Here is a 524,364-nt window from a genome sequence, read left to right as displayed (position 1 = left end):
CGGTGCTCGGTGCAAAAGGCGACTTTGTTTGGTTGACCAGAGTGCTGACGCCCACTCTACGATTTGGAGCAACAGTGCTGTCTCTCTCTCTCCCCATGTCTGTCTCGCTCGCTCCGCCTGTCTCCCTCTTCTTCACTTGCTCCGTAGCGCTCCAAATCCGATCTGAGTTGAGCCAAGCTTAACCGAATCGCCCCGAGGCGACGCGCTGGTCCGAGCCAAGTGGGACCGATGCACTGTGCACAGGACCTCTGCGCCTCAGTTTGCACGCTTGAGATTGTGGGCGTTTGAGAGGCCCTGGTCTGTACTATCTGCGTCTGATGAGAAGTCGTGTAGGTACGGCACAAGTAACAGATACTGCGCTCTTAGCTACAATAATAAATAATAATAATCGTACGGCCTCAGCTACCATGTGCAGACATTTCAATTTGACGCCATCTTGCTGTCTGCTCGTCAGTTTCGACGTTCCGTTTTACTCCAGGCCCACTAGATGGCAGACCGAGTAAACCGAAACTCTCTTGGGCGTCTGTGGCTGAGATTTAATGAATTTTGTCGGGTAAACACCAAATGTGTTACCAGAGATCTTTTACATGCCGACATCGTACGATGTAAGAGCCCTTCAAAAATCCAACTACCTTTGCCGGGTTTGAACCCGCCATCTGGGGATCAGGCGGCAGATACACTACCAATGATCTACAGAGGGAGCTTCATTATAGACTGATACTTGTCTCCGGGCTGAGTGGCTCAAGACGGTTGAGGTGCTGGCCTTCTGACCCCAACTTGGCAGGTTCGATCCTGGCTCAGTTCGGTGTTATTTGAAGGTGCTCAGATATGTCAGCCTCATGTCGATACATTTAATGGTCTGTAAAAGAACTCCTGCAGGATAAATTTCAGCACTTTGGTGCCTCCGAAAACCGTAAAAGTAGTTACTGGGACATAAAGCAAATACCATTATTATTGATACTTTTCATCGTTCATTTGATCCAAGGCTCGTTCGATTGTTGAAAGCAGATACAGTGAAAACTATATCTACTGTTTCTAAAGATCAGGGGAGAATATTAAAAGATGTGAAAAACACGAGAGAACAAATATGAAAAGCTTTTCAGCTGCGGGTTATAAAATAACAACTGTGCACTGAAAGGTGTAAAAAAGATCAAACAAGTATGATAACATTTGCACGAGGACCCTTAAAAATATTACAGTATTATTGCAGGTCACACACACTCTTTCTAAAACAGACAGTAGTAGAAGATTTTTTATTTCAGACCAGAAGGTTACATTATTTTTTGGTCACACTCCAACCTCGACCATGTGCATCTGAGACTTTGGCTGCCATTTTGAATTGATGAAACTTCGATTTGAAACTCAAAGGTGTGAGTTTTAACATTCGTGCTACCTCTGCGTGTTTAAAGATGCAGGTGCACTCCACTTTCTGATAGATTTTAATCTTGTCTTCATTAGTACGGTATTCACGACTTTTTCCGTATCCATAACTAGGCTATCAGGCGACAAATATGCGAAATACAAGCACAAACAGGTTCACTCTGTTATTCACAAATCTCACTGCTAACCGGCAAGCAAAACTGAACGTTCCTGAGGCTAACGGCCTGCTCCCCAGAATAGCAACTTATCTTGTGAAGTTCAGGAAATCAGGGTCTTTTCCCGTTATCACGCAACTGTGGCGAGGGCTCTTTCTTACCCAAGTTGGAAATCACGCCCCTTTCACAAGGGATGACAAATAACATTTCTAGGGTTAAAAAAAATTGTGATGGTACTAAGCGTCAATGGCGAAAATTTGTGATGCGATAAGCGATGTATTTTTGCATAGATTTAATACGATGAGAATCAGGAGTTCAAATTTACGACGTGCTAAACGGGAACACATGTTAATAAGGAACACACTAATGGGGTTTCACTGTATAATGAGTGGCTCAAAGCAATTTCTCATAATAACTTTGTCCGAAACAGCAATTCTCCTTATGCGTTAATTCTTCTTCATCATCATCATCATCATCATCTTGAACCAGCTCCAGTTTCCCGGTTGTGGTGAATAAGTGCTTCTGTCCATAGTTTCCAATGTAGTTAGCTGATATTTCTGTTGGTTTGGATGCAGGCTTCTAGACTGTCTGTGGTAACTGATACAAAAAAAAGTTTCTTAGAGTACTAATTTGGATCTTAATGGAACTTGGTCATCCCAAAGAAGTTTTCTCACAAGATGATAAAACTTTGTTGTGATTTGGTTTTCTTGAACTGTGTTTGCAAATATTCAAACTTGTCATATTATTGTGTGCCTTTTTGTACTTCAGGCGGAAAAAAGAGCAAAGGAACACTGTCATTTCACGTATTTCTTGTCGACCAGGACAAAACTAAAGTGTCTCAAAGCGTATTTTTCACAATAACTCTGCTTCTTCTGTTGTCTGTAGCCTTCAATTCCTTTCTAGAGAAATTAGCCTATTGTAGTATGGTCAAACAAAATATTACATTCTTTTGGGTCTCATTGTGAACGTTTGACAATAATCTGAGCTGTACTGCCGTAACAACAAATTTGTAATTAAAAACTAGGAGACTAAAAAGATGATCCTGTACCACCAGTGTTCCCTAACTGTTCCAGTTATAAGACGACTAGTACAAGAGTTCCCAAAGAAAAATTACTAAAACCGCACTACCCTTGCCAAAAAAAAAAAAAAAAAAAAAAAAAAAAAAAAAAAAATGCAAAACAAAAGAGTTGAGGTTGCTTATGATTTTCAAAATCCTGATGCAAGATGTTCAACTTCCAATAATGAGGATACAGGCAATTTTTAATCTGAAATTTATATATACATCGACCCAAACTAATGCCTCAAATATTCTCAAATTTCTTTTATTGACTTATCCTTTACATGGAGTCAGATTTGCCACATGAAAGCCGCATGTGAAACTGTTACTGTGGAGTGAATAGCTTACCAAAATACTTTCCTCAGTGAATTTTTTTGTAAAGCTCTAGAACGAAATACGAATGAAATGTAATTTGTACCTCTATACCGTATTTAAATTTATACAGGTTGACATATTTCTGTTATCCGCACACCGTTTTCTTCAAGAAGCTCCGCTGAATATTTCAGTAGAAAAAGTTAGAATTTTGTTGTTTGATCACATCCACTTCCTGACTGCAGCTTTCCAAGAACTTAAAAACTGTAATTGAGCAAGGATCTCTGGTTGGTGAGGCACAGTTTAAAATTATCCAGTTGACCAGAGATTTTGCCAGTCTTGTTTTCAGACACTGGCAATTTCATAGGGGTTAGCCCAGAAGGTATGATGAAGAAACATTCCTCACCTCTAGGTTGGGACTACCCTAAGCAGTAGTTTAATGGATGTTGTTAAGATACAGTCATATCCCCTGTAATTAGCCTATTGTAGTATAGTCAGACAAAATATTGCATTCTTTTGAGTCTCATTATGAATGTGTGACAATCTGAGGTATACTGCCGTAACAGCAAATTTTTTAAATGATCGCCGCATCTTTCTTAGCCCGCTCACCTCAGTCACTTCCGCCTGCTGGGTAATGCAGCATTTCAGTGTTCTGCGTCACTGAGAGGTTAAAATCGTATAAGGCAGGCAGTTTCAGCACTACCTTGGTAAGTAACAGATTTTTTAAAAATACGAGGTTCGAGTCATAAGTCATGGCAACTATTTTTTTTTCTTTCTTGTGAATAGGAGACAACACGGAAAATCTAAGATATGCATTTGGAAATATAGGGCATGTACTTATGCGTAGTGTCTGAAGACAAATTCTGACTTCAGGAGATTCTCATAGGAAAGTGACAGAACACAGGCCATTGGTAAACATTGTTTTATTATGGTATAGACAGCAAATACACAAGACTACGTACAAAGGACATGTCTCCACTGGTTACAGACCTTCGAAATAATCACCCAAGTTTCCACTGTGTGTTGCCAGCGGTGGGGCGGGCACTGAATACCATTTGCTGCATGTGTATCTCTAACGTGTGGCATCTCTCTCCGAAATGCTGTTATGATGTCCTCTTTGTTAGCAAACCGTTGTCCACGTAAGGGCTTCTGGACTTTGCTTCCCACAACTCTGCATGGCATTGGCGTGCATTTCTGCCACGGAGAACTGCTATTTTAATATACGATCGTTTCTCCTGCTTGTTGACTTCCATTTTGTGACGCTCTCACTCTCACACTGAACTTGGGGGCATGCTTAGACTCGCACTGTTGTTTACATACACCATCTAGTCTCATCATACGTAAGTACATACCGTACGTTTCCAAATGGATATCTTAAATTTTCCTTGTTGTCTCCTGTTTGGGATAAAAAAAATTAGTTCCCATGACTTATGACTAGAGCCCGGATTTCCATGCACTATCAAATCTCAAAAAATGCATGCATTCATGGCAAAACATGCACAATAAACTGGAAAATATGCACCATCAAAATTCAGTTCCTTTTAAAACATTGTACAGAAACTACCGTAATTTCTCCAAATTGTCTTGATTTAAGCCCATCCGTTTATCTGTCAGCACATTCTTAAGCACAGAAAATGATCTTTTTACATCACAGGAAGTCATAGATGCATACTTCAAAAGGAGGTCAAATTGTACATCTTTTGCATTTTCACCACAATACGTCTTCTATAAGCTTGACAAATTCAAAATCAGGATTTGAACTAATTGATTTGTTGTAGAGGCGCGCGGCTGTGAGCTTGCATCCGGGAGATAGTAGGTTCGAATCCCACTATCGGCAGCCCTGAAGATGGTTTCCCATTTTCACACCAGGCAAATGCTGGGGCTGTACCTTAATTAAGGCCATGGCCGCTTCCTTCCAACTCCTAGGCCTTTGCCATCCCATCGTCGCCATAAGACCTATCTGTGTCGGGGCGACGTAAAGCCCCTAGCAAAAAAAAAAAAATTGATTTGTTCAACTTATCTCTAGCTGCGGCAGCTACTTCTCCATGCGATGATTGCAGACACATTTGAACGTCCTCAATAACTGGTAACAATTGCCTGCTGCGATAACAAAGATGTGTGACGAGCGAGAGTTCCAGGTAGGACATTCCAGGATAACAACGGGAGAGGATTCAATAAAAACCAGAGTTTGTAAGCTGCTATCCCAGTAACGCGGCGCCACACAAGTGCGATACAAGTTTTCTTTTGTTCGTCTAACAGACGAAAAATGAGCCGTCAATGATTAATGCACAATTTACGGTTCAGTTTATAGCAATTTACAACTGTAAAACTGGGACACGTTATTCCTAAGAATTAGATATCGACGTGGGGACTTCCGAAATACGTCATTATTTACTCAAGCAACAGATAATAAAGTGTTTGGTTAATTGGATTATAGGACTAGTACCGTATGTAGGCTACTAACTTTGATTGTTACATAGGATGCCAAGAATACATTCTCTCCGTCTCTCAGTAATAGACATACTATAGCCTATAACGTGGAAAAATTGTCCCATATTCTGCACACTAACATTAAGAAATGGCGCTATCACGCATGTTAACAATTTATATGCGTCAAAGTCAGAATAAAAGGCATATTATGCAATATTAAACGTCCAAATATTCGTTATTAAATCCAAAGTCTTCCAAATATGCATTATGCATGAATTTTCTCCTAAAATGGCCAAAACATGCAAACATGCACGGAAAAAAGACGGTTATTTGGAATTGTTAAGTCGTAGAATGAATATTTGCAAAGTTTGAAAAGTGTAGCTAGCTTATTGAAAAACATGCATTTGCATGGAAATCCGGGCTCTACTTATGACTCTCTCTACCACTGTAGTTTAAATACTACTGTATGTACTGAATGGTAGCATCAACGGCACTGATCTCTGCCGACACACGGCAACAGATATTACGGTTGCCAATAGGACATACACCATGGGCCGATGATCTTCAATGTTAGGCCCCGTACAACAACAAGCATCAGGACATACACCACATGGCTGGTTTTTAAGTTAAATTGGGAAGAGCCCACTCCTTTTCAGTACTAGAAATATTGTATTATCTTTTTAACTATTCTGAATTATAAGAACATGTTTCGTCCCTTGTCTGGGGCATTTTCAGCTTACAGAAAATACAAAAGTGTACCAAAATACATGGCAAATAGTTAACAAGTAAACACGCTTTTTTTTTTTTTTTAACATTGCATATTTATAACACTGTGAGCCTCCGTGGCTCAGACGGCAGCGCGTCGGCCTCTCACCGCTGGATACCGTGGTTCAAATCCCGGTCACTCCATGTGAGATTTGTGCTGGACAAAGCGGAGGCAGGACAGGTTTTTCTCCGGGTACTCCGGTTTTTCCTGTCATCTTTCATTCCAGCTACACTCTCCATTATCATTTCATAGCATTTATCAGTCATTAATAATCACCTTGGGAGTGGCGACCCCATTGTAATACTAGCCTATATATGCTTCATTCATTACATTTCTGACCCGGTCTAAGATTGAAAAACAGGTTGTAGGTTTTTCATTTATAACACTATAGTCTTCATTTTCAAATATACACTTCATGTATATTGTGTCATGTGATGATGATATTCTAGGTCATAAAAGATAATATGTTGACATTTAAAATTACATGAGTGGATATCTCTCCTTATAAGCTAATTCATTTGGACTTCGATTTTGTGAGGTGATAATTATTCTGGTTAGCCCAGCAAGGGAAACTTCTCTCAATACAGTTTTATTGCAGTACAAATGTAAAAGTTCAGGAGAATAGGTATGAGGTTATCCACATTTCAATACGTTCCAAGTAAAATGACAAAGAAATTTTGAAAGCATTTTACAATTTAAGGGACCAGTTTCAACCCAACCTGGGGTCATCCTCAGCCTTATAATTCTAGACATCGGCAAGTTATACAGTGTATTTACAATCATTAAAATCCGTTAGAGTATTCACTATCACAAGACTACAGTGACTCTATATGGTACAGTGTGACCAACGAGTGCTTCATTCTGATTGGCTCCACCATGTTTTAGCCAAATGTCCCGTCAGCTGATATAAACGTATGTATTCAGCACAGGGTAAGATCACTCTATGCAATTTCAGCAAAGTACATGCTACCTTTTTTAACCTTAATACACCGAAAATATGTTCTTATTGAACACAGAAGATTATTTAGTATTATTAGTTAAGAAATCTCTGTGAATTTACGCATTTCTGAGGTCTGAGTTTTGAAGAAAATTACGGCAGGCTGTTATGCTTATGGTTGCAGAAGCAGATCAGGAAAGGTTTTTAAAATGAAATTAGGCAATTGCTTGTTTTCAGCACTTTATAAGACGCTCCCAACAACGAGTAGAGTTGTTTCATGCATTATAATGGTTACAGTAATAACAAAATGGGTTATTAATTTTATCGAGGCCAAGACAGTAAATGTCAGATTTCTCCGTTAATATTCACGTATCGAAAACCTGTACATAAAGAAAGTTGTTTAGAATATCATTTCCGACATTTTACGTTTTGTGTGATGTTACCATGTAAGGAAAATAACAGAGATTTTCACGATTATATTATTTTTCACAAATTTTCAAGTATCCCCGAAAATATCTGTTTTATCTGAAACCTGTACTTAACAACACTTACAGGAAAGGCCACTCCCGATCATTCACTGCAAGTCTCATTCATTTTCACCGTATGAGGTATTATGATTTATATTGTGCCCTATAATGCCTTCGTCAACGTCTCGAATTCAAACTTTTATGGCTATTCATCTATTAAAGAACGTGGTTATAGGTGCCACCTTAGCATCAAGCTGAGTTTTCCCATACATTATAATGATAACAATAATAGTCTGACTCCGTGGTTGAATGTTTAGCGTACTGCCCTTCTGTTCAGAGTGTCCCGGGTTCGATTCCCGGTCGGGTGGGGTACTTTAATAGCTCGGGCTTGGTGACTGGGTGTTTGCGTTTGTCCCAACACTCTCCTCTTCATACTCAGACAGCATATCACACTACCAATCACCACAGAAACACGCAATAGTGATTACATCCCTCCATATTGTCCCCTTCTCCGGGGTTGCTCAGTCGGCGGAGCGAGAGTTACAAAAGGGTGGACTGTTCGCAGGGCCGATTTGCTATTACGGGACCGACCTTCAGAAAATTTCTATTTACAGGGCCATTGGTGACTGGATAGGAGACATAATGTGAAATAAAAATAAGAACAAAATAACCACTTCATTTATTAAAATATAAAAACAAAACTCAGTCTGGACAAAGAACCAAAAGGAAAAAAAAAAATTGTTTTAACATCTCTTCAACATAATTCAACTGCTTGATCTTCTCATTTACAAATAACTATAAGTCCTTGACATGCTTTGTCGCTTCATGGGATTCAGTAATATCTCCAATGAACTCCAACCGAAGCAATTATCTGTAACATTGATTGATCGTGCAATTAGTGATACCGTCGTACTAACATCAACGAAACAATGCCACATTGAACATGAAAATAACTATTTCTCATTACTGTTTTAATCTTCACAAATTCTCATTAAATAATTTTTACTTTAACACATCTGCGACAAATTTTCTATTTAAATTATATTGGCATACTTGGAGAAAATTCTGTTGAGAAATTACTCTGACATTTCTGGAAAATCCTTCCTAACTCATTTTTTCCACACCACTGAGAATTTCTTTACAACTTATTCTCGAGGAATTCTATTCAAATTATTTTTGTGAAATATTTTACAATTTGAGAAATTTTATACAATTTTGAGAGATTTCTTTGAAAAATTCTTTGGCGCATTTCTCCCCTCTCGCAACTTCGCTCGATTGTATTCCTTTATAAATTATATCAACAATTTCTGTCTGACTAGTATTCTATGGATGGATAGAGCATCACGTAACACCACGCGTAATCAACAACAACAACATCGTCGACCAATAAATCACATAAAATAAAAAAAGAATAAGCATTCCTGGAAAGACATGAATAATATTCACGAATAACTCAATCACACCAACTGTTTATAGGCAGATTTATCATACAGCTGAACTTGTCATATGTTACTTTTATCATCATTTATTATTATATTCTCCTCTTAAATTTTATTGAAGACCCTTATAGCATGAATCGATCATAATCAGAATTCACTAAGACTGTTGTTACAAGACGACATAGGATGACTTAAGTTAATCTCGAAGAAATAATTATCACCACCATCATCAGAAGGATGCGTCTGTGAGCCCCAGGAAAGGCTAATAATAAGCAAGTCGTACGTTATACAATATTGGTTGTTGAGCGAAGGAATGAACTATTATTAGTCCCTAAATATTATCAAATCACTATAAATTACTATCATCATTATAATTCACCATAATCACTATGACTGACATGCACCCTAGTGGTCCCATATCGTCAGTTTTCGTCATAAAATCTACCATCATAACGCCGTACATTTTTATTCTCAACAACCATTCAAATACCCGACTTTCATTATTATTATAAGGAATTATTTTTATTCCTCCTATTATGGCTCCTAGAAACGTCTTCTCGATGAGCTGCTCCTAGTACACATCAATGCCCATCCCTTCTGATATCAATTATATCACATAAACTAATAGTTCATTAAGACTTCGATTTACTGGTGTTTACTCTGATATTTAATTTTATCCTCCTCGTCGTGATTATTATAACCATGTTTTAATATTATTATTATTCTTATTTTTAGGTCTTAATCTCTCATAATTCCTGTTGAGGATCGTAATTGTACATGACCTCATGTAACTCATTGACAACTGGGATTACTTATCTTCGAATCAAAAACACAAACATTGTTCTAAGGAAATGCAAAGATTGAAAATGTAGAAACCATAAATTAAAGAATACATGAATACTCCACCATCACCATTTAAATACAACATTTCCAAAAGAAACTACACTACTCTAAGCAAGAATACAATCTACTATTCATCTACCGAAAGAGAAGAAATTTTACAATGGTACTTAAGGTTCCGATGGAAATCCTTGGCGTCGGGATGCAACTATGGGCGTCAGCGTCCTCTTCCTGCTCTACGGAGGCTCATAGATGTACAAGGTCATCGCACTGGCGTGCACACTTTGGCTTAACCCATGATGACTACGGCTATGAACAGCAGCATTGTATCACTCCCACAACGTTCCAGAAAATTCCAGGATTGTCCTCGCGTTCATTGCATGCTGTCGGTTCCTCTTCACAATGCTAGCTGAAACTAAAATTTTGTATAAGAAAAGTGGTTCCACACTAGTTGAATTCTATTAAATTATTTATGACACTTAACTGGCACAATGATGTACGATCAGGTTCAGTTGTACCCCAAGCTTCAAATTCCGAGCACATACACAAGATTACAGTGAGTCTTGAAACTGACGGAACATTATTACTAGTATTTTGACGTTCTATAGGCCAGGTTTCCTTTTGAATATTCGCTTTATATAGCTCAATTCCCTTACAATATCCAAAGAGACACTCCATGAATTTCCACTGCAACACTCGGCTTAAGTGAGCGCACGAACTGTCTGTGGTTTCTCAAGTTCCGCCCAGTGAATCGTGCAGCTATAACACTTCGCTCTACACCAAAGTAGGCTGAAGAAAAGTTGAATTAGCACTCAAATTACATAGTGGCTGTGCCATACAAGAAATAGGCAGAAAGTAACCATATCTGCGAACGTTCATCTTCTTGCTAGATGGTTGAAATTATACGATGTTCCTCCTGAAGACTGTCTTACTTAACTTCTCCTCAGAGACTCTTCCGTTCGATTCTCTCGTAGAAACTATACTGTTCTCTTCAGATTTTTCTTAGAGATTTCTCCTCGAATTCTTTCTAGAATAATCTCAAGACCTTCCAGCACCTTCCTCGATGTTCGTTGGCTATCACCCTCCTTGTGACGTAATTCGTCCTTCACACCGGCAAGTAGATGTATCCAGAGTATCCTTCCCCTCTCGGCGGTCGGCTCGCTAAGTGACGTAATGCGTGACGTGGCGACCTTCACCAGCCTGGTGACATAACACGTCCGCCTGCAGCGGCACGGCACGGTAACAGCTGATGTATACTTGCTTGTAACCCAATGTTCCGTAACAAAAATTACTCCAGCTTCCCCAAACTCAATCAGGCACCATTTAGACGGGTACAATATATGATTTGCGTCGGGGATAGCATCCGGCCGTTAAACAGGACCAAATCCACATATGTGACGCAGTTCCTACCCACAACCCGCAGTTGTGGGAAGAACGGTAGAAAAAGAAGAAGGTATCGATAACAGTAATAACAATGCATTAGCAAAACCGATAGTAGCAAATATAATGTTTAAAATACAGCGGATATCTACCAGTACTAACCAAACCAGGGCACAGAATTGGTCGCACATCACGGAATAACATCTTAAAACATTGGCCTAGTCTATTCTTTGTTGAAATAATAATATCACTCCTTCATCTATCAGCCGATTGAGTACTTGGCTAAAACATGGCGGCTGGACTGGCCTTGGCCACACTGTACATATAGAGTCACTGTACACAAGACAAGAGGTGTTAAAGATAAAATCGTATAAGGCAGGCAGTTTCAGCATTACCTTGGCAAGTAACAGCACTATGTAGCACTGATCTCTGCCGACACATGACACATTAAAATATATAATGAGACTATATAGAAGACACTTAAAACACCAGATGTGGAATTCAAATAAAAGTTTTGGTAAATTGACCACTTGTAAATGAGTTCTGTTGGACTGGAAGTCTGAAGTGTGTCACTCTGTACACATTTGTTCCTTGTGTGTGTGTCCCATTTGTTGATAGTACCAGTTTATACAATGTTAACACTTTATCTTCCTAAATTATGTTTGAAACTGGTCCCTTGAATTAAAAATGGTCTAAAAATATGTCATTTTACTTTTAGTGTATTGAAAGGATTTGTTGAGGAGTTTCCCTGCTGGTCCCTTCAGAATGTTAATCACATCTTACATCTGTGTTGTCATACACATCATATCTTTTATGACCTGGAATATTATTGCCACAGGATGCAGATATACAAGATCTGTACATTAAAAAAAAAAGACTAGCCAGCTAGTGTCTTGGGAAGGTGCAGTATCCAACTGATGAGCCCATCCCACACTGGGCCACTGGTAATTTTTGACAATTGTGTTCCCTGAATTTTATTCAGCTATCTCAATTGGAAGCCATACTTTTGGACAAAGACTATAGTGTTATAAATATGCAGTGTTCCAAAAACTTTTAAATTAATTTTAGCGTGTTTACTTGTTAAATATTTGCTGTGTTTTGGCGTACTTTAGTATTTTTTATAAGCTGAAGATGTCCCCCCCAATGAGGAGTGAAACGTTCTTCTAATTTTCCAAATTTTATTTTAAACATTTTTATTCATGAATTTAGAATAGTTAAACGTGTATTTCTTTTAAAAACAATCATACAATATACTAGTATTGAAAATGGTTGTTAAAAATGAAGTTCACTAGATGTAATGGCTGGTTCTTAGTTCAGATACATCCAGTGTACTCTAACAAGTACAAGATGGCAAGATACAGCTTTTGATGCACGTCAGAAAAGAAACATGCTTTTATTTTTATTCCTTAAGGAGAACTCTCTTGTATTGTATTGTATTGTATTGTATTACATATACATCATTAGAACGCAAACATCGTTAACCTTGTCAGGAATGAAATTCTTTCCCTTTTAAAACTGTAACCATTCATTCCTTTCATATTTATTTGTGTGAAGAAGCGAGTATTTTTAGTGTAATTGAATTTTAGTCCAGAAGTAAAGAGAACTTCGTTACTCTCATATTTTTCTTTTTTAAAGTTGTACATGTTTTTATATTTAATGTATTTATGATATATTTTTGTAATTTATACTGTACAAAATATAAGTGTTATAATATTAATTTTATGTACAAACAAAAAGAATTAGACTTGGTTTCGTTAATCATGTTTATTTTAAGTTCGACAAACGTAACAATGACTATCAGTGCTAATCTTGGAGCAAAACAGTAGTTTACAGGAGGATCCATAATTTTAGAACATAAAGTTCTCCCTCACCTTCTCACTTCAAAACAACCATCAAGTAAGAATAGTAATTCCTACTGTTGGTGTCATAGCAGGCTACATGTATGGTTGTATGAATGTGCCCAGTCATTATCATGCACTAAATCTAAGTAGCTTTGTTTAAATTTCTTCTGGTTATATATTGATAAAATAGTATAACCTTCAGAAAGAATGTGAATGTGGAATGACTCAAGTGGTCTAATGTGGCCAATAAAGATAATAATAAAAGAAAAGAAAGTTCTATAGGTGGACAAAAATCAACAATTTCTTCTGTGAAATGAAGGCTTTATATCAGTCTCTGTATTTTCAATTTATTAGACAGTTTGAAGTCACTAAGAGAGTGTGGCGAGTTGCGACAAATATTTTCTTCACCCGATGTTGAGCGTAATTTGCAATTTTGTACGTACTGCTGCAAAGTAATGTTGATCATTTAAAACTACTTTCTCTAAGTGACTTATGTCCAAAAGAAAGCACTGATTATATAGAGCAGTGCCTTCTATATCAACATACCTCAACAGACATAACATTGTCTGTGCGATGCACAATTCGCTGTTCGTAAAGATCCGACTAATTATAACCAAAGAAGATAGCCGCGCAGTAAATTCTGATCGTAGCAAAAAGAAAAAAACTTTTTTTTATTAACGGGGGAATCTTATTGAGATTTTTGACCAAAAATGGCAAGGAAAAAACAAAAAGGAAGAACAAGATTTTTTTTTTTTTGACACACTCCAAACTTTGTCTTGCATGTGCGGCAATTTTTAACAAATCCTGCGGATACATTTAAATAACGCCTGTGCATCCCTATAACTGGGAACACATACTCGGCTTCAGTTTGAGTCTCTTAATTTAGACTATATTAATTCTCTCACCAAATTAGGTGGAAAACAGGGTAAAATTAATGAAGACAGGGAAAATCCAGTAAGATTCCTCCTTAATTAAATGGTTGGTGAAAACAAGTCTAATGTGTGTAAATTACTTCTGCTTGTATATTCTGTTCACATGTTCACCAGGTACAGTAGACAAGATACAGACACATGTATGGTAGAACTTGGGTTAATTCAAATGTTTTTAATTTGAGTTTGTATATAATTCAAACTCTCCTAATTCCTATATAATACTAAAAATTTATGTTCAATTTGAAGTAAAGATAGCATATTATTAGACCTCTCATATTTTCAAAAAATTATGTTTAACTCTTCACTCATGATTCCAGAACTGATTCTTGGTAATGTTTTGTTGGAACACACAAGGGCAGTTCAGAACTTACAGCAAACTCATCTACAAATCGCACCTTTTGAACATAGAAAAATGAGGTGTTTTAAACTTTTTTTCTGCAGCAATGGACGTGAATACTAAAAGGAAACTTAGTATGACAGACACATTATTCCTTAATAATATGCCTACATATTTAGAAATCATATAAACCTATGCCATTATATATACTGTAATTAATTATTCAAAATGGCGGTGTATCATGGCCATTATTTTGCAATTTCCGTGATAATTTCTAGAAACATATGAATATTTTTCTATGATTCCTCTTTTATTATGTTTAGTAACATTATAGGTACAACATGTACTAGAATGAGTGAAATCCATCAAGTATAAAAAAAAATTTCATGAAGTTATTTTCAAGTACTCAATTTTTTAATTAATTTTCATTTAAAATATTTTAAACTTAACCAATAAAACTAGCTCAATAGTTCTAGTATATCTTCTTCTTCTCTATGAAATATACATTCTTGCAAAATGTCATCTTAATATCTTAAAACTTTCAGATTTATCAGGGAAACGGTTCTGAAAAACAAAAGTTTTGGGAAGTGAGCCGCAAACTTCTCAATAAAGGACTTGCTCAGGGGACAGGGCTTCATGTTTTCGATCATAACTCCGGAAGTACCGAAGATATTAACCAACATTTTGCACTATTATAAAGAGAAAAGTTCAGTTTTAAATGAAAAAAATAAATTGAAAACGTTTTGGTCGGTCAATGGTGTTGGTCCCCCCCAACAACAGATAACCTCATTGAAAATGAAAAGTAATCAAGCCGGTCATTGGTCGAATGTAATATACATCTCCAGAACTCACAGTCTTTGGTCTTGTCCAAGAACTGTTAGAATCGGATCTGAATTTAGTTGGAACAGCATCCGTGCTACTGTGCATGAAGCGCACAGTTCAAAATCAGTTCGATACCGTGTAGGAGCAAACCTACATTTTCTTTTGCTAGTGGTTTCAACGTTGCATTAACACATTGAAGGTTAGGATTAGGAAGGAAGCAGCGATGGCCTTAATCAATGTACACCCTCAGCGTTTGCTTGGTGTGAAAATGGGAAACCACTGGAAAACATGTTCAGGGCTGTCGAACACAGATTCTAACCCACCATCTCCCAGCTACGCAATCTTCGCTCGGTTAACAAACTCACTGAAAGCGTAGAAGGTGGAGCATTGGGAGACTTGCATCCATAATCGATTGTAAATTGATTTAGGACACTGTAGTCAGGGATAAGTGATTTTCTTTTTCAGTCAGTAAATAAACTTCTTGAGTTTGCACTTATCATGAAAATAACTTTGATGAAACAAAAGGAAAATTACCATTTGTGAAGGACTAATTATATTGGCAATGTAATGATTGTTGTGGTGTTTTTTAAGTGTATTTTATGGTGAAATTCCATGTACAGTTTGTTATTATTTAGTCATATTCTACTGTCATTGCAAGTGAATTACTGAAAAAATATAGGGAATTTTTTTTTTTTAATTCAATGTTTGGATAAGTATGGTGTGCAGAGTTTAATTTGAATTTGTGGATAATACATATTCCTCTGCGGATCCTTCATATTTGAATTGACCAAGTTCTGCTGTACTAATGTTACTGTACTGCATCAGATTTACATTTCATTTCATTCTTTTGAGCCCATCATCATCAAAATTCTAATGAAAAATAAGCAGTATGTGAACAAAGTACAGAGTATCAAACTATGAGCACACGTTAGAATAAACAAAGGCAGTGTGTATTGACCTAGTCTCCTCTCTGTTCCTTATGCTTCCCACACTGACGTGTCACAGTGTGTCCTATTCATGTTCCTCTCCATCTGCGGGGGGTTGTTTCTGAGTCGTGGCAACAGTTTCATATCCGATAACACTGCAGCATGGGAAAGCCAAGGCAAAGTGCAGGCAGGGAGGCAATCAAAAGATGTGTATAAGTGTTATTATATTATTATGCACATACTGAACACATACATAACTAAACAGCTAATGTTCTTCAAAATAGTCCCCTAGGACATCAATACATTCTTACCTAAGGTGGGGGAATGGCACTGAATCCCATTGACAATGTTGGTTGCGTTAATGTGTACTACCTGCTGCCGATATCCTGTTATACAAAACGAAGCGCATTCCACGCAAGTGATTCTTTAGTTTCAGAATGAAATCACAATAAACATGGACTGAGATCTGGTGAATAGGGAGGGTATTCTAAACCTTCCCATTCCCTGTGTAGTACTAGGTTTCTGACGGAAGCTTGTTCATGAAGGAGTATGGCATTGTCCAACAGTGCCCGACAATCAATCAATCAATCAGTACTGATCTGCATTTAGGGGCAGTCGCCCAGGTGGTATATTCCTATCTGTTGTTTTCCTAGCATTTTCTTAAATGATTGCAAGGAAATTGGAAATTTATTGAACATCTCCCTTGGTAAGTTATTCCAATCCCTAACTCTCCTTCCTACAAATTAATATATGCCCCAATTTGTCCTCTTGAATTCCAACTTTATATTCCTATTGTGATCTTTCATACTTTTAAAGGCACCACTGAGAAGGTGCTAGCATAAGGGCTGAGGAAAAAGGAACGTACCCAGAGGGGAAGCGGGGTGGACCGAGGTTAGGGAGATTTCCATCCGTAAATTCATCTGTCATTTATTCAAAGGTAACAAAATATTTACATTATCATAACTGAGCGCCCTTTCAATAGTAAACCAATAAACTTCTATTGGCCTCGTACATTCATCAGAGAACAGAAGATCTGTTACCCACAGGTAATATAAAAGAAATACAAGTATTACCAGAATTTAACATTAAAGAAATACTTATTACGAGAATGAAACGGCCTTCAGCTGGCCCATAGGCCCCTGGGCTACAAACTCGGCACATCCACACCGCACAGCACACACAGAAGCACAACTCTTACCGAATTACACACCCATTCGCTGCCACAAGCATTAACCTTTCACTCAATATACACTTGTAACATTCACTCACGACTTGCTCTCCGATGTTCGCAGCCAGCAGCCTCAGGTTCATAAGGAACCCCCTAGTAGATGCCACAAATAATTAATGAGAGACAAACGCTGGACACAACTAGCCACCAAGACTAAGCTTGAGAAGGGAAGGGGAAGGAACAGGAATACCTTGCATCGTTCTTGTTGGTTCTCATTCGCACACTCGTGCTCAGATTTTGGCAGTTGCAATAATGCGATTAAGCATGTTCTCCAAATACCAAAACTGCTCCAGTGGATGAAGTAGGTTTCATGTTTCATCCACTTCTAGACCTCTCCTAACTGACAAGGCTCGCACTTTCAACATTTCTTCTGCACTTGTAAGTCCTGTCATGGACCCAGAAGTTACTGAATGTGTGGAAAATTCCTGCATGATCCAACATCAGTCTTCTGTTCAATAATGACCATGGACACATCTATACGGATGGGTACAGGACATCTACTGCACCCCTGATCCTCATTTGTTATGCATCCATATTGGAAGATTGCCACCCAACATGCAACAGTTCAGTATGGATGGCAATGCCCTTTCACCCACAGATCCTCATAGCAGACAGGCATTTCTACCATTTAACAAAAAACCATGGCGCATCAGCCCCAAAGGGCCATGGCCTACCAAGCAACCTCTGCTCAGCCCGAAGGCCTGCAGTTTGGCACGACAAATCCTCTTTGCCATTATTCTTGGCTTTCTAGACCGAGGCCACTAACTCGGTTAGATGGCTCGTCAATTGTAATCACGTAGGTTGAGTGGACCTCGAACCAGCCCTCAGATACAGGTAAAACTCTCTGCCCTGGCTTGGAATCACAACCCGGAGCTCCAGGTAAGAGGCAGGCACGCTACCCCTAGACCGCAAGGCCACCATTTCTATCATAGAAAAGTGCAGTAATGAAATAGAAATGAAATGGCGTATGGCTTTTAGTGCTGGAAGTGTCCGAGGACATGTTCGGCGTGCCAGGTGAAGGTCTTTTGATGTCACCCATAGGCGAACTGCGTGTCGTGATGAGGATGAAATGATGATGAAAACGACACACACACCCAGCCTCCGTGCCAGCGAAATTAACCAACAGTGGTTAAAATTGCCAACCCTCCCGGGAATCGAACCCGGGACCCCTCTGACCAAAGGCCAGCATGCTAATGATGGAGCTGGATAAAAGTGCAGTTTTTATGGATGACTGCTATGCCATTTGGCATATGATGACTGTGTTGGGCGCCGATACCTAGCCACCCATGCCCTCAGATGCAATCTGTTGGTAGCTTTCGCTAGTGTGTGATCACAGGTTTTCCAATGTAATACTCTGCTTGCTGTGCTTCTTCACATTCAGATGACATCCTTCATATATTTGACTTGATTCAAGACTTGTTTTTTTTCCTTCATTACTTATATTTACCCACTGGACTTTTTTTCTCGTATAGTGTTTGTTCTTACCCATTTTCCACCTTTACCATCTTCATTATCCTTCACTTCTAAAGGTGTGTCGCTGAACAGATGTTGAAGTTTGGAGCTTGTTGGGGGCTGAGAGGAACTAAGACTGGCAAGACAGAGCCAGTCTACTTGAAACCAACATTGCATGAAGTTAAAGATATTTGCTCATGTAGACATGATTCGGGCTTATGCCGTGTCAAGAAAACAAGGTGAAACTTTCTGTTTCACAGAGAACTTCTCTTCCTTATCCTTTCTATATTGTCATTTCATTTCGTTGTTTTCCAGATTCATATGTTCATCATCACCAGTTGGTTAACCCATTAGTGCCTGAATTATTTTTTTTCTGAGATTTGCTTACTTATTGTGTTTTGCCGCATGTTTGAGACCAAAATAAACTAATAAAACAAGTTTCAGAATTTTGGAATCGCTAGGTCATAAGATATTTGACGTTGCCATATGGTAACGCTAGGCGCTTGCACTACCTATTTTTAAACAATGAGTTTTGAAAGTCGAATTTAGGTTGCAAAGTGTTTTTTTTTCTTTCCGTTTTCGTGCAATAACAATGTTAATATCTTAGCATTATTTATTGTAAGAATATGGAATATCAGTTTTTATTCACATCACGGTAAAAAAAATAGAATTATTGAACAAAGGAGAAAATATTTGTTTACAGTATATAGACACATATGTACAGTTCATTGCCTGTCAAAATAAAACATTCACTGGAACAATAGAATAAAATAAAAAATAATAATAATAATAAGAAGAAGAACTTCAGATGCAGTTACAAACTATTAGTCTATATTTTCGGAGGCATATAAAAGCCCACCCTCAGTACTTGCGCGATAGCCACAGAGAAAGAGAATGACAATCTTTCACTGTCTTCATATCATCCTGCGTGTCCCAATAAGAACGCTTGGAGGGCAACCTATTATATCCAGAAATGAAAAGTATGGCGACAAAGCAACGAATTTCATCAGAAGTTATTTGTGGGTCCGTACAATTTAAAAACACCCCATACGTTTTAGACTCTCGAACTAAATGTTCGATCAGCTGGTTATCTGTAAACAATTAAAAAATGTCAACAACAGTCATGGATTTTCACTTGCTATAACTAGGCTCCGGAAATGTCAACAGTCGCCCAATATTGAAATCAGCCCCATCAGTCTATCTTGGTTTTTTATTTGATTTATTATTTCCTCTATCAGTTATCCGCTCTTTCGCAGCATCGGGTATTGAAACAGATCTTGCATCAGTAGACAGAAAAGGCACTCCGTCCTCTGGTAACACACCTTCACCATCGTAACTAATCCCGACTCTTTCATTATTTACAAACTTCATTTCAGCACTGACACGTAACTGTGGGGAGAGAGATTGTCAACAAGCCCACCATCATCTTCATCAGCAGGAGCCCTCATCTGTAAGTACATTTACATAGGGCGGTTCCACAAAAATATCGCCATCGAGATCTTCAGTCAGTAGCATATCCAGTGCTTCTAAAAGGGAAAATCCCTTCCTGAAATGAAGATGTATGAATCAGTATAAAGTATCATGATCTGACAGCTGCAGCTATTTTACTGAGTATAAGCGCCTGCTAATGATTCAACAAGCACTACTACGGCATTGTGCGCCCGTACTATTTCAAATGCTTACAACATATATAATGAAGTGTGCACAACACTACTGTAAACATAATCCAATGAAAGAACTTCACTTATATATTTTATATCCTTCTTACGTGAAGCTGGCAGTCATTTCGCAGGAATCTTAAAATACCCAAGAGTCCACCAGTCTTTATGTCACAACAATAGATTTTAAAATGAAATAGACATGATTACTAGATTCTACAAACCCTTCTCTAACTGTCGGATAACACCACAATCTTCCAGATTATTTCTTGTTGCCTACAGCATTAAAAGAAAAGGTGCGAAAATCGTTGCCATATGGCAACACTAGGCGCTAATGGGTTAATTTCAAGCTGTGTGTCAAGTGAATGTCATACTTTCATACATATGCGTCCGGCTCCGTGGCTAAGTGGTTAGCGTGCTGACCTTTGGTCACAGGGATCCCAGGTTCGATTCCCGGCAGGGCCGGGAATTTTAACCATAATTGGTTAATTCCCCTGGCACGGGGACTGGGTGTACGTGCCTTCATCATCATCATCCTTTCATCCTCATCACGACGCGCAGGTCGCCTACGGGAGTCAAATCAAAAGACCTGCATCTGGCCAGGCGAAGTCCTCGAACACATCCCGGTACTAAAAGCCATACGCCATTTCATTTCATACATATGTAACATTTCATTTGGAGCTAATGTTGTCAGCTCCCACTTGTGTTTTTAACAGATCATACATGTCTTACTGAGGATGACCCAGTGCCAGGTCGAAACATGTCTGTTTATGTGTGAACTTTCATCTTAATTGGACATAAAAAATATATAGTATTATATACTAGAGGATTAAATTAATTTTTGCACAATTTTGTAAGAAGTGAGCCAGCTGGTGACAATTGAGCATACAACTACGTTTGTCCAACAGTAAAATATTCTTAAACTCAAACCCTCATTATTGTAGAAGAGTTCCTCGTGTTCACTCGAGATTTCTTCTGAAGGCGCGGAACTGAGTTCTCTGCGAAATGTAAAGAGTTTCACTTGTTTTCTTGACACCGCATAACCCCAAAAGCCCATATCATGTCTACAACTACGGGCCATGAAAGCATCAGTGTTCATATTTGCCCTTGTTTCTTTTCTCCCCACCACATACCTCACATTGTGTTAATATAATAATCTAAGTTACTATTGAAATACATTAGAAACTTTATTTAACGCAGTTGGCTAGGGGACATGCTTTACCCCGCGGTATAGTTTAACTACAGTAAATGGAAATTGACCTATAGGTGGTCCCCACTGTCGGCTGTCCTGAGAATGGTTTTCCATTTTCTATGCTCTATTGGTGGAAAAGAATCTAATTCCCTCCATGGGAACTTAGAATTTCCATTTTCAATAAGACGAATGCCGGGGCAGTTCCTAGTATAGGCCACGGCCGCAAACCCTCTCACCCTCACCATGCCAAATCTCCCTGTGCTGAGGAACTTGCTTAGTAGTAATAAAATGTACATAGGATGCAGTATAGATTGTATAGTTGTTTTTATTTGCCTTGTGGGCTCAGATTATACAAAGAGCTCACTGTATTATCAATGCCAGGAACATGAGTGAACAGAAAATGCAGAAATATGGCTATATCGGAGGTGTATGACCAAGCTGAGGAAGACTCCCTCCGAAAAGTACACGTGATATTCTCAGCTTTACTGTGAGTGATTTGTGTCTATTTTATGTACTCTACTTACCAAATAAAACTTTTCTCTACCACCAATTGTGTGCAGTTATTTTCTCACCTGGGACCCATCTCTTTTGAAGCACCCCACAATATCTAGTTCTCACATGTAATATAATTTCCTCTTTTCTACCTGATACCAGGTGGTGGCAGATATGGTTTTCCTCCACCATTCCCCATCTGACACTGTGTTCCAGTCCAGGTTCCAATGTCCTATGCTGTTCTTCAGAGTCCATCCATCGTAATCTTGGTCTCCCTTGTCCTCCCTGCCCTGTCATCTGTCTTTCCTGTGCTTGTCTTGGCAGTCTTTCTTCTTTCATCTGCTTGACATGTCCAAAGCAACTCTATCCATTCTGTTCCAATTTGTCATTTATTTTTGCATATTTAGCTCTTTTAATATGTCTCAATTTCTCACTCTATCCCCCCCTCCCATATCTTGTGTACCATATTCCTCAAGAATTTCATTTCAGCTGCCTGTACACTGCTCTCATCTCTGAGTCATTGTCCAGGTTTCTGCTGCATGTATCATAATAGGTAAGTAGTATCCCTTGTACATGACTTCTTTATTCCATATTAATCTCTGTGGTAAAAGGCATTCTGCAGTTGTATTCTTCTTTACTTCCTCTACTCATCATTGCCTTGCTCTTTTCCATGTTGATCCTCAATCCATATTGTTTACTCCTTCTATTCAGTACATTCAGCTGTTGTACTAGCTTTGTTCGTGCAGCAAATCTGTGATAGTTCATGATTTGTACAAGAGTGTATGTGTGGATTAGGAACAGTTGGAAATGGTTTCAGATTCCTTCCTGCGTGAACAGTCGTGTAGTAGTAAATATTGCTGTTAGACGTCTGCACCATTCGCAGTTGATTTTTACTGGATTCTATTGACGTTGTGTTCTACTGAGCATCATATTTTATCATAAATATATCACTCATTTGGAAGGAAAAGCCGGACATTATCACGCAACATGCAAGGTACGAATAAAAAAAATATATTTTTAAGTCTATATTACGTTATTTCTACAGATTTTTACAGGGTGGTATTAATAGCTCAATCAGTGACAATAATACGATGCAAGGATTAATTAATATTTATTTATAACACAATTATTTTCATTCTTCAGCCTTGCTCTTTTCAGATTATCATCAAATAAATCTAGATTGTTGTCATCAGTTGAAGATTCACTGGAGTCGCTCATAAAACTAATGTCTGACATCTGAAAATATACAAGTTTTTATATCGTCAATGATCTGTGAAATTTGTGATTAGTTACCACCCTATCAGTAAGCATAGACTAAGAGAACATTAAAATGTATCTAGTTTATCTACAATACTTGGACCTATTTACATTGACAGTTCACATGTGTTTTATCACAATATTGTTTTTAATTAAGGACATATACTGGGTGCAAATGAACTGTTCATGTTTGTTCCTTAAACAGAATGCACGATTGCTACATTTAATCAAGAATTTATTTAAGAATAGAGATGGGGACGGAGCGAGTAATACCGATGAGTAATCCGGTTGTAGCGGTAGAGCGCACCACCGATCCCCTCCGCTTACAACTGCGAGTACTCGCGGAGGACCTGAGCACAGTGTAGCGCACAACACACGTACGAAAGTACCTGTATTCAATCTGTGTTTCGAATGTACGTATATATTTCCTATGCTTGTTATGTTTTATAGATAATGTAAAGTCTGTTAGATTATATTTGTGGTGTTAGTGTGATATTTAAACATATTCGTAGATAGTAGTTATATTTTTAGAACATTTAAAGGAATTTAAAGAAATTTTTACAGAACGCTGTTCCACAAATGCCACGAAAACCGTTGGATGCCTGGCAGTTTTTTGACATCACTGATAATAGGAAACACGCAAAATGCAAATTTTGTGGCCGCACATTCGCGACGGCTGGTGACACATCAAATATAATATAATATAATATAATATAATATAATATAATATATATTATATAATAACTGTATTTATAGAAGCATTCTACTGATAGCTGTTTGGCATTGGGACGTGTAGTACTATGTTGTCAAATATGTTTTGTAATCACATTTGCAAAGAGGGACATTCCAGTCGACGTTCATTTACGTAATTACTTTTGTCATCCTGTAGGTGAAATTATGTCAGTGTTTTTCATTATATTCTGATAAGATTCTTTATATTCAGGTTATTCTTCTCATTAACCGTGTACCGTATCACATGAACTTACGAAATAATTGTTAATACATTACTTTTCTGTTAACTTCCAATCCCCTTGTATACAAACCCTTTCGATAGGTATGCGCCATACTTTTACTATTCGAATGAGTTAACTATACGAGTTACTAATATTTATTCCACATACTACCTCCTACTCCCTAGCAGTTACGTATGTAACAATTCTAGTGAATATATATGCAGTTATTTACAGTTGTTACGTTGTGAGAGAAGGGTATTAATAGGGGGATGCAATACCTGTAACGTGTTTAAACGTCCTGTGTCAGGACATTCACTCGGTAGTTTACTCGGTACTACTGGGTGATGACGTCACAACAACTGCTCCGCTCCGTCCCCAGCACTATTTAAGAATACCGCCATCATGAAAGGTTATTTTCAACAAAAAACATGGAACATATGTATAAATATCTGTGCTTTGTGAACAATGTGTGACGGGGGCTGATGCACATGCCTCATTTCTTCTTCTTCATAGTACCGTATCATGTCCCCCTGACGTTGGTGATCACTGTGGCGAATGCAGAACGATCTCTAGCTAGGTGGAAAAGTCTTTCAACACTGTGAATTCCAGTCCATTCTTTGATGTTTCCAAGCCATGATGTTCGCCTCCTCCCGACACCTCTTCGACCCTGTATTTTGCCTTGTACAATCCGCTGTAAGATGAGGTAACGGTCATTTGTAAGGATGTGGCCAAGGTAAGAGATCTTCCGGAGTTTTATTGTTTGAACGAGTTCCCGACTTGCTCTTGCCCTTCTGAGTACTTCTTGGTTCGTTAGTCGTGCAACCCACTAAATCCTGAGCATCCTATGGTGGATCCACATTTCAAAGGCTTCCAAGCGTTTCACTGATATGTTCTTGAGAGTCCATGTTTCCACACCATATAGCAAGGCTGACCATATATAGCACTTGACCATCCTCTGTCTAAGTTTTAAATTTAAGTAGTCATTGCAAAAGAAAGATTTCATTTTTGTAAATATTTTTCATTTAGAAATCCGAAAACAATCCCCAAATTCTATTGACTGTTCTCAGACTGTACGGAACTGGAATGCTCGCCTGCAAGAACAGCAGACTAGCAGTCAGAATACCAAATTCTCACTGCACGAACGCTGCAAATACAGCAAAGTGCATGCGCCTGAGAGTTCGCGGTAGTTTTGTATTGCTGCATGAACAAAGCTGTTGCCTCATCTTTTCCCGAGATTACATCATTTGCAAACATTATTACATTCATTCTTTCCTCTCTCCATAATCGTCCCTTGCTGCCTTTAAGATGTCATCCATTACCATTATGAACAGTAAAGGTGACAACCCACTGCCTATTGTTAATTCCAAAACATTCTATTGTACCCACTGTTGTATTCACAGTTATATATTTCATAATATTAGACATATAAGGGGCAGTCAAATGAAAACTGAACAGCCGCTCCAAAGTGGCCATGGAATGGTTTTATTCAAAAGTAATCATTAAAAACGTTATTACATTTATCCCACTGGGAGACAAGACTATAAATTCCATTTAAGAGATAGGTCGCTGATGGATCCACTCTTGCACTTCCTCGTCTGAATGAAACCTGACATCCATCAGGTCCAGATTGGAAGCATTATCATGCAACAGGATGAGTCTGGCCAACAGCAGTCCAGAGCATTTTGATTTTATGGCATGTCGCAGTTTCTGCAAAGTGTCTTCATAGTGCTGAGCCACCAGAAAATGAACCACACTTCTCTGCTTGCCTCCATTTCGACAGCTGGACGAACACACTAAACCAGACCAGCAAAGACGTAACCCAGAACTGCATGCACCTGTGAGTTGTCGCTGTGCAGTTCTCCAACCAGTGATGTCAGTAGCGATACGTAACAACAGTGTTCCCAGTTCTCAAGCGGAATGTGTTATGGCGGGTGTTCGATTTTCATTTGACTGCTCCTTATATACAGGGTCCTTGGAAAAGAGTACACTTTCCTATTTCATCGTCACTGTAAGACCTATTTGTGTTGGTGCGACAAAGCAAATTGTGAAAAAAAAATTAAAGTCCAGAATGTAGTTAATTGACTAAAAAACATCTCGGACTGCTGTGCAGGACCCCAGTATACAACATGTGAGTGCAATGTAGCTCATATAATGTTTGCCTGTTCTCAATGTAAATCAGTGCATAGCGGAAAAGAACAGTGGTACCGTAAGATTCCATTATATGCTATAAATTTTTTTTTTTTTTCCATATTGAAGTGCAATTATAAGACATTAATTGACAAGAGGATCCACCTTTTCAATGCACATTGTATTTGCCAATTTATTTCTTGTAAGATTCCATTGCATGCAGGGTTTCACTGTATTTAAACAGAAGCATAACTTAACAATACTTATCATCATCTGGGTATCCTTCTAGCGGGCCGAGTAGGACTTTTGTGGACAATACGCTTCCACGTGTTCCTGTCATTATAGAGTTCCTCTCCTTTCACTCCTGTGGTGTTCCTTTCTCAATAAGGTCTGCCCTTATTTGGTCCAGCCACCTTCTTCTGGGACGTCCAACAGGTCTCCTTCCAGGTACTGCCATTTTCAAGTATTGTCTGGGGGTTCTAGTCTCTTCTATCCTTTGCACATGCCCAAATCATTTCAACTGTGCAATGCATAGTCTTTCTTCTATCGTACAGGTCACTTGCATGTCATTTCTAATTCTGTCTCTTTTTGTTTTTTGCATAGCAGATTGTAAAAATTAAATTTCACATGCTTGCAGTTTGCTGATGTCTCTTTTCAATAACACACAGGTCTCCAACCCATATGTCATGATTGGCAGGAGGTAAGATATGAACATTGTTTGGCTTTTATGGGAAGTGCTTTGTCCTGCACTGGATTTTGTACCTGATACAATAACGTGAAACCTTTTGTCACTCTGTTCTGGATTTCCAATTTAGCACTCCCCTGGTTCTATACAATACTTCTAAGATAGCTGAAGCTTTCTACCATTCAATTCTCTCTCTATAAAGTTTGAGATCACATTCGCTGGGTTTCATTGTTACTGTTTTCCTCTTACTCACAGTTAACTTATATTCCTTAAATTTGTTGACCCAGCAATCTAATTTCCTTTGGACTTCTTGCTCTGTTTCTCCCCAAATGGCAAAATCATCTGCAAACACTAATGCATTCAAATCTCCAGGTTCTGCAGCTTGAATTTCTTTAATGATTACATCCATGAGTGCAAGGAAATGTAGTGGAGAGTGCACTGCCTTATTGTACACCTCTCTTTGTATGGAACCATTCAGATCTAACATTCCCTATTTGTACACTACTTTCACAGTTTTCATATAGCAATTGGATCTTACGAATTAGAGAACTTGGAACCCTTAGTTTATGCAGACATTCCCATATTTTGCTCCTTGGAACACTGTCATAGGCTCTATATCTAGCAACACTACTATCAGATCTTTCCTTTTTTTCCAGTACTTTTCCATTAGATGTCTAACGGCAAAATTTAGGTCTATTGTGCCTCTGAAGCCATGTTGTTCTTCAAAGTGATGTTCTATCCTTGTTCTTAATCTCTTCACTATGATCTTTTCCAATATCTCGAGGCAGTGTGGTAGCATTGTACAGATAACAGCTCATATTAAAAGAAAATACTTTACTTAGTAAAGATATTAAATGGAAAACAACACCTGGTCCAACTAGCATAAATACCGGCAGCGGCTTAACGTCAGGAAAATTCAGTACTTTGAGTGTGGAGAGCGAAGAAATAGGTACATTAACTGTTTTGGTCTTCTAAAAACAAATTGGTTTACATATTTTGAATCAAACATTGTTTCACATTGCAATCACTGCCAGATGCAAGGAACAGAGTAAACGCAGCCTGGAAGAAGTAGCACCAAGTTACAGGAGTCCTTTTCGACTGGAAGATCCTGTTGTACTTACATAGAACAGTCATTCGTCCAGTAGCAATATATTATATGGGGACAGAGTGCTGGCCAGTCACAAAATGTCATGGAAATGATGCTTCGATGGCCTCTGGGACTGACTAAATTGGACCATGTAAGAAACCAGGATGTCAGAGCGTGTCCAATTACTGATAACATGTGGGAAACCCTCCTGAGATGGTATAGTCATGTACTGCGCAGCAGTAGTAACTTGGTTGCAAAGTTGAGACTATACCCTATCTCAAATAACCTGGTACATAAATGTGGTGGTACTGTCTACCTTTTGGTGAGGCATTAAAATTACTTTGCTTGTGTTAAGTAATGTTATTTCCATGTAAAAGTTATGTACATCATCTAAATTAGTTTATTTTCACTTTTAAAAAGCTGTTTAGTGTCGATTTATAATTGATACTCATGCATGCAAGTGCCTTTTGAGAGTAGCGACGTGTCCACAGCGGAACAGCCGTTGCAGTATTCAGTGGCTGCTCATTTAGCTAATGTTTGCAAATCACACACTTCATACAATTTTTTAAAACTCATCTTTTAAAGAAATTATCTATATTTATGACATGAGAGTGCAATTCATCACTGCTAATGTCTATTCTCTTTCTTTTGAATGCTTATTTGTCACGATTGGTTGCTTGTGAGCACCACAAAAGGGATCTACAGTATACTGTGCTACTGAAATAATATATGATTAAGTTGATAGTCAGTCTTTGTGTTTAGGATTTAGTTAACTGTTTTGATTTATGTTTACACAACCTTTGTTAATGTTCCGTGTGAAGTGAAGATGGGTGAGCCTGGCCCTTCTCACATAAAGCATAAGAAGGGAAAAGCATTGAGAAGTGGAGAAAAATTGTGTTCTCAACCTTTTTAAGATTAGTGACTCAAATCCTGCTAGTACTCTCGAAAATATGACGAGGTTAGTAGCCACTATTCTCTTAATATCATCCCACAGCATATTAAGGACTCGTGTGGCGTGTATCGAGTAGATGATATTGCATTGCAATCGGAAAGGCAGGTTTTAAGGTTACCTCTGTACCATTGTTCTTTAAATCCAATTGAAAGTGTGCGGAGCCAAGTTAAGGGCCGTGTGGCTAGGAACAAAACTTTCACCCTTCCGGAAGTAAGAAAACTGTTGCTGGAAGGGATTGAACTAGTGACTCCTCAAAGTTGGGAAATGTGTATAAAATACATCGAGACGGAAGAAAAAATAATGTGGGATATAGACCAGTTAGTAGATGGTCATGGAATGGATAGTAATACTGTAAATGTGAACGACTCAGACAGTGATGACGATATGGAGGGGATTGAGTAACCTACCTTTCTTCCGCAGGCGACATTGGTAAGTACATTAACCCTCAGAATTTTATTGAACCATCCTGATTCATTCTGGTGATTGTATAAATGTGGTATTCTTCTTATAACATGTTAGTTACAGATTATTTGAACTAGTTACGATCTTGCGGTTTCTTGACTGATGTTTCATGCAACTAGTACTGCAACGCGCTCGTGGCTGGACTTGTTATTCTTATCTCCCAGATAATATGCATATATGCCCATTTCCACATCTCGTCAAGACTGTGAATTTTGAATTGTATCTATGTTCTTGAATACTAAGAAGAATATTTGAAGACTTGTTCTCGTATATTCCTACAGCTAAGTGAACCAACTTCTTCAGCAGTGGTTTTCCGTGGTTTCCCATTTTCACACCAGGCAAATGCTGAGGCTGTACCTTAATTAAGGCCACGGTCGCTTCCTTCCTACTCCCAGCCCTTCTGTGTCCCATCGTCGCCATATGACCTATCTGTGTCGGCGCGACGTAAAAGCAACTAGCAAAAAAAACTTCAACAAATGTGTTTTCAGGAAAACAATTTTTATAGTGTCAAGCTTATAGGTTTTAAGACCATCTTTAAAACAACTGTGTTTCAAATACTGTGTTCTACACGCAATATGGCTGAACAGGACCTTTATTAAATAAACACTATTTAATTTGTATTGAAAAGGTGGAATAACTCTCTTATTATTTTATTTGGTTTAATTTGAGATAGAGTATAAATTTGAGTCCTGAGGGCTGTCGACTGGGAACAGCTGAGGAAGAGATGGCTCGACTCAATATGAGAGGATGTGTGCTTTATGGGCATTACTCCATTTGACACAGATTGGAAGCTATTGGAAGGGAAGTGCTGAAAAGCGGACCCTGTAATTACATGGGATAAACACTAGGAAGAAGAAAAAATGAAAAGTAGATTTTACTCGATGAACAACAATTTATAACAATGACTTAATTTCTTTCATGTCCACATCTTTTGCAGCAAGAGGTCTATCCTAGTTCTTTAAATAGGTTTTTAGAACTTTCTTCCGATAGTGAGAATGTCGCGTGACCCGTGGCTCATTGTCTTGGTCTGGTGAAAGTGTCCAACTGCACTGACTACTGTAATTTCTGTTGTAAGCCACTGACAGAACCACAGAGCACAAAGGCATTCAAGATTGCACCTCAGCCAGAAAATGTTCATCAATTAATGCTCCCTCTTATTCTCTTGATACTGCCAATGTTTTGCAGAGATAAGGATCAAGGAAGCAGGAGAAATAACAAACACACATTAACAAAGCTAGTTGACAGTTTATTCACTCAAGCCATTCCTTCATATATACACACTTCTTAGGAACTACCCACCCGCAATCGCCACAATTCCTCATCACCTGCAACAGAGGACAATTTCAAATTTTAAGTTAGAACCATCCCTAGTATCAAAAGTTTAAAAAAAAAAAAAAAAAAAAAACTATGATTGTTTTAAGAAGGAGTACAACTCAGCAACCATCCTCTTTAACACTAACCAGAAAGGAAAAGGTGGAAAAGGTCTTAACCTTCGAAGAAGGAAGGTATCAGTAGAAGAAAGGTTTAACTTGTAGGATTCCAGCAGGATATTTTGGACTCAGGAGGCCAAACGATGGGCAGTCTGAGAAAGGGTCTCGAGAGCGGTTATCACATTGTTACAAGTAACTAATCTCATATCTGTTCCATATTGAAGATAACATTAAGAAAATTTACTGTGTCCACCTATTCAATACAATTATATTAAATTGTGTCTTAGTATATGTAAGTCATGTAGGCTTTAAACAATACAGAATATAATTGTATTGAATAGGTGGACACAGTAAATTTTATTCTTGAAAGAATTTTCTTATCACATTGTGTGGTGAGCAGCGTGACTTGGGCCTACAGAAAGACGGAGCTGAATGTTGTTTATGCCGAGTGTGTGAATAGCCAACCATGGGCCTTTTCCATTCCGTAAATACGTGCCAACAAGCAACTAGGCTGTTCATTTCTACGAAGGTCTGTTTTGAGGCAGTATAATAATTATAAAGGAATGCGCATTCTGGCATTGTATGTAGCTGAAAGAGTAGGATACGTACAGAAACTGACGGCTACTGTACGTGTGTACATCGTTATCGCTTGCAATTTCTCAGACCCCACATTCAATATCCATTTGACCAGTGCTTGTGTTTACCGACATTGTGGTCACGAAGGAAATAATTGCTTACAATTGCTGGAATGACCAGGCTGCAAACAGCTGTGAACATGAACACTCTTCTTCTGCTGAATATTTGAATGGGCTTGGTATTTGACACCTAGTTCCAATACTTTTAAGAATTGAACATTCACAACATTATTAACCACAATTTATGATGGTTAATAAAATCTTTGTACCACAATTTACATAGTTGGTAAATACTGTATAGGGGGTCTCACCTTAGTATGTGGGAGTAATGCAACTATGCAGAAAGTACTCTGACCCTATAATCTCTAGTAGTAGTGAGAATCAATAAAGGCATAAGGGTAAATAAACATACGAGAAAGCACGTGGACACAAGGTTCTACTCTTCACGCCGAAGTGATTCACCTTGGCGTCTTAATACCGCATGAACATGACCGAATCTACAAAATTGGGAAGAACAATAGGACATGAATCACTGACTTTAAAGGAGTTTGAGGAGGGGAGAACACGAATCGGAGGGTTGACATTTAGGCAGTGAGTAAGGAATATGTGAAACGTACCGGAATGGTGTGTTATTAAGATCGACTTGATACCCTAAACCCGTAACAAATGACTTGGTCCGGCTGTCAAAAGAATGACTCGCCAAAACACATGTGGTAGGAATGACAAAAGACAGTAGCAATGCAACGAGAGTCGCAGTAGCTATGGAGGAAATAAAAGAACCGAAACAAATCCAGACATGGTGGAGAATACAAAGGAGAAGTGAGAAGTTTTCAAGGACAAGACTATTAATGAGAAAGACAACATGTTGGAATTACTTATAGCATAATTTTAGCTTCATCCAGAAATCTGTTTAATATGTGTAGTATCTCTGGGATAGGGTTACAAACAATACAGTCAACACTTGTTGGGAGAGGGAGTTTTAAGTGTATTAGGCTTGTAAACAACCGTGTTCGAGCGGGTTATATAAAGGACATTGCAAAATGAGATGATCTGAGTCCGCATCAGTTAAACCACATTAACATATAGGCTGGTTGACAACGTTGAAGCCATATTTATAGAGCGGAGTTAGGGCGTGGTTGAAACGCAGACGAATGATATTGATTATATGACGCCTTGTGTATGTTTGTTTATACTAGTGTGTAGTAGGAATGGAAGGTCGGAGTCTGATAAAATTTCCCTTTTATATTAGCGGATTCATTCCAGAACTGTTGCCATGATGAGGTTTGTTTTCTCTTGAGTATAGGAATTAAATCAGTTACTGGAGCCATAAATGTCATGGGAGGGGTAGTGAGCATTGAAGCTTCTTTGGCGGATTTATCCGCTGTTTCATTACCTGGAATGTTTTTATGAGCCGGAATCTATATAAGCGTAATTTAGATGGCTTTATTGATTGTAACACTGATAGGGAATCTGTGAAGATATTTGCATTTGGAAGAGATTCATTTTTATATACAGCAATGTTTGTCTTATGGCAAAGAGTTCTGCTGAGAAGATAGAGATATGAGTGGAGATTATATAGCTCAATGTGCCGAGTTTGTCTGTGGAGTAGGTGCTGCGTTTTATTATGAACAATCTTAGAGCCATCGGTATAGAAATTATGGCCTATATTGGAATAGGATATAGGAAATTTTTTAGAGGTTAATGAAAAAGTAGATATCCTATACGGAAGCATATCAAAACTAGCAGAGGTAGCTTTTATAGTTGTTGGGGAGTATTGTACTACTTCATACGATTGAGTATTGTACTACTTCATACGAGACGGTATAGTGGGGGAGGACTGCACTCCTTATGAAATTTGTTTGTAGTACTGATACGTGTTTAAATGCACCTGTTAGAGCAGGGGTTCGTTTATCTTGCATATTAGAAGAGGTGTAAACGTTCATACAGTAGTTGCAGTTTCGGGACAATAGAATTAGATACTTTTATAAAACAACGGAGTAGGTACTTTGAAGCAAGGTATTGTTGGCGAATATGGAGGGGTGCCTCCCCTGTTTCAACTTGCAAAGCATTCGTCGGTGTGGATGGTAATGCACCAAAACAAATATGAAGAGCTTGATGTTGAATATTGTTTAGTGGGTTAAGTGCTGAGGGATTGGCAAGATCAATGATATGTGCGCAATAATCTATGCATGCACGTATTGTAGCTCAGTACACTGACTTGTCCGTGGTAGGATCTGCCCCCCAAGAATGTCGAGTAATAGCTTTGAGCAGTTTTATATAAGTAGCAGTCGTATCTCTGAGATAATTTACATGGCGAGAGAAATTTAATTTGTTATCTAGGATGATACCAAGATATTTATGTTGTGTATTTATTAGTATTTCATACGAGGCAAATGTTATAGAGGTTCTGAGTTGTAGATACGTTTATGAGTAAAAATGGGTGCAGAACTGTTAGATGGAGATAGGGATAAGCCATCGGAACAACACAGCCAATTCTGCACTTTGATCATTATTTTAATAATAGAATTACAGGCACTATCTATATCGCCCTCTGATGCGTAAATGACTATATCATCAGCATAGAGAAGGATACGTGCATGTTGTACTACTAGTTGTTCTAGGTCGGAGAGATATAATGCAAATAGTATTCCACCAAAAATGTCAGCCTGTGGGAGTCCATCAGTAGCCTGGCATGAAAGAAGAGTAGAACAGGGGTGTTTGATGATGAGCATTCGATATGTAAGGAGGTTTCGTAGCAGATTGATGAAGGGAGTAGGAATGCCTTTTCGTGATAAGGAGGCCCATAACATATGTAACGGGACTGAATCAAACGCCCCTCGTATATCAAGGAAAATGGCAACAATATGGTACTTGCGTGTTTTTGCAAGTAATATGTCAGTTATAAGGATATTAATGGCATCATGCGAACTGCAACCTTTAAAATATGCATATTGGTGGTTGGGGACTAATGCATAATATTCCAGGTACCAGACAAAACGTTGAAGCATTATTTTCAAAAATGTTTTGCGTACACAAGATGCTAATACTATTCCTTGAATATTCTTGGCATCGTTCAATGCTAAACGAGGTTTGGGAACAGGTACTAAAGAAGATATTCCATTCGTCTGGAGGGGTGGAAGTTTGTAGTACATGGTTGTAGAGGTTAACAACTTCTTGTAAGACATCATGTTGTAATGTTGTAATTAATGTAGTCTGGACCCGGTGTGGACGTCTTACATTTTTGTAAGGTAGCTGTGAGTTCACTCAGGGTGATGGGCCGTAGGAAGACCGTAGAAGAGTTGCAGTTTGGTATTCGGAGTTAATGAGCAAAGGAATTTTTCTAATATATCGGGCTGAATGAAAGGACGAGGGATTTGTGTTGAGATGTGCGTCAGAACTCTGACCACATTCCACAAACGTGATACTGATATATGTTTATTAAATGAATTGATGAACGACTGCCAGGCTTGACGGCGTTTCTGGTGAAATATGCGACTGAGTGCAGCGATATGATGTTTCAGACTAATATAATTCAAACGGGTTAATGTTTTCTATACATTTTAAAAAGTCTCCTCCTTTTAAGGATTAATTGGTGACATTCAGCATCCCACCATCTGAGGCCAGCAATATTGGCAGACATTGAGTTAGATGACATTCCAGATACTGATACATCGTGTAATATATAGTATTAAAATGAATCTCGTCAGCAGGCTGTAACTAATTGTTTGAGCATGAATGTCTTGAACAGCGCAGGATCAAAATTATGTAAGGAGCGTGTGAAACTAGTTACGTTAGTGGTCAGTGGGGGTTGCATTATTGATCCAGAACCATATGTGATGAATATTGGAAAATGATCACTGTTATGGGTGTCACTTAAAGTACGCCATGTAGTTGTGGAGGCGATAGTATAACTGCAGAGCGAAATATCAACTCTTGGAGGTACGCCAGGTGGGGCGAGTCTAGTCGGGGAGCCATCATTGAGAATGACTAGGTTGCTTTGATTAAGGGTGTTCAGGAAGCAAGTTCCCCTAGGTGTATCAACACTGGAACGCCATTGGGTATGGTGAATATTCATGTCTCCTAAAATAAAAAACTGACTAGTATCGGGGAATTGTTGAAAAAATTGTTGCCATTGCATATATGGGATATAGTGATTTGGTGGGCAAATATATTTAATATATATATACTGTGGGATATGATACCAAGTACATATGTATGTGGTATTTAGTATTGGGGAAGAAATACCTGATATGATAACGATTTGATGTATGAGGAAGGCTACTCCACCAAACCCAATGCCGTCTTTCCTTTCAATATGGAAAGGAGGCATAGAAAGAGCATTATCGGGCGCAAGCCAAGTTTCTTTGCAGTGCTACTATGGACAGTGTTGTTTCTTTTATTAAGATTCGCAATGCATGATATTTATTTCGTATACTCCTAGCATTCCATTGAAGAATTTTCATTGTCTTGAGCGAAAAAGAGCTGGAGGCTGTCACGGAATTGGCCAATCATAGTTAACATATTGGGTTGATCCTTCAGTAAGGGTGGAAGTAGTAACATGAGCGTATGAAGACAATATAGGACCTGTTCCTTTTGTGTATTGTAACTGGCAAGACGGCTGCTTGTGTTGATTGCTGTGGTATGAGTCGTCGAGACGTAGATGGGAGAGGCTGAGGAGAGGAATCAGGATTTTGCGGATACAGAATCTGTACATTACATGTTATAATTCTCATATTTTGGTCCATATTGAATTGTACAATAAAGTCAAAGAAATATTAATGTTTATTTATTCCACCTATTCAATACATAAAAAGTGATTTTAATTAAGAATTAAAATCTGTGAATAAAATTATAGGGACATGTTTTGCCCTTTATCTTAATCTGAAAGATAAATCAGGATCCTGATTGTTCTTAATTGTGGTTGATTTTAAAAATAGTAAATTACAAATGAAAGTGAGGATGATGTAGGAAATATGCTTCAAAAGGTGAGCGAGATGGTTGACAGTAGTAAAGATATTCTTAAAGTCTTTCAAACAAATAGTCGTAATTTATACACTTTCTTGAATGTCCTTGTCTAAAAATGTGGTAATAATAATCGTATGGCCTCAGCTACCGTGTGCAGACATTTCGATTTGACGCCATCTGCCTGTCTGCTCGTCAATTTCGACGTTCCGTTCTACTCTAGGCCCACTAGATGGCAGACCGAGTAAACCGGATCTCTCTTGGGCGTCTATGGCTGAGATTTAATGAATTTTGTCGGGTAAACACCAAATGTATCACCAGAGGTCTTTTACATGCCGACATCGTACGACATGGAGTATCGAATGGACTTTATTCCGCCCTTCAAAAATCCGACTACCTCTGCCGGGTTTGAACCCGCTATCTTGGGATCCGGAGGCCGACACTCTACCACGGATCCACAGAGGCAGCTAAAAATGTGGTAACAAGTTGCATATTGGTAGTTCTATAAGAACACAAATTGCTACGTTGAAACTTGTAAAGCGGCGCCCTGTGTTGGTTGAGGGCGTTAGAGGAAAGTTTGGATCCTAAACACTTCAAACGTCAGAATAATGATGAAGAATGTAGCTGATTACTCCAAGTGGAGTTTAAATACATTTTAAAGCTAGTAATGAGATGTTTCTGCCGCTCACTCAAATTATGCTGTAAGGGTGAGGGAAATGCTTGATACTTCAAGTGGGGTTTAAAATAACATATAAAGTGGTTAGATTGTTGTAAATCTCGTGTGAAGAGATAAATCTGTAGTCTTCTTAAAGCACGAGTGAAGAAGAATTCTCAATGGTAAGCAGCTGTGTTGAATATTAGCTGGAAGGAGAGACTGTAGCTTCTTGTATAGAGTTGAAAGGGAAATTTGGTTTGAGTCTCTTTATTAATGTTAAATTGGTTAACGTAAAGTTGAGTTGGAGAGAAAACGTTTGAAACCAAAAGAGGAATCCAGCAGGGAAGTGCCTTGTCACCACTCCTGTTCATCATAGTCATGGATCGGATCAAAAAATCCATCAAAGAACATTGCATAAAGAACTGTTGAAATAACTATGAACAAGAAAGGTATAAATTCAAACATTTTCTGGAGCAATCTGTTTCTAACTTCAAATACCCTGGAAGTATCATTTCAAAAGATAACACAATGAACCAGGAAATACTTAATAGGACTCTGAAAGCTTCTCAGTTTTATTTTCAAGTGAAAAATCTACTGTGGGATGATACAGTACCCCAGAAAGCAAAACTGACCATGTTTCATACATGAATGAATGAACCTATGGACTCTAAACACATATCCTACATAGCAAGGCCAATAGTAAAATAGTGAACAGAAATTAAGTTCATCAGAACAATGAACCAAAAGAGCAGCAAAGACAAGATTAGAACTGAAGCAAACAGGAAGGAGGCTGGCATCAAAATAGGAAGACGCAGGCTGCAATGGTTTGGATATGTTATGAGGATGGATGGAACAAGAACAGCGAAATTGGAGGTGAGCAGGAGGAATGGCAAGTGGGAGGACACAGAGGAACAGAAATTCCACTTTGACAGGAAGAAGTGGCAAGCACCACACCGGGGAAATTGGAGCTGGAAAATGATGATATACTTACTGGGCACACTCCACACGGCATACAGACCAATCCTGGTGCAGAGAGAAGCGGTTCTACTGCTTTGTACAACCGCTTCCCTTCAGGTGTCTTGGTGCGCTCAGCCTTGCCATCGTATACCAAAGTGTCCAAAATTGCTTCAAGATCTGCTGGTGCAAGCTTAACCTGAAAATAATTATACATTAACAATATTCTACCCTTAAATCTGATATCTCACAGTAAGTACCCAATAATGTCCACGACTCAACCTGGAATTCAGTTCAGTAATCTGCATGCAAGATGAATGCAGAACCACTAGCAAAACGTAAACACAGTCATCTGCCTTGGAACAGAACATTAAAGGCAATGTGATGACCACAAAACTTTTTCATATGAGGAGAATTATCTTCAGTATGAAAACAATTTCTTTATAATGCAATCACTTCAAATGACTAGGGAATGGAAAGGAACAAGTGACAAATCAAATTATGCATAAGAGTGACAGGAACAGATAATAGAATAAAAACAATAATAATAATAAAAATCAACACCCACAAGTTTGTGCCCAAGAAACCGACGGCAAGAAATTCGAAAATCAAAAACACATGGACACAAGAAAGACGACAGGCCCATAGTGAAAGGATGAGGAAGTTCTGGGAAGGTAAGAAGAACAATAAGATCAAGAATACCAATGCTAAATAATGGTTCTATGTACTCCTTAGAGGGCCTAATGCATATATTAATAATAATAAACTAGCTGAAACCTGTCAATTGGGTAAATATTTAGTAAAGGATTTCCTTACATATGACATTCCTTGTACTTTTATTTGTTTACAATTTGCTTCATGTCACACCGACACAAATAGATCTACATAAAATTAACTTCATGGTCCGTATCGCACTTTAACAGATTCACAACTAAGTATTTTTTATTTTCCACTTTGTCGATATATTTGTTGCTTATGGCAACTTATTGGTTAAAAGTGGTACATGTTTCGTATATTATTAACATCTTCGTCCATATAACACTGCTTAGATGAAAAGTTCATACACAGACAAAGTATCAATGCTTTGAGAGAAAGTGTCCTTAAAAATAGCATAAGACGTGAAGGTCTCTATTTACCTCAGCTAGTTAAATGTTGCAATGTCAAGAGAGCACTATTTTAAAGTTGCAAGAGCGCCAAAAGCTAATTGTCTGGGTAAGTGGCTATGTGGTTTTGATCATGAATTGGTCATTTAATCTTCTTATGCTTGCTTAAAATGTTCTGAGCTTTGTAAATTCATGAAGTAGGATGCTACCCTACTTACACATAGTCCAAGTGAGGATCTCTCCTCTAACGGGTTAGGAGACGACCGGTGGATCGTATAGCCCTAGCCATCTGAGCACAAGGAAGGCCATGACTCAGAATATGTCGGAGATGCCCACTCCCATTCCGTAGCAACTGTTATCCCGACTCTCAGGACCACTTACTAGGCCACTCAGCCATTGCCCATGGTTCACGAACTAGGACGTGACTACAGTAACCCACACAATAATAATAGCATGAGACCTCCAGAGAGACCTGGTGACATTTGATAGGTGACCTGCACAATTGTGAAAACAGAGCCCTACCTATGATTCCAATGCTGACGATTCCCAGCCCTGAAACCATCAGAATCAATGAAGGTTAAAATCCCTAACCTGGCTGCAAATCAAATCTGGGATATCTTGGACCAATGGCAGCACGCTAACCGTTTAGTCATGGAGCTGGACGAACACAAAGACAGGTCAGAGTGGGAAGAGGGACAAAAGAAAGGGATACTAGGACAAACAAGAAAACACAAAAGGACACTGACAACCATCCAGTGCCATTTACATGTAGATAGGCTGCTCTCCTCATCAATCCCAGTTCTTCTACATCCACCTCCTCTCAGGCCTCTAAGAGTTCATTTACGCTTCCCAGCTCTGTCAGGAGAGGGACATCAACACTCAACGAGTGGCAAGATCTCTGGATTGTCTCTGTTGGATATGGTACTCAAATAACAACCATTCATAGGTTCCCAAGTGCAGAAAAGAATCTTTGTGAATTATGTGTTCAAATATCAACCGCCCTTTTTTCAACCATTAAAAAGTTTAATTTGCTATTGGATTGTATGGAGGGTATTCCAGAGGTGTCCAGTGAATTTTCTCCAATTTTTCCCCAAGTTAAAGCGGCAGTATGTGGACTTGCATTGTCACGGAGAAAAATGACATTTTGGATCGGTTGCTGGCGTCGCTTGTTGCGATACACAGCTTTTGCTTCAAACAAAAGGCGACAGTAATAGGCCGCATTAATTGTCCTTTGCTCGTGAAGAAAATCCACGCCACACAGATTCACCGCCATAACTATTCACTTTTCAAGAAATGGTTTGTGATGGCAATGACATCACATTCTTCAATAGCACTGCAAGTAGCTACAATGGCGGGTGCTGCTCTTTATTAGGTTATAAAAGTAAATGTACTTCTGGGGGCTGGATGGTGGGTTCCTGGACATCGCAAAGAACACTTCTTTCCTCTAAATGGAATTCCAAGTAAGACACGCATTAATTTCTACTTCCTTATAATGTTACAAACTTTGTGCATAGTACCAACTTATGCCGGTAAATCTTACAACTTGACTTTCCATCCCATTAACCGCTGTCCATCTCGCAACATTGTCTAGTTTCCCCTGCAGTCGTTCACAATGCTGCAATGTTGGTGTAGATTTATTGTAAGAAGAATCCAATTTTGCAATGATTATCAACAGTGGATCGAATAAAAAAAGAGTTTGCAATATCCCAGTTTGCCTTGAGTGTTTACACCATATGCACAGTATGTCAAGTCCTCAGCCCACAGGCTGGTTGAATCTTCAATAGCTCCACTATCAGCTGTCAAACAGCTTAGGCATCCCTGACAAGGTGTACCAGGGAAATGATGAGATACGTGGTTTCCCATTACTTTCCTTAATGAAATGCATGCATCAACCAAATCCTTCAAGCTAGAAGTTTACATCATTTATAACAGGGCTGCAGAAAGAATGCCATTCCTAACATCACTCACCTCAGTCACTTTCATACTGTCAAATACAAGGATGAAAGGGTTCAATCAAAAGTAACAAATTTGTTTTGGTCCATAATAGAAGACAAAGTGCATTGCAACCTGAAATGATCTGGGCAGTTATACAACACAGCTGGCAAAAATGAAGCTTCTTACTTTGCTAATCCCAAGGTCGTTGACAAAATTCCAGACATCGTTGCAGGATGCAAATGCCAGTGTACGGGCTGCGATGGGTCCAGCCGAGCAGCCCTTGGCAGTCTCTAACTTCTGGAGCAGGAACCTGTGGCACTGCTGGTTTAGAATGTCCACAAACTCCACCTCGAAATCTTGATCTGAATACCAAGCACCTCCAGTCACCGAGGGGTGAGGCTCCAAATTGAACAGCATGAACACTTTCTTTTTGCTGGCCTGAAACAAAAATGACATTAAAAAAATCAGCACATACCAAAATGACAAGAATAATCTATGGAATTGTACAGAGTTGCCAATAGTACTGATGATGCTGCAACCAGTGTTCAATGAAACATATCAGTCCGTTCTTCAGCAGTTTGGTCATGGTTTTATTTTAAGGAGTAGTTAGATTTCACCTATAATATGGACGATTCACTACCTAGTCCTTATCAGATCATTCAATCATCACACAACATCAAGCTGGGGAAATAATCTTAAAACAGAAGAGCAATAGCAAAAATAATGAATCCAGTTACGTGAACAAATCTTATCCATGAAATTTCATTGTAATTTTTATCCTGAATGGAGTATAATAATTGCTTTCACAAAATCAACAGTAAAATTAGCGGTAAATTAATAAATACCATTATTACTAGAAAAATATACATACATACAACCTACGGCGACTATTTCGCTGTAGACACGACTTTCTTCTGTGGCATTCCACCGCATCCTGCCGTCTTTTGTTTCCTTCCAGAGGTCCAGGGCTAGCACCAACGAATAAGTGTGCTATGTCTGTGAATTCTTAACCCCTTTGTCTATCATGACTAACGTGGGCAGTTCAAACCGAAAAATGGAGGTGAAAAATGTCCAGGATATAATAACCTTCTTCAGTTAGGACATTGAGCAAATTTTATGAAAATTACAAGACCTAATACTAAATTATGTACAGTTAAACCTCGTTAAGATGTTTCTGCAAGGGACAAGGAAAAGGACCGTGTTAAGCGAGAAAACGTACTAATGAATATACGAATAAAAACTATCCAACAGGGATATGGAATCACTAGATATGATTTTTTCTGACAGGAGGGCATTTTAAGTCTTGTATCTGCAGATACAGTGAAAACTATAGGCCTGTCTACCATTTTTAAAGATGAGAGGAAAGTATTAAAAGATGTGAAAAACACGAGAACAACTATGAAAACCTTTTCTGCTGGGGATTATAAAATAAGTACCAGTATTTCTACCTTCTGAATGGAATGCAAAATACAAGCACAAATAGGCTCACTCTGCTATTCAGCAATCTTGCTGCTAACCGGCAAGCAAAACTGAACATTCCTGAGGCTAATGGCTTGCTCCCCGAAAGTACAACTTATCCTGTGAAGTTCAGGAAGAAAGCCGGGCTGAGTGGCTCAGACGGTTGAGGCGCTGGCCTTCTGACCCCAACTTGGCAGGTTCGATCCTGGCTCAGTCCGGTGATATTTGAAGGTGCTCAAATATGTCAGCCTCGTGTTGGTAGATTTACTGGCACGTAAAAGAACTCCTGCGGGACAAAATTCCGGCACCTCGGCGTCCCCGAAAACCGTAAAAGTAGTTATTGGGACGTAAAGCAAGTAGCATTATTATTAAGTTCAGGAAGGCCTTTCCTTGTAATCATGCAACTGTGGCGACGGCGATAACCAAAATATTTTTATACAGATTTAATACGATGAGAATTGAAACTTCGAATTTACCATGTGCCAAGCGGGAAAATGCGTTGATGAGGAACGCACTAACGAGGTTTCACTGTATTTCACAAAAAATAGCATGGCCCTGGACCAATATTAATATTAATGGATTATGGGCAAAAGTCAACAGATCAAAAAGGATCGGAATACTTCAATAAATAATAATCAAGCAAAGCAAAGGACTTCACAAACAAAAGACGAAAGGCATACTAAAGTTCAGTGGCGTAAATTCCAATCGGTACCCCTAATGTATGCGGCAATGTACGTAGGTATGTATATATTTCTGCTTTTATAATGGTATTTATTAATCCACCACTAATTTGACTCTTGATTTACACTAAAACAATTATCTTCAATTTGAAACAGAAATAATCGTGAAATTCGATGGATATGATTCGCTCACATAACCAGATAATAGTACTTACATTCACAGAGTTAACCGATTTGATTAATTTCTTGTTCTCCATCGCCTTCAGCACCTTGTTCAGCTGTGTAGCCATCAGGTTAGACTTTGACCTAATATCCCTGATCCAAATACCCATGTTTCCAGCCTCCTCTATAATCTGATAGACTATCCTCTCTTCGTTATCATCTCCTTCAACCTTGACAGCTTTCTTCAGGTCTTTCAGTTTGTAGATCAAACTCCCTTTCTGGCTGAAGATATCGAGCAGACCCTGAAACAAACACAATGAATATAACAATACAACGGATTCGGGTTACGCTTCCCCAGTGCACTGGATAACAGAAAACATTGTTTGTACACAATATCTCAATCCTAATATAGGCTATCTGTATTATACTGTACACCAAACAAAAGATGAAAGACTGCTGTATATAATTAATGCAAAAGTAACAAAAAATGTCAATCATATGAAATCATGATACATTTTTAAAGTGACTGCTGATGATGATCGGCCATCGGCCCCTAATGGTACGAGCTGCAACGAAATGAAATGAAAATGAAAACTTTCAAAATGTATCCGCTGATTAAAATCTAAAACAAATGACGATGATAAAATGATCGTGAATCCAAAAGATTCAGTGGATCCAATTCACAATGCCTCATATTCTGAGATGATGCATGTCCAAAGGGGTCGAAAATCCAGGTCACCGGCCCCACATAATTATACTAATCGCAGGTAACAGACTCGTGGTGTTCTCGCATAGTGGTACAAACCACAGGTAATACAGACCCATGGTATTCCTCACAGGCGCCGGCATTACCGCGGTAGTCCTCGGAAGTATTCACAGACCACGCATTATCATGGTGTTGCTCATAGTGTTACAAATACAGGTAATTCAGATCTATGTATGGTGCAACACACATTATGGTACTACCCAGACCCATGGTGTTCCACACAGTCGTACTACTCAAGGGAAATGCACAATCCCGTGGTGTTCTTCATACAGGCAACGTAGACCCACGGTGCACCTCATAAAGTGGTACTACTCATAGGTAATGCAGATCCGTTATGAACATAGGGGAACCAATGCAATTCAGAGCAGTGTATGGCAACTTGTCCCACACGGACACCAGTGTGTGATGCCGCGCGCCCGCTCCCCTGCCTCAGTGGAATGCACACTATAGTACTAATCACAAGTAATCAAATGGTTCCAATTCCAACACCCCTTAAGGTCACTCCTTTCAGTCGCCTCTTACGACAGGCAGGAGATACCGTGGGTGTATTCTTCATCTGCATCCCCCACCCAGAGGGAGTTTTAAAATTATCTGAATTAAGTAAAATAGCATTGCTATTGGTGAGAAACTGCATGAAAGAGAACTGTACTGATAAGGATATGTCAAGTGGCAGGAGGGTGATGAACCTGTACCGAAAACTCGTGCTATCACAAAACCAAGAAGAGGCCAACTACGCCCAAGAGCCACACAGTAGCGAACAGCTAAAACCATCCTGAGGAGAAAGTATGTCCCTGTTGCCCAGATATAGAAGCGGAGGGAATACTCTCTATGGATCAGAAGAGCCAACCCACAGCATTAATCAGGATTGCCCTTACTGTAAGCACATGCACAGCCAGGGAAAAGAAAGAAGGAAAATATTACAGGATTTACTTGCGTAATTTCAATCTCTTGTAACTGTCCCACCCTTAACCCTGTAACGTTCCTAACGCTCTAGAGCGCTGGAGTTTTATGATTCGCCTGGCGTGCTGAGCGCTCCAAAGCACTCGTCACACTGTTATTAGAAGTGTGTTGATGGAAATACTTAAGTGTCTTGTGAATCCATGGTGAATTCCCATAACTCAGCAATGACTCAGCACCTTGTTGACAGTCTTTCTTGTCTGTATTTCACAAGCAGACTTTTGAAAATCTGATTAATCTCACCTAGTGATGATAGCCACTTAAATGTCTTTGTACTAAAAAACACAAAATAGGATAAGGTATTTTTCCTTGCAAACTTTGGTATCATTCCATCCCCATATGAAATTAAAAAATGTCTGATTCCCTAAAGACTCGCGTTCTGTGAAGTAATTATAATCGAGTACATTTTTTTCTCAGGTAACCGTAATTCAGCCGTAATTATTTTGTACTTTTCCCATCGGCAGTGCAAGTACGCAATGCGTACTATATTTTTTTTACACTTTATTTTTTCTATTGAAATGAAGTACATTACACATCAGTTGTTACGTCCACCTTCTCAACATAATCTCCTTGTAACTGTATGCACTTTTGCCATTGATGTGTCAGTCTCTCCAGACTTTCCTGAAACCATTCTTTCGGAGTGCTGCGTACCCATGCCTTGACAGCTGTGTCCAGTTCTGCCAATGTCCCAGAACACCGTCGCCATTCGCTTGCCAACTGATGGCACTGTTCGACATTTCTTTGGCAGTGGACTGCCCCTATGCTTCCATTGCATCGATTGTTGTTTCGTTTGTGGCTCATGGTAATGGAGCCATGTCTCATCACCAGTCACAAGCCTAGCCATGAAGTCAGCTGGATCTTGATCATGGCGTTGCAAAGTTTTCTGCACACGTCCACAGACAAAGTCTAGGCACCCACGTGGATGACACCTTCCCCAACTGTCAGTGGCTGTGCACGATCCACTGCAGGATGTTTCGGCTTATTCCCGTGGCTGCCTTCATTTCCGTAAATGTGATGCATTTGTTTCCTTGGATGGCCTGTTCGACCCGGGCAATGTTTGCTGGTCTTGACACTGTCACATTCCTTCCAGAAACGGTTCCCTTGTCCATCGATGTGCGGCCTGTTTTCCAACCTTCCACCTAGTTGTAAACTGTTTTCCGTGACGACTCATTTTCTCCACAGACTGCCACCAAGCGCCAATGAATTTCTGCAGTGGTCACGCCTTCTATTGCATAGGAACCAAGTCGTAAAGCGCTGTCCCTGACAACTGCTCCTACGCTGACCGTGTGGTTACGAAATGGCTATGACGAGTGCATTCGTTGGCCCCCGTACATGTGCTGCTAACAAATGGTAGAACAAGACACTAGTTACATGTCACCACCTTCAAAAGTGAAATGTGAACCATACCCGGACTTACAACAAATAAAGTGTAAAACAATATAGTACGCCCCTCGTAGCTGCTCAACTGAACAAGAATGGTGCGGACTACATTTCAGTAAGTAATAAAAAGTAAATGTACTTCTGAGGGTGGAGTACCGAGTCCCTGGCTATCATAATGAACACATCTCTCCCCTAAAAGCAATCTTGATGTTAAGATTTGCAACATTTTAACTTTCTCATACTGTAATATTACTAAGGTTGGGCAGCAGAGAGTAAAATTCTAACAACCTTCATTAATCTTGGAATTATTACGGAAATTCGTTAATGAGTGGGACATAACATTGTGCTATTATCAACAGTTGAAACATAACACAGCAAGTGGTGGAACTCGAAGCATACTAGGATGTTTCCAAAGTGTATGGCTAATCCAAAAAGTTTACAAATTCAAGTTTCATTGAAACAGCAAGTGTGATTATATATAGCACTGGGATATATAAAGTGAGGAAAGATATCTCTAATTATCCAATTTACTGTGGTTTCTTTGTTTTTTTTTACAACTTGCTTTATGTCGCACTGATACAGATAGGTCTTATAGCAACAATGGTATAGGAAAGGGAAAGGAAGTTTTGTTATTTGCTTAACGTCGCACCGACACAGATAGGTCTTACGGCGATGATGGGGTAGGAAAGGCCTAGGAATTGGAAGGAAGCGGCCGTGGCCTTAAGGTACAGCCCCGGCATTTGCCTGGTGTGAAAATGGGAAACCACGGAAAACCATCTTCAGGGCTGCCGACAGTGGGGCTCGAACCCACGATCTCCCGATTACTGGATACTGACCGCACTTAAGCGACTGCAGCTATCGAACTCGGTGGAAAGGAAGTGACAGTGACCTTCGTTAAGGAACAGCCCCAGCATTTGCCTGGTGTGAAAATGGGAACGGCTGCCAGCAGTGGGGTCTGAATCCACCACCTCGCGAATGAAAGCACAGAAATAATTTTATGGAATGCCTTTAAGTTTAGCTGCAAGTTGAGGTAATGTAAGTATCTGCAATCTTGCTCTAATTGTCTTTAGGCTGGCTCTATGACGTGTGTTCACCAACCGCTAGACAGCACCGTTGTCTATGTCTGTGGCAGGTTTCAGCATTATCAGATCAGTACAGCTGGCATTGTTGCGATGTAAAGATGGCCGCACCACTCTCTGTATGCACCAAGGAAGAACAGCGTTCCGTAATCCGTTTTCTGTGGTCTGAAGGCTGCCGAGAGTGGGGTTCGAACCCACTACCTTCCGGATGCAAGATCACAACTGCGCGACCCTAACTGCACGGCCAACTCATCTGATAATTTACTATGCTTCAAACTAGGGATGGGAATGGGAACGCTTCATGAGAAACTCTGGAACTTCTCAATATTTTGCAGAACAGCCTCTCGAGAAGGCTAAGCATGCTTCTTTAACCCGGAGAGCAACAACACATTGCGACTTCTTGGACAACAGTCAAGACGAGTTTTGTTCTTCAATACACAATGAATAGCATAGACATGTGCAAGCGGGAAGAAACATGGTAGAGGTCAGATTTACCCCACTCAACCTGCGAAGAGGATAGCAGAGACCTGTTGCATAGGTACAGGTACATTTCTATAATCACCACTACCACCTGAGCCATGGAGTAAATGTTTGTGTTTGACAAGTTTCTATACTGGATTTTGTCCTATTTCATTTCTTCTTTGCAAATAAATTAAGTTATATGTTAATATTAACCAATAAGATGCAACAGCCTACACAGTAGCACTACTCTGCAAAAAATTATAGAAAATGTTGCACCAAACTAAAAATGCGGTTACTCAAAACAGCTCGATTCCTGCACTTTGAGAAAGAAATGTTTATAGCTTGTGATTCACACACACACACACACACACACACACACACACACACACACTGACTCAAGAGAGGTTATCTCGAGAGTTTGGCTAACAGTCTCAAGACTTTTGGGCAAGAATTTCTATCCCTCCTTTTAGCAAAATATCAAGAGTGAATTTCATTCATCTCACTTGAGTCCACTCAGCATTTGCTCATGTACACAATCCAAAAATAATTTTGCAAAGTGAGCAAAGCAATTTTTTTTTTTTTTTTAATGAATCACACCTAAAACAAAATTATCTTTATAACATTTTTCCTAACATAAGGAACAAAATACAATTTAAAACAGATTTCTTTTAATGTAAAAACTAAATATTTTTTAAAAAAAGGGAAAGGAAAAACCATTTTGCATATATGTCATAATAAAGTACGGAAAATAAGTTGTTGATTATGCTTGTTGTTTAAAGGGGCCAAACACCTAGGTCATCTGCCCCTAATGATACGAAATGTAATGACAATTCAAAAGTTCAAAATCATCCACTGACCAGAATAGAAAATGTGATGAAGAATGAATGGATGGATGGATGGATATAAATTTAGGGCCTAAAACAATCAGTGGATCCGGCCCAGAAACTACCATAAACAATAGTGTTACTGACCAAGGGACTGCTTCTAAAGCACAATCCTGAATCGAGGATGCTTGTTGTCTAAAGGGGTCCAAAATCCGTTCAACGGCCCTTCATAACGGTACTTATCACTAGTAAAGTAGAACCATGTTATTTGTCATGTTGTGGTACAAATTAAAAGTAACGTAGACTCACGGTGTTCCACATATTATGGTACTACTCACAAGTATTTTACAACACACAGGTACTGTAGACCTATGTTTTTCACATAATGGTGCCACTCACAGGCAATGCAAACCCACTGTATCGCTCATATAGTGGTACTAATCACAGGCAACGCCCCAACATGTGGTGTTTCTCACAATGGTACTAACCACGGGTACTGGAAACCCACAGTGACGTACTCTCTGCTGCTGCTATCACAAACTTCTTGTGTACCTAACATAGTGGTACTACTCGCAAGTAAAGGCGACCCATTGTGCTCCCTGCGTGATGGTACTAATCACAAGTAGTTTCATGGTTCTAATACAATGATCCCTTGGTCGCCTCTTACGACAGGCAGGGGATACCGTGGGTGTATTCTTCGTCTGCGTCCCCCACCCACAAGGAGTGGAAAAATAAGTTAATGTACTTATTGAGTTTATTCAAAATCCTCCGCCCAGATTGCAGAGTGAACCTCTGGCTTACCTGAGCTAATAAAGTGTTGATTGCTTTAGCTCTTTTGGCCGGCTGTAAGTCAGGTAGTTCATCCAGAATGTCCTTATCCGTAATCCCTTTCGGTGCAGATCGGGCGAGAGTGATAATTCTGAAGGAATGAAAAGTATAATATATTAGTAAGTTTAGCAATACGGTACATGAATATGAAACCATATATAAACTGAAACTAACTTATGTTCGATCTCAGCTGCCGAAAGTTCCCCCGAAGGTCCATCTTCCATGGAAGCAGGAGCGGTTTCAGGTGCAGGGTCAGATGACATAACCACAATTGAAATACAAACAGAGTACAATCTAAACGTGAAACAAGAAATCTATACGTAGATTTCTGTCTTCCAATACGATCGCAACCTTACCACCGAAAGTTACGGCTAAGTCCCATGTGTTAATGCAATTGATTGCTACACAACCTAACCTACTCCACAATCTATATTCCTATTTATGCCGGTACGAAACTGTTTCATACAAAAAGCACTCCGACCAAATTCAACATTGCACCCTAACAGGTGCTGTTCTCTCCTCGCCCTTAGACGAAATGAGAATGAGCTGGATGCACATGTCATCTTGCACCAGCCACCCGTCAACCTCACTCCGGGTAAGTCTTCCAATTTTTTTTTTTTTACCAGGATGGCCAACCCTTCACGCTAAGTCGTCACTACCGACTCGCCGTTTATATTTTATAGTCGAAAACATTTATACGAAGGTTGTGAAAATAATAACATTCTGTTTACTACAAAACTATGGCCTGTTTAAAAACAAATATAATTTAATTCTCCCTTAATTGTATGAAAAAATTAATTCCTTAAATCATAGCCGACTACAGTTACAAGCCGCATCATGCAAGTTTGGCAACGTCTAGTGGAGGCTAAGGTGAAAGTGCGGGGTCTGTGTATGTTGATGTCTAGTAAACTTCGTCTCGCGTTTCATTTAATTTTTCACGAATATGATCGAGTACCTACATATAACAAGATAAGAGATAGAATAAGCATATGCAGAGCCTATTGTCGAAATAATGTGAAGGCTAACCAGGGCTTTCTAAGCCCAGCTCAGTCCGGTGGTATTTGAAGGTGCTCAAATACGTCAGCCTCGTGTTGGTAGATTTACTGGCACGTTAAAGACTCCTCCTAGAAAAATTCCGGCATCTCGGCGTCTCCCAAAAGCCGTAAAAGTAGATAGTCCGACGTTAAATCAATAACGTTATTACCGTATTTGTGATGGTGCGGACTGAATTTGGCTTATCAATAAAGTGTTTCGTGTATTTGCAGATACCCAGAAAATGTTGTGTTCCATTGTATTGTAACAACTATAGCATTAAAAAGTGTTTTGTTACCTCGTTTAGTTTTCTTTCAGACGAGGAATTTAAAAAAATCGATTTGTCATTTTAAACGGGATAATTGGGAACCAGGGAAGGATTCAGTCGTATGCATAAAACATGTTACACACGAAAGTTTTTTAACAGGGGATAAAATTTGTGACAGTAAAGTCAACGTAACTATACTATCACCTAAACCTAATGAGCTTTTCTCTGATGCATGCCCAATTATTCCAAAATATTTATCATCGAAAAGTGTTAAAAGAAAAAATCCTCGCGTCGGTAGATTTACTGGCACGTAAAATAACTCCTGAGGGGCTAAATTCCGGCACGTTGGTGTCTCCAAAACCGTAAAGGCAGTTATTTGGGACGTAAAGCAAATAACATTGTTATTATGTGCACTAAAAGGAGAAAGAGTTAGGCCCTACTCAAAAAGGTTCGTTTGTAACTATGCAAGCAAATTATTACTGTCAAGAAACTTTCAAAGTGATAACTTAGAAAGAAGGTTTAGTCAGTACTTATAGCTAATTGGTGGTAACTACAATGCTACTGCACTTCAAGTCCTAGAAAGTGAGATGAAAATTAGGATTAACGGTGTTTTAGGGTTGAGGTGGTGGTGATGGTATCGAAAAGTGAGGTTTGGCTGCAGCCAATTAGAAATGTCTGATTCCATCAAGACAGATGTTATTGGGCTCAATGTGGAAATAATAAACAAGTTAGACTCACATTTATCATGTGAATTTCTTTTGTGGGCATTTTGAGATGTAAGGGTTAATATGCTATACATTTCTGGGTGTACAATAAGGATAATATCCAGAAGGATAAGCTGTGACACTTGTTTAGGTCTCCTGCAGAGTAATGAAACAGGTGATCCCTATTTTGAAGAACTTCAGAGAGGTGGATTAGTGGTATCATCACATTGTATTGTGTGTGTCTGCAGAACGGTGGTATACGAAGACCATCTAGGTTGTGAAAATTATAAAGAATGTTTTATGTTCTCTCTATCCTGAGCTGCTTTAGGAAGAGATGACAATCAACAGCTCTGGTTTGAACGCCGCCATTGTGGGCGTGACAAAAATGGTGCGATAGATTGTTTATTGTCTACATTTCCCTATGTCGTGTTAAATAAGTGCTGAAAGCAGATGAAGAAAACAAGTTATGTCAGCAGTGAGGATAAAACACTAAGCGGAGGAAGCTATCGACGCTCCACAATAATCGAGCTTGTGGGTACTGTTCTTAAAGTGTTTTGTTTTTATTCATCTTAAACGTGTATTTCTAACACCAGTGAAGGCATTTACTGGTGTGTGTTTCTTAGTACCATTTTACGAAGAGTGTGCATTTATCACAATCATCGTGTTGGTCTAAATGTAGTGAATATAGGTGAAGTCATTCAAAATTGGACACGCCCCCTTTTCTCCCGGCCTCCGCTTGAAAGATGGATACAGCGTTGCCAAGCGTACCTTCCGGCTTTAACTGTAGATAGCTCTGCTTAAGATCATATCAATCAGTCAATTAAGGGAACACACTCACCATATGAGCAGCGCCATGTTGACTTCTTTCTTTTAAATTTCTTTCCACAACTAGCAAGAAAATTTTTACTATTAAAGTACAACAAAGCAATCTACAATAAAAATACAGTTAAAAACTCAACAGCACTATCGGGTCTGTATAACAGCAATACAGCATTCCAGAGTCACGAGCGAAAGAGAGTGCATTGCGGGCTTGTGAGTAGAACTGAGGAGTGAGCGATGGGAGTAACGCTGCAGCAACACAGGTTAAGAAATTGGGTGTTGGCATGGTGCAAGGTGGTGTTGGAAGAAAACTGGACCAGAAAGGGGGAGAGAAAATAGCAGCTCTAAACGGCTGCTGGAAATTATGTTGTGCGCCATGGTTATAGCGATGCTGCTGGTGGTAGGAGGTGTACAAAAGAACCCGGATCCTAATCAGGGACCATTCGGGTGGGAGTAACTTGAAATCAATAGAGTGGTGAAGGAAGCGAGTAAAGGAGAAGAAATTAATGAGATGATGCAACACCGTTCAACCCAAATAAAGGAGATGAAGGCATTAAAAATTATAAAAGAAGAAATTAGAGGGGTAAATGATAAGTTAGTGGATCTAGAAGATGAAGTAGGCAGTTTGAGAAAGAAGCTGGATGCACTGGAAGAGGAACTGACAGCAATGACGAGAGAAGTAAGGCTGGCGATGAAGGAATCATCAAAGAAGAATGTGTTCGTGTATGGTGTACCGGAGGAAGGAATAGAATCAAAAGTGGAGTTCGTTCATTCATTCATTTATTTCAAACAATACCAACGAGCCTGCAGGCTCATACATAGGAATTGTACAGGACATTAAATACTGGCGGGCACTTACACATCAAAATATAGTATGTGTATATAAGATTATTAGTAAATGGTTGAGCATATAAACACATACAATATATAAAATATATATATCATCAATATGAGGATTACAGAGAATTATTTCTGACTGTATTTACATTTACATAACATGAAAGTTGCAAAGGTACAAGAATGGATTACAGAGTATTTTCATTTGCATAACATAAAAGTTGCAGACGTACAAGAATTGATTACAGAGTATTTACAGTACGGTATATATACATAACACAGGGTTGCAGAGGTACAAGAACAGATTGCAGAGTATTTACATTTACATAACATAAAAGTTGCAGAGGTACAAGAATAATTCCGGACCGTTTGCAAGATTGTTTGGGAGAATGATTTAAATGACAACTGATATTTTGATATAAACAACACTGTACCTTTCCCAAAAATAATGCTTGACTCTTTGTTTGAATTTTGCCAAAGTTGGTGCTGTTTTTATCCCCACAGGGATGTTATTAAATAACTGGATCGCAGAGAACTTCAAGCTGTTTATACCATATTTATAAGAGCGAACATTGTATAAGGCAAAGTCATTTGCATGCCTAGTACTATATGTATGGTTGTCAGAATTCAGAGTATATGTAGTGTTGTGTTGTATAAATTTATGTTTTATTTTATATATGAGTACAGCTGTATTGAATTCTGCACTCATGCTTAGGGGTGGTATTTTAGCACTTAAGTACAGATATTTTATTGGCGTTAAGTAGGGAAGATTAAGTATATTTCTAACAGCTCTATTTTGTACTACCATTAGCTCATTCAAGTTAGACTTCTTACAGCGCATCCAGATTACATTCAAATATTGTAGGTGACTATGAATTAAAGAGTAGTAGATATGGTTTAGAAGATGTTGTGGGATAAGATAACTAAGTTTCTTTAAAATTCCTGCAACAGGTGTGATCTTTTTAGTAATGTATTCAACATGGTCTGTCCAGTTCAAGTTCCTATCAATTACCAACCCAAGATATTTGACAGTACTAACTAGTTTTATCTCAGTATTCAGCATTTATATTTTACTGTGCGGGATTTCATTCTGACCTTGTTTTGTCATTATCATATAATTAGTCTTTTGCACATTAATTGTTAATTTATTTGCTTGAAACCAAAAGCACAGAGTATTGAGATCTTCCTGCATATCTTTAACAATGGAGTCTATATTGCAACCAGTATAGAACAAGTTTGTGTCGTCGGCATAGTGTGTGATACGTCTTTTCAAACGGCAAGTTGCATTGTCATTGATGTAGACTAGAAAGAGAATCGGCCCTAATACTGACCCCTGTGGAACGCCATGACTTACCCTAATTGCTGAGCTACTACAGTTATTCAGCACTACATATTGTTTCTATCAGACAGATAATTATCAAACCACTTCAAAGCAACACCACGAATTCCTGCTCTCTCTAATTTAGCTAACAGTCTTTCATGGTCCACTGTATCAAAGGCCTTCTTTAGATCTATAAACAACTCACCAGCAAAACTATTAAAATCTATTGACTCTTGCAGCATATTTATGAGATCTACGGTTGCTATTTCAGTGTTAGAGTTCTCATGAAAGCCATATTGTGCATTGTAAAAGAAATTATTTTTTTTTAAAAAGTGAGAAGTCTCTTTTTAACAATAGTTTCTAATATTTTGGAGATTATGGAAAGAATACAGATAGTCCTATAGTTACTAGGATTCCTCCCGTCCCCACCCTTGAAGACAGGAACTATTTTAGCTTCTTTTAGCTCACTAGGTAATGCACCAGATGCCAAGGATTCGTTAATGATATCGGTTAGCATCCCGCTTAAATAATCCTGGAATTCTTTTAGAAAGTTGGCAGTTATACCGTCCTGCCCACAGCTACTCTTGTTTTTTTTAGATTTGATATTATAGAGCTTACTTCTGTTTCATCAGTTGGATGTAGGTAAAATGAGTTCAAGTAACTAGGAACCCCAAGTGTTTCAGTGCTCTGGAGAGGGATTTCTGAAGCCAGGGTTTTAGCAATATTTGAAAAATAAAAATTTAACGATTCACATATTTCCTGACTGTCTTGAATTATCTTGTTATCTACTTCTAGAGATGTACAATTATAGCCTTTTGTTGTTTTTCTGTTATGTATGATTTCATTGATTATTTTCCACGTTTCCTTTGGGTTCTTGTTACGAATTCTCAATTTTTCTGAGTAATATTTGTTTTTTAAGCTCCTTTTTAGATTTGTCACATTGTTTCTACACCTGCGATATTCCTGATTGAGAGTGATGTTATTCTTTAGGGTGGGATTTTTAAGTTTTGCATGTAAAATGTCACGTCGCTTCATAAGGCTGAGAAGTTCAGAAGATATCCATGGCAAGCTACCAGTTCTTTGTGTTCGATGACTTTGTGCTTTCTGTCTTTGTGTACTGAGCGGTAGCGGGTCAATAAAGGAATTATACATTATGTCAATTCTACTAGTAGTGTTGTTTATAACTTTTGTGTTATGTTCAGTGATATTACTACTTTCAGGTCTATCATCTTAGTTCGTGTTGAAGGTGGTGTATATAGTTTCAAATAAAATGAAGATGAATTTCTCAGAGGTGGATATCGATGACACATAGGAGATGAGATGAGATGAGATGAGATAGGGTATGGTCTCATCTTCGCAACCGAGTTGCTACTGCTGCGCAGTACATGACTATACCATCTCAGGAGAGTTTCCCACATGTTATCAGTAATTGGACGCGCTCTGACATCCTGGTTTCTTGCATGGTCCAATTTAGTCAGTCCCAGAGGTCATCGAAGCATCCTCATTTCCATGACATTTTGTGACTGGCCAGCACTCTGTCCCCATATAATGTATTACTACTGGACGAATGACGAAGGATCTTCCAGTCGAAAAGGACTGCACATCTCCACTACTTTTCCTTGCACTCATGGATGTAATAATTAAAGAAATTAAAGCTGCAGAACCTGGAGATTTGAATGCATTAGTGTTTGCAGATGATGTTGCCATTTGGGGAGAAACAGAGCAGGATGTACAAAGGAAATTAAAGTGCTGGGTCAACAAATTTTCTTTCCTTCTTCAATAAGCAGTAAGGACAGAGATTTTTAAACATATTGTCAGCTTGCAGGCTGGTTGTAGCTCACGCTTACCATATAACGGAAACCCAGGAAATATACAAGGGCACTAATAAGTCAAACTATATTAACATAAATTGAGGTGACCATTTTGTGCAGGGTACCTCATACAAATTAAGACCGAACGCACCGTGTTTTACACTGCGCTACGGCAGCTGCTTCAAGGCTGGTCTCCACTGATTAACATTTAATACCAACATGTCAAATTTAACATGTTACAATTGACATGTATATTGCGATTTTGTCTTCCAATTGACTTTGCATGTTAACTCAGAATGTTGAGAATAACACTTTTAACATGTTGGCGTGTTTTCCGCTCCAAGTGGAAAACATGTCAAGTCAATTCGTTGTTCGTGAGATGTTGGCACACTTCGGCAAATTCTTTGCCGTTTCCATGTCAACAGATAGCCAAAGGACGCAAACGACGTGCTTCTCGTGAAGTAGGATTATAGTTACAACACTCCGCAACACCCATTCTCTTTGTTATAAGCTACAAATACAGTACCGGTACGCGCACGTGTGTCGTTCTCTCTGCACTACACTAAAATTTATAGTCAGAAATGGAGTGGAAGAAGATTACTTTAGTCTTAATTAATGATATAATAGAAAGGCCTTGTTTGTGGGATGCCTCATCAAAGGAATGCAGAGATAAAGCGAAGAAAGCTGACAGTTTTCAGGATCTCTAAATTATCTATAATTGTTCCCGCGACTGCATTGAAAAATAATCCGCTCCGAGTGCGTGAGCGGACGAAATTTATACTCCAAAGTGGTTTGCTTTTGCAGCAATGAGCAGGATGAGGGGAGGAAATATGTCTAATAAAACTGCATTTCTAAGTCATAACAAGAAGCAAAGGTGGCAATAACAAAGGGCGAAATTCCCTTCATCTGTGTCCATTGTCCTTATTTGAAAATAATAGACACCAACTAAATGTATTACCACAAATTGATATGATGAACTACTTAGGGCCTATACATAAACAAATAAAGTAAAGTTTAATATGTTTATTAAGTGTGGACACAATGTTAAATGAAACAGTATTCAACATTTAACATTGAACATGTTGATGGTGTCACCAGTTAACATTTAACATGTTGTTGTTAAATATGAATCAGTGGAGACCAGCCTTTAGGCCTCGACTTTCGAATGCTTGTCCCCATATGGTGGGTCTATCCAGACCAATCCTCTTGCCTAGCCCCTATCCTAACCAGTCCAGTCCAATGGTCTAGTCCAGGTCCTACCCTAACCAGTCCAGACTAATGGTGTTTGCAGTGCAACCTAGAGCCCTATGGCCCCTTCGCGGCTCTACCCTGGGAACATACGCCCCCAGACCACTTTCCCTTGTCCCCATATGACTGGTCTATCCAGCCTAATGCTCTTGTCCATGTCCTATCCTAACCAGTCCAGACCAAGGCTCTTGCCCAGATCCTACCCTAACCACTAGAGACCAATGCTCTTGACCAGATCCTATCCTAACCTGTCCCGACCAATGGTCTAATCCAGGCCCTACCCTAACCTGTCCAGACTAATAGTGCTTGCAGTGCAAACTAGAAGCCTAAAGCCGCTTCGCCGCTCTAACCTGGGGACTTACACCCCCAGACCCCCCTTTGCTTGTTCCCACATGACTGGCTTCTCCAGACCAATGCTCTCGTCCAGATCCTATCCTAACCAGTCCAAACCAATGCTCTTGTCCTGGCATTACCCTAACCAGTCCAGACCAATGGTGTTTGCAGTGCAATCTTGTAGTGGTGTATGCTGGGATCAAGACGCGGGCTACCACTGGACTTAGGTACCCCTTTTCGATAGTTGGTTTAGTGAACGTCAATCTTTAAGCGTTTTGAGCTGCAGGCAATAGCCAACGGAGAAGCCTGCTGTGCTGTCAAGGCTGCTTCACAAGCTACTGCCCTGGCCTCTGCCACTGCTAATACTCAACACCTGATCAGTCGAGATGGTAACCTAAGGTTTAGGAAGTTGAAGGCCAGCTTTAAGGCTGAATGGATAGAATGCTTGCCGTTGGTCCAATGGCTTGGGTTCAATTCTTAGAATCAACCATCTCATACTGTTAATTCCCCTGGCTTGGGGCCTGGGTATCGAACAGAGAGTAATAATAATTGAAGACGCTCGGGAGGTAAAAAGTGATAACCCTCATATTTTTGGCTTTTCAATTCTTTGTTTAAACACTTATATCCAACATGAAGTTTTTGTTCTTCCTTATCTAGGGCGGTAAACAAAGAACTTCAGGAACAGATGTTTTCTTGCAATTTCAGTTCACTACGTTTATCAATATTGCATGTAAACAATTACAACCCTCAAATTGATATGCATATTCAGTGTTTAATATACTCTAATTACCTATATAATACTGGTTCTGTGTGCAATTTTCTCAGGATGTTATATAAAGAAGGGTTGCATATGCCATTGTACTGAGTAAGATATTTCAAAGATTCAACATTTTAGCAGTACGGTAAGTTAAATATTTTGTGAACATTCGTTCCTTTATATATCAGGACTTACAAAATGCAGGTTGTCATTATTAACCCCCAAAGTCTTCAATTATGTTTTAAAGAAATTGATAAGATATATGTCAGAGTACCGATAGGATAGTTACATTTTCATTCGCTGGAATTCGAACCCCGGTCGCCTCGATGACAAGTCAGTGACTATGCACTCTGTTATACGCCCGTGTACACACACTTAAGTCGTATACTGAATGAACCCAGAAACATGTCCCCCCTCAGAAGTGGAAGTAGCATTTCTAGATTTAAATATTTATTTATTTATTTATTTATTTATTTATTTATTTATTTATTTATTTATTTATTTATTTATTTATTTATTTATTTATTTATTTATTTATTTATTTATTTATTTATTTATTTATTTATTTATTTATTTGCGAGTGTGAAATGATGGGCATGATATTTAGGTAGGGAGAGAAGATGAAGAACCCAATAACACCAAGGGGTCTGCTCAAGGTTTAACGTCTCCATCCGACAGACGAATAACCATCAAAAGCGTCATATTCATAGTAGGGGAAAGGAGAAATGAGTGATGTTTTAGGAAAATCATTGTTTACTCATTGTAGATCAGAGGTGCGCTTCGGCCGGCGGGTGAGCACACACCATGTAAGTGGGCGGGCGAGTGATCAGTGTGTGCGCTTCAGCGACAGCAACGTTGTGGTTACGTCACAGGCCGTGAAGGCCAATGATCGCACTATTATCTTTTTTTAATTTCTAGTGGACAGAAATTCAGGTCACTTTCAAACTTACGTTGAAAGAAATTAGTTACTCTTACTCTGTTTACGTATACTGAACGGATGCAACAAAGACCTTACGCGCACTTCAAAATATTCTGGTAGCCTACGCAATGATTTACGATGTTCACTATTATATTTTAAGAGGTATATACTTTACTAACATTCCTAACTTAAGCAGTAAGACGAATAAACTGTGGGTGTTGATGATTGAGTTTAAATGCCCTAATAAATTCATCAACAATCCAGTCATGTATACCGGGAATAACATGACTTAAATGATATATTAGAAGACATAAGTACTGTATATCTACTTGCTGTCCGGCTCATGGGCTGAATGGTCAGCGTTGAGGCTTTCGGTTCAGAGGGTCCCGGGTTCGATCCACGGCCGGATTGGGATTTTAATCTCCTTTGATTGATTTTTCTGGCCCGGGGACTGGGTGTTTTTGTTTGCGCCGAAACTTTTCTCCTCATATTCAGACAACACACTACACTAGCAACCGACAAAGGAACACGCAATCGTGATTACATCTCTCCATATAGGAAATAGGAAATCAAGCAAGAGATCAAAGGATAAGAACTGGACCGGGTCTTAGATTCATAGTCTGTGCAAACTGAGATCATGATCGAGAAATCGGTTTCTCGTTAAAATAAGTTAATTACTTAAGTCAAATGCGGGCACAATTCGGGTCAGTAAGCAGCGCTCCGGCTCAAGAGTATGCGCTCTCACGTAAGGTACAGCCTAGCAGCTACTTGCACGGCTCTCAGTTACGACTAGTGAAGAGGCGCGTGTCTAAACAGATTTGAACTGTTAAGTTTTTTTGTGTGTGTGTGCCTAATGTTTCGTAGAGTAGCGTTACAAAAATGTTGCAAAGTTTGGGAGACGAGCTGCTCGATTAAATGGTATGTTCCGAGCTGTCAGTGGAGAGATGGTATGGGAGGACATCAGTAGACGAATAAGTTTGAGTGGTGACTTTAGGGATATGTTCAATAATTTCCCAATTTCTTTGCGATCATTTAAGAAAACGCTAGGAAAACAACCGATAGGGAATCTGCCACCTGGGCGACTGCCCTAAATGCAGATCAGTAGTGATTGATTGGCCTATTTTAGCCATTCCGTACCGCATTTACCATTTGTTACGATGTTGAGTAGTTTCTTTGCCGTTCTGGAGTTGTCCATTCTGTAAATGTGTGTGTAAAACTTTGCTCGGCGTTTTCTGATTTCATCCGTAATGGTGTTTATCTTTTCATAGAGATCGTTCTGCGATCTCTTCATCCAGATGCCATTTATCTTGACTGCCCCATAAATCTTCCGAAAAATTTTTCGTTCCTGTTTTTCTATGTCCTTAATTTTAGAATGAACGTCAATCACCATTGTTTCGGCTGCATAGGTTGCTTCTGGAAGAATTACGGTTTTATACTGCCGTAATTTTGCATCTATCGAAATGCTTTTCTTGTTGTAGTGAACTCACGTTAGCTTGTAGGCCTACTGTAGCTTGATGATTCTTTGTTCATTGGCGAACCGGTTTAGTCCTGAGGACTGTGTTTCACCAAGGTATTTAAAATGACTTACCGGTAATTGTGCGGTTATACCGTATTGTGTGATTAGAGGGAATTTATTTTCTGGTCGTCTTTCCATATGCTGGGTTTTCTCATAAGAGATTTGTAGTCCGGTTTTATGCGAAATTTCACGTAGATTTTCCGTTGCGTGTATTGCTTTAGTTCTGTTGTCTGTAATAATGGCAATGTCTTTCGCGAAAACGAGACACTTGACTATAATTCGGTTCTCTTTTTTGATACCTTCTCGATTAAATGAGGTTCCCATTCTCTAATGATCTTTTCTAGGACAGTATTGAAAAGCATAGGGGATAGTCCCTCCCCCTGCCGGACTCCAGTTTTTATTTCAAAGGGCTCCGATATTTGGCCCATGAATTTCACTTTGGACACTGTTCCTGTAAAGACGTGTCTGTCCAATGATATTTCGAGTCTTTCTGTCAATCCCGAATTCTTCCATGATTTTGAAGAGGGTTTCACGTTCTACTGAGTCATATGCCTTTCTGAAGTCGATAAATGTAATTACTGTATTTCTGCATTTCCTCATTTGTAGTATCGTCTTCAAGTTCGAGATCTGTTCAGCAAATGATCGCCCTTTTCTGAATCCGGCTTAGTAGTCGCCAATTAGTGGATTCGCTTGCGGTTCTGTCCTGTTTAAAAGTGCTTTGGAGAGGATTTTGTAAGCAACCAGGAGCAAGGAGATTCCTTTGTAATTGTTGTTGTCCGTCTCTTTTTTTTTGCTAGGGGCTTTACGTCGCACCGACACAGATAGGTTTTATGGCGACGATGGGATAGGAAAGGCCTAGGAGTTGGAAGGAAGCGGCCGTGGTCTTAATTAAGGTACAGCCCCAGCATTTGCCTGGTGTGAAAATGGGAAACCACGGAAAACCATCTTCATGGCTGCCGATAGTGTTGCTCGAACCTACTATCTCCCGGATGCAAGCTTACAGCCGCGCGCCTCTACGCGCACGGCCAACTCGCCCGATATTGTCCGTCTTATCACCCTTTTTTGTGTAAGGGGTAAATCACAGCACAGTTCCAGTCTTCTGGTATAAGCTCTGTAGTCTACATGTCTGAAATTATGTTATGAAGTTTTTGCGTTCGTGTAGGATCATTTAGTTCCAAAATTCAGCAATTATTCCAGCTTCTCCTGGTGCTTTGTTGTTTTTAAGCTGCTTGACGATCTCTTCAATTTCTTCGAAGTCGGGGCTTTTGAGTTCGGGTGTGTGAACACCGGAGGGATGAAGACAAGTTTTTCTTGGAGTGGTTCGCAGTTAAGAAGGGAGTTGAAGTATTGGGCTAAGATTTTGCAGTTATTTTTTGTGTTGGTACCCAATGACCAGTTGGGTTTTTTGAGGCACGGGCTGTGCAATTGATATCCCTGTAGATTCTCTCTAAACGTCTTCTATTTTTTGTGAAATCCTGCTGAATTTCGCGGAGTCGGTTGTTATTGTAATAATAATAATAATAATAATAATAATAATAATAATAATAATAATAATAATAATAATAATAATAATAATAATAATAATAATAATAATAAAATAATAATAATAATAATAATAATAATAATTTTCAAGACCACAATAAGCAATATTTACACATTTTTAGAAGCTTTCTTTGCAGCCCAGTGACGTTATATTCTCTCCCTGGCAGCCTGTCTCCTTTCCATCCGCCGTTCTTCTTCACGGAAGCCCTTGCTTATTATTTTTATTCTTTTAATATCTAATTATTATTATTATTATTGTACCGGGCGGTACACCTCCACGCCGCTAATTCAAACTTTGCGCCAGTTGAAACTCCTCTGGTGGAGGAAGTCTGAACTTTATCTAATGTATTAATTTTCAAATTTCTCAGAAGATGTCACTACTTGGAAATTTTGAAGTTTCTGAACTGGGTCGATTTTGATGTATTTTTGTTTTACCTGTAGTAAGAAGTGTGAACTTTCTCTTCTAGAGGACACTACTGAAGAACTACAATAGTGCACCCTAGTGCGAAGTGAAAGAACTGTTTTTTGGAGAAATTTTTATTTCAAAAGTTTGTTTCTTGTTAAATTTCTTTCTGTTATTGTTTAACCCTTTCCTTCCCCTTGTTTTGAATTTAGCCAATCCCGAATTTCTTTAATTAATTTATAACCAATCCGGTGTATCTTCCCCAAAGGGGATATATTGCTTAACCCTAGCCAATAAAGTTTTTGTGGGAGGGTGTTCTCATTCCTCAAACGCCTCGAACTTTCCGCGAGAGTATATAAACTGCTGATTTTAGGGTCTCCGGGCCACTTCAGTACCATCGTTCAGTGTGTAAAGTACATAGCAGGGGGCGGGAAGCGCCTCTTTCTTCGGGCAGCAGTTCAACAACAAGGTAATGGCCGTTTAATAACTTCTTTTCTAGCTAGCTCAGCAGTTTAACTCTCGAGGCGGGTCCTAAGTTTTTCCACCATGTAACTTTTCCCTAAAATGTAACGACTCTTTGTATCTATTCTCTTTTAAGCTACATATTGGGATAGAGAGTGCTTAACCCTCTCGAGCTCCCACTCATATTGTTTTGAGGGTAACTTACTTTTCACAACCAATTCTTCCTTAACGTAATGTAAATCGTTTCTTTCTAAAGTCACCTCTTTAGTATGGGATTAGCCCTTGCATTAGCGGCCAAGTGCCAGATTAGGTTTTAAACAAATGTATTAGGAGTGCAGATCGCCTCCTCTCAAATTGGTATTTTAGAGGCCATGTAATTAACCTTTTCTCTCTTAATAGGCCTCCGTAGGTTGGGTATTTTACCCCTGTTTTCGTGTCCTTGGAGGACAACTTGAAAGTGGAGTTTGGGGTGGCCTTTGATAGGCTTAAGGTTTGAGAGCGAGTGGCTCTTTCTTGAAAATTGAGTGTTGTATGCCTCGAGGAGGCTTTACTGTGTAATTTTGGAGCAAGTGCTCCTGGGCATGAATGGGGTTTTCTGCCCCTCTGTTAAAACTTGTTTTGGGGTAAAGTTGGGCTAATTGCCCAAGAATTGTGAGTTCGGGGCTCGAAGCCCAAATCCTGTAAATACTGTAATTGTAATTTGTTACCTTGCTACTCTGTACCTGCCATTATTGTTATTTCTTGATTTTGCTAAGAAAATATAACCTTGTTAAATTTTATCTTAACTTTAATTTCGTATTTTGAGGCCCGTTCACCCCCGCACCTTCTTTCACCTCTGCTAATCCACCAAACCACGGTAACAATTATTATTATTATTATTATTATTATTATTATTATTATTATTATTATTATTATTATTATTATTATTATTATTATTATTATTATTATTATTATTATTATTATACCTGCTTTACGTCGCACCGACATAGATAGGTCATATGATGACGATGGAATAGGAAAGGCCTAGGAATGGGAAGGCAGCGGCCGTAGCCTTAATTAAGGTACAGCCCCAGCATTTGCCTGTTGTGAAAATGGGAAACCACGGAAAACCATATTCAGGGCCGCTGACAGGGGGTTTGAACCCACTATCTCCCGGATGCAAGTCACAGCTGCGCGCCCCTATTTGCACGGCCAACTCGCCCGGTGTTGTTGTTACTATTATTATTATTATTATTATTATTATTATTATTATTATTATTATTATTATTATTATTATTATTATTATTATTATTATACAGTTATAATCATTTATGAAATTAGAAGTCATATCGATCTTACAAGAAAGTTTATTAATTAACACATATTTTGTAGAAATTCAATCCTAATTAATAATATAGGTATACATAAAACTATTTCCTCCTTACATTTGTAACGCGTAATCATGGGAGCGGCGAATGGGATCTGTCACCACCAAGTCACCACGAAGGGAGGAGAAAGTTCGCGCATGCGCCCTTCAGTTTGGTGTAAGGACTCTTTGGACTGGACCAAGATTGTAGTCGGTCTTGACTGGACTATCTCTATTATTCTCATTCTCTTTGATCTCTATACCGTATCCTCTTTGCTCTAGATGCTCTGCATTGGATCACAGCGCTGTCGCAGTCTCACTCGGCAAGTGCTAGGTGTGGGTTCACACCGTATCCATCGCACGACGTGACAGGTAAGGCTATTAGCTCATATGAACAATATTTGTCAGTCTTCTGGTAATTGATTGAATATCATCCAACGTTAGCTGTTGACTTGTTAATCGTATACTTAAGAGTTGAGCTAAAATATTGCTTAGTTATAAATTATAGCTTAGTCACGAGGATGAAAGCAGGAATTGTCCTACGTATCTGTCAAATTGGTACCAGCAAGCATTGAAACTTAAACGTTTTCGTTAGTTCTAATTAGCTGTGAATTAGGTAGTGTTATATTTACAGAAGTTCTATCTCGAGTTGAAAAGTACTACACGTATTTACATCCAGTGTTCGGCAAGTGTCTATATTATACTCTTTCATTCTTCCCTATTCTAACTTCCGGGGATATAACTAAGGACATTGGGTTGGGAGATAGTAGGCCAGCCATATCTGAAAAATTTGCCTATTGTTTGCATAAAGGAACTATTCCAAATTAATGGAGAGTTGCTATAGTAGCCCCTGTGTATAAAGGAAACGGTGATACACATAAAGCTGAAAATTACAGGCCAGCAAGTTTGACACGCGTTGCATGCAAGCTTCGGGAAAGCATTATTTCTGATTACATTAGACATGTTTGCGAAACTGGTTCGATAGAAGGCAGTTCAGGTTTAGGAAAGGTTATACCACTGAAGCTTAACTTGTACGATTCCAGCAAGTTATAGTGGGTAACTTGGATACAGGTCAAATGGACTGCATCGCGGTTGACGTATCAAAGGGTAGATAATGGGAGACTATTGTGGCAAACATGAGGGCTATTGGACTAGACAAAAGTGACTGAATGGGTGACTATATTTCTAGATAATCTCAGAATTAGAGTAGGTGAAACTTTTTCTGATCCTGTAAGAGGGGAATTCCTCAAGGCAGTATTATTGGACCTTTTTCTTTTATAAGTTATATGAGTAAAGAACGGGAATCGGAGGCTTTTTTGCGGATGTTTTACTGTATACAGTAATAAATACGTTACGCGATTGTGAGCAACTGCAAAGAGACTTTGCAAGTGTTGAGACAGACAGCAGGCAACGGTATTATGATAACCGAGGTTAAGTCAGGTTGAGTTTCACTAATAGGAAAAACCCTTCCAATTTTAATTACCGCGCTGATGGGGTGGAAGTTTCTTCTGGAAATCACTACGTACCTAGGTGTTTATATAATGAAAGGTCTTCGTTGGGGTAATTACATAAACGGTGTTGTAAATAAAGGCTACAGTTCTCTGCACACGATTGAGGGTATGTAGGAGTAAGGATGTAAAGGGCATACGTCTCCGGTTCCAGTGTATGGTACCCTCACCAGGATTACCTGATTCAAGAACTAAAGGGGGAAAAAATCCAAAGAAAAGCAGCTCGATTTGTTCTGGGTGATTTCCGACAAGAGATGTAGCGTTACGAAAATGTTGCAAAGTTTGAGCTGAGAAGACTTTGGAGTAGACGAATAAGTTTGGTGTTTTATAAATTAGGAAATATCGCAATACGAAGATAAGGCTGGAATTCAAGAGAAAAAAATGGGACAAATACTAGTTTATAGGTAGGGGAGTTAGGGATTGGAATAATTTACCAAGGGAGATGTTAAATTTCCAAATTCTTCGCAGTAAATTTAAGAAAATGCTACCGTAGGAAAACAGATAGGGAATCTGCCACCTGAGCGACTGTCCTAAATGGAGATTAATGTTGATTTATTGAACTTCATTAAAAGCAATCGTACGGCACGTTCCGTAGAGTAAAATTGCGACGTACCGGTAATATACGTTAAGGTGGGATTCCACAGAGGCGACATAGAGCATGGGACATTGACGCATGTTGCAGTCGACTTTCAATTGAGGAAACACGGCGCGACATGTACCCTAGCGTGCGGTTGTGTGGCATTAGACATGTTGCGGTCTGTCAAACACTCCCTGGTGGCGCATGCCTCAAATGTGCTTGTCGAACAGTGTCGCCCCGGGATCCCGTCACTGTGGATCGGTGCTACAGTTTCCGTGCGGCAAGATGAAGTGGGCTATTGAAAACACTCAATTTGAGGATTACCACAATGCTCCGGAATTGTGGAATGTTACTTAGAGTGATTATAACAATAGCATTAAGGACAAGTTGAAACGGCTCTCAGAAAAATGACTGCAGTGTCCAGGAACGGAAGGAAATTAAAAATATGCACTCAGCTTTCCACCGAGAGCATAAAAGAATTCAGAAAATGAAATCTAGTAGGGCTTCTCCATTGAGAGGAAAAATGTGTTTGGGTTGGGTTGTAATCTACTTACGTTTCTTCTTGACATCGATGCTCCGAGGAAAACTACTTGAATGTCAGATGAGAATGAGGAATGTGAGGTGAAATGATTTTAGCCACTGGTTTCCTTTAATAAATAGAATTAAGTTAACTGCTTATGAACTTTGTAAGCAAGATTGTGATTTATTCAATGCCTGCCGGGCTGTTTGGCTCAGACGATTAAGACGCTGGCCTTCTGACCCCAACTTGGCAGGTTCGATCCTGGCTCAGTCCGGTGGTATTTCAAGGTGCTCAAATACGTTATCCTTGTGTCGGTAGATTTACTGGCACACAAAAGAACTACTTCGGGACTAAACTCCGGCACCTCGGCTTCTCCGGAAACCTTAAAATTAACTTAGTGGGACGTCCGGCTCCATGGTTAGCGTGCTGGCCTTTGGTCACAGGGTCCCAGCAGGGTCGGGAATCTTATCCAAAATTGGTTAATTTCGCTGACACGGGGCCTAGGTGTACTGTATGTCTTCATTTCTCCACCACGACGCGCATGTCGCCTACGGGAGTCAAAGATCTGCATCTAGTGAGCTGAACTTGTCCTCGGACACTGCTGGCACTAAAAACCATACGCCATTTCATTTCTTAGTGGGACATAAAGCCAATAACATTAACATTATTGTTACCTATTATTAATCAATGCCTGGTTTTCTCTTTATTAGTACTGGCAATCGTTTGCACTAGGCATAAATAAATAAATTAGATAACAATGATAATAGAATTTAATGACATAGTACTAACAACAGTAATAAACTTGGCAGGCTCGATCTTGTTAAATCCGGTGGTATTTGAAGGTACTCAAGTACGTCAGCCTCGTGTCGGTAGATTTAATGGCACTTAAAAGAACTTCTGAAGGAATACATAAGTGCACCTCGGTGACTCAGAAAACCTGAAAAGTAGTAATGGGACGTAAAGCTAATAACATAATTGTACAATAATACATTCTACGTGTCGGTATTGCATGACATTTTCAGGCCTGTGGATTTCTCGTAAATACCGGTACGTCGTTTAACATCACAACAAGCTTCTCGTTTCTACACTGTTAACGCACAATCTACTTTTTATTTTAAAAACTATTCGCTGCTACTCTAATTGCGCAAAGTCTTCTGTACTGGTACTGTAACCAGTCTTCCAACATTGTTTCATCAGTCTTTTTCTTCCTCACTTTGTTTATTGTCATAGTTGCCATGAGTTATATTTCATTCTCCTGGTATAAATTTATTAGAAATGTGAGCTGTAAGAGGGTAAAATAATTAGAATGTGGGTGGAGTATCATACTTAAAACTAATACATTTTAAATTTAAAAATGATTAAATTCCAGTGTACAAGAAGTTTCTAAAACTTGCTGTATTTCTAAGCATACCAATCCTACCGTGGTACACAGCCTTCATCTGACAAAGTACTCATAAACTCATCCCTTAAATTGGCCTTTCACGGAAATAAGGGCTATTTTTCAGAATCGGTCGAAATAGTTCTTTCCTTCTTTTTTCCTTACAATTTGTGCTTAGAGGAATCTCCACTTGATTGCATCTAGCAGCAGTTTTTCGTGTTGAGTGTAAACAAATGCTTGCCCATGCCATCTCTTGCAGCACCGCAATATGTTCGACAGTCAAGACCTGCACCAAATTATTTAAAAATTACAGCAATAAAAATTGATATCACAATATAATTTTCTTTAAAAAATGCTTTCTTGCTGTGTAGTGTACCTGGGATCGTATTACCCACAAATTTTGCAGAACATTTAACCGTTGTCACTCATTTATTCGACAACGAATGTATAACGATAAGAAGTTGGTGTTGTCAGTCAACCAAGTTTTGAAGGAGCTCTTAGCCTGATAACAATAAAAATTGTATGGTTTGATACTTTTCAAACTTCATTTGAACAGTTTTTAACTTTTAATTTTGTTCGTATGTTTGTGTTGCAATTGAATAAATTGTTATAACAGACTTTGGCATCAGTTAGTCATAGTTCTGTAGAGTAGTTCCTGAAAAAAGAAGCAATTGAAGTTAAGGACGAACATCTAAGTGATTCATGGTTGGTAGTTCAGGAGCTTAGCCGTAAAAAACGAGGCAGTCAAATAAAACCTATTAAACATTATTTAATTATATAATAACTAATAATTCCTTTGTTCATATAACTCGATAGCTGCAGTCGCTTAAGTGTGGCCAGTATCCAGTACTTGGGAGATGGTGGGTTCGAGCCCCATTGTCGGCAGCCCTGAAGATGGTTTTCCGTGCTTTCCCATTTTCACACCAGGCAAATGCCGGGGCTGTACCTTAAGTCCACGGCCACTTCCTTCCAGTTCCCAGTCCTTTCCTACCCCACCTTCGCCATAAGACCTATCTGTGTCGGTGCGACGTAAAGCACTTTCCTCTTAGGATTTAATACACATTTCCAGACTAGCTCATATGAGGTGCTGTAAATTAATGTAGAATGTACGTTGTATATCCTAAATTAATCTATTGGCAAATGCAATAAAATTTTGAGGCTGTTGCTAGAGAAAATGTCTTATTGTCAAACTCCCACTCACATTCCGCATGATTCCATAGTGTGAAAATGTGAAAAGAAAGAAAATTAGTTGAAAAGTACTATACTTATTTGTATTCACTGTTCAGTAAATTGTATTAAATTTTTACTTTTTTCTTCCCCATTTAAACTTCAGTAAAAGGACCCAAACGTTCTCTTGTGAGAAAAATTGGGATGTGAGAAGTTACAGTAAAAAGGGTCTGGTACGAAGAGAGATCTTCGTAACAAGTTTTTACGACCGGAAGCTCTTCTTGGGATGAAATGGATTTAGTGATATACAGTATGATAGTAGGGAGAGGGTGAAACCCGGTGTTGGCACATTGACTCGTGTTGAATAGCACAAAGGAGGTCGTATGCCCTCGCTGCATATGAACACTGCGGTGATGTTCAGAATTTAATCCAGGCTTTTGGCCCACAATCTAGTGATAAAATGTACACCACCACTTCTATCCTGCTGGCCAAAATACTGATAGTGAAAATTTTTCCAACCAACGGGACTCGAACTAGTTAACCGCTATGGTGTTCCTATTTGTATTTGTAACTTTCTACACAGCTTAAAAAATTCTACTTCATAGCCCCAAAGAAAGAACTGTTTTTAATGGGAATGATGTTGTCTGGGTCATCATCCATATTCTGGTTTGGAGCCCTTCCATTTTATTTCTGTAAAACTTCTACATCCTATATCTACTCAAGTTTGTTATATTCATATCTTGGTCTACCTGTACTGTTCTTATTTATTTAGTGTATGAATACAATATTATATACAATATGTATAACAACCATCTCAACTTCATAACTTAAGTTCCATATCAAAAGATGAAAGTCAGAAAAGAGCTTCGCTTGAGACAGGAAGTCCTCTACAGAGCCTCTATAAGCACGCAAAGGACTCTCAAATGCAATGTGATCCACTGTCTGCTCCTCTTTTCCGCAGTCACGTTACGGTGATGTCTTCCATGCCCATTTGAAGAGAGTGGCTCCACATCTACTTTGGCTGGTCCTAATTAGGTTTAGCATCTTCCACTGCCGTCTGAGAAGGAAAAATCCATCTGGGCACTTGCAGGGGTTCTTAATGTGATAATGTGGCAACGAGGATTGCTGTTGCCATTCTTCTTTCCAGGCGTCCAATACATTAAAGGTGGTGTCCTGTAGATTCATTGCAGTATGCCAAGAAGGGTGTCTGGATTTGTCATTTAGCTGGAGAAGCTATGTCAGAATGAATAGGGAGGTGAGGATTGTTTTCTATTCTTCCATAAGTTAAACAGTGATTGTGATCTTAGGGCTGTAGGTGGTATGTGGCTTAGGGTGGGAAGCCAGTGTGTGTTAGTTGGTCAGATGCACCCTGTAATGATACACATTGCTTGATTCAGCTGGATGTGTGCTAGTCCAAGTAGAACAGCAATATTCAGCGACAGAATAAGGAAGTGAAAGAGCAGTTGATATCAGGATTTGAGCATTAGCACCCCAGGATGTGCTCGCCAGCTTTTGAAGGTTATTCCTGGTCTTGATCTTGGCTGACACATTGAGAGGTGATTCTTGTAGGTCAAGGACATGTCCAGGGTGACTCCCAGGTATTTTGGGTTCCTACAGTACTGCCTATACTTATCTTTTTTTAAGATGTATCCTCTCTCTTCTGGCAAAATCCTGTCATATTGTTCTTTCATCAATTGATAATTTAAGTTAAAGAATTATCTTATGTAGAAAAAAATATATTTAAATTTTGAACTGTTATATTTTCCTTGTATATTTAGTAGTTTGTTTGCTTGTTTACTCTTACAGCATATCATTATGAGACAATTCAATTATACAAAACAAAACATACATATTCGAGATATTGATATTTTATGGTACTAATGTAAGTTGTGATATGTAATAGTTAGATCTATTCATGTAACCAAAATTAACTAATTTGATGTAACAGGAGTGTATTAATTTACTTTATGAATACTCTGTAGGCATGATAATATTAGAATGTACTGCACCACAGTGAGCTTTAGCTCAGGTGCCTCAGCTAATAAATAAAAATTCATTATCTTTTCATTAGGGATTTGATCTACCAATCTTGCCTTGAGTGTTCTATGACATCACATTTCAAAAGCTTAAATTTCCTCCACGAACCTACTACGCTGGCGTAGCAGGGGGAGACGTGTTACTTCCACGTGGCGCGTCCCAGGTGGTGGATAGGGGGGTCCTAACCGGCTTGCTGGCGGACTTGAGGGAAATAAAATACCTCTCGCGGATCACACACACCACCCCCTGTGGGTGGGGATGCAGGCGAAGAATACACCCACGGTATCCCCTGCCTGTCGTAAGAGGCCACTAAAAGGGACCCAAGGGACTGTCAACTTGGGAGTGTGGATTGGCGACCACGGAGCCCTTAGCTGAGTCCTGGTATTGCTTCCACTTGTGCCAGGTTCCTCACTTTCTTCTATCCTGTCCGACCTTCCTTACTCAACTCTTCTTTTCCGACCCCGGCGGTATTAGAGCATTCAAGGGCTAGGGAGTCTTTCATTTTCATGCCCTTCGTAGCCCTTGCCTTTCTTTGTCCTTTACTTCATTTTTCAAAGTGACAGATCCTTTCCTTTTCTTTTTTTCTCTCTCTACCTGCTGTGGATGGGGGATGCTGATGAAAAATACACCCATGGTATCCCCTGCCTGTCGTAAGAGACTAAAAGGGGCGACCAAGGGATGATCGTCTTAGAACCATGAAACTACTTTTGATTAGTACCATCACGCGGGGAACACCATGGGTCACCTTTACTTGAGAGTAGTACCACTATATGAGGTACGAAATAGGTTTGTGCTTAGTAGCAGCAGAGAGAGGGTCACTGTGGGTTTCCAGTACCAGAGTCGCACCCATGTGAGAAACACCACAGGTCTGGGCGTTGCCTGTGATTAGTAGCACTATGAGCAACACTGTTGGTCTGCATTGCCTGTGATTAGTACCCACTATGTGACGAACACCACGGGAATACCGGCGCCCGTGATTAGTACACCTAGGTGAGGAACCCCATCGGCTTGCATTGGTTATGAGTGGCGCCATTGTGTGAGAACACCATGGGTGTGCGTTACCTGTGAGTCGTACAATACTTGTGAGTAGTACCATTATGTGTGGAACACTGTGAGTCTTCGCTACTTTTGATTAGTACCCCAACATGACAAATACCATCGTTCTACTTTACTAGCGATAAGTACCATTCTGAGGGGCCTTTGATCTGGATTTTGGACCCCTTTTGACATCAAGCATCCTAGATTCAAGATTGTGCTTTATGAGTGGTCCCTTGGTCAGTAACACTATTATTTAGATCTTTTTTTTTGAGTTGTCCACTGTTTTTTTTTTTTTTTTTTTTGTTCATGTCCATCTATTCATTCTTCATGACATTTTCTATTTTGGTCAGTGGATGATTTTGAACTTGTTTGTCATTTCATTTTGTACCATTAGGGGCCGATGACCTCGGTTAGGCCCCTTTAAACAAGCATCATAATCATCTTAAATTTCCTCACTTTCGGAGTTACAGTTGGTTTCACTTTCACACAAGTCTTCAAAAACATCTTATTCCTGTATCAAGGTTTGAAGTGCGCAAATTTCTGGTCTTCCTTGCTTGTGCTAGTCTGACCTTGATACTGCATTAGTTTCTTACTGCCCAAGTAATAAGATTCATCTACTGTTCTTACTTTAAGACTTAATTTCCTAATCTAATATTTCCTGCATCACTTTGACTGCATTCCAGTACTTTTATTCTGAATTTTCATCTGTACTCCTCAGACTGTCAATTCAGAGAGTTGGCCGTGCGGTCAGGGGGTGCATAGCTATGAGCTTGCATTCGGGAGATAGTGGGTTCGAACCCCACTGTCGGCAGCCTTAAAGATGGTTTTCAGTGGTTCCCCATTTTCACACAAAGCAAATGCTGCAGCTGTACCTCAATTGAGGCTGATTGCTTCCCACTCCTAGCCCTTTCCTATCCCATAGTCGCCGTGAGACATATCTGTGATGGTGGGACGTAAAACAGCTTGATAAAAAAATGTCCATACCATTCGGCAATTTATCCAGATCTTGCAGACTCCGAAGAGAGAGGAGCATAGAAATAATTTGTACCGCATTGACCAGTCAATTTTTTAAAAAATAGTTTCCGAATTGACCCCAATAGTCTCCACATTATCTCGGTCAATCAGGATTCTACTGTATCACATGTTAATTATTCTCATCTTGGAAATTATGGACAACACTAGCATAGAGAATTCAGTACTCATGTCTGTGTGCATGAGAATTTTCATGTTTATTTATTTTTGCACTCAAATGAGCAAGGTCTTTGCACCCAGCTGAATTCCATACACTTCTTTTTTGCTCTACAATACAAACAAAAACACATTCCTAGATCTACATCCAGAGCCACATGCGGGTTTCTACAGTTCTTTCTTAAACTTATGCCTATACTCGCGTTTTGTCAGTTTTTGTAACTTTTTTCGATAATCAACTCTAGTCTGTCTGGTCCAAGGGTTTTAATTTCTCATTTATCCTGATAGGTTAATATTTTGCTGTTTAAAATTACCTGAACTGAATTCATTTCCACTTACACAAAGAATACCATGGTTACAAATCATACAGAAGCAAAACACAACTCAAATTAATTTCACTTAAAGATTTTCCAATCACAAGATAAAGCAAATTTCTTCCTGCAGTTACGAACACCTGTTCACAAAGAGCCAGAAAATGCCTATTCAGAATTACTAGCGAGATCTGCCGGTAATGTAAATGCAGTAGTAGCTCCTGCGAGGCTGTGGCTAACCGTAATGGGGGAGGTGGTGGACCCTTGTGGTCAACTGTAATACTACCAGTGGTTCGAGGGTGGCTCTAGACGGCAAGGCACGTACCTTACCGTGCTCCTCGCTTATGGGTATATAAGAGCATAAACCATGACGCCATCTGCTTTGCGCATGCATATAGTCTTCAGCACAATAGCGCATTATCCAGTGTGCTCGCTGCATTGTCAGTCAAAACGAACAACTGTCGGTGTAACAGAGCTTCGATATAAGTCGAATGCTTTTGATCGATTGTTGAAATCAGGTCAAAAGAAAGGAAAGTTTTTAATTGTCCATGAATGTGTAAAGATTTATTAAAAACTGGGTGTTCACGTGCTCATGTGCTCCTGAGAGGCCACCGCCACTGGTACAGTTCATAGATAATTCTTCCTGGGTATCTGATCCCTATCACCTTCAGAATCTCAAATAGCTTGGTCCAATCAGTTGATACAGATCCCAATTCCCATAGGGAACCTGCAATATTTGTGAGTAAATTTATAATACCAATATGGTTGGTCCATTATTGGACATAATAAATTTTTCATTTTCAGGTTCCCTATGGAATTCATCTGGATTTCTGATGGTCAGGCAGGCATCATTTTTTGAAAATGACACGCTCATAGTGCATTGGCACTGCTGGTGGCTCCAATTAGCCTACGCAGTGGTCTCCACGGTATGCACTAGCCATGCTTCTTTGTAGGTGTGCTATTTACCAACTGATGAACCCAACTTAGCACACTGAGGTGAAACACTGGCAAGCAGGAATGAGTTCGCTGGAAAATTTATAATATCCAATAACGGACCTGCTATATTGGTATTACTCATCAAAGTTATCAATTGCATTTTCTAGATCTATGAATGCCATGTATGTGGGCTTGTCCTTAATTCGATCCTGTAAAGCCAGGATTGCTTCATGTGTTCCTATTTTTTTCTGAAGCCAAACTGATCTTCTCCCAACTCAGCTTAAAAATTCTTTCCATTCTTCTGTAAATGATAGGTCTAGATTTTGGAATTTTGTAGAGGTGAGACACTAATGATGTGGTTCATTTTCACACTTGTCAGCACCTGCTGTCTTGGGAATAACATTCTTTTTAAAATTGGATGTTGTTCAAACCTCAATGACAGCAGCCCTGAAGACAGTTTCCTGTTTTCACACCAGGCAAATGCTGGGACTGTACCTTAAGACCACAGCTGCTTCCTTCCCACTCCTGAGCCTTTCCTATCTCATCACCATAAGACCTAACTGTGCCGGTATAACATAAAGCAAATTGTAAAAATAAAAACCAATTTTTAAAAATTGGATGCACTTCCCCCTGTGTCATAGATATTACAGCAATGGAATCAACTAGTCATGCCGATTTCTCCTAGGGCAGTTGAGAGGTGAGGTGCGATGTGCAGAGCAGCAGAACCACAGAATGAAAGAGATACAGTGATTAGCGATCCCATTCTTCATACTGTTATCGAGCGAAAGATAGGTAGCAAATTCACTTACTGGCGATCTGGTAACCTTGCTTGGATCTGGGTGCGACAGCATTTTAGACAAATGGATGGGAGCCTATGGGAGGAAACTGTAGTTAGCCGCCCATAATATTCTGTGTGGTGTGCACACCTTGCCTGTTCGTGTGTATTGGAGGAACCATTTTGCTGAGATGTCTCAATTCCTGGAATTCACTTTATCCTCATGCAGAATCACTCTCTCCTCTCTTGGCCTATCACCCTTTTAGGGATGACCTTGTCTTGTTCCTCTGTTGGTGGGGGCAGCAAAATAACATCCACAGTATCCCCTGCCTGTTGTAAGGTGATTAAAAGGGCTCGAAGCTTTCAACTTGGGAATGTGAGTTGTTTACCACGGGGCCCAGAGCTGATTCCTGGCATTGCTTCCACATACTTGTGCCAGTCTCTTCACTTTCATCTATCCTGACCTCCCTTGGTCAACTCTTATTCTTTTCAGACCCCGACTGTATTAGGTATTGAGGCCTTGGGAGTCTTTAACTTTCACACCCTTCGTGGCCCTTGTCTGTCTTTGGCCACTACATTAATTTTTTTAAGTGTTGCATCTCTTCAGGTTTGTCTCTCTTAGCATTTTATAGAGGATGGTTGCCTAGTTGTCTGTTAAAACAATCACAACCACCACTTCATTTTGTTGAATATGAAAGGAGAGAAAGGCGTTTAAGCCCAGCTTGATTTGTGTTGGTCATTGCTCTCTAGGCATCTTGCTATTAGATCCGTGCTGTGGCGAAGAATTATAAGGTTTAAACACATTCTTTCTTCAAAGGTTTTAATAGGTGGTCTTTCATTATTTGTAATACAGCTGGAAAGATGAAGCAAGCCATAAAAGTAATTGTCAATACCTGAGTGAACATTAAAGTAATGATGTTCCTCTGTAGTGGTAGAGATGAAGGTGAATTCTTCAAAGATGGCTGTGGGGGGGGGGGGGAAAAAAAAAAGCATCAGGTGATTATTTCCTGTTCAGAAAGCTGGTTCTGTGAGTTGCATACATATCTTGGAACTTCTTTAAATGAGTGATACTAGATCAAAATTATTTTTGTTAAGGGAAAGAAATATTTAATTCTTGTAACTTTTTAACTGGTTTTTTGGAAAAGTGTATGTATATTGTTGAAGTTGTTCAATCAGGAAGTCTTACAAATTGAACTGTATGCTTACCAGTACCTGTTTTTTCTGTGCATTAACTGCTTGGTTATGCAAATAACATTTATTTACATAGTTCACGCCCACATTGGAGCACTTAAATCAAACCCAAATACATTTATGTTGATAAAGAATTAACTGAAGATTTAGCTTGCATCATCTTCCTTTCCCAAAACCTTCATTCTGGCTGACCTGGCTGCCCTTTCTTCATCATATGACATATTTGTGTTGTACAGTTTTTAATGACAATCTTATTTGTTTGTTCTTGAGAATCCTTTTTTCTTTATTTTCAATTTGCTTCATTGTAATATTCAGCTCTTCTAAATCATTCTGAACTTCTTTAAACCAATCATTTTTTGTTTTACTTTTCCAAAAGTAATTAAATACTGGTAGTCGTTTTATTATCCTATTATTTAATCTAGAAAGATGACAGAAAAAGGAAATTCTTCTTTTTCTTATCGTATCTATTATAGATTCACTTTCCCTATAAACCACTGCATTAGGTAATAATCTCCGTTGTCCATCCACCTGATGTTTTTTATTAATGATTGTTCTGAGTATCCTTCTGTCAACCTTTTGCAGTGTATCAGTTGTTGCTTTGGTGTTCAATTTAGTGTTTCACAAGCATAAGTCACTTCAGGTTTAATGACGGAACAGTATGTTGAAGTTTAGCATTTATTGAAAGAGATTTTTTTCTTGTACGTTGGCCATGTAATTCGTTGTGCCTTTTTTAACTTAAATGTTCTGCTTTCTATTGATGATTTTTCATTGGTGTTCAAGTTATTTCACAAAGATATTTAAACTTATTCACAATTTTAATTTGTTTGGTATTGGCTAAGTTATTGGTTGGTGCTGTAACAGGGAAGGTTGGCATTCTTTCTGTTTTTTCATATGAAATTTGCAATCCAACTTTTCTTGCTATGTTATAAAGTTCTTCTATTTGCAATTTAGCTTCTTCCATATCATCAGCAAATGCTAAACAATTGAGTCTTATTTTTCTGCAAATCTTGATGTTAGGTTGACGCATCTTATTCCATTCCTGCAGGATTTTTCCCAACACACAATTAAACAATAATGGTGAGAGTCCATCTCCCTGCTGAAGTCCAGTATTAATGTCAAATGGCTTTGAGAGTTCATTTCTAAATCTGACTTAGTGTTCTTAAGAGTAATTCCATTAAGGCGAATAAGTTTTGGATGTAAACCAAATTCTTTTAGGATATTCAATAATGACTCATAATGGGTACTATCATACGCCTTTTTAAAATCAACAAAAGTGATAACTTTTTGTTTCTAACCCTATGATGCTTCATAATCCACTTTAAACTGATAATTTGATCTGGACAACTTCTCCCTGGACGAAAGCCTCCTTGGTATTCTCAAAGTTCACAGTCAAGTTGTTCTTGAATTCTCATGTATAATAACTTTGAAAAAATTTTGTAAGTGATATCCAGCAATGATATCCCCCGATAATTGTTGGGATCTGATCTATACCCTTTTTAATGTAAAGGGTGTGTTATTGCCATATTCCACTCTTCGGGCATTTTTTCAGCATTCCAAATGTCTGAGGTATTCATGTAAATTCTGAATGGTTTGTGTATTAGCATTCTTCCATATTTCTGCAGTTAGTTGATTCTCCCCTGAAGCTTTGTAATTTTTAAGTGAATTGATGATTTTCAACACTTCATTGTAAAACTGGTGGTATAACCTTTTCTAATGGTGTTTTATTTTTTGAATGAAGGTCATACTCTAGGTATTGTGTTGGTTCCTCACTATTAAGTAATTCTTCAAAGTATTGAGCTAAAATTTCTGCATTCTCTTGGTTACTATGTGCCAGTTTTCCATTTGTATTTCTCATCATAAGTGTTGGTGGAGTATAGTTTGATTGGTATTGTCGAAATCTTTTATAAAAATAATATTAATAATAAATTTATGAACACAGTAATCCCAGCAAAATAAAAGGTTCAATAGAAGCAATGCACTACAAAACATAAAACAGGTTGGGAAACTTTACTGCTACAGACGGATGTGGAAAATGGCATGGACCCTGTGAAGTAATGGAACATAGCCTTTCAAGAAAGGAAACATAGATAGTTATTGCCCTTGTATAACACATTTATTTTAAAAAGGCAAAGCAAAACTCGAAAGAACAAAATAAAACTTCAAGATATTTATGAAGTAAATTTAAGTGTTAACTACGCCTGCTGACATGTGCAATGCAAAAAAGAAATTTTAATCACAACTTTAAAAGGAAGTATCCGATACATGACGATTTAGATAGATAATAACTTATTGCGCACAATGTGCATAGAGGATCACAAAATGAGGGCTAATCCCAATCTACACAAGTTAGAAAAAAGTCCTAACATAGAGGCACAGGAAACTTGCATCACTACCTAAAACTCTTGCAGTAATGAGTATAGATTTTGAGCGAATATTAGGTGATACAGAATTATGGGAGAAAAACCTGACAAATAAGTTAATTATATTATTAGTTACAAGGTTTTAAAAAAAAGATTGCCTCTTAAACAAAATGTATGAGGTCTTAACTGAAAAGTTGTCATCTCAACAAATTTAGCGGTGAATGTGAATCTCGAGGATAAGCTCCTGCGCAAGCAAAGAAATTGTTACATTTAAATGAAGTTCATAACTGAAAAGAAATGTGCTTACCCTGAGACCAGGTATCCTGTGACAGGACCGATAGGGTGTCCACTCTCTAGGATGGTAAAAAATCAGACTCAAGAGACTACCTTGCTTCCACCGAAGGAGCGGGTAAGATTGAGAAACAGGAAATTGTGCAACCACCAAAGAGAACCAATCAGAAAACAGGTTTTACCTTCGACTTTCACATTCACCAATTGCATGAACTCTTATTTTCTCCAATCATGTCTCTTCTTTCTTTCTGATAATAAATGTTCCAGAAGTTTTTTATGCAATAGGAAATGTGCTTCTAAAACTGCATGTGTAGGAACACTCCATATCACAAGTTTTGATAACAAATGAAAATATTAAAATTCACATAAATTTTAATTTTGATACAACACACAGAGTTTCTAAAACAAGATACAGTAGAGTCTCGATTATCCGACCTAAACGGGACCTGGAGTACGTTGGATCACCGAAAATGTCGGATAATACAGAATAACTTTGAAAATGAACTAAAACAGGAAGGCTATACTGTATTACGTACTATGTTTTACGGGACTCTATTTATTGTCTTATTAATTCAATTGTACAGTAGATGCAGTACTCTTTTCTTACTACGCCTGTAGCCAGGTGCAGATGTCTTGGCTTGGGCTGCAAGAGTTTTGATGTCAGCATCTTGAAATTCAGCCCAGTCTCATCACAATTAAAAATCTGATCACCGGTTAATCCTTCAGCAAGAATTATTTCTTGAAATTGTCTTTTAAATTTCACAACCTTACCGGATTTAGCTGACAGTTCTTCTCCACAGATATTAAGCTGCCCAATGCCGTACCGTTTTTCCCACCGATCAAGCCACCCAGCAATAGCAGTAAAATCAGGGTCCCTTTATTAAACTCCTTCTGGATATACACCGCCATTTCTTGCAGAATGGGGCCAGATATTGACAAGCCCTTTTCCTGGTTTTTAGTGAACCAAAGAAATAGTGCTTCACTTACTTTTTCGTACTCACATTTTTCATCGTTTTTTTCTAATTTTCAGTGCATCACTTGTTACTCTGGTAGAGCACCACTTTTCAATTTATTCCCTCGTATGTTTCCAGTCTTCCACTGTAACGCGTCCAACACCATAATCTGAAGCCATTATTTGGAGAGTTTCCCCTTTGTCCAGTCTCTTTAACCCACTCTACTTGTCTTCCACAGAAACAATCACTTTCTTAAGTTTACTCGCCATACTCAGAGAGGATATGAAAACTATAACATCCGCACCCAACCAATACTACATTGCAAAATCCTACCGCATGACTGCTAGTGCTTGTCCCACAGTTGCACCCTCCACACCCCGTGTCCCAGAATTGCATCCACCTAAAGATCAAATTAAACCTACCAGTGTCGGATAACACGGAGTGTTGGATAAGCGAAGGTCGGTTGAGCGAGACTCTACTGTAATGTTATACAAAACAAAAAAAATTTTAAAACAAATTTAAGAAATTTCCATTGGATTCCCTGCTGACAGGACACAAGTAAAGGAGATAAATTAGACATTTCCATGGGGTTGGAGGATGGTTGCACAAGAGCTCAATTGGCACTTCCTCTATGTAATACTAATTTAGATTTGTCTGTTACATTTACTGCAATGGGCTGGGCATCACAGTGCAGAACCATCAGCATTAATCACAAGCTGCTACATACTAAGAGACTGGTGCAGCTCAAGGATTTGCTGAACTCTTAGGGATTTGACAGTTCCCAGTATTGTAGAATGAAATGCAGAGTGCACTGTTTAGATAGCATGCTTATCTGAGGATTGTGGTTTCCTAGTCTTTCTTTGGAACAAACTTTTCCCATACTTAGTTTTCTTTCTAGATTTCTTCTTTTGGGAGGAGTGTTTCTTGTTTCTGTGTGCCATGTATTCGTCAGCTTTATAGGTATGAATGGTTGTCTAAATTTTTTCTTGTATTTTCCAGGTAAACTCAACATATCCAGAATTGAAAAAATGCATTGAAGGTGGAATCAGCTCTGTCCATTTCTCGTAGAAGCAGCTCGGAGAAGACTGGAAGAGGCCCTGGCGTGAAGTTTCCATCCGTACCGCAGACTCGACAAGCACATTCAGCGTAGTCTCAAGTCATCTATGCTGTTCACGTTACCTGGGAAATCATTCCTCCCTACAGAAACAGGTCTGTGTTACTGCATTTTGACTTATGGTTTAATAGTTTTTGACATAAATATGCCTTATTGGTGGGGTCATCCGAAAATTTGTATAATGTAATGAAACAATGAGTGACTAATGTGTAACCTACCAACCATTCAGCGAATGTCTTATGGTTGGTCATCTGAAATTAGTATCCATGACTGGGAGACATATTTATGATCATTTGGTTTTTGCAAAGTGGTTTCTTTTAGAAGTAGCTCTTTCCTTTTTAATACCTTCAAGATTCCTTGTTTTTAATATATTGTGCATAAAGAAATGCCGGCCCTGTGGTGTAGGGGTAGCTTGCCTGCCTCTTACCTGGAGGCCCCGGGTTTGATTCCCGGCCAGGTCAGGGATTTTTACCTGGATCTGAGGGCTGGTTCGAGGTCCACTCAGCCTACGTGATTAGAATTGGAGCTATCTGACGGTGAGATGGCAACCCCGGTCTAGAAAGCCAAGAATAACGGTCAAGATGATTCGTCGTGCTGACCACACGACACCTCGTAATCTGCAGGCCTTCGGGCTGAGCAGTGGTCGCTTGGTAGGCCAAGGCCCTTCAAGGACTGTAGTGCCATGGGGGGGGCATAAAGAAACAGTTCTGTTCTTGTTTTTATGAGAGAATGGGGTGGGGGTGTAAGATTAAATTCTCCCATTGATGTATACAGTTGAGCCTGCTTTATACGTAACTCTGTTCTACAGAATTCGTATTTGTACATAATTTCCTTTAAGTCCTGGCAAAATATAATATAAAAGTGTTAAACCTTATTTGTACGTAATCCGTTTTATACGTAATTCGCTGTTATACGTATTAAGTGTCGGTGAAATATAACGGAGTTTTGCGTAATTGCAATGAGAATGCACTTCTTAAAAAGAAACTACTGTACATATGAAGTTTCCTCTTTGCTGGCATAGGTGGAAGTAGAGCGATCGGGTTTCGGTGCTGAAACAGAACAGAGTTTCGCCGAGTGACATTGTTGACCCTTACTTACTGGCGGCTTAACAAAGGCAAGTCCCATTCGCTCCCCCACTACCTCGATCGTTTTTGACACGCCGCCGAAGATTGAGATACATGATAAGCAAAGTGGGCGGTTTTGGTGCGGAACCAACATAAAATACAGTAAATTTGTTTGAATATGAGAATTTCTTTCGTGGGAACAGCAAATTTCAAAGTATCGTCGCCATAAGACCTATAATTGTCAGTGCGACGTAAAGCAACTTGCAAAAGAATTATAGAAAAATGCTGGTTCAACATTTAATAACACTGAGTGATGCAGGAAATGAACCTCTCTCCGTTAATTTGCTACAAGCCATGGATTTTATTTCGGCTGCCTGGAAGCAGGTCTCGTCCTCCACAACCAGCAACTGTTGCCACAAACCTGGTGTCTTACCAGAAGAGGCTGCCTCTAATGATTATGGGGACGAAGTTTTGTCTAACAATGAGCTAACGCTACCGGAGGGTATAGAATTCAATACTTTTGTGCTTTTCGATGATAATCTGGTTGTATGTGGAGAACTACCGGATGAAGACATTATTGCTGATCTATGCCAACAACGCGGCGTTTCGCTTGAATCTTGACACCTAAACTGAGTGAAGTGTTAAGTGCAGTCGAAGTGTGTAGGCGTTACATCAGTGCGAAGAGTTGTAGTGAAAATGCTTTGAATTCATTACTAAGTTTGCTAAAGGAGATTTATATTCTTAATGCAAGAAAAGTGAAACAAGCCGAACTATCTGATTTCTTTAAGGTTGGACAAAGTTCAAAATAATATTTTCTGTCTTTATTTATTATTTGCAAGGATTTACACATGTAGGTCTATTCCATTGTTTTTTCAGTAAATATGTGATGTACTGTAAGTCTGATTTCTAAGTAATTCTGAGTTAAAAGTAGTTTCTTCTCTTCCCCTCGATATATGCATGTCAGGTTCAACTGTATCTTTCTGTTGAAGTACTTTGAATTTAAAATGAATTTGTTCCATGTGAATTGGGGAAATGCATACCTTAGTAAGTCGCTTGTGTTTAAGTGTGTAGTCTGTAATTGCTTTACTTGGTCGAGGTGTGTGTTCCAGTATGTGGTAGTTATTTTGAACTGAATGAAAGTCAAAGTTGATCATTTTTTTTACAATGTACATTTTCTGACGCAAAGTGATTGGCTCAAAGTTTGAGCACATTATCAAAGATTTCTTGGACCGAGCAAGTTGGTTGTGCTGTGAGGGGCATGCAGCTGTGAGTTTGCATTCGGGAGATAACGGGTTCGAAGCACTCTGTCGGCAGCCCTGAAGATGGTTTTCTGTTTTTCCCCCATTTTTACACCAGGCAAATGCTGGGACTGTACCTTAATTAAATCCACGGCTGCTTCCTTCCCACTTGTAGCCCTTTCCTATCCTATCGCCACCATAAATCCCATCTGTATCGGTGCAATATAAAGCAGATTGTAAAAGTAACATTTCTTGGCTAGATAAAACTTCATCTTTATTTGCCAATAAAATTGAGTATATCCCTGCTTTAGAAAGAGGTATAAATACTACTTGCTACAAATGGCAAAGTGTTGTGGACAAAAGTATGAGGAAGGAAAAAAAACCACTTCATTATGGAAAACCACAGCATGAGATGAGATACTGGTATGACATGTGATGTAGATTTTTCTGTAGAGGTCTGCACAAATTTTAGTCAATAATAATAAAATTTGGAAGTGTGCGATCAGGGATGGATTTTTTCACATACATACAGTATTCATCATTGGCGGCTGTAACTCGTTCCGAGTTTAACTTCTTCCTGCATAAAGTGAGCAATTCAACTTGGTATATGGATGTTTGCTATGACTGGAGGCACCTGTTTTTCATGTAATTTTTGCAAAACTATTTACCTTTAAGCAAAATGACAAAATAGTTGATGAAATTATGTGGATGAAATTAAGTGGAATTGGTTTTTGACTCTAGAAGCATAATGAAATATGATTTAAAGAAAGATAAACCAAATTCCCATCCTACGAGAACTTTCAGAGTCAAAATACCTTGAACCATACACAGTGCGTAGGGATCTAATTGGTAGGTCATGTAAAGCAGGTAAAGGTATTGATATGATTGCCAGTCTTCTTTCTGCAATGGAGGCTTTATGGATCCCAGTCAGTACTATTTGATAGTGAGAGGTCATTTTCAATGACTCCCAGTAATATGGAACTCATGGTATATATGTATTTTTCAGACTGATTAACTTGTGTACATAGGCTAGGTCTTCCTTGTTAAAGTGTCAGGATAATTTGTTTCCAACCATCCTTGTTTTTATATATGTAATGTTTTCATCAGAACAACTCGTTTCTTGTACATAGGTAAAAATAAAATGTTTTACTGGAAATTATTAGCTATCTTTTGGTTTAGCTTTTATTGCTGAAAATTGGACAAAAAATTTAGTGAAATTATTGATGAAATAAAATAAAAATAATGAAAAAATACAAAACATACTTTTTAAAATGACTAAACAGACCAATCTTGGTTTAAAACATATGCCAACACAAATCACACTGAATGGATGCAGGAAGGTAGGGTTATAATTTTCTTGCTTGTTTGGCCTCTTGATATTTATGCTGTGTTCTCTTACAAACAAGTTCACAGCAGTGGATGTAGTGTTCTGCCACAGTGAACGGTCCACAGCACATTCTTCCCATTTCTGTATATTTATAGTTGCAGCTGGTCCTTAAAGCGCTTAAAAGGGGCTCCATGAGGTCTACTGCCAGAGCCAAGTTCACAATAATTAGGCAGGGAAGCCTGGTATCACTCGTGCGGTGAACGTGGCCTAACAATCTGTTGATTAACGATGATTGTTGCCTCAATGCTGTTAAGCTGTGCTTTGTCGAACTGCTGTGTTTGCCACATAATCCTCCCACTTATCTCAAGACGTATATAATTTTTTGTTGGAAGCACTAGTTTTTGATATCATGGCGATAGTGTCAAAGTTTCACATCCATACAGTAGCATGGAAATAACAGCTTTGTACAGTTTGGTATGCAGTTTGTCGTTATTCATGAAGACTCTGTATTAAGTCTGAATGCTGGATGAGTAGCCCCAATCCTTTTATCAACATCTTGTTTGCAGGTACACTGTTTAGGTAAGATGCTTCCAAAATAGCAAGTGATCAACCTGCTCCATTGTGTCTAAGATGAAGATACTGAACACCTGGGGCAGGTTGTGCAAGTACCTTTTTATGCATTGATGGCAAGACCAAAGTGATCACATGCAGTTTTAAAGCAGTTGACTGGCTGTAGTTCTGCAGGTGTTAGAGCAGGAGATGGTGTCATCTGCATTTATACAGAGAGTTCATTAAACATTCAGTATTGGTACCAGTAATGATAAATGAAATAACATATGGCTTTTAGTGTCGGAGTGTCAAAGGACATGTTTCGCTTGCCAGGCGCAGGTCTTTTGATTTGATGCCTCTAGGTGACCTGCGCATCGTAATGAGCATGAAACGATGGAAACACACACGCAGCCCCGTGCCAGTGAAATTAACCATTGATAGTTTTAATTCCCGACCCTGCCAGGAATAGAACCTGGGAACCCTGTGACCAAAGGCCAGCAATAGAGCTGGACATTTGGTAATGATAGAAGTGTTAGGAATGAAAGCTTCAGTTTTTTGAAGAAACTTCTAACCTCTTAGTCTGGTAATGTTTGTACTTCAAGTAGACCAAAGGTGGGCACAGTTCGGCGCTCTAGCTCAGGCCAGTAAAGGTACAGTTACAGCCTAGCAGCTGCTGGTATAGCTCTAACTAGTGAAAGGGTGTATATCTAGAGAGATTTAAGTTTTATTGTGCTTAATATCTTGTTCTATTCGCTGCTTTATATTATGATAAGGACAGTTATTTTGTTTACAAATGCCTTGTGCAAAGCAAGTGTTCAATAAATTTAAGAAAAGGCAGGGTGAATAATTGGTAGGGAATGTGCCAGCTGGGTGGCAGCCTTAAATGCATATTGTAGATTCATATCCACTGCTAGAATGCAAATAGGTCTAGTTTCCCTATTTTTAATCAAACCTTTTCCAGTTTTCTCCTGCTGCATATGGATTTGGTCTAGGAGCTTAAATTACCTCATTAACTCTGAATATGTTCAACTTTCTGGAATCTTTGGTCAAGAAAAGCAATGAACGAAGGGTGTACTATATTGTTTTATCCTTTCTACCCAAATGAAGTACATTACACAAGTTGTTACATCCACCTTCTGAATATAATCTCCTTGTAACTGTATGCACTTTCGTCACCAGTGTGTCAGTCTCTCCAGACCTTGACAGCTGTGTCCAGTTCTGAAAAATGATCACTCATAGGTTTCTTCATGTTCAACATTTCTTTGAACTGCCCCTAGGCTTCCATTGCATAGATTGTTTCGTTTGTGGCTCATGGTAATGGAGCCATATCTCATCACCGGTCACAAGCCTAGCCATGAAGTCGGCTGGATCTTGATCATGGTGATGCAAAAGTTCTCTGTCCACGCCTCTGCTTTTTGTCTGCAGACAAGAGTCTAGACACTGACATGGATGACACCTTCCCTAACTTTACGTGCAGGGTGTTTTGGCTAATTCCTGTGGCTGCCTCCATTTCCATAAATGTGATTCATTGGTTTCCGTGGATGGCCTGTATCACCCGGGCAATGTTGGCTGGTATTAACGGTCACATTCCTTTCCAGAACTTGTTCCCTTGTTTCCCTTGTCCACCGATGTGCACCCTGTTTTCCAACCTTCCACCCAGTTGTAAACAGTTTTTCTTGACTGTGCATTTTCTCCATAGACTACCACCAAGCGCCGATGAATTTCTGCAGTGGTCACGCCTTCTTTCCATAGGAACCACATCATATAGCGCTGTCCCTGACGGTTGCTTTCCATGTTGTCTGCACCTTCGCTGACAGTGTTATGAAATGGCTGACGAGTGCATTCGTTGGCCCCTGTGCGTGTGCTGCTCCCGAATGGTGGAACAAGACACTAGTTACACATCACCACCTTCAAAGGTGAAATGTGAACCATACCTGGACATACAAAAAATTAAGTGTAAAACAATATAGTATGCCCCTCATAACTTCTTTCCAGTTATGAGAAAGACATTGTCTGATGGATGGTGCAGATACTTTACTGACAAGGAAAGTTGTTTGCAACTGAGATTATCTTCTTGAAACTGTTTTGGCTCAAAGTGGTATTTAAGGCTGTTTTTGAGCGCCGAAGTCTGGAACGGTCTGTCCCCCGCCACTACATTGAGTGTGGCTTCCTGGTTTGGAAAACTTAAACAAATTTGATTGCTCCCTTAAAGTCAAAGCAGTTGCTATTCCTTTCATTGCTCTACACATTTTTTATCATCTTGGAGTTAAGCTTGATAATTTTAATGATTGAACCCTACTGTCGGCAGCCCTGAAAATTGTTTTGTGGTTTCCAATTTTCACACCAGGCAAATGCTGGGGCTGTACCTTAATGCCACACCCCTTCCTTCCCACCCTTAGGCCTTTCCAATCCCATAATCACCATAAGACCTATGTGTCAGTACAACTTACAATATTCTAAAAAATTCTATGATTTTTATTTCAAATATTTTTTTTATAATTGTGCCAGGTTCAGTATATTCTTTCAGTTTTAATCCTAATATTTTCTAAGTATTGCATTTCATTGCATTGCATTTCCCAGAACTGTCATGTCTGCCTTAGCTGGCTTCATTATCTGCTTTCATTCCTTGCCTATCCAGGCTTCCTTTTTCTGTTCTTAATTCCACCATTTAGTTTTCAGTAATCCTCATTTCTAACACCGAGTTCAATGTACTTTTGTTTTCTCTAGCAATATGGCTGATGTTCATAATGGTTTAAGTCTAATGAAGAGGTGGTTTGATGGTTGTGCAAGGGTTTTTACGTTTTATTCTAACACGTTGGTGACAGACCTGTTCGCGGGTCTCATGATGCATTGTACATAATGGACCTTCTCCTCACATTGTTCACAGATTATGCTTTTGAATCTGTTTTTCTGTACAGAAGGCAAATCAAATTCTTGAGACATGTAAGGGATACATAGAAGATAGGATAATAAACTATTCGGTATTCATATTCCATGACTAAGCCTTTTATGGAAAAATAGAAGCGGTACAAGAAATGCTTTGACTAGTAGTTATATATTAGAGTACCTAACTAGCTACAAGAAAGTTCCACAACTTGGTCAAAATAAACTTGAAAAGGTTAATGGCCCCTGAGCCAGTTACTTTTCAAGAAACACTCTGAAGCACTGGGTCACCTGACCTAGAGGGAAACACTGACATGGCTTGGAATAGAATTGAAGAATGGATCACAGATGCAGCGAGCAAGGTCCCAAAGGTGAACACCGTAGTGAAGTGATAACACTGGACGACTGACGAAACTTTGGTACTGGTTGAAATGAGACTTAACATCTGGCTCAGTTACAAATCCAGAACAAGGACTAATTGAAAAAATTGAGCAATGATATTGAACACGCTTGTAGAAGAGACAAGAATGAACACATTAAGAAACTGTGTGCAGAACTAGAGGCACATGCGACCAAAAATCACAGCACAGAACTGTAAAAGTTGAAATACTTGGCACGAGAGTTTATGCCTAAAACTCAGATTATTAAAGATGACCAAGGGGATATCACAAATGCAGCGGTCATTGCCAAAATATGGAGAGAATACTGCATCAAGCTGTTCACTGGTAACCCACAAACTGGAAAGCGCCAGGCCAAGATGTAATCACTGAAATCCTGAAGAACATGGGTGACCTAGGTGTTGACATCCTCCAAGTTGTCTGAAGATAGCCGGGCCAGTGATGCCACTCCATTTTTGTACCACTGTTCAAGATAGGTTCTCCACTTGACTGTGCAAACTATCGAACGATAGCCCTCCTCTCCCATGCCAGTAAAATCATGCTCACGGTGCTGAACGAAAGGCTGAAGACGTTCTTACTTCCACAAATCGGAGGAACAAGCCAGATTTGTTCCAGGCAAAGGAACTCGTGAGCAGATCCTAATCAGACAGCTCATAGAGAAGACAAGGAAGTAAAATATCAAGATGTTCCTGTGCTTCGTGGACTAAAAGAAAGCCTTCGACAAGGTGAAATGGTCAAAGCTGAGGAATATACTCATTGAGATGGCAATGCTGAGACAGTGTACCTGATTCAACAATATTGTACTCTCTGAACATTGTGGCAGTGAGTTAATGGAAACTTCTCAGACATCTTTTCTACTAGTCTGGAGTGCGACAAGGTTGCATTCTCTTCCCCCTCCTATTTAATGTATACATTGAGTACATTGAGGGGGATTCTCGAGGATTGGAGTGACAGCATCACAGTTGGTGGCAGGAAAATTAACAATCGCAGATATGCGGATGACACTGTGATAATTGCAACGGATCATGAACTAGAAGCCATCATGCGGAGGTTAGACGAGCGAAGCAGAGAATATGGTCTTGAGATCAACAATAAGACCAAAGTGATGATTGAAGACAGTTTTAATACAGACCTTCCATAACATGAATGGCTGATTGAGGTTCAGTCACTTAGAGTATCCAGGATCCATTGTCAGAAATACCAGAGACTGTGAACCCGAGATCTGCAAGTGCATTGTGATTGCGAGAAATTCAACAGCAAAACTTACTCGTATCTGGAAGGACACCTCCATCACTTCAAAGACAAAGCTCACCCTCATTCGAACTCTGATCTTTCATGACCTATGCAGCAGAAACTTGGATGGTGAAGACGGATCGCCGCAGGATTCATGCTGTAGAAATGTGGTGCTATAGGAGATTACTGTGAATACCATGGACAGCACACCATACTAACGAATCGATCCTGCAACAGCTCTGCATCAGAACAAGACGGTCGACCTTTATCAACCAAAAACAACTCAGATATTTCTGTCATATTGCCAGAAGACAGGAGGCAATGGAAATACTTATCACAGAAAAGTCGACTGCCAAAGACCTAGAGGACATGCATAGTTACGATGGATGGACCAGATCAAGAGCTTGACCAGGATGAGCTTACAGCAAACAAGTCACCATGCCGAAAGCAGAGACTCCTGGAGGATCAAAAGGATTGTCACATTATACCACTACACCCTTACAAAGGGTTGGGCTATGAGATCTATATCATGCAGTGCAATGATTTTGAATGAGGGATTCCTGGACTAAAAATCAAACTGCTAACATTTAACAAACCCTCTGTGGGTGGGGGACACAGACAAATACACTCAAGGTATCCCCTGCCTGCCATAAGAGGCAACCAAGGAATGATTGTATTAGAACCATGAAACTACTTGTGATTAGTACCACCACGCGGGGAACACCACGGGTCGCTTTTACTTGCACGTAGTACCACTGTCAGGTATCAAATAGGTTTACGATTAGCACACAGGAGCACTATGCGGTCAGCCCCCCCCCCCACTTAGAGTGCACTGTCGGCTTTTACAGTACCCGTGATTAGTACCACTATGAGCGACACCATGGTTCTGGCTTGCCTATGATTAGTACCCACTATATGAGGAACACCACGGGATAGGGAGTTCCTGTGGTTAGTTGCGCAGCTGTGAGCTTGCATCCGGGAGATAGTGGGTTCGAACCCCACTGTCGGCAGCCTTGAAGATGGTTTTCCGTGGTTTCCCATTTTCACACCAGGCAAATGCTGGGGCTGTACCTTAAGGCCACGCCCGCATCGTTCCCACTCCTAGGCATTTCCTATCCCATCGTCACCATAAGACCTATCTGTCGATGTGACGTAAAGCAAAAAGCAAAAGAAAAATGGTGTTGCAATGTGCGAAACACCATAGGTCTGTATAACATGTGCGAATTTCATTGCCTGTTAGTAGTACCATAATGTGTGGAATACCGCGAGTCTATGCTACTTTTGATTAGTACCGCACCATGGCAAATACCATGGTTCTATTTTCCTAGGGATAAGTACCATTATGAGGGGCAGATGACTTTGATTTTGGACCCCTTTAGACTGCAAGCATTTTTTCAGTATTGTGCTTTAGAAGCAGTCCCTTGATCAGTAATACTGTTTTGTCAGTTTCTGTGAATGTTATGAACTGCGGGTTGGATCCACTGATAGTTTTAAATTCATATCCATCCATTCATTCTTCGTCCTCACGTTTTGAATTCTGGTCAGTGGGGGATTTTGGATTTTTAATTTGTCAATACATTCTCTCAATTTGTACCAGTAGGGGCTGATGACCTAGAGGCTAGGCCCCTTTAAACAAGCATCATCAACATTTAACAAAGTTTATTAACCATTTAGCATATTATGTAATATTTTATAATAGAGCCATATTTGTGTTTGCATAAGGACAATGAAACTTGGTTCTTTTGTTATCAACTTAAAATAATACTGATGTGATCTGGTATTAATCTAGTGGTCTGGTAACACTGACATGCAAATGTATACTTCATTTATGAAATGCTGTATACTACCATAATGCAGGTAGCCAAGTGTACCAGTTCTAATATTGAACTACACCGTACGGTTAAAGAAAAATGGAACAGTATGCAGAGGTGAGTAGCAATCTCTGTTGCTGCCAAATATTGAGCACATTGTAGGTAATGTTTGTAGAGGACTGTCTCGTGCTTGGCTCCAGTATTATAAAGCCAGAAAGAGGTGAGAACTTCAATTTCTTGCTTAAATTGAGAGTGGCTGGAAAGTATGAATGCACGTGCTGGTACTACGGTGTGCATTGTTCCTGGAATGGTTCTCTGTGGTTGCCTATCATTAGTCACAGCTCACAATTTCCCTAACCAAGAAAGCTCAAGCTTGTGAGCCTGCTGTGGACTGTGGCGGCCGAGTTATGAATGGACTCGGAGCCCAGTGAGCCTGACCAACCTCTGTTTGCTCAGATACACTGACTCAAGCACGTTGGATGATTGAACAAACTGAGCTTAGAGTTAGTTAGAGCCAAGTTGGAACAAAAATAAAGTTTCAGACACCAAGCTGAAAATTATTAGCTAGTGCGCTCTTGCAAACTGCTTTTTAGTTATAGAAAAATTGGAATTCTTTGAAAAATTCATTGGACGATGGCACCAAAAATGTTTCTGTTGCTCCTTGAAAACCCATGTAAGTGCATTAAGTGAAATACTGAATTTGACAATACTGTTCATTTGGGCTTGGTCCACAAGATCCATGAGCCTTAACTCATTTTGCTTAGTGTGTCAGTGTTGCCCAGAGGGGCCAGAGTAAGGAGTTACGATACAAAAAGCTACCTACAATCTGAGTTGAGACATACAATGCAGGCTTGACTAGAAGTCTGATTTAGAGGAATTAAGAATAAACTTTGGACTTAGAAGAAAGGGTTGAGAGACTTAAAGGATAAGTCTGGGAGGGTATGAAGAGAAATGTAGTAATACATGGACTAGAAGGCTCCAATAAGGAAAATTTCAAGTAACCTTGCCGATCAGAGAAAGTGGATTGTAGTGAGGGTGACGTCGCCAAGGTTTTTAGAACAGGAAAGAACATGGGAAGACCTGTAAAAGGTGCAGTTTCGAAAAATGCTGTGAACTTGAAAGGGACTAAAATGTGGATCAGAAAGAAACTAGATTTGGAAGAGATGAAATACCTGAGAAAGCTACGCTTTCACTTAGGTAAATCACGTAACCTGGGTCTCAAAGAATATATCCAGGGAAACGGACTAATGGCAGTAGCAGATTCTTGGAAAGGCAAGCAGCTACAGGAAATGGAAGAAAGCTCTGTCAGCAACAAGTGGGAAGGCTAGTTTTGTGGTAGGCAGGCAAGAGAGTGATGACAGAGTAGGGGACAGAACTATGAAGCGAATGGAGACTATCTTGCAACATCCACAGTCCAGAACTGTGGAAGCAGAGGAGAAAGCAGTTTACTGAACACATGACTGCACAGCAAGGGAAGGATACAAATGCAAGATACCAAAAAATTTAAAGGTAACAAGGGAATGAGAAGTAAAAAATTAGACACGGATACAGTGGAAGACATAATTTGCTCCCCAAATGGATCACACAGTAAAACTAGGAAAAGCAAGACGCAAGTATTGCAGATATTCAGACAGGTAAATACAAAGCGTATTTTGTAAGTAAGGTCCGTTTTGTTGTAGACACTAGTAGTTTGCGCGCATATCGCAACGAGTGCGTGAGTAGTGTACTGGCATGCCTCGGAAACAACTGTGCTAATTTCATTAAAAATTAAATAATTGAAAAAGAGGTTCAACCTATTCAATACATAAAAAAGGAATGTAGTGATTACATTCTTATTTAAGTGATTAGAAATGGGACCGGTTTCGACCCTAGTCCAGGTCGGACTACATGCTAGCTTATGCTAGCCTATTTCCCACATTTTGGCTGAAGATGATGCCAAACAGTGTCGAAACTAGTTCCAAATGTAAATATATGTTGTAAATAAACAAAACATTTTTGTATTGAAAAGGTGGACCCTTTTAAGTTTCCTATCTTCCATTCTCAGTTCAATACGGACAAAAATGAAATTCTTAGATTTAAACCTAGTCCAGGTCATCGTCAGCCGTTCAAAACATAAAAAACAAGAAAAACAATGCGTATGAAAAAGAATAAGTGAACTCTGGATCGGTATAAGATGAAATATAAATTGATGGGGGTAGAAATAGTGAGTCACTTAAAATAAAACGGTACGTAATATTATGAAAGGTAGTACGGCACACGCAATGATAAGTCACTCAATGTTTATGAATAGTGAACGGTCAAATGGGTCAGTTTTTACACTCTGTCAGGTACAAAGTCACAACACTATCGAACAATATATGAAGATCCATAAATATTTTGAAGTCGCAGACTGCCAGCTGGCAGTTTGCTTCTATAAATCTATTCGTCTGCGACTTCAAAATATTTATGGATCTTCATATGTTGGTCGATAGTGTTGTGACTTTGTACCTTAGAGTGTAAAAACTGACCCATTTGACCGTTCTCCACTATTCATAAACATTGAGTGACTTTACTTATCATTGCGTGTGCCGTACTATCTTTCATAATATTACGTACTGTTTTATTTTAAGTGACTCACAATTTCTACCCCCATCATCAATTTATATTTCATCTTATACCGATCCAGAGATCACTTATTCTTTCTCATATGCATTGTTTTTCTTGTTTTTTATGTTTTGAACGGCTGACGATGACCTGGACTAGGGTTGAAACCGGTCCCATTTCTAATCACTATTAAATAAGAATGTAATCACTACATTCCTTTCTTTTATGTATTGAATAGGTTGAACCTCTTTTTCAATTATTTAATTTTTAACGTTAATACTTTCAATACGGAACAATGAAATTTTTATCTTTAAATGTGCTCATTTCAGCTCTGTAGCTAATTTGTACGGTTCTGTTCAGTGCTTTCATAATGTTTAAGACTATCAACTCTCCCGCCGCTTGTGAGGTTCGGTCAGTGATACGGTTTTTGTCAGCAAGGAACCTGTCTGCTGCAGAAATTCAACAGATTTGCGAAGTGTATGAGTGAAAGCGAAGTGCATAAGTGGGTGCGAGAATTCAAAGATGGCCATGACAACGTCCATGAGGACCGCTCCGGTCGCCCTTCTTTGATTACGGACGATATGGTGGCTTCTGTTGAAGCGAAGATTCGTGAGAACAGGCGCTTCACAATAACAGGTGTCTCAAACAAATTTCCTGACGTGTCGAGATCAGTGCTTTACAACATTGTTTCTGAACACCTAAAGTTTAGGAAACTGCTCCCGCTGGGTTCCGAAACTCCGAACAGAGGATCACAAAAACCAGATTTGAGTGTGCGATGAAGTTCTTGACTCGTTATGACAAAGGTGACGTCTTCTTGAGTCAGATCGTAACTGGAGACTAAACATGGGTTTCGCATATCGCGCCCGAATCGAAGCAACAGAGCATGGAATGGAGACAACACACACTTGCCTGTAAAGGTGAAGGCCAAACACTCTGTCCCAGCGCAAAATCATGCTGTTGGTGTTTTGGGATAGGCATGGGGTTTTGTTGGTAGACTTCATGCAGCGAGGAACCACTATCAATGCAGAAGCATACTGCCAAACCCTGAGAAAGCTACGCAGAGCGATTCAAAACAAGACGCGGCATGCTGACAAAAGGAATTGTCCTTCTCCATGACAATGCAAGACCTCACACTGCAGGTCAGACCTGTGATTTATTGGACAGTTTTGGCTGGGAAGTTTTAGACCACCCACCCTACAGTCCTGATCTTGCGCAGAGTGACTACCATCTGTTCCTCCACCTCAAACATCACTTCAGTGGCAACCATTACAATGACGTGAAAACGGCAGTGAACTCTTGGTTATCGGAGCAGGCGGCAAGTTTCTATGAAGAGGGTATTTCAAAATTGGTTACGAGGTATGATAAGTGTTTGAACAAACTTGGCAACTATGTTGAAAAATAGTGAAGTTCGTACTTTCTGAAAATAAATTTACTATTTTGAAATAACCTTTAGTTGTGTACTAATTTTCAAACGGACCTTACTTAAAAACACGCCTCGTACAATTAAACCTCAAGACAATTCTGCAGGAGACAAGGAAAGAGAAAGTGCTGAGAAAACATACTATTGAATACTTGAGTAAAAACTATCCAACAAGTATATGGAAACTCTACGCAAGATTTTTGCGACACTAGTGCATTTTAAGTCGTGTAGGCGTGTGTACGGCAATAGCTATATTTTTCTACCGATGCTTGGAAAATAAGTGCATTGAAAGGCGTCATAAACACCAAACAAATATGTATTTATTTGGGATCGACAACAGCATAATGCCAAATTAAAGATCCAAGATATGTACAAAATTTATTAATCTAAAATTTAAAATATGCAAACATTTGCAAAGGACACTAATGTACACTGTACAATCCTATATTTTACAATTACATAAGACATAAACAAACAAAAATACACTTAAATACAAGAGACACAAGAAAGAACAGGAAGGAAAATGAAGTTACTTCGAAAATATCAAGACTGAAGGATACGATACAAAGATATCAAGGTTCTTGTTGATAAATAAGGTATTAAACATGGCTGGAATACGTATAGAAAAGGCCCTTTTTGTAAGATAACACTAATAGTAAGGGATATGCAAGAGGAACTAGGGGATGGGACATGGTATAAGGGAACTAATTCTGGTGACCTAAATAAATCATTAGCTTCTTTAGGTCGGCTACTTTCCTCTGAGCAGGGAGAGTTTTGAAGTTTGTTTTTGCTCAAGTTGCAACAGGCAGGGACCCTGGCTTTGATAGCTCAGATGTTAGTACACAGTCAAGGTGGCTGAGATGTATTAAACAATTGGTAAGATTGCTGTGAGAGCATTTAAATCTGATGTTCATAAACCTGTAAACTGAGCGACGTAGATGTTACCCTGTTTGTGTGACGCAGTGAAAACCTTTGCACCGAGACTCGTGCAGTTTACACTTTCTAAAACAGCCCGCCTGGTGGCCATGATATGATCTGACACCATTGTTACCCAGTTAAAGTCCTGTTGGTTGAATGTTGGCAGGGTAAGAGATGTGGTGGCATAGAATTTCTATTCATTAGATTGTGTGCCAAAAAGCCTGAATTAAATTCCAAACATCTGCAGTGTTCAGGTGGCGCAAGGCCATGAAACTTTGTCCATCGGATTGACTGAAAGCCTTGAGCAGACCCCTTAGTGCTATTTGACAGGAGTAGGTTGTGGCGGCATGGAGTTTCACCTCCAGTTCTACTGTCATTCAACCTGTGACAAATTTCGGTGAATGAATTCAGAACGCTCGATCCAGGAACGTTGGCAACACAACGCTGCACCTGCGTAGCAGCAGGTTTTGACCACCTGCTCCCAATGTTCAGTTGAGCATCATGTGTGTGCCATGTAAGACCTGTTCGACATATTGTGTGTTTAGTACGTTGGTTCTGAACTGCGAACAGGAACATGAACGACCAAGAGATCAATGTACAGTTTTAAGCTTGGCAAGACACTGAAAGAAACTCATGCGATGCTGGTACATATTTATGAAGATCAAGCACTGTCCTTGAAGTGTAAGAGTGGTTCGCCCGTTTTTGACGAGGCCGGGAAAGTGTTTCTGACAACCCCCGTAGTGGAAGACCGGCGACCGCAGTCAGTGACGAAAACATTGAGAAGATGAGGACATTAATCACGAACGATCGGCAGTTAACTGTGCGCATGATAGCGGATGAACTGCAGGTTGACCGTGAATCAGTGCAACAAATCGTTACCCAGAAGTTAGGAAAGAGGAAAACATGTTCTTGTCTTGTGCCACGTCACTTGACTGATCAGCAGGCACATTTAGTCTTCACAGGATTTTGTCGAAACGGAATTTCTTGAACTGTATTGTCAGTGAGTTTGAAACTGGTGTCTCAGGTACGAGCCAAAAAGAAAACGGCAAAGCATGGAATGGCATTCTTCGAGATTCCCTCGTCGGAAAAGTCAGAGCCAAAAAGTCGCGCATCAAAATGGTGCATATCACCTTTTTCGATAGTCAAGGCATTATCCACAAGGAATTTCTACCTGAGGGAACGATGTTGAATGCTGCACGGTACTCTGAAATTTTGACCAGTTTAATGAAAAATCTATGCAGAGTATGACCCCAGTACGCACAAGATTCATGGTTTTTGTCCATGACAATGCTCGCCCCCACACAGCTAATATCGTTGAACAGTTCATGGCAAAAATGGGGTAGTGCAACTTGAACGTCCCCCATACTTGCCAGATCTCAATCCTATAGACATCTTCCTATTCCCATGACTCAAACTTGCTTAGGAAGGAAAGAGATTTGACGATATTCCTGACATCAAACGAAACGTGACGAGGCTTTTGAACACCATCCCAAGTGAAGCCTTCCTGCAAAGTTTCCAGGACATGTATTGCTGATCTCAGCAGTACATAGTTATGGGAGGGGACTATTTCGAAGGACAGTAAGGTCACTGTCATGCATTGTTCATCTATGTTGATAGTACAGGACTATTCACTGAACTTTGTCACAGGTTGGCCATCACGTTATTTATTTGATCTCATTAACTCCTGCGGTGGTTAGGAAAGGCATCTGGTCTTAAACTTTATACAGAGATTCATCTTGCTAACTACTGAACCTTAGAGAAACGGGACAAGGATTGGACATGCATACTCAGATTCTAGAAAAACCTTCTGTGCAATTTATTGGGATTATTTCCAAAGAAAATGATCATCAAATTCATTCCTTCTTTATCCACATAGCAAAAGAATTCAGCCATTGGCCATCTCCTTAGCGATTCGAGAAGATGCTGACATTAGATCTAATGTGTCGACTTCTTCATTAATCACATTTTAGTCAAGGTTCACGACTGTCTTCAAATTCATTGCAGCTGTGCATCGTTGACAAAAATCCCTGTGTAGATTTGACTTAGAGTTGTACTGGGACCCAAACATACAAAACTTCGAAGCTCCTGTTTTGCTTGGGTGGTATTTCTCTTTTGTTCTTTTTAAAAGTACCAAAAAATGCAGATACATTTCTAACTCATAACTGGAGGAATGGTTATCTGTGTTTTGGCTCACATTTTGTATTGAAATGGTCAGTCTTCTTAAGATGTCAAATGCTTTATTGGAAGTCATTAAAACAACCTGCTTTCTGAATTCTGCAATACAGCTCAAAAGTAGATGTGTAACATTTTGCTGTTGCACAGTATGTATAATTTTAAGTAATATTTGGCTGGTTTGTCATACTGTAGGAAACCACAGCACCTTCAAAATCCTACGAGCATTTAGTCTACTCTACAAATAATTCTGGTGACATTATTGAGGAAGCTTAGTCATAGTAAAAAGTATTTGTACACTTAATACTGAAACAGAAATACTTGGTACACTTATTGTCATGTACGTTGTATAACTTCAATAGGTTAGCTTTCTGTACACTAAAGATATACACATCATAAAACATACAATTGATAGATGTCTGTTATTAATCTATATATATAAAATAACTTGTCCTGACTGATTCATCATCACTGAGCCAAAACTACTGGGCATAAAGAAATGAAATTTTGGGGATACATTCATATTAAGATGTAGGTGCTCGCTAAGAGAATTTTTGGATATTCTGTCGCTAAGAGGGTGAAAAGGGGGGGAGGGTGGTGAAGTTTTAAACTGAGTGTATCCATATCTCCAAACTTTAAAAGTTTACAGATGTAAAAATTGGTATTTAGAATCTTATTTAAAAATAAGGAAATGCGTATTTTTTTGTTTCCAGAAAATCCCAACAGGAGGGGTGAAAAATGGGTTGAAAGCCTTTAACCAGGATACCGGTACTCATATCTCAGAAACTGAAGATATTACAGACCTGAAAATTGGTACTTTTGATCTCTTTTAAAAATACACATATTTTTTTGTTTTTGGAAAATCCAATTAATGGGTGGTTGAAAAGGGGGGTGAAATTTTAAAATGAGTACATTTATATCTCAAAACATTACAAGTTTACAGATGTATAAATTGGTATTTAGAATGTTCATTAAAAATAAGGAAACGCATATTTTGTTTTCAGAAAATCCCAATAGGAGGGGTGAAAAAGGGGTTAAAAGCCTTTAACCAGGATACCGGTACTCATCTCAGAAACTGAAGATATTACAGACCTGAAAATTGGTACTTTTGATCTCTTTTAAAAATAAACACGTACTTTTTGTTTTGGAAAATCCAATTAATGGGGGGCTGACAAGAGGGTGTACTTTTAAAATGATTGTATCTATATCTCAAAACCTTTAAAGTTTATAGATGTAAAAAAATTGGTATTTAGAATCTCCTTTAAAAACAAAGAAACACATATGTGTTTTTAGAAAATCGCAATAGGAAAGGTGGAAAAGGGTGAAGGGGTTGAATTGCCTTTAATGAGGGTATGCATTTCTCAGAAACTGAAGATATTACAGAACTGAAAATTTGTATGTTATCTCCTTTAAAAATAAACGCGTATTTTTGTATTTGGAAAATCCTATTAATGGTGGTTAAACAGGGGTGAAAAAATTGGGGTGAATTTTTTAAGACTATATCTACAGAATATCTGAGAAACGTAAAATGTTAGACGTAAAAAGTGGGTATTTGGAATCTCCTGTAAATGTAAAGAAACACGTTGTTTTTGGAAACTCCACTTAACGGAAACCAAAAATGGGGGAAAATTTCAAATGAGAATTTCTACAGTATATCTCAAACCTTAACATGTTACAGAAGTGGAAAATGGTATTTTTTTCTGTATTAAAAAGAAGAAACATGTATTTTTAGTTTTCGGAAATACCACTTGGTTTGTTCGGGGGTTGTAAAAGTGACTGAAAATGGTGTTCAATACTTTTAATTAGGCTACTGATATCTCAAAAATGAAGATGTTACAGACGTGAAAGTAAAGAAACATGTATTCTCGAAAAATCCAATGAAGGGGGTAGGGGGTGAAAGAATTGAAAAATTGACTTAATTGTATGAGAATACATACATCTAATGAAAACTAAAGTTGTGAAAATTGGTATTGGTATTGGTATTTGGATTTTGTTTAAAAAGAAACAAACGCGTTTTGGTGGGGAAATCATCTTCGGGGGCGGGAGTGTAAAGGAGTTGAATTCCTTTCATGAGGACAAATAAAATAAAAAACTGAAGAAGGTAGTCGTGATAATTGGTATTTAGAAGATCCTTTTACTATTAAACAAGTATTTTTTGCCGGAAATTTCACTTGGGCGGGGGGAGGAGTGTGAAAGGAAGTGAAAGAAGTGAATTATTTTTATGGGGATACTTATATCTCAAAACTGAAGGTAATAGTCATGAACATTGGTGTTTGGAATCTCCTTTAAACATAAAGAAACACGCCTTTTAATTTTGTTTGGGGGGGGGGGGTAAATAAACTTAACGGCGGTGGGGTGTAAAAGGAGGCGAGACCAATTGATTTTACTGTTCATAATGTACTTGTAAGGAGCCTCTGTTGCTCAGGCGGCAGCGCGCCGGCCTCTCACAGCTGAGTACCGTGGTTCAAATCCTGGTCACTCCATGTGACATTCGTGCTGGACAAAACGGTGGCGGGACAGGTTTTTCTCCGGATACTCCGGTTTTCCCTGTCATCATTCATTCCAGCAACACTGTCCAATATTTCATTTCATTTGTCATTCATCGATCATTGCCCCAGATTGCTTCAGCAGCAGGCACAATTCCTATTGTCGCTGCTAGATGGGGCTTTATTCATTCCATTCCTGACCCTGTCGAATGACTGGAAACAGGCTGTAGATTTTCGATGTACTTATTCTGATCATTTTTAATCTTTCCTGGGTTCGTTTTCAACAGCCATCTTTTCCTTCGGCGAACATTCTTAGATTACAGTAGATTCTCCTGGCATATAAATAAAAATTTAAACACATTTGAAATAAACGATAGGAATGAGATTGACCGTCAAATTGTTCACCTCTATAATAAGGTCAATAATGCACAGAAGTATGTCAATCGTATCGCCAGAAATCCCGCATACTTGCCTACGCGCGACAGTGGTGCTGGTCACATTGTCAACAATGACAATGGCAGCAGATGTAATTTACCGCCAAGTAGCGGTGTTGCATCTTGCTGTCGGCTCCAGAACATCTAATAATAATAATAATAATAATAATAATAATAATAATAATAATAATAATGTTCTGGACCGTCGTCAAATGTGCGGACCGCGCTGGAAATGGATCCTGGATGGATAATGGATAAGAATGCAGTCCGGCCGCCTGTTCAGTACCGCTAAGGCACCCTAGACACCATGCCGGATGTCCTGAGGGATTTGATCTATATTAAAAATGCTTATAGGAAAAGATGGCAAAGATTTAGGGACACAACTGACCGGGTGGAATACCTGGACCTAGCCCGGGAAGTACAAAATAGATTGCTGGAAAGAAAGATTGAAAAATGGGAGGAAACTTGCCGTAATCTATTAGAAAACGAGTCAGATTGCAAATTTTGGCAGATTCTCTCAGAAAAAGTCAATCACGAATTTCGGCGGATTTTATATAAAACGATAAGCATTCAATTATACATTTCGGTATAATACCATAGCGAAACACGGGTATCTTGCTAGTAGCCTACATAAATAAATGAAAATACCATTTCATACTCGTAAAGTATTTGTACAGTCCGGTTTTACTTTTATTCCCTGCTGATTTTTGTGCACATTTAGTATTTTGTTGGCAATCCTTTTGATTTTAAAATGGCCTCAAGCTGCCTAGGCAGTGAATGAACTAGCTTGGAGGTGAAGGTGGACTCAGTCGTACCCCATTATTCCAAAAGAGCCATTTTCAAAACTGGCTTTGAAATATTTCTTCTGCTCAGTCTCTCTTGAAGATGAGCCCACATGTTCAATTAGATACATATGTGGGGATCGGGTGTTACCATATATTTCGGTATGTTTTATAAAATCCACAATCGTGTATCAAGGGCCGTATTCTTTGAATCATTCTCCTGCCTAAATAGATAATTACCAAGAAGTCCCATTTTTTTCGGCACTAGATGCTAGACGTTTCTTCAAAACTTCAGTATATTATTTACGGTCCATCTTTCCATCTATGAATTCTAAGAAACCTACTCCAGCTGAGCTCATGCACCCCCAAACCATTAAACAACCTCCACCGTGCTTCACTGAAGGAAGCAGATTGTTTTATTTGTGTTCTGTGTTCGTTTTCCTCCGCACCTTTTTGCCATATTATTGAAAAACTGTCAATTTACTTTCATCCGTAAATATTACTCGATCCCAGAATTCTAGAGAAGCATGTTTATAGTCTGTAGCATATTGTAGTCTTTTCTTCCTATATTCTGGGGTGATGGCAAGTTTTTGCCGGGCATTTCTACAATGATACCCATTTGTATATAAAAACTTCTGAATTGTGGAAGCACAGATATTAAGTTTTAAATCATTTCCTAGTTCAGACCTCAGTTTTGCAGCACTGATTCTAGGATTTTTCTTAACTTTCCTGAGGATTAGTCTTTCATTTTGATCATCTAGATTGCATGGTCGTCCATATCTACGTGCATTTTTGATAGATTTTCTCTCCCCATACCTGTCAGTAATTCTGAATTATAGATCTTGGTCTCTTCACAAGTTTCGATATTTCCGAGAGCGATTTACAGGAATTAGGAGTCTGGATTACAATTCTTCACTCTTCTGTTTCTTTCATTTTGCAGCCCATCTGAATGACTGAAGCACAACTGACTTGGTACAAGACGTGACCTTTACTGCTTACTTGCATCGCAAGGGATGTTATCAAGGACCTTGATGTGAGATAAACCATCTGTACGAATACTTTTATGCATCTATATTTCAAACTTATTGGATGACATGTATGTTAAAACAAACATTTCTAAAGTACTATTGTTATTTCCGGTACGTAGTCATATTCATGTTTTGCGAAATACCAAAATATAGAAAAGTAAAATTTCTAGCAGCCTATGGGCAATGCATAAACTACAAACGACAACATTGCTTAACGTTTAAGGTGTACATATACTTTTCCCCCTGACTGTATATGCAATTCTCTCATAGCAGCTAACTTACCACATTGCTCTTAGTGGAATCTCTTGAATTTTGGAAAGCCTTATGCTGGGAATAAGATATTTAACACCATTCTTGATGGAAAGAGAATCGTAACATTTTGGCAAGAAGGAATAAATTCCGAAGTATAAAAGGGACAGAACTATTACAAATTGTAATAGAGGACATACTTACCAAACTTTCTACTGGTATACTGGAAAAACTCAAAATGGGTGGAGGATTACTAGAGCTTTGGTGTACCAGTCTTGATTTGGGAATGAGAACTTCAATCTAATTTGCCATGAAAACAATAAGGTACTTAAAGTAAAAAAGTGATAAATTACATATTATAGCCATAGATTTAGTTTGTTTCTGTCAGAAGGCAGTTGGTGCAAAGTTGGCAAGAATAGTGGTGTCTATCAAAATTAATACCATTAGAAAACTGCATTCTTAGGTTAAATGGAAGATGAAATGTCGTATGGCTTTTGGTGCCGGGATATCCCAGGACGGGTTCGGCTCGCCAGGTGCAGGTCTTTCTATTTGACACCCGTAGGCGACCTGCGCGTCATGATGAGGATGCAATGATGAAGACAACACATACACCCAGCCCCCGCGTCATTGGAATTAACCAATTAAGGTTAAAATCCCCGACCCGGCCGGGAATCGAACCCAGAACTCTCTGAACAGAAGGCCAACGAGTTGGAAGATTAAAGTGAAAAACTACTTAGTGACAGGAGAGATCTGTTAAAGTATTGGGCTAAAGCCTTGGTGAAAATTATCACCTACATTTTTTCTTTCTCGTGTAGGGCCATTAGAGACCCTGTCAAGTAACTCTAAGGGCTTTCTGGATTTCAGGCCAAAAGTGTTGCATTCTTTCTGTGGCTGCCTGTCTTCTCTATGCAGTCCAGCTGCAGTCCTGCTTTTGCTCATCGTGAAAGCCCTTCAAGTTGTTGATCACTGATATGTATTTTGTTTGGTTAGAGATGTTCTGATTCAGTCCCATGCTTCTGAGGTCCTTCCTTACTTCCTTGAACCATTTGAGACATTAGGTCGGTTGTCCAACACGTTAAAAATCTGTTTCGTTAGTTCAATTGCATCCATCCTTTTACTTTTCATAAATGATATTTTGGAAAATGAGGGAAGGAGAGAGAACATGACTAGGCCATGTCTTAACATTAAAGAAATTCCTGGTATGGTCTTCATAACATGCTATCTTTATCATTAGTTAATATGCAGAGAAGCATTGCAAGAACTGCTTAATATTGTACAAAATGGAATTTAAAAATTAACATTTAGAGGGGGGGGGGGGGCGGCTGAAGAAAAAAGTGGATTGAAGGTGTAGAATTCCAGGTAGTGAATAAAATAGAACATTTAGGAATTATACTAGCATCTAATGGGAAGTGGAAAGAACAAATAAGATCAGGAAAAATGAAAGGACAGTGAACATTTCATAGCAAGATGTTTTATAATTTTCCTTAAACTGTACATCTACAATTTAGGGGTGGTAGATGGAAAAAAAGGCGAGTACCACATACGCAGAAGTGCTTCCATCACCACATGTATGTGTACATAAACTCTACTGAATATTTACATATATGTAGACAATTTTAAATTTATTTATATATATATGTATATATATATACTCCAAAACACTGTAGTCTTAGAAAAATAATGATGATTTATTCTATACATATTAGAGTAAGAAGACCCAGCCGTTTATACCCTCACTCGTACCCCTGTATACATACTCACATACTCATTCACAACCACACATTCAGCTGTACTTACACCCATCTTTCTTGCAATTCTAATTTATACAAGTTATATACATCACACATGGGTTTCTACTTGCATATACATTGAGGAAGAGGAAGCAGTTTTACCTCGGGTAATGTCCAGCTCCATGGCTAAATGGTTAGCGTGCTGGCCTTTGGTCACGGGGGTCCCGGCTTCGATTCCCGGCAGGGTCGGCAATTTTAACCATCATTGGTTAATTTCGCTGGGGCTGGGTGTATGTGTAGTCTTCATCATTTCATCCTCATCACAACGCACAGGTTGCCTACGGGCGTCAAATCAAAAGACCTGCACCTGGCGAGCTGAACATGTCCTCGGACACTCCCGGCACTAAAAGCCACGGTATGCACTAGCCATGCATCTTGGTAGGTGTGCTAGGTACCAACTGACGAGCCCAACCTAGCACACAGGGCCGAAACGCTAGCAACCAGGAATGAGTCAGCTGGAAAATTTATAATGTCCGGTAACGGATCATTTATATTGGTACTAAAAGCCATACGCCATTTCATTTTCATTTACCTCAGGTGATAGATGATTCCAGATACGAGCAGACGTTGCGTAAAATCCATTTAAATGCGGTTGTTCTGGCGAGGGGAGGGACAAGAGTAAATCCTTGGCCTCGCTTAACAGAGCGGTAATTAAGCTGCCAGCGGTGGAAAGGGGAGAGACATGTCTGTCCGGGATTTAAGGAAGGCTATGTCTATTTGTTTACATAAGTTCACTGGTGGCAATGACCTGCCTGTGTTTGGAGGGGAAAATGCCAAATATGAAAATTAACTGCAGAAAAATAAAATTTGCTGCTAAAATCCAGAGCAGTTCCAGTTTCCTGGGTACTGTTAGTGAGCCTGTTCCATTCTGTCTTATTGAAATGTGTTCTGTTAAGAAAGTCCTCCAGTGTCCTTCCCCGATCTGATGTCTATCCATTGGGTTCTTGGTCTTCTCACCATTAGTTTTCAGTGGCGGCTCATGGCTGTAAAGTATGGTGAAAAGATATTACCCGTTTGGTTTCGAGCGGCAGATTTCGGAACTTCTTTCTTAATCTGCTTACCCTCCAGGGTTGGTTTTTCCCTTGGACTCAGCGAGGGAAACCACCTCTACTGCCTCAAGGACAATGTCCTGGAGCTTCAGACTCTGGGTTGGGGGATAAAAATGGGGAGGATGACCAGTACCTCACCTGCTATGCTGAACGGGGGCCTTGGTGGAGGATGGGAAGAATGGAAGAGGGAAGGAAGCAGCTGTGGCCTTAAGGCATTTGCCTGGAGGAGAAGTGGGAAACCACGGAAAACCACTTCCAGGATGGCTGAGGTGGGAATCGAGCCCACCTCTACTCAGTTGATCTCCCGAGGTGAAGTGGACCCTGTTCCAGCCCTCGTACAACCTGGGCCTCTGGGGTGGCAGCTAAACACACCACTACACCACAGAGGACAAGATTTAGGAACTACGTGTTTTTGGTTGTTTTGTACTCGTACCTGTGACTGGCGGAGGGTCCAGCACGTGACCACGATTTATTGAATTTTGTTTGGTCATGACCACGAAAAGCTAGTTCTTGCTTACTTAAATAGAGCACTGCATCAAGTACCAACTGAAGGAAAAGCCTATTTAAATGTACATTTTCACTGAACTGTACAATTACAATATACAGTCTGGCATTTTCCTTCAGGACATCAGAGATCGTATTTTGGTTTGTTTCCAATGTCTTGAAATCTAGCTGCCGTATTTTGTTCTGCAGAGTCTGAGTGCTTATGTAAAGAACGTGTTATGTTCAAAAGGGCTGAAAATCCTTTATTCCAAACGTTATTTTTATTAATAAAAGGCAAGCAGGCCCAACAAAACTTCTGTAGAGCTGAAGAGGAGCAAAACCATGGAAATTCCTTAAACCATGATTGTTTGAAACTCCGATTGTAAGATTTACTGGAATGTTTCACTTTTGTAGCACAAATTTGCAGTGATTCAGTAGGGCGATCAAAACATAAAACTTCATTCTGATCTTCGTTTCTCAAACGTGAAAATGGTGTTTATAATATGCACACTGTCATAAATAGGATACATATTTAAATAAAACAGCACAACACTACGAATGAACCTCGATGCGTAAGTACTCGTACTTCACAAAGGATGACGCAGGGAAGACGAAACATTCCGATCTTCCGATAACTTCACTGGAACATTCCTCTATGTGGAAAGTACGCGGGTGACGTCACGGTTGACATGGCAACTGCCAAGGCCAAGCACTACTAGGGAGCAATTGGGAGGTAGAGGCAGCTGCGGAATCTAGTCTTCAGTCTTGCGCGCCGTGCTGTTGCCGACAACCGGCGCTTTCGTGAGTTCCCCTGGTTCTCGTCAGGTGATGAGGTGCTCCAAATGCCGTACAATAAAGCATTTTCTTTCCGTAAAACCAACAAATGTCATAAGAAAAATAAATTTAAGTAATTCATTATGGTAAAAATAAGTGGTGAAGTGGCACTTCACCTACTTCACCTGAAAAGCTGCCTCTGTTAGTTTTCCTGCCATGTGTCTCTGAGTTAAGTTGTCCTTGGTGGCTCCATCCTCATTACATGCCCAAACCACCTCAATCTGGACATGCTGACCCAATCCAACAGTGTCTCATTCCCAGCTACCTTTTTAACCACGTCATTCCTTAAGTTGTCCAGTTTTGTTTTTTGCATTGTGGACCTCAGAAACATAATCTCAGATGCCTGAAACCTTGGAGAGTCCTTAGTTGAGGGTGTAATTTAGATACCAAAGGTTAAGTAGGTGTGAAGTACTGATTGAACATCACTAGCTTTGATTTTGTTGGTACTTTGGAATTCCAGAGGAATGTTTGTATGAGGAAAATTAAATATATAATACAACACATTTTATTTCTTGGCTAATTTTGGTTTTTTTAAAAATGGTGTATTGTTTGGGACATCTTTGAATACTCCTGCTTTGTCTTGTAGTTTCATTAATTTCAGAGAGTTGGCAGTGCTTCAGCTAGCCTACAAAATGGCATCTGTAACGGAGGTGTACACCAAACAGAGCAGTTAGTGAGTTTCTTTTGGTGGAAAACCAGGGTGCTTGCAGAATGTGTAGGAGACCTGGCAGTGGACAAAAGCACTGAGTTGTTGGGCGAGGTGTGTTTACTCATCACAACAAGGTTGAGCAAACCTCTCTGATCTGAGTACTGGCTGGTTGCACACAGCTGTAATGCCTGCAAAATTGGAATGTGCAGACACCCTTATTTGAGGTGATCGAAGGATCAGTCAAACACCTTGCTGCTGAACTTGATGTCTATGTGGGTAGTGCTGACATACTTACTCACTAGTCAGACTATTCAAAGCTTTGTTCCCGCTGCATTCCTCGACACCTACTGGAAGACCATAAAGAGCAAAGAAGAAATGTCACAGGCGATGAAACGTGGATTAATCACTTTGAACCAGAAATGGCAATCCATGGAGTGGTGCCACAACTCTCCCACAAAGAAAAAGTTAAAAACAGTACCCTGAGCTAGTGAAGTCATGGCTATGGTCTTCTGGGTCTCTGAAGGGGTTATTCTGTTGAAATGGCATCTGGCTTTTAGTGCCAGGTATGTCAGAGGACATGTTTGATTCACCAGATGCAGGTCTTTTGATGTGATGCCCATATTGTGATGAGGATGAAATGAAGACATACACCCAGCCCTCATGCCAGCAAAATTAACCAAAGATCGTTAAAATTCCTGACCCTGTCGGGAATCGAACCTGGGACACCTGGCACCAGAGGCCAGCACGCTAACCATTTAGCCGTGGAGCTGGACGGTTATTCTGTTGATCAAAAGTATAAAGATTGGACTTTCCACCTAATCAATACTATTTATCAATAATAATAATAATAATAATAATAATATCTATATTTATAGATTATGGGGTTATTCTGTTCGATGTCCTCCCTCGTGGTGAAATAATCAACTCTGAAGCATGTTGTGCTACTCTAAGGAAACCAAAGAAAGTAATTCAGCATGTTTGTAGCCACAAAAATGCAAACGTAACTTCCTCACGACAATGCAAGACCTCAAGTCTGTGCACCCAACAGGAGCTAACAAAACTTCTGTGGACTGTTCTTCCTTATCCACCCTACAGCCTGGATCTTATGCCTTCTGACTTCCATCTGTTTGGCCCAATGAAGGATGCACTCCATGGATGATGGGGAATTTATCGATGCAGCACGACGTTGCCTCCAACATCGATCAGTTGAGTGGTACCATGCAGGCATGCGGGCCCTTACATTACAGTGACGTAAGGCCGTAATATTGAACGGAGATTATGCTGAAAAATGGGGTATTGTAGTAAAAGGATTGGGAATAACATGTAGTTGAATCCTCAATAAAACCAACCTGCTTTTAGAAAGTGTTGCATTATACATCGATAAAAGTGAGAGCTCTTCTGCACTATTTGCTACCTCCTTTGTACCTAGTGTACCTTGATATTACATTGTAGCCAGAAATATGGGGTACTGAAGAAGTAAAGAACTAGAGGTAATAGATAGGTAACAGGTTCTGCAGAATGGAGGTACCAGAATATAGTTAGCTTGTATTTTCTCATACAATTCTGATAGTTAAAAAGGTAACAATATTGGTTAACATTAAAGAGGTGAAATGGGAAGGAAATATTGGATTTAGCCTGCAAACATCAGATGTAACCTAAAGTGAAAAGTAGGCTGTATAGACTGAATGGGAGACTACTGTGCTAGATACAGAACAAAGAAAAGAAAGTGTCTATTTGAGTAAAAGATACTCGAAAGCAGATTTTCTGAATGTAAAAGAAAAATTGTTTGAATTCTGTGAAATTAGCAAAATGTTGTTTGAAAAATAAAATTGGGTACCTACCTATAAGGGCCAGAGAGAAACAGAATTATGTGGAGAAATAAAGTGGCATGTCTGTAGAATATATAAGGAGACAAACCCACTTAATATTGAATATCTGGATAGATTTCAAAGTAAAATAGAACTTCATACAATTAAAAATATATTGGATTATCCTGGGTAAGACAGCAAAAGAAAAAAAGAGAAAATATAAAGTAAGCAAGCACTAATTCAGCTAATGTGTAGGATACCTTTGTCTCAGATTATATGGAGTATCAGAAAATGTCACAGAAAATTTGTTGGCATAATAAATCCAATAATATAAGAATCAGTCCTTTTCATTTTCCCTTAAACTGTTTAATTGCCAGGGGTAACTGGTTCATATCTCTTACATCCTGTGACATAGTATACTGAATTTGTAACACATTAGCAGTGAAGTATGTTATGTTAATATTAGCATACAAAATTCCCAAAGTAAATGCATGGCATACACAGAAATATCAGAATCTCTACTAGTGAATGGAGTACAGACATGAGTGCATGTCTGAGGGCCACATGGCATTGGCTGTTTAAGTGTGCTGTGCAGTTGGCAAGCAATACAGTGGAGTGCATTGCTTAACACAACACATATAGGGGAGTGGAGTGGACATTGAGAAAGAGAAATTGAAAGAATAACTTACTGTACTTCTCACATTTGTGCCTGTGCTGGTGAAACACATTTTTATTTTATTTTTGTAATATGTCCATGATTAAGGCATTGAAGTCTAAAAGGTCTGACACTGTAGTTAGCCAGTTAGTCCTGCTGGTTGAAAAAATTTTCTCAATCAGAATGTTGGATGGCAGGGTAGGGGAAGTGGTGGTATACTGTTTCTAATCACCCCTTGCGGGTGGGGGGGCACATGTAGAATACACCTGCGGTATCCCCTACCTCTTGTAATTGGCGACCTAGGCGTGGACATGGATTGCAGTTTGGTACAATTTGTTGGAGCCCCTGTGGATAGATCAGCTTCCACCTCCCTTCCTCTTATTGGGCGACTAGCTGGTGTACCCATGCTTCGCTACGGAATTCTACATTGTATACAGAATTCTAGGTTAGGTGGTGCACACCTTGTGGGCAAGATTGTATTATATTGCGTAGCCCTTAACATTACCCTAGAAATGTGACAGGGAAGTCACCAAACATCTTTTCTCATATGAAGACTGGGTTAGGGAATTTTCATTGTAATGGTAGGCCTGCTTACCTACAATCAGTCCTGGGGAGTTTTCATTATAATGGCAGACACTCTCCACCTGTTTTTTTTTTACTTCCTCAAAAAAACTCTTAGTGGTTTTCCCATCTGAAATGAACATAGGTCATTACAATATCAGTAGGAATGGTGCGATTAAAAGCAATATGAAACACTCGATCAAATGAAAAACCATGCATTTTCACTTTTAATGAACAGTACTACGCTGCTGATCTAACGGTCCAAAGTTCCAGAGCTGGAATGACCAAGCCGCAGACAGCCGTGATCAGTGAACACTCTTTGTCCTTTTTTCGGTGTGGAGGGTCGAATAGTAGAGTCCCAGGGAAAATCTATGGCCTTTCATTAATCTGTTTTGTAGGAGTACCCGATGAGTTGGAAAATCTCATTTCACTACACTGGTGGTGGAAAAATCTATCTGATAGGAGGCAAATTTTTCCTCCAAGACAGGAGAAAACCCCTCTTCACTGCTAATTTGGAATGAAATGAATGTTGAATTTAATAAAAGTGAAGAGGAAGACTTTTTTCTTAAGAAATGACTCTTTTTGGGTTGCATTTTGAATTATTTAGTGAATTGTAGTGCTATAATTTGGAATAGGCCTAAATTGTAATTCTAGACGAGGTCATACTACTATTACTAAGTGAACCTCTGCCGAATGTGCACACTGCTCATTCAAAACAGCGCGTCAGTGTAGGGATCGAATAGCTGGAGTACTATGATGTACCAGTGTGTTACGTAACAGCAGTATCAGAGAAATGGCATGCTAAGGAAATAAGTTTAACTCTCCTGCTATTTCCTGCCAATATTCAGTCAGTCTGTTATCGGTAAGCAACAGTAATCCCATCCATCGAGGACATCACAACCAACAATAGTCGATGTAATGTTATTGTTAACCAGTGTTCTGCGCTTTTGATATTGTAGGCCTTCAAAGTTAGTTTTCTTCAGACTCTGAAATACTACTCTATCATAGTCGGTACGGTAAAACTGAATAAAACCTAAATGACTGGAAATTGTATTCTCCATAACTTGTTATGTAGTACTCTTCTATAGGACCATAACATAGGTATTTAAAAATTAAATTTTAGGTGCTTATGCCTCAACAACCATTTCATCCAGGGTCAGTAAAATTGTTTAAAGCTTAGACTATAGTTTCTTTTCCCCGACTATATAACGATTTTCATTAAATTCTGTTCACCCATTTTCTTGTGGCTCGGTGTTGATATGGACTTAGCAAGAAAAATCGAAATTCGTGAATATCTCTTATCATAGCCGGTACGGAAAAAATGTACAAGACATAAATGATTGGAAATATAATTCTATGTAACTTTAGTTATGTAGTATTTACTGATAGGACCACTAATAATATAAATACTTGAGAATTGAATTTAAGGCCTTCCCCTAAACTACCATTTCACCCAGTGTGAATAAAATTATTTATAGCCTAGATTGTAGTGGCTCATCCCCTAACTTTACATACCGATTTTCATTAAATTATCTTCAGCCGTTTTCTTGTGATGCGTGTACATACAGACACAGAATTTACGGAAAAGTAAAGTGCGTTTCCTTGTTACTGTGGACATGACCGATATAGAAATACCACTTTTTTTCAAATTCTGAGCAATGTACAGACAACTCTTATATATATATATATATATATATATAGAGAGAGAGAGAGAGAGATTTTAATGCCCATCACCTCGTGGGGCTTTGAAGCTCCTTACCCCAGGGGAAGAGAGTTGGAAACATTAGTAACAGTTGGATTTATGTATTTTGAACACATGTGAACCAACTCATATCAGTATGTTACAGCACATACTTTACATGTAACAAGCTTTAACAGCTTCATTTCTAATAATCCTGTATTGACTATATATCAAATGGAGAATATTTAAGATAAATTTTATAACAGAGGTCTGCCTATTCAATATAATTTATAATTATATTTAGTACATGTTTTGTCCCCTAAGGGACATCAGCTATAATAAATTAACATTACTATATCAGAATACAATAGGTATTATTAAAGTTGGCAAGACACATTAAAAAACCTTCATGTATGGTATGACATTTGAAATACAATCTTAGCAAATTTTGCTAAAATTGTCATGATTGATAAAAACAGTTGAATTGTCCATTTAACTCTTGATAATGTACTTGGGAATAACAGTTGTGCTTGTAAAATCTTAAGTGATCACTGTTGTGAATATCAGTCTTAAACAAGTAATTACTAGTTTTGAATCGGATACATACCTCAGTAGAAGCAAGTCCTTCTCTGCACATCGGGGCCAATAAGGAACAAAATAATATTCATTACTACAAAAAGCTTTACCACTATGGCCCTGAGTTGACTTAAAAATTCTAAGCATTTAATATATATACCACAGGTGGCCACTAACCTTAATTTTGGGAGCAGCAAATTTAGGAGAAAAAATTGGAAGCATGTTTACAAAATGGTTTATAAAATGAAGACACATTTTTCATTTTAAACAAATACAAGAAAATTTATTTTCTACACCACACAGAACATTATTGTTTAGGTACACATCAAGGAATGGGATTTTACTTTTGAGAAGTACTTTTCTGAGTATTCATTTTTGCTGTTAGTTTTTTTGAAATCTGTCTGATAATTGGTAAGAACAGTTCGCACAATTACACTTAACTGTTCATCAGTTAGTTCAGATCGATATTTATACTTACTGAATTTAAGCCGCACATCGCTGCTTGCTGACTGCTGCTGACTGCGAGATGATAGTTTCCATTAATTATATCAATTTTACTCTTAAGCTTGATGTCAAGAGCTGCACCAGACTGACTCAAGAGCCGCATGCGGCTCGCGAGCCTCGTTGTGGCCAGCCCGGATATATACTATTTAAGAAATGCATTTCTAAAGATCTAACAATCTTTCATCAAGAAATACTTTAAAATTTAACAAGTGTCCAGTGATATTAGCTAGCCTCTAAATGGAGAGTAGTTTAATCATGAGTGAGGATATAATTTTCCATCCAAGATTAAAGAATATCACCAGTGTAAATATATTTACCAGATACATGTACAGTATGCCTTCAAATAAATCTCGCTAATTTTATTCCCAGTAAGCATGATTGGATTGTTGGTGAGTTTATCAGATAATTTAAATCCAAATAACCACAAGCCACAGCTTATCCACCGTAACTCTATTATATTAGAACTATTTCTAAAGCACCTCTTAAAATGTAATAGTGAAAACTGTAATTCATTATGTACATTATAACAATATTTGAGGTTGTAGGCCTTTTATTGTATCTGAAGAAAATACATAAACAGCAATGAACATAAATAACTTATTTCTTACAATGTAAATTGAAAGCATGGATTTCTGCCCTAGTTCTTTAATTTTCTGCCTCTATTTCAAACTCTTGGTATTACTGCAGTGACTGGGAGAACTTTGCCCAACCTTCACAGCCTGTGTAGCCACATCACTGGTTGAATAGCATTATGCTCTGCCTGCCCGCTTCCAATGCTGGGCACCTGTGGGACGGAATGTCCAGTGTGAGAACCTCTGTGTCAGAATGACAATGGTCACATAAAGCTATCCATTGAAGGAAAATTACTTCACAATTTTGGTGAGGATATTTTTTCTACAGCTGGTCAGTTCCTTTGAGAAATATGTGAAGTGAAAGGGGCAGCAGATATTTACCATACAGCAATGTGGGTTGTAATGAACTTGTGGTATCCAGAACAGTGGATTGAGTAATATCTTAATGATTATAAATATAGGCTTTATAAGAACTGAATGTAACACTTTGAAGATAAGTGCCGATGGTAATATTCCGTGGAGGACGAGCAACGTACGACGTTCAGATCTAGTGCTTATATATGCGCTTCGACGTACTACAAATGTTAGCTGAGTGCTGGAACACATTATGCAATGCTTGTAGTTCATTAAAGGAATACCAGGTAGCAGCACATGATTGGAACCTAGTTCTATTGTGATACTAAGTTGGTATAACAGAGGCAGGTTCAAAGCCACAGTCTGATGACTAGGGCCAATTTCCACAATTAATGTACTATTTTTCAGTTTTCAATGATTAGTAGGTATGTTGTGTTTCAAAAAATGTATTCTGGTGTGTGAATATGTAACTGCATTTTGGAAATGAAAAATTGGAAGTAGGAAATTTAAACAAAAAAATTAAAGTTATTGGTTTTGTTCCAATTTTGAAAATAAATGTATGCATATGTAGCTCTAATGTTGCTGAATTGAAAATAGGTTTGTGACTAAGGTTACATTTGTATAAAAATGTAAAAATGCATTAAAATGCTCAGTCCAGTGTAAGGTCTAATTTCACCTGCTCAGTCTTAAATGTGTTCAGAAAAGACTGAAGTAATTTTCTCTTGGGGTTCTGTATTTTTTTAAATTTGCTTTATGTATTGCTGACAGAAAAATTTTGTGCTGACTGTTGGATAGGAAAGGGTTAGGAGGGGGAAGGAAGTAGCTGTGGCCTTAAGGTACAGCCCTAGCATTTGCCTAGTGTGAAACCATGGAAAAACATCTTAAGGGCTGCTGGTATTAGTGGTTTGAACCCACTAGCTCCTGAATGCAAGCTGACAGCTCAACTGTAAATGCATGGCCAACTTGTTTTGTATTATTGTAATGAAGTAAATACTTTTAATAAGGGTAAAGGGTAAAGTAGTGAATATGCTTATTTACTGTTTTTGGTAAATAAATAATATTCCTGCATATTTTTGGCACTTAATAGGTTAAAAACATATGAGATATAAGGCTTTTCAGGCATTTGCTCTAAAGTTGTCAAAATCTGGACCCTGCATGTGAATAATTCTGATGGATTTCACTGCATGTACCACTTGTCTAAATGAAACTTGATAGGTTTGTTTTTAATTGTTGCAATTTTTTGGTTGTATACTGAATAATTATTATACTGGGTATAAAAGTGCAAACTGAAACAGCTGGAAGTATACTAGAAGCAAAAAGTCTTAGTAAACAGGTCCACAAATGAGCTGCTTCTGAGATAATTTGGAATTTGTGTTAACCAGCCATTACTGACTTGTGTCCACATGTCATCCTAGTTAGAAAAAGGTACCAATACAACATTAAGAATTTACTTTGGTACAAGAAAAGTAAACACTTCCTTTAAAAGTACTGTACAGTCCTTGTAACATACTAATTCATTTTTAATGAACAAGAAAACAATCTGCACTTCTACCAAAGTATATCTTTTCTTAATGTTGTACTAGTACCTTTTCCTAATAAGGATGATGTTTACACACTTGTCAGATCTGGTAACCACAAATTCTAAATTATCTTTCAAACAGCTCTTTTGTAGATCCATGTTTAGGCCTACTAAGACTTTTTTTTGCTTTGTGTATTGTGTACTTAGAGCTGTTTCAGTATATACTATTGATACATCCTGAATACCAAGTAAAATTATAAATATTATGGTTTAAGGGATTAATTTTTTTACAGCAAAGTTGTAAAAATATTTTCTTGTTTGCAGTTTGGTGAGAGCTGTATTTTCCTGCATTCCTTGGAGTTGGAGATTTGCTACTATGGCAGTTAACAAGTTACAGCAACCAAGATCAGAAAATACCTAGTGGCTTAATTTTGAATTTTGCACAGGAACTTTTTTTTATTGAAGTGAATCATTTCAAGTTGGATGTTACTAACACTTACATGCATTTCCTTCATAAAACTTTCTAATCAAGTAATGAAGTACATTGGTAAAAATAGCAGGGTGAAGAAAGTCAAATTTCAATTTTAATTGAATATAATTAAAGTATATGGTGGAACTTTCTATAACTAAACTGGTTTCTTGACCTGCAACATGACAGAATTTAAAATAAGTTTTCAAAGTGACTTATTATCTAATAACATTTACAGTAACTTCATTTTTTATTGAAATAAAATATAATTTAAAGAAATTCACTAATACTTTTATTTCAGTAAAGGAAATACTGCATAATTGAATTTATGTGAAGTTGAGTCAGCCATTTTTATTAAATGTTTTAATAGTACTTATGGGCATGTTATAAAATAGTTTTATATGGCTCATATATTCTAAAATAATATCAATGTCCAAAATGGCTGTCTGAACTTTGTTTTGAGTTGGCTACCTTATTGCAATTAAATACAAATCTAATTATGTTCATCTCAAAAGTTAGTATATAGATATAATTGAAAATTAATCAATTACATATTTGGCATTTCATATTAAAATTTCAATGTAGGAAAATAAATATTTCTGACATTTGAAAAGTGATCCAAATATATAGCATGTACAAGATTATGGAAGTGTTTACATTTATAATGCTGGTGTTGCAAATAGGACATTTGTCTGGTATTAGTTTTGTTTAATATTGTGGCCTGTTAATTGAAAGTTGATAACTGCTTCCTATTAATTGCTGAATGTACTAGGCTTTTGATATTTAGTCAAATTTGTTTTATGACTAGAGATTAACAAAGGATAATGTGAATGCTTATAATACTTACAGTATGCTGGTTATAATGTAATGCTGAGAAAATTATGTAATAAAAGATGAAAATAGAGGACTTGTTTTTATATTATATATATTCCTTGAACTTTCCTCTCCATTTAATAAAATGCACATATGGATTTTAAACACTTCACTTTTCCATACTACATACAAATTACAAAAGTTTGGACTTAGTTTTTTTTTTTTTTTGTGTATTTTTTTCATAATTGAATTAAAAATAGAAATTCTACAAATATTTTACAACAAAATTTCAGATAATTGGACTTAGTTTTTCAAAATTTTCATAAACTTAGCAAAAAAAATTTAAAAATCTTTATAAAATCAAGCTTAAAAAGCAAAAAAAACCTTAAAATATTAAAAAATTTATTGAAAATTTCACATTTTGAGCAGAAAAACAGCTTAAAAATATACCCTAAGTCCAACACCTCATTTCAGGTGTCCAGGTTCAGCGTCGAAACTTTTATAAATCACAAACTTTCCTGTTCAAGAAAAAAAATATACAGAAAAATTAATATTAGTAGGTACATCTAATACAGTACTACTATTGCACAAGAGGGGAGCATTTTTACTCCCCCGCTTGTGCAATAGCAGTACTTAATACACATCATCGAAGCACCTGCAAGAAAAGCACTGTGTGATATCAGAATTCTTCGAGGAGACACTTACTACATTGAACTTGGAGATTGTGGCCAATAGGGTTTTCTTATGCATTAGAACATTTCACACAGGGTTATCCGCAGGTGCAACGATAACCTGTTGCCATTAAACACAGCAGTACTGTCAACAATTGGAAGTGTGTATGTAAACAAACAACTACATACTACCAACAAAATACAGTGATCATTCAAGATATTTGTCAACCACCCTAATTTTGTTGGCACAATACAGGGCCTTTCTTATAAACCCAGACTGAATTCACAGTGTTTGTACTCTAGGCTAGGGCAGCTGCAGTATGGGAGGAACAAGCAAGTGCCAGTCTGAATCCCAGTGAGACAGTTATCACTGCAACACCATATTTTCATATGTAAAAGTTCTGGTTTCATCGTAATGGTCATGTGAACAGACATAACTCTTGCTATCTGTGTGCAGAAAATCCTAATGGTATTTATGAAGTTTAGGAAGATTGGTGTTTGATGTGCGGTTCTCTTCGTACAATTGCGGAAGCATTTACAGACAGTGATCAGTGCTCGTCTATTTCCCCCTTCTCCAGATCTAACAGTGTGTGATTTTTACATGTGGGGTAAACTTTTAAAGTCAAGAATTTCATATTTGGTGTGTACTGAATAGAGATTACAAAACAATAAGTTAGATTGTACAAGATCTACCTTTTCAATACAAGATATGTTGTTGATTAAAATTACAACATTATTTATTAAATGGTACAAGTTTCAACACCCATGGACGTCATCATCAGCCAAATAGGGTCATACACAAAGGTACACATTAAAGTTAAAACATATAAAATTGACCCTCATAATTAAAATTACCTATAACAAGTTAAAATATAAAGCATATTTATGCTAAATGTCCATTTAACATTACTGCATCACACCTAGCATAAGTTGACGCCAATGCCATACAAAGCATCCAAATTTAACAAATTTTAAAACTGTTAATGACCTCAAACTTATTTCTACGAAGCTTACGAACTTTAGTTTTTTATTTCATTAGTGACTAACAAGTTGTCAATCTTGTACTAATTATATATTCAAACCTGGACATTTAGCATAAATATGCTTTATATTTTAACTTGTTATAGATAATTATAATTATGAGGGTCAATTTTATGTTTTGACTTTAATGTGTATCTTTGTGTATATTTGGCTGATGATGACGTCCATGGATGTTGAAACCGATACCATTTAATAAATAATGTTGTAATTTTAATCAACAACATATCTCGTACTGAAAAGGTGGATCTTGTAATATAACTTATTGTTTTGTGGGATAAACTGAAAGAAAAAGTGTATCGAAAAAATCCTCGCACATTGGAGGAACTGAAAGAAAACTTTACAGGGGCAGAACTCACTCGCATCAGCCAGAATTTGGTTATCAGATATAATGCTTATGTAATCCAGGAAGGAAGACACTTCCAGCATCTTATATAAGGTAAGATTTCATAAATGATTGTATACATGCTTAAAGCAGCGCAGAGTACAAACACCGTGGGTTTATTAGAGACACTCCATGTGTTTAACATCCCTTCAACTATTATCAGTCGTAAGTGACTTGCTGCACTATTAAATCACGCTTCTTGGGATGTCCAAAGACTAGTACACTGGCAGAAAATTAAATCCTAACACCAGCAAGGAGTTGTGCTAGACAAACAAAATTTGGGAGGTGTGCTTGCATCTGAAAGATGATGTCTATTCAAATTTGCACACTAGTTGAGGAAGGGTGGTGCTAGTAGCACCACTATGACCTTGCAAAGCAAGTTTCCTTTAAACTTGTGCTGTACACTTTGTGAGTATTAATCATCTGGTCTTGACATTATGACGTAGGTGTGAGTCAAACATGCCTTTAAAGAGACAAAGAAAGCAGCTTACGAGGCTAAGGCTACAAGAAGGTGGATGTTCTTTCTACAATACTACAGAAAGCCTCCACAGTGCAACAATAGTCACAGGGAAGCACTTTCTCAAGAAGACTGAGGTCACTACGGAGAGGGAAGACAGTCTTATTCGCTGAATGACTGTGGTGGATCGCACTGCATCTGCAGCAGCCATTACAGCTTCAGTCGGCACAGGAGTGACACAAGAACTGTTACAAATCGATTACTTGAGAGACAACTCTGAGCCAGATGTCCTGTAGCGTTCATGCCACTGAGTACGAATCACTGCCACCGGCGATTTCAGTGGTGTCAAGCTAGGCTCATTGGAGGGTAGAGTGCAGATCTATCGAGTTCTCAGATGAGAGCCGTTTCTATCTTGGTGCCATTAATTGCCGTAATTTAGTAAGGAGGAGGCGAGATGATCACTTGGAACCAAGCTGTCTGCAGGGTCAGCACACTGGACCTACACCGGGAGTTACGGTCTGAGGAGCAGATTTGTACGTCACATTGGTGACCGACCCAGTTGTGCTGTCGTTCATTCGCAGTATTCAATGGGATGTTTTCCAACAGGATAAGGCTCGTCATCATACTGCTGCCGTCACCCAACGTGCTTTACAGTACGTCCATGTTGCCTTGGTCTGCGAGATCACCAGAGAGAGCTTTTGCCCATTGAGCATGTATGGGACGACAAATCCGCAGTCATCCAATACCAACAGTAATATTGTTGCTGATGTGACTGACCAAGTTCAACACGCGTGGAATTCCACTTGTTTTAGTGTATGCACATTTGCACGCTTGCATTAAAAAAATGTGGCGAGTACAGCAGTACCATGTCACATGTTGTCTCGCGTCTACCTGAACCTGTGACCAGGATACGTAGACAACTGCTTAGCCATAATTGCAATCCTTCACACTTATGTCTTCTTGGTGTTGGGATTTCATGTTTTGCTAGTGCAATTGGTTTCATCAGTATTATTAGTTTAAAGATTTTATAATAATTTCTCATAAATTGAAGCAAGATTGGCAAGTTCTTAAGCTGAACTTAAGGTTCAGATTATCGGTACCATTTACAACAAGCACTTCCAAGATTTGACAGAACTACTAACCACTTCTGAAAAGTATGGACAACTTTCTGATCATTTACTTGCACAACTTATTATATATTATTATATACTGTATTATATTCAGATTTTCATTTTGGTTTTTCTACCCTAAGAGTCCAACTAACTACAGTGAAAGTCCAGCGATAAATAGCTTTTCTTTATCAGAACCTTCGAAAATTGAATCCTGACCCTGAAGTTTTAACAGGGAATGTACAGTAAAGGAGGCTCCTTCTAGTTCGGCCGGCACCTGTCCTTGAATGAAGAGGGAAAAATGAGTCACACTGAGAGAAGTGCAGCTTTACAAACGGCAGTGACTTATATCAAGCAGCAGATTATTTCACTTCATTCGATTATTGTTTTCCATTAGATTACTTTTTTGGTTATTCAATTGAATAGTGAATGCTTTTCGAATTAAAAGTAATCTTAATGCTGGTATCAACATTCATCACAAGGAAATTACAATTACCTATCTTCATTCCCTTACAGGAAGTGTGTGAGTAGGACGAACGGTCTCCAATAAGCCTTACAAAAATAATAAGAACTCGTGCTCCACTTGTATGAATCAGTCATGCATTCAGATGCTATACTGCATCACGCGCCCACATTTGAAAAAGGCCGTTTTTCTATTTTTTGCAAGAGTTTATCTACACGTTATAATTCTCATGTTAGGTCCGTATTGAAATGTACGTAAATACAAAGTATGTTACAAGTGTCTTTTTAATATCCACCTATTCAATACAAAGAGATCATTTTTAGAAATTAAATATTATTATAAAATGTTAAGGAACATGTTTCGCCCATATTAAGGGCATCATCAGCCTCAAACTCAAACCTGTATGGTGAAAAATCAAGATCCTGATTGTTCTTACAAGTCATAAAAAGAGGATATCAATGTAGGTGTTTGTCTGAACATAAAAATTATTAGAATGTCCTTGGTTAAAATCGTAGTATCAAACTGCATGTCATAAGTTCACACGATTATACTTTCCGGAGCGTTGAGTCAATGCGCCCAAAAACCTGTTGGGGGTAGAGCAATAAACAGCTCAATCTTTATATTGAAACAGAAATGTGTTTCCTTGAATACTCCTGTTAGAGGATAAGAAAAAGTAAAGCTGATAGCCTGTTAAAGATGTTAATTTCGCATGTTATGATAAGACAACAGTCTTCTTAAATGGCTGTTCAGCTGCCTATAGTCTTATTTAACTGGCTGAAGGAGTGAAAGTCAAATGCTTCATGATAAGATAACAGTCTTCTTTAAGTAATTGTGGGAGCAAGGAAAAAGTATTCGGTTGTCTATAGACGTATTTATATTGCTTGAAGGAGCAAAAGTCGAAGGTATATTGACGCTGATAGAGCTTTTTGGTGTGAAGTCCTTTCGTCTGTAAAAATGTAAATCAGTTATCCTGATTTTTCACCATACAGGTTTGAGTTTGAGGCTGATGATGCCCTTAATATGGGCAAAACATGTCCGTTAACATTTTATAATAATATTTAATTTCTAAAAATGATCTCTTTGTATTGAATAGGTGGATATTAAAAAAAAACACTTGCAATATACTTTGTATTTAGAGTTTATCCATTTGCTTATTTCAATCGATTATCCATTCGACACACTTAAACCGTAAACTTTATTCACGACACATCCGATTATTCCATGCAATACAACTGAATAATATTTGAAAATCAATCGGTTCTTTTAGTCAATTATTTATTCAAATATTTAAATAACCAGATGGAGGTTATTCGAACATTAAAAGGTATTCAATAATGCCGTAACTCCAACTGAATGATATTTGAAAATCATTTGATTATTATGGCTAAATCTAAATGGTTAGTGCGCTGGCCTTTGGCCACAGGGGTCCCAGGTTCGATTCACAACAGGGTCGGGAATTTCAACCATAATTGGTTAATCCCCCTGGCACGGGGACTGGGTGTATGTGTCGTCTTCGTCATCATTTCATCCTCATCATGACGCACAGGTCACCTACGGGTGTCAAATCTAAAGACCCGCACCTGGCGAGCCAAAGTCCTCGGACACATCCCGGCACTAAAAGACATACGGCATTTCATTTCATTCGATTATCCATTTGAATATTTAAATAATTTGATGGAGGTTATTAGATCATTAAAAGTTTGATTATTCCATCACTAGCATGGACTCTGACCTTGACTGCCCCCCTCCCTTCTCTACTGTGAATAAAGTTTGTTTTTGGCTCTTTCATTAGTTCCACTGTTCAGTGTGTAAGTTATGACAAAGAAGATGAGTAACAGAATGCACGGACTCCAACCTTGAGTGCCTCATCCCCTGCACTGTCGCCAACTCAGTTTGTGATGTGACGAACTAAAGCCTTCTGACGTCCTGCTTATGAAGCGGTGGTGAGACATAGCGGCTAGAAAATGAAAAACCAAAAGAAAGTAGAAGACTTTTCAAAAAAATAGTGCAATATGCACAGTATAAGTATAATATGCACTATGGAACATGGCTTGTTTTAAACATGTACAGTAGCTTGGGTTTATTAAAATGCTTTGTTAGCATTGTTCATTTACTTTAATCTACAACATCAAAAATAATTCTTATAACATTGTAAATATCATCTGAAATTTTCATTATCCAAAATCACCTCCCCGCCCCCGTGTCGCGATTAACAGAGGACCTACTGTAAATATAAATACTCTAGGTCTATGGACTGCTTTGGTACAAAAATGCATCTTCAGTTTAAGAACATGTTTAAAATTCTATATCCACACACAAGAAGGTTGTCCATACTTGTTCTACAATGATAAATTCTCTTGAGTACCTTCATTACAATGTAGGAACAAGAGAAAATTTTAAACATACCATTATGATGAACAAATAAATCAAGAGAACTTGATGGGCTGGAAGAAAAACTGAAACCAGTCACCATAAAGCACAGAAAGAGATTTCTCTTTCCTTCCAACCAGGTTTTAACTACAGAATATCAATTTAAAATTGTCAAAAAAAAAAAAAGGCACATTATTCTGTTTCCAAATCATATTTTCTTATTATTTGCAGGGCTATCAGCAAAACAGAGGAGGAAATGACAAAACAATACCTTAAACATTAATTTTATTCTTTACTACAAGGAATTAAACTAGTATGTCTTTGATCCAAGAACATATCAGGAGTCTAGAAATAGCCCTTTTTGTTTCAAAATTATGATCTGGACAAATAACAGAGCAGACCTGTGATACCTTAAAACAGTGCTTTCATTACCATTTGTAACATGAGACTCATCCTATCAAGTTGTATTATACTGAGGCCCCGAGAGCTGGAGTCGATGATGTCTAGCACACCGGCAACTAACGCTGCTTGAAAATGGTCTGGTGCTATGGCAACAATAACAGCGATGCCACATTTAAGGAAGCTATCGGCACGCGGACTGGCTTGCTCGGAGTGGTACTGTGTTAGTTGTTGCTGCTTCAGGTATGCACATGTTTGTTTTCTGAATATTATTTTAGTTGTTAGTTCAATTTTTTTGCAAGTTAATCAGTGCCTAGTTGTTCAGTTCTATTCTGTATTCAACACGTGCATTTCTTGAGGTTATTGTCAAAAACTGGACAGTGTCACAGAATTTAAGTACTTGGGTAGTATAATGTCCAAGGATAACTTAGCTAAATATGAAGTAAACAGTCGAATCAGCAAAGTAATACATTTTTACCTCCAAGTAAGACAGCTACTATGGGATAAACAAAAACCACTCAAAACCAAGATGACACTGTACACAGCCTGAAAACCGCTACATTAACAAGAAAGGACAACTCGAAACTCCAAGCAGCAGAAATGAAGTTCCTACGCACAATGATCCAGAAGACCAGGAGGGATAAAATCAGGAAAGAAAAAGTCAGAGAAGACGTAGGACTAGAAGACTCCTTACTCCAGAAGATCCAAAAGGCAAGACTGAAGTGGTTTGGGCATGTGAAAAGAATGAGTGCCAACACGTCTGCAGAGGAGTATGAAAGAGAAATCAGGGGAAAGAGACCAGAGAAAAATGGATAGACTTAGTGAAGATGGATGTAGAGGAGAGAGGTCAGGATTGGGAGTGGATTGTGAACGAAGAATGGTTCATGGACAGAACAAAATGGAAGGGGCTCGTATACCACACCTGGGAAACTGGAGTTGGTCAACGATGATGATTATGAAATCTCATATTTATCGGCAACTACACGTTCTGTCTTAAATGCTGGAATTATTAGCACGAGCTTAGGAACGGCTCAAAGTTTACTGAATTGCATTAGGCGTACACATTTCATTAAATGCTCAGCCTGTATGAAAGGGTGATATGCCGCAGATGAAGGTAACCACGACAATGCAGCATTCTTCGTAGTTACTGCTTTCCCTGCTCAAATGTCAGACTCCAATTCTTGTGGGCCCAACTATACATCACTGTATGAGAAAAAGATCTTCATTTGGCTTCCCAAAATTGGCCTGAAAATCAGTCACTTCAAAATATTCCTACAGAAATCTATCTGCCATTTACTGTATATCTTCAGTTAAAACATCAAAACCTAATCAAAAGAGTCTTTTTTTTTTTGCTAGTTGCTTTACGTCGCACAGACACAGATAGGTCTTATGGTGACGATGGGACAGGGAAGGGCTAGGAGTGGGAAGGAAGCGGCAGTGGCCTTAATTAAGGTACAGTCCCAGCATTTGCCTGGTGTGAAAATGGGAAACCACGGAAAACCATCTTCAGGGCTGCCGACAGTGGGGTTCGAACCTGCTATGTCCCGAATACTGGATACTGATCGCACTTAAGCGACTGCAGCTATCGAGCTCGGTCAAAAAGAGTCTTGACCTCCGCAGGCATTCCAGCTATTTTGGGACCGACAGGAACCAATCGACCCGATGGTATCTTTGAAGAACGGAAAATGTGGGATGCAACTTGCACGGATACTGTTGCAATTAAACCCTAAAAATAGCTGGGTCAGCAGGGGCAGCCATTCTTTTAAAGAGAAATAAATATCAATCCATTGTCAATAATTAAATTTTTAGTTGCGTTAGTTATTGAAATGTTTGGAGCTTGGTGTTCTGAAGCATAAGAACCTCGTCTCTGAAATCATGAAAATGCTACAGGACTGATTCCTGAGTTACTGAGTGTCTCCGGCAGCACATCAGCATTTCTATCCAGAGAAGGAATGCTGTAAGTGTCATGGGAATGTTCGCTTCTTCTTCTTCCTTGGATGGAATATGCTATTGTTAATTCTTGTACTGATAATTAATTTAGAATCATTGCATATTTTTTCAAAAAATAAAGTTAATCATCATTCCCAAGGTGATATTTAATACAGTCACAATGTCATCCAACTTGAATTGATCTATAAAAAGATTGTGCGCAACTGCAAAAAGACCTCAATAACATTGTGAGATGGACAACGGGCAATAGTATGATGATAACACAGGGTTAAAAGTCAGGCTGTGAGTTTCACTAATAGGAAAACTTCTCTCAGTCTTAATTACTGCATTGATGGGATGAAAGATCCTTATGGGGATCACTGTAAGTACCTAGATGTTAATATAAGGAAAAACCTTCCTTGGTGTAATCACATAAATGGGATTGTAAATAAAGGTAATGTGATTGTAAATAAAGAGTACAGATCTATGCATATGGTTATGAAGATATTTAGGGAATTGTAGTAGAGAAGTGATAGAGAGGGCATATAAGTCTCTGGTAAGATCCCAACTAGAGCATGGCTCCAGTGTATGGGACCCTCATCGGGATTAATTGATCCGAGAACTGGAAAAAATCCAAAGGAAAGCAGCTCAATTTGTTCTGGATGATTTCTGACAAAAGAGTAGCGTTATCAAAATGTTGTAAATTTTGGGCTGGGAAGACTTGGGAGAAAAGAGACAAGCTGTTTGAATAAATAAGTCTGAGGGGCATTTTTAAGGGTGGGAAGAATCATAATATGAAGATAAAGTTGGAATTTAAAAGGACAAATTGGGGTAAATATTTGTTTATAGGAAGGAGTTAGGGATTGGAATAATTTACCAAGAGAGATGTTCAATAAATTTCCAAATTCTTTTAAGTTATTTAAGAAAAGACTAGATAAATAACAGATAGGGAATCTGCCCTAACTGCAGATCAGTGGTGAATGGCTATAGTTTTATCAGTGTCTCAAATATCTGCCTCACACTTCGTTTGTACATTCTGAAGATGGCAATAACCAACCTCATGTCGCTGACAGGAAAGTCAGAAGATGAGTCTATAGCTATGATGGTATTGGGTGAGGTTAAGTGGAGAAGGAAAAAAAGGAGAAGTTGACAAAGAGATACACTCTCTATTGGACTGGAGGACATAAGGTAAAGAATGTAATAGGGATAATAACCAACATCTTAGTAGACAAAGTGGATTACATAAGTGATGGAAAAATGAAAATACAGAAAATGGAGTAACGGACATCATCATAGTGTTTGCACCCCAGACTGGATGCAAAGAAGATATGGACAAATTCCTGCAGACACTGGAGAGAGAAATAGAAAATTCTACTTCCAACCTTTCATATCTGATACATTTCGTCATCATCCCCTCCTTCTTGGGATGCCATCTCCCTATGAAAATTGGCGATCCAGTTAATTATGATAACTTGTGAAACAGTGGTTCAAAAGATTTCAATGGAAGTTTGTCCATACCACCTGCGCAGGTCTTTTAAGCCAGGAATTTCTCTGTCTCCCCACAGATCGTTTTCCTTCAATTTTCTCTTCGATGAGGAGCTGGAGAAGTTCATATCGTTCACCTGTCATGATGTACCTGAGCCTTCATTCCTTGATGGTTGTTAGAATCTCTTTTTTCTTATTTAACAAGTTGAGGACTTCCTCATTGGTCTTCTTTTCTACCTCGAATATTCATTTCAAACTCTTCAGTCCGCCTCTCCAACATTACAGACGAAAACATTAGTGCGGTTAAAGATATTACTGACGACGATCGACGGGCGAGAGAATCAGTTATGGGAGCTGTCAAGCAATCATCACAAGCGAACTACAGTTCCGTAACGTGTGTTCCAGATGGGTCCATCGCCTTTTGACCAAAAACTGTCTCCAAGCTACAGGAAATGAATTGGACTACACTTTGTTTTTGAACATCAACAATTGGTACGACTGGCCCCACGCTTCTGCTATGCTTAGGCGGGACCATTTGGAGTGGGGAGAGCGTGCTGTTAGGTATTTCCCACCATTTCAACAGTAACGCTCACGATGTCGTAGCAACAGGTGCACCCCTCCGTTGCACAACGCATAATTATAAAATTTCTTGTTCGTGGAGTTACAGCGGCGGACTGACTGCACAGTTCGGTGATCAGACACTATCAAGGACGCGTGTGTTTGCCTGGCACAATAAATTCAAGGAAGGATGAGAACATGTGGAAAATCAGCAATGTCCTCTGACCAGCATTACAGACGAAAACATTAGTGCGGTTTTAAAGATATTATTGATGACGATTGACGGGCAAGAGAATCATAAATTGCAGAACAAGTCGGAATCAGTTATGGGAGCTGTCAAGCAATCATCACAAACGACCTACAGTTCCGTAAAGTGTGTTCCAGATGAGTCCATCGCCTCTTGACTGAAAACTGTCTCCAAGCTACAGGAAATGAACTGGACTACACTTGATCATCCTCCTTACAGCCCGGACTTATCGCCCTGCGATTTCCAGTGTTCGGACCGCTTAAAGAAGCTCTAGGAGGGCAATGGTTTGAAGATGACGAGTGTGTGGAAGACTTCGTGCACAACTGACTGGTGACACGACCCTGTTCTTTTTATGATAAGGGCATCATAAAGCTGCCTATACGCTGGGATCAATGCATTTCCAAAGCAGGAAACTATGTGGAAAAATAAATTGTAATTGCCTTGTGTTTTTCAATAAATGAATTTAAATAAAAATAAAATCCTGTTTCTATTTGATCCCCCTCAATATGTCAAAACATGCACAATAAACTGGAAAATATGCACTATCAAAAGTCAGTTCCTTGTGAAACATCGCACAACAACTAATTTCTCCAAACTGTCTTGACATGAGCTCATCGGTTTATCTGACAGGTGCACACAGACATTTGGGACAAAGTGAGGTCAAACTGTACATCTTTCGCATTTTCACTGCAATACGTCTTTTATAAGCTTGACGAATTCAAAATCAAGATTTGAACGGATCACTTTGTTCAATCTACTTCCAGCTGCCGCAACTACTTCTCCGTGTGACGATTGCAGACGCATTTGAATGTCCTCAATAATCGGTAATGACTGCCTGCTTTGGTAACAAAGACATGTGATGGGTGAGAGTTCCAAGTGCGAAATTCCAGGATAGCAATGGAAGAAAGTTTAGTGCAAAACCGGGCTTTGTAAACTGCTGTATCAGTAACACGGCATCACAGAAGTATGATAGAAGGTGTTTTTCTCGTCTAACATGAGCCGTCAGTGAGTAACGCACAATTTACGGTTAGTTCATAGCAACTGGGACACCTTATTCCTAAGAACCAGAGATCGACGTGGGGCCTTCCGGCTTACGTCAATGTTTACTCAGCAACAGGTATGAAAATGCTTGATTAATTGGATCATAGGACCTCTATCAAACGTACTAACTTTTGTTGTCAGACAGGATGCCAGGAACACTTTCTCTCCGTCTCCCAGTGATAGACATACTGTATAATGCGGAAAACTGTCCCAAATTCTGCAAAGCAACATTCATAAAAGGCACTATCATGCAAGTTAACATTATATATACACCAAAGTCAGAAGAAATGTCATATTATGCAATATAAACATGCAAATATTCACTATTAAATCCAAAATCTTCAAAATATGCATCATGCATGAATTTTCTCCTCCTCCTCATCATCATCATCATCATCATCAACGTTGACCAACTCCAGTTTTCCAGGTGTGGTATACGAGCCCCTTCCATTTTGTTCTGTCGACGAACCATTCTTCGTTCACAATCTACTCCCAATTCTGACCTCTCTCCTCTACATCCTTCTTCACTAAGTCTGTTCATTTTTCTCTAGGTTTGCCCACTGGTCTCTTTCCTCTGATTTCTCTTTCATACTCCTTTCTTGCAGACCTGTTGGCACTCATTCTTTTCACATGACCAAAGCACTTCAGTCTTGCCTTTTGGAACTTCTGGAGTAAGGAGTCTTCTAGTCCTACATCTTCTCCGACTTTTTCATTCCTGATTTTATCCCTCCTGGTCTCCTGGATCATTGTGCGTAGGAACTTCATTTCTGCTGCTTAGAGTTTCGAGTTGTCCTTTCTTGTTAATGTAGCGGTTTCCAGGCTGTATGTGAGGATAGGGGTGTAGTATGATTTATACAGTGTCATCTTGGTTTTGAGTGGTACTTGTTTATCCCATAGTAGCTGTCTTACTTGGAGGTAAAAATGTATTGCTTTGCTGATTCGACTATTTACTTCACATTTAGCTAAGTTATACTACCCAAGTACTTAAATTCTGTGACACTGTCCAGTTAAGTATTTAGCATGATTTCTGGCTGATTGTCACCCTTCTGTACCTTCAACACCACAATTTTAGCCTTGTTGATATTTAATCCATATCTCTCAAACTCCTGACTCCACCCCTGCAGTCTCTCCTCTACATCTACACTTAAAAGCTAGTAATGAGACATTTCTGCTGCTCAAAATGTCAGAATAATGATGAAGAATGTAGTTGGTTACTCCAAGTGGAGTCCAAATATGCTTTACAGTTAGTAATGAGACATTTCTGCTGCTCACTTCAAGTGGGGTTTATAATAACATACGAGATGGTAAGATCGTTGTAAATCTCGTGTGAAAAGATGAAACTGTAGTCTTCTTAAAGCTTGAATGAAGAAGAACAACCATTTATTCTAAAGTATATCATATTACACAATAACATTTGCACACTACCTGTTAATTCAGAGATAAAACACTTGTTTCGCATCCAGCAGATGCTTTTCAGTGTAGGTATTCTTGAAACATCTTTCCCCCTGTGATGACATTTTCGTTTCCTGAACTATAAACGATTGCAGTGTACATGTGCTTAACATGGCCCTCAATTCTGTAAATACAAAATTACTTAAAAATTTGTACTGGAACAGAGTAGCTCCTTCATTCACACAACGAATTTCACAACGCTTATGGGTAGCAAAACGAAGCGACGATCAAATAAGTATCGTTGCCAACTCACAAGGATTGAAACGAGCAGGGTTGATCAGAAATGCTGGAAAGGATTGAACATCTTTCCTTCTTTCTTTTTTTCCCGTAGAATTTTTTTTTCGTAATGTCGCTTTTCCATAATTATTTTCCCTTTGACCGTAATGCCATAACCTTGAGGTGAAATCCGTTATAATTACGGACAACCTGTATTAGTTGGCACCTCTGTGGAGGGTATGAAGGTCTACTCATTTCATATTTATTAGGTATTCTCGCAGAAGTATCAACTGCTGTGGAATGTAGGTGGATGTGTATGTTTGGGAGCAACGTGATTACTGTAGGCATGTATGCGTGAGAATTTATTTTGTTCTTGGCTTGTTTGTAGAAGTTATAAATTCATATTTTGAGCAATACAAATATGGGTACTTAAAAATTCTTCTTGTAATGGTCGCACCCTACTATTTTTTTGAAAATTTTATTACAAAAATTGTGACAATTATGCGGTGAAATACGGTAATTTCTTGCTAACTCAACAGACCTTCTTCCTAGTTCCAAGCACCCTGCCAGGAAATATGCTGAAGCCAGAAAGAACAAGAGAAATGAAAATAACCAAAGACAGTACGCCAAGTCATCCAATCCTCAGAGGACAACCTGCAGAGATGGAGCAAGATGAAAATGTAAATACGATTACCAACCAGTGCAGTACTTATATTTTGTTAAGAAGGAAGCCATACTTCGTAGAGTCGATTCAGTTAATGTAACTTTAAATCTTTTCAGTCTGTTTTCTTTGTTTATTAGAGTGTGTTTCTTTCACAGGTTTATTAATAGTGTTAAATTGATATTTTTGATAGACTAAAAAGCTTTAAAGTTACAGTACTTATATATAAACAAAGGAGGAAAGCTGTTCGATAAGTGTTGGGGAATAATTTAAAAAACTCAAAATCAATTTAAAATAGCCAACAAACACTTTAACCATCTCTTTTCCATTCCTAATAAGGCTGCAAGAGGAGAATACATGGATAGCTTAAGCAATTCAGAAAGACTTGAACTTGATGAAACAAATGAGACCATCGTAATGATAGCTGAAGTAGGTGCTGCTCTACAAGGTATCAAAATTGATGCCTCACCCAGTCTGGACTATGTATTAGATCATACAGTCTGTGAAATAATTAGTTTTATAACCATGAGATGTTGCGAACAGGTCAAATTCACCCTTGTCTTCAAACAGTGAGAATTGTCTTAGTATACAAGTCAAAAGAGAGTGAAATCATCAATAACTGGCCGCCTAACACTATTTGCAACTGTTATTAGTGTTAAATGTGTGACAATTCATAAAAAACACTTCACTTTATTAAGTAGGCCACATGTCAGTATTATTATTATTATGATTGGGAGGAAGGAAGCTTTTAGTTTAACGTGGCCAATAATCTCTCGATCATAAGCCACGGGACATCACAATTTACGCGAAATCCAAACCACCGGACGTGACTTTCACATTGAAAATCACACATCCTTAACCGGGACTCGAACCCAGTTCGTCTTGATGGTTGCAAGCAGCTTGGCCGCTGCATCACCGCGCCCCTTCTTCATTATTATTTATTGCGATATTAAATATACATTTTATCATTCAGTGATCGTAGTTGATGCGGAATGTAAGATTTATTAGCCTTCATGCCACGTTGCCACAGCACTGATTCGCGTGTGTAATCCCGCGACGCTGTCAAGTAAATACGCGACGACCACTTTTAACTATATTACGCAGTTTACACATTTGACTTTTTTTCTTTTTTTTTTTTCCTGCAAAATGTACCTTTGTCCTTCTTGTGAACAATATCTTAACATTGCCAATAACAGTTACCACAATTCGCAGAATTTAGAAAAACGTAAAGGTGTGTGAAGTTAAAAAGTCCGTCCCATGTAAACACTGATCGCTACATTTAAAATTTTATAAAAACGCAAGCATTAGGTTTACAGCAATGAAATTTGTGGAGGTTATTAAGTATCATCTAGACGCTATTATCCATAAATCTCAATGTTTACAGATGGTAAGTTTCAAATATATGCTAAAAAGAAATGTACAAATGTAAACACGCGACACCTGGATTGGCCACATACAATATTGTGATAAGTCTTTAGTGGAAACTGTAGATACACTTTACAGTGTAAATTGGATAAGTTAACACTGCTTAACTGACAACATTATTCTACAATATAATGCTGAGTAACTAGTGTGGCTGTACTGACCTGAGTGCATAGCACCCGATATATTGGATAGCCCGTGTTTCTGCCATTATTAAGAGTAGACATGTGTAGATAAATTGAAATAAAACACAAAAATTTAACTTTATGCACTAATGGGTTAATCACTTTTTAAGCATTCCTTACCACCATCATCCTTCTCCAGTAGACAAAAATGTTAAGTTTTCTGTGAGAAGATATCAAGGCTAATACAAAACATTTATTGTGCATACTTTTACCTTATTTACACCTAAGCTTACGTGCATGTAGCTGATGACTGTAAAGCAGTCAAAACATGTACTATTAATGATTTTATAAAACTGTCATAGGCAAATAAAGGTATTGATTAGGTAGCTAAATAATTCTTTGATTTTTAGATTGTCATATCAGTGTGGACATGAAGTGGATAGTTTGTAATGCAAACGCAGAGGTTGATTGTTGGAAGGAGTTAATTTGTTGAATGACAATACGTGTCCACACACCGCCGCCCACACCACTCAAACTCTTCGGATGCTGCGTTTCGAGGTGTTGGAGCATCCTGCGTACAGTCCCGATCTCGCCCCATTGGATTACAATCTGTTTGGTCCACTTGAAAATGCTCCAAGAGGCCGTCGATTCAGCTCCAATCAACAGGTGAAGGAAATGGTGCATACGTGGCTTGCTGCGCACACAAAAACCTTTTTTGCAAAGGGTATCAGAAATCTTGTGGAACGGTGGACCATGTGCATTGAAAAGCAGGGCAACTATGTTGAGAAATGATATCAATAAAAAGTCTGTATTCTTTTTGTAGTAGATTATAAAAATGGACTGGAGATACTTATTGACTTGCCCTCGTATTTAAATCACTGATCATTGCTAGCTAAAGTTAAACAGTCAAGTCAGAGTGGTTACCAAACATAAACAGTGATTAGCGAACATAAAATGGCTGCCATATTTGAAGGCGATTTTAAAGATGAACCTTTATATCTATCTGGAATATCTGGAACAGAATGGACATGAGCGCAAAGGTGACCGAGACTTTGTTTCAAAGTCACCAACGGTCTGTACTTTGACTTCACAGAGTTGACTGTAGAGGATAATACAATGGCAGACATTCTAAAGATAATCCAGTTTGTGGAAGAGCTGAAAGATGCCCAGGAAATTATCCAAGCCTTGTCAAGTTATACGAGATGCAGAAAACCTGATTTCAAAATTAGGTACAGATTCGATAAATGAAATGTATTAGACATCTTAGCAATGTCTGAAGATGGACTGTATGTATGTCCTGTTTCTCTATGGGATCGGGCATGAAGTGAGATGAATCTTCGTAGCGAGGTTTTATGACTGGATGTCCTTCCTGATCTCATCCTCATCTGAGGAGTTCACAAGATGAAATAAATGACATGATCTATGATAGTAGGAAGGGATAGGGTGAAACCCGGCGCCGAGACATAGCTACTTCTGTCGAATAGCATCAAGGGGTCTGCTTAAGGCTTTACGTCTCCATCTGACAGAAGAATCACCATTAACAGCGTCATATTAGCGTCCAAGGTAACTAGAATAAAAGGTAGGCTACTCCGGCGGTTGAAGCTTCCGTTGGCTGGAGCGCTATGACGTCACGCGATATGAATGATAGCGAGTAAGGTACAAAGTCGCAGTACAGCAAGCCTGTGAGTTCTCGTGCCTGTGAAACATCTTCTCAATCTTTCATCAAATAATAGTCTGGTTTAGTCCGATTTGATAAGTAACGGCACTTCCAATAGATTTGAAAACGTGAAAATGCGTTAAATTTGTCACATGCTGAGTAGGTAGAACAAACTATCAAATACATGACATTTAATACGATAAGAAATAAAATAGTGCCGTGCAACTCAAAATAATTCATTTACTTCCTGACGAAGTAAATATTTATATCAAATGGCATAGGAAAATATGCATCATATTGACATCTTTATGGAATTATATTAAATTATTAAAATGTACGTGTCAGGAGACTTAATTACTTGATGAACCAGCCCAAAGCTTAGCCTTCTTATTGGCGTATTTTCTCAGTGCTAGTTCCTTACTCTTTGCATTAAAATGCCATATCATAATAAATGTCCTGGTCCTTACGTAGAGACAAATTATTTTGTCATGGAAAACTGGAAATTTTGACTTAATAATAGAAATAAGAGTTTTCATTACGTTTTTGCATCTGGATACAATCTTACCGTGAAACACACCAAATGAAATTTCGAACTGGGCTATGTTTTTTAACCACTCATGACTGGGATGTGTGAGGTCCCCTTTTGAAATAACCGAGATCCAGTAACAGGTCTCTTCTCGCACGACATTTTTGTCTCTTTCTTCGTATTTGCTCTATATCGGATCACGGATACCGTATTATTTCACGAGCTTCAAAATATATTCAGAAATACGAGTTATTAGCTCATAATAATGTTAATGTTATTGGATTTTACGTCCCACTAACTATGTTTTTGAGCACCTTCACCACCGGACTGAGACAGGATCGAACCTGTCAAGCTGGGCTAAGAAGGCCAGCGCTCTACCATTTGAATTGCTACTGCCCGGCTATTAACACGTAATAATAATAATAGAAAATATGATTTTCATTCAGTCATTTATATCTGACACCTTTTTACCGTACGAGCTGTAATAATGGAGATATTCAAGAGTTTATTACAAAGTGTTTCAACAACCTAGCATTGCTGACGAGGAAGTATTGTTATGCCATCACAGTAGCAAACTAACTGGCTATGATGGTTGTTGTCATTATTGTCTTTATAATATGCAAAATAATAATAATGTTATTTGTGTTACGTCTCACTAACAACATTTACAGTTTTCTGAGACTCGAGGTGCCGTAATTTTTACCCACGGGAGTTCTTTTACGTGCCGACAATTTATAGCGTCACACACGTTTCCATAATATGTTGACTGCATTTTAATCAGTACAGTGGTTCTACTTCAGATACTGACAACACGAACACTGTTCACTAGTGAACCACTATAAAATTATTATGTATCCGTGATCCGATATACAGTAAATACGTAGAAAGAGACAAAAATGTCGGGCGGTCACTTGCTTTCTTGCCTTACGCTGTGTGAACCATCAACGATAGACCCCAAGTGTAAGCGTACGAATTGTAGAGCATAGAATCCGCTACAAAAAAGTCCGCGATGGCACATACCTATTTCCAACCGGCTGCCCTCTAGAAGCGATTTTTATGCTATAGACCGCAGTAAAAAATATAACTCCTTAAAATTAAATAAATATTTCGATATTATCCTCGAGTTCCTCATCAAAATAAAATGTTTGACCTCCTCCAGTATTTTATATGGATTACAATAACCTTGTCAGGACATTATCTGCATGAATGGTTCAGAAGTTATGACCATTTTAGTCTGTAGTGGTAATACGTGTCAGCAGGACGGGCGAGCGCTGTCTCATATCACATGACGTCATGCAGAAAGCAGCCAGGGAGAGAAACAAGTGAGCGCGATGCGGGATGAGACCCCTCTGATTAGCGTCAATAAAACAGGCTTAGAGCAAAGTTTCACTTTCCTATCAAAGTAGACTTTGTAAAATATCTCAAATCTTGTTCTTAAATACGACCCTAAGTGAAGAAGATCCACTCTTTGACTGTTGTACACTCAGTCGTATAGAGTAAGTTGGCCGTGCTGTTAGGGTCGCGTTTCAGTGAGCTTGCATTCGGGACATGGTGGGTACAAATCCCACTGAAAATGGTTTTCCGTGGTTTCCCATTTTCACACCAGGCCGTATCATAATTAACGCCACAGTCACTACCTTTCCAATCCTAGCCCTTTCTCATCTTTCTGTCACCGAACACCAGTGAAGTGTTAGTGCAAAGTTTAACCAGTAGGAAGAAAAAAAGGAAACCAAGAAACACATACATATACACTGGTCTGAACTAATCTTCAGCACAAGGGCTGGTTCTACAGTGCTAGCAAAAATTTTGTGACAGTATTTGTGGCTAGAGTAGGTACAGTATTGTACAGTCAAAACGTTTTTGTGGGAACCGAAAAAAATGTCATAAAGAGGGAACGTGCTAAAAAATGAAAAACAATTTTGCTCTTAAATTTAAGGTTAGGTTTGAATGTCAAAATAATTACGATGAAAACACAAAAACAAATGTTTACAATTATAATTAATGAAATAAATAAATAAATAATAGATTTTAAGAACACCAACATAATAAAACATCAAGGAAAAATGTTCTTAGAAACGCAAACTATACACGTCGCTTACAATTATGTTTAAAGTTATCACAGGAAAGTCCAACATCTGGACCATTTGCACACGTTTCATGTGTGGTTTAGAATTCACTTTCTCAATAAACTTCAATTTTTTATCATCTATCATCTATCATCTTCTTCTCCATAACTGAATATCCTGCAAACCCACAGACATTTATAGTCTGTATGCAAACCACTATGAGTAAGTACAGTAGACCTAATTTATGTTCGTTGTTACACAATTCACTCACGAACATAAAATTAACCACCAACATGTCAACCGTATACATAAGTACAGTAGGCCTAATTTGCATACATTGTTACTCAAGTCACCCACGCCTCTTTCAGACAGTGCGGGAGCAAAACGCGGCCGTGTGTATGTGCAGGTGCACCCGCTTCCACTGACTTTTACACACACAGCGGGTTGAGTGGTGCAAAACTGCCTGCGCTTTCCAGCGGATCCTTTTCAACACTCTTTCCAGTATGGGTAATAAATATGGACCACCATAGTCTTCGTTTACCTTCTACACTTAAGAACGTACAAAAATACATGCTGTGTCCTTCACATTTTGTTAGAAAAGGAGATGAGTACAATTTTGAGGATACTTTCTCAATAATGGGTCTATATGATATCATAAATAAATAAATTAGCCGTATGAATCCCCTAAGGGCTATGGCGTCCAGCAATGCAGGGACAGTGCTCAGTTTAGCTCATCAGGTGAGCAGGTCCTGAAGAGCATTATTATATTGGTTAATCTCTAGTTTGTTTCATGATAACATATTACCGCATATTGCTATTTTCTTTACGTCGCACTGACACGGATAGGTCTTTCGGCGACGACCACATATTGTACACTTGTGTAGTCTCACCGCGGAGTGAATGCAAGGGTGTTTTTCTGGATCAACAATTCGTGAAAACGCACTGTTGCATTAATGACACGTGTACACTTTTTTCCCAGGGAGGATTCAGGTTGCTTCTAGGTGAAAGCGTAAACTTGCACTCTTCGTTCTTGCATAGCTTCTTCTCCGAATGTTGTAGACGTTTCTTGTAATTTCTTGACCTTATCCTCCGTTGAAATTCTCTTGACATACATTACAAGTGCATATCCTCAGTCTTGCTATTCTCCCGAGTGCTCAGAAGATGACCATCACGGTATCCTCTTCGTCGAAGCGTACGATTGTATGTTGTATTCTTCGCTCCTGTCCTGAGAGAGTACTTCAACATATTTTACACTCGCACGGCTTCTTCCCGCAGTGTACGCGAGGATGATAATTTTGTATTCAGCACTTTATAAAAACCTCTTTTTATCAATTTTACTGTATTATGCCGTAGTGATCAGAGAGGTGACCTTCAGGTCTCTTTGTGGAAGTGCACTGTTGCATATTTCACTGCTGCACAATATCTATAATATGTGTCTTGATTGACCTATGTTATCACAGGGCTTGAACAAAGGTGTATCCCGTAAGGTCAGTGATCTCTGCACACAATTTTTCCCAGCTCTTTCCACTCTTGCCTTATCTTTGCTGTTCTTGTCCATTGTTTTCCTCCCCATCTTGCAAACCAGTCTGCCCATTTAGTTCTTTGCCTTCCCACGTTCCGTCTTCCTTCTCTGGGATCCCACATTGTCATCTTGTAGGTCCATCGATTTTGCTCCAGTCTCGCTACGTGTCCTCCCCATTTCCACTTTAGCTGATCGGCTGTCGTCAGAGCGTCTTTCATGCCGATTCTCCTTCATATATCTTCGTTCCGTATTCTGTCTCTCAATGAGACCTGGATTATTTTTCTTTCCATTTTGCGCTGTCATATCTGGATCATTTTCCTTTGTTTTAGTGTTAGCGCCCAGGTTTGGCATCCATATAGCAGGACTGGTATCACACATTTTTCTACGACTTCAGCTTTAAGGGTGAGTTTTTGAGTCTTGTCTGTCAGTATGAACTTCAAGAGACCAGAACCTCTTCCATGCTTGTCCTATTCGCCGTTTGACCTCTTTTTCTGAATAGTTTGAGAATGATATGTTCTGGCCAAGGTATACACATTCCTCTACGTATTCCAGTATTTCTCCGTTTACGCTAACTGGAGTTTCCAGTGCATTAGTCATCAATTTTGTTTTTCTTGGATTCATTGTCAGGCCCGCTTCTTTGCTGATGTTGTCTAATTCTGTTATAATTTGTTCTAGCTCCGTTGCCGACTCTGCCACCAATACGATGTCGTCTGCAAATCGCAAGTGCGTTAGTCTTGCTCCATCTATTTGGTGGCCGTATTTGTTTTCCCAATCTAGTTTTCTGAACTGATTCTCCAGTAAGCACGTGATTAATTTTAGTGAGAGAGGGTACCCTTGCTTAACTCCTCTTTCCATCTCGATGTTCTTTCCTTCTCTTTCTGTTTTTATTCTGGCCTCGCTGCCTTCGTAGAGTTTATCCAGGAGTCTGATGTATTTGTTCTAGATACCTTGTTTGCTCAGTGATTCTAAAACGTATTCCCGTTCCACGGAGTCGAATGCTCTATTGTAGTCCACAAATGCTATATAGACATCCAGATTGAATTCTTGGGTTTTCTCGATCAGTTGATTCACTGCTTGTAGGTGGTCTGATGTACTGTAATTTGTTCTAAATCCTGCTTGTGTCACTGGTTGTTGTTCATCTAGTGTCTTCGCCATTCTCTTAGTTAGGATCTTCATGAAGAGTTTGTAAAGATTTACAATTAGGTTGATAAGTCTGTAGTTATTTATATCGTCTTTGGCTCCTTTTTTGTGCAGAAGTATGATGAAGCTTTGTTTCCACTCCCTTGGTATGTCTTCTGATTCGAGTATTTTGTTAAATAGCGTAGTGATGAATGGGGTTATGTCTTCTTCACCCCATTTCAGGAATTCATTGTAGATTGCATCTTCCCCTGGGGATTTTGCATTCTTTGCTTCCCTTATGGCTGCTCTTACTTCACTGGGAAGAATGGGAGGTATTTCTTCCTCAATGTCCTCTTTTGGCATCTTATGACACTGTGTACTTGTATATGATTTCCTGTAGAATTCTGTCGCTTGTGTCACTATCTGTTCTCTCTTGGCTCGTCTTTTACCATTACTGTCTTTCACTCCCAGTATCCAATGTTTGTCCGGAGTTAATTCCTTTCGAATCTTCTTCATTGATTTTGTATTTTCCATGATCTCTTTGACTACTTCCGTGTTGTGGTCTCTGATGTCTTTTCGGATTTCCCTTTTCGTTTGTTTATTGATTTTTTTATATTCCAGCTTTGTGCATTCATTTTCTTTGGCTTGTGGTTTCAGACGTTCTCTTTCTTCGATCAGTCTTTTAGTACTATCCTTTAGTTTTATTCAATTTCTCCTTCTGTTTCCCGGTGTCGAGGATTGCTTGACTGAGCTCTTGGAGGTTGTGTTGTAGTGCTTTTGTGTATTCTGTTCGATCTGTACTTTCGGAGTTTGGGGTCGTCTTGTTGAAGTAGTGCCTCTTTTCCTTCTTTATTCTCATTTTCAGTCAGACCATTCTGTGGTCTGTATCGAATTTTCGACCATTGATTACTTGGATGTCTTTTACAACTTCTAGGCTATCAGCTAGGATGTAGTCTATTTCATTTTTGGTTTTTCCATTCGGAGCGATCCACGTCCATTTACTTTCCGGGTGTTTCTTGTAGAAGGTGTTTACAATTTTTAATCTTTGTCCTAGTGCAAACTGTATGAGTCTGTCTCCCCTTTCATGTCTTGTTCCATATCCACATAGTCCCATGGGTTCTTCGTCTTCGTATTCCTTTTTCCCTACTTTGCTGTTGAAGTCACCAATTACGAATGTTCCGTGTGCTTTGTAGTCTGTTAGAGTGTCTTCTAAAAGCATGTAGAATTCTTTGATTTCTTCTTCTGTGCTTGCCTCTGTGGGTGCGTATACCTGGATTATTGTGATTTTGATGTTTGCTATTTTTAGGGATAATACCATGATCCTCTCCGAGATTCCTCTTATTTCCTGTATATTCTGTTTTAAATGGCTTTTAATTATGAAACCTACGCCTTTTTGTCCTCTTGTTTCCCCTATGTAGCTAAAAATGTTGCCATTTTCTTTTTCTATTATATCTTCGCCGTATTGTCTGACTTCGCTGAAGCCCAGTATATCGAATTTTATGTTCTTGAGTACATTTTGGAGTTCCAGTTCCTTGTCTTCAGTTCTTAGGGTTCTAACGTTCAAAGTAGCTAGTATTAATTCGTCCTGGTTGTATGTTGACTGGTTGTGCTCTGAGGTTTGCAATTTTACTTTCCCCCGTTTATTTTATTCATGTCATTTCAGTGTATCCATCAGCATTATTTTCTGGTAACCCACCCTCACATCGTTACCCTTGTCCCTTTCTTCCTTAGCTTTCTGTCCGAGTGATGCTTGGATTGCTCTCTCATTTCTGGTGAGGTCATCATCTACGTCCCCTTAGTCTGTGTTTGTTTCTGACAATTTTTAATTTGTCAGAAAAATGTTCAAAACTGACTTTCACTATTCCTCTATTGTTTTTGTCCTTGCCTACGTAGGTTGTATTACTTGCTGTCACTCCTGCTTCTACTCTGTCTATTATTTTATTGATTTTGTCCTTCATTTCGTCTTTTCTGCCTTCTTCACAAGATAGTTCTTTGCTTTTGATCACTATATTGTTTCTCTTTTCTCTTTTTGCCCCCTGTTCTTCTCGCTCTTCTAGAATATTTATTCTTTCAGTTAGTGTGTTTATCTTTTCTTGTGTTTTGTTGTTTGCATTGGTGATTTTCTGTTCTAAGGCATCGTTTACTTTTTCATAGTATTCATCCCTTTTTCCGATTTAGTTCTTTATGCGTAAAATTTCTTCTCTTGTTTCTTGTTGAAAGTCTTCGCTTTGTTTTCTCAGAATTCTTAATTCTAATAATATTTCAGCAAACATACCCTTTATATCATTTCCTTGGTCTTGTATGTTGACTACGGAATCCTCTTCTCCAGAGCTTTCCGAGAGTGGTATTTTATTGATATTCCCTTTGTGGCTGTGTTTTGGGCGGCATGTTGTCTTGTTTGTGTTTTAGGTATTTTGTGAGATGATCTTTTTATCCTTTTTGTCTTCTCGTGGGGCTTTGGTGTATGTTTAAAGTTATCCTTTTAGGCGTGATAGCTTTCCTATTCCTTGGCAAGATCCTCAGTTCTTGTTGGTAACAAGTTTTCACGGATGTGGTGTTCTAGTCTAAGTGTGTGGTCTGCAATTGGTCTCCCTTCGCTGTCTTACTTTTGACTTGACTTCACCTCTAACGCAGCAATGTGTTTTCTCTGACTTATGAAAGTCCTTTTTGTTTATTTTGGGATTATCTGACTTCTTTGCAGTTTTTCTCGGACACCATGTCTGTAGGTACTAATTGTATCATAACTGCCGGCGCCGAACAACAGTCCACATTCGCAGACTAGTCACTAATACTTATATCACTTACGGGATATTCAACAATAATTACCACTGTAAATTTTACCTGGAGTCGAAATCTGGGTAGCGCATATTGGCATTTAGATAATGCAATCAGTTTATCTTGATCTCGCACCAGGTGATGTCAGTACATTTAGCACCATTTAAATCCATTTCAGTTCTAAGGGAGTTGGATTTTAGGCGCGTTGTTCATCGTTGCTCATATACGTTAAATATCGTGTAAATACAGCTGAACATCCCCTACACACAATACTTAACGACTGCCGTTTAATCTTCTTTTGTGCTGACGATGTACAGTTCCCTGTCAAAGTATGCGATAAGCTGCAGGCTTTGTCTAACCTCACTGATGGGATTCTACCATACCTCAGCATAACTGTGCATAGATTAGGTAGTTATTTACTTCATTCTCCACTCGCCGCCAATTGTACATCACATTTTTACCACATGGCACCTTGACATCAGTAACTACGTCCAATCCACTGGTCTTACCTGAAAAAAATCACCAATTTTCCAGAGAAGCACTTTCACACGTTCATTACCGCCATCATGATATCACACTTTCCCAAATACGAGACCACTGGTATTTCCGACATTAAAGTTAGTACGTTCTCAATGTCTATTTCAGGTTTCATAACAACTGCTGTATGTCAAACAGGAAAAGAAAAAGCACACAAATAATTTTTAAATTGAAAATATGAAATAAATATATCAAACAGGTGAGAGTGGGCCTACTTTTGTTTATTGTCTAAATCCATTCCTACTTTCTTATAGGTACACTGTAGGGTTCTGATACAGGTCGCAGTACTGATGTTGCGGACACGGTCGATCCGCTGTGTACGATGACATGCGTAACAACTGATGTTCAGTAACAAGTAACTGTGGGTGTGGAACCGCAACTCACTACGGACTGCCTGCTCAAACATTTCTCCCGTGCCATTACTCTCCACCTCTGCATCGTCTGAAAGATTCTATTTGAACAATCAGTTCTTAGTTTAGGCGCGGAAGCGGGTCGAACCCACGCAGTCGGAAAGAGGCCTCACAAACGTAAAATTAAGCACCACCACGTCAGATGCAAAGAGAATAAGATTGGCTTGGGACTGACACGCAATTGCCCTCGGGGGCCGTTAAATTCTCTACCAAATCGTGCGTACAACATGGCCGGGAACGCAAATTTAAATTTATTATGGTGGGAGTTACGAACGTACTAAAGAGTGCTGTAAATGTACTATTCAGGTTTCTTTAGAATGTATTTAATAGGACACGACCTGGGACTTCGGAATAATGGCGCAATAACCAGGGAAACGTGCTAGAGAGGGACATCTTAACCAGTTTCGACTGTATATATATTTATTTATTTATTTATTTATTGGAAAACATACATTTCCAATAATACTGCCCTATGGGACTTCCCTCCTTACCATTATAGAATTAGATAATTCTTCACTTATTCCAATTCTCTGAGATCTGTTTTCTTTCAATCATTCTTCCGTCTAGTCCAATAACACTTTTATTCATCAATAGTTTCCCATAATCTACCCTATCAAAAGCCTTGAATAAGTCAATATTGATGTAGTCCGTTTGACCTCCTAAATCTATTATCTGCTATATCTTACTGGAATCCTCTAAGATGAGCCTCACTGGAATACCTTTCCTAAACCCAAAGTGCCCTCTATCAAACCAGTTAGTAGTTTCACAAACATGTCTAAAATAATCAGAAAGAATGCTTTCCCAGAGCTTATGTGCAACACAATATGTCAATTAATTACTACCTTGATGTTTATCACCTTTTCCTTTGTACACTGGGGCTAGTATAGGAACTCTCCGTTCAACTGGTATAGCTCCTTTGCTAAGTGTTTCCAATACAATACCATATGCCAACCCATTTCCTTTAATATCCCCAGAAATCTTATCAGTTCCAGCTGCCTTCTCAGTTTTCAACTTTCATATCTTTTTGTAAATATCAAAAAGAGCCACAAAAAGAGGTAAATGTGCAAAAACTAAATGACAAACTGGAACAACAGATTGAGATGGTTTGGACATGTCAATGGATGAAAGAAGAAAAAAAGCCAAGACAAGCACTGGACAGACAGATGACAGGGAAGAGAGAATGAGGAAAACCAAGATTACAATGGATGGACTTAGTGAAGAACAGCATAGGACAATGGAACCTGGACTGGAACAAAGTGCTAGGTGAGGAATGGTAGAGAAACAGGACGAAGTGGAGAGAAACCATATTTACCCCCACCGGGTAACAGCTGGAAATATCCTTGTTATCATACGTAAATCACTTGTAACTTCTTCTATGTGGATATTATCCTCACATCAAATTATCTTTACATACTGATAACTAAATATTTCTGCTTTCTGTCCTTTGCAGATCAATTTAGTTACCATTTGTTGGTCATGTTCTCCATCATTCACATTACCTTCCCAGTTAACATTTGGTATATTGGGATCATCTGCGACAATCACTTGTCCTTCTGTGTCATTCCCCACATAGCTGATTATTTAATCAAATAATTCTGCGTCAGTATCACCTCTTCCAGATCTGATTCTTCTTTCACCAGTATGCATACTCCCCCTCCTATCAAATCTCTCCTGTCTCTACGATAAACACTCCAGTTCTGGGAGAAAAGTTTTCACATCACAGGGCCGGTTCGGTGACGATGACCTTACATTAAAGAACCAGTTTTCACAGATCACCTGCCTCCAAGCTATATTTGTGACATAAATAGTCAACATAATTCCTGACCAGGTGCAAACATCAATAAAAAAAACAATCACTGTTTATATGCAAACAATAGTTTCCTCAACACTGTTATAAGAATCACAGGTCATTAACAGGAAATTTGATGAAAACAAGTACTCACCATGATTTGAAAACTTCCCCAATCTGGAGATTCCAAGTCCATTCTGTTGGTAAGTGAGAGAAGACTGGCTGACATCATCAAGATTTTCCAGCTCCAGTTTTCCAAGTGTGGGGAGTGGCTGATCTATAACAAAAAATTAGGCTTATCAAATATGATTTTTTTTAAATCCACTCAAGCATGTTTCACACTATATTTGAGGTGTGAGTACTTCTATTTCTAGGAATGTCTTAAGTGCTGCCCTCTACTTTATTAGTGTTAAGCAAGTTAGCTGCCATGCAACATTTGGTGACCCCACTTACCAGGTGTATGCATAAGTTTTTGCCGGTTTTTGTGGTAAAGAAAACACGTAATTTTCAAGGGAAATTCATTTTTTGCTTTATTCAAAATATTGGCCATTGGCTTCTACACAATTTGCCTATCTTTCAGGTCAGTTATGAATACCATACCAGAAAAACTGCTTGTCTTTTGCAGCAAACCATTCGCCGAGCCATTTTCAAACTTCCTCTTAATTGCTGAAGTGCTGCTCTGAGAGCACATGCCCCATTGATCGAAGAGGTGATAGATGGTGCCAGGTCAGCGCAGTACAGCAGGTACAGAAGGATGACCCATCCAAGCGATTTCAAGGTGTCTCTCAATGGTTTTGCTTTGTGAGATGGCGCATTGTCGTGTAACAAAATCACTTTGCCATGTCTTCTGGCCCATTCCGGTCATCTTTCGATCAATGCGTGATTTAAATTAATCATATGTTGGCCACAGCGTTGTGCGTTAACGGTTTTGCCAGGCTTCAAGAGTTCATAATACACAATACCGCTCTGGTCCCACCAGACACAAAGCATGGTCTTCTCGCCAAAGTGATTTGGCGTTGGTGTTGAAGGACGGGCTTAGCTAAGTGATAGCCATGATTTTCTCCGCTTCAGGTTTTCAAGATACATCCATTTTTCATCACCCATCACAATTCGTTACAGAAATAATTTTTTTTTTGTGGCGTTGAAGCTGCATTTCACAAACTTACTTTGCAATTTTCCATTTGCCGTTCATTCAAATAGTGTGGGAGCCATTTACTGAGTTCAATGATCTTCCCCATTGCTCGTAAACGTCTGCTGATTGTTTCTTGTGACACACTTGATGCTTGTAATAACTGCTGTTGAGTTTGAGTTTTGTCATCATCCAGTAATGCCTGCAACTGCTCGTCTTCACACTTTTGTGGTCTACTAGAGTGCACATTGTCTTTCACATTGAAATCACCACGTTTAGGTTGTCGAAACCATGCCTCACATGTTCTAATCAATGGAGTGTGTTCACCATATGTTTCTACCAGCAAATGATGACGTTCCACAGCCTTTTTCTTTTGATTAATAAGAAAAGCAATGCATGCCGCAAATGTTCTTTTTCAGACACAAGCGTTGACATGATCAGTGAACGATACAATACAGACGCTAGTGTTTGGCAGACTCAACTTGTGTGTATTGGTAAGTTAACGTCAGATGCTAACCTTTGAAGGGGGCTATCAGTAATCCCATTTTTAACTTGCGCACCCCTATGGAATGGCTAAAGAAGACAATTCACTATTAATAACAGAGAAAATTCCCTCACCTGTATTGTCAGTACTCTCTAACAATGACAATAGAAGAGTTGATATTTGGCCTCTCTGAGCATTAAAGAAAGAGACAACTATAGGATAAAGTTTAACTGCATTTGAATCCGTACTACCATCAGTAGCCAAAGAAAAAGCCGTTATTTTCAAAAGCTCACTTATTTCCTTATTTGCCTCAGATGACGTGAATTGAACTAGTTCTTGCACAACCATATTTCTGAGATATTTTAGAGTCGGGGAACATTGATCTAAACAAATTTCCAGCGTGATCTGAAACTAATAACGGAATATTATGCTCCAAAAGAAATTATGTGAACAGCAAATCAGCATTTGTCACCACAGTTTCATTATCTTTTACGAAGAACGATGAAACAGACTGGTTTCATAATTTTGATTCACCGTATGTGTGATGTCTCTTGGATTCTATGAGTCGTCTGCAACCATCACGTCCACCGTGAGCCACAGAGAAATCACACAAACACACACTGCAAAACACGTGGTTCAATCAATCAATCAATCAATCAATCAATCAATCAATCAATCAATCAATCAATCAATCAATCAATACTGATCTGCATTTAGGGCAGTCACCCAGGTGGCAGATTCCCTATCTGTTGTTTTCCTAGCCTTTTCCTAAATGATTTCAAAGAAATTGGAAATTTATTGAATGTCTCCCTTGGTATGTTATTCCAATCCCCAACTCCCCTTCCTATAAATGAATATTTGCCCCAGTTTGTCCTCTTGAATTCCAACTTTATCTTCATATTGTGATCTTTCCTACTTCTATAAATGCCACTCAAACTTGAGGGAGATAATTAGGATTCTCTCACAGGACAGGAAGGAAAGTAGGCCTCCAAACAATGTACAGGATAGAGTAGGTGCAATAGAGGGATTGGAAGGAAAGGAGGGAATTGTGGAAGACAGATGGTCTAATGTTTTAAGGGGAAGGAGAAGGTGGTAGTATTTCACGTTGGTACTAACAACGTAAGACAAGCAGGTATAAGTACCAACATAGTTGGGGATGTGTGGGATCTGGTAAATGCAGCAAAGATGAAATTTAAGAAAGCAGAGATTGTTATCAGTGGAATTCTGTGTAGGAGGGATACTGAATGGAGGGTATGAGACTATGGAGTGGCTATGTGGGAAACTGGGAGTGAAATTTCTAGATCCTAATGGGTGGGTAGGAGATAGGGATCTGCGCTCAGATGGCCTTCACTTAAACTGCAGTGGTACATACAAGTTAGGAAATTTGTTTAGAAGGATATAGGGAGGTACATTCAGGGAAACAGAGTGGCCTAGGGAGCGGTGTAAAAGGAACAGGGAACTGGAAATCAAGTAGCGATGACATAAAACTGTTAGTGCTCAACTGTAGAAGTATTGTAAAGAAAGGAATAGAAATAAGTAATTTAATAGATATATACTTACCAGATATTGTAATAGGAGTTGAATCATGGCTGAGAAATGATATAATGGATGCAGAGATAGGATAGGAATGGTAGGAGGGGGAGTATTAATTCACGTGAAAGAAGAATTTGTAAGCTACGAAAAAGTTACAGATGACGAGCACGAAATTCTAGGGGTAAGGCTCATTTCTAAAAATAATAGGCAACTTGATGTCTTTGGAGTGTACAGACCAGGAAAGGGTAGCGCAGATGCTGATTCAGAATTATTTGATAAGATAATCAGCTATGTGGGAAACGGTAAGGAAAGGAACGTGATTGTAGCGGGTGATCTCAATTTACCAAATGTCAATTGGGTAGGTATTGCGAACGACAGGAAGCATGACCAACAAATGGCAAATAAGTTAATATGGGAAGGGCACCTGATTCAGAAAGTGATGGAACCAACTAGAGGGGAGAATATTCTGGATGTGGTGCTGGTAAAACCAGATGAGCTCTATAGAGAAACCGAAGTAACAGATGGTATTAGTGATAACGAAGCGGTTTTTGTCGTACTTAAAAATAAATGTGAAAGAAAGGAAGAGATTAAAATTAGGACTGTTAGGCAGTACCATATGGCTGATAAAACAGGCATGAGGGAGTTTTTAATAAGTAACTATGATCGGAGGAAAATGGTAAATAAAAATGTAAACAGACTCTGGGATGGGTTTAAAGCAATTGTTGAAGAATGTAAAAATAGGTTTGTACCTTTAAAGGTGGTAAGGAATGGTAAAGACCCACCTTATTATAACAGGGAAGAGACTAAGAAGGAGGTGCAGGTTGGAAAGAAATAGAGGTAGAAATGGCTGTGGAAGTAAGGAGAAATTGAAGGAACTTACTAGGAAATTGAATCTAGCAAAGAAGGCAGCTAAGGATAACATGATGGCAAGCATAATTGGTGGTCATACTAATTTTAGTGAAAAATGGAAGAGTATGTATAGGTACTTTAAGGCAGAAATAGGTTCCAAGAAGGACATTCCAGAAATCATTAATGAACAAGGGGAGTGTGTATGCGAGGATCTTCAAAAGGCAGAAGTATTCAGTCACCAGTACGTAAAGTTTGTTGGTTACAAGGATAATGTCCAGATAGAGGAGGTGACTAATACTAAAGAAGTATTAAAATTTACCTATGACAGCAATGACACTTACAGTAAGATACAAAAGTTGAAAACTAGAAAAGCAGCTGGAATTGATAGGGTTTCAGGGGATAAAGAAAATGGGTTGGGATATAGTACCATATCTGAGTACTTGTTTGATTATTGTTTGCATGAAGGAACTTTACCAAATAAATGGAGAGTTGCTATAGTAGCCCCTGTATATAAAGGAAAGGGTGATAGACATAAAGCTGAAAATTACAGGCCAGTCACTTTGACATGCATTGTATGTAAGCTTTGGGAAAGCATTCTTTCTGATTATATAAGACATGTTTGCAAAATTAATAACTGGTTTGATAGAAGGTAGTTTGGGTTTAGGAAAGGTTATTCCACTGAAGCCCAACTTGTAGGATTCCAGCAAGATATAGCAGATATCCCGGATTCAGGAGGTCAATTGGACTGTATCGCGATTAATCTGTCTAAGGCATTTGATAGGGTAGATCATGGGAGACTAATGGCAAAAATGAGTGCAATTGGACTTGGCAAAAGAGTGACTGAATGGGTGGCTCAGTTTCTAGAAAACAGAACTCAGAGAATTAGAGTAGGTGAAGCTTTATCTGTCCCTGTAAAAATTAAGAGGGGAATTCCTCAAGGCAGTATTATTGGACCTTTATGTTTCCTTATATATCAATGACATGTATAAAGAAGTGGAATCAGAGATAAGGCTTTTCGCAGATGATGTTATTCTGTACAGAGTAATAAATAAGTTACAAGATTGTGAGCAACTGCTAAATGACCTCATAATGTTGTGAGATGGACAGTAGGTAATGGTATGATGATAAACGGGGATAAATGTCAGGATGTGAGTTTCACAAATAGGAAAAGTCCTCTCAGTTTTAATTACTGCGTTGATGGGGTGAAAGTTCCCTTTGGGGATCATTGTAAATACCTAGGTATTAATATAAGGAAAGATCTTCATTGGGGTAATCACATAAATATGATTGTAAATAAAGATCTCTGCACATGGTTATGAGAGTATTTAGGGGTTGTAGAAAGGATGTAAAGGAGAGAGCTTATTTGTCTCTGGTGAGACCCCAACTAGAGTATGGTTCCAGTGCATGGGACCCTTACCAGGATTACTTGATTCAGGAACTGGAAAAAATCCAAAGAAAAGCAGCTCAATTTGTTCTGGGTGATTTCCGACAAAATAGTAGTGTTACAAAAATGTTGCAAAGTTTGGGATGGGAAGACTTGGGAGAAAGGAGACGAGCTGCTCGAATAAGTAGTATGTTACAAGTCAATAACCTCATTTTTGGCGTGTATTGATGACAGTGATTACATACAATTTACAAAATATTCGTTTAAAGTTAACCTAGTCAATACTTACAATACCACATTTTGTGGTTAAATTATTATTTTAAAAAATAGAAAGATCGTGAACATGTTTCGCCCTTCTTAATGGGCATCATCAACACAATGGATAACCTTAAAACAAATAATTACAATTAAGACTGTTTACAATTATTGGTCATATAAAATTGGAATGAGACGTTGTGATGTTAAAAGTTATTATCAATATCATGATTAAAAAGTTTGACGTGAATGTTACAAACACAAGTTAAAACTATTGTAGTACAATTTTACAATATCGTCTAAAAAATATGTATTTATATCGGTGAGAAGTTTTTTAATCGGCATTCGTCTGGAATTGAAATGTATCCTCTTCTTTTAACTTTTTGGTGAAAGTCAATATTATTGTCGTGTTAACCACCAAGTAGATTTGAAGAATAAAATATGTATAAAACATATGTTCCTATTGGAGAAAATTAGATCAGGAATGAATATTTGGTGTTTCTTCTTGAGTTAAATTGGTTAAAACACATGTTATGGAACGAAAGGGTAAGTGTTTTATACATTTTCCATGTTTTACTTTTTTTAAACCCACATTCTCTTCGAAAATACCTTCCCCTTGTTACACACTTCACACCAAAGAGCTCTATCGGCGTCGATAAACCTTTGACTTTCGCTCTTTCAAACAAGATAAATACATCTTTTTTTTTTGCTAGGGGCTTTACGTCGCACCGACACAGATAGGTCTTATGGCGACGATGGGATAGGAAAGGCCTAGGAGTTGGAAGGAAGCGGCCGTGGCCTTAATTAAGGTACAGCCCCAGCATTTGCCTGGTGTGAAAATGGGAAACCACGGAAAACCATTTTCAGGGCTGCCGATAGTGGGATTCGAACCTACTATCTCCCGGATGCAAGCTCACAGCCGCGCGCTTCTACGCGCACGGCCAACTCGCCCAGTGATAAATACATCTATAGACAACCGAATGCTTTTTCCTCGCTCCCACAATTACTTAAGGAAGACTGTTATCTTATCATAACGCATGCGACTTTCACTCCTTCAGCCAGTTAAATAGACTGTAAAAAGCTGAACAGCCACTTAAGAGGGCTGTTGTCTTATCACAACATACAAAATTGGCATCTGTAACAGTATATCAGCTTTGCTTTTTTTTATCCCCTAACAGGAGTATTCAAGGAGGCACATTTCTGTTTCATTATAAAGACTGAGCTGTTTATTGCTCTACCCCCAACAAGTTTTTCAACACTCCGGAAAGTATAATCGTGTGAACTTTTGACATGCAGCTTGATACTGCAATTTTAGCCAAGGACATTCTATTGAGGCTGATGATGCCCTTAATATGGCCGAAACATGTCCCTTATCATTTTATAATAATATTTAATTTATAAAAAGATCTCTTCGTATTGAAGAGGTGGATATAAAAAAATAATAACACTTGTAACAGACTTTGTATTTACATACCACTTAGTCGAACAGCTCTTCTTCTTTCTCTCAATTCTTCCCAACCCAAACTTTGCAACATTTTTGTAACGCTACTCTTTTGTCGGAAATCACCCAGAATAAATCGAGCTGCTTTTCTTTGGATTTTTTCCAGTTCTTGAATCATGTAATCCTGGTGAGGGTCCCATACACTGGAACCATACTCTAGTTGGGGTCTTACCAGAGACTTATATGCCCTCTCCTTTATATCCTTACTACAACCCCTAAACACCCTCGTAACCATGTGCAGAGATCTGTACCCTTTTTTTACAATCCCATTTATGTGATTACCCCCATGAAGATCTTTCCTTATATGAACACCTAGATACTTACAATGATCCCCAAAAGGAACTTTCACCCCATCAACGCAGTAATTAAAACTGAGAGGACATTTCCTATTTGTGAAACTCACAGCCTGACTTTTAACCCCATTTATCAACATACCATTGCCTGCTGTCCATCTCACAACATTTTCAAGGTCACGTTGCAGTTGCTCACAATCTTGTAACTTATCTATCACTCTATAGAGAATAACATCATCCGCAAAAAGCCTTACATCCGATTCCACTCCTTTACTCATATCATTTATATATATAAGAAAACATAACGGTCCGATAATACTGCCTTGAGGAATTCCCCTCTTAATTATTACAGGGTCAGAGAAAGCTTCACCTACTCTAATTCTCTGAGTTCTATTTTCTAGAAATACAGCAACTCATTCAGTCACTCTTTTGCCTAGTCCAATTGCACTCATTTTTGCTAGTAGTCTCCCATAATAATGATAATAATAATTGTATGGCCTCAGCTACCGTTTGCAGACATTTCGATTTGACGCCATCTGGCTGTCTGCTCGTCAATTTCGACGTTCCGGTTTACTCTGTCTGCCATCTAGCGGACCTAGAGTAAACCGGATCTCTCTTGGGCGTCTATGGCTGAGATTTAATTAATTTTGTCGGGTAAATACCAAATGTATCACCAGAGATCTTTTACATGCCGACATCGTACGACATGGAGTGTCGAATGGATTTTTTTCCGCCCTTCAAATATCCGACTACCTCTGCCGGGTTTGAACCCGCTATCTTGGGATCCGGAGGCCGACACTCTACCACGGATCCACAGAGGCAGCTCGTAGTCTCCCATGATCCACCCTATCAAATGCTTTAGATAGGTCAATCGCGATACAGTCCATTTGACCTACATAATCCAAGATATCTGCTATATCTTGCTGGAATCCTACAAGTTGAGCTTCAGTGGAATAACCTTTCCTAAAACCGAACTGCCTTCTATCGAACCAGTTATTAATTTCACAAACATGTTTAATATAATAAGAAAGAATGCCTTCCTAAAGCTTACATACAATGCACGTCAAACTTACTGGCCTGTAATTTTCAGCTTTATGTCTATCACCCTTTCCTTTATACACAGGGGCTACTATAGCAACTCTCCATTCATCTAGTATAGACCCTCCGACCAAACAATAATCAAATAAGTACTTCAGATATGGTACTATATCCCAACCCATTGTCTTTAGTATATCAACAGAAATCTGATCAATTCCAGCTGCTTTTCTGGTTTTCAACTTTTGTATCTTATTGTAAATGTCATTGTTATCATATGTAAATTTTAATGCTTCTTTGGCCTTAGTCTCCTCCTCTATCTGGACATTATCCTTGTAACCAGCAATCTTTACATACTGCTGACTGAATACTTCTGCCTTATGAAGATCCTCACATACACACTCCCCTTGTTCATTAATTATTATTCATTAATTATTAATTATTCATTAATTATTCCTGGAATGTCCTTCTGCCTTAAAATACCTATACATACCCTTCCATTTTTCACTAAAATATGTATGACTGCCAATTATGCTTGCCATCATGTTATACTTAGCTGCCTTCTTTGCTAGATTCAATTTTCTAGTAAGTTCCTTCAATTTCTCCTTACTTCCACAGCCATTTCTAACTCTATTTCTTTCCAATCTGCACCTCCTTCTTGGTCTCTTTATTTCTCTATTATAATAAGGTGGGTCTTTACCATTCCTTACCACCCTCAAAGGTACAAACCTGTTTTCGCATTCCTCAACAATTTCTTTAAACCTATCCCAGAGTCTGTTTACAATTTTTTTTACTGTTTTCCACTGATCATAGTTACTTTTTAGAAACTGCCTCATGCCTGCTTTATCAGCCATATGGTACTGCCTAATAGTCCTACTTTTAAGACCTTCCTTTCTATCACTTTTTTTTTTAAACTACGACAAAAACAGCTTCATGATCACTAATAGCATCTATTACTTCAGTTTCCCTATAGAGCTCATCTGGTTTTATCAGCACGACATCCAGGGTATTTTTTGCTCAGGTTGGTTCCATCACTTTCTGAATCAGGTGCCCTTCCCATATTAACTTATTTGCCATTTGTTGGTCATGCTTCCTGTCGTTCGCATTTCCTTCCCAATTGACATCTGGCAAATTTAGATCTCCCGCTACAATCACATTTTTTTCCATGTCGTTTCCCACATAGCCGACTATCCTATCAAATAATTCCGAATCCGCATCAGTGCTACCATTTCCCGGTCTGTACACTCCAAATACATCAAGTTGCCTCTTATCTTTAGAAATGAGCCTTACACCTAGAATTTCATATGTCTCATCTTTAACTTTTTCGTTAACCTACGTTAACATTAAACGAATATTTTGTAAATTGTATGCAATCACTGTTGTCAATACGGACCAAAAATGAGGTTAATGACTTGTAACACACTCCAGTGCCGTGAGAAAATTTCTGCATCCATTATGTCATTTTTCAGCCATGATTCAACTACTATTACAATATCTGGTAAATATATATATATCTATTAAATTACTTAATTCTCTTCCTTTCTTTACAATACTTGTACAGTTCAACGCTAACAATTGTATGTCATCCCTACTTGATTTCCAGTTCCCTGTTTCCTTATCACCGCTCCCTAGGCCACCCCATTTCCCTGAATGTACCCCACTATTACCCTTCCAAACAAACTTCCTAACTTATACGCACCACTGCAGTTCTGACTAATAGGAGAAGCAAGTAGGCATGGCCATTCCTTTGTGTAACTATCTCGATATTTCTGTAACACTGCTGTCTTCTTAGAAGAAGATGCAATTTGACAATTGCTCCACTTCATTTTAAAAAACCAATCACTTCGTTTTGAAATGAGGAGGGTTGACCAGTAATGCTCTAAGGGATTGAATAATTTTTTACTTCTTTCCTTTTTTTTCATGGAGATTAATTTTTATCGTGACAATGTTGCTTTTCCATAATAATTTCCCCTTCGACCATAATGCCGTAATCACGAAGTGAAATCCATAATCATTATGGACAATCCGTAACAGTTGGCACCTCTGGATGAACAAACTGACATTTGTGTCAAATTCATACGCTGAGTACTGTTAGTTGGCGCCATCTCTTAGTGAAACCGAAAAAGACTTATGCAGACACCTGGTAAGTGCCATTTTGAATGAAACGTAGTTTCTTCCTATTTTCTATCTTATTGTGCACATGTATTGATAATAAACCGTAAACAAGGCAAAAATGTTAATATTCAGGGGCTCACAACAGCAGCCCTAATCGGTTCGGCACATTTATTTCTGGTCATTACAAGTACTGTACGGCTTCATGGCAAAATGGTTAGTATGCTGGCCTTTGGTCACAAGGGTCCTGGGTTTGATTCCCGGCAGGGTCACGAATTTTAACCATAATTGGTTAATTCGTTTGGCACAGGGTCTGGGTGTATGTCATCTTCAAGCTCATCCCGATGCATAGGTCGCCTATGGGCGTCAATTCAAAAGATCTACACCTGGCAAGCCGAACGTGACCTCGAACACTCCCGGCACTAAAAGATATAATTATGCCATTTCATTTCACTACAAACACTTAAAATAAAACTGCCGACCCGATCGGGCAGTGGCCATTGTTTAGCCTTTCGCGGGAGATTTGGCGCAAGAACTTCAAGACACATTGTTCGCTTACTTTCACAACATTGAAGTCTATTGCATGTTAGTATCTATGAAAATGAGTGCTTAATTAGATGCAACCAGAGAGCTCGCTGACTTGAGATCTGAAACCAAACGTCATAGCCTGCCACCAACTAAAATTTCTTAGGCTGCCAAACACAGGCTCTCACCCAGCCGGTAAGCCTTCCACAGGGAACGGGTCCCTTTCCCACCCATTGTCACATCTCCCTGTCGAAATACATTGTAATATCAAAGAATTCATTCTAATTCTCAATTTCAACTTTGTCATTGCTATGTAGAATCATATGCCGACCCGATCAGTAACATCATGTATTGCATCATTTTGTAAGTGTTCTAGGCTGTGTAGCAGACCGAATTGGGTGACAGTGTTACATCATCAATGCACACACTACAGCGAGAATGAATCACTTGGACGTCTTAGGATTCTGTGATAGAGGAATATTACTACATAATTCACGCCATCACATGTTGGCAATAGTATTTAAATATTTTATTATTAAGGTCCACCTTTTCAATACAAACTGTACAATGTTTTATATTACATTTACGTTCAGGGACTAGTTTCGACCTAACTGTAGGTCATCATCAGCCTTAAAACAAATCAACACAAATACATTTTAAAAAAATAAACAATGTATAAACCACTCTGAAAAAAGAAAAACCCAATGTTACTGTATATTCTACCTTCACGTTCAATGAAGAAACTTATAAAGTCACTAACGTTTTTTTAAAAACGTCATGTTAAAATAGCCTATCAATAGTAACGTAACAATCTTACACAACTCTACTTCTATTAATAAGACTAATATTTTTTCAAAATCAGGAGTATATGGGATAAAATGCAACAGCTGTAATTTTTCTTATGTTGGACAAAACTGGAAGGAGCTTTAACATCAGATACTTGGAACATGTCAATGCCCTAAAATACAATAAATTTTCAGCAGTAGGACAACACATGCACGATTACAATCACAAGTTTACTGACATTAAGCAGGATATGAAAATCCTCAAAGTTATGAATAAAGGACCCCTCCTTAGCATAGCAGAAAATTGCTTTATGCATTTACAGTACTTAAACAATCGCCTGTATTCCAGAATCCCTCAGCCCCGCCTTGACTGCTCCCTATCTTTCCTCTTCACTTCCTTCCTCTCTCCTCCCCGCACCTCCTTCTCAAGGCTTCGTTAAAACCTCACTCACTCCCCTCCTCATCCACGCTTCATTTCCAGCTTCACTTGTTGCAATATGAGGTGATTTCCATACGACATGTCATTTAAGTATATTCTTCCCCCTAACTTCTCTTACTGAGCTCAATAGCTGCAGTCGCTTAAGTGCGGCCAGTATCCAGAATTTGGGAGAACATTGTCGGCAGCCCTGAAGATGGTTTTCCGTGGTTTTCCATTTTCACACCACGCAAATGCTGGGGATGTACCTTAATTAAGGCCATGAACGCTTCTTTCCCAGTCCTAGCCCTTTCCTGTCCCATCGCCGCCATAAGACCTATCTGTGTCGGTGCGACGTAAAGCAAAAAAAATAAAATAACAAATATAACTCTTTCTATCTTAGCTGTTATTTATCCAGGTCAACTGTACAGTCCGTACTGAACTGCAAAATCCAACCACCTTTAATTATTATTATGTATTTAGATCTCCATGCACAACAATCATCTTTCAAGATTCTTAAAAGCAGAAACGCCTTTCTAACATCATGCATCACATTCATGTATACTGAATATATGAATATCTTGTGAGGACAGCATGACTTCAGTTCAGTTGAACTTAGAATAGAAAGCAGCATATTTAAGGAGCCAGCCTTTATTGAAATTCTACGCATCATCCTTGACCAGCAATTTTAAGGATCTCTATCGTAAACAACTTTTTAACGTAGTGCAGTGCACCGGATTTCTATAAATCTGTGTCAAAGAACAACTTTTTAACTTAGTGCAACGCATCTTACCTTAGTTTCTTACATGGTATATATATTTCATTTTTATGTCATTGACACTGCACTGTGTCTTAAATTGCTTGAACTTTCAATGGAATTTTATTTTATGTAACAAATCTTAATTTCAATTCTATGAGTTGCACAGACAGTTTTTAAGACCGTTGTATCTATATACTGCTTATTTTCTTTGATCTATTTGTGTTTGTCACAGGTGTAAAATATATTGGAAGTGGAAAGTGTTTATAGAAGATTTTATTTGTAAACCTTGTTAAGTAGTACTTACTGTATGATCTGAAGTGTGGTGATAAAATATTTTATTTGTATTCCATGTAACTACCTAACCTGTACAGTGTAAATAGTTTGGTAACATATGGTATTTGTAACAACTAGATTTCACTTCTATATTTACTGAAACTATCCAGAAAGTTGTAACTTAAATTTTTGAACCGGGTGTATTGGCCTTTGTTAGTTATGTATTCTAGAAAGTATGTTCTGACTGTTCTGGAAATGGAAGATTCGCGATCGTGCGTATTCGAGAAAAATATTTAAACTTTGCGACTGAAGTAGGAGTTGTGATTGGTGAATCTGGGTGGTGATAGGCGGGCTCCTGCTTTCTGACTGGCTACTCCAAGGCCAGGGTTTCCTTTTTAAAGAGAGCAAGGCAGCATTTTGTGGTCGGTCTGTCTGTCCGAAGTTTTGATGTCTCACTACAAGGATGGGCCACCTTGGGGTAAGCACTTTCGATTTCTGTTCCACCTTAAATTTCACTTAATGTTCACTTGCTTTTTCATATAGGAGTTCGCTCTAACCTCACCCAGACTTGCCACTCAATTATTTCAACTTTTCAGCTGGGCTTGCCTGTTTGCTTCTGAGGCATTCCCCTTTCCTTGTTTCACTAACCATGTAAATTGTAGTTTTATGTATTTACCTTGGGGGTTTTGCCTCTAGTAGTTCTGTGTCCCTTGATGTGTTCAATTATGTTGTTCAGATACTTTGAAAGGTACGTTTATGATATTTGCTTGACTCTTTGAAATTATAGAAGCTATTGTCAAGGAACGTCCACTTTGTGTGTCTCATGGAACATGTAATTTGTAGTTCACAAGTTTGATATGACTGAAAATGTTCGGAATTCGTTTGTAAAGTCCTTTGTAAATATTATATTTTGAAAATCAAGGATCAGGGTTGATTTTCCAGAATCTGCAACATAAGCCATCTCCATGCCCTTGGTAGGTTCCCAGTTCCTTTCACGTTCCTGGGTTTTTATCGTCAAGTTGCCCCTACTGACATTTACCAGTGTTGTTATCGACGGAGTTCCGCGTAGTTCATCAGCTGTTTTCTTGTGTGTGTAGTGTCTTAGGTACCGTGTAATTGCACTTACTTTCCTCCCTTTTCTGTATTTGTTGTAGCCGCTGAAGTAACGGTTACAGTGATGATTTGTTTTAAAGCTGATGATGAACTACAGTTAGGTCGAAACTAGTTCCTGAACGTAAATGTAATGTAAAACATTGTACAGTTTGTACTGAAAAGGCGGACCTTAATAATAAAATATTTAAATACTATTGTAATCACAGTTCAATACGGATCTATCATAATGAAATTTATATCTTTTAATCATATCCTCAGATAGGTCTACTAGAAGAGTTGATATTATTGCATATTCTAACACCTATAAGCATGGCATAATTATTGAACCTTCCGTCCGATTTGAGGTTGGTTTTCAACAAGTTGAAGAGGTGGATAAACAAAAGAAAGCTACCTATGAACCTACCGTTAATTATTTCAAAGATAGATATAAGCTCAAATGCGTTGCTGTAATAGGTCTACTGATAGGAGGTGCCATCACTCTTTTTTTTTTAAATAGGAATTTTTAAAAAAATCACATTCCAACTTCCGTATGATGTGAGATAGTCAAAGACAAAAGACAAAGACACCTCCGTACAGGCCATGAAGGCCCTTGGAGGAGTGGAAGGTAAAGGCTTCCACCACTGTTAACCGTGGCACGTGATGGGGTAGAGTGGTTAGCTCTACGCCCGACCGCCTTTGCCCCCAGGAATTAACCTGGTACTCATTTTTGGTGTAGGCTGAGTGAACCTCAGGGCCATATGCACCTCCGGAAGTGGAAATCTCGTTTCTTAAATTTTACAGCTTCCTGACGGGGATTCGAACCCACGCCCTTCCGGGCGAACCGAGCACGCCTTTACTGCCTCGGCCAGGCAGCCCCTGTGAGATAGTCACTATACTACTAAAGAAGAGCTGCCAATTTCTGAATCACAATCTTAATCCACACCTCTAGGAGCTTTTTGAAATTTATATCATATTATTATATTTTAATATTGTAATTACGATTTTAACATTAATTATTATTGTCATGGTGGGTTATTGAGTCCTTTGGGGCTATCTCCACTGGGAGGCAGTTTTGTAAAAAATATATATATATATATATATATAAAAATAATAGCAACCAGCTGTTGTGGCTCCAGTGTAGGTATTAACCTCTTAACTGGGTATGACGTATATATTTGTACGCTGAATGTTAATGGGTAATGGGCATGACGAATATATACGTACACATCTCTTACCGCGAATATCTCCTGGGTATGACGAGCTACTTAGCCGCGTTGTGTATTGTCGTCTTAATTTATGTTTTACCTGCATGATGGCATCAAATACCACATGTCACGCTTCTAGAAACTTATTTGTTTATATTTTACAACTGTACGGTGCTACTTGTCCGCAGTAGGCCAAATTGGCAGCATCTAGTTCAAAGCGTCAGTTCGAAACGCTCAAAGAAGATGAGATTATTCAACACTTAGAGAATGATTGTGACGATTTATCTTCTCAGAAATCCAAAGATGAGTGGTTTGATACAGCTGAAGGTGAGTCTGATAGTGAAAGTGATTCAAGAGAATAAGAATGAAGAACAAGATGAACAACATAACGAATCGGATGAAGGCGAAGTGCTAGATATGTTTCAACCTTTCCCGCCGCGTGGTGTTTCACCTCAGCAATTCGTATTTTCTGGTGCTAGTGGTGTAAATGTGGACTTCGACTATGAATCCAGTGTGTTGGAATATTTTGAACAGTTCATAGGTTCAACTTATTGCCGAAAAAAACCAATGTGTATGCTAAACAAATTTTAGAAGCCCATCCGAAATTGAAACCACGGGTACGAGCGAGAGATTGGGTGGATACTAATCCAACTGAGATAAAAATTCTAATTGGACTTCTAATGCTGCATAACCCAAAAAACAGTATGTACTTCTCAAAACGGGAAAGTATCGCAACCCCTTACATTTCGAGAATTATCTCTGAGACAAATCACTGCAGTTCTAGTGAGATAAATGACGCAACTGACCATGAAGTTAATGTAGAATCTTTCAAAATGTCACTAACATGAAGTGTAATTTGTAAATATCCCTTTCTTTTATTTGTTTTAATTTTAGGTGCTAGCATATGAACAAAACACTCATATTTCAACCAGGTAAATGACCTTGCAGTTAATGAAAAATGGTTCAGAATGTCACTTGCATGATATGATATTTATAAATACCCCCTTGCTTTTATTTGTTTCAACTTACGGCTGTAAAATATGGTCCAAACTCTCAAATACCAACTAGGAAAATGACCTTGCAGTTAATGTAAAAAATGGTTTAAAATTTCTCTAACACTAATATTAATTAATTAAAACTCCTTTATTTTACTTTTTGCACCACAGATGAATGATATTAATGATATTACTAACTTTTCTGCCTATCCTGCTGTGTAACAACAATCTGCTGAAAAAATACACAGGGCAGGTTACACCAAGCACATCAATAATACCCAGTTAAGAGGTTAATAAATACCTATACTGCTGGTCCGATTGGACCCTCATGGCAGCTAACATGTTAATAAAAATCCATTTTACAAATACTCACCTAAAAATTAAAACTTCACCAATCTGGAGGTTCCAAGTCCATTCTGCTGGTGGCATCTGCGAGAAGACTCACTGACCTATAATAAACCAAAAAATATTAAATATGATTAAAAATCCACATAAGGGATCTTTACACCATTAATCAGATGTCTGTTCTATTTCTAGGAATGTCGAAGTACAGCCCACTACAGAAGGTTCTTAATACAGGTAAACCCCGTTATACGCAATTTAGGTTTTAAGTCTAGTGCTGCCATCTGTTAACAGTACGTGGTCGCTGTAATGCCTTAAGGCAGGTACAGACATGTGTGGCGAACACTGTAACGCACACTACGTCGCGCGCCAAGGTCAGGCAGGGCAAGCGCATTTCTATGCGCCTCTTTTGACGTGTTTGTCGAGGCGTGAATTGTCAGTTCTGGTCAGTAGAGATGTGAAGTTACAATTGACAGGTTTCGTATTGAAAATGCCGGGTAAAAGGAAAGAAAGTGAGTCTGTCAAAGGAAAGAAGCAAGTTGTTAAAAACGAAGTTACAAGTTTTGGATCATTATGAGAAAGGTGAGCGTATTGTTGACATTCAGTGTGCTTTGGGACTTGGTAAATCTACTGTGAGAACTATTCATGACAATGCGGAATCAATTTGAAAACTGCTCAATTTTCTCCTAACTTAAAAGTGACTAGAGTGGCCAAATCTCGCTCAGAAGCAGTGGAAAGAATGGAAAAAATATGCTGAGCAGTGATTGAGGAGCAAGGATTGAGCATCACAACCAACAGATGCCTCTCTCTAGAGCTGCTATTCAAGCTAAAGCCAGAAGCTTGTAGGTAGAGTTAACAAAGGAAGAGGACAATCCAGCACCTTTCTGGGTGAGCTTAGGTTGGTTTGATCGCTTCAAGCACCGTTTTGGCTTTCACAACATTAAAATGACAGGAGAGGCTGCTGCGGCAGATGAAGCTGGAGCAGAGGAATTTGAAAAGAGGTTTAAAGAAAATGTGACAGAAAAAGCTATAATGTGAAGCAGATTTTCAACCCTCATGAAATGGGCTTATTTTCGAAATGCATGCCTAGCCGCACATTCATTTCTATTGAAGAATAAAACAGCACCAGGATTTAAGGCTACCAAGGACCGATGCATCCTTCTTTTTGGAGGAAATGCTGCAGGGGATAGGAAATTAAACCCCGTAAGATCTTCACTCTCAAAATCCTAGGGCAATAAAAGGTTGTGACAAAAGCAGGCTGGGAGTTCATTGAGATGGAATAATAAAGGTTGATGACTTCTGCTATTTTCAGTGACTGTTTTGTGCGGCATATTAATTTGTTTTCACTTTGCAAGTGAACGTAGTTATTTCCCATCTTGGGAGCCAAGGTATGCTAAGTTCAACATACGACCACTAGGTTTCAACTCAATTGACCGCTTATCTGCCTCTTGTCTATAGGCTGTGGAAGTTGACAGTTACCAGACACCGTACTGACTGAAGCGTGCGCCTTCTCCTGTAACAGTTTCTTTCGCACTTGGTGTAGGACATGTTCGCTGCGTGTGTGCTTGTTTTATTGTTTATGCAGATCAAACGTTGTGATGTAAGTATTGTTTGGATAACCCTTCTGCTGTGAACATTTGAATATCATTTTTCACATGAGCAAATATGTTTCAGATAGATTTCATTCCCATAACACAAAAGATTCCATTTGTTTTGTTCGTGAATTGTTTCTTGATCTAAACAAATGTTCAAAAGATTACTTATCTATTTATTTTGAAAGGGCTTAAAGATTGGCAACTATGGAGGACATTTGTTAAGTCCTTCTAGTACTTTCGGATGACCTAGATCTGCAACCTGAATTCTGCATGGACGAGGACGGAGACGACGATGACGACCACAGACATGTAGTTGTGATGGAGGAGGAAGGAGAAGATAGTGATACGGTTCAGCAAGTGGATTTGGAAGCACGTGAACCTGACAGCAACAAAACTGATTTCAGATTTTGTTTGGTAAAGACTGAAGACACAGTCTGGTGTAGCAGACCGGTTATTGAACCAGGCAGACAAATATAATAAAACATTTCCTGGTCTAAAACCAGTTACCAGGGATACTAGAATTGAACTTGATGCGTTTATAAAATTCTTTGATTTTGATATCATTGACAATATTGTTTCATAAACTGAGAGAGAGAGAGAGAGAGAGAGAGAGACACATACACTCTGCAATGATAAAACGAGAATAGAAATAATGGCTCTCCTGGGGTTTCAATCCATATTGGAGTGGAAAAAAGGAAGATACGCTGAAGAACTATGGAAAGTAGACAGCACTGGTATGCCTAAGAGCTGTATTCAGTCTCAAGCCGTTTCTTTTTTGGTACGACTACTTCAATTTGATAATGCCCAATAACGGACCAAATATACTGATAATGTGCACACTCATCAATAATGATAAAAATGTGATAAGTTAGCAGCTATTAGGAAATAGCATATAAGCTTCCTGAAGAATTATTGACAACTGAATAATTCGCATACTGAGTTTATCACCGTAGACGAAATGCTCGTAGGATTTTGAGTGCACTGGGGTTTCATGCAGTACCTTCGCTTATGCGACATTCCGTGTTAACCGACACTGGTAGGCTTAATTTGAACTTTAGGTGGAGGCGATTTTGAGACAACCGGTGTGGAACAAGCACTGGCAGTCATGCGGTAGAACCAGGTTTTTCTCAAGGACAGGTGCAGTGAGTTTTCAGTCATTGTTCAGCGTGGTATTGGTGGGTGTCGATGTTATAGTTTTCATACCCTCTGTGAGTATGGCGAGTAAATGGAAGAAAGTGGTTGTTTCTGTGGAAGACAAGTTGAGTGGGTCAAAGAGACTGGACAACGGAGAAACTTTTCAAAAAGTGGCTCAAGATTATGGTGTTGGATGTGTTACAGTGGGAGACTGGAAACATAAGAGGGAAGAAATTCAAAAGTGGTGCTCTACCAGAGCAACAAAGTGACATGCTGAAAATTAGAAAAACAATGAAAAATGTGAGTACGAAAAAGTAAGTGAAGCATTATATCTTTGGTTCACTCAAAAACCAGGAAAAAGGCCTGTCAATATCTGGCCCCATTTTGCAATAAATGGCGGTGGATTTCCGGAAGGAGATTAATGAAGGGGACCCTAATTTTACTGCCAGTGCTGGGTGGCTTGATCGGTGGAAAAAAATGGCATTAGGCAGCTTAATATCTGTGGAGAAAAACTTGTCAGCTAAATCCGATGAGGTGAAATTTAAAAGGGAATTTCAAGAAATAATTCTTGCTGAAGGATTTACTGGTGATCAGATTTTAAATTGTGACGAGACTGGGCTGCATTTCAAGATGCTGCCATCAAAACTCTCGCAGCCCAAGCCGAGACGTCTGCATCTGGCTACAAGCGTAGTAAGGAAAGAGTTACTGTTCTTGCCTGTAGTAATATTACTGGGAACTTACGAGCAAAATTGCTTATGATCAGCAAAGGAAAGAAGCCTAGGACACTTTAAATCATTACTGTTAATGTCTCTGTTCATGTCCATGTTCCTCCCCCCTAACGTGATGTCATTATGCCGCCAATGGACCAAGGTGTGCTGGAAAGATTGAAGAGGAAATATCGGCAGAAACTCCTTTCACCCCTGATAGAGAAAATGGACAATGACATGATAGAAACTTTAAAACGAAACAACATGAAAGACGTGGCATACTGGATAGCGCAGTCTTGGGAAGAAGTTGAAACGACGACATTAGAAAGTCTTAGAACATATTGTTGAGTGAGGTTGAACATCGAGAGGAGGTGTTACAAGAAGACATGGAAAACATTGCTCAATTACTGAATTACATTCCTGTCTGTGAGGATGCTACGACTCAAGATGTAAGTGGTGTGCACAAAATCAGCTGTTTGAATTTACTGACCCTGATATTCTTGGTTTTGTGAATGCTAATGAAAATGAGGATGATGATGAAGAAGAAGAACAAAAGGAGAAAACAATGACTCACAATGAAGGATTATCATCGATGGCGGGATCTTGCAACAAGAAAACGTCAATCAGCAGGCATACGGACATTGTTGATAAGTTTCTTTTCGTAAGACATTTGGAATGTTTTTGTTCAATACTGCATTATTATTATTATTATTATTATTATTATTATTATTATTATTATTATTATTATTATATTTGCCTTTATTTGTAGTGGCGAAGGTAGGACTCATGGTCCTCTCTTACACTTAACCACACTTCATTAACATTGTACATCTGAGAGCAATATTCATAATCTTATCTTAAAACTACCATAACAAACTAGAAACAAAATATAAAACAAAATAACATAAACTCTATAAATATTCTTAGTCGTGTCTTAAAACTATCGTTACAAATTAAAAGTTGAATGACACGAAATACCATAAGCACAGTAAACATACATTCATACACACATTCACTTTACCAGATTCATTCAGCCTGGCGGCACACATCGAGGAGATGCTCACGGCAAGACAACTTGAAGGAATTTTATGGCTCTAATGTTGTGGGGGAGAGAATTCCATATTCTAGCTCCATTTGCAACAAAGGAACGGCTGAATGCTGCTGACCTGCTGAGAGGGATAGCAAGTGTACTGCCAGAGCGTGTGTTATGCTGGTGGAAAGAGGATAGGAAATTGAGTTGTGAAGATAAGTAGTATGGGATATTCTCTTTTAATACTCGAAAGATTAATATTGCCACGTGGAGGTTTCTATATTGTTCAAATTTTAAAAGGGAAAGTTGTTGATAATAAGGGGTAACATGAACATCATAGTGTAAGGAAAAGATAAATCTAATACACGAGTTCATAGCACGTTGTAATCGGTTTAGTTGTTCTCTCATGGCATCAATTAGCACTACGTCACAGTAGGAAAATATGGGGACACAGTGTTGGAGGAGGAGTGGTGGAAAGACCGAAGAAAGTGGAGAGAAACCATATTTGCCCCTACCCGGCTACAGCTGGATAAAGGGAAATGATGATAATGATGATGATGATGATGAAGAGTATTTATAAGCCTAATTCTCATGTTTAGTGGCAGCATATTTTGATGATATTTTAGTGGGTGAAGGGACGCGTACACTTTTCTACAGATATTTGTAATGTGCTCTCCCCAGTTAACATTCTCGTTTATAATTACACCAAGATTTCTTACCGAGTTTTCGTGCGGAATAATTTTACCAGATAAAGTTAGTGGAGGAATATTTTTGTTTTTTGCCGCACTGATTTGTTTCGTCTGCCCAACAATAATAGCTTTAGATTTCGATGGATTAATTAAAATACAGTTGTCATGAGCGTATGCACAGATATTATTTAAGTCAGAGTTCATATATCCTATTGCTTGATTGATGTCTGAAATTTTGGAATGATAATAGATCTGTAGATCGTCAGCATACAAGTGGTATTTACAGTGTCTTAGCCATATCGATATATCGTTAATATAGATAACAAAGAGAAGTGGTCCAAGTACAGAGCCTTGTGGTACTCCTGAAAATTTCATTACCCATTCGGATGACCTATTCTGGATAATTACGCGTTGTTTTCGTTCCGTAAGATATAAGAGAAAGAATTCTAGAGCTGTCTGTCCAAGGTGAAGCGATTTCAATTTAGCAACCAGTACGTCTATATTTACTGTGTCAAAAGCGCTGCTAAAATCAAGAAGTGTAAGTAACGTTACCTGCCTTTCGTCCATAGTGCGTCTCATGTTGTCTGTAACTTTAAGCAGGGCAGTGGCCGTACTGTGTCCCTTTTTGAAACCCGATTGTAAAGGGTCAAGTACTTTGTATTTATTTAAATAGTCGGTTAATTGCACGTGTACTATGCATTCAAGAGGCTTGGAGAGAGATGAAAGTATGCAAAAAGGTCGATAATCTGTTATAAGTACACGTGAGGAAGTTTTGGGAACATGATTTATAATGGCATTTTTCCACATTTTTGGAAAGAGGCCCTTTCATCAGGTCCTACAGCAGATGATGTGATTGATAATACCTCGCGTTTCACGTCAATATCTGTGACTTCGCGAAATTCAAGGAATGGCCTATTTGGTGGTGGCTGGTTCAGAAGAGATTTTATAGTCTGTGATATTGTGAGTATTTCCGGTTTAATTTTTACTTCAGAAAAATGAGCATTCAATCTCTCCAGAGAGCTGTCTGGGGCAAAGCTTTCCCAATTCCAATGGAACGAAGTTGTTTCCAAGTGTTTGACACATTTAAATTTCCAGCCAGGTGATGGTAAAAAGAAAATTTCTTATTTCGAATTATTACTTTAATCCTATTCCGAAGTGTCCGATACTGTTCAAGCGCTCTGGAAGAGTGTGTGCGTCTGTAGAGCCGGTGTAACGCGTCACGGTGAGACGACATTTGTTTAATGTCATCAGTCAGCCATGGAGAAGGAGGTCGGGAGACTTTGGCCGTACGCTTAGGTGCATGTTTATCAAAGAGACCAAGTATAAGTGAACTTAAAGTTTCAACTTTCTTATCGATACCGTTTATATTTTTTACATCATCCCAAGGACTATTCAAGGCGTCAACTCTCAGATGATCTAAGTTTATATGTTTAATGTCCCCGAATGTGATGTATCTGGACTTATACTTCGGTACTTTGAGCGAGTAAGATAAGTATATTAAGTCATGTGTCGATATGCTAGGGGTAGGAATTTGTCCATGTGATACTATCTACTGCACAATTGAATTGGTAAGTCAATAAATAGAGTACCGTAAAACATAGTAATACAGTATAACCTTCCTGTTTGTTTTAGCTCATCTTCAAAGATATTCTGTATTATCCAACATTTTCGGTGATCCAACGTACTCCAGGTTCCGTTTAGGTCGGATAATTGAGACTCTACTGTATATGCCAAACAAACCGGCCAGATAGGGCGTAAAATATACGCCTAATGTGACAGCAAAATATATTATGTATCTAATTTTGAGCTCTATTGTGGAATTCAGAAACCAGGTCCTTTTGTTACGTCCAATAAACCTTTTCTTTTTCTAGTGGCTTTATGTCGCACTGGTCTTGCGGCAATGAAGGGATAGGAAAGGCCTAGGAGTTGGAAGGAAGCGACCATGGCCTTAATTCAGGTACAGCCCCAGCATTTGCCTGGTGTGAAAATGGGAAACCACGGAAAACCAACTTCAGGGTTCAAATCCCACGGCCTCACCTATTCACATTTTCTCCAAAAATGTGCATTTCAGTGATATTTTGTAGCAGCCGTACTTCTTAAGGCAGAATTGAAGGCCTACTGTGAGAAAGAAAGAAAAAATTCCTTTCAAAATTCTCCTCCTCCTCCTCATCGATAATGTTCCCAGCCACTCACTTTCCATAATTGATTCAAATAAGAACATTGAAATCCTATCGCCTCTGAATATAAAAATAATATTTGATATGCAGGCGGCTAACGAATGAAGGGACCGATTATCTCCCAGTATAAGGAGATCCCCTATACCAAGTGCCAACAGTCGCGTTGAGAGTGGATGAGCGGGTATGGGTAAGGGCACTCTAGTGTCCTGGGGACAAGAAATTGTCCCCAAAGGCGGAGGAACCAGTTTGGTCAACGGCATAAGGATGCAGAAGGCAAGGGGAAACCACTGCATTAAAGATCCTGAGAGATATTCCAATAAATGGCATGGAATGGCTGCAACGTCAAGATCAGAGCTGGCCGTGTGGATCATCAAGCTCCGTTTGGAGACGACATCTTAAGAAGAAGAAGTCCTATTTCCGCCACCGAACACTACATCTATCCTACAACCCATGGACCAGGGAGTTATTTCTACATTCAAGGCATATCATCTGCAAAAAACTTTTTCCAATCTCATAGAAGAATGTGATGTGAATTACGAACTTACCATCAAGATTTTCCTGGCGACAGTTTAATACTGTTAAACTCCTCTTCTGTGGACACCGTCGGTTCCATGGAAAAATGTCCGTTACGAGAGGTGTCTGCTAAAACAAGGTTGTAAAAATTAATCGATCATATTAATGGCAAAGAACATGTGCCTTAAATATAAGTATACATGTTTATTTTGATTATTCTAAATAATGTCTAACTAAATATTTTCCTGGGAGATATTTCAAGTGATTTTACAGTATTTGCATTCATTACAGCTTTGGAAAGTATTCACTTTGCTGGGTGTACTCATTTACACATTTTTCTTTACTACTACCCGGAGTGACACACAAATTGTTTATGCAATTAACCTCAACTTTCGAATTATTTGCAAATTCTAGAGCTTTCTCTTGTGACACTGGCCCACTCACTCACAGTTTGTTTGTTCGAACACATTTGAACCACTCATATACCGCAATGTTCACTTCTGTGAAAACTGACTCCCTCTTTCATTTCATTCCCCGATTCCTATTTTCCTCCCACTCACTTCAAATGTCGCTTTTATTCTTCACAATTGTGCTTTCCCACAGTTTAATTTTTAAGGGAGCCTTTTTCACTGAAAGTCCTTTTGCAGTACTTTTTCTTGTCTAGAGATCTAAACATGCACGTCATTCCTACTCTACTGGGCGAATTAAATGCTATGGTATTCCTGCCTCAACAATCAGCACATGAAAGTCTCTTCCTTGTCATGTTCAACTGAACTATCTGACCTCGACCTTATCATCGAAAATCTGAGTTATGATTGAAATGATGCAAGGTATGCTGGAAAATCCCTTGGTAACTTGTGAATAAGCAGACACTGGTAGCATTCCCAGGCAACTAGAATTCTCAGAATGTACGCTAATTAAAACACAAGATGACCCTAATGAATGGTTTGGAAAGAGCCCTGTACAGAACAATTAACTTCACGGCTACTTCAGCTTTCCTATGTACATTTCATCTCTCTCTCTTCCTTGGACTTGAAAAAGTACAAACATTGAAAAGGAATTCAAGTATGTCTGCAGAATGGTACTAAGAGAAAAAAATGGCACAGCTTTGTCTAAAGAAAGTGTCTTGGAACGCGTAACCTGTCAGCTTAAGACAAGTGAACGAGGCTAGTGGTGAAGTCCACTGTCCGTACTTTGAAGTGTCTGCTCAAATGAGGCTTATTTAACACATATCTTAAGTAAAATAATATCGGTTCTGGGGAAAAAACGTCCATATAGAGAGGTGTCCGCTGAATAAAGGTGTCCATTAGGGTAGGTTCGCCTATATTAAGATGGCGATTGATGTTATTAGACACATGGACTGACATTACACCAAAATGTATGAATGGTGTATGGAGGAAACTGTGGCCCGAGGCTGTGTCAGTGCTAGATGACGAAGTGATCAGTGACGTCATCGGTGCACGGTAGATTGGATTCACTGATATTGATGAAAAGAATGTGTGAGACCTCCTAAACTCTCATTCCGAAGATCTAAGCAACCAAGATTTGATCATTTTGAGTGAGAATAGGATTAAATAAGAAACAGAAGCCAAGGGAGTTCAGCCTCTTAGAAAGCTGACAACGAAGAAAATGATTGATACTGCAATGGCAATTTTTGAAGAACATGACTCTGAAGAAGTAAGAAGTGCAATAGCGAAGAGAGAAGTTGAACATTGTCTTAAATGTTACAAGGAGTTGTATAATCAACTGGCAAAGAAGACTACACAGTCAACAATTAAACTATTCTTTGCAAAACAATGCGGCACTGTCCATTAGGGCAGGTTCGCCTGTATTAAGATGGCGACTGATATTATTAGACACATGGACTGACATTACTCCAAAATGTATGAATGGTGTATGGAGGAAACTGTGGCCCGAGGCTGTGTCAGTGCTAGATGACGAAGTGATCAGTGACGTCACCGGTGCACTAATGTCAAACGCCTAGCGAGAACACTTCAGCCACAAAGTATTTTCACAAAAGGAAATTTGCAACAGAAACTGAACTTACTACAGCATTGTCAAATTCTTCCAATGTAGATGATCCAGAGCCTATTTAGGGTATGTAGATACAGTAGATTTAATGAAACGTTTTAGTTTATTATTGTGTGTTTCAATGTTAAATTTTTAAGTGTATAAATTTTGCATTAAAATCCGCTTCATAAGCACGATAATGGTTATTTTTTGTAAAAAGTACTAAGAACTGCTGCTATTTTAAACTTAATATGTGAGTAAACGGAAACTTAACCCTATATTACACACATACAATGACTCTCGATTTACGTGAATTCGGTATGCACGGCAATTCCGCGGGACATAACAAAGGCGTATAATGAGGTGTACCTGTGTGTGTGTGTGTGTATGCCACATTTCCTAAACCACTGAAGCAATTTTAATCAAACGTGGTACACATATGAATTACTTCTTTTTTTCTTCTTCTTTTGAGACCACATTGGATACTTTTAATCAACCCCTTGCTTTGTTGATTTATTAGTAGGAACTGTCCGAGCCTTGCGGTCCTCCCAGTACCTCTTCATACGTGTTGATATTCTTGCTCTTTCTTGTGTAGAGAATATTCTAGTTGGGATTTTCTTCTTTGTGAGTGTAAAGAGGTAAGTCATATTTTTAAGTGTTTTATTTATTTTTCTCTTATCCATAGTGTCATCGGGTTTAAGGTGTAAGGCAAATTTCTTACAAATCCTAATTTGTTTTATCCATCTGCATCCAGTTGTAGTATTTTTTGAAGCAAGCTTGTACTGCACTAGCTGTTTCAGAAGTAACGAATCTGGCATTTTCAGGATGTGGCCAAAGTACCCTAGTCTTTTCTTGCGCATGGCATCAGTAATGGGTACTATTCGCCATTGCCCATCTTTTTAATAGCTTTTAATGATGCAAGTTCTTCCAATTCGTCTTTCAGTCTTCTGTAATCTGTCAGTTTTGGATTGTTCGTTTATATAGAATAATGTTTCTGCGACATATGTGGCTTATATGAGTTACTACTGAAAAAAAAAAAACCAAACCTGTGGGGGCAAGACACTTTTTGAGAAGGAAAGGTAAAACTAACCGAAAATGACTAATATAAGTGTTGAATCTACAGTTTTCGGAGTCTGTGAAATGAATTGTGATACTCCGGATGCCGTATTAGACAAAGTTCAGCCCCCATCAATATTAAGGGTGAGAAGCAGTGAAAAAAAAGAAAACATTCAAAATGTTTGAGATTATGGATGAATGTATGTGTGTTCCAGCATAACTCTGAACCGAACTTGGTACACATTTGAAATACTATGTGAAAAAATACTGTGGGGGTAAGACACCCCTAGGACCACTAGGGGAGAAGGAGACATGTAAAAATGATCAACATCGGTGTAGAATCCACGGTTTCCAGGGTTGCTGAGATGAACTGTGATACTCTTGCTGCTGTTTAAGTCAAAGTTCAGCCTCCATCAGGATGGGGATTGAGAAGGGGTGAAAAAGAAAATGTCCAAAATGCCCAAAATTAGCATTGAATCCATAGTTTCCAGGGTCACTAGGCTGAATGAAAACAGTGACAGCTGAAATTATGTACATCACATCTATAGCATGAAATGTAAATACAGACAGTTAACTTATAACCAAATATAATTATTTTATTAATAAAATTCATTTTTAATTAATTTTATTATTTATTTGAAACGGTCTGTCTGCAAACAAAAAAGGATAGAAAATATCCAGGATGAGGAAATTAAGACACAAGTAGTGTACATGATTAGTGAGAAGTTTCGAACAGTCGACAGTAAGCAGATTGAGGATTAGAAACAGAATGGGTGGCATACAGGGATGCTGTAGTAGAAACAGCAAGGGAATGCCTAGGAACAACTGTGTGTAAAGATGGCAAAAAGCAAACATCTTGGTGGAATGATGAAGTGAAAGCAGCTTGTAAACGTAAAAAGAAGGCTTATCAGAAATGGCTCCAAACAAGGGCTGATGCAGACAGGGAATTGTACATAGATGAAAGAAACAGAGCGAAACAAACAGTTGTTGAATTCAAAAAGAAGTTGTGGGAAGATTTTGGTAATAATCTGGAAAGACTAGGTCAAGCAACAGGGAAACCTTTCTGGACAGTAATAAAGAATCTTAGGAAGGGAAGGAAAAAAGGAAATGAACAGTGTTTTGGGTAATTCAGGTTAACTCATACTAGATCCCAGGGAATCACTAGAGAGGTGGAGGCAATATTTGGAACATCATCTCAACGTAAAAGGAAATCTTCCTGGTGGTGTTGTGAACTGCCAAGTTCATGGGGAGGAGGAAAATTATGTTAGTGAAATTACGCTTGAGGAAGTGGAAAAGATGGTAAATAAACTCCATTGTCATAAAGCAGCAGGAATAGATTAAATTAGACCTGAAATGGTGAAGTATTGTGGGAAGGCAGAGATGAAATGGCTTCAAAGAGTAGTGAGATTAGCATGGAGTATTGGTAAGGTACCTTCAAATTGGACAAAAGCAGTAATTATACCTATCTATAAGCAAGGGAACAGGAAGGATTACAACAACTATCGAGGTATCTCATTGATTAGTATAACAGGCAAAGTAATCCCTGGCATCTTGGAAGGGGGGGTGCGATCAGTCGTTGAGAGGAAGTTGGATGAAAACCAGTGTGGTTTCAGACCACAGAGAGGCTGTCAGGATCAGATTTTCACTATGCGCCAGGTAACTGAAAAATGTTACAAGAGGAATAGACAGCTGTGTTTATGTTTTGTAGATCTAGAGAAAGCATGTGTACCGAGGGAAAAGATATTCACCATATTGGGAGACTATGGGATTAAGGGTAGATTATTAAAATCAATCAATCAATCAAAGGCATTTATGTTGACAATTGGGCTTCAGTGAGAATTGATGACAGAATTGATAATAGAATGAGTTCTTGGTTCAGGATACTTACAGGGGTTAGACAAGGCTGCAATCTTTCACCTTTGCTGTTCGTAGTTTACATGGATCATCTGCTGAAAGGTATAAAGTGGCAGGGAGGGATTCAGTTAGGTGGAAATGTAGTAAGCAGTCTGGCCTATGCTGAGGACTTGGTCTTCATGGCAGATAGTGCCGAAAGCCTGCAGTCTAATATCTTGGAACTTGAAAATAGGTGCAATAAGTATGGTATGAAAATGAGCCTTTCGAAGACTAAATTGATGTCAGTAGGTAAGAAATTCAACAGAACTGAATGTCAGATTGGTGATACAAAGCTGGAATAGGTATATAAATTCAAGTATTTAGATTGTGTGTTCTCCCAGGATGGTAATATAGTGAGATTGAATCAAGGTGTAGTAAAGCTAATCCAGTGAGTTCGCAGTTGCGATAAACAGTGATGAGACAAAGTCTCTTAGTGCATTGGCACTGCCGGTGGCTCCAGTTAGCCTACGCAGTGGCCTCCACGGTATGCACTAGCCAGCGTATTGGTAGGTGTGCTAGGTACCAACTGATGAGCCCACCCTAGCACACGAGGGCGAAACGCTGGCAACCAAGAATGAGCTAGCTGGAAAATTTATAATGTCCAATAACGGACCATTCATATTGGTATTATAAACAGTATTCTGTAAGAAGGAAGTCAGCTCCCAGACATAACTATCTTTACATCGGTCTGTTTTCAGACGAACGCTGGGTGGACGCAGGATATCTTATTCATAAGTTAGAAGTAACAGACGTGAAAGTAGCGAGAATGATTGATGGTACAAACAGGTGGGAACAATGGAAGGAGGGTACTCAGAATGAGGAGATAAAGGCTAAGTTAGGAATGAACTCATTGGATGAAGCTGTACGCATAAACCGCCTTCAGTGGTGGGGTCATGTGAGGCGAATGGAGGTGGATAGGTTAGCTAGGAGAATAATGGACTCTGTTATGGAAGGTAAGAGAAGTAGAGTGTGTGTGTGTGTGCGTGTGTGTGTGTGGGGGGGGGGGGGTGTCAACTACTTGACCCAGACAATCTGGGCTGACACAAGGACAAAGATGTATGTGAAACTAAATAATCTCAAACAAACACTAAAAAAGAAAAAGGTGTAGCATTCCAACTGATGAGCCCACTGCTACAATGGGGCAGAACGCTGGTAATTTCACGATTAAAAACGCCTAAAGACTTAAAGAGCTTAAAAAAACTAAAACTGAAACACAATAATAAATCTACAAAAAGAGTTTGGCGATAGCTGCAGTCGCTTAAGTGCGGCCAGTGTCCAGTATTCGGGAGATAGTAGGTTCGAACCCCACTGTCGGCAGCCCTGAAAATGGTTTTCCGTGGTTTCCCATTTTCACACCAGGCAAATGCTGGGGCTGTACCTTAATTAAGGCCACGGCCGCTTCCTTCCAACTCCTAGGCCTTCCCTACCCCATCGTCGCCATAAGACCTATCTGTGTCGGTGCAACGTAAAGCAACTAGCAAAAAAAAACAAAAAAAAGAGTTTGCAAAATATCAATCAATGTCACAATACAGAAATCTACAAAAATTCATCTGAAACAGATAATCTTCATCATCATTGTAGAGTTCCAGTTTCCCAGGTACTGTTAATGAGATAATACAAATCCTAAAATTAAACATTCAAAATCATTATTTTATAACTGTTAGGTTTTCAGTCTGCCAAAACTTATTTATGAATAAATACGTTTATGAACTACGTGAAAAAGAAACATACAGTACATACATACATCTTCATTATAGACCGTTACGCCTTTCAGCGTTCAGTCTACAAGCCTCTGTGAATTTAATAAATGCCACCACAATCCTCTATTCGTAACTAGTCCTGTGGCTTGGATTAGTTTTATATCTCTTACCTTTAAATCATTAGAAACCGAGTCTAACCAACGTCATCTTGGTCTCCCTCCACTTCTCTTACCCTCCATAACAGAGCTCGGTATTCTCCTAGGTAACCTATCCTCCTCTATTAGTTTCACATGATCCCCACTACCGAAGCTACAGGTTTCACCCTCTTCCTACCTCATTAACCGCTCAAGCCGGTTCGCGGTGTATGACCTACAAAACAAAAGCCAGGAGCGGTCTGACGTACGGAGTAGGCTAGCGATGTTTCTAGTAGTACATCTGCATGCCATCTGTTGGTTGTCACAATGAACTTCTGGCACAGCTCTCAGCACTGGGTATCATTCTATGCAGAAGAGTATCATTTACCGTAATGCGACATTCTGTTGGCGTAAAAAAGAATTTGTTTCATCAACGTCGATCGTTGTAAACAACATGGCGGTGTACTCGCATGGTCTGTATTTATCTAATGCAGCTCTCGAACACATAATAGATGAAAGTAGAGATGAGAATAATCCGAGTGATAATAAAAGTGTTAGTGATGATGATAACGCACAGCAGGAAATTACATGTGATGTACACAATGATAGTAATATCAGTGAGTGGTCAAGCGAATGATCATGGACACTTGTTGATTCAAATTTTATTCCAACAAAAAGGTAATTAGGCATTTTTTTTCTTTTTTACTTTGCATGCCAACTTTTTGTATGTTGATACAATTCCTGCACGATATGAACTCTGTATCCACTTATTTTGAACAAAATCAGACAGGTTGTTTAGAAGTTATAGAAATGTTTGTGACACCATGTACAATTGTGATATTTTTATCAAATTTATTACCGCTGTAGGGTAAAACTCGGCCAACTTTTAATACCGGCTTGAAAGGTTAACATCATCATTCCACATCCATGGGCGTCAAATAGAAATACCTGCACCAGCCTGGGATACTCCCAACACCAAAAGCCACATGGTAAGTAAGTCTTGGAAAAGCTAACTTTCATATACTCATCACCATCATCATTTAACCGTCTCCAGTTTCCTGGGTGTGGTGCAAGAGCGCTCTCCACTTAAGTCTATGCAAGTACACTTATTCAACTTTACACAATTCAACTCCTGTTTCTTGCAGATCATCTTTTATTTGAGAGATCCTGTTCTTGGTCTGCCCGTAGGTTGCGTTCCCACCAGATCTTTGTCAAACCATTTTAGTGCTACTCTCTTCAGATGCATCCTCTTCAAGTGACCAAATCATCTCAATCTTGATGCTGCTAAAATTTCGTTGACTGGTTTCACTTGGAGGTTTTCGCGGTCCTTTTCATTCCGGATCTTATCTCGTCTCGTTTTCTGCAGCAATTACCTCATGAATTTCATTTCCACAGCCTGGAGTCTGCTGTTATCCCTTCTGTTGTTGGTGCAAGTTTCCACTCCGTATGTTGTTATTTCATAATTTACTCATTACACCTATTTTCAAGTTCAAAGATATTAGACTGCAGGCTTTCAGCACAATCTGCAATTCAGACCAAGTTGTTGGCATAGGCCAAACTGCTTACTACATCTAAGCAAATTTCTCTATGCCACTTTATAACTTTCAGTTGATGATCTATGTAAAATATGAAGAATAAAGTAGAAAAATAACAGCCTTGTCTAAACCCTGTAACAACCTTAAACCAAGAACTCATTTTACCATCAAATCTAACTGCACCCCAATATAAATTCCTCTCATTGCTTTCAATATTCTGGCCTTAATCCCATAGTCCCCCAGTATGGTAAACATCTTTTCCCTCAGTACTCTGTCATATGCCTTCTCTAGATTTATGAAACATAAGCATAACTGTCTATTCCTCTCATAGCACTTTACAATTATCTGATGCAGACTGAAAATCTGATCCTGGCAGCCCCTCTTTGGTCTGAAACCACACTGGTTTTCATCCAACTTACTCTCGACCACTGATTGCACCCTCCATTTCACAATGCCAGTGAACACCTTGCCTGGTATAAACTGATTAGTGAAATACCTTGATAGCTGTTGCGATCTCTCCTGTTCCCTTACTTAAAGATATGTGTAATTACTGCTTTCGTCCAATCACAAGGTAAAAGCGAAGCAAAGAGGAAAGTCATCTCCGTGCAGGCCATGAAGGTCCCTGGAGGGGTGGAAGGTAAATGCTTCCACTATCCGTAACCTCGGCACTTGGTGGAGTAGTGGTTAGCTCTACGCCCGGCCGCCTTTGCCCCCAGGAATGAACCCGGTACTCATTTTTTGCGTAGGCTGAGTAAACCGTATGGCCACGTGAATCTTCGGAAGTGGAAATCTCGTTTCTTACATTTTACGACTTCCTGATGGGGAATCGAACCCACGTCCTTCCGCGTGAACCGAGCATGCATTTACCGCCTCGGCCAGGCAGCCCCTCAATCACAGGTTACCCTCCTAAAATTCCATGCCAGTTTTATTACCCTGTGAACCCATTTCATTCCTGCCTTTCCACTTTATCCACCCTTTCAGGTCTAATTTATCTCTTCCTGTTGCTTTGTGATAAAATAATTTATTTACCATCCTTTCCACTTCCTCGAGCTTAATTTCACCTACATCATTGCCCTCCTCCCCACGAGCTCAGTTGATAGCGAAATTAGCAGAAATATTTCCTTTTAAGTTGAGAAGATTTTCAACACATTACTTCCACCTCTCCAGTGATTCCCTGGATCTATTATGAGTTCACATGATTTACCTAAAAAAACTATTCATTTTCTTTCTTCCCTCCCTTCCTAAGATTATTATTGTCCAGAAAGGTTTACCTGCCGGTTGACCTAGCCTTTCCAGTTCATTGCATAAAATGAATTTCATTTTAATGTGTTTCTGTCCTTGTCCTTCGTTCTTAATTTTAAAACTTTTCAGCTAATGATGTCTACAAGATAGATGAAACATGTTCCGTTATTTTTTAAATGCTATTTAAATAATTTAATAAAATTTTAGTATTGTAAAGGCGGAACATTTTACCATACCTTTTAAGTTTCTAGTTTATTACCGGAATCTTCCCAAGACATCTTCTTCAATTCAACAATTACTTGTTTTGTTCTGTTTCTTTCGAAGTCAACAAGGTATGCCGGACCCTCCAAACTGATAACTGGGAAGAGCAGGCTCGAGATCGAAAAGGATGGAAGAGGATTGTGAGATCGGCACGAGAACTTCACGTCCCTCAGAAGCCTATGGAGTGAGTGAGTGTTCAGTTTCTTTCATCTATGTACAATTCCCTGTCTACATCAGTCCTTGTTTGGAGCCATTTCTGATACGCCTTCTTTTCTATGTTTACAAGCTGTTCTCCCTTCATCATTCCACCAAGATATTTGCTTTTTCACACTTTACACTCGGTTGTTCCTAGGCATTTTCTTGCTGTTTCTTCAGGGTCTTTATTTATGCTTGGCAGGGACTTCATCGCTCGAACCAGGCCGGCGATGACAGGCCATACCGGCCGCTGGTGCGCGTGCGGTTTCCGGCACTTCTGCAGTTGCTGAGAGCTGTGTTCCGAGGTAGTAGGGTGTTCAATGAAGCTACTGCATACTGCATGTCATATTGTATAGTGTTTTATTGTGATTGTGTATAGTGCAGTAATGTATGTGAAATATTCATTATGTGAACGTGTATATCTGCACAATACTTACATTAAGTGCAGAAAATTGTGCGCTAGGACAAGACAAAAGTTTCGAGCGAAATTTCCAGGGAGACCCATTCCTATCATTCGGACAATAAAACAACTGGCCAAGAGATTCAAACCTACAGGTTCAGTAAACAATAAAAATAGACGTAAAGGTCGTTATCTCCTTACTGAAGCATGTTTGGTACGTGGATCATAAGAAGTAAAAATCAGTGGCCCCCTCGTAGCCCATATTTAACGGCATGTGATTTTTATTTGTGGGGAATGTTAAAAAATGTAGTTTATGGGAACAACCCTCACACATTAGATTAACTTAAAAACAATGTAAGAGTTGCAATTGCATCCATCAGTGCTGAAGAACTAGGTAGAGTAACCGAAAACTTCATTAGGAAATGCCAATTATTTTGGCAGTACATGGGGAACATATTCAGCATAAACTGTAAAAATGGTGAGTAAAATGCATGATAAATGCATGATAATGATTTTTGAGCATAAACTGTAAACATGGAGAGTAAAATGCATGATAATGATTTTGAGCTCCGCATTCTGCCATACATACGCACGCGCGGTAGCCGGCAACTGAACCGTCACTGGCGACCAAGGTCGAGCAAGAAATTCCCTGCCAAGCACAAATAAAGACCCTGTACTACAGCATCACTGTATGACACCCATTCTTCTCCTGTATCCTGACCTACTTAATGCCTATTATTTGGAACTTTTCACTAATCATATCCATGTATTGTACTTCTGTCTAATTTCCTCATTCTGGAGCGTTTCTACCCTTACTCATCTGCAGACAGATTTCAATTTTTCTGTCCTAGGCTTAGAGATACTTAGTTCACAACATATCAAATACTGGTCCGCATCATCAAAAAATTCCCTGAATACCCACACATTCCTAACAGATTTCCTGAATCCAATAGAGAATATTTAAGATAAACTTAAATATTATAAACAAGTGGTCCACCTATTCAATACAATTTATTATTTATTTTCGTCCCCTAAGAGACATCATTAGCTATAATAAATTAACATTAATATATCAGAATACAAAATATATAGGCCTATTATTAAAATTTGTAAGACACATTAAAAAACACTGATGTGTGGTACGACATTTAAAATACAATTGAATCGTTCGTTGTTGAAAGTCACTAAATCTACATTTTTGACAAATTCGTTTTACAGCAATTTTGCGTTCTAAGAAGCAAGATGCATGTTTTGGTGTTGAAAGGAACTTAGTCCTGCAGTTAGTGCGATTCAACACGGAATGTCTACCAGCGCCAACCAACCTATGCAGAGAGCGCTGCTGTGTCTCGGATGTCAAGATTGGCACGCTTGTTTCATTTGTTTACATAGATGTTGAGTGTTGTCACTGACAATATATCCTATGTGGTTGTTGTGCTCTGCATATTATTAATCTTCTTCTTGCTGTGTTCTTAAAGATGTTTTCATCATGGACAACGAAGTTATGGCATGAAAGAAATGTAAACATAACAAAGCAAATTATGCCAGGAATAAAGTAAAACGATGAAGGGTAAAGGGGCATATACAAGCTATGCAGGAAAGGCAGTTCCTCAGAAAAGTATTGGACCTCCCTGCAGGTATGATGGAAATTATCATTTTTACCTAGATAGTATCTGTTCAACCATTTCACTTCCATAAAAGGGATTCGAACGATTATTGATACTGAAGTTATGATTACTTAATGGATGTCGGACAAAGAATTTACCTAGGTAACTTGTTTGTTTTAGGTGCAAGCGTCACTGCTTCAATATATTGCAAGAAGAAGAGAGGCTGCAGATATTTAGTGCTTTTTACGGTTATGAAACCAAAAATGAACCAGGATATCCACTTACAGAGACTGATTGAATGGCATCCCATTAAACGGCGAAGACCTAGGGCTGTTAATCAAAATGGAGAACGATCAAAAGTGGAACGTGAATCAGCATATACATATTTTGTTCTTAGAAATCAGGAGCGTCTGCAGGTCTGTAGGAATGCATTCATTAGTTTACACGGAGTAACACAGAAGTGTGTATTCAGGATTGCTAAGCTGTTGGCGAAAGGCAAAAGCCCAGTGGACAAGAGAGGATTCAATAAGAAGACGCATGCTACATTACGTGAAATCTGCACTGAAATTCGGGACCACAGTCTCAAGTTTCCAGTCAAAACTTCTCATTATGGGGGTAACGAAATAAACTATTTGGATGCAAAAATGCGTGATTTATTTTGTGAGGAACATCCTAATCTTGAAGTAAAATACACATTTTATGTTGATTATTTCAATAAGAACTTTGGCTACAGATTCGGTAGACCCCAAATAGATGTGTGCAGTATCTGCGAAGAACTTCAAGTCAAAACGAAGTCTCCACACTTATCACAAAATGTTAAATTAGCAGCAGCAAGTGAGCTAAATATTCACAAGCGCAGATGTCACAAATTTTATTCTTCTATGAAATCATGCTCAGAATCCTGCCAGTCTGATGATACAACCCGTGTTGCCTTTGACTACATGCAAAATTTACCTGTAGGCTACCTCATATACCTGTTCAGAAAATATTCTACCTAAGGCAGCTAGGGGTACATGTATTTACAATACACAACCTCCAAGACAATAGTTCCAAAGTATACATGTATCGCGAGGAGCAGGCCAAGAAAGGGGCCAATGAAGTGTGCACATTCATATTAGGCTATCTCACCAACGAGATTAAACCAGGCACGAAGAAACTTCACTTGTACTCGGATGCGTGTCCAGGCCAAAATAGGAATCATTCATTTATTCGTTTCTGCATGGGCTTGGTCGAAGATAAACGATTCGAGGAAATTATTCACCGCTTCCCTATTAGAGGTCATTCTTTCCTGCCTTGCGATAGGGATTTTGGTGTTTTCAAGAAACAAATTAAGCGCTGCGACAGAATTTACACTTCAAAAGAATACTGTACAATCATTGCTGACATCACTGATGTGTACGCGTGGTGGCCTAAGCATTACAGGAAAACAACTCTAAGTGATGAATCAACAGGAAAGGACGTTCCTAGAAGTGCGAAGGTGGTGTTTGCTCCTGCATCATTTTCCGAGTTCCAGTATTCTGCAGATCATCCTGGCCGAGTGATTGCTCGTCCATTCATTGGGAGCATAGTCCATCACACATTCCATTTATCTCAGCCTGGGCCAAGAAATGGTCCTCTTATGAATCAGTTGATGAAGGCCTATGAGAAAGGACGAGTACCAATCAAATCAACGAAAAAGGATGATCTCAAGAAGGTTCGTCGTTATGTAACGACTTCTGAGGCGAATAAAGCATTCTTTGATGAATTACTAGAATGACCATGTCAGTGAAAAAGGTTTACCTGTCTTTTCTAACAGTATTACTTATTTTGCTAATATGCTTTTGTTCCTCAATATCTGTGACTACAGGGCAGCTGTTTTATTAATAATGGGTTTATATAAACATACCGCATAACAAAATAATAACCAATTCCGTGTGTTGTTTGAAGAAAATAACAGTTATTCCATTTAAGTTAAGTTACCTTTTATTTTCATGCTTGCATATACATATATTCATTTGGAAATAAAGGAAATAAACCAAGAACGTAAATGTTATTGCTTGTTTACAGGTTCTGTTCGTTCCATGTTGAAAGGAACTAAGTCCAGTTACGTATTTTGTCAGTAAAAGTGTCAGTAGCATACGGAACAATACAATTTTTACTTTATTATAACGGCGTGTATGTGCACTTTACATTGTACAAACAATTATGTCTCATATTACAACACAAGAGCGGAAAAATAGTTTTTTGTGTTTATCTCAAAACTTTAAAAATTGGATATAGTGCCTTTCAACAACGAGCTATTCAATTTTAGTAAATTTTGTTAAAATTATAAGTCATATTTCGATAAAAACAGTTGAATTGTCCATTAAACTCTTGAAAATGTTCTTGGGAATAACAGTTGTGCTTTATAAATTCTTAAATGATCACTGTTGTGAATAGCACTCTTGATTTAAAGTATGTCGTACCATACATCAATGTTTTTTAATGTGTCTTGGCAATTTTAATAATATCTATTTTGTATTCTGATATATTAATGTTAATTTATTATAGCTGATGATGTCCCTTATGGGACGAAAATAAATTATAAATTGTACTGAATAGGCGGACCACTTGTTTATAATATGTAGGCCTAAGTTTATCCTAAATATTCTCTATTAGATACATATTCAATACGGGATTATTATTATTATTATTATTATTATTATTATTATTAGAAATGAAGCTGTTAAAGCTTGTTACATGTAATAAAGATTTCCTGAATTCAAAATCAGTTAAGATAGAGTCTGTTATGGATCTCGTGCCCCTACCCTCTGAAATCAATCAATCAATCAATCAATCAATCAATCAATCAATCCTGATCTGCATTTAGGGCAGTTGCCCAGGTGGCAGATTCCCTATCTGTTGTTTTCCGAGCCTTTTCTTAAAGGATTGTAAAGAAATTGGAAATTTATTGAACATCTCCCTTGGTAAGTTATTCCAATCCCTAACTCCCCTTCCTATAAACCAATATTTGCCACAATTTGTCCTAGGGACCGATGACCTTCGATGTTAGGCCCCTTAAAACAACAAGCATCATCATCACCATCATCACCAATTTGTCCTTTTGAATTCCAACTTTATCTTCATATTGTGATCTTTCCTACTTTTAAAGGCACCACTCAAACTTATTTGTCTACTAATGTCCTCCCACGCCATCTCTCCACTGACAGCTCGGAACATACCACTCAGTTGAGCAGCTCGTCTCCTGCCTCCCAAGTCTTCACAGCCCAAACTTTGCAACATTTTTGTAATGCTACTCTTTTGTCGGAAATCACCCAGAACAAATCGAGCTGCTTTTCTTTGGATTTTTTCCAGTTCCTGAATCAAGTAATCCTGGTGAGGGTCCCATACACTGGAACCATACTCTAGTTGTTGTCTCACCAGAGACAAATATGCTCTCTCCTTTACATCCTTACTACAACCCCTAAATACCCTCATAACCATGTGCAGAGATCTGTACCCTTTATTTACAATCATATTTATGAGATTACTCCAATGAAGATCTTTCCTTATATTAATACCTAGGTACTTACAATGATCCCCAAAGGGAACTTTCACCCCATCAACGCAGTAATTAAAACTGAGAGGACTTTTCCTATTTGTGAAAAACACAACCTGACTTTTATCCCCGTTTATCATCATACCATTGCCTACTGTCCATTTCACAACATTATCGAGGTCATTTTGCAGTTGCTCACAATCTTGTAATTATTTATTACTCTGTACAGAATAACATCATCTGCGGAAAGCCTTATCTCTAATTCCACTTCTTCACACATATCATTGATATGTATAAGAAAACATAAAGGTCCAATAATACTGCCTTGAGGTATTCCCCTCTTAATTATTACAGGGACAATAGCCTCATGCTTGAAGAATGTATTCGTAACTGCTAATCCCATACTAGCACAGAAGTCCAGTAAACACTTCCCATTCCTATTAACGTCCATATCTTCTCCACATTTACTCATCACCTCATATCCTTCAGATCTATTTTCAAGTTTCACATTGAAATCACCCATTGGCTCTATCCATCCTATCCTTGCTGTGACCCTGACTATGATGTCATTCAGTGCATCATAAAACTTGTCAACTTCCTCCTTATCTGCACCCTCACATGGTGAATACAAAGACAATTCTCGTCCTACATATAATTCCTCCAAATGCCAAAACTAACCACATCCTTCACTCATTTACATACTTAACAAAAGTATGTTGCGTGCAATAGTATTCCTGATGAACAGTCCTACACCACACTCTGTCGTTCCCTTTTCAACTCCTGCCAAGGACACTTTATAATCTTCTATTTCTTCCCTGTTATCTCCCCTCAACCAAACATCATTAACTCCTAACACATTCAGTCACATCCTCCTTGCTGACACAACCTGTTAACTACTTTCTTTCTCCCATAAGCCCCATTTATACTGATAGCCTCCCTCCCCGATCGAATTCCATTTTGTTTGCCAAGTTGTTGCGATGGAGTCCCTCGAATGTCAAATGGAAGTGGGATTTTGTTACTCTCATAGGTCCAAGGCTTGCTTAAAAGTTTCTGAGCCCAGTAAATTCTGTGAAGCAGGATGCCACCTGACTTACACGTAGTCCCAAAGAGGATCTCTCCTCTAATGGGCTAAGGCCACAATGGATTGTATAGTTCTAGCCACTTGAGCACAAGGCGGGCCACAACTCAGAATATGTCCGGGATGCCCACTCGTATCCTGATTCTCGTGACCAATTACTAGGCTACTCAGCCGTTGCCCATGGTTTACGAACTAGGGCATGAGTACAGTAGCCCACATGTTTTATCTGTATTTGTATAATAATTCATTTGATTATTTTTTTCCTGTCAAAAATTATAAGTGTGTCAGCCATATTGCCTGACTGGTTTAGGACTTTTTATTGTGCCACAATGGCAGAGTCTACTGGTAACAGCCATAATTATTATGTTATTCATACTGGTGAGAGCCTTGTAAAATTTTACCCAGCTCTGTCATAAGCAACCCTTAATTTCTCACATAGGCCTACCGGTACTGTATTTAGATACTAGGCCTATGTTAAAACTCTTGAACAGTCGGTGCCATTAGTCTAACCTCAAAGGCTATACATAACCTATAATTAGAGCAATTCTTATAGCTACCTCAACAGAGGCCGCTGTAAAATAAATCATATGCGATTTTTAATACTGTATCTTTATATCTAAGGCAGATTTCCTTCACCATTAAGCATACCAGTGATCTCATCATTCTATTACAAGAGAATGATAAATAACGATTGTTAATGATGCACGCTTAAAGATAATGCATGATTATTCATGATTAAAATATATCGTAACATAGTACTTACAGCAGGAATTATTCAATGCAAGAAAGTACGGCCAAATCCATAGCGGATGCTTGACACTTCTTGAATGCACAAAGTTATATTTAATCATTCAAACAGGAGTATTTCGGGTTAAGAATAATACACACATTCATTACTAAATAATCACACCAACGGTAATGCCACTTTTTTTTTTTTTTCCTAAATAAATCTACTGTAAAACACGTGGGTAAACACATCACAAATTTAAAGTACCGCTAGGACGGAACAAAGAGAATGTAAATATTAGTGTCTTCTTCTTCTGTTCCTTCGTGAACTGTTTTTGGGCTCTTTATCTACGGGTGCAACTCACGGCGCATCCCAACGCCCGTCGGTTTATACAGGTAGCATTGGCGCTGCAGTCGCATACGAAGTTGAACGAGCAAAAGCTGGATTGTTTGGCACTGTCACTACTGGAGCTTACAGAAAAATTGAAGTATTATCTGCGCACTTTTTAGTGATAGATTTTTGTACTCGTTGGATAAGTAAGAAGGGTTCCGTTAATACTGCCAACTGAATGGAAATGAAATCAGAATTGAATCGATAATATGATCGATCGATATGAATTTTATAAACCTTTATAATTTTAAGCAAACAACTGTGTCACACACACAATATATAATACTATATAACATTTTCCGTTGCGAAACGTGTTCCTAGCATGAATTCTATAGTTTGGCTTTGCTGTGTAAACAACAACAGTACGAGTACGTAAAGTGTAGCCAGATGGCGCACAGCGATGATAAGCGATTCTTAGTTTGTGTTTCAAAGGTTGCCAATACGAATCTCGAAGATAACCGAAGTCGACCTCTTCAGCACTAGGGTGTAAATCTATCACTAAAAAGTGCGCAGATAATATATACTTCTTTGAAGGAAAATGCCAGTCTCCTGTGCAGCTTATGGCTGCATAGAGAGTTTCATAAAGGGCAGTGGCGTATCATTTCACAGGTTCGTTTCCTTGAAATTCATTTCCGGACGTATAAAATAATACTTTGCGTGACGCTTATTGTCATGTGTTGTTATTGTTGTTGTTGGAGAGGTTATGGGCTATATGATTTCACCCAGCCACGACACTTATTATCGTGACATTACACTTATAATGTGAAATCACACGCAATTATTCACACTACGAAGGTCACAAGAACAGAGTTGAGGATCATGTCTATGTACACATCTTAACTAGCGCGTAACATAACAAAGGAAGCAAAGAGAAAGGAAGTGCGTAGAAGCAAAAAACAGTGGAAGCAGGAGTATGTAACCGTGCGAACAATAAAAGGACAGTAATTTACAAATGAATATGAGAATCATCCAAATATTGATTGATAGCATGTATTATAGCAGGAGACTTATTGGTAAGCAAACAGGAGACATTGGTGGGGAGAACATTCTGAAGACTGATAAGACGAGAAATAAACGCCGGACACAGGGCATTGGAATAATAAATGATTTACATCAGCACTCGGAGTACCACATAGGCAGGAGGAGTGGAGGGGGAGGTTAAAACGATGTTTATACAGAGGAGTAAGGGCATGATTAAAGCGAAGACGAACAATGTTGGTAATGTGACGGCGAGAATAGTTACCCTTCAAATGCCAAGCATAGGGAGGAATACAAGGCTGGATATCATAATAATAGCGACCCTTATAAGAAGCTGATCGAGCCCAATCTTCTTGCCACTGACGATAAGCGGAATGTTTAAGAACAGGGTAAAGATCGGGTAGAGGAACAGCAAGTTTAAGTAGGGATTTTCCTTCACGAGCAGCTCGCTTAGCGAATAAATCCGCCTGTTCATTCCCATAGATACCTATATGACTAGGGATCCAGACAAAAGTGAGAATAACCCCCAGATTGATGCAAGGTATAAATGAGACTTTTAACATGATACAAATACCAGTTAAAAGAAAGATGAGAGGACATGAACGACTGAACGGCATTGAGAGAATCCGTATAAATAGTTGCTTGAGGTATAGAGTGATGCTTAATGTACATGAGAGCTTGACGAATAGCAAAAATTTCCGCAGTGTAGATAGAAAAGTCACTGGGTAAACGATAGAGTTCAGCAACATTGGTCTTGACAATATAGAACGCTGCTCCAACGCCAAAAGAGTTTTTTGAGCCGTCTGCATATATGTTGACGCCAGAATCACTTAGAGCAAAACGTAGTTTTTTAAAAGGATGGCCAGTCAACGAAGAACCAGGAATAGACGAGGAAAAAGAAGATATAGGGGAGATAATGTTATAAGGGACAAAAAATAAACAAACCAAAATGTTCTGAATAAAAGGGAGAAGAAGCTGTGCGTAAGATAGTATTTTTATAGGAGAGAAGAAATTGATATGCATACAACAAAGCAGGCATCTTACGATGGCGGGCCTGTGAAAGAAGAGAGTATTCATCTAATAACTGCAATTTAGGAAGTAATGGGTGTTGAGCCAGGGCAAATCTTTTAAGTAAATATTTAGATGTTATCATTTTACGGCGAATGGGAAGAGGGAGCTCACCGGTCTCGACAAGGAGAGCATTAGTAGGGGTCGACAACAATGCTCCAACAGAAGTTCTCAGGGCTTTAAATTGTAAAGTATTTAAGTGGTTAAGAAAAGAATCCGACGCAGTATCTATAACATGTGCACAGTAGTCGAGTCTAGAGCGAATAGTAGCGGAATATAACAACTGAGCTGTGCCAGGGTCAGCACCCCATGATCGTCTAGTAACCGCTTGGTGAATTTTAATATGCGTATCAGAAGAATTGCGTAACTGAGTAATATGATGTTTCCAAGATAACGAGCGATCTAGCATGACACCAAGGTATTTATGGGAGGAACAAAAAGGAATGACATGAGAATCGAAAACAAGTGGCTCAGAGTTAAACCTATGCTTAGAGGTAAAAAACATTGCACTGCATTTGGAGGTGGAAAGTTGAAGACCATGGAAAGTAAGCCATGTAATGACTTGCTCCATTAGCTGATATATATGGTGACGACACACATCGACATTACTATGAGAGTAATAAAGAACTATATCATCAGCATAAAAGAGAATGCGAGCTTTTTGTGTAACCAATTGTTCAAGATTACTCATATACAGGGCGAAGAGCAGACCACTTAAAATGTCTCCCTACGGAACACCGACAGATGGCAGACGACAAGGAAGAGAAGAATAAGCAGATTTAAGTGAAAGTTTCCGATACGTAAACAAATTACGCAAGATGTGGAGAAAATGAGCAGGAAAACCTTTCTGTGCGAGATTAGTCCAGAGAAGATGAAGTGGTATGGAGTCAAAAGCCCATCGTATGTCCAAAAAATAGCAATAAGACAATCCTTACGAATTTGCGCTAATAAGATATCTATAATTAAAATGTTAATAGCATCTTGAGCACAACGACCTTTAAAGTAGGCGAATTGATATTTGGGACCCAAATTATAATATTCAAGAGACCACAGGATTCGTTGAAGGAGAATTTTTAAAAACGTCTTGCGCATACACGAACCAAGGACAATCCCTCGAAAGCTGGTAGCGTCAGTGTGAAGTTGACCGCGTTTGGGGACAGCCACCAAAAAAAGTCATTCCAAGAGGTAGGAATAGAAGTAGTGAGAAGTATATTATTATAGAAAGCTAATAAAGCTTGTTTAGCACGTAGAGGGAGGATCCGGAGCATATCATATGATATATAATCAAGGCCTGGAGACGAACTCTTTGCGTTACACAAGGTGGCTTCAAGTTCAGAAAGGCGTATAGGTTGGAGTAATACAGAAAAGCGGGAAGAGCATGGAGACAGGGGGATAGTAAAGTCGGGCACGACATAATCAGGAATGAGTGAGTTGAGAAAGATAGATAGAATCTGTGGAGGGGTGACAGAGGGTGGAATGTATTGAGAAGCTCGGGGAAGTGAGCGAATTGCACTCCATAATTGAGAAGACGAAGTATGAGCGTTTAGGGAGGAAATAAAGGATCGCCATGCAGCACGGCGTTTAGAAAGAAAAACTCGTCTAGCGTAAGCAATATGTTGTTTAAGACGGAAATAATGATGGGGGGGCTAGTGTTTTCCTATATATCCGGAATAAGCGGCGTCGTTTAAGAACCAGATTATGGTACTGTGAGTCCCACCATCGTAAAAAGAAATAGGTTTATAGGGATGGTAAAGATCGAGATAATCTTGTAGAAATTGAAAGAGAGTAGAAAAAGACAAAATAGTATCCGAAATAAACTCAATACGATGGGTAACATAAGAAATAAAAGATACACTATCAAAGTGACGGAGGGAGCGAACATTACTGATACATGTAGGAGTGGAAGAAGAACTAGGAAATCTACCAAGACCATACGTAAGAATAATAGGGAAATGGTCGCTAGAATATGTATCAGAAAGACGATGCCAAGTTACAACTGAAGCCATTGCAGGACGACATAATGATAAATCCACAGCACTGGGTGGAGAGCCGGGGGGAGTGAGGTGCGTGGGAGAACCATCGTTTAAGATGACAAAGTCGTGCAATTGGGAAGCAGTGAGGAAATAAGAACCCAGGGAAGTGTCACTACTGCTTCCCCACATAGAATGATGAAGATTGAAGTCCCCTAAGAGGAGAAGCTCATTATGATAAGAAAATTGCTGCAAGAATCGACACCATTGAATATGAGAAATAGGAAGATCTGGAGGGCAGTAAAGATTAATAATGGAAATGCGATTATATGAGATACCAATAACAAACGTATGGTGTAGACAATACGATATATGAAGACGTTGATAAGATAAACTATGATGAATAAAGAAAGCAACACCACCGTAACCAACACCATCACAACGCTCAACATTAAAGCCATTTAAATAAAACTCAGAGGATGGGGAAAACCAAGTCTCCTGTAAGGCTATAATGAAAGGGAAAATTTCGTTTATCAAAAATTGTAAATCATGCCGTTTAGAAGGAATACTCCTAGCATTCCACTGCAGGATACGTAGCAGCTAAAGAAAACATAGTGTGCACACAGTCACGAAGCTTATAAAGTGTATGTGCAACATGTGGCTGGTCCCCTAATAATTGAATAAGTTGTAGAAGTAGTTGATGAATACCACTTTGGAGAGACGCCTTTTGGCGTAGCACAGGGGAACTAGATGATTGAGAAGGAGCCGAAGGTAAACACTGAGAATTACGGGACGTAGACGGAATCGGGGACGGGGAGGTTGAAGATGAAGTAGATGGAAAGACCGAGGTATGTGAAGGCACTGGAGTGGGTCTGATGAGATTAAGATACCCAGACTTATTAAAACCAAGTGTTGGAATGGGATGGGGCTCTTTCATAACCACATGAGTAAATTTACGTTTCCTGGGTGTTTCCACAGGTGAAGAGGAACTAGTAGAAGGAAGAGTTGGAAAATGATGGGTATTATTGGACATGTCAAATTGAGTCGAGGGTATTCTAGAAGGCGCCTCAGAAAAGGGTACATTTTCTGTACACATAAGCTTTTTAAGTGCAGTTTGCTGTTGATGAGCAGGGCAGTTTGATGAGCCAGTATAATGTTCCTGATGACAGTGAACACAAGAGCGAATATATTCCTGACACTCAGATGTAAGGTGATGTAACGCACAATACCCACATCCGGGTGACTTAGCCTGACAATTTTTAATCGTGTGTCCATAGCGCTGACATTTTGTACATATAATCGGAGAAAAAATGAAAGGGTGTGCCGCTAAATGCACTTGCAACAGAGACGTATTGTGGAAAAGTCTGAGAGCGAAAAACAATCTTAACTGTTCCAGTAGGAACGTAGGTCACTCCACTGGGTTCCACAACCTTGCCATTAAGCCGCTTGACCGATTTGACCCGAACATCAGATTTGAGGTATTTAAGAATGCCAGAATCAAAAACATTCTTTTCCACACCACGTATAAGTCCAACACGAAAAATATTGGAACTGGTAATATATGCTTTCAAAGAGTGAGTTGCAAGTATCGAATGACGTAGAAAGGAATTAGCTTGGATCGCGGAACTAAATTCCACCAATAATCTTTTTCGTCCTTTGGGCGTTATACCTTTCACAAAAATATCATTATCGTAAAACAATCGCCCAAGCGCCATGGGATGTAGCCCACCAGTATTTTTCGACTTAGTTGATTCAACAAAGACAATAAATGGACCAAAATGAGCCTGTTGATAAACTTCCAACTCTTCAGGAGATGGGGGAGGTGGCTGAGCAGCATTAGACTGTTGAGGTTTTAAAGGCTGCTGTAATGAATTCATATTTGAAGTGAGATTAATGAAATCGGTTTGCATCGACACAGTTTCTTCACGACCAACATTGGCATTGGATGAGGGATCCGGTGCCTCATCTCCTCCACTATCAGTATCCATCGCTTACACTGACACACACTACTTGTCACCGCAGGCAAACACCAGACTGCAACCAAAGAACGATCCACACCGTACGAGACACACGGACGGACTTTTATTATTGTCATGTGAACTAACCACTTGGGCTGACTTCCCGACATTCCCCTGTCGGCGTGAATGACATTCTTTGGATCTTTCCTTGAAGACTGAAATTAATGTTTTAGGTAATGTAAGGGATGAGATTTTCCTTTCACTAAAAGCGAATATCCAGAAAAATCATGTGCATGATACCGAGCGAATGGCTGTAGGCTTTAGGTCACATGGCTGTTAGCTTTCATTCAGGAGACAGTGGGTTTGAACCCCACTGTCGGGAGCCCTGAAGATGGTTTCCAATTTTTACCAAGACAAATGCTGGGGCTGTACCCTAATTAAGGACACACTCGTTTTCTTTCCACGCCTAGCCCTTTCCTGTCCCATAGTCGCTCTAAGACCTATGTGTGTCGTTGCGACACAAAGCAAATTGGTACAAAAAAGAAAATTAAGAAAAGATGTGCATTATACCCTCGAATTGTGCTCCGTTTATCACGTTCTGTGTGCACCGTATTTATAGCATTGAAAGCTATTGCATATATTGTCTGTATATACAGTTGTTCCTTTCCCTTCGTACAATACGTGTTGCAGTGCCCATTCATACCTTACCAGATGTTAAAATTTAGAAACTAGATGTCCTGCACCGTCTCAACAGCTGAGTCCTTTACTTTCGACAATATTATTCCCTGAAATAGAAGCATAGTAAATTATTGACCAAGCGAGATTTCCGTGCTGTTAGGGCCACGCAGCTGTAAGCTTGCTTTCTGGAAATAGTAAGTTCAAACCCCCTGTCGGCAGCCCCGAAGATGGTTTTCCGTGGTTTCCTATTTTCACACCAGGTAAATACCGGGGATGTACCTTAAGTAAGCCCACGGGCACTTCCTTCCCACTTCTAGTCTTTTCCTATCCCATCGTCGCCATAATGCCTATCTGTGTCGGTGCGTTGTAAAACAAATTGTAAAAATTATTATAAGTATTTTTTCAGTTCTCTTCAAACATATAATTTACCACTCTCCTTTTCCATTAACGGAACAAAATTTATAAGTTAAAATCTTAAAGCAGTTCATACATTTCAGGAAAAGCTAAATAAAAGCTCCATAATATGCTGAAACCACAACTGGGTGTCATATTTCCACTTGTAATCGATAGTAGTAAGAAGAAAAGAAGAAGAAGAAGAAGAAGCAGAAGAAGAAGAAAAAAAAGAAAATGAAAGCATACTGGGTCAAGAAAAGCAGAAGAACTTAGCCAAAAGTTAAGACGAGCCCCGTGGTCCCTAGTTAGCCAATACGAATAATAATAATAATAATAATAATAATAATAATAATAATAATAATAATAATAATAATAATAATGGTGCATGGCATCTGTATAAGCTTGGTGGTGACCTAGTGAGGATAAAATGAATGGCGAAGACGTCATAAACACCAGGCCCCAAGCCAGGGGAATTAACAGTATGAGGGGGTTGATTCTAAGAATTGAACCCGGGCCATTGGACCAACGGCAAGCATTCTATCCATTTAGCCTTAAAGCTGGCCTTCAACTTCCTAAACCTTAGGTTAACATCTCGACTGATCAGGTGTTGAGTATTAGCAGTGGCAGAGGCCAGGGCTGTAGCTTGTGAAGCAGCCTTGACAGCACAGCAGGCTTCTCCGTTGGCTATTGCCTGCAGCTCAAAACGCTTAAAGCTTGACGTTCACTAAACCAACTATCGAAAAGGGTACCTAAGTCCAGTGGTAGACCGCGTCTTGATCCAAGCATACACCACTGCAAGATTGTACTGCAAACACCATTGGTCTGGACTGGTTAGGGTAATGCCAGGAGAAGAACATTGGTTTGGACTGGTTAGGATAGGATCTGGACGAGAGCATTGGTCTGGAGAAGCCAGTCATGTGGGAACAAGCAAAGTGGGGTCTGGGGGTTTAAGTCCCCAGGTTAGAGCCGCGAAGCGGCTTTAGGCTTCTAGTTTGCACTGCAAGCACCATTAGTCTGGACAGGTTAGGGGAGGGCCTGGATTAGACCATTGGTCGGGACAGGTTAGGATAGGATCTGGACAAAAGCATTGGTCTCTAGTGGTTAGGGTAGGACCTGGGCAAGAGCATTGGTCTGGACTGGTTAGGATAGGACATGGACAAGAGCATTAGGTTGGATAGACCAGTCATATGGGGACAAGCAAAAGTGGTCTGGGGGCGTAAGTTCCCAGGTTAGAGCCGCGAAGGTGCCTCAGGGCTCTAGATTGCACTGCAAACACCATTGTTCTGGACTGGTTAGGGTAGGACCTGTACTAGACTGGTTAGGATAGGGGCTGGGCAAGATCATTGGTCTGGATAGACCCGTCATATGTGGACAAGCATTCGAAAGTCGAGGCCTAAAGGCCGGTCAGCACTGATTCACATTCAGTCGAATTTATGTCGCGCGCGGCCGCCCTGCTTTAAGCGTGTATACAATCTTATACGAAATCTTATCTTATAGAAATGCTGGAAGTGTCGTCCTTCCTGGATTATAAAGGCATTGTATCTGGTAACCACATTCTGGCCGACGCGAGTGAGTTCTGCTACTGTAATGTTTCGGATTTCATTCATAATGTTTACTTTCAGTGCCTCCAATGTGTGACGATTTGTTCGATACACTTTTTCTTTCAGTTAACCCCACAAGTAAAAATTACACACTGTTAGATCTGGAGAAGGAGGGGGAAAAGACCAGCACTGATCACTCTGTCTACAAACACTTCCGAGATTGTAAGAAGGGAATCTTATGTTGTATAATCAGTGGCTGAGTGCTGTTGAAACCATCCACGTGATTTTCCTTCTTCAGCTAACTGATGGAAGAACGGCGTCCTCTCTATTGAAAAATGTATCCTAGAATGTTTTAATGCACCCTAATAAATTACTTGTAACTACGAAATCGTCACGTTGCATTAAGCACACTTGATCTGAACATAAGTGCATCTGCTGTAATATGAATTACATCCAAGCATGCAATACGATCGACACGTCCTAATATATCAAAATGTTTTAAAATCAATTTTCAATAAAGAAAACATCACTACACTAACGTTTCCTACCCAAACCAACAGAAAGAACTAAACAGATGCTTCGGACATGATCATGTTTATAGTTGAACCACAGACATATTGAAATAGATTGGCAATGAGCAGCAGGATTCTGAAGCCAGAAGCGTGCAGCGCAGCCATCTTATGTCACTAAACTACCCCGATGCATTAATGTAAAATAGCAGCCGAAACGGGAATATTGGACAGGAGATAATTAAAATAATTAAAAGCACATCGAAATATGAAACCGAGGTTTCGTATTAGTCTCCTCTCCACCGACGTTTTGGGATAGCCTGTTACGGCATTGAAATCCGAGTAAACTCTCTACAGCTTAAACTGCGTTTTCACAAATATTTGTTATGTTTTATTCTGCGAGGGCGTGTAAGCTCTGATTGTTTGTGCCGCCCCTGGGCAGAGTGGCAAAATATCTGCCCCCTCCCGGCCCTGGTCTTGCTCCGGCCAATCAGCGCTTTTTTCGGCCACTTTAAAAATATACCCTCGAACCCAGCGAACTAGAGAAGCGAAGCCTGGGATTCGCTCTGGTCCCATCATGGAGAGAAGACGTTTGTGTATCTGTTTCCAAGTTACGTCCCGGAGTAGTGGTATGGATTTCGGATAATAGTATTAAGTGATGCAGGGTAGGTAGTGATGCAGGGTTGTGCTCCACACCCTCAGAAGATTCTTCTTTTTCATCCTCGTAGTGTAAGATTTGTTGTTTTCCTGCAATTGTGATCTTCGTCTGGTAAGCTAAACATGGCCTGGCCATGTTTGAAATCTTTCTACTGCTGGAGCAACCAAACTGTAAGTCGACTTTCTTAATTGCATTGCTATTTTCATCGGCGGTGGACTACTTCTGTGATTTCTTTGAAGAAACTCTTTAATCACCAAAGTAAGTGATGTGCGCCGCAAAATTATGAAGACCATTCTTATGTAAATTTAAAGAACATTTTCAAACAAACAAAAGCGAGTTGAAAATGTATTAGTTTGGTTTATTTATGCACCTAGTGTGTAATCTTTCACGACATGGAATTTAAATGTTACCTGGGGAAATTGTAAAGAAAAGTAAGAAATGGGAAATTATTATTATTATTATTATTATTATTATTATTATTATTATTATTATTATTATTATTATTATTATTATTATTATTATTATTATTATTATTATTACCAGGTAATGATGTTACTGCTGTTTTGAATTAATCTTTGGTTCAAAAGTGAGTAATACATGGGAGATCCTGTAAGGATTATTGGTGCTATGCCGGTTGTTCTAAATTCTTTCTTATTCTTTTAATTTATATCGTTTACCTCTTTTGTTTTTTTCGTGTATCTGGGCCTGGTTTGTTGCTTTCTTCCTCCATTTTCCGACCAGTGTTGGTCCACTAACGGGATTGGTTACTCCCTGGTTTAACAATTAATATGGGTTGCCTTGGTGATATGATTTGTTTTTTGAAAGAAGCGATGGTGGTGATGATTTTTATATAGGGAGACAGCCCTGTCGTAAGATTGTTCTGTAATTTTATGAAACCGGGTTGAGTGTGATTGTTTCTTTTGGTCCTCATTTACGCTCATTCCCTTTCCTTTCGGGTTTTGTTGTAGTGGTTTCCTTTTCCCTTTGATTATTTAACTAGAAGCACTTGATATCCTGTGCTGTACCTCCCACTGTATTTTGTTACCCTATAAAAATGTAAATCGGAAAGAGTGTATCCATTTCTCAAAGTGTATCGGAGAAATTGTGAACGATGGTATATTCTTTTTCTTACCAAGTGCCATTTACCTAAATCATGAAATATTTCCTCCGTTCAGAAAAGATTTTGAGTTTGTTGCGAAGGTAACCTAAATATATGATTTAACATTTCTTTCTCCTAAATCATTCCTTGCCGACCGGCGGTTTCTAGTTTAATTTCGTTTATTTGATGTGATCTGTTCAACTTAAAGGTACCATTTTATTTCCTTTAATTCATGTCTTGCCGACTGGCGGTTTTTAAAATTTATTCCCTTAATTTACCTTTGGTGTTCAACATGAATTGATTGGAGTTTTTCTGTGGTTTTAGTGAGGTCAGGTCACTTTAATTTAATCTAATTTGATGTTATTTTAATGACCTCTTTATTCTTATTCTATTTTAAACTGATTTTATTTGATTCAGGTACCTGTATTTTGTCTTGGTAAAACAAACTGCGAGGATGACCTGTAATTTGATCTGTTAATTTCTCTTTGAGTTTTATGAATATATTTTTCTTTTAAAAAGGAAAGATTTGTTTTCTGCTCTATAATTATTTTACACACTGACAGTTGGTAGCTTGATCCACCGGTTTGTTGTTGTTTTCTACCACCTGGAGGTAAGTTACTCTGTTCCTGTATTTTCGATATTGTTTCTGGGTGTGTAGTTAATTGTGACGTTTTCTGTTTTGTTTCTTTTGCACTGGACCTTTACCATGGGTGGTGCAGTTTCACTGCCGATCAGATGGGTTGGTATGGGTTACCTAGCTGGTGGGGAAAATAATAACAATAACACTGATTAATTAGGTCCTTCATTTTACTGTTAAAAATGAAACACTGCTATATCAATTTAGGAATGCTTAAAAATAGCCAACCTGCTTTAGACCGATCTACGGTCAAAGCTGTTTCCATTCAACTCTCTTACAGCGCTTTTTACACGTGTTTGTTTGTTTGTTTGTTTGTCCACCCTTGTCCCGTTTCTATACAGGGTCGGGTATGAAGTGAGATGAATCTGTCGTGGTGAGTTTTTATGACCGGATGACCTTCCTGGCGATAACCTCAGTAGAGGAGTTAATGAAATGAAATGAAAGACGTGATATATGATTGTAGAAAGAGAGAGAGAGTGAAATCCTATGCCAGCACATAGCCGTCTCCTGTCGAATAGCACCAAGGGATCTGCTCGAGGCTTATCTTCGCCATCCGACGGACGAATCGCCATCAACAGCGTCATATGCCCTCACTCCATTTGAGCACTGCGGAGTGGTTTTAAATTTAATCCAGGCTTTTGGCATTCAATGTAATGATTAAATATTGTATACCACCACCTCCTCTACCTTGCCGGTCAACATTCTGATAGTGAATTTTTTCGACCAGTAGGACTCGAACTGGCTAACCACGGTGTCAGGCTGTTTAGACTTGAACGCCACCAGGCGGGCTCTCACACGTATTTTGAGGTACAGTAATGAAATTACACTAATAAGGCGATAAACGTGCGTGTCCTTTGAGTTTAGATCTAAAGCATGTGAGCTTAAAATTGAAAAGAAACCAATGTTTCATACAGCATAGCTGTGACTTCATTAGGTATGTTCCATTTCACGACTGAGCTTAAAAGATTGCATGTATTCTCTCCGAAATACATCTCAGTAAGTTTGCACACATAACATCTTTCGTAGGAACACGCAGATTACCTCCATTCTTGAAAGAAAAGAATGGATAAGGGTTTTCTAATAATAATGTTTAATGTTATTTACTTTACGTCTCAGTAACTACTTCTGTTTTTGGGGACGCCGAGCTGACGGAATTTTGCCCCGCAGTTCTTTTACGTGCCAGTAAATCTACCGATACGAGGTTGACGTATTTTAATACCTTCAAATATCACCGGAATGAGCCAGGATCGAACATGCCAATTTGGTGTCAGAAGGCCAGCGCGTCAACCATCTGAGCCACTCAGCCCAGCTAAGGATTTTCTTTTTGTACAATAGTTTCATTGCAAGTATCAATCGGTAGATAATAACTGACTAACATCTTTACAATAATATTCTGTGATAATAAACCTAACAACTCTTTTGATTGTTACAAGCTCACCAACCCTTCCACTCTAATTTTAACAGTAGTGTTGCTATCCTTACAATGTATCTTTAAAGAATATAAGAGATCGAGTCCATTATTATTTCATTACTAACACCACCGAAACAAAAAACTTAACTTATAACCCAATGTATTATTATTATTGTTACGGAGATTATCCGTGGTAGGTAGAGGTGAAAGAAGGTGCGGGTGTGAATGGGTTTCAAGCTACGAAATTAACGTGCAATGTAAAATTAATTTAAAATTTAACTAGGTTATATTTTCTTTTCAAAAACAAGAGATAACAATCATAACAGGTACAGAGTAGCAAAAATGTAGGTACAATATTACTGGATTCGGGCTCAGTGCCCTTACTTCATAACTCTTGGGCAATCAGCCCCGCCTTACTCCAAAAAAAATTTTAGCCAAGGGGCAGAAAACCCCATTCATGCCCAGGAGCACTGGCTCCAAACATTACACATAAAGCCTGCACGAGGCATACAGAAACAAATTTCAAAGAGCGATCCGCTCTCAAAATTGTAAGCCTATCACAAGGCCACACCAAACTCTACCTTCAAGCTGTCCTCTAAGGACGTATTCACAGGGGTAAAATACCCAACCTACGGAGGTCTATTACATGAAAAGAAGGTTGATTACATGACCTCTAAAATAACAATTTGAGAGGAGGCGAACTTGCACTCCTAATACACTTTGTTTTTAAAACCTAATCTGGCTCTGGGCCGCTAACGCAAGGGCTAATCCCATACTACAGAGGTGACTTAGAGAAGAACACTTTACATTACATAAACGAAGAATAGTTTGAGAAAATAAGTTCACCTCAAAACAAATGCGAGTGGGAGCTCGAGAGGGTTAGCACTCTCTATCCCAATATGTAGCTTTACAAGAAAAAGATGAAAAGAGTAATTACATTTTAGGAAAAGGTTACATGATGGAAATGCTTCGAACCCGCCGCGAGTGTTAAACTGCCGACCTAGCAAGAAAAGAAGTTATTAATAGGCCATTACCTGGTGTTGAACGGCTGAAGAAGAAAGAGGCGCTTCCCGCCTCCTGCTAGGTACTTAATACACTGAAAGATGGAACAGAAGTGGCCTGGAGACCCTAAAATCAGCAGTTTATATCCTCTCGCGGAAGATTCTAGGCGTTAGGGGAAAGAAAACACCCTCCCACAAAATCTTTATTGGCTCGGGAAAAGAAACCCCTACCCAGATGAAGAAGAAACACATTATTGGTGGAAAATTAATTAAGGAAATTCGGGATTGGCTAGATCCCAAACCAAGGGGAACAAGAGGGGTATACAGCCAACTTAAAAAATGACAGAAAGAAATTTAACAAAGAACAAACACTTGAAATTAAATTTTCTCCCAAAAAACAGTTCTTTCACTTCACACTAGGGTGCACTGTTGTTGATCTTCGGTAGTGTACTCTAGAAGAGAAAGTTCACACTTCTTACTTCAAGCGAAACAAAAACACATCAAAAGTGACACAGTTCAAAAACTCAAAATTTTCCACGTGGTGACATCTTCTGAGAAAGAAGAGAATTAATAGAATAGATAAAGTTCAACCTTCCTCCAGAAGAGGAGTTTCAACTGGCGCAACTTTTAAATAAACGGTGTAGAGGTGTACCGCCCGGTACAGACCTCCCCCCCCAAAAGTTCCTCCAGGGGTGACACATGAAATCAGTTTGAAACAAGGTCCAAGTAATGATGTTGATACGAAGATAGATAGCAGAAGCATTTACAAGATTTCTTAATTCAGTTTCAAAATGTTGTTGTTGCAGGTGAATGAAAGTCTTTATGTTTGTAGAATTTGAATTTCTGAAGATAAACTTTTAATACTTAAAGGTGAAGAAAAATTTTGCAATGTCCACCAAATATTGTTGTTGAATTCCCAAGTGTAGTTATTGCTTATGGTGACTGTCCATGTAGTTGATGTAGATTGAGTCGGATGGCCAGACCGGCCGTTGCAGCTTGCGTCCAACGGAGGCCGCTCGGACCCCTCAAGTACCCTGAGATACCGCTCGCCCGCACTATGAGGGGAGCAGAGGTGTTGAAGTACGCCGCGCCCGCGGTGAACAGATACAGGCTGCGGGCATGTAGCAGGTCGTACGCCGCACATCAGCCTTGGCCGGGAGGAGAGCTCCGGCTCGCCGTGCACATGTCGTCCTCGCTGGAGAGGAGGGGGCCCATCCCCCTCCCCAGTCGCTGCACGGCGCTGCGCGGCTGCGGGGGCGCTGAAACATTAAAGCTAGGCGGCAGAATTGTGTTGGACTATCATCTTCTTTGAGCGGTACAGGCTTGTGGAGAGGTTGAGGGGCCAGCGGCGTGTAGATATCCATGGCATTTACTATTATGAAGCCACAGTGTAAGGTGGAGCAGGAGACGGGAGCGTGGTAATGGCCGTGGCAAGAACAGGATGGCAGTTTAACGGGTCGGGGCAGGTTTTACACAAGGCTTACATCTAAAACCAAAATATTACAGAAGGGGCAGAATGCCTTAAAGGTGAAACTCAAAAAAAATATAACCTTCATATCCTTTCAAAATAATATGAAGCAAGTTAACACAGAAATTACACCGGTTTCACCTGGGACAGGTGAACTCTAAATATCCTCTCGGTGGCTGGATTACTTAGCAATAAGGTAACCGGCGTAAGAAAATCGAGAATGATACAAGGCCCATGAAATCTGGGGGCAAGCTTGCCCGCGGGAACAAAATTTTTGACCATAACCTGGTCACCTACCTTCAAAGTGGTGGGTCTCCGTCCACGATCATACCTTTCCATAACCTTTTCATGAGACACTTTAAGATTGGCTTTAGCCTTCTTCCAAAGATCTTTAATGTTATCCGGATCTATTGTCTCGGGTAGAATGTCATTCAAAGACCAGAGGTTAGAGAGCGGCGAGTTGGGAACAAACTTAAACATCAAAGAAGCTGGAGTAAATTTGTGTGATTCATGAACCGCCGAATTCAAAGCAAAAGCTATCCAATGCAGGGACGTGTCCCACCTGGAAGGATCTTCATGATGATAGGCAATAAGTGCGGACCTGAGATTACGGTTAACCCGTTCAGCCAGAGATGGTTGAGGGTAATAAGCCGAAGTAGTTACATGAGAGATGGACAAGTCAAAACAGAATTTACGAAACAGATTTGATGTAAAAGCTTTAGCATTATCAGATACAATGTATTGGCACGGACCAAAAGAAGCAAAAATAGAATTTAGGCAAGTAATGGTGGACTGAGCGGTAGCCAGCTTAGTCGGAAATAACCAAGAAAATCTAGTAAAGCCATCTACGCACACAAAGATGAACTTGTTAGCATTACCCTTTGACTGGGGGAAGGGTCCTACATAATCGATATACAGGCGTTCCATGGGGCGCGACGCTTGATGCGAAGACAAAAGGCCTACCTTGGTGGACATGGTGGGTTTACTAAGCAAACAGGATTTACAAGCCTTTACTAGTTCACGGATTTCACCGTCCATACCTTTCCAGATGAACATATCACGAAGTTTTTCACGAGTTTTAAAGATACCAAGATGCCCTCCTAATGGGGTCTCATGATAATACTTGAAGATCATAGGTACGAGAACAGCTGGAACAACAACTTTCATCATCTTATCATGCCTCGAAGGGCAACATAGAACCCCATTCCTCAGAACATAAGGGACAACATGTTCCCCAGAAGAAAGGGTTTCCATTATCGGAGCCAGCGTCGGATCTTCACGTTGGTATTTCTCGATATCCCTAAAAAGCATGGGAGCATCTGTTAGGATGGCATTAACCTCAGATAGTATGGACTCGGAAGGTGATGAACTGTCGACCGGTTCGTGGGTCTCGACGTCGTTAGAAAACATACGGCTGAGTCCATCAGCAACAACATTTTCGATACCTCTGATATGTCTAACATCAAATTGGAAGGCAGAAATACGGATGGCCCAACGGGCTATACGACCAGTACGACGCGGTCTACCTAAGACCCAGCTTAAGGCTTGATTATCTGTCTCCAGGTCGAATTTGACGTGTTCCAGATAGAGACGGAACTTCTCTAAGGCGAATAAGACTGCCAAACCTTCAAGCTCATATATGGAGTACTTTGCTTCTTGAGCCGAGAGAGTCCTAGATGCATAGGCGATGGGGCGCCTCCCTAGTTCAGTCTCTTGGAGAAGGACTGCAGCTACCGCCGACGACGATGCGTCGGTTTGGACAATGAATTTCTTCGAGAAATCAGGCATAGCAAGTACAGGGGCATTACAAAGTGCTAATTTAAGGTCTTCAAAAGCGGCTTGTTGAGAAGGTCCCCACTCGAATTTGATGCCTTTCCTACGAAGAAGGTTTAAGGGCGCCGCTCTATTAGCGAAGTTAGGAATAAACTTCCTGAAGAAATTCACCATACCAATGAACCTGGCGATACCTTTAATGTCCTTGGGAGGTTTAAAATCACGGATGGCCTGTGTTCTAGAATGATCGACTGCTACACCATCAGGTGACACAATATGCCCTAGGAAAGACATAGAGGGCTTAGCAAAGGCAACCTTGGATAACTTAACAGTTAACCCAGCCTTACGAAGGCGATCGAGAACTTCTCGCAGATGATCTAGATGCTCTTCAAAAGTCTCTGAAAATACGACGACATCATCTAAATAGTGATATAAGTACTCGAATTTGATGTCGGAGAAGACCCTATCTAGTAGCCTAGTGAGCACAGCTGCCCCCGTGGGGAGCCCGAAAGGCACGCGGTTGTATTCGTATAAATTCCAGTCCGTGGCAAACGCTGTAAGATGTTTAGACTCTTCGGCTAGAGGAATTTGGTTGTAGGCCTGATTCAAATCCAAGATCGTGAAGAACTTGGCCTTACGAAACCATGAAAAACAAGAATGAAGGTCGGGAAGGGGCACAGATTGCAACACCACCTTCCGATTGAGAGCCCTGTAATCAATGACAGGCCTGAAGCCTCCTTGGGGTTTCGGGACTAGAAAAATAGGCGAAGAATACGCTGACTTAGAGGGCCTAATAATACCATCCTTCAACATCTGATCGATGATTTCTTTTAGAGCCTTCATTTTAGGTGGAGATAGCCTATAAGGTGGAAAACGGACAGGAATCGAATCCGTGACCTCAATTTTGTATTCAATAAGGTCAGTAACACCAAGAGTATCAGAGAACACCTCGGGAAACGACTGACACAATTTGCGAATACTATCAGCCTGCTCCTCAGGTAGATGTCTAAGGTCTAACAACATCTCATCCTGGGTAGGCGAAATAGATGAACATGATGCAGAATTACACTTTAATAGAGGGATTTTACAATCAGAGGCAAATTTGAATGTGCACGACTTACTCTGAAGATCGAGCACAAGGCACGTGTGAGACATGAAGTCCGCTCCCAGTATGATGGGGCAAGACAAATGCTTGGCCACAAACAATTTGATTTTCCATGTAAATTTAAAAACCCGAATTTTGACATGTAAGGAACCTAGAATTTCTAATGGAGATGAATTAGCCGAAACATATTTAACAGGAGATGAGTCATAGTCAGGGAGTTTACAAACAGATTTCAATTTAGAATACCAATCAGCCGAAATAATGGAACAAACACTGCCTGAATCTAAGAGAGCTGTTATAGGCTCGTTATTTAACTCAATCTTAAGAAAAGGAACAGGTGCGGGGGTATCCGCCGCAATCCTAAGACACTCTTTAGGGCATTCAAAAGATGAATTTGAAGGCTGGTCGTTCTCTGCATTTACAACCTGTTTACTAGGGGCTGAGTCTCGGGAAGATGGATTAGTCGGCTCAGCCGACGCCACTAGTCACTTTTTATTATTGGCATAGCTGAAATTTGCACCAGAAGTTGAGCAGGAGGGGGTGCTATTTGAGTTTGGGCAATTCTTGGCGATATGTGAGAAGGCCCCACACTTAAAACAGCCTTGTGATGACCCTGCTCCATTCCTTGTCCCACTTGACTTGATCAGAGGACACTTATTCCGCAGATGGTCAGGCGACCCGCAAGCATAACATTTACGGGGATTGACTGGTCGGCGAGGTGGAGGCCGAGTGTTACTAAAAGAAGGCGGGGGTTCTTTCGCGACACGCAAAGAATCGGCGTATCTAACTCCTTCCGCTGAGACTGCCAATGCTTCAAGTTCCGAGAAAGTTTGCGGGCACGCCGCGAAACACAAATATGACCTATAGGATGGTGAAATACCTTCCACAATAGCTTGTACAATTTGATCCTCAGGGAAGTGAAGAGCAAACACCCTAGTATAAAACTTAATGTCCTGTATGAAATCAGCCAAGTTTTCATCCAAACGCTGTACACGATAATAGTACTTCTGAATAAGGGAGGACCTGGCCCTAGCCGGGATGAAGTTAGCTAGCAAATGGGCATGGAAATCCTCGATAGAAGATTGCTCTGCAATGGCTCTAACTATTTTGTCAGATAGAACACCAATAGCATAAGGATAGATAATTTGCAAAATTTGACATGGGGAAAGAGAAAACACAAGGGCATGATCCTGAAATTCCACTAGAAATCTTAAAAATGAAATTACGTCACTGGTGGTGTTGACGGAAAATTTAGAGATACCTCTAAGCAACATTGCCAATGGATGAGGCAAGCTGCTGAACCCAGGTGACATAGTCGTTAAAGGTTTCAATGGCAAAGAAGTTAATTCAGAGCGGATGTTACTCAATGACGCACGGCGTTCAGATTCGTTGTTCGATGGGGCAGAGATAGTTTGAGCAGCAACGATTATCCTATTGACTTCTCCCTGAGGAGGCTCTTCCTCGTTACCTACATTCACCGTGGCGGGTTGATCAGTTTTGGGAAGAACTTCGCCGGTTAGCAATTGAGTGACCTTATTAGACAATTCAGAAATAGTTTCAAGGAGCGTATTAGCGTCCTTCCTCTGAACGTCATTCACCTTTAGAGACAACAGATCATTAACTCTATTTGCAAAGTGATACAGCCTGCCTTGCACACGCTTAATTTGATTAGGAGACGGATCGTTTTCATCAAAAAAGCTGACTACAGATGCTAGTCCAGTAATATTCTCGACAATCGTGGAAAGAGAGTCATCAATTTCTTTCTCTCCCAAATTGGGGATGGAAATGGGCAAATCAAGGGACTCTCTAAGCTTGTTGGTGTCGATTGCAACCGTGCCTCCAGATTGCACATTTCTGATAGTTAACTCGTATATCAACTCCTCTTTGCGCAAGTAGTTAAGGAGGAGAACATCGCGAGGGCCGGGCATGATGACAGAACAATTTTGAAAAACTCAAAAAATTCCAGCAACTGAGAAAATTGTTAGAGTTCGAATCAAAGCAATGTTTAGCCGTCAAAAGGGGCTAAATTGAGACCCATTCAACCACGCTCTGCTACCACTTGTTACGGAGATTATCCGTGGTAGGTAGAGGTGAAAGAAGGTGCGGGTGTGAATGGGTTTCAAGCTACGAAATTAACGTGCAATGTAAAATTAATTTAAAATTTAACTAGGTTATATTTTCTTTTCAAAAACAAGAGATAACAATCATAACAGGTACAGAGTAGCAAAAATGTAGGTACAATATTACTGGATTCGGGCTCAGTGCCCTTACTTCATAACTCTTGGGCAATCAGCCCCGCCTTACTCCAAAAAAAATTTTAGCCAAGGGGCAGAAAACCCCATTCATGCCCAGGAGCACTGGCTCCAAACATTACACATAAAGCCTGCACGAGGCATACAGAAACAAATTTCAAAGAGCGATCCGCTCTCAAAATTGTAAGCCTATCACAAGGCCACACCAAACTCTACCTTCAAGCTGTCCTCTAAGGACGTATTCACAGGGGTAAAATACCCAACCTACGGAGGTCTATTACATGAAAAGAAGGTTGATTACATGACCTCTAAAATAACAATTTGAGAGGAGGCGAACTTGCACTCCTAATACACTTTGTTTTTAAAACCTAATCTGGCTCTGGGCCGCTAACGCAAGGGCTAATCCCATACTACAGAGGTGACTTAGAGAAGAACACTTTACATTACATAAACGAAGAATAGTTTGAGAAAATAAGTTCACCTCAAAACAAATGCGAGTGGGAGCTCGAGAGGGTTAGCACTCTCTATCCCAATATGTAGCTTTACAAGAAAAAGATGAAAAGAGTAATTACATTTTAGGAAAAGGTTACATGATGGAAATGCTTCGAACCCGCCGCGAGTGTTAAACTGCCGACCTAGCAAGAAAAGAAGTTATTAATAGGCCATTACCTGGTGTTGAACGGCTGAAGAAGAAAGAGGCGCTTCCCGCCTCCTGCTAGGTACTTAATACACTGAAAGATGGAACAGAAGTGGCCTGGAGACCCTAAAATCAGCAGTTTATATCCTCTCGCGGAAGATTCTAGGCGTTAGGGGAAAGAAAACACCCTCCCACAAAATCTTTATTGGCTCGGGAAAAGAAACCCCTACCCAGATGAAGAAGAAACACATTATTGGTGGAAAATTAATTAAGGAAATTCGGGATTGGCTAGATCCCAAACCAAGGGGAACAAGAGGGGTATACAGCCAACTTAAAAAATGACAGAAAGAAATTTAACAAAGAACAAACACTTGAAATTAAATTTTCTCCCAAAAAACAGTTCTTTCACTTCACACTAGGGTGCACTGTTGTTGATCTTCGGTAGTGTACTCTAGAAGAGAAAGTTCACACTTCTTACTTCAAGCGAAACAAAAACACATCAAAAGTGACACAGTTCAAAAACTCAAAATTTTCCACGTGGTGACATCTTCTGAGAAAGAAGAGAATTAATAGAATAGATAAAGTTCAACCTTCCTCCAGAAGAGGAGTTTCAACTGGCGCAACTTTTAAATAAACGGTGTAGAGGTGTACCGCCCGGTACAATTATTATTATTATTATTATTATTATTATTATTATTATTATTATTATTATTATTATTATTATTATTATTATTATTATTATTATTATTATTATTATTATTATAAGGCCCTAGCCGCACTCCATCACAAGCGGGCTAACGCCGACAAATATACACCGGAAGGAAGTCAATTAGGCATATTTAATAGTAAATAAAATTTTATTAATAAGTAGGCAACAGGTGTACAATACATGAGCACATGTACGCCACTTACCGGCGTGATGAAACTCCTATTCCTTCCTTATTCTTTCTTCATAAATGGGAAAAATCACACCCAAACACTACGCAGATACTCACCATTCTGCCACACAGTAGTTTGCCGAAGCATTATTATTTTTTTTAATTTCGTGTGGGTATTTCTAGCCGAGTGCAGCCCTTGTAAGGCAGACCCTCCAATGAGGGTGGGCGGCATCTGCCATGTGAAGGTAACTGCGTGTTATTGTGGTGGAGGATATTGTTATGTGTGGTGTGTGAGTTGCAGGGATGTTGGAGACAGCACTAACACCCAGCCCCCAGGCCATTGGAATTAACTAATGAAGGTTAAAATCCCCGACCCGGTCGGGAATCGAACCCTGGACCTTCTGAAAGGAAGGCCAGTACGCTGACCCTTCATCCAACGAGTCGGACAGCATTATTATGAAATTTGCATTAAAACAACATCAAATAAACCTGCACGTAACACAATAACATGCAGGTTTATAATGGCTCTGTAGTGAAGTAAGATGGCGGTGGCCGCAATCTTCCGGCTTCACTTGCACCAATGCTACGAGATAGGGCACTGCCTGCCTATTTGCTATATGTCTGTGGTTTGAACAAACCGATCGGGGCGCCATTTTAGCTAATATCGATAGCTGCTTTAAGGATTCTAAAAGTGAGGTTATAAAAAGTGATAAAGTTATTTAGTTTATCTGTGAATGAAGAGTATATTCTCTTTGTTAAATCAGAGGACAAGTTATCAACTGATATACTCTCACTTACAGTACATATTTACGTTGCCAAGGATTTTTTTGCTAGTTGCTTTACGTCGCACCGACACAGATAGGTCTTATGGCGACGATGGGACAGGGAAGGGCTGGGAGTGGGAAGGAAGCGGCCGTGGCCTTAATTAATGTACAGCCCCAGCATTAGCCTGGTGTGAAAATGGGAACCACGGAAAACCATCTTAAGGGCTGCCGATAGTGGGGTTCGTACTTACAGTACTATCTCCCGAATGCTGGATACTGGCCGCACTTAAGCGACTGCAGCTATAGAGCTCGGTCCAAGGATTTTTAAGGAGGTGTTCCGTGTACTAGATGAGCCGTGTTTTCCGGATAAGGCCAAATCTCTGTGTTGATGCCACTCCTAGTACATTTCGCAATTACTATACCTTTTGAGGTTTTTAAAAGTGAGGTTATAAAAAGTGATAAAACTATTTACTTTTTCTGTGAATGAAGATGATATTCTCTTTGTTAAATTGGAGGCCATGGTATCAACTGATATACTCTCACTTACAGTAAATATTTACTTTGTCTACGATTTGGGTGTTAAAGTGCTTTGTAAGAAAATATATATGCTACCAGAAAACTTAACATTGATTCTCCTATTGATTATCCGATAAACAAAAATTTCTTTAAACTTACATTGGTCCAAATGGCTCCAGCGCAATCGATATTGTATTCTACCGAGGAGTAAGATTTATGATAAAGAAGCAGGAAGGTCTATAGTCCTCAGGGTCAACGCCAATCAGAAAACATATACCAAACTGCACAGAAATTGAACGCAAAATGATACGGAAACCACTAATCCCTGATTATAAGGGCATCACACTTTCAAGAAATACTGACAGAACGAAACTGCAAGACCACCCGAATATATAAAAAGCAAGTGCACTTGTAGCTCGAGGATACCTAGATGAAGCAGTAGAAGTCGCTACAAATCTGATACAGGAAGCCGCTTTGCCTGCAAAAGATAGGATAGCAACAAAAGTGGTTTGACCGACAGTGCTATATAGCACGAAAAGGCACTTTAACGTACGTTATATTCAGTCAGAAAAATGGAGACCGCTGATTACTTGGAAGCATACCGTACGCCATCAAAAGAAGGAATTACAGAAAATTTCTAAAAGAAAAGCGAGCTGAATATCTGGAAGCAGAAGCCAAGAAGCTATTAGGCGCAGCAGAAACAGACCCATTCGCGGCCCTTAAGAAAAAGTGAGCAGGTAGAGTGAGGGAAATACCAATAGAAATGTGGCAAAAACACTTATCAGTGCTTCTAAACAGAGACAGCCGAGAAAACAGTGACACTGTAAACCACTCTGTCAATCCAGAACACGAAATTAGACTAACCACGTGGGAAGTATGGATAGTCATCAGTAAAGGAAAAATGGGAAGACAGCAGGACCGGACAACATATATACAGAACACTAACTTAAAAGGTACTCAAGACCATTTACTACAGCTTTGAACAGAACTATTCAACAAATCTCTGAATTTAGGCAAAATACCGGAAGTGTGGAGAACGGCGACGCTGAAGATACTGTACAAAGGGAAAGGAGAAACTGACAACCCCGACTCACATAGTGGTATAGCTCTAGAAAGCAATCTATACACAGCATTTGCAACTATTGTAGGGAATCGCCTGAATAACGAAATAGACCCATGCATACCAGAATGCCAACCAGGCTTCTGCAAAGGAAAAAGAGCGTTACAAGCCGCAGCATAAGTAAAAGTAGAAGAGGCACCCAAAAGGGAAGTACTATGTCGTCTTTGTTGACTATAAGAAGGCTTTTAATCTTATCGACAGAGATATCCTGATAGGAAAATTAAAACAAATGATTTGTGACAACATGCTCGTGAGAATCGTGGAGACCATACTAGACTACAACCTAATCCAAATTGAAGATGGAGCATCCTCATCCAGGAAAGTAATTAAAAAATGGGGTATTTCAAGGAGATCCCCCAAGTCCGTTACTTTTCAACATAGCAACGGCAGATATCTCACAAATAATGACGGACTCTCCTTAGACTACTCTAATAATGTACGCTGATGACATGGCACTGGGATCGAGCTCAAAGGCAGAATTACAGACGACAATGATGAAGGTAGAAGCCTGGGCTTCCGAAAATAAATTTGAAATTAACCAGGAAAAGACAGTACAGATGATGTTCAGAAAAGGTGGTAAGGCGGCCAAGGACGACGTTATATCATTAAAAAATACAGCACTAGAAATAGTCAAATTCAAATACGTGGGCATCACGTTCCAAACGAGCATGGCATCCCTCAATAACCACGTCATCGACAGAACGACAGCAGCAATCAGAACCATTCACAATATCAAGAATATATCTATGCTATCCCTTAACACAGCGATGACTTTATTCAAAACAGCAATAACCCCAATTGTCACATACGGAATCGAAATAATATGGGGCAACCTGACAATTGGTGACTTGGAGAGGATAGAAAGAGTCAAAGCAAGATACCTAAAGACGGTCCAAGGAGAAAGTAAATTGGCACCCTCCTGACTTGCTTATGTACTGGCACGGTGCTGAACCTACTTCATTGAAAGTCTACGACTCAATCTACCACTGCCATCTACCGGCCCATTCCAACAGCTTCAGAAAAAAACTTCTTAAGAAACGCGCCCAAACAGACCACGAATTCTACGGCAATGATGCCATAATCGATGGTAACTGGACCAAACAACTTCAAGAACAAAGACATGTCATAACAAGATATGCGATACATGGCTTCCACTACAAAATATGGGCAAAGACAAAATTCCACAACGCAACAGATGACTGTGTTTGTACACTGTGTAAGGAAAGGTGCGACCGCTACCATCTGCTAAAGTGCGAAAAGAGATTAAAGACTTTAACAGAATACAGAAAAATGTAAATTAGCACAGCAAACTTAATACTCATTCGAGTGCTCCTTACAAATATAATGTATTGTAGTTGTACTTGCCTGAGCAAAGACCAAGTAAAAACGAAGAATAAGAAGAAGAAGAAGAAGAAGAAGTTCAGTGACTGGGTAATGGCTTTTCAGCAGCGCTCAAGAAATTCCTAAGGAGGGGAAGAAGAAGATCATTCAGACCAGCGGTGGGGGTAGCACTTCCTAGGGAGCGTCCCAAGCACAGATGTATAGTAAATGGCCTGGCAGCGCTGTATATCGTAGCATTGGTGATGGTGAAGCCGGAAACTTCTGACCACCGCCATCTTACGTCACTACAGATCCTACGGTACTGTGTTACGTGCAGTTGTGGTTTATGTTGTTTTTATGCACATTTCACTTTTCGTTTCGGCAAACTACTGTGTGGTAGAATGGTGAATACAGGCGTAGTGTTTGGGTGTGGTTTTTCCTATTCACTAAGAAAGTAGAGCGAACGAACAGGAGTTTCAATGCACCGGTAAGTGGCTCACATGTGTTCATGTACACTTGTTGTCTAGTTATCTGCTAGTTGTCTGCTATTAAATTTACTATGAAAGATGCCTACTGCAGTTATGTGGGAGACAGAGATACTTCCATCCGATGTATATTTGTTGGCTTTAGTCCCCTTGAGATGGAATAATAATAATAATAATAATAATAATAATAATAATAATATCCCCTTTGTGTGGTGTAGTGGTTAGTGTGATAAGCTGTCATCACCGGAGGCCAGGGTTCGATTCCCGGCTCCGCCTCAGGAGGTCAGTTGAATAGGGGGGTTTCGATTCCAACCTCAGCCATCCTCGAAGTGGTTTTCCGTGGTTTCCCACTTCTCCTCCAGGCAAGTGCAGGGATAGTACTTAATTTAAGGCCACGGCCGCTTCCTTCCTTTTCATTGTCTATTTCTTCCAATCCTCCCATTCCCCTACGAGGCGCCTGTTCATCATAGCAGGTGAGGCCGCCTGGGCGAGGTAATGGTCTTCCTTCCCAGTTGTATCCCCCGACCCAATGTCTCACGCTCCAGGGCCCTTGAGGTGGTAGAGGTGGGATCCCTCGCTGGGTCTGAGGGAAAAACCAACCCTCGAGGGTAAACGGATTAAGAAATAATAATAATAATAATAATAATAATAATAATAATAATAATAATGTGTTGTATATATTAGTACATATATATATATATATATATATATATATATATATTCATAATCATAATCCTTGCTTAGGCGGAGTCAGCCCATTATGTTACCGGCACAAGTCTAGCCTTCCTAAATGGATGTAGTAATAATAATAATAATAATAATAATAATAATAATAATAATAATAATAATAATAATAATAATCATAATAATAATAATAATGCAAATTAGGGGTTGAGTTTTTTAGTTATATTATGTAATTAAATCATAGTGGTTTTGGTCTCTTCTACAGTTTTCTTTAAGGATATGTTGTAAGGATGTCAGAATTAGAGTGGAAGGATTAGTAACCTTTCATAAATCGATAGGTGTTAGACTTAATATCACATAATAGTATTGAATATTTCTCAGGATTTGTGGTAAAGATGTTAGTCAACTCTCTACAGTGTGCTACTTATAAGGAAGCAGCTACACAAAAAATAAAATTCTTATTCATTCATTTCTTTTAAGTACTCTATGTTCCTACGAAAGATGTTGTTCATTTGTGAGAACTTACTGAGATGTATTTTAGTGAGGATTCATGTAATGGTTTAAGCTCAGTCATAAAATGAAACATACCTAATGGAGCCACAGCTCATTTGTATGAAAGAAATTTTTTTCAAGGTTACGCTCACATGCTTTAGATCTAAACCCAATAGAAACGCATTTTTATCGCCTTATCAGCATAATTTCATCACTGCTCTTGAAAATGCGTGTGAATCATGCTGTAAGAGAGTTGAGTGGAAACAGATCTGACCATACATCTGTCTTAAGAGGATGGCTATTTTTAAGCATTTGTAAATTGATATACCATTTTTTTCTTTTTCTAACAGTTAGTTAAAGGTGCTAATAGGTATATTTAATAATAATTAATATTTCGATCTTCTTTTCATTATTTTAATTATCTCCTGTCCAATATTCCCGTTTCAGCTATTTTTTTTACATTAATGCATCTAGATTATATAGTGACGTAAGATGGCCGCGGCCGCACGCTTCCGGCTTCAGAATCCCGCTGCTCATTGCTAGTTCTTTGCAGCGCTCAGTGAGTCTATATATATCTGTGGTCCCAAGTACAATAGTTCCGAGATTGGCAACACATGGGTCCCTCAATATCCGCCATCTAGTGAAAACTAAAATTTTCTTGTGGAGGGTTAATTTAGAAGGCATGGTTGGCATTACACATGCAGTTGCGCGCGGTTTAGAAAATTCATAACACAACACCGTTCAGTAAGATTTGCGAGTCCGTTCGTGTGTCTCGTACGGTGCGGATCGTTCTTTGGTTGCAGTCTGGTGTTTGCCTGCGGTGACAAGTAGTGTGTGACCGTTTGGCGAGTGTGTGTCTGTGTACGCTTTGGTGATGGATACTGATAGTGGAGGAGATGAGGCACCGGATCCCTCATCTAATGCCAATGTTGGTCGTGAAGAAACTGTGCCGATGCAAACCGATTTGATTAATCTCACTTCAAATACGACTTCATTACAGCAGCCTTTACAACCTCAACAGTCTAATGCCGCTCAGCCGCCTCCTCCACCTCCCCCACCTCCTGAAGAGTTGGAGGTTTATCAACAGGCTCATTTTGGCCCATTTATTGTATTTGTTGAATCAACTAAGTCGAAAAATATTGGTGGGCTACATCCCATGGCGCTTGGGCGCTTGTTTTACGATCATGATATTTTTGTGAAAGGTATAACGCCCAAAGGACGCAATAGATTATTGGTGGAATTTAGTTCCGCGATCCAAGCTAATTCCTTTCTACGTCATTCAATACTTGCAACTCACTCCTTGAAAGCATATATTCCCAGTTCTAATATCTTTCGTGTTGGACTTATACGCGGTGTGGAAAAGGATGTTTCTGATGCTGACATTCTTAAATACCTCAAATCTGATGTTCGGGTCAAATCGGTCAAGCGGCTTAACCGCAAGGTTGTGGAGCCCAGTGGAGTGAACTATGTTCCTACTGGCACAGTTAAGATTGTTTTTCGTTCTCAGACTCTTCCTCAATATGTCTCTTTGTTTCAAGTGGATTTAGAGGTTTCCCCTTTCATATTTTCCCCGATTATCTGTTCAAAATGTCAGCGATATGGACACACGATTAAAAACTGTCAGGCTAAGTCACCCCGATGTGGACATTGCGCGTTACATCACCTTACATCAGAGTGTCAGGAAAATATTCGCCGCTGTGTTCACTGTCATCAGGAACATTATACTGGCTCATCAAACTGCCCTACTCATCAACAGCAAACTGCCCTTAAAAAGCTTATGTGTACCGAAAATCTATCCTTTTCCGAGGCGTCTGCTAGAATACCCTCGACCCAATTTGACATGTCCAATAATACCCATCTTTTTCCACCTCTTCCTTCTACTAGTTCCACTTCACCTGTGGAAACCCCGAGGAAACGTAAATTTACTCAGGTGGTTATGACAGAGCCCCGTCCCATTCCAACACCTGGTTTCGATAAGTCTGGGTATCTTAATCTCATCCGACCCCCTCCAGTGTCTTCACATACCTCGGTCCTTCCATCCACTTCATCTTCATCCTCCCCGTCCCCGATTCCGTCTACGTCTTGTAATTCTCAGTGTTTACCTTCAGCTCCTTCTCAATCATCTAGTTCCCCTGTACTACGCCAAGTAATCATGCAATCTCCCCCTCCTACACCTGAACCCGGTTTCGATCGCCAAGGATACATGGCCATTCTGCGAAACGAACCGTCAGTTCCAGTACATCCGATTCCATCCACGAGTGCCATGCAACAACCCCTGTCAATAGCATATCCCTCCAGTGCGCCCTCATCTGCTCGGCAGCCACCCTCTGCAACCCCTCAAGATACACACTATCCTCCTTCCAAGGAACGCTTACAACAAGAAATCCAGCAATTGCTGGTAATGTTAATTCAAAGTATGGGTCACGAGCCTCAACTTCACCATGTCTTATACAAGCTACGAGACTCTATCATGAGGTTGTAAAGGCTGCTAGGAGTATTTCTTCTAAACGGTATGAGTTACAATTTTTGATAAATGAAATTTCCCCATTCATTATAGCATTACAGGAGACTTGGTTTTCCCCCTCCTCTGAGTTTTATTTAAATGGCTTTAATGTTGAACGAAGAACCAGGAAGAGAAGAGGAAAAAGAAGATGTAGGGGAGATAATGATAGAAGGAACAAAAAATAAACAATCAAAATTTACTGAATAAACGGGGGAAGAAGCAGTGCGTAAGATAGTGTTTTTATAGGAAAAAAGAAATTGATATGCATACAACAAAGCAGGCATCTTACGACGGCGAGCCTGTGAAAGAAGAGAATATTCATCTAATAACTGCAATTTAGGAAGCAATGGGTGTTGAGCCAGAGCAAATCTTTTAAGTAAATATTTAGATGTGATCATTTTACGGCGAATGGGAAGAGGGAGTTCACCAGTCTCGACAAGGAGAGCATTAGTAGGGGTAGACAACAATGCTCCAACACAAGTTCTCAGGGCTTTAAATTGTAAAGTATTTAAGTGGTTAAGAACAGAATTCGACGCAGTATCTATAACATGCGCACAGTAGTGGAGTCTAGAGCGAATAGTAGCGGAATATAACAACTGAGCTGTGCCAGGGTCAGCACCCCATGATCGTCTAGTAACCACTTGGAGAATTTTAATATACATATCAGAAGAATGACGTAACTGAGTAATATGATGTTTCCAAGATAATGAGCGGTCTAGCATAACACCAAGGTATTTATGGGAGGAACAAAAAGGAATGACATGTGAATCGAAAACATGTGGCTCAGAGTTAAACTTACGCTTAGAGGTAAAAAACATTGCACAGCATTTGGAGGTAGAAAGTTGAAGACCATGGAAAGTAAGCCATGTAATGACTTGCTCCATTAGCTGATATATATGGTGACGACACACATCGACATTACTATGAGAGTAATAAAGAACTATATCATCAGCATAAAAGAGAATGCGAGCTTTTTGGGTAACCAATTGTTCAAGATTACTCATATACAGGGCGAAAAGCAGACCACTTAAAATGTCTCCCTGAGGAACACCGACAGATGACAGACGACAAGGAAGAGAAGAATAAGCAGATTTAAGTGAAAGTTTCCGATACGTAAACAAATTACTCAAGATGTGGAGAAAATGAGCAGGAAAACCTTTCTGTGCAAGATTAGTCCAGAGAAGATGAAGTGGTATGGAGTCAAAAGCTCCTCGTATGTCCAAAAAAATAGCAATAAGACAATCCTTACGAATTTGCGCTAATAAAATATCGATAAGTAAAATGTTAATAGCATCTTGAGCACAACGACCTTTAAAGTAGGCGAATTGATATTTGGGAACCAAATTATAATATTCAAGAGACCACAGGATTCGTTGAAGGAGAATTTTTAAAAACGTCTTGCGGATACACGAACCAAGGACAATCCCTCGAAAGCCGTTAGCGTCAGTTTGAAGGTGACCAGGTTTGGGGATAGGCACTAAAAAAAAATCATTCCAAGAAGTAGGGACAGAAGTAGTGAGAAGTATATTATTATAGAGAGCTAATAAAGCTTGTTTAGCACGTAGAGGGAGAATCCGAAGCATATCATATGATATATAATCAGGGCCCGGAGACGAACTCTTTGCATTACACAAGGTGGCCTCAAGTTCAGAAAGGTGTATAGGTTGGAGTAATACAGAAAAGCGGGAAGAGTATGGAGACAGGGGGATAGTAAAGTCAGGCACGACATAATCAGGAGTGAGGGAGTTGAGAAAAATAGATAGAATCTGAGGAGGGGTGACAGAGGGTGGAATGTATTGAGAAGCTCGGGTAAGGGAACGAATTGCACTCCATAAGTGAGAAGACGAAGTATGAGCGTTTAGGGAGGAAATAAAAGATCGCCATGCAGCACGGCGTTTAGAAGGAAAAACTCGTCTAGTATGAGCAATATGTTGTTTAAGACGGAAATAATGGTGGGGGGCTAATGTTTTCCTATATATCCGGAATAAACGGCGTCGTTTAAGAACCAGATTATGGCACTCCGAGTCCCACCATCGTAAAAAGGAAGAGGGGCGAGCAGAGTGGGAAGAAATAGGTTGATAGGGATGATAAAGATCGAGATAATCTTGTATAAATTGAAAGAGAGTAGAAAAGGACAAAATATTATCCGAAATAAGCTCAATACGATGGGTAACATAAGAAATAAAAGATACTCTATCAAAGTGACGGAAGGAGCGAACATTACTGAGACATGTAGGAGCAGAAGAAGAACTAGCATGATCACTTTACTTCAATGGAATTGTCGAAGTGCCGCCTCTAAAAGACATGAGTTACAAATTTTGTTGAATGAAACACGAGCTCATTTTATCTGTTTACAAGAAACGTGGTTTCAACCGCATATCCCTTTTCGTTTACGAGGTTATCAAGTTCTCCGACATGATGGTAACGGCTTTGATGGAGTTGCCACATGTGTACATACTTCCTTATCAGTTACACAACTATCTTTACAATACATCATCCCGCACACTTATGCTGTAGGAATAGTACACCATAACACCTGTTTCATCAACATCTATTGCCCTCCCCACATTTACATCACTCAGAACCAATGGACGCATTTTATCCAACAATTTGGCACATTTCCACATCTTTTTCTTCTCGGAGATTTTAATTGTCACCATACTGAATGGGGATGTATGGTAGATACAATCAAAGGTTCCAACTTACTTACTATTTCAACTCATCAGAATTTGTTTCTCTTAAATGACGGCTCTCCGACCCGTTTGACTCCGCCTGGATCTCCACCTAGCGCAGTAGACCTTACTTTCTGCCGCACCACTATGGCCCCTATTACCACCTGGCATACATTATCCGATACGCACACTAGTGATCATTTCCCCATTATCATCACCTATGGTGTTCACCCACCACATTCCCAATTTCTTCCACCCTCCTGTATAAGTAACGTCCGATCTTATAAAAACTTCAATGTCTCTACTTACCAATCATACCTCAATTATATCTTGCAGCAGAAATATAAGTCCCCTCTTTCCTTTTCCCTTTTACTCCCTTATTTAACCCAATATTTAAACATGTTTCATCCGTGTCGACCATTAAAAGTGACGACCCATCCACAGCAATACGAACTAAAATGGTGGGATAAAGAATGTCATGATCTTATTCACAAGCGCAAACAATTATTCAAACAATATCGCCAATCGATGACGCAGCAGCATTATTTTCAATTGCGAAACCATATCGCGAAAACAAAACTCGTCTTTAATGCAAAAAAGCGAAAAGCTTGGCAATCTTTTATTTCTCAATTAACTCCACAGCTCCCAGCAACGAAATTTTGGAACGCGATCCGCATGATCACGAGAACTTTCCAATACCAAACCTCTTCTGCTTATCCGCGACAAGTTCTAGAAGATTTTTTATACACCCTTGCCCCTGTTACCGTAAATCCACTCTTTCTACCCACCTCACAAAATAACTCTTGTTCTTTTCTTTCCCTTTTGAATCCAGTTACATATAATGAATTACGCTCTGTATTATGTACCGTCAATAGCTCATCACCAGGACCTGATGCAATTACTTATCAAATGCTCAAGGCCTTACCCCCCCCCCCCATGTTCAAATTTACTTACTCAAATATTATAATAGTATTTTAGAGACATTACATGTACCAGAATCATGGAACGAGTTTTTCATCACCCCCATCCTGAAACCAACAAAACGTCCTACTGAACCTGATAATTTCCGAGGCATAGTTCTGGGATCGTGTATACGCAAAGTTTTTTGTAAAATCCTTATGAAACGCATGGCGTGGGTATTGGAATATCACTCGCTATTACCCAAGTACCAGTTTGCCTTTAGACGAGGTATCAGTACACAAGACCCTATCATTATTTTCTTACTTGACATCTTACTAGCAAAATGGCGGAAACAATCTATCGTAGCGGTCTTTTTGGATATTAAAGGTGCCTATGATGCTGTATTACTGCATATCCTCTGGGAGAAATTATTTAGTGCTGGAATCCCTTTCCAATTCATTTCTATTTTAAATCAACTATTTACTAACCGCCGGTTAACTATTAAATCTCACCAACACACAATCAATAGCCGTTACACATCACAAGGTTTACCACAGGGATCAATACTCAGTGGAATTTTGTTTGCCCTTTACATGAAAGAGCTCGAATCTCTTGTGCTACCACACGCCCGTATTCTAGCTTACGCAGATGATTTTGTTATTTATTGTGCTGACTCCCACATTGACTTTTGTAGAAACAAAATATCTCAGGTTCTAAGTTTAGTCTTTCAGTGGCTAACGGCCCATGGACTTTCCCTTTCTATACCTAAATGTGCAGCAATGATCTTTACACATAAACGGACCTTTGATAAAACCCCTATTAACTTTGACACCTATAGCATTCCCTTGGTTTCACAACACTTATATTTAGGAATATATTTCGACCAAAAACTCACATGGCAACCTCATATACGACACCTGATTAGGAAATCTGAACGTTATATCACCATTTTACGAACGGTAACGAAACGTGCATGGGGTGCTGACCCTTTGTCAGCACTACAGCTATATCATGCAACCATTCGGTCCATACTTGATTACAGCGCCCATATTATTGATTTAACCTCTAAACACAGTTTATTAGCGTTGGACCGTCTCCAATTTTCAGCACTACGTATCAGTGTGGGTGCCCTCCGCACAACACCTACTAACGCTTTATTAGTCGAAACTACGGAAGAACCACTGTACATCCGCAGGATAAAACTTTCCAAAAAATTCCTCCTTAAACAAATTAGTAGAACGAACTCCCTTATTGTCCCTAAATTACAATTACTTTATGAATATTATCAACAGCGTCCTCCTCCCAATCATCGGTATCCTGCCATATATACGGCTTATGCTGAAATCCACCATCTTACTGAGACTATATTTCGTACACCACGTATTAATACGTATTCATACCACTATGATATTCAAACATTCCGTCCTTCTATTATCATTGCCCCTTCTGATGCATCAATCCAATCTATGTCTGCACCTTATCCCACATTATATGCTCATAAGAAATTTAAAAGTCCCATAACTACACCAGATTACCACCTATTTACCGATGGGTCAAAATCCAATACCGGAGTCGGAGCAGCATTTTACGACCCCCAACTACTCATCAGCTTTAAATATCCGTTACCTAATAATTTAACTATTTTTACAGCAGAATTATATGCCATATACCAAGCCCTTGTATATGCTCAACAGTTGCAATCCAAAAAAATAAATATATTCAGCGATTCCCAAAGTGTTTTACAAGCTCTGCATTCACTCGCCCCTCATACAAATACATATGTCTACGAAGTCAAGTCTCTCCTATTTCGACTTGAAACATCCGGTTTTGTTATAACGCTAATATGGATTAAAGGGCATAATCGACACGTAGATAACGATATGGCCGATATAGCAGCGAAAGACGCTAGTGCAGATACCGCGAATATATTACAAATCAAAATTCCGATTCCCGACTTCTTTTCGAATATCAAAGCTGCAGCTCAACACACATGGTGCACACAATGGCGATTATCTGCTCATACGAAAGGACAATATTACTACCAACTTCAACCGAGTATTCCCACATTACCGTGGTTTGCAACTGGTACGTATACACGACGTCACATTACTAATATCATCCGACTACGATTTAATCATGCCTTAACCCCAGTATATTTAACTCGATTTCACATTACGAACGACCCAACTTGTTCCTGTGGAGAATCTGAGTGCGATAGTGACCACCTGTTCTTTCATTGCCCCCAATATGCACATCACCAGACCATTTTGATGCAGAAATTACTTAAAGTTCAAGTATGTTCAAGTTCAAATGTAAAAAAAAAAAAAAAAAAAAAAAAAAAATCTTTCCCTACACGACTTTCAGTTTTGTTGCACCAACCTTCGCCTACGATCATTACTATTTTAAATGAGTACCTTGATAACACTCGCATAAAATTGTAATCACGATTTAGTTTTGCAGTTGGTTTTGTTCCAACATGTTTGTGAGGTGGCACTTCTCAATGTCCCTGGTGAGTAGATACTGTTTCAAGGTTCTTATTATTTTCCGAGCTCGTACAGCGTCACACGTTACTCCTATTCCAGCTTACTAAGTTCTTTGTGTCTTTGCTCAGTCCTGAATGTACTACCTCCATAACCCTCCTCATACCCGATATAATCTTACTTCCTTAAAGTGCATCTATCTTCGTGTGATCATGCTACAATCGGACATTCGTGTTGTAAACGTGTGTTTTTGTGATATAAGTGTAACATATTAATGATCTTGTGACTGGGAAAAAGTGTTGAATCCCAAATAAATATCCGCAAGACAAGACAAGATCACGATAATAAGTGTAGTGGCTGGGTGAAATAATAGAGCCCATAACCTCTCTGACAACAACAACAACACAACACCGTTGTCCTATGTGATTCTTGCTTAAGACTAGCGAATTTGGGTTTTTATCGCTAGCGTTTGGCGGTAAGAACTGTTGATTTGATTGTTCAGAGTGATGCCACTACTACTACTTTGCCAGTATCATTTCTTTTTGTTTAGCTTTCTGTGAGTCGGATGTGTTCCATTTGGTCTGTTATTATGTTTAACCTCGCTTGATTTTTGGTAAATTTTCTTGGATTCTGGATGAATTTCTCGATTTACAGTTATTATTTTGGGCTCTTTTATTATTACGTTTAACTCCGCTTGGTTTTTGGTACATTGTCTTGGATTCTAGATGAAGTTTGCACATTTTTTCTGTTCTCTGGTCTTATAATTAATCATTAGTAGTAGTAGTATTAATAATAATATTAATCAGTTTGCTCTGTATGTTTCTCTTGATGAACTTTGTCGACTTATCTGATCTTTTGCTGTCAGGTGTAATATGAGTGTTAGGCCTAATTCTAAAAATATTGGAGAGAAGGAGGAAGTTTGCTCTACGCCATTGAATCGCTGTCTTGAACCACTGTGTACTGCAAGGTGTGCAACCATTTCAAAATAGATTTAATAACACATCTTGAGGAACAACATCAAATTCATAGCTCTAAGCAGGAGTTGACATTTGATTCCTTCCAAGGTAAGAGATTTCTTTCTCTACGTTTACCCTATGTCACTGTAAACATGCAATTACATTTCTTGCTCTTTCAGATTCTATTATTACTTTATGGTTTAAAATAATTACTACTCATTGCTGATTTGGACATCCACAATGGTGGAGTGCACTAGTTTATTTCCATACCGTACATCTTCATTATAGACTCTTCAGCGTTCAGTCAGCAAACCTCTTAATTTACTATACACCTCTTCAATCCTCTATTTCTAACTAGTTCTGTGACCATGTTTAGTTCCATCTTATCTTTAAGTCATCAGAAACCAAGTTTAACCATCACTCTCTTGGTCTCCCTGTAGGTACTTCTCTTATCCTGCATGGCAGAGTCCTTTAAAAGGTTCGTTGGGATTTCTATGGTAAATTTATATAATCAGTAGGCTATGTAGATTTTGATGTGAAGGGATCATTTTCTCCTGGCACCCATGGTGTGCTTTGTGCTTTTATGCAGATTTAAATGTCAGATGTTGGCTTTTGATGTCATAGTTTAATCGTGGTGAAGGTATGTACTGACTGTGAACTATGACATCATAAACATAGCTACCATGGCAAAATATTCTTAGCGCTTAGGGAATATTTTCATTTAATAATCGCTTACCAGCTCCCATTTTCCCTATCATCATTCATTCCAGCAACACTCTCCATTATCATTTCATAGCATCTATCAGTCATTAATAAATCACGTTGGGAGTGGCGACCCCATTGTACTATTAGCCTATATAAATCATTATTTTTACATCTAAGATCCTTCTTTGGACAGGGTAGGATTCGCTTTTAGGTTAAAAAAATTTCTGAAACCTAAATTAGCGATGGTTGGATTTTTTACCGGACCCATCCATTATTCTCCCAGGTAAGTTAACATATTCTCCTCCATTTGCCCCACATGGTTCCACCATCAAAGCCAGTTTATGCGTACAGCTTCAATAATAGAGTTCATTCCTAACTTTGCTTTTATCTCCACATTCCGAGTGCCCTGTTGGCATTGTTCTCACCTGTTTCTTTCAGCAATCATTCACACTAAATTCACGTCTGTTACTTCTAACTTATGAATAAGATATTCTGATTTTGAGTCCACCCAGCTTTCACTCCCATAAAGCAGAGTTGGGCTGAAAACAGACCGGTGTAACCCCTTGTGGGTGGGGGATGCAGATGAAAAATACAATCATGGTATATCCTGCCTGCCACAAGAGGCAACTGAAAGGGGCACCCTAGGTGTGGAAATGGATTGTGGCTTTAGTACCATGTGTTGTACCCCCAGTGGATGGGAGGGGCTGAATACATCCACAGGTAATCCCTGCTTGTTTTAGAAGGCAACTAAAAGGGTCATGTGCCCATTGGTCCCCTCTTCATTTTTTCTTGAGATTTAGTTGTAGACTGAATTAAAATTTTGATATTTTTGCTGCTTGGGGAGGAGCCTCTTGGGTGTTCAGTTATGCTCAAAAACCCAGATGGTATCCCAAGAGTCCAGTTGGGTGGGAGCACCATGTACTCAGCAGTAGTATCTGCCTGGCAATGCAGGTCCCTGCACAGCCAAATGTCAGGACATATTAATATTATTATTATTATTACATCTATACTTATCACTCTGTATACACTGTGTGGTACATGCTACAGTATTGCGGTTGATTTGAGAAAGAGAGTCCTTGTGCTCATTGCCTCAGTCAGTCTGTATTAGGCATTGTCCAATATTGGACCCCGGGCAATACCTGCTACGACCAAGTGGGTATGGCCTTTGCAACTTATTTTGGCTATAGAAGCCCCTGATCGGGGTGGGTGGCATTCGGAGAGGATGTTTCTAGGCATGGCTTCAAAATGTCTCAAGTCTGCCCAGGTTGGTCCGCCATCCAAGTCTTTAACTTGCGATTCCCTCAGGAGATCAACCTCTTGCAAACAGGCGCAGCGTGAAAGCATGGGATCCAGCTTCCCTAGGTTCTTGCTTGCAACCAGAACTGATGGGCAAGATTTCGAGGTGGTGAAGTCTGTTTTTGTTTGTGTGAACTGGAAGACTTAAAGTAAATGCACTATGGTAGTTTACTACTCAAGACTTGCACTGCACTTCAAGCTGTGAAAGAGTACAAAACCTCAAACCTGGTTTGTAGAGTTATCCACCATTGTGACCTTATTTTGAACACTGACAATGAGTTGATGGAAGACATGATGCACCGTGCATGACATACATTCTAACGCCCATTTTGATATGCCTTTCTTTAACGTTTACAAGCTGCCCTCACTTCATATTCCAGCAAGATGTTTACTTTTTGTCACCTTTAACCACAGTTGTTCTTAGACATTGCCTTGCTGTTTTTACTACAACATCCCTGTGTGACCACCCATTTTCTTTCTGAATCCTGAACTACTTATTGTCTTTTTTTTTTACTTTTCACAACTCATATCCATGTACTTCTCTAATTTCCTCATCCTGGAGATTTTCTACCCTTATTCAACTGAAGACATATTTCACTTTCTGTATCCTTGGACTAGAGATATTTAGTTCGCTACAGATCAGATCAGTTATGATTGTCTGTTATGGATCTAGTGCTCCTACCCTCCCATGTGTAGCAGTGAAAATAGCCTTATGCTTGAATATTAGCACAGAAGTCGAGTAAAGGTTTCCCCTTCCTATTTGCTTCCTATTACATATCTTCCTCACATTTACCCATCACCTTGTCATATTTTTCAGTTTTATTTCCACCTCTCGCATTGAAATCACTCATTAGCACTATGTTATCCTTGTAGATGTCCGCCGGGCTGAGTGGCTCAGACGGTTAAGGCACTGGCCTTCTAACCCCAACTTGGCAGGTTCGATCCTGGCTCAGTCCGGTGGTATTTGAGGGTGCTCAAATACGACAGCCCCGTGTCTGTAGATTTACTGGCACGTAAAAGAACTCCTGCGGGACTAAATTCCGGCACCTCGGCGTCTCCAAAGAGCTTAAAAAGTAGTTAGTGGGATGTAAAACAAATAACATTATTATTATTATTATTATTATTGTAGATGTCCGCCTCCGTAAAATAACGGTTAGCGTTATTAGCTGCCGTCCTTAGAGGCCTGGGTTCGATTCCCAGTACTGCCAGAAATTTAAGAATGGCATTAGGGCTGGTATGTGGTTGAAATGGTACATGCAGCTCACCTCCATTGGGAGTGTGCCTGAAAAGAGCTGCACCACCTTGGGATGAGTACACAAGTTTATTTATCTTGCAGTTGATCTGGGCTGTGATGTCACTCAGCGATTTGTGAAATTTGTCAACATCATCCTCATCTGCACCCTCACATGATAAATATACTGAGACAATTGTCATACTAATTCCTCCAACTGCTAAATCTACTCACATCATTTACTCATTTACATGCCTAACAGAAGCTATGTTGCATGCACTACTATTCCTGAGAAAAAGTCTTACCCCCACACTCTGCCATTACCCTTTTAACACTTATTAAAAACACTTTATACTCTACTGTCTCTTCGTCATTATCTACCGTTACCCTAATATATTAAATCGTAACCTATACAGATGCATCCTCTTTGCTGAATCAACCAGTTCTACTTTCTTTCTTCCATAAGCTCCATTGAAATTGATAGCTCCCCATCGAATTCCATTTCTTACACAAAGTTGTTTTCAAGGAGTCCTCCACCTGTCAAATAATGGAAGTAGGACTTGTTACTCTTATAGGTCTGGTGCGTGCTTAAAATGTTCTGAGCGCTCCAGGTAAAAGTTATGTGAAGCAGGATGCTATCCTACTTACACATATTCCCGGTGAGAATTTTTTCTCTAACGGATTAGGGTCCACCGGTCGATTGTACAGTCCTAGCCACTTGAGCACAAGGGGGTCAATGACTCAAAATTTGTCGGAGATGCCCACTCCTATTCTATAGCAACTAGTATTCTGACTCTCAGAACCACTTACTAGTCCACTCAGCCACGAACTAGGATGTGGCTATAGTAACCCACACCACGAACCGTTCCAGGTGATTTTATAATACAAAATTAATGAGCTTGTAGGTATGTGATGGTTATTTAAACCCTTTCTTTTTCAGACTTTGAAGAGTGGCTGAGACAGAAGCAACGAGAAAACAACTCACAGTATTATCGCAGGACAAGGAAAAGAAGAACTGATGGTTCTGAAATTATTTACTATGACTGCCATCGCTCAGGAAGGTCTCGTGAATGTAAAGGACCAAGGCAGAGAGCTCGTAAAGCACAGGGATCTCCAAAGATCAACGCAGGTTGCACCAGCCATTGCATAGTGACAGTGGGAGAAAAAACAAATGTAGTGTTTTGGGCTACACATTATGGGCATGAACAGGAAATAAAACATCTTAAGTTATGATTTCTTGTTACCTATATATCTTTGCCCTTAAAAGTTCATTATTGTTGCCATCTGGTGTTGGTATATGATTCATTGAAGTTTGATATTCAGGTTATTTCATTCTTTCCATAATGGGCCCGAAGACTAGTCTTGTACTGGGGCATTGTTTTGATGCAGGCCTATTTCAGTCAAACGTACACCAAGCATGGTAAATACAGTATTTTACAGGTGTTCGTGAAATTTGAAGTGTTTATTGTACACCGAGCAAGCTGGCCGTGTGGTTAGGGCCGCACGGCTGTGAGATTGCATTCGGGAGTGGGTTCATCCCAACTGTTAGCAGCCGTGAAGATGGTTTTCCTTGGTTTCCCATTTTCACACCAGGCTGCACCTTAATTAAGGCCACAGTTGCCTCCTTTCCTATCCCATCATTGCCATAAGACCTATCTGTGTCCGTGCGATGTAAAGCCAGTTGGGAAAATGAAAAAGAGATATGTTTATTGGAGACATCAGTCGCATTAACACTTCATAATGGACAATTTTTAAGGTTACCTTTCAGCTGGTTATCCCAGAAAGATACGGTAAAAAGTAAAAAGAGTAGGCCTGTATGTTGGCCGTGCAGTTACGGTCGTGCAGCTGTGAGCTTTCATTCGGGAGATAGTGGATTCGAATCTCACCATCGGCAGCTCTGAAGATGGTTTTCCATGGTTCCCATTTTCACATCAGGTAAATTTTGGAGCTATACCTAAAGGCCACGGCTGCTACTTTCCCAACCCTAGCCCTTTCCCATCCTTCCATCGCTGAAAACCTCCGATGTGTTTGTGCGACGTCAAACAAGTAGGAAAAATAACTAAATAAGAAAAAATTCCATTAAACAATTATAGTGGTACTCATTGGAATGCGGTATGTTTAAAAATGTAATCAAAATGAGGTTATAACCTATCGTAGATCCGTTTTACAATAGTAATTTAATATAACAGATTCCACCTTTTCAATACACAACTGTTGCACATCGGTTATATTGCAACATATTACAGTGGAACCTTGGATTGCGAGCATAATTCGTTCTAGCAACATGCTCTTATCCAAATCGCTCGTATATCAAAGCAAATTTTCCCATAAGAAACTATTGAAACTTGGATGATTCGTCCACAACACAAAAACATTTATTCGCATAACATTTCTAAAACAAAATATAACGTAAAACAATTAAACTGCACTTTACCTTACAATAGAATCATTGTTGGTGTGAGGGAGACATGAGATGAGAAGAGTTACTGTGTAGCACAAATTTCACTAACAGAATCACTGCTATCGGTTGGCTCATTGGAAGCGTTTTCTTTTTGTGCAACTTTAACGAGGAACCTGTCCAATGACCGTTGCTTTTGCCTATTTTTGAGGATTTCACAAAAATGTGACATTGCATTGTCATTGAACAGATTCATCCGCTGTAATCATCTCCTCCTTCCGACCGAATTCCTTTTTAGCCTTCTTTTCGTTCACAGGGTCCATCGTTGCTTAACAGTTATATCACAGATGATAGAAACAAAACACGTATACTTGTACGGTGTTGACTATGCGAGTGAGGCACGCCAACTGAAGTCCAGCGCGGGAAATGTACACACACTTTCCCAGGAAAGAGAGTGGCAGGGGGAGGGGAAAACAAAGGCACAGGGGAGGTGAAAACGTACGTAATCGTGACGCTCGTATTGCGAAACCTCACTCGCTTATCAAGTCACAATTTATTTAAAATATTTGCTCGTCTTGCAAAACACTCGTAGACCAAGTTACTCGCAATCCGAGGTTCCACTGTAATTAAAATGGTACCGGTTTAGACACGTATACAGTGTTATCATCAGCCATAGGTAAAACCAAGCAAGTAAATAGGTTTGCATATACAGAGGTACCAACTATAACGGATTGTCCGTAATTATTTCGGACTTCACCTCACGATTACGGCATTGCGGTCAAAGGGGAAATTATTACGGAAAAGCTGACATTCACACGAAATCTTTTTCTACGGTAAAAAGAAAAGAAGGAAAAATGTTAAATCCTTCAGCATTTCTGCTCAATTCTCCTCGTTTCAGTGCTTGCGAGACGATACTTATTCTATCGTCACTTCCTTTTGCTACCCATACGCTCTCTGCTATAAATCCTTAGTAATGTATTTCTATATTAAGTGTACCGGACAGTTGATAGAAAGAATTGAGACTTACACTAAGGACATCTACACTGGAATCGCTTATGGTTCAAGAGACAAAAATGTGATCAGAGGGTGAAGGATAATTGAAGAAAACCTACCTTGAAAAGCAGCTGCTGGGTGCGAAACGAGTTACAAGGGATGTTTTATCCCTGAATTAAGAGGTAGTATGCAAATGTTATTATGTAATATGGTATACTTTAAAACAGATTACTGTCGGGAAGGGCAAAGGAGGTGTCATTATTGAAAAGGGATGAGCATGCTTTGGACTTGTCTCGAAAATTCTCTGGGGTGCGGAGGGTGATTACTGATAATCCACTCCAACAGTTGGCACCTCTGCATATAGCAACAAAATACACAGGTTAAATAAAATTCGTAAATTGTCACATTTAAAATAGTTCATATAAAATGTCTACAGTTAGCTACACGTTAACGGCGTATTAGTCTTATACATTGGCTGGAGTGTTTACTGTGGAATTTATGCTTTGATATGATAAAAACTTTTGCGAACACGTTAAAATCTTGTTCATAATACGGTATTGAGAAATAGTCCGGTCACTGCTGGTTGTATGGTCTTCTTAATTTGAAGTTTTGCTGTTGGTATTAAAATGTACATGTAGGTCCTATTGTGTAGGACTGAGGTTCCTCGGTTCAATCGGAACGTAAGATCTTGCTGCAGCGTGCCGGAAAGCTTATAGTGTGGAGAGGCCTCTAATACGCCGTTAACGTGTAGCTATCTGTAGACATTTTATATGAACTATTTTAAATGTGACAATTTACGAATTTTATTTAACGTGTGTATTTTGTTGCTATATGCAAACCTATTTACTTGCTTGGTTTTACCTATGGCTGATGATGACAATGTATACGTGTCGAAACCGGTACCATTTTAATTAACATGTTGTAATACAGTGAAACTCGGTTAAGAAGTTCCCGCATAAGAAGTTTTCCCGCCTAAGAAGTGTGATATTATTGGTCCCTTGATCAGTTGCATTAAGATATATGTATATTTTTCCCGTTTAAAGTGTTCTGTTGTAAATATATTTCCCGCTTAAACAGTTCAGATTTTAGAGCCCCTTGAGATGGAAAACGTCCGCTCAAAGCAGCCCGTGGTTAGAACCCTCCAGTCTCCGCGCAAGTTGCACCCTGTGTTAGACCGTTCGCGCGCTCGCGGTGTGTGTCTGGTGTCACGGAACATGTGCGGGCCTGCCACGGCCATATGACGTCACGCTATGACAACACGGACAGCAGATGCTCACTCTCAACTTGTGGAATCGAATCGAACCCATCAGTCAAAATTTCCACTCCACCGTTCCATCTAGCGGAATAAAATCGAACGGAATTCTACGTAAGAAACATAAAGTACGCAATGGATGATTTGATAAAACTTTAATGCAGTAATTTGCGGGCCGCGACAGGGTGAAGTCATTAATCGAGGTGGCCTAAACATTAAAAACCGTAAAGTGCGTTTGTCCACAACATTACTGTTAACCTACCACAAAACTGAATATTCTAACCTGTCTGATTTTTCATTCCCTTGCTTATTTCCTTCCAGGCATTCTGTCTTGCGTTGTTGCAATAATACTTATGGGCCTTGCCGTAGAGGAAATTACGTTTTTGAACTAAACTAATAAGATTTTCCGTGTCTTAATATTAGTGAGGTGAATAAAAACAACTTCGCGACTCTATGCAGGAAACAGCCGATTTGCCAGCAGCCAGCTGATACACATGCCGCCAAACAGCCGGCCGAAAGATCCTGATCGTTTATGAAGTTGAACCAATGTTGATAGCCAACTGGGTGTTGGGGGAGGCACACACAGGCATTGCAATACCACGTGTTGGCATAAAATTGAAAGTTATTTTTAAGTTTACCCTTATACGAGCTAAACATTGTATTATCGTGTCATTCATAATTATTACATCGCATTATTAGAACGTAGCACAAGGATGAGGAGACATGAAATAAAATTCTCGTGGGTAAAGAAACTGTTTACGTTTACGTTTAGAATTATTAACAGATGTTGTTGCCGACAGAAAGAGAGTAAGTTCAAGCTTACTGTTAAAACTAAAGGAAATCATCCTCTGGAAACAATTAAGAACATTCTGAAAACAAATTTAAATCCAATAGAGATGAAAGTTGGCATAAGCACGCTTAAGACTCCAAAAGATGGAAGAATACTAATAGAAACATGCAGCAAGGAAGACTTCGTGAAAGTTAGTACATGTGTAGCAGAAAAATGCAGGAAGGAACTTGAAGCTAAAGTACAGGAACTGTGTAAGCCAAGACTAGTTACACACAACATTCCTGAAGAAATTACAACAGAGAATGCAACTAACGTAATATTATAACAAAATCCAGAATTACAATCAGAGGAGGTTTGAATCGCTCCAAAATTCATATTTAATACTAGAAGGCGCGATAGGAGCCTAGTATTAGAAGTCAACTCTTAAATCCGAAAATTGATATAGAATATCAAGATGAAAATAGGATGGACAATGTGTAACGTTGAAGACTATTTTCGAATCAATCGTTGCTTTAAATGTCGTAAATACAGTCATCGACATACAGATTGTAAAGGTGAAGTAACTTGCCCCCTATGTACAGGTCCACATAGCTTAAAGGAATGCACAGCTTCAGGAGAAGAGTACAAATGCATAAATTGCTTAATCTACAATAAATATAACCCTAATAAAATAATGTGTGACAATCACACGTCTCTAGACAGGAAGTGCCCAAGCTTGCAAGCTGCTATTAAGAAGCAAATGCAAAATACAGACTACTAACATGGATATACGAACCAATACCAAGAAATTCACTGGTTTTAAAAACTCAAATATTCAAGACAATCTCTTGCTTACAGATAAACTTACAGCACTCCATAGCAGCTACAGATAATGTAATGAATGTGATAGGACAAGAGGGCATTCACATAGCATTTATACAAGAACTGTATATCATTAACAATAGGCCCACTGGTATTACGAACAAATACAGGAAAGTTTTGGCAAGTGAAGATGTCGAATAGTAACATTGATAGCAAACCCACAGATAGATGCTCTTTTCATCAAAGAATTAACTGACAAAGACACGGTAGTTGTAGAAATAATTTACAGAAAGATAAAATTCTACTCGGTGAACATGTATCTGCACAGCCAAGGAAAAATAGAAAATGACCTAAACAAAATCAACAACATATTGCAATATACACGAGGAAAAGGCTTACTCATTACAATGGACAGTAGCTCCAGATCCACGAGGCACAATATGTCGCTAATGAAAAGGGAAAGGATCTAGAAGAATTTCTGATTACTAGGGGGTGGATTTCTATGACCTAAAAATGTATGAAATATGTATGCATTTATGACCTAAAAAACATAAAAATATGACCTGTAAAATTCAAAATATGACTTATGAATAGCATCTACGTTACATAGAAACACTTTTATTACGATTGCTACAGACTGCAATTAATTTAGAGTTTAAAAAGTTTTAATTCTTCGAAATCTTTAACCCAAAATCAACTAAAATGATGAATATTTCATGAACTCGTTAAGGTTACACTGCATACTCCTAGGCAAGGACGGACTCTGTGGAAGATATAAACACTACAGTTACTTTCACTGTTCAATATTCAATCAGTTTTAATTTATACACAAAACATATGCTATTTGAATGAAACTTTTATACCTGATCTAGTCTCCATTATCAGAATTGTTGCAATTTATGACCACATGCATCTTAAGATTGTTGGATGAGAATCCCCTCCTGTTGTCGCTGAGTATCGTCTTGTAGCGAGAAAAACTTCTTTCGACATCACGCGTACTTGAATAGAGTTAAATCACTTGGAGAAAATTCCTGGAAATTCTGCAGATGAAGGGTTTCCACAAAGAATGTCACTTAGTCCACGCAGGTACACAAGTCCGCTATTTTTTCCAGTACATTTTCTACCCACCCTAGATGCTATTGTTCCTTTCACATGCTTTAATTCCTGTTCAATGCACTTTACAACATCCAGTACATTGCTTAGTTCTGCACCTGAAACTTCCAGTTGCGTGATTGCTCCAGATAAAGAATTAAAATTGGACTTTATGTAAGCCAGTTCCGCTTTTAATGTAGTGCTTGAAAATAAATCTTGAGTGGTTTTTGTGGAGGGCGATTCTGCAGGATCTAAAGACTTCAGGATCTTCTCCACAACATCTTAGTTGTTGCAATAGTAGTACACTGCGGCATCAAGCCAAGTCCCCCATCGCGTTATAACTGTCTTGGGAGGTAGGGGTAGTGAAGGTGCTTCTCCTTGAAATTTCTGAACGCGAAGTGGAGCTTTGACAAACACTTTCTTACAGTTCGATATTAATTCATCAACTTCAGGGTAGCTACTTCTAACTTCTTCAGCTGCCCTATGCAAGGCATGTGCAAGACGTGTCACATGTAACATTTGCGGGTATAGCATTTTAAGTCCTTTGGCTGCTTTCACCATATACGGAGAGCGTCAGTTACAAATAGAAAAATTTGCTCTCTCTTTGCCCCGTTTGGCCACAACAGATTCATTGAATTGTCGAAGAGAACTGCAATGGTGGAATGGTTTGTCTTCTCTAGCACTTCACATGTCAGGAGGAACGTATCTCCAGGCCGGTCTTCCTTCAGCGTGCCAACGATCACATTTGCTACATATCTTCCATCCACATCTGTGGTTTCGTCTATTGAAACCCATATCTTACTCTCTCCCACGCCACGCCTTATTATATCCAACATCTCTTCATAACAAGGGGTCAGATAGTCCTTCCTGAGAGTAGATTCGTTGGGAATAGGATGCTTTGTATATTTTTCAAGAAACTGTCTGAAGCTTCGGCTGTTAAGTTTTTTAAAAGGAATATTAGACGAAACCATCATCTTGCAGAGATCTTGTGAAAATTGTGAACACTGTGAACTTGATGTTGGGGTTTCGAATAGCAGACGTTGCCTATTTTCGAGTGCAGAATATCTGGTTACACAATTCTTATGTTTTACAGTATTACAATGTTGTTGCACAGAGAAGCGTTTTTCGGCAGTAAATTTTACCTCAGACAATTTACAGAATAATATCACTCCATCCGTACTGAATATGTTTTCACCAAACTCGCGAACAAAACTTCGCAATTTCCCACAAATTGAGACTTTTGTTTTAGGCATATTGAAAGGAACTGAATGACTGAAGCTCCTTAATGGCCAAGGTCATTCAGTGTGTGGAAGGGCGAAGGAGAGAGATAAGAACAATGACAAATAACTGCAGAATTACCTCTGCTTCCAGGAATTGACCCAGATAGCAAACAATAGCTCCTACCTGTTAGAAACATTACTTTAGAATGGTTCTTCAGTAGTATATTCCAGTCTATCCTGAAAAATAATTTCTAGAGCTTATTCTGATTTTTATAAAACAAAATTCATATGAAAATAACCAAAATATGCCGTTTAATGATATTTTGTTCAAAATATGCCATAAAACATAAGAAAGCCTAAATATGCATTTATATGCCCAATAAAACCTGTTTAATTTTGATTATCATGCTTGGAAACGTGTTGAAAATACAAGACTATAAGATATAATGTTAAGGGAAAAAATATGACTTGTCATAGAAATCCGCCCCCTACTGATTACCAATCAGCTGTTTGCACGTAATGAATACAGTGAATTAACTACATTCCAAAATAGTAGAGGGAAAAGTAACGTGGACCTGACCATTAGCAATAATAAACTCCTTAGCAGAATTAAGAACTGAAAGATAAGCAAAGATGAAAGCTGTTCAGACCACAGAATGTTACAATTCTCAATAGCACAAAACAACTGGAATGAAATGCAACCAAAAACCAGATACACCGGTATAAAATATATGATTAGGGAAGATGATCGCAAATTATATCAAGAAATATTACTGTTCGAGACAGCAAGGCAGTTATGGGGAACAGCACAGGAAGAAAACATCTAAGATCTAGACAGTAGACTATCAGCACATATAAGGAATTCAGAACATATGGAGGACATAGTACACAAATTTAACATTGCCCAAACGTCAGCTTGTATGAAAGCCTTCAAAGTTAGTAGCCAATCAGCAGAAACTCTTGATCAAAAACACAAAACTATGCCGTGGTGGAATAAAGAACGTAAGATAATGAGGAAGAAAGTAAATGCTTTCAGAAGAAGATACCAGAGAACAATGCGCGATAATGACCTCCGACAACAGCGCAAAAAACAATACTTTGAAGAGAAAGCTAAATAAATTTAATAAGAAATAAATTTTGGAAAAATTATTGCAGTAATACTTCTTCAAATCTCTGGAATATAATATATATGAAACAGTTTCAGGAAATATAAAAGACACTCAAATTCTATCAAATCTTCTTAGTACTGAAGGGCAGTACACAAAAGATTTACAGGAAACATTACAGAGCATATTAAACTACCTCATCCCTAAAGACAATGAAATGGAAGATAATGAGCAGCAAGGACAAAATAAGGGAAGAAATCGAAGAACCAATGGAAACACCAGACAATTGGGGATTCACAGAAGAAGAAATAAAATCTGCAATCAAAAATATAGATCATAAAAAAACACAAGGTGAAGACTGAATCACTAGCAAAATATTATGGTGGACATATGAAGGTCTTCCCCAAACTGTGACATGAATATATAACGGTTGCTTGAAGAAAGCAGGTTTTCCAAAGAGATGGATAAAGGCGAGAATTATACCAGTTACAAAACCAGGGAAAGAGAACCTTATGGACCCATCCAAATTCAGGCCAATAAGTTTATTAAATGTGGTAGGGAAAGTCTTAGAGAAACGATTAATAAATAAAATAAATCACTACACCTCTATTCCAATAAACTACTGAGGGAAAATCAGTATGGCTTCACACCCCAAAAGAGCACTACTGATGCAGCAGTGGCACTCAAAGAATTTATAAATGAGGCATTTATGAATGGTCAAGTCACAGCAATTGTTAGCCTTGATGTAAAAGGAGCCTTTGAATACGCGTGGTGGCCAAGTGTCCTTAAGGCCCTTGAAGATTTTCAGTGTCCGAGAAACTTGTATTACCTTACTAAGAACTACTTCAAAGAAAAGAACAACCTTTATGACTGAACAGCATCCAAGACGAAACAATAGTTAACAAATCTTGTCCACAAGGCTCATGCTGTGGTCCGTGGTACTGGAATATTCAGTATAATAAACTACTCAATCAATTCCGCCGGTCCCAAGCCCAGGGCCTCATCTTGCAAGTGATGAGGAGTAACACCTTGTAAAAAAAAAAAAAAAAACACAGGGCTCATGTGGCTCCAGATGATAGCACCCTGTGATGGCCCCTGTCTGGGTTACAGACGAAGAAGGTGACCAACAGCTTTCACAGAAATAAAATACATAACCTCAACAGTGTTGAAGGTGAAGAATCATCTATCCCTGACAGTTGAGCTACAATCCAGACACATCTACTGGAAAGGAGCAACCCTAAGGCTTACAACTTTACTGGTATCTTGAGCTGACCCCGGTTGGTTCCCCCCAACAACTCGCATGACGGAAACTACTCCAGGTGGCAGCCTCGAGGAAATCCACCACTGCTACAAGCAGTGCACTTGGGCCATCGGATCTTGGAGAGCCCAAACCACCCTGCATAGATGAGTCGGAGCATCTAGGAAACCGATTGCCATCACACGCATCGAAACTGAATACACCAAAATTAAGACCTAAACAGAAACGCTTTTTTTGGCACGCTGAACATAAATTCACTCCTAAAAACAAGAAAACTTAAATAACTTACAGATGTAATGGACCAGCAAAATATTCTGATCACGGCACTTCAAGAAACAAGATTCACTAATGACATTGCAATGGAATCAAGCAACTGTAGAATCCTGAAAGGCAAGGTTGGCATAAGGATCATGAAGAACATGCCACACTTAGGAACAGCATTTGTAATCAATAAAAAGATTGGTTATAGACTTCCAGTCTCCCAATGGAAGGCTCTCACTACTAACCATTAAGTGTGCAAAGAAAATATACACCCTCATTAATGCTCATGCGCCAATTAATGACGACAATCGAACTAATCCACAAAAGGTTTATGACTTTTGGGAAGAATTAGAATTGGTGACATCAAAAATTCGTGATAATCATGTGAAAATACTACTTGGAGATTTCAACGCACAGGTGGGACGAGAAAAAGTCTACAAGAAAATAGTGGGGGATTTCCCAGCTCATAGAACCAACAGAAATAGGCAAAGACTTAGAGTTCTGTAGGAGCTTTAATTTGAAACTGATGTCCACTCATTTCAAGAAGCTTCCTAGGAAACAAACGATGTGGGCATCATCAAACAAACTATTAGGAGAATATCAAATTGATCACGTTGCAATCTCCCATAGAAGTCAAAAAGAAATCGTGAATGTTAAAGTTAAGAAAGGAGCCAACATAGAAACAAAACACTATTTAACAATCATCAAGATAAAGTTTATTCCCAGCAGCAAGAAGAAATGCACAAACAACTGATTACTAAGATTCGACACTCAAAAGCTGAAACAGAACAGCAACAAGGACCAAGAACTGACGAACATTGAAACAACTGAATGGAGGCAAATGCAGCAGACCATGATAGAAGCAGCCAAAGAATCAGCATTAGGCTTACTCAAGAAATCACGAAAACATCCATGGTGGAATGAAAGATGTGAACAGGCAATATCACTCAAACTACAAAGATGGAAAAAATGGTACTAATCAAAGAAAGAGGAAGACTACAACAGCTTCTAAGAACAAAGAAAATCAACCACAAAAATCATAAGAGGAGAAAAACAGAAAATTCGAGACAGAGCAACTGGCTGCAATAGAACAAAACTTCCAAAAGAATAATACGAGGGACTTTTACAAGACATTTAAGAGGAGCCTTTCTAAATACCAACCACCCAGCTTGTGTTTCAAGAAAGGGGATGGCACCATCGCAACAAACAATCAAGAAAATCGCCAACTGTTAGCTACTTAACTGCCCAATACTGGAAAAGAAGCTCGCCACAGAACATACCCAACAGAACCCAGACTCCACACCGCCAGATGAAACAAAAATCACAAATCTAATCAAGAAGTTTAAGAACAACAAAGCAGCTGGTGAAGACTCAATAACGAGTGAACTATGGAAACATGTAAGCCCCCAAATGATCAAGAACCTATGTCAGTTAATGCAAGAAATCTGGAACACTTGTAAAATTCCTGATGATTGGAAATTAGCCTTAATACACCCACTACACAAGAAAGGGGACAGAACAGATCTCAGCAATTACAGAGGCATCTCACTCCTTCAAGAGACATACAAGATACTATATATGGCATTGCTATCAAGATTAGAACAAGTTGAACACAAAATCGGCGAATACCAGGGAGGCTTTTGAAAGAGACGAGCGTGTGTGGAACAAATTTGGAACCTCAAGACAATACTGAAGGACAGAGTTGCTAGGGGCAAGAAGAATGTAGCAGTTTTTGTTGACTTTCAAAAAGCATATGATTCAGTTGATAGGAGCACATTGTTTAACATCCTTAGAGAAATGGGTACAGGTAACAAGACGTTACAGCTAATAAAGAAGACTATAACAAACACGTACTCAAAAGTTAAGTTTGTGGGAGAGATATCTGAACCCTTTGAAATCAAGACAGGCGTAAGGCAAGGAGATTGCCTATCCCCACTGCTGTTCACTTGTGTCCTGGATAAGGTCATCAAAGAATGGGAAAAATAACTCACAGAAAACAGGCATTACAGACCAGATAAGGATAGGATACAAGAAAGAGAACATCACTATCAACTGCTTAGCATTTGCTTACGATCTTGTACTGTTATCAGAAAATATTGAATCAGCGATAATACAAGTAAACACTTTAAAAGAGGTAGCAATGAAAATTGGCCTGCAGATATCATTTGAAAAGACACATTTCATGACCAACATTAAAGAATCCCCAAGATACATAGTAACAACCAGGGGCGATTTCTCCGAGCATGCTATGCTTGCTGCGCAAGCGCAATATTTTTCTTAAGCAGGCGAGTTAAAAATATTACAATATATACCGTATCTGTAATAGATCTGCATTATACAAATCGCATGTTGCATATATCTTGGCGAGTCCAGCGAGGCTTGCTCGTGTCTTAAGAGCTTCAGCAGAGCTCTCGACACAGCGAGAAATGTATGCGCGCGCAGGTTTCTTCTCTCCAAGGCCGGTTGCAAGCTGTTACGTTTGTAATGTGTAGTTGGAAGCTCTGGTCTGAGAGCTACAGAGCTAGTGTGTTGTGTCAGTGAGTAGTGTACTTTAAGTTCCTGGTCATCTATTCTGAATGATTTGACGTGCTGCAATGGGTTCCGAACCGTGCATTATTGACAGCTTGTTATCAAATCCATTTTCTCGGAGGAATATCCAAGAGAAAACAGACATTATTAAGAATGGCAGGCCCTGTCCGGCGCTGCCAGATTTAAAGACACAGCACAGGAAGAAAAATAGAGAATATGTACGTTCGTTCTCTGTATCTCAATATAATAATACGCACTGGTTGACAGGGTCCAAGAAACTGAATAGACTGTTTTGCTGGCCGTGTTTACTATTTTCTGCTGATAACGGTGTATGGTGTAAAAGTGGCTTTGACAATTTGAACACCCTGACACTGTCCATTACAAGACATGAGAAATCTGCAAACCATATGAAGTGTTTCTTGCAGTTAAATAGCTTTGGGCGTACAAGGATCGACCACCAGCTGGATGAACAGAAACGCATCAGTGACCAACTTCATAATGAAAAGGTAAAGAAAAATCGTTACATACTTAAACGACTGATCGATGCAGTGTGTTTTTTAGCAAAACAGGAACTACCATTTCGCGGACATGACGAGTCTGCAACTTCCGTAAACAGAGGGAATTACATCGAACTTCTACAAATTATAAGTGAATATGATCCTCTTCTGGCAGCTCATCTGAAAGACCACCATTTTTAGAGGGACGTCGTCTGCAATCCAAAATGATTTAATAGCAGAAATAAGTTCAGTAATTGTGAGAAGAATAAAGAAGGAGCTCAAACAAGCAACTTTTGTGGCAATAATGTTGGACGAAACGTCCGATATTATTAAGAAGTCACAACTCTCTACTTTACTCCGTTTTGTAGATGAAAGTGGTGAAATTCAAGAGAGGTTTCTTGGTTTTGCTGACGTTAGTAAAGATCGCACTGCTGGAGCCCTCTTAAATCATGTTCGTGCTATTTTAAAAGAGTTCAGTTGTGAGGAAAAGATTGTGGCTCAAACATATGACGGAGCTGCTGTCTTAGCCAGTCATGTGAATGGGCTTAATAAACTACTTCAAGACCAGTATCCATATGCGACATTTGTGCATTGTTATAGCCACCTATTGAATTTAACACTACAGCAGTCTGCTTCAAAAATCAAAGAATGTACAATTTTCTTCCAAACAATGTCAGGACTTGCTGCTTTTTTTTTCAAAGTCTACAAAGAGAACAGCTGCTCTTCGAGATTTTGTTCAGAAGAAGTTGCCAACAGTAGCACCAACGAGATGGAATTTTGCTTCACGTCTTATTAATACTGTGAAGAAATATTATGATACGCTGGTGAAATTCTTTCAACATGTACAGGATACTTCAGACGACTGGGATGAAGACACTACATTGAAGGCACAAGGATTTTTGTTCTTCTTACTTAAGTTCAACACTAGATTTCTGCTGGCAGTGTTCTCCAAGATTTTTTCATTCTCCGATACTGTGTTCAATATTTTACAAACAAAAAGTCTGGATATTCAGTACTGTGGCAAGAAGGTTGAGGAGCACTTTTTAAATATCCAGTCTATGAGAGATGAAGATTTTGATAGTTTGTATGGACATGTTGATACTGAAATTGATGTTTATGGAGGACAGCCGTGGTCTAAAAATCTAAGAATTAGTGATGAACCAGAAAAATCAAATTACAAATGTCTATTCAATGAAATTATTGACAATGTACTTGTCCAAATAGGAGAGCGTTTTAAATGCATAAAGAAATTTGTGTTCTTCTCGCTGTTGGATTGTGATTTGTTTGAGAAGCACAGAAATAGGTTTCCAGACAGTGATGTTACTGCCCTAGAAAAGACCTATGGGTCATTTTTCGACATTGTTCGCTTAAAAACCGAATTAAGTGTGATGTATTCATCTTCTGATTTTAAAGAGAAAAGTGTTTCAGACTTAATGCAGTTTATGCATACTAATAAATTGTACATGGGTATGCCAGAAATTTTCAAGCTCATCAAACTTGTAGCAACAATTCCTGCTACTACATTCTCTGCAGAACGTTCTTTCTCAACACTGAGACGCATTAATACATATTGCAGATCGACTCAAGGTCAGGAGAGGCTATCATCATTAGCTACGTTGTCGATTGAAAAAGGATTGCTTGCGAAAATTATATTACAGTCCTCTTTCTATGATGAAGTTATTGATGGTTTTGCAAAGAGAAGCCGCAGAGTAGAGTTTGATTTCAAGTAGGAAGATCTAATAAATAGTTGCAATTTTTCTGTGTACATAGTTTGACGTTTACTTGTTTAAATTATATAATCACTGGCTTGTCATAATTTGTGTCTGATTGTTATTCTTTTGGCCATTCTTGAAGGTGTAACGTAACCAGTTTGAATGCATGTTCATGTAACCGATGATTAAAATGTTCATGTGATTTAGCGATTATTGGGTTTATACATTTTATTCATTCAGAACTATGCATGTCCCACCCCACCAACTTGCACGAATGGAAGAGCAAGCCTGACTTTCATGACCAGCATTCGCCCCTGGTAACAACAAACAATGATAAGATAAATAAATTTGTTAAATTCTAATACCTTGGTGAGTTAATACAACCTAACGGGCTTGATAAAGAAGCAAACCGCGAGAGAGCCAGGAAAATGGATCTTGCATTCCACCTTACAAAAAACACATACAAGAAAGCGATCTCTACTGGGATAAATCAACCAGAGTGCTTGTATGCTTCAGAATGCCTGGGATTAACAACCAGGAAAGACACTGAAAAAATTGAGAAGAAAGAAAGAAAGATTTTAAGAAAAATCCTCGGTCCAAAGAAATGTACTGACACACATCGATTATGCAATAACAAAGAAATATACTAAACATGCAGTAGGATTTCAGATGCCATTCGAAAGTGAAGAGTTAAATTTTTTGGACATATTTCAAGAATGCCTGATGACAGACTTGCTCAGAAAATCTTTAACCGCTTCAATAAGCCCAATAGGAAAGGCAGCTCTTATGAAAAATGGTTTGTTAACATGAAGAAGGATTTGCAAGAAATGAACATCACACATCAAGACATCCACAATAGAACCACGTTCAGAAAAAAGTTGCACACATTTAAGGGTTTCCTAGAACCAGAAACAGCGACCAAGAAGAAACAATGGACGGCTGAAAGAAAAGAAGTAGCAAGCAGTAGGATGAAGGAGTACTGGCGCCAAAGAAAACTTGAATCATGAGGAGTTATTTACGTGTCCAAGCTGGCCAAAATCGATAAAAGAAGAAGAAACTACTCAGTCTAGACTATGGGAAGAACACCAAAGCCATAGCACTTGCTGACGACCTCATAATTGCAGTTAGAGCTGAAACTGAAGTAGAAAACTTCATGAATATGGATTTACGGAAAGTTACAAAGTGGTCGATTGACAACAAAACCCACTTCAATTAAAGTAAGTCGAAAGTTATATTAATTTCAGGGAGACGGAAAGCAAGGAAGACGATTGACATCTATACTAATCGGAAACGTTTTGAACAAGTTGAAAAGATGGAATATTTAGGAATAACCATTGACTCCCGCTTCACGTTCAACTACCAAATCAACAAAGTTGGTGAAAAGTGTATTAATAAATACTTTATCAAAATCAGCCAGAGTAGGATGGGGTCTAAATCACCAGGCTTTGGAAATACTGTAATCTATAAAGGAGCAATATTACCAATGTTGTTATATGCTGCACCAGTCTGGATATAATCCCTGGAAAAGAAATACAACATAATTCAATACATGAGAGTGCAAAGACTTACCCTCACAAGATTAGCAAAAGCCTACCGAACTATATCTTACGAGGCACTGTGCGTCATTACAGGAATTACTCCCATAGATATAAAGGCAAGAGAGTTGGTTGCTCTATATAATATAAAAACAGGCAAAACAACTGCAGATTATGTAATAGATCACCCAGAAAAACCAGCAAGATGGCTTCACCCTGCTGTGTTTCTAGGCATAGGAGACCAAAAAATAGAAGAAAATGAAAGTGCCCGGTGGCAAATCTATACGGATGGAAGTAAAAGCGATGAAGGAGTGGGAGCAGGAGTAGCTATATACAAATCAAATCAGTTAATATACCAAATCTTTAAACTCCACGACAGATGTTCGAATAATCAGACGGAACAATTCGCCAAAGCTTTGGAATCTTTAGGAACAACGTGTAGAGGATGATGTAGATAAAAAAGCAACTATACAAGTGGACAGTAGAATAACAACCGACTGCATAGTGGATTACAATAACCATAACCACCTAATTGAGAAAATAAGGAAAACTATAGCAACACTTAAAATAAATAATTGGAGCGTACAATTGAAATGGGTTAAGGCACATATAGGTGTACAAGGCAATGACCTGGCTGATAAACTAGCAAAGGAAGCAGCAAAATTAAACTAAATATGTTATGTGACAAATTATCCATCAATACAGTTAAAAGTAACCTCAGGAGAGAGTCTATTAACAAATGGTAGCGAAAATGGGAACAAACTTCAAAAGGTACAATTACAAAGGAATTCTTTCTAACAGTTGAAGGTAGACTAACAAGCAAAATCAACCTAACGCCAAATATGACAATAGTAACCAACCATGGAAACATTGCAGCATATCTGCACAGGCTTAGGATTGTACGCAGTCCCGAGTGTTCCTGCCACAGAGGACCCCAAACAATAGACCACGTAATATTAGAGTGCAGTGAAGTGAAAAGTGAGAGGGAAATGTTTATAAACAGTGTTAGTATAGTAGGCAACTGGCCAATGCAAAAGTCTGTCCTAATCAAAAAGTATTCAAAACCATTTGCAAAATTTGTGAACTCTTTAAACTTTCAAGCATTGAGAAAGAGTCAAGGCTACAGTTGTATAACAGTTCAAGAATGCTGAGCATGTTTATCCATATTTGAGAACTGCTGTGGACTGTAGTATATTTATTGATTTATTTTCATAACCATCGTCATGTTATATTTATACACCGTGTTTATACCCTTTTAATGTTGTCTAAATTTAGGATTCATATTTAGTAAGCTTTAATTCACATTCTGTTTTGTATCACTATCCTTGCTCCTAAATCCATACAAAGAACGGGTCCTTTAGCTATTAATTGTAAAAGATAAACATATAGTCTGTAGAAAAAATGGGTACAGTAGGACATGATGTACAGTTGACACTAATTTGGTAAATCTTCGTTTATAAAGTTCGTCGGATAAATAGAAAGAAGTAAATTACAAGGCGTGTCTGAATATTATGGTAAAAGGACCAATATTGCGATGGCAACGTGGTGACATTATGTGCATGCGCATATGAATAGAGACATCTCGAGAAGCAACACGTAGCGTTGGAGCAAGTTTGTCTGCTGTGACCAGTCGAACGTAGTGCACGTGAAGACTTGTTTCAGAGTGCAATGGAGCAACACATAAACATCAAGTTTTATTACAAATTGGGGGAAAAACTGCGATGGATGCGATGTTGGTGCAAGTGGACGGAATGGAAGCATGAGCAGAATGGACGTGGTGCATCATCAAGAATTTCCTGTTCATCCCAAAAGCGGTTCAGTCCCTTGTAAACACATCTACCTTGGATTAGATGGGAATCAAACCAAGAGCCTAGAGGTGGGAGGGAGATCCCTACATCAAGGATGTCTTTAGCAGAGGCAAAAAGTTGTACCCATTTAACCAAGGATGGACATGGGTTCAGTTCCCCATGAGGATGATGAGCTATTGTTGTTACTTTCCGTATGCAAGCGTAAAAGGAAGTTGGTGCATGGCTTGAACTTATAGAGAACAAAGTTTGGTGAATTTTCTCATTTGATAAAGCAGTTACGTAATGATTTATTTTTACAAGTTGTTTTATGTCGCACCGACACAGATAGGTCTTATGACGACAATGGGACAGGAAAGGGCTAGGAGTGTGAAGGAAGCAACCGTGGCCTTAATTAAGGTACAGCTCCAGCATTTGCCTGGTGTGAAAATGGGAAACAACAGAAAACTATCCTCTGGGCTGCTGACAGTGGGGTTCAAACCCACCATCTCTATCAAACTCAGTTTACGTAATGATGAAGTTAAATTAAAGGGTCATTTTTAAATAAGCGAATACTGTGCTGAATGAGAGGTAATAACTCGACTTGTAAGTAGAGTGGAAAATGACTGATGAGAAATGGGCTCACAGTGACACCTTGCAGCTATAGAGACCAGTGCACATACCCATCCAGTGCGACATTTTTCAAATATAGCTGAGAATTGCACACTGCACTACGCTGCTAATGCAGCAAACAGAACACACAATGAACTATCTAGTGACGAATGAGAATACCACTTACTACAGACCAACAATAAAGCATTCTTAAATTTAAACCTTCATTATTGGAGAAGACTCGGAGCAGTTCCCTGTGAAACGTAAAGAATTTCACCGTGTTTTCTTGACACGGACAGTGATAGCATCAATCCAAACAATTTTTTTTATAAGAGTTTGATGGGATCAGATTAGACACAAGCACTTCAAACAGCCAATTGTCATTAAAAATACACAAAAGTCTTAAAGTTAAATACAATGTTTATTTTGTAAATTACATGTTTTGTATTAAAACACAGAGAAAAATAACTTACTTTAATCATCACTTATGCTCAATGCAAGAAACATTTATACAAAAAAGTATTGGCAAAATACAAAAAATACTGCTTTATACAACTATGATTATATTATAAAGAGCATTTGGCTGTTTTTACACTTCACTGTGAACTGGCGTTAGATTTATATTGCATCTCAGCATATTCAACTAGCACTTAAACATCCACAAAAACTGATGTTCTGGGGATGTTTTACCCAAGGAGGCCAGAACCTTTAGATGAAAGGAATGATGTATAGTGCTAAAGGACACTAGTCGTCCATATTCACCAGCCTTTGCCCTTGGTTATTACCTCAAGGAGGCAGTGGAAGAAAAGATGTTCCACTTGGATGAAGGATGAAAGTGAGGTACAAGCGGCTGCACACACAACCGAACGTTTGTTTGTGGTTTTTTGTTTCTTTTTTTGTCCCCTAGAGGAATCCGTGGACTTTGTAAGTGCTGGATGACTTGCATGGAGCGTAACTGAGGCTATGTACATATAGTTCAGCACCACATTCGCTCAATATAAATTGAAAAATTATTTAAAGTATTCATCTGACTTATACTCATAGGCCTATATGATGAAATTAGGAGAGACCATCAATTTTGTTTCTGATCTCTTCTTCCTGGAATTTTAAATGTAAACAGTTTGTTGTATCACTTGAATCCTATCTCTCGTACTTCACAATTTTACATCTAACGTGCTCTACGACTAGGCCAACCTAGAGATTGGTGCCTGTATGGCAAGGTAGGAACAAAAGTAATATCTGAATATTAGTTATTGTTGTTGTTATGGCAGTGATCATTTCAGTGTCCTGAGTAATTGCAGCTGCAATGAAGTGTTTCATTAGGTAGGTTTACGAGAGGTAGATTTTGTCTTCTTCCCTGGCTCACTGTCCATGCGTCGACGGGGCTTCTTGCCACTCATCTTGATCTTTGTGTCATTCATTGAGATATTATCCTGCTGGAACAACAAAGCTGAGTAAATACATGTTTTTCTTTGAGAATATACAGGATCATAGAAAAAGAATACTCCTACCCTAGTTTAAAAAAATTCAAGTAGGATAAACATACTGGGGCAATTGAAGCAGACCTTCACATGCTTTTCTCTGAAGAAAGCCATTGAAACTTGTCAGAAAGCTCAGTTTTTGGTTAGACTCGATAATATAAAGTGGCTTTAATCCAGATATAATATTTATTTTCCCCCTGTGGGTGGGGGCAGTAGAATAACACCCACGGTATCCCCTGCCTGTTGTAAGAGGCGACTAAAACGGGCCCCACGGGCTCTGAACTTTGGAGTGTGGGTTGGCGACCACGGGGCCCTTAGCTGAGTCCTGGTATTGCTTCCACTTACTTGTGCCGGGCTCCTCACTTTCATCTATCCTATCTGACCTCTCTTGGTCAACTCTTGTTCTTTTCCAACCCCTACGCTATTAGGTTTGCGAGGGCTAGGGAGTCTTTCATTTTCACACCCTTCGTGGCCCTTGTCTTCCTATGGCCGATATCTTCATTTTTCGAAGTGTCGGATGCCTTCCATTTTTTTTCCACTCTACAAATTCATCATTCATCAATCCATATTTCATTAATCATCCTTCCAGATCACATCTGGAATGGTAAACCCTGACTACGGTCAGAAACGTTGATCATTGATCAGATAATCAGCCAAATATGATTAGTCTTCTCACGAATAAATCCACCGGTTTGGACATACAAAATCAGCGGGTCCAAACAAAGACACCACTCGGATACGGTGGGGTGTCACGTAGAAGATCAAGGTGAGTTGGAGCGCCTGGAAGCCCAACAGATGACATATGACATGCAGACACATCCAGTTAAGAAAAGACTGAAATTCAATAAACCAGGACAATTTTCATTTTTTACAACATTAAATATCAATTCAATTATGAAAGTTGGCAAGTTAAAACATTTAACAGATGTATTGGACCAGCATAAGATAGTAATAACAGCTCTTCAAGAATTGTGCAATACAGATCAGGATCCATTAGAATCAGGAGGATATTGCCTTTACAAAGATCCTCCAGGGAAAAGAGTGATGAAGAATGTTCCTCAATTTGGAGTAGGATTCTTGGTCCATAACAGCATATTAGATTCAATTGAAGCTTTTTCTTCGACCTCCCCAAGAATGGCACTCCTAACAGTTAAAGTAGAGAATAAAACATACACATTGATAAATGTCCATGCCCCAACGAATGACAAAAATAACAAAGAGAAGGAAGAAACAGAAAAATTTTGGGAAGAATTGGACCAGTTGATTTCAGGTATCTCTGATACACATATTAAAATTTTACTTGGTGACTTTGATGCTAAAATAGGAAAAGAAAAACGATTTCATACAGTAGTGGGTAAATGGCCAGCGCATAAATTTACAAATAAAAATGGTCAAAGATTAATTGATCTTTGTATAGATCATGGATTAATTTTGGAATCTATAAGGTTTAAAAGAAGACCACACAAACTAATGACTTGGAAATGCCCTAATATTAAATTGGGGGAGTTCCAGATTGACCATGTGGCCATGGACAAGAATTATCATAAAGAAATTTATGTGAAAGTACTCCGTGGGGTAGACATAGATTCAGATCACTATATTTCCAAGATTAAATAAAATTAATGCCAAAAAAGAAGAACAAAATATCCAAATCCAATAGGAGGAAGAAGTATGACCCTAGTTATTTAAATAATAATAATAATAAACTGTATTTTGAAACGTCTAAAACTCCTCTAAGCGACAATTTGGGGACGGTAATTGAAAATCAGCAGGTCAGCTGGGATGTCATCTTGAGAGAAGAGTGGTACATGGACAGACAGAAGTGGAGAGTGCTCGTAAACCACACCCGGGCAACTGGAGTGGAAAACTGATGATGATGATGATGATGATGATGATGATGATGATGATGATGATGAATTGAAAAATAAAAAAGCATAGCTGAAGAAATTGCTCCTGTTAAAAAATGAAAGAAACATGCTTGGTGGAATGTGGAGTGTGACACCGATTCAAAACAAGAACAAAGCATGGTTGAATGATCAACAAAAGAGAACAGAAAAGTCTCGTGAAGAACTAAATAATGCTAGAAAACAAAACAGCCAAAGAAATCGGAAGGGTTAAGAGAAAATATCACAAAGAATCATTAAACGCCATAGATGAAACATTCATACAACATAAGACGAGGGATTTTTATAAAACGTTTCCACAATACCAATCAAACTATACTCCACCAACACTTATGATGAGAAATACAAATGGAAAACTGGTACATAGTAACCAAGAGAATGCAGAAATTTTAGCTTAGTACTTTCAAGAATTACTTAATAGCGAAGAACCAACGCAATACCTAGAGTATGACCTTCATTCAAAAAATAAAACACCAATAGAAAAGGTTATACCACCAGATTACAATGAAGTGTTGAAAGCCATCGATTCACTTAAAAATTACAAAGCTTCAGGGGAGAATCAACTAACTGCAGAAATATGGAAGAATGCTAATACACAAACCATTCAGAATTTACATAAATACCTCATAGACATTTGGAATACTGAAAAAATGCCCGGAGAGTGGGAATATGGCGATAATACACCCTTTTTATTACATAAAAAAGGTGATAGATCAGATCCCAACAATTATCGGGGGATATCATTGCTGGATATCAATTACAAAATTTTTTCAAAGTTATTATACATGAGAATTCAAGAACAACTTGACTGTGAACTTGGAGAATACCAAGGAGGCTTTCGTCCAGGGAGAAGTTGTCCAGATCAAATTATCAGTTTAAAGTGGATTATGAAGCATCATAGGGTTAGAAACAAAAAGTTAGTTATCACTTTTGTTGATTTTAAAAAGGCGTATGATAGTATCCATCATGAGTCATTATTGAATATCCTAAAAGAATTTGGTTTACATCCAAAACTTATTGGAATTACCCTTAAGAACACTAAATCTAAAGTTAGATTTAGAAATGAACTCTCAAAGCCATTTGACATTAATACTGGACTTCGGCAGGGAGATGGACTCTCACCATTATTGTTTAATTGTATGTTGGAAAAAATCATGCGGGAATGGAATAAGATGTGTCAACCTAACATCAAGATTGGCAGAAAAATAAGACTCAATTGTTTAGCATTCGCTGATGATCTTACACTACTTGCTAATGATATGGAAGAAGCTAAATTGCAAATAGAAGAACTTGATAACATAGCAAGAAAAGTTGGATTGCAAATTTCATATGAAAAAACAGAAATAATGCCAACCTTCCCTGTTACAGCACCAACCATTACCTTAGCCAACACCAAACAAATTAAAATTGTGAATTAGTTTAAATATCTTGGTGAAATTATAACTTGGAACACCAATGAAAAATCATCAATAGAAAGCAGAACATTTAAGTTAAAAGAACACAACGAATTACATGGCCAACGTACAAGAAAAAAATCTCTTTCAATAAATGCTAAACTTCAACATTACTGTTCCGTCATTAAACCTGAAGCAACTTATGCTTGTGAAACACTATTTAAATTGAACACCAAAGCAACAACTGATACACGGCAAAAGGTTGACAGAAGGATACTTTTTCTGTCATCTTTCTAGATTAAATGATAATAGGATAATAAAACAACTATTTAATTACTTTTGGAAAAATAAAACAAAAAATAATTGGTTTAAAGAAGTTCAGAATGATTTAGAAGAGCTGAATATTACAATGAAGCAAATTGAAAATAGAGAAGAAAAAAGGATTCTCAAGAACAAACAAATAAGATTGTCATTAAAAACTGTACAACACAAACAATACCGGTATGTCATATCTGATAAAGAAAGGGCAGCCAGGTCAGCCAGAATGAAGAGGTTTTGGGAAAGGAAGAAAATGATGCAAGCTAAATCTTTGTTAACGTAAATGTATTTGGGTTTGATTTAAGTGCTCCAATGTGGGCGTAAACTATGTAAATAAATAAATAATATTTATTTTAATAAATGACAGTGAGTCATGAAAACCATTATATATAAATATTGTGTATATAATATAGGTGTATGTCAAGGTGATGGGCTCTCCCCTTTTCTGTTTAACTGTGCTCTTGAAAAAGTTGTCAGAGAATGGAGAAAAGCAGGTGCACCAAGTCACCAAGGACCAAAAATTAAGGGTATTGGCATAGACTGTCTAGCATTTGCTGATGGTTTGGCACTAATTGCCAAAAACATCTCTGATGCACAGAAATAGATTGCTATACTGGAAGAGCAGGCAGCAAAAATAGGACTTAAAATCCCAAATGAAGAAAACTAAATTTATGACACCTGAACTCAACCACTGATACAAATAAAATTGCAAGAATCAAGGAATTGTAAGTACTTATGTGAATGAATCACTGAAATTGGCAATGAAAATAAATCAGTAGCTTCAAGAATTCAGAAAATAGACATTGCTTTTTAACACACAAAGAATGTTTATAATAAAAAAATTTTTGTCCTGGAACACTAAAATTCGTCATTACTTAACTGTGATCAACCCTGGAGCTCTTTATACTTCAGAAATGCTCAATTTACATTAAACAAATTTAAAGGAACAGTTAGAGATTAACCATGAGTAAAATCTTTGGGCCATTAATGAAAAATGGAATACATTACCCCAAACCCAGTTTGGAAATATATTTCAAAATATCTTTATCTCCATAGGCTTCCTTTGTTTCCTGTACAATTTTGTCCATGACCATAATAAACAAAAGAGGTGATAGCACACTCCCCTGTCTTAGTCCAGTCTTATTCCTAAACCATTCCGTCTTTCCAACTGGGGTCAGTACTCTGCTAACACAGTTGTGGTACATTGCTTGCACCATTTCTATCATTTCTCTCTGAGTCTCTTTTTAACCATGTTTTCCCAAACCTTCTCTCTGGGTACACTATCAACAATAACAACAACTAGATGTACTGAACAAAAAAAACCTGAGAAGTATGGCATGAAAATCAGTACAAAGAAAAGCAAGACTATTGGTGATGTTGAGAGTGAAAAGGCAAGGAAAGGGCACTGTGAAAATCGGAAGTCAGAGTCTGGAAATTGTGGGCAGCTTTAAATATTATATGCAAACCTTTCTTTGAGCCCAATTTTTACGGGGTGAGGAGTAAGTAGGGAGCTCTGACAGTTCCGGTTATACTGCCAACTGAATGGAAATGAAATCTGAATTGAATCAATAGTATGATCGATCAATATACAATTTTCTAAACCTTTTTTATCTTAGCATGAATTCTCTGAAATCACACTTCCACAATTACATGCACAATTGTCACTGCTATCTGCAGTACTATTAATTATCAGACATATCACTTTCACTATTAATGACAATTGCGTCCATGGCTATTTCCATGACACTGTCATGCCTCCAGTATTCCTCTTCCTGCTCTTTCACCTTTGTGCAATACCCCTCCCAATCTGCGGCAGATACTAAATTGAATGCCCCGATGGTGAGTCGTCGTAAGTTAACTGCTGACGTGTCTCCCGTAATATTTTGTCATTTGAATTCCCGTTTTATTTTTGCCCATGCCAATTTAAGAGACTTGCTGAGGGGGAAGAGCAGCCGTTTATTTTTTTCTCTATAGTTCAGCATTCGGCAACTTTAGCTATTATTTCTCTTCCCTCGCTGTGTATAACTTTTTAGGGGCATTTTTGTGGAGGTGTTCTAGGTGGTTCTTGTGATATAATGGGATTTTCCTTACTCATGTTCATTCCCAACCTATATTTTGAATTTGCTATGTAAACAACATCAGTACTAGTACGCAAAGTGTATGCCAGATGTCTCTTGGTGATGCATAATCGATTCATAGTTCGCGTTTCAAAGGTTGCCGATACGGATGTCGAAGATAACCGAGGTCTACCGATTCAGCACTAGGGAGCTCAGGGTTCAAGAAAAAGTTTTCGTACTATACCTGGGAAGTGAATTATTGCAAAATGCTAGGGTGGACATGGAGATTAGTAGGAGGTTACAGCAGAGTAATGCATTCTACCAAAGTGTAAGAAAACTTGTTTGGAGCAAAGAAATACCAAGGAAAAGTAAAGAGATAATGTACAAAATGTACTATGTACCCATACTGACTTATGCAGCTGATGCTTGAACTTTGACTAGCAGGCAAGAGAGGAGAATACAAGCCAGTGAGATGAAATTTCTTAAGAAGAATGATAGGAAAGACAGTGAGAAATGAAGGTGTTAAGAAGTAACTTGGGATAGGTAAGCTAAATGAGAGAGTTGAAAAGAAATCTATGATGGTTTGGACATGTAAAGAGGATGGAGGAGAATAGAATTCCAAGACAGATGCTGGAGGCAAAGTGCGAGGGCAAGAGAGCAGGAGGATGACCTAGAACAAGGTGGATTGAATCAGTGAAGAGCGGCATAAGAAGACGAAATTTAGACTCAGATAAGATCGTGGAAAGAGAAAGATGAAGAAGTGCTATAAATACCCCGATCCGGCAGGAGCTGGATAACACACATTTTCACAAATCAAACATACGAGATCAAAATAGTATAAGAAAGTAGAGAAAGGCCTCACTGAATTAGGATAACCAAATCTGCTGGATAGGAATGTAATCCTGGAAAATTGTTCACAGAAGAGGATTTGGGGAACATGAAGAGAAACCAACAGGACGTACTTGGTCGGAGGAGCAGAAATCACAGCAATCTATGTAAATGAACTATTGGGCAAGGAAGAAAGCTCAACAAATGTTGATTCTGCGAGGTTCTAAGTGGCCCATTCGCGCAGCAGCAGCAGAAGAGGAAGAAGAAGAAGAATTGTTGAAGTTGTTAGTAGTAGTAGTAGTAAAGTAAGTAGGGTGATGTGTTATTTGGTGTGTTGTTGACACTAGCTCGTGAACACAACGTAATGAGAGAGTTGTAAAAGTAGTTCAAGACAGTCAGTGGAATTGGAACTGTAGTGTTATGTAACGCGGTATCGTAGATTAGCTATATCAACACTGCAACGGGGGGGGTGTGGCAGTCGTGATCTACTGGGTATTTTGCACGAGTTCAGTTAAGTTAGTCAGTTGTGGAAGGAATTCATTTGATATTATATTGTGAGTTGTAATAGTTCAGTTGTATCAATACCACTGTGGATGTTCGTATTTCTACGTATTATCATGAATGAAAACCTACAACCTGTTTTCCAGCCTTTGACCGGGTCAGGGATGTAATGAATGAATCATATATAGGCTATTAGTACAATGGGGTCGCCAGTCCCAAAGTGATTTATTAATGACTGATAGATGCTATGAAATGATAATGGAGAGTGTTGCTGGAATGAAAGATGACAGAGAGAACCGGAGTACCCGGAGAAAAACCTGTCCTGCCTCCGCTTTGTCCAGCACAAATCTCGCATGGAGTGACCAGGATTTGAACCACGGTATCCAGCGGTGAGATGCCGACGTGCTGCCGTCTGAGCACGGAGGCTCTGCGTATTATCATATTATTATTTATTAATAATGTCTTCATTAATGGCAAAGTTATGGCTCCTGGCTCTCTCTCTCTCTCTTTTTTTTTTTTTGCTAGTTGCTTTACGTCGCACCGACACAGATACGTCTTATGGCGACGATGGGAGAGGAAAGGCCTAGGAATGGGAAGGAAGCGGCCGTGGCCTTAATTAAGGTACAACCCCAGTAACTCCTGGCTCTCTCTTACACTTAACCCTTAATTAGTCGCTCACGGAGATTTCCTCCGGGCCGATTACATTTTGCACGGTACTGAACTTGTCAGTTGAACTGTTGGTCTCCCCACCCCTATACTTTTCTCCTTGTTCATTTGGACTTGTCCTGTCAACATTTCGGCGCGATCGTGCATCCTGTGTGCGAGTGTGGGATCATTGTAGTGACGAGTGACCGCCTGGATGTTTCCTCCATGTGCAAATAAGCAAATTACTTTATATTTTAGTGCAGATTATTTATTTTCTAGGTTGATGACTTTGTTGTTCTGTTCTTCTAAACGTATTTTAGAAAAATATTATTTCATATTTCACATGATGAGATCGTCGTAGGTAAAATCATAAGACCATTCATCACAATTAAGGTCTACAGTATTCTGATTTTAGATCAAACAAACTGTGTAAGAATAACCTACTAATACTTAAAAGGGTTTCTTTTAATTATACCGAAGAATACTGCAAATGAACATGCCAAAACATCATCTCAAAGGATGAAAACTAAGCGCATTTTTAACCCCGGAGGTTACCTCCGTGCGCGACTAGTAACATAATAATTTTCACGCGACTAGACGAGGGTTAACTGTAATATAAAAATAAGTATGATATATTACAAACAAATAAAAATGAAAGTACGATAACAATCTTATACTACAAATGCAGAGTAATTTAACTACTGTAAGTATAATTAAGTACCTGAGAAGTACCATGGAAGAAATAATCGAGCATGGAAGACAAGCAGGAGCGTTCTTGAAAAGTGTCAGAGGCCTAGTTTGGAACAAGGATGTCCCTTAAAAAGCAAAAGAATGATATACAGGAGGTACTATGTACGTATTCTGATGTATGCAGCGGAAACTTGAGGTGCAAAAAGGATCCAACTTTTTCCATCAAGTATGGAACATAGTATGGGACAAGGGAGTTCGTCGAAGGGCTAAACAGACCCTCTTTAAGACTTATCTCTTGCTCATTGCATACAGTCTGGAGAGATGCGTCATACATAAATGAGGAATAGGTCAACTGCAAGCTTGAAATGAATTTCTTTAGTTCAGCTGTACAGAAAACAAGGAAGGACAGAATTAGGAATGATCAGATACAAAGAGACCTGCGAGTCAACCCGACCATGGCAGAAAGATTGGAAGTGGCTAGGACACATTAAGCAGATGCAGGTGAATCGAACACCAAGGAAGTATTTTGAAAAGATTATTTCGGGATGAAGACCAATTGGATGCCCTAGAAAAAGGTGGTTAAATCAGACTAGAGAAGAGAGGAGAAACATGGGATGCCCTAGAAAGAAGAAGCATACCAAGACCGTAACAAATCGAGGCACATAGTTCTTAAACGTCCTACCCGGCTTGCTGGAAGAAATTCATGATGACTATGACTGGTCTGTTCAATAAGTACATCACAGTAGTTAAACTGTATCTGTTAACTGAGAGCATACACTGTACATAAGTAGTCGGTTCGCTGCGTCTACGTCAAGCCACTCTCCTGCTTCATTTTCCGCACCAACTTCATGGTGCTCTTAGTTTCGTAACTTGGTTATTAAATATACACCACATTCCAGAATCTGTTACGGAAATAATGGGCACGTGTAAGACTGAATTCAACAATGTTTCTTTTTTTCCCAGTTATTTGAAATTCATGCCAGTACATTATAGCTCGTCAACATATTGCAGTCGACATAAGAATTAATGATTTACCCCTCATACAGGTAAATTCTTTTACCTACTTAGGAAGCAAAATTACTTCAGATGGAAAAAGTTCAGCTGACATAAAGATCAGAAGTGCACAGGCAAAGGTCGCCTATTACAAGAAAAGGGGCTGCTTACAACAGAAATGTGTCTCGGAAACGTGGATTATTGGTGCATGCGATAAGAGATGTGTAAAGGTGTTTGAGATGTGGTGCTGGAGGAGGATGGGAAAGATCTCATGGACAGCAAAACTCACAGATGAAGAAATTCATATAAGGAAAGGGTGTGTATCAGGGAATCACCAATCCTACATAAATTTTACATGAGCATTAAATGAGCCAAGAATAACACAATGGCCAAAATACTTCTTTTGAAAATTAACTTGTGCGATCGACGTGAAGCGCTCAAGTTCGTAAATGTACACCTGTACATGTAAACTAGCATCTAGCGTGTTCGGCTATGCAGGCCGCTATTCTATAACCTGCCCGAAACTTGCACTGTCCAACAGCTGATTTGAGGCCATGCTGACATACACTTACAGTCCTTGTAGTGGTTGTGTGTATGATGGGCAAAGTTATTCTTGCATTGGAAGAAAAATATGTGATATTAAGCCCTTATCCTTGCTTCGTTAGGTGTGGTTGGTGTAGAACAGCTTTGTGCTTTTAACGTTCCTACCATGATCATCAATTGTTGCAAAAGCAATAAGGAGTAACTTGCTTTTGTGTGTAACGTCCCTTGTTATAATGATTAACCTTTAATTTCACAATAACAATCTTATTATATTGCCTTTATTGACCCACAATCAATGCAGGAATTAAATTATTTATCTTAATGCCGCTACATCATTTTCACGATGTGCTATGCAATTACTAATGGAATAGAAAAGATCAGTGGTGTGGTCCCTCGACGAACAAACCCAGCTCGCGCCACAGTCCCGCGTAGCCAAATGTGCGAACTTCAATGCTTTCTGTAGGTCGCACGAGTTAATTTCTGAAAGAAATGTTTTGGTCATTGCGTTATTTTTGGCTCATATTACGTGTGTGCAAAATTTTCTTAAGATCCGTGATTCCCCAGTTCGTGCCCTTCCCTTGTTAGAAGAATAGGTGAAAAACACATCTTTATTATCAACAATAAGAAAGAGAAGAGACCAATCAATTGGCCATTTCTACAAGCATAGTAGTTTTATAGTTAATATCATGGAAGGAATGAATCAAGGCATGAGAGGAAGATGAAGACCTAGACTAGACAGATCAGAGAAGATTTAGGAGCTAGCTCATATGAGGAAACGGAGAATAGGAGGACTATTAAATTTCCTTTGTAAAGAGATTACAGGGAGGAACAGAGGAGAATAATTGCTGCCAACCAATATTCAGAATGAGAAAAAGATACCATGGCAAATCTGTAGGTTTTCCCTTACTTACCTTGACATTTTTGGATGGCTTCGTATCTTCAGCTGGTGTAAGTCCCATCTGTGTACAGAGAACAGATCCAACATAACCCTTGGTGCCACTGACCTTATAACATACACTTAAACAAAACAGACAAACCAATTAATGGAAAAGGAACAATGAAGTGTTTGAATATATAGTGTCTGGTGAAAAGTATGTGGACGCCCCTCTGTACATGTAAACTAGCACTTTGACAATGCTACTACTCCTGATAAATTTCATTATTAGGTAGCTGCATTGACACTTTCTAATTAAAAGTGAGAACTTTCCACCTTTCAATGCATATTATTGTTGTCATGGATGACACTTAATCATAAAGACATGTTTCGTTTCTTATTATGAAACATCTTCAGGTTGGTAAATGACAGGAACTTTTTTTTTTTTTTTTTTTTTTTACAATTTGCTATATGTCGCACCGACACAGATAGGTCTTATGGGACAGCAAAGACCTTGGAAATGGGAAGGAAGCAACCATGGCCTTAATTAACCTGGATCCGCCCAGCATGCCAAGTATGGCTCGGCAAACTACACTGTCTTCTTGGACTTTTATTATTGAAACTGCATGCACTGTATTGATTACTATGGTATTGTTATGTTTAGAGAAGTCCCGCCTAACATTTTATGTGGTTATTTTTCTTAGTATATCGTGCAGCTATAGGTTTTCACGAGTGCCAGTAATGGCTGCATGTTTGAAGTAAGTATTTCCTGTTTTACTTCTGTAGTATTTATATGGACCCTGTTGTGCTATATTTTTCTTTAAAGTGCTTGTATGTATGGGAATTGGCTAAGATATGCTTTGGTGATGATTGGTGTCCTTTCATTTGAAGTGAAATTTGGTGGTACTTATCTGACACGCTGGGCGGAAGTGCCCGTCTTTTGCCTGACATAACTCGGCCTATAATTGTTCTAGTTCTGATGTTCCTTTCCGTTCATTTAATTCTTCTTTATCAACCTAGCAATGCATAATAGTGTAGGCTGTAAGTTATATGTTTTAAATTTAACCATTTTTAATCGCACAGGGTAAAATTTTCGTATAAAATTGACACTGCATTGCGGTTTTCTTGTTGAAATGTATCTTTTATGCAGTTATTCATCCTGTCTTTTCAATGACAAAATGTGGAAGTTGAAACTTCTGATTGACCTTCTATATGCTTGTTTCATGGAAAATTTTCGAGCTGAAGAGCACTTGCAAGTGATAAATATCATTATATAAACTATAATTTGCTAAGATTTTCTAATAGAGTAGCATCAATTATTCTTCGAACCACCACTGCTGGACACTGCTGAAATACCCTGTGGTTTTACGCATTGGTGCCGACTACTGTGTCTCTAAATAAGTGAATATAACCCATTTGAGCTCCATTTATTGATGAACATTGTTTTCTCGATGAACACTGTTTTTTAGTGAAATTTTGGTGACAGTTACCAGCATTTCTGATAACAAAGCATCAGTACTTCATGTGGACCACTGCTGCTGGACATTGTCAAGTGCCCTGTGGTCTTGCCTATTGGTGCAAGTCACTTGCTTTCCCTTAAACTGCCCCATGTTAATGTTGAGTCATCCTTTGTAGGACGTACCCTAGCAATCTGACGCTGTTGTCCTTCACAACTACTAGTTTGCAGCCAACGGCTGATATATCATCACTGAACATTGTTTTTCTCTTGACTTTTCCACTGTAATATGTCAAATTTGTATCTTAGTATTAGCAATTTAATTACAAATCAGATACCTGATTTATGCCTGGAGATGGTACTATGACTGATGATGCCCTCAAGGAAGGGCGAAACGTGTCTCATATGGCAATAATAATAAATTCCTAAATGTTTAAAATTTCTATTGTATTGAATAGGTGACATAATAAACATTTTAGCATCCTGAAGAGCACTTGTCATATGATGAGTCTATGGTGCCATACTTCGGGAGTCACCACTGCAAACAATTTATAAGGGGAAAACCTATTCATTTTGGGTTCAAGGTATGATATCTAAACACTCATCATGGATATCTTGTAGATTTTGAAGTATACCATGGAAACAATCCTAATGCGAATGCCCAAAATGAAGCAGAATTTGGGAAGTGAGCAGCCCCCGTTGTAACAATGCTGGATAATCTTCGACCGGGCTGAAAAATATGCCCTTCAAATTATATTTTGACAATCTTTTCACTGGAATGGGATTGGTAACACATCTTGGTGCAAGGGGATACGGTGCTACAGGCACACTTCGAGAAAATCGCATTCCTAAGGATAGTAATCTGAAATCTTCCGTTATCATGAAGAAAGAAAACAGGGTACATATGATTATCTAAAGAGCTTGTAAGGAAGGTGTTCAGGTTTGCTGTTGTGTGGGTAATTTCAGTAGTAACCGTAGCATCTACATGTTATGGAGTGCACCCTGAAAAACAGGTATCTCGTTACGTGAAAGAAAAAGGACAGGCTATTGGTGGAAAAGTCACGAGTGTCTCAGCCGTACGTTATTTCTCAGTACAATATGGGTATGGGGGTACTGATGGTATGGGTCATACCTTGACAGATGTGCAAGTCGGAATACGAGGAAAAAAGTGGTGGTGGGCAATATTTGCCTTGCTCGTCGATGAAGGAATGCATAATGCATGGCAGCTGAAACGCATGTCTCGAGAAGACATTTCTCACCTTGGCTTTTGATGAATAATTGTCCAGTCTTATCTCACACGCTACAAAGCTGCTCCCTTGTTCAGCAGATCTCTTTGTTTTGGACATAATGCCGTGCAGGAACATCACTGGCCTTTTACAATTCCAGGAACAGGTCTAGAACCCAGTGTATCAAGTGCACTGTAGGTTTATGTGTAGACTGTTTTACTGATTATCATATGCACAAAGGTAATAAGTACACCCTAGTGTGTACTTGCCTTTCAGAACATCACCATTACTGCAGTACTCATATGAAAAGGTGACATCGCTGTACATACCACTGCCATACTTCCTCATACAGACTGCCTGATTGCCGCACGATGTAATAAGTGATATGGGTAGCTTGTGAGATTTTAGCATTATTAGTTAAATTATAAATTCATTTCCTCATACAATTAACAACTCAGGTCATTTACAACCCCTATAAAATCATCCCTAGCACCAAAACTCAAACATCTAGGTATTTTAAATAGTTCTGTAACAGCATTATTGTTGTAATATATGCAAATATTGAAGAAAAGCACACATAATTGTATACCTTTTGCCCTGCTCTTTCAATCAGTCGATGATAGCACCAAATATGTGTCGAAACCTGTCCCGAATTAAACATGTTGCAACTTAAGTTTGTGCAACTTTATATCTGTGTACTGAATAGGTGGAACCTCTTTAACTCTCTTTTTAACATTGTGATTCTCAGTTAAATACGGAACAATTAGGAAGTTTCTAACTTTAAATCAGAAGTTACACGTTGCAAGTTGATTCTCAAAAATAAAATCTTGGGCAGATCCAGGTTAAGGTACAGCCCTGGCATTTGGCTGGTGTGAAAGTGAGGAAACCATGCAAAACCATTTTCAGGGCTGCCGACAGCGGGGTTCGAACCCACTATCTCCCGGATGCAGGCTCACAGCTGCATGCCCCTAACCGTTCGGTCAACTCGCCCTATGACAAGATACACACTGATTAAAAACACATGTAATGAATTGATAAAAAGTTTGTGACAACACGTAATATTCCATGATGGATGTTTTCTTCGTCTTTTGAAGAAGAATCACACTGTGTTATTCTACTTGCGGGTGATAAATAGTTTTAAAACCTTAAGCAATGCACTATGTGTATTTTTCTTGTTGAAATAGGGGAAACTCCTCGATTGGAAACTGTAGCTTAATACGGAAATCCTGAATTATATGCCTCCAGTGATATTACATGTTATGGAAGTCTAAGAAGAAAAAGAAAGTAAGAAAAAGAATAGTGTATTTAGTAAAATTTACAAATTCTAACAAGATGTCAAGTATTCACTTCCCCACTGGTCCATTTAGAACGTGTCATTGCTGACAACATAATAAATTATATGCATTGAAAGTGGAAAGTTCTTGACTAATTAGCACTGCTGCTATAAAAGGTGGCTAGACCTCGATGTTGTTTGGAGCTATGAAATACTGCAGAATGGCTGGAACAAGGAAACTTAGGTGACTCTGAATGTGGAATAGTCATTGGTTCCTATATCAGTAAGCAATTCGCCAGGGACCTTTCTGCTTTCTCATGTTGTCCAAGTTGACAGTTGGGAATGTCGATGTGAAGTGGAAACAGAAAGACAAAAAAACGATGGCCGCATAAGCCACGTATGTTGACCAAGGGGCCGTCGAGCATTGCAGAAGTTGGTAGGAGGAAACCTTTCCATCACCTCTGAATTTCTCAGTGCCTCTAACAGTGCAGCTAACACCATGGCTGTGCATCGGAAGATAAGAGGACTGGGATTCAGTGCTAAGGCACCCATCCATAAACCACACATTTCTGTTCTAAATGCTACGCACCATATTTGGTGGTGTAAAGAACACCACCATTGGTTTGTGAACTACTGGAAGCATGTGATTTGGAGTGATGAATTATGCTATATGATATGGCACTCAAGATGGGTATGACGAATGCCAGGTGAATGATTCAGGCCAACCTGTACAGGACCAACAGTGAAATCTGGCAGAGGTGGAATGAGAGCGTGGAGGGATTTTTGACTGAAAGGATTTGATCTTCTTGTAACACTACAGAGCACATTAAAGCAGGGCTGGACAAATCAGAAAAGAAAAAAATTGTAGGAGCCAGTAAAATTTCTTACGGTGCAAGATATAAATTTTTAAAAAATTCCTTTGCTTATCTCTATAATATTAACCAGTTCCCTCTCTTACTTCATCTTAATCACTCTTAAATCACATTCACCACTCTAAGCACTTCATTTAATGAGGACAAATGCACTAAACTCCGAGCAGTGCTTACTACATAGTAGTGCGGCACACAAAGAACATAATGGAGAAAATCTGGCGCCAAGAACAAAGATTTAGCTTATTATTATTACAAGATATTAGAATCATTCCGTATTGACGGTTTTCACTTTACAATGGCGAAAAATGAAAGTATCCTCCTATTCAATACATCATATATTCCGTCATTAGACGGAGTAAACAAGTTCAGACATGTTTCGGCTCGTTTGAGCCATCTTCAGTGAAAAAATTAGGGGGGTTGGAATAATTTACATAATATGAGTTGAAAAAATGGTAAAAAACATAATGAAAGCGCAAATGAAAAAACAAACAAAAGAGAGCCTAGACGGAAACAAAATAGCACAAATATACAATATTTACATCAATATGCAGAGCAAAAAACAACTTATTGTGACAAAATTCAGTGAAACAGGTGTTAATTTGAAATAATAATTGATACTAAAAACTGCGTTAACCTAAGAAACAAGGGAATGAGAAAACAAATTATGCAGATGGAAATGAATAATAGTAGCACATGGTGAGGTTGTGGACCTCATAGTTTACAAATTATTAGTTTATAAAAACGACAAAACAGTTTGAAATCACTGTCAAAATCCTAGTGGGAACCCGCAACATAAAATTGGTCAGGAGGAGAGCGGGAGCAAACATTTTGAGAGAAACCAAGCCTGAATTAACCTGCAGGCGAAAAGCCTGTGATAAGGAGAAAAAACACCTTAAATTTAAGGCTTCAGAAATAGCAGCATTCTTAATATCTTCTCAATCTAGCGGTCCCTTTCTTCATTATTGTTTCATAATGTTGGCTGGTGTTTTGCCTTATTATAGAGGGGTCGGAAGGGCCGCATATAAAAATATGAGAAGCTGTGTTAGGTAGAAGACAGATGCATAGTAAATTGTAGTAATCTAGTGGAAACCGTCAATGAAGTTCTAATCTGTAATGGAAAAAATGAGGTTGTATGAGAAACATGGGTTGATAAGTAAAAAGTGTGGAATGGTTGTGAAGAAAGCTTAAACTTACGGTGTGCAGTAGGTGGTTGTCCTCTCTAGTGGCCTGGCTTTCTCAAAGTAACGGTCTCGTTCGCGTGATCGAGTCTATTGTTGGTTCGGCTGTGTCTGCTAGGATGGAAGGAGCGGAGGGGGAAGGGGAGGTACAGGGCTGGTTTGAGGAAGGGAGGGGTGTTGAGTTGGAGAGATGGAGGTGGGTTTGTTTGGCAAATATAAAGAATGAATGTTTCAAGAGGATGTTAGTTTACTCGCTGACTTCTAAAGCTCGAATGGTGTGGCCTTCTTAAAGTGACGGTCTCGGTCGCGTGATCGAGTCTATTGTTGGTTGGCTGTGTTTGTTAGGTTGGAAGGAGCGGAGGGGGAAGGGAGGTGCAGGGCTGGTTTGAGGAAGGGAGGGGATGTTGAGTTGGGGAGATGGAGGTGGGTTTGTTTGGCAAATATAAGGAATGAATGTTTCAAGAGGATGTTAGTTTACTCGCTGACTTCTAAAACTCGAATGGTGTGGCCTTCTTAAAGTGACGGTCTCGGTCGCGTGATCGAGTCTATTGTTGGTTGGCTGTGTTTGCTAGGTTGGAAGGAGCGGAGGGGGAGGGTTGGTGTGAGGAGGGGAGGGGGGAGTGGTGGTGAGTCGGGGAGATGGAGGTGGGGTTTGTTTGTGTTATGGAAATTCTGACAAATGTATGGAATGAATGTTTCAAGTAGAATGTTCTTTTTCTCGCTGACTTCATTTAAATTGTGAGTGGGGTTCATAAACTGATCTAAATCGATGTGGATGCTCTCGAGAATGTTGAGCAAGGTGCCTTTTTGCTCATAATGCAAGATCTTCAGGTCTTTGTCTATTGAAGTGTATTCGTGGCTGGATGTTTTTTGGTGATCGCTCATAGCTGAAAAACGATTATATTTGAGAGCGTTGCGATGTTCGGCGTATCTTATGACAAAATTGCGGCCTGTTTGACCTATGTAGCTGGAATTACAGGATTGGCACTTTAATTTGTAAACTCCGGAGTTCAAATATTTGTTGTTGATGTTGCTATTGTTATTGTTGACAGTGTGTGGATTGAAAATGAGTTTGGAGTTGGTGTGGGAGGTTCTGTAAGCTATTTTGATGCTGTGTTTCTTGAAAATATTAGAAATTTGGTAAATGCTACTATTATTGAAAGTGAATGTGGAAAATTTTTCTTTTGGAGCAGAATCTTTTACTAGGGTAGTCTTGGGTCTGCTTTTGTATCTATTGATGATTCTGCTGATGAAGGTTCTATTGTAACCATTGTGTTTTGCAATGTTGTAGATGGTATTAATTTCTTTTTTGAAATTCTTGCGAGATAAAGGGATAGTTAATGCTCTGAGGACCATGCTATTGTAAGCTGCTTTTTTATGTATGTCTGGGTGCACAGAGGTCTGATGGATGGTATTGATGGTGTGGGTGGGTTTCCTGTATATATTGAAGGATAAAGTGTTGTTGCTGTTGCGCATAATGGTTAAGTCCAGATAATTAAGGGCTTTATTGTTTTCTGACTCTATGGTGAATTTTATATGTGGGTCAATAGAGTTGAGAAATCCAAGTACTGTGTTGCTGTTGGTAACGTGGGAGTCTAAAATAACAAAGGTGTCATCTACAAAGCGTGTCCAGTGTTGAATGCCATTGATCTTGCCAATGATGTGAGAATGTTCTAAATGATCAATGTAGATGTCTGCAAGGATTCCTGAAGCTGGTGACCCCATGGGAAGACCTATCTGTTGGTAAATGACATTATTGAAAGTGAAGAAATTGTTGTTCAAAGTAAATTCCAGAATTCGAATAAATTCATCTATTTCGCCTATACTTAAATTGCTGAATTTGGAGAGATTGTTTTTGATCAATTGTACGGTGCTGTTAACGGGAACATTAGCGTACATGTTAGTAATATCAAAAGAATGAAGAGTGTGGTGTTTGGATAAATTAAAGTGTTTGATCTTATTGCAGAATTCTAAGGAGTTCTTTACTGATGTGTTGGCTTGAAAACGATAGCGTGACTTGAGGAATTTGTGAATGAAACGAGATACTTCATAGGTCGGACTGTTTCTGAAATTGATAATGGGTCTTATGGGGATGTCTGTTTTATGGATCTTGGGTAGCGCTTTGGCTGTGGGAAGTTTCGGATTCATGATAATCATTTTGGATTTTTCAAGGTCATTAAACAGAAATGAAATGTTCTTGATGATGGTTTTTAGGTCTCTTTGTATTTTATTAGTTGGATCTTTTTTAGAGGTTATGAAGTTGTTGTCTGCAAAAAACGTGTGTGCTTTATTAACATAGTCACTTTTGTCCATGATTACGGTAGCATTTCCTTTGTCGGCTTTTATTATTTACATATTTTACGCCCACATTGGAGCACTGAAATCAATACATTTGAGTTAATTTCTTCTTCTTCTTCTCCCAGAACTTTTTCATCCTCTCCGACCTGGAAGCCCTTTGTGTGTCCAATATAGTATATTGTTTCCGTTCAACTGCTTTTAGTTTGAGACTTATGCTTTTGTTATAATTAAGTCGTTTTGTTTCACTTTTTTCTTAAGTTTGTTTACTTTAGCTACGTGCACTGTGTTGGGTTTAATGGTTTGTTGTTGATTGAGGATGGAAGATAGCTTGTGTTTGACTTCATATCGGACCTCTTCTTGTATATTAATTGGTAATTTATTAATGGCCAATTCAGATTCAGCTATGGTGGAAATTACATTATCACGGTTAGAAGGATTACCCCAATTATGTTTAGGTCCCTTGCTCAGCACATCAAGATCATCGGCATCAAGAATGATTTTACTTAAGTTTACTACAGGTTGGTGAAAATCATTAGACCTTGTGTTATTTGAGTTGTTATGTTTGCTAAGTATTGTTTTTGTTTTTGAAAGAGCATTCCATTTCTTGTCAAGTGTGTTTTGTTTCTTTAACAAAGTGAGGTTAAGTTTGTTGGAGACGTGGAATTGAAAGGACGTCCATTCGAGGGGGCAAAGGAGAGTGGAAACTTCTAAATGAGTTTCATATAGTTTGTGGTTCAGGAGAGATTTCTTTTTATGGAGAAATTTGATTTCCTCTTTAATCCAGATTTTATCGGTTTTAAGTTGAGTCGCGCGAGTTTTTGCTGTATTTCTGTGAGTTTTCTTGGTAAACTTTAGAAAATTGGGGGTTATGTCATTAATCAAGCATTTTTTCAAAAAACGTAAGTCTTGCCCTAATTTGGCGACCTTTATTTTGAGATTGCAATAAAGGTTGGCTTTCTTCTTTGCCTGGATGGCATTTCCATTACAAGATATTAGAATCATTCCGTATTGACGGTTTTCACTTTACAATGGCGAAAAATGAAAGTATCCTCCTATTCAATACATCATATATTCCGTCACTGAAGATGGCTCAAACGAGCCGAAACATGTCTGAACTTGTTTACTCCGTCTAATGACGGAATATATGATGTATTGAATAGGAGGATACTTTCATTTTTCGCCATTGTAAAGTGAAAAAAAAATTTAGCTTGTCGATGTAATGATTATGAGCAGTCACAAAATATATTGAACACCCATATCAATTAGAGTCAATGTTCAGTAGAAGCAGATGGATATAAATGCTTCTAAACCTTATAATTTCCATCTTTAGACACATGCATTAGAGAGACTACAAGAAATGAACAAAACACCGTAGGAACACATTTTCATGTCAAGTTTTTTTAAATGCCACAAAATTAACTTTTTATACGTTATTTCTAGAGAGGATATAAATTCCAAAAACATTGTGTTGCCCTCAGACCAGAATTTAGCTCCTTCAGTTTTAAAATTTAGGCACCTATACATTTATTTTGGTCATCATGGGATCGGATGTCTGAGATTTGTCCAGCCGTGCATGAAAGGCAGAAGGATGTAAGGACATTTTAACTCGCTGCATGTTGTTCTATGGTAAAATACCAGTTTGCAGTTATCTCTGCGTGTTTCAGCATCATAATGATCTACTTGTTAGTGGTTTATTTACAATAACGTGCTGGAGGTACCATACTCATGGTACTCATTGTACAGTTTCAAATACCTAGGGAGTGAATTAATGCAGAATATAACGGGCGAGTTGGCCGTGCGGTTAGGAGCGCGCAGCTGTGAGCTCGCACCTGGGAGATAGTGGGTTCGAACCCCCCTGTCGGCAGCCCTGAAGATGGTTTTCCGTGGTTTCCCATTTTCACACCAGGCAAATGCTCGGGCTGTACCTTAATTAAGGCCACGGCCGTTTCCTTCCCATTCCTAGGCTTTCCCTGTCCCATCATCGCCATAAGACCTATCTGTGTCAGTGCGACATAAAGCAAAATAGAAAAAAAAAATGCAGAATACAAGTCTGGACATGCAGATCAGCAAGAGGGTGCAACAGGACAATGCATTCTACCAGAGTGTAAGAAATCTTGTTTGGAATAAGGAAGTGTAAAGAGATAATGTACAAAATGTATTTTGTATCCATATTGAGACCTGGACAGCGACAAGTACAGAGGAGAGTAGAATTCAAGCCAGCAAAATGAAATATGTAAGAAGTACGAGGGCTGAAAATAAAGTACTGGCAATATTGATAGAATGCAGTACTTAATGAATTAACCAGTACAATTGCATTACAGTCCTTTAGTTTAGTCACCCGCAAAGTCTGATCGTGACATGATAGAATATTCTGAAATATGTAAGGCAGTACGAAGAGAAATGAAAACTGACTTACAGAAATTCAGGGAAGACACTTTAAGAACAAGCTTAGAGAGCAAGACGAGTTTCAAGACAGCCAAACGAAAACTCATAATCGGTAAAAAGCAGCTAATTGCTCTAGATGGAAATGATGGTCGAATTACTGAAAAGGAGGAAGTTTTGAAATTCATCAGAGACTTTTATTGCAATCTGTATAGCAAACCAAAGGAAGCCCTGAATGGACCTAAACTAAATGATATATCTAATGTTCCAGATATTCTCCCTTCGGAAGTCAAGTGTGCTTTAGATAGTATGAAAAAGGGAACTGCGCCGGGTGATGATGAGCTTTGTGTGGACATCCTGAAACTCACAGGGGAGGAGACAATAAATCACTTGGCAAAAATATTCACTTCCTGTGTGCACTCGGCTTCAATTCCAACATCATGGAACAAAGCAAAGATCATACTGATACATAAGAAAGGAAATATTCACAGTATCAAAAATTATCGTCCTATCAGCTTGCTCTCTATTTTGTATAAACCTTTTACAAAGATCTTGTTAAATCGAATCAGTTTCATCCTTGACTCAGCCCAACCTATTGAACAAGCAGGTTTCCGTAGTAATTTTAGCACAATAGACCACATACTGACTGTAAGAGAAGTGATAAGCAGAGCAAATGAATATCATTTGCCTCTCTGCATTGCCTTTGTTGATTTTGAAAAGGCATTTGACTCTGTCAGCCATACAGCTGTCATGCAAGCTTTACATGAGCAAGGAGTGGAAGCAGCTTACATCCAAGTGCTCAACAATATCTATGAGACTTCTTCAGCTTTCGTTAATATCGGTAAATCAACCCCAGAATTCCCCATCAACAGAGGTGTCAAACAAGGTGATCCCATCTCCCCGAAACTATTCTCAGCGGTCCTAGAGATGGCTATGTCTAAGCTGAGCTGGGAAGAAAAGGGAATTAGAATTAATGGGAAAAGGCTAAATAACTTGAGATTTGCAGATGATATTGCTTTACTGGCAAACGACTTCGAAGAGCTCCAGACCTTAATTACAGATCTTGCATTAGAATGTCAGTTGATTGGCCTAAGCATAAACCTTTCCAAAACAAAAGTTATGTCCAACGAATGGGTTCAAGCTGGAAATGTGAATATTAAGAACATGCCATTAGAAGAGGTCAGTGATTACATCTACCTTGGCCAGATTATAAATATGACAGGTGATATAAGACCAGAAATCTATAGGCGCATCAAGCTCGGATGGCAAGCATTTGGAAGGAATTCTTCAGTATTAAGATCAAAAATGCCAGCAAATCTGAAGAAAACAGTATTTGACCAATGCATCCTTCCTGTGCTGACTTATGGCTGTGAGACTTGGACTCTGAACGAATTCACAAAAGGGAAACTTCGGACCGCGCAGAGAGCCATGGAAAGGTCAATGCTAGGCTATACAAAGAAAGATAGGAAAAGAGCTGATGACATCCGGTCTGTTACAAAGGTTAAAGACATCTTAGAGAGAGTACGCTCCTTAAAATGGCAGTGGGCTGGCCATGTTGCACGAAGAAATGATGATAGATGGACAAAACTAGTGCTGGAGTGGAGTCCGAGAGAACATCGAAGGCCTAGAGGAAGACCACCGGACAGATGGGACAAAGATATCAAGAAGATCGCTGGTACCACTTGGATGAGATCTGCCCAAGACCGTTCTACTTGGAGAAGACTGTTGAAGGCCTACCTATACCCACGACTTAAAGAGGCCACATCATTTTAATGATTGAAATGGCTGATTGTATATTGTATATTACCTCTTGTCTAATGTCAGGAAGCCATTGCGGACTGCTGGCAAGGCATTCTCTGTTGACAGTGATGGAGCGCCCTACTGCGCGGAGTAGAGATGCCACATCAGGAAATCGGTGGCCTCAGAGGGTTCCTTCAACTTTGGAAACAGGTCAAAGTCAGGACTCATGTTTGGTGAGTACGGAGTGTGTTCCAAGACCTCCCAATGCTTCCGTTGCAATAAGAGCTTGGCACTCTTTGCAACATGGCAACATGTGTTGTCATGCAACGAGATAGTGTGATCGTCTCACAACAAACGTGGGCGTTTGTGCCGCATAGCCGGATGCAAATGTTGCTCCAGAAATCGGCAATAGTAGTCACTGTTCACGGTTTGTTCCTTAGGCACAGCATGCGTAGAATAACACCCTTGTAGTCGCATGCCACAATCAACATAAACTTCACCTGAACGATTTCCTGTCGAAATTTGTGGACGTGGTGAACCTGGGTTATGCCATTCTTTAAATCAGTTTCGTAAGCTCATGCCTATGTCTCATCAGTGGTGTCAATAGCAGTGTTCTCTCCAGAAATTTTCGCCCACCGGATGGCAGGAATGAGTAACCGGGCGGGGAATACTTCATAAAAAGTGAATGTGATAAAATTTCAATTTCTTCCCCTCCAGTCATCATGTACGTAACACGACCTAATACGTTGAAAGTCTGTTTCGATTACAATGCGGTCGTGAAAATTCAATATTCATTGACATGCCCCACAACGGGCGACTTAAACGCACTCTACAGTGTGCTAGCAGCAGTGCCAGACCTGTAGCTCAGATCCTTTCAACAGAACAAAGATGGCCTGGGCCACCATAGCTCAATTGGTAGAGCAACCGACGCGAAATCGGGAGGTTGTGGGTTCGGATCCCAGTGGTGTCCGGCTGGCCATTTTTTTCTGTACTTAACCTCTTCAACACCTACTACATGTACGTAACACGACCTAATACGTTGAAAGTCCGTTTCAATTACAATGCGGTCGTGAAAATTCAATATTCATAACTTCTAGTGTTCTACTGCTCGTTCGTAATCATGTAACACCGGGTCTTACCACTCAGTTGCTCTGGAGCGCCATAGGGGTTTGTGACGACATGCGGAATAGAGTTCTCACATGCGACTCCATGCTAATCCAAACACTGCACGCGCACGATATTACATGGCAGTCAAGCTGTACATTAAAACTCTGATGGAATTGGTACAATTATGCAGAAAATAATGAAGATTTATCAATTAAATAAACACTTTTACAGTGTATACACTTCAATTTGGAGCATCCAGTGACTTAAATATGTATTGATATTATGTAACTAGCACCTGTCTAGGTTATGTATGCCGGGCAGTCTGTAAAAATGGCAGGGCAGTGCACCCATTACAAAGGTCATAGGGATATAGTACCATATCTGAAGTACTTATTTGATTATTGTTTGGTCGGAGGAGCTATACCAGATGAATGGAGAGTTGCTATAGTAGCCCCTGTGTATAAAGGAAAGGGTGATAGACATAAAGCTGAAAATTACAGGCCAGTAAGTTTGACATGCATTGTGTGTAAGCTTTGGGAAGGCATTCTTTCTGATTATATTAGACATGTTTGTGAAATTAATAACTGGTTCGATAGAAGGCAATTCGGTTTTAGGAAAGGTTATTCCACTGAAGCTCAACTTGTAGGATTCCAGCAAGATATAGCAGATATCTTGGATTCTGGAGGTCAAATGGACTGTATCGCGATTGACATGTCTAAAGCATTTGATAGGGTGGATCATGGGAGACTACTGGCAAAAATGAGTGCAATTGGACTAGACAAAAGAGTGACTGAATGGGTTGCTATATTTCTAGAAAATAGATCTCAGAGAGTTAGAGTAGGTGAAGCTTTGTCTGACCCTGTAATAGTTGAGAGGGGAGTTCCTCAGGGCAGTGTTATCGGACCTTTATGTTTTCTTATATATATAAATGATATGAGTAAAGGAGTGGAATCGGAGCTAAGGCTTTTTGCGGATGATGTTATTCTCTATAGAGTGATAAATAAGTTACAAGATTGTGAGCAACTGCAACGTGACCTCGAAAATATTGTGAGATGGACAGCAGGCAATGGTATGTTGATAAATGGGGCTAAAAGTCAGGTTGTGAGTTTTACAAATAGGAAAAGTCCTCTCAGTTTTAATTACTGCGTTGATGGGGTGAAAGTTCCTTTTGGGGATCATTGTAAGTATCTAGGTGTTAATATAAGGAAAGATCTTCACTGGGGTAATCACATAAATGGGATTGTAAATAAAGGGTACCGATCTCTGCACATGGTTATGAGGGTGTTTAGGGGTTGTAGTAAGGATGTAAAGGAGAGTGCATATAAGTCTCTGGTAAGACCCCAACTAGAGTATGGTTCCAGTGTATGGGACCCTCACCAGGATTACCTGATTCAAGAACTGGAAAAAATCCAAAGAAAAGCAGCTCGATTTGTTCTGGGTGATTTCCGACAAAAGAGTAGCGTTACAAAAATGTTGCAATGTTTGGGTTGGGAAGAATTGAGAGAAAGAAGAAGAGCTGCTCGACTAAGTGGTATGTTCCGAGCTGTCAGCGGAGAGATGGCGTGGAATGACATTAGTAGACGAATAGGTTTGAATGGCGTCTATAAAAGTAGGAAAGATCACAATATGAAGATAAAGTTGGAATTCAAGAGGACAAACTGGGGCAAATATTCATTTATAGGAAGGGGAGTTAGGGATTGGAATAACTTACCAAGGGAGATGTTCAATAAATTTCCAATTTCTTTGAAATCATTTCGGAAAAGGCTAGGAAAGCAACAGATAGGGAATCTGCCACCTGGGCGACTGCCCTAAATGCAGATTAGTATTGATTGTATTGATTGTATTGTATTGAGAACGCTGCAATAGGTTGCAGAAATACGTCTTCTTCATTGCGGTGTTTGTCCAGGTGGATGCCAGCCAGTGCATACCGGTACCATTTCTGTACGTTGGTGGGGTGCAGTTTTTCTCGTATTGAGACATTTCATCAGTACTTGTATGTGCCACACCATTTGAAGACTGAGACTAACTTCTACGGATAATTCCTGGATGGTTCATCATTGGTCTACCGGAAAGAGACCACTCACGATGTCGATCTGATCTTCAGGAATGGACGACCGACCTGTACCATGCAAATCCGCAGTCTTGTTTTGACCCGTATGAAATGCCTTGACCCATCGTGCAACCGTCCTATACGGCAATGCATTCTCGCCACAGGATTCACGTAATCCTCGAAAACATTCCTATGCATTTCTGCCACGGGCAACCTCAATTCTAATCCACGAACGCTGATCACCTTTTGAAAACATGCTTTAGAGTGGTGGAATCGACACACTTCACTTCAACGCCGCACAGCAACAACACTCCCCACTGGATGCCCGTCAAATGCACACTACACATTGACAACAGCGCCACCTGACAGCTCGCCTATCCTATTTCGCGGATGCCTGATCTCCTGCGAATGACTGGACTACGTTGCCACTGCTTTAGTTACAGTCCTCGTATGATAGGAGAGAGAAGGAAAAATACGGTAGATTGAGAAAGGAGGTTGGAATGGAAAACCTAAATGAGAGAATTGATAGGAGTAAACTAAGAGAGTTCGGACATGTAAAAAGGATGGAGTAGGAAAGATTACCAAAACAGATGATGGAGGTGAAGTTTGAGGTAAAGAGAGTGAAAGGGAGACCTAGAACAAGGCGGATCGATAATGTGTGTTCCAAATTGTGACTTTCTGTGAAGGTATTCCCAAAAATAAGGTCTCCTATTTTTTTATAAATACATAGACCTGTTTATTTCTACAGTGGTTTACATCATTTTACTGCTTGAACATTTAGTTATTTTTCTACATAATCACCATTTGGGTCGATGCATTTTTGTAGACGCTATGACAGCTTTGTATGTCTATGTCATACCAGTTCGCCGCTATGCTGTTTCAGGAAATTGTGAGCGGTGCTTCGGGAAACCTCAGGAACCAAAGTGCAGAGATCATCCAGAGTGATCCACCGATCTTCACGCATGATTTGCTCATCCTTCGCGACTGTCTCGACGGAAATTGACGGTCTCCTGCTCCTTTGTTCGTTCATCATGAATTTCAGTCCGACTGGCTGCAAACTCTCTACACAACTTGCGAACATTTTTGACATCCATGCACGACTCACCATACACTTCCGTCAATTGGCGATGGATTTCAATCTGTTCAGTACCTTTTGCGTTCAAAAACCGAATAACTGCGCGCACTTCGCACTTAGTGGTAACATCCAACGGGAGCTCCATTCTCAACAGCTGTCAAGCCAAGACTGAGTGCCTCAGAGTGATGTGTGCATGATTATATGCGAGCACGGGAAACACTCTTCACAACATTGTGACCAACAACCATACGAACAGAGTTCTGTATTTATAAAAAAATAGGAGACCTTATTTTTGGGATTAGCCTCGTATCTTGAAAGTACAGAGTTATGAATAAAAATCAATGTCACGTTATCATGTTTTGAGAGCTGAACTTACCTGCTGACGGTCTGCAGCACTGCCCAGTAGTTGCAGTCTATCATCCGAGTGTGGGTATGATGGCCTGTACAAAGGATCCACTCCTCTGTGCCGAGAACGAGAGTAGCCTGTTCACACAAACAGTAAAACATGATTAATACAGAACATTCACTGTCTTAGTATGACTGCCTTGCTTTCACCACAGTGTTCTAAAAACTCATGCACATAAACAAGAAATACAGACATAGATAGAAAATTATTCTTAAAAACTACAGAAGTCATTCAAAAAGGTCCAGTTACGTAAAATTGTCAGGAATATCTATTTTCAAACCTATTTGCCCAGTAAACAGTAATACATAGGGGAAAGGAATAGAATCTACAAATTTGAGGGAATTTACGATATCTGAGTGTGAAGTCCCGTCACCACCAGCTGCTGCCTGCAAAACAATATTCAGAATACCACAGTCATCTTCATCACAACTGACTTCACTTGAACTCTCACTTTCACTAAATTAATCATTATCACAATACAGTTCTCTTTCAATATAACCATTTAGAAAAGAACACGAAACATTGCGTGATGAGGAAGCCATAGAGTAAACAAACAGTGGCTAGCATCATTCTTTTGTCTTGAGTCGAGCCATGCAAGGAGAATAAAATACTTAGAGCAGTGCTGTTGAAAACAGATTTATCTTCATGGTTTCAAGGATATGTAACAGATAGCCCAAGTACGTATTCGGGCTGACACTGTACAGCGGTAATGGGGAGCCCGAATATGTACCAAAAAAACCCGTTATTACTAGTAATTTACCACCCTCTTAACTGCCTGTTTCCGTTAATGGTCCCTTCCCACAACAGATTCTCACAAACTCAATCTAATGTGGACTGAGAGTGTGTCGAGCTTCCAAAATGTTGAGTTTTACGGAATATCCACAACTCATAATATTTTACTGCATATTACTGTAACCGAATTTGGCTGATTACACAAACAATAATGATAAAGAAGGAAATTTTAACCTTAATAAATAAACTTAAACTGAACAAAAGCATCGCAGTACCAAAAATAAACAAACAGGTTGGGAAATGTGATTTAACTACGGAATGGACGTGAGAAGCGGCATTGAACCCTCAGAGGTAATGGAACATAGCCTTTTGCTATGAAAGAAAATGGAGAGAGTAACTGCCCTTAGTTTACAACTTTTATTTAAAAAAAAGGAGACAAAATCAGAAACAAAATAATAAACTTAAAACTGAAAGACCTTGAGACACAGTACAAAGGGAAATGCATGTTACCAGACATGCACAGTGTGCTAAAAGAAATTTTTATCACTACATTCAAACCTATCAAAACCCTAGTCCGACGATACATGTCGATTTCAGTCAGGGCTAGTCCCATTCTACACAAACAAATAGAGAAATTAAACCAAACACAGAGGTACAGTAAAATTGCATCATTATCTAAAACACTTCAGATAAATGTGCATAGATTTTCTGTAGATATGAAAGGAGAGACAGAAATACGGGGAGGCAAACTCGAGCAATAATTACAACTTAATACAAAGGTTAAGAAAAGGGTATTGCCTCCAAACAAATTGTACGTTGAGACTGTCTTTTTGCGATTTATGATAATATTTTTCAACATAGTGAGTAAAAGGAGAGTCAGTGAGCAAGATGTTTCGATTTTGGACTCCTCAGATGCAGATAAAAGTGATTTTTTGTCCAAAGAGTCAGAAGATGGAAATCCTAGTACAGCAACATATCTTCTTATGTTGGGGGGTAGCAATGCCAGCGAGAGGGTACAGATGGTGGATGGGAGTAGGTTTGTGGCAACTGTCTTTGGTTGAGGGCTAAGACAACCGTGAGCTCAGCACCCCATGCAGGAGCAGCTTACTCGGCTGCAGTGAAGCAGAGTGCCAAGGCTGATGTTCTAAGTACTGCTGAATCTCGAGTCCATAGCATTAAGAAAAGATACAAACGTAACTCAATAAAATATGTAACTATGACTTTTTTTGACCCAGTTTTACAACCTGACGCTGGGGCTGTACCTTAATTAAGGCCACGGCTGCTTCCTTCCAACTGCTAGCCCTTTCCTATCCCATCGTCGTCATAAGACCTATCTGTGTCGCTGCGATGTAAAGCCACTAACAAAAAAATATATACAACCTGATGAAATTCCTTGCACCAATCCTGTGTGGAGGTTTCGTGGTGTGTTGTATGTAGGTGAAGAAAAGTGTATTAAGACATACATTCAAATTTACCGAGCAAGTGGCCACATGGCTTAGGTCACGCGGCTATCAGCTTTTATTCGGGTGATACTGGACTCGAATCCCACTGTCAGCAGCCTTGAAGGTGGTTTTCCGTGGTTTCCCCCTTTCACACCAGGCAAATGCTGATGTATGTTGGGACTGTATCTTGATTAAGGCCACTTCCTTCCCACTCCTAGCCATTTTCTATTCCAATGTCGCCATAATCTGTGTCAGTGCGAGGTAAAGTTAATTGTTAAAAAAACATTCAAATTAATTAATTAACCAAAAACAGAAAATCCTCATCCCAGCCAAGTTGAACCATTAATCCAAGAACCGGACGAACTACGACAATGCCTTCTATTATGATAAAGAAATTATACCGAAGAAACAGAGTGCCCAACAATACTGGTATTTTGTCTTGTCAGGAGTAAAATATTTGAGAACTAGTGCCATAGAGCAGTTAACCTTACCTCTAGAGCCCTCATTGAGAAAGACCTCCATGTCCTGGTCCCGCTGTCTCAACTCGGAGAGGAAGGCGTGACTCCAGTCGCTAGCATAAGAGCACTGACTCTCGAGGTCGTCCTGACGATCCCGAACAAAGGTCGAGAAGTCGAGCCTCTGCTGCTCCAAGGTGGCCTCGTGTGTCTCGGCTGACTCCCTGAGGGCTCCCACCAGCAACTGCGGCACATTATTTAAACATTACAAGAGTTCCTGTTCCGAGAAAGAGCACCAAAATTAAAATTATTCTTGCAGGATAATCCTTTCTTTAACATCCCATGATGATGATGATGCTTGTTGTTTAAAGTGGCCTAACATCTAAGGTCATCAGCCCCATCACATCTTGTGGTGCACCTGAAGTATCAAATATCTTCAAAATATCCCACCTTTTAATAATATCATCTTAAAGGCCTGCGAATGAGTTACATGAAATACGAAGGTCGATCAAATATAAACAAGATTTTTGTTCCTGAACGTCAGCAGTTGGTAGGACTGGCCCCACGCTTCCGCTATGCTTAGGCGGGACTGTTAGGAGTGGGGAGAGCGTGCTGTTAGATATTTCCCGCCGCTTCGTCAGTAACGCTCACAATGTCAGAGCAACAGGTGCACTCCTCCACTGCACAACACTTTATTATAAAATTTCTCACTCGTGAAGTAGTTACAGTGGCAGAAATTTGCCAGAGATTGACTGCACAGTTCGGTGATCAAACATTGTCAAGAACGCGCGCGTGTGTGTAGGTAAGGAGTGGTGGAGGAAAGGGGAGGCAGCACCAATGAAAGACAAGACTCGACTGTCAGCTGGCACGGTTCTTGCAACCTTTCTTTTCGATTGGCGAGGCATTTTGCTGATTGATTTTTTTGCATGAGCGACGCACAATCAATGTTGATTACTACTGCGAGCTATTGAACAAGGCGAGGGTTGCATATCGCTGCAAAAGACAAACAACCAATTCAACAATGTGCGGCCCCATACTGCAGCTCTGTCTCCAAGCTACAGGAAATGCACTGGACTACACTTGATCATTCCCCTTACAGCCCGGACTTACCGCCCTGCGATTTCCATTTGTTTGGACTGCTTAAAGAAGCTCTAGGAGGGCAACGAATTGAAGATAACGAGAGTGTGGACAACTTTGTGCACAACTGGTTGGTGACACGACCCGGTTCATTTTATAATGAGGGCATCAAAAGCTGCCCATATGCTGGGACAAATCCATTTCCACAGCAGGAAACTATGTGAAGAAATAAATTGTAATTGCCTTGTTTTTCAATAAATGAATTTAAATAAAAAATAAAATCCTGTTTTTATTTGATCCCCCATTGTACTTTCTAATTTTTCCTATTCTCTTTGCTGCAAAATATTTCCTGTTCCATTTTCAATTAAATCACCAGTTTGCAAGCCAGAACAGAGAAGATAGTAAACCTGGTGCGATCAGCATTCGTGAAAAGCAGCTGTGTTCACAGTTCTGATCTGAACATGAATAATTGGTCCCCTGATTTTCAAAGAAAAATAATGCTTTATTGTTTTCTTTTAAAATGAAAGTTATGAAGATGAATAATAAATATACAGGGTGAAGCCAAACTCCACTGACTAACTTTCAGAGATTGTTCTGGTATACCTTCTGAGTATATTGGCATAAGGGACCTGCGGTCCCTCGTAGCTCCTTACAGAGTAATATGAATTCCCTTTGGTTTGTTGCACCAGTTAGCTTTGTACCTGTATTGCACTGAAAATAATAAATGCTTACCTACCAACCCTTCCGATTTACCCAGAAACTTTCAGTTTTTTTTTTTAACTCTTCTTCCGATTTTCCAATTTAATTTTACTTCTGCCTATTTTTGAACAATATAACCTCCAGTATGATACTCTTCCCCTAGAATAAATTCTGATGTGGTTATGTAATTTATGCAACCTCATTCTCAAGCGTATTTATTTGATGCTTTATTTGGCGAGGCCACCAAATCCATTCATTAATCGGGACGATAGAACGAGTTTGTCATCGCGTAGTTTGCACGCTGTTAACATCGTTCTGTGCGTAGTTTCATTGGAGTTGTAGGTCATGTGTTTTTTCTTGCGGTTCTGTGCTTTTCCCCCCTGTCAAAGTCGTAATAATGTATGAGACATATTGATCTGTTTTGTATGTGGCAGTTTTGCATATTTCAGTGCATTAATGTTCATTCTTATTTCATAATTTTATTGACTTGAATGTATTTCAGACAGTTGTGTCGATGACAGTTTCTGGTATTTTCTCTTCACGTTATGGCCACAAAATGTAACAAATGTTATCTCCAAGTGTTCAGAGATACCTATAAAATTTAATTTTCATTCATTTTACAGTCTAATAAAGGAAACTATTATGCATTTTATTCTGTATGTCGGTGTGATATAAATATTATTATTCGTATGTGTGTGTGTGTCATAAATGAGAACGATTAGGTACATTTTTTTTGTAACAGTTTCTATCTTTTCTTAGTCTAAGATTTTAAATTGAATGGTCAAGTCGCATTGTAACTGTAAATATGTATGCCTTTTATCTTGCCGTTTTTTCATCGAGACCGAAGCACAATATAGGTGATGAAATCCAAGAATGAAATAATCTTCCTATTTTTTATTTCTAAAAGTTGGCAGGTAAGTAAATGCTAGTTCTTGATAAATTTTGGGATCATACAATATAAACTACATCATGAACCTTATTGACCAACATTCACATTGATAAGAAATTAAAGTGAAAGTCCACCTGTTCAATATCATTTAATCTGATGTCAAATCACTTACACAATTGGACCGGTTTCGACCCCATTATGGATCATCTTCAGCGATGAACTAAAATTGACAATATAAAGTGCAAATACAATCAAATTAACACTTCAAAAATATAATGTAGCTATTGCAAATTATTTTTCAAAAGTGGCAAAAAAAAAATCTTTCAGTCTAGAATACTATAATTAGTGAATCTAAAGTCCACTAGTCGAATGTTATTATGTGTGACATTGCCGTTGGTATTAATCTAAAATGAACAGTCCTAACAAGTAATCTTTCTTTTTTTCCTTGCTTTACGTCGCATCGACACAGATAGGTCTTATGGCGACGATGGGACATTCGAACCTACTATCTCCCGAATACTGGATACTGGCCGCACTTAAGCGACTGCAGCTATCGAGCTCGGTACAAGTAACCTCTACATGTACAAATAAAATATTAAAATTGGATCTGAGCTGTTACACTGGTGTTAGAAAATATATGTATAGGGTTCATGTTAGATTAATACCAAATGACAATGTCACTCATGACAAAATTTTACTAGTGGACTTTAGAATTTTTTGCGTCTTCTATAAAATAATTTGTAATAAGTACATAATATTTTTAAAGCATTAATTTGACTGTATTTGCACTACATATTGTCAATTTTAGTCCATCATTGGCTGAATGGTCAGCGTTGAGGCCTTCGGTTCAGAGGGTCCCGGGTTCAATTCCTGGCCGGGTCAGGGATTTTAATCACCTCTGATTAATTCTTCTGGCGCAGGGACTGGGTGTTTGTGTTTGTGCCAACACTTTCCTCTTCATTTCACACAACACACAACACTACCAATCACCACAGAAACAGGCAATAATGACATCCCTTCAGATAGGGTGGCGTCAGGAAGGCCATCCGGCAGTAAAATGTTGCCAAATCCACATGTACGACACTGTTCGCACCTCCAACCCCACAGGTGTGGGAAAAGCAGTAGAAAAAGAATAATAATAATATTGTCGATTTTAGTCTATGGCTGAAGACCCATAATGGGGTCAAAACGGTCCCACTGTATAAGTGATTTGACATCATATTTAATTTCTTATTAATGTAAACGCTGGGCTGTTGGAATTTTGTCCCGCAGAAGTTCTTTAACATGCCAGAAGCCAATGGTGCCATGATCATGGTGGTTGACATTTTGAACAATACCTGTAAGGGAACAGTTCTGCAATTGTTACGTACTGCACTGTGCAGTACACTGACAGAACACACTGTGACAAAAGTGTACGTACAGTGTTTCATCTGAAGGTTGTTGCATTACTCTGTGTTTTGTGTTTTACGTTTTGGTTATCGCATACTACATGCTTTTTTTGCTGATATGAGGTATTTTCACAGAAACAAGGATGATTGGGGTAACAAACCAAATAAATCGTCATTACATTATTACTCTGTAATGAGCCTGTGTATCCCTGAACAACCTCCGAAAGTTTATCGCTGGAGTTCGGCTTCATCCTGTATAAGAACAAGATTGCATTAGGTCTACATTATTTATTACATTTCATACTGTATTTGTAAATTTCCTTGTGTTAATGTTGATTATTGCTTTATGAATGTATTACGTTATCTTGGAACCGGAGCAGCTGCTGGGAGTGACAAAGCCAACAGCTGCGCAGGAAGGGAGTCTGCGAGTACTAACGTTTCTGGCTTTGTCTCACAATGTAATATGTTTTGTGTTTCAGTGAGAGCAACACCTGTGCAAAAATTGAAGCAAGAATAAATGGAAAATAACAATAATAGGTCTAATTATTCTATTCCGCTTACAATTTGTATGTCTGTACAGAATCCGCTCATGCTGTTAGCAGATTATTTCAAGAGAAATTCCTAGATGTTTGATAACCATGGGGGTGGTTCATAGATTTTGTGAAGGGGAAAATATTAATGATTAGAAGCAAAGGAGGAGGCATACAGTGCTAAGAGATGAAAATCTTGAAGACATTACACAACACTTGAAAAACTCTCCTAAGAAATACTAACAGTCTTTCTCAGTGAATGGAAATTTCTTACGGTTCCATACAATGCGGAAGTTAAAACCCTATAAATGTACGAACTGAAACCGGGTAATCCTGTGTGTAGGACTACTTTTAGTCAATGGATTTTCAATGAAGTGCATAACAGAGAAACTGATCTTAGTGTCATTCACTTCTCAAATGAAGCGTAGTGGGATGTAAATTCTCAAAACGGCTAATATAGGAGTGCCGATAAACCTAAACTCTTCATGGCGAGAAGTTCGGCGTGAGTATTTTTAAAGTGGATTACAATTTATCATGCAGTCACTCCAGCTTGCTGTGTCTGAAATACTGGTCACCTTAGAGGATTTGATAAACTATGATGTCGCACTTAAGGGAAACACACACCAGTTTTCAAACATTCCCTTCTAAATTTGTCTCAAACAAAAAACTATTTGAACACACTACTATGGACACTCCAACGTTTTTAAGTTTATAATAGACCCAGAAATAAACCTTCAGCATGTTTACTCCTAGACCACATCAGTACCTGAAGTTGTGACCTATCTTCTTGATATGCTGAAACTAGGGTGATATTTGTGGTATTGGGCTGAAATTTGTTAGAATGTGGCATTATTGAAATTTAGAGGTCAAATTTCTTCCGTTTTCTCTAGAGTTAATAATAATTTTGTGTGGCTATTTCTAGCCAAGTGCAGCCCTTGTAAGGCAGACCCTCCGATGAGGGTGGGCGGCACCTGACGTGTAGGTAACTGCGTGTTATTGTGGTGGAGGATAGTGTTACATGTGATGTGTGAGTTTCAGGGATGTTGGGGACAGCACAAACACCCAGACCCTAGGCCACTGGAATCAACCAAATAAGGTTAAAATCCCTGACCCGGCCGGGAATCGAACCCGGGTCCCTCTGAACCGAAGGCCAGTATGCTGACTGTACCGGGCGGTACACCTCCACGCCGCTTATTTAAAATTTGCGCCAATTGAAACTCCTCTGCTGGAGGAAGTCTGAACTTTATCTACGGTATTAATTTTCAAGTTTCTCAGAAGATGTCACTACTGGGAAATGTTGTAGTTTCTGAACTGGGTCGTTTTCGACGCATTTTTGTTTCCCTATTGTAATAAGTGTGAACTTTCTCTTCTAGAGGACACTACTGAAGATCAACAATAGTGCACCCTAGTGCGAAGTGAAAGAACTGTTTTTTGGAGAAATTTTTATTTCAAAAGTTTGTTTCTTGTTAAATTTCTTTCTCCTATTGTTTAAGTTGGCTGTATACCCCTTTCTTTCCCCTTGTTTTGTATTTAGCCAATCCCGAATTTTTTAAATTAATTTCTAACCAATGAGGTGTATCTTCTCCAAAGGGGATATGTTGCTGTACCCTAGCCAATAAAGTGATTGTGGGCGGGTGTTTTCTTCCCTGAAACGCCTCGAACTTTCCGCAAGAGTATATAAACTGCTGATTTTGGGGTCTCTGGGCCACTTCTGTTCCATCTTTTAGTGTGTAAAGTACTTAGCAGGGGGCGGGAAGCGCCTCTTTCTTCGGGCAGCAGTTCAACAATAAGGTAATGGCCGTATAATAACTTCTTTTCTTGCTAGCTCAGCAGTTTAGCTCTCGGGGCGGGTCCGAAGTGTTTCCACCATGTAACTTTCCCTAAAATGTAAAGATACCTTGTATTTATTCTATCCTTTAAGCTACATATTGGGATAGAGAGTGCTTAACCCTCTCGAGCTCCCACTCATATTGTGTTGAGGTGAACTTATTTCTCACAACCGATTCTTCCTTAATGTAATGTAAATTGTTCTTTTCTAAAGTCACCTCTGTAGTATGGGATTAGCCCTTGCATTAGTGGCCTAGAGCCAGATTGGGTTTTTAAACAAATGCATTAGGAGTGCAGTTCGCCTCCTCTCAAATTGGTATTTTAGAGGCCATGTAATTAATCTTTTCTCATTTAATAGGCCTCAGTAGGTTGGGTATCTTACCCCTGTGTTTATGTCCTTAGAGGACAGCTTGAAAGTCAAGTTTGGTGTGGTCTTTTATAGGCCAGAACATTGAGAGCGTATTGCTCTTTTGAAATTTGATTTCTGTGTGCCTCGAGCCGGCTTTACTGTGTAATTTTGGAGCAAGTGCTCCTGGGCATGATTGGGGTCTTCTGCCCCTTTGTTGAATTCCTGTATATTGTAAAATTGGACTAATTGTTCAAGTATTTGGGTTTGGCTCTCGGAGCCCATCCGGTAACTCTGTAATTGTACATTCTCGAATAGTGGCCTTGCTACTCTGTACCTGCCATGCTTGTTATTTTTTTGATTTTATAAAGAAAATATAACCTTGTTAAATTTTACATGAACTCTAATTTCGTAGCCTGAGACCCGTTCACACCCGCACCTTCTTTCACTTCTAACTACCACGGAATACTCCGTAACACTGACCATCAAGCCAACGAGTCGGACAGGAAAGGGCTAGGAGTGGGAAGGAAGCAACCATGGCCTTAATTAAGGTACAGCCTGGTGTGAAAATGGGAAACCATGGAAAACTATCTTCAGGGCTGCCGACAGTGGAATTCGAACCTACTATCTCCCGAATACTGGATACTGGCCGCACTTAAGCGACTGCAGCTATTGAGCTCGGTCATGACACCTTTCTCCAGAATGTCTTCAAAGGCGAGGTCCTAGGGAAGAAGTCGAGAGGAAGACTGCGTCTATCTTACTTTAGGAACATAATCACTCAGCTCGGTTTTGCTTCCTATGTCACAATGAAAAGGACTGCTGAAGACCTTGGGATGTGGTTGCAGCGACAAGGCTTAGCCTGTAGATAATGGACAGATGGATGAATGGATTTAATTTTTATAGGTTTGAGTATATCTGCCTTCTAGCAAGGCTTTGGTGAACTCAGTTTAAAGTTGACAACACTGAAGGTGACACTCAGTTCTTTTTGTTTGTATTTCACTGGTTAACTTTTGAAAAAGCACTAGAAATAAGTGTAGTAGTTTGAAACAGTGTTAAAATTATTATTGATAACTCTGTACTTTTTGATTAAATAAGTGCTTTAAGAACTTACTACAACATGAACGCTCTGCTACTTTAGTAGGGAAAAGTGTTGCAGAGAAATGGCACCAGTACACGTTGATAGTGTTTTATTTATTTACATATTTTATGCCCACATTGGAACACTTAATATCACACCATATCCATCTAAGTCTTCAAAGAATTAAGGGGAAATTTATCTTTCATCATCATCATCTTCCTCCTCTCCCAAAACCTCTTTGTTCTTTTCTGACCTGGCTGCCCTTTCTACATCACATGACATATTGTTTTCGTTTTATTTATTTTGAAATGCATTTATTTCTGCTTCCCCGTTGGGAGGCTGCCAAAAAAGACAAAGCGTACATAGAAAGTGAACTGACAACTACAAAGGCAGTGTAAAATATACTGTCTATAAGGAGCAGTATACTATATTATACCTACTAGTCATCTCCGTACAGGCCATGAAGGCCCTTGGAGCGGTGGAAGGTAAAGGCTTCCAGTATTCGGAACCTTGGCACTTGATGGGGTAGAGTGATTAGCTCTAATCTCGGCCACCTTTGCCCCCAGGAATTAACCTGGTACTCATTTTTGGTGTAGGCTGAGTGAACCTCAGGGCCATATGAACCTCTGGAAGTGGAAATCTCATTTCTTCAATTTTATGACTTCCTGACGGGAATCAAACCCACGTCCTTCCGGGCGAACCGAGCACACCTTTACCGCCTGGGCCAGACAGCCCCTATATTATACCTATTATTCAGCAAAAATTAGTATCAATCAATATTTTGAAACCCACGAGGAACTCCTTATGGACTTTCAAGTAACTGTGACAGACTCTGGGAGCCAAGTAGTGCTTGATGGCAACCCCAAACTCATTGATTTTTTTAAACTATTCTGCCAGTGGAGTTGGTGCAGCTGGTTGTTGATGAAACAAATTGGTATCGCAAACAACTGGTGGAAAACATTGGGCTGTCACCACATTCCAGGTTTAGAAATGAGTTTAAAATATCAACTTATGTACTTGTAAGGAGTTGCATGTATTAGTTGCTTGGAGATTTTGGGAAATAATTTTCTTTTGGGCTCTTTACTTTGGCCGGCCACATGGAGTAGCATGCCTGCCCCTTACCCGGAGGCCCCGGGTTCATGGATTTTTACCTGAATCTGAGGGCTGGTTCGAGTTCCACTCATCCTATACGATTAGAATTGAGAAGCTATCTGACGGTGAGATAGCGGCCTCGGTCTAGAAAACCAAGAATAATGACCAAGATGATTCGTCGTGCTGACCACATGACACCTCGTAACCTGCAAGCCTTTGGGCTGAGCAGCGGTCACTTAGGAGGCCAAGGCCCTTCAGGGCTGTAGTGCTATGGGGGTTCTCTTTAATATGTATAAAGATGATGTACGCGTGGGCACAAATGTGTAGTTTTGTTTTCTCTCAAAATAGAGTAATATTAACACAAGTGTAGGATTTTCCATTTGCATTTAGATTTATAAAGAGCCAACATTTATGAACATTTTAGCTAATAACCCCACTTACTTACTTACTTACTTACTTACTTACTTACTTACTTACTTACTTACTGGTCGGCGCTACAGTCCTTGTAGGTCCTTGGCCTCCTTTATCACCTGCCTCCATTCATCTCGGTCCTCAGCTTTTCTTCTCCAACGTTTAACTCCTAACTTTCTAAGGTCATCCTCAACATCATCAATCCATCTTTTCCTGGGTCTTCCTCTCCTCCTCCTTCCATCAAGTTTCCCTATAAACACCTTTTTTACGGTGCAGGTTTCTGCCATTCTCTGAACATGACCGGCCCACCTAATTCTTCCCTGCTTAATTTTAGCAACAATATCTGGCTGGCCAAACAGTCCTTGCAGCTCTACATTTGTCCTCATTCTCCACCCATCCTGCTCTCTTACTGCACCGAATATCTTTCTCAATATCTTCCTTTCCCACCGTAACAGCCACTGTTCTTCTCTGGCGGTCATCACCCAGCATTCTGAGCCATACATAACTATTGGTCTTAGTACTGTTGTGTATATTTTAATTTTTGTATTCCTGCTGACATTCCTGGATTTAAACATATTTTGCAAGGCGTAAAAGCATCGGTTTCCACTTGTTATCCTCTCCTGTATTTCCACGGAGGTTTTATTGTCCTCTGTTATTATAGAGCCTAGATATTTGAAAGATGTGACTCTTTGATATTCCTTCCCATTTAATCTTACTGGGGTCCTTCCTCTTACTCCCTCTGTATCTCCCATCTTCATATATTTTGTTTTGTTTATATTCACTTCTAGTCCTAGGTCCCGTACTTTCCCTTCTAATACTGAGTAGCTCTCTTCAAGAGCTCTTTCATTTCTTGCAATTATTGCTACATCATCAGCATATGCTATCACTTAATAACCCCACTGATAAGTTAAAAATTGAGGCTTCTACAATTTTGTTTACATACGAATGAAAAAACTCGGCACCGAGGTATAAAACAGTCAACTGGTAACTCAGCATTCAAAAGGTTAAAAAAAAGGTCTTTAGCATAAAATCTTAAATAATAAAGACTTGAAAAAGTCATGACTGTCACTGAACAATTTACACTGTTCTAAATTTAATCATATTTGTGGAAAGTTTATATTAGGTGGGAAATCGTAATAAAGTTCTGGTTACTGAGTCAATGAAGCATGCGTACACATTTTCTTGAATCTTTTTTACAAAATACTACACATATTACAATGACAATTACACAGTTAGTGCAAATACTCTAAATAAATGGGACCAATACCTGTCTGTGCTCTTGCTCATTCTGTTGCGATGCCCGCAGACTCTCCGACAATTTACGTAGGTCCTGTTCCATCCTGTGGTAGTGCTCCCGCCACGTCCCCTCGCTGGCAGAGATGGCTCCCCGCACCTCCACTTCCATGTCGTCGCGATATCGTTCTACTTGGCCCAAGGTGGAGGTGCTCTGAAACAGCAGAAATACTGTCCTGAAATTAACATCTACAGAGGAACACATGACACACAGTACTGTCATAAGTTGTGTCGCTGACTCACCGCGATTCTCAGTCCTCAGAAATACACAAACACACGGTCCTCTCAGGTAGTACACAATATTCTGTTCTGATGTCTCCAGCCCACCTACTCACTGTATTCTTTGACACTACAACCGCAGCTCTTGGTTCAGACCTCGGTGGGACACTAGCGACAGTCAACACCTCTGCCGCCCTTGGCCCAGCCACCAAAACTCCAACACACTAAGTCTCACACTGACTCCCAGCCCAGCACCAACTCTGACTATAGCTCCACCATGGAGCCCAACACTGACCATGACTACAACTCTGACCAACTGTCTGCAGCTAGCCTTCCTTTTTACACCTCGGGTGATGAGTGCCAGAAGTTTTACGAGGTGGCTGCACGCAGAACATTCTTGTTGAATCTCCAAGAAACTTACAGGTAAGCCAGCCGACGAGAACAAGACACGGAAAGGCCAGCCCCACCCCATAAGCCAACAGGGAGATCCCCGGTCGTCAGAGTCACTAGCCCCTTCCTGGAAGCACCGAAAGGAGCTACCATGGCGCTGGCACATAACAGAAGCAATGTGGAGCCCAACGTTGGTCAATTTACCGTGGTAGAGACAGGAGACTGATCACCTGATTCTTTCTCTGGCCGCCGAGTCCTCCAAGATTTAAGACCAGACTTTGCTGACCCACTCAGATTCCTCATTACAGTTTAAGCTGTTGGTGTACTTCAGGATTTTGATGGCTTTTTTTTTACATCTCTCTACAAAGGTGAAGTCTAGTTCTGGTATCTCTGAGAGTTTCGCTGTTGAGGTTGGTGTTCATCAAGGTTCACCGTTGAGCCCAATCTTATTCAATAAAGTTATAAACCAACTCACAGAACAACTGATGACACAACTACCATGCACCGTTTTATATGCAAACGACATCGTCCTTGTTGGTGAAAAACGTGAAGAGGTTGAGGCAACCTTAGAACTTTGGAGAAAAGCTTTGGAGACGAATGGACTCAGAATAAGCCATAAGAAGACGGAGTATATGTTCTGTAACTTTGCCACGCCAGAAGTTCAAGGTCCACTCAATACAAGTTTCTTAGCGGGTAAACCACTGGCAATGACGAATAAATTCAAGTACCTGAGCTCAGTTATTACCACTGATATGACGATTGATGATGACAAAGTATCGCATCAATGTTGGACGGACCAAATTGCGTTACTGACAAGCTTAGAGGCAAAATATACAAGACTGTTTGTCCTCATGACTCTAAGTGTTGGACAACGCAAAAGAAGCATCAGCAAATGTATGTAACGGAAATGCGGATGCTGCGATGGTCAGTGGGTGTCACCCTCTTGGACCGAGTGTGCAATGAGCATATACGAGGATCATTTAATACGGTTTCTATTGGTGAGAAATTGGAGGAGTGGCAGTTGCTCCGGTATGGACTAGTACAACGTCGAGATGAAGATCATCCCATTAAGAAAGCTCTTGCAATTGAGGAACCAAAGAGAGGACGCGGACGCCCGAGAGCAAAATGGTGGGATACAACCGAAACAGCATTCCAGTGGCGGAGACATCCAACCGCAGCGAGTACTCTCCAAGGATCAGAAGAGCCGACCCTGAGTGATTCTTGGGAGTATCCATTGTGGACACACATATGGCACTGACACAGATAAGTCTTATGGCGATGATGGGACAGGAAAGGGCTTGGAGTAAGAAGGAAGCGACCGTTGCCTTAATTAAAGAATAGCCCCAGCATTTACCTGGTGTAAAAATGGGAAACCACGGAAAACCATAATCAGAACTGCCGACAGTGGGGTTCGAGCCCACTATCTTGAATGTAAACTCACAGCTGCTTACTCCTAACTGCATAGCCGACTCACCCTGTTCCTTTTTTTTATTTTGGAGAAATTCTGAAAGTGATAGTGGAATTAAGTGCCATGCGGAGAAAGAAAATTGGTTGTGAAATTGATGTGCCCTTCACACAGTCTTGACGGTGAGTTTATACCAACAGTACCTGTCATTCTTGAGCTGACCCGATGTAAGTTGAATCCAGAATTCTCAAAACTAGAGCATTTTGAACTTATGAGAAAATTTTTATGAATTATAAGGACCAAACTAACATATTTTATTAAAAAAGACAGCTAAGGGTAGTCTAAAACATGCAGCACTTTCTCATCTGAGAATCCAGCAGTGAAAAGGTTATCCTTCTTCAACATATAGAATTCTTCACCATGCCACAGCTACTCACCCTCTCCACAAAGCCAGACACGTTCTCCAGAACATCATCTGTACGAGACTCGATGTTTGAACTTATATCTGCCACACGTTTGATATGAGAGTCCAGGCCCGTCGTCGCACTGTGAAGAAGTCTGTCTGACGTGTCGTATGCCACGGTGATGCTAGAGTCGACCTCCTGAATCGTTTGGTTCGACTCCTGCCGGTGGGACTTCCACAACTCCTCGGCAGCACGGACGTGTTTTACTGCTTCAATGAGCTGTGAGGACAGATCCTAGGCAGAAAAACATACAAGATTTAGTGACTGATGAACTAGTTTAATCAGCAAACCACCCCCTGTGGGTGGAGCACACAGACAAAAAATACACCCACAGTATCCCCTGCCTATCGTAAGAGGCGACTAAAAGGGGCAATCAAGGGATGGTTTAATTAGAACCATGAAACTACTTATGATTAGTATCATCACGCAGGGAACACCATGAGTCGCCTTTACTTGCAAATAGCACCACTATGTTAGGTACACAATTAGTTTGTGATTAGTAGCAGCAGAGAGCAGTTCACTGTGGGTTTCCAGTACCTGTGATTAGTACCACTATATGCGGAATATCACGGGCTTGCATGCCTGCGATTAGTACCATTATGTGAGAAGCACCACGGGTCTGGGCGTTGCCTGTGATTAATACCACTATATGAGCGACACCGTTGGTCTGCGTTGCCTGTGATTTGTACTCACTGTGTGAGGAACATTGGGGGTTCGCGTTGCCAGCGAATGGTGTCATTATGTGAGAAACGCCATAGGTTTGCGTTACCTGTGCGACGTACAATACTTGTGAGTAGTACCATACTGTTTGGAACACCGTGAGTTTATGCTACTTTTGAGTAGTACCGCAAGTTGAGAAATACCATGGTTCTACTTTACTAGGAATAAGTACCATTAAGAGGGGCCATTGACCTGGATTTTGAACCCCTTTAGACAACAAAAATCATCGATTCAGGATTATGCTTTGGAAGCAGTCCCTATACTATTGTTTTAATACAGTTTCTAGCTGCCTCTGTGGATCAGTGGTAGAGTATTGGCTTCTGGATCCCAAGGTAGTGAGTTCAAACCTGGCAGAGGTAGTTGGATTTTTTTAGGGCAGAAAAAAGTCCATTTGACACTCCATGCCGTACGATGTCAGCATGTAAAAGATCTCTGGTGACGCATTTGGTGTTTACCCAACAAAATTGATTAAATGTCAGCTAGAGACACCCAAGAGAATTTTGGTTTACTTGATGTACCATCTAGTAGGCCTAGAGTAAAATGGAACATCAAAATTGATGAGCAGACAGCCAGATGGTGTCAAATTGAAATGTCTGCACATGGTAGCTGAGGCCATACGATTATTAATTATTATATAGTTTCTGGTAAGGTCGGATCCACTGATTGTTTTACATTCATATTCATACATTCATTCTTCATCGTCACGTTTTGAATTCTGGTCAGTGGATGAATTTTGGACTTTGGAATTTTCACTGCATTTCGTCTCATTTCTTACCATTAGGAGTCTGTCCTAGATGTTTGGCCCCTTTAAACAACAAGCATCATCATCATCAAACAGCAAACCAGTGTGCCGTGTTCAGGAGAATCTCAAAACCTCTTTCTCCTACTACAAGTTAAATCCTTCAGCTTTTCTTCGAAATAAGATTGTTATTTTGGAATTAAAATAAGAACAATTCCAGTAAAAAATAGGGAGTTATTTTTTTAAACTTCCCATTCATACATTTTCTCTGCTACACAGAAATACGTAGAATCGTGGATATATTCCTGAGCTTAGAGAGTGAGTTTAGATTCTTTGCTTGTTCCCCTCTTAATAGCCTCTTTCGACATGCATCCTTTGACTCCACCGACAGGGGAAATAAAGAGTTCTGATAAATCAAAAGAAAAAAAAGTGTGTATCCACAAAGGAACTCCTGACGATGAAGGACATTCTAGATGACCACGTTATCCAAGTCCCTTGGAAGAGATTGATCGGGCCTTGAGGTCTTTCCAGTGCCATTTTTGGTGTTGAAAATATTCGTGTTGTTTCTTTCTCGTGAGTGTGAAGCAGATGTTTATCTCCTGGATTTTTAAATTATTATTATTCTTTGTTCATATTGGCCTACCAAGGACCACGTTATTTCAGCTGTCTTCTCTGGGTTAGGGTCTTTACCCAGTGCTCCTTCATTCCTTGCCAGTGTTGCTCTTTTCTTTCCTCCATCCACGTCTTTCCTGTCTTCAACTTTGGCCTTTCTTGAAAACTCTGGTGGTCTTTTAGTTTTCTCCTGAGTTAGTTGCATTCTTGTATATCTTCATAAGTGATCCCCATCTCCTGTAGGTCCCTTTCCACCTCCTTGAGCCAAGTTGGCTGGGTCGTCTTGTCTTTAAAATAGGTAAAGATCTGGTTCAATAATCGTGTGTGTTTCATTCTTAGCAAGTGGCCATAAAAATGCAATTCTCCTTCTCTGCTTGATATCAGAAATTTTCTGGATATGAGTATACAGCTCATAGTTATGCCAACATCTATATTCATCTTTGTCTATAATTGGGCCAAGAATTTTCTTTAAGATCTTTCTTTCTTTCTTTCTTTCTTTCTTTCTTCAATTTCCAATTTTTCTATCAGGCCTTTCTTGTTCACAGCAAGGGATTCCGCTACATACAAAGCCTCTGGTCTTATGACAGTGCAGTAATGTCTGAGTTTTGTGTTCAAGGATATGGACTTTCTATTGTAAATGTTCTTGGTCAGTTGATAAGCCATTTCCATTTTATTCATGCACGATGCAAAAGCTTCTTTTTCAGAGATGTTGGTTCTATCCACTCACCAAGATATTTAAACTTATCTGTCTGTGTGATTGCCCGCTCGTTTACTTATAGCTCTCTTGGTGCTGGCTTGATGTTAATCATGAATTGCATTTTCTCCAACGAGATCTGGAGGCCTGCTTTTTCTGCCTGTGTCTTGAGGTGATTAATTTGCTTTGTAGTCATGTCTAAAGAATCAGAGAAAATTGCTAGATCATTTGCAAAAGCTAGGCAATCAATTGAAAGGTTCATGTTCTTGTAACCCAATCTCACAGCATTTTGGAGCCCATTGTTGTTAATTTCTTTGTGCCACTCACAGATGACTTTTTCAAGGACGTAATTGAAGAGCAGGGGTGAGGACCCATTTCCCTGCCTAACTCCTGTCTTTATCTTGAAAACATCTGAAATTTCTCCTCTGAACTTAACTCGAGAGGTTGTGTTAGCTAGAGTCGGTTCAATGATTTAATATTATTATTATTATTATTATTATTATTATTCATTCGATTCGGCCATCTTGGGACCACAAGAAACAGTTTTCTTCTTCATCCTTTGATATAGATGTTGATTCCCATAGGGAATCTGAAATATTTGTTCCGAATGAGTAAATTTATAATACCAATATAAATGGTCCGTTATTGGACATTATAAATTTTCCAGCTAACTCATTCCTGGTTGCCAGCGTTTCGCCCTCGTGTGCCAGGCTGGGCTCATCAGTTGGTACCTAGCACACCTAGGTAGCTGGAAAATTTATAATGTCCAATAACGGACCATTTATATTGGTATTCTTCATCCTTTGTCGGTGCTGTTGTTTTCTTTCTTCTGACCATTTACTGCGGGATTTCTTCTTGGCTTTCTCAAGAAATTTACCATTGAATATTGCTTTTGTAAATTATTTTCTATTTGTAATTTGTTCCTTTTTTTTTTTTTTTTTTTTTTAATGTTGAGTTATTCCCCAAATTTTCTGCTTCTTTGGAAAATGCTAGTTTGGCCTTGTTTATTTGCATAGTGTTCAAACATTTGTTTTGTTTAAGCTGTCTTTGTCTGTTCTGAAAGATAACCTATTTTTTCTGATGCTGTGTATAAATCTTGTTAAGGTCTCAATTTCTATATGCCATTTTTCTGAATAGGTTCCATAATTTTCCTTTTCTCTTTTATATTTTGCTTATTCTTCTGTCTAAGAAGGCATTCAAACATCATGTTGCCTGTGAAGCTGCTAGAAGGATTCTTCTTATTAACCACCCCCCACATGAGGCAACAGCCCCAAAGGACCATGGCCTACTAAGTGACCGCTGCTCGGCCTGATGGCCTGCAGATTATGAGGTATTGTGTGGTCAGCACGACAAATCCTTTCGGCCATTATTCTTGGCTTTCTAGACCGGGGCCACCATCTCACAGTCAGACAGCTCCTCAATTCCAATCATGTAGGCTGAGTGGACCTCGAACCAGCCCTCGGATTCAGGTAAAAATCCCTGACCTGCCCAGGAATCAAACCCAGGGCCTCTGGGTAAGAGGTAGGCACGTAAGCCTTACACCGCGGGACCTGATTCTTCTTCTTATTTTTTTACTTGCGAATTGACCACTGAAGATCACGGTACAATTTCATTTTTTCTTTGCCTGAAGTTTCCTCTTCCTCCACTACTCCTTCATATGGACACTATGCTGTTTCTTCTGTTCATCCATGCAGCCTCTTACCGTCTTTGCAGTTCTTTCAACTTGGAACCCTTCCAGATTTTGAATCATGGTCCGAAATATTTTCCTGTCTAACATCTGAACTTCCTGGATGTTGGACATCTGTAGATCTTTATGAACTTCCTTTCCATGGCATCGTATTATTATCCGACTTGTTGGCTGAATGGTCAGAGTTGAGGCCTTTGGTTCAGAGGGTCCTGGATTTGATTCCCGGCCAGGTTGGGGATTTTAATCGTGTTTGATTAATTCTTCTGGCCGGGAACTGGGTGTTTGTGTTTGTCCCAACACTTTCCTCTTCATATTCAGACAACACACTACACTACCAACCACTACATAAACACGCAATAGTGATTATATCCCTCCACACAGCGCTGTCATCAGGAAGAGCATCCAACCATAAAATAGAGCCAAATGCACAAGTGCAACACAGTTTGCACTCGCAAACCCACACGTGGGAAGAGCAGTAGAAGAAGAAGATTATTATTATTATAAGACATGTGGTGTAGAGGTAGCGTGCCAGTCCCTTATTCCAATGCTGTGGATTATTTTTTCAGCCAGTTCAAGGATTTTATTTTTTTTGTTACGATTAACTTTATGTCGCACCGACACAGATAGGTATTATGGTGATGATGCCTTATTTCCTTCTAAACCTCCAACACTTGTTTTGGTAAATTCCCTCCTCCACCATCATAACATGCCCAAACCATCTCAATTTATTCTTCTCTATCCTATTACTCAGTTTTACTACCCCTATCTCTTCTCTGACCTCAACATTTCTTACTCTGTCTCTCCTTGTCTTCCCTACCATACTCCTCAGGAACTTTACCGGGCGAGTTGGCCGTGCGATTAGGAGCGCGCAGCTGTGAGCTCGCATTCGGGAGATAGTGGGTTGGAACCCCACTGTCGGCAGCCCTGAAGATGTTTTTCCATGGTTTCCCTCTTTCACACTAGGCAAATGGTGGGGCTGTACCTTAATTAAGGCCATGGCCGCTTCCTAATCATTCCTAGGCCTTTCCTGTCCCATCGTCGCCATAAGACCTGTCTGTGTCGGTGCGACGTAAAGCAAATAGCAGGAACTTCATCTCACTGGCCTGAATTTTACTCTCATTTCTTGCTGTCGAACTCCAAGTCCCTGATACATACGTTAATATAGGGGTATAGTACATCTTGTACATTATCTCTTTACATTTCATGGGAACTTCTCTGTTCAACACCAATCAAAATGAAACTCATTTCATATGATCAGAATTTTATATTCAATTGTGATTAATGAACAGCTGCTTTTTTAATTAGAACCAATTTTCAGCACCACAGAGCAGAAATGGTAGAATAATTGTAATGTAGGTCATAAATTTGGTTTTTCTGGGTATTAATAACAATAATAACTAGGAAAACAGAAAGAGGAATGAAGAAAGAAAAAGAATATGATAACAAAAAACCTAACAAAATCAGAATGAATGAACAAAAGAAGGAGAAATCGGCAGCACTAAGAGAACAAAGAGTATACACTTGGTGAGAAGCAAAATGATGTTGTACTTCAAACTCTCACACTGGTTAAATATTCCTCTCACCTTGTCTAGAGCACGTTCTGCTCTCTGTAGTCCCCTCCCCAGTTCTCGAGCTCTCTCCAGCTGTCTCTGCTGCTCCAACACCTGCTGCAGCACGCTGTCTCTCAGCTGGGCCAGCGAATCGCTCTGGGATGCCGAGAAAGTCTGCAGGCTCTCCACGTGCTGCCGTAGCTGACAGTAACACATCAACATGTTAAGAGAAACCAATAAAGCAACTTAACCAACTTGATCAATCGACTGCTTCATGCTTGCAGGCCGGTGATGTCATATGACATCGCAATATTTCTAGATGTTTTACTTGATGTTCTATGACACTGTGCTGTTAGGAGATAGCTAATAGCTCATAGAGTATGTATGTCTACCCCTTAGTCCCAATTCTGATATGGGGTCAGGGATGAGGTGAGGTGAAATTATATCACCATTGATAAACCTCATTATTAGGTATCCACACTTATGCTATCTACTTAAAATCAAGAGACTTCTACCTCAATAAATCAAGCAGAGAAATTGTTCTTCCTAATCTATACTTTTTATTTTGCCATTGACAAATTTAACTTACAAGTAGTACATGTTACATTTCGACTGACTAAACATCAACAGCTGCACTTTTTTGTTTAGGTAGAAATTCATATAACTACAGACACATACAAGCTCTAATATATTAAAAATTGAAAGGCTGAACCTTTAAAAATGTGGGTATGAGGTGTGAGAAGGGGGAGGGGAGTTGAGAGCTTAGTTATGTCTGTTTTGCTTAAAACTTATGGCTAATAAACATTTCTAAAAACATGTTATAATTGTTGATTAGGAATGTGTTTGTTCTTCTTGTGTTCCCATAACATGGAACTTAGAAATGTAAACTGTCTTCTTATTGCACTGTGTTTGACCTGGAAATTCCTAGTTGCGTTTTGTAAGTTGAGTAGTGTATTTCTTGCTTGTTGTACTCTTGTTGTTGTTGTAGGGTAATTACAGTTTAACTTCACTTTATTATCACTTGTAATGTTGAGCTAGTAGTAAGCTCAACCTATAGTATTGTGAGCCATAGTATTAAGCACTGGAAATACTTAAGTTGTATGTGAATTTGTATATGATGATGCTGGATTTTGAATGTTAAAGTAGTAGTAATTCTTGTAATATTTTCTTTCCATGGATTTGCTTGTTATACTCTTGTTCTTTGTTTGTTTGTTTGTTTGCTGTTGGGTAATTATGTTTACTTTATTATTACATTAGTGTAAGTGACCATTGCCACCAGGATATTTCCCATTTGCAATGTATTTCTTAACAACAACAACCACAACAACAACGACGACGACGACGACAACAACAACATTAATAATAATGTGAAATTTAATGTTACTCCAAGAATTCATAAGTTCGTGCATTGAATGGTTAGTTGGTTTGCAATACGACCTCAAATATAGGAGCATTGCCCCACATTAACCTCCGGATCCCAAGATAGCGGGTTCAAACCCGGCAGAGGTAGTCGGATTTTTGAAGGGCGGAAAAAAGTCCATTCGACACTCCATGTCGTACGATGTCGGCATGTAAAAGATCTCTGGTGATACTTTTGGTATTTACCCGACAAAATTAATTAAATCTCAGCCATCGACGCCCAAGAGAGATCCGGTTTACTCTAGGTCCGCTAGATGGCAGACAGAGTAAACCGGAACATCGAAATTGACGAGCAGACAGCCAGATGGCGTCAAATCGAAATGTCTGCAAACGGTAGCTGAGGCCATACGATTATTATTATTAGCTGAGGATAAGGGTGCAGGGCCACTCCAAAGGTTGTAAGAACATGAAGCAAAACATAAACGGGCAATGATGGTGGGCTGCTGCTGTTGTTAAGGGGATTCCTCATTTATCATCATGATCATCATCATCATCATCATCATCCTTTAACAGTCTCTGGATGCGGTACAAGAGCACTCTCCATCTTTGTCTATCCAGGTACATTTCTTCCTTCTCTACTTGGTGCCATTCCACACCTCTTCCTTCCAGGTTCTGCTTTACTTGACTGATCCACCATTTCCTTGGTCTGCCTCTAGGTCCTTTGCTTTCCAGTTCCTTTTCTAGCCATTTTCTTGCTGTTCTCATTTGATACATCCTTTTTACATGGCCGTACCATTTGAATCTTGATGTTCTTACATTTTCGCATAGCGACTGCTTCACTTGTGTATTATGATGGATCTCTTCATTCCGGATCTTATCTCTTCTTTTTTCTGTAGCAATGACCTCAGGAACTTCATTTCTGCTGCTTGAAGTCTGCTACTGTCTCTCCTGTTGATCGTACAGGTTTCAAAAGCATATGTAGTTACTGGCACAAAATATACCTGATAAAAGGTTCTCTTTGTACATAAAGGTATTTGGTTATCCTATAGGAGAGACCTAATTTGATGATAAAAATTGTGCTCCTTTTTGGACTCTGATAGTTACAATCTCAGTGTGTAGACATGATGTAAGGCTTTTGGGCTTGTGCCATGTCAAGATAATAAGGTGAAATTCTTACATGCTGGTCCATTGGTACCACATCAAAGAACATGAACGTAATATTTGTCTCAACCAAACTGACAAATCGGCAATAGCTGAGCGCGCTCTATCGTCGGGTCATGATGTCGTGTTCCAAGATGCTCGAGCTCTTACCCACACTAGACACTACAGGTCCAGGATTATACGGGAAGCTGTGGAAATACGTAGAAATCCTAACAATTTCAACAGGGACACTGGCTATCAATTAAGTAATACCTGGTTGCCAGCCATTATGAATTTACATAGGTAGTTCCCTTCCCTGTCCCTTCACTATTGTTACTTTGTCTCAGTGTTTTCCAAACTTGTACGTTCCTCTTCGCCAGATGTTTCATTCCAGGCTTATCTCTATGTCTTACACCTGCCATATGTATTACAAGTTGTCTATTTCATGACCGTATCGATGAGTATAATCAAGAAGTTAATATAAAGAACCACCTAATCGATACTTTATTTTATGCCTTAAGGACATGTTTCAACCACAAGTAATACTTGTCCTAATGTTTTTTCATCTTAGTTTCTTCTTTATACAGCTGATGATGACCACTAAGTGGTTGAAACATGTCCTGTAAGTGTTAATATATATTCTATTTTGCCTAAGGCATAAAATAAAGTATCGATTAGGTGGTTCTTTATATTAACTTCCTGCCATATGTTACGCAAACACGATATGTGAACCGCTTAGTCTGATTGTGATGGTTCAGTCAGCTTCGGCTTCGAACGCTAGCTTTGTGCCACGTCCTGGGGGCCATCTGGGGGCGAATGAACGTACCATTTCCACTTCTATTATAACGTTCCGAAATTCAAAGTGTCATTGTTTAAGAAGCCTTTCTTGTGGATAGTTGAGATTTCTTCTGAGGATGCAGAGCACAGTTTTCTGCAAAACGTTAAGAATTTCACCTTATTTTCTTGACACAGCATAAGCCCAAAAGCCTATACACTATAATGTCTATAAGTACGGGCCGTGAAAGCATTAATGGCAACGATACAGTGTGTATTTACCATTAAGACTCGCAACAAGTGGACTTTTCAAAACTGACGTGCTATATTTAAATTAACTTTTAATTTTCACAACACACCATCTCTTTTATGTATTATACTTTTCTAGTACTGTTTTAGAATGTCTCTTGTTAATTTATTTGTTAGCCAGCTGATGATGATCAAGTGGGGACTGAAACATGTTCTGGTGTTACAAAAGATGTCTTTATTTGTTAATAGTAAAAGAATTTCATCTTGTTTTCTTACTATTTGCTTTACGTCGCACCGACACAGATAGGTCTTATGGCGACGATGGGATAGGAAAGGCCTAGGAATGGAAAGGAAGTGGCCGTGGCCTTAATTAAGGTACAGCCCCAGCATTCACCTGATGTGAAAATGGGAAACCATGGAAACACCCAGAAAACCTTGTTTTCTGACATAGCAAAAGCCAAATTTAACATTTACTCTTATAAATTTAAAATAAACTGCAACCACCAACACAGCTTGACCTACCTGCTCATTGAGCTGGCGACTGAGGCCCTGTATCTCAGACTTGTGCAGCAGTAATTGGTGCTGCAGGTTCTGCATCACAGGTAGGAACGAGTCCGTCAGGAAGTTGTGAAGGCTACTGGCCTCCGAGTCGCTGGTGGCTCGTGTTAAGGAGAGCAGCTGCTGCACCCACTGCTGACTGTTGGAGGCCTGCAAACAAAATGCTGGGTGGAAACAACATTTAAAGGTGCTGCATTTCAAGTGCTCAGGAGGCAGGCTAACACAACAATGGGATCTGGAAGTAGAAATCAAAACGAGATGCGAGTTCATGAAAGTAAAACATCTTGTCTGCAACTGTGGCTTTGAATTCAGAACCTGTTGGTCTGCCATATTTTATCAGTGCTGCTTTATGGTGTCAAGGACAGATCCTAAAGGCTCTCTCATAATGGGGTGACCACTTGTAAATGTTCATCAAACCTGTGACACAGGGCTAAGGTATGGTCCACCTGTCAATACAATAAATATACTCTAGTATATATTTATGCCATTGCTGGCAGGACCTAATGTTTGTTTGTTTTTGTTTTTTTGCTATTTTGTTTTACGTCGCACCGACAGAGATATGTCTTATGGCGACGATGGGAGAGGAAAGGCCTAGGAAGTGGAAGGAAGCGGCCGTGGCCTTAATTAAGGTACAGCCCCGGCATTTGCCTGGTGTGAAAATGGGAAACCACGGAAAACCATCTTCAGGGCTGCCGACAGTGGGGCTCGAACCCACTATCTCCCGATTACTGGATACTGGCCGCACTTAAGCGACTGCAGCTGTCGAGCTTGGTGGACCTAATGTTTACAGCGCACTCTGTCTTCTGATATGGGTTAGAACAATTTGTTACTTTCATTGATCTGTCTCAGTCTTATCCTTGTCTTTGACAATATGAAAGTGACTGAGGTATGAGCGATGATGCTATTAATGCCATCCCTTGCGCAGCCAGTCCCTGCTGTGAATGGTGTGAAAATGTTGCTCATAGGGTCGGAAGTTGTGAATATTTCAGTGGGCTTGGCGGACTAATATGGAATAGGAACTTCTGACTCGATGAGGAAAGCAACGAAAACTCACTCCTCATTTCCCCGGTACGCCCCTTAGAGCTGTCTATGACAGCCGATAGTGGAGGTGTTGAGGATCCAACCAGGCTTCAGGCTGAAGACCGAACATACATACATTATTGTACCCAGACACTAAGTATGTGGTAGTGTTGGCTACTGCTTGAATGATTCAGAGTAGTGTATCGATTCGTTCAACTGTCTGAATGAATCGAATTGCAACAACAGTGAACTCACGGCACGATTCAGCTGACTCGTAGCAGACAGTGCTGAGTTGTGCACTCACGGTTCATTATCAGAACACTGGACATCGACAAGGAGCCAAACTTCTGCCGTGGTGACACATACAGAATAGTACGCTATAATGGACTCTTGCTCTCAGCTCGTTTGGAAATAATACCCACTTGCATTCACTGTCTTCTTCTTGTAGGGAAGTTTAAAATAACAGTTGGATTTGTTTGCAGTGTTAAAAAAGGTAATCAAAATGTAATTCCAAAGTAGCAAGTAACTAGGTAGGCTATTAAAAAAAAAAAGCCAAAACCAAACCCCACGGTACTGTATAACAGCCCTGAAAGGCGATGGCGAACCAAGCGATCGCTGCTCAGCCCGAAAGCCTGCAGATTACAAGGTGTCATGTGGTCAGCATGACAAATCCTCTTGGACGTTATTCTTGACTCTCTAGACCGGGCTGTTATCTCCCCATCAGATGGCTCCTCAATTGTTATCACGTAGATGAGTAGACCTCGAACCAGCCCTCAGATCCAGCTAAAAATCCTTGACCTGGCCGGGAATCAAAGCCAGAGCCTCCACGTAAGAGTCAGGCACGCTACCCCTATACTGCAGGGCTGGCAGGTAAGCTATTAAGTTATTCTATTTATTAGTTTAATGAATCTTGGTATTATAACTTAGTTAACATTCGACACTTAATTCAGTTCAGCTGTAGAGTAACCTATGACTATGAGTTGTGCTCGTGACCACTCAGAATTATCTGTTTTATATTGGGAAGAAACGCTCAGTATTCTCTCAGGTCACATGTTGCATCATTTTACAAGACTTCAAGGTGGAAATTCTTTCTCAGTTTAAAAATACTTCAGTCATTGAAGGTCTACAATCTAACCAAGGCCTTTAACCTAACAAGACTCATCGCCACTCTTTTGCAGAATCACAGGTTCTTTGTTGATTTCCAAGAACAGCGTAGTCGATGGAGACTACAGAAAAACGGTCTTCCGCAAGTGTGCTGGCTCCAATTCTGTTCAATATATACACAAACGACCAACCCATAGCCCCCAATTGCAGTAGCTTCTTGTACGCTGATGACCTCGCTCTAGCCACTCAGAGAAGAGATTTTGAAACAGTGGAGATCACCCTCACGGATGCCCTTAATGATCTTTCTAGATATTACAGCACAAACCAGCTTAAACCGATCCCCTCAAAGACACAAGTGTGTGCTTTTCATCTGAGAAACAGGGAAGCTACTCGCAAGTTAAAGATAGTATGGTCAGGAGTCGAACTGGAACACTGCGAGTCTCCAAAATATCTAGGAGTGACACTTGATAGATCTCTTACTTTCAAGAAGCACTGCATGAACTGCAAATCGAAAGTCTCCACCAGGAACAATCTTCTACGGAAACCGGCCGGATCACAGTGGGGTAGCCAACCTGAAACCATCCGAACTTCTGCAATGGCACTATGCTATTCTGCGGCAGAGTATGCGTGTCCTGTCTGGCATAATTCAACATATGCCAAACAGGTGGATATAGCTCTCAATGAAACTTGCAGAATTATAACAGGTTGTTTGAAATCCACTCCAGTTGAATGGCTCTACCACCTTGCAGGAATAGCACCTCCTTCTGTTCGAAGAGAAATAGCTGCGAACAAGGAAAGAAAGACAGTGGAACAGGAAAGGACCCATCCTCTATATGGGCATGAACCACATCTGCAACGTTTAAAGTCAAGGAAGAGTTTTCTCAGAACTTCAAAGGAACTTAGAACCACTACTGAAAAAGCCAGGTTGCAATTATGGAGGGCTACATCCTACCTTCCTCCTGGCTGGATAAGATTTTCTGAAACTCTACCTCCTGACTACGATGAAGAATGGATGACCTGGAAGTCCCTGAATAGACTGAGATCTGGAGTTGGCAGATCCAAGGTTAATTTGGCAAGATGGGGCTACATAGATCAAGAAAAAATCCAATGTGACTGCGGAGAAGACCAGACCGTCCAACATATGCTCCAGTGTCGACTATGTCCAGCCTCCTGCACAGAAGATGAACTATATCAAGCATCAAAAAATGCATTGGAAGTGGCCAAGTTTTGGACAAATGTAATATAGTAATTATAACTGTGTACAACATGTATGTTTCTGATACGAGAATAATAATAATAATAATAATAATAATAATAATAATTGAATGACGAGATCACCGGTGTGTGTGGACAGTGAGTAAGTGAGCCAACTGTAACAATAACTTTACTAAAAAGATGTTGAATCAGAAAACCGTGATTACAGTGATATTTCCAAGTTCTTTGAAATCATTTATGAAAGGACAAGGCAAACAATTATTGATCACCCTGCTGGTGGGCAACAGTACTAAATGCATATCATTGATGATTGTATGTGTAGATATTTTTTCATCTAATTCTATATACATATTTAATGGAGCTGTCACTGTGGAAACATCAAAATTTGATGTGAAGAGGTTGCTGGAGGAGAAACCTGAATCAGTAAGCTGGATAATGCATAGGAAAGCAGTTCATAGAATAAAAACCAGATGGCAGCAGCAAGCATTGAATGCTGTCAGTATGTACTACACAGATGTAATAGGAACAGTGATCGGTGAATCGGATCATTGTATCAATTCAGTAGCATGATCAAATGAATCGAATACCCCATCACTAGAATGTGGCTGTCTGTCACTCACCTGTTCTGATGAATGTTTCTCAACATCCTGAATCACCTGTGTCTGGCTCTCTACCAGTGCTGCCACCTGCTCGCTCACTGTACTCAATTCGACACTACGGCGGTGAAGGTTGTCAGCTGCAAGCATAACAAGGAAAGTTACATGTAATTTTTTAATCAGTATTGACAATCAGACATTTACAGGTCTGATTTACACCTAAGGTGACCTTCCTGCAGTATACAGTATAATACATAACATCACAAGAGTTCGCCACTGAGGAGGATGTGTGAAATATTTCATATGTTAACATTACTGTGACTTATTTTGTGTATTCTTAATTTTTCAGTTCAATTAAAAACAGAAATGAAATGAAATGGCGTATGGTTTTTAGTGCCAGGAGTGTCCGAGGACATGTTCGGCTCGCCAGATACAGGTCTTTCGATTTGACACCCGTACGCGACCTGCACGTTGTGATGAGGATGAAATAAAAATGGAGATCACACATACATACAGCCCCCGTGCCGGCGAAATTAACCAATTATGGTTAAAATTCCCGACCCTGCCGGGAACCAAACCCGGGACCCCTGTGACCAAAGGCCAGCACGCTAACCATTTAGCCATGGAATTATGAGAGTGTGATGTTGGATATTGTCTGAGATGTGAGTGAAAAGGATTAATATAATAAATCACCACTGGAAACCTGCAGGCAGAAGATAAATGTGACAAGGGAGCCCAAATATTCTGGAGAAGTCCCACTCCACTTGTATTTTTTTCAGCACGAATTACACATCGATTCTGAGCTGAGAAATATATATGTATATTTATTGAGAAACTCAGTGACTTTCCAGACATTCAGAATTTCCACAAGGACAAAGTTTAACTGCATAAAAAAAAAATAATAATAATAATAATAATAACAAAATTATATTTGAACATTAACATCATCTGATGAATAACTCTAAAAATTCAAATATTAACATAATAGAGTCTACAGCATTATTCATTTGGAAATTTAAAAAATAAAAAATCATTTAAAAAAATACATTCATTATTAGGACATTAACGGGAATATAAAGGGAACTATTGTGAATACAGATTGTTGTTTGTCCAACCCTTGTCCCGTTTCTCTATGGGTCGGATATGAGGTGAGATGAATCTGTCGTGGTGGGTTTTTAATGACTGGATGCCCTTCCTGACGTCAACCTCATCAGAGGAGTTAATGTGATGAAATGAATGACTTGATATATGATAGTAGGAAGGGAGAGCATGAAACCCAGTGCCAGCACATAGCCTACTCCTGTCGAATAGCACCAAGGGGTCTGCTCAAGGCTTTATGCCCCCATCCGATGGACGAATCACCATCAACAGCGTCATGTGCCCTCACTCCATAAGAGCACTGCATAGAGGTTTGGAATTTAACCCAGGCTTTTGGCACACAACTTAGTGATTTGAAATTGTATACCACCACCTCCCCTACTCTCCAACCAATATTCTGATGGTGAATTTTTTTTCGACCAACGGTACTTGAACCGGCTAAGCACGGTGTCAGACTGTTTAGACTTCAATGCTTTAATGATCATGGCCATCAGGCAGGCAACTATTGTGAATACAGAGATGTGATTTTAAAATAGACGAAGATCCTCCTAAAGTGGCGGTTGCCAAAACATTGATTCTAGACTTTTGTAACTCAAATCTATTCCAGAAATTCATGAAAAGATTACTTCCACGTGCCCCTGCCATTAAACCCAGTACTTCCAGCTCTTGTAAATGGTACTTTGCCCTTTAAAATTTGATTGTAGTGTTACCCTCCTCAGGCTGTGATGCTCCAATGTGAATGTGGGATTGATTATATAACCTTTATTACTGTCGTGTTTAAAGGCTAACATGTCGATTCTTCTGGTGTTCCCATTTGTTGACACACTGTGAACCTCTTCGTAGATGGTATAAACCTTTCCACGAAGCTCTTCGGTAATGAATGCTCTTATTTTGTGCTCGCGGGCATTTCTCAAGGTATCACCACATCTGCGGCAGAGGCTGCAAATTTGAGATCTCCCGGGGCACTTCTAAATGAGGAAACATTAGTTGTTATTTTCATTGCCTCGCACCTTCACAACATGTCAGACCTTGATGGTACTGCAACCAGGTGTTGGCAGGGTGATGTTCAATTATCTAAAGGAGAGAGGGAAACTCAGAAAAGAGGAAAAACAGTCAAACTTACTTTTAGTTTTACACAACTGTTGATATTGTGATCATAGTCACAGTTTCATCTAAAAGCTCAACCACAAGAACATTAATTTTCTTTTAAAAAGTTGTACACAAATGGCTAGGATTCACTATTTCCTTTACGTCGCTTCGACACAGATAGGTCTTATGGCAACGATGGGACAGGAAGGGCCTAGGAGTGGGAAGGAAGCGGCCGTGGCCTTGATTAAGGTACAGCCCCAGCATTCGCCTGGTGTGAAAATGGGAAACCACGGAAAACCATCTTCAGGGCTGCTGACAGTGGGGCTCGAACCCACTATCTTCCGAATACTGGATACTGGTCGCACTTAAGCGACTGCAGCTATCGAGCTGGGTGGCTAGGATTCAAGGGATTATGTGGCCACCATAGCGAGAAGTCACTTGGCTAATACACCCCACATGTGAAGAAAGAGGGGAAATAAAAGTATGACTCAACTCTAGACCATTGGTCTAACTTCCTACGTCACCTTCTGTACTCAACTGAGTACAGTAAGAAATGCTATTAAAAACTTGGTAATCAAACCTCTCGTCAAATTTTAACTACCTCTCCTCCTATCATAAGCATGATACATGATCTGGCTCCTCTTTAATAATATCTTTCAGTCATTTCAGGACTTACAACTGGTCCTTTGTAGTCACTGCCGCTAGGCTGTGGAATACCCTCCCTGCTACCATTAGGGATTTGTGTTCTCATAGGATATTTAAGATAGATTGCCAAAATCACTTGCTGAATACTTCTAGCTGACTTGTACGATGAGTTTAGTGTGACTGAGCATATTTTCATTAAAATTAGAAATGTATTTGCTAGTTACAGGTTTTTATTGTGTTTCCTTCTTTTATTATTACTATTGTTAGTTTTATAATTATTATTATCATGTTCATTTATATTGTCATGTTGTTCTTTTATTACTCTCCATATTTTCTATTAATACTATATTATTTTAAAAAGAGAGTTGTATTTAAAAAAAAATATTATATTTCCATTAATTATTTTAAATGTTATGGTTAAGTGTAAGATAATTACTTACTTACAAACTGTGTCCAGTACATACCGAGGCTCTTCTTAAAGGCAAGACAGAATTTCAGCTCCTCTTGAGTGAACGATTCCAGGTTCTCCTCCATTTCAGAAAGCTTCTGACTGAAAGCGTTCCGGAAGTCACGACTCATCTGAGAGTTGTCTTCTTGGATTGACCTGCAAAGTTTCCATAATTTTCTTAGCCTGTATTTCTCTGATAAAACATAATTCCAAAGTAGCTAGTAAGTAGGTAGGCTATTATAAACAAACAAAAATTAAACCCCACGGTGCAAGAGCCCTGTAAGGCCACGGTGTACCAAGCGACCGCTCCCTACAGATTACGAGGTGTCATGTGGTCAGCACGACAAATCCTCTTGGACTCTCTAGACTCGGCTGTTATCTCACCATCAGATAGCTCCTTAGCTGTAATCCCATAGTTGAGTAGGCTGGGAATCGAACCCGGGTCTGCACAGCCTTTCTAACGACTTCCCTGCAAGACTTTTTTTTTTTTTTTTTTTTTTACATTATTATCGTACGTAAAGACGGCAAAGCAACAAGGACAGAAGGACAGTACTTTGCTCACTTTATCCGTTCATGACGTGAGATAACAGAAAATAAGCTCATACCTTATGCAAATGTTCTCGTCCTGCATCCACACATTTCTGGCAGATTCATATTCAGTTCGAATAACGTGTGAGGGTTTCTTGAATACACTTTATTTTTTAAGCTCCCCCATAAATAAAAGTCACAAACAATTAAATCTGGGGACCATGTCGGCCATAAGCCCATACTAATAACAAGGTCTTCAAAAATTTCCTCAGTTAAGTTTAAAGTGTCATTAGCTGTATGCGCGGTAGCAGAGTCTTGCTAAAAATATCCATTTCGACAGTCAATGTCAGTCAGTTCATCAAAAACTGGTTTCAGTATATTATCCCTCTATCTTTATGCATTAAATGTGCCCTGAAGAAAGATAGGTCCTATAATTCTATATCCATTCACTGCGCACCATAGTCCGATCTGTTCGTCATGTAGAGGAATTTCGTATATGTGATGGGGGATTTTCTCTACTCCAATATCTGTTATTCCGTGTCGAAACATACCCGTGTAAGTGGAATCATGCTTCGTCAGAGAAAAATATTAAGCGTGGATCAATTATTTCATAATGAACGATTTACAACATCCCATTACAAAAACGTACCCGCTTATCATGATCATGTGGATGCAGTTTGTATACTACAGTTACCTTCTGTGGTTTCAATTTTAACATTTTCGTAGCCCACCATGCGAAGCTCTTCAAAACCCTGGCTTCGTGTCCAAGTTGTCTTAGAGATTTTGTAGACATATGTTCTAAACTTTCTACAATTTCATTTACGTTTTCCTCGTTAAGTACATGGTTTTTAACACTTTGCTTCTTATCGAACCACCAGTTTCTCTCAACTTGTTCACAAGTTTCCGCACAGTCTTTCTGTGTTGAGGGCGTTAATCTGGAAATTGTGTTTACAAATCGCCTAACGACTTCCCTGCAAGACTCTGTTTTTACATTATTATGGTACGTAAATACCATTTCCTCTGCCATGTACATACATGGAGGCATTATGAGAATTATACCTCGAAGTAACACTTCGCAGCTCGAGAACAGTTGGAGGGACAGATCAGTACTTAATACACATTCAAAGCACGGACCTCAACGGCATTCCCATGCTGTCGCTGTGCTGTGTAACGCGAAGGCAGGCAGGCAGAAACTCACTGTATTTAAAATGTTATCTACATGGTCCCCCCTTCAAGACCCCAAAGTGAGTATTAGGAATTTAGAAACACACTGTATATATTTATCAAATTTTCAAACTTATAAAAGAAAAGAGTCTGTAGCAATACAATACACACTATAATGTAAAATTTAATGCAAAAATCTACAATAGTTTTGGAATAATTATACTCAAAAAAATCAAGAGTAAAATTGAACATTACAGAAATGAGCAAGAAACATACGACATACGAGGATATTTATAAACATATAATTCAAGTCGTGGTGATAGTTATACTTTTCATCAGACTGAAGTATTTCCTATGTAGACAAGATTAATTGAAAAATTCCCTTTTTTTCACCCTTCAAGGTGTACTGGGTCGTCCAATTATGTTGGAACCAGAGCCGGCAGCTGGGAGTGACTAAGCAAAGAGGGAGGAGAGCCTGCAGGGACTAACGGTTCTGGCTTTGTCTCACAATGCAGTTTGTTTCGTGTTTCAGTGCAAAGTGAAGTGAGAATAAATGGGGAAAAAATAAAATAACAGGCCTAATTATTCTATTCCATATCAAGTGTTAATTTAAGATTGTATGTCAATCCGGTCAAGAAAGTAAAGAATAACGGCCACACGACACCTCATAACCTGGAGGCCTTCCGGCTGAGCAGCAGGCCAAGATCCTCGGTGCTGTTGCACCATGGGATGTCCATATAGAATATGCTCATGCTGTTAGGAGATTATTTCAAGAGAAATTCCCAGCTATTCGAGTCCCAAGTTGTGGGACATTTCATAGATTAGTTAACAAACTTTGTGGAATGGGGAATATTAATGATAAGAAGCAAAATAAAGTGCATGATGAAGAAATTGATCCCAGTCTCATTCTCTTCCCAGACAAGGCATGGTTTCACGTATGTGGGAACGTAAATTCTCAAAACAGCTGATATTGGAGTTCTGACAAACTAAATCTGCTCCACAAGAAACCACTTAATGATGAGAAAGGTGCAAGTACTTTTAAACATTGCTCTCGTTTTGCCCAGCCACCAGTTAGTAATAGGTTTCCAGCCGAGGCCCCAGTCTCACCTCGGCTACGGTTCTGCATTAACTGGATGACCCTGTACCTCTCTCCTTAACTCAAACTAGCCAACACTAAAAGGTGAAGCTTCTAAACAAATGTATAAAGTGCAAAAGAGAATGTGAGTTAAGTTGGAAGTTAGGTAATAGAAAGGAACAAACAATCAACAAATGAGGTCATACAGAACATAGAGAAACAATAACATGAAAACCAACATAAAGGAACACAAAGACAGGTTAGGGTGGGAAGAGGAGACAAGGTCAACATTCTTCTTCTTATGGGTAGGGTTGTAAATCAAGGCCCTTCACAGTTTTGTTTCTCTCAACCACTCCCTTCTTTCCTTCCTCCAATATTTCTTCCACTTTCACCCTTCTCTTCTCTATACTCTCCTTCACCGTATCTGTACACCTCTTTCTGGTCATTCCCCCTTGTATTCCTCTTAATATTCTCTCCATAAATACTCACTTTGGAGCTCTTTCATTGTGGGCCGTTACCATTTCAGTTTACTGGTCTCTATCTTCTCTTGCAGTTTAGAGAGTCCAATTCTCTCTTTGATTTCTACATTTCTGATTTTATCCTTTGTGTCTTCCCACTTATTTCTCTAAGGAATTTCATCTCGGCAGCTTGTATTGTGCTTTCATCATGTGCTGTGTTGTCTGTCTGCCCGCTGCTTATATCAAAATTGGTCTATAATACATTGAGTACAGAATTTTCTTGCATTCCTCTGGAACATCCTGATTCTTACACATCAGTAAAACCCATTGGCTTCTTGGATTCTCTTTCCAATTTCTTCATTTATTTTCTTATCTTCTGCATGTATACTCCCCAAATAATTGAAGCTTTTGACAATTTCTAATGGTCTTCCACTTACTTCAGTATTCCCCTTTCCTTCTCTAATACCTCTCATAATCACTACTCTTTTACTCTTCTCCACACTTATTTTCATTCCATATTCCACCATCTCCTGATCCCATACAGTAACTCATTCTTGTACTTCCATTTCATCTTCTCCCCATATTACTATGTCATCTTCGAATATATTGCCTCTCTTCTCATTAAAACCAAGTCCGGGCAGTAATCAATCCTACACTGTGTGGAAGACTTTGAGTTGTATGAAAGAAGATATGCAAGAAAAACATGCAACATGCTGATGCAGATGTTCACTGCCAGAGTGATGCTGTGCAAGATCCAGAACATCTGATGACCTGTCCACAGCTAGAACACTCCTGTACAGTTCAAGATACTGTGCTATTGATCGATCGATCAATCAATCAATCTATCACCACTTAACTGCATTTAGGGCAGTCATCCATGTGGCGAATTCCCTACCTGTTGTTTACCTCGTCTTTTCTTAAATAATAGCAAAGAACTTTTAAAAACACCACTCAAACTTATTTGTTTACTAATGTAATTCTATGCCATCTCTCCACTGACAGCTCATAACATACCTTGTAGTTGAGCAGCTTGTCTCCTTTCTCCCAAGTCTTCCCAGCCCAAACTTTGCAACATTTTGGTAATGCTTCTCTTTTGTCAGAAATCATCCAGAACTAATCAAGCTGCTTTTCTTTGGATTTTTCCAGTTCTCAAATCAAGTAATGCTGGTGAGGGTCCCATACACTGGAACCATACTCTAGTTGGGGTCTTACCAGAGACTTATATGCCCTCTCCTTTACATCCTTACAACAACCCCTAAATACTCTCATAACTATGTGCAGAGATCTGTACCTTTTATGTACAATCCTGTTTATGTGATCATCCTAATGAAGATCCTCCCTCATATTAACACCTAGGTACTTTCAGTGAGCCCCATAAAAAACTTTCACCTCATCAATGTCTGCCTCCGTAGTATAACAACACTATTAGCTGTCGTCCTCGGTGGCCTTGGTTCTATTCCTGGTTCTGCCAGAAATTTAAAAATGGCAGGAGGGCTGGTGTGTGGTTACATTGGTACATGCAACTCACCTCCAACGGGGATGTGCCTAAAAAGAGTTACACCACCTTGGAACAAGGACATGACTTTAATTACTTTTATGCCATCAACACAGTAATTATAACTGAGAGGACTTTTCCTCTTTGTGAAACTCACAATTTAACTTTTAAGCCCATTTATCATCATACCACTGCCTGCTGTCCATCTCCAACATGTACAGGTCTTTTTGCAGTCGCTCAAAACCCAGTGATGTGGTCATATCTGCTGCTAGATTTTGGAGAACTGTTGTTTCATCAGACACAGATATAGGCCTAAATATATATAGTCCAAGAACACTACATTATTCCTATAGAAGTCTATCAAGCTGAAGAAAAGTAAGTAACGTGAGTGAAAGTATATTAATAGTAGAGAGAACAGGTCTACTTAAGAAGGTCGATATCACGTTCCAGAAGATAGTTCTACGAAGCACAGAAGATGTGGAAGGACGAGTGGAGTGTGTTAGTATACCTCTTGTGGGCCAGTTTCTCACGCCACCTGTAAGAGTCATTTGGAACTTCTTGCTCCTCTGCGGGACGCGACCGGTGGAGAGACGCTGTCATGATCTGCAGCCTGGCGGAACACTGTCGGAGGGAAGCAGTTGCCTGCTGCAGCAGTTCCTGATTGACAGACAAACACAATTTTTTCATAACATAGTTACATTTTAAATTATATTTGGAATGTCAATTCTGCTGTTCATTTGTATTTGGAGTATATTTCTATAGGAAACCAGTGGCAATAATAATAATAATAATAATAATAATAATAATAATAATAATAATAATAATAATAATAATAATAATAATGTTTTATTTATTCTGGCATAGTTAGGGATGTACTCCCTCTCTTATACTTAACCAGTCTTAACCTAGAACACTGTTAATAATAACTACTAGCGACAATAATATGAAAACGATATTAACAATAATAACAGTAATAGTATTAACAAAAGTAATCACACGTAAAGCAACAAATCATATCATCTATATAATACACACGTCGTAGGTACATAGAGTACATTCAAAATATACGAATACTATATACGAAGAAAATCTGTTAAAGAAAGAGGGGAATAATGAAGAGGAGGTAGGAGGAGGTGTTTTCAGGCCAAAACTTGATGATTCATGCATGTTTACCTAGTATTTCAACACAGGTGTGTTTAAAAGCTGAGCTGCTGGACAAGCTTCTGACATCCACTGGTAGGAGATTCCATTGTCGGGCTGCAGTAACAGTGATTGATTTCAAGTAGATAGTTGTTCTGTTTACAGGAAGGGATCAACACATGGTGCTGCACATTCGGATACTTTTCTTATGGTCTGTGGGGAGGAGTTTGATGCAATCATGGAGATAGGATGGTTGAGAAGTTTTAAGAATATTATGCAAAAGTAAAGAGTAGGAAGTGTGCGTCATGTGGCAAGCATGTAGAGTACACATAAAACAAACACATAGATCCAGAATTTCCAGCTGCACCCTTCATGAACGAGGATCTGCTTTTTCTATATGTTTCCTCACCCTGTATATAATAACCTATTCTCATTTCTGCAACCAAACTTCCATAAACCTAACCAAACTCATCCTTCCATACAAAACTGACCTAGCATAAGATCATGTCACTGGTCTTTCCTCAATCATAAAAATCTTATGCCTCATCTCAGTTGACAACCTGGCTTAGTTCCTTTTTCCACTGACCGATTCATATATACTGCCTAACAAAAAAGAAAAAAGTTAAGCACCCACAGAGTGTGGCCCAATATTATCCCATTTCGGTATACATGCATACCATTGATGTGTGAGTAAATGATTAGATTTACAAGGATCTATTCTATTCTCTCCTCTTTAGTGTAGAGCACCCACCAGAGTGCATTCGTGATGGCACCATCCTGTTTTCATAAGTTGTTATCTGCTGTGAGTCAGACAGTTCAGTAAGATGTGCGGAGAGGACTACGTGCAGAACTCTGCCATCTAGTAGGACTAGAGTAAAACAGAATGTTGAAATTGACGAGCAGACGGCCAGACGGCATCAAATTAAAATGTATACGCATGATAGCTGAGGCCATACGATTATCATTGTTAAAAGAAACCTCGGCGGGTGTCTTCTTTCATATTGTCGTTCACTAGTAGTAACAATGATGAAATCAAAATTATGATAATGAAATGATCACTTGATATAATGCGTTTTTTTAACATACAAAAGCTTTGAATATTTATCTTAGAATATGGTTAAAATAAGCACGGATTCAAATCCAGATTTTTTTTTTTTTTTTTTTCAAGAGTTGGGTAATGACGTTGGTGCTAGTGTTGCGAGAAATGGCATCTTGTTGTCATGAGGGCAATGTTGACATGTTTATGGCGTTAAACGGACAATTTCTTGTAGACACGATGTGTGTGAGTTTGACTGCAAGAAATATATCAACATCTTAACAGGATAGCCACTTGCACATCATCTTGCTAATAAAATTAGAGCCAGTATAAGAAATCAACTGTAATATAGAAGAACATATTTTAGTCTTGGGTTTTGGCATGTATACAGTTTTTTTTTAGTAATTCATTGGTGGCTCATGTAGAGTATGTGTTCCAATAGCCGCAGAAAAATATTTAGGTTGCCCAGCATGTAAACCGAGTTAAACGCGAATGGTTGTCTGTGATTGGTATATAGTGAAGACTTCGAGTGTCAAGTATTAAAACTAACACCCTTACCTAAGCTAGCTGGCCTGTTGCCATAAACAGATGTTGGGGGACTACAGCTTTCTCAGGAGGAAGCTTCAAGTGCATGCATCACCCAAGCGACCTTAAATTTTGCTGGGGGTAGCTCTCTATCGCGCCGGCAAGGAAACCCAGCTCGCTGGAGAAGATGAACTGCGGTAGTGCAAGCAGATTGTCGATTGGCTTGGCTTGGCTTAGATGTTCGCTATTTTTTAAACATTATAAAAAGCGTTCTAAGGAATAATTAGAAAATGTTAATACAAAGTTCTTTACCCCAGTAGCGCTGGGGTAGATGGGGTTCAGTGTGCACGCCACTGCTCATGACCCTCTTACGAACTCGCATTGGTTTGAAAGTCATAATTCAATCTCTAAATATTTTTTATCATTTTATAAGACTAGAGCGCATCGATAACATGATAAACATAAGCACTTTTAAGCCTCAAACGAGATTAATAATTGTATTTTCAAATATTACGCAGTGCCTTTCCTCAAAATCTACCTATGATCAACAGCTTACGTAGAATAGAAGATGTACCGGTAAATAACAAAATCACAATGGAAATATTTGACGCGGAAGAGAATAATTCAGTGCAGGGAACTATAAACCTTAATTTAAAAGAAAATGTTTGTAACTTAATGACAATCACTGTTGCAGTGCTAAGAAAATAACTGAACAGTGCCCCTATAAGTTAAATGAAAACAAACAATGACTTGTCTTCGGTCTGGCCGTCGCTGGGAAGGGGTTCGATTCCTTCCATGTCCCTGTCTCTGCTTCCTCACTGGAACCGGAGCTCGTGGAATCACCCAGCGGTATTATTAGATCATCTGCCCCAGTGTCTATAATGCCCTTTCATTCCCGTGCTTAAGTGACTGTTGGGCATGGCCTTCCCCCTTATTTCCCCCCAACGCTCGGCTGTCACATTATTGACAAATATACAATGAGGTCTTCCACTTCTTTCAATGTGAAAATCTTATTCACATTAAATTTACATGTCAAAACACACACACCATCCTATCCTGTTCTATCGTAAACTAAATTACTGTATAACCTAAACGTAATCTTCCAACTTGAACAAACTAATAGTAGGCTAAACTAACTGCACATGTGGAGTGAAATAAAAATACTCACACAGTGATAAAATAATGTAGGCTAACACAAAACGAGTAAGGAACAGAATTTGCCTGGAAAGGACACCACGTCGTGACTAATACTCTGTTTTCCCTTATTTGTCGTTGATGCACATACCATACACTCACTATGCGAGTGAAACTATAAAAATTCAACGACGGTAAAATACCAGTTAAATTTTGCTGATTAGATTAGGCCTTTTAAGTAAAAAACAAATAGTTAATCCCAGTATATTTTTGTAAAAACCATGACTGTACTATCACGAAACGTCACCGGATGAAGCTGTAAGTACATAGTTTAAAATCTGCTATAGATTAAGTTATCATGGCGTCGTCACTGCCGTGAATATCAATTTGGAAGTATGTGTGAGTGTGTGGTTGAAAGGTGGTGGTGGTGATTATTGTTTTAAAGGGAAGTACAACTGGGCAACCATCCTCTAATTAACACTAATGAGAGAGAAAAATGGAAGGGGTCGACACTTCGAAAAATGAAGGTATCGGCCAAAGGAAGACAAGGGCCACGAAGGGTGTGAAAATGAAAGACTACCTAGGCCTCCATACGTAATACTGTCGGGGGCAGAAAAGAACAAGAGTTGGCCAAGAGAGGTCGGATAGGATAGATGAAAATGAAGAGCCTGGCACAAGTAAGTGGAAGCAATGCCAGGACTCAGCTAAGGGCCCTATGGTCGCCAACCCACGCTCCACAGTTCAGAGCCCGCGGGGCCCCTTTTAGTCGCCTCTTACGACAGGCAGGGGATACTGTGAGTGTTATTCTACCGTCCCCACCCACAGGGGCTGTGTAGTTGAAAATACTCTAGAAAGATCTTTCTCAGGTAGACCTTTCCACGAAAAATGCAGCCTTATAAAATGTAATGTTGACTTTAGAGACTGTAGTGGGGCTACGATTGTTTATATTTAAGAAGCTTTTTTGCTGCTGGGGTAATGAATATGTTCACCGCACGCAACTGGTAGTGAGAATGCCAATTTGTTTATCTTTTATGGTTCAGCGCTTTGCCATTCAACCGTCAGACTCCAACTCTGGAAAAAATATAAGGTTGCAAGTTCTTCCTTACCTTCTCTCCGTTCCACTCGACTCACCTCGTTGCGACGTAGAGTCTGCTCCAAAATCGAGTCCTCGTAGCGCAGCGCTACTCGCTGCCCCGCCAACAGATCGCGCCGCAGTCGGTCCAGCTCCTCTGAATACTCCTATTCACAAGAAAATACGAATGAATTAGCACATGACTGCAGAAATAAGCCTGAAAGAGCACACTTAAAACATTGGTAATTCCAGCTATAAAACACTCCAAAATGTTCAATTTATATATAAAATAAAAATATAATTAAATCTATATGTAGGCCTATGGTATATAAAATACGAGTTTTGTCTGTAGGCCCTGACAGCTCGGAACATACCTCTTAGTCGAGCATCTCGTCTTTTTTCTCCTAAGTCTTCTCAGCCCAAACTTGCAACATTTTTGTAACGCTACTCTTTTGTCGGAAATCACCCAGAACAAATCGAGCTGCTTTTCTTTGGATTTTTTCCAGTTCTTGAATCAAGTAATCCTGGTGAGGGTCCCATACACTGGAACCATACCTACTCTAGTTGGGGGCTTACCAGAGACTTATATGCAGAGATCTGTACCCTTTATTTACAATCATATTTATGTGATTACCCCAATGAAGATCTTTCCTTATATTAACACCTAGGTACTTACAATGATCCCCAAAAGGAACTTTCAACGCAGTAATTAAAACTGAGAGGACTTTTCCAATTTGTGAAACTCACAACCTGACTTTTTACCCCGTTTGTCAAAATACCATTGCCTGCTGTCCATCTTACAACATTATCGAGGTCATTTTGCAGTTGCTCACAATAACAGAATTCATGAATTTAGACTTTTGTTGCTTAGTCCACATCAATGCCGAGCATTGCGAACATGGAAATACTGTTGAATAGTGTTAACTGGCGATGGTTTTTGTCATGATTGTGTTAAGATGTAAAATCGCGTGGTAATCGGTTCGTATCGACAAGAAAAATTGTGAAGATGATTATTAAATAGAGAAAACCCGTAAAGGAAGGATCGCTTGAAGAATAAGGCACGAGGGAGTAATGAAAGAATGAGAGCCTACCTTTACATTAGATGCCCTAACATCACAGTGTCGGAAGAAAACTGAATGTGAAGGCCTACCATATCGAAAGCTCATAAAACAGATCAACAATAACAATACAATGAATGACTATTGTTGTGGTGTGATTTGTCTCTTCAGCTGCCACTCATCTCCGATAGATGGGATTATTGCTTCGTCCCCAGTAAAACAGCTTGCCTGAATGTTGTCGGAAAGTACGAGGGTGAGTCAATAAACAAGTCGCAAACATGTGTGTGCCTTATACCATTTGAAATTACGCGCGCAAGCTGTCAGCAGATGGCAGCATATGTATGCTTGTCGTACGACATCTCGCAGGCACTCAGTCAAAGGCTGTTAGTGCACGATGGCACATGGGTTGTATGACTGTACACGAGAAGAACAGCGTGCAATTGTGCGTTTTTTTGTGGGCCAAAGGACTGTCCACAGAAGAAGTGCATCGCGAAATGCATCCCGTCTATGGTGAAAACTGTTTCTCACGGAAAACTGTTTTCAATTGGATCCAGAAGTTTAACCATGGAAGGAAAAGCATCAGAGATGGGGAGCGTCCTGGTCGTCCTGCGGAGAACGCTTGGAAAATCCACCGTACTGTCCTGACTTAGCTCCCAGTGATTTTCATCTGCTTGGACCCCTAAAAAATCATTTGGGTGGCCGTCATTTTGATACAGGTGATGCCGAAATCTATGAGGTTACACGTTGGCTGCGACAGCAACCAAAGGACTTCTTTGCTGCTGGCTTCCAAGGACTTGTAAAGAGATGGGATAAGTGTCTGAATGTACAGGGTGAATATGTGGAAAAGTGAAATAAATGTCAGAAAGTTACTTTGATTATTTTTGCCTCAATTCAGTTTAGCGACTTATTTATTGACTCACCATCGTAGCCGGGGAGTTTGATAACTTTGCGCATGCTATATGATTCTCTCATCAATGGCGGGTATTAGACTACATTACTACACCGATGCTTTAGTGTTTAAATAAGATATCGAGTTTGAGATAGCGCCTGTTGCCGTTTTCTTGGTGGATGCTGTATTTTTGCATCTGTCTCTTGGCACAGGCCCGAGTAAAATGTTGGCCTACAGTAGCTTCCTCCAAAGTCTCTTACTTTTGTACCTGATAAGAATGTATGTATCGAGGGCGGGAACCAAAGAAGATCTTCAGGAAAATGCTAATTCAGACCTATTATTGAAATGCAGATAAGCCTCCGTGGCTCAGGTGGCAGCGCGTCGGTCTCTCAACGCTGGGTTCCGTGGTTCAAACCGACAATATCTGACTAAAATGCATTGCTTGTATGCTATGTGCATGCATTTTTCAAAATTCGTCTATTATTGCTTGTAACTTCAAGATAATATGCCATTTTTTAATTTTTCTCCATGGCAATAATATGATGTAAATTAATTGTAAACGATTATACAGTACAAATAAATAAATATAAATAAATAAATAAATAAATAAATAAATAAATAAATAAATAAGATGGCGCACCATGATTGTATTGCCGGATGACATCTTATGAGGAAGAGACTTCTTGTTACTACCACTACAGGCGATTTTTTTTCTTTTTTACAATTTTCCGGTTAAAAAGAAAGAAAATAAATTCAACAAAGATTGGTTTGGATATTTTAAGTGGTTCTTATGACGACACAACTATAGTATATAGTCTCGCAGCCTGCAAATATTGCAAACAGATATCATCTAGTCGCATCGACAAGAAATGGTTCTCATGATTCTTCTTTCTAGTACTTCCATTTTATTTAAACAATAGCTAAACATTTCTTCTATTATTATTTTTATTTATTTATTTATTTTGCATCTAGGGGTGGTAGATGGAGAAAGGGCAAGCCTTATATACACAGAAGCTTGTCGGTGTCGGGAGCAATTTTTTAAGATAATGTTGATGTATAAAGCTTGCGAAAGTAATGAAGCCTGCGTCTTCCAAGAAAAATAATCCTAGATCTTGTATTGTTCTTTAGTTTGTACAGAACAATTGCTTTTACTAATTTGTATGTATATGTGAGTCCGTAGAGTTACGACTAACAGAAGGGGCACCAGAAGGTAGTAAACGCAATAAATCACTGCGGTCGGAAGCGACTCTATCTTTGGATGACCAGAAGATGAAAGACTTAACCACTCATGAGTCTATGCAAATAGGTTGTCGTGAGACTAAAAGTAGACTAAAAATACGGATTTTTTTCTACGGAATCAGACACTGAGGAAATAATCACTGGTTCAGAAATAAGGAATTTGAAAAGAATATCTATTAAAACTGGTCCTACCGTTCCCAAACGTACTGTAATATGTTTGTGTCTCTTTGATACTTCGACATAAGCACCCAAATAACAAAAGGCATTTTGCCTAACTTCCGGGCTCAAATACGTCAGCCTCGTATTGGTAGATTTACTCACACGTAAAAGAACTCCTGCGGGACAAAATTCCGGCACCTCGGCGTCTTTGAAAACCGTAAAAGTAGTTAGTGGGAAGTAAAAAAACTATTATTATTATTATTATTATTATTATTATTATTATTATTATTATTGTTACCGTGTTTTAGCGGTAGGTAGAGGCGTAAGAAGGTGCGGGCGTGAATGGGCTTCAAACTACGGAATCAAAGTTAATGTAAAATTAATTTAAAATTTAACTAGGTTATATTTTCTTTTCAAAACCAAAGCAATAACAGACATGGCAGGTACAATGTAGCAAAACAAGGGGAGATACAATATTTACAGGTTTTGGGCTTCACGCCCTGACTTCAGCGATCAGCTCAGTTTTACCACAAACACAAGTTTTAACAGAGGGGCAGAAAACCCCATTCATCCCTAGGAGCCCCTGGCTCCGAATTACACAGAAAAGCCTCCACGAGGCATATGACACTCCATTTTCAAAAGAGCGATCCGCTCTTAAAATTTAAGCCTCTCAAAGGCCACACCAAACTCTACCTTCAAGCTGTCCTCTAAGGACGTATTCACAGGGGTAAAATACCCAACCTACAGAGGTCTATTACATGAAAAGAAGGTTGATTACATGACCTCTAAAATAACAATTTGAGAGGAGGCGATCTTGCACTCCTAATACACTTTGTTTTTTAAAACCTAATCTGGCTCTGGGCCGCTAACGCAAGGGCTAATCCCATACTACAGAGGTGACTTAGAGAAGAACACTTTACATTACATAAACGAAGAATAGTTTGAGAAAATAAGTTCACCTCAAAACAAATGTGAGTGGGAGCTCGAGAGGGTTAGCACTCTCTATCCCAATATGTAGCTTTACAAGAAAAAGATGAAAAGAGTAATTACATTTTAGGAAAAGGTTACATGATGGAAATGCTTCGAACCCGCCGCGAGTGTTAAACTGCCGACCTAGCAAGAAAAGAAGTTATTAATAGGCCATTACCTGGTGTTGAACGGCTGAAGAAGAAAGAGGCGCTTCCCGCCTCCTGCTATGTACTTAATACACTGAAAGATGGAACAGAAGTGGCCCCGAGACCCTAAAATCAGCAGTTTATATCCTCTCGCGGAAGATTCCAGGCGTTAGGGGAAAGAAAACACCCTCCCACAAAATTTTTATTGGCTAGGGAAAAGAAACCCCTACATAGAGGAAGAAGAAACACCTTATTGGTGGAAAATTAATTAAAGAAATTCGGGATTGGCTAGATCCAAAATAAGGGGGAAAAAAAGGGGTATACAGCCAACTTAAACAATGACAGAAAGAAATTTAACAAAGAACAAACTCTTGAAATAAAAATTTCTCCAACAAAATAGTTCTTTGACTCCGCACTAGGTCGCACTATTGTTGATCTTCAGTAGTGTCCTCTAGAAGAGAAAGTTCACACTTCTTACTTCAAGCGAAACAAAAACACATCAAAAATGACACAGTTCACAAACTCAAAAATTTCCAGGTAGTGACATCTTCTGAGAAATTAGTAGATTAATAGTGTAGATAAAGTTCAGACTTCCTCCAGAAGAGGAGTTTCAACTGGCGCAACTTTTAAATAAACAGAGTAGAGGTGTACCGCCCGGTACAGACCTCCCCCCCCAAAAGTTCCTCCAGGGGTGACACATGAAATCAGTTTGAAACAAGTTCCAAGTTATAAAGTGAATAAGAAAATAGATTACAAGATTTTCAGAATGTTGTGTGATTCAGTTTCACAATTTGTTGTTGCAGGTGAAGTAAAGTCTTTCTGTTTGTAGAAGTTGAATTTCTGAAGATAAACTTTTAATACTTGAAGGTGATGAAAAATTTGGCAATGTCCACTAAATATTGTTGTTGAATTCCCCAGTGTAATCATTACTTATAGTAACTGTTCATGTAGTTGATGTTGATGAAGTGAGGTGGCCAGACCGGCCGTTGCAGCTTGCGTCCAAAGGAGGCCGCTCGGACCCCTCAAGTACCCTGAGATACCGCTCGCCCGCACTATGAGGGGAGCAGAGGTGTTGAAGCACGCCGCGCCCGCGGTGAACATATACAGGCTGAGGGCAAGTAGCAGGTCGTGCGCCGCACATCAGCCTTGGCCGGGAGGAGAGCTCCGGCTCGCCGGGCACATGTCGTCTTCGCTGGAGAGGAGGGGGCCCATCCCCCTCCCCAGTTGCTGCACGGCGCTGCGTGGCTGCGGGGGCACTGAAACATTAAAGCTAGGCGGCAGAATTGTGTTGGACCATCATGTTTCTTTGAGGGCACAGGCTTGTAGAGAGAGAGTGAGGGGCCAGCGGCGTGCAGATATTCATGGTATTCATTAAGCCACTGTGTAGAGTGGAGCAGGAGACGGGAGCGTGGTAATGGCCGTGGCAAAGACAGGATGGCAGTTTAATGGGTCGGGGCAGGTTTCACAAACATGCTTACATAAGAAACAAAATCCTATAGAAGGGGCAGAATGCCTTAAAAGTGAAACTCAAAAAAAAAAATATAACCTTCATATCCTTTCAAAATAATATGAAGCAAGTTAACACAGAAATTACACCGGTTTCACCTGGGACAGGTGAACCCTAAATATCCTCTCGGTGGCTGGATTACTTAACAATAAGGTAACCGGCGTAAGAAAATCGAGGATGATACAAGGCCCATGAAATCTGGGGGCAAGCTTGCCCGCGGGAACAAAATTTTTGACCATAACCTGGTCACCTACCTTCAAAGGGGTGGGTCTCCGTCCACGATCATACCTTTCCCTAACCTTTTCATGAGACACTTTAAGATTGGCTTTAGCCTTCTTCCAAAGATCTTTAATGTTGTCCGGATCTATTGTCTCGGGCAGAATGTCATTCAGAGACCAGAGGTTAGAGAGCGGCGAGTTGGGAACAAACTTAAACATCAAAGAAGCTGGAGTAAACTTGTGAGATTCATGAACCGCCGAATTCAAAGCAAAAACTATCCAATGCAGGGACGTGTCCCACCTGGAAGGATCTTCATGATGATAGGCAATAAGTGCGGACCTGAGATTACGGTTAACCCGTTCAGCCAGAGATGGTTGAGGGTAATAAGCAGAAGTAGTTACATGAGAGATGGACAAGTCAAAACAGAATTTACGAAACAGATTTGATGTAAAAGCTTTAGCATTATCAGATACAATGTATTGGCACGGACCAAAAGAAGCAAAAATAGAATTTAGGCAAGTAATGGTGGACTGAGCGGTAGCCAGCTTAGTCGGAAATAACCAGGAAAATCTTGTAAAACCATCTACACACACAAAGATGAACTTGTTGGCATTACCCTTTGACTGGGGGAAGGGTCCCACATAATCGATATACAGGCGTTCCATGGGGCGCGACGCTTGATGAGAAGACAAAAGGCCTACTTTAGTGGACATGGTGGGTTTACTGATCAAACAAGATTTACAAGCTTTTACAAGTTCCCGAATTTCACCGTCCATACCTTTCCATATGAACATTTCACGAATCTTTTCACGAGTTTTAAAGATACCCAGGTGCCCCCCCAATGGGGTCTCATGATAGTATTTGAAGATCATAGGCACAAGAACCGCTGGAACGACAACCTTCATCATCTTATCATGCCTCGATGGGCAACATAAAACACCATTCCTCAGAACATAAGGGACGACCTGTTCCCCAGAAGAAAGGGTTTCCATTATCGGACCCAGCGTCGGATCTTCACGTTGGTATTTCTCAATATCCCTAAAGAGCATGGGAGCATCTGTTAAGATGGCATTAACCTCAGATAGGATGGACTCGGGAGGTGATGAACTGTCGGCCGGTTCCTGGGTCTCGACGTCGTTAGAAAACATACGGCTGAGTCCATCAGCCACAACATTGTCAGTACCTCTGATATGCCGTACATCGAATTGGAAGGCAGAAATACGGATGGCCCAACGGGCTATACGACCTGTACGACGCGGCCTACCTAAGACCCAGCTTAAGGCTTGATTGTCTGTCTCCAGATCGAATTTGACATGTTCCAGATAGAGACGGAACTTTTCTAAGGCAAATAAAACTGCCAAACCTTCAAGCTCATATATGGAGTACTTTGCTTCTTGAGCTGACAATGTCCTAGACGCATAGGCGATGGGTCGCCTCCCTCGTTCAGTCTCTTGAAGAAGGACTGCAGCTACCGCCGACGACGACGCGTCGGTTTGGACGATGAATTTCTTCGAGAAATCAGGCATAGCAAGTACAGGGGCATTACAGAGAGCTAATTTAAGGTCTTCAAAAGCGGCTTGTTGAGAAGGTCCCCACTCAAATTTGATGCCTTTCCTACGTAGAAGGTTTAAGGGCGCCGCTCTATTAGCAAAATTAGGAATGAACTTCCTGAAGAAATTCACCATACCGATGAACCTGGCGATACCTTTAATGTCCTTGGGAGGTTTAAAATCACGGATGGCCTGTGTTCTAGAATGATCGACTGCTACTCCATCGGGTGACACAATATGCCCTAAGAATGACATAGAGGGCTTAGCAAAGGCAACCTTGGACAACTTAACAGTTAACCCAGCCTTACGAAGGCGATCGAGAACTTCTCGCAGATGATCTAGATGTTCTTCAAAGGTCTCTGAAAATACGACGACATCATCTAAGTAGTGATATAAGTACTCAAATTTGATGTCGGAAAAGACCCTATCTAGCAGCCTAGTGAGTACAGCTGCTCCCGTAGGGAGCACGAAAGGCACGCGGTTGTATTCATATAAATTCCAGTCCGTGGCAAACGCTGTAAGATGTTTAGACTCTTCGGCAAGGGGAATTTGATTATAGGCCTGATTTAAGTCCAAGATGGTGAAGAACTTGGCCTTACGAAACCATGAAAAACAAGAATGAAGGTCGGGAAGGGGCACAGATTGCAACACCACCTTCCGATTGAGAGCCCTGTAATCAATGACAGGCCTGAAGCCTCCTTGGGGTTTCGGTACTAGAAAAATAGGCGAAGAATACGCTGACTTAGAGGGCCTAATAATACCGTCCTTCAACATCTGATCGATGATTTCTTTCAGAGCCTTCATTTTAGGTGGAGATAGCCTATACGGTGGAAAGCGAACAGGAATCGAATCCGTGACCTCAATTTTGTATTCAATAAGGTCAGTAACACCAAGAGTATCAGAGAACACCTCGGGAAACGACTGACACAATTTGCGAATACTATCAGCCTGCTCCTCAGGTAGATGTCTAAGGTCTAACAACATCTCATCCTGGGTAGGCGAAATAGATGAACATGATGCAGAATTACACTTTAATAGAGGGATTTTACAATTAGAGGCAAATTTGAATGTGCACGACTTACTCTGAAGATCGAGCACCAGACCAGTGTGAGACATGAAGTCCGCTCCCAGTATGATGGGGCAAGACAAATGCTTGGCCACAAACAATTTGATTTTCCATGTAAATTTAAAAACACGAATTTTGACATGTAAGGAACCTAGAATTTCTAATGGAGATGAATTAGCCGAAACATATTTAACAGGAGATGAGTCATAGTCAGGGAGTTTACAAACAGATTTCAATTTAGAATACCAATCAGCCGAAATAATGGAACAAACGCTGCCTGAATCTAAGAGAGCTGTTATAGGCTCGTTATTTAACTCAATCTTAAGAAAAGGAACAGGTGCGGGGGTATCCGCCGCAATCCTAAGACACTCTCTGGGGCATTCAAAAAAAGAATTTGAAGATTGCTCATTCCCTGAATTCTCGACCTTTTTGCCCGGGGCTGAGCCTTGGAAAGCAGGATTAGTCGACTCAGCCGAAGCCGCTAGTCACTTTTTATTATTGGCATAGGTGGAATTTGCCCCAGAAGTTGAGCAGGAGGGGGTGCTATTTGAGTTTGGGCAATTCTTGGCGATATGTGAGAAAGCCCCACATTTAAAGCAGCCTTGTGATGAACCAGCTCCATTCCTAGTCCCACTTGGCTTGATCAGTGGACACTTGTTGCGCAGATGGTCAGGCGACCCGCAAGCATAACATTTACGGGGATTGACTGGTCGGCGAGGTGGAGGCCGAGTGTTACTAAAGGAAGGCGGGGGTTCTTTCGCGACACGCAAAGAATCGGCGTATCTAACTCCTTCCGCTGAGACGGCCAATGCTTCAAGTTCAGAAAAGGTTTGCGGACACGCCGCGAAACACAAATATGACCTGTAGGATGGCGAAATACCTTCTACAATAGCCTGCACAATCTGATCTTCAGGAAAGTGCAGAGCAAACACCCTAGTGTAGAATTTGATATCTTGTATGAAATCAGCCAAGTTTTCATCCAAGCGCTGTACACGGTAATAGTACTTCTGAATCAGGGAGGACCTGGCCCTAGCCGGGATGAAGTTAGCTAGCAAATGGGCATGGAAATCCTCAATAGATGATTGCTCGGCAATGGCTCTTACGATTTTATCAGAGAGAATACCAATAGCATACGGATAGATAATTTGCAAAATTTGACATGGCGAAAGAGAAAAAACAAGAGCATGATCCTGAAATTCCACTAGAAATCTTAAAAATGAAATTACATCGTTGGTGGTGTTGACGGAAAACTTAGAGATACCTCTAAGCAACATTGCCAATGGATGAGGCAAGCTACTGAACCCAGGTGACATAGTCGTTAAAGGTTTCAATGGCAAAGAAGTTAATTCAGAGCGGATGTTACCCAAAGACGCACGGCGTTCAGATTCGTTGTTCGATGGGGCAGAGATAGTTTGAGCAGCAACGGTTATCCTATTGACTTCTCCCTGAGGAGGCTCTTCATCACTACCTACGTTCACTGTGGCGGGTTGATCAGTTTTGGGAGGAACTTCGCCGGTTAGCAATTGAGTGACCTTATTAGACAATTCAGAAATAGTTTCAAGGAGCGTATTAGCGTCCTTCCTCTGAACGTCATTCACCTTTAGAGACAACAGATCATTAACTCTATTTGCAAAGTGATACAGCCTGCCTTGCACACGCTTAATTTGATTAGGAGACGGATCGTTTTCATCAAAAAAGCTGACTACAGATGCTAGCCCAGTAATATTCTCGACGATCGTGGAAAGAGAGTCATCAATTTCTTTCTCTCCCAAATTGGGGATGGAAATGGGCAAATCAAGGGACTCTCTAAGCTTGTTGGTGTCGATTGCAACCGTACCTCCAGATTGCACATTTCTGATAGTTAACTCGTATATCAACTCCTCTTTGCGCAAATAGTTAAGGAGGAGAACATCGCGAGGGCCGGGCATGATGACAGAACAATTTTGAAAAACTCAAAAAATTCCAGCAACTGAGACAATTGTTAGAGTTCGAATCAAAGCAATGTCTAGCCGTCAAAAGGGGCTAAATTGAGACCCATTCAACCACGCTCTGCTACCACTTGTTACCGTGTTTTAGCGGTAGGTAGAGGCGTAAGAAGGTGCGGGCGTGAATGGGCTTCAAACTACGGAATCAAAGTTAATGTAAAATTAATTTAAAATTTAACTAGGTTATATTTTCTTTTCAAAACCAAAGCAATAACAGACATGGCAGGTACAATGTAGCAAAACAAAGGGAGATACAATATTTACAGGTTTTGGGCTTCACGCCCTGACTTCAGCGATCAGCTCAGTTTTACCACAAACACAAGTTTTAACAGAGGGGCAGAAAACCCCATTCATCCCTAGGAGCCCCTGGCTCCGAATTACACAGAAAAGCCTCCACGAGGCATATGACACTCCATTTTCAAAAGAGCGATCCGCTCTTAAAATTTAAGCCTCTCAAAGGCCACACCAAACTCTACCTTCAAGCTGTCCTCTAAGGACGTATTCACAGGGGTAAAATACCCAACCTACAGAGGTCTATTACATGAAAAGAAGGTTGATTACATGACCTCTAAAATAACAATTTGAGAGGAGGCGATCTTGCACTCCTAATACACTTTGTTTTTTAAAACCTAATCTGGCTCTGGGCCGCTAACGCAAGGGCTAATCCCATACTACAGAGGTGACTTAGAGAAGAACACTTTACATTACATAAACGAAGAATAGTTTGAGAAAATAAGTTCACCTCAAAACAAATGTGAGTGGGAGCTCGAGAGGGTTAGCACTCTCTATCCCAATATGTAGCTTTACAAGAAAAAGATGAAAAGAGTAATTACATTTTAGGAAAAGGTTACATGATGGAAATGCTTCGAACCCGCCGCGAGTGTTAAACTGCCGACCTAGCAAGAAAAGAAGTTATTAATAGGCCATTACCTGGTGTTGAACGGCTGAAGAAGAAAGAGGCGCTTCCCGCCTCCTGCTATGTACTTAATACACTGAAAGATGGAACAGAAGTGGCCCCGAGACCCTAAAATCAGCAGTTTATATCCTCTCGCGGAAGATTCCAGGCGTTAGGGGAAAGAAAACACCCTCCCACAAAATTTTTATTGGCTAGGGAAAAGAAACCCCTACATAGAGGAAGAAGAAACACCTTATTGGTGGAAAATTAATTAAAGAAATTCGGGATTGGCTAGATCCAAAATAAGGGGAAAAAAAGGGGTATACAGCCAACTTAAACAATGACAGAAAGAAATTTAACAAAGAACAAACTCTTGAAATAAAAATTTCTCCAACAAAATAGTTCTTTGACTCCGCACTAGGTCGCACTATTGTTGATCTTCAGTAGTGTCCTCTAGAAGAGAAAGTTCACACTTCTTACTTCAAGCGAAACAAAAACACATCAAAAATGACACAGTTCACAAACTCAAAAATTTCCAGGTAGTGACATCTTCTGAGAAATTAGTAGATTAATAGTGTAGATAAAGTTCAGACTTCCTCCAGAAGAGGAGTTTCAACTGGCGCAACTTTTAAATAAACAGAGTAGAGGTGTACCGCCCGGTACAATTATTATTATTATTTCTTCCTTATTATTTCCTTTTACCCTCTTTGGGTTACGTTGAGTCAATCACTTCCTTGTGTGTTGTTCTTTCTTTAGTACCCAGTATTTTTTCTTCTTTTCCTGATCTTCGTTTCCTCTCGTCTTCCGAGATAATAGGTTTGGCTTTTAATGTAGATTTGTCTTGGAACCTTATGTTTTCGTCTTTAGTTATTCCGGTACTTTAGCTGTTCGATCCAATAGTGAATTTTCTGTCATTTTTAATTCTACTAGGTCTTTTTCAGTTTCTTTAAACCAGTTGGGTTTTGTTTTGCGCTTATATAGGTATATATAAAATATTATTCTGTATAGAGTAATAAATAAGTTACAAGATTGTGAGCAACTGCAAAATGACCTCGATAATGTTGTGAGATGGACAGTAAGCAATGGTATCGTGAGAAACGGGGTTAAAAGTCAGGTTGTGAGTTTCACTAATAGGAAAATTCCTCTTAGTTTTAATTACTGCGTTGATGGGGTGGAAGTTCCTTTTTTTTTTTTTTTTTTTTTTTTTTTTTTGCTAGGGGCTTTACGTCGCACCGACACAGATAGGTCTTATGGCGACGATGGGATAGGAAAGGCCTAGGAATTGGAAGGAAGCGGCCATGGCCTTAATTAAGGTACAACCCCAGCATTTGCCTGGTGTGAAAATGGGAAACCACGGAAAAGCATCTTCAGGGCTGCCGACAGTGGGAAGTTCCTTATGGGGATCACTATAAGTACCTAGGTGTTAATAAGTTATAAGGAAAGATCTTCATTGGGGTAATCACATAAATATGATTGTAAATAAAGGGTACAGATCTCTGCACATGGTTATGAGGGTATTTAGGGGTTGTAATAAGGACGTAAAGGAGAGTGCATACAAGTCTCTGTTAAGACCCCAACTAGAGTATGGTTCCAGTGTATGGGACTCTCACCAGGTTTACTTGATTCAAGAAGAGAAAAAAATCCAAAGAAAAGCAGCTCGATTTGTTCTGGGTTATTTCCGACAAGAGAGTAGCGTTACAAAAATGTTGCAAAGTTTGTGCTGGGAAGACTTGGAAGAAAGGAGACGAGCTGCTCAACTAAGTGGCATGTTCCGACCTGCCAGTGGAGAGATGGCGTGGAATGACATTAGTAGACGAATAAGCCTGAGTGGTGTCTTTAAAAGTAGAAAAGATTATTATTATTATTATTATTATTATTATTATTATTATTATTATTATTATTATTATTATTCGCCGCGGATTGGTAACATCGAGAACCGTACATGCATCTTACTTCCGAATGAAGATGACGAACAACTGGATGCTGAAGATAAGCTAGACAGGTTCAAAGGCCTACAGTCCGCGCCCACTTGATGGGATTTACATACACGGCTTTGACTGAGACTGCAGCATTACATCGTGTTAGACAGATAAAGAACGTCCAGCTCTTTCCCAAAGGATCGGGTACGCGAGGGAAATTCCATTACTTGCGAATATTTAACAGAACACCAGGTAGCTATAGTTATTTCCACATTAAGAAAACAGTATTGCTCTTATGACAACGGGGTTGCCATATCTAACGGCTCTGCTTAACACGATCACGGGTAAACGGCGGCACATAATTGTGTGAAATTCAGTGTTTCAGTTCAAGATAAAAAGCGGAAGAAGCTAAGATGCAAACTATCTTTTATGAACTAAAGGGAACGAGGGAGTTTACAGGGGCTATTTTTGGTCTGTACAGGATCAGAGGTAAACTGCGCCACATTGAAAACCTCAGTATTGAAGTGTAAGACAAATTGGGGGAGAAAATAGAAAAATAATATCGTTATGGGCTCGAGGGGTGAGGGATGCACTCAATTGCATTTAATAAATTTCCCCAGGCAACGCGAGGTACTGCTGTGCTGTTGTGTAGCTCACAAAAACAACAGTAAAAATTAAATGCCGTCGTGAAATAAGTGATAAGAATAAAATGCGTTTAAGAAATAACGGCTAAATAACAAAACCAAGCACAAATAAAACACATGGCAATTTTTTTATCAGTACAAGTTATGCCATGATGTATCGCTGCACACCAAACCAAACCAAACTAAATCCCATGGCCCTTGAAGGGCCTTGGCCTACCAAGCGACCGCTGCTCAGCCCGGAGGCCTGCAGATTACGAGGTATCGTGTGGTCAGCACGACGAATCCTCTCGGTCGTTATTCTTGGCTTTCTAGACCGGGGCCGCTATCTCACCGTCAGACAGTTCCTCAATTCTAATCACGTAGGCTGAGTGGACCGCGAACCAGCCCTCAGGTCCAGACAAAAATCCCTAACCTGGCCGGGAATCGAACCCGGGGCCTCCGGGTAAGAGGCAGGCGCGTTACCCCTACACCACGGGGCCGGCATCGCTGCACACCACAACGCCAAAATCTTCAGTAACAACTTCTGTACAGTTCGAAAATAATAGAAGACACAAATACTATGCAATATACAAAGAACTCTCACTCAACACAAGACAAGTACTCACTGATTTAAAGCCTAAAAACACCCACGCAACAATTACATACTGTAGATGACTCCGCAACAGAAGTGAGTTGCCGGCGATTCACAGACTGAGGAACTACACGAGGCTTGTACCAGAGCAACACAGAGGAAGGAAATTGAAGGAAGGCAACGAAGCGATGGCTGTTCCTGCCTTTGTGCTTCCTCCTTAAGAATGTATTTATGAAAAAGAAAATGTTATGTACTTATTTTAATAACTCACGGGCATAAATGCCTCATCCTTTTTACTTTGTAATGTATCATGAAACATAGATAGAGTGTAATATCCGGTAATCACGAGGAATGATGTGAGTGTCTCAGAGGGAGTGTGTTCACTCCTTGTAGGTCCATAAGAGCCGCACTGTTTTCATAACGTGGAATGAGCTATGCTATAGTAGACATCCAAAGAAAACCAGAATAAACACACTTGTTGAGATGTAATCAGGATTCGGCCAGGTACAAATCTCACCGCTTCTCGCCATTTCATCTCCAGGCAGACGCTTTGATAGAACCTTTCTCCACATCATGGCCGATTCTTCTATAACGTTACCTGCGGGTGACCACACGTCCTTTATTTTATGGGACTGTCCCTTATTTCTATACATTGTCCCGATGTCCCAGTAAAACAATATACGGGATGCATATTGTGCCGGTTTTTGTGAACCATCCCGTGTATAAAAAATACCGTGTTTTAAAGTTTATTTTCATCACAAACCTCTGGTGTATATTTCTCGTTGTGTAAAGGAATTAGAGTTTGTTTGGTTGGGACTAAATGTAACAAACCAATAAAATGAAATGGCCTATGGATTTTAGTGCCGGGAGTGTCCGAGGACATGTTTGGCTTGCCAGGTGCAGGTCTTTTGATTTGACACCCGCAAGCGACCTGCGCGTCATCATGAGGACGAAATGATGATGGTCCCCAGACCAGCACACTAACCAATTAGCCATAGAGCCGGACAACAAACCGGTGAGACAAACGTATATAAAATTGCAACTTACAATCCTGCATTGTGAACAAGCCCCCGTGGTGGCCATAATCGTTAAGGCGTTGAAGTCTAAACGGTCTGACCCATGGGTGGGGGCGGCAGAATAACACCCACGGTATCCCCTGCCTGCCGTAAAAGGCGATTAAAAGGGGCCCCAGGTTTCTCATCTTGGACGCGCGTGTTGGCGACCACGGAGCCCTGAGCTGAGTCCGGGTATTGCTTCCACCTACTTGTGTCAGGCTTCTCACTTTCATCTATCCTATCCGACCTCACTTGGTCAACTGTTGTTTTTTCGACCCGGACGGTATAAGGTTGCGAATCCTAGTGAGTCTTTCATTTTCAAGCCTTTCGGGCACTTATCTTCCTTTGGCCGATATCTTCATTTTTTGACGTGTCGGACCCCTTCCATTTTTTCTCTGATTGGTGTTACATAAAGGATGGTTGCCTAATTGCACTTCCTCTTAAAACAATAATCACCACTACGCTGACACCGTGGTAAAATGAAATTGCGTATGGCTTTTAGTGCCGGAAGGTGTCCGAGGACTTCGGCTCGCCAGGTGTATATCTTTTGATTTAACGCCCGTAGGCTACCTGCGCGTCGTGATGAGGATGAAATGATGATGAAGACGACACATACACTCAATCCCCGTGCCAGCGGAATTAACCAATGATGGTTAAAATTCCCGATCCTGCCGGAAATCGAACGCGGGACCCCTGTGTGCAACGGCCAGCACGCTAACCATTTAGCCATGGTGCAGGACGACACCGTGGTTAGCCGGTTCGAGTCCCGTTCAAGTTACTATCAGAATGCAGCAGAAACAATGACAGGTGTGGCAGACTCACAGCTTGAAAGATAAGGTAAGGGTTATTCTGCCCGAAGGCAGGTCCGAACCTCCACAGAGATGTTCCTGAGCCGGAGTTTACGTGCGGTAGGGTGGCCAGTTCCTTTCCGCTCCTCCATTCCCTTACCCCCCCACCAACAGCGCGTTGCAACCCATCCAACTCCTGACCACGCCCAATGTTGCTTAAATTCGGAGATCTCACGGGATCCGGTGTTTCAACACGGCTACTGCCGTTGGCTCACAGCTTGAAAAAAGAGAAAGAATGTTCCTTCGAAAATCTTAGTTCCAAAGAAGTTGAAAAAATGACCAAAATACTTTCCCGTTGAGATCAAATTACGAACTCTACAAACTCTATAAAACCATCGAAAAAATTACGATGACGATGAGGGAAAGAATACTGACCTTTTTTGAACACATTAAAAAGATGAATGAAGAGAGGTTGGCCAAAAAAATACTCCTACAAGAATGGAAGAAACAGCCTGGGTGGCTTACTTAGATGCACAAAGACCTAGCAGAAGAAGGAAGAGATACAGGACAGAACAACATTTAGAAACAAGGTTGCAGAAGTGAGGGATGGACCCGAAAAGCCATTGACCAAGCCACGGAACATCTCGGCGGAAGAAAGAGAAAGGAGAAGCCAAAGACTTACGGATCTTTGGCGAGTGTGCAAAGAGAAGGCCCACAGATGGCCGTGTCGATGAATGAATAATATATTTTATGTGTGTAAGATTGCTACGAGTTTAATTTTAAGTATTAGTATAGTAATGATAATACTAATATTGAAATATATGTAAGCCCTGTAAGTATATAAACAATGTACTACTAGAATAAACGGAATTCACAGATAAACTAAGGTAACCGTTACGAGTGGACATTATTTATTATTAATATTTTCATTCATCATAATCATCATCATCAATGGCCCACTTCAGTCGCCCGGGTGTGGTTAACAAGCCTCCTCCACTCCTTTCTGTCCTTCGTCTTTTCCTGCCCCATTACTTCCGCCACATCCAATCCAGTTTCTCTAATGCCCTTCCAAATCTGATCCATCCACCTTCTTCTCGGTCTTCCAACTGGCTCTTTCCCTTAACTTCTCTTTCTAATTTCCTTCTTGCTACCCATTCCTTTCCCATTCTTTTTACATGTCCGAACCATCTCAGTCTTGCTTTCTGTATCTTCTGTACTAACGGTTCTGTATTTAGCTCTTCTCTGATTTTAATATTTTGAATTCTATCACTTCTTGTCTTTTTAACCGATGTTCTTAAAAATTGATTTTTTTTGGCTAGGGGCTTTACGTCGCACTGACACAGATAGGTCTTATGGCGATGATGGGATAGGAAAGGCCTAGGAGATGGAAGGAAGCGGCCGTGGCCTTAATTAAGGTACAGCCCCAGCATTTGCCTGGTGTGAAAATGGGGAAATCACGAAAAACCATCTTCAGGGCTGCCGACAGTGGGATTCGAACCCACTATCTCCCGGATGCAAGCTCACAGTCACACGCCTCTAACCGCACGGCCAACTGGCCCGGTAAAATTGCATTTCTGCTGCATGGATCTTACTATCTTGTCTCTTATTATTTACCAGCGTTTCTAGTCCGTATGTTAGAACTGGTATGAAATATTGTTTATATAATGTTAATTTCGTTCTCTTGGGTACTTTGTCATCCCATAAAAGCTCTCTGACTTGATGATAAAATGTTGTACCTTTACTTAGTCTGTTATTAATTTCACGATTGATTTCATTTCTTCCACCAATAATAATACGCAGATATGTAAACTGTTCTACATTCTCTAACCGTTCTCCGTCTATGTTTACTTGGCTTCTCTTTTTCTCATTTCCACAGTACATGACTATAGTTTTCTTGCTACTAATTACCACTCCAAACTCCTTCAAATTTTCATTCCAAATGTCCAGTCTCCTTTGTACTTCCTTTTCTCCCTTTCCCCAAATCACCACATCATCTGCAAATACCAAAGCATTCACTTCATTACTACTGATACTCTGTTTTACACGTTTTATGATTTCATTCAGCAATACAATAAATAATAATGGCGACAGTGCACTTCCTTGATTGAGACTTATTTTTTGGTATAAAATGTTTGAGTCACCACTCCTCACTTGTACACTGCTTTTACTTTCATGATACAACATTTTTATCTTGCAAATGAATGATTTTGGTACATTCCTTTTCAGTAGGCATTCCCATACATGTTTTCTCTTAACTGTATCATAAGCTTTTTCCACATCCAAAAAATACGAAGATGATTTCCTTGTTCTTTTCTAGATGTTTTTCAGTAACCCACAGAATTAGCTCAGCGGTAGATCCTTAACTAATCCGGACTCCAGATATGCCGTTGGTTCGAATCCCACCAGCAGCGGTCCTTGAAATGGTTTTACATGGTTTTCCATTTCACCTCCCGGCAAATGGCCACGGCCGCTTCCTTCCCAAATTCCTACTCAAAAATCCTTTCCTTCTTCAACTAGACCCAAGTGGTCGCTTCTATATTGGAGGAATGGAAGATCCATCTCGGTAGCCGAGCTGTTAGAGTGCTGGCCTTCGAACACAAGGCTCCCGAGTTCAATTCACAGCTAAGGTCACGGTATTTTAGCTCTAATGGTAGATTCCTTTCACGTCCCTGTGTGTCTCGCCTCCTGAATTCCTCAGCATGGGGGTTAGCGGCAGTTGGTGGATAATGGGACGGCCCTTCAATAGAGGGTTAAGGGAGAAATCTCCCTCGAAACAAAACTGGAATTGGCACATTATCATTCATTAATGCGTGGGCTGGAGGTGGCGCCACTGCAAAGTCTACCCAGGGCGTTATAAACCTTAAACGCGGTGCTGCATGTATGTTTTGGGAAAGGGGGTTCGATTATCGACGAGTTTAGGCTATATTTTGCCTAAACTTAAAACTCTAATAATGCTTTCCTGAATTTGCACCCCGTTAGGTTCCACATCAACTCACCGACGTACAGAAATGGCACTGGTATGCACTGGCAGGCATCCGCGTCGGCAGATACCGCAACGAAGGAGACGCATTTCTGCGGCGTATTGCCCCATTGATGGGACGTGCGGACGAGCCTGAATGAAGGCGTCAATCGAATGAATGGTGTCACCCAGGTTCGCCACGTCCACAGAAATTTCGACAAGAACCCAGTCGGGTTTGTGGCATACGACTACGAGGGTGTTATTCTTACGCATGCTGTGTTGGAGGGACAAACCATCAACTATTGCCGATTTCTGGAGCGACATCTGCGTCCGGCTCAGCGGCGCAAACGTCCACGTTTATTGTGAGACGATCACCCCATCGTAAACAATGTCAAGTTCTTATTGCAACGGTGGCATTGGGAGATCTTGGAACATCCTCCGTACTCACCAGACATGAGTCCTCGTGACTTCGCCCTGTTTCCGAAGTTTAAGGAACCTCTCCCAGGCCACCGATTTCCTGGCGTGGCATCTGTATTCCGCGCAGTCGGGCGCTCCGTCGCTGTCATCAACAGGGAACGCCTTGCCAGGGGTCCCCTACGGTTTCCCGACATTTAGCAAAAGGCAATAGACTTTGCAGGTAACTACATTGGAGGAATGCAATATTGTACTTGTTAGTGCATTAAATATTGAGTTGTATCAATATTGCCACTACTTTACTTACATCCCTCGTGTATGTCTCTCAGTCATGGTACATCAATCCTTCACATGGCAGTCTGCAAGATCCCAACGATCATCTGTACTCTAACTCCCTTCTTTGATCCGTTGGCGGTTGCAGAGTGGGGTCTTGGCAGGTCCGTAGTCCGACAGCTCTGCACTCCGACCTGCCAACCGAGCAGAGGAACGGCTTTACCGTGGCTTTACGCCTCTGTATTCGAGAGAGGGAGATGGGCTGGTCCCCACTGTCGGCTGTCCTGAGAATGGTTTTCCGTGGTTTTCCATTCTCCTCCACTAAGGCGAATGCCGGGACAGTTCCCAGTATAGGCTGCCAACCACCTCGGCTTCTCCGCATATCTTCTCCGATACAAATTTCCCGGCCTGAGAGAAGGCGTCACCGCCTCGCCAGAGTATTAGTAAATTCCTCACCATGTAAGCGTAGTCGCTAAGGGACCAACCTTACTCTCTTTCCGCTATTAATACTGAAGGTAGTGATTTATAGTTACTTTCTAACTATTGGCTTCGATTCAGTGTCGCTAATCATACAGTTGAGGGACCCTACTTGCCGATACAACGTCTTACAGTTACTGTTAATCTCGCACGTTGGCACTATACAGTCATGGTTTATTTCGTGATTTGTGAGAATTACGTATTGCCACTGCCGTATTGATAAAATCACTAATGTTACATTTCCGAGAATAAGTAATGCATATTTTCTCTTTCTCTAGAATTGTAAAGAAATTTCTGTAAAACCAGGTAGTAGAATTGTGGCATGTTCGAGTAATGCATTTAATAAAGTTGTTGGTGTTGAAATAACGAACGCAGCATTTTATTAATACGGTCTTATTTCATCCAGTTCTTATGCATATAATTTAATTAATATGTCTAAGAAGCAAGAACAATCTGCAAAAGTGCTCCGAAAAGGAAAGGAACGTTACTTTCTGCAATCTATGATAAGTTTTTTGCATAATGAGAATCAGTTGAAATGGAAGGAAATTTCTTAATCAACAAAACATAACATAACCTAGTTTTGTCACGATTTAGTACTGTTTGCACACTTAGCCTTTGTGTATTCTTATTGACTTACGGCATATGTACATGTAATATATTTGCTAGTGTGAATTATTACAGCGTGGTTTCTCTTCAGTCCGACAAATGATACCAAATTTCAAGAAGGAACACGAATTAATTACACAAGGCAAACACGGAAGAATACGATTATAGTTATGCGTTCATCAAAATGAATGCAGAAATATATTGTTCCGAGGGTACTGTGGAACAGCAGAGGTGAAAGAAGGTGCGGGTTGGAATAGGTCTCAACTGCCAAATTAAAGTTAATTTAAAACTTTAACAAAGGTTATATTATCTTTTCAAAATCAACAAGTAACAGATAACAACATTCAACAATTTCCACTAGGTGAAATAACAATGAAAGTCAGGTACAAAATTATTTTTCCCGTCAGGTTTTTTTTAGTTTTTTTTTTTTTTTTTTTTTTTTTACCGAGTTTTGGGCTTCGAGCCACACACTCACAACCTTTGAGCGAATAGCTCAACTTTACCCAGTTACCAAATGAACAAAGGGGCAGAAAACCCCATCATGCCAAGGAGCACTTGCCCTTAATTACAATGTTAAGCCTCCTAGAGGCACGCAGAGATCAAATTAGGAAAGAGCAGTCCTGCTCTCAATTTTACAAGCCTATCAAAGGCCACAACAAACTTCACTCCTAACTGCCCTCAAGGCACACATACAGTGGAACAGGGGTATCTTGTACCCAACCTACAGGGCTTTCACATGAAGAAAACAAAACATCAGGTTAAGTTACTGGCCCATAATGCAAAATAGAATGGAGGCGATAACTAGCACTCCTACACAACGTTTTTGTCTAAAAACCTATGTGGCGCTAGGCCGATAATACAGGGGCTAATCCCAATCTATGGAGGTGACTAGTCAGCAAAATAAGTTTAAGACCTTAAGAATGAAGAGAAAAACGGTTACGAAAACATCGTCACCTCAAATTCACAATGAAGGGGAGTTCGAGAGGGTGAAGCACTCTCTATCCCCGCTTTATAGTAAAAGAGATTTGAAGTTTTTACATGCACAGAAAGGAAATTTACTTTTCATAGGAAAAGGTTACATATTAAAGGCTTCGAACCCTCCCCGAGAGTTAAACTGCTGAGCTAGCAAGAAATGAAGATGTTAACAGGCCATTACCTTGTAGATGAACTGCTGCTTGAAGAAAGAGGCGCTTCCCGCCCCCTGCTACAAATTCACACGCTGCGAAAGATGTTACTGAAGTGGCGTGGAGACAAGAAAATCAGCAGTTTATATACCCTCGTGGAACATTCGAGACCTTTCAGGAATGAGAAGACACACCCTTTCGCTTTCTTGGCTAACACCAAAAGTTACACACAACATGAACAAGAAACCTAGGATTGGAGGAAAATTAATTTAGAAAATTCGGGATTGGCTGAATTCAAAACTGGCGGAAACAGAGATCAATATTGCCAACCCAAAACTGAAAGAAAGAAATTTAACAACGAACAAACTTATGGATACAAGGTTTCTTTTTTTTTTTTTTTTTTTTTTTAAACAGTTCCATCACTTCGCACCAGAGTGCACAATCGTAGTCTTTTCTCTGTAGAGACATCTAGAAGAGAATGTCCACACTTCTTGATACAGGGCAAAACAAACACAATTCGAAATAGACACAGTTCAGAACACTTCAAAATTACCAAATTTACAGTAGAGACATCTTCCGAGAAACCGTTGAGTTAATACAGTTTGTTAAAGTTCAGGCTTTCTCCTGTAGAGGAGTTTCAACGGGCGCAATATTTGAATTAGCGGCGGGGAGGTGTACCGCCCGGTACATATATAACATTAAACTCATTACGCTTATAAACCGACTTAATTATGAATATCTTGATTGATCATTTACTTGAGTAAGGGAACTTCCATTATTGATACTTACATGGAGGTTAGTTTGTTAATGGTTATGTCTCGTGATTTCAATATGTAACTAGTCAAGTTGGCAGCAGTGATGAGCCATTAAAATAAGAGAACAGGGTGGCGATATTTGTCCTTTAGTGTATAGCCTTATGCGACGAGTATTTATGCATTTCAGTCATGGCCATCCATCAATACTTCACATTCCAGCCTGCACGATCACATCAACCATCTGTACTCTAACGCCTCTCTTTAATAATATGGGCCCCAGGGGCTCTCAACTTGGAAGTGTGGGTTGGCGACTACGGGGCCCTTAGCTGAGTCTGGCATTGCTTCCACTTACTTGTGCCAGGCTCCTCACTTTCATCTATCCTATCCGACCTCCCTTGGTCAACTCTTGCTTTTTCCCGACCTCGACGGTATTAGAGCACTCGAGGCCTAGGGAGTCTTTCATTTTCACGCCCTTTTAGCCCTTGCCTTCCTTTGGCCGATACCTTCATTTTTGAAGCGTCGAATCCCTTCCCTGCCTAGTTGTACTTCCTCTAAAAAATAATCACCACCACTTTGATAATATGTCTCTCAGTCATGGCCATCCATCAATACTTCACATCACAGCCTGCACGGTTGCTAGGTAACATTGCATCACACATTTTGTTTCACTAATTTCATGACGCAAATTTTCAAATGAACTCCAGCCATAAAACATATTTATGTTAAAGGAATGAACTCATTAACATGCTTCTAGATGACGCGCTGATTAGGACGATGACTTTCATCGCATGCATTAAATCGACTTAAGTTGTCAGCTAAGCCATTAACTGGATGACTTTATTCCACTGTATGGCAGAGATTAAACTAGTTCGCAAGGAAATACACCTGAATTTGAGAATAAATCAATACGCCTTCCAGAATTACCACGTAACTTAGAAACCACGCCATTATTAATGATAACAGCTATTTAAATCCCAGAGTTACGACTTCAGAACTAGAACCAGTTTCGTGCTGGTCACTCCATAATTAACACGCACTTCTTAGAAGAGAGCATGTTATTAAAGGGGGTTTACATGGCCATTTTGTTGAAAATGTCTATTTTTGTTTTTTATGCAGAAACATTACTTGGAATTTGCTGATTAATTTGGTGTATGATTTATCAAATTTGGTTGAGTGGAAGTATCGTTCGTAATCTGTTTACCCTCCAGGGTTGGTTTTTCCCTCGGACTCAGCGAGGGATCCCACCTCTACCGCCTCAAAGGCAGTGGAAGTATATTTAATTTTATTTTATTTTAACTTGTTGCATAAGGCAATTAGAATTTCATAAACCATTGGTCAGTTAAGAAATAATTTTTCAAGAACCATAAGGTCTATAAGGCTGTGGTTTGATTTAAATTCTAGTGGAAACCTTGCTGCATAAGTTGGTAAGACTGGCATAACAGTTGTGATTCTTGTTTCTGTTGTGGACGCGATATTCTGGGTATAACGTGTGTAATTGTTTCGTCCGACTCGTTGGCGGAATGGCCAGCGTATTAGCCTTTGGTTCAGAGGATCCCGGGTTCGATTCCCGGCCGGGCCGGGTATTTTAATCGGTTCTGATTAATTATTCTGACTTGGGGACTGGGTGTATGTGTCCGTCCCAACACTTTTCTCATCATTTCAGACAACACACCACCACAGAAACACGCAATAGTGATTACATCCCTTCATATAGGGTTGGCGTCAGGAAGGGCATCCGCCGTAAACAGGACCAAATCCACATGTGCGACGCAGCAACCCCCCAGGTGTGGGAAAAGCGATAGGAAAAGAAGAAGAACGTGTGTAATTGTTTCATTCTTTGTACTGTTGATCTTGTGTCTTAACGTTTTTTAAAGACAAATGACCCGTTTTCTTAGAAACTACAAAAGATACTTTTGATTTCTTCACAGTCCATTTATAATACTCGTCTGGTACCGGTACTGTACCTCAAACATGGTATATATATCTAGTATATTTGCGGTAAAGTGTAAAAAAAAGTACGGAGAATGTAAAAAAAAAAAAAAAAAATCCACAGTTCTAGCCGTTCAGGCAAGGAACTTAATGTAAAAACATTCTAGGGATATAAACTACGAATTTTAGGTAAATAAAGTACACTAAAGTATGAGAATATATTCTTTATTTATTCCCAAACATTACAATCCTTTTCTTAATCATCGTTATCCGGTCGATTAGATTAGCAGTTTGCCTTTTTCTGCCACTAGGAGCGCTAATGTGAGTCAATGCAGAGTTCCACTTAAGCCCTTATAACTACATTCGGTGTGGACATTTTTCAAAAATTAAAAAAAAAAAAACGCCTGTGAGTAGGCTATTGAACCAAGGAACACATTACAGAAATAATTATGTAAATAAGTTAATTTGGCTAGGATTTGAATCAAAAGAAAACGAGTACACAAACAAACAAATTTAGGGCGTTTTTCCGAAACTGCATTTAGGCAGGAAGTGATTTTCGAAATTTGTTTGTTTAGTTTGATAGAGCTATCCAAGACTCACATTTTGAAACCTTTCCGGGCCCTTTAGTCCTTCGACTTTCGGCACAATTGAGGAAATTGCTAATGTTACGTTTTTCGTGGTATGGGGACCCCCACTTTGTCTCCAGGTGGAGATGGACACGCTCAAAGTCACGTTCAAGGGTAATGGTTACAGCGATTTGCAGATTCATAGAGCCCTGCATCCCAGAGAAACGACCAAGCAAAGCTCACAGCAGGAAGAAGTGAAGGGAACTGCCTACTTGTCTTACATTCACAACACCACAAATCGAATTGCCAAGGTCCTTCGCAAACACAATATAAAAACCGTGTTTGGCACCGCCACTAAAATTGCTCACAGTCTGAGTAAAACCAAGGACAAACTTTTACATCCTGGGGTATACTAAATTCCCTGTACTTGCGGTAAGGTATACATCGGCCAAACATGCCGGTCCATTAGTACCCGTGTCAAGAAACATGAACGTAATATTCGTCTCAACCAGCCAGAGAAATCAGTAATAGCTGAGCACGTTCTATCGTCGAGTCATGATGTCATGTTCCAAAATGCTCGAGCTCTTACCCACATTAGACACTACATGTCCAGAATTATACGGGAAGCTGTGGAAATACGCAGAAATCCTAACAATTTCAACAGGGACACTGGTTGCCAGCCATTAAGGATTTACGTAGGTAGTTCCCTTCCCTGTCCCTTCACTATTGTTAATTCGTGTCGGTGTTTTCCAAATTCGTACGTTCCTCATCGACAGATGTTTCATTCCAGGCTTGTGTCAATGTCATATGTTACGTACACATGTTATGTACCCTCTTAGACTGATTCTGATGGTTCCTTCAGCTTCCGCTTCCAACGCTAGCACTGTACCGCGTCCGGGGAGCCATCTGGTGACGAATGAACGTACCATTTCCACTTCTATTATAACGTCTAAATTTCAAAAAGTCATTGTTTAAGAAGCCTTTCTCGTGGACAGTCGAGATTTTCTTCTAATGACGCAGAGCACAGTTCTCTGCGAAACGTAAAGAATTTCACCTTATTTTCTTGACACGACATACGCTCAAAGGCCTATATAGTATCATGTCTATAAGTACGGGCCGTGGAAGCAACAATGGCAAGCCAACACATATTTACAGATCAATTCGTACCATAAATGTTGGAGCAGGAGTTCATTAACTGATTTTGGCTGGTGGTCTTAAACTTTTGTTACGTACTGTACACAAAACACGCCGAATCTGAACGTGCTATAGTCACAATTGTTCTTTGTGTTATAATTAGGGAACGGATTTTTATTTTTAGTAATTTTTCACCTTTCTTTCTTTCTTTCTTTCTTTCTTTCTTTCTTTCTTAATATAATAAGTTTACCCTCCACGGTTGGTTTTCCCTCGGACTCAACGAAGGATTCCAACTCTGCCGCCTCAAGGGCAGTGTGCTGGAGAGTTTGGGTCAGGGGATACAACTGGGAAGGAGGACCAGAACCTCGCCCAGGCAGCCTCATCTGCTATGCTGAACAGGGGCCTTGTGAGATGGGAAGATTGGAAGGGATAGACAAGGAAGAGGGAAGGAAGCGGCCGTGGCCTTAAGTTAGGTACCATCCCGGCATTTTCCTGAAGGATAAGTGGGTAACCACGGAAAATCACTTCGAGGATGGCTGAGGAGGGAATCGAACTCCCCTATACTCAGTTGAACACCCGAGGCTGAGCGGACCCCGTTCCAGTCCTCTTACCACTGTAATTTTTTCATACGTACATACATATTTTTTCCTAATTATAATTTTGAAATTAAGTTCAAACGCAAAGCCGCTAAATGTACCGACATGAGGCTGACTCATTTGAGCCCCTCAATACTATCGGACTGAGCCGGGATCGAACCCGCCTATTCGGATTCAAAGGCCAGCCACTCAGCCCCGTTCGAAGAATAGAACTGATCAGGTTAGGCTCGTTCTTGCTGTGTGATTATGTGCCCTTGTTTTGTGTTGGGGCACCATGAGGCTCTGACCGACAAGCGAGAACTAACACAGGGACATAGCCCAGTACAAGAGTACAGGATAACTTGAGGTGCAAAGGCTAGTCCTCTGCCAGCTTTCACCCCTCCGTAGAGGAGAAGTTATGGGAAACCTTTCTAAACACACCAATCCCATATCCCCTTTCGGCACTGGTTACCCTATCGCGGTCGTACCAAGACGACCCCGGCGCTAGACCACTGCCGCTTAAGCGCCACTGTTACCCCTGGTCCATGGCCGCCTAAAGCTCTCCCCTACGGAGCTACTTCGCGAACCCCGGCTTTATTGCAGCCATCTCTTATAACATTAAGGACGGACCGCATAGAGAATGTGGTGCCCCACCACTGTTTTCATTATCTCAATACCTAATGAGCGGAGTTGTGTTTATTAACGTTTCACGTCTGGTAGAGGAGAGGTGAATGATATGGCGAGCATCACACCTCCAGCAGCCTTCAGTTCAGGAAATAAATCCTCTTCTGCAAGTAATTTCCTGTAATATTCAATTTCTTATTGCTGTATGTTTGACCATGAGCTCCGGAATGGCATAGGAAAAGATGATGATATTACCATCTGGATTGGACAGTAAGACCAATTTAGAAAGAGCCACCAAACTCCAGAAAACGTATCGAGTAACATGGAATCATTACAATAAAAGACCGAGATCGTGTAATGCGCAACTTCGTCATTACAGGACAGTTGTTTTGCCGGAAGCGTTATATGCCTCAGAAACTACATTTCTAGGAGACCACTCTAAAATTGATTTTCAAGAAAGCAAGAACGTAAGATTCTTAGGAAAATTTATGGTCCCACTCATAAATGACATGGATTTAAAGAAAAACTACAAGCCTGTACACAGAAACAGGTAAGTTTACTGGTGCCGTACGTAGGAAACGATTGAAATTCTATGGTCACATCTGCAGAATGAGCAATAAAAGATTTACCAAAAAAAAAAAACTATTACACTAAAGTCCAGAAACATATCCCCCACATAGTTGTATCCTAAGATGTCCATGTTTCACTCCGATGTATTTAGAGTTTTACTTGATTAATCAGATTTGAAAAACCCTGCATTAGTCAAAACATTTATCAAATGATTCCAAATATTATTCATTGAGTTATATATTTTGGGCTTATGCCGTGTAATTAATTGTAAACACACTCTACGCGTTTCGAAAGGAACCTTGCCTTTCTTCATCAGGAGACAACAGAGAATTGAAACGACGCATTAAAGGTTGCTAGGAGAAAGCAACAAGGAACTTGAAATGGTGCCCTAAGATATAAAAGGGACGCCATTTCAGCCCCATGCTAGAGACAACGAACGGCAACAGTAAAGCATTCCTCTCTAATGGTTCTGATAATAGGTAGCCATGATTCACTGAGGTTGTAACTTGTATCGCGGTTGAACTGAACACAATTGAAAAATTTAATTGATCAACTTCTAAATAATTTGAAAAGAGCTCCTTTGCCTGTAATTTACATTCACCGCTAGATACAATAAGAGTACTCTCTTGTGCCATTTTGTGCCTGCTATCAGTTGCTGTAGTGTGGAAAGGACTTTAAGGACTTATTTTCCTGGTCAGGAGTGACAACAGTTGACAGTGAGTATAAAGTTGACTTTAACTAATGCCGTGGTAATTCTTGTTAAAAAGCATTGTTCTTACGTCGCTATGGTTTCAAACACTTGTAAACATTTTCTGCACAAGAGGTAACCTAAAACTTTCCATTTTAAGTTATGGGAAGAAAGAAGGATATTTCACTGAGAAAGCAGGGAATAGTTTTACCCCTCAAAAATGAAGGAATATCAAGTCGAGAAATTGCGAGAAAATTGCTCATTGATCACAAAACAGTAGGAAACATATTAAAAAAGCATAGTGAGTCCGAGTGTCAAGCTCACGACACAGATGTGGTCGTAAGAAGAGCACAAGTCCCCGACTATGCAGGTCAATAAAACTACTGGCAAAGAGAGAAAGGAAGATGAGTTCATGACAGATTGCTTCCAGAATTCAACAAGACTTTCAGCAGCGTATTTCACATCAAACCGTGCGCAGACGACTTTCAGAGATGAATATCAAGAAGAAGATTCCCAAGAAGAAACCTATGCTAAGAAACACATCGCAGACAGGATTCAGTTTGTAATGTACGAGGACTGGACCGCAGGAGACTGGATCAGGGTGATATTCTCTGACGAAAAGAAGTTAAATGTGTATGGTAATGATTCAGGCTTGAAACTCTGGATTCAGACAAGGAAAGAACTGAAAAATGAGTGCGTTATTCAAACAAAGAAGTTATCTGAAAGCAGTGGCGTGCACTGAACCCATCTACCCCAGCGCTGCTGGGGTAAAGAACTTTGTATTAACATTTTCTAATTGCTCCTTAGAACGCTTTTTATAATGTTTAAAAAATTGCGAACATCTTAGCCAAGCCAAGTACAGCTGTCTCGACAATCCGCTCGCACTACCGCAGTTCAGCTTCTCCAGCGAGCTGGGTTTCCTTGCCGGCGCGATAGAGAGCTACCCCCAGCGAAATTTAAGGTCGCTTGGGTGACGCATACACTTGAAGCGGTGCGGATCTGTAGCCCCTCCCCCGACAGCAATTTACGGTGACAGGCCAGCTTACAGACACGAGACTGGCGTATTTGAGCACCTTCAAATACCACCGGACTGAGCCAGGATCGAGCCTGCCAAGTTGAGGTCAGAAGGCCAGCGCCTCAACCGTCTGAGCCACTCATCCCGGCTATGTATGCGTTTCCTAGCGAGACCTAGTGTTTACAGTGCACTATGCCTTCTGGTATGGGCCAGATCAATTGTATTACTTCAGTTTATTTGGCTCAATCTTATCCTTGGCTTTGACAATGTGAAAGTGACTGAGGTATGAGCGATGCCAGTAATGCCATTCCTATTGCAGTCACTTCCTGTTATGAATGGTGTGGTCGTTCATAGGGTCGGTTGGTGAATGCATTTCAATGGGATTAGCAGACTGATATATAATAGCAAATTCTGGCTGAGCGAGGAAAGTAACGGGAAACTACATCACTCGTCATTTCCCTAGTACGCCTCTTCAGTACTGCCTAGGCCATCTATGACAGCTAATGGTGAAGCTGTTGAAGATCCAACCAGCCTTCGGCGGTGGTGATTATTGTTTTAAGAGGAAGTACAACTAGGCAACCATTCTCTACAAAACACTAATCGGAGAGAAAAATGCAAGGGATCTGACACTTCGAAAAATGAAGGTATCGGCCAAAGAAAGACAAGGGCCACGGAAAGAAAGACTCCCTAAGCCTCGAATGCTCTAATACCGTCGGGGTCGAAAAAGAACAAGAGTTGACCAAGGGAGGTCGGGTAGAATAGATGAGAGAGAGAAGCCTGGCACAAGTTAGAGGAAGCAATGCCAGGACTCAGCTACCGGCCCCGTGGTCGCCAAACCACGCTCCAAAGTTCAGAGCCGCTGGGGCCCTTTCGGTCGCTTCTTACGGCAGGCAGGGGATACCGTGGGTGTTATTCTACCGCCCTCCTCCTACAGGGGGAACCAGCCTTTGAGCTGAAGACTGAACATACATACAGACTTATTATTGCATTTCTTTGTCATATTATGATAACAAGTATTGTATCAGTAGTAATAGGAATTACACGCGACGACCTCGACTTAGCACCACCCGTGTGACGTCACAACTTTCGGTAGCAGGCTTCTATATCAAGATGGCTGTGGTTCGTACCTATGACTAATCTACAGCACTTGCAATGAGTTGGCTGTCTTCGTAATAGCCTCATTTTTCTATAAAGTTGGAGCCAGCGCTAGATGTTGACATTTAACGCCCCGTCACTGACGCACTTTCATTAGCCATTCGCGTGTTATTGTTATTTCGCGCTGTCTCGCCGCGAGTGTTTTGCGTTGGCAGAGCCACACCTCGGCCGGTGCCCACACTACAAACACACTGACGGCGCGGAGGGAGCAATGGCCGGTGACGTCACGTTCTCGGTATTCGCGGCCGGCCACGCGGGGAGTTCCCGCCAACGAGATCAAGAGCGGTTTTAAAAGTCTAAATCAACATATTTCATTCATGAACGATAGCTACATCGTTAAGGCGCCATTAAAGGAAGCGGCGCCCATAACAGTCTGGACTGCATTTCAACGTCCAGCCTGCCACAAACAATGCGGTATGTCCATTTCATCGGCATGTGTAGGGTTATCAGGTGATGGGAAAAGTACAAGGAAAAGGTAGTTGGGCTGAAAAATATCTTACTGATTTACAATATTACATATTACTTTTTCGACTAGCGCAGGACTGGAATGATATCAAAGAAAAATGTAGTTTTTCATGCTATGTTTATTTTTAGCACAGAGAGATTAAATGACTCATCAAATATTGGTCCTTCATGTTTTCTTATATACAAGGGTGCCCATGCCCAGGGGTACCAACAGGCAGAGGATACCGCGGGATACCGTGGGTGTTATTCTACCGCAGAATACAAGTCACCATTCATCTTCCAAAATATTAAAAATACTGCATACCCCCAGAACCAAGGTCTAGGCCCCCCTCTACAAACTGCCATATGGGCACCCATGCTTGTATACCGGTACAGGCTGAACCCGACCTCCACCGACAAACATTCCGAGGTTGTTCAGGGATATGTTCTGAGTACACTGGTATCTCCGGTGCCCTGTTACCGAGTAATTGCATTTCATTTGGTTTGTTCCTCCAGTTATAAGTTCTCGTCACGTAAAGCATATATCACCACCATATTGTCTTTTTTATGGCTCACTACTGCTGCCAACTTGACTAGTTACACAATGAAATCACGAGACATAACCATTAACAAACTAACCTCAATGTAAGCAGGCCCTATCAATAATGGAGGCTCCCTTTCTCAAATAAATAATCAATCAAGATATTCATAATTAAGTCGGTTTTAAGCCACAATGTCCGGCTCCATGGCTAAATGGTTAACGTGCTGGCCTTTGGACACAGGAGTCCCGGGTTCGATTCCCGGCAGAGTCGGGAATTGTAACCTTAATTGGTTAATTTCGCTGACACGGGGGCTGGGTGTGGCGTCTTCATCATCATTTCATCCACATCACGACGCGCAGGTCGCCTGCGGGAGTCAAATCAAAAGGCCTGCATCTGGCGAGCCGAACTTGTCCTCGGACACTCCCGGCACTAAAAGATGTACGCCATTTCATTTTTAAGCCCCAATGAGGAATTAAGGGTGTAAACGCACTCTCTCTCATCCTCACTCAATTTGTTGTCACAGTGGTTGATCATATTATTAGGGCCACTAGGTAAAAATTTAAGAATTTACGTTTGGATCATTATTCTCGTCTAAGTATGCAGTTATTTCGGAAATAAAAACATTTTTAAAGAATATTGATTATTCTCATAGAAAAATAGTGTCTTATCACTTGTTTCAAAGTCAACAGTTGACAAAATTAAGAAAAACTTGACCAAGGCACGAATTTGTCCAACTAAAGTGGTGGGTAAATGTGGCTGCAAGGGGATTACTTCTCCACGAGCAGAGCGTCAGTTAAGAAATATCGTCATTAAACACAGAAAGGCTTCAATGAAAGTCATTTCAACATATATGGTTGAATATTATTAAGTACACATTTCTGTAGTTATATTCAACACTCACCCCTACATTAAGAAACTTATAATGAAAACTCTGGTCTAGAATTGAGAAAGGCGCCAATTATGTTACAGTTCCTTGCTGACTGTTGTTGGAGTAACACACGTGATTTATTGTAGATTTGTTCCCTTGCATCTCTTGTGCGAATTTTGCGCTCTATGTGATACAGTGAAGTAACAAGAGCAAAACAGTTAATTATATAGTTCATTATACACTTAAAAATACTGGTATTTACAAAACAAACAGGGGGAAAAGCTGAAGACCTTTCTCCCAGTAAAATTTCGGAAATAAAAACATTTTTAAAGAATATTGATTATTCTCATAGAAAAATAGCGTCTATCACTTCTGTTTCAAAGTCAACAGTTGACAGAATTAAGAAAAACTTGACCAAGGCACGAATTTGTCAACTAAAGTGGTGGGTAAATGTGGCTGCAAGGGGATTACTTCTCCACGAGCAGAGCGCCAGTTAAGAAATATCGTCATTAAACACAGAAAGGCTTCAATGAAAGTCATTTCAACAAATATTTGACAAGCGGGGATCAACGTATCTTCTATGACAGCTCGTCGGAGGATCAAAGAACTGGGTTTCGCTTGCCATCGTCCAGCAAGGTGACACCAACCATGATGAAGAAGCGACTATTATGGACAAAGCAACATCGAAATTGGACTGCTGATGAATGGAAAAGGGCAAGCTGTTTACTTCCTCCCTGTAATGCTCAACCGCACTTGGCGTAAACAGCATTTAATACAAAACTACATTTTTTCAGGTTTGCTTTTCGGATGAGTCATCAATACACATCTTTGATGACAAGTCTGTATTTGGGAGGAGGCTCAAGGGTGAGAAATACAATAGTGGCTGTTATTGTGAAGACCGTTAAGCACCCGTTAAGTTTCATGGTGTGGTCCGTCATCTGTAGTAATGGAACCGCCCGCCTGTATAGTGTCGAAGGAACTATTAACCAACACCAGTACATTAAGGTTCTAAGGAAACGGCTACTTCCACAAGTTCATGAATGGTTTCCAGATGGCAAAGTTGTGTTTATGCATGACTGCACCTTGTGACAAGGCTAAAACTGTGACAAAGTTCCATCTTGACAACGAAGTGGAAGTTCTGGACTGGCCTGGCAATTCTCCAGACCTCAACCCGATCGAGAATATTTGGGGCTAATAAAGACAAAAATTTGTGCTCATAATGTCACGAACAAGATCCAACTGATCGAAAGACTAATGAACGTGTGGTATCATGATGATAAAATTAAAAATAACTACCTCGGATGCATTTGTAGTATGCCAGATAGAGTCCAAGCTGTAATTTATAGGAAGGGAGGTGTTACAAAATATTAGATTTTCCTAGTTCCCGTCATTTTTTCACCATTTTAATTAATATTTCAAATGGAAAACCGTGTAATATGTTTGTCAAAAGTCAATTTTATAATAATTAAATGTATATCAGTGAAGTTTAATTTTATACCGTAAAGTGGGGTGACTTTGAACATTTTAAAATTATTTTTGTAAATAAAACCAAAACTTCTCAAGATATTGACAATAGACTTTTTGGGAAGTTGCAAGAGGTGTTACTGAATGTGACAAAGCAAACAATATGTTTTTATCCCCCCACTTTTTTTATTTTAAAACATTTTTGACTGTTCAACTTGAACATAGAGACATCTACTCTGTGGAAGTCATACCATGTACTGGTCAATGACACCCCTATCATATGAAAGCATAGTATTTTGTATATAAAAGTGGTTTTGAAAGTAACTTATTTTACATACCTGTATTTGGGTATTATTTATGAGTTTTCTTTAACAACCTCAAATCTTTTTATACGAATATGGCTAAATTGTGCTAATAAAGGAAATGAATGCTAACCTACAGGCCTTTTGAAAACAATTTGAATGACTTTAATCAAGCTAATGGAATAGGAGATATTACATTTTGAAAAAATACTGAAGTAAACACTCTACAGTAGAGGAAGTCGCTGTGAAATAATATTTATTCTAGGAGATGTCATAGCCATCAAATGCAATCCCAAAATGAAGTCTTCCCCTTCTATCTACCTTAGGTTCAGGCAGAATCCTACAAATATCGTCTTTTTCGAAACTTGACACATCAGAAACATTAGGCCATACAAAAAAACTTCATTCGATTCCAGCTTGGAATGCCATCTCCTCAAACATGTAATTTCATCATCACTGATAAGTTGTCCAACATAATATTTTACACTTTTCTTTCCAGGAAACATTACTAGGACATATTTTTTTGAAGCACACCAGTGTAACTTGCAGAATCTAAAACTTTGTCAGCTTGTTGGTATGCCCTTCTTCACTGTCATCACTTCTACTTAGGTTTTTGAGCAATTCATTATCATTCAGCTCTTCATCACTTGAATCTGAAATTCGTCTTTTCTTTCGACTTTTTCCTTCTTCGGCAAGCTGTTTATATGGAAGACCCCTCTTCTTCCGACTCGCAACTTGCTTCTCTTGACTTGTGGAAGGTTGTGCCTGTTCATGGAAATCCTCTACACAAATGCTTTTACCAGCCTGGACTGCTACGTTTCTCCTTCGGTCAGACGTAGATTTCTTCTTCTGATTCTGCAACATCACCAACACAGATTCATTCAACTTCATTGAAAATTCTTCCTGATACTGATCATTAGTGACTTGACATTCAGGAAGTTTCTTTAGTACTTCATCCTTATTCGGAGGATGGATGCCAGTAGCCCTGAATCCAGATATAAAGTTGGCAGCACAAGTGGCTTCAATGTTAGTTAGTGTGGATTACAATAGGGAAGGAAAAATATATTTTGGTAAATTTCTCTTTATCGCACACTCCTCTCTCCATTTTGATGTCTTTCTCCATTGACCCTTCAAAGGGCTAAAAAATGCCACATCAAGTGGTTGCATCAAGTGAGTGCATTTAGATGGGAGGCATATAAACCTAATATTATTGTCTTTAGCAGCTTGGACAACCTCAACTGAAAACAAGGCTGGACAGGTTGTCTCCAATAATCACCTTTGGGCTAGTCAGCTGGTTAGCATGAGGTAAATAAACAGAAAAAGAAAAAAAAAACAATCTTGGAAGGTGCATCCATCAAACCATCTTGGCCTACCAAGCGACCGCTGCTCAGCCCGAAGGCCTGCAGATTACGAGGTGTCGTGTGATCAGCACGACGAATCCTCTCGGCCGTTATTTTTGGCTTTCTAGACCGGGGCCGCTATCTCACCCTCAGATAGCTCCTCAATTCTAATCACGTAGGCTGAGTGGACCTCAAAACAGCCCTCAGGTACAAGTAAAAATCCCTGACCTGGATGGGAATCGAGCCCGGGGCCTCCGGGTAAGAGGCAGGCACGCTACCTCTACACCACGGGGCCGGCAATGTTTATAGAGGAGGTAATGTTGATTTCTTTTTCGGAGGAGTTCTTGCAGATTTTTTCTTCCTTTTTATACATTCAAACTGCATTCTATACATACGAATTGAACGAAATAAGACCGTATTATTAAAATGCTGCGTTTGTCACTCCTCACCAACTACGTTATTAAACCAAATACAGTAGAGATTATACGCGACACTGTGCGATATATCGAACGACAGCGATTAGAGCTCTATCTAGCGGAGTGACCTGGAGTTATTGATTCTGTCATAAGAGCACGTGTATTTGTTTGTTAAGTTTTTGGCGTCATTTATGCGTTTTCATTAAGTTGACATAAGTAAATAGTAGCGTGTGTCATTCCTTTATATCTCCTCTCAATATGAATGGAAAGATATGTGCTGCGTTTGGCTGCAAAAACTATGAAGTGCAGAAGGATTCGCGGTCTTTCTTCCGTTTCCCTCGTGACAGGAAAATGCAAGTAAATATTGTGTTTGCATATGTATTCTTCCAGTTACCAAGAGATTTTTATAGTAGGCCTACTTCCTAAACTTCTGACCTGCGCGACCCATATTTAAATTGGCTTGAAAAACAATAAGCTTATTTTACTGTCTAGTGCAGCAGTTAACCTTCAATACGGTACCGTTGTGTTGTTGTAGGTGTGATCCGTGGGTTTGATTTAATTCAGGAAAATACATATGCATATGTGTGTGGCTGGTTGCGTTCCGAGTTACCTCATTTGGAATGCCGTAATGCGCTGTCAAGCACTGAAGAAAATACGGGTGATTCAAGAAATGTACATATTTTGTTGAAACAATATGATGATGCAAATTTTCTTTACCCTAATGTAATGGCAAGTATTGTTTATAGAGGAAGTTTGAATGTTTTTGAGGCTAAATTTATAGATTTTCTTTCTGGTAGTAGGCTTCAAGTTAAAAGGAAAATTGTCCAGCTCTTAAATGTAAATTCATTGAATCATGTGCGTAAGGAATGTGCCGATATTTTTATTGACAAGTGTTTTAATGTGATGATACAATGCTTTTAAATGAGAAGAAAGACAAATCTAGCCGTGAAAGTTCAGGCAGGAATGCTAAAACTTAAAAAAAGTAATGCATAAATGACAGATCAAGCCCTTTCACAGCAGTCCATTTCATATGTTGATTATATATCTAATTTCAGTCTTTAAATAATAACCTTTTAAATAATTCTTCATTCATTTATCGAGAATTGCTTTAACAACTTTGAAGTAATATCTTAGTAATTTATTTATCCATTTCCGTATATAAATTTCCATTGATATTTGAATTTACTGCGAATTTCCAGGTCACGCCACTAGGAGCGCCACTTGCGAATTGTCTGCCATTTTGGCTAAATCCGGAAGTGTCGCGTAATGTCTCTACTGTATTTGATTAAACGCATTAATCGAACATGCCACAATTCAACTTACCTGGTATTACACAAATAGACTCATAATCCCACAGAAAAAGAAAATACGCTTTACTTATACCCGCAAATGTAACACTAGTGATTTTAAGAATACTGCTGTGCCATTCTCACAAGTCACGAAAAAAAAAAAAAAAAAAAAAAAAAACAATGACTTTATAGTGCCAACGTGCTTCTTCTTCTTTTATTCATGGAGTGTATTTAAAAAGTTCCTTTTTAGCGTTGACCTCAACGATATTTTGCTACCACGTGTTTTCCTTCATCCCCACCTAGTTATACCTGCTCCCTTCATAAAGTTGCAGGTCCTCGTTGTTGGGTTCGGTCTTCTCAGATGTTTCTTCTCTCTTCACCAGGTAGTCCCAATATGGAGATTCTCCCAGCACCTCACCTCACGTGTTCAGCTGATTCTTCCGCATCGTTACATTTTCCACGATATCTCTTGTTACTCCAATTCTATGTAGGTCCCTGCTTTGGAATCATATGATCAGCTGGCATGTGTAAAACTCCTTTTATTACTCTGTGCCAACGTGCTAGATTAAGAGTAATTGTAAGACGTCGTATCGGCGGGTTTCTGAACTGTATGGTTAATGACACTGAATCAAACCCAAAAGTTAGAAAATAACTATAAATTACTATCTTCAGTATTAAAAGGGGAGAGTCCGGCTCCATGGCTAAATGGTTAGCGTGCTGGCCTTTCGTCACAAGGGTCCCGGGTTCGATTCCCGGCAGGGTCGGGAATTTTAACCATCATTGGTTAATTTCGCTGGCACTGAGGCTGGGTGCATGTGTCGTCTTCATCACCATTTCATCCTCATCACGACGCGCAGGTCGCCTACGGGTGTCAAATCAAAAGACCTGCACCTGGCGAGCCGAACATGTCCTCGGACAGTCTCGGCACTAAAAGCCATACGGCATTTCATTTCAACAGGGGAGAAAGAGTGTAGAAGCTTACATTGCGCTGAACAATACGTGTTAGGGAACAGTTCCTCATTTGTTACGTACTGTACAGTACAGTGCACTAACAGAACAGATTGAACACACTGTGACAAAAGTGTAAGTGTTTCGTCAGAGTATTGTTCCATTCCTCTGTGTTCGTGTTGAACGTTTTGGTTATTACATTATTACAGACCTTTTCACTGTTGTGAAGGCATTTTCACAGAAACAAGGGTCTTATCTTTCTTTGGCCGATACCTCGGAACCCTGTCATTTTCTATCTCTGATTGATGTTAATAGAGAAACTCCGCCGGCAAGCCGGTTAGGATGCCCCTATCCACCACCGCGCTACGCCAGCGTAGTAGATTCGTGGCGCTCCCAAGTTAAGAGCCCCTAGGGCCCCTTTTAGTCGCCTGTTACGACAGCCAGGGGATACCATTACGACTGATCCACAGAGGGAGCTAGTGTAAGGCACCCTTTACACACACACACACACGCGCGCGGTTTTGACCGGCCGGTTCGCACACTTTTTAGTGATAGATGAACACCCTAGTGCTGAATTGGTCGACCTTGACAATCTTCGAGATTCGTATTGGCAACCTTTGAAACACAAACTATGAATCGCTTATGCATCGCTGTCCGACATCATCTGGCATACGCTTTACGTACCGTACTAGTACTGTCTGCCTGCTGTCATTTCTTGATGAATACAGTACTTTTGCATCCATCTCTTGGCACAGGCCAGAGTAAAGTGTAGCTTCCACCGAAGTCCCAGTCAACATCCATGGCTGTGACAATATGGAAGTTGCTGGGGTATGGGTAGTGCTGAGTAATGACATTCAGAGCATGACTAGTGCATCTGAGTGTTATGAAAGGTGCTGCTCACAGGGTCAGTCGTGCTGCAATAGTACTTTCTGACCCAGTGAGGAAAGCAATGGCAAACTACCTCACTCCTCGTCTTGCCTAGTACGCCTCATTTTGGTGCTGCCATTGGTTTTTTGATTTTCTTTATAACCACATAAACTTTGGTGGTGCTATTTGAGGATCCAACCAGCCTCTGGGCTGATGACCTAACAGACTAGTACTGTTGTTGTTTATACAGCAAAGCCAAACTATAGAATTCATGCTAGGAACGAGATTCGCATCGAGAAATGTTATATAATGTGTGTGTGACACAAATGTTGGCTTAAGATGAAATGAAATTAAATGTCACATGGCTTTTAGTATTGGAATATCCCAGGACGGGTTAGGCTCGCCAGGTGCAGGTCTTTCTATCTGACACCCGTAGGCGACTTGCGTGTCGTGATGAGGATGAAATGATGATGATGACAACACATACACCCAGCCCACGTGCCATTGGAATTAACCAATTAAGGTTAAAATCCCCGACCCGACCGGGAATCGAACCCGGGACCCTCTGAACCGAAGGCCAGTACGCTGAGCGTTCAGCCAACGAGTCGGACGTGGCTTAAGATGATACAGGTTTAGAAAATTCGTATCGATCGATCATATTATCGATTCAATTCAGATTTCATTTTCATTCAGTTGGCAGTATTACCGGAACCGGGAGAGCTCCTTCCTTACTCCTCACCCCCGTACACAAATCTAACACTAAAAAGTGTGCGAGTAATACTGGATTATGTAAAGGCATTATAGCTTTCACACACCGGCCATCAATTGCCCGTCTACTCTCAGAAAGTACAGTTGAGCGTAAATATGGAGGAATCCAGCATTCGGGAGATAGTAGGTTCGAACCCCACTGTCGGCAGCCCTGAAAATGGTTTTCCGTGGTTTCCCATTTACACACCAGGCAAATGCTGGGGCTGTACCTTAATTAAGGCCACGGCCGCTTCCTTCCCACTCCTAGCCCTTTCCTGTTCCATCGTCGCCATAAGACCTATCTGTGTCGGTGCGACGTAAAGCAACTAGAAAAAAAAAAATGGAGGACGTCGAAGTTGATATAGAACTATTGATGTATTTGGTTCAGGTCTGACTTGTATTGTGCGATAAGTCAACTGATATCTATAAAGATCGGGATGGTACAAGGAAGGGGTGGAAGGAAGTATGTGAAGGTCTGAAAGCAGATTTTGGAGAAATGAGTGATAATGACCTAACTACAGAAACACCTTTTCATGATTGCATTTTAAACAAACACAAACACTGTTAGGTCCTAAACCTTTGACATTTACCACTTGACGGCAACAATATCAGAAATGGACATAATAAAAGAGTTAAAGAGCTTTTTTTCTCTCCATCTTTTCTTAGAACGAATAGCGTACAAAACAGACCTGATTCGTTCCTCTTTTCATTTATTGGATGAAACCAACGAATTCTATTCCTTTTGTTTTTTCGGTTACGTCTATACAAAAGCCACATGGAGATAATACGACTATGATCCATGCTATACAAGAGCTGGCGTATGACTGAACGTCCGGTTTCAACCGCAAGTACGACGGGGCCCTTAGCTGAGTCCTGGCATTGCTTCCACTTACTTGTGCCAGACTCCTCACTTTCATCTATCCTATCCGACCTCCCTTGGTCGACTCTTGTTCTTTCCAGACCCCGACGGTATTACGTATGGAGGCCTAGGGAGTCTTTCATTTTCATGCCCTTCGTGGCCCTTGTCTTCCTTTGGCCGATACATTCATTTTTCGAAGTGTCAGACCCCTTCCATTTTCTCTCCGATTAGTGTTACAGAGGATGGTTGCCCAGTTGTACTTCCTCTCGAACAATAATCATCACTACCACCATCACCAACCGCAAGTATGAAAATGAAATTCAGACCGGCCGGTCATCTGACAGCCGGTCAAAACCGCTGTGTGTGAAGGGAGCCAAGACTCGGTAGTAGAGGTGTCGACAATGAACACACTGTAGGGCTTTGCAATGAGGATGTAGCGCAGAATGCTCGAGATCCGATGAATCAATCAGTTAACCACGTCACCGACAAGGAATATAAAACGCAGAGAAATAACCTATTTCGGTCACATCCTCCGACATAATAAAATTAATAACCCCCTGGCGCTATCGGCCCGAAAGGACTTGGCCTACCAAGCGACCATTGCTCAGCCGGAAGGCCTGCATATTACGACGTGTCGTGTGGTCAGCTCGACGAATCCTCTCGGCCGTTATTCTTGGCATTCGAGACCGGGGCTCGCATCTTACTGCTAGAGAGCTCTTTAACTGTAATCACTAGGGCCCGGTGTTTATGACATGTCATGATTTTTGTTTGTATTATTTCCATGTAAAATACAAGTTTATTTATTTATGCCTATTTTTTTAATACATCGTTATGCCCTACTCAGGAGGACGGTCGAACTTGCTTAGCGGATGTGTTGGCCTTCTTTTCCTCCCAAAATCTCTTCTTCATCCTCTCGCAGAGTTTCCTCCTTGGTTCTTCTGTCCAAGTTATAGTAGCTCTGGTGTTGGGTTTGTCTTCAAAGTGGTGATTGTCGATTTTGGTTCTGAATTTACATCTGTCCTGTACAATGTCTTCTGAGATGTTGATTTCCTGGAGATCTGTTTCAAGTTCACGAAGCCAGCTGTTCTTGGTTTGTAATGAAGGAGCCAGGTTGAGAATTCTTTTAGTTAGCCTGTTACTGTTCATTCTGATAATGTGTCCATAAAATTTAAATCGTCTTTTCCGAAAAGTGTGAGAATATTTTTCAGAATGACAATATATCTGGGATGATTTCTTCCTCCATATTACATCTATACAAACTGGGCCAAAAATGTTTCGTAAAATTTTCCTTTCTTGTTTCTCAATGTCTTTGGTTAAAGATCCGCCACCAATGATTAAGGTTGTGATAGTACATATATCACACTCTCGCACTATATGTAGAAGTGAGAGATATTATTGTCAATATTCGATTATTATTATTATTATTATTATTATTATTATTATTATTATTATTGTTACGGAGTATTCCGTGGTAGTTAGAGGTGAAAGAAGGTGCGGGTGTGAACGGGTCTCAAGCTACGAAATTAGAGTTCATGTAAAATTTAACAAGGTTATATTTTCTTTATAAAATCAAAAAAATAACAAGCATGGCAGGTACAGAGCAGCAAGGCCACTATTCGAGAATGTACGATTACAGAGTTACCGGATGGGCTCCGAGAGCCAAACCCATAATACTTGAACAATTAGCCCAATTTTACAATATACAGGAATTCAACAAAGGGGCAGAAGACCCCAATCATGCCCAGGAGCACTTGCTCCAAAATTACACAGTAAAGCCTGCTCGAGGCACACAGAAATCAAATTTCAAAAGAGCAATACGCTCTCAATGTTCTGGCCTATAAAAGACCACACCAAACTTGACTTTCAAGCTGTCCTCTAAGGACATAAACACAGGGGTAAGATACCCAACCTACTGAGGCCTATTAAATGAGAAAAGATTAATTACATGGCCTCTAAAATACCAATTTGAGAGGAGGCGAACTGCACTCCTAATGCATTTGTTTAAAAACCTAATCTGGCTCTAGGCCACTAATGCAAGGGCTAATCCCATACTACAGAGGTGACTTTAGAAAAGAACAATTTACATTACATTAAGGAAGAATCGGTTGTTAGAAATAAGTTCACCTCAACACAATATGAGTGGGAGCTCGAGAGGGTTAAGCACTCTCTATCCCAATATGTAGCTTAAAGGATAGAATAAATACAAGGTATCTTTACATTTTAGGGAAAGTTACATGGTGGAAACGCTTCGGACCCGCCCCGAGAGCTAAACTGCTGAGCTAGCAAGAAAAGAAGTTATTATACGGCCATTACCTTATTGTTGAACTGCTGCCCGAAGAAAGAGGCGCTTCCCGCCCCCTGCTAAGTACTTTACACACTAAAAGATGGAACAGAAGTGGCCCAGAGACCCAAAAATCAGCAGTTTATATACTCTCGCGGAAAGTTCGAGGCGTTTCAGGGAAGAAAACACCCGCCCACAATCACTTTATTGGCTAGGGTACAGCAACATATCCCCTTTGGAGAAGATACACCTGATTGGTTAGAAATTAATTTTTAAAATTCGGGATTGGCTAAATACAAAACAAGGGGAAAGAAAGGGGTATACAGCCAACTTAAACAATAGCAGAAAGAAATTTAACAAGAAACAAACTTTTGAAATAAAAATTTCTCCAAAAAACAGTTCTTTCACTTCGCACTAGGGTGCACCATTGTTGATCTTCAGTAGTGTCCTTTAGAAGAGAAAGTTCACACTTATTACAATAGGGAAACAAAAATGCGTCGAAAACGACCCAGTTCAGAAACTACAACATTTCCCAGTAGTGACATCTTCTGAGAAACATGAAAATTAATACCGTAGATAAAGTTCAGACTTCCTCCAGCAGAGGAGTTTCAATTGGCGCAAATTTTAAATAAGCGGCGTGGAGGTGTACCGCCCGGTACAATTATTATTATTATTATTATCGTCAGTATTTTATTTGTATATTTTGTCATTTATATTTGTAAGCTGGGAGGTCTGCACATATGCTGTATGAGTAATGTGTTTTGTACTGGGAAAACATTGCTATATTGGACTCTGGTAATGTGTATGACTCATGCCGACATCCCAGTGTCTTATGAGATGTACTTGTTGTCGATAAGTTCGATGAACCATGTGAATAGCCCAGAATCACATGGGCTTGTTGATGTACTAGGAAAGTTCTATGACTCATGTGAAACACCCGAGAGTTTGTTTATGTCTTGGGACCAAGAAGAAGTTCAGGGAATGGTCTTGACAAGAGGATCACTCATGATTGGCTGGCAAGGATCAATCTCGGCGAATCATGTGAGACCTGATGTCTTTATATACGGCGACATCACAGCGGAAGGGAACCTCAACTGACACACTGTACGAGAAGGAAGTAGTGCTGGATATACGGTATTTGAGTGACACGGCTACAATGGACTGGACTTCAAACGTTCGTGGAACGTAGTCTTGTTATGTTCGTGGAAAGTGGCTGATGAACAAATTGTGGAGTGCTTACGCATTAAGTATTGTAGCACTTGTAGCGGCCTGGTATTATATGTTTGGTGAAAGCTATCTCAGACTTTCCATAATTTATTTTCAGGATCGACAAGCGTGTGTTGCTCAAATGTATATATTTTTACAACAAGTGTTTAAGTCTGTGAACTCAGTATTACGAGGTACAGTATCTGTGTGATGTTATAACTGCCGATTATGAGAATCGGCAAGTCGTATTGATATAGAGACAGTGAAGGGTTCTGTTTTTTTTTGCTTGGGGCTTTACGTCACACCGACAGAGATAGGTCTTGTGGCGACGATGGGATAGGAAAGGCCTAGGAGCTGGAAGGAAGCGGCCGTGGCCTTAATTAAGGTACAGCCCCAGCATTTGCCTGGTGTGAAAATGGGAAACCACGGAAAACCATTTTCAGGGCTGCCGATAGTGGGATTCGAACCTACTATCTCCCGGATGCTGAAGGGTTCTTATATACATACATACATGTGCATTGTTCAACGAACTAACTAAAAATTGTGGCTTAGTTCTCGCTTTCGTTTTCCCACTGTTTTCATTGTTGTTGTAAATATGGAGTCTTCCAGCAATCTTTTGTTTGTGTATTATAAGTGTCTTTTGGTGTGTTGATGAGGTGCTCATGCACGGATTTTATCAAGAATTTAGTTAGATAGTTTAGAATCAGTGGAGTTATTGATGAACCTAGGTGCAGTTCCTACCTATTTAGTCGTTTTCAGAAGGTTAGGTAATGCCTGAAGCAGATGTACCAGTACGCAGCATTATGTACACGCCGTGGGATATAAAGAATTATCATGCTCTATCTAAATTCGAGGGATCCATTCTGGTGAACTCTGGCACCCATACTACGGACATTTCGATTAAATATTTTTATTAATTTAATTTATTTCAAGTATTTTATTAAGTTATTCAGATGTTTTAATTTATATTTTATTATTGTTTATTTATTAGTATTCACAAATTGTTACAAGGTTTCTGAGGCATATAACGCTTCAGGTTTGATTACTGTATTATAGTGTCTAAGTTTTGCATTCCGAGATATTGATTTTTTATTATACCTGCTCCAAGTGATCCTGTTTGCTTCCTGTAATTTGGAAATTCTTTCTTTATTTGCTTCGCGGTTTAAACCAGAGGGCAGAATAATTTCTCCCAAATATTTAAATTGGGTCACTTGAACAATTTTGCCGAATTTAGTTATCATAGGTTGACCATCTAAGTATCGTGAGGCTCCTTCCATGTACTGAGTTTTCTCATACGAAATTTGAAGGTTTTTTTGATGGCAATTTCATGTAATTTTTCAATGGAATGAATTGCTTCATGCATATGTATTTATTTATTTATTTATTCCAAAGAGTCTATACAGAACTATCTTCCATCTTAGACCCTGTTTTGTTAGTAGTGAACAAATCAAATCTACAGTTATATGAACTAAACATGCTGTGATAGGTATAGTGGGCCCTTCACGCAGTTATCACTGCCCGGTAGAGCTTAGTGATAACCAGATAGTAAAATACAAGTTAAGGAAGATTTTATCTACGGTGACAAATTATGCAATTTCACTTTGACTTTCTTTAACGTTTTTTTTTGTCATTTTCCCATAACTTTTCATATGTTGTTGTTGAGTCATCAGTCCATAGACTGGTTTGATGCAGCTCTCATATTATGGTCATATTTCCTCGTGAATTTTCGTATTTTTGTCATATTTTTATATTTTTATTCCATCTTCGCATACCTGTTTGCAGTCGTCTCATAGATAGATTTTTCACGTTTCCTAATTGTCTGTAATTTCTTAAAATTACCCTTCTTAGAAATATTTATTTATGTCAATTAAGAGGGTAAGCTGTATAGAAAGAGACAGATGCGTAAAAAGGGACGGAATAGTGAGCCTCAAATGAATTTTAATGATTTGACGTATTTCAAATATGGCCCAATAACATCCTGCGATGTTGTGCGGTCTTTTCCCGCTTATAAGGCAATGTGGCGTGGAAATAGAAGATCGTTCCTATGTGAAAACATTAAAAAATATATGTAATTAGCTATCGCCCATCAAAATGTGACATTTATTTCATTCTGTGTAGAATCGAGAGTTACCTCTGGATTGAGAAATTAAATAAATTCAAAATATATTAATAAAATTAACATCGTTACTTATTTATTATTATTGGATGATCTAGATTTTAAATGTATATTTTCAATATAATGCTAATTTAAACAGCAACAAAATTTTTAAGATTTAAAAAATGTGACTAAAAACTTTAAAGTAATATTTATTGTCATATTTTAATACTTTTTAAGGTCATAAATATCTGGGCCCTAGTAATCACGTAGGCTGAGTGCACGTAAAAGACCCTGACCTGGACGGGAATCTACTCAATGCAAGCATTCTACTCCTACACCACGGGGCCGGCTTTCCGTAATAATAATAATAATAATAATAATCGAAATTTAATTTCGATAACACAATTCCAATTCCACCGGATTCAAAGCCACCAACAACAGAAGAAATTAAAAAATATATAAAAGAACTTAAAAATAACAAAGCATCTGGAGAAGACAATATCATTGCTGAAATATAGAAATACTCTAGTGACAATATGATAGTGTGTTTAATAGAAATCATCAAAGAAACTTGGGAAACAAACCGTTTACCATCAGAATGGAACTTGAAATATATAGTTACTTTTGTGGATTTTAAGAAAGCCTACGATTCAATTGACAGAAATGCACTAATTGGCATTATAAAGGAATTAGGACTCGATAATAAAACAACTGAAATAATTAAAGCAACATTAAAAAACACAACATCCAGCGTAAAATTTAGGGGTGAAAATTATTTGGTCCTAGGAACAGGATTATTTCTTAATATTGTGGTGGTCGCCTCCGTGGCTTAGACGGCAGCGCGTCGGCTTCTCACCGCTGGATACCGTGGTTCAAATCCCGGTCACTCCATGTGAGATTTGTGCTGGACAAAGCGGAGGCGGGACAGGTTTTTCTCCGGGTACTCCGGTTTTCCCTGTCATCTTTCATTCCAGCAACACTCTCCATTCTCATTTCATAGCATCACTTTGGGACTTGTGCCAAACCCCTCCCTTACGGATAGTATATGACGAAAATGAAACAAACGTAACGGGAGAATGAGGTGCGGACCGCGATTAGGGAAGGCAGAAAACGGCCCTGAGCTCAAGATGGGCCTCGTTATTAACCAACGAGGACGATTATAGAACACTACTATAAATGAAACGCTGAATAAACATAAGGACAAGGTTTATTAGTAAATTAATAATAGAATTCAAACATGGAAAAAGGAAGCCAATCGCATAACAGAGAAAAAGAAAAATCAAGACATAAACATACCTTCACAAGCGTCCCTGCCGAGGTCGGGAGTGAGCTCAACATAAATAATCATAACACACACCAAATATTTCGTTATCAGCTCACTGATACAGTAGTGACCTCATTACCATTAATATTTCGATTAAATTTGCCGTGTGCACGGTAGTACAGGCAATATCCTTTTCCCTTTTTTTTTTTAAACTTCTGATTAAATTATTCACAGCGCATATCTTTCCATTCTCCATTCGCACGACAACAATAGAAACCGCCTACTACAAAAAACATTTTAACCCACGTCACCACAGAGATCAACATAAGACGCAAGGAGAAAGGAAGGAATCGGCCAAAGGCGCTGAGAACAGCATCTTTGGTCCAGCAAAATAAAACAGGCATGCGCTGAGAACAGCATCTTTGGTCCAGCAAAATAAAACAGGCATGCGCAGAGATACGAAAAATAAGAATGTCAACATGGCCGACCGGCGGTTAGGCCGAGCCCAAACAAACAGATGGCCAAGTAAATAACAACTCTGTACCAACATAAGAAAATGAGGTACCCAAACGAAATCGAAATGAAACCGAAATAAAACATGAATAAACCAATCGATAGTCCATCTTTTACTTGCATCAGACACCAGCATTCACTCATAACATTCACACGAGGTACAAATACACACCACATGACTCACCTTAACACAGTTCCAGATCTCGCATATTCAACTAATAACGTGCACTATGGGAGCACAATATAAGAATATACGTATATTGTATAATCGGGCAAAACAGGCAGGATCGTGCACCAAATCACATTAAGCTTGAGTTTCGTACGACTTCAAATAAAACTTTGTCGACACGAAAGTCGTTGCTTCGAACGCGCCCAGGTACAACCAAAACAAATGCACCCGAACAAGTGCACCAAAAAAAGGTGATGGGTTCGAGACCAAATTTCCAAATTAGCAGTAATCATAATATTAACCTCTCACAGTCACACACGCCATTTACACGAACCGAAATAGAAGATGCACATCGACCGGCCATCAAGGATCGTAAAAAAGTAATGCAAACGTAATAATAATAAAGTGACAACAGAAAGCACATACCTGTTAAATCAAAACATTAATTATGGCACGAATGGTGGTAAACCCTCGTTTAAATAAGGTAAAAATCCACCTAAAGCAAAGGAAAGCGATTTCACATCGTCTAGCCTCCATTGTTCAAAAAAAATCACGAGTGAGGAAGGCAAAGATATGCGTCAAAAGATGAAAAAAGTAGTCTAGTACGGCAAAAGATCGTCAATACATACCACGCAGAGTGCTGCGCTCTGTGGCCTATCAAGGGATATACACAGGTTTTTCCTCGAACTGAAGTCAACAAGACTTGTATGAGTAATAAACATGACATATGAGAAACATGCAAAATGAGCATGGTTCAGACTGGCGACCTCATTGTACCAATAGCCTGTATATGATTCATTCATTACATCCCTGACCCGGTCAAAGACTGGAAAACAGGTTGTAGGATTTCATTTTCATTGTGATGGTCCGCATGTTTTGATTTTTATAAATGGAATATGCACTTCGTGTGTGTGTGTGTGTGTGTGTGTGTGTGTGTGTGTGTGTGTGTGTGTGTGGGAGGAGGGTTGTACTGTATAAGTGTATTAATTTAAGTCCTTCAGATTTGAAAACTAAATTGTGCAACTTCTTCTTCTTCTTCTTCTTCTCTTCGTCGTTTATCCGCCCTTCAAAAATCCGGCTACCTCTGCCGGGTTTGAACCCGCCATCTTGGAATCCGGGGACCGACAATCTACCACTGATCCACAGAGGTAGGAATAATAATAATAATAATAATAATAATAATAATAATAATAATAATAATAATAATAATAATAATAATAGTAGCTATGAGGAAGATCAGAAATTCTAAATTTGTAATTACTTTTGTAGACTTTAAAAAGGCATATGATTCAATTGATAGAAATACTCTATTTGATATTTTAAAGAAATTTGGACTTGATAATAAAACAATTGAAATAATTAAAGCAACATGAACAAACACAACATCCTAAGTAAATTTTTTGGGAGAACTCTCAAAACCATTTGAAATAAGATCAGGTGTACGACAGGGAGTTGGTTTGTCGCCTCTACTCTTCAATTGTGCATTAGAAATTGTAGTTTGAGAATGGAGGAAAGCCATCAATACTAAAGGTGTTCAACTAGGAAGAAATCCAAATAAAATCATTATAGAGTGTTTAGCTTTCGCAGATGACATGGCGCTAATTACAGACTCATTTGATAATACTCAAGAACAAATACAGAAACAAGTGGCCCAAATAGGATTGCAAATATCATTTGAAAAAACAAAGTTCATGACAAACATCATGAATGCCCCTCAAAATATCACAGTTAACAGTAACATAATATCTCGGACAGATTGCTTTAACCTGGGAGAATGGATAACAAACAACACAAAAGAAAAGGTAGCTATTGATATAAGAATAAAGAAAATGGAAAAGATATTTCATATGACAACGAATATATACAATAAGAAATCTCTCTCCTGGAACTTGAAATTAAGACATAATCAAACAGTGGCCCGGCCAGAAATTTTATATGCAGCAGAAACTCTTGAACTTACAAGAATTAGAGATCTTGAATAATTAGGAAAAGTTGAAAGAAGAATTTTGAGGAAAATACTAGGACATTTAAGGAACAACAGTGCCGAATTTAGACTACGATCAAACAGAGAGCTATATTTAAAAGTTGAAAAACTGACAACTTTAATGAGGAAAAGAAGACTCCAGAATTTTGGACATATTTATAGAATGAATAACAATAGACTAACTAAACAAATCTTCAACTTATTGAACAGTTACAAATCCAAGCCAATGTGGTTGTTCATTGAAATTGAACATGATATGAAAAACGCTGGAATTAAAATAGATACAATAGAAAACAGAACACGTTTCAGAGAATTAACACGAAAGACAGGGGGATTTCAGGAGAGAAATTAACAACTGGAAGAAAATGGACTCAAGAGGAAAAGGAACAACATTCTCAGAAAATGAAGTTTCTATTTTTTTAAAATTTTTTTTTGCTATTTTGCTTAACGTCGCACCGACACAGATATGTCTTATGGCGATGATGGGATAGGAAAGGTCTAGGGAGTGGAAGGAAGCGGCCGTGATCTTAATTAAGGTACAGCCCCGGCATTTGCCTGGTGTGAAAATGGGAAACCACGGAAAACCATCTTGAGGGCTGCCGACAGTGGGGCTCGAACCCACTATCTCCCGATTACTAGATACTGGCCGCACTTGGAAACGAAGAAAGTTAAATGCAAAGAAAAGTAACCAAAGTTGATTTATGGTACCCTCAAAAGGGGTATTCGAATAATAATAATAATAATAATAATAATAATAATAATAATAATAATAATAATAATAATAATAATAATAATAATTACTAGGTCTAGAATGTCTTTTATTCTCTCGCCATTTTCTTACCATTCTTACGTGGATACACTCAATTTTCTTTCGATTTATAGGAAATTTTTATCTGCCCTGTGGTTGGAGTCAACCGCCTGTATGTCGTGGAAGGGGAACAACCGAAGAATCTGTACTCGCTCTCTGCTCTTCTAACACATCCATGGTTTTTCGTGTAAAGGAGCAAATCTACAAGCGTATTGTTCCAGAAAGTATTCTCTCATCGTACTTCAGAAAATGCAGTAGCCCTTATCTAGTTTTCTTGTTGTGGGAGTGTGCTCCATTTACGGCGACAGAGATACAGTAACGCCAGTAATATATGGTAATGTGAGGCAACATTAAGACAAATTACAAGTTAACCTTGCTCTTTTGTGACTGCCTGCACTGAACGTTTTTACCCGTGCACTTCAATGTAATGAGTCATGGTCCCATACGCTCTAACGATACGGCAATGAACCAGAAGTGGCGCGCGTCCGTTGTTTATATGTCACTGTCACAGGGAATAAACAAATAACAATTACAAGGAGATAATACTAACTCGAGTCGTAAAATTAACCAAGAATTACTCTGGAAGTCGGTGAACTATAACCTCTCGATAACATAAACTATTAAACTTCAATTAATGATTTCGATAAAAATAACCATACAAGTACAATAACTACCAATAAACTTTCTTCTATCACAGCTATGTAAGTTTTAAGTGGTTTAATGATAAATATATCTCCTGTTGACAGATTATTTTTTCCTCCATTGGTGGGATGGGTAATAACCGAGTATGGCACGGTAGGCTGCGTTTGCGCAAAACGGCATAGCTTTACCGCTAATTTTTCTGTTTTAGTAACCAAAACTTTGATTTGAAGATCTAAATGAGACATTTATCGCCGAAGGTTCTTTTGCGAGTGCTGTGAAGAGAATAAAATGCGTTGTTGCCATTGATGCTTTCACGGCCCGTACTTATAGAAATGATACTGTATAGGCTTTTGGGCTTATGCCGTGTCAAGAAAATAAGGTGAAATTCTTTACGTTTCGCAGAGAACTGTTCTTTGCGTCCTCGTGGACAGTCGAGATTTCTTCCGAGGACGCAGAGCACAGTTCTCTGCGAAACTTAAAGAATTTCACCTTATTTTCTTGACACGGCATAAACCCAAAAGCCTATATAGCAGCGCTGGCCACAACGAGGCTCGCGAGCCGCATGCGGCTCTTGACACCAAGCTTAGAGTAAAATTAATTTATATAATTAATGGAAACTAACAACACCTCGCGGCCGGCGGCAGTCAGTAGCAGCGATGTGCGGCTTAACGTTATTTAATGATTTGAGATCAATTAAACCTTCATTTTCATTCCTGAAAAATCCTTTTGCTGTTGATGTTGTGAGTGATGGCTGTCCTGTTTCATCATCAATAACAAAGGATACAGCAACTGTAGAGTTGGAGCTGCTAGAAATGCAAGAGGACGAAGGAGTAAAAGGACTCAAAGAAGTGGCGTTTCTACCATAGACTTTTGGAAGAATGCTCCAGAAGAAAAATACCCATTAACAAAAGAGTGTGCTAAGAGACTTATCTCAATCTTTGGGACTTCATGTGTGTGTGTGAATCACTGTACTCAACGCTTAAATTCATTAAATTTAAATATCGATCTTAACTAACTGATGAACATTTAAGTTAACTTGTGCGAACTGGGCTTACCAATTACCAGCCAGATTTCAAAAAACTAACAGCAAAAATGAACTCTCAAAAAAGCACTTCTCAAAAGTAAAATTTCATTCCTTGACGTGTACCTGAACAATAACGTTCTGTGTAGTGAAGAAACTAAAGGTTCCTTCATTTGTTATAAAACGAAAAACGTCTCTCCATTTTATAAACCATTTTCTAAACATGCTCCCAGTTGTGTCTCCTGAATTTGCTCCTAAATATGCCGCTCCCAAAATTAAGGTTGTTTGTATTTTTAGATATAGTGTTCTTCTACGTACGGTATGTACTTTATGTATTTATTCATGATGTTTTTGCTGGCTGCATGGCTACTTCCCGAATGCCAAATAAATAAAAAAAAGACTTAGTACAGCTCTTATATAGTATCATGTCTAAAATGCGTTGTATTTCTTTTGTGTTGAGATATTTCATCTGTTGCTTGTATTTTTAGATTTAGTGTTCTTTTATATAAGGTATATACTGTTGTTTGTATTTTTAGATATAGTGTTCTTCTATGTACGGTATGTACTTTATGTATTTATTCATATTGTTTTTGCTGGCTGCATGGCTACTTCCCGAATGCCAAATAAATTAAAAAAAGACTTAGTACAGCTCTTTACCAGGAAAATTGAGAATTCATTACCACAAATAAAAAGTCCACAGTTCTAGCCGTTCAGGCAAGCAACTCATTGTTGAAAAAATCCTAGGAATATGAGCTACAGTACGAATTTGAGGCAAATAAAATATAATAAAATATGAGAATAGATTTTTTATTTATTCCTAAAACTTACAATCCTTTTCTTAATCATCGTTATCCTGTCGATTAGATTAGCAGTTTGCTTCTTTTTTTTTTACCAGTGCGAGCGCTAATGCGAGTCAATGCATTGTTTCACTTAAGCCCTTAGAAATACATTCGGTGTGGACATTTTTCAAATCATCAGAAAACCGTCTGAGTGTACTGAACCAAGGAACACATTACAAAAAGATTTATGTAAATAAGTTAATTTGGCTAGGATTTTTATTTGCTTTACGTCGCTCCGACACAGATAGGTCTTATGGCGACGTGACGATGGGATAGGAAAGATCTAGGATTGGGAAGGAAGCGGCCGTGGCCTTAATTAAGGTACAGCCTGGTGTGAAAATGTGAAACCACGGAAAACCATCTTCAGGGCTGCCGACAGTGGGATTCGAAGCCACTATCTCCCGGATGCAAGCTCACAGCCGCGTGCCCCTAACCGCACGGCCTGCTCGCCCGGTGGCTAGGATTTGAATCGAAAAGAAAACAAGTAAAGGAACAAGCGATTTTAGGCTGGTTTTTTCCTGATCTGGATATGGGCCGGAAGTGATTTTCGAATTTTTTAAAAGTTTGATAGAGATATCCAAGACTCGCTTGAAACCTTTTCGGGCCCTTTAGCCCTTCAGCCCTTTAGCACAGTTCAGGAAATTGCTTGATTTTACGTTTTTCGTAATTGTTTTCAATATTAACACCACTTGTGCATAAGGTCAGTCAATCATCCTCGCCCAGGTACCAGACTCCCAACCAATTGTTTATATAGCCTGTCTTAAAGGAATTCAAAGAACTTGGAAATACATCAAACACTTCCCTTGATCAATTATTCCATCCCTCAAATTCTTCTTCTTCTTCCACTTTTTCTACACTGTGGGGTCGCGGGTGCGGACTATGACGCACATGTGGGCTTGGCCCTGTTTTACGCCCAGATGCCCTTCCTGACGCCAACCTTATACGGAGATATGTAATCACTATTGCGTGTTTCTGTAGTGATTGGTAGTGTGGTGCTGTCTGAATATGAAGAGAAGTGTGTTGGAACAAACACCCAGTCCCCGAGCCAAAAGAATTAAACTAAAGCGATTAAAATCCCCGACCCAACCGGTAATCGAACCCGGTACCTTCTGAACTGAAGGCCTCAACGCTGACCATTCAGCCAAGGAGTCGGATCCTAATTCCTATTCAAATAAATAAATATTTGCCCCAATTTGCCCTTTTGAATAGCAACTTTATCTTCAACCTTCAAAACATTATCTTAAGCTTATTCGGCTATTAATGTTATTCCACGCTTCGTCTCCTTACTCTGAAGTCTTCCTAGTCCACAGTTTGCAACATTTTTATAACACTACTCCTTTGTCGGAAATCACCCAGAACAAATGGAGCTGCTTTTCTTTGATTTTTTTCCAGTTCTCGTTTCAAGCAATCCTGGTGTGGATCCCATAGACTGCAACCATACTCTAATTGGGGTCTTACCTGAGATTTTTACACCCTCTCCTTTACATCCTTACTACAACCCCTCAATACCCTCATAACCATGTGAAGAGATCTGTATCCTTTCTTTGAAACATCGTTAATGTGATTACTCCAATGAAGATCATTTCTTATATTAACACCTGGGTACTTATAGTGTTCTCCATTATGTACTTTCACCCCATCAGCACAGTAATTGAAATTGAGAGGACTTAATATTCTAAAATTACGGAAGAGTATAGACTGAAAGTTTAATCTGTTTATTTCTATTTTGTACAGTCACAATATCGTGTTATTTCAAAATATTAAGAGTTGATGAATAGTATAAATTTGTATTACTGATTGTTAGAATTCACAAACCTAGTCATAACTTAACTCCGCAGTATATCTTTGGCTATTACTCATTTGTTTCACGTAGGGGGCGATACATTCCAGAAGAAATATGTTCAGACCACAACAGTTGACTGCTTAGCGCTGTGAATATAAAGTGGTTCTATTCTTAGGACTTAAGAGTTCTTGAAACTAACATATTATTCGGCTTCACTGACATACTAGCCTGTTCTGCGAATTGAACTTGTACCTCGACTCGCCGGACAGATATTGGTATCATATTGAACAAGGCGGAGGGTTCAGCTAATTTTAACTGTTCATTGTTCTGACTCTTCGACTGAAGTCTTGGCCTTCATGCTTCGGATTTCTGGGTTCAATATCTGGCCAGGTCGTGAGATTTTTTATCGTTAAAGGAACATTAGTACATAAGTCTGTCTTCAACAGTCAAAATTACTATCTTTAAACTAACTTGAAATTCTAAATGGACTATTAATATATCTTATGAATAAAAGTTATACTTTCCAGATTTTATATGGCATTCGAATGGAATATATAATATAATTAATTTCGTGTGGTTATTTCTAGCAGCCCTTGTAAGGCAGACCTTTCGATGAGGGTGGGTGGCATCTGCCATGTGTAGGTAACTGCATGCTATTGTGGTGGAGGATAGTGTTATGGTGGTATGTGAGCTGCAGGGATGTTGGGGACATCACAAACATCCAGCCCCAGAGCCATTGGAATTAACCAATGAAGGTTAAAATCCCCGAACCCGGGGCCCTCTGAACCGAAGGCCAGTACGCTGACCATTCAGCCAACGAGTCGGGCTTCGAATGGAATAAAAGCAGGTATTGTAGTATTTCCCTACAAACCACACTGAGTGCAGTTGTAGCACGGAGTTGTACTGCGACGTAGATGGATTTGCGTGCTCCTGAGAAAGCTACGCACAACTGTCCAAAACGAATGACCACCAACAGCGTCATTTTCCCCCACTCCATATAGGCACTGCGGACTGGTTTGGAACTGAATCCAAGCTTTTGGCATGCATTTTAGTGATTAGAAATTCTATAACACCACCTACCCTAGCCTGCCGGCCAACATTTTGATGGGAAAAATATTTTCAACGAACGGCTAACCTCTGTGTCCGTCGGTGTCTCTAGACCTGGCGCGTTAACGGGCATGTGGGCAGCTCTATCTCGTGCTTATCGATAGAGATAAATCCCAAAATGGAAAAGAAAATTATTAATTCATTTCACTGAACAGTTCTGGTATGATGGTCATCATTACATTGTTCTCGTAAACCATAATTGGTACCAGTTTAAGTCTCTCAAATATATCTATGGACGGCAACAGAAGCCAGGATGTACGCAGATCGACATCATGCCGACAGACATAGCTGTGTATCTGGTTATCATCATGGCGAATATGAGACAACGACTTCTCTGATAAAAGCGTATTTTTCTTTTAAAAAGTTCAACAGTCGTGGTCGTGAGAGAATCATATTTTTCTTGTAAAGAAGACATAACAATCTATAACTGGTACCAACTTTAGCTGGCGAAAGCTTCTCGTTTTCTCAATATCGCTGTGAATGACAGACAGAAAAGGGATTTTATATACAGGGTGACCGCAAATATATCTGGAACAAGAAGGGATATTGAAAAAATGACGTTCACGGGCATGAAGGCAGGGAAGGAGATAATTAAAGTAAATAACATGTGCCAGTCAAAAACGTAAGAAAATATTATTTTCAACATAAACTTACGTTTATTTAAAGGACACCCTGTATTATTTCTTGTGCAATCGTTAACATGAAAAATCACATAAGGAATGGCGTTTGTTTCATCGCAATAGGTAGGTAACATTCCGAGGTATTACGACGTGAAGTTGACGCTTGAGGTAAACGAAACGCGCAGCAGTTGCACATCCCGAGATTCAAGCCCGAACCTCACGTTGGAGAAAATTGAGGTGTAACATGGAAACAAAGTGTTTTCGGACCCATATTCATATAACATCATTTCTTCGTCTACATCTGAGGAATTTGTTCTGCAATTCTTGTTACACTCTGCATATCGATTACTAGAATGTAACGATTAAAATGTTATATTGAGAAGTAAATTACGAGTAAAAAGTTACATTTTGTGAAGGTAACGATTACGATTAAAAATTAGTAAAAGTCACATCCTAGGGATATGAGCTACGAATTTTAGGTAAATAAAATAAAAGCAGGTGTCAGACAAGGCGATGGCTTATCCCCACTCTCCTTTTCAACTGTATCATCTGACTAATACAGCAATACAAGTAAATCTTCTGGAAGAGACAGCCAACATGGGAGGCTTAACAATTTCGGCAGAGAAAACAAAATTCATGACGAATATAAAAATGCTCCACAATTGCTAAGCACAGAATTGGTTCAATCGAAAGGGTAAAACAATTCAAATATTTGGGGGAAACAATCCAAGAAAATGGTTTGGAAAAATCTGCTATAGAGGCAAGGATTAACAAAATGGAAAGAGCATATGGTATAACAAAAAATACAAACAAAAAATGTTTATCTAAGAATCTTAAAATAAAGCACTACAACACAGTTGTGAAACCAGAATGCTTATATGACAGTGGATGCTTAGTACTCAATTATAAACTTGAAAGACTGGAAGTACTAGAAAGAAGAATTATAAGAAAAATATTAGGCCCTCTAAAAACTACAGAATTTTGGAAATTAAGAAGTAATAACGAAATTTATCAGAAGATAGAAAACACATCTATAATAGTATGGAAGAGGAGACTGTTATATTTTGGACATATTTACAGAATGGACGACAATAGACTAACCAAAAAGATCTTCACGTATCTTTGGAAGAAAAAGTCAACAACCACCTGGATTCAAAAGATCAAAAGAGACTTGGAAAGAAACAACATCATAGAAGAAGAAGTAATGGAAAGAGAAATTTTCAGGAAGAAGGATTCCAAGAGAGGGAGGCAAAGAAAGCCGGCACAAAGTGGTCTGAAGAAAGAAAAAAGAAACACAGTGAAACAATGAAGGAACATTGGAAGGAAAAACAACAAAGGATGAAGAATTGAAATTTGAACGTGGTCCCTAGTAGGCCCTAACGTAAGAAGAAGAAGAATGTATGAGAACATATTCTTTACTAGCAATTACCCGCGGCTTAGCTCGCGTTGATTTCGTAATTTGATCAAAGTAATCGTTCCTCGACATTGTACTCAGACATTATCTGAAATTTCCTAAAGTATAAAAATTCATCCAAAAATTGAGTTTCATTTACCTCATAAATTATTTGTAAACCATGTTTGTGGGGCTAAGACGTCCATGCGACATAGAACTCTACATGTGAGAAACAGTCTTCTCTCAAGTCGAAAAACTAAATACATGTTCCTCTATTTTTAAAGGAGATCCCAAATACCTTTTCCCACATCTGTAGCATCTTCAGTTTTTGAGATATACATAATTATACCCATAAAAAGAATTCAACCCCTTGATCAGTCATTCCCAACCCCACCCCCATCTAAATGTATTTTCCGAAAACAAAAATACACGCTTCTTTATTTTTAAAGGAGATTACAAATACCAATTTTCACGTCTGTAACATCTTCAGTTTTGAGATATAAGTATCCTCATAAAAAAAAATCAACTATTTTTCACTTCTTTTCATCCCCCGTTAAGTGCCTTCTCCGAAAACAAAAAGGTACATGTTCCTGTATTTTTAAAGGACTTTCCAAATACCAAGTTTCTTATCTCTAACATGTTAAGTTATTGACAAATAATGTTGATATTCCGGCACTCATCTTAAAAATTCACCCGCTTTTCCAATTCTTTTCAGCCACTTAACTGGATTTTCCGAAAACAAAAAATAAGCGTTTCATTATTTTTAAAGGAGATACCAAATACCAGTTTTCATGTCTGTACGTCTGTAACACCTTTACTTTCTGAGATAAATGTATACTCATAACAAGAATTCAACGTATTGTTCTTCACTTCTTTCCATTACACTCCCGCCTTAAGTGGACTTTCGGAAAACAAAAAATAAGCGTTCCTTTATTTTGAAAGGAAATTCAAAATACCAACTTTCACGTCTGTAACAGCTTCAGTTTTTAAGACAAAGTATCCTTATAAACATATTTCAAGTCCTTATGTAGTTATTTTCAACCCGCCACCCCTTACGTCAAATTTCCCCCAAAAACAAACGCATGCTCCTTTATTTTTAAAGGAGATTCCAAATACTAATTTTCACGTCTATAACACCTTCAGTTTTTGAGATATAAGTATCCTCATAAAAGTAATTCTTCTCCTTTCCAACCCCCCTTTCCTACCCGTTAATTTGATTCCCCCCTCCCCAAACGTGCGTGTTTCTTTATTTTTAAAGGAGACTCCAAATACTAATTTTCACGTCTTTAACATCTTTTGTTTTTGAGATATAAGTATCCTCATACAAAGAATTTAACTAATTTTTCAATCCATTCACCCCCCTTAAGTGGATTTTCCGAAGACACAAAAAAAACACGTGTTTCTTTACTTTAGAAAGAAGATTCCAAATAAAAATGTTCATGTCTGTAACATCTTCAGTTTTTGAGATATAAGTATCCTCATAAAAAGAATTAAACTCCTTTTTCACCCCAGCGCGTTAAGTTGATCCCAAAAATGCGTGTTTCTTTATTTTTAAAGGAGATTAAAAATACAAATTTTCACGTGTGTAACCTTAAGTTTTTGAGATATAAGTTTCCCATAAAAGGAATTAAATATTTTCATTTCCTTTCACCCTCCCTCCTTAAGCGAATTTTCCGAAAACCAAAAATACTTGTTTATTTATAAAGGAGCTTCCAAATGCCAATTATCACGAATGTAACAACTTCAGTTTTGAGACATATGTATCCTCATTAAAATGAATTAAATTCCTTTATTACCGCCGCCGCCCCCAAGTGAATTTCCCCCCAAAATGCGTGTTTCTTTATTTTTAAAGGAGATTCCAAATACTAATTTTCACGTCTGCAACATCTCTAGTTTTGAGATATAAGTATCCTCATACAAAGAATTCAACAAATTTTTCAATTAATTCACCCCCTTAAGTGGATTTTCCAAAGACAAAAGATTACGCGGTTCTTTACTTTGAAAGACAATTACAAATACAAATTATTGTGTCTGTAAAATCTTCAGTTTTTGAGATAGAAGTATCCTCGTGAAAAGAATTCAACTCCTTTTTCACTCCACCCCTGCTCGTTAAATTGGTTTCTCCCCACCCAAAAACGCATGTTTCTTTATTTTTAAAGGAGATTCCAAATTCCAATTTCCACATCCGTATTCTTCAGTTTTTAGATATAAGTTTCTCCAGAAAAAGAATTCATTTTTTTAACTTCCTTTTACACTCCCCAATCAATTGAATTTTCCAAAAACAAACAGTACCCGTTTCTTTAAAAGAGCTTCCAAATACGAATTATCACGACTATAACATCTTCAGTTTTCGAGATATATGTATCCTCGTAAAAGGAATTCGTCTCCGTTTTCATCACCCCCTGCCAAGTTGATACCCCCCGCCCAAGTGCGTTCTTCCTTATTTTAAAGGAGATTCCTAAAACCAGTTTTCACGGTGGTAACACCTTTAGAATTTTGTGTATATATATATTACATTCTGTTACAAATAATTCAACTAAGTTTTCAATTCTTTCACCCCCCCCCCCCCCCCCTCCGTTAAGGATTTTTCCCTAAAACCAAAGAATACATGTTTCCTTATTTTTAAAGGAGATTCCGAATACCAATTTTCACGTCTGTAACATGTTAAGTTTTTGCGATATACTGTAGATATGCTAATTTTAAACATTCACCCCCTTTTTCAGTTCCCCTTAATTGGATTTTCCGAATAAAATACCTTTGTTTCTTTAAATTTACAGGAAATTCGAAATACCAGTTTCAAAATCTGTAATATGTTACGTGTCTGAGATAATTTTGCAGATATAGTCTTTTTTTTAATTCACCCTGATTGTCACTCCTGTTCACCCCCCTATTCATCGGATTATCCGAAAACGCAAAAATACGTGTTTCTTTATTTTCAAAGGAGATTCCAAATTTTAATTTTCATGTCTGTAACATCTTCAGTTTTTGAGATATAAGTCTCCTCATAAAACGTGTTCAACCCACTTTCCCCATTTTTTCATCCCCCTTAATGGGAATTTCCGTAAACAAAAAAATACCTATTTCTTATTTTCAAGAGGGATTCCAAATACCAATTTTTACGTCTGTAACCTTTTAATTTTTTGACATATAGGTATCCTCATTTTAAAAATTTACCACCATTTTCATCCCCTTAGCGAGGGACTATCGAAAAATCCTCCCTTATCGAGCACCTACATATTAATATGAATGTATCCCCAAAATGTCATTTCTTTATGTCCAGTAGTTTTGGCTCGGCGATGATGAATCGTTAGTCAGGACAAGTTATTTTATATATACAGATTTATTCCTAAAAATTACAATCCTTTTCTTAATCATCGTTATCCGGTCGATTAGAATAGCAGTTTGCGTTTTCTACCACTACGAGCGCTACTGTGAGTCAATGCCGAATTTCACTTAAACACTTATAACACCGAGCTCGATAGCTGCAGTCGCTTAAGTGCGGCCAGTATCCAGTATTCGGGAGATAGTGGGTTCGAACCCCACTGTCCGCAGCCCTGAAGATGGTTTTCCGTGGTTTCCCCATTTCACACCAGGCAAATGCCGAAGCTGTACGTCAATTAAGGCTACGGCCGCTTCCTTCTCACTCCTAGCCCCTTCCTTTCCCATCGTCGCCAGAAGACCAATCTGTGTCGGTGCAACGTAAAGAAGAAAAAAAAAACCTTATAACTACATTCAGTGTGGACATTTTTCAAAAAGCAAATGATGCCTGAGGGTATTGAACCAAGAAACACATTACAGAAAGAATTACATAAATAAGTTAATTTGGTTAGGATTTGAATCAAAAGGAAAAAGAGTAACAAGCGATTTTACGCTGTTTTTCCGAAACTGCATTTAGGCCGGAAGTGATTTTCGATTATTTTTTTTAAAGTTTGATAGAAGTATCCCAGACTCACAATTTGAAACCTTTCTGGGCCCTTTAGCCCTTCAATTTTCGGCACAATTGTGGAAATTGCTTAATTTTACATTTTTCGTAGTATGATTTTTTTGCCAGCCCCGTGGTGTAGGGTAGCGTGCCTGCCTCTTACCCGGAAGCCCGGGTCCGATTCCTGGCCAGGTCAGGGACTTTTACCTGGATCTGAGGGCTGGTTCGAGGTACACTCAGCCTACATGATTAGAATTGAGGAGCTATCTGACCGTGAGATGACGGTCCCGGTCTCGAAAGCCAAGAATAACAGCCGAGAGGATCCGTCGTGCTGACCACACGACACCTCGTAATCTGCAGGCCTTCGGGCTGAGCAGCGGTCGCTTGGCAGGCAAAGGCCCTTCAAGGGCTGTAATGCCATGGGGTTTGGTTTGGTTTGGTTTGGTTTTAATTTCTTTTTACAATCCGTTTTGCTTTACGTCGCACCGACACAGATAGGTCTTATGGCGACGATGGGACAGGAAACGACTAGGAGTGGGAAGGAAGCTGCCGTGGCCTTCGTTAAGATATATCCTGTTGTGAAAATGGGAAACCACGGAAAACCATCTTCAGGGCTGCCGACAGTGGAGTTCGAACCCACTATCTTTCGGATGCAAGCTCACAGCCGTTTACCTCTAACCGCACGGCCAACTCGCCCGATTTTCGTAATATCGGGACCCCTACTTTGCCTGCTATGAAATATTTTCAACATTAAGAACGTAATCGTTACAAGTAATTAGAATATTTTTACTCATTTACATCCCAACCAGCGTTCTCTCTTACACGAAGCAACACGTCAATGTGGCCTGTAAGAAATATGGCCCACAGTGAGAAAGCAGGTCGTTATCCTCGCCAAATAACACCGCTATAGTTCAGAGCACTACATTGTTGTCGGGCTGCAGTAATTACAGATTTCATGGAGGCCAGCGAGCTTGTAGCCATAAAACTGTGCCACAGTTCGGGCCGCCTGCACAAAGAGCTCTTAGGGACGAGATATGACCCAACAATATGGATCGTTTATGGCCTCATGACTTCTGCCCCCTTCAATTCGTATTTCGAAGAAATCTAGCTGAATGGATCCCCCACATCCTGTATTCTGCCCCGGGATCGCACTATTCACATGTAAACAAACGAGTACCAAGAAAAGATTGCCCAAGTCTATTTAGTAGAATTGGATATCAGGGTTACCAACAGAGAAGAGAATCCGTTGTAACCTAACGCTGGTCCCTAAGGCTCGTGTTATACTATACAAGTACGAGGGCCATCCAGAAATTAAGTTTCCCAATTTAAAAAAAAGACAACATAGTTACATGAAAAACTTTATTAGCACTCGATACAGCAATGTTGGATAGATGAAAGTGAGGAGCATGGCACAAGTAAGTGGAAAAAATGCCAGGACTCGGCTAACGGCCCCGTGGTCGCTAACCCACACTGCCGAGTTAAGGGAACCGGCAAGTGTGAAACGACAGAAAAATGTAACCTCCGATGTTTAGTTACATATCTCAGAAAGTAAAGGAGGTATTTCCTTGACTGTTCTTTTGATATATTCAGAATTCATTCATCATTATTTTGGTAGAATATGAAGCTTCTATGTTTAATATTTTGTGTCAGAAAGAACATTTTCAAAAAAATACTGTTAAAAATTCCTTTTACTGATGTACCTTTGTCGGAGAAAGTACTTAAACCAGACCCAAGAAACATTGCATGCAAACTATTTAAACCAATTTTGAGCTGCCGAAGTAAAATTATTGTCCTATTTTTTACAGAAGTTAAGAAATTCTTATTTTATATATCCTACTCTAGTTGAAAACTGAAACTTTTCAATGCCTTTCTAGGGAGCATCCATGAACTGATCAAGGTATATGATTAATTTTACTTCCACAAGCAGATTTATATAGTATCTAAGAGATGACAAAGTTTCAAATATTTTGATGTGATAGTTTATGAGAAAAAGGCCTTCATAAAGTTTCAAAAAAAATATGACTTACGGAAAATCCAAAAATAACATTTGACTGGTAGCTGGGATCTAATTATATCCAGCGTGCAGAGTTACGTTTAAACCTAATTTTATTGATCCAAGTATAACTTCAGCACAATAATTTTTAGCAAATTCTTCGGGAAAGACTGGAGACTGTTTTAAGCTCAGAAACGAAAATTGTCATTTTTGAGTCTATCTCGCTTCTCGGTTGCCTTAAGAGCAACTGGGTTTTTTTTTAATGGCGAGACAGAAATAAAATAGTTAAGTAGTCGACTTCGACTTTCTGATAGACAAATCGTTCGAGGTTTCCAGGATTAAGGATGAGAAAATACCAGCGATCCTTCTTCCTCTTGTGAATATAGTAAAGAGTGCCCCCAGCTTCACCAGTAAGTGTGAGACTGAATTTTCTCAAATGAATCTGATGATCACACGTACTCCTGTTTTGTCAAGTTGGTAGGTCGGCCGCTGCAGCTATACGTTCTATTACTTGCCCTGATCATTGGCTGCGCGGAATGATAAACAACTGGTGACGAACAGGGTGAGAGCAGGGTTCTGTCCAAACCGAAGACATAGCCCGAGCGAAACACCGTACGCCTGACCACACTCCGCCACAATCCAACCCGATGCTTTCCGAAATGAGCGTAGTCCCGCTGACGGAAGCAGGTAGACTGGTCCTCTCTCCCCGCGCGAGATGCTATGACCACCACAGCACGGCCAAATATACCAACAACAAACATTAGTGGTGGTGGTGGTGATTATTGTTTCAAGAGGAAGTACAACTAGGAAACCATCCTCTATATAGGGGGGCCTAACACTAATCAGAGAGAAAAATGGAAGGAATCCGACACTTCGAAAAATAAAGGTATCGAGCAAAGAAAGACAAGCGTCACGAAGGACGTGAAAATGAAAGACCCTGTAGCTCTCGAATGCTCCAATAGCCTCGGGATCGGAAAAGAACAACAGTTAGCCAAGGGAGGGCGGATAGGATAGGATAGGATAGGATAGGATAGGATAGGATAGATAGATGGAAGTGAGGAGTGTGGCACAAGTAAGTGGAAGCATAGATAGATGGAAGTGAGGAGTGTGGCACAAGTAAGTGGAAGCAATGACAGGACTCAGTTAAGTGGTGGTGGTGATTATTGTTTTAAGAGGGAGTACAACTAAGCAACCGTTCTCTATATAACCCTAATCAGAGGGAAAAATGAAGGGATCCGACACTCCGAAAAATAAAAATATCGGCTAAAGGAAGACAAGGGCCACGAAGGGCATGAAAATCCTCCATATCCACATTTCCATTGCTTCCAGGCGTTTTATATTCTGTTTTGCTAAGACAGTTCCAAAACAGAGTGAAGAATTTGAAGGTTTAGAAAATCTTAGTCACCCCTTACCAAGTTGAGTGGGAATTAATAGAGCGTGAACACGCTTTATTCCCTAAATTACATGTTTCCCAGCAGGGGTTTGAACAAAGTCCTCAGACTTGCCAAAAAATTACATTTAAACTAAGTCTTTAGAATTTTACATTAATGAAGGAAGTTTGAAACCTTCCCCTCAAGTTAACTGCCTGGAGAGATGTCTGCCATTACCTTGAGCTGTTAAGCCTTCCGACGACGGCAAGGCCCCTGCCTCCCAAAATACGCTGTACACACACACACACACACTAGACCGGGGCGATGAAGATGACAATACGTCCCTAAAGCGCCAAACTATTATAGCAACCCCGGGTTTTTCCAGAACTCTTCTTGAGCTAGGCAGAATGTCTGTACACGCCCCCAATTTTAATTGGCTACAGAAATATATACACAATTCCTGATTGGTTAATAACTAAGGAGGAAGGAAGCAGTAGAAGTGCTGATAACCTTAGCACATTAAAAAAAATCTACAAACACTTAAGGTTTACAACCATTGAAAATTGAAAATTCCCTTAAAAGTAATTGTCCGTAATCCCACCAGAGGGGGCACGTAGGCCGATAGTAGAGACATCTAACGGTTAGTAGAAGTCCAAGTATCTTCAGTTACATACTTTAGAATTCACAGCACAGATGACCTTCTAGAAGGCGCGCAGTTCAACCGGACGGAGAGGTGTACCCCCGGAACAGTGAGTATAAGGATTTCAGAATTTTCGACCAATCACAGCTGCATATCGCCACAGTTTTATCGCACCTATCTGCTCCTGTTTTTGTGTAAATTCATCAAAACATCGAAATATCTTCATATCTTCTTTAGTCTAAACACCAGTCACACGCGTGTAGCTAAGCTGTTTATTCCATCTATTAAACAACAGAACAAAAAAAAGTTATTAAAACCTGCTCGAACACACCCACAAATAGGGAGAAGAAAGAAAGAAAATATGTAGTAACAGAAGAAAAAGAAGGAAAATGGGGGAATCATTTTTCGGCGTAGTTCTTTACCCTAGTAATACCAAATTATTTTTGTCCCGTGCATTACGAACGGCAGGACTGAGGAACCCGCTAAGATGTTTGTTTACTTTATTCCCAATCACAAAATGAGATATTCATTCATTCATGTCGTTTCGGCCAACTTTGGACCACGTCATTTCAACTGGCTACTTCTGGCTTTGATGTTCGCCCAGTACTTCCGCATGCATTCTCGTGTGGTTCTTTCATCTCCTGTGTCCATGTCTTTCCTGTTTTTAAATCGGCTTGTGTCGGAAACCCTGGAACGCTTGAAGTTTCTTCTTAAGTGGGACACGCTCCTGGATGTCACTACGTGTAATTCCTACTTCTTGAAGGTCTCCATCCACCTCACTGAACCAAGTCCCTTTGGTTTTCTTCTGCTGAAAGAAGGTAATGATGCAGTTGGTGAGACTTGTTTGGTGGATTCGTGTCACATGCCCATGAAAGGTAATTCTTCTTTCCCGGATGGTATCTGTTATCTTCTCTGTACTCCCCGTTGTCTTTGACGGGACCTAAGATCTTTCTCAAAATGTTCCTTTCTTTGGCCTCCAGTTTCTTGGTCAGGCCTTTATTGTTCATTGCAAGACATTCTGAAGCGTACAAGACCTCTGGACGGATAACACTGCAGCAATGCCTCAGCTTTGCTTTGAAAGATATGTTGTAGACGCCCTTGGTTAAATGGTACGCCATTTCCATTTTGTTCATCCGTAATGTAAAGGTTGTTTTCTCTAACAAGTTTGGTGTTATCAGTTCTCCCAGATACTTGAACTCATCTACTCGTATAATTTTGTCCTGTCCCACTGTGAGCTTTCTGGGTGCCAGCTTGATATTAGTTTTTTAAAAAGTTTTCTCAAAAGAGATCTGTGGGCCTGCCTTCGCTGCTTGTGTTTTAAGGTGAAAACCCTGTTCCATGATTGTGTTTAAGGAACCGGAAAAATTGCAATATCATCAGCAAAGGCTAGGCAATCAACATCAAAATTTTGGCTTTTGCACCCTAGCCTGACTCCGATTTGAACGCCTTGATTATTTTATTTTATTAACTAGATGTTGGGTATTCAGCCCGAAGCCTGGTTGGATCCTCAACAGGTCCACCATTAGCTGCCATAGATGGCCTAGGTGTCACTGAAGAGGCGTACTAGGGGAATGAGGAGTGAGGTAGTTTCCCGTTGCTTTTCTCACTGAGCCAGAAGTTGCCATTGCATATCAGTCTGTCAAGCCCACTGAAATGCGTGCACCAACCGACATGAGCGACATTTTCACACCATTCATAGCAGGGACTGGCTGCAGGTTCATCAAAAACTTCATCAAGGTTAATTGATTTCTGAGGAACTGTCCGTGTTTTTACATGTAGAACAGAGCGTTCTTTTTCGGCCTTGAGAAGATTTAAAACTTACCTGCGCAGTACCGCGACACAAGGAAAATTGAACGACAACGCAATCATGTCCATAATCAAGAAAAAAAAATTTAAAAATCAACCTCGAAACCGTGGCGAATATTTTCATCCAACGATCGACTATTCATAAGAACACTCTCTTTATGAGAGAGAATTAAATATTTTTAAATTTTGTATTAAAGACTTACGACTTTCTGTTTTTCTTTTACTTTCTTTCTTTCTTAATCTGTTTACCCCTCAGGCTCGGTTTTTCCCTCGGACTCAGCGAGGGATCCCACCTCTACCGCCTCAAGTGCAGTGTCCTGGAGCTTCAGATTTTGGGTTGGGGATACAACTGAGGAGAATAACAAGTAACCCCAGGCGGCCTAACCTACTATGCTGAACAGGGGCCTTGCCTTCGAAGGGACAGGCAAGGAAGAGGGAAGGAAGCGGCCGTGGCCTGAATTCAGGTACGTACAGCCCCAGCATTTGTCTGGTGTAAAAACAGGAAACCACAGAAAACTATCTTCAAGACTGCCGATAGTGGGGTTCGAATCCACTATCTCCCGGATGCAAGCTCACAGCTGCGCGCCCCCAACCGCACGGTCAACTCATCCGGTAAAATAAATAAATAAATAAATAAATAAATAAATAAATAAATAAATAAATAAATAAATAAATAAATAAATAAATAAATAAATCTTCTTCTTCTTCTTTATCTGTTTACCCTCCAGGGTCGGTTTTTCCCTCGGGCTCAGCGAGGGATCCCACCTCTACCGCCTCAAGGGCTGGAGCTTCAGACTCTGGGCCAGGATACAACTGGGGAGGATGACCAGTACCTCGCCCAGGCGGCCTCACCTGCTATGCTGAACAGGGGCCTTGCGGGGGTATGGGAAGATTGGAAGGGATAGACAAGGAAGAGGGAAGGAAGCGGCCGTGGCCTGAAGTTAGTTACCATCCCGGCATGTGCCTGGAGTAGAAATGGGCAACCACGGAAAACCACTTCCAGGATGGCTGAGGTGGTAATCGAACCCACCTCTGCTCAGTTGACCTCCCGAGGCAGAGTGGTCCCCGTTCCAGCCCTCGTACCACTTTTCAAATTTTGTGGCAGAGCCGGGAATCGAACCGGGGCCTCCGGGGGTGGCAGCTAATCACACTAACCACTACACCACAGAGGCGGACAAATAAATAAATAAATAAATAAATAAATAAATAAATAAATAAATAAATAAATAAATAAATAAATAAACTTCGAATTGTATAACTATTCTCTATGCTTCATTTATATAATACAATAAGACGGCATTCTGAATCCAAGCCCGGTACTTGTGACAAATAGGCTAGGAAACACTGTTCAAGAAGGTACGAATTCGCGTGTGACGTCAGACGGTCTGGGTCAAAGATAATGAAAAGCTTGTCGCAGTTTTAGAAGGCAGTGCATGCTCTATCACCTGAGTCCTCGGCGTGCTATGTCGGCTGATCCCGGAAGAGAAGACTGAAACACAAGGCGCTGTCTGGCTTATAAATGTCAATTGAGCGCCGGCTGATGATGTCAACAGCTTTATGGAATCTGCAGCTGGCTCTTTGTGACTCTGCTCCATCGCATTCCTGTACCTTTGTATTTGAATACTAGAAATAATGTTACGGCAAATTTGGTACTGGCTCTTCAACGGGACCTAGGTTTTACTTTCTGATATGCTGCACCTGTTAGTAAGAATAATATGATCACGAAAAAAACAAAAGACTGCGTAATACAGTGTCGTTAGATTGACAGCCTTGGGACTTCGGCCGTGCTGATATGCTGTCGCCGAGGTGGCAGATTCCCTATCAGTTGTTTACCTGCTGGGCTGAGTGGCTCAGACGGTTGAAGCCTTGGGCCTTCTGTCCCCAACTTGGCAGGTTCGATCTTGGCTCAGTCCGGTGGTATTTGTACGTGCTCAAATATGTCAGCCTCGTGTCGGTAGATTTACTGGCACGTAAAAGAACTCATGCGGGACTAAATTTCGGCAACTCGGCATCTCCGAAAACCGTAAAGTAGTTAGTGGGACATAAAGCAAATAGCATTATTATTACAGTTGTTTACCTAGTCTATTCTTAAATTATTTCAAAGAATTTTGGCCAATTATACCAGTCTCCAATTCCTATAAACGAATATTTGCCCCAATTTGTCCTTTTGAATTACAGTTTGATATTTCCTTCTTCTTCTTCTCCTTCTTATTTATCTGTTTACCATCCAGGGTCGGTTTTTCCCCCGGACTCAGCGAGGGATCCCACCTCTACCGCCACAAGGGCAGTGTTCTGGAGCTTCAGACTCTAGGTCGGGGGATACAACTGGGGAGGATGATCAGTACCTCGACCAGGCGGCCTCCCCTGCTATGCTGAACAGGGGCCTTGTGGGGGGATGGGAAGATTGGAAGGAACAGGCAAGGAAGAAGGAAGGAAGCGGCCGTGGCCTTAAGTTACCGGTACGTACCATCCCGGCATTTGCTTGAAGGAGAAGTGGGAAACCACGGAAAACCACTTCCAGGATGGCTGAGGTGGGAATCAAACCCACCTCTACTCAGTTAACCTCCCGAGGTTGAGTGGACCCCGTTCCAGCCCTCGTACACTTTTCAAATTTCGTGACAGAGTCGGGATTCGAACCCGGGCTCCGGGGGTGGCAGCTAATCACGCTAACCACTACACCACAGTGGGGGAGTTTGATCTTTCCTGCTATTACAAGAAACATCCACAGTTCTAACCTTTAGGCAAGCAACTCAATGTTCAAAACATCCTAGGGATATGAGCTACGAATTTTAGATAAATGAAATATAATGAAGTATGATAATATATTCTTAATGTATTTTTAAAACTTACAATCCTTTTCTATCATCGTTATCTGGTCGATCAGATCAGCAGTTTGCCTTTTTCTACCACTACGAGCGCTAATGTGAGTCAATGGACAGTTTCACTTAAGCCCTTATAACTACATTCGGTGTGGACATTTTTCAAGAAATCAAGACTCCTGAGGGTCTTTAATCAACGAACACATTACAGAAAAAAATATTTAAATAAGGTAAGTTGGCTAGGATAAGAATAAAAAACAAAACGAGTAAAGAAACAAGCTATTTTAGGCAGTTTTCCGGAACTGCATTTAGGTCGGAAGTGACTTTCGAATTTTTTTTTTCAAGTTTGATCGAGCTATACCAGACTCATAATCTGAAACCTGTCCGGACCTTTTAACCCTCCAACTTTCGGCGCAATTGAGGAAAATGCTTAATTTTACGTTTTTCGTTGTTTGGAGGGACCCCTATTTTGTCTGCTAAGAAATGTTTAAATATTTAAAGAGCACTAAAAATACTTTACAATTTACCACCCTTAACGTCTACGGATTATTTTTATAAGAAATGCAGACTTCTGCCACTCGAGATGGTATGTGATAGATCCTCAGCTATGATAGCCTTTCTTTTCCCTACCGCTTTTTTCCCCACACGTGTGCGGTCGCAGGTGCGAACTGCGTCGCACATGTGGATTTGACCCTGTTTTAAGACCGGATGCCCTTCCTGACACCAACCCTATATGGAGTGATGTAATCACTATTGTGCATTTCCGTGGTGGTTGGTAGTGAGGTGTGTTGGCACGGACACAAACACCCAGTCCCCGAGCCAGAAGAATTAATCAGCGGTGATTAAAATCCCCGACCCGGCCGGGAATCGAACCCCGGAAGGTGGTGGTGGTGGTGGTGATTTTTGTTTTAAGAGGAAGTAGAACGAGGTAATCATCCTCTCTGAACAAATTAGTGGAAAAGCAGTTGAAAATATAAAACAAAATTATTTATTCAACAAAGGAATTTGGACACGCAGTACAAAATAAAACAGAAACAATTATTCTAGGCCGACAAAATTACTAACGAATCAAAAGGGAACGTACGTTCCCTGAGTAACCGAAGGCCAGTACGCTGACCATTCAGCCAACGAGTCGGACCCTCAGCTACGATAGTATATAAAATTAATTAAAATTGAATTCATACAAACACTATCTGTGTCATTAATTCTGATAATACACTCATATACCACAGGGGGAGCTGAGAGAGTCCATACAGAATTTGTAAAAACCAGTAAGTATAGTTGTACCTCATTATAGCACTAGGCTGTGAAGGTGTAGAATGCTCTCCCTTAACATATACAAGAGGTAGCAACAATTTAAAAATGTAAATAAAAAATAAATAATCAGTGGATAAAAGAAAATGAGCAGTAAGTTTTACACACCAAGTAATGCACAGTGGTCTTATCTATCTATCTATATATATATATACATATATATATATATATATAAAATAAGAAGTTTTGTCTGTACATTGCTCAGAATTTGAAGATGGCAGTGGTGATTATTGTTTTAAGAGGACGTACAACTAGGCAACCATCCTCTATATAGCATTAATCAGAGAGTGTAAGAGATCTGACACTTCCAATAATGAAGGTATCGGCCAAAGGAAGACTAGGGCCACGAAGGGCGTCGGGGTCGGAAAAGAACAAGAGTTGACCAAGGAAGGTCGGATAGGATAGATGAAAATTAGGAGCCTGCCACGAGTAAGTGGAAGCAATGCCAGGACTCAGCTAAGGGCCCCGTGGTCGCCAACCCACGCTCCAAAGTTCAGAGCCACTCGGGCTCGTTTTAGTCATTCGTACGAGAAGCAGGGGATACCGTGAGTGTTATTCTACCACCCCCAGCCACAGGGGTATCAGAATTTAAAAAGAATGGTATTTCTGTATCGATCGTGTCCACAGTAACTAGGAAATGCACTTTTTTAATTTTCCGTCGTCTCTGTCTGTCTGTCTGTCTGTCTGTCTGTCTGTCTGTCTCTCTGTCTGGCTGGCTGTCTGTATGTAAAATCGATATCTAAAGTCGGGGAATGAGGCTCTACAACGTAGGATATAAATAATTTTATTCACACTGAGTGAAATGGTAGTTTAGGGGAAAACCTAAAATTAAATTCTCAAATAATGACCGTATATTGTTAATGGTCCTATCGATTAATGTTGCATAACTAAAGTTATATAACTAAAGTTATATAGAATCAAATTTCTTATGATTTATGTCTTATACATTTTTACCTCATCGGCTATGATAACCGAGCTATTAATGAATTTCAATTTTTATTGCCAAGCTCATATCAACGCTGAACCATGAGAAAATGGGTGAAAAAAAAATTTAATAAAATTCCGTATGTAAAGTCAGGGAATAAGGTACTAAAGTCTAAACTATAAATAATTTTATTAACGCTGGGTGAAATGGTAATTTAGGGGAAGGCACCTAAAATTTAATATTGAAATACGTATGTTATTGTTCAAAGACTGCATAACAAACGTTATGGTAAATACAATTTCGGATCATTTATGTCTTGTACAGTTTTATCGTACCGACTATAATAACAGAATTCATGAATTTAGACTATTATTGTTTAGTCCGTATCACCGCCGAGCACTGCTAACATAGAAGTACTATTCAGTCGTGTTAACTGGCGATGTTTTTGTCATGATTTCTTAAGGTGTAAAACCGCGTGGTCATTAGTCCATATTGACAAGGAAAATCCTGAAAATGATTATAAAAATGAGTAAAAAGAGGCATTCATGAAAGAAGGAAGGACTCCCTTTACATTAGATGCCCTATTATCACAGAGTGAGAAGAAAACAAAATGCGAAGGAGGCCTGCAATATCGAAAGCTCATAAAATTGACCAACAATGGCATTTCATTAACCATTGCTGTAATGTGTTTTGTCTCTTCTGCTGCCACTCATCTCCGATTGATGGGATTACTGCTGCGTTCCGAGTTAAACAGCATGTCTGAATATTGGGCTGGGAAGTTAGATAATTTTGCGCATGCTATAAAAAGATGGGTACTACAGCTACTATTCTATATTTGTAAGGGTTTCCTCTTCTCTCAGACTACACCGTATTTAGAAATAAGGCATTATTGTAGTGTGAATATTTTGTAAACTCCGCTAATATTTTATCCTTGTTAAGAGCCTCGGCTCAGGTGACCTATCTTGAGACGTTAAGCCTTGTGCTGGTGGTGGTGATGATTATTGTCTTAAGAGGAAGTACAACTAGGCAACCATCCTCTATATAACACTAATCAGAGAAAAAATGGAAGGGATTCGACACTTCGAAAAATGAAGATATCGGCCAAAGAAAGGCAAGGGCCGCGAAGGGCGTGAAAATGAAAGTCTCTCTAGCCCTCGGAAACCTAATAGCGTCGGAGTCGGAAAAGAACAAGAGTTGACCAAGAGAGACCGGATAGGGTAGCTGAAAGTGAGAAGCCTGGGGCTTATCATATATCATGTCATTCATTTCATCTCATTAATTCCTCTGATGAGCTTGATGTCAGGAAGGGCATTCGATCGTAAAATCTCGCCACGAAGATTCATCTCACTGAATACACGACCCCGTAGGAAAACGGGATAATGGTTGGACATACATACTCAACTCGCTGCTTATAAACTATGTGTCCCCCTCAATCCTCTCTTAAACTTCGATCTAAAGACTTATAAACTTGTTACCGGGCGAGTTGGCCGTGCGGTTAGGGGTGCGCGGCTGCGAACTTGCATCCGGGAGATAGAGGGTTCGAATCCCACTGTCGGCAGCCCTCAAGATGGTTTTCCATGGTTTTCCATTTTCACACCAGGCAAATGCTGGGGCTGTACGTTAATTAAGGCCACGGCCGCTTCCTTCCAACTCCCAGGCCTTTCCTATCCCATCCTCGCCATAAGACCTATCTGTGTCGGTGCGACGTACAGCCACTAGCAAAAAAAAAAAAAAAAAAAAAAAAAAAAAACTTGTTTCCCTAAAAATCAAGGTAAATATCGTATCTCACCCCATAAGTGTTTCAAATCCATCCTTCATAATAGTGTGCCCAAAATATCTCACAATTCGTTACTTCACGATGGAATTCAGGCGCATTTTGATCTGTAGCTCATCAAGTATCAACTGGCAGTCCAGGGAATTTTCAACATCCACCTCCAACAGAACAGTTCGAAGGCATTAATATATTGAAGAGCGATCTTTTTAACGTCGCTTGAATTCAGGAGATAGTGGGTTCGAATCCCGCTATCGGCAGCCCTGAAGATGTTTTTCCATGCTTTTCCATTTTCGCACAAGGAAAATACTGGGGCTTCACCCTATTTTAGGTCACGGTCGATTCCTTCCCACTCCTAGCCATTTCCTATCCCTTCGTCGCCATAGGACCTATATGAGACGGTGCGACGTAAACAAAAAAACTCAGAAAATTCCACGTCCAACATTCAGAGGTGTGTAGGAAGATGGAGAACAACAGTGTGTTGAATTCAATACTGGAATTTATATAAATTATTATATTTATTTATTTATTTATTTATTCTCGTGTCAAAGACATATAAGGCACAGTTCAAATGTATTCTTTGTGACCAGAACTTGGCTACTTCCAGTGCATTTACTGTGGTGTAATGAAGGTCTTCTTGTATACAGGACACAATTGGCATTGTAGTAAATGGTGTGCAGGCTGGAATTCTCCACATTCACACTGAATATCATTCTTTCCAGAGTAGCCCCATCTGCCTAAATTAACCTTTGATCTGCCCATTCCAGATCTCAGTGTATTCAGGGACTTCCAAGTCAGCCATTCCTCGTCATGGCAAGGAGGCAAAGTTTCCGAAATTCTTTTCCAACCAGTGGGAAGGTAGGTAGTAGTCTTCCATAGTAATAGTATAGCTTTTTCAGCGGGTGTTCTAAGTTTCTTTGATGTTCTATTATATCTATTTATATAAAGTAGAATGTCTGTCCGTCCTTCAGTCCAAAAATCCATACCGTTTGACCAATCTGCACCAAATTGTGTATACTTACATTTTAGGACCATCCGGGTAACCCCATCTACAAGCAATTTTAACAGCCCTCTCCTTTAGGCCCTTTGGCACATTAACGTAGACTAATATAGGCAAAATATCGAATTTGTCGTACAAGGACGAGATAAAGCTCATTTTAAGTCTCAGGACGCGAAGAACAATACGTGCCTCGAAAACCATGTTTTAAGCGCCTAAGACCAACCGTTATGGTGATACTGCCATCACACGTACCCCGCTCTCGGAACTGGATGAAGAAATGACCAGCCGTAACCATGGCGACGTCAGCTCAAGGATTCTACAGTAGAATACAGGTCTGGTGTTTGAAGTAGGCACGTGCGTAAATGTAGGCTGGGCCAAGACGAGATTCTGTTACACATATGACTGTCTGGAGAAAAGCACTGTTGGGGTAAGCCACCCCTAGGGGTGGATCAAGAGAGGGGGTGGCATATAAAATAATCGAAAATAGTGTCGAAGAGGGTGAAAATGAATGTCCAAAATGACCGAGGTTATGAATGCCAATTAAACTTGCTGTCAACTAAACTTGGTGAACACATGACTTACTATCTGAGAAAAAGTGGGGTGAGACACCGTTATCACCCCTAGCGGAGGAGATGACATTCAAAACAATCGAACACGACGAATACAAAAGTCGAATCAATAGTTTTCGGGGTCTCTCCGCTGATTGGTGACAGTCCAAGTGACAGTTGGAATCGTCTACATCATATCTATAATGAGACACGTAAATACATTACGTTATAACGTATTTTCATTATTTGTTTGAAAGGATCAACTACTTTCCGGATAATCTGGAGTACCACAGGGAAATACTTTAATGCGAAACTAAATAATCTCAAATGAAAGCGTCAAATTATACACATGACAATATTTCGAAATCTACGAACGAGTTCATAAATTATCAACCAACGTTACAATTAAGAAAAAAATCACTTCAAACAGGTAACACAAATCCTAAAAGTAAAAGGTGTGAAAGAGAAAATTACCAAACTGACCGAAATTGTATGTATGTATGTATATATGTATGTATGTATGTATGTATGTATGTATGTATGTATGTATGTATGTATGTATGTATATATAGCATCTTCCAGAACAGCTCTCAGCCAAACTCGGTACGGATCTGAATTACTATCTCGAAAAGATAATGAAGGGGAGCGAATGTCATACAAGAATAATAAAAAATGTCCAATATTAGCGTCGAATCCAAGGTTTCCGCGGTCGTTGACATGTATTGTGACACTGGATGCCGTTTAAGTACAAGTTGAGCTGCATAAGCATGGTGAGAAGTAGTGATGAAAATAATCTCCAAACTGGCCGAGATTAGTTTAATTAACAAGAAACAAAATAATCTATAACTAGGGGTACCATACGTCCCGGTTTAGCCGGGGCCGTACCGGTTTGGAAGCTCTGTCCCGGTGTCCCGCCCGGTTCATAGTTTCGTCTCGGTTTTTATGGAAACCGCTGCTCAAAAATAATTCACACTGTTTCATTCTTTGTAAGTGATCTTGTAATGTTGACGTATTTTCATAACACTTTTTTTTTTTTTTTTAATTGCTATTTGTTCGGGGCGTCGACCTATAGAGATCTTTTGCCGCTACTTGCACCATGTGATATGAGCCTGCGTGTAATTGGAATGGATGAAGTATAGAGTGTTGAATGTTAGGAAAAGAACGTTAAAGACGACACAAACATCCAGTCCCCAGGCCAGGGATATTAATCATTTACAAACAAAAACCCCTGACCCAGCCGCGAATCGAACCCGGGGCCGCCGGGTGCCCCCTACACCGCGGGGCCGGACAAACACCTTTAACATAGACTAACCAAAATTTATATGATTATGCGTTGTTCCATGTGGATCAATGATCAAGGTGGCAGTGATTCTTTACGCCATATGCGTCGTTTAGCTACGGAAAAACATAATGTAATGACGCATTAATGTGCCTAGAATGTTCATTGCAATGAAAAATATAGACCTACTATCCGCAAAACGTTTAGTGACACTTCGTTTTGCGGGGATGAGGTTCAAGGAGAGAACTGAACTCTTCCAGCAGATCTGCGAACTGAGTGGAATTGAAATCTCAATTGTGCCTATAGTGTGATCCATATTAATTTTCCAAACCTTTATTATCTAAAACCCACAATTTCGTCACACACGCACATATCATGTCTTGTTGTGACATTTTTCTTTATTGTCTATATTAATGAAAATCCGCAGCTTGCTTCCAGTCATTTGACCGGGTCAGGGATGGAATGAATGAAGCCCTCATCTAGCGGCGAGGATAGGAATTGTGCCGGTTGCCGAAGCCTGTCGCACTCCTTTGGGCCATGATTAATGAATGATAGATGAAATGAAATGATATTGGAGAGTGTTGCTGGAATTAATTATGACAGGTAAAACCGGAGTACCCGGAGAGAAACCTGTCCCGCCTCCGCTTTGTCCAGCATAAATCTCACATGGAGTGACAGGGATTTGAACCACCGAACCAGCGGTAGGTCATTCAATCTACTTACTCTGTATCAGAGCAGTCTTCTACGTCTGCTATTACTTACTACCCTACTAAAATATTTTCATTCCTCCCCTGAAGGGGGAGGCGGGCCTCCTAGACGGTGACGCCATCTCTCAAGCTGGGAGATTTGTTACGATGAAGGAGATGCACGTAGAAGGTGACGGGGTTGGCGGCCGTGGCCTATACTAGGAACTTTTCCGCCATTCGCCTTAGTGCAGGAGAATGGAAAACCACGGGAAACCATTCTCAGGACAGCCGACGGTTGGAGCCCAGCCGTGAGGTCCAGCCCTGTCCGTCTCCCGAATGCAGAGGCGTAGAGCCACGGTAGAACCGTGGTCACCTCTCTTCTGCTCGGTTGGCCGGTCAGAGTGCAGAGCTGTTGGACCACGGACCAGCCGTGGCCACTTATGAGCCGAGACCCACTCTGCATCTACCGACCAAAAGTAAACAAATTGTCATCAATTTAAAATACCCGAGAACCACGACTTAGTTACGAAGTTTATCTTCCCGAAACCGGTACTAGGTGATAATCTTTTGTATTAGTTGAGTTCTGTCTCCGATTTTATTTTTATTGTTTATTAACAATATATTAGATAGTCATGGAGGGGAGGGCTGGCAATGTCCTTGGATAAGGAATCGGGAAATACCGGGTCTGGTTTTTGCAGATGATCTATTGATTATGTCGCTAACACCCAGGGGGTTGAGAAAAGGACTAGAAGAGGTGGTGGAATATACTAAGAGATGGGCACTTAGAATAAACGTGCAGAAGACACAGATAATGATATGCAGGAAAAGAAAAGGCAAGAAAGAAAAGAAATATTGGATAGTAGAACAGGAAGAAATCAGAACAAAGAATAAAATTGAGTATCTAGGAGCGATAATTAGCAGCAATGGAAAATGGAAGGAACAGACCAAAAGAGCTTTATTAAAAGGGAAAGGAGCACTTGCAGTAGTGGCGGTTTTAGAAAACAAATTCCCGGAAATTAAATATAAAATTCAGAGAATGGTGTTCCAATCAATGGTGAAAGGAAGAATGCTATATGGAGTAGAAGTGTGGGGATTGGAAGAAAATAGAAAGGAATTAAACCGGGTGGTGGCAAAATTTAGTAAGATTATGATGGGGGTTCCTAACTGTACAGCTAATGTGGGTTCTAGACTAGTATGTAAAGAATCGATAGATATTACGATAGCAAAGAGAATAATGAAGTATTGGATGAGATTGGAAGAAGGGAAGGGAGGAGATTTAGTTCAAGAGGTGTATAGATTCCAGAAAAATATGGAAAATGAGGAATACTGGGTGAATAAGTGCAAAACGATATTACGAAGGATAGGGTTAGGAGAATGGACTGAAGGATGGGGAGAGAGGAAAGATTGGGTGTTGAGCAAGGTGGAAAAGAGAGTGGCTGATATAGAAAGACAGAGTTTAATAATGGAATGTAGGGAAAGGAACTCATTATCAATATTAAACAAATTAGCAGAAATTACAAACCCGAGAACTGAATTTGAGGGTAGGAGGGATAAAAGAGGTTTATACTGGTGGGTTATGGGAATTCCAAAAAATATAGGATGGATAGGTAGAGAAAATAAGAATAGATGTATTTTATGTGGAGAGGGGTGGTCGGATTTGCATATATTTTCCAAATGTAGTGAATTAGAAGAGTTGAGAAAGGAAGTGTTGAATAAGAAAGAGATAGAGAAAGTAGAAAAGGATTATAAGATGAAGGCATGGCTATGCAGAGAATGGGAAAGAGGATCGAATTTATCGAAATATTTAAATTTGGTTAGAGCTAGGTTTATAAAGAAATTAAGTGAACAATAGAAGGATGTCATGTACCAGTAAATGAGTGACAGAAAGAAAGTTTGTAAAATTAAAATAGAAATAAGTAGTGGGTCTTTTTATATCATTATGACGAAGAGATGTAAATAAGAAGAAAGATCGGTGAGGAACAAGAAAATATAGACATATTGACAATTTATGTAGATAAATGATGTACAAAATATGAACCTCGTGTTATAACGTTGTCAATATAGTGGATAAGCTATGTAAAAGTATTTTAAGAGAGTTGAACAGCTGTAGGGATAGAAGGGAGCTGGAAAGATGTGGAAAAGGGAGGGAGGGGGGACATAAGAGGGAAGGATGGGGGGAAAGACCCATCCATAGTCGAGATAAACAAACATGTCCGCATATTAACGGAGAGTCATGATGGGAGAAGGCAGTGTGTAGTAAGGCGATACAGACTAGTAGACGGGGCAAAAGATAAGAGCGAGACGAATCGCATGATGGTCTGGGTTCCAGCTCAGCGATTCGACATGAAGAGAAGGGGAGGGAACACATTGCGATAGAGATTTAGGTGGGTATGACATCTGACCCACGAATGTGGCTGAGAGCGGCATCATGGGTGGAAGGGGTTCCCTCATTACCAGGGGATGCTGCGAGCAGCCAGTTGCTTTCCTTTTGGCAGGTATTTTAGATGTATGTAGTATAACTTTAGTTTTAGTGAAAGGTGGTGCAGCTTATGGTCCGGCTTTCCGCCTCTGCTGCACCACCAAATTAGAGTAGTGAAGGGTGGTGCTGCTTATGGTCTGGCTAACCGCCTCTGCAGCGCCACCAAGGTAGTTAATGGTTTGTTTAGTGTAGGATGGAGTTACCCATGGTATGGTTATCCGCCTGGGTGACGCTACTAAATTAGGAGGGACGTAGGTAGTAGTTCAAGGGGTGTAGAGTAGTGATTGTTTATCTATAGTTTTGTTCTTTTATTTCTATGTATTTTGCATTATTTATTACCTGTGATCATCCGCCTTTGTTAAGAGCATCGTAGTAGATTTAGTGAGGTAGTTCAGGTAGATTTTAAGAGAGGATAGTAGATATTGTATGTTTGCCTTTGTATTTTTGTATCCATTTTGTCTTTATTGCTAGTAAGCCGAAGGTGTAAACTAGGGTGGCAATAAAGAAATGTTCTAGTTCTAGTATTAGTTGAGTTAGAGTGTTTATTTAAAATTAAATATTTCAACTGATGATAATGTAATGATGGTGATTAATAAAAATAGTCCTTACCGGTACGTTTAATAATTCAAAGTGTCCCGGTTTGTGGGAAACAAAATATGGTAACCCTATCTATAACTAAAACTTGGAATTAAACACCTAACAATACCTCTTAAACTACAAAATAGCTTTTAAAATACCAGTCAATGTCACAATAAAGAAATCTACAAAAAATCAGTTCACGTATAATTAACAGGTTATAAAATCTTGAGTAGACGTGTGTGTCCGTATATTTCACCTTGCAGCCAAAACTACCCAACGCAGACCACTGATGTTTGTAAGTGGTAGAAGCCTCGAGTTTCTCATCGTGCACTATGGTGGTTGCGTGTCGGGAGCTGTGGTGGTGTGGCAGATATGGGGGTTGAAAGTGACCGACAACATATACAAATAGACGTGTATGTTCGTATATTTCACGTTGCAGCCAGAACTATCCATCGCAGACACCTGGTGTTCGTGAGTCATAGTAGCCTCGAGTTTCCCATCGTGCACTATAGTGGTTGAGTGACGGTAGCTGTGGTGGTGTGGGAGATGTTGGGGTTGAAAGTGGCCGACTTCGTTATTGAATGTATTAAAATGAGTGAGAATGTAATGGAAGGATCGGAGTGAAAATGTACTCTAAAAGGCTGTGATGTGTTTTCCTTGGTTTTATATGCCATCTGTGATTCATCTTACAGGAGTATGAAGATCTCAGGTCCATAACAGTTTGGTGCTTGAGTACATCTGTGAGTACTTTCAGCAATTCTTGACTGTAAGGCAGATTCTTACTGAAACAGCTCTATAACAATATCATTGAGACAGTAATCCAAACCGGGAAAGAAAAAGGAAAACAGGTTTTCATACCAAGAACTCCATTGATCTAAATGATTTGTCATTTTATTTCAAACTGTTTCAATTTCCAGTGAGATTGATTTATAGTATGACTATCAATAAGGCTCAGGGTCAAACGTTCCACTATTGCGGAGCTAATTTGAAATATTCGTGTTTCTTACAGCTCTACGTTGATTTCTCACGTGTCGAGCAAGCAGAAAATCTGTTTGTGCATGCGCCACACAACAAGATATAAAATGTAGTGTATAAGAATGTATTTTTATTAAATTACTTAGTAGCCTATGGAATATATGTACCCCTTAAAATTAATTAAAATAACAGAAGAAACAGGAAAATCGTGATCTTTTAATGCACGTCTTCTGTATTTTATAGAGAAAACCTTTGGATGTACAAAAAAAACAGGGAAGCGGGTAGTCTTCAGTTAGTACCTAAAAATAAATAATCAATGAAGTGTCCGGACAGCGCCGGAGAGTATAGCTAGTAATGTTATAAAATCTCAGCTTATAGTAATGGCGGCTTATACTAAGGTTGTTCCGCCAAGAATTTCGCGTGCAAGTCACAGACTGTGGCTGATGGATTTATTTCATCTCGGCAAATCTTTCATAATTACCAGAGCTATCCACTGACCTCCCTTGGGCTTCATGCGTAACACAACAGGAGTGCCTATGTGGATGCGCAATGCCATGATTCAAATTAAGATTATGATTAATCATTCTCCCTTATAAGCAGCCCACACGTCTCGGCAGATGTTGATGTATACACGGAGGTCGAAGGAGATGCGTAATATTATACTTCTCTTGAGATACTTAACACCACACTAGGTATAATATCTAGCTCAGTTACATTTCTATAAACTCTGAGGAGTGTGCAAATAATATAATCTTTGCGACACTAGGAAACGTTTGATCTTCTCGCATAAACACTCACTTTGAGGGGGCCATGACTTGAAGGAGCTGCAAACAGGAGCGAGTCTTCGAAACAAAGAGCGTCTTTTGTTTCCAGTGAGAAGAAATGTTGTGGAACAGTTAGCGAAGAAAGACTAATAAACATAACATGGTCCGGTTAAAATAAACTATTAGCGGTTCGTCTTTGGGAGAGAAGACGTGGTCTTGTATCAATAACCGACACCAACAAGCTCAATGACATCTGGCTGGTGGAAAAATTAAACTTCAGTATATTTATGTACAATTTTGCACAAGGAGAAAATATTTCATAGGTATAATTCAGAAATATTAATTACATTTCTTTAAGTAAACATAACACGGCGCAGACAAGAGTATAGAGAGTGAACTCGTCCTTTCTAAAGAGAGCACTTATCTGAGTACACTCCCTCGCGACTTGTTTGCTAACGAGAGAGCTTTGTTATGTGGAAGAGTTGCGCCTGAAGTTTCTGTTCACAGCCACTCAGACATATAAGGACCTCATAAATGAACTTCTAAACAAGAAGGACAACACATGGGAGGAGTACTACCTGAGTGACGCCATGACTAACCAGGGGTGGGCCCAGGGAGGTTTCATATTTATAGTAACTAGGCTTTCAGTCCATGAGTTTCATCATAAAACATAGTCTACTTCACGGAGAGTTTTCATGTTCCATGCATCAACTGTAAATGCAGGAGACGTGGTGAACTCTGTGAAGGGTGTCATTATGTTTTGAAGTAGAAATTGAGGACAGAATCGTTATTAAAAAATGCTGTAAGGAAGTTTGATAGTTATGTATTGTATTCTTGTATACTGTGTCCGGCCCCATGGCTAAATGGTTAGCCTGCTGGCCTTAGGTCCAGAGGATCACTGATTTGATTCCCAGCCGGGTCGGGGATCTTAACCTTCATTGGTTAATTCCAATGGCTCGTGGGCTGGTTGTGTGTGTCATCATCATTAGAATTCATCTTAGGTAGGGCCGCATACTCATAGATGCGCAGGTCGCCTATACAGCGTCAACTCGAAAGATCTGCACCAAGCCTCTTCGCAAACCCCCGTAGATGGGGGCGGTAGAATAACACTCACGGTATCCTAGGACTATCGTAAGAGGCGACTAAAAGGGGCCCCAGGGCTTCCAACTTGAGAGCGTGGATTAGCGACCACGGGGCGCTTAGCTGAGTCCTAACATTGCTTCCACTTACTTGTGCCAGGCTCTTCACGTTCATCTATCCTACCTGACCTTCCTCGATCAACCTTTGTTCTTTTCCGACCCCGACGCTATTAGAGCACTCGAGGCCTAGGGAGTCTTTCATTTTCACGCCCTGCGTGGCCCTTGTCTTTCTTTGGCCGATACCTTCATTTTTCGAAGTGTGGGATCTCTTCCATTTTTCTCTCTGATTAGTGTTATATAGAGGATGGTTGCCTAACTGTACTTCCTCTTCTGACCCCAACTTGGCAGGTTCGATCCTGGCTCAGTCCGGTGGTATTTGAAGGTGCTCAAATACGACAGCCTCGTGTCGGTAGATTTACTGGCACGTAAAAGAACTCCTGCGGAACTAAATTCCGGCACCTCGGCGTCTCCGAAGATCGTAAAAGTAGTTAGTGGCACGTAAAGCAAATAACATTATTACATTATCAGTTATATCTTGTATTCATGCACATTATCGTCATCATCTTGAACCAGGTGCAATTTACCGGGTGCGGTGAATGAGAGCTGTCCACTTATTTCTGCCCATGTAGGTGTCTTCTTCCATTCGCTGCTGCAAATCAAGACCTCGCCCACCTAGATCATTTCTAATCTGATCGATCCATCTATTCCTTGCTCGACCTCTTGATCTTCTGCCTTCAAGCTCCCTCTTAAACCATTCTTTCGGGCTCAGATGTCCAAACCATTTCAGCCTGGCTTCAACACTGATCTCGTTAAGGGGTTCTTTCACTTTGGAGCAGATGGCGTATCTCGTCGTTCCTTATTTAGTCCCTCCTTGTCACACCCTAGTTCTTAAGAAATTCATTTCCACTGCTGACATTTCTGTTGGTTTGGATGCAGGTGTCTAGACGATACGTGGTAACTAGTACAAAGAAACTCCTGTAGAGTATTAATTTTGATCTTAACGGAACCTCCTTACCCCAAATAAGTTTTCCCACAAGAAGGTAAAGCTGTGCTCCATTCTGTACTCTACTCGTGACTTCTCAAGACGATCCGCTATCTATTGTTACTATAGTGCCAAGATAGTGGAATTGGTGAAGATAAAGTTGGAATTCAAGACGACAAATTGGGGCAAGTACTCATTTATAGGAATAATTTATAGAATAACTTACCAAGGGAGATGTTCAATAAATTTCCAATTCATTTGTAATCAATATAGAAAAGGCTAGAAAAACAACATATAGGGAATCTGCCACCTGGGCGACTGCCCTAAATGCAGATCTGTACTGATTTATTGACTGATGTACTTGTTCCAACTTTGATCCATCCAGAGTTAAGTTAGTACAGATGTTCTGTCGACTAAGACGCAACACTACCGTACCGTTTTGGACTTGCTTATCTTGAGATCAAAGAGCCTCCGTGACTCAGACGGCAGCGCGTCGGCCTCTCACCGCTGGATGCCGTGGTTCAAATCCTGGTCACTCCATGTGAGATTTGTGCTGGATAAAGCGGAGGCGGAACAGATTTTTCTCCGGGTACTCCGGTTTTCCCTGTCATCTTTCATTCCAGCAACACTCTCCAATATCATTTCATAGCATGTATCAGTCATTAACAAATCACTTTGGGAGTGGCGACCCCGTCGTACTAATAGCCTATATAATGATTCATTACATTACATCCCTGACCCGGTCAAAGACTGGAAAACAGGTTGTAGGTTTTCATTTTCATCTTGAGATCAAATTGCTTGAATATAACATTCGAGTCATCCGGCTTCTGTTGTACTTCGGCCTCATTATCATAACATCATCTGCAAAGCAAAGAGCTTTAAACTCAGAGTTCTTGTTGAGTCTCTTAACTCTTTTTCATTGTTTCATCCATTACAGTGCTGAATAAAAGTGGCGATAGCGTGCTGCCTTGTTGTTCACCCTGCCTAGCCTCAAACCACATTGTGCACAAATAAAGTATTATTTCTTCAAGACAACTGAAATTTGCAGTGAACGTAGAAATAATTCACACTTAGAAGTGAAGTTATAGTCGGATTAACAAGTCAATTATATCCCCGTGTGGGCGGGGGCAGTAGACTACTTCCACAGCATCACTTGCCTATCGTATGAGGTGACGGAGCCCCAGGGGCTCTGAACTTTGGAGCGTGGGATGGCGACCACGGGGCCCTTAGCTGAGTTTTGGCATTGCTTCCACTTACTTGTGTCAGGCTCCTCACTTTCATCTATCCTATCCGACCTCCCGTGGTCAACTCTTGTTCTTTTCAGACTCCGGCGGTATTAGGTTTGCGAGACCTGTTGTTGTTGTTGTTAGTTGTTTAGTCGCTTTCGACTCTCCGTGACCCCATAGACCAAAGTGCGCCATTTCTTCCTGTCGTATACTATTTTCCGAAGTCTTTCTACAGTAAATTGAGAGCCGTGGCTTCCTTGATGCCATCAATCCACCTCATCCGTTGTCGCCCTCTTCTCCTGTTACCATCAGTCTTCCCCAGCATTAAGGTCTTTTCCAGTGAATCATGTTTTCTCATAATATGACCGAAGTACTTCAGTTTTTGTCTGAGTATGTGACCTTCCAGTGAACAGCCTGGGTTGATTTCCTGTAATATGGACTTATTAGATCTCTTCGCAGTCCACGGAACTCTAAGGAGTTTTCTCCAACACCATAGTTCAAATGCGTCTATTCTTCGACGCTCAGTCTTTCTTACTGTCCAGGTTTCGATTCCGTACATTGCTACTGGGAAGACCATAGCCTTCACTATACGAATCTTCGATCTTAAAGTTACATCTCTACTCTTGAAAATGTTATCAAGGTTGGCCATTGCCTTCCTCCCAAGGAGCAAGTGTCTCTTAATTTCATGGCTGCAATCGCCGTCAGCAGTTATTTTGGAGCCCAAGTAGATGAAACTAGGAACAACCTCCATTGTTTCACTATTTATATGCCAGGAGCTGATAGGTTTAGTAGCCATGATCTTTATTTTCTTGACATTCAACCTTAGTCCAGCTTTTGCACTTTATTCTTTCACCTTCATTAGTAGATACTTAAGTTGTTCTTCACTTTCTGCCAACAGAGTGGTGTCATCAGCATATCTAAGGATATTTACACGTCTCCCACCAATTTTAGCTCCAGTTTCTGTTTCATCTAATTTGGCATTCCTCATCACATACTCTGCATGTAAGTTGAATAAATAAGGTGACAATATGCAGCCTTGACGTACACCTTTCTCAATCTTGACCCATTAAGGCCTAGGGAGTCTTTAATTTTCATGTCCTTCGCGGCCCTTCTCTTCCTTTGGCCGATACCTTAATTTTTCTCTCTGATTAGTGTTATATAGAGGATGGTTTCCTAGTTGTACTTCCTCTTAAAACAATAATCACCACCACCACTGAGGTGACGGAAAAGGAGATCAGGGACTCTGAAGCTGCGAGTACGGGTTGGCGACGACGGGGTCTCTACCTGAGTCTAGCATTGTTTCCACTTGTGTCAGGCTCCTCACTTTCATCGTTCGTAAAACGGTAATCACCCATGTCAAATATGACGAGTGTTTACGAAGTTTTATTTTTATTACGGAATTTACACGTGAACGAGCATAAACAGTCTGGCCAGCGCACTATTCTTTAAAACAAGTGGATTTTAAGGGGATAATCTGGAAAAAAAAATCTCTCTAATTTGTGAATTTTCTTGAAAATTTCTGAGAAAATAAAAAATAGACAAGGTTTTCTCAAAATCTGTTGGAAATATCATTTTTGATAATCCATGAAAAAAAGTTATTTTCAAAATTTAAAATCTTTTTCTCATTGCCATTTTATCCTAAAATTGGAATTTAGTAGATAATACGCGCTCAAAAAACACTGTTTATTTATTTTTCTTTGTGTAATTTAATTATAGATATAATATAGACTACTGTATTTAAAATTTCACCAAAATTTAGGATCTAAGGATATAATGCTCCCCAATTCCTGAATATAATTCTTCCACCAAAATTTTATACTTATATCGCAATTGTTTTGTTAAGTTATACAGAATATTACAGAACAAGAATGAAATTCAGTATGCAAGTTATGGACCTATTGGGAATCAGGGAAGGAAAACACTACTTTAGATGTAGTCTCTGTTCAATTATTACAGAGCTCGATAGCTGCAGTGCGGCCAGTATCCAGTATTCGGGAGATCGTGGGTTCGAACCCCACTGTCGGCAGCCCTGAAGATGGTTTTCTGTGGTTTCCCATTTTCACATCAGGCAAATGCTGGGGCTGTACCTTAATTAAAGCCACGGCCACTTCCTTCCCACTCCTAGCCCCTTCCTGCCTCATCGTCGCCATAAGACCTATCTGAGTCGGTGCGACGTAAAGCAAATAACAAAAGAAAATGTGTAATTATTAAGTTAAAGTTTCCAGAGCTATATTTTTTTCAGCAAAATGACCGAAATATTATCCATTTATACCTTCAAACTGTCCCCGTAATAAGAAATGTACTTTAGACTGTTACCTAACCCCTGTAGGTGGGGGCAGTAGAATAAATCCACGGCACACCCAGCCTGTAGTAACAGGCGACTCAAAAGGGATACAAGGGGCCCTGAAGTTGCGAGCGTGGGTGGGCGATCACAGGTCTCTCAGGTGAGTCCTGGCATTGCTTCCAGTTACTTGTGCCATGCTCCTCACTTTCATGTATCCTGCCCGACCTCTCTTGGTCAACTCATCTTCTTTTCCGACCCCGACGGTATTAGAGCACTCGAGGCCTAGGGAGTCTTATTTTCACGCCCTTCGTGGCCCTTGTCTTTCTTTGACCGATACCTTCATTTTTCGAAGTGTCGGATCCTTTCCATTTTTTATCTCTGATTAGTGTTATATAGAGGATGATCGCCTAGCTGTCCGTCTTAAAACAATAATCACCACCACCACCACCACCACCACCATCACTAAATGTGTTTGTGTAGTTGTGTCTAGTGTCGGTAACTTTGTTAGTGTTTAGTGAAATACTAAATGACATTTTAATTGCATAATCACGCCGAACTTCTATTTAATTGTAATACGTACGTAATTGTCCCTTTGGTGAACGTTTTATTGTATAGCACTATTATTACCACACTTAAGTTGGTAGACTCATCTTTTACGTCTCTATCGAAATTCGCCCAGAAAGCATTAAAGAGGGTACTTTTTTTCTTTCAAATTTTATGCCTCACCTTCTGTGCTCTAGCCCTTACACCAGGGTACTTTTTGCTGTCTATTTTTTGTGCCCCCCAACTTCTAACTCCAAATCGCCCCTACTGTTCGTACTTCCTATTAAAACAATCATCACCACCACTACCATTTTTCCTGTTCATCTTATGCATTTTTTAGTGCCTTGGAGTGTCGATATTCTTCTTTTCATTCGGTTATCACGCAAGTCCGCCGTTTTGTTCCTTAAGACAATAATTACCACCAACAGTATGACGCTTTTCTTTTTTTACAATAGAATAGCTTTACGTCCCGCCGACACAGATAGGTCTTATGGCGACGATCGGATAGGAAAGGGCTAGGACGGGAAGGAAGCGACCGTGGTCTTAATTAAGGTGCGGCCCCAGCATTTGCCTGGTGTGAAAATGGGAAACCACGGTAAATCCTCTTCAGGGCTGCCGACAGTGGGGTTCGAACCCACTATCTCCCGGATGCAAGCTCACAGACGCGTGCCCCTAACCGCACGGCCAACTCGCCCGGTACAGTATGAAGCAGGAAGTTAGGTAAGAGGATACGAGTGAAGGTTATGGCCCACGGAGAACGAAGGGCTGATTAAGATTACGGCAGTTACAACGCTGCATGCCAGTCACAGTTTAATTGCATAGTAGTTGTGTGAAAAATGTGATTATCATTCTTTAACGAGTGCATGAAAGTGAAACGCTCGAAGCATTGTACGGGCGAGAGCTTCTAGCAATAATTAGTTGAAAGAGCCGTGGATTTTACAAGGAAGCAGCTCAGAATGGAAATTGCAAACAAAACTGAACTGTACAGACAAAATTATAATTTTATTTATTTAGATAACATCTAATATAGAAAAAATACACTGTAACTTACATATTTACACACTCAGAGAAGTTAAATCGTTTTTCCGACTTGGCCAGCCAGCCGTCATTAGCACGAGTCATCTTTGGCCGTAATATTTCTTTGTTTTTCTTCAACAATATCTCCGCTAATGCGTGTGTTCTAGCCGTGTTCCTGATGAAGCCGTGCTTAGAATGCTTCGCAACTTTTGGGGCATCCCCTTCCCCCCTGTGGGTGGGGGCGGTAGAATAACACACACGGTATCCCTTGCCCGTCCTAAGAGGCGACCAAAAGAGGCCCCAAGAGCTCTGAACATCACAGCGTGGGCTGGCGACCACGGGGCCCTTAGCTGAGTCTTGGCATTGCTTCCACTTACTTGTGGCAGGCTCCTCATTCTCATCTATCTTATCCGACCTCCCATGGTCAACTCTTGTTCTTTTCCGACCCCGACGGTATTAGAGCATTCGAGACCTAGGGAGTCTTTCATTCTCACGCCCTTCGTGGCCCTTGTCTTCCTTTGGCCGATACCTTCATTTTTCGAAGTGTCGGATCCCTTCCGTCCTTTCTCTCTGATTAGTGTTATATAGAGGATGGTAGCCTAGCTGTACTTCCTCTTAAAACAATAATCACCACCACCACCACCAATCCCCAGGTTAAGGGCCCCTGGGGCCCTTTAGTCGCCTCTTACGACAGGCAGGGCATACCGTGGGTGTTATTCTACCGCTCGCACGCCATCTCTCCACTGACAGCTTGGAACATTCCACTTAGTCGAGCAGCTCGTCTCCTTTCTCCCAAGTCTTCCCAGCGCGAAGTTTGCAGCATTTTAGTAACTGAGCATAAACACCCGAGAACATGCAGGTACATAAGGAATATAGAACCGCAGCGTACAGTACGAGCCGTAACGATAATTCGCAGTGAACGGCAACAAAGAAGATAGTTGATGGTTTTAAAGGCCGCACTACAATGAGTCGCAATTCAAATTCAGATGTTTCAACACAGTACGCCAGGTTCAATTATTGGCCATGCCGGACTACTGAACGGCCGGATAATAGAGATCAATCAATCAATCAATCAATCAATCAATCAATCAATCAATCAATCAATCAATCAATCAATCAATCAATCAATCAATCAATCAATCAATCAATCAATCAATCAATCAATCAATCAATCAATCAATCAATCAATCAAGATCTGCATTTAGGGTAGTCGCCCAGGTGGCAGATTCCCTATCTGTTGTTTTCCTAGCCTTTTCTTAAATGATTTCAAAGAAATTGGAAATTTATTGAACACCTCCCTTGGTAAGTTATTCCAATCCCTAACTCCCCTTCCTATAAATGAATATTTGCCCCCATTTGTCCTCTTGAATTCCAACTTTATCTTCATATTGTGATCTTTCCTACTTTTAAAGATGCCACTCAAACTTATTCGTCTACTAATGTAATTCCACGCCATCTCTCCGCTGACAGCTCGGAACATACCACTTAGTCGAGCAGCTCGTCTTCTTTCTCTCAGTTCTTCCCAGCCCAAACTTTGCATCATTTTTGTAACGGCACACTTTTGTCGGAAACCACCCAGAAAAAATCGAGCTGCTTTTCTTTGGATTTTTTCCTGTTCTTGAATCAAGTAAGCCTGGTGAGGGCCCCATACACTGGAACCATATTCTAGTTGGGGTCTTACCAGAGACGTATATACCCTCTCCTTTACATCCTTACTACAACCTCTAAATACCCTCATAACCATGTGCAGAGATCTGTACCCTTTATTTACAATCCTATTTATGTGATTACCCCAATGAAGATCTTTCCTTATATTAACACCTAGATACTTACAATGATCCCCATAAGGAACTTTCACCCCACCAACGGAATAATTAAAACTGAGGACTTTTTCTATTTGTGAAACCCACAACTTGACTTTTAACCCCGTTTATCAACATACCATATTAACACCTAGATACTTACAATGATCCCCATAAGGAACTTTCACCCCACCAACGGAATAATTAAAACTGAGAGGACTTTTCTTATTTGTGAAACCCACAACTTGACTTTTAACCCCGTTTATCAACATACCATTGCCTGCTGTCCATCTCACAACATTATCGAGGTCACGTTGCAGTTGCTCACAATCTTGTAACTTATTTATTACTCTATGATGTTAGTATGTCTAGAGTAATAAATAAGTTACAAGATTGTTATTATTATTGTACCGGGCGGTACACCTCTACGACGCAAGTTCAATTCTTGCGCCAATTGAAACTCCTCTACAGGAGAAGCTCGGAACTTCAAAAACTGAACTAACTCTACTGTTTATCAGAAGATGTCACTGGGTGTTTTTGATTTGCTTTTGTTTTTTTTTATTAATCTAGAAGTGTGGGCAGACTCTAACAGAGGTCTCTACCTAGAACTATGATAACGCACTCTGGTGTAAAGGAATGTACCTTCTGGGAGAAATGTTTTATTCATAAGTTTTGTCCTTACTAAATTTTGTTCTGCGGTTTGTGGGTTGGCAACATTAATCCTTTCTTTCCGCCTGTTTTGAATTTAGCCAATCAGTAATTTCTGTAATGAATTTTCCTCCAATCATTGCTTTCTTCTTCGAATTTCCATGTGTAATTATTAGTCAACCAATAAAAAGTGTGGGGGTGTGTCTACTCATTCTTGAAAGGTCTCGAATTTTCCACGAGGGTATAAAAACTGCTGATTTTCTTGTCTCGGGCAACTCGTATAACATCTAACTCAGTGTGTGAATATGTAGCAGGGGGCGGGAAGCGCCTCGTTCTTCAGACAGCAGTTCTTCAACAAGGTAATGGCCTTTTAACATCTTTATTTCTTGCTAGCTCAGCAGTCTAACTCTCGGGGAGGGTTCGAAACCTTTAATATGTAACCCATCTCTTTAAAATGTTAATTCCTTTTCAGTCTATGTAAAAACTACAAATCTCTTTTACTGTAAAGCGGGGATAGAGAGTGCTTTACCCTCTCGACCTCCCCTTCATATTTGAAATTGAGGTGACTACGTTTTCATAACCATTTCTTCTCTTCCTTAATGTATTAAAGTTTTCTCATATGAGTCACCTCCCTAGCTTGGGATTAACCCTTGTGTATCGGCCTAGAGCCACTTAGGTTTTAAAATGTGTATTTAGGAGTGCAAGCTCACGCCTCCAGTCCTTTCTGTACTTTGGGCCAGTAACTTAACTGATGTTTTGTTTTCTTCATGCGAAGGCCCTGTAGGTTGGGTATTAAATACCCCTGTTTCCTTGTGTGCCTTGAGGGCAGATAGAAGTGAAGTTTGTTGTGGCCTTTGATAGGCTTGTAAAATTGAGAGCAGGTCCGCTCTTTCTGGTATTATTAAGCGGGAGCAAGAGCTCCAGGTAATTAAGGGTTTTCTGCCCTTTGGTATTTTGTGATGGTGAGCTGAGAGCTCAAGGATTGATGAATTTGGGCCCGTAGCCCAGAATTTGTAAAGACCACGTAACTGGTGTTTTTCTTGTGAAGCGGCATTGTACCTGATTTTCTTTGTTATTTCCCCTAGTGGAAACTGGTTAAGTTTTTCTCTAATCTTGGACTTCTTGATCCTGTAGCTGATTTAACTTGTTGTTATTTGTTGTACGCTCAAAATTTTATGTTACCATTGTTAAGTTTTGAAAATATAACCTTTATTGAAATTTTAATTCATCGTTCGAACTTGTAGTTAGACCCATTCCAGCCCGCACCTTCTTTCACCTCTGACTTCCACGGATAACTCCGTAACAATTATTATTATTATTACTATTATTATTATTATTATTATTATTTACAATTTGCTCTACGTCGCACCAATACAAATATGTCTTATGGCGACGATGGTATAGGAGAGGCCTAGGAAGTGGAAGGAAGCGGCCGTGGCCGTAATTAAGGTACAGCCCCGGCATTTGCCTGGTGTGAAAATGGGAAACCACGGAAAACCATCTTCAGGGCTGCCGACAGTGGGGCTCGAACCCACTATCTCCCGATTACTGGATACTGGCCGCACTTAAGCGACTGCAGCTATCGAGCTCGGTCACCGAGCAATAAGGAAGAAACATTCCTTCTAACACAAGCGATGAATAATGATTATAAAGAGTGCAAAACAAAGAAACGCAAGAAACTGCTACTGGTATTTACTTGTCTGCTCTGAGCATCAGTACGCCACTCCCGCTTGTGACGTCATGCTATTACGTCACATCTTCCCACAACCCCCCGGGGACTTTTACCTTGCCCCGCCTGTGAACCATAACGTGACCTCTGGGCAGGAAGCATTAGCTCCGGTGAGGGGGGCAGATGCTAAAATTAGAACTCATATTTTATAGGATCTATTACGTCATTTTCAGTTTTCTCATTTCCTTTTCCCCTGTGGGTGGGGGTACTAGAATAACATCCACGTTATCCCTTACCTGTCGTAAGAGGCGTCTAAAAGGGGCCGCAGGGGTCCTTAACGTTGGAGCGTGGGCTGGCGACCACGGGGCCCCTTATCTAGACTTCTCAGGGGATAGCACACCTTTTGCATTTGCTAAAAACCGAGCGAGTTAGCCGTGTGGTTAGGGGCGCGCAGCTGTGAGCTTGCATCCTGGAGACAGTGGTTCGAACCCCACTGTCGGTAGCCCCGAAGATGTTTTTCCGTGTTTTACCTATGTGTGGTGTGTGAGTTGCAGGGATGTTGGGGATAGCACAAACACCCAGCCTCCGAGCCACTGGAATTGACCAATGAAGGTTAAAATCCCCGACCTGGCCGGGAATCGAACCCGGGACCCTCTGAACCGAAGGCCAGTACGCTGACCAATCAGCCAACGAGTCGGACATAAGACCTAACTGTGTCGGTGCGACGTAAGACAACTTGTATTTTGCAGCATCTATTACTTATTACAACTAGTTCTTTTCTGCTACTTCAACACCCCATATTTCTGCCCCATTCTGTCTCTTGATATCACCAGCGCATCCCCCTGTGGGTGGGGGCGGTGGAATAACACCCATGGTATCCCCTGCCTCCCCCCTGTGGGTGGGGGCGGTGGAATAACACCCACGCTATCCCCTGCCTACCCACTGTGGGTGGGGGCGGTAGATTAACACCCATGGTATCCCCTGCCTACCCACTGTGGGTGGGGGCGGTGGAATAACACCCATGGTATCCCCTGCCTACCCACTGTGGGTGGGGGCGGTGGAATAACACTCACGGTATCCCCTTCCTACCCACTGTGGGTGGGGGCGGTGGAGTAACACTCACGGTATCCCCTTCCTACCCACTGTGGGTGGGGGCGGTGGAATAACACCCATGGTATCCCCTGCCTCCCCCCTGTGGGTGGGGGCGGTGGATTAACAATCACGGTATCCCCTTCCTACCCACTGTGGGTGGGGGCGGTAGAATAACACTCACGGTATCCCCTGCCTACCCACTGTGGGTGGGTGCGGTGGAATAACACTCACGGTATCCCCTTCCTACCCACTGTGGGTGGGGGCGGTAGAATAACACACACGGTATCCCCTGCCTACCCACTGTGGGTGGGGGCGGTGGAATAACACCCACGGTATCCCCTGCCTACCCACTGTGGGTGGGGGCGGTAGAATAACACACACGGTATCCCCTTCCTACCCAGTGTGGGTGGGGGCGGTGGAATAACACGGTATCCCCTGCCTACCCACTGTGGGTGGGGGCGGTAGAATAACACACACGGTATCCCCTGCCTACCCACTGTGGGTGGGGGCGGTAGAATAACACACACGGTATTCCCTTCCTACCCACTGTGGGTGGGGGCGGTGGAATAACACCCATGGTATCCCCTGCCTCCCCCCTGTTGGTGGGGGCGGTGGAATAACACCCACGGTATCCCCTGCCTACCCACTGTGGGTGGGGGCGGTGGAATAACACCCATGGTATCCCCTGCCTACCCACTGTGGGTGGGGGCGGTGCAATAACACTCACGGTATCCCCTGCCTACCCACTGTGGGTGGGGGCGGTGGAATAACACCCACGGTATCCCCTGCCTACCCACTGTGGGTGGGGGCGGTAGAATAACACACACGGTATCCCCTTCCTACCCACTGTGGGTGGGGGCGGTAGAATAACACACACGGTATCCCCTGCCTGTCGTAAGAGGCGACTAAAAGGGGCCCCAGGGGCTCTGTACTTTGGAGCGTGGGTTGGCGGCCACGGGGCCCGTAGCTGAGTCCTGGCATTGCTTCCACTTACTTGTGCGAGGCTCCTCACTTTCATCTATCCTACCCGACCTTCCTTGGTCAACTCTTGTTCTTTTCCGACGCCGACGCTATTAGGTTTGCGAGGGCTAGGGAGTCTTTCATTTTCACGCCCTTCGTGGCCCTTGTCTGTCTTTGGCCGATACCTTCATTTTCTGAAGTGTCGGATCCCTTCCAATTTTTCTCTCTGATTAGTGTTATATAGAGGATGGTTGCCTAGTTGTACTTCCTCTTAAAACAATAATCACCACCACCACCACTCTGCCTGATATCAAGAGCACATTAAAAATATTAAAAATATTTTTATGCAACTTGTATTCATTATTTTGCATCTTCCTCTCCAAACACCTTGTGCTTGATAAAGCGGACAACCTTATCATTTCAGCACGACTCATTTGCTCATTACACATTCCATTCGGTGTTATAATTCCTTAAGTATTTTATTGACCACTTCTAGTTCAACACTAATCACCACTATTACCTAGCTCCTCTCTGCTGGTCGACTAGGGACCATTAGATACGTTTTGAATTAAATTCTGAAGTCTTCTTACAGTGTAAGTTTGGTTTATTTGTGCGACGTAAATATGAGCCAAGAAAAGATGAAAAGGTAAGTTCGTTCGCAGGTGCACAAACAGTATTTGTAGAAGACGCCCGTTCGTCAAACTCTGCTCTCAATGGAACGACGGAGATACTGGAGCTAGTGAATGGAGCTGGGGTCAGAAAGGTGAAGAGGACATAGGTAACGAACAGCCGAAGAGAAGTCCGTCTTTCGTACACCAGGAACGTGGAAATAATGGGGTAAGGATGATGATGATGATGATGAAACAACTCCATGCAATACGACGTTCAGTTGAGTAGGTGCAGTTCCGTAACGGTGACTGCCATATCTCACGTAACGGTGATAATAAGGAACATTTCTTTCTTTGTTCTTGGTTTCATGCTGTGACGATGGGATAGGTCAGCTCTAGGTATGTGGGAAACTGGGAGTGAAATTTCTAGATCCTGGGTGGGTAGGAGATAGGGATCTGCGCTCAGATGGCCTTCACTTAAACCGCAGTGGTACGTATAAGTTCGGAAATTTGTTTGAAAGGGTAATAGGGAGGTACATTCAGGGAAACAGGGCGGCCTAGGGAGCGGTGATAAGGGAACAGGGAACTGGAAATCAAGTAGGGATGACATAAAATTGTTAGTGTTGAACTGTAGAAGTATTGTAAAGAAAGGAATAGAATTAAGTAATTTAATAGATATATATTTACCAGATATTGTAATAGGAGTTGAATCATGGCTGAGAAATGATATAATGGATGCAGAAATTTTCTCACGGCACTGGAGTGTGTATCGTAGAGATAGGATAGGAATGGTGGGAGGGGGAGTGTTCATTCTGGTAAAAGAAGAATTTGTAAGCTACGAAAAAGTTAAAGATAAGACACATGAAGTTCTAGGTGTAAGGCTTATTTCTAAAGATAATAGGCAACTTGATATATTTGGAGTGTACAGACCGGGAAAGCGTATCACTGACGCGGATTCGGAATTATTTGATAGGATAGTCGGCTATGTGGGAAACGACATGGAAAGAAATGTGATTGTAGCGGGAGATCTGAATTTGCCAGATGTAAATTGGGAAGGAAGGAAGGAGCGTTACAAAAATGTTGCAAAGTTTGGGTTGGGAAGAACTGAGAGAAAGAAGAAGAGCTGCTCGACTAAGTGGGATGTTCGGAGCTGTCAGCGGAGAGATGGCGTGGAATGACATTAGTAGACGAATAAGTTTGAGTGGCGTTTATAAAAGTAGGAAAGATCACAATATGAAGGTGAAGTTGGAATTCAAGAGGACAAACTGGGGCAAATATTCATTTACAGGAAGGAGAGTTAGGGATTGGAATAACTTATCAAGAGAGACGTTCAATAAATTTCCAATTTCTTTGAAATCATTTAGGAAAAGGCTAGGAAAACAACAAGTAGGGAATCTGCCACCTGGGCGACTGCCCTAAATGCAGATCAGTATTGATTGATTGATTGATTGATTGATTGATTGATTGATTGATTGAAGGAAAGGACTGAGGCGTTAATGAAGGTACCGTCCCAGAATTTTCCTGGAGCGAATATGTGAAACCAGAGAAATCTTCAGGGCTTCCGACAATGGAGTTCGAACGATCTCCCGAATTGAAGTTTACAGCTACGTGGTCCAAACCGCGGCCAAAACGTTATAAGGAACTGTTTTAAGTAACAGTGAAAATAAGGAACTGACGTATGATAACGGTGAGAGTAAGAAGCTGTTGTCGAGTAACGTTGACAATACGGAAGTGTTGTCTAGTAACTGTGACAATAAGGAACAGTCGCCCAGTAACTGTGACTATAAGGAGCAGTCGTCTGATAACTGTGACAATTTCGACCTGTTGTCTCGTAACGGTGACAACAAGGGGCAGTCATATAGTAACGCTGACAATATCAAACTGTTGTCTCGTAACGGTAACAATAGGCAGCAGTCGTCTAGAAACGGTGACAAAATCAAACTGTTGTCTCATAACGGTGACAATAAGGAGCAGTCGTCTATTAACAGTAACAATATCGACTGTTATCTTGTAACGGTGACAATAAGGAGCAATCGTCTGGTAACGGTAACAGTAAGGAACAGTCGTCTAGTAACGGTGACAATAAGGAACTGTTGTCTAGTAAAGGTGACTTTCAGGAATAGTCTCTAGTAACGGTGACAGTAAGGAGCAGTTGTCTAGTAACGATGACATTATCAAACTGTTGTCTCGTAACGTGATAATAAGGATCAATCGTCTAGTAACGGTGACAATAAGGAGGAATCGTCTGGTAACGGTAACAGAAGGAGCAGTCGTCTAGTAACGGTGACATCAAACTGTTGTTTAGTAACGGTGACAATAAAGAGCAGTCGTCTAGTAACGGTGACATCAAACTGTTGTTTAGTAATGGTGACGATAAGGAACAGTTGTCTAGTAGCGGTCACAATAAGGAATAGTTGTCTAGTAACGGTGACAGTAAGGAGCAGTCGTCTGGTAACGGTAACAGTAAGGAGCAGCCGTCTAGTAACGGTGACAGTAAGGAGCAGTCGTCTAGTAACGGTAACAGTAAGGAGCAGCCGTCTAGTAACGGTGACAGTAAGGAGCAGTCGTCTAGTAACGGTGACAGTAAGGAAAAATGAACGATGGCAATAAGGGACTGTTGTCTAGTAACTATGACTTTAAGGAGCAGTCGTCTGGTAAAGGTGACAATGCACATAGCTCCTAGCATAATATTCTTTGAAAGCAATTGTGTGTCAAGTAGAACAACAATGATGTGTCTGAAACGCGTAAAACTTGTGACTGGTAACAGTTTATATTATTTCATGAATACTTAATTCTCAGTTGCAGGCAAGGTCTTCACAGAAACATGGTTATCTTTACGATAACATGAAATATTTTCTTAAAAGCAAAGGATGTCTTTTAAAGCGCCCAAACAAGTTTTGGCTGACAAGTTATGTGAGCAGCATGCAGCTGGAATGGAAATTGTTTATGAGGCAGTTGGCTTCATTCGGCAAATGGCTTCGAACCCCACTGTCGGCAGCCCTTAAGATTGTTTCCCATTTTCACACCAGGCAAATGCTACGGCTGTACCTTAATTAAGGCACGGCCGCTTCGTTCCCACTCCTAGCCCTTTCCTATCCTATCATTGCCTTACAACCTATCTGTGTCGTACGTCGTAAATCAAATTGAGGCACCTAGGATATAGACATATTAGAAAATCTTGGTCTGCAAAGTCACTGGAATCCCCTGCCTTTGTTAGAGGCGACTGAAAGGTGAAAGCTCTGAACTTTGAAGGCTGGGTTGGCGATCACAGTTCCCCTAGCTGAGTCCTGGCATTGCTTGCACTTACTGTACTTGTGCCAGGTTCCTTACTTTCATCACCCCCTGTGGGTGGCGGCGGTAGAATAACACCCATGGTATCCCCAACCTGTCGAAAGAGGCGACTAAAAGGGGCCCCAGCGGCTCTGAACTTTGATTAGTGTTAACAGAGGATGTTTGCCGAGTTGAACTTCCTCATAAAATAATAATCACCACCACCATTGTCACTTTCATCTGTCCTGTCCCACCTCCTATGGTCAACTCTTATTCTTTTCGCACCCCTGTGGTATTAGGTGTCGAGGCCTGGAGAGTCCTTCATATTCACGCCCTTAGTGGTCTTTGTCTTTCTTTGGCCGATACCCTCATTTTTTAAGTGTCCACCCCCTTCCATTTCTTCTCTCTGATCCGTGTTAATAGAAGATGTACTTCCTCTTAAAGCATTAATGGTCACCCTCAGCACCACCACCAAGTCACTGGAACATTAGTCATTTGCTGTTACGCAATCAAAATCGAATTTTAAGGGGATGACATTTTTTCCCAATAATTATCGCAATGCTTCATTTAAAATTTTCAATGTCAAAATTGAGTATTTGTTAAGTATTATGGATCCTACTTGTAACGCGCGATGCTGAACAGTTTCTGCTCATTATATCGTGAAGGTGCAATTAAAGTCTGCTGGAAGGTCTCTGCTCTCTGTGTCGGCGCCAGATTGTAGATAATCCTGATTTATGTCCCAACTAACTCTCATTGACCTTGTTTTGATGTTTTCCAGGAAACAGGGCACCATTCATAGGAGCCGCGATGACACCAGACATGTCTACAAGACCGTCATTTACATGAGAATTGAAGATACACAGGTGTGGTGCAAAGTACTTGACCATAAAAGTAAGAGCAAGGTAATTATGTGGCTGACGAGTTGACGTAGGGATTTCATCGAAACATCTCGCAATTAAGGCGAAATCTGTCTCTGGTGAGACAAAAAGTCGATTTCCAAAACGAGGTTTCAATCATTTCTTCAACCATGGTTCAAAATCATTGTCTCAAACGAAGACCAGGGTTGGGATATGATCAAAACCTCGGATTCACGTATAGGAAATGGAGGTATCGGATGATTATCAGAAGCAAATTTATTTTCTGAGAGCGGTAAACCCTCAGATTACAGGAATAGTTATCTGCAATTATATAACAACGAACAATGTAGGTGGATTTCGATTATCGAAGGAATAAATACACAGAATAAGCAAGAGCTAGAGTATATAATAATTAGAGCCGACCCCACCATGTAAGGGTAGCGGGTCTGCCTCTAACCTGGGGCCTCGGGTTAGATTCTCGGGCAGGTCAGGGATTTTTAGCTGCATCTGAGGGCTGGTTCGAGGTCCACTCAGCCTACGTGATTAAAATTGAGGAGCTATCTGACGGTGAGATGGCGGACCCGGCCTAGAAAGCCAAAAAGAAAAAAAGGCCGACAAGTTCCGTCGTGCTGACCACACAACACCTCGTAATCTGTAGGCCTTCGGGGTGAGTAGTGGTCGCTTGGTAGGCCAAGGCCCTTCGGGGCTGTTGCGCCATGTATTTTTGTCTATTAAAATCTATCCGTGTAGGTGCGAAGTAAAGCAAATTTTATTTTTTATAAAACATTAATCACCACCGCCATGATTTGAAAATAAATAAATAAATAAATAAATAAATAAATAAATAAATAAATAAATATTTAAAAATAATTTCTTAGGGATCAGACACTTCCATTTTTCTTAAAATTTGTATATTACGAGAGCACTAGTCTTCGTTATCTAAAGATTACTAAAACAGCTTTGTCCAGTCCGTCTGGCGTTCTATTGGACCGATTTGCTTCATTTTTGTTTTATTCTCTCCAAAATTACCTGCCGGTGAATCATCAGGCATTGGTAGGTCTATTACGTTCAGCCAACTTTGAGTATTTCTAAAATAAAATCATATAATGTGTATCACTCAATTGATTGCAGGCGAAGGCTAGCCCGCAATACATTCTGCACGTACCGGGTTGGGTTCTACACAGCCATGTCTTTGAAGCTAAACGATTGAAAATAACGACGACTGCCGGTAAATCTGCAGTTTCAACGAAACTTGGTACGCATAGGACTTAATACAATCTGGAAGGAATTACCGGGGGAGTATGACACACCTAGCACCCCTAGGGGTGGAGTGGGGAGTGAGTGGCATGTAAAAATAATCGAAAACGACCTATATTAGTGTCGAATCCATATATTTCTGGGTGACTGAGATGAAATACGACACTCTGGTTGCCATTTCAATACAAGTTCAGTCTCCATCGGCATGCTGTTAGAAGGGGTGAGAAAGAAATGTCCAAAATGAGCAAGATTAGTACTCAATTCACATTTTGCGGGTTCGTTACGCTGATCGGTGACAGTCCATGTGGATGGGGGCAGTAGAATAACCGCCGTGCTCTAACATTTCACAAAATGGGTCGTTCCTGCTGCGTTCATGGTTGCAGATCTAATTATACCGTTGCTGAAGCTTTTAAATTCCCTGAAGATAGATCTCTACAGGAAAAATGGATAAGGAATATTCACCGAGAAAATTTGGAAGTCAAAGACCAAACTATCATAGGCTATGTGTGTAACCAAAATTATTGGTTAGGGAAGATCTCTTTCCAACCGATAATAGTGAGCCTATTCGTTTTTGTTTTCTTATTCAGTCGGAGTAATTTCATGTAAGTTGACGATACGTATTAGTTTCTATGTAGAATATAAGTGTGTGAGTATATTTATATGTGTCAGTCGTCACTAGGATCTGTAATTATACGCAGTCATGTGAGAATATGTTTGTTTTGATCGTGTGTGAAACGGATTTAAATCGAACTATGGCAATGCCTCTCATACATCTATTCTTAAGTTATCTAAGGAATAAAACATTAAGAGAGAAGTGGATTAGGAACATACATCGTGAATATTTCTACAAAACAGTAGTGTGCATATGTCATCTGAGAGTAAGTCTGAGATTAGGGAAGACTATTTTTTTCTAATTCTAAATGGTGGACCTATTCGTATTCCTCGAAAAAACAATTCATTTAGATAGATGATAATTGATATGGTGATGTTCCTTCAGTGTCTATGTGCTTAAAAGTGTCGTGTGATTTAGATGCAATTGTATTTTGAAAGAATCTGTGCTTGTCTGCGGAAACATTTGACTAGATCTTGATGAATGACAAAACTTATAGTGTGACAGGTGGAGCAATCTGTACACTGTTACACAGAAGAAACACTGACTTGCAGGGATTAGCTTCGTTTGTAACTCAGGAGTTTTATTGTACCAATACCTTCCGACTCATGCTGTGCATATCTGTTATCAAGCAGTCTATACCAAATTGAAGCTCGTCCAGTAGGTTAAAGACATCATTGTTTAGAGTCAATTGAGTTGGTTTTATTTTTTACTCATGTTCTCCAATGGGGAAAATCCTATTATATCTTTAGTGTCTGAACATTAGAAATTGTCCACCACTTCGAAACTAAAGCAACACGTTATGTTTCATAGTTCTCATGAGAGTGAATAAATTGAGGAATTTCGCGCTTTAAATTATTTTTAAACATTCAAAATGATGTTATAAAGATAATTTTAACAGTTTTATAATGCATTTCCACCTATGTCCGCCTATGTGGTGTAGTGGTTAGCGTGATTAGCTGCCACCCCCGGAGGCCCGGGTTCGATTCCCGGCTCTGCCACGAAATTTGAAAAGTGGTACGAGGGCTGGAACGGGGTCCACTCAGCCTCGGGAGGTCAACTGAGTAGAGGTGGGTTCGATTCCCACTTCAGCCATCCTCGAAGTGGTTTTCCGTGGTTTCCCACTTCTCCTCCAGGCGAATGCCGGGATGGTACCTAACTTAAGGCCACGGCCGCTTCCTTCCCTCTTCCTTGCCTATCCCTTCTAATCTGCCCATCCCTCCGCAAGGCCCCTGTTCAGCATAGCAGGTGAGGCTGCCTGGGCGCGGTACTGGTCATACTCCCCAGTTGTATCCCCCGACCAAGAGTCTGAAGCTCCAGGACACTGCCCTTGAGGCGGTAGAGGTGGGATCCCTCGCTAAGTCCGAGGGAAAAACCGAACCTGGAGGGTAAACAGATGATGATGATGATGATGATGATTTCCACCTATCCAGCGAAGTGTAATCTAAGAGAAAACGTTATTTGACTAAGTGAATTTTCTAAATAATCAGCTTGTTGTTCTCTTTTGCTGTGGGGCTGACCATCTATTCTAGCAGAATATGTGTGATTCTAGTTGATTATGTGTGATGAGTACTTGTTCGCGAAGCGTTTTCATAGGTGCAACAGTGATTTTCCCTATGATGTTACATTTATCAAGTTAAATTACCACCGTTTGCAAAATATGTACGTGATCTTTTCGTAATTTCTGGCGGATTGGACCAGATATTGTGTACCTCTTTCAGTGGCATCAGCACAAGTAACTTAATGTGAGTGGCTCAGACGGTTGAAGCAAGTTGGCGGGTTTGATCCTGGCTCAGTCCGGTATTATTTGAAGGTGCTCAAATACGTCAGCCTCGTGTCGGTAAATTTACTGGCAGGTAAAACAACTCCTGCGGGACTAAATTCCGACATCTCCCAAAATCGTGAGTTGGTTTATCGTCGAAATGTTATTGTGTGCTACCCTAACCTACATCTGTCGGCAGCTACTGCGCCCACGACGTCCGCCATCTTGGTTTTGATATTACGGTCTGATATATTGTAGTCGGTCTTGGTTTATACGCCCTAGGATTAAAACATAAAACAAATGCCCTGAGCAAACATTAAACATTCATTTTTTATCTGATATCAACTGGTTGAAATGAATCATTACACGTATCTTATATCTAGAATGTGTTTCTCTTCTCTTATCTTTGTCAACGTCATGTTATAAACAGCGCTCATTATTCGGTTTATGTATCTTTGAAGAGATGTTTTGACATACCCCATCAGTAAGACTTCTCGCATCAACGCCTGTCATCTCTCCAGCCCAGGGGCTTAGTCCTTCATGTCAGCCGACTACTAATATCAAGGATTAAAGATAGTTGATGCGACATGACATTATCTTCATTTTAATGTTGAAAACATTTCTTTTTCTTTTTTTCTATTTGTTTTACGTCGCACCGACACAGATAGGTCTTATGGCACGACGATGGGATAAGAAAAGCTTACCGAGCTCGATAGCTGCAGTCGCTTAAGTGTGGCCAGTATTCAGTAATCGGGAGATAGTGGGTTCGAGCCCCACTGTCGGCAGCCCTGAAGATGGTTTTCCGTGGTTTCCCATTTTCACACCAGGCAAATGCTGGGGCTGTACCTTAATTAAGGCCACGGCCGCTTCCTTCCACTTCCTAGGCCTTTCCTATCCCATCGTCGCCAAAAGACCTATCTGTGTCGGTGCGACGTAAAACAAATAGCAAAAAAAAAAAAAAGAAAGGCTTAAGAATGAGAAGGAAGCGGTCGTGGCCTTAATTAAGGTACAGCCCCAGCATTTACCTGGTGTGAAAATGGGAAAGCACGGAAAACGATCTTCAGGGCTGCCGACAGTGGGGTTCGAACCCACTATCTCCCAGATGCAAGCTCACAGCTGCGCGCCCCTAACCGCACGGCAAAAAAAAAAAAACCTTCTTACCAGACAAAGTAGGAGTCCCTATACTAGGAAAAACGTAAAATTATATGTAAATTCCTCAATTGTGCCGAAAGCTGAAGGGCTAAAAGGGCCCGGAAACGTTCCAAATTGTGAGTTTTGGATAGGCCTATCAAACTTTTAAAAAATTCAAAATCACTTCCGAACTAAATGCCGTTTTGAAAAAAACAAACCAGCCTAAAATCGCTTGTTTTTAATTCGTTTCTTAAAATTCAGATCCTAGCCAAATTAACTTATTTACACAGCCCTTTCTGTAATGTGTTCATTGGTTCAATACCCTCAGGCGTTTTTCGAATTTTTGGAAATTGTCCACACCGAATGTAGTTATAATGGCTAGTGAAACTCTGCATTGACTCACATTAGCGCTCGTAGTGGTAGAAAAAGGCAAACTGCTAATCTAATCGACAGGAAAACGATGATTAAGAAAAGGATTGCAATTTTTAGAAATACATACAGAATATATTATTATTATTATTATTATTATTATTATTATTATTATTATTATTTCTTAATCTGCTTACCCTCCAGGTTCGGTTTTTCCCTAGGACTCAGCGAGGGATCCCATCTCTACCACCTGGAGCTTCAGACTGTGGGTCGGGGGATACAACTGGGGAGGATGACCAGTACCTCGCCGAGGCGGCCTCACCTGCTATGCTGAACAGGGGCCTTGCGGGGGATGGTGAGATTGGTAGGGATAGACAAGGAAGAGGGAAGGAAGCGGCCGTGGCCTTAAGTTAGGTACCATCCCGGCATTTGATTGGAGGAGAAGTGGGAAACCACGGAAAACCACTTCCAGGATGGCTGAGGTGGGAATCGAACCCACCTCTACTCAGTCGATCTGCCGAGGCTGAGTGGACCCCGTTCCAGCCCTTGTACCACTTTTCAAATTTCGTGGCAGAGCCGCGAATCGAACCCGGGCCTCCGGTGGTGGCAGCTAATCACACTAACCACTACACCACAGAGGCGGATATTATTATTATTATTATTATTATTATTAATATTATTATTATTATTATTATTATTATTATTATTATTATTATTATTATTATTATTATTTATCAATACGGCCACCTGTGGGCCACGTTTACACAATCTTCCTTCTGTTACGCAGACTGATGCCCTTCTCTTTACACTCTCGCCAAAGATTCTTGAGTCTTCGACTTCTTCTTGCTCGTTCTTCCACCGAGATGTTCCGTGGCTTCGCATGTTGTTCCTCAGACGCATCCCTCATTCCCGCAACCCTCTTCCTAAATGCTGTCCTTTCTTTTATATCCTCCTCCTTGATACATATTCTTGCCAAGTCATTGTGCACCTGTGTAAGCCATCCCAGTTGTTTTTTTCCACTTTTCCTGCAGAAGAAGTATCCTGTTGGTCGATCTCTCAGGGTTCATTCTTTTGATATAGGCATAAAACGTCAGTCTCCTTTTCCTCATCACAGTCGTGATTCTTTCTACTGTATTATTTATTATTATTATTATTATTATTATTATTATTATTATTATTATTATTATTATTATTATTATTATTATTGCTCATTATATGAGATCAGATGTCTTGGCGGAATTTTAGCGGATTTTTAGAAGTATTTAGCGGATCTTGAAAATATAAGTTGGCAACACTGAGAGAACTTTAGTGTGAAACTTGTTGCTGAATCTTAGTAGCCATGGCATTTATGTTAGCTTTATAACTTGTTGTCCTCGATAACACAGAAGAACGACTTAGGTCTGAACCAAGACGGTTTTTAACTGTTGACTTCACAAGGTTCATTGTAGAAAATAGCAGCTCGCAGGCGTATGATGACCAAAACAAAGTAACTACACCCACGGTATCCCCTGTGACTAAAAGGGGACCCAGGAGCTCTGAACTTTGGAGCATGGGTTGGTCACCACGGGGCTCCTAGCTGAGTCCTGGCATTGCTTCCACTTACTTGTGCCAGGCTCCTCATTTTCATCTATCCTATCCGACCTCTCTTGGTCATCTTTGGCCGATAGCTTCATTTTTAGAAGTATCGGACCCCTTCCATTTTTCTCTCTGATTAGTGTTATATAGAGGATGGTTGCCCAGTTGCACTTCCTCTTAAAACAATAATCACCACCACCACCATCATGAACTGAGTCAAGCTTCAGGACAATTCCCATAGATAAAACTACACATGAACTGAGTCAAGCTTCAGGACAGTTCCCATAGACAAAACTACTCATGAATTGAGTCAAGCTTCAGGACAGTTCCCATAGACAAAACTACTCATGAATTGAGTCAAGCTTCAAGACAGTTCCCATAGATAAAACTACTCATGAATTGAGTCAAGCTTCAAGACAGTTCCCATAGATAAAACTACTCATGAACTGAGTCAAGCTTCAGGACAGTTCCCATAGACAAAACTACTGATGAATTTAGTCAAGCTTCGGGACAGTTCTCGTAGATACAACTACTCCTGCCCTGAGTCAAGCTTGAGGACAGTTCTCGTAGATACATCTACTCCCGCCCTAAATCAAGCTTGAGGACAGTTCTCGTAGACACAACTACTCCTGCCCTAAATCAAGCTTGAGGACAGTTCTCGTAGACACAACTACTCCTGCCCTAAATCAAGCTTGAGGACAGTTCTCGTAGATACAACTAATCCTGTCCTAAATCAAGCTTGAGGACAGTTCTCGTAGATACAACTAATCCTGTCCTAAATCAAGCTTGAGGACAGTTCTCGTAGATACATCTACTCCTGTCCTAAATCAAGCTTGAGGACAGTTCTCGTAGACACATCTACTCCCGCCTTAAATCAAGCTTGAGGACAGTTCTCGTAGACACATCTACTTCTGCCCTAAATCAAGCTTGAGGACAGTTCTCGTAGACACATCTACTCCTGTCCTAAATCAAGCTTGAGGACAGTTCTCGTAGACACATCTACTCCTGCCCTAAATCAAGCTTGAGGACAGTTCTCGTAGACACAACTACTTCTGCCCTAAATCAAGCTTGAGGACAGTTCTCGTAGACACATCTACTCCTGTCCTAAACCAAGCTTGAGGACAGTTCTCGTAGACACATCTACTTCTGTCCTAAATCAAGCTTGAGGACAGTTCTCGTAGACACATCTACTTCTGCCCTAAATCAAGCTTGAGGACAGTTCTCGTAGACACATCTACTCCTGCCCTAAATCAAGCTTGAGGACAGTTCTCGTAGACACAACTACTTCTGCCCTGAATCAAGCTTGAGGACAGTTCTCGTAGATACATCTACTTCTGCCCTAAATCAAGCTTGAGGACAGTTCTCGTAGACACATCTACTCCTGCCCTGAATCAAGCTTGAGGACAGTTCTCGTAGATACATCTACTTCTGCCCTAAATCAAGCTTGAGGACAGTTCTCGTAGACACATCTACTTCTGCCCTAAATCAAGCTTGAGGACAGTTCTCGTAGACACATCTACTTCTGTCCTAAATCAAGCTTGAGGACAGTTCTCGTAGATACATCTACTTCTGCCCTAAATCAAGCTTGAGGACAGTTCTCGTAGACACATCTACTTCTGCCCTAAATCAAGCTTGAGGACAGTTCTCGTAGATACATCTACTTCTGTCCTAAATCAAGCTTGAGGACAGTTCTCGTAGACACATCTACTCCCGCCTTAAATCAAGCTTGAGGACAGTTCTCGTAGATACATCTACTTCTGCCCTAAATCAAGCTTGAGGACAGTTCTCGTAGACACATCTACTTCTGTCCTAAATCAAGCTTGAGGACAGTTCTCGTAGACACATCTACTTCTGTCCTAAATCAAGCTTGAGGACAGTTCTCGTAGATACATCTACTTCTGCCCTAAATCAAGCTTGAGGACAGTTCTCGTAGACAAAACTACTCCCGCCTTAAATCAAGCTTGAGGACAGTTCTCGTAGACACATCTACTTCTGCCCTAAATCAAGCTTGAGGACAGTTCTCGTAGATACATCTACTCCTGTCCTAAACCAAGCTTGAGGACAGTTCTCGTAGACACATCTACTTCTGCCCTAAATCAAGCTTGAGGACAGTTCTCGTAGACACAACTACTTCTGCCCTAAATCAAGCTTGAGGACAGTTCTCGTAGACACAACTACTTCTGCCCTAAATCAAGCTTGAGGACAGTTCTCGTAGACACAACTACTTCTGCCCTGAGTCAAGTTTCAGGACAGTTCTCGTAGACACAACTACTTCTGCCCTAAATCAAGCTTGAGGACAGTTCTCGTAGACACAACTACTTCTGCCCTAAATCAAGCTTGAGGACAGTTCTCGTAGACACATCTACTCCTGCCCTGAGTCAGGCTTCAGGACAGTTCTCGTAGACACAACTACTTCTGCCCTAAATCAAGCTTGAGGACAGTTCTCGTAGACACAACTACTCCTGCCCTTTGTCAAGCTTCAGTACAACACTCGTAGACACAACTACTCCTGCCCTAAATCAAGCTTGAGGACAGTTCTCGTAGACAGAAATACTCCTGCCCTACGTCAAGCTTCAGTGCAGCTCCCGTGGACACCTCTACTCTAACGCAACCTTGGATTACGAACAGTAATGTTAAACTGGTTGGCAAACATTTTGCTCAGAAATAACGTCCACAGCCTAAGGTTCCCATTCCAGTTGTTTTTATGCGGTAGAACATGCTCTAACTATCTTGTTACCCAGCCACATTTAAACAAGTTTTGATAGGTAATTTATGCCAAGTGTGAGCTGTATCAAATTACATTTTAACCGCAATGAAATTAGTCAATCACTTGCTGTCACGATGCAATTTACAATGCCGGCAAAGCACTGTAGCAACAAAACTATAAGGAAGGGTACAGGCGTATAAAGAGCGGCAAAATTTCTGCATAGATGAACTCATCTGCCCAATGAAAATGACAGCTGGTTAGTTCAGAAACGTTTTCACTAGGTAATAACAGATCCATATATATAGGATGTGTGTAAACTCGGGATCACGTAAGATTGACCCTAAAAAGGAATTACGGCTGCCGTAACTATGACTCATCCCTGCTGCCAACTTGATAAGTTACATATTAAAATAACCAAACATTGCCATAACAAACAAATCCCAGTGTAAGCCACAATAATGGAGGTTCCCTTACCAGAGTAAAACTATACTATGAATACAAATGACATGGTGTCTGTTTGTTCCGGATAGGCTCGAAAACTACTGGACTGATTGAGCTGAAATCCCGAGTCACGCTTGATTTTGATATATTTCAATGTTTCGAACTAGTGAGGGGATTTTAGAAGGGTATGAGCGAAATGTGTGCATCCCGTGAAATCTCGAAGTTAAGCAACATTGGGCGTGGTCAAGATTTGGATGGGCTGCCACGCGCTGTTGGTGGGGGTATGGTAATGGAGGAGCGGAAAGGAACTAGCCACCCTACCGTACGTAAACTCCGGCTAAGGCACACCTCTGCGGAGGTTCGGACCTGCCTTCGGGCAAAATACACCTTTACCCTTACACTGACGAATGCGCGCGGCAAGCGGGTGAATCAATGCCTCAGACTCCATGACCTCGGCAAAAATATATATAAACCCCTGCTACTCTTCCTCACAGCACATGCGAAGTCTCCACTACTTGCTGTGGGGCCGATGACCTTCGATGTTAGGCCCCTTTAAACAACAAGCATCATCATCATCATCATCATCAGTACTTGCTGTGGCGCTATACAAATCGACGAACGACATTTTGTGCGTATTTCTGCTAATAATTTTGTTAATAATTACAGAAAATTAAGGAAAGAATTAGCTGATAAGACAACAGGGCTTGTATGAATTGTTTTTTTAAAAATAATTTCTAGTTTCAGCCGGCGGGGCGGAGGGGGGGGGGGTGGACTGCCCCGCCTCGAGCCCCCTTAATCGCCACTACTGTTTCGAAGCGTCCGGTCCCTTCCAATTTTCTCTCTGGTTAATGAAATGAAATGAACTGAAATGTCGTATGGCTTTTAGTGCCGGCAGTGTTCGAAGGCAAGTCGGCTCGCCAGGTGACGCCAGTAGGCGTGATGAGGATGAAATGATGAAGACGACACATACACCAAGCCCCAACGAAATTAACCAATATGGTTAAAATTCCCGACCCCGCCGGGAATCGAACCCGGGAACCCTGTGACCAAAGGCCAGCACGCTAACCATTTAGCCATGGAGCTGGTTAATAATAATAAAGGATGATTGCCCAGTAGAACTTTCTCTTAAACCAATAATCACCACCATGAATTATGTTTAAAGAGAGGAAAACAACGGGGATATCGGTTCCAAAAGACAGAAGCCTGACACAAGAGGAAGAGGACTTGTGATAGGTTCACGAAGGGCGAACTCCTTGCGAGTCAAAGCCAGCCTGACTCATGAGATACGGTAAAAACCTCCGTGACATGAAATAACGCGATAATGGGAAAGAGGTACATAACCTTTGTTAACCCAGCCCTGGTGTGGGTGATGACAATGATGTCAGCTGCCTTCTCAATGACATTCACGGCCACCGAGTTTAACGCCTACTGGCGAGCGGTTCGATACCAGTTTCCTAGAGGTGCGTGTGTGGTCTTGATTTTACATTGAAGTTCAGGGTTGCGCAGGCAGAAACCGGTCTTAAATGCGTAGTAGAGTTGTAATGTTGCGGTAGTATTCAGACTACACTCGACCATCATTTCTCATATTATTTTGCATAATTTTTCTCGTACAAGGCTATATTACACATTTCTCGAACTTGCTATTTTTTCTGACTTCGTAAAAAACTGAAAAAATCGGAGACAAAAACATTACATCACGATCATTTTTCTTGAAAAACCATTAAAAATGCATTTAAACTGAATATTATATGCATAATAGCGCTAAACACTCATTAAATACTATTTTCCCCAAAAAAGACCAAAACGTGAAAACATGCACAGAAAACAAAAACCATTTTTCGCTTTGCGGAAATCAAATAATCATAATTATGTCTCTCGGGCATCAACGGCTGCTAATTTCCTTACTATGGATACCAAAATGCGGCTCCTTAGGTGCTATGTGTTTTCAGTTCTCTTTTACGGTGTGGAAACATGGACGCTTACAAAAGCCACCACTGCTAGACTGGAAGCATTTGAACTGTGGCTATACAGAAGAATTTTGAGAATATCATGGACTCAGAAGATTACAAACGTTGAGGTTCTACGCCGAGCTAACAAGAGACCAGAGCTGATCAACACCATCAAGTGTCGTAAACTACAATATTTTGGACACATCATGAGGAATCAGAAAAGGTATGAGCTGCTTCAACTTATCCTGCAAGGGAAAATAGAAGGAAAAAGATCTCCTGGGCGAAGAAGAATTTTCTGGCTCGACAACCTTAAAACCTGGTTCAACAAAACATCTGCAGAACTGTTCCGAATTTCAATGGATAAAGCCCGAATAGCCATGTTGATCGCCAACGTCCGAGGCGGACAGGCACGCTAAGAAGAAGAAGACATAGCCAGAACGGTTGCTAGGTAACAGTGTCTGACCATCCATCCGTACTTTACATCACACCCTGCACGGTTGCTAGATAACCTTTTTCCGGCCATCCATCCATACCTTACGACATTGCCTGCACGGTTGCTAGGTAACATTGTCTGACCATCCATCCATACCTTACATCATTGCCTGCACAGTTGCTAGGGTCATGGCGGTGGCGATTATTGTTTTAAGAGGAAGTACAATTAGGCAAATAATCCCCTATCAACACCAATCAGAGCAGAAAAGTGGAAGGGATCGGACACTTCGAACGGCCAAGAAAGACAGGGGCTACGAAGGGCATGAAAATGAAAGACTCCGTAGACATCGCAAGGTAATACCGTCGGGGTCGGAAAGGAACAAGAGTTGACCAAGGGAGGTCGGATAGGATAGATGGATGTGAGGAACTTTGCACAGGTAATTAGAAGCAATGCCACGATTGAGCCAAAGGCCCCGTGGTCTCCAACCCACGCTCTCAAGTTTAGAGCCCCTGGGGCCCCTTTTAGTCGGCTTTTACGACAGGCAAGGGATATCGTGGGTATTATTCTACCGCTCCCACTGGGGGAACCCAGCTATAAAACGTATTACGTCAAAATTACACTTATTTGGAACCGGAAAGTAATGGAATGGATAAGTACACATTTTCAATGAATGAATGAATGAATGAATGAATGAATCAATCAGTCACCACTGGTCTGTATTTAGGGCAGTCGCTCAGGTGGCAGATTGACTATCTGTTCTTTACCTAGACTTTTCTTAAGTAATTGCAAAGTATTTGGAATGTTACCAACTTCTCCCTTGGGAAGTTACTCCAATCCTTAATTCCCCTTTCTATAATCGAATATTTGCCCCAATTTGTCGTCATGAAATGACACTTTATCTTCATATTGTGATCTTTCCTACCTTTAAAAACATCACTCAAACTTAGTCGTCTACTAATGTCATTCCACGCCATCTCTCCACTGACAGCTCGAAACATACCACTTAGTCGAGCAGCTCGTCTCCTTTCTCCCAAGTCTTCCTAGGCCAAACTTTGCAACATTTTGGTAACGCTACTCTTTTCTCGGAAATCACTCAGAACAAATCGAGCTGCTTTAATTTGTTTTTTTTTCTTTCCCCGCCATGTCCAAAGTTCCTATAGAAACATGCAATTGCATGAAGTTTCGTCTCTACTGTAGTGATTACCTACTGTTGAAATAAATCTTTCGCTGATAGGAAGTTCTGTTGAAAGTTGTACGTTTTAAAAGCTGTACCCTTATAAGGCATCCTGAGCCAGTAAGCCTCCATATGCGTTAGGAAAAATGATACGGTACGATCTCATTGGAACAGGAAACTTTGTTGATGTTCTCTGGCTTTCTGAAAACCGTGACACGAAGATCAAAGGCACACATCCCATGCTCAGATGCGTCATCGTATATCGGCTTTCTGATTGGTTGATTAAAACAAGCTTGAGTAAGACCATATCCTTGTTTATTTGAAAACAGTATACACCGGATCAAGGATCATTTAAGAAAGAGATCCGTCACTCCTGTACAAAAAGAACGAGGTGGAGAGCGTCGGAACAAGGCCACGAGTGGAGAGCCAGTGGTGAATCATTATTGGTAGTGGTAGAGTGTCGGCTTCAGGATCCCAAGATAGCGGGTTCAAACCCGGCAGAGGTAGTCGGATTTTTGAAGGGCGGAAAAAAGTCCATTCGACACTCCATGTCGTACGATGTCGGCAGGTAAAAGATCTCTGGTGACACATTTGGTGTTTACCCGACAAAATTCATTAAATCTCAGCCATAGACGCCCAAGAGAGTTTCGGTTTACTCGGTCTGCCATCTAGTGGGCCTAGAGTAAAACGGAACGTCGAAATTGACGAGCAGACAGCCAGATGGCGTCAAATTGAAATGTCTGCACACGGTAGGTGAGGCCATACGATTATTATTATTATTATTTATTGGTAGTGGTATGAGGAGAGGTAGCGTTTTCCTACCGTATGTACATTCTGTAAGCATTGGCGTTTCCTGGACCAGAAAGTTCAGGCGTGGATTAAATGTAACTCCTCATATTCCCCCATCACCTATACCTTGTTCCAGATTATTCAAACCACGGAATTAATTAATGTAATACAAAGACATGGAGAAAATGTCCCACTCATTGGCTGAATGGTCATAGGTTAGGCCTTTGGTTCAGAGTGTCCCGGGTTCGATTTCCGGCATGGTTGGGGATTTTAATAGCGTCTGATTAATTCTTCTGGCCAGAGAACAGGGTGTTTGTGTTTGCCCCAACACTTTCCTCTTCGTCTTCAGACCAGACACTAGACTAACAACCACCACAGAAACACGCAATAGTGATTACATCCCTCCGTATATCATTGGCGCCAGGAAGGGCATCCGGCCGTAAAACAGGGCCAAAGCCGCCGCCGCCACGCCCCCCGCACACACACATATATATGTGTGACACAGTTCATACCCGCGACCCCACAGGCATGGAAAAAGCGGTAGAAGAAGAAAGACATAGAGGAAAAAGGAAAAAATCTGTTCAAAATTACGATTTTCATTCGAAGTTGAAGTACGTACTTTGGCCATTTCAGTCACGTCACCGATGTCAAATTTTATAAACTGTAATAATATAGGGCCTAATATTGCAAAACTTAAGTAGAGAAAATTAACAAACCACTATTGGCAGCCCTGAACATGGCTCGGTCACTGTTAATCACTTGTTTCTTTTCACTAAAAGAAAGTTATGAAAAACTAGTGATTGTTTTACTGTGCTTTCACTACCGATATTCAGGCATTTAAACCTCCGACTTGATTGCTTAAGTCATAATACACTCGTGCTGATGATGATGCTTGTTGTTTAAAGGGGCCTAGCATCTAGGACATCGGCCCCTAATGGTACAAGATGTAACGACGTGTAATGATTCTTCTTATTCTTCTTCTTCGTCTTTTTAATCTGTTTACCCCCCAGAGTTGGTTTTTCCCTCAGACTCAACGAGGGATTCCACATCTACCGCCTCAAGGGCAGTGTCCTGGAGCGTGAGACTTTGGGTTGGGAGGATACAAATGGGAAGGAGGATCAGTACCTCACCCAGGCGGCCTCACCTGCTATGCTGAACAGGGACCTTGTGGAGGGATGGGAAGATTGGAAGGGACAGGCAAGAAGAGTGAAGGAAGCGTCCGTGGCCTTTAGTTAGGTACCATCCCGGCATTTGCCTAGAGGGAAGTGGGAAACCACGAAAAACCGCTTCGAGGATGGCTGAGGTGGGAATCGAATCCCCCTTCTACTCAGTTTACCTCCCGACGCTAAATGGACCCCGTTCCAGCCCTCGTATCACTTTTCAAATTTCTTGGCACAGCCGGGAATCGAACCCGGGCCTCCGGGGGTGGCAGCTAATCGCGCTAACCACTACACCACAGAGGTGGACGTAATGACGCTTAAAATTTTAAAATGTGTCCACTGACTAGAATTTAAAACAAATGATGATGACAATTATTATGAATTTAAAATAATCAATGGATCTAATTAGCAATGCCTGATTTTCTGATGAAATTATAGAAAATATAGTTTAGAACAGAATAAGGCACTGCCTTGAAGTACAGTAATATATGTATCATTCAAGTTAGAAGTTTAACACATTAAAAATACCCCAACAAAACTAAAACAGAGTCAATGGAATAAAACGTAGTTAACAATAAAACAAAAACTAATAGAAAATATACGTTTATAACCGATAAAACAGGCCTCTATCACTCATAAAACGGAATGACGAGGTATGTTGTCTGCTCGTCATCTTGTAAACTCGAAAATAAAAATGAACACAAAGCGGTGGAAACTGAAACAACGCCTTGGTCAGCTTTAGCAAGCGCTGAGAGCGTATGTGCGCATGCGCCATTCCAGGGCGTGAAGCTGCCTTAGCGACGTGGCAGGCGGTTCCGGGCGGTGCTAAGAGTAACTACAGTATATACAGCGGAACAACGAGAGATAATGAAAGAAACACCACTATAATGTAACATTACATTTTTTAAAAATGAAATAAAATAATTTATTGTTTTTATTTCGATTTTATTTGGGCGTTGACACACAATTTACGCACCCTGAGAAAACGGCACTATCTGTAAGTTCGCCCACGACTTGCTCTTTCTGCTAAAAAAAAAAAAAAAGTTTGCTGAAATTCCGCTTGTATTAATTCACAGTCTGCCTCGACATTGGCAAACCAAACTCCATGGCACTACAGCCCTTGAAGGGCCTTGTCCTACCAAGCGATCGCTGCTCAGCCCGAAGGCCTGCAGATTACGAGGTGCCGTGTGGTCAGGACGACGAATCCTCTCGGCCGTTATTCTTGGCTATCGAGACCAGGGCCGCTATCTCACAGTCAGATAGCTCCTCAGTTCTAATCACGTAGGCTGAGTGGACCTCGAACCAGCCCTCAGGTCCAGATAAAATCCCTGACTTGGCCGGGAATCGAACCCGGGGCCTCCGGGTAAGACGCAGGCACGCTACCCCTCCATCACGGGGCTGACACATTGTCAAACTTTTGCCCAATTATTAGCAGTCGCCCAGGTGGCGGATTGTCTGTCAGTTGCTTACCAAGTATTTTCTTAAATAATTTCAAATAATTTAAAGTGATTTGATAGAATCTGAGGATGCTCTTGTAGAACGAAACATGTCGTTGTGTTCACATTGTGGTTTTTTTTACAGGTGTGTTATAGTGTTACCGGTATATTGTCCGACTCCATGGCTAAATGGTTAGCGTGCTGGCCTTTAGTCACAGGGTTCGTGGGTTCGATTCCCGGCAGGGTCGGGAATTTCAACCATCATTGGTCAATTTCGCTCGCATGGGGGCTGGATGTACGTGTTGTCTTCATCATCATCATCTCATCCTCATCACGACGCGCAGGTCGCCTACGGGAGTCAAATCAAAAGACCTGCACCTGGCGAGCCGAACATGTCCTCGGACACTCCCGGCACTAAAAGCCACACGCCATTTCATTTTACCGGTATATTATCAACAGACTGAAAAACTTTCAATTTACATTAATTTAGTCGGCACTTCTTAACGAATTCTACCAAGCGAGCAGCTGCGCGGTTTGCATCCCGTAGTTGTCAGCTTGCATCCGGGAGATACTGGGTTCGAGCCCCACTGTCGGCAGCCCTAAAAATGGTTTCACACCTGGCAAATGCTCGGGGCTGTACCTTAATCAAGGCCAAGGATGCTTTCTTCGTACTCCTAGCCCTCTCCTATCCCATCATCGCCACAAAAAATTGTTATGCTGAAGATGACAAAAACGCCCAGTCTTTAACCCAGAATAATTAATTTTAAATCTTCGAACCGACCGAGAGTCGAACCCGGGAACCCTTAACCATTTAACCATGAAGCCGGACATGTAAGTTACATTGCGGAATGTTAACAACAGCTGTCAAAGAGTTTTGGCGTCCCCTGGACTGAGTCAGCCTTGGCCCTGGCGTAGACATCGCTGTCGAATTAAAATTGATCGCGCAAATATGCTAATACAAGAAGCGGGGCGCGTGCAGGGGGCCAAGGCACGACAACAAGGGACACCTACTTTGACAGCACAGAGCACAAGATAGTCCACTTTCACTAGCTTCTTCATCTGGTAGACAAGATTTATATATGCAAGTCATCAAAAACAATTTTGCAAAAAATGAATGGTAGTATAGATAATTACAGACTAATTAGACAGAAGATGTGATTCCTTCTGCGGATGGGAACATAGAATACATGCCCTGCCTGTGGTTAGAAGCAACTTGAAAGGGGTGATCCAAAAGGGACTCTCAACCACGGTGCCCCTTCTTTTACACCCTTCCATTTTTCCTTATCTGATCTTTCTCTCCTCTTTTCCTCTCAGTTCTTGTTCTTTTCGCACCCCGACGGAATGAGGTTTGCGAGGTCTAGGGAGTCTTTCATTTTCACGCCCTTCGTTGCCCCTCATTTGTTTTATTGGTGATACCTTCATTCTTCGAAACGGTTGGACCTCTTAACTCTTTCCCTCCCTCTTGATCACCTACACAACCAGAGACTTTCGCATTCTCCGTGTCCTTTTCTCTTTCTTTTTCCGACCCCCCCCCCTAATTTTTCGAAAACAATAATAATGTTACTTGCTTTACGTCCCAGTAATTACTTTTTATGGTTTTCGGAGACGCCGAGGTGCCGAAATTTAGTCCCGCAGGAGTACTTTTACGTGCCAGTCAATCTACCGACAAGAGGCTGACGTATTTGAGCACTTTCAAATACCACCGAACTGAGCCAGGTTGGAACCAGCTAAGGGCCGAGCTGACTGGCTCAGACGGTTGAGGCGCTGGCCTTCAACCCCAACTCGGTAGTTAGTGGGACATAAAGCAAATAACATTATTATTAACCTGCCGAGTTGGGGTTGAAGGCTAGCGCCTCAACCGTCTGAGACACTCAGCCCAGATAAAGAAATTCAAATAACTGCCATGGCACTACAACAGCCCTTGAAGGGCCTTGGCCTACCAAGCGACCGCTGCTCAGCCCGAAGGCCTAGGATTACAAGGTGTCGTGTGGTCAGCACGACGAATCCTCTCGGCCGTTATTCTTGGCTTTCTAGACCGGGGCCGCTATCTCACCGTCAGATAGCTTCTCAATTGTAACCAAGTAGGCTGAGTGGACCTCGAACCAGCCCTCAGATCCAGGTAAAAATCCCTGACCTGGTTCGGAATCGAACCCGGGGCCTCCGGGTAAGAGGCAGGCACGTTACCCCTACACCGCGGGGCCGGCTAATTCAAATACCTCGAAGAAATAATTTAAGAAAATGGTTTAGAAAAATCTGCTGTAAAAGAATGGTTACGCAAGATGGAAAGAGCGTACTGTATCACTAAGAAATTTTACAGCAAGAAATGCTTGTCTAAAAATCATAAAATAAGGCGCTATAATACAGTGATGAAATCAGTGAATGACAGTGAATGTCTAGTATTGAACTATAGTTTAGATAAATTGGAAGTACTAGAAAGAAGGATCGTGAGAATCTTAGAACCAATGAAAACAACAGAACGATGGAAAAGAGAAATAATAACTAAATATACCAGAGCATAGAAAATATAACAGAAACAATAAGAAAAAGGAGATTGCAATTTTTTGGACACAACTGTAGAATGGATGAGAACAGATTGACAAAGCAGTCATTCAAGTACCTTTGGGAGAAAAAGTCTACAACAAGCTGGATAAAAGACGTCAAGAAAGATTTAGAAAGAAATAAAATAAGAGAACACTATAGAAAGATATATTTTTAGAAATGAAGTTTTAAGAATGGAAGGACTCCAAGGAAGAATGAATATGAAACCTAGTTCAAAGTGGCCTGAGGAGAGAAGAATAAATCATAGTGAAGACTAGAAAGAACGGAAGAGGAAACAAGAAGGAAGAGTGAATTAAAATTGATACGAGGTCCCTAGTAAGCCTCATCGTAAGGAATAAAAGTAATAAGAAAAATAATAATAGAATATATGTATTTATCACCAATAGGATGTCACAATTACAGATGATGTAATAGAAAATAAAATGAAAAATAAAATAAAATAATTAAATTAAATGATATATATACATATATATACAAACAGATATAAATCTTCACATGTTTTCTACAGATTATTTACGTAATTTACAAAATTATGTCGTTCCGCCCTTAAGAAGAACTTCCCGAATTGCAGTGGAAGGGTGGTGAAAAATGTCGAGCGACCCTTCCAGCTGATGTATGGTTCTAAGGGCTTGCATGAACCAAGAATTTTCATGTGCAACCGTCCTACATTTGTGCAGATGGAATGTACATTTCTGCCTTGTTCGTCGGCTTGGAACATGAAGTGGGATCAACCCCAGTAAAGCCGGACAGTCCACTTTACTCTTCAAGCAGTTAATAGCTAACATTGCTTTCGCACATTTTCGGCGCGTTGCCAGCGTATTCATTCCAAGAATGTTTACAAATTCTTCATACCTGCTTGAAGAGAGTGGCATGCCCAGGAATCCAAAACTAATCCACTTCACGAACCTTATCTGTACTTTCTCTCGAAGGTGTATGTGGCCTTTCTGATACGGGAGCCACACCTCACAACCATACTGGAGACAGGGTCTTACCAGGGAACAAAACAGTGTTCTGACACATGCAATATTACTGAAGTCTTTACAATTCCTTTTGACAAAACCCCACGAGTCTGAAAGATTTCTTTATAATACCATCGATGTGTTTCTCAAAGGATAAGCCATTCCTGTTACTAAGAATATATTACACCTAGATCATTAAACTCGTCCACACGATTTAAACTTTCTCCACTGATTTTATATCTGTAAAATCTGTAAAATACAGGTGTTAATTTCCGGGTAAATGAGTAAGAGAATAGACATTGCTTCAGACAATTATATAGTCAAAATCAAAATTAAATTCACACCTCTAAAAAAGGAGAAGAAAAACAAAAATCCAACAAAGAAAAGAGGAATTATCATCCCATACCACGTTATCAGAAATATCAAGAAACTATACGAACCATAACATTAAAGGATGATTTAGAAGTACAAATACCAGTTTTCAAACGACAAGCTAAAAATATAGACATGCCTGGTGGACATCAAAATATGATAAAATTCATGAGGAAAGACACTAGGCATAGTTAACATTTCAACAGAAGAAAATTCCACCAACATCAAAATATCATAAAATCACTAAAAATTATCAGCCAAGTCCAGAGACAACCTCAGGAAGATCTAATCAACTTAACAGAAGAAAATTACCACAAAACCAATTCTAGAGAACATTGCAAAATCTTTGAAAGAAAAATAGAATCCTCCTACGTTAATGCTAAAAAGTGAGGACGGGAGAATGGAACATAATAACAGGCAGAACGCCGAAATGATGGCAAAAGCAAGCAATAAACTTTCAAAACTGCGAAGAACCTCAAGGAACTTTTAAAAATTAGCACAAATACCCCAATAAAGGAAATACCTGAATACATACCGCACCCCCACTCCCGCCACAACAGACCAAGAGGTCGAAGCAAAACTCAAGGTGTTGAAGAATTACAAGGCCTGCGGAGAAGATCAAGTTTTTGAAGAAATGTGGAAATATGCCAGAGTCACGGAATTTCCTGAACACTCGACCTCGGCTATAATCCACCCACTCCACAAAAAAGAAATAAGAGCAGACCAGATAACTACAGAGGTGTATCTTCCTTGGACTGCATGTAGAAGATTCTCTCCAGCATCCTAATGTTGGGATTAAAGAACAACTAGAGCCAGAATCACGTGAATACCACGGAGGCTTCAGACCTTGGAGAAGCTGCACAGAACCGGCAATCACTATAAAATTAGCCATGGCATATTAAAGGAGACTTTATATTATATTCTCCTAGATGTGATGTGACAACTTAGATTTTTTCATTTCTCAATTGCACAGCGGAGATATGATTTGCAGATAAAGGAGACCAACATATGAAAAACAAAACGTCGAATCGGAATTTTATGATGGTTATTTATGAAACATGGATGCACAGTTACTTTTATTATCATTAATGTAAGAATTATTTCATAAAATATCCAACCTATCACAGTCTTAACACCAGATCTACTAATACTTCCATCCTTGCTTTACCTACCTACCCATAGATCTGCCATCTACGAACAATCATTCACGGTAATTGCCTGTCGGGAGTGGAACCTCCTTCCCGAAAGTATCAGAGGGTTAAGCGCTATTCGTACTTTCAAGGAAGCACTGTGGAGACATTTTATGCACCAGTAAGGTTCATCTGTAAACTTGATGCTGCTACTCACAACCATTCTATTGTCATGGATGTTCTGGTAGAAGATTAGTCTAAAATTCTTACCCGATCTGTTTTTCAAATGTTATTAAATGTTATGTACTACCTCTTTTTACATGTAGGATATTAGTTTTAAGAATGTATCCTTTCATTATATCTAATTTATTTCATCTTAAAATCTTATCACTCATCATTCTTGTATTACTAATTTAATTAGTATTAAATCTAATTATTGTAAAGTGATACAATGTAATATTTGTATATTTCAGTGCCTGGTTAGACGGAAGAGAAGGCCTGAAGGCCTTAATCTTGCCAGGTAAAATGAAACATTACTAACATAACTAACTAACCTAGAAATATTAAAACCTGTCACTACACCTGAAAATTACAATAAAATCGTCCAAACCAAATATGGCTACAAATCGCCCAGTTAGAAAAAGGAAGTTGGCAAAATACCATTAGTGGATTTTTCGAAAATTTGTGGCTAACTTAATACTCGAAATGGGCAGATCTAGCCACGTCGTGGCTGAACTGGCTATCCTGCTTCTCTTCTTCCATCTGGGCATTTACCAGCAATATTTTCCAGATCATTAAAATAAGGGAATAATTATGTTTCCTATTTTGGTGCCCTAGAAGTTCTTGGATACGCGTCTCGCATTATTCACCAGGATAAGGGCCCGATGGACTACAGAATGGACCTTAAAAGAAACAACCTTTCCCTTTGCGAAAATCGAATGTTCATAAATATGGCCATCCATCAGCGGTTTCTAATTTCAGATGGCTACCAGTCATAAGACATAGCCCCTTTGTAAACTTTAAGAAGGCATATGACTGTATCCATAGACTTCCAATATTGAAAAATATTAAGAAATTTCGGACTCCACCCAAAATTAATCAAATTGATAGAACTCACCTTAACCAACACAAAATCTAAAGTCAAGTTTAGAGGGGAATTTACTGAGCCATTCCTCATAAAAACAGGTTTACGGCAGGGAGCTTGCCTGTCACCACAGCTGTTCAGCTGTGCCTTGGAATATACAGCTCGCAAAATTATTCGTCCGCGCTCTTCATGTGAGGACAATAGCCAGTAGCACCAATATAATAAAGAAGTTAATTGCAAACAAGTAATCGTATGTTTTATTTGCCATCTGAACATCTGAGGACATAATTTATAGCATCCTAAGCACTGGCATTTGGAAAAAATAAAAAACAATCACACTGCTTGCAGAAAAGTCACGTTGCAAAAGTATTCATCCACAATAAGAAGTCAGTTCAGTCGTTTTCTAAATATCAGTAGTGTGTCGAACGTCCTTTGGAACCAATCACGGCTTGAAGGCGTTTTGACATGGATGTCACCAGTTTTTCTGTCACTTCCGGGCCTATTTCGTGCCATTCTTTCATGAAGTATTGCTTCGGAGCTTTTTTATTTGCAATACGCTGCTTGCTCAGTGTAGATTTTGATTCCGCCCATAAATGATGTATGGGGTTTAAGTCTGGGGAGTAGGGTGGTGTCTGCAGCACATGAGGTGAATTGTAGAGTAGCCATTCCCTAACAACACGAGCAGTGTGCTTAGGGTCATTATCTGCTGGAAGAAGTACCCACAACTAAGACCTAATGTTGCCACGCTGGATGTTAAGTGTTACTTTAATATACTCAAATATACCATCTTATCTATCCGTTCAGGTATTATATGGCAGTTTGCTACCCCAGCCGCTGACATACACCCGCATACCATTATGGAACCTCCTATGTTTTGCGGTTGGTTGCAGATTTTGACTTTGGAGCTCGGCGTCCTTCTTTCTCCATACACGTCGCTTTCCAGAGCAATTGAATAAACAGAATTTGCTCTCGTCCGTAAACAACAAGCGTTTCTATAATGCTGGTGGCTTCATAACGTACTGTTTGGCGAACGCCAACCTCTTCTTATGGTTCACCTCACTTATCCAGGGCTTCTTCCGACTTGTACGCCCCTGCAAACCAGCCCTGTGTAACACACGTCGTACGGTGTCGGTGCTGATGTTCTTCCCAGTGGAGGTTTGTACTTATGTTCGAAGCACAGGTCCAGACACATGGGGATTTTTCTGGACGGTGCGTATTATGCTTCGCTCTTCGCGTTTTGTCAGCTTCCTCGACCGCCCAATTCTTGCTCTATTGATTAAGTTGCACTGGTCTTGTATCGTTGAATGATACTTGCGATTGTAGTTCGCGGTATTCCCGTTTTTCAGCAATTACTCTTCACGAATTACCAAGTATGTGGAGTTGGATAATTCGCTGGCGTTCAACAACAGATCGTTTCCTATCTTTCCCATCGTACTTGGGGCATGCACTAGATGTTGTCTCACCGACACTGTCCGCATCACTGATGGACTCAGCTTCCTCAATGCTGTGTTCGTTACGCAAGATAATGCAGAAGGCGGACGAATACTTTTGCATTGCCATTTCCTAGCCCAACCACACTCATTCTTTATTATTAAAGAGTACTGACGTGCAAGAGGTATATTCTGCCGGTATTATAGTACATACACCATATTCACTGCGAATTTGTTTCTGAACGTATCCGAAGCCTTGTAATGCAGTTTTGGTGTTCAGTATATGAAAAGGACACATGGACGAATACGTATGCGAGCGACTGTATAATGAGAGAACGGCACAAGGATAGGCCTAATCCGAAGAGCATCAAAATTAGAAGATCCAAAGTTTAAACAGCCTGGGATTTGCTGATGACTTGCGCTCCTATCCAACAACGATCAGAAAGCCCAACAACACAGGAAATAGTGCAGAAAATCGGCCTCAGCTTCGAAAAGACAGAAATCATATTAACTGAATCACCACTCGTACATAAAATCACAGTAGATGAACAGGGAATCAAAATCGTCCGAGTCCTGTTGATCGAAACGGTGCAGTCTCAAAATCCTAGAGTCTCAAAATATCCGTAACTGAAATTGACAGAAAACAGTATTAAAATATCCGCAAGAAATATGTAGCCGAGACAAATAAGGCAATGGCTCTCAAAATATCCGAGAAGTGTAGGTAGCTGCATAAGAGACATGAGCTTTAAAGACAAACAGTTATCTTCAGGGCTGCCGACAGTGGGGCTCGAACCCACTATCTCCCGCATGCAAATTCACAGCTGCACGCCCTTAAGCCCCTAAGCGCACAGCAAACTCGCCCGGTGATTTTTCTTTGGGCATTGCCACAGACACACTTCTTCTTCACAATAAATCACAATACATTCTGAAGATAAAGCGTACGCGTTCAACAGTTCACATCGAGATGGAGGAATAAGGGTTCGACGTTGATTGGTTCTCGCATATGTCTTAGAAGGTTGGAGGGGTTGAAGGCTTCGAGGTCAAATCGTTCCTTGTTTCTCCTGACGGAAATTTCCCAAGAACTATTTCTGGTGACTTCCAAGAACTCCCATTTTTGTTCGTGGGGTAAACAGATCTTGAGAAATGAGAAGATAATACTGTCGAGCACATCAGTTACAATATAATGCACTGGACGAAAATCGGCTTCTTTAAAATAGATTAAAAAGGCATCAAATAGGCAATTATAATCCAATTAAACTCCCCTTAAATAGGCATTTATACGCACAATAAAACCAACGAAATCTAGCTTATAAAGGACCCTAAAACGGATTTATATCTCAAAAGCCTATGTTTCTGAATACAGGAATAAAATAGGCAAATAGGCAAATTCCCGTCTCTAGTAATAGTTATCCAGAATTGGAATTGGATAGGGTGACATGGAAAGCGGCATCAAACTAGTCTATGGACTGATGATTCAAACAAAAACAACAACAACAAATTCACCGTCTGTTCTTCCCCTTGTGAGTACAGTGAAGAGTGTCTACCAATGAGTGTAAGCGTGGATTTTCTCAAATAAATCTGAGCATAACACTTTCAAGAACCTCACTGCACCTGTTTTATCAAATTGCTTGGTCCGTCACTGTGGCTACACTGTAGTTCCATTTTCTAAGAGTGTAGCCTCCTACTCAACTAGTTTCCCTCTAAGAAGAAGAGAGAGAGTTAAGTCGCATAATCCTACGCGTCATACTCTCTGGAAAACAGTTAAAAAATATGTTTTCAAATCTTCCCTTCCTTTCACCAGTAGGACCTACATTCTACAAAGGGTCAAATATCTTCCAGTTTCTTCTACGTCTGGCGTTAAGAGAGGATAATTACCTTATCATATTTCCCTTTAGAACAATAATCACTATCCTCCAAAATCGTTTCATTTCAGCGAAGCACGCAACTTGTTGGGCAGTCTGTAGCGCGAGGTGTGGGTGGTCCGTGCCCAGCTCTAATCACCATGAACGCGATGCTGTTCGGTACTACAATATTAACACCTCAACTTCCAGAACAGGGGCCGACAAACGTTCAAGAATGAAGAGCTATTTTACAAATTGTGTTTTACTCTGGTGGCGCCTAGTAAAATACCAATTTAAAAAAAAAATATTTATGTATATACTAGTTACAAGTTCAGAAAAAAATATGTTAAACAAAACACAACAATCTTATTAATAAACGGTGTATAACTTTTCTACCAGGTTTATACAGCGTTTATGTGCAATTCGTTACTAATAAACAGTTTATAAGCCTCCTGTGTATACTTCTGTTATGGTTCTTCACTGAATTGTTTATACAGGCCAGGACCCTTGTATAAGCTTTGTATAATAGTGAGTGACGAAAAAGGAACGAGTGATCAGTTTATTTTAGTGGTATTTACTGTCTGCAGTAATATAATCGTATATAATCGTGGTAAAATATCGGAAAGTAACGTTGATGATCTCCAGGATATTTTAAACTTTTTTTTTAAGCTTACAATTTTCTCTACGTCCCACCGATGCAGATAGGTCTTATGGCGACGACAGGACAGGAAAGGCCTAGAAATGGGAAGGAAACGGCTGTGGCCTTAATTAAGGTACATGGGAAACCACGAAAAACCATCTTCAGGCCTGCCGACAGTGGGGTTCGAACCCACTATCTCCCGGATGCAAGCTAATAGCTGCGCGCCCCTAACCGCGCGACCAACTCGCCCGGTATTTTTAACTTAGAAGACAGAACATTTAGACGTTATGGAGGCCGGAAATGTTCGTAAAATTAAACAATTTAAGAGGCAGAGTGACCACTTTCTCGTAGATGACGGAAGTTTTAAAATGTACTAAACTAGCAGTTTTCCGCTGGCTCCGCCCGCAATGTACACAGTATGGTGTTGTTCGTTACTATCCTCACGGATGTATTTGCAAAGTTTCGAGTTAATGAAATAAAACACATGATCTGCTGCGGTAATAGAATGTAATATTATGTCAACAAAACACTTGAAAATACATCACACATAGAAATTGAATTAAACGTTCCTTGGAACAACACTACGAGCCGAACTGTTAAAAAGTCCTTCAAAGATCTTCGTCACGGAGACAAATGTACTCATAACTTTTCTCAGAATCTACCAATTTAAGTAGTTATTATCTCAAAAGAAAGCGCTTGATCCACTGAGTGTTTTTCTTTAGACCAAAACGAACTACGTACCTCAATTGGAACGAAAAATATGATTGCTTCAATGAGAAAAAATGTTAAAGAAATGAGACGTCAAATTGAATGTGCACTCATAACTTTCCTCAGAATCAACCAATTTGAATAGTTAAGAGCTGAAATGAAAGAGCTTGATCCACTGAGTGTTCTTAGGCCAAAACGAACTCTGTACCTCAATTACAACCAAAGATATGATCGCTTCAAAGAGACAAAAATTGAAAAAATCAAATAATTTGAAGTTAAGTGATGACAAATCTGTGCATGAATACCTTTCAGTTAAAAAAGGAATGAAGGAAATCCATCGGATAGAATGGCCGGACTGACTGACTTTAGTTTTCATATATTTTTTAATATATAGATAGATATCGATTTACCCAGGCATTAACAGGCAGTCAGAAATGACTTAATGAAAGATCCTATCTTGGGAACTTAATGTTCTCGCAGCATTACGGACATGAGCGCGGAATGAGGTTAGTATTTATTATCTGTGACATAATTATTACTAGTGAGAATAATACACCACTGAAATATTTGTATTACTGTTCTTTTCTTGTGAATTCGTGCTACAGTGCGGCTTTTCGAAAGATTTTGCTCCTAGATAACAAGCGAAAGCGGTCACAAAGGCGGTGAATGTGACGAAATAAGTCGGTGAACTGCAACATAACTACGTATTCGGAATGTAGTTGTGGTGCCCCTAAGCAAACAGTTCGTCATATAGTGGAACAGTGCCCCCTGAGTGCTTATCAGGGTAGCCCAAAAGACTTTCTTGACCCAAATCCTTCTTGTATAGACTATTTGCAGAGCTTGATGGTGAAATTGTAACCTACATAGTGTACTGTGTATTTAATTTGAGATTGTGTGTTTTTTATTTTTAATATCATACGCTAAATAATAATAATAATAATAATAATAATAATAATAATAATAATAATAATAATAATAATAATAATAATAACTACGTATTGATGTGTTGCCAGTGACTGCGAAATCATTCTTTATGAATTAAATGTAGTACCTCTTAAGCTTTGGCAACAACTGTATGTTTCTAAAACGACATGCACGTTTAGTTTACCATTAAGCTATTTTTTTTAAGGTATAATAAAGCTCACACATAGGAAAAAACATCGCTTCAATTTTCCCTAAATCAACTTTTAGTCCATAACCCCGTTTACCCTAGAACTCCTCAATTAATCATCATTAAAAATAATAATAATTGATCTGCATTGTCCAACACGTTGGCCGAATGGTCAGCGTACTGGCCTTCGGTTCAGAGGGCCCCGGGTTCAATTCCCGGCCGGGTCGGGGAGTTTAACCTTCATTGGTTAATTCCAATGGCTCAGGGGCTGGGTCTTTTTGCTGTCCTCAACATCCCTGCAACTCCCACACCACATATAACACTATCTTCCATCACAATAACACGCAGTTACCTACACGTGGCAGATGCAGCCCACCCTCATCGGAGGGTCTGCCTTACAAGGGCTGCACTCGGCTAGAAATAGCCACACGGAATTTTATATTATATATCTGCATTTAGGGCAGTCGCTCAGGTGGCAGATTCCCTATCAGTTTTTTACCTAGTCTTTTTATTAAATGATTTGAAAGAACTTAAACATTTATTGAACGTTTCCCTTGATAAATTATTCCATTCCCTAATTTCACTTCCTATAATTAATATTTGCTCCAGTTTGTCCTCTTGAATTACGACTTTATCTAGATATTATGATCTTTCCTACTTTTAAAGACACCACTCAAACTTATTCGTCTACTAATGCCATTCCACGCCATCTCGGAACGTACCACTTAGTCGAGCAGCTCGTCTCCTTACTTCCAGCTCTTTCCAGCTCAAAGGTTGCAACATTTTTGTAACAGTACTCCTTTGTCGGAAATCGTCCAGAACAAATCGAGCTGCTTTTCTTTGGATATTTTCCAGTTCTCGCTTCAAGTAATCCCGGTGAGGGTCCCATACACTGGAGCCATACAGTAGTGGCGACCAAGGGAGGCGAGGGGGACAGTCGCCCCCCCCCCCCAATTTGTAGAGAAAACATTACATTTTATTCTATTTTAGGCGGCTAAAACTAGGAATTATAGGAATTATTTAAAAAAAACAATTTGTGCACATTTTTAATTATTAACAAAATTATCGAAAATACGCACAAAATGTCGTTCGTCGCGGCTAACCGATTTGTATAGCGCCACAGCAAGTAGTGGAGACTTCGCAAATGCTATGAGGAAGGGTAACAGGAGTATATTTAATGCCCAAGTCGCGGACACTGAGGTATGATTCACCTGCTTGCCGCGTGCATTCCTCAGTCTGGCAGTCTCTTTAGTGTCTGTTAGTTTCTTAGTGTGTAGTCAAATACTAAATTATTTTTTAAATTTTATAATCACAACGTAATACGTGTGTAATATTGTTTCTTTGGTGAAAGTTTTATTGTATAGTATTGAATAAAAATCTCAAAAAACTCTTATTGCCGCACTTAAGTTAGTAAACTATCAACCTTTACCGCTCTGTCGAAATTCGCTCAAAGAGCATCAAAAACTTATCATTTTTTGTTGTCTGTATATTTTTTTGCCCCCCTCCCCCTACTTCTAATTCCCAATCGCCCCTGCTGTCTCTAACTGTGGTCTTACCAGTGGCTTATACCTCCTCTCCTTTACATTCTTACTACAATCTCTAAACACCCTCATAACCACGTGAAGGAAACTGTAATCACTGTTTACAACCTCGTTAACATGATTACCCCACACTCCTTACATTGAAATGAAATGGCGTATGGCTTTTAGTGCCGGGAGTGTTCGAGGACAAGTTCGGCTCGCCAGATGCAGGTCTTTTGATATGACACCCGTAGGTGACCTGCGCGTCGTGATGAGGATGAAATGATGATGAAGACGACACATACACCCAGCCCCCGTGTCAGCGAAATTAACCAATTATGGTTAAAATTCCCGACCCCGCCGGGAATCGAACCCGGGACTCCTGTGGCCAAAGGCCAGCACGCTAACCATTTAGCCATGGAACTCCTTACATTAAACCTTAGGTACTTACACTGATCCTATGGCGTACTTTCACCCCAATCAACACAGTAATTAAAACCGAGAGGAATTTTCCACTTGGTGAAACTTACAACCTCACTTGTCACCTCGTTTACCATCATACCTCAGTCTGCCGTCCATCTCACAACTATATCGAGATTTTTATATAGTCGCCTCTTACGCATAGATAAACTTAAGAAAATAGAAATTGCAACACCATGAAGGCACTGGTCGTTTGTGTTGATTTTCAAGATATGGAACGATGCCTTGTAGGTCAAAGTTTCAGACCCATTGGATTGTTGCTACAGGTCTCCCCACGTGATTGGTCGCGCAGGAATCAACTCCAGTATACGGACTCTGGTGTAGCGTAGTTGACTTGCAGTCTGTGCAGTGAAGTGTTCCCCGTCAAACATGCCTCGAACGACAGAGAAGAGCACGCTATCAACAACTGTCGCCAATTGATAGGGCTCGGATAATTGGGCTGTGTGAGGCTGGATTATCGCTAAGGACTGTCGCTGCACGTGTTGGCCGAGAGGCATCTACGGTACAACGTGTATGGCAGCAGTGGTCAAATGAAGGTACCCACACTCGTAGACCTGGCATAGGCCCAGCTCGACAGACAACTGTGAGAGAGGATCGCCGCATCATTCGGATGGCCCGGATGGAACCCCATGCAACAGCAGCGCAAATTCGAGCAGCTGTGGCACCCCACGTCACACAACAAACAGTTGGTAATCGCCTGCGTGCAGCTGGCTTACGAGCCCGTGTCCCTGCAGAAGGTGTTCCATTGACCCCACAACAGCGACGTGCAAGGCTGGCCTGGTATCGAGAAAGATCGACGTGGGTCGACGAATGGCATAGGGTCGTCTTTAGTGGTGAATCGCGCTTGTGTCTTGCCCACAGTGATCGCCGGAATCGTGTGCGCCGACATACTGGGGAGAGGGGCCGCCCAGATCTTATTGTCGAGAAGCATACAGGGCCAACACCAAGCATTATGGTCTGGGGAGCTATTGGCTTTAATGTGAAATCACAATTAGTGCTTGTTGAGGGCACTATGACTGTTCGACAGTGCATTGATAGGGTACTCAATCCAGTGGTTGTTCCTATGATGGCGAACATTGCTAATGGGATGTTTCAGCAGGACAATGTCCGGGTTCACACTGCACGCATCTCCAAAGAAGCTCTCCACGACATCACAACCTTAGAATGGCCCACCAGATCCCCGGACCTGAGTCCTATTGAGCATGTGTGGGACGTGATGGGTCGACAACTGGCCAACCGTCATCAGCCACCCACAACTCTGGAACAACTGACCCATGCAGTGCACCAAGCATGGGCCACAATTCCTCAGGAAGCGATCCATGCCTCGACAAGTTCATCAATGTATTGCAGCTCGTGGTGGGCACATCCCGTATTGATTGTTGTCCAAACTTGCGGTCAGAGGGAGCTGAAAGTGTAATCATCAAATCACAACCGAACACTCGTCCTGCATGCAGCAATGTAGCACCACTCCTTCTGGGCGTTGCACTTTCCATTTTCTTCAGTGTATATGCAGATCCACGGCCTTCTGAGAGGAAACACATTATTATACTTCAAACTTACCAGATCCACGGCCTTCTGAGCAGAAATATATGCGGTCTTATGATAAAATATATGCAGATCCACGGCCTCATGAATAAAAATATGAGCAGATCCATGGTATTCCGAATAAAATAACATGATACTTCACAGATTCATAAACTTTGCCACATAGCTGTAGGTTAGTGCGAAAGTGCTCAGGCTTGCCGTACTCGTCTGGTCACCCCTGACTTGTCCACCTCGTTCAATTGAGTTAGCGTCGCCCGGTTAATTGGGATATTCACTTGGCTAATTAACTTGGCGGCACTAAATCTTGGCGAGCACGGGTGTAAAAAGAAGTGGGACCGCTCATAAACAATTGAATCTGTCACACATCGATTGATACTAATGCCCAGTGGAGACGCCAGCGAGAGAAGAAGTAGCCTAGTAGTTGTGGAGCTCCCAAACCTCGCACATTTCTCTTCCTTAACTCGAGCTTGGTACCATCAGAAATTCCATTGGTAAATGAGTTCCGATGAATAGCCATACACTTCAGCGTTCACCATCAATATCAATCAAATTGTGATCTTCAACGACAATACTTTATTTATATTTATTACCATCGTCTTTGACATGCCATCTCCTTTCAATCGACTCTGATGTTCTTTCGTGTGTGTGTTCTGATCTCCCAAGAAATTATTTTATTATTATTTATTTCTCCGTTAGGGCCTTCTAGGGACCGCGAGGCAATTTCAGTGCTTCATCCTTTGTTGTTCCTCCTTCATCTGCTCACTATCCCCCCTTTTCCTCTCCTCAGACCATTTTGAACCTGTTTTCCTTCCCTCGCGACGTTAGAAACCTTCCATTTTTAACATTTTATTTCTAAAAATCTCTGTCTCATTTGCTTCTTCTTCCCTTATGTTATTTCTTTCCATATCTTTCTTGACTTCATGAATCCAGGTTGTTGTTGACTTCTTGTTCCAAAGATACTTTGAAGATCTGTTTGGTTAACTTGTTGTCATCCATTCTGTATCAATGTCCAAAAAATCAATCGCCTCTTCCGTACTGTATCTGTTATGTTTTCTATGTTCCGGTATATTTCATCATTACTTCTTGATTTCCAGAGTTTTTTAGTTTTTTAGCGGGCCGAGTATTTTCCGTATAATTTTTCTTTACAATACTTTGAATTTATTCAGCTTGTAATTAAGTACTGGAATCCACTCGCGTATAGGCATTCTGATTTGACTGCTGGTTTGTAGGGTTGTATTCTGAAATTTTTAGAACACTTTTTGTTGTAGATATTCATAGTTATACCGTATGATCCTTCCATCTTGTGTATAATAATAATAATAATAATAATAATAATAATAATAATAATAATAATAATAATAATAATAATAATAATGTAACTTGGCAAAGAATGCGTGAGGGTAAAGAAGTATTTAGGAAAAAATGCATAAGTGAAAAGTATTATATGGAAGAAACAGATCAGGAAAAATGTCCGAGAACGCCTTCAAATAATAGGAAAAGAACCCTCCACTTGGATTCAGAAGGCCAGCCTGAGATAATGAGTCCACTTCCTACTGTATACAGTAGTTCCAACGTTACAAAAGATGAAAATCTAACTTTGGTGCGCTTTCCGCGAAAAATAGGTTACAGATCCAACATGACGGAGCTCGGACGACCTCACAATGCACTCAATAGGCTTTTCAACGTCGGCGAATTAATAATAATAATAATAATAATAATAATAATAATAATAATAATGTCGCCTCTGTGGTGTAGTGGTTAGCGTGATTAGCTGCCACCCCTGGAGGCTTGGGTTCGATTCCCGGCTCTGCCACGAAATTTGAAAAGTGGTACGAGGGCTGGAACGGGGTCCACTCAGCCTCGGGAGGTCAACTGAATAGAGGTGGGTTCGATTCCCACCTCAGCCATCCTCGAAGTGGTTTTTGCGTGGTTTCACACTTCCCCTCCAGGCAAATGCCGGGATGGTACCTCACTTAAGGCCACGGCCGTTTCCTTCCCTCTTCCTCTTCTATCCCTTCCAATCTTCGCATCCACCACAAGGCCCCTGTTCAGCATAACAGGTGAGACCGCCTGGGCGAGGTACTGGTCATTCTCCCCAGTTGTATCACCAGACCCAATGTCTCACGCTCCAGGACACTGCTCTTGAGGCGGTAGAGTTGGGATCTCTCGCCGAGTCCGAGAGAAAAACCAACCCTGGAGGGTAAACAGATTAAAAAGCTAATAATAATAATAATAATAATAATAATAATAATAATAATAATAATAATAATAATAATAATAATAATAATAATAATAATAATAATAATTTTACGTCCCACTAACTACATTTGACGGTTTTAGAAGACGCCGAGGTGCCGCAATTTTGTCCCTCGGGATTCTTTTACGTGGCAGTAAAGCTACCGACACGCGGCTGACGTGCGAATTATACACAGCTACCGTGCGGACAGTGTGCATCGCAGAGGTCGCTATAAGGGCCACTGTTTCCACGGCATTGACATTGGCCTGGACAATCCTGTAAAGTCTCAAACGCCAAATATGGCAGCCCTGTGGCCAGATACGATGAGAGTGGTGGTTGTGATTATTACTGTTTTAAGAGGAAGTACAACTAGGCAACCATCCTCTATATACGGTAACATTAATCATAGAGAAACAATGGAAGGGGCGCGACACTTGGAAAAATGAAGGTATCGACCAGAGAGCACAAAGGGCGTGAAAATGAAAGACTCCCTAGGACTCGAGTGCTCTAATACCGTCGAGGTCCGAAAGAATAAGGGAGGTCGGATAGGACAGATGAAAATGAGGAGCCGGGCACAAGTGGAAGCAATGCCAGGTCTCAGGTAAGGGCCTCATGGTCGTCAACCCACGCTCCCAAGTTCAGAGCTCCTGGGGCCTCTTGTAGTCACTTCTTACGGCAGGCAGGGGATACCGTGGGTGTTATTCTACCACCTCCACCTAGATATGACTAGAGCTCCATCGGGGACAATATGAACATTTCCTCGTCACAACCAACCAATGGCAACATAGAAAATGGTCGCATTTCGCTTATTTACACTGTCTCGATTTTAATTCTACAGTATGTATATGTCGTTCCCTGATACGGGGTCGGAGATGAGGTGAGATGAAATTACTTGCCGTGTTTTACAGCCCGATGCCCTTCCTGCCACCATCCTTAGTTGAGGAGCTAATGAAGATGAAATTAATGATGATGAATGAGATTGGGTAAGAGGTGGAAGAAATCGGATCTAACCTATGAACAGGGAAACAACAGGAAGCCATTCTCAGGACAGCCGACGGTGAGGTTAGAACCAACGGTAAGGATGAATTTCTGCAGTTTGTGACTTTAAATTTAGCGAATGGTTTGTAAGACAGAGGAGCTTGAAGGAGAATACGATGTTTATGAGGCAGGTAGTAGCTTTATTTCGGTCTACAAACCCAAGAATAACGGCCGAGAGGATGCGTGTGATGACCACACGACACCTCGTATTCTGCAGGCCTTCAGGCTGAGAAGCGGTCGCTTGGCAGGCCATGGCCCTTCGGGGCTCTTGCACCATGGGGTTTGGTTTGGTTTGTTACTACTGTAGCTTTGTTTGCCCCTCGGTTTAAACCACCCGCCGTACCGCATCATTGCACAGTAGTCAGGTACTACCTTCTATGCATGGGTAAATTGTATGAAGATGTTTTATGTATGTCAGCAAAGCTCTAAGTCATTCTTCATTAAGGGGATACGGAGCTGCCTGTCTTACCAATGTTAAATTTGTTTAATTCATGTTCCTTTTCCTCAGGATCTAATAAAGTTATGAAAAGGGAATTTATGTACATTTCATTCACACCTTACTTGACATATTGACGGGGTCTTTTTTTAATTGGACTTATGGAGACTCAGATACATATTATTTTAAACAGCCAAGAAAATGAATGATTTTTTCTTTAAAAAATCAGCAAAATTCCAAACAGTTATATTTAAATAAGAAAGTTCCATCAAAATGTCAACCGATATGAGACAAATTCTTGACGAAAATTGCGCAGCTCTGTGATAAATAGTCACCCAGAAAAAGGAACATACATTTTTAAAAATTGAAAACTGAAAAAACTGCAGTTAAAACTTCCCATACACGTGTTCATATTTTAGTGCATCCCTGCCCCATATGAGGGAGAATCTGGATCTTCCTCGGATTCATACATGTCTTCTAGCTTCCGTTTAGCGTTGTCCTTGGATTGCCTAGCCTTTTTCTGCACTTTCTGAGCCATTCTTTCTACTTTCTGTAGTCTTTCTAGATACAATTCCTTCATGGAATTCACACAATTCCTTCCTATTTCCAGTCCTAACTCTGTAATATCAGATATTTACCAATGTTTCCTTCTTTTCTTAAAACACACGATTACTTGTTGGCAATTTGAACTTGAGTTACAAATATTCATAGCTAATAGGCTAGAATCACCTCAAAAATAATTATAAGTAGAAACCATGGAAATACATGTCGTGGAATACACAAGGAATAAGAAAAAGACAATCAAAAATAGTTCAGTCTAGGCACTACAGAATTGAAAGGTAAAAAACGTACTCTTGATTGCAAAAAGTTCCTATATCCCAACCTTCATAATCGCGGAGTTATGGCAATGTAATAATTTTCCTCGGTTTCGCAGCCATTACTGACGATTTTCTCATTGTTAGTGTAAGTAAAAATTAAAATTGTGGCAACTATTAATGGTTAAACTATAATGTATTCTACATCATTTTAAAGAGCAGACTTCAGAGATTCATAAAATACAAAAAAGTAAAAAAGATGTATTTGACAATTTTAACGGTTCCGTATCACCTTAAATACGACAAACATCAAATTTTCAACGTCACTTTTTTTTTAACTTAGACTTACGTACGTCGACAATGCTACTGTACATGTGTTTGAGAAGAACGCGTATCGCCGTGAGTATGTCTCAATCAACAGATAAAAGAGGAAAAACAATCTCGAGCGTAGTTTTCTCGCCTCAAAGTAAGGCAAAATTTGTGTTAAATATGTGACGTCACACACATACTTTGTTATAAGATGGCGCTGTGTTGACTCGCGCTGTTAGTTGGAGTTTAGCTGTCGTTGCGAATACATCATGGTCAATTATATAGAATAACAAATATAATAATGGAAAAGAGAGATATGATTAAGATTCGGCAAAAGCGTGCGAAAGAAATAGTTGAAAAGAGATGTTTTTAATTTCTAATTAGTAAGTTTACGAAAGCCTCAAATCTCTGCGGCCATTACCATAGTGAGAACCAGTGTTGCCAATTTACCTTTTTCCCCGCTAAATCAAGTTTATTTCATCCAACGTGCCTCAATGATTTGGCCTTGTGGTCCCCCCACTATGAATAGTCTCACTCCCCCACCCTTTTATGATGTGGTAGCAACAGCGAAACTAGCTATGATCATGGTACGTAACGCACTACTGGTTCAGCGGGAGCATGGAATGTGCCTTTATGATGTCATTTTATGACATCTTTTCTCACACTTGAGTTTTACTATCGTCCGATGACCCCACAAATCTTCGTTCCTTGTGCCAGGCTCCTCACTTTCATTTATCCTATCCGACCTTCCTTGGTCAACTCTTGTTATTTTCCGATCCCGACGGTATTAGGTCACGGGGCCTAGGAGTCTTTCACTTTCACGCCCTTCGTGGCTCTGATCTTTCTTTGCCCGATATCTTCATTTTTCAGAGTGTCGAACCCCTTCCATTTTTCTCTCTGATTATTGTTAAATAGAAGATGGTTACCCAGTTGTACTTCCTCTTGAAACAATAATCACCAGGACCTCCACATTCCAGGGCTAGCTCAACGTACATAATTAAATATCCATCGTTGCAGTTATAGTAGTTTGCTAATTGAACTGAACAAAAGAACAAGTACATTCCCTACCCGGTAGCAGTGCTATAAATTTTTGGCTGATTTTTTCTCGTTCTGAATTACCTTTTTCTAGCTTATACTTGATGATGATCTAGCGTATTAACTGAAAATGGGGTTGGCAACACTGGAGAGCCTATCACCAATTGTTTTATTTTTTTTTGAAATCGGACATTATTTGGACGCCATGTGTATTCACGACCCTACCAATTACAAACAGAAAAAAAAGTATTTGCAGGCCTACTTATCTCCCGAACACACTGCATATGTTGGGTGGTTTCGTGTGTCTCTGGTAAGCATAAAGGCAGGATATCTCCTCTCTGCTACTTCAGGTATCGTATAACATCATTTTTCTGTTTCCAAAGATGTGAGAAGGGTCCCAAAGCGCCACCATTCTCTTGTGTTAGAAGAACCCCTATAGTCTCGTTAATGGATGTTCGTATATATGGATTATCGCTTCCAAAACTTACATTTAATTGAAACTATCTATTTTGTTAATACCATTTAAAAATATTTCTTATGAAATCTGTATAAAAGACAATGTCCTGACTGACTCATAAACACACAGCCGAGATTATTAAAGCTAGAGACGTGAACTTTTAAGGACAGCCTATGTTCGTGTAAGTGTGTAAGGGAGTGCTAAGAAACGGTTTTTTAAAACGTTGATTTTAAAGGATTGAAATGGAGGTATATTCGAAATGTAACATTTTAACATTTTCTCGGTCCGCCTCTGTGGTGTAGTGGTTAGTTTGATTAGCTGCCACCTCCGGAGGCCCGGGTTCTATTCCCGGCTCTGCCACGAAATTTGAAAAGTGGTACGAGGGCTGGAACGGGGTCCACTCAGCCTCGGGAGGTCAACTGAGTAGAGGTGGGTTCGATTCCCTCCTCAGCCATCCTGGAAGTGGTTTTCCGTAGCTTCCCACTTCTCCCCCAGGCAAATGCCGGGATAGTACCTAACTTAAGGCCACGGCCGCTTCCTCCTCTCTTCCTTGTCTATCCCTACCAGTCTTCCCATCCCCCAAAGAAGTCCCCTATTCAGCATAGCAGGTGAGGCCGTCTGGGCAAGGTATTGGTCACTCTCCCCAGTTGTATCCCCGACCCAATGTCTCACGCTCCAGGACACTGCCCTTGAGGCAGTAGAGGTGGGATCCCTCGCTGTGCCCGAGGGAAAACCAATCCTGGAGGGAAAACGGATTAAGAAAGAAAGAACATTTTCTCGGCCACGAAATAAAATACAACTTCGTTTTTGCACTAAAACATTATTCATAGGAGGATAAGGTAAGGGTGTATTCTGTCCGAAGGCAGGTCCGAACCTCCGCAGAGGTGTGCCTGAGCGGGAATTTACGTACAGTAGCGTGGCCAGTTCCTTTCCGCTCCTCCATTATTTTACCCCCACCCCAAACAGAGCGTTGCAACCCATCCAAATCTTGACCACGCCCAATGTTTCTTAACTTCAGAGATCTCACGGGATTTATTCATAGAAGGGTGTAAATAAAGCAGTGGCAACGTAGTCGAGACACTCGCAGGAGATCGCGCATACTGAAATAAGATATGGGTGCGCTCAGGTACACTGTGTATTTGACGGGCATCCACTTGAGAGTGTTGTTGCCGTGTGGCGTTGAAGTGAAGAGTGTCGATTTTACCACTCTAAAGCATGTTTCCAAAGCGTGATCAGCGTTCGTGGATTGAAATCCAGGTTGTCCGTGACAAAAATGCATAAGGATGTTATCGAGAATGACGTAAAGGACGTTTAGGATGGATGCACGATGGGTCAAGCAAGACGTGAGACTGCGATTTGCAGCGCACAAGTCGGCCGTCCATTCCTCGAGATCAGATGGACATCGTGAGTAGCCTCGTTTCCGCAGACCATCAATGGACTGTCCGGGAATTATCTGTAGAGACATCTGTACTTTGCGCAGTAGGGCGCTCCTTCGCTGTCATCAACAGACAACGCCTTACCAACGGTACCCAACGGCTTCCCGGCATTTGGAAAGAAGGTAATAGACTTTGCAGTTTTCTACATTGAAGAAATGTAATGCAATTGTACTTGTTAGTTCATTAAATATTCCTACTACTTTACTTACACCCCTCGTATAAATGACTGAAATATAAATTCTGTGTTATGGTGCTGCGTCGAATATACTCATATATAGAAGATCTACGCTTCATTTGTGGCTTCTGAGGAGTATTTGTGACTTCATTTTGAGTGCTAAGTTTGGGGCAGTGTTATCTAGTTAATTTACTCTAGTTTCATAGTGTTTTTGGTTCATATTTATCATTATTATTATACGTGAATGGCCCCTTTCGGAACACACGAAGCTTTATTTATGATTTCGTTTGCGGAGGATCCAGGATGCTTTCATCTGTTGACTAAAGATCATTTTCCGTTCTTGCGTCCACTTGGTACCTGCTCTTTTTGGTCCTTCATTCTCTGGAGTAACTTCCCACTTGTCGATTTTCTTTCTATATATATTTCGATTCAAAATGTCTTCAGGTTGAATTTGTGCGTTCTTCATGTCCACTTTTGTTTGTTTTATCCAAGGAAAATTCTTCAGTTTATCAACTCTTTCAAGAACTTGGTGGGTTAGTCTATTTTCTGGAAGCCTCTTAACATGTCCATAAAATTTTAGCTTTCTTTTCCTGAGGTCTGCTGCAATATTAGATCATTTTTCTGTGGATTTCCGGGTTTGGAGGCGGTACCCTTCTCCCGTGTGCTTTGGTCCTAAAATTTTCCTCATGATTTTTCGCTCTTCTTTAAAAAACAACGCAAATGTACGGCCTTTATGGTTAAAAGTAACATTTTGGATTCCATCATCAATTTCACCTCACCAACAGAGAGGCTCTCGTTTCTGTCCTTTAGATCTGCCAATAAAGCATACACATTCATCAATGCATATGCGCCGATAAATAACGATAACAAGAAAATCCCGGAGAAGGTAGACGACTTTAGAGAAATTCTTGAAGACACAACGTCCAAAATTCCACAACACCATGTGAAAATTTTGGTTGGTGATTTCAATGCTCAAATAGGTCAAGAAAGAAGGTACAGGAAAATTGTGGGGGACTACCAAGCACATAACAGAACGAACAGAAATGGCGAAAGATTAATAAGTTTCTGCAGACATTTTAACTTGAAACTCATGTCTACACACTTCAAGACACTCCCGAACAAGAAAAAACATGGGCATCTCCTGACACGTTGCTGGAGGAGTTTCAGATCGACCATGTTGCTATTACGACCAGAAACCGAAAGGAAATCTTGAACGTCAAGGTAAGAAAAAGCTTAAACATAGATTCGGACCACTACCTCTCGGAGATTAAAGTAAGATTCCAACCAAACAAACCCAAACAAAGAATCAAGAGGAAGCTTAGAATTGATGCAGATACTCTGAAACAAAGCAAAGAGACATATTGTGAAAAATTGTCGAAGCTGAATATGAACGGCCGGGAAGAGATCAAAAAGTCATTGTTCAAAGCAGCTGAAGGTTTGGGGGATCCAGCGAGGAAACAAAAACCCAGGTGGTGGAATGAAAAGTGTGATGAAGCTTTGGATAGAAGACTACAAGCATGGAAGAGAGGTGGCATTCCAACAAAACCGAGGACAGATGAGAAACTTTCAGAGAAGAGAGGAAGAAAACAGCTAAGATCATAAGATAAAAGAAAAGAAATTATGATAGAAGTAGGATGGATAAGCTAGGAGATGGTTTCGAAAGAACAACACTCGAGCATTTTACAAAACCTTCAGAGAGGAACTACAGGGATACCAGCCATCAAGTTTTTGTTTCAAGCGGGAAGATGGTAGTGTAGTAACGAACAACAAAGAAAATTGTCAATTTCTCGCAGATTACTTCAAAATTTTGCTGAATTGTGCATAACCCGTGAAAAGATTGGATACGAAAAATCTGTCTCAGGAAAACCAAGATTCCAAGTCACCGAGTCTAGAAGAGATCAAAGAAATAATAAATGAGCTTAAAAACAACAAAGCACCAGGTGAAGATGGAATTATTGCAGAAATGTAGAAGTTCGGAGGAGAAACTGCAGCAACAGCAATCCACACCGTCATAGGAGAAATCTGGAGAGATGAAAATATCCCCAATGATTGGAAGTGTGCTCTTTATACACCCACTTCACAAGAAAGGTCTCCGGAGAACATCAATAACTATAGAGGCATCTCTTTACTCTCAATAATATATAAGATACTCTCTAAAGTACTATTGAGAAGAGTTGAAGAACAAGCAGACCATCTCGCTGGTGAGTATCAAGCTGGTTTTCGAAAAGAAAGATCATGCGCAGAACAAATATTTAACCTGAAGAGCATCCTCAGAATAAGAGCTTTGAGAAGCCAGATCACCGTGGTAATATTTGTTGATTTTAAGAAAGCGTATGATTCAATTGACAGGCAGACTCTATTTAAAGTCCTAGAGGAATTCAGAATTGACAGGAAAACAAGAATAATAAAACAAACCCTGACAGAAACTTTCTCAAAAGTCAAATTCTTCGGTGAAATTTCTGGACCATTTGAAATAAAAACGGGAGTCAGACAAAGGAACTGCCTATCACCAATTCTCTTTAATGTTGTTCTAGAAAAAATTAGAACCTGGGAAAAAACTTTGGAAGTGAAAGTAATGAAGGGAATACATTTAGGGAGGAAAGGACAGAACTTAGAAATTAAGTGTTTGGTTTTCGCGGATGATCTTGTCCTCTTGGCTCACAACCGAGAAAATGCCCAAATTATGCTGTATACTCTACAGTACATGAGATCGTTGAGAAAGCGGGTCTCAAAGTATCATATGAGAAGACTGAATACATGGAACATGGACATCAAGGGGAGAGACACTTAGACGTGAAGCATGGGACTGTAAAAAGAACTGAGAAATTTAAATATCTAGGGGAATGGATAGAACCTAACGGACTGGATAAAGAGGCGAATAGGGCAAGAATTAGAAAATTAGAATTGGCTTACAGGTTAACCCAGAACAGATACAACAAAAGCATTATCTTACAAGGCGAAACTTAGACACTACAGCTCAGTGGTAAAGCCTGAGAGTCTCTACGATTCAGAGAGTCTGACAATGAATAAAAACGGTGAGCTTCAAGATCTCGAAAAGAAAGGAGAGGAGAATCTTAAGGAAAATTTTAGGACCAAAGACAAATGCTGATGGGGAGTGAAGGAATAGAAAAAATTATGATCTCTACAAATACACCGAAAAAATTACTGTCACCATGTGAAAGCGAAGGCTAAAATTCTATGGGTATCTAGAAAGAATGGATGAGAAACGGCTAAGAAAATATTCAAGTACATCACTGGACTGAAAGCGTCGACGAAGTGGGTAGAAGAGGTAAAAAGAGATGCAATAGAAAGTGGACTTACAATGGATATGATTCATAACAGAAAAGAATTTAGAAGCCGAGTGGACAGCATCAAAACATTCCAGGAGAAACCACCAAAATGTAGTCCCAAACTGGTCATATCTAAGAAAGAAAGGACGATCAGAAGTAAAAGGATGAAGAGGTTCTGGAAGAGGAAGAAGAGAAAGCCTTAAGTTCAATGTGGTCCATAGGCGGCCAAATTCGGAAACAAGAAGACTGAGGAGGAATGAAAAGAATCGAAGAACCGTATATTCGAAATTGATGTCCTTTTTCGATTTTCTCGGCCACGAAATACAATACAACTTCGACTTTGCACTAAAACATTCTTTATGTCAATGCCTAAAATACTATTTCTGCATCATCAAAATTCGACAAAAATGGGGTGAAAAGGGTTAAATGAAGGTATAATATAATATAATATAATATAATATAATATAATATAATATAATATAATATAATACATTCTATTCTTTAGGGAACCGTTTCACACTACATCTATACGCAGGCCAATTAACTTCTATATTTATAAAAGAGTCACTGACTGACTGACTGACTTTTAAACGCCCAGTCGAGACCACTGAAGCTAGTAGTTATATAAAGTGATGAATAAATTCCTGTAAGACATCTCAGACATCTTACTAACCTCTCAATGCGGGTGCGTGCACAACACGGCCGTTCCGATCTCCACACCTTCCATCTCTGGACGGCGGTGATCGAGATGGCAGTGCACCATAATGAACCGTTGCCGAAAACTGGTGAAAGATGTCAGATGTTTCCAATGATGCGTCATCTCTTTTCTTATCGAACAGTTGAAGCGCTATGATTAGCCGTTATCTGCGGCTCAACCCACCGGGCCAAGTCAAACAGCAGGGAAGGCATACAAATTACTTTCATTAATATACATATTCATGTTTGTTATAAAACTTAATCGATTCTCCGCGCCGCTGTGGGTCCTTACGGTGGCCTTGAGCTGTACACGATCAATTTTACAGCATGAGTTTGAGATTTATGTATTGTACTTATTCAGACATACATCAAAACGACATGTAACGTGCATTTAAAAGATCTGTTTTACGTGGCCGTACACATTCATTATTATTGCTCAGAGACAAACAATAGCAAATTATGGGGATTGTTTGAGGAGTAGGAAACGATGTAGAATATATATCTTCTGGCTGTTTGGTCTGGCACCTAAAGCCAATAAATAAATATTTAAAAAAAGATATATCTTCATATCTAACGTACTATGTAACAAAGAAAGAACAACGTAAAAAAGAATAAACAAAAGTAATATTCGTATTCTACATTGCAGAGGAATGAGACATAAACAGAAACAAACAAGGTAAGAAAAAAGAAATAAACCACTGTTCCTTTTGCGAAAATCCAATGGTCATAAATATGTCTCCCGGTCATGGCCATCCATCAACGTTTGCTAATTTCAGATGGCCACCAGCCATGAGACATAGCCTGCACGGTTGCTAGGTAACATTGTCTGATCATCCATCCATACCTTACGTCATTTTTATGTGTGTCAAGAACGTGTACGTAGAGTCGATTATCAACTGTAGCATCATACGCTATATGAATAAACAATCATTGCTTGCACAGTTACCATGGTTTCACGTCCATCACACATTTTGTTGCGTTAGGCCCAATTCACAATGCAAACGTAACCATAAACTTAATGACGTACCGCAACAATAAAATTAACGTAGAATTTGTGGTATTCACAATGGAGAAACGTAACATGAACGTAGCAGGCAATCAAAACATCGCCATATTATGATAAATATTTGGGGAATTAGGTCGTGTAATAATAAATAAATACCAGCTGACGCGTTTCAATCCTGCGACCAGGATCGTCTTCAGAGCAACAACAAAGCAAAATGGCTACGGTCTCTCCATAGTAAACAGACTCAAGATAGAGAGACCCTGTTAGAAATGTAGTTCATTCCAGGGCCTCCAGAGTCACAGAGAAAGATGTTGACGAGTTAACTATGGAGGGTAGCCATGATCTACTCAGTATATAGCATAAGAATGGCTGCGTTAGCCGCTTCGACTATGGCAAAAATGCTCAAAAGCATCTGGATGTCCCGCCTGCTTTCTGATGTACCAGAGGCGGTGCGTGGTATTGTTGCAGTGTTGCACAACTCCCAACAATTTTGCACTTCATTTGTCGTCTTTTCTTCTAATGTTTTAGTTTAATAAATCTAACATGTATTCGAAAACATGTTAAAATCAACCCTCGTTGGTCGTTCGCTGTACTAATGCTTCGTAACGGACCAATAAACGCTGCTGGCTTCGAATCAAACTCAGGGGGTGTGCTTTCCTACGGCAACTCCCTAGCGGACAGCGCGACACAGTGTACCTCAGCAGGGACGAGCCTAGCATCAGAAAGTAGCATGCTCGCCTGTATCGGTCTCAGGGAGTTGCACGAGACCAGCACGTCCCCTCTCGACAAACAGTCCCCCGTCAGATTGCGCCACTCTGCGGAGATTACTTCATTCCTACTTTCTCACCTCTCGCAAAGGTAATTCATGTCCATTTTTAAAATTTACAATTTTTGCTTTACGTTGCACCGACGCAGATAGCTCTTACGGCGACGATGGGATAGGAAAGGGCTAGGAGTTGGGAGGAAGCGCCGTGGCTTTAACTAAGGCAAAACCACAGCATTTGTCTGGTGTGAAAATGGCAAACCGTGGAAAACCATTTTCAGGGCTTCCGACAGTGAGGTTCGAACCCACTATCCCCCGAATGCAAGCTCACAGCTACGCGACCCTAACCGTACGGCCAACTTGCTGGGTAATTTCTTTTCCACGGCATACCAGACCATCCACAATATTACCACCATTTCTTTTTTTTTTTTGGTTTACGTCGCACCGACACATAGGTCTTATGGCGACGATGGGACAGGGAAGGGCTAGGAGTGGGAAGGAAGCGGCCGTGGCCTTACTTAATCCACCATCTTTCCTCAATGAAAAACAGGAGGGCAAATTTTCAATTCAAGTGAGACAAAAGTAACTGTGCCAAGCTGAGTGGCTCAGACGGTTGAAGCGCCGGTCTTCTGACCCCAACGTGGCAGGTTCGATCCTGGCCCAGTCCGGTGGTATTTGAAGGTGCTCAAATACGTCAGCCTCGTGTCAATAGATTTACTGGCATGTAAAAGAACTCCGGCACCTCGGCGTCTCCGAAAACCGTAAAAAGTCGTTAGTGGGATGTAAAGTCAATAACATTATAATTTTCTTCTTTTTTTGCTAGTTGCTTTACGTCGCACCGACACAGATAGGTCTTATGGCGACGATGGGACAGGGAAGGGCTGGGAGTGGGAAGGAAGCGGCCGTGGCCTTAATTAAAGTACAGCTCCAGCATTTGCCTGGTGTGAAAATGGGAAACCACGGAAAACCATTTTCAGGGCTGCCGACAGTGGGGTTCGAACCTACTATCTCCCGAATACTGGATACTGGCTGCACTTAAGCGTCTGCAGCTATCGAGCTCGGTAATGCATTATTATTAAGAGTAACTGCAGATAGGCTACAATGTATAATTAGCCTCTTATTTCCTGGTTTGTAATTGTCAGATATATTACAATTTCAGTAGGAATGTAGTTCATTACTTAACGATAAAAGAGTTTCTTGTTATTTCTGTAAGCTATAAAAATGTGACACTGAAAATGGGTGCAACATCCAGCTTCAGATACCACCAGCCACCACTGTAATGTACAGAAAATTCTTACAGTGTCAGAAGGCAATCTTGATGCATTAGCGAAGACTGCCGACAGGCTAATCGAACTGTATCCTTCGACACCTACTAACTCAATAATGGCATCATCCACTTCCGAGACTGCAACTGTTGCGTCACTACAAACTCAAATTAGTGAATTGACTAGATGGCGCCGGATGGCGCTGTGAGCGTTAGGTCACCGTGATAAATACCACAAGACAAACAAGGGAAGGAATGTATGCAGGCCTATAGGTTCTTTCAAACACAGTTTATTATCCATACGTTAATGCATTCACGTATCGCTCTATCCGCATGTGCTGACTTGGTATCGCATGAATGAGCTGTGTTGGAATGCTTTCTCGCATCATTTCATGAACTGGCAAGGAGAAATGCTTTCTTCCTCTGTGTAACTAGGGTAACACAATAAATAAATACATAAATAAATAAATAAATAAATACTTTTCTTTTTGCGAAAAAATAGCATTTTCTCTTCATCTTCAATGGACGAAAATTGCAAAAAGCCCCTGTCACTTCCCATAATATAACCTCAATAACCTAACTTCTCCAATAAAATGCGTCGCTGGAAAGAAACAAGTAAACCTCAGGAGGCAGATCTGTTAAGACTTTCTGAGAGTGTCACGGAAATGGACGATTCAGTAAATCCTTTAAATCATGGACTATTTCAGACTATCAGCGATCGATGCCAAGAGTTAGTTGGAAAGTTGCGTTATAGTAGACGGACGGACGAATTCATGAACGCAATTTTGATTGTTTGACAGGATTTTTCGTTGCAAGTTATAAATCTCATTCCGTATTGACGGTTGTCACTTTACAAATAAAAGTATTTATAAAATCCTCCTTATCAATAAAAATCAACTCATCTCTTATGTAATAATTATGCCTTGAGGCCGAAACATGTATAGACTTTGTTTCATCAAACAGATGAGTTGATTTGTATTAATAAGGAGGATTTTATAAATACTTTTATTTGTAACAATATTTTCGTGTTGCGCATCATCTGTACTGGTACGCGTACTGTGTTGGAGAGAGCCGTACCTCACCTCCTTAGTCCTGTTTATTGATAACGGGGTTGGGACCAGTGTTTTCAAAGAAGTGTCGCGCTGCATTTCCAGATGTTAATTTTAATTATCAACATCTGTAACCAGGATTCAAGAGTGGTGGTCGCGTCTTGGAGGTATTCCTTCGCTTTTTTTTTTTTTTTACGTCGCACCGACACAGATAGGTCTTATGGCGACGAGGGGATAGGAAAGGCCTAGAAGTGGGAAGAAAGCGACCGTAATTAAGGTACAGCCCCAGCATTTTCCTGGTGTGAAAACGGGAAACTATGGAAAACCATCTTCAGGGCTGCCGACAGTGGGGTTCGAACCCACTATCTCTCGGATGCAAGCTCATAGCTGCGCGCCCCTAACCGCACGGCCAACTTGCTCGGTATTCCTTCGCCTTAGGTGCCTGCCACGACATCGCTGTGTCATACGCGTATAAATGTAATCTCGCACGCGTTGGTTCTGGCATGACAGTTATAAAATGACTGAAAATTGTCGGCGAGAACACACTGCCCTGCGGGTCGCCCACATTTATTGGGCGCGGTGTCCGACCTGCCGACCTGTACCTGGAATTTCCTGTCAGCTAGATGGCTCGTCGGTAGTTGACTGAGTGAATGAACAATTGAATGGATTTACATACCGAACCTCTTATCGAGTTTATCAATGAATAATAATTTCGTGTGGCTATTTCTAGCCGGGTGCAGCCCTTGTAAGGCAGACCCTCCGATGAGGGTGGGAGGCATCTGCTATGTATAGGTAACTGTGTTGTGGTGGAGGATAGTGTTATGTGTGGTGTGCGAGTTGGGGACAGCACAAACACCCAGCCACTGGAATGAACCAATGAAGGTTAAAATCTCCGACCCGGCCGAGAATCGAACCCGGAACCTTCTGAACCGTAGGCCAGTACGCTGACCATTCAGCCAACAAGTCGGACTATCAATGAATGAATGAATGAATGAATCAATCAATCAATCAATCAATCAATCAATCAATCAATCAATCAATCAATCAATTGATCTGCATTTAGGACTCGCCCAGGTGGCAGATTCCCTATCAATTGGCCACCTAGCCTTATCTTAAATGACTTCAAAGAACTTGGAAATTTATCGAAAATTTCCCTTCATAATTCATTCCATTCCCTAATTCGTCTTCACATAACATAATATTTGCCCAAGTTTATCCTCTTGAATTCCAACTTTATCTTCCTTTTATGAACCTTCCTACCTTTAAAAGCTCCACTCAACATTATTCGTCTACTAACGTCATTCCATGCCATCTCTCCGCAGACCGGTCGGAACATACCGCTTAGTCGAAATGCTCGTCTCCTTATTTTCAAACCCCATGGGTGGGGGTGTTACAATATATCCACGGTATTCCCTGCCTGTCGTAAGAGGCGACTAAAGGGGGCTCAGGGGCTCTTAACTTGGAGCGTGGATTGGCAACCTTGGAGCCCTCAACTGAGTCCTGGAATTGCTTCCACTTACTTGTGCCAGGCTCCTCACTTTCATCTATCCTATCCGATCTCCCTTGGTCAACTCTTGTTCTTTTCGACCCCGATGGTATTACGTGTTGAGGAGGCCTAGGGAGCCTTACATTTTGACACTCTTCGTGGCGCTTGTCTTTTTTTGGCAGATACCTTAATTTCTCGAAGTATCGGGTGTTTGCCTGGTTGTACTTCCTCTTAAAACAACAATCACCCCCACTTAGAGGTTGTATGTATAATTTTGAAACGCTCTATATAATCTAGCACTTGATTATTATTATTATTATTATTATTATTGTAAATATCTTCTTAGATATTATTTTATTATTATGAAGTAAAATGGCTATTTATAGTGGTGTATTAGATATTTTATGCACAGTATTGTAGTAGGTGACCGGCTCTGTGGTGTAGTGGTTAATGGGATTAGCTGCCACCCCCGGAGGCCCGGATTCGATTCCCGGCTCTGCCACGAAATTTGAAAAAGTAGTACGAGGGCTGGAACGGGGTCCACTCAGCCTCTGTAGGTCAACTGAGTAGAGGTGGGTTCGATTCCCACCTCAGCCATCCTGAAAGCGGTTTTTTGTGGTTTCCCACTTCTCCTCCAAGCAAATGCCGGGATTGTACCTAACTTAACGCCACGACCGCTTCCTTCCCTCTTCCTTGCCTGTCCAATCCAATCTTCCCATCACCCCACAAGGCTCCCTGTTCAGCATAGCAGGTGAGGCAGCCTGCGCGAGGTACTGGTCATTCTCCCCAGTGGTATCCCCGACCCAATGTCTCACGCTCCAGGACACTGCCCTTGAGGCGGTAGAGGTGGGATCCCTCGCTGAGTCCGAGGGAAAAGCCAACCCTGGAGGGTGAGCAGATTAGGAAAGAAAGAAAGAAAGAAAGAAAGAAAGAAAGAAAGAAAGAAAGAAAGAAAGAAAGAAAGAAAGAAAGAAAATTAGCATAATCAAAAAATATAATTATCTGATAGATTGCTACGGAGTAAGAACAGCTATTGAATGTGCTTGAGGTTGTTCTATTTGAAGTAATTTGAAATGTGTATGTTTACTTTCAGTGCACGTCCAATATTATGTGTACTAGCACCATTCTCGCATGAAGAGTTGTTTTATTTATAGCGCACTGGAGCGCCACAGACGTGAAGCCAGAAATGTCAAAGCCTGCTGCTGTGTTCATGAACTTCTATTTGGCGTGTCGCATGCTGTCGACAGCCTAGACCGGAAGAGACAGCGCTGAGCAGAGTACTTGTCTAGGCGCTCGTTAACGCTATTCCATTCACAGCCCCCTTAGACTATAAATCGCCATGTAATTTCTTTCTGAGTAATAATGTCAAGAAATGGGAACACTGCAATGTCTTAGAAATTGTGTCATCCTACTTACAGAACACATTCATTTGTGGATGGTAAACATGTTGTATCTCACATTGCATACCAGAGCCGGACAGGTCCCTCTTCATAATCCCCCTATGTGGGGCCTATTTGTATAATTACACATACATATAAGTATTTGCTTCGTTTGGCTGAGTGGACCCAGTAAGAATCATATAGCCCAGGCTCGCTCACACCCCTGAGGCACTGGCTTTCTGACCCCAACTTGGCAGGTTCGATCCTGACTCAGTCCGGTGGTATTTGAAGGTACTCAAAATCGTCAGCCTCGTGTCGGTACGTTTAGTGGCACGCAAAAGGACTCCTGCGGGACCAAATTCCGGCAACTCGGCGTCTCCGAAAACCAAAAATATAGTTCGTGGGACGTAAAGCTCCATACATCTGCTGTCAGTAATTCTTTCCTTGTGTCAGGCGCTAGAATATGGAATGCTTTACCCCCTGAAATTATAAATTGTTCCTCATTAATTATCTTCAAAAGACAGTCTAAAGATTTCCTCTTGAATACGTAGGCTATATTATGTAGTTATGTGTGAATGCGTGAGTGAATGTCTTGAGTAAACAGTTCACAAAAGTTTACATAAATTACTGTTATATTATATGAATTCCACGTAGAGTAGTTTATATTAAATTTATTTTGTTCATTTTAGACTTAGGATGTGGATCTTTTAGTTTTAGTCTATATTAAGCTATATTACTATATTATATACAGTGTATTAATTTTGAATATTAATTTTGTATTCATTATCAAGCCGCATAATGTGGTTAAGTGTAAGAGAGTGCCAAGAGCTCTAACTTAGCCACAAATAAAGACATCAATAAATAAATAAATAAATAAATAAATAAATAGATAGATAGATAAATAAATAAATAAATAAATAAATAAATAAATAAATCCAATAACATTAGTATAAAATATATAGCTAACGGCGCCAATGCATAACCCTCTTATTTAAACTAAAATGTTTCTTCTTCGTGTTGGATCCCTCTGTGGGTGGGGGCGGTAGAATAACATCCACGGTGTCCCCTGCCTGTCGTACGAGGCGATTAAAAAGGGGCCCAGGGGCTCTGAACTTGAGAGCGTGAGTTGGCGTCCACAGGGCCCTTAGCTGCGTCTTGGCATTGCTTCCACTTACTTGTGCCAGGCTCCTCACTTTCATCTATCCTATCCGACTTCCCTTGATCAACTCTTGTTCTCTTCCGACCCCGACAGTATTAGAGCATTTGGGGCCTAGGGAGTCTTTCACGCCCTTCGCGGCCCTTGTCTTTCTCTGGCCGATAGGTTCATTTTTCGAAGTGTCGGATCCCTTCCATTGCGCAGTTGTAATTCCTCATAAAACAATAATCACCACCACCCATTTTGATCTCCTGATCCCGTCAGCATTAGATTTGGGAGGACTACAATGTCTTTCATTTTTACGCCATCCGATGGTCTAATCTTTCTTTCGTCGAAACCATCATGTTGGAAGGAAGGGATCCCTTCCGCTTTTCCTTCCCACTCCTCCTCAAAACTATTAGCATTACCTATTTAAAACGTTCCTTAAGATGAATGCTAAGAACTTATATCGATATTCCTGTTCTGAACAGGTTATCTAAATAATAATGTTATTTGTCCAACCCTTGTCCCGTTTCCCTACGGGGTCAGATATGAGGAGAGATGAATCTGCCGTGGCGGGTTTTTATGACCAGATGCCCTTCCTGACGTCAACCTCATCAGAGGAGTTAACGAGATGAAATGAATGACGTGATATATGATAGTAGGGAGAGGGTGAAATCCGGTGTCGGCACATAGCCTACTCCTGTCGAATAGCACCAAGGGGTCTGGTCAAGGCTTAATGTCGACATCCGACGGACGAATCACCATCAACAGCATCATATGGCCTCACTCCATATGAACACTGCCGAGAGGTTTGGAATTTAATCCAGGTTTTTAGTACGCAATCTAGTGATTAGAAATTGTATACCACCACCTCCCCTACCCTGCCGGCCAACATTCTGATAGTGAACATTTTTTCGACCAACAGGACTCTAACCGGCTAACCTCGGCGTCAGACCGTTTAGACTTCAGCGCCTTAACAACCATGGCCACCAGGCGGGCCGTTATCTAAATAGTAATAATAATAATAATAATAATAATAATAATAATAATAATAATAATAGACGACTCATAACCAAAAACGGCAATGTCATGGTACATTAATGTCCAGAAAGATCTTAAAGAACTGGGCCTACAAGCAGAAGATGCACAAGACCGAAATATTTTCAGAGCAGTCATCAAGACTTTTGGAACTTTCCGGGAAGAAAAACGGGCAACTGGTGCCAAAAGGACAGAAGAACGTCGTGCTAAACACAGTGAGCTAATGAAGACGATGTGGAGCAAGCGAAAAATGAACAAATGCCAGAATGTAAAGTGAGGCTTATCGTGGTCCCTAGTTGGCCGATTAGCGAAGTCGAAATAATAATAATAATAATATAAATCGCTCTCCGATTCTTTCACTGGTCAGCGTTTAAGCATTCGGTTCAGAGGGTACCGGGTTCGATTCCCGGCCGGATCGAGGATTTTAATTGCGTCTGATTACTTCTTCTGGATCGGGGACTGGGTGTTTGTCCCAACATTCTCGTCTTAATAGTCAGACTATACTAGCATCCACCACAGAAGCACGCAATAGTGATTACATACCTCCACATAAGGTTGGCGTTAGGAAGGGCATCCGGCCCTAAAACAGGGCCAAATCCATCTGTGCTGTACAGTTCGCACCCGCAACCCCACAAGTGTGGGAAAAGCAGCAAATGAGAGGAAGATTATTGTCCAGACAGACTGAGGAGTAGATACGAGATGTTCTCAAACTCTTAGTTACAGGAAGAAAGAGCACAGGGAGAAGATGTCGCTACCGTCCTAGTGTACATAGACGCTTAGTTACGGGGAAAAAGAGCACAGGAAGAAGATGTCGCTACTGCCCTAGTGTACATAGACGCTTAGTTACAGCAAAAAAAGAACAAAAGGAGAAGATGACGCTACTGTCCTAGTGTACATAGACGCTTAGTTACAGCAAAAAAAGAACAAAAGGAGAAGATGACGCTACTGTCCTAGTGTACATAGACGCTTAGTTACGGGAAAGAGCACAGGGAGAAGATGTCGCTACTGTCCTAGTGTACATAGACGCTTAGTTACGGCAAACAGCACAGGGAGAAGATGTCGCTACTGTCCTAGTGTACATAGACGCTTAGTTACAGCAAAAAAAGAACAAAAGGAGAAGATGACGCTACTGCCCTAGTGTACATAGACGCTTAGTTACAGCAAAAAAAGAACAAAAGGAGAAGATGTCGCTACTGTCCTAGAGTACACAGACGCTTAGTTACGGGAAAGAGCACAGGGAGAAGATGTCGCTACTGTCCTAGTGTACACGGACGCTTAGTTACGGGGAAAAAAGAGCACAGGAGAAGATGTCGCTACTGTCCTAGTGTACATAGACGCTTAGTTACGGCAAAGAGCACAGGGAGAAGATGTCGCTACTGTCCTAGTGTACATAGACGCTTAGTTACGGGAAAGAGCACAGGGAGAAGATGTCGCTACTGTCCTAGTGTACATAGACGCTTAGTTACGGGGAAAAAGAGCACAGGGAGAAGATGTCGCTACTGTCCTAGTGTACATAGACGCTTAGTTACGGCAAACAGCACAGGGAGAAGATGTCGCTACTGTCCTAGTGTACATAGACGCTTAGTTACAGCAAAAAAAGAACAAAAGGAGAAGATGACGCTACTGCCCTAGAGTACACAGACGCTTAGTTACGGGAAAGAGCACAGGGAGAAGATGTCGCTACTGTCCTAGTGTACACGGACGCTTAGTTACGGGGAAAAAAGAGCACAGGAGAAGATGTCGCTACTGTCCTAGTGTACATAGACGCTTAGTTACGGCAAAGAGCACAGGGAGAAGATGTCGCTAGTGTCCTAGTGTACATAGACGCTTAGTTACGGCAAAGAGCACAGGGAGAAGATGTCGCTACTATCCTAGAGTACACAGACGCTTAGTTACGGGAAAGAGCACAGGGAGAAGATGTCGCTACTGTCCTAGAGTACACAGACGCTTAGTTACGGGGAAAAAAGAGCACAGGGAGAAGATGTCGCTACTGCCCTAGTGTACATAGACGCTTAGTTACGGGAAAGAGCACAGGGAGAAGATGTCGCTACTGTCCTAGAGTACACAGACGCTTAGTTACGGGGAAAAAAGAGCACAGGGAGAAGATGTCGCTACTGTCCTAGTGTACATAGACGCTTAGTTACGGGAAAGAGCACAGGGAGAAGATGTCGCTACTGTCCTAGAGCACACAGACGCTTAGTTACGGGAAAGAGCACAGGGAGAAGATGTCGCTACTGTCCTAGTGTACATAGACGCTTAGTTACGGTAAAGAGCACAGGGAGAAGATGTCGCTACCGTCCTAGTGTACATAGACGCTTAGTTACGGGAAAGAGCACAGGGAGAAGATGTCGCTACTGTCCTAGTGTACATAGACGCTTAGTTACGGGAAAGAGCACAGGGAGAAGATGTCGCTACTGTCCTAGTGTACATAGATGCTTAGTTACGGGAAAGAGCACAGGGAGAAGATGTCGCTACTGTCCTAGTGTACATAGACGCTTAGTTACGGGAAAGAGCACAGGAGAAGATGACGCTACTGTCCTAGTGTACATAGACGCTTAGTTACGGGAAAGAGCACATGAGAAGATGTCGCTACTGTCCTAGTGTACACAGACGCTTAGTTACAGGACGAAAGAGCACAGGGAGAAGATGTCGCTACTGTCCTAGTGTACTCAGACGCTTAGTCACAGGACGAAAGAGCACAGGGAGAAGATGACGCTATATACAGTAGACGAACACTGGTTACAATTGATGACGTTAATTCCAAAAGGTATCCGGGTATCCATTTTAAAATGTTTCACGTCAAAATAGCGTAGGTCTCGTAAACCTAATACCATCAAGGTCGGAAGCGAAGAAGATTTAACCAAGAGAGGTCGCAAATTAAAGATAAAATTGAGGAGACTGGCAAAAGTAAGTGGAAACCGAGCGCGGCGAGTCACTCGGGAGATAGTGCGTCCGAACTCTACTGTCATAAAGATGTGGAAACAATACTAGACTCAGCTACGGGACTTATGATCACCAACCCAAGCTCTCAATATCAGAGCCCGTACTCGTCGCTTATATCCATTGAAACGGTTCGCTAATGTATTATCTGTTCGACTTAAAGTACAAATAATTCGCTCTCTGATACTACCTATATTTGACTACCGTGATACTATGATGACTGAAATAACCTGCAACAGTAACAAGAAATTGGACCGGAGCCTGAACAGCTGCGTAAGATATATAATCTGCGATATGATGCTCATATATCATCTTACTAAAAGGAGCTGTCGTGGTTTCGAATGCACCAGCGCCGTGAACTTCACATGTTATCGCTTCTGCACAAAGTACTTTCCACTAATACTCCCAACTATCTGTCTACATCTTTTCCTTACCCCTCGTCCTATCATGACCACAATACAAGATCTGGCTCCTCTCTACCTGTAAACCGCACTGCTGTTTACAACCGCTCCTTCATAAACTCTGTGTTTAGGTCATGGAATTCGCTACCTGCGAACATTAGAGACAATCCCTCTCATCCGAAGTTTAAAGTGGCTTGCCGCGAGCATTTGCTGACTTGCTGGATAACTGTTGACTGAATGAAGGAATGAATCAGATGAATGAATGGCTTACTGTAGTTACGTCATTTAAGTGTACTTTATTTTGTGTATTTAGATATAAGCATTCTATTATTATTATTATTATTATTATTATTATTATTATTATTATTATTATTATTATTTGTTTCATTTGTGTTTTAATTGTGTAAATGTGTACTCTTCTAGTGGTTAAGTGTAAGAGAGGGCCTTGAGACCTAGCTTCGCCACCAATAAAGGCATTATCTACCATGGACGTATTTTAATGCGCCCCACCCACAGTGGTGAAATGAATGAACATATAACTAAATGAAAGGAAATAGCGTATGGCTTTTAGTGCCGGGAGTGTCCGAGGACAAGTTCGGCTCGCCAGGTGCAGGTCTGTCGATTTGACATCCAGAGGCGACCTGCGCGTCGTGATGAGGACGAAATGATGATGAAGACGACACATACACCCAGCCCCTATGCTAGTGGAATTAACCAGTGATGGTTAAAATTCCCGACCCTGCCGGGAATCGAACCCGTGAGCCCTGTGACCAAAGGCCAGCACGCTAACCATTTAGCCATGGAGCCGGACAAAATACAACTAATTTGCACACAATGTTTCATATATTCCTAGCAAATTTGTTGGGATTTATATTATTGTTATTATTATCATTATTACAGAGCTCGATAGCTGCGGCCAGTATCAAGTATTCGGGAGATAGCGGGTTCGAGACCCATTGCCGGTAGCCCTGAAGATGTTTTTCCGTGGTTTCCCATTTTCACACCAGGCAAATGCTGACGCTGTACCTTAATTAAAGCCATGGCTTCTTCCTTCCCACTCCTAGCTCTTTCCTGTCCCATCGTCGCTATAAAATCTATCTGTATCGGTGCGGCGTAAAAATATATATTTCCTCCTAATGACACATATATACTTAACAGTGGACCCCATGAGATACTTCCACTCCAACACATTAATATTTTCCTCCTCGTGAAATGTTAAGAAAATTAGCAATTACACTTCCAACACTCAAACAAGATTCATCACTCCTGCTGTCTTAACGAATACATAACACAGTTGTAAATGATGACAGACGTAATCTTGATAGCACGTCCGACCTGAGCGAAGCACGTTTCTGTAGACGTTGAGAATACTGGACACAGAGCGGACCAATCTTTCCCGAACATCTCATCACCTTGACCTTTCAGCACGAGTCAACCTACCATTTTCCATTTCGTTATGGAATGAGAACAGATATTTATGATTCTTATCTCACAAACAGTCATTGCAAGCACCTCAAACGTAAATCCTCATCTATGTACAAAATGCATTACATGTGCTTTTAAGAATACTAGAGGACCTGTGCTCCAGCGTTGCCAACCGTACAGTTTGAACCGTACTCTTATAGCGTTTAACTCTCTATGTCCTTCCCCTGTGGGTGAGGCGGTAGAATAACACACACGCTATCCTCTGGCTGTCGTAAGAGGCGACTAAAAGGGGCCCCAGGGGCTCTGTACTTTGGAGCGTGGGTTGGCGACCACGGGGCCCTTACCTGGGTCCTGGCATTGCTTCTAATTACTTGTGCCCGGCTCCTCACTTTCATCTATCCTTATCGACCTCCCTTGGTCAACTCTTGTTCTTTTCTGACCCCGACGGTATTATGTATGGAGGCCTAGGGAGTCTTTCATTTTCACGCCCTTCGTGGCCCTTGTCTTCCTTTGGCCGATACCTTCATTTTTCGAAGTGTCGGACCCCTTCTATCTTTTCTCTTCGATTAGTGTATTATAGAGGAAGGTTGCCTAGTTGTACTTCCTCTTAAAACAATAATCACCACCACCACCTCTCTATGTCAAACCGTACGCGTTATATACCGTTCTGCGAAATTTTTAAACGAAATGTTTTAATTATTAGAAATATTCAGGTTTTGTATGCAAAATTATTTTTTTCTCCTCTTGGAACATACCGAACTTCTTTTTCTGGACATGTATGAAGTGGACTCCCAAGCTTTGAATGTTGTGATTCACCTTTCAGGTTATTTCAGAATAATCTGACAAGTGGGATTTTTCCGTCCCACTCTGCGGCCGGGATTACTCTACGTCAAACTTTATCAACTGTGGATCTCGTAGTCGTACATTTTGTTCAACGTCACGTTTCTTAACCAGTGGGAAGTCTGGTGTAACATCAAACATGTGCCAAGCCGGGTATCGACCGCGCGCGCGTCAAGACGAACACTGCCGCTCTCGAACTTGGCGCGGGTCGAACCAAATCGGAGCGGTCTTCTGTGCGCTGTGTTCATTCAGTTGAGACGGGTGTTGGGACAGTTCTACCGCGACGAAATGCATAATGACATCTGTATAGCTCTGATACAGCTGTATAAATGTAACGAGACCTTGTGTAATCCTAAAAGTGCTAGTTATCACAACAAAATTATGCACGAGGACTCCTGAAAGGACATAGGTGAGGAAATGAAAATGCCAGTTCAAGAGTTAAAGAAGTCCGGCTCCATGGCTAAATGGTTAGCGTGCTGGCGTTTGACCACAGGGGTCGCGGGTTCGATTCCCGGCAGGGTCGGGAATTTTAACCTTAATTGGTTAATTTCGCTGGCACGGAGGCTGGGTGTATGTGCCGTCTTCATCATCGTTTCATCCTCATCACGACGCGCAGGTCGCCTACGGGGGTCAAATCAAAAGACCTGCATCTGGCGAGCCGAACTTGTCCTCGGACACTCCCGGCACTAAAAGCCATACGCCATTTCATTTCAAGAGTTAAAGAAGAAAATGACAACTTTATTGGCATCATACAGAAGAGAAAAGTCCCGGATTAAGAAGTCTCTCATAATTGGTTCTGGTACGTACATATTTATTAAACTGACTTACAGTATACCACTCGTGTTATCTTGTTTATTTACAGATGCAGCTACTGTTTACGTATCCAAGCGGTTTTCTTTCAAGGAATTCGACTTCGTGACCGACAAAAATTCACCCAACGATACTGTGGATACTTTGTGTGGTGTACGTGCAGTACTCATAGTATTCACTCGAGAACTGAGGAACCAGTGTCGATCACCTGCCGCGCTCGACTCTGGCATCACAAATATCGTGTTACGCGTAACACAAACGAACGAGTTTGCCGCGCTCGACTCTGGCATCACAAACATCGTGTAACGCGTAACACAAACGAAAGAGTTTGCCGCGCTCGACTCTGGCATCACAAACATGGTGTTACGCGTAACACAAACGAACGAGTTTGCCGCGTTCGACTCTGGCATCACAAACATCGTGTTACGCGTAACACAAACGAAAGAGTTTGCCGCGCTCGACTCTGGCATCACAAACATGGTGTTACGCGTAACACAAACGAACGAGTTTGCCGTGTTCGAACAGATACGCGCGGCAGCCGCGCGCAGTCGATACCCGGCTTTAGGTGCAGCGCCTAGTTGTAAATCTTATGGATAACGTGATTTCGTCAAAGTTATAAATAATATTGTGATGTACTTACAAATTATTTTGCGTGACAAAGCAGTGCTTCAATTTCTTGCAGGTTAGCTTACTATGTATTAATTAATTATTTATTATTTTCTTTGCCTTTCATTTTGAATGTGAAATAAGTAAAGATACACATTGCATTTGTGAGCTTTAAAAAGGCATTTGACCGAGTAAACAGAAACAAATTGCTTGAAATTCTAAAAAACAAGACCATGTATCTCAACAGATTATCAACAATATCTACAACATCTACAAATCCAATCTCATTTCTGTAAAATTGAACAAGAACCAGATGGAGTGGAAATCAATAAATGGTGGTGTAAGACAAGGCTGCGGACTCTCCCCTCTACTTTTTATAATATATATGAATGCAATTTGCCTGCTGCCATTTCTTGATGGATACAGTACTTTTGTATCCATCTCTTGGCACAGGCCAGAGTAAAGAGTAGCTTCCACCGAAGTCCCAGTCTCATCCATGGCTGTTACAATATGGAAGCTGCTGGGGTATGGGTAGTGCTGAGTAATGACATTCAGAGCACGACTAGTGCATCTGAGTGTCATGAAAGGTGTTGCTCATGGGTCAATCGTGCTGCAATAGCACTTTCTGACCCAGTGAGGAAAGCAATGGCAAACTACCTCACTCCTCGTCTTGCCTAGTACACCTCATTTTGGTGCTGCCATTGGTTTTTGCGGTTTCCTTATAACCACATAGCCTTTGGTGGTGCTATTTGAGGATCCAACCAGCCTCTGGGCTGATGACCTAACAGACAGACATGAATGCAATAATGGAAACTTGGAAACAAGGACGCCATCAATAAATAGACGCCTCGAACACCTAGACGCCATATTATATGCTGATGATGTTGAATTGCTGGCTACGACGGAAGATGACCTACAAAGATCAGTTTTCAGTCTAAAAATGTTTCCTCAGATTTCAATATGATTATTTCAACAGAAAAGACAAAAATAATGGCCTTCTAGAGAAGAGAACCGATTCCTCGTAGAGTATGTTTAGATAATACAAGATTGGAAAGAGTAAAAGTGCTCCATTATCTCGGATACAATTTATCATACGAATAAGAATTAGATATACAAGCAAAAATTACTGTAATCAATTCACAAAAACTACAGGAATAATAAAAGGACATCATGAAACCATCACTTGTACAGAAACATGCTCGATTGCGCCTTTACAACAATACCCTAGCTAAACCAGCACTTTACTATGGATGTGAGGCATGGACATTAAGATCTCAAGGATTGTCTCGAATTACAGCACGACAAATGACATTCATGCGTCGTACAGCTGGGTATACAAAATGGGGTCATAAAGGAACTGAAAGTACAACCGATAACTGACTAATTCTACAGTTATCAAGAAAGCTGGACACGCCATATACAAAAGGATGGAACCCGGAAGATTGCCAAAAGAGATTCTTCGATACCAACCCAGAGGAAAAATATATCTGCAGGAAGTCCGATGAAGAGATGGAGGGAAAATGCAAGACCGTAACGGGACACATGGCCCAATACTTGGAAGGAAGATAAGTAAAGATGAGGTTAACTTCTGATTTTTTAAAAGGCAGGTCTTTCAACATCCACATATTAAAACTTTCTGTTAAAACACCCAGAAGGAAACAGTCGTGGGAGAGTATAGACAGTATAGGAAATGGCTGCGTCCTGATCCAACATGTGAAGAAATGATAAAGTGAATATATTACATTTTCTGACTTCTAGTAATACATTTCAGTATAGTATTCCTATTTGTTTTTATTGCTACTTGCTATTACTGCATGCATTCTGTTGTATGTTAGATTTGGGTAAATATTTGTAGTGTGCGGTTTTACGATAAAGAATACGGTTTATTTTGAATTTCTGTAAATTATTTTTTTCAATTTTCGGAGGTTGGCAACTCTGCGTGCTACTCCACAGCATTAGTTATTAATTGGTATTATAATGTGTCTTAGTATAAAATAGCCCCATCAACTGCCTGGGTATTTTTTGAATGTCTACTTTTAGGATTTGCATTATCTGTTAACTATGTTGATAAATACTGAATTTTCACGACGCATTGTAATCGAAACCGACTTTCAACCTATTCGGTCGTGTTACGTACATCGCAGTTGCGATCAACAGTATTCTAAAAGAAGAAAGTCAGCTCCCGGACGAAACTATCTTTACATCGGTCTGTTTTCAGACCAACTTTGCTTTACGGGAGCGAAAGCTGGGTGGACTCAGGATATCTTATTCATAAGTTAGAAGTAACAGACATGAAAGTAGCGTGAGTGATTGCTGGTACAAACAGGTGGGAACAATGACAGGAGGGTACTCGGAATGAGGAGATAAAGGCTAAGCTAGAAATGAACTCGATGGATAAAGCTGTACACATAAACTGCCTTCGGTGGTGGGGTCATGTGAGGCGAATGGTGGACAATAACTTACCTAGGCGAATAACGGACTCTGTTATGGAGGGTAAGAGAAGTAGAGGTAGACCAAGACGACGATGGTTAGATTCAGTCTCTAACGATTTAAAGATAAGAGGTATAGAACTAAATGAGGCCACAGCACCAGTTGCAAATCGAGGATTGTGGCGACGTTCAGTAAATTCACAGAGGCTTGCAGACTGAACGCTGAAAGGCATAACAGTCTATAATGGTAATGTAATGTATGTAGTTAGTTTTCTGCGATCTACCTTTTACTTTATGAGGATGATTTGTCCTGCTAAGTAACAGGGCTTTTCTAGTAGACTGTACATCTCACCCCAAGCTGCCTTATTCGTATAGGTATTATACATGGCACATAACCGTGTTAGTTTCCTTCAAGTCCCCAGTATCTCCCACCCAAGTTTTCCTATCATACGTGTTCCTTGAAATAAACAATATAAATAATACGTGATAACTTTATGTATTTACGTCTTACCCAATAAATATGATGTACAAGATTCCAACTGTCATTGAGATTGTCACTAATCAGCCCGAAAACTGTGGATTCAACACTATTCTCGATCGTTTTGGACATTTTCTTTACACCCCTTTTCACCCCACCATACTGATGGAGACTTATACGGCATCCGGAGTGTCACTATTCATTTCAACGGCTCCAAAAACTATGCATTCAGCATTATTATAAGTCGTTTCCGATTATTTTTACATGTCACTCCCTCCCCACTCAACTCCTAGGGGTGGTAACTGTGTATCTTAATCCCACAGCATTTCTCTCCAAACAGTATTGAGTCATATGTGTATAAAGTTTGGTTAAAATCGCAGGTTTGTCCATGGTCACCATCGAATTTTAATCGTTTATCTTTGTCGATATATTTCCTTAACGGTATGCAACCCGCCAAATTCAGAATGTATTGCGGGCTAGGACGAGTCTTCGCCTGCAATTATTAGAGTGGTCATTTAGTGATTTGATTTTAGGATTACTCAAAGTTGACAGAACTCAGAGACATATGAATGCCTCACGATTCATCGGCAGATAATTCCGGAGAGCAAAAACAAGAATGAAGCAAATCGGTCCAGTAGAACGGACGGATGGACTGGACAAAGATGAAATGAAATGAAATGAAATGCCGTATGGCTGTTAGTGCCGAGAGATCCCAGGACGGGTTCGGCTCGCCAGGTGCAGGTCTTTTGATTTGACGTCCGTAGGTGACCTGTGCATCGTGATGATGAAATGATGATGAAGACAACACATACACCCAGCCCACGTGCCACAGAAATTAACCAATGATTGTTAAAATTCCCGGCCCTACCGAGAATCGAACCCGGGACCCCTGTGACCAAAGGCCAGCACGCTAACCATTTAGCCATGGAGCCGGACTGGACAAAGATGTTCTTAATATTTTTAAAAAAATATATAGATAATAGACTATAACTTGATATTGTAATTTGATTTGAGACTGCATGAGATCTGGAGTACAAGATGAAAAGGTGTGCAGTAAAACGAAGCCAGGTGATGCTGGAAATATTAGATTAGGATATGGAGTCCTAACGGAAGTAGATGAATATTGTTACTTAGGTAGCAAAATAACTAACGACCGAGCTCGATAGGTGCAGTCGCTTAAGTGCGACCAGTATCCAGTATTCTTGAGATAGTGGGTTCGAACCCCACTGTCGGCAGCCCTGAAGATGGTTTTCCGTGGTTTCCCATTTTCACACCAGGCAAATGCTGGGGCTGTACCTTAATTAAGGCCACGGCCACTTCCTTCCCAGTCCTAGCCCTTTCCTGCCCCATCGTCACCATGACACCTATCTGTGCCGGTGCGACGTAAAGCCCATAGCAAAAAAAAAAAAAAAAATTGTAATAACTAACGGTGGCAGAAGTAGGAAGGTCATAAAATGCAAACTAGCACAAACAAAGAAGGCCTTTCTTAAGAAAAGTAATTTGGTGCTTCGAACATTGATACAGGAATTAGAAAGCTGTTTTTGAAGACTTTCGTCTGAAGCGTAGCACCGTATGGAAGTGAAACATGGACGATAACTAGCTCAGAAAGAAAGAAAATAGAAGGTTTTGAAATGTGCTGTTACAGAAGAATGCTGAAGATGAGATGGATAAATCGAATCACGAATGCAGAGATACTAAATCGAATTGGCGAGAGGAGATCGATTTGGCTAAATTTGACAAGAAGAAGAGATAGAATGATAGGACACATCTTAAGGCACCCAGGAGTTGTTCATTTCGTTTTTGAGGAAAGTGTAGGTGGTAAGAACGCTAGGGGTAGACCAAGGTATGAATATGACAAGCAGATTAGAGCAGATGCAGGATGTAGCAGTTACGTAGAAATGAAAAGTTTAGCACAGGATAGGGTGGCATGGAGGGATGCATCAAACCAGTGTATGGACTGATTACTAGAACAACAACAATGCCAAACATAATTATATTGAGTGTAAGTCTGAAGCAAAATGTTTAATGTACGTAGAAGTTATTGTTTTTAGGTCGCACTATCTTTTTACGGTTTTCGGACACCGAGGTGCAGGAATTTTGTCCCACAGAGGTTCTTTTACGTGCTTGTAAATGTAACACCAAGGGGTCTACTCAAGGCTTGACGTCTTCATCCGACGGACGAATCACCATCAACAGCGTCATATGTCCTCACCCTAGATGAACATCGCTGAACCAAGGCTCTTAAGCTGCCAGGCAACTTTCTGATGTTGATTTTTTTTTCACCGTCGGGACTCAAACTAGTTAACGACGGTGTCAAACCATAAAGAGTTGACCCCTTGATCATCATGTGGGCTAACGGGGTCGGTGACATTCCAACACCAATGCACATCTCTTTCTGCACTTCTATTGCCATCTCTTTGAGCAAGCTTTGTGGGTAAACTGAATGTACGTAGTTTGTGTTGAATTGGTGATACTTTTGTTTAGTTGAACTCTTCTTTCTTTGGGTTCTTTCTTTCTTTCTTTCTTTCTTTCTTTCTTTTTCTCTTTCTTTCTTTCTTAATTCGTTTACCGCCCAGGGTTGGTTTTTCCCTCGGAGGTGGTGGTGATTATTGTTTTAAGAGTAAGTACAACTAGGCAACCATCCTTTATATAACACTAATCAGATAGAAAAGAAAACTGGAAAGGATCCGACACTTCGAAAAATGAAGATATCGGCCATAGAAAAGACAAGGGACACAAAGGGCATGAAAATGAAAGACTCCCTAACCCTTGAGTGTTCCAATACCGTCGGGGTCGCAAAAGAACAAGAGTTGACCAAGGGAGGTCGGATAGGATAGATGAAAGTGAGACGCCTGGCACAAGTGAGTGGAAGTAATGCCAGGACTCAGCTCAGGCCTTCGTGATCCCCAATCCACGCTCCCAAGTTGAAAGCCCCTGGAGACCCGTTTAGTCCTCTCTTACGACAGGCAGGGGATACCGTAGGTGTTATACTACTAACCCCACCCACAGGGGATTTTCTCTCGGACTCAGCGAGGGATCCCATCTCTACAGCCTCCGGGGCACTGTCCTGGAGCGTCAGATTTTGGGTAGGGGGTGAAACTGGGAAGGAGGACCAGTATCTCGCCCAGGCGGCTTCACCTGCTATGCTGTTCAGGGGAAGTTTTTGACGGAAGTGTAGGCGGTAAGAACGGCAGGGGTAGACTAAGGTATAATTACATAGCAGAAATGAAAAGGTTAGCACAGGATAGGATACCATGAAGGGCTGCATCAAACCAGTCTATGGACTGAGGACCCAAACAATAACGATGTTGGGAGGGGACGAGACTCTGTGACCTTACGGGCCGGCCACCACTGAGTAGAAATTGTGTCCCCTAAATTAAAAAAAAAACTCTGGGAAGAGTGGGTTTCTTTGCTAGTGGCTTTACGTCGGACCGACACAGATAGATCTTATAGTGACGATGGGACAGGGAAGGGCTAGGAGTGGGAAGGAAGCGGCCGTGACCTTAATTAAGGTACAGCCCCAGCATTTGCCTGGTGTGAAAATGGGAAACCACGGAAAACCATTTTCAGGGCTGCCGACAGTGGGGTTCGAACCTACTATCTCCCGAATACTGGATACTGGCCGCACTTAAGCGACTGCAGCTATCGAGCTCGGTGGGAAGAGTGTATTTTTGTTTATTGCGTAACTCAGAAATACAGCAATTTTCCATTACACCCACAAAGTTCGTGCAGTGACTTATGGATCACCCTGTATAATCTTAATTTCCTAGAGCTGATCTTGAATGAGAGTGGTTATTGTACATGTACTGTATTTTTCCAACATCTTTGTAATAACGTCATTGAAAAAGAGGATGAATGAGAGAGAAAAACCGTAAGTCCTTGAACAGTAATTGCAATAATCTTGAAATACAGTATAAATCGTCATAAACCTAACATTTGGTTATGTCTGATTAAATGAAAGTCAGTCTAAGTTATGCAAATGAGGCAACGAGATTCATTCAGTTCCATAGCAACCGGTTTGGTTTTTAACGACGCTAGACGGCACGCATAAGGGGGCCATGAAATTAAATGTAGCGATACTTATGTTCAAAGATCTCGTCCCTACAGGTGGAAACTTATCGACCTCTAACTTGATATACGAGCTGTAGGTACATAGCAAAGAAGCGGCGCGTCTCGGAACTGCACCAAAACTCGTAAATTCATTTTGCAGCAACAATTCTTTAACATCTTCCTTAACGCTGTGGATTCACAAAACGGGGCGTTGTTTTAGTTGAAGAAATGTTAACTCTAGATAGCTGTATATCTATAGGTTACGTCCTAAAAACGCAAATTCCTCCATTTTTCAGCGCGGTGGTAATTTTTTTCATGTGTTACTAGACCACCCACGATGTAGAGATAATATGCCTGCCCCTTATCCAGAGGTCCAAGGTTCGATTCTCGATTAGGTCCTTGATTTTTACCTGGTTCGAGGTCCATTCTGCCTACGTGATTACAACTGAGGAGCTATCTGACGGTGAGGTAACGACCCCTGTCTAGAAAGCCGTGAAAAACGGCCGAGAGGATTCGTCATGCCGTCCATACGACACCTCGTAATCTGCAGGCCTTCGGGCTGAGGGGCAGACGCTTTGTTGGTCAATTTTGGTTACTAGGTCAACCTAAAAATATATTTAATGTTGGAAACATTTCTTGCAGGGTAAGAAAAACGTAAAATTAAGCAATTTCCTGAATTGTGCCGAAAGTTGAAGGGCTAAAAGTTCCGGAAATATTTCAAATTGTGAGTCTTGGACAGCTCTGTCTAACTAAAAAAATTCGAAAATCACTTCTTGCCTAAAGCAGCTCCAGAAAAAGAGCCTAATATCACTTGTTTCTTAACTTGTTTTCTTTTTTATTCAAATCCTATCAAAATTAACTTATTTACATAATTCCTTCTATAATGTGCCCGTTGGTTCAGTACACTCAGGCACCTTGTTATTTATTTATTTATTTATTTATTTATTTATTTATTTATTTATTTATTTTTGAATGTGCACACCGAATGTAGTTATAAGGGTTTCAGTGAAACTCTGCAGCGACTCACATTAGCGCTCGTAGTAGGTCGACACCCCGAATAAATAGCATTTTAAGAAAGCACTCAAGTGCGGCCAGTATCCAGTATTCGGGAGATATTGGGTTCGAACCCCACTGTCGGCAGCCCTGAAGATGGTTTTCCGTGGTTTCCCATTTTCACACCAGGCAAGTGCTGGGGCTGTACCTTAATTAAGGCCACGGCCGCTTCCTTCCCACTCTTAGCCACTTCCTGTCCCATCGTCGCCATAAGACCTATATCTGTGTCGGTGCGAAGTAAAGCAAATAGCACAAAAAAGCGCTCGTAGTGGTGAAAAAGGCAAACTGCTCATCTAATCAATCGGATAACGATGATTAAGAAAAGGTCTGTAATATCTACGAATAAATAAATAAATAACATATTCTCATACTTTATTATATTTTGAAAATGAAAACCTACAACCTGTTTTCCAGTCAATGACCGGGTGAGGAATGTAATGAATGAATCATATATAGGCTAGTAGCACGATGGGGTCGCCACTCCCAAAGTGATTTATTAATGCCTGATAGATTCTATGAAATGAGAATGGAGAGTGTTGCTTTAATGAAAGATGACAGGGAAAACCGGAGTACCCGGAGAAAAAAACCTGTCCCGCCTCCGCTTTGTCCAGCACAAATTTCACATGGAGTGATCGGGATTTGAACCACGGTATCCAGCGGTGAGAGGCCGACGCGCTGCCGTCTGAGCCACGGAGGCTCCTTATTATATTTTATTTACCTAAAATTCGTAGCTCACATCCTTAGGATGTTTTCAACATTGAGTTTGTGCCTCAAGGGCTAGAATTGTGGGATTTTTACATGAATATGTCATAGCTGGAGGTCATCTGAAAATTCGTGTTTTATGTAACGCGACAAAACGAGTGACATTAGTCGTTACCGTAGGCCTTGGTCGTCAAAGATGCTGCGGCTATCGTTATCAATATTTGAGTTTCATTTATTGAAAGACATTATCATTAGCTTTTCGCAAAGGTTGACACGAATATCTTTCTAGAACGATACAGAAACTAGAATCACAAATGAAAATTAAAATCCACTGCCTGTTTCTTGTCATTCGACAGGGTCAGAAATGGAATGAGTGAGACCCCATCTAGCGACGAGGATAGAAACTGTGCTGGCTGCCGAAGCCTGTCGCACTCCTCTAGGCTACGACTAACGACTGACAGATGAAATGATATTGGAGAGTGTTGCTGGAATGAACGATGACAGGGAAAACCGGAGTACCCGGAGAAAAAATTGTCCCGCCTCTGCTTTGTCCAGCACAAATGTCACGTGGAGCGACCGGGATTTGAACAAAGGAACCCAGCTGTGAGAGGCCAGCGGGCTGCCGCCTGAGCCGCGGACGCTCCAGAAACACAAACAATGTGAGGAACAATATAAAGCTAAAAGAGAAATATGTCTTTAAATTCTCTCGTACAATAAGCGTATTTTTGTATTTTTATTATTTGGACGTAGATTTATAGATTTAATCCTGTCTCCTCTATGGGTGGGAACGGAACGGTATCCTCTGCCTGTCGTAAGAGGAGACTAAAAGGGGGGCCAGGGGCTCTCAACTGGGGTGAATGGGTTAGCGATCGGGGTTCCTCTAGCTGAGTCCTCGCATTGCTTCCACTTATTTGTGTCAGGCTCCTCACTTTCATCTATCCTATCAGACCTCCCTTGGTCAACTCTTTTCCGATCCCCGCGGTATGTAGGTATTAAGACCTGGAGAGTATTTTATTTTGACGCCCTTCGTGGCCCTTGTCTTTCTTTGGTCGATACCTTCATTTTTCGAAGTGTCGGATCCCTTCGATTTGTTTTTGTCTGATTAGTCCTAGTGTTAAAAGAGAATGGTTGCCCAGTTGTACTTCCTCTTAAAACAATAATCACCACCACCACCATGTACTATATGTACTCAACACGACCTAATATGTTAAAAGTTTATTTCAAGTACAATGAGGTCATGAAATTTAAATACAGTATTCCACCTTTAACGGCACCTCCCACTGTTTACCATACACCAACACTTTATTCTTCAGTTATAATGAAGAGCTGAAAGATTTCTTACGTCACGTCTCACAACCACTACATATAAGCTGCCCGGAAAGCAGTACCTAGCATGCTAACAATGTTGCGGTGGATTATTGCCGAGGTGGTGGTGATTATTGTTTTAAGAGGAAGTACAACTAGGCAACAATCCTCTATGAACACCAATCGGAGAGAGAGAGAGAGAGAGAGAGAGAGAGAGAGAATGGAAGGGATCCGACACTTTGAAAGATGAAGGTACCGGTATGGGCCAAAGAAATACAAGGGACACGAAGGGCATGAAAATGAGACTCCCTTGACGTCGGAACCTAATACCGTCGGGTTGGGAAGAGAACATGAGTTGACCAAGTGAGGTCGAATAGGATGGATGAAAGTGAGGAGCTTGACACAAGTGGAAGCAATGTCAGGTCCCAGGTCGCCAACCCACGCTCCCAATCTAAGAGCCCCTGGTCCCTTTTAGTCGCATCTTAAGACAGGCAGGGGATACCGTGAGTGTTATTCTACCGACCACAAACTTGTGTTCCTAACTTAAGGTGGATAGGATGTATAACGCCGTATACAGAATAATATTATAAACACTTTCCATACTAAACCGCACTATAAAAATTACATACTATACGATTCTCCCACCAGCATCTCTCTTCTCCCTGTGGGTGGGGTCAGAATAATGCCGTATTTTCGCGAATAATCCCCAAACAGTTTCTTTTTTTTTTTAATTTGAGGCACGAAATTGGGGTGCGGGTTTTATTTACGTCAATGTTGGCACTCAATTTTTTTCAGAATGAGCCTTCTTAAAGTCACGGTGCGGGGATTATTCGCGTAAATATGGTATATTCACATTAGCCTCTGCCTGTAGTACAAGACAAATAAAACGGGGGCCCCTAATTTGAGTCTGATGTTGTTCCCACTTATTTGACTCAGACTCCTCACTTTCGTCTAAATATCGACGTCCCTTGGTCAACTCTTGTTCTTTTCCGACCCCAACGGTATTAGGTGTCGATGTCTAGGGAGTTTTTCACTTTCTCACCCTCCCTGGCCATTCCTTTCATTTGCCAATACCTTAATTTTTCGAAGACTGCATCTCTTCCATTTTCCTTCCGATTAGTATTATATAGAGGATGGTTGCCCAATTATACTTCCTCTTAAAACAATAACCACCATCACCACAATGCAAGTCATTGAGTTAAGTGAACAATAATACTGTGGTAAATTGCATTCCAGCTTCAATATCCTCCAACTACTGTACGTCTCAACCTGTCTTGTCATACTCCAACAGCGCAGACTATTAAGTATTTCCTAGTTTCGTTTCTCTATTATGGGGTCGGATATGAAGTGAGATGAAACTTCGTAGCGAGTTTTTACGACCGGATGCCCTTCCTGACGTCAAGCTCATCAGAGGACTTTATGAGATGAAACCAATGACGTGATATTATGATAGTAGGAACGAGAGGGTTAAACCTGGTACATCGAGCAAGTGACTCCACGGGTTGACTCAGTTTGCATTCGGGAGATAGTGGGTTCGAACCCTACTGTCAGAAGCCCTAAAGATGGTTTTCCTTTAATATCCCATTTTCACACCAGGCAAATGCTGGGCTGTACCTTAATCAAGGCCACAGCCGCTTCCTTCCAACTCCTAGCCTTTTTCTATCCCATCGTTGCCATAATATCTATCTGTGTCGGTGCGGCATAAAGCAACTTGTATTATATATGTATTTCTCCCCCGAACTCATAGAAGGATCCAAGTTCTATCGCCTGAAGGGCAGTATCCTGGAGCGTGAGATATTTGGTCGGGGATACAACTGTGATGGACGATCAGTACCTCTCCCAGGCGGGCGCACCTGCTGTGCTGAACAGGGGCCTTGTGGGGGATGGAAAGATTTGGAGGAATAGGGAAGGAAGCGGCTGTGGCGTTATGTACGATCCCAGCATTTTCCTGGAGAAGAAATGGGAACCAATAAAACCACTTCATGATGGCTGAGGTGGGAATCGAAACCCCTCTACTCAGCTGATTTCCCGAGGCTGAGTGGACTCCATTCCAGTCCTTGTACCACTTTTCAAATTTCGTGTCAAAGCCGGGAATTCAACCCGGGCCTCCGGGGGTTGACAGCTAATCACACTAACCACTACAGCACAGATTTCCTAGAATAGATTCGAAAAAATACTATATATTCCAGAATCGATCATTTCAATTAATTACAATTAAAAAGTAAATAAATTACCATTAAAATGTTATTTCTTGATAGAACAGCAATGCTACCTTATTACACTACGGCGAACTTTGCGCCCTCTCCCAAGCGCCATCATTCCGTTAATACGTTATCACTAGAATGAAATTCGTGATCTAACACATCGAAAGTTGGCATTCTTCTGCCTCAAAGACTCATATACATACAATATGTTTATTTTACGTTACCTTGTGAGACAGGTGGTTGAGGGTGATGATGAGTGAAGCCATGGCGACCAATAAGGTGGTGGTGAGGATCCAGTAGGCAGTGCCCATGCTAGTCTCGGCTGCACCCCCATGGTTCCTGCGGGTTCTCACACCGGCTCTTACTGCACATCACTTCACACATAACAACACTACACACTCCGCGTGCTGCTGCTGCTACACTGCTAGCTGTCTTAGCTCAGACTGACCAAGGACAACGGGTCCACCACGCCAAGGCTACACCATCTCCTCCCCACCACGCTTCACATTTCGCGAGCTCGTCTTCTGTTCTCCGCACCACCTGGGGGCTACAACCCCCCTAGTTTGTTTACCTAGCCCCAGCACGTGTATTACCCACTCTGCATGCTTATATTGTAGCAGTATGAGGTTACGGAAGCCGAAGCCAAGCGTAAAGATGGACATCCACAATGACCACCACAGTCAGTGGCGTATACTGAGGGCTACCAAGGCTATCAGTGAAGCCCAAATCTCAACTGAGAATTATGGAAGTCTAAAGCACATTATAATGTAAGCATCTGAAACATTGTTCCATTTACAAAACTTGAAAGTAGAGAGAAAAAACGTCGCACATATTTCTGAGAGCAAGGCTTCGGAGACCGACATTGCAGCCCAGACTCGCCCCTCGCCCCTCTCCCAACGACTCGCCACACGCGACTTGCGGCTGGATATCGTTAGGAGCGGGGACCGGCGGAGGATAGCTGTTCTAGACTTCGGTCCGTCAGATCGCCACTGCTAACTATCAACCATGCTTTACTCATCGTATATACTTCCTCACCTCATACTTCTGACTTAATGATGTAGATAAGTGAGTGCAGGCATTCCTCACTCCCGTTTACTTCTACACCTTCTAGGAAGAGACTGCAGGGTTGCTGTTAGAGGAGCAATATAGTTTTAGTTTTATTGGTAGATCTGCTAAAATGAAATGCCATCTTTCAGGTTTAGTGTTTTCCTTTGTTGGTTGAAATCGAACCCGTGATCATGGGTCGGACACCACCACTTATCTCCCGAGGAAGCTAATTAACCAGTGAACGATGGATTCGACCGCTGTAAAATAATAATAATAATAATAATAATAATAATAATAATAATAATAATAATAATAATAATAATAATAATAATGGGGCATGGAATCTGTACAGGCTTGGTGTTGACCTAATGGGAATAAAATGAATGGCGAAATGTCATAAACATCCAGTCCCCAAGCCAGTGGATTAACAGTATGAGGGGTTTGATTCTGGAAACTTAACTGGGACCATCGAACCAAAGGCAAACGTTCTATCCATTTAGCCACAAAGCCAGACTTTTATTTGCTAAACCTTAGGTTACCATCTCCACTGATCAGGGGTTGAGCATTGGCAGTAGCAGAGGCAGGGGCAGTAGCCTGTCAAGAAGCATTGTCAACACAGCAGGCTTCTCCGTTGGCTACCGGCTGCAGCTCAAAACGCTGAAGGCTTGACGTTCACTAAATCAACCATCGAAAAGTGATAACCTAAGTCTAGTGGTAGCCCATGTCTTAATCCCAGCATACGCCACTGACCACAGTACTTTGTGGATGAAGGTCAAAGGACGCCATAGAGGGTTTCCCAGACGAAGGTTCGCTTGAGGCTGTCATCCCCCTCTACCGTGTAGATGGAAGTGTTCTCAGCAGTCCAAAAATAAATGAAACTGCTCACAAGTGTGCCATGTATTTACAGCCAGAACATAATTTGCAGGTGTTACGTTATACCGCATTTACTCTCACGAACTGAGTAAAAATGATAGCAATGCATAGTAAAATTCGTCTTATTACATGAAAACATATCAGCAATTTAATAATAATTATTGTAATAATATTCGTAATAATAAAACAACCGGATGAGTTGGCCTGCGGTTAGGAGCGCGTAGCTGTGAGCTTGCATCCGGGAGACATGCTGGGGCTGTACCTTAATTATATGTTCAGTGGTTCAGTGAACCCCCTAGAAATACGGTAGATTACTTATAGTAAAATGGTTTATCAAGAGCCTATTCCTTTAATTACCTCATTATAGGCCTATTCGCGCACGTAGCGATATTTTTGACACAACACTGGTTCCTCTCCGGAACCAGCGAAGAGGTTCAATTTCAGGATCGCGGGCGCAGGGCTGTGGGACGTAAGAAGGGTGCGCAAGGCGAGGGGCTGTGAGAAGCAAGGAAAACATAGCCGAGGAATCGCTGGCAACTGGACAAGCGATAGATACGAGCAACCCCGAAATTAGCCGAAGCACTGTCACAGCTCGTGGTTAAAATTTACTGTAAGTGGTGGGTTTTGAAGGGATTTTAATTTCATGTTTTTACGATTCTGAGGTAATTAACAGCAATGAGCCAGAATATTTTGGTAATTACGGGTTGTATAGCATCCACAGGCGTGCGTAGCCAAAGTTTGTACAATTCATTAAACTTTTCATTAGTAATACGCGTTTTATGAAAAGTAAACAGCAAAGTACGTCAACACACAAATAAAAGTAGTCTGTCTAACACACTCTTGAAGCAGTTATTCCTACGCAAGCAACTCTTCAAAATCAGAGGAAATTGGATCAGCTTAAAGTAATTGCACCTCATATTCTCTGTCTTTCATTCTTCATTGTTTGGTAACTTATTCGAGCTGAAGCTGTGTGCCTGCAAAGGAAAGTCGCGTTGCCAATCAAGCAATTTTACATCTGTGTAAATATCAAGTAACAGTAAATCTGAACATGTTAATTTCCACAGCAGTGAACCCCCCAGACGTTTCATCCACGCGCCGCCACTGACTAGAGGCCACTCTAAAATGGATGAAATTGGAAAGCATGAACGAAAAATTCTTAGGAAAATATATGGTCCCACTCATGTAAACGCAAGTAGTGGCGGCTGGGAATTAGAAGTGGGGGGTTTGCTGGTGATTATTGTTTTAAGAGAAAGTACAACTAGGCAACCATCCTCTATATAGTCTAACGCTAATCAGACGGAAATAATGGAAGGGATCCCATACTTCGAAAAATGAAGGTAACGGTCAAACAAAAGCAAGGGCCACGAAGGGCGTGAAAATGAAAGACTCCCTAGGCCTCTAGGGCTCTAATACCGTCGCGGATCGGAAAAAAAACCAAGAGTTGACCAAGGGAGGTCTGATAGGATAGATGAAAGTGAGATGCCTGGCACAAGTAAGTGGATGCAATGCCAGGATCAGCTAAGGTCCCCGTGGTCACCAACCCACGCTCCAAAGTTCAGAGCCCCTGGGACCTCTTTTAGTCACCTCTTTCGACAGGCAGGGGATACCGTGGGTGTTATTCTACCGCACCCACCCACGAAAGATAGTGGAGGACAATTGTTTTACAGACAGCAAAAAGTACGTGGGTTTGTTAAAAAAAGGGGACGAATTAGCTGATAAAACAACAGGGCTTGTACAAATCGCTTTTTTTAATAATTCCTAGAAATATAGTTTCAGGTGGCTAAAATAGAATAATGATGTAATGTTTTCTCCACAAATTCGGGCGGGGTTGGGGCGACCGACACCCTTACCCCCTCCCCCCTTATTACCGCCAGTGGTAAACGGTATATGGATTAAAAGAAAAACTACAGATCTGTCACACAGCAACAGATAAGTTTACTGATGCCGGACGTAGGAAACGCTTGGAATTCTATGTCACATCTTTAGCATGGACAATAATAGATTTACTAAAAATGATTAACTTTAATCCACTGAAAGAAGGTCAAGATCAACTGGGTGGAAGAAATTAGGCAGGATTTACAAGCAATAAACGCTGCAAAGGATACCTTAAAAAATCCTAAAGTCTTTGAAATTTTGATTGTAAATCACACACTTGTGGAAAAGGCCAAAAAGACCACTGGGAGACAGCGGACAGAAGACCGGACAGCAAATTCATGAAGTGATTTTGGGAGAAGATGTTCAAACAAGTTCACACGCGCTCTTTAATTGGGGATAACGAAGAAAGAAGAAAAATACGAGAAGATCGTCATAAATCGAGCACTGTTGATAGAGTTTACTTGTAGGCTATTGTACGGTAATAAACATTAATGCTGTCCACTTCCTTGATATATTTCGCTTGTAATCTCCTCGTGCACTGCCATTTTTTTTTCATTTGGTAAAACTTTTCATAACCCTCACCAGTATAAATAGCATAATAGTTATGACTGGCGGTGGCGCGAATGGACTCTGCCACTGGTTGAAGATTAGGATAATTCAACGTCGCTCCCGTAACTCAAGACAGCGAGAAGTTATGACCAACTTAGGCGGTATAAAAAGACCTAAAACGATGAGGCAATGTTACCGACACACTAATCATCGTTGTAGTCCAGAGGAGGAATGGAAAGAATAAGCATATAAAAATAATAAGAATAATAATATCTCGCTGTCTTGAATTATGAGTGACGTTTCATAGGGAAAATCTTCAGCCAATGGCAGAGTCCATTCGTGCCACCGCCAGCCGTGATTTAATATCAGTAACAAAGACATATAAGAACCCTTTTAAATAGTTGAGAGATAGCGATACAGTAATTACGGATCTCGCCACTGTAAAGCGTAGATTGCGTTGTTGTCACTCTTGGATTACCTCCACTCATGGTTTAATATCAATGACAAAGACAAATGTTTGAACGGTTCAGAACTCAGTAATTGCAGATCTCGCCACTGTAAAACATAGATTGCGTTGTTGTCACTCTTGGAATACCTCCATTATTTAATATCAATGGCAAAGACAAATAATAGCATATTTAAATGTTTCAGAACTAGCGATACAGTAATTACAGATCTCGCCACTGTAAAGCATAGATTGTGCTGTTGTCACTCTTGGAATACCTCTACCCATGATTTCATATCAATGACAAAATCACATAACATGTTTAAATGGTTCAGAACTAGCTATACAGTAATTACAGATCTCGCCACTGTAAAGCATAGATAGCGCTGTTTTCACTCTTGAAATTCATACGACCCAAATAATGGAAACAGAATTATATGTATACAAGAGAAGCAGTAGCAATTGTAACTGGTCCAGATCTGATGGTAACGTGAAAGAGGACACAGTAAGGTGTAGCCCACATTATGCTGATGTCAAGAGGCCGAAAGCCGCTTCGCAGCCCTAACCTGGGGGCTTACGCCCCCAGACCCCCTTTCCTTGATCACAGTCCAATGGGTTTGCCACTAGCCGGACCTAACCTATCCAGTAAAATGATTTTGTCACTAGCCCCTATTGGACAAATTATAATAATACAGTAATAGCAGTAATGGTCCAAGGCTAGCCATAATGTGTTGTCCAGGGGAAAGGAAGCGTGCTGATTATTGTAAAATTTGACCACTGTAAAGTACAGATTGCGCTGATGTCAGTCTTATAATTGATACGAGGGGAATTAATGAAAGTAATTTTCACATCTTTTTTTTACAGGGGAATGAAAATATCTGTGATTGTTCCATGGCTAGGCATATTTTTCTGAAAAGTAACACTAATGGTCCAGGGTAGACGAATGCTGAAAAATTATTTTATACACACACATAAACAAAGTTTAACGTACATAGAAGGAGGGAAGGAAGGTTTATATCAAAGTTTAGCATACCTACCTTATTGGACAGCATCTAAAGAATAATTCGCGTTCCCTCGCCGAACACTGAGTTTGATGCTATTCCCTAGTATCAGGCTGTAGTTAACATAAAACGACAACAAATCTCCAAACTTATACTCTTGAAATCATTAGCCTAAAATCAGTAATTTTGACATAGCAACCTCAGCACGGAACAACATCCATGTTTAACAATACCGGTACCTTGTTGATTATCATAACAACGAAGAATTTATTTATGACCGTAGCAACTAACTACAAATAAATTAACCAGCCTGATCAAATTAGGTACTAGGAATAGGAACTAAGTTAAGTTTGTGCCAGGAACTACTTACGTCACATCAGTTGGTACCAGTTGCCAAGAACTTACTATCATCCCCAATGACAAATGAACATTAAACAGCGGTTCCTGAACTGGTGGGGTTATGACAAGTTTTACCCTTCATTTTATTGTGGCACTCTACAGAACCCCCTGAATACAGGCAGGGATGCGACTCATTCTTAGCAAATTAATACACACATAACATCCCTCGGTCATGAGGACGACGCCATTTTCGTTGTTCTGATTCCCAGCATGCCTAGCGGCATAGCGCGCACCAATAATACTGGAATTTTTTTAAACCCCTGAAAGGGATCGTTTGTTAAGAAAAGTTTCTCTCTTGCTCCCTTTAATAGCTCTCCGACCCAAAATTAAACTCCTGTTATTTACAGCGTGCAACACTTCAAAAGAATTTTGATTCTCATCAATTCTGAAAGTGTACTTCAGAAACTTGAAAGACCTCGCTGGAGCAGTCCTACGATTAAGCATATAACAGACATACTAAAATAAATGTTCGAAGCAACACAGATAATAGCAATCCATTTATTATGAATCAAAAGTCATGTTGGCATTTTAAATAATGAAATGGTGGATGAGTTAGCAAAGAAAGGAATATTGCAAGGCATGTTTCAAGGAATACAATTGCCAGACTTCTACCGAACAACAGCAAATGGAGCATACAAGGAGTAGACAAACGTACGAAAGGTAATGAAATTTCGTATGGGTTTTAGTGTCGGGATATCCCAGGACGGGTTCGGCTCGCCAGGTGCAGGTCTTTCTATTTGACGTCTGTAGGCGACCTGCGCGTCGTGATGAGTATGAAATGATGATGAAGACAACACATACACCCAGCCCCGTGCCAATTAGGGTTAAAATCCCCGACCCGGCCGGGAATCGAACCCGGGACCCTCTGAACCGAAGGCCAGTACGCTGACCGTACAGCCAACGAGTCGGACGTACGAAAGGTAAACACTGCGCAAGCACTCAACCTATCATCCCACGTAAACAACGGTTTCCGTCTTTATTCCTTAATCGAAGACACCTCACTTCCATCATTAGGATGAGACTCGGGCTATCCAAGCCATTTACACGGAATCAGTGTTATTGAATCGCCCAACTGTCCATCACGTCCAGGTTTGAATCAGCTAATATTGGCTGGTAGAGAATACTCACCACAGCAAGAAAATGTGTACCAAGCGCTCACAAAATTTCACATACCCCACCAACTTCAGCTCCCTGCCTTTTAAATTCTGATACCAAAATAAACCGTCACATAGTTCATTTTTTAATCGAGGCCAACCTCAACTTGTGAAAAGTTCAGCCTGTTAGTTTTGTCGAAACTATCCTCAATCGTCAGTATCACCATCTCCCTTCACCGTGGAATACAGCCCAGTACCATAATAGGCTCCATAGACTCCTTAACGTTTCCAGAGAGCTGGCAGCATGGTCCTTCGGACCGAATGTCAATTCAAAGCAATAAATCCACGCTAGCCACTGCCTGTCGTAACAGGCCCTAGGGCCTCTTAACTTGGGAGCGTGGTTTGGCGTCCACGGGACCCTTAGCTTATCATGGAATTGCTTCTACTTACTTGTGCCAGGCTCCTCACTTTCATCTATCCTATCCGACCTCCCTTGGTCAACTCTTGTTCTTTTCCGACCCCGGTGGTATTAGAGCACTCGAGGCCTAGGGAGTCTTTCATTTTCATGCCCTTTGAGGCCCTTGTCTTCCTCTGACCAGTACCTTCATTTTTCGATGCGTCGGATCGCTTCCATTCTTTTCCCTCTGATCAGTGTTGTATAGAGGATCGTTCCCTAGTTATACTTCCTCTTAAAACAATAATCACCACCAGCACTCATCTGAACAATTTTTTTTTTTTTTTTTATAGCTATTTGCTTTACGTCGCACCGACACAGATATGTCTTATGGCGACGATGGGATAGGAAAGGCCTAGGAAGTGGAAGGAAGCGGTCGTGACGTTAATTAAGGTACAGCCCCGGCATTTGCCTGGTGTGAAAATGGGAAACCATGGAAAACCATCTTCAGGGCTGCCGACAGTGGGGCTCGAACCCACTATCTTCCGATTACTGGATACTGACCGCACTTAAGCGACTGCAGCTATCGAGCTCGGTCATCTGAACAAAGGAACAAAGGAGAGAAGGGAGAAACATAGCTAGTGAATGAGCGAGTACTGGACAAACATCAAGTCCCTCTCTAAGCGGAAAAGTTGAACATCTGATCCTTAGATAATAATAATAATAATAATAATAATAATAATAATAATAATAATAATAATAATAATAATAATGAAAATCCACAGCCTGTTTCCAGTCATTCGACCGGGTCAGGAATGAATGAAGCCCCCATCTAGCGGCCAGGATAGGAAATGTGCCGGCCGCCGAAGCCTGTCGCACTCCGCTGGGGCAACGAAAAATGACAGGTGAAATGAAATGATAATGGGGAGTGTTTCTGGAATGAAAGATGACAGGAAAAACCGGAGTACCCGGAGAAAAACCTGTCCTGTCTCCGCTTTGTCCATCACAAATCTCACATGGAGTGACCGAGATTTGAACCACGGAACCCAGCGGTGAGAGGCCGGCGCGCTGCAACCTGAGCCACAGAGGCTCCCAATAATAATAATAATAATAATAATAATAATAATAATAATAATAATAATAATAATAATAATAATGTATATTTTCACTAGGAACCCACGTTCTTTAACGCCCACACGACTCTTCTCCCCTGGGCGTGAGGTCACCTCATTGTACGCTTACCAGCTGGAGTTACTGACCTTCATAGATCACTGACGTGTTATCAGAAAACTTAATGAGGCTTAACACATTCAGTTGATAACAGTCCGTGAAATAAAAGGGCGGTGTGCCTTGAAGCCGACACCCACACGGTAACGCTATGAAGATTAACTTAAAAAAAGGGCAGACCGGACGTTAAAATCAAAACTAGAGGACTTGTGCTGTTCGGCAACATTCGTTATAAATAGATCAAATAACGTGTCTTGAAATGAAATCCCTCCATGCGCTGCCCAGATACTTTTTTGAAGGTTTACTTCTAGGATTTGTCATGCCTGTTAATGTCCGGCTCTGTGGCTAAGGGTTTGCGGGCTGGTCTTGGGTCACAGGATCCCGGGTTCGATTCCCGGAAATTTTAACCATCATTGGTTAATTCCAATGGCATGGGAGCTGGGTGTATGTGTCGTCTTTTTCATCATTTCATCCTCATCACGATGCGCAGGTCGCCTTCTTCTTCTTAAGACGTCGTCTCCAAACGGAGGTAGACGATCCACACGGCCAGCTCCGATCTTGACGTTGCAGCCATACCATGTGGATTTATTGGAATATCTCTCAGGATCTTTAATGCAGTGGTTTCCCGTTGCCTTCTGCATCCTAATGCCGTTGACGAAACTGGTTCCTCCGCCTTTGGGAACAATTTCTTGTCCCCAGGACAATAGAGTGCCCTTACCCATACCCGCTCATCCACTCTCAAAGAGACTGTTGGCACTTAGTATAGGGGATCTCCTTATACCGGGAGATAATCGGCCCCTTCATTCGTTAGCCGCCTGCTGCAGTCGTTGCCACCTCTCTACCGCGGGGAGATGAATGTTAGGATTTCACCGTCAATGAAACAAGGACCAAATGCTATTTCATTGTTTCTCTGGTTCTTTAGAGAGGGCAGGTCGCCTACGGGAGTCAAATCAAAGGACCTGTACCTGGCGAGCCAAACGCGCCCTCGGTCACTCCCGACACTAAAAGCCATACGCAATTTCATTTCATTACCTGTTAATTATTCTATGTGAAATGATTTTTTGTAGATATTTTTATTGTGGCGTTGACTGATATTGTGTATAGCACTCGTTACGTAAGGATATACACTAAAAGGCAAATATCACCGCCCTATTCACTTTTCTTTAATGGCTCATCACTGCTGCCAACTTGACTAGTTACATATCGAAATCACGAGACGTAACCTTGAACAAACTTACCTCAACGTAAGTATCAATATTGGAGTTTCCCTTACTCAAAGAAAATGATAATAAATGAATCCACCAAGATATTCATAATTAAGTTGGTTTTCAAGCTTAATGAGGAGCTGAGGAGATACACACACACACTCTCACCCTCACTCAATGTATCTATATATTGTTATATATATTTTATCATTATATTTGCCTTTGGAGCTTCCGAGCCTCAGGCGGCAGCGCGCCGGCATCTCACCGCTGGGTTCCGTGGTTCAAATCCCGGTCACTCCATATGAGATTTGTGCTGGACAAAGCGGAGGCGGGACAGGTTTTTCTCCGGGTACTCCGGTTTTTCCTGTCATATTTCATTCCAGCAACACCCTCCAATATCATTTCATTTCATCTCTCAGTCATCATAGCCCCAGAGGAGTGCGACAGGCTTCGGCTGCCGGCACAATTCCTATCTTCGCCGCTAGATGGGGGCTTCATTCCATTCCTGACCCGGTCGAATGACTGGAAACAGGGTGTGGATTTTCATTTTCATATTTGCCTTTATTTTTTTAATATTGCCTTTATTTCGATATACGCATTACTATAACCATATTCTTCGGCGTTTGTCTTTTGTAAATAGTTCAGCTCCCTTCTTGACATTTGCTGTTACTTGTCGGACTGAAGAGAATCCAATAATACACGCAAGCAAATATATTCTTCTTCTTCTTCATCTGTTTATCCTCCAGGGTTGGTTTTTCCCTCGGGCTCAGCGAGGGATCCCACCTCTACCGCCTCAACGGCAGTGTCCTGGAGCGTGAGACATTGGGTCGGGGAAACCAGTACCTCGCCCATGAGGCTTCACCTGCTATACTGAACAGGGGCCTTGTCGGCGGATGGGAAGATTGGAAGGGACAGACAAGGAAGAGAGAAGGAAGCAACCGGGGCCTTAAGTTAGGTGCCATCCCGGCATTTGCCTGGAGGAGAAGTGGGAAACAACGGAAAACCACTTCGAGGATGGCTGAGGAGGGAATCGAACCCACCTCTACTCAGTTGACCTCCCGAGGCTGAGTGGACACCGTTCCAGCCCTCGTACCACTTTTTCAAATTTCGTGGCAGAGCCGGGAATCGAACCCGGGCCTCGGGGGTTGGCAGCTAATCACACTAACCACTACACTACAGAGGCGGACACAAGCAAATATATTAGATGTACATAATATGATGTAAGTCAATAAGAATACACAAAGGCTAATTCTGCAAAAACCTCGTCGCCATAAGACCTATCTGTGTCGGTGCGACGTAAAGCCCGTAGAAAAAAAAAAACTGCAAACCGTACCAAAGTCGTCACAAGACAAGGTTAAGGTAGGGTGATAACGAAATTTCCTTCCATTTGAACTGAACTGATCGCTATAGAGGAGGTAATGTTGGCTTCCTTTCCGGAGGAGTTCTTGCTGAGTTGTCTTGCTTCTCAGACATCCTAATCGAATTCTATACGTAAGTACTGGACGAAGTAAGGCCGTAATTAATCAAGTGCTGCGTTCGTCATTCTACATACCTTATTGGAACATGCCACAATTCTACTTACCTAGTATTACCCAAACAGATTTACAATCCCACAGAAAAAGAAAATATGCTTTAATTATACTCGCAAATGTAACACTTGTGGTTTTAACAAAACGGCAGTAGTAATACGTAATTCTCGCAAGTCACGAAATAAACCATGACTACGGTATATAGTGCTAAGGTGCCAGGGAGTTTAGTTGTATAGATGTAATTTTAGAATTTGTGCTGTATGTTTAGATCATTTTGATTCGCGAGGAACTTGTCCCTGTGGCAGCCCACATTGTCTGAGAAGCAGCTGATGCTTTCAAATAAATAATAAAAATACGTGATAACTTTATGTATTTACGCGTCGCACTATAGATTTGATGCACGCGATTCGAAGTGTTATTGGTACTGTCACCAATCAGCCTAGCGAGCCCGAAAAGTATGGGTTCAACACTAATCTCGGTCATTTTGGGAATTGTCTTTTTTACCCCTTCTCATACACCTATGCCGATGGTGGCTGAACTTGAATTTAAATGGAGTATGGAGTGCCACTATTCATCTCAGCGACCGCGACAACTATGGATTCGACACTAATATACAGTGACGGTAAGGACCTCACAGACCCCGCGAGCGGGGCACGGCTTGTGAGGGGCCCATGACTATGTCTTAATTCAGTAGCTGAAGAGTGGTTTTACATATTGATAAAGCTACAGCACACAACACAGTATTATTTGTATTACAGAGGGTTATTCCAAACTTAGGCCATCGTAGTGCAGAGCTTCTTTCATCAATACGAGTACGGTAGTTATTTCTGAAAGAATGTGGGTTTCCCAACCTAATAATAACCATCCCTTGCTGCCACTCACAACAATCAACAAGGCTTTTTTTGAAAGTAATTAGCCAGTTCTGAGAACTCAGTAGTCAGCAAAGATGCGATAACAAAGATATCCTCCTTATCTAAACTCTAAATGCTGAAGTCTCGAGCCTGTTTAATAATTAATGCTATTTGCTTTACGTCCCACTAACTACTATTTTAAGGTCTTCGGAGACGCCGAGGTGCCGGAATTTAGTCCCGCAGGAGTTCTGTTACGTGCCAGTAAATCTACCGACACGAGGCTGACGTATTTCAGCACCTTCAAATACTACCGGTAAGGGGAATGAAAACATTCCCCTTCCCTAAGGGAAGGGGCGGGCCACCTAGAAGGTTACGCCTTCTCTCTGGCCAGGATATTTGGCAGGGTTGGAGGATTTGATGGGATTGGAAGAGAAGGATGTAGGTTTGCCATGTTGAAGGAGTTGGGAGGGGGTCTCGACCTCTTGGCCAAGTATTTATTGATCTTTTCAAAATGTACAATCTGGTTACAATTTACAATTTTTCAATTTTACTGGTGTTTTTACATTGAGATTTTTCATTATGCGTTGTTTTATTTTTGAGCCAGGATCGAACCTGCCAAGTTGGGGTCAGAAGGCCAGCGCCTCAACCGTCTGAGCCACTCAGCCCGGCTCGAGCCTGTTTATAACTCTCGGCGGTCAGTGTAGGTAAGTAGGCATACGATGGATGGTTGAGTTGACAATAGTAGTCGTCGCCGTAAGACATATCTGTGTCGGTGCGACGTAATTTAAAAGGAAGGGGGGAGGGGGATAGTAAATTATTTGGTCCTCGGAACGATATTATGTCTTAATATTGTGATGGTTAGCGTGTTTTGGTTAGTATAATTGGAATATGCATTCCTTGTGTGTGTGTGTGGTTCGTACCATATAAGTGTATTTTTAATTCCTTCGAATATTAGAAAAGTAAATTTTGCATTATTTCATATTATTATCGTCGTTGCTGTAGATTGTAATAATGTCCGGCTCCATGGCTAAATGGTTAGCGTGCTGGCCTTTGGTCACAGGGGTCCCGGGTTCGATTCCCAGCAGGGTCGGGAATTGTAGCCATTATTGGTTATTTTGCTGGCACGGGGGCTAGGTGTATGTGTTGTCTTCATCATCATTGCTTCATCATCACGACGCGCAGGTCGCCTACGGAAGTCAAATCAAAAGACTTGCACCTGGCGAGCCGAACTTGTTCTCGGATATTCTCGGCACTAAAACCCATACTCCATTTCATTTCATTGTAATAATGTACAGCCCTGCACTACTAAATAAACTTGTAACTTTCCTTATCAGGAAACGAGGGGCCCATTTTCAATTATTGCGGGGATTGGGGGGGGGGGCGAGCTTCTTAACGCCGCCACTGCTAATATAGATCATTTTCAATTATTGCGGGGGAGGGAGGGGGCGAGCTTTTTAACGCCGCCACTGCTAATATAGATCATTTTCAATTATTTTTAAATGTCACTCCCTCCTCACTACACCCCTAGGGGTACTAGGGGGGTTTTGTTCCATAAAAGTACTCTGTGGAAAATATGGTCAGATATTTGCAATGTCGTACCTGGGTGCATAAAACTTGTGTTGGGGCAAAGTCTGGCATAAAGCGATTTATTTGTTTGGATAATAAGTAAATACTTTGATTTAGTGACTAAAATTTACGTGTCACTTTGTGCATACTTCGTTCTCAACTGTATCAAGACGGCACTTCTAAACTGTTCTTCTGCTCAACTTGTTACGAATTAATTGGCGATTCTTCTTCTTTTAGTGAGACATAAAACCAAAAACATTATTACCTTTTCTTCTTTTTTCAGTAAAAGCTATGTAACTCGCCTCTGGCTGTGAGAGGGGATGATTTACTAGTTGCATAACCCTTAACACAATAACTGTCTCCACCATCATCAAACCACAGTCTGTTTCTAATGTTGAAAACTTATCTTAGCATACGAAGTAGGGGGTCCCCATACCACGAAAAACGTAACATTAAGCAATTTCCTCAATTGTGCCCAAGAGTTGAAGGGCTAAAAGGCCCGGGAAGGTTTCAAATTGTGAGTCTCGGCTAGCTATAAAAAAAAAAAAAAAAAAAAAAAAAAAAAAATCACATCCGGCCTAAATGTAGTTCCGGAAAAACAGCCTAAAATCACTTGTTTATTTATTCGTTTCCTTTTTTATTCAAATTCCAGATAAATTAACTTACTTCCATATTTTTTCTGTAATCTATTCCTTCCTTCAGTATCCTCAGGATTTTTTTTTTTTTTTTTCGAAAAATGCTCATACCGAATATACTTATAAGGGCTTGAATGAAGTAGTAGAAAATGCAAACTCCTAATCTAATCGACCGGATAACGATGATGAAGAAAAGGATTGTAATTTTGAGGAATAAATAAAGAATATACTTTCATACTTCATTATATTTAATTTACCTAAAATTCGTAGCTCATATCCCTAGGATGTTTTCAACACTGAGTTGCTTGCCCGAAGGGCTAGAACCTTTTATTCTTTGTTTTATCTCGTGCTGAATATTCCTCCCACCCGTGCTAATTTGTACTCACCCGTAGTTTCTTAGCTTTGTGGTCTGATACTGGCGTAGTTTAATAACACTGTATACAATCTCGCGCGCATTCCCCAGCGAGATGCACGGAAATGATCTAATTTCCGCGGGTACACACTGAGTATCTAATTCTGGCGTCACCACGCGGAACATGTTACGGCTGCAACAATAAACTGTCATAGGTGGCCATGCTTCCTATCTGTTAACTCTCTTCCTTGAGCGCAAGTGCCTGTTTGATTGGAACCTAAACAAAAGCACCTATTTGACTTTATAAATAGTCCTCTCTACATATCTGTTTAATCTTCTCCAGTTATTTCCGTGTTTATGGATGTCATTTGGAACTCGGATTAAGTCAACTGAATCTCCTTATAGAATTGTTGATGCTCGCTTGTAGAGGGTTGGACTCCTCTTTCGGATCAGTCATTCATGAGTAGCGGGCAGACGTTGGTGACCGAGCTCGATAGCTGCAGTCGCTTAAGTGCGGCCAGTATCCAGTATTCGGGAGATAGTAGGTTCGAACTCCACTGTCGGCAGCCCTGAAAGTGGTTTTCCGTGGTTTCCCATGTTCACACCAGGCGAATGCTGGGGGCTGTACCTTAATTAAGGCCACGGCCGCTTCCTTCCCACTCCTAGCGCTTTCCTGTCCCATCGTCGCCATAAGACCTATCTGTGTCAGTGCGACGTAAAGCAACTAGCAACAAAAAAAAAAAAAAAAAAAGATGATGTTGTTGAAATGTTATTCCCCCCCACCCCTTTAAAATGAATTGGCGTATGGGTTTTAGTGCCGGGAATGTCCGAGGACAGGCGCAGGTCTTTTGATTTGACAACCGTAGGTGACTTGCGCGTCGTGATGAGGAAGACATGGTGATGAAGTCGACACATACACCCAGCTTCCGTGCCAGAGAAATTAACCGATGATGGTTAAAATTCCCGACCCTGCCTAGAATCGAAACCTGAAACTCCTGTGACCAAATACCAGCACGCTAACCATTTAGTCATGGAGCCGGACTCCCCCTTTGAATTAGAAGGTCATGCTTCCTATCTGTTAACCCTCTCCCTTGAGATAAATTCTTTACGCTACATCACAAACTATAATAACACGTCTTTCTTTTACATTCTTTTGCATGTTTTGTCGATTTGGGATGATCAGACATTATTTCAGTTTTCGAGAAGGTTTTAGGTCAATATACAGCATTTCGAAAAATATTTAGAACATTTTTTTCTTCCTTTCTTCATCCATTTACCGTCCAGGGTTGGTTTTTTCCTCGGACTCAGCGAAGGTTCCCACCTCTACCACCTCAAGGGCCGTGTCCTGGAGCGCGAGACTTTGGGTCGGGGATACAACTGGGGAGGAAAACTAGTGCCTTCCTCAGGCGGCCTCACCTGCTATGCTGAACTGGGGCCTTGTGGGGGGATGGGAAGAACGGAAGGGGTAGACAAGGAAGAGGGAAGGAAGCGGCCGTGGCCTTAAGTTAGTTACTATCCCGGCATTTGCCTGGAGGAGAAGTGGGAAACCACAGAAAGCCACTTTGAGGATGGCTGAGATGGAAATCGAACCCGAAACCCCTCTACTCCGTTGGCCTCCCGAGGCTGAGCGCACCTGTACCACTTTTCAAATTTCGTGGCAGAGCCGGGAATCAAACCCGGGCTTCCGGGGGTGGCAGCTAATCACAGTAACCATTACACCACAGAGGCGGACATTTAGATAATTTCAATTTTTTAATTTATGCATGTTTTTTTTACTCTCAGACTTATAAAAGTTCACAAGTGGCAACATTAAAAATTCTAATTTTTTTCTTGCATCTTTCATGACCAAGCAAACTGACCAACCGTCGTTGGTGACTAGTAGGGTAGGGAGAGGATTTGTACCTGTGAGACTTATGTTTCTAAGATAGGTGCAGGAACACAATACACAACCCTGATAATTAGGAGAAAATATTTCCTAACATGCCTGTTCACAAAGAATGCACCCGCCCCTACAATTAGACATTCGCCACCGCGAAACTCAAGGCCAAAAACTAATGGAAACGAGAATGGGTTGGGAAAAACAGTTATGCACCGAATGGCCAAAAGTCATGGGAAGACATTGAATGAGATGTTAATAACGAGTTGCTCCTCCGCGAGCAACAATACGGCGAGGTGTTGGGACCCACGCATCTTACACTGCTTGTGTAGTTGGTGCGGGGTTCACGGAGCGTACACCAGCATCAACAGCATCCCATCAATGCTCGACTGGATTAAGATCGAGAGATCTGGAGGGCCAATCCATGGACGTAACTTCACTGGCGTGCTCCTCTCTACCACCTGAGTGCCACCACAGAGCGGCGACATGGCACATTGTCCTGTTGAAGCATGGTATCTCCACCAGGTTACTCTAGGGCCAGAAAGGGACGCAGATGCTCTGAAAGAATGTCCACATAAAGTGTACCTGTCAGCGCTCCCTGCGACCATGGCAACGCCGCCCAGACCAGAACTGAGCCACCTCCCGCCTAGACACAAACTCCTTGACACGCAGGATCCACAGCTTCATGGGGCATACGCCACACTACGCGCTCATCAGCTCGATACAACTAGAACCTGAATTCATCGGAGCATACCACACGCCGCCACTGCTCCATGGTCCATTGCTGATGTTCGCGAGCCCATGCACGTCGTTGAGCTCTGTGTCGAGGTTTCAGCAAAGGGACACGAGATGGTCGTCGGCTGGTGAAGCCTATGCGGTGCAGTTGCCTCCTTACAGTGCTGGTAGAAATGGGTTCCTGACTCCCAACATTCAACTGGACGGTGATCTGACTCACAAGACCGTCGAACGCCCAGTACCTATGGTTCTGCGGAGGTGGAGTGATGTCCGTTAGTTAAACACCTGTGGTCTTCCCGTGTTGCGGTTTACGCGGGTGGTAACATTCACTCTGCGCTATTGAAGATCCACCCTCGACACTGTTGACCTCGGAAACCCGAATTCGCGTGTAATTTGTGCAATCCTACGTTCAAAGTCTGTTAACTCGCGACGTGTTGCCATCATCACGACACTCGTGTCTAGGACAGACTGCTCAGGGGTCGCACACGGCACATTTTCTAATGGGACACGCCTTCCCGTGACTTTTCGCCACTCAGTATAGAATCATCCTTCTAAGTATTTCTGTGCGAGAAAAATGGCAAAAGTGAAACCATCACAAAGAGTATTTTTTAATTCAGCTAGTGGATGAAATAGGAAAAGACGTGTTTACAACAAATGGGCGTATTTTATTAAATTGTGCTGCGTTTCAGTGAATGTGTTACACAACAGCCCATTTAGTGAGAAAAACATCTAAAATCTTTAACGAGTGAGAAGAACAAGTACTTCCAGGTTCTTTGGGGACAAAATTCTAGCACTAGATCCAACAAACCATTATGTCCATATTTATATACCCTTACAAGTAAATTAGGAGATAATTATTTGTGTAAAAACAAGGGCTGTGCAGTGAATAGAACAGCGATATGTCTGTCTGTTAGGTCTTCAGCCCAGAGGCTGGTTGGATCCTCAAATAGCACCACCAAAGGTTTTGCGGTTATAAGGAAACCCCAAAAAACCAATGGCAGCACCAAAATGAGGCGTAGTAGGCAATATGAGGAGTGAGGTAGGTTGCCATTGCTTTCCTCACTGGGTCAGAAAGTACTATTGCAGCACGACTGACCCTATGAGCAGCACCTTTCATAACACTCAGATGCACTAGTCGTGCTCTGAATGTCATTACTCAGCACTACCCATACCCCAGCAGCTTCCATATTGTCACAGCCATGAGTGTTGACTGGGACTTCGGTGGAAGCTACACTTTACTCTGGTCTGTGCCAAGAGATGGATACAAAAACAGCGATATATTCCTTGTAAAATCATTGTTACACAGTGATCAGAATTCAGTTTGGTTAAATATTTTAAAGTCTTTTTTAAAATTATTTTATGGGATTTATTCATACATTTAAGGGTATTTTATTGATCATGTTCAGTGATATGTTTATGTTATCAATAGGGCTCGGATGTTTAAGACCTAAAGATAGCCCAAATAAGCAAGCAAATATGACCTCAAAAGTGACGAAATATGACGTAAAAATTACAAAATATGACCCGAAAATTATTAATCTAAATATGGCCATTAAAAAAGTTATAAATCGAAATGGCAATTCCTTTGATACGTGTGTGTTAACTAAACTCTTTATTCTTGCTTTCATATTCATTTTCTGAATATACATCTTTAGCAGTTATTCACAATCTATTGTCCTCGATTCACTTATCAAACACTCGTGAATACATACCTATAAAGATTATCAGATAACACAACATTTTAAAAGTCCATGTGATTGTTGTACTGAAAGTTCAACACTTCTCACAATTTCAATACCTGTGTGAATTTCTAAGCTAGCAGCTTCTAAACGAGTAATTGCACTTGATGTAATTCCAAATTTCGACTTAATATATGCCATACTTTCTGACAAACTGTTGGAAAACAGTTGATGCAAAATGCAAACTCGTGTCCTCATCCCGAGATGATGCAGCTCTTTTCAGGCATACCCCCATTGGAGGTGAGCTGTATGAACCACTTTAACCACACACCAGCCCCCCTGAGATCCTTATATTTCTGGCAGTACCGGGAATAGAAGAGGCAGAGTATTCTACTTGTATTAACTGCAAATGTGATACCGAGAAGCACTTTTGTGAATGCTACTTCGCATTCGATACGTTGAAGATCATCTCGCACAGTTACAGCTATCGTCAAATCGCCGAAACATGACCGAAATATGACGTTTCTACGAAAATATCTGAAAACATGACCTTACGACAAATAAAATCACTTAATTGTGACGATAATCACCTGATTTGCACGAAAATCCAATCCGACAAAAAAAAATATGACTTTTCCTAAACATCCGAGCCCTATTCATTAGCATCTCCGTGTAACATTTTTATTGACTGATTGATTGATTGATTGATTGATTGATTGTTTGATTGATAGATAGATAGATTGATTGATTGATTGATTGACGTTGCAATTAAATTGATGTTAACTTAGTGATAATGAGCCTTCTAACCTCAGTAACGCAATCAGTAAACTGTCTTTAATTTGTTCCTAAGATACTGGAATTGAACCCGGCGGTATTTACTAACTATTAGCACGTTATAGAACTCGCCTGCTTGGAGTCTCTTAAAATGTATAGCAATTTAAGATATGTTAAATAAATACTGCTACTAGTGGATATTCTGGTGATGGTGATTATTGTTTTAAGAGGAAGTACAACTAGGCAACCATCCTCTATTAACACTAATCAGAGAGGAAAAAGTATTGAAGGCATCCGACACTTCGAAACATGAAGGTAACGGCCAAGAAAGACAAGGACTTCGAAGGGCGTGAAAATGGAAAGATTCCCTAGGCCTCGATACGTAATACCGTCGGGGTCGGAAAAGAACAAGAGTTGACCAAGGGAGGTCGGATAGGATAGATGAAAGTGAGGATTCTGGCACAAGTAACTGAAAGCAGCCCCAAGACTCAACTAAGTTTCCCAAGCTCGCCAACCCACACTCCCAGTTCAGAGTCGCTGGGGCCCCCTTTCTTTCGCCTATTACGACAGACAGGTTCTATCGTGGGTGTTATTCTACCGCCCCCACCCATAGGGGGATGGGGGATCTGGTAAAAGTGATTATTATTTTATCCTATGCAATTGTTACGTCGCGCCGACATAGACAAATCTCATGGCGGCAGTGGGATAGGGCAGGCTGGGAAGGAAGGGTACGTGGCCTTAATGAAGGTACTATCCCAGCATTTCCCTGGTGTGAAAATAGGAAACCACTGAAAATCATCTTCCGGGCTGCCGACATTTCAGCGACGGAAGGATGGGAAGGGTTTGTTTTCCGGCAAGTGCAAGATTTTAATTCTGAACTGAGGAGTAGAACGGCGTTCACTTGATACGAGATGTTCTCAAGCTCTTGGTTACAGGAAGAAAGCGCACAGTGAGAAGATGGCGCTACTGACAGAGTGTTGTTACATAGACGTACAGTGGTTGTCATGGTTACAGTGGTGTCGGCTAATTACTCACTCCTTGGCCCTACAGCCCCTGTACGGCCTTGGCCTCCTGGACAATCTCCACCCACTCTTCTCTGTTGACTGCTCTGATCCTCGGTCTTCCTCTCATACGACATCCTTCTGGTTTCCCATCGAACACTTTCTTTACGGTCCTGTTCTCTATCATTCTTTCTATATTTCCCAACCATCGCAGTCCACTACTCTTTATTTCTGCTACTATATCTGCTTTATTATACAACTCTCTGATTTCCTTATTATTTCTGATTCGCCAGAGTCCACTATCCTTTATTGGTTCATAGACTTTCGTAAGTATCTTCCTTTCCCATCTCCGTAGAAACTCCTCATCACTTGGCTATTTGCTTTTCGTCGCACCGACACAGATAGGTCTTACGGCGACGATGGGACAGGAATGGTCTAGGCATGGGAAGGAAGCGACCGTGGCGTTAATTAAGGTACAGCTCCAGCATTTGCCTGGCGTGAAAATGGGAAACTACGGAAAACCATCTTCAGGGCTGCCGACAGTGGGGTTCGAACCCACTGTCTCCCAAATACTGGATACTGGCCGCACTTAAGCGACTGCAGCTATCGAGCTTGGTCCTCATCACCTTGTGTCATAGTCCAGGTCTCCGCACCATACATCACCACAGGTCTCACTACCGTGCGATAAACAATCAGCTTCAGATTCCTACTAAGACTCCTTGCTTTAAATACTTTGCTTAAGGCAAAGCTGATATCCTAACATGTACAGTACATTATTTCTTCCTTCATATCACTGTTTTCAGCTACTATTGACCCTAGATATTTAAAGATTTTGGAGCGTTCATATTCTTTCCCATTCAGATTCGCATATTTTTCGGCTTCAATATACTTTTTCCTCGACTTTAACATGTACGCTGTCGGCTAATTGATCATGCTCATTCTAGATAGGCCCCCAGCCCAAAAATGCAGGCTTCAGGCAAGCAGCTCAGTGTTGAAAACATTCTAAGGATATTAGCTACGAAGTTTTGGTAAATAAAATATAATCTTATATGCAAATATATTCTTTATTTGTTCCTAAAACTTACAATCATTTTCTTAATCATCGTTATAAGGTTTGCCTTTTCTACCAATGCGAGCGCTAATGTGAGTCAATGCAGAGTTTCACTTAAGCCCATATAACTACATTCGGTGTGGGCATTTTTCAAACAATCAAAACACGCCTGAGGGTATTGAACCAAGGCATACATTACAGAAATAAGTATGTAAAGAAGTTCATTTGGCTGGTAATAAATGTTTAAAAACATGCTAATATGTGGCTATAGACAGTTCTTGATACCGTATTGGTGATTGCGACCCATGTGCAGAAGCCTGGCAGAAGAGCAGACCTCCACAATATGGCCCATCTTGTCTTGTATACTTGTTTTATAGGGCCGCGAAGCGCGCAAGGAACAGGACAATAAATTTTGGCGAGCCACAGCCGGCCGCACAATGGCTCCCCTGTGCATGGCCCCCTTTGTCTCGTGGGAAAGCGTGAATGAACTCGCGCCCGTTCACTTCTTCATCGAAGAGCATTTTGCTCCAATACAAGCTTTTAACTACAATCAATCACCACTGATCTATATTTAGGGCAGATTCCCTATTCACTAATGTTGTTTACCTAGTCTTTTCTTAAATAATTGCAAAAGAAATTGGAAATTTATGGAACATGAGATCTTTCCTACTTTTAAACACACCAGTCAAACGTATTCGTCTACTAATGTCATTCCACGTCATCTCTCCACAGAAATTTCGGAACATACCACTTAGTTGAGCAGCTCGTCTCCTTTCTCCGACGTCTTCCCAGCCCAAACTTTGCAACAGTTTCGTAACACTATTCTTTTGTCGGAAATCACCCAGCACAAATCGAGCTTTGGATTTTTTCCATTTTTGAAACCAAGTAATCCTGGTGAGGGTCCCATACACTGGGACCATACTCTAGTTGGGGCCTTACCAGAGACTTAACTTTACATCCTTACTACAACCCTTACATGCCCTCGAGAGATCTGTACCCTTTATTTACAATCCCCTTTATGTAATCACCCCAGTGAAGATCTTACCTTATATTACTATCTAGATACTTACGGCGATCCCCATAAGGAACTTTCACCCCATCAACGCAGTAATTAAAACTGAGAGGACTTTTCCTATTTGTGAAACTCACAACCTGACTTTTATCCCTGTTTATCATCATACCATTGCCTACTGTCCATCTCACAACATTATCGAGGTCATTCTGCAGTTGCTCACAATCTTGTAACTTATTTATTACTCTATACAGAAGAACATCCAAGCTTCCGTGGCTCAGGCGGTGGTGCGTCGGCCTCTCACCGCTGGGTTCCGTGGTACAAATCCCGGTCACTCCATGTAATATTTGTGCTGGAAAAAGCGGAGGCAACACTCTCCAATATCATATAATTTCATCTGTCACTCATTAATCATTTCCCCAGAAGAGTGCGACACGCTTCGGCAGCCGGCACAATTCCTATCCTCGCCGCAAGATGGGGGCTTCATTAATTCCATTCCTGACCTGGACAATGACTGGAAAACAGGTTGTAGGTTTTCATTTTCACAGAATAACATTATTCGCAAAAAGCCTTAACCCTGATTCCACATCTTTACTCATATCATTTATCTACAGGGTGAACAAAAAATGCCGCACTTGGAGGTCGGCATGCGTTTCCTCATCCCATTACAAAACAAAAGTTTCTATAGCCAAATCGGATCTGATGCTGTTGGAAAACAAGTCGAAAACGAGAAGCTTGCAACACTGTCACATCCTGCAGCGCATCGGAATGTAATAGAGAAACGTGCATCATCTCGCTCCACCATACCCGCCGTCGCACCTCACTGAGTAGACAACCCACATGCACCATGGAGCTACGGCTCGAATCTGCGTCATGCTTTTTTTTCCCTTTTGTGTGTGTGACGTCAGGTCCGTAATTCCCGTCGTGTAACTGCGTTTGTAAGCATGATATCCTGCTGTCACATGACAGTAGTGGAACACATGACAGTGTGATCCATTCAACTGAATGCATGAGCCGACTAACCACGCAGTGCACAATCATAACTGGTCCTGTCAAGTGCACGTAGGGCGGCTTCCTGATGGAGTACACAAACGGTGAATACGTCGATATGCTTTTAGTGCTGGGTGCATCCGATAACCAAGCTTCTGCTGCTGCTCTTGAGTATGCAGCATGGTATCCTCAAAGGTGCCATCCCGATACGAATGTTTTTCGTCGCCTTGAGCAACGCCTGCGGGAAACCGGTAATCTTCGTCCACAGGTAGTGGACAGAGGTCGTCCAAGGACTAGACGAACTCCACAAACAGAGGACGACATTCTTGAATATGTTCACCAATCACCTCGGCGAAGTACCTGCGATATTGCAGGGCAGTTCCAGGTATCTCAAACACTGGTCGTTGACATGTTGCACGACGAAAAACTGCATTCATATCATTGCACGTTAACTCAACACCAGCGGCCAAAAGTCCGCTTTCAACGAGTACAGTTCTGTGAATGGCTTTTGCAACAAGTTGAAGATAACGAACATTTTATAAAGAATGTGATATGGAGTGACTAATGTAGCTTCACTTGGGAAGGTATTTTCAACCATCATATGCAGCCCATTAGACTCAGGTCTGGAAGAGTTTAGAACAACCATACCACTTCGGGATACGCCAGAAAAACGAAGGCGTGAACTGTGGAAACAGCAAGTACGTAATTCAACCCTGACTTCAAAGGATGACCTGCAAGTTTTCACCTTCCGTATCCCGTCTGGAAGACCCTCAGCAGACCGCGGAGAGGTGTTTCAAAGTGCAAGTCGAACCTAGTTCAGCGAGGCTATGTACAAGGAGACATGACCTGTGATTGTGGACTACTACAGGATGATGAACACCTTCTGGATTTTCAGCATTTACCATGACCGTGCACAAAGGAAGATGTTTTCCATGCCAATGATATAGCTATCCTTGTAGCCAAATGTTGGAAAAACATTATTTAGCAGTGCATCTGGACACGGAAAATAAATAAATAAATACTGTAGATTAGATTACGTACCTCTTCTGAAGAAAAAGCTGCTGACCTGTTGGAATGAAGAAAGGAAGGTTACATCACAAAATGCGAGGACGACATTACTTCCTAGTGCACCCCACAATTCCCTCTACACTGGTACCAGAAGTATCCATGTTCAAGAAAATTTATTACAACAATTGCACGGCTAGAATTTAATCATGGACAATACCCACAGTATGTGCACTGAATACGGGATGTTCAGTCACCCACTTTCTCCGACTGCAATAATGCTGAAGGGGAGATGAACCACAATTTTCTTCAACTGTAGTCACCATTTTGTGCAGTCTACGGCTCTGTTGCCGAAACTTGTATCCCTGGATCATGCGTTGCCGACCACTATACCCACTCTGCTAATTGGACTTAGGTATGCTACTTATGACCACCTGTATAAATGATTGGTTAGTGTTCAAATTACAGTTTGGTGATCTATCACAGTGAACAATAAATGACAGTGTGAGTGGATTATTATAATTTGCTTTCCATTGGTGTTGTAGTCTGCTTCCTGTTGTTTTTGTCAGGTATGGACAAAAACACCGCCTCTCTGTGGTGTAGTGGTTAGCGTGATTGGCTGCCACCCCCGGAGGCCCGGGTTCGATTCCCGGCTCTGCCACGAAATTTGAAAAGTGGTACGAGGGCTGGAACGGGGTTCACTCAGCCTCGGGAGGTCAACTGAGTAGAGGCGAGTTCGATTCCCACTTCAGCCATCCTCGAAGTGGTTTTCCGTGGTTTCCCACTTCTCCTCCAGGCGCATGCCGGGATGGTTCCTAACTTAAGGCCACGGCCGCTTCCTTCCCTCTTCCTTGCCTATCCCTTCCAATCATCCCATCCCCCGCCAAGGGCCCTGTTCAGCATAGCAGGTGAGGCCGCCTGGGCGAGGCACTGGTTATTCTCTCCAGTTGTATCCCCGACCAAGTGTCTGAGCTCCAGGACACTGCCCTTGAGGCGGTAGAGATGGGATCCCTCGCTGAGTCCGAGGGAAAAGCCGAACCTGGAGGGTAAACAGATGATGATGATGATGATGATGATGATGGACAAAAACAAATTAACTATATGTGTGCTTATGTAGGTCATGTTACATAAACTAGTGTACAATGAATACATCTTCTTCTTCTTAATCTGTTTACCCTCCAGGGTCGGTTTTTCCCTCCGATTCAGCGAGGGATCGCACCTCTACCACCTCAAGGGCAGTGTCCTGGAGCTTCAGACTCTGGGTCGGGGATACAGCTGGGAAGGATGACCAGTACCTCGCCCAGGTGGCCTCACCTGCTATGCTGAACAGGGGCCTTGCCGGGGGATGGGAAGATTGGAAGGGATAGACAAGGAAGATGGAATGAAGCGGTCGTGGTCTTAAGTTAGGTACCATCCCGGCATTTGCCTGGAGGAGAAGTGGGAAACCACGGAAAACCACTTCCAGGATGGCTGAGGTGCGAATCGAACTCACCTGTACTCAGTTGGCATCCCGAGGCTGAGTGGACCCCGTTCGAGCCCTCGTTTCAAATTTGGTGGCAGAGCGGGGAATTAAGCCCGGGCCTCCGGGGGTGGCAGCTAATCACACTAACCACTACACCACAGAGGCGGACCATAAATGAATACCTACATAACTATTTTTTTAATGTCGTCTCATTACACATTACGTGAAGACACTTAGCGCAGAAAGAAAGTATTCATTAGGTCACTGCCAAACCATTCTCAACCGGTTATTGACCCTAATACACGTGATAATAGAGTGACATCATCACTGGCATGTGACCAGCGTGGCCACGATTCAAATTCCCATTAATGCGCAATTACTAAAGCGTAAAAGTCTCCACATTTCATGATGAGGGTGTTAAAGGCTCCTGCTCCTGGAATGTGGAGCAGCGGAATACCAACCAGGGCTCATCAGTGAACTAGAGATGGTACAGGAAAAGGCTGCAAGATTCGCACTTCACGATGTCAATGATAGAGAAACTGTGGTGGAGGGTAGAAAGGGAAATAATACTATTGCCTTACATACCCAGCCATCGTCAACTAATTACATATTTATTTATTTATTTATCTATTTATGACTTTAGCAGTGGCGAAGTTATAAGTAAATTCGT

The 524,364-nt window shown here is 40.2% G+C and overlaps 3 protein-coding genes and 1 long non-coding RNA gene across 8 annotated transcripts; 2 read left to right on the top strand and 2 right to left on the bottom strand.

Annotated features, from left to right (window-relative positions):
• Positions 1–30,772: 30,772 nt before the first annotated feature.
• LOC136884501 (DNA-directed RNA polymerase III subunit RPC6) lies at positions 30,773–50,426 on the bottom strand. The gene is made up of 6 exons (XM_067156712.2): positions 50,011–50,426; positions 49,810–49,927; positions 43,594–43,842; positions 41,427–41,678; positions 38,240–38,401; positions 30,773–30,891 (listed from the first exon to the last, which is right to left on the bottom strand). The coding sequence occupies exons 1-6, from the start codon at positions 50,097–50,099 to the stop codon at positions 30,817–30,819; spliced, it is 945 nt and encodes a 314-aa protein (XP_067012813.1). The 5' UTR covers positions 50,100–50,426; the 3' UTR covers positions 30,773–30,816.
• Positions 50,427–65,455: 15,029 nt separating this feature from the next.
• LOC136884075 (uncharacterized) lies at positions 65,456–119,473 on the top strand. Its single transcript, XR_010861300.2, has 3 exons — positions 65,456–65,525; positions 82,383–82,592; positions 118,432–119,473. It is a non-coding gene; the product is annotated as an uncharacterized lncRNA (long non-coding RNA).
• Positions 119,474–182,469: 62,996 nt separating this feature from the next.
• Positions 182,470–231,743, top strand: LOC136884403 (uncharacterized). The gene is made up of 3 exons (XM_067156538.2): positions 182,470–182,645; positions 182,859–182,961; positions 231,451–231,743. The coding sequence occupies exons 1-3, from the start codon at positions 182,589–182,591 to the stop codon at positions 231,741–231,743; spliced, it is 453 nt and encodes a 150-aa protein (XP_067012639.2). The 5' UTR covers positions 182,470–182,588.
• Positions 231,744–250,783: 19,040 nt separating this feature from the next.
• Positions 250,784–497,483, bottom strand: LOC136884402 (coiled-coil domain-containing protein 18). Of its 5 annotated transcripts, none has more exons than XM_068229958.1 (13): positions 497,292–497,483; positions 322,362–322,469; positions 317,904–318,052; positions 312,692–312,831; positions 309,420–309,535; positions 305,425–305,610; positions 301,414–301,581; positions 295,352–295,612; positions 292,875–293,054; positions 282,307–282,514; positions 279,612–279,718; positions 262,616–262,663; positions 250,784–251,786 (listed from the first exon to the last, which is right to left on the bottom strand). In XM_068229958.1, exons 1-13 carry the CDS (start codon positions 497,376–497,378, stop codon positions 251,670–251,672), a joined length of 1,875 nt encoding a protein of 624 aa, XP_068086059.1. In that variant the 5' UTR covers positions 497,379–497,483; the 3' UTR covers positions 250,784–251,669. The 5 variants fall into 5 exon arrangements, with proteins under 5 accessions (XP_068086059.1, XP_068086060.1, XP_068086061.1 ...); XM_068229959.1 differs by having other exon boundaries at positions 250,784–251,783; XM_068229960.1 differs by having other exon boundaries at positions 317,931–318,052.
• Between the last annotated feature and the right edge of the window lie 26,881 nt (positions 497,484–524,364).

Source organism: Anabrus simplex, chromosome 12 (assembly GCF_040414725.1).
Source record: "Anabrus simplex isolate iqAnaSimp1 chromosome 12, ASM4041472v1, whole genome shotgun sequence".
Taxonomy (NCBI): Eukaryota; Metazoa; Arthropoda; class Insecta; order Orthoptera; family Tettigoniidae; genus Anabrus; species Anabrus simplex.
The sequence above is the reverse complement of the archived record's forward strand: the minus strand, read 5'-3'. Positions and strand labels throughout refer to the sequence as shown.

What these genes read in the sequence shown, in the direction of transcription:
- LOC136884501 (XM_067156712.2), bottom strand. Translation starts at nt 50,099, where the DNA reads ATGTCATCTGACCCTGCACCTGAAACCGCTCCTGCTTCCATGGAAGAT. An exon ending in TCAACACTTTATTAGCTCAG is followed by an intron (nt 43,843 to 49,809) that starts GTAAGCCAGAGG and finishes TGTTTGTTTCAG; the next exon opens with GGTCTGCTCGATATCTTCAG. An exon ending in TGCCGTGTGGAGTGTGCCCA is followed by an intron (nt 30,892 to 38,239) that starts GTAAGTATATCA and finishes CCTCTGTTGCAG; the next exon opens with GTGATGAGGAATTGTGGCGA.
- LOC136884402 (XM_068229958.1), bottom strand. Translation starts at nt 497,378, where the DNA reads ATGGGCACTGCCTACTGGATCCTCACCACCACCTTATTGGTCGCCATG. An exon ending in AGACTCTACGTCGCAACGAG is followed by an intron (nt 318,053 to 322,361) that starts GTGAGTCGAGTG and finishes TCTGTCAATCAG; the next exon opens with GAACTGCTGCAGCAGGCAAC. An exon ending in CAGAACGTGCTCTAGACAAG is followed by an intron (nt 295,613 to 301,413) that starts GTGAGAGGAATA and finishes TTTTCTGCCTAG; the next exon opens with GATCTGTCCTCACAGCTCAT.
- LOC136884403 (XM_067156538.2), top strand. Translation starts at nt 182,589, where the DNA reads ATGGAAGAGGATTGTGAGATCGGCACGAGAACTTCACGTCCCTCAGAA. An exon ending in GTCCCTCAGAAGCCTATGGA is followed by an intron (nt 182,646 to 182,858) that starts GTGAGTGAGTGT and finishes TATGCTTGGCAG; the next exon opens with GGACTTCATCGCTCGAACCA. An exon ending in GCTGAGAGCTGTGTTCCGAG is followed by an intron (nt 182,962 to 231,450) that starts GTAGTAGGGTGT and finishes TTTCTTTTTCAG; the next exon opens with ACTTTGAAGAGTGGCTGAGA.